We start from the raw sequence: 576716 nt of genomic DNA, 5'->3' as shown, positions 1-576716 counted from the left end.
TCGAAGCCGTGACTGCCCCAGGTTCAACCTCCACGGCTGTGCTCACCGGCCCTCCACTGGTCATGCCCTATCCCCAGGCCACATCATCTCCTACCGGAAGCCTTACTGGATACGCCCTCCCAGGCCCCTCACCCGGAGCTCCAGAGGAGGCTTCCAAAGGAGGCCTGTACAGGCTGCAGCAACTTAAACTACAAACCAGTTATAGGATGAATTAGGATCGATTCAGACCCATTTATTACAGATCAGTAAATTGAGTCCCAGAGAGGTTAAATGACTGACCAAGTCACACAACATCCAAGGTGGCGCCAGGATTCCCCTTGGAGGGGGTGGCTGGGGGAGCCAGGGGCTGCTAGGTATAGACAGGAGCTCTGTCACTCAGTCCCTGTACCCCCTGCAGATGGACACACTGCAGCCCCTCGGGGACAACATCGGAGGCATGGCCAGCTGCCCATACGACCCCAAACACGCCAATGTTGCCCTCTTCTCTGGTGAGTGCCCCCAACTCTGACCATCTTATGGGGCCCCAGTCCACAGCAAGACATGGCATTTTCCACTCTTGGAGTCAGATCATTTAGAAGACGGCTGGGAGACCATCTCTCCAGCTATAAAACAGGCAGAATCTCAAGGGCAGGGCTCAGCCGAAGTTGGGGATGAGCTGAGGAGTTGGGGATCAGCCTGAAGTCAGGGCCTCGGCAGGGTTGGGGCTCAGCCTGGGGCTTAGGGATCACTTAGGCTCAGGGCTCAGTCTTGAAGTCAAGTTTTGACCCACCCAGCCTCCGGCCTCTATGATCTAATCTCTCACCTGCCTCCCCCTGACTCACCCCCATCCAGAAGGGATGCTCTTCACAGCCACCATTACCGACTTCCTAGCCATCGACGCAGTCATCTACCACAGCCTCGGGGACCGGCCCACTCTGTGCACCGTGAAACACGACTCCAAGTGGTTCAAAGGTGGGGTGATAGGGGCAGACTGGTAGGGCTGGCATTCATCAAATTCCCCCACCAGAATAACAGTCCCAGAGGAGACAGGCAGGGAACTCCCATCTCATCTTTGGAACCTACTAGCCTCTTTGAAGATAAAGTTAGAGGAAAGATTTAAGTTGGATCTAAAGCAGAACTTGCTGGAAATGGGTGGCTTAGCAACCTGAAATGGAACAGCATGAGCGGTATGGTAGGAGCTCAGCTCAACACATGAAGGAGGAAGGTGACAAAACAGTAGACATTGCTGTCTGTGGAAAGAAGACACGGTGATTTTAGGATTCTGAGACCTACTCCCTCCAAAAAACCCCAAAACTTTGGTCTCTTTTATTTTGCCTGGGTAATCAGCTTATATTCCCCCCTTCACTGTAAAAGCAGCCACCCAGGCTACTGTGTTCCCAGCCCCAGAAACTCCCTTTCTCCTGTCATGGGCTGAGTTCTGACCCCTTCTCTCCTACAGAGCCCTACTTTGTCCACGTGGTGGAGTGGGGCAGCCACATCTACTTTTTCTTCCGGGAGATCGCAATGGAGTTTAACTACCTGGAAAAGGTAGGGCCCTATTTCCCCTCCCAAGGAGGCCCAGGCAGTGGAGCATGCAGCTGATAGGCTCTGATCTCGGGAAGTGGGGAGCAGAGGTGGTTCCATGAAACTCCACCTTGGGCAAGAGGGTCCCTCTGGTCCTCAGGGCCCTCCACTCCAGCCGGGTCCAGCTCCCTGGGGCTTGAAGACATTTCTGGAGCAGACCTGGGTGAGGGTCCTGGGTCTGAAGTCAGATACACCCCTGATTCCAGTCCCAGTGCCATTGCTGTTCACCTGTCCACCCACCCATCTACCATCATTTATCCATCCTTCCTCAACGGCCCATCTGTCTGCCCACTCACTCTCCCACTCAGCCGCCCTCTCACCTACCCATCTATCTGTTCTTCAGCCCACCCACACTTCCAGTCAAACCACTTACCTATCCATCTGCCACCCCGACTCAGCCATCCTCCATCCATCCGTCCCTGCATCATTTATTAAAAAGACTATTCTCCCCTCCCCCCATTGAATTATCCTGGCACCCTTTGCAAAAATCAATTGACCATAAATGTGGAGTTTGTTTCTCGACTCTCAATTCCATTCTGTCGCTATAAAAAGTTTATTTAATTAATACATTATTTTCCGTGAGGCCTAACCTGGGACCACTTGGAGTAGAATCCATGTAATTTTTACCCACACTTACGAACTAATTTAAGTAGGGTACCACAGGACCACATTTAGGAAAATGAAGCTGATTAATAGGTCTCCAAGAGGTGTGAGGAATGGGAGGTGTGGTGATTTTTTGAATTAGAAAGAGCTTTGGAATGGAACTAGCAAAACCTGGATTTTGTGGCTTTGGGCAAGTTACTTCACCTCTAGGAGTTTTAGCTACTGTGAAATGGAGATGATGGCAATCTCATGGGGCTGTGTTAGCATTCAGAGACAGAGGCTGCGAAAATGATGGCATAGTCTCTGGTACGCAGTAGGCTTTTTTATTATTATTGTTGTTGTTATCATTATTATTTTGTCTGCACCATGCAGCTTGGGGGATCTTAGTTCCCTGACCAGGGATTAGACCTGGCCCTTCGGCAGTGAAAGCACTGAGTCTTCACCACTGGGCCACCAGGGAATTCCCTGCAGTAGGTTTTTGACATAAAGTAGACTCACAGCTGGTACGTGGTCTTGTAGGTGCCCTCCCTCCTCACCCAGGGTGGTTATGTAGGATCAGGAGAGATGGGCTACTCAGGGCATGCCTGTGCCAGTTCCCATGGTTCTGTCCTGTCTCCTACACTGTACAGCAGTTCTGGTTCCACTCCTCCACCTTTTCTGTCAGCTACAGAGTAAAGGGTGGATAAAGAAGAGGAAAATGGCTCTCCACAGACCAGCTTTCTGGCTAGATTTCAGGGAAGCCCAGTAGTGAACCACACTGTAATTAGGAAATAGTCATATCCTGTTTTATATATCTAGAGCTTTATTATTTTTTTTCCCCCGGTACGCGGGCCTCTCGCTGTTGTGTGGCCTCTCCCGTTGCGGAGCACAGGCTCAGGACGCGCAGGCTCAGCGGCCATGGCTCACGGGCCCAGCCGCTCCGCGGCATGTGGGATCCTCCCGGACCGGGGCACAAACCCATGTCCCCTGCATCGGCAGGCGGACTCTCAACCACTGAGCCACTGGGGAAGCCCCTAGAGCTTTATTTTTATAGAAGAAATGGCATAATTATTTTTAATAAAGTTTTTGGCAGTGTAGAACTGTAACACAGCTGAGGGAGTCGTGTCTGCTTTGGATCAGGAAAGCATAGCTCAGGTCCCTGGTTTACCTTGTGGTGGCCCCCAAATTGTAAGGCAAGGGCCAAGGGCCTAGGAGGAAACAAACCATCCTTGTTCTCAACAAGGCTTCTAAGCTTCAACCTAAATAGTGATGGTGTCACTAAGGCTCAGGAGGAAAGGGCATGGTGTTCTTTAACTTCTCATTCCTCTGATCAGAGTTGGCTGGAGTCAGGGAGGCAGAAAATATCTGTGGACTCACAAGACTCTGCTTACTAAACTGGGTTGTTGCCCACTCTTCTCCATCCCTCTGGTTCCTTCCTGTAAGCTGGATTCATTAAGTACTTTCTGGCTTGGTTGGCCTCCTCACTCAACCCTGAGATCTCCCCCTCTCCCCAGATTCTACTTTCCATGTGGCCCTACTTGGATCCCTTAATGCGTTGGGGGTTCAATAATGGGGAAATCCAGCTCCTGTTATATGATTGTCAGCTCCTGGGTCTCAGGGAGGCCATACTGTACTTTGTCAAACAGCTTGCACAGGGTCCTGATGTAGAGTGCGTGGTACTTGTCCACCGTCTTTTTGTTTGGCTTCTTAATCTTGGGAATTGGCAGGGGCTCCCCAACTGTGGGGAAGGAGGAGGGACAAGCATCAGACCTTTCCCCCCACCCAACTCAAATTACCCATTCCTCAGAGGGAGCCACATACTGAAACTCAGTATCTGGGTCCCCTCCCCTTCCTTTGTTCTTTCCCTCTGCTCCAACCCCATACTGTCCCATGTTCTCCAAATACCTAATCTCGTGCATGCTTAAGAGAATGAGAGTAAACTCAGAGAGTGCTGAAGGAATGTATGTGAGTAATGATGCCCTCATGGCAGCTGCTGAACTGTGTCCCTCCCGTGAATGGCCACAACTCTGATCTGTTTAGTTGTCCTCCCCACCCTGCCCTCAACCACGGCCACTGGAATTCCCATTGCCTGTCCCAGCTGTCTGCCGGGTCCCCTGAGACTTGAGGGATGACCGAATGGGGGGGAATCAAGAACCAGAGTGGTCCAAAGATGCTGAAAAACTTAACAACAGTGGTAATGGGCCGATTGAAAGGCAAGAAGCCTCAGGATCCTCGAGTGAGGCCCCGGCCGTGGAAGGTACAGAAACTTAGTCTCAGGGTTTTTTTTGATTCTGTCCTGCCAGGTTTATTTGGAAGAACCTTAGCCACGTGCCCTCAGTGAAGGTCTCTTGATTGTGAACCTCATTCTCTCCAAAGGAATAGGAGGGAACAAGGTATGATCTGCAAAGAGACGTGCAGGAGTGTGAGTTCTCCCAGGAAGCTCCCCGCAGTGAAACCCTCTCCAAGGTAGGAAACCTCTACAATCTCCCCATTATAGGACAAGAGTCCAAGAACCCAAGCATCTCCAGCCTTGTGTCTCATTCTTCCTATGCTCCACACCCACCTCCCACAAGTGAACCCTTTGAGGGGAGTTGCTGCACCTTGTCTTGTGATGGGAGGAAAGTAATCTCAGGAAATCTAATAGCCCTTATTGTACCCAGCATCCAGAGTGATCTTCCTAAACTGTGTATCTGGACATGTCACTCTTCTCTTTAAAACTCTTCCAGAGCTCCTCACTTTGTGCCACGCTGCTTAGCAAGGCCTTTGTGCTCTAGCCTTGCCTACCTGGCTAGCCTCCCCTCTCCTCAGCCCTTTGTTGCAATCTGCTTAGCCATACTAAGTGTGCTACGTTCTTGCTTGCCTATGCGCCTTAGTACATCCTGCTCCCTCTGCCAGAAACGCCTTCCCTCTGCCTTCACGTGACTAATTCTATTTCGCCCTTCACTACTCAGCTCCAATTTCATCCCCTGAACCACCTCCAGTTCTTTGAGCCCCTCCATTTCCTCCCACTCCCACCTCCCTCATCTGGTGCTTACCTCTTTCCTACACTAACACTACCCCAACTCTGTACTACAGTCATCACCTTGCCTGGCTGACTCCCAGTAGACAGCAAGCTAATCAAAAGGGGGAACTATGTCTTATTCATCTTTGAACCCCAGGGCCTGGCATAGTGCCAGACATGTCATCATAGGACCTCACTGAATGCCTGTATTTTTCTCCCTTTTGGTCTAACTGGTAATGGCTACTGATTTCAATTCACAGTTCAGATGTCACCCACCTATGAAACCTCTACTTTGGGTGGAAGGCTTTCCATCAGTTGGTGCTCCCATAGTGCTTTATACATATGTCCATTATGGCACATCTTTCATTCAACAAATATGTATTGAGTTCTTTCTATGTGCCAGCACTTTTTTTTTTTTTGAGGAAGAACACTACCACCTCTTCTTCTTTTTTTTTTTTTTACATCTTTATTGGAGTATAATTGCTTTACAATGGTGTGCTAGTTTCTGCTTTATAACAAAGTGAATAAGTTATATATATACATATGTTCCCATATGTCTTCTCTCTTGCGTCTCCCTCCCTCCTACCCTCCCTATCCCACCTCTCTAGGTGGTCACAAAGCACCGAGCTGATCTCTCTGTGCTATGCAGCTGCTTCCCACTAGCTATCTATTTTACGTTTGGTAGTGTATATATGTCCATGCCACCCTCTCACTTTGTCATAGCTTACCCTTCCCCCTCCCCATATCCTCAAGTCCATTCTCTAGTAGGTCTGTGTCTTTATTTCTGTCTTACCCCAGGATATTTATGACATTTTTCCCCTTAAATTCCATATATATGTGTTAGCATACAGTATTTGTCTTTCTCTTTCTGACTTACTTCACTCTGTATGACAGACTCTACGTCCATCCACCTCATTACAAATAGCTCAATTTCGTTTCTTTTTATGGCTGAGTAATATTCCATTGTATATATGTGCCACATCTTCTTTATCCATTCATGCGACGATGGACACTTAGGTTGTTTCCATCTCCGGGCTATTGTAAATAGAGCTGCAATGAACATTTTGGTACATGACTCTTTTTGAATTATGGTTTTCTCAGGGTATATGCCCAGTAGTGGGATTGCTGGGTCATATGGTAGTTCTATTTGTAGTTTTTTAAGGAACCTCCATACTGTTCTCCATAGTGGCTGTACCAGTTCACATTCCCACCAGCAGTGCAAGAGTGTTCCCTTTTCTCCACACCCTATCCAGCATTTACTGTTTCTAGATTTTTTAATGATGGCCATTCTGACCGGTGTGAAAGGATATCTCATTGTAGTTTTGATTTGCATTTCTCTAATGATTAATGATGTTGAGCATTCTTTCATGTGTTTGTTGGCAGCCTGTATATCTTCTTTGGAGAAATGTCTATTTAGGTCTTCTGCCCATTTTGGAATTGGGTTGTTTGTTTTTTTGTTATTGAGCTGCATGAGCTGCTTGTAAATTTTGGAGATTAATCCTTTGTCAGTTGCTTCATTTACAAATATTTTCTCCCATACTGAGGGTTGTCTTTTGGTCTTGTTTATGGTTTCCTTTGCTGTGCAAAAGCTTTGAAATTTCAATAGGTCCCATTTGTTTACTTTTGTTTTTATTTCCATTTCTCTGGGAGGTGGATCAAAAAGGATCTCGCTGTGATTTATGTCATAGAGTGTTCTGCCTATGTTTTCCTCTAAGAGTTTGATAGTTTCTGGCCTTACATTTAGGTCTTTAATCCATTTTGAGCTTATTTTTGTGTATGGTGTTAGGGAGTCATCTAATCTCATACTTTTACATGTACCTGTCCAGTTTTCCCAGCACCACTTATTGAAGAGGCCATCCTTTCTCCACTGTACATTCCTGCCTCGTTTATCAAAGATAAGGCGACCATATGTGCATGGGTTTATCTCTGGGATTTCTATCCTGTTCCATTGATCTATATTTCTGTTTTTGTGCCAGTACCATACTGTCTTGGTTACTGTAGCTTTGTAGTATAGTCTGAAGTCAGGGAGCCTGATTCCTCCAGCTCCGTTTTTCGTTCTCAAGATTGCTTTAGCTATTCGGGGTCTTTTGTGTTTCCATACAAATTGTGAATTTTTTTGTTCTAGTTCTGTGAAAAATGCCATTGGTAGTTTGATAGGGATTGCATTGAATCTGTAGATTGCTTTGGGTAGTAGAGTCACTTTCACAATGTTGATTAATCCAATCCAAGAACATGGTATATCTCTCCACCTATTTGTATCATCTTTAATTTCTTTCATCAGTGTCTTATTATTTTCTTCATACAGGTGTTTTGTCTCCTTAGGTAGGTTTATTCCTAGGTATTTTATTCTTTTTGTTGCAGTGGTAAATGGGAGTGTTTTCTTGATTTCACTTTCAGATTTTTCATCATTAGTGTATAGGAATGCCAGAAATTTCTGTGCATTAGTTTTGTATCCTGCTACTTTACCAAATTCATTGATTAGCTCTAGTAGTTTTCTGGTAGCATCTTTAGGATTCTCTACGTACAGTATCATGTCATCTGCAAACAGTGACAGCTTTACTTCTTCTTTTCCAATTTGGATTCCTTTTATTTCCTTTTCTTCTCTGATTGCTGTGGCTAAAACTTCCAAAACTATGTTGAATAAGAGTAGTGAGAGTGGGCAACCTTGCCTTGTTCCTGATTTTAGTGGAAATGCTTTCAGTTTTTCACCATTGAGGATGATGTTGGCTGTGGGTTTGTCATATATGGCCTTTATTATGTTGAGGAAAGTTCCCTCTATGCCTACTTTCTGCAGGGTTTTTATTATAAATGGGTGTTGAATTTTGTCGAAAGCTTTCTCTGCATCTATTGAGATGATCATATGGTTTTTCTCCTTCAATTTGTTAATATGGTTTATCACATTGATTGATTTGCGTATTTTGAAGAATCCTTGCATTCCTGGAATAAACCCCACTTGATCACGGTGTACGATCCTTTTAACGTGCTGTTGGATTCTGTTTGCTAGTATTTTGTTGAGGATTTTTGCATCTATGTTCATCAGTGATATTGGCCTGTAGTTTTCTTTCTTTGTGACATCCTTGTCTGGTTTTGGTATCAAGGTGATAGTGGCCTCGTAGAATGAGTTTGGGAGTGTTCCTCCCTCTGCTATATTTTGGAGGAGTTTGAGAAGGATAGGTGTTAGCTCTTCTCTAAATGTTGGACAGAATTCGCCTGTGAAGCCATGTGGTCCTGGGATTTTCTTTGTTGGAAGATTTTTAATCACAGTTTCAATTTCATTACTTGTGATTGGTCTGTTCATATTTTCTATTTCTTCCTGATTCAGTCTTGGCAGGTTGTGCATTTCTAAGAATTTGTCCATTTCTTCCAGGTTGTCCATTTTATTGGCGTATAGTTGCTTGTAGTAATCTCTCATGATCTTTTGTATTTCTGCAGTGTCAGTTGTTACTTCTCCTTTTTCATTTCTAATTCTATTGATTTGAGTCTTCTCCCTTTTTTTCTTGATGAGTCTGGCTAATGGTTTATCAATTTTGTTTATATTCTCAAAGAACCAGCTTTTAGTTTTATTAATCTTTGCTATCGTTTCCTTCATTTCTTTTTCATCTATTTCTGATCTGATCTTTATGATTTCTTTCCTTCTGCTAACTTTTGGGTTGTTTTGTTCTTCTTTCTCTAATTGCTTTAGGTTTAAGTTTAGGTTGTTTATTTGAGATGTTTCTTGTTTTTTAAGGTAGGACTATACTGCTATAAACTTTGCTCTTGGAACTGCTTTTGCTGCATCCCATAGGTTTTGGGTCATCGCGTCTCCAATGTCATTTGTTTCTAGGTATTTTTTGATTTCCTCTTTGATTTCTTCAGTGATCACTTCGTTATTAAGTAGTGTATTGTTTAGCCTCTATGAGTTTGTATTTTTTACAGATCTTTTCCTGTAATTGATATCTAGTCTCATAGCATTGTGGTTGGAAAAGATACTTGATACAATTTCAATTTTCTTAAATTTACCAAGGCTAGATTTGTGACCCAAGATATGATCTATCCTGGAGAATGTTCCATGAGCACTTGAGAAAAATGTGTATTCTGTTGTTTTTGGATGGAATGTCCTATAAAGATCAATTAAGTTCATCTTGTTTAATGTATCATTTAAAGCTTGTGTTTCCTTATTTATTTTCATTTTGGATGATCTTTCCGTTGGTGAAAGTGGGGTGTTAAAGTCCCCTACTATGAATGTGTTACTGTCGATTTCCCCTTTTATGGCTGTTAGTATTTGCCTTATGTATTGAGGTGCTCCTATGTTGGATGCATAAATATTTACAATTGTTATATCTTCTTCTTGGATCGATCCCTTGATCATTATGTAGTGTCCTTCTTTGTCTCTCTAATAGTCTTTATTTTAAAATCTATTTTGTCTGATATGAGAATTGCTACTCCAGCTTTCTTTTGATTTCCATTTGCATGGAATATCTTTTTCCATCCCCTCACTTTCAGTCTGCATGTGCCTCTAGGTCTGAAGTGGGTCTCTTGTAGACAGCATATATATGGGTCTTGCTTTTGTATCCATTCAACCAGTCTGTGTCTTTTGGTGGGAGCATTTAATCCATTTACATTTAAGGTAATTATCGATATGTATGTTCCTATTCCCATTTTCTTAATTGTTTTGGGTTTGTTATTGTAGGTCTTTTCCTTCTCTTGTGTTTGTTGCCTAGAGAAGTTCCTTTAGCATTTGTTGTAAAGCTGGTTTGGTGGTGCTGAACTCTCTCAGCTTTGCTTGTCTGTAAAGGTTTTAATTTCTCCATCAAATCTGAATGAGATCCGTGCTGGGTAGAGTAATCTTGGTTGTAGGTTTTTCTCCTTCATCACTTTAAATATGTCCTGCCAGTCCCTTCTGGCTTGCAGAGTTTCTGCTGAAAGATCAGCTGTTAACCTTATGGGGATTCCCTTGTGTGTTATTTGTTGTTTTTCCCTTGCTGCTTTTAATATGTTTCTTTGTGTTTAATTTTTGACAGTTTGATTAATATGTGTCTTGGCGTATTTCTCCTTGGATTTACCCTGTATGGGACTCTCTGTGCTTCCTGGACCTGATTAACTATTTCCTTTCCCATATTAGGGAAGTTTTCAACTATAATCTCTTCAAATATTTTCTTAGTCCCTTTCTTTTCCTCTTCTTCTTCTGGAACCCCTATAATTCGAATGTTGGTGCGTTTAATGTTGTCCCAGAAGTCTCTGAGACTGTCCTCAGTTCTTTTCATTCTTTTTTCTTTATTCTGCTCTGCAGTAGTTATTTCTACTATTTTATCTTTCAGGTCACTTATCCGTTCTTCTGCCTCAGTTATTCTGCTATTGATCCCATCTAGAGTATTTTTAATTTCATTTATTGTGTTGTTCATCGTTGCTTGTTTCATCTTTAGTTCTTTTAGGTCCTTGTTAAATGTTTCTTGCATTTTCTCTATTCTATTTCCAAGATTTTGGATCATCTTTACTATCATTATTCGAATTCTTTTCCAGGTATACTGCCTATTTCCTCTTCATTTCTTAGGTCTGGTGGGTTTTTATCTTGCTCCTTCAACTGCTGTATGTTTTTCTGTCTTCTCATTTTGCTTATCTTACTGTGTTTGGGGTCTCCTTTTTGCAGGCTGCAGGTTCTTAGTTCCCATTGTTTTTGGTGTCTGTCCCCAGTGGCTAAAGTTGTTTCAGTGGGTTGTGTAGGCTTCCTGGTGGAGGGGACTAGTGCCTGTGTTCTGGTGGATGAGGCTGGATCTTGTCTTTCTGGTGGGCAGGTCCATGTCTGGTGGTGTGTTTTGGGGTGTCTGTGGACTTATTATTATTTTAGGCAGCCTGTATGCTAATGGGTGGGGTTGTGTTCCTGTCTTTCTAGTTTGGCATAGGGTGTCCAGCACTGTAGCTTGCTGGTCGTTGAGTGAAGCTGGGTGCTGGTGTTGAGACGGAGATCTCTGGGAGATTTTTGCCATTTGATATTATGTGGAGCTGGGAGGTCTCTTGTGGACTGGTGTCCTAACGTTGGCTCTCCCACCTCAGAGGCACAGCACTGACTCCTGGCTACAGCACCAAGAGCCTTTCATCCACATGTCTCAGAATAAAAGGGAGAAAAAGTAGAAAGAAAGAAAGAAGGAAAGGAAAGAAGGAAAGAAAGAAAGAAAGGATGGAAGGAGGGAAGGAGGCAAGGAAGGAAGGAAGGAAGGGAGGAGGGAAGCAAGTAAGAAAGAAAAGAAAGAAAGGATAAAATAAAGTTATTAAAATAAAAAATAATTATTAAGAAAAAAATTTTTTTAAAAAGAAAAAAAAAAATGGATGGATAGAACCCTAGTACAAATGGTGACAGCAAAGCTATACAGACAAAATCTCACACCGAAGTATACACATAGACACTCACAAAAATAGGAAAAGGGGAAAAGAATAGTAAATCTTGCTCTCAAAGTCCACCTCCTCAATTTGGGATGATTCGTTGTCTATTCATGTATTCCACAGATGCAGGGTACATCAAGTTGATTGTAGAGCTTTAATCCGCTGCTTCTGAGGCTGCTGGGAGGGATTTCCCTTTCTCTTCTTTGTTCGCACAGCTCCTGGGGCTCAGCTTTGGATTTGGCTGTGCCTCTGCGTGTAGGTCGCTGGAAGGCGTCTGTTCTTCGCTCAGACAGGACGGGGTCAAAGGAGCAGCTGCCTCGGGGACTCTGGCTCACCCAGGCCGGGGGGAGGGAGGGGCGCGGATGCGGGGCAAGCCTGCGATGGCAGAGGCCGTCGGGATGCCGCACCACCACAAGGCACGCCGTGCGCCCTGCCGGGGAAGTTGTTCCTGGATCCCGGGACCCCGGCATTGGCGGGCTGCACAAGCTCCCTGGAAGGGAGGTGCGGACAGCGACCCGCGCTCGCACACAGGCCTCCCGGTGGCGGCAGCAGCAGCCTCAGCATCTCATGCCCGTCTCTGGGGTCCGTGCCGTCAGCTGCGGCTCGCGCCCGTCTCTGGAGCTCCTCCAAGCAGCGTTCCCAATCCCCTCTCCTCGCGCACCAGGAAACAAAGAGGGAAGAAAAAGTCTCTTGCCTCTTCGGCAGGTCCAGACTTTTCCCCGGACTCCCTCCCTGCCAGCCATGGTGCACCAACCCCCTGCCAGCTGTGCTCACACCGCCAACCTCAGTCCTCCCCCTGCGCTCTCCCGTCCTTATTCTTTTGTCTCGGTTTATTCTTTTCTCTTTTGCCCTACCCAGGTACGTAGGGAGTTTCTTGCCTTTTGGGAGGTCTGAGGTCTTCCGCCAGCGTTCAGTAGGTGTTCTGTAGGAGTTATTCCACGTGTAGATGTATTTCTGGTGTATCTGTGGGGAGGAAGGTGATCTCCACGTCTTACTCTTCCGCCATCTTCTCGATCTCCTACCACCTCTTCGTGCCAGCACTTTTTTAAGCCCTGGGGACACATCAGTGAACACAATGGATTAAAAAAAAATCTCTGTCCTCATGGAGCTTACCTTTTATTGAGAGAAGACAGACAATAAACAATAATAATGAACAAATAGAAAACCATATATGTAAAGAAATAAAATTGATGACGTATGAGGAGATGATAAGCGCAATGGGAAAAAGATCCAGCAGGATGGTCAGGATAGACCTTATTGAGAAGAGACATTTGAGCAAGGACCTGGAGGAGGTAAAGGAATAAGCCAAAGAGTTATTTGCAGGAATAATGTCCCAGACAGAGGGGACAAGTAGAACAAAGGCCCTAAGGGAGGAGCGTGTGGCTTGTTTGAGGGGCAGCAAGGAAGCCAGTGTAGCTCTAATGGAGTGAGCAAGGGGGAGGGCAGTGGCTGATGAGATCAGCGATGTGGCAAGATAAGTTAGGGTCTTGCAGGCCCTTGTAAAGACTTTGGTTTTGCTCAGTGTGAAATGGGAGCCACTGGAGCATTTGGAGTAGTGACATGATCTGACTCACGCTGAATAGGATCATCCTGGCCACGGTTGAGAATAGACTCTTGGATGTGAGGGAGGCAAGGGTAGAAGCAGAGAGAGCACTTAGGAGACTGTTGTAATAATCCAGGGGAGAGACGATGGGGTGGTAAACCAGGGGGCGATAGTTGAGCTGGTAAGTGGCTGGCTTCTGGAAATATTTTGTAATTATATGTGAATATGTCTGTCTTCCATTGGACTCTGAGTTCCTTAAAGGCAAGGACCAGGTCTTATCTATTTTTATATCCTTAATGCCTAGTACTATGCCTGACACACAGTAGCTGTTCAGTAACTGTGGAATGAATGCATTCTATTTCTCAAACCAGATTATATGCTCTTTGGGGGCAGTATCCATGTCTTTTGCATGTTTGCAATCCCCACAGCATCAAGCCCAGTGCCTTCCTTGCCCTGGGTAAGTTCTCTGGGCCTCGCAGTTCATGGGTTGATATAGACTGAAGCCCCACTTCCCCAGACCCCCAGCCTACCAGGCTAATGGGCAGAAGGTAAAGGTCTTTTACTGTTTTTTCTCTAACTTCAAGCTTTAAAAGTACCCACCAGAATGTGTCTGGAGGCCCAAACACCCTTAAGGCACAGTGTGAGCGAGTAGAGAGAAGCAGTCAGAATGAAGAGGGAACCCACTCTAACAGGTTTCCAAGGAAGGGCACCATTCTGGATAGGTGCTACAGGGGACCTATGGCACCCTGATGATAGGGCACCAGAACTAGGGACCCACCCTGTCTTCAGTGCCAACCTCACAAAACCTTTATGCTGTTTAAGGAGGACGGTAGAGGCTCCTGCGTGGCACAAGAGGGCTTCAGCAGATCCACCCTCCACAATAACCACAGCATTGCCTGAGCCTTTCTTGGTCAGCAAATACTTCAAGGCCAACTCACTCACTGGGCACACACCTGTGAAACCAAAGAGTCAAGTGGTATAACAAACTTGGTGCTTGAGGACGGGGTAAGGGGTTCCTCCAGGGTCTTCCTGCTGGAGACAGTTCTTCTGTCACCAGACTATGCTTGTTTCCACTCTTCTGTCTTTAACCTCCACATCCTGGGTTAGCCCTGAGGTTGGTCCTTAGGGTCAGCTGCTTGCCTTGCAGCTCTGTGCTACAACAGTTGGGGCTACATTGAGTTCTTCTGCCTACTTTCTCTTAGCTCTATAGTATTTAAGCCCATCCCTTCCTTCTCTACCCAGGAACTACAGCTGTCTTCCACTCTCCCCAGGCTGATGGCAATTGAGGCTCTCCAGAGTTCTCTTCCCTAGGAGTAATGAGGAATAGCCACCACCATCCTGCTTCCTCCTTAGAGCAACCCGGCAAAGGGAAGCCAGTGGCTGCGGGTTCTGGAGAGTAGGCAGACCCAGGATCCTGTCCAAGCCAAATTGAAATGTAGATGAACCATGGAATGACATCTTGCTGCTCTACAACAGTCACAGAGTCTTTCCTCACCTCTGCTTCCCAACTCTGCCCTGTGCTCACCTTCTGTTCCCTCCTGGGATGGAAGACATTGGCTCCAGGCCACAGTCCTTGAGATCCAGGTTCATACCAACCTCAGAGGGGAGCAGAACCATCCTCTGGGACTCTAGTGGTGCCACCTGGCCCCTCCAGATATCAATGTATCTTACCTTTTAATGTTTGGCTTCAGTTGTTTTCTGGTGTCAAGAAGGATGGATATTCATCCAAAGAGAAGGACATTTGGCACAGTACCCCGGCTTGAAGCCTGGCATGGGGAAGTTGTCCTGGATTCTGACGGATGCCTATCCTTTATCCCTTGATGTCTTATGCAAGTTCAAAGGGGTTCTCAGGAGATGAGGGTCATGGGCCAGGAGGGTACCAGCTAGTATGAAAGACTTGAAAGTGTCTTTGAGACGCCCTGAGATGAGAACTGCTACATAAATGACTGGCCAAAAGAAGCCAGTTGACATCCCCAAGAGTCAGGCAAAGTTCATCTGAGCTGTACCATTCATGCCTCATTTTCCTTATATTTCGTTTTGATATTTGGCTTTTGCTTTCTGCTTTCCACTTTGGCTTTGATCCTGAACTCCAGGCTTCCGCTTCCTCTTCTGAAAGGATCCTTGGCAACTCTTATGAATGCCTATAACTTATCCTGCTGCCTAACCAAACCCTGCCTCCCAGATCTTGGACAGAACCTGAGGCTTGGCCACATATTCCTGTTACTGGCTCAGTGTGTTCTGGACTCATTTTCTACTAAGTCCTCTTCCAGCAGGGAGTGAGAACTGGACTGACTGTCAAGGCTTATAGAAGTTGGAGCCCTGAGGTAGGTCAGAGAATGGAATGATTTCTTGTACTCACCCACTGACATCACATAATCTCGCACAATTGGGATCCAGAAGATCTCTTCCAAGGTCCGTACATAAGGAGTGATGGCTGGGAAAATCCGAGCAAAGCCAGTGGCCTCAGTGGGAAAGATGATGAAGACACCATAAGAGAGAATGCCATGGGGGTGGTTGGCAATGATATAGTTGTGTTTGGGACAGAGGTCATGAGTCTTCAGCAGCTGTTAGAGGGAGATTGAATCAGAGTAGTGGATAGAAGGAAGAGAGGACATGTGGACTCAGATCCCGGTAGGTAGCCTGTGTTTCCCTTGGGGAGCTCCAAATCCCTATTCACTGGGATGTCTTCACTGTCACATGATTGCCAGGGGTTATGATGCTCAGAGAGGCTGACCTGGGTCTGCCACTCTGAGGCAAGGTGCTATCCATTTGTCTCCCCACCTGCCCATCCATCTTGGGTCCCTGCTCTGCATTATGCCTCTGGGCCTTGATGTCCACTGCTGGCCACCAAAGCCTTTGAAAACATAGGGCTGAATGGGGAGGGAGAGTCTGGGCAACAGGGACTGAGGGCACCCAGAGGAAGCGTAGTCATCTTTACTGGGAAGAAATTTCGAAATACTTCCAGAGGGTCCAGTTTCGTACCCAAGTTGAACGCCTACCACCTGCAGGTACAGAAGGGAAGGAAAGACTGGGTGAGATCTTGCCAATCCCTCTACTTCTCCTGGAGGTGGAGGGTTCTTCCTAAAACATTCAGGTCACTAGAGGGGCCTCTTTCTCACATTTCCATATCGGGCACAGAGCTATAGGTACTGTCCCTGAATCCAACCCTCAAGGAGACACAGGAAGCCCCTGCTCCTCTGGAGCAGTCAGAAAGGTGGGAGGGAAATAGCAGGAGGCTGGGAGCACCCACCCAGAAACCAGCCTCAATTCTTCCTGGGCAGCCTGGCAGAGACCTCTCTTACTTGCTGAGCTTTGCCCTCCTGTCTCCCACCCCTTCCCTCTACCTTCCTGTGCTCCTCTCCCTCTCTCCTTCGCTTCGCCTCCCTGACCTCCTTTCCTTTCCCTTTCCTCTTCTTTCCTCTCCCCATGTCTTCTCCCTCTGTCTCTCCCACTCTCTCCTTCCACACCCACCCCAGCCCTGTGGATCCATCCTTGGTACAGACAGGGACCACCACTCTTCCCCTGTTTCTTACCTTGACTGTGGGTGTTCGTCATAGGAGAGCCAGGCTAAGGCAAGCACGGACAGCATCCCGAACTTAGTGAACACCAGAAAGTAGAGTATAAGAAGAATAGGAATAGCTCCTGAGGGGACGCAAAGGGTTCATGCCCTTCAGTTCCCTTCAAGTTTAATACACCTCTCATAACCCCGATCTCTGTTCTGTAGTGAAGGAGCAGGTTGAGGCCGGTGTGAGACTCTTCTCTCCTCATCCCCCCCGACCCCCTAACCCCCTCCTAGCTCTTCTGTGGTCCGGGAGGACCTCTGAGTCCCTGGATCTGGGTCCCCTTGGTGGCTGAGATCTTAACTGAGGACAGCAGAACCATGACGTTCTCAGAGTAGGTCCTCAGCTGGGGTCAAAGGAAAGCACTACTTGGCAATTGGAAGGAAACAGCATCTTGGGCCAGTGGCTTACATCCCTGTTCTGGGACCTCAGGAAGTCCTTTCTGAAAGCTCAGCCCTCCTTCCTTTGTGGAACTGCTCTGTCAGCACATTCCAGTGGAGAGGGGCGGCCTGCAGTGTACGGGCTGTTTGATGCTGAGAAGAAAACACATATTAGAAACTGCTTTACTTTGTTCGATTTTGTCCCATTCAAAATGTCTCAAAAGTTCAGAAGGGGAAAAAATCATCTCTGTTAGCAAAGAAAGGGTCACAGCAGGCTGTGAAATGCAGACATGGTACATCTTACAGCAGTGGGAGTTGAATTCCATTTTAAAATATGCACTCATGAGAAAGAGGGGCTCAGTACACATATTGTGAATTTAAAAATACCCAGCTAAAGGAATGACTTCTTTGACCAGATAACATCATAGTAGATAAAAGTTTCAGAGAAGGGGAAGAAACTCAAGAGTTACCTGCCAGCAGGTTTGTCTCTAGCATTTTGGGCTTAGATGAAAATAACAGGAAAAAGATGGAATGGGCATTTAAAAAAAAAGTCGTGTTATGGAGTAGAAGAAACCTTAGTGATAGGCTGAATTCCCCTTACAAGAGCTGGCTGAAGTGGTTGTTGTAAGCATACTAATTAAATAGGAAATAGCAGGGGGAGGAATTTTATGGGAAGATTGCCATGGATACAAATCTTGCTACCTCTGACCCTCATAAAAGATGAGAGTAGGGGGCTTCCCTGGTGGCGCAGTGGTTGAGAATATGCCTGCCAATGCAGGGGACACGGGTTCGAGCCCTGGTCTGGGAAGATCCCACATGCCACGGAGCAACTAGGCCCGTGAGCCACAACTACTGAGCCTGCGCGTCTGGAGCCTGTGCTCCGCAACAAGAGAGGCTGCAACAGTGAGAGGCCTGCACACCGCGATGAAGAGTGGCCCCCACTTGCCGCAACTAGAGAAAGCCCTCGCACAGAAACGAAGACCCAACACAGCCAAAAATAAATAAATTAATTAATAAATTTATTTTTTAAAAAAGATGAGAGTAAATTTGCTGGGTAAGCTTCAGAAGAAAACTCAGATAAAGTTAAATATGAATCATTATTAATTATTTTTCAACTTCTTTATTGGAGTATAATGGCTTTACAATGGTGTGTTAGTTGCTGCTGTATAACAAACTGAATCAGCTATACATTTACATATATCCCCAGATCCCCTCCCCTCCCTCTTGCGTCTCCCTCCCACCCTCCCTATCCCACCCCTCTAGGTGATCACAAAGCACTGAGCTGATCTCCCTGTGCTATGTGTCTGCTTCTCACTAGCTATCCATTTTACATTTGGTAGTGTATATATGTCCATGCCACTCTCTCATTTAGTCCCAGCTTACCTTTCCCCCTCCCCATGTCCTCAAGTCCATTCTCTATGTCTGCATCTTTATTCCTGTCCTGCCCCTAGGTTCTTCAGAACCTTTTTTTTTTTTAGATTCCATATATATGTGTTAGCATACGGTATTTGTTTTTCTCTTTCTGACTTACTTCACTCTGTATGACACACTCTAGATTCATCCACATCTCTACAAATGACCCAATGTCATTCCTTTTTATGGCTGAGTAATATTCCACTGTATATATGTGCCACATCTTCTTTATCCATTCATCTGTCGATGGACATTTAGGTTGCTTCCATGACCTGGCTATTGTAAATAGTGCTGCAATGAACATTGGGGTGCATGTGTCTTTTTGAATTATGGTTTTCTCAGGGTATATGCCCAGGAGTGTGATTGCTGGATCATATGCTAACTCTATTTGTAGTTTTTTAAGGAACCTCCATACTGTTCTCCACAGTGGCTGTATCAATTAACATTCCCATCAACAGTGCAAGAGGGTTCCTTTTTCTCCACACCCTTAGAGGGATTTTTTTTAGTAGATTTTAAAAGTATTTAATTTAATGGGATTTTCTACACAGGTGATCATGTCATCTGTGAATTAGGACAGTTGTATTTCTTACTTTTCAATCTGTATGCTTTTCTTTCTTTTTTTTTCTTCTTGCTTTATTGCACTTGCTAGGACTTTTAGTATGATGTTGAATACAAATGGTGAGAGTGAACATACTTGCTTTGCTCCTCATCTTAGAGAGAAAGCTTTCAGTCTTTCACCATTAAGTATGATGTTACCTGCAGGGTTTTTTTTTTTTTTACAGATGCTCTTTATCAAGTTGAGAAAGTTGCCTTCTATTCCTAGTTTGCTGAGAGATTTTATCATGGATTAAAGTTTGTCAAATGCTTTTTCTACATCAATTGATATAATTGTGTGTGTGTTTTCTCCCTTAGGTGGTTAATATGCTAGGTTACGTTGATTGATTTTCAAATATTTACCCTTGCATTCTGGGATAGAGCCCACTTGGTCATGGTATATTTGTTTGATTTGCTAGTATTTTTTTTTTTGAGGATTTTTGCATTTATATTCATGAGGGATATTGGTCTGTAGTTTTCTTTTTTGTACTGTTTTGTCTGGTTTTCGTATCAGGGTCTGGCCTCATAAATGAGTTGGCAAGTGTTCTTTCGTCTTCTATTTTCTGAAAAAGATTGTGTAGAATTTGTGATATATCATCTTTAAAATGTTTGGAAGAATATGCCGTTGAAACCAACTGGGTCTTCAGATTTCTGTTTTGGAAGGTTTATAACCTTCCAAAATTAAAATTTAATTTAGTTAATAGTTACACGTTATCTGTTTCATTTTGGGTGAGTTTTGGTTGTTTGTGGTTTTCAAGGAAGTCTTCAAATGTAATTGTTAATTTGTCTATTTTTTTTCCAGTTCTGTTAGTTTTCACTTCATATATTTTAAAGCTCTATTGCTAGGTGCATAGACATTTAGGATAGTATGTCTTCTTGGTGAATTGACCCTTTTACCATTATGTAATATCCTTTTTCACCCTTGGTCTTGACTTAAAAAAAATAAATGTAAACCTGTACACCCTCCAATTACTAATGATTACTAGCTTAAGTTAAAGATGGTACCAATATGAATCTAACTGGGTCCTTTCTTCAAATCATTTCTGATTCATCTTTCTTGCTCACTTTCCCCATATAGTAATAGCCAACATTTACTGTACACTCATCATGTAAAACTAAGTATTTTACATGTGTATTTTATTAAATCTTCATAAAGGCCCCATTAGGACAATAAGCATTCTCATTTTGTGAATGAGGAACCCAGGTTCAGAAAAGTTAAATAACCACTTAAGGTCACACAGCCAGCTAGTGGGTGAGCCAGAGTTGAGAACTCACACTCTTCCTCCAGAGACTGTACTCTTCACCACTGAGCTCTAATTATCGCTTTCCTTTAGTCAATTGTTAATTCCCGTCAGTTCTGTCCTCCAAACATCTTTCAAATTATTCTATTCCCCACCTCCATGCTACCATCCTGTCTAAGCCACCATTCTCTCTCTCTAAGCCGACTGCCAATGTCTTCTAAACAGGTTACCTGCTTCGATTTGAGCCATGATGCAGCCAGCATGCTAAATGCAAATCTCTGTCCTTCTATAGCATATAACCAAGAACATGGCTGGTTTGTCAAAGAGACATTTCTGTGGCTCTGTGATTACTTAGTGGATCAAAATTAATGATAAATATGAGAACCTCTGGGGGTTAATGGTAATTCAATAATTCAACAACTCACATGGCTTCCCATGACTCTTAGGATCCAGTCCAGTCTCATAAACTTGGTTCTGAAGGTCCTCCGTGATGGAGTCCCTGGCCACCCCCTAGTTCTCTGCATGCCACCATACGGTTCTTCTGTCAGTTTCTTCAACTCATCCTGTTCCCCAGCCTCCGGGCTTCTGTGCATATTGTCCCTTTTGCCTGGAAGACTCTTTCCTCAGCTCGTTGCCTGGCTAGCTCCTATTCATATTTCAGGCCTCAGGATAAATGTCACAGTTTCAACATTTTGGAGCTATCTTTAACTTCTCTCCCTTTCCAAAAAAAAATCTCTCCCATTCATCCTCCTGCCTCTGTCTCCACTGCCACTGCTGTGGTCCAGATCTTGATCTCCTCTGGTCTGGACTGCAGGCTTTTGTCTATTCTTGCCTGCTGGTCTCTTCCCCTCCAGTCTATTTTCCATGCCGCAGATATATTTTTAAGGCACAGTCATAATGTTGTTTGCCTCCTCTGAAGCCTTCAGTATTTTCCCACTGCTGACAGGATAAAGTCTGAACATGTTAGCCTGGTGTTTTTTTTTTTTTTTTCTGTACGCGGGCCTCTCATTGTTGTGGCTCCGGACGTGCAAACTCAGCGGCCATGGCTCACGGGCCTAGCCGCTCCGTGGCATGTGGGATCTTCCCAGACCGGGGCACGAACCCGTGTCCCCTGCATCGGCAGGCAGACTCTCAACCACTGCGCCACCAGGGAAGCCCTAGCCTGGTGTTTAAGGCCCTCCATGGGCCGGCCACATACACCTTCTTGGCCTCATCTCTCAGCACCGGCACTCATACCCCTTATGATCTAGCATGAGGTGATCATACCCACACCACTGTAAGGACATGGGGTGATCTGAAGTGGCTCATGGATGGAAAGTTATTTTAATGTGTAGTGAATAAAAGTGAATTCATGGTGGTAATATAAAGTTTCCTGTTAGAATATATTAATTTAGGGGCTTCCCTGGTGGTGCAGTGGTTAAGAATCTGCCTGCCGATGCAGGGGACACGGGTTCAAGCCCTGGTCCGGGAAGTTCCCACATGCCGTGGAGCAACTAAGCCCGTGCGCCACAGCTACTGAGCCTGTGCTCTACAGCCCGCGAGCCACAACTACTGAGCCCACGTGCCACAACTACTGAAGCCCGTGTGCCTAGAGCCCGTGCTCTGCAACAAGAGAAGCCACTGCAATGAGAAGCCCGTGCACCACAACAAAGAGTAGCCCCTGCTCGCCGCAACTAGAGAAAGCCCACGCCTATCAACGAAGACCCAATGCAGCCAAAAATTAAATAAATGAATGAATAAATAATTTTTTAAAAAAAGAATATATTAATTTAGCTTACAGGAATGAGTCAATTTGGGGAAAAAATGTTAAGTAATAATAGCACAGGTGGTACTCAGCTGTGGAAAGAACCAGAAAGTGGGAGGCAAACGGCTGAAGAATGGGAAACGGGGGTCCAACCACCTTAGTCTACTCCCCATTCTTTCAACCCACCATGCAATTTCACTTCTCCATGCCTTTGGTGATGCTGTTCCCTTATTCTGACTACCCTCTCTCCAACTTTCTGTCTATATCAAAATTCTCTCAGCCGTCAAGGCTTAGCGCAAATGATACCTCCTTGATGATATCTTTGCTTATTCTCTGGTCAGAATGAAGAGTTCCCTCCTCTACACACCCACAGCACATTACTTCTGCATCTATTTGGCCCTGTTTCATTTTGCTGCTTGTGTAGTTAGCACCTTACATGTCTGGCCCTTTGCCTTTTAGACAGTAAGCTTCTTTTTTTTTAATAAATTTATTTTTGGCTGCGTTGGGTCTTCTTGCGGTGCGCGGACTTCTCACTGTTGTGGCTTCTCTTGTTGCGGAGCACGGGCTCTAGGCACGCGGGCTTCAGTAGTTGTGGCTCGCGGGCTCTAGAGCGCAGGCTCAGTAGTTGTGGTGCACAGGCTTAGTTGCTCCGTGGCATGTGGGATCTTCCTGGACCAGGGCTCAAACCGTGTCCCCTGCATTGGCAGGTGGATTCTTAACCACTGCGCTGCCAGGGAAGCCCTAGACAGTAAGCTTCTTGAAAACAGGCTTCAGCATAATGCCAAGCACAGGAGGATGATTCAGGATAAATATATTTGTTACATTCAGTTGTAGCACAGGGAAGTTTGATTTCAAAATTCTCTAAGTGGCAGGTGAATGGTAACAGGGAAAGAAACCACCAATGCCCTTATTCCAAATAAATAAAGAAAGGCCTTCTGAGGTTCCAGGGTGTGCATGAGTGTGTAAGGCTATGGGCAGCCTGTCATTTCTAGTGTAAAGCGAAAACCTGGCGTCTTAATCAGTTGGCTCAAAGCCTTCAGAAATCCAAGAACGTGGCTGGTTTGTCAAAGACGAATTTCTGTGGCTTTGTGATTACTTATTGGATCTGTATTACTATAAATGTAAGAACCCGCGGGAGTAAAAAAAAGATAATTTAGTAATTCAGCAAACATAGACTGAGCATACCTCGTGTGAAATCCCTGTGCTAGAAGCAATGGGGGCAGGCTTGGGGCCTGGAAGGAGGAGGGTGAAGAGCATAAGTATGAAAACGATGAAAATAATGTAAGTATGGTTACTGATACCTTGTATAGAGCATTTATTGTCAACAGGCACCCTGTTCAGCACTTAATGTACATTATCTCATTTAATCTTCTCACGACCCTGAGAGGTAGATAATTTTATTATCCCCATTTTACATATGAAGAAACTGAGGCTCAGAGAGGTCATGTATCTTCATTTCAAGCTTTGGGAAAAAAAGTAGGTAGCATTTGTTGTGTCTTTATTATGAACCAAGAGCTACTTTAAGCACTTTGTGTATGCTTAATTAATTTAAGTCATATTAAGACATGTAAAAAATAAAGTTCCTGCTTTCCAGAAACTCATAGTCTAGAGGGGAAAACTGATACCATAAATAATGGATATATCCTAGAGGGTGAGAACAATACAGTTAGGGTTCAAATGTCATTATATGGGGACGAAAGGAGAAGGCCATTCTTTACTACCGGGCAACCTAGAAAGGCTTCTTACAGAAGGTAAGATTTAAATTGAATCTTGAAGGAAGAGTAGGATTTTGACAGACGGATTAGTGGTGGAAGGGCCTTCCACGCACAAGGAAGAGCTCGAACGAAGGCCTGGAGATGGAAGAGTCCAAGGTCTGTGAGTAATACCATAACCTGCAAAAGTACAGGGAGCATGGGAAGCCATGGAACAGGAGATGACACTGGGAAGGAAGCAGGGGAGCTCAGGTCCCATACTGAATGGAATGAGAAGCCAGTGATGGTTCTTAGCAGAGGAAGAGCGTGATCATATCTGTGTATCAGTGAGATCATTTGAGATGACTGTGCGAGCAGGAGAAACGGTAGGCAGGGAGGTCAGCTAAGAGTTGCAGTGACTTAGATGAGAGGCAATGGGAACCTGAAATAGGCTACTACTTCTGAAATCAATTTGAAAGATACTATGGAGGCAGAATGTTCAGGGGTTTGCAGTTGACTGGATGTAGGGGGTGAAGGAGAGGGAGTAGTGAAGTGAACGATGCCTTGAAAGGGCCTGTGGGAATGCTTGGAAGGTATCAGAGTGTCTGCCTCATTTTCTAGGATCTAGTTACTCATTATTCTTCCTGAAGGTGCAATGAAATCAGAGTCTAAGGTGCCTGTCTTAGAAGTGGTAGTCACTCTTCTGTTGATCAAACGTCTTCTGAGGTGGGGTGGTTGGGCTCCGATGTCAATTTCTATCACAGAAAGAAAATGAACATCGACTGAGGGTTTTCTTTCCTCTTTGATTATCAGAATGGTCTTGAGAGCTCTGTTCTACAATGGTAGAGGGTGAACGACTTACTTGCACAAGCTCACATAACAAGTAAATGGCAGACCTGGTCTGTCTGACTCCCAAGAGTATGTTCTATTTTTTGTATTATCAGCAACCAGAGATACGAGGCAGACCCACACACACACAAAAAAAGATGTCCATGAGAGAGAAAAAAGAACAAGAGGTGGACTTAAAGGTCTTTACTGAGGAGAAGAAATCTGGAAGAATCAACAGTGTCAAGCCTGGTGTTGCAAGAAATAGAACAATGACAAGACGTGGCTCCTGTTTTCATGGAGCTTATTGGGTAGAGGAGGCAAAGGGTATAAAGGCTGCTATGCAACCGAATTTTCCAAAGTGCTCTGGACTTTCACAGATAATGTAGTCTCAGGTTGTCAGGACAATGTTGCAGAGAAGGTATGACTTGAGCAGTATCTCAAAGGAAGGGTTGTCCAGGGATAGTCCAGGAAGGGTGATCAGGGAATCTTTTTTTTTTTTTTTTTTTTTTGCGGTACGCGGGCCTCTCACTGTTGTGGCCTCTCCTGTTGCGGAGCACAGGCTCCGGACGCGCAGGCCCAGCGGCCACGGCTCATGGGCCCAGCCGCTCCGCAGCATGTGGGATCTTCCCGGACCGGGGCACGAACCCGTGTCCTCTGCATCGGCAGGCGGACTCTCAACCACTGCGCCACCAGGGAAGCCCAGGGAATCTTTTAAGTGTAGGAAATAGAGCAGAAGTGAAGGAGTGAGAGAGTAAGTAACCTTGGCATTTTTTTAAACATCTTTATTGGAGTATAATTGCTTTACAATGGTGTGTTAGTTTCTGATTTATAACAAAGTGAATCAGTTATACATATACATATGTTCCCATATCTCTTCCCTTTTGCATCTCCCTCCCTCCCACCCTCCCTATCCCACCCCTCTAGGTGGTCACAAAGCACCGAGCTGATCTCCCTGTGCTATGCGGCTGCTTCCCACTAGCTATCTATTTTACATTTGGTAGTGTATATATGTCCATGCCACTCTCTCACTTTGTCACAGCTTACCCTTCTCCCTCCCCATATCCTCAAGCCCATGCTCTAGTAGGTCTGTGTCTTTATTACCGCCTTACCCCTAGGTTCTTCATGACCTTTTTTTTTTCTTAGATTCCATATATATGTGTTAGCATATGGTATTTGTTTTTCTCTTTCTGACTTACTTCACTCTGTATGACAGACTCTAGGTCCATCCACCTCACTACAAATAACTCAGTTTCGTTTCTTTTTATGGCTGAGTAATATTCCATCGTATATATGTGCCACATCTTCTTTACCCATTCATCTGTCGATGGACACTTAGGTTACTTCCATGTCCTGGCTATTGTAAATAGAGCTGCAATGAACATTGTGGTACATGACTCTTTTTGAATTATGGTTTTCTCAGGGTATATGCCCAGTAGTGGGATTGCTGTGTCGTATGGTAGCTCTTTTTGTTCTGTGAATAGATTGCCTGGAATACGAGCTTCACCTAGGGGAAGAGTAGGGGGAGGAGCTGGTAAAGAGTTTGAGGCAGGGGGCTTCCCTGGTGGCACAGTGGTTGAGAGTCTGCCTGCCAATGCAGGGGACACGGGTTCGTGCCCCGGTCCAGGAAGATCCCACATGCCGTAGAGCGGCTAGGCCCGTCAGCCATGGCCACTGAGCCTGCGTGTCCGGAGCCTGTGCTCCGCAACGGGAGAGGCCACAACAGTGAGAGGCCCGCGTACCGCAAAAAAAAAAAAAAAAAAAAAGTTTGAGGCAGAGGGTGGAGCAGGGCCTTGAATGCCCACAATAACACATTTGTACTTCATCAAGAAGGCAAGGGAAAACCGCTGACTATTTTTGAGCAGCAGAGGGCTGTAATCAAAGATGCCTTTGAAAGACTCTTCTGGCTGTAGGCAGTGGAATATATGGGAGAGGGTGGAGAATAGAAGTCCAGGAAAGAGGATATTGCAACAGTTTAGATAGATGGCAATACAAGCCCAGAAAAGAAGAGACAGATGGAGAGCCATCCTTTAACTGGAAGCTGGGCCTCAGAGGGGCTCTCAGGAGCATTGCCTAATTCCAAGGGTCATGAATATTTATATTCCACATCTCCCCCAAACCATCTCTTCATTCTTCTCTCATCACTTCTTTCCTCCTTCTTGTCCCTCTCTCTGCCTTTTCTCTCCCCCTCTTCCCTACGTTTTCCCCCATCACTCCCAGTTGTGCTCAGTAATCAGCCATGATTCTGAACATCATTCAGGAAGGAGGAAAAGCGCTGAGGGAGGCTCTGAGCAAGACAGAAAGAATGAAGGAAAGAGGGTGAGAAAAAGAAGGAAGAAAAGAATTAGGAAGGAGGAAGGGAGGGAGGAAGGAAGGAAGGACACTTTTCTGTAAGGAGTATTTACTGGGAACCAGGCCATGGACCCCTTTGGCAGTCTGGTGAAGCCCTTTTCTGAATAGTATTTTTAAATGCACAAAATAAAATACACAGACTTACAAAGGAAACTCATCATAGTAAAACACCGTTATCAAAATATTGCCAAAAATGTCGTACAGTAACATGGGCTTCTTGATTTATGCATTAAATAACCACGCCTAATGGTAGTTCCAATAACTGTTGGAATTTGGAAGTGGTAACGAGCATAAATGAACTTTTTTTTTTTTTTTTTTTTTTTTGCAGTACGCGGGCCTCTCACTGCTGTGGCCTCTCCTGTCGCGGAGCACAGGCTCCGGACGCGCAGGCTCAGTGGCCATGGCTCACGGGCCCAGCCGCTCCACGGCATGTGGGATCTTCCCGGACCGGGGCACGAACCTGTGTCCTCTGCATCAGCAGGCAGACTCTCAACCACTGCGCCACCAGGGAAGCCCATAAATGAACTTTTGAGATGACTGCAACAACTGGCATGTGAAATGTAAATCTCTGTGATGTCTATTACCGACAAATTCACAGGTTATTTCTGTGGTTTGCTGCCTACATTCATCATTTCAATATGAGGTTAGTGAAAACAAACAGGTAATTTTTTCCATCCAAATTCAACGTTGTCCCTCCCTGCCTCATTCTAGGTCTATAGGTCCCTAGTTAAGAACCACTGCTCTACGGGGTCATATAGCCTCCCACAGATTGGACTTGGCAGCCTCCTAACCTGTCCCATCCTTCAGGATGACATTTCTCCACGTCCAGTTTCCAAACTTGCCCCTGTAATTGGCTGCTCACAAAGCCCTGGTTTCTGACTGAGAAAAGCTTCGAGCTCTCAGCCCATTTGCCCGGCACTGATGACTGTCATTCTCTGAGTCCATTGAAGAACTGGCCCTTTCTCAAAATTCTGTCTAATGAGTCACTCACGCAGCCCGCAGATTTTCCATAATTCTCTCATCATAGTCTTATACTGGAAAATCACCTTACATCTACCCAGTAACACCAACTCTGCCCCTGCCCCCGAATAGGACTCTTTTCAGCTAGTTCACAGGGGGCAGTCCTGAGAGAGGGCTGGGGTGATCTTTAAACCAGGAAACCTGCAGCCTCACTCCTGGCCTTCATGCCCCTCAGATGGGAGGAGAGAAATCTAATGGACTCAACAGTAGCCATCTCTCTGGGTGGAGAGGCACAGTCCTTCCCAGAGAGAGGGGACCAACCAAATGATCTCTTTGGAGCCCTCCTCATCTGGAGATTCCTGGTCTCTTTCTTCATCTGTTCCCTTGTGCTTTCCAGCCCCTGGGGTTCACTCACCTAAAAAGACATAGACTGGGATCCACTGCAAAACAGAGAGTGTTTGGAGGCTTTCCTGAAGATCCAGATGGGAGAGGAAGGCCATGGCCATGGTGCTGTTCTGTTGTGATAAGAAGGCTGGTGCCTCCAGAGCTGAGCTGATTGCAGGTGCTTTGCTTTAATCTCATCACTGAGTCCCTTTATCTGCTGGAGGTTTTAGCCTTTTCTCCAGTCTTCCCTGTTCTCTCCCCACAACTTCCTATGCACACACCAGGCTTTAGATCATACTTTCTAATCTCTCTAATATGCATCCTTTCCCCACAGGTGCTCAATTGCCTCGGGCTGGTTCTAGCGCCCTGTGTGTGTGTGTGTGTGTGTGTGTGTGTGTGTGTGTGTGAGGAGGGGTCCCTGATATATTAGTGCAGGAAAAGGGAATGGCTTAGGCCTCAAATAGGATCTCTGAAAAGCAGTCTGCCCTGGTGGATGCTCTCTGACTCCTCCTGTCTTCTGCTGAGAGCCACCTAGTCGACTAGAGCCTTCTTCTGCATGAATATGTAGACTTCTCAGATCCCTCCTTGTGCCTCTGTTCCCAGGGGTTCTGTACCAGTGGCCAGTGGGAGAAGCATTGCACAGAGAGCAGACCTGGCTTCGGTCCTGGCTCCGCCAAGTTCCTCCCCGGACGCTGTGGGGGAATCGCTCTGTCTCTCTAGATCTGTTGTTGGGAGGCAATCTAGCGGCTAAAGGCATGGACTTCAGAGCCAGATAGCTGGGGTTTAGATCTCAGCTCTGCCACTTACAAGTTGGCAAACTGCCGTGCCTCGGTTTCCCCAACTGTAAAATGGGGATAATAATAGTACCTGCTTCATAGGGTTGTTCTGAGGATTGAGTGAGTGAATGTAAAGCACTTAGCACTGGGCCTGGCACACAGGAGGTATTACTGTAAGTGTTTCCTATTATTATTCTTCGTTTAATAAAATGAATGTCTACTGAACATCTATTATGTTTCAGGCTAAAAGGCTTGCTTCTGCACACCAGCCTTTTCAAAATTAAAGATTGTCTCCAGGTCCCAGGCCTGTGGATTCCTTTTTTCGGTAACTATCTGTTGAGTGATTACCGTTTGCCAGGTGCTGTTCTAGGTGTTGAGGATTCTTTGGGGAAGAAGATGGGCATGATTCCTGCCTTCATTGAACTCACAGTCTAGTGGAGGAGACAGACATTATAAACTTACGAAAGGGGCTTCCCTGGTGGTGCAGTGGTTGAGAGTCCGCCTGCCGATGCAGGGGATGCAGGTTCGTGCCCCGGTCTGGGAGGATCCCACGTGCTGCGGAGCGGCTGGGCCCGTGAGCCATGGCCGCTGAGCCTGTGTGTCCGGAGCCTGTGCTCCGCAGTGGGAGAGGCCGCAGCGGTGGGAGGCCCGTGTACCGCAAAAAAAAAAAACAAAAAAAAACTTACGAAACTGTCTATACACTTGAATTTCTGATAAGTGCCCTAAAGGAAAAGGCCAGTAATTCTCAGCATAAGGCCTCTAATGTAGGTGCTCAAACAATCTTCTGAATGTAATCAAAAAGGGTGCTAGGAAAATTAAATACAAAAAGGTATCAAGTGTCCTACAAGTACAAGGAAATATTGATTCCTTAGCCTTTTCCAGGAATATTGGTGGAACTCTCTCTCCCTCCCTACCTCCCACTCTGGCTTGGGCCTCCTCGATTAGACTGACTAATATGAATCTTCAGAGTTGAGCTTAGGGGACGGTTTTGGTGCACCGTGGGATGTACTGTCCTCCCCCAGTGTACCCTCCGTGGCCACGTGACATGCCACCCCTCCTCCTCTTCCTCTTCCTCTTCTTCCCCCTGGCTAGCTGGGGTTACCAAGCTGCTTCCTGGGGGCTAGTTGGCCACATACAGGGTGAGACGTATTAGATCACGTCTGCTCAGAATCTGCAGGGGAGAAGGGAGAGAGGTAAGAGGTGGGCCTGGGCTCTTCCAGGGCAAAGCACAGATGTGGGGAGGGCGAGAGTATCCCGGATAGACGAGTTCCACAGTGCCGCCAGCTCCAAGGCTGCTTACCAGTCAGGTCTCTACCCCGCTTCACTTTCAGATGGGTAAATGGAAGAGGCCTAGAAAGGGCTCACACAGGGTGCTAGATGCAGGGCAAGGACACACCGATTTCCATTTCTGTCTCCCTAATGTCCGGCTCAGAGCCTGATACAGTGTAGGCATTCAAGTAAATGCTTGTGGAACAAATAATGAGGTCTGGTCTCCTGGTTCCTTAAGCAAGATGGACTGGTAGGGCTGGGCCATGACCCTGATTTGCCAGCCCTTTCCCCTCCAAAACAAAGAGCATACTGTCTGAGCTGGAGCCTTCCTGAGCCAACTGGACAAGTATAACATGAACACCAGTGAATGTAGTAAAAGCAGGAAGAAGAGAAGTAGGTGAGCAGACAAATCCTGAATAACCAGCACTCATGATTTCCCAATTACAATCCAACCAACCAACAAGCAAACCCTTAGCTGCCTCGGAGTAAGCAGTACCAAAGGAGAGGTGGCCAAGAAGCACAAAAGGGTCTGGTAATTTCATTCATAGACATTTAGGGCTGATATGATTCTAACCCTCAAGAAACCCACAGTCCAGCATGTGAGGTGGATGGAATCACAGACACCCGTATGGGGTGCCGTGGGGTGTGCAGACGCAGACGAGAGAAGCATCCACCAGCCTGAGGAGGGCAGGGAAGCCTCTATGGAAGCGGGGGTGCTGTGGTGAGGAGAAAGGGTGCAAAAGGCATGGAAGGACAGCAAGGGGAAGACTGCAATTAGCTCGCCAAACCAGAAGCTAAGAAGCTTTGCAGGAACAACAGAAAACCAAAGAAGACTGGAAGGAAAAGGAGAGCGAGGGGACCGGGGAGCTCAGAAGAAGTGGGTGGAAGCGAGGTAAACGCTGAGAAAGAAGCAGCCCTAAGATTCTTCTTCCTGGATTCTGAAGGTTCACCCTCAGCCTTCAGAATGACTCATTTCTAGAAAGCTTTGGATAGCTGAGGTTTTGCCATAATGTGTTTTCTTCTGATCGTTCCCCTTCAATCATACTCTTACTTGGTTCGGTACTGCAATTTCAGCAATACCTGAACAGGAGAACCTATTTAATGCCAGTCAATGGGCTAGGTACTATACAAGGGACATACATAGTCCCTTCTTTTACCAAATTTTTATTGAGGTTCTACTACAAGCCTGGCATTATTCTAGGTTGACAATCGTGTGTGTGGTGGGTCAGGGGGCTGGCAGGGAGTGAAAGAAGTACACACATCATCAATACAAGGATTGGGGCCATCAGAGAAGTACAAAGAAGATGGAGGGGAAGGCTAGTAGCTGTGTGACCTTGGACAAGACACTTCCCTTCTCTGAGTCTTGGTTTCCTCCTCTGGAAAAAGGGACTAATCATATTTATTTGCTGTGAGGAGTAGTGGTAATGTTTGAAAAGTTCTCGGGCAGTGTCTGCCACCCAGGAGCTTTTCCATGGTACTGGTACTCAGCTGTGTGTGTGTGGGGGGTGGCATTTGCAATGGGCTTCAACAGGCAGAGAAGTAGGGAGAGTGATCTGTCTTGTGACGGCTGGGGAGACACAAAAGTCTGCAGGTTTGCTTTGGCACAGGGACTAGTTTCGTTTGACGGGAGCCTCAGGTTTGTGGAGGGGAGCAGAAGGAAAGAAGACTGGACGTTGGTAAGTGGGGATGTCTTCCTCATAAATCCCTTTGTGTCTGCAGATCAGCAGCTCTAGAAGGAACCTACAGAAGTAAATGAACCCAGGAGTAGTGGCTGGAGGTGGGGACCGAGGAGGTGGAGGGTGGGACAGAACAGGGTGAGTATTTCAAAATCTCTTGGAAGTCACTGGATCACTTCTCAGGGCAGGCAGGCTCTGGGGAACAGCAGCATCTAGCGCCTTGGTTCAGGCTAGAATGACTGACTATGTCTATTTGCCAGAGGCTGAGGAGTTGCCCGGGATGCAGGACTTTCAGTGCTAAAACCAGGGTGGTTTGGGGCTCATTGGGACAGCTGGTCCCCTAGTTCAGGCCTTTGTCACTGTCTCCTGGACTCCAGAAGGCTGCTCCCAGCTGCTCTACCTTCCTTTGGTCCTTTGCTGCTAGAGGATTGCTATCAAACACAGCTCTTACCCTCTGCCCTGTTTCTAACCCTCCAAAGGTTCCCATGGCCTCCGGGATCAAGTTCGAAGCCCAGAGCCTGGCCTCCAGAGCCCTTGCTCCACTGGTTTCTGCCCTTCTTGAAAGTCTCACTTCCCATAACTTTCACACCCCACCAGATACAGCCTCCTTTCCCAACCAGGAAGTGCCCTTTGCTATTCTGGGCCTTTGCCCACGGTGGTCTCTCATCAGCCTAAGTCCTACGCATGCTTCAAGTGACTGTGAAAATGTCATTGTCTGAGATTCTCCACCCTGCTCTCTCCTCTGGATTCCCAAGGTACGTTATACATACTTTTGGGAGAGCACATATCAGGAAGTTAGTTTGAGAGTGTAGACCCCACTGCTATATCCAGCTTCTAGTGAGATGCTTCATGTACAGTAAGCTTTTGGTATATATATCTTGAATAGTCAGCATATTCACATGATTCAAAATTCAAAAGGGTCTATAGGGAAATTCAGTGAAAAGTCTCCTTCCCACTCCTGGCCTCTAACAATCCCACACCCCTCCTCCTCCTCCAGGGAAATTTTATGCGTGCCCAAGCAAATAAGGTAATTTGCTTTGTTAAATGAATAAAGGAAATAACAGTAGAAACCGGGAAACGATCCAAATGGTCAAAATCTGGGGGGGCCTAAGTAAGCTATTATATAGCAATCTTATAGACAATCTGCAGTCATTAAAATTATTATAAGGTAGACTCTGTAGTATATGATATGGTAAGCTTTCAAAGCAGAGTATCAAGCAGACCTCTCCACTGAATACACTTTGTGAAAATGTGGTCCCTTCCGTGATAGGATGAAAGGGGGTCTGAGAGAGAAATGATTGCTGCTTTAAGGTGAAGGGAGTCTGGGTTTCCTTTTATGTAAGGTTGTTTGAATATGAAAAGAAAGAGGCTGCATTATTGTGAATCTGCCTGACGAAGAAGCGTGATTCATGATGGGACTCATTCATTCAGTAATTCATTCTGCAGACACTGAATGCCGGCTTTGTCAGGAGAAGGCCAGAAACAGTGCTGAGTTTCCCAGGAAGAGCACTAAGTAGGCAACAGGCCCTAAGAAACTCTAATGGAGCCAGAGGGGTGGGGAGTGTGATGAGTTCATTGCCAGGCTGTTGAATTTGAGTTTTTGTTCATCAAGAGGAGCGGTGTGGTAGATGACAGGATATGGGTCAGGGAGCTCAGCAGAAAGGTCAGGGCTAGCACTGGCCATCAGCATACATGTGGTGAGTCATGGAAGCCGGAGGTGGGGTGAGCTCACCCAGGCAGAAGGTAGACAAGGAAAGGAGAAGACAGGTTCCATAAAGCGGGTGAGGAGTCTTTCTGCCAATCACTCAATGTCCCTGAGCCGGGGACAAGGGCACCAGGGTAGCAGAGGCGGTATCTGTCGCTGAGTGTGGGAGGGCCTCAGAGTTCAGGCAGAAATCCTCCCTCCCAGCCCCTGGCTGCCAAGTCTCATGCGCTCACAACCTGGGTCTGGTCTTAGCTGTCCAGGAGGGCCTGGTAGATCAAGAGCGGGGGCTTTGACGGGCTCAGAACATGTGTAGGAACCCTTAAGTGAGAGGGTGGAATAGAGAGAGGGTTTAAAAGATTCACTTGTACCAAGATCGGATAGGGCTGGAAACAGGTGGGCCTGGCACTGGGAGCAGGAATCTTCTACAGGTTGAGGGATGTAGGGCCCCAGGAAGGGGAGAGTTCTGAGTCCGGGGTATTCCCCCAGTGAGCAGGTCTCAGATGTGCCCTTAAAGGGCCTGGCCGGCAAAGCTGATAGAATCGTTGCTCAAAATTTAGACAGAGAAAGGGGAGGGGTGATCCCCAGAGCAGTGTGCCAGCGGGGTATCTCGCCCACCTTCCTATGTCCCCCGTGCTTTGTGCTTCCTGGGGAGCGTGGCAGACTGGAAGGACGTGGCCTGTGGAATCAGGCCCACCTGGAATCCAGGCCCAGCTCGACACTTAGGGCTGAGTGATCTTTGGGAAATCCCTTCTCTGAGCCTCAAGTTCCTCATTTACAAATTGAGGCAATAATAATATCTACCTTGGGACGTTGTGAGGATTAGAAATAGTCAACTCCTAGTATACAGTAGGTGCTCAATACACGAATTCCTGTTATTTGTGCTACCACATGGGAATAGGATGGCCTAAGTCATTGCTGAGTTGTCCTCTCTTGGAGGGATTTATTGCCAGTTGGGACAAGAAACTGAAATCTTTTGTTTACCATCTTTTCACATACATTTGTCAAAGGCGGCCTGGTGGGCAGATAAGTAAAAACCGGTTCTCAATTTCCACTGCACGTAACAATTCTCTCCTGTGCTGGTCATCTCTAGCACACAAAGAAAAGCATGTTCACAAACCTTTTCGCTGGTGGTGATATAGATAGAAGACTGAGAAAGCAATAGGGGGGCAGGGGTTAAAATAAGTTGTGAAATACTGAATTTAAAAAACAATGCATCCCCTCCTCTGGCCGCCAAACTTACATTTGTGCCATGTTTTCTAATTGTTCAAAGTGCTTTTCCATATTTGATTTCATTTGCTCCTTTCTCTGGCCTGTGAGGTAAGTAGGCCAGATGTTGTCAGCATCTGGGAGGGGCTAAAACTGACAGAGCTGGTATTAGAACCCATAACTCCTTGCTATGGAGCATGAGTGAACTGAGCCAGGTTAAACCTTGGATGAATGGGTGAAAAGCAATCTGTGAGGAAATGATGTGCAGGTGTTGGAGGGAGCTGTTTTGCAAGGAGACAAAGGAAGGTCACAGTGCCTGCCGTCTTGTTGTTGGGTGTCTGAAAGAGCCGGGTGGCAGTGTATCTGTTGTGCTGATGAGCAAACCTGAGGCCCACAGTAAGCAGAGGAGGACTTTGGAATTCAGTTGCCATAAGAGAGGTGGATTTAGGTTCAAAAGTTTTATCCTTTGCACGTTGTTTTAGATGACAGCAGTGACCCCAGTGACCTGGGTGGCCCTGGCTCACCCGGCTAGGGAGGGGCAGAGCCCTGAGGATTGAGACTCAATTCAGAAACCTTAACTCCAACTTCTTGGGCTTGAAATCAGCTCATTCGGTCCCCTGCCCTGTCTTTCTCACAGGGGTGTTGAAAAGAATAAGAGTGGAAAGGACAAATCACCGCATGATGGCATTAAAAGAAGTAGTGCCCAGCGTTCACCTTTTCCAAATAACTAATTTGCCTCCATGTGAGAGCTACAGAGGGCAAATATTTTGGCTACACTGATATGTTTGCATGGTCTATGTATTAGCTGTGTGCTGAAGTAAGTCACTCACTGCATTTCCCCAAGCCAGTTTCCTTCCCTGTAAAACGAAGGCATCATCTCCTGCCTGATGGGTTGTGAGAATGAAATATGCAGCATATGTGAAATAAGCATAGTGCAAACGATGAAGCAGTACTGTTATCTGTGGAATGCTCTGAGTCCTAGCTTCCTGAAGTCCATCAAACCCAGCTCACTCTAGGACCCTGAAACGCCTTGTTCTGGTGGGAGTAGAGAAGGTGGTTCTCTTTTTGTTTTCTCTAGCCGCCAGGCAGGCAGACTGAACTGGGGAGGAAAATGGAGGGAGATGGGTTTGCTCACTGCCTCAGTCTTATCCCCCAGCTGAGGGGGAAATGGCGGGGGGGAAGCGGGCTGTCATAACCTTTTCTTCGGTGAGTCAGCTAAAAAGAAATTTCTAGAGCTCCAATAACGTATAAGTGGTGGTTTGGGTTTGGATTTTTCAAGCTGCTCCCTCTTTTTAAGCTGCTTTAAGATGCAGAACTAAAAGCACACGCAATTGGGAAGCACATGGAAAATGACAGAAGCACAGCTTGTTGCTAATGTGAACTTGAAGAAATCACTCAGCTTCTCCGGGCCTGTTTTCTAATCTGTAAAATGGGGATAATGCTACCTATTTTGCAGGGTCATTGTGAGTATTAATAGCATGTGAAAGTGCCGGGTCTGGTGCCTGGCACAGAACAGAGTTTCCAACACCTACCTGTCCATTTCCTTTCCCTTCCTAGTGGACAGACCATAGTCACTGAGCTCAGACGAAAATACTTATTCTTCAGCCTATTATAATGGCTGCCATTATTCATTTAATTCTCACAACAACCCTATGAAACAGCTCATCTATAAACATAGAGGAAACAGAGGAGCAGTTCAGAGAAGTTATATTGCCCAACGTCACACAGCTTTCAACTTTTAAAGCCAGGATTCAAACCCACTTTGTCTAGTTTGCCTCTTAGATATCAGAATGTGAGGGGGCTTCATCAGGCTGGATCTTCTGGAAGGACCATCTTTAAGTAGACTCAGACCAAGGGGATAACCCCAACCTGGCCCATTTGGGGAGTGAGCTCAGGGTGGAGTTTCAGGGGCACAAAATAGGCCATTGCTAGAGGCAGCCTGGCAATAACTGGAAGAGAACTACAAATGAATGTTTGCTTCTCAAATCTGTGGGGAAGTTAATCTGTGCTCTACCAGTTTCAGGAGCTTATGTTGTGAGGGTACCATGAATCCTTTATTAAGCAGTATATATTTAGCAATAAATATATTATTGGTGGTCTTCTGTCATCTCCACTAAACATAACGTCCTATTCATCGTCTGACAGCCCTCCATTTACCACCCTACAAAGGAGAGGGATCTGAGTCTCCTTTTCAAACCCCTGTCCTAAGCTAGGCTGCAGAAGCTAGAATAGGAAGGCTGAGTCATCTTAAAAGAAAATGAAGTGTACCAAAGCCACATAGAACAAAAGTATGTTTTCTAGATCGTTTGTTTTAACACATGGCTGCTTTTCTAGGGTATCAACCCGGGAGCTGAGGACGTGTCTTCTCTTTACCGCAGAAAGTAGGTACCCTCCCTTGTCATCTGTGCTGTCTCCCCTCCTCCACTCCCAGTTATTGGCATGACTGCAGGTACCTTATTAACTAGCAAAATGACTGCCATGGCACACTGACCGCTTGGGACTGTGCCAGGTATGGCACAGCATGGGCAAAGAGGGCCAAAATGGTCTTCCAGCAGCCCACTTAGGAGCTAGGCTACGGCCTGAGCTGCTCTTACCCTCAGGGTTCTAGGTAGTTCCAGAGTAAAGGCCCTGGCCTCAGATGCTCATACAAGGATGGCTCTCATAGTGCCTTATCGGTTTCCTCATTTCTCATGGCTGAAGCAAGGAAGATTGGGTAGATAGGATTGTTCTGTTCATTTACAGCTATAATTCCTGAAAATAGAGCCGTGTGGCAGGGCAGGTCCTGGCTTTTGTGCTTGTCCCTTGTAAAGCAAGTGTTGGGTTAGTTCACAGCACTGGGGTAGAAAGGAGAAAGCAAGCTCCAGCCAGCCTGGGCAGCTCTGATGCTGGGTAACTCACTGCCCACATCAAAGGGAGATGACGAGGATCTCTCCATAAGCCCAGGGACCCACAGCTGACCCCCTCCCCTCACCCCCTGGAAGAAAGCAGCTGATACTCGTATTTCTGCACAGGCTCACATGATAGAGGGGACTTTCATTTTTCAAAGAGAATTCATACAGCCATTGATTATACAGAACCATTTCTCAGTACTCTTTTATTTCCACTTAAGAAAAGTGGAATATACCATGATAGGATTATAATTCCAAGACAAGATTGTTGGCTCATCATGTAGGGTACAAATACACACTTAATTGACATTTTAATGAACGCAAAGCATGATTAATTAAGCATCTCTGCCTTCGTTGTACACGGCTGAAGCAGGAGCCCAGGGAGGGGAAGACTGCACAGCTTTCCTTGGTGGGGAAGACAGAAGCCCCTGTAGTCCTGTCTTGTTGTGGGGAGACTAACCCATGTTCTGTCGGTTGCCATAGCCCCTAGGATGGGTGTCCTTCCAGTCATCCCACTCCCGAGCTCTGTGGACTGCCTGTTCATCATCCTCTTCCTCCTGTTCCTGATCTTGTTGCTGAGCTGCTGTTTTGAACTCTGCCCAAGTGGAAAAATGAGAAAGCAGGGGTGAGGGAAAGAGTGACTGTCACGGGCCCCAGCTCCACTCTGAATACGACCACGTAACAAGAGAACAAGGAATATATACCTAGCTGCCTACCCTGGGGCCAGCAGAACTGGGGAGAGTACTTACTATTACTTAACAGGTGACATGTTAAATAATAGTAAGACAGGATCCTCTGAGTGGTTTTCACGAGAAGGCAAAAACATAAAAGTTGCCCCTCAAAATGAATTCTATTTTGGGAAAGAATTCTTGCTAAAATGGCCAACCCCTCACAACAGAAAACGAAAACACCAACTGACCAACAGAACCCCAGCAAACCAAAAACACTGAAGTGTTTCCATAGTATAGTGGTTATCACACTCGCCTGACAAAAACACTGAAGTAAAAAATATTTATGATTTTATGATTTGTGATTTGCCAGGGAGGTGGGACTATAGGTGACTTCTCCTCCTTCATCCATTTCCTTTATTACAGTTCTACAATTCTGTGTGTGTATAAAATTGGAAATCACAGGGCAGTTGAACCTACCAGAAAAGAATGTGTGTTATTTTGCACGTTTGGAACAGGGTCTGAGGTCCAAATGGCACTTGTCATGCAGAGTACCAAATACTAGGTCTCTTTTGCACTATTTTTTTTCTTTCCTTTGTGAGGTAAAGGAACATTTCCTAGCTACCTTGAATTTGCCCACAAGAAATACTCTCATTACCATGATAAAGAATGAAATATGTGGGGAATCTGACCTCTCCTTACAGTTTAGGAGTCTTGTGTTCTGTTTTTCTTTTTTTTTAAACCCTTTTACTGTAAAATAAAAGATACTGGAAATCATACAAAAATATATATAACTTAAAAGTTGATAAGGAGGCTATACCTTTATAGCCTTCACTTGGGTCAAGATATAGATTTTCTGTACCCATCCCCAAAGCTTCTCCATGAGCATCTACCAAATGACACCCTGTGCTCACTGGCAGTTAATCCCCATTCCTTCCCTCCCTGGAAAGCACCAATCTACCTTCTATCTCTATAGAGTTGCCTATTCTGAACATTTCACATAAATGCAATCAAGTAACGTGTGGTCTTTTGTGTCTGACTTCTTTCACTTAGCATAATGCTTTTGAGGTTAGTCTTATCCATTTTCAAATATTTTGATATATTTTTAATCTACAGGTTTCTTCTTCCATCCCTTTCTTTCCTTACAAGTTCTCTATTGAAGAGGCTGGGGCATTTGACCTGTAGTTTCCCCAAATCTGGATTTTGCCGACCGCATAGTCATGATGGAGTCCAACATGTTCTTCTGTATTTCTGCAGATTGGCAAGTGGACACAGAGCTTGATATGACTCCGGGTTGATCCCTTCTCATGAATACAGGTGGTGCTGTCCTCCCCCAGCAGGTGGCACATAGTATCTGTGTCTCATATGTTGTGATGTTAGCAGCTGTTGATGCTCAATGCCTAGATTCATTAATTTTCCCAGGATTTCAAAATGGTGATACTCTTTAACATTTCTTTTTTTATTAAGTAGAATGCTTTTATAAAGAGAGGCTTTCCCTCATCTACTACTATTTAGTCACCCAGGAAAAGAAAACAAGATTAATGCTTGATTCTTCTGCTTTAATTTACCGTTTCTCAAGGTAATAAATTGGTTCCTTATCATCCTCTGAAATTGAACAATTTTTGTTTTAACTATAGTTATGAACTCATGGATTTAAACATATTTGATGGGTTTCGATGAATTGCAATGATTTCTAAAAAATATCCAAATAAGCTTTCTAACTATAGTTTTAATTTACAGAAAAATTGAGAAGATAGTACAGAGTTCTTATACATCCGTACCCAATTTCCCTTATTGTTAACATCTTACATTACTATGGTTTGTGTGTCATAACTAATGAACCAATACTGATACATATATAACTAACAACTAAAGTTCATACTTTATTCAGATTTCCTTGGGTTTTACGTAATGTCCGTTTTTTTTGGTTCCAGGATCCCATCAAATATTCCATATTACATTAGTCCTCTGTCTCCTTTGTCTCCTCTTGGCTGTGAGAATTTCTCACTTTCCTTGTTTTTGATGACCTGGACAGTTTTAAGGGGGACTCATCAGGTATTTTGCAGAATGTCCCTCAACCTGGGGTTGCCTCATATTTTTCTCATAATTAGACTAGGGTTATGACTTTTGGAAGAGAATAACAGTGAAGTTTCCTCCTTATCACATCAAACCAAGGCTACACACCACCAACATGACATCACTGCTGATGTTAACTGGGATCACTTCAGGTAGTGTTTGTAGGGTTCCCAACTGCTCCCCCCTCCTTCTATACTATAGTCTTTGGAAGCAAGTAACTAAACATAGCCTACACTTAAGGGGTGAGGAGTTGTGCTGCACCTCCTTGAGACAGGTGTATACACACAAATTATTTTGAATTTTTCTGTAGGGGAGATTGGTCTCTTCGCCCCCATCTATTTATGTAATCATTTATTTCTATCACTATAGACTCACGGACACATTTTATTCCTTGTGTTATAATCCAATACTGTTATTTTCCTGCTCATATTCTTCCAGTTTTGGCCAGTAACAGTTCTTTCAGAAGGCCCTGTGTCACATTAACATACCTCAATAGTTTTTTCTTTGCTGTTGTTGTTTTTTGAGTGCTTCTTTATTTTCTAGTACTACAAAATATTTCAGGTTCATCTTGTATATTCCCTGTCCAGCCTTAGAATTATCCATTTCTCTAAGGAGCCCTTTAATTGGAGAATAGTATTAGAAACCAAGATTTGGGCACTAGACGGGCTCGTTGCTACTGGCGATTATCCTTTTTCAAGCCAAACTGTCTCTGGCCAGTGGAAACGTCTTCAAAGTGGCTTGTGAGTCCTTTTGATATGACCATAGTAGTCTTTGAAAGCTTCTTTCCTATCCTTTATGACAAGATGTTCCAAGCTCATCTTATTTATTTCCTGCTGCAAGCTTGGAATTAGCTATTTCTCTAAGACATCCTGGTTTCTTTTAATGGGAATGGTATTTCAAGAACAGAACCTGGGTTACTAGGTGTGCTCATTGCTTCTGGGCTGGTCATTGTTTCAAGCCTTTTCAGTGGATAAAGCAAAAGTGTGTGTGTGTGTGTGTGTGTACTTTTCAATAAAATTTCTCATGAGTTCATATTCAGGACTACAGGGGTGTTTTGTTTCTAACTCAAATTCTTTTGAATTACATCTGTATTCTTCCACATTAAAAGTCTTAGCTCTCAAAGACAGAGGATGATGGAATTTGAATATCTCATAATTACTCAGTTAACATTATCTCACGTTACACAGTCCTGGAATAACACTAATACTGTTACCAATATAATTGCTGAGAACAGTTCTTTTTTTGCATATTCTTTCCCCATTTCTCCATTAAAAGTTACACTATATCTACATTACCAGAGCACTGGGCATATAAGCATTAATACTTTCTCTCTTTCAAATCTCATTTAGTCTTAGTTCTACAAGTAACTATATATTTAATGCTGACTGATAGTCCTTATATCAATGTCTCTCTCATCACTTTGGTTGTCTTAAGCTCATTCTCTAGCAAATTTCTCAGAAAGGGATCATGGGACGAATATTTCCTGAGTTCCTGCATGTTGATAAATACCTGTACCTTTTATACCTAAAAGCCACTTTTACCAGATATAATGTCCTTGGCTCACATTTTTTCCCCTTGAGTATCTTAAATGTTACTCCATTTTCTTCTGGCATAAAGTGTTGGTGTCAAAAAGTTTGAAGATGATCTGATTTTCCTTCCTTTACAACCCACCTGCTGTTTTTGCTGAAGTATCCAAGGCATTTCTTTTTTTAAAAAAAGTCTAGTAATTTTATTAGAATGTGTCTTGCTGCTGGTTATTCTGGGTCAAAATTCGTAGGTACACGGTGTGCTTTTTAAAAGCCAATCTAAAGTTTCCTCAATATTAGTTTTTTTAAAAAAATATCTTTATTGGAGTATAACTGCTTTACAATGTTGTGTGTTTCTGCTGTACAACAAAGTGAATCAGCTATATGTATACATATATCCCCATATCCCCTCCCTCTTGCATCTCCCTCCCACCCTCCCTATCCCACCCCTCTAGGTGGTCACAAAGCACTGAGCTGATCTCCCTGTACTATGCGGCTGCTTCCCACTAGCCATCCATTTTACATTTGGTAGTGTATATATGTCCATGCCACTCTCTCACTTTGTCACAGCTTACCCTTCCCCCTCCCCATGTCCTCAAGTCCATTCTCTACATCTGCATCTTTATTCCTGCCCTGCCACTAGGTTTATCAGTACCGTTTTTTTAGATTCCACATATGTGTGTTAGCATATGGTATTTGTTTTTCTCTTTCTGACTTACTTCACTCTGTATGACAGTCTCTAGGTCCATCCAATATTAGTTTTAAGCATTTTTTTCTTTTTCCTTGCTTCAGTATTCTTCTTCAGATAATCTTATTATCCATGTCAGGTCTTCTTTGCTATCTTTCATATTTGTCACTTTTTCTAGAAATCTGTTCATCTTTGTTTCTTTTTGATTTAAAACATTTTCCTTTTTACTTTAGAAAGGCATTTTCTGTTATATTCACTCATTCTTGTTTTCTTCTAGTTTAGCTTTCATTTCTTTTCTTTTATTCAAATTGAAGTCTAATAGATTTACAATATTAGTTTCAGGTGTACAACATGTTGATTTAATATTTTATATATTATATTCCATTTAGAGTTATTAATAATATTGGGAAAACGGTTGAAGAGTTAGAAGTGGAGATCACCTTCCTCCCCACAAATACATCAGAAATACATCTACATGTGGAACAGCTCCTACAGAACACCTACTGAATGCTGGCAGAAGACCTCAGACCTCCCAAAAGGCAAGAAACCCCCCACGTACCTGGGTAGGGCAAAAGAAAAAAGAAAAAGCAGAGACAAAAGAATAGGGATGGGACCTGGACCAGTGGGAGGGAGCTGTGAAGGAGGAAAGGTTTCCACACACTAGGAAGACCCTTCACTGGCGGAGATGGGGGTGGAGTGGGGGGAAGCTTTGGAGCCACGGAGGAGAGCGCAGCAACAGGGGTGCAGAGCGCAAAGCGGAGAGATTCCCGCACAGAGGATCGGTGCCGACCAGCACTCACCAGCCTGAGAGGCTTGTCTGCTCACCCGCCGGGGCGGGTGGGGGCTGGAAGCTGAGGCTCGGGCTTCGGAGGTCAGACCCCAGGGAGAGGACTGGGGTTGGCTGCGTGAACACAGCCCGAAGGGGCTAGTACGCCACAGCTAGCCGGAGGGAGTCCTAGCCGGAGGGAGTCCGGGAAAAAGTCTGGAACTGCCGAAGAGGCAAGAGACTTTTTCTTGCCTCTTTGTTTCGCGGTGTGCGAGGACAGGGGATTAAGAATGCTGCTTAAAGGAGCTCCAGAGATGGGCGCGAGCCTGGGCTATCAGCGCGAACTCCAGAGACTGGCATGAGACGCTAAGGCTCCTGCTGCAGCTACCAAGAAGCCTGTGTGCGAGCACAGGTCACTATCCACACCTCGCCCCCCGGAAGCCTGTGCAGCCCGCCTCTGCCAGGGTCCCCTGATCCAGGGACAACTTCCCCAGGAGAACGCACAGCACGCCTCAGGCTGTTGCAATGTCACGCCAGCCTCTGCCAACGCAGGCTCGCCCAGCATCCGTACCCCTCCCTCCCCTGGGCCTGAGTGAGCCACAGCCCCTGAATCAGCTGCTCCTATAACCCTGTCCTGTCTGGGCAGGAACAGATGCCCTCAGGTAACCTACACGCAGAGGCGGGGTCAAATCCAAAGCTGAACCCCAGGAGCTGAGCAAACAAAGAAGAGAAAGGGAAATCTCTCCCAGCAGCCTCAGGAGCAGCGGATTAAATCTCCACAATCAACTTGATGTACGTTGCATCTGTGGACTACCTGAAGAGACAACGAATCATCCCAAAATTGAGGCGGTGGACTTTGGGAGCAATGATATATACATACTTTTCCTTTTTCTCTTTTTGTGAGTGTGTATGTGTATGCTTCCGTGTGTGATTTTGTCTGTATAGCTTTGCTTTTACCATTTGTCCTAGGGTTCTGTCTGTCTGTTTTTCTGGGGTTTTTTTAGTATAGCTTTTAGTGCTTGTTATCATTGGTGGACTTGTTTTTTGGTTTGGCTGCTCTCTTCCTTCTTTCTTTCTTTTTTTTTTTTTACTACTTTTTAAAATTTAAAAATTTTTTAATAATTATTTTTTATTTTAATAACTTTATTTTATTTTTTCTTTCTTCCTTTCTTTCTCCTATTTATTCTAAGCCATGTGGATGACAGGGTCGTGGTGCTCCAGCAGGGCATCAGGCCAGTGCCTCTCTGGTGGGAGAGCCGAGTTCAGGACACTGGTCCACCAGAGACCTCCCAGCTCCACATAATATCAAATGGCGAAAATCTCCCAGAGATCTCCATCTCAATGCCAACACCCAGCTCCACTCAACGACCAGCAAGCTACAGTGCTGGACCCCTATGCCAAACAACTAGCAAGACAGGAACACAGCCCCATCCATTAGCAGAGAGGCTGCCTAAAATCATAATAAGGCCACAGGCACCCCAAAACACACCACCGGACATGGTCCTGCCCACCAGAAAGACAAGATCCAGCCTCATGCACCAGAACACAGGCACTAGTCCCCTCCACCAGGAAGCCTACACAACCGACTGAACCAACCTTACCCAGTGGGAGCAAATACCAAAAACAACGGGAACTAAGAACCTGCAGCCTGCGAAAAGGAGACACCAAACACAGTAAGTTAAGCAAAATGAGAAGACAGAGAAACACACAGCAGATGAAGGAACAAGGTAAAAATCCATCAGACCAAACAAATGAAGAGGAAATAGGCAGTCTACCTGAAAAAGAATTCAGAGTAATGAAAGTAAAGATGATCCAAAATCTTGGAAATAGAAGGGAGAAAATACAAGAAACATTTAACAAGGACCTAGAAGAACTAAAGAGCAAAGAAACAATAATGAACAACACAATAAATGAAATTAAAAACTCTCTAGAAGGAATCAATAGCAGAATAACTGAGGCAGAAGAATGGATAAGCGACCTGGAAGATAAAATAGTGGAAATAACTACTGCAGAGCAGAATAAAGAAAAAAGAACGAAAAGAACTGAGGACAGTCTCAGAGACCTCTGGGAAAACATTAAAACGCACCAACATGCGAATTACAGGGGTTCCAGAAGAAGAAGAGAAAAAGAAAGGGACTGAGAAAATATTTGAAGAGATTAAAGTGGAAAACTACCCTAATATGGGAAAGGAAATAGTTAATCAAGTCCAGGAAGCACAGAGAATCCCATACAGGATAAATCCAAGGAGAAACACGCCAAGACACATAGTTATCAAACTATCAAAAATTAAATACAAAGAAAACATATTAAAAGCAGCAAGGGAAAAACAACAAATAACATACAAGGGAATCCCCATAAGGTTACAGGTGATCTTTCAGCAGAAACTCTGCAAGCAAGAAGGGAGTTGCAGGACATATTTAAAGTGCTGAAAGGGAAAAACCTACAACCAATATTACTCTACCCAGCAAGGATCTCATTCAGATTTGACGGAGAAATTAAAATTTTACAGACAAGTAAAAGCTGAGAGAGTTCAGCACCACCAAACCAGCTTTACAACAAATACTAAAGGAACTTCTCTAGGCAGGAAACACACGAGAAGGAAAAGACCTACAATAACAAACCCAAACCAATTAACAAAATGGTAATAGGAACATACATACCGATAATTACCTTAAATGTAAATAGATTAAATGCTCCAACGAAAAGACATAGACTGGCTGAATGGATACAAAACCAAGACCCATATATATACTGTCTACAAGAGACCCCCTTGAGACCTAGGGACACATACAGACTGAAAGTGAGGGGATGGAAAACGATATTCCATGCAAATGGAAATCAAAAGAAAGCTGGTGTAGCAATTCTCATATCAGACAAAATAGACTTTAAAACAAAGACTATTATAAGAGACAAAGAAGGACACTACATAATAATCAAGGGATCAATCCAAGAAGAAGATATAACAACTGTAAATATTTATGCACCCAACATAGGAGCACCTTAATATATAAGGCAAATGCTAATAGTCATAAAAGGGGAAATAGACAGTAACACAATCATAGTAGGGGACTTTAACACCCCACTTTCACCAATGGACAGATCATCCAAAATGAAAATAAATAAGGAAACACAAGCTTTAAATGATACATTAAACAAGATGGACTAAATTGATATTTATAAGACATTCCTTCCAAAAACAACAGAATACACTTTCTTCTCAAGTGTATTGGAACATTCTCCAGGATAGATCATATCTTGGGTCACAAACCAAACCCTGGTACATTTAAGAAAATGGAAATCGTATCAAGTATGGTTTCCGACCACAACGTTATGAAACGAGATATGAATTACAGGAAAAATATTGTAAAATATACACACATGTGGAGGCTAAAAAATACACTACTTAATAACCAAGAGATCAGGGAAGAAATTAAAGAGGAAATCAAAATATACCTAGAAACAAATGACAATGAAAACACTACGACCCAAAACCTATGGGATGCAGCAAAAGCAGTTCCAAGAGCGAAGTTTATAGCAGTACAGTCCTACCTTAAAAAACAAGAAACATCTCAAATAAACAACCTAAACTTACACCTAAAGCAATTAGACAAAGAAGAACAAAATAACCCCAAAGTTAGCAGAAGGAAAGAAATCATAAAGATCAGATGAGAAATAAATGAAAAAGAAATGAAGGAAAGAATAGGAAAGAGCAATAAAACTAAAAGCTGGTTCTTTGAGAAGACAAACAAAATTGATAAACCATTAGCCAGACTCATCAAGAAAAAAAGGAAGGAGACTCAAATCAATAGAATTAGAAAAGAAAAAGGAGAAAAAACTGACGCTGCAGGAATACAAAGGATCATGAGAAATTACTACAAGCAACTATATGCCAATAAAATGGACAACCTGGAAGAAATGGACAAATTGTTAGAAAAGTACAACCTTCCATGACTGAACCAGGAAGAAACAGAAAATATAAACAGACCGATCACAAGCACTGAAATTGAGACTGTGATTAAAAACCTTCAAACAAACAAAAGCCCAGGACCACATGGCTTCAAAGGCGAATTCCATCACACATTTACAGAAGAGCTAACACCTATCCTTCTCAAACTCTTGCAAACTATAGCAGAGAGAGGAACACCCGCAAACTCATTCTACGAGGCCACCATCACACTGATACCAAAACCAGACAAAGGTGTCACAAAGAAAGGAAACTACAGGCCAATATCACTGATGAACCTAGATACAAAAATCCTCAACAAAATACTAGCAAACAGAATCCAACAGCACGTTAAAAGGATCATACACCATGATCGAGTTGGGTTTGTCCCAGGAATGCAAGGATTCTTCAATATATGCAAATCAATCAATGTGATACACCATATTAAAAAATTGAAGAATAAAAAACATATGATCATCTCACTAGATGCAGAAAAAGCTTTTGACAAAATTCAACACCCATTTATGATAAAAACCCTGCAGAAAGTAGGCATAGAGAGAACTTACCTCAACATAATAAAGGCCATATATGACAAACCCACAGCCAACATCGTCCTCAATGGTGAAAAACTGAAACCATTTCCACTATGATCAGGAAGAAGACAAGGTTGCCCACTCTCACCACTATTATTCAACATTGTTTTGGAAGTATTAGCCCCAGCAATCAGAGAAGAAAAAGAAATAAAAGGAATCCAAATCAGAAAAGAAGACGTAAAGCTGTCACTGCAGATGACATGATACTATACCTAGAGAATCCTAAAGATGCTACCAGAAAACTACTAGAGCTAATCAATGAATTTGGTAAAGTTGCAGGATACAAAATTAATGCAGAGAAATCTCTTGCATTTCTATACACTAATGATGAAAAATCTGAAAGTGAAATTAAGAAAACACTCCCATTTACCATGGCAACAAAAAGGATAAAATACCTAGGAATAAACCTACCTAAGGAGACAAAAGACCTGTATGCAGAAAACTATAAGACACTGATGAAAGGAATTAAAGATGATACAAATAGATGGAGAGATATACCATGTTCTTGGATTGGAAGAATCAACATTGTGAAAATGACTCTACTACCCAAAGCAATCTACAGATTCAACGCAATCCCTATCAAACTACCACTGGCATTTTTCACAGAACTAGAACAAAAAAATTCACAATTTGTATGGAAACACAAAAGACCCCGAATAGCCAAAGCAATCTTGAGAAAGAAAAACAGAGCTGGAGGAATCAGGCTCCCTGACTTCAGATTAGACTACAAAGCTACAGTAATCAAGACAGTATGGTACAGGCACAAACACAGAAATACAGATCAATGGAACAGGATAGAAAGCCCAGAGATAAACCCATGCACATAGGTCACCTTATTTTTGATAAAGGAGGCAAGAATATACAATGGAGAAAAGACAGCCTCTTCAACAAGTGGTGCTGGAAAAACTGGACAGCTACATGTAAAAGAATGAAATTCGAACAATCCCTAACACCATACACAAAAATAAACTCAAAATGGATAAAAGACCTAAATGTAAGGCCAAACACTATAAAACTCTTAGAGGAAAATATAGGAAGAACACTGTATGACATACAGCACAACAAGATCCTTTTTAACCCACCTCCTACAGAAATGGAAATAAAAACAAAAATAAAATAAATGGGACCTAATGAAAGTTAAAATCTTTTGCACAGCAAAGGAAACCATAAACAAGATGAAAAGACAACCGTCAGAATGGGAGAAAATATTTGCAAATGAAGCAAATGACAAAGGATTAATCTCCAAAATTTACAAGCAGCTCAATATCAAAAAAACAAACAACCCAGGCTTCCCTGGTGGTTGAGAATGTGCCTGCCAGTGCAGGGGACACGGGTTCGAACCCTGGTCTGGGAAGATCCCACATGCCGCGGAGCAACTAGGCCCATGAGCCACAGCTACTGAGCCTGTGCGTCTGGAGCTTGTGCTCCGCAACAAGAGAGGCTGCAACTGTGAGAGGCATGCACACCGCGATGAAGAGTGGCCCCCACTCGCTGCAACTAGAGAAAGCCCTTGCACAGAAACGAAGACCCAACACAGCCATAAATTAATTAATTAAAAAAATTTCTATCACAATTATACATATTAAAAACAAAAAAAAAAAACAAACAACCCAATCCAAAAATGGGCAGAAGATGTAAATAGACAGTTCTCCAAAGAAGATATACAGTTTGCCAACAAACACATGAAAGAATGCTCAACATTGTTAATCATTAGAGAAATGCAAATCAAAACTACAATGAGATATCACCTCACAGCGGTCAGAATGGCCATCATCAAAAAATCTACAAACAATAAATGCTGGAGAGGGTGTGGAGAAAAGGGAACCCTCTTGCACTGTTGGTGGGAATGTAAATTGATATAGCCACTATGGAGAACAGTATGGAGGTTCCTTAAAAAACTAAAAATAGAACTACCATACAACCCAGCAATCCCACTACTGGGCATATACCCTGAGAAAACCATAATTCAAAGAGTCATGTACCACAATGTTCACTGCAGCTCTATTTACAATAGCCAGGACATGGAAGTAACCTAAGTGTCCATTGACAGATGAATGGATAAAGAAGATGTGGCACATATATACAATGGAATATTACTCAGCCATAAAAAGAAACGAAACTGAGTTATTTGTAGTGAGGTGGATGGACCTAGAGTCTGTCATACAGAGTGAAGTAAGTCAGAAAGAGAAAAACAAATACCATATGCTAACACATATATATGGAATCTAAAACAAAAAAAGTCATGAAGAACCTAGGGGCAGGATGGGAATAAAGACACAGACCTACTAGAGAATGGACTTGAGGACATGGGGAGGGGGAAGTGTAAGCTGGGACAAAGTGAGAGAGTGGCATGGACATATATACACTACCAAATGTAAAACCGATAGCTAGTGGGAAGCAGCCGCATAGCACAGGGAGATCAGCTCGGTGCTTTGTGACCACCTAGAGGGGTGGGATAGGGAGGGTGGGAGGGAGGGAGATGCAAGAGGGAAGAGATATGGGGACATATGTATAACTGATTCACTTTGTTATAAAGCAGAAACTAACACACCACTGTAAAGCAATTATACTCCAATAAAGATGTTAAAAAAATGGCTATATTCCCTGTGCTGTACAATGTATCTTTGTAGCTTATTCATTTTATACATAGTAGCTAGTACCTCAATTTCCTATCATCTTGCCCTTCCCTCCCTTTTTTCTCCTCACTGGTATCCACTAGTTTGTCCTCTATATCTGTGAGTCTGGTTCTGTTTTGTTATACTTTTATTAGATTATTTTTTAGATTCCACATATCAATGATATCATACAGTATTTTTCTTTCTCTGACTTATTTCACTAAGCATTAATACCCTCTAGGGGCCATCCATGTTGTTGAAAATGGCAGAGTTTCAGTCTTTTTAGGGCTAATACTCCACTGTATATATATACACCACATCTTCTATATCTTTTCATCTACTGATGGACACCTTTGGTTGCTTCCATATACTGGCTAATGTAAACAATGATTCTATGAACACTGGGATGCATGTATCTTTTTGAATTAGCGTTTCCATTTTCTGTGGATAAAAACCCAGGGGTAGGGGCTTCCCTGGTGGCACAATGGTTGGGAGCCCACCTGCCGATGCGGCGGACGCGGGTTTGTGCCCCGGTCCGGGAGAATCCCACATGCTGCAGAGCAGCTGGGCCCGTGAGCCATGGCCGCTGGGCCTGCACGTCCAGAGCCTGTGCTCCACAGTGGGAGGGGCCGCAGCAGTGAGAGGCCCGTGTACCGCAAAAAAACCCCCCCAAAACCCCCCAGGGGTAGAATTGCTGGATCATATGATAGTTCTATTTCAATTTTTTGACAAACTGCCACACTGCCTTCCGTAGTAGCTACGCCAATTTATATTCCCACCAACAGTGTACTAGGGTTCCCATTTCTATACATCCTCGCCAACATTTGTTATTTGTAGACTTCTTGATGATAGCCATTCTGAGAGGTGTGAGGTGTTATCTCATTATAGTTTTGATTTGCATTTCTCTGATGATTAGCAATGTTGAGCCTCTTTTCATGTTCCTGTTGGCCATCTGTATATCTTCTTTGGAAAGACGTCTACTCAGGTTGTCTGCCCATTTTTAAGTTTTCTTTATTTGAGTTATATGAGCTATCTATATATTTTGGATATTAACCCCTTATTGGGCATATCATTTGCAAAATATTTTCTCCCATTCTGTAGGTTGTCTTTTCATTTTGCTGTTGGTTTCCTTTGCTGTGCAAAAGTTTTTAAGTTTAATTAGGTCCCATTTGTTTACTTTTGCTTTTGTTTCCTTTGTCTGAGACAGATCCATAAAAATATTGCTATGATTTATGTCAAAGAGCATTCTGCCTTAGCCTTCATCTCTATTTTTTTTATTTTTATTTTTTGACCACACCACATGGCATGTGGGATCTTAATTCCCCAACCAGGGATCGAACCTGCGCTTGCTGCAGTGGAAGCATGGAGTCTTAACCACTGGACCGCCAGGGAAGTCCCAGCCTTGATTTCTTTTTTAATTTACTTGGCTTCATTGGATCTTAGTTGTGGCACGCAGGCTCTTTGTTGCGGCACGTGGGCTGTCTAGTTGTGGCTCATGGGCTCTAGAGTGCATGGGCTTAGTTGCCCCACGGCATGTGGGATCTTAGTCCCCCGACCAGAGATCGAACTCGCATCCCCTGCACTGGAAGGCGGATTCTTAACCACTGACCACCAGGGAAGTCCCTCAGCCTTCATTTCTAAAGTGATTCTTTCTTCTTACTTCCCCCAAGTTGTCACTACATTTCTGAGTTTTTCTAATCCTGCTTTGTATTGTTCTTCCATGTCTTATTTAATTTTCTTAATGTCTTCCAACTCACTTTTAAACAGTATATTTTAAATTTGTTGTTTTTTGAGTGTGTCTTTCTGGAATGTTTTTCTCCCCCTTTTTTCTCTCTTTTTTGTTAATTGAAGTATAGTTGGTTTACAATACTGTGTTAGTTTCAGGTGTACAGCAAAGTGATTCAGTTATATACATATATTTTTTCAGTTTATATCCTTTATATCACTTACATGTGGAGTCTAAAAAATAATACAAATGAATCTATATACAAAACAGAAACTGACTCACAGACATAAAAAACAAATTTATGGTTACCAAAGCAGAGAGGGAGGGAGGGAGGGAGGGAGGGACAAATTAGGAGTATGGGATTAACGGATACAAACTACTATACATAAAATAGATAAGGAACATGGAATGCTTTTGATTCTCTCCTTTTTCTCCTTATAATAATTTTGTGTGGGATCTGACCTTGATTAATTTTCCATTCATTTTTCTCACAGCTTTATTGAGATATTTTCCACATACCATAAAATTTACCCATTTAAAATGTACAATTCAGTGGTTTTTAGTATATTCAGAACTGTGCAACCATCATCACAATCTGTTGCTCATTCTTATGTGTACTAAGCTTTCCTGAACTTTTAGAAAGAAGTATGGTTCAGGGTGGCTTTTCTAACTTCACAGAGGCTCCCTTTCTGCTGTTTTTATGTATGTTAAAGGAATAGGATGACTTGCTTGATGAGAGTTCTTGGTTCTGGTCCTCTATCCCATTCTTATCTAGACCTTTTCTTTCCTTATTCTTTATTGTCCCTGTTCTGCTCAATTTGAATTCTGTTCTCAGCAATTTCTCCTCAGTGTGGGACCGTGTATGAGTAGGGAGATCTGGTGGCTCATTTTCAGGAGTTCATTAAGGGTTAGCCTGCTCCATCCCTTTCAGACCTTCTGACCACAGGTTCCTTGTATTCAGTTTTTATTGGAGGGAAAAACCCCTCCCCATTTCAACTAATGTTCTTAAACTGAACTGCCACACTTTTATTTTTTTCATTAAAAATGTTTAATTGAAGTAGAGTTGACTTACAATATATTTGTTTCAGATGTACAACATAGTGATTCTATATTTGTATCAATTATGTGCCATACAAAGTTATTATAATATTATTGACTATATTCCCTGTGCTGTGCATTACATCCCTGTGACCCATTTATTTTATAACTGGTAATTTGTATCTCTTAATCTCCTTCACCTATTTCACCCATCCTCCCATTCTCTCAACCACTAGTTTGTTCTCTGTATCTATGAGTCTGTTTCTGGGTTGTTTAGGACTCATTTATTTTGTTTGTTTGTTTGTTTGCTTGTATTTTGCAGTACACGGGCCTCTCACTGTTGTGGCCTCTCCCGTTGAGGAGCACAGGCTCCGGATGCGCAGGCTCAGCGGCCATGGCTCACGGGCCCAGCCGCTCCGCGGCATGTGGGATCTTCCCGGACTGGGGCACGAACCCGTGTCCCCTGCATCGGCAGGCGGACTCTCAACCACTGCGCCACCAGGGAAGCCTAGGACTCATTTGTTTTATCTTTCTCTGTCTGACTTATTCACTTAGCATAATACCCTCCAGGTCCATCCATGTTGTCACAGATTGCAAGATTTCATTCTTTTTTATGGGTTAGTGTTGTTGGGAAAACTGGATAGCTACAAGTAAAAGAATGAAACTAGACCATTTTCTCACATCATTTACAAAAATAAACTCAAAACGAATTAAAGACTTAAATGTAAGACCTGAAACCATAAAACACCTAGAAGAAAACACAGGCAGTATGCTCTTTGAAACTGGTCTTAGCAATATTTTTTTGATCTGTCTCCTCAGGCAACGGCAACAAAACCAAAAATAAACAAACAGAACCATATGAAGCTAAAACACTTGCACAGCAAAGGGAACCACCAGCAAAACAAAAAGGCAACTTAACTGAATAGGAGAAGATATTTGCAAATAATATGTCTGTTAAGGGGTTAATATCCAAAATATATAAAGAACTCATACAACTCAGTACAAACAATCTGAATAAGAAATGGGCAGAAGACCTGAATAGACATTTTTCCAAAGAAGACATAGAGATGGCCAACAGGTACATGAAAAGGTACTCAACATCACTAATCATAAGGGAAATGTAAATCAAAACCACCTCAAATGCAATGAGATACCACCTCACACTTGTCAGAATGCCACGCTTTTTAGTGAATACCTGTTTGCTGTTTTGGAATTCTCCTGTTTGTCAGGTCTTTCACATGGTCTGTCAACTCCTTCTGCTTTCTCCTACACAGATGTCCATTCCTTGTTGATTTTGTGGCTATGAATGATTTGCCCTTAACTGTTTTTATTTTGAGTTTCATGGGGATACACTGTCACTTAGTTTTGCTGTAAATATTACCCATGAATTTTTTCTTTTGTCTTTTTACTGAAATGTAACATACATGCAGAAAAATACACAGACACAGTATAGCTCAGTCAATTTTCACATCTGAACACATCCATGTAATCGGTACCCAGATTAAGATACAAAACATTACTAACTCTTCAGAAGTTCCCCTCAGGTCCAGTTCCATTCATGATCTCCCACTAAGGGTGAGCACCATACTGGCTTTTAACCAGCATATACAAGTTTCAGCCATGTCTGAACTTTATTCTCTTTTGTGTCTGACTTTTTTTACTCAAATTATGTTTGTAAAACTTAGCTATATTTGTTACTTATAAGTAAAGAACTATAGTCTGTTTAACCTTATTGCTAAATAGTATTTCACTGTGTGAATATGCCAAAATTTATTTATCCATTCTACTATGTATGGGCATTTAAGTAGTGCTCAGTTTGGGGTATTACAAATAATGCTGCTATGAGCATTCTTGTACAAGCCTTTTGAGGAAATATGGTCTCATTCCCCTTAGGTATATACGTGGGAGTGAAACTGCCAGGTCATGAGGGTATACATATGTTTGACTTTTGTGCAACATTACGACCACCAACCCCCCCGAGGTTCTCCATCTTTGTTTCCTTTCTTCCATATACTTTAAGCTTATTTTGTTCTTGTTTTCTCCAACTTCTTAAGTTAGTACCTTAGTAACTGATTTTACCTTTCTTTTTTCTAATATAACTACTGAAAGTTATACCTTTCTCTCTCAGCACTGCTTTAGTTGTATCCCACAAGTTTTAATGTATTTCATTATCATTCAGTTAAAAATACTTCTTAATTTTCTTTGTGATTTCTTCTTTGACTGATGGGTTATTTATAAGTATGTTGTTTAATTTGAAAATATTTAGGGACTTCCTATGTCATTGATTGCTAACTGAATTAGGTTGTGGTCAGAGAACATAGGGCAATTTCAATCTTTGAAAGTTTATGGAGGGACTTCCCTGGTGGTCCAGTGGTTAAGAATCTGTCTTCCAATGCAGGTGACAAGAGTTCAATCCCTGGTTGGGGAAATAAGAACCCTCCTGCCACGGGGCAACTAAGCCTGTGCGCCAGAACTGAGCCCACGTGCTCTAGAGCCCATGCGCCACAACTAGAGAGAAGCCCAAGCGCTGCAATGAAGAGCCCACACGCCGCAACGAAAGATCTCGCGTGCCGCGACGAAGATCCCACGTGCCACAACTAAGACCCAATGCAGCCAAATTAATTAACTAATTAATTTTAAAAATAAATTAATTAGGGCTTCCCTGGTGGCACAGTGGTTGAGAGTCTGCCTGCCGATGCAGGGGACACGGGTTTGTGCCCCGGTCCGGGAAGATCCCACATGCCGCGGATCGGCTGGGCCTGTGAGCCATGGCCCCTGAGCCTGCGCTCCGCAACGGGAGAGGCCACAACAGTGAGAGGCCCGCGTACCAGAAAAAAAATAAAAATAAAATAAAAATAAATTAATTAATTAAAAAAAGAAAGTTTATGGACACTTATTTGGTGGCCCAGAATATGGTCTAAGTTAGTGAACGTACCATGTGCATTTGAAAAAAGGTGTATTTTGCAGCTATTGGATATATTTTTCTATAAATGTCAAACAGGTTAAGGTGGCTGCGAGTTTTCTCCAGATCTTTTATGTCCTTACTGATTTTCTGTCCAGAAATTCTTTCAGTTATTGAAAGAGAAGTATGAAAATCTCTAACTATGGCTATAGATTTCTCTATTTCTCCATTTAATTGTCAATTTTTTCTTCATGTAATTTGAAGGTGGTTATTAGTCACAAACATGTTTATGATTGCTATGTCCTCCAGATAAACTGCCCCTTTTATCAGCACTAAATGTCCTTTTGAAAGTCCAGTAACACCTTTTGTCTTGAAGTCTACTTTATCTGACATTATATAGCTACTGCAGCTTTCTTATGTTTACTGTTAGCATGGTATATTTAAAAAATCTTTTTACATTCCACCAATCTGTACCTTTATATTTAAATGCATCTCTTGATAGGAGATCAAGAGGGTGGTGTAAGAAGATGTGGAGTTCACCTCTCCCCATGAACACATCAAAAATATATCAACGTGTGGAACAATTCTCACCAAAAACTAACTGGAAATTGGCAGAAAGACTCCTGTACAACCAAGGTTGTAAGAAAGATACACAGAAGTCCACAGAGAAGTCTGGGCTCCACTCATGAGTACTGTGTGGGTAGACTGCCCCCAGGTAGGGTAGAGAAACCAGTAGCCTGCTGTCCTAGGCTACTGGTTTCATGCAACAGCCATGCTGCGCTCTCAAGCCAGAGCTGAAAGAATGTTCTAGCCCTGCTCACTTCATGCCACAAGCATGACACTGGATCTAAGGTGGCCAGGACCTGGGAAGAGACTTGACCTTGAGATGGAGAGGTGACCCAGCTCTGGGGTGGAGCCCAGGTGGGGCAGCAGTGGTGACCATTGCTGGAATTTACTCAAGAGGTGCCCCAGAAGCAGCCCAGACTTCTGATGGCAGCAGAGCTGCTGGGTTTCCCACAGCCGCTTTGCTGCGTGTGTACCCTAGCCCAAGCTGAATGTTCTGGCCCTGCTCACTCCATGCCACAGTGTGGCACTACAAAAAAAGGAAATTACAGGCCAGTATATTTGATGAATATAAATGCAAAAATCCTCAACAAAATATTAGCAAACCAAATCTAAAAATATATAAAAAGGATCATATACCACGATCAAGCTGAATTTATTCTAGGGTCACAAGGGTAATTCAATATATGCAAATTAATCAGTGTGATACACCACATTATCAAAAGGAAGGATAAAAATCACATGATCGTCTCAATAGATGCAGAAAGACCAATGTGACAAAATTCAACATCCATTAATAATAAAAACTCTGAAAGTGGGTATCGAGGGAACATATCTCAACATAACAAAGGCCATTTAGGACAAACCCACAACCAATGTCATACTTAATGGTGAAAAGCTGAAAGCCTTCCTGCTAAATTCTGGAACAAGACAAGGATGCCCATTCTCGCTACTTCTATTCAACACAGTATTAGAAGTCCTAGTCACAGCAATCACACAAGAAAGAAATAAAAGGCATCCAAATCGGAAGGGAAGAGGTAAAACTGTCATTATTTGCAGATGACGTGGTACTATATCTAGAAAACCCTAAAGTCTCCACCCAAAAACTATTAGAACTAATAAATGAATTCAGCAAGGTTGTAGGATACAAGATCAATATACAGAAATTTGTTGCATTTCTATACACTAACAATAAAATGCCAGAAAGTAAAAAAAAAAATCCTGCTTAAAATTGCATCAAAAAGAATCAAATACCTAGGAATAAACTTAACTAAGAAGGGGAAAGACCTATACTCTGAAAACTATAAAACATTTATGAAGGAAACTAAAGATGATACAAAGAAATGGAAAGATATCCTGTGCTCTTGGATTAGAAGAATTAATGTTATTAAAATGGCCATGCTGTCCAAAGCAATCTACAGATTTAATGCAATCCCTATCAAAATATGCATGATATTTTTCACAGGACTAGAGCAAATAACCCTAAAATTCATATGGAACCACAAAAGATCCTGAATTGCCAAAGCAATCTTGAGGAAAAAGAACAAAGCCAGAGGTATAGTGCCCCCAGACTTCAGACTATACTAAAAAGCTACAGTAATCAAAACAGCATGGTACTGGCACGAAAACAGACATACAGATTAATGGAACAGAATAGAGAGCCTAGAAATAGGCTATGGTCAATTAATCTATGACAAAAGAGGCAAGAATATACAATGAAGCAAAAACAGTCTCTTCAACAAGTGGTTCTGGGAAAATTGGACAGCTACATGTAAAACAATGAGATTAGAACATTCCCTCACACCATATACAAAAATGAACTCAAAATGGATTAGGAGACCTAAATATAAGACCTGAAACCATAAAACTCCTAGAAGAGAATATAGGCAGAACACTCTGACTTAATCGTAGCAATATTTTTTTTGGCTCTGTCTCCTAAGGCAAAAGAAGTAAAAGCAAAACTAAACACATGGGACATAATTAAACTTAAAAGCTTTTACACAGCAAGGGAAAATACTGACAAAATGAAAAGACAACCTAGATGGTGGGAGCAAATATTTACAACTGCTGTGACCCATAAGGGATTACTATCCAAAATATTATGAACAGCTCATACAAGTCATCATCAAAAAAAACAAAGAACCCAATAAATGGGCAGAAGACCTGAAGAGACAGTTTTCCAAAGACATACAGATGGCTAACAGGCACATGAAAAGATGCTCAACATCACTAATTATTAGAAAAACGCAAATCGAAACCAAAATTAGGTATTACCTCACACCTGTCAGAATGGCTATCATCACAAAGTCTACAAATAACAAATGTTGGAGAGGATGTGAAGAAAAGGGAACCCTCTTACACTGTTGGTAAGAATGTAAATTGGTGCAGCCACTATGGAAAACAGTACGGAGGTTCCTCAAAAAACTAAAAATAGAACTACCATATGATCCAGCAATTCCACTCCTAGGTATATATCTAGAAAAAATGAAAACACTGATTCGAAAAGATACATGCACCCCAATGTTTATAGCAGCACTATTTACAACAGCCAAGAGATGGAAGCAACCCAAGTGTCCATCAACAGATGAATGGATAAAGACGATGTGGTATATATATATGTATATATGTATACATACATACACACAGAGAATGAACTACTACTCAGCCATAAAAAAGAATGAAATTCTGAAATTTGCAGCAACATGGATGGACCTAGAGGGTATTATGCTCAGTGAAATAAGTCAGACAGAGAAAGACAAACACTGTATGATATCACTTATATGTGGAATCTAAAAAGTAATACAAATGAACGGATATGAAAAACAGAAACACGCTCACAGATATAGAAAACAAACTTGTGGCTACCAAAGGGGGCAGAGGAAAGTGGGGAGGGACAAATTAGGGGTATGGGATTAACAGATACAAACTACTATGTATAATATAGATAATCAACAAGGATATATTGTATAGCACAGGGAATGATACTCATTATCTTGTAACAACTTATAATGGAGCATAATTTACAAAAATACTAAATCATTTTGCTGTACACCTGAAACTAATATTGTAAATCAACTATACTTCAATTAAAAAACAAATAGAGGGGCTTCCCTGGTGGCGCAGTGGTTGAGAGTCCGCCTGCCGATGCAGGGGACACGGGTTCGTGCCCCGGTCCGGGAGGATCCCACATGCCGCGGAGAGGCTGGGCCCGTGAGCCATGGCCACTGAGCCTGCGCGTCCGGAGCCTGTGCTCCGCAACGGGAGAGGCCACAGCAGTGAGAGGCCCGCGCACCGCAAAAAAAAAAACCCAAAAAGAACCAAATAGAATGCACCTCTTGTAGACAGCATGCAGTTGAGTCTGGTAATCAATCTCTGATTTCTAATTTGAAGGTTTACTCCATTTATATTTAACATAATTACTGACATGGCTGGATTGGGATTTACCATTCTGCTATTGGTTTCCTGTTCATCTCATCTGTTTTTTGTTTCTCCATTCTTTCTTGCCTTCCTCCCTTTTAATTTCTCCATTGACTTTATAGCTTTCTCTCTTTGCATTATTTTTAAAAAATAGACCTTAGTTTTAGAGCAGTTTTAGGTATACAGTAAAACTGAATTAAAAGAACACAGCGTTCCTATATACCCCCTGCCCCACACAGACACAGCCTCCCCCCTACTATCAACATCGAGCCACAGTGGTACATTTGTTATAATCAATGAACCTACACTGATGCATCATTATCATGCAAAGTCCACAGTTTACATTAGGGTTCACTCTTGGTGTTGTACATTCTATGGATTTGGGCAAATGTATAATGACATATATTCACCATTACAGCATCATACTGAATAGTCTACTGGCCCCCAAAATCCTGTGTTTTGCCTATTCATCCCTCCTTTTCCTCTAATCCCTGGCAACCAATGACCCTTTTACTCTCTCCATAGTTTTGCATTTTCCAGAATGTCATGTAGCTGGAATCATACAGTATGTAGCCTTTTCAGATTAGCTTCTTTCACTTAGTAATACGCATTTAAGGTTCCTCCATGTCTTTTTATGTCTTGATAGCTCATTTGTTTTTAGCAATGAATATTATTCCAATGTCTGTATGTACCACAGTTTATCCATTTGCCTACTGAGGGCATCTTGGTTGCTTCCAAATGTTGGCAATTATGAATAAAGCTGCTATAAACATTTGTGTGCAATTTTTGTGTGAACCTAACTTCAACTCATTTGGGTAAATACCAAGGAGCATGACTGCTTGATAGTATGGTAAGAGAATGTTTAGTTCTGACAAACTGTCTTCCAAAGTGTCTGTACCATTTTACATTCCCACCAACAATGAATGACAGTTCCTGTTGCTCCATTATCCATGCCAGCATTTGGTGTTGTCAGTATTTTGGATTTTGGCCATTCTTATAGGGGTGTAGTGGGATCACTGTTGTTTTAATTTGCAATTCCCTAATGACATATGATGTTGGGCATCTTTTCATATGCTTATTTCCCCTCTTTATAATCTTATTTGCTGAGGTGTCTAAGGTCTTTTACTCATTTTTAAATTGGGGTGTTTAGGGACTTCCCTGGTGGCGCAGTAGTTAAGAATCTGCCTGCCAACGCAGGGGACACGGGTTCGAGCCCTGGTCTGGGAAGATCTAACGTGCCGCAGAGCAACTAAGCCCCTGTGCCACAACTACGGAGCCCGCGTGCCACAACTACTGAAGCCCAAGTGCCTAGAGCCTGTGCTCCGCAACAAGAGAAGCCACCGCAATGAGAAGCCCACGCACCACAACAAAGAGCAGCCCTCACTCAACGCAACTAGAGAAAGCCCGTGCACAGCAACGAAGACCCAACACAATGAAAAATAAATAAATAAATAAATAAAATTGGGGTGTTTAATTGAGGCATTACTTCACTATCTCTGGGACCCACTTTCAAATGCGAAGGTGACAACAATTCATATCACTGTTCTTCTGTGTGTAATATGTACTTTATCTCTGGCTGCTTTTAAGATTCTCTTTTTCTTTTGTTTTCGGGAGTTTGACTATGATGTCTCTATGCTTGGTTTTCACTGTATTTAAAACCTGCTTAGTTAGGGCTTACTGCTATTTCTAAATTTCTAAATTTGTGTTTCACAGATTTGGGGAACATTTCAGCCATTATTTCTTCAATTTTTTTTAATGGCCCCTTCTCTCTCTTTATTCTCTCCTACTGGTATTCCAATTGTACATAAGGTAGACCTTTTTACATTGTTCCACAGGTCATTGAGGCTCTTCATTTTTAACCAATCTTTTTTTTTCCTTCAGATTGGCTTATTTCAAGTTAACCAACCCTTTCTCCTGTCATTGCCAATCTGCTATTAATCTCATCCAATTTAAAAAAATTGAAATATAGTTGATGTACAATATTATGTTAGTTTCAGGTGTATTACAGTGGTTTGACATTTGCATACATTATGAAATGATCACCATCATAAATCTGGTAACCATCTGTCCCTACACAAAGTTATCACAATATTATTGACCACGTTTCTTATGCTGTATATTACACCCCCGTGGCTTTATTTATTTTATAACTAGAGGTTTATAGCTCTTAATCCCCTTCACCTATTTCCCCTCTCCAACCTCCCTCTCCTGTGGCAACCACCCGTTTTTTTGTCTGTATCTATGAGGCTGGTTTGATTTTTAAACTTCAGATATTGTATTTTTCAGTTCCAGAATTTTTTGTGCATAGTTTCTACTTCTCTGAGATTTCTTACTTTTTCATTCATTACAAGTATATTTTCCCCTATGCCCTTGAGCATAGAAATAAGCTGCTTTAAAGTCCTTATCTGCTAATTTCAACATCTGAGTCATCTTCGGGTTGGTCTTCATTGATTGCTTTTCCTCTTGAGTATAAGTCACGTTTTCTTTCTTTTTTTTTCCCATACGTATAGTAGTTGAGGACTGAATCCCAGACTTTTTGAATGGTTATGTTGTAGAGATTATGAATTCCGTTTTGTTCCTCTAAAACATACTGATTTTTCATTTTAGTTAGTTTTCATTTGTCTAGAACGAAAATTCAAAATTCTGTTTCCTCTGCATTGGGCAGTAGCTGGATTATCCATTCAGTTATTTTAGCTCTATCTAGGGTGCTTGGAGTCGATCCTGTATAGCTTAGTAGTCTGCCAGAGATTTGGGCAGGCTTTATACAATTAGGGCTCCTCCTCTGTGGTTCTCTCCTGGGATATCTTCTCAGGTTTCAGTTGCTACAGTCACCCTGAACTCAGTTCTCTCCTTCCTCATCCGATAAGACTGGTTTCTATCCAAGTTTTACCCACCTCCATATTACAGCAAGTGCAGCCTGCCCATGGGTGAAAAGCTATAAAAAAAACCAGGAAACCTTTTCAAATGACCACTATTCTCTTTGCTACAGTGGAAACAGCATTGGAAGTGGGAATTTTAGGGCCTGTATTAACATCCTAGCCTGGCCACTTTCTAGCTATGTTTACTTTGGGTTAGTCCTCAGACACCATTTCCTCATTCTAAAATGGGAATAAGAATGTTTGCTTCATGGGGTTGTTAAAGAGTATCAAGTGAGATCATACATGAGATAAGGAAAATAGGCTCAGAGGGGCTAGATGATGTCCTATCTAAGTGGTAGGAGTAACTGGTTACTCCAGATCTGTCCATGCTTTTTCTGCTATGCCATATTGCTTCCATCTTTCTAATGACTACCAGCTCCACCTTTCCCTCCCAAAGACACCTCCAAGTACCTACCATGATCTAATTACCAAACTGAGCACCAAGAACACAGTAAGCCAAAGTCCTTGCCCTCAGGAAGTTCCAAGTACCGTTCCCTTCTTATATAAGTGTTGACTGCCCTACAGTCTATGTCTGATTTTGGTCACTCTCAGGGCCTTCAGATAGCTGTTTTGATATATTCTGTCCAGTCTGTAATTGTTATCTATAGGAGGGGTTGGTCTGATACAACCTACTCTGCTGTTACCAGAAGCAGAACTGCTATTTATGGATGTTTGGCTTTGCTGTCTAGCTGCTCAGTCTGTTTTTATGCCATGATATTTGGAGAAATTAAAAAACTATGCTGTCCCACTGCCCCCATCCTCCCAAAATCATGTGCTATTTAATAATAAATGAAACAAAATACTGACTAGAATCTTTCTATTACTCAGAATCTTTGTCCAGATTTCTTTTGCATCTAAAGGGCAACAATACTTGGTCTGAATTTAATTGCTCGAGAGTTAGGGACCGGTAGTGTAGTAGTATAACGACTCTCCTCCCACCCCTCCATACCTGATGTTTTCTTGGCTATACCCTGATCAGGTAATGCTCCAAATTTCCGATGCTGTTCATACCAGTCATTCACTGTCATAGATGCCAGACTTGGATAACCAGCTCCAAATACTCTGCAAGAATCACACTGCATTTAGAAAAGTAAACATAAAGAGCTCTATTAAAAAGCCTCTTCTCTTTAGTGATAAAGCCTGTGTCTGTTTCATCCTTGCTCCCCTACCCAGCTATCTTCTGAGGATTTGTGAAAACTCCTGTTACGATATGTAAAATGAGGCATCCAGGAAGGAGAATTAAAGGCAAGAGCTTTCATGAGAAGATAAATAGCCCAGAATCATCTCCCAGTAAGCAATCCTGGAGGCTAATGCCCCACAGAGGAGTGATGATACGATGGAAGGAGTATTTATACTTGGAGGGTATAAAAGATACACAGAGGAAGAAGACTCTTCTGCCACCCTACGGAAAAGCATCCCAAAACTCAGAATTAAAACCTAGATAGGCAAACATGTCCTTTTGAGAACTGCAGCTGAAGGAAACAGTGGGAAACAATTTTAAGGTCTACAATTCTCCCTTAGATTCTTTTCTTCTTTCTGTTTTTAATTAGTTAATTAATTAATTTTTGTTGGTTTCCTTTCTAGCCTATTTTTAAGCTCAAGTTTGTGAGGGAAATGTCTGATGAAGACAGACAGAGAAAGTATCAGAGGAGATACCTCTGATGCAAGAACAGCCTCCCCAGGTGAAGCCATTACCTTCTGTTACTCATGCACTGTAAATGAACCATAAAAGCAGGGGGCTTGCAAAGGCAACCCACTTTTTAATACTACCTACTTGGCTTGGGCCATGTTCCGAGTGAGAACAAACGGTTTCATCGGAGGCCTGTCCTGACGAGATGAGTGAGAAGTTGATGCCTAAAAAGGAAATTAATTATCAGAAGTGTACTTGTCATTCTGCCCATCCCACTATGCAGGCTCTTATGTCTTTAGGTGCTTGAAAAGCCCTATTTATCAGTCTCTAAGATATATTTGCAGAGTACTAATGGTGGAGGTTGGTTAGCTCTCCTGAGGTGGCCCAAGTATCTTGCTGGAAAGGGAGCAAGAGAAAGCTCTCCCAGGAATCATTTCACCACAAGTGAAAAATTACCTGACTTTAAAATACTCCCCTCCAAAGAGGAAGATTCCAAAGCCTTCTTCCATGTTCCATCTAAAACCCTTGAGCTCAATTTGAAGCCCCTTTCCTTAGCCTGGCCTTCAGTGCTAAAGTTGAATTATGAAGACCCTTCTGCTAAAACCCTGTCCAACGTAATTTTGCTATTAATTGTCATGAGCTCCCTAGGGTGTTTTAGAAGTGGATGTTCCTAAATGCAAGGGGGGAAGAATGGGTTAGTATCTTTCATATATAGGTGCACAGAAATGTTTCAAGGAAACTTGGCTGTCCGGGGGCACACCAAAACAAACTATGGCCAAGAAAAATGTTCACTTGGTTCTAAACTCCATCACTTCCAGAGCCAATCCCAATACCAAATGAGAGAGCATAAAAACAAAAAACTAAGGAGATGGGAGGATCCAGAGGAGTCCAGCCTCATGATGCTTGAAAACCACTCATCTAGATATGCCCAAGGGGCCTTAAGGCTTTAGAATACTAATTGTTCATTCTTTGATCCCTTCACACAGAGAAACTAGGTTGATGTTACCCTGAGGCAAAAGCTCCTGGGCTAATTAGTGCAAATCGAATTAGCAAGAGGTTTCTCTGAGGACTTAAATGCCTGTGACTAACTGATAAATTCAACTCAATTCATGTTATATTCTGAACCAAAAAATAAGTGGCAGCAGAGCCTAATATTTTGAAGTAGCAGCTCCAAAACACAGTTATGATCTTCAGAGACAGCCAAAGCGGGGTTACATCAAGTTTTCTTTACCAATATGCCCGACATTTTGTGCAGAGATGTCCTTGCTGTGTTTCATACTTGGGTGACCTAAGGTGTGAGGGTGTATCATTGTGTAATGTTAAATCCTGGTTTCTCCCCCAACCTAAACACATTCCATGTCTTTTGCTTTATCTTTTTACTCTTTTCTCTCTCTTCTCCAGTTACACTCTTCTTCTTCATTCCCATCCTATCCCTCTTCCTGTTTATTACAGTCAAGCACAGGTTTTCAAGGCCCACCTCCCTATGCCTTCTTTCAGGAGTCATGAGTGCTCACAGCCCAAACCAATTTTCACTTCAGAGAAGCCTCCTTCCCTCCTGGCATGTCACAAAATTACAAAAGACTGGAAGTGTGTTACAGGTTAGAAAGCACTGGGGAACAATACTATAAACTAGAAAGAAAGCTATCCTAGTGAACCTTCAGCCTTCCTCCACTAATCTTAATAAGAACAATGATTTTATGGAGACTTAAAAGGATTTTAATTCGATTACTCTCTTGTAGAAGATCCAAATCTCTGACAGTAGCTTTTTTAGGGATATAGGCAGTGACCAGGCTTACCTCTTTTGAAGAGTCTTTTCCTCTCAAGATCTTTATCTCCTGGTCAATGCTCTCAATCTCTTCTAAGCTGATACCAATCCACCTTCGAAGGTGAAGGAGGTAATATTCACGAACACACTCATCATCTGCTTGACCACTTTCCACAGCAGATTTCAGTGCAGACAACCTATGCTCCACCGCCTTCTTCTGCTTGTATCTGTTCCACAGAAACGCATTAGCCATGAACTTAAAAATAAAGAGGTGTTCCTTCAAAAGAAGGACACAATACAATTTTACCTTTACAAATGACCAGGTACACCGATTTCCATTTAGGCAAAAATACAGATTCTATACCTCAGAATTTGCCACCAAGTCAGTTCTCTCAAGACTACAAGGCAAGGAAGGGATCAGCAGAAGCTGAGAAATACATCCTGAAACCAGAAAAAAATCGAAATAACCTGATATGAGCAACTCTTCCCATCGTATTTTGAGATGGGAGTGCCTTAGTAATTCTATGACATCAACCTTTACTAGGTTGGGTGCTTAGTATATACAATGTCCACTTGGGAATTACAGCTTCAAATAGTCATAGGATCTTAGGGGTCATTTACCTGCCATTGATGCAGGAATTCCTTGTGAAATAGCCTAAAAAATGGTCATCTCTTCTTTTCTTCTGGGCAAAACATTTCCAGCTCCTCTAACTCATCCTAGTATAATTTGAAGACTCATATCTACCCTGCCTGCCCTTTTCAAGATGCATTCTAGTATGTCATCTATCACTCATTGGACAACTATTTACCGAGTACCTATTGTGTGACAGGTACTGTTCTCAGTGCTTGAGACACAACAGTGCATACAAGAAAGTCCTTGCTCTCCTGAAGCTTTCATTCTAGTGTGAGAAGACAGACAAAAAGAAATAGATGAGTCAGGTGGTGGTGAAGTGCTCTGAAGAAGCAAAAAAGCAAGGTAAAGTGGATAGAGTGATGGTGTGAAAGTACGGGTGATCAGGAGAGACTTCTTTGAAGAGATGACATTTGAGCACAGACTTCAAGGAAATAAGGATGGAAGCCATGCCGGTATCCGAAACAGTGTTCTAAGGGGGAAAAGCAAATATGAAGGTCCTGGGGTGGGAGAGTGCTGGCCTGACATGTTTGAGAAATAGCAAGGAGGTCAGTGTGGCTGGCATGGCATGAAGAATAATAGGAAGTGAGGTCAGAGAGATAGCCAGGGCCATAATTTGTAGAATCCTGTAGGCCAAGAATACACGAAATATCAAATGTCATGATATTTTGAGAAGAGAAAGCCACTGGAAGCTTTAAAAATAGAATACATGAAATGAACTTTTTTTTAATGGACTACTCTGTTGTGTGTAGACTGTGGGGGGTGGTGGGAGGCAAGGGTGGAGCAGGAAAATCAATTAAGAGGATATTGCCACAATCCAGGCGAGAGACAGCGACTTGAAATAGGGAGGTGGTGAGATGTGGACATAATTAAAATATAACAGTATTTGTTGGTTTATTGGATGTAAGGTCTTGAGGCAAAGAGAGGAATCAAGGGAAAACTCCACAACTCCCAAGAAAAGTATCTTGAAATATCTATGTCTGGAACCCCACTCTAGACCTCCAGAATCAGATGCTCCTCTGTGGGTGTTCACCCAAATCTGAAGTTCTTAACCTGAGGTCCATGGACAGAGTTTGGAGGGAGGGGTGTTCTTGAACTCCCCCAAATTTTGTATAGAATTCTACATGTATGTTTCTTCTTCTTTATTTTTACTGGGGAGAGGTTAAGGAGGTCCATGACCCACAAAAAGTCAAGAACCTCCACTCTGGAAACATTCTTTATTATAAAAACTTTTAGGCTCTTCTGCTCCTTTTAATCAACAAGTGGGCACTTTATGTAATGTTACAAAGAACTGTCACAGCACCATCATAGGTGGCCTTCTGAGTAAAACACTACACAGGTCAATTCCTAGTTCATGAATGCTATTACAGATATCACTTGAGAACATTTAACTCTGGTGCCACTTGGTTCCTGTGCTTCCTTTCCCATCCTCTGCATGCATGTGGTCTAGTCACACTCTCTGGTCTTTCCTTCTTCTCTACTTCCTTTGCTTCTATGACTTTGCTCCTAGTCATCTTTGGGACTTCTAAGTTCCTGAACTCCTATTCTTTGAGGCCAGTATTTTTTAAACCTTTCTGTCTTAGCAGAAGAACCCTTTCTTCTTATGAGAGCTTATTTGGAACTCCAGAAAGTAATAAAAGATAAAATCCGCCTTGGTTAAATCAGAGGAGGGCTCCCAACATGCCCCCTACCCAGGCACTGTGGTAAAATCTTAGGGCTCGAAGGAACAGATTGTAAACCACTGTCCTAGACCTTTGTCACTGTTCTAGATTTCCTATGGTGAGCTGTTGCATGCAAACACTCCCTATCACCCTAGAATCCCCCAGTGCTTGTCACCCTTCTGACTCTGGGCCACTTTCATCATTCATTCCCCTTTTCTGTTCCCAAGCTGCTGAAGAGAGGTAACGAACTACAAATTTGTGTCAGATGAGTCAACTACAAATTCATATGATCAAACTTCAGCGGAACGGTCACTCTTGTTCAGCTATCTTTTTGCTCATCTTTTGTGGATCCATGCCAACATCATGCTCACCAGATGGCCAGCCAATGTAGAAATTCAATTTCCCTTTTTACCTTAAAATCTCTATAGCTTCACCTTTCCTCCTCTCCTCTTGCCTTTAAGGAGCTTATGTTGTCTTTACCATTCCACTTTGGCTATCAATCCTGTCTCCACCCACACTCTTCCAAGCCTCACTCAATCAATCATCCTCCCTGTCATTAGCAGTTACAATTTTTCACCCTACTGGTGCCTTTCCCCTATCCTAGAAACACCTTCCCTCAATCCATGTTCTGCCTTTTCAAATGACCACTCTTCTCTCTTTTCTAAACAGCACTAGAACTGGGAATTTGAAGACCTAAGTTTAAAGCCTGGCCACTTACCAGCCATGTAACTTTGGACAAGTCAGTACTCAGAGCCCATTTCCTTATTTCTAAAATGGGATAATATCTGCTTCATGGGGCTGTTAAGAGGACCAAATGAACAATACTCACGAAAGTGCTTTGTAAGCAGCAATATATTGTTATCTGATGGGAAAAATTGAGGTTAAGGGGGGCTAGATGATGCCCCATCTACTAGGTGGCAGAAATTGGACTGGTCACCCCAGGTCTGACTCCAAAGCCCAGGCTTTTTCTGCTATACCATATTGTTTCCATCTTTCTGATGACCACTCTATCTGTCCTTCCCAAAGATACCTCAAGTATCTACTATGATCCAATTACTGGTTGGGTACCAAGGATATGATGATATAATTAGGATATTAAGGATATAATTAGTCAAGGTCTCTGACCTTTAGAAGTTCCAAGTCTAGAACATAACAGATTGTTATGGCCTGATAAGTAACATAAACTAAGTGCTACAATATCTGGGAGGGGAGACAGGTAGAGAGAAGCTTCATAGAGGACATGACATTTGTCCTCTCTCTTCCCCAGGCTTCTTTCTATAAGTACTTTTACCTGTACCTTGTTGAGTCTCTTACCTCTGTTCTTTCTTTCCTCTTCCTTCTCCCTTAATTTGCCCCAAGGTTTTATCCTTGGCTTTTTTTTCTCTCTACATGTTTTTTCTTGGCAAACTATCCACACCCAGCAACACTCCTGAATTTTTACCACTAGCAGCAAAACAGCCTGATAAGTTTTAGTTACACGTTTCCATCTGTCTATGGACATGGCTGTCCAGTTGTCACTTTAGGACCTAAATTCAGTAAATCTAAAACTAGACTCATTACTTACCCAGCTTCTACTTCTCCATTTCTGTCAAAAGAATGTAGGTACAGGGCTTCCCAGGTGGCGCAGTGGTTGAGAGTCTGCCTGCCGATGCAGGGGACACGGGTTCGTGCCCCGGTCCAGGAAGATCCCACATGCCGCGGAGCGGCTGGGCCCGTGAGCCATTGCCACTGAGCCTGCGCGTCCGGAGCCTGTGCTCCGCAACCGGAGAGGCCACAACAGTGAGAGGCCCGCGTATTGCAAAAAAAAAAAGAATGTAGGTACAGTTAATCAAGACTTACACTTACGCCTCAAAGATGGGAATTAGAGTAGAGAAGATATGTGAAGAAACAGGTTTTGAGGGAGAGAGAGGACATACCATTTAGGTGTTTTATGTCGGATGGCCTCACTGTGTAAAGTCATGAGGTGGGGGATGGAGGACTTACAGAAATTAAATAAGGATTTGAACAATTTGTTTTCTAATCATATAAATGCTTCTTGCAAAAGTAATATCTCTGATAGTTGTAACTTCATTTTTATCACTTCTTCCCAGTTGAAGTACTATTATAACACGTTAACTTGTCTTTCTGCCCCTCTCTTCCTTTTCAATGTTCCATACACATCACTTCCTTACAGTCCTCCAACCATACTACTCTTACCTTCTGCCAAATCAGACTATTCTCCATTTCCTGTACATACCTCCAACTACCCTGCCTTGGGCTCTTGCTCATGTTGCTCCCCCCTGCTTGTCAAGAATAAATATTTTTTGAGCACCTTCTATATACCAAGCCCTGTGCTAGACATACCACACAGAGAACAAGAGAGAAATGGCTACTGCTCTCATGGAGTATACATTCTAGTAGGGGAGAAAGACAAAACCCAGAAAGACAGATAAATGAAGAGCATTCCATGCAAAGAGAACAACATGTACAAAGACTCTGTAGAAAGAAAGAACTGGATCTGTTCGGAACTGAAAGAAGGCTATTATGGCAGCAGTCTAGTGAACAAGGGGAGTGTGATATATGACGAGATTGGAGAGAGGCAGATGCCAGATCATCCAGGTCTTTATAGTTAATGGCTTGGATATTTCAGGTGAGAGATGCTGGTGGCCTAGATGAAGGTATGATAGTGGAGAAAGAGAGAAACAGAAGGACATAAGGTACATTTTGTAGCTAGAAATGGCAGGCCTTGTTGATGGACTGGATGTGGCAATTCAGAAGAGAGGAACTGAAGCTAACTCCTAGGTTTCTAGCTTAAAACCTGGGTGAGTGGTGGTCTGTTTATTGAGATGGTAAAGACATGAGTGTGGGGGCACATTGGGGGATTAAAAAGCCAGCAGTTCAATTTAGGGCATGTTAAGTTTGAGATGTCTGTGAAACATCCACGTATGGTGTTCAAAGTCAGGAGAGGTCTGGGTTAGTGATATAAATATGGGAGCCATTAGCGAAAAGATAGTGTTGGTATCCCGTCTGTCAGGCATAAAAAAAAAAAAATTCAAAGATCAAGCTTTCTGGGCTCCCCTGGTGGCGCAGTGGTTGAGAGTCCGCCTGCTGATGCAGGGGACGCGGGTTCGTGCCCCGGTCCGGGAAGATCCCACATGCCGCGGAGCGGCTGGGCCCGTGAGCCATGGCCGCTGAGCCTGTGCGTCTGGAGCCTGTGCTCCGCAACGGGAGAGGCCACAACAGTGAGAGGCCCGCATACAGAAAAAAAAAAAAAAGATCAAGCTTTCTAACCAAAGAAATGCAAATCAAAACAATGAGGTATCCTTCCTGCTTGCCCATCTGGATTTTCTAAGTGTTGCCATTCAGTACTATTGCAGTGGGACATACTTTGAAACTTTGTTATTGTGGAAAGCAATATAATTACCATCAAGAGTCAAAATATTCAAACCTTTTGATTTAGGCACTGGTCCTTCTAGAAATCTGTCCTACAGGAACAGTGACAGATGCAGTTATGTTTCCTCATAACATTACTTAGAATAGCAAATAAAAAATCAACCCATAAACAGGCTAAGCATTTGACAATAAAAGATTAGTTTAAATAATTATGATATGACTGTAAGCTGAAATACTATTTAACCATTAAATACCATGGCTTCAAAAGACATGGGGAAATCAGGATGTTAGGTTTAAAAAAAAGGATAAAAAACTATATTTATGGTATTCTTCCAAATTTATTAACTAAAATAACTATGTATCTGGAAGGAAATACATCAGATAGTTAACAAAGCTCATCTGAGTGCTAGGATGAAGACTTATTTTTAATTTAAAAAATGTTCTGTTTTCCAACTTTCTACAATGAGTATTATTACTTTTACATTCAGGCTAACCTGTAATTTGCATTTTTAATTTGCATCCTTCTAGTCTCACCTCAAATGCTACTACATTCGGAAACCTTTTCCTTAACCCTCCAACCAGATGTGATCACTCCCTGGTCTTTGTCCACAACACCATTTGTATCTCTCTAGTGCATTTACAGTCTTTTTTTTTTTTTTGGATATATTACGATTATTTGGATACCAAATTCACTGTTTAAACTATTTGTTATATGCCAACGGGCTGCCCCTACCTTCTCACAAAGGACATGATACTGAATTCCACTTCATATCAGTCTATCCCATTTCCTCAAAAATCATTCTCTGTCACTCACCAGCTCTTAACCATACTTTATTATTCTTTAAAGCCCTTACCACCTAAAATCACATTTTTATTTACTAGCTTACTGTCTGTCTCCTCCACCAAAACAAGAGCTGCATGAGGGCACGGACTTTGTCTGGGTCTCCATTACTCAGCACACAGTAAAGGCTCAATAAATATGCTAAATGAATCAATCAGTTTACAGCTCTCTAGACCAGGCCTCTCCACTGAGCTTCATGCTACAGATACCTTGACTTGGATGTCTCCCAGGCACCTTAAATGCAACATGTCTCAATATACAATTCATACTCTCCCCTATCTGTTCTTCCTCTTCTATTCCCCCATCTCAATGAGTTCCACAGCCACCCACCTACATCAGAAACATGGACATCTTCCTTGCTGCTTCATTCTACCCTACCTGTCACAACCAACTGATCGTTTTCTGCAGATTCAACCCTATAAATAAATATATCCCCTCCATCCCTTCTGCCATTGCAGTAGTAAAGTTTCATCACCTCTGTGACCTAACTGGATCTAATTTCTCCCTCAGAATGCTTCCTAACTGCTGCTAGAGTATGCTAGTTAAAATGCAAATATGACCTTCCGACTCTTCAAGGAAAAAAAAAAACCTCCAGTGGATCCCTAGTCACCAAACAAATCTCAGGCTCTTTAGCATGGCCTAATAATAGGTAACATTTATAGAATATTTACTATGTAACAGATACTGTGCTAGCTGTTTTATGTGGTTTATTTTATTAATGCCTCTTAACCCTATGAGATAGGTACCACTGTTACTTAGACTTCACATATGAGGAAACCTGAGGCTCAGACAGGTTACACAAGTTACCCAAAATCCAATGGCTTATAAGTAAAGCTGGGTCTCAAACCCAGGTCTCTCATTCCACGACCTGTACTCAGCTACAAAAATACGACAATAGCTGACTTTGAGTGCTTACTGTATCAGACAATGTGGTAAGAGCTTTTTATGCATTTCTCTTCTATTTTATAGGACCTATGATTATCCAATTTGCCATCTGGGGAAATTAAGGCACTGAGGGATTAAGCAACCTACCCAAAATCAGAAAGATTAAATTTTGGAGCTGGGATTCAAACCCCCTTCCCAAGTTCTCAGGAACAAGGTCGTTCTTTCACCTTCCTCACACCCCAAGCTCTCCTTGGTCTGAACCCTACAACATTCTTCAGCATCATTCTTTCCCCTTCTTCACCACCCACTTTGTGTTCTAGCATCACCTAATTGCTTACGGTTGTTCCCCACCCCAGCACTGTGGTCTTCAATGTCCCTGTAGCTTTACTAATGCTATTATCTCTGCTGGCCCTCCTTTCCTCTTCCTCTAGATGATACTCCTATGCATCCTTAAACAACTCATCACAGGAGTCACCTCGTCCAGGGAGCCTTCTGGTCTCTCCTGCTCCCTCTTTGGTTAGGTGCCCCTCCTGTCTGCTCTCCCGATACCTTGTACATTTCCCTATCACATCATTTTATAATTTATACTGTTTCTATGCCTCTTTTCCTCACCACACTGTATGCTCCTCCAAGGCAGACACCACCCATATCCATACAAACGCCCATACTCAGTTTGAATCCCCGGTGCCTAGCATAGCTCCTAAACACTGTGAGCACTCTTTTTAAAAAACTAAACTAAGAGAGTAAGCAAGGTGTTCAAGGTCACATAATGAAGCTATGCCAGTACTAAGATTAGTTCAGGATGTTATACACCTGATCCAATATTGTTAGAACAGAGTTTCTCAATCAATTGACCATAAATGGACTATAGCTACAAGATATTTGTGCCCTTCAGAGATACTTATCTCACTGTACCATGTGAGTATTGCTATGCTGTGATGTGGGAGAGACTGGGAGACACTCTGCTAAACTACATTGCTGTTGCTGGCAACCATAAGGTGCTAGGGGTCTGACAGTTAGGTATAGTCATTTCAACCAAGGCAGAGGCTTCTTGAAAAACTCAGGAGTTTTCTATCACCAGGGCCTATGCTAAATACGAACCCAAAGAGTGACACACACCATTTTTTTCCCACCCCCCCAGAAAAAAAAAACATGCACCCCTCCCCGCCAACAGCACTGCCATTGGGCAGTCTTCAAATGACCCACCTCTCTATTTTAGCCTGTCTCTGAGATGCCATAGCAACGAGGCTAGGATAGGCCATGGAGGAATCAGCAGTGTTATTTTCAGCAGAGTTGGCCTTGGTTTTGGGCAGCTCAAACTCTGCCACATGATAGTATCGGCACTGAGTTAAGTAGTTTAAAAAGTGTTCTCGAGCCCACTGCAAATGATCTAGACGCTTGCTGGGGTTGACTTGTTTCATGGCGAATGCTCCTTGAAATGCTGGCACCATCAGGTACTTCAGATCGGTGGAAGCAATCTCTTCCAAATCTTCATTTCGGCTGGAAAGAGCAAAGAGGAGGCTGTGAAGTCTGGCTGGGCATTCAAACTGTGGCCCTGGCTTCCTGGGGGAGGGAAGGGCTGGGGTGTGGGTGGGACAAAGGGAGGAGGCACCGGGAACAGCTGCCAGTTTTCTTCACTGACAGTGGCTGTGCGCTCACACCCAATGCCTATGCAAATAGCCAACACTAGGGAGCACAATCGTGTGATACTAAGTATCTCGGAAGAGAGGTGGAGAATGTAAACAATGTACACAAGGTCGCAGTGGGAGGTAGGAAAGAAAGGCTCCGGGTTTTAAAGGTCTCCTGCACCCAGGATCAATGGTTCCGCCATTGGTAACTGTTATTACCTACGTTCTCAGTCATACTACCCTCTCGCCATACCTGAACAAGTCGAGCTCCAGTAACATTTCGGCAGCCTTCTTCAGGAGGTCCAGTCCCTTGAACACCTTATCTTGGATAATCCGGGAGCCGGTGGGTTCAGTCGCGACTTCCACTTCGTCCAGAAGCTGCTTGCTGGTTTCGAACAGCTCGGGGAGCCGCGGCAGCAGTAACTCGTCTCCGGCTGTTGCCATCTTGGGGAAGGGACGAACACGGGAAGAGCTCACTTCCGGCCCTGGGACAGATGGGCTGGGCTGCCAGCAACGAAACCGGAAGGGGCGCAGCATCGGTCCAGCGGCTCCACTGTTAACTAAGCGTCGGACAACTGCCAGAAGCGGCTGTTAGCTAAACCGAGCAACTGTTTCCATAGACTCATTTTTCCAGGCTGCCTATTATCGGTAGTAGGCATCTGTTACAGACACACAACGCGCAAACAAGCAAACCCTAGGTGCTGCTTTTCGCGTGGCTACTCGTCGCCGATCCGGGTCTGGGCAGTGCCGTAGGCTCTGAAGCGCGGGTGTGACGAGGCTGAATTCGGAGCTAGGGCGGGCGCGAGAGGGTAGGCGCGGGCGCGCCCACGGAGTCGGCCAGGCGTGCGCCTTACCTCGCAAGGCAGTCCCTTGCCTGAAGGGCTGGGGCGGCCAGGGTCGTGCAAGTAGCGCCCCCCTCCGGCTTCCGTACACCCAGCAGCTGGAGCTCTGGGTTCCTCCCAGCCAATCCTCGCCTGCTCTCTTTCCCGTCGCTTCACCCCTCCTACACACACATTTAAAAGTTACTGTTACCAACCCCTTTTACACACACACACACATTTAAAAGTTACTGTTACCAACCCCTTTTACACACACACACACATTCAAAAGTTACTGTTACCCCTCCTATACACACACACACACACACACTTCCTCTGTGAAAGCTTCCTTGAGCCTCCCCCGCCAAATGAAAATTTTCTGTGCATCTCTATCAGAACACCTACCACATTGTATTACAGCTAGTGACTTACAAATCTGTCTCCCTTACCACTATGAGTCTGATTAATTTTTGCACCTCTCCGGCTAGCCCAGTGCCTGGTACTTATTAAGTGCCCAGTGTCATTATATGAATAGAAAAATAAGTGATCGGTTTGGAAAGCAGCTCAATTACGCAGAACTGCGCTGTTCAACACGGTAGCCACTTGCCACATGGGGCTATTGAGCACTTGAACGTGGCTATTTTGAATTGAGATGTGCTTTCAATGTAAAATATACACCGGATTTTGAGAACTTATTACGAAAAAATAATGTAAAACATCTCAATAATTTTTACACTGACTACATGTTGAAATGCTAATGTTTTGTATATATTGGGTTAAACATATTATTAAAATTAATTTCACTTGTGTCTTTTCACTTTTATAATGTGCCTACTAGAAAACTTAGAATTACATATTAGGTTCACGTTTGTGGCTAACAGCTACTGTACAGCGCTGATGTAAAAATATAATTCCAGGACTTTGAAAGAAGGGACCTCATTGCTTTGAACAAATCAATATAAATATGTACTGATTACCATAGGACACACCCCGAGTTGTCCTAGGAGATTTAATTTAAGTAAAATGCATGTTGCCTGCCCTGGAAAATAAGCTTTTAAACTAAATGTAGTTTACACTATCATTGAGAAGAAAAAATTTTTCATGTAAAAACAACTAGAGGGCAATATAGGACAGTATATAACTAGGGGATATGTTGTACTGCATAGGTTTCTGGAAACCCAAGAAATGACAAGTCATTTTATGTTAGTAGTCAGAAAGCTTCTTAGACATGACATGCAGTCACAGAATTTCAAAGTTGGAAGAGGATCTCAAAAATCAGAGGAAAAAAACCTGAGATCAGATAAGTGACTTGCCCAGCGATTTGTGACAAAGCCAGTGTCTTCTAAGTTCAATTGTTTTTACTCCATCTATCTTAAATTGAGTAGGATTTAAAAAGATGGAGAGGCCTTTCATGTGGGACAGAATGAAGCCCCAAGCTAAACCAGTGCTTGGCAAGAAGGAGAGGAGAGTGGGGCATAAGTGTGGGTTGAAAAAGCTTCCCAGGTGATTCTAATACGCCTTCCCTTGCAACCTGCTTTAGAAGCTGAGGAGGAAAGGAAGCTCTGGTGAATCACCAATTTGATTTGTCTGGTGCTTCTAATGAGTCTTGTAAACTGAACTTTCAGGGTCAGCCTTGGCCAAGAATACAAAGAAGAAAGATAGTACTTGTGAAGGAGACTTAGAAACAGTAATTGTGAGACTAAAGATAATTTGTTCCTGCACATTTGCTTGGATTAAGACATAGCTTTACTGTTGCCTAAGAGAAAAAAAAATATGCAGAATTTGAATCTGGTCTTGAACTTTGTAAGCCATTTTTCTATGGCTTTCAAAATGACAGTCCTCATGAGAATCACCAGTTACTTTCAGAATGCATATCATATATTCACATCATCATTTTAAATATTGAATTGCATCTTATTGAGATAATACCAAGATTAAAAAGTGGTTAGAAAAAAGTAATAATAAAAATGAGTCATTTATTGTGTTTCTGTGTGTAAACACTTTATCACATTAAATCCCAGTTGTGTATGAGAGATTTTTTAAAAAATCCTAGTTTAGGGGAACCAGAAGGGCCCTTAGAAATCTTGTAAGTATAATGTCACTTAAACTTTTTGTAATAGCAGAACTCTTTTTCCAAACCAAATTTTAGACAGGCCCATAGTTTTTAAAAGGGCTGCTGTGTTTGAAGTAGATACACAGAAGCCTGCCAACTCAGCCCATCTTTTCCCCAACCTGTGCAGTGGCACCCAAGGCACCAAAGCACTTCTGAGGGACTCGAGGGCTCTAAGTAACACAGTATAAAAAGCACTAATCTAGCACAGCCCCCTCATTTAGCAGATGAAGGAACTGAGACCCTGAGAAGTTAGGTAACTTGCCCAAAGTCGCAGAGCTAGGATGACTAACTGGTCAACAGTACATAGAGTGAGTCGGAATGGGGAGAAACTGAAGTCCAGGAAAAGAGTAGAAAGCATTTTAAGTAATCTGTGCATAGCTATAGAAATGAGATGACCTTTCAAGTATTTCCTGTTGTGACTCCCCGATCGAAATGATGGATGTTCATTTGTCATGTTTGGATCAACACAGATTTGTTCTCTTAGATAAATTTTGTGAGTCATGAGAGAAATGGTATAGTAGACCTTTTCCTGCCTGTCCGAATTGAGGCGCTTGGCAATTTAGACCTTCTTTGGTCTACTGCTGTTTTGTCTTGAGTGAGTAATGTTCTACTGTTATTTGTACCTGTAATGCCAGCAGTAACACTAGATGAGATCAAATTGTGCACAGTGTAAAGCCAAGAGCAGGCTGTAACTTGCCAAAAATTATATATGGAGTAATGACTTAATCCCCAGTGTTCAAACTATCTTCACTAAGTATTTCTGAGATTTGAATTTGCCTGACTAGTAGCAAGAAGTTCATTAAGCCACGAAAGGAAAAACTCCAGTACAGTGAAGACTGAATTAAATGAAAGATTTAAATTCCTACTTTTATATCCAACTCTGAGGAGTGTGGTAAAACAGTTAAAAACACTCTGGAGACTGATATTTGAGTCCTACCTCTGCTACTGAGTAGCTGTGTGCCCTTGCAGAAGTCCCTTCCTTTCCACATTAGTTATGTGCTACCTAAATTCTAGGCACTGGAAATTCAAAGAACAAGACACTGGGTTTGAGCCCTTAAGGGGCCCACAGTTCAATGGGAAAGACCAGTGAACAAATAATCAAATAGGAATTTGGTAAGAATGGAGGGAATAACTTTAGCCCTGAGGGGGGCATTCTGTTAAAGGTCAAACTCCATACCTGACTTTCTGATCCTTTCTGACCTGCTGCTGACATCCTTTTCATTCTGTTCACCCATGGATCCTAAGCTCCACCTTTAGCGGACTCTCCTAGTTCTCCAAACTATCATGTCCTCTTAGGCCTTCATGCATTTACATGGGTCGTGCCTTCTGCCTGCAATGTCCTTCTCTCCCTTGTCTGCCTGGCAAATTTATATTTAGTACTGACAACTTAGCTGAAGGATCACTTCCTCCAGGAAGCATTTCCTGATCGTTTACCTGCAGGTGAGGTGCCCTCCTCTTAGCTCTTACAGCACTTTATTCATCTCCTTATGACAGTACTGGACTATGGTTTTCTTTATCCACAGCTGTCTCTCAGTAGCCTGAGAGCTCCTTGAGGTCAGGAAGAGTGTCTTGTTCGACTTTGTTTACCTCAGCACAGCACCTTACGCTGTGGGGTCATTAGGTAGGGACTCAATGTTAAATGAATTACAAAACAATAATACCTTACCTTCTCTGAGTGCTCATTTCCTGCCAGATGACTGTGCTAAGTATTTTGGTTTTTTTTTGCGGTACGCGGGCCTACCCACTGCCATGGCCCCCCCTGCCGCGGAGCACAGGCTCCGGACGCGCAGGGCCAGTGGCCATGGCCCACGGGCCCAGCCGCTCCGCGGCATGTGGGATCCTCCTGGACCGGGGCACGAACCCGCGTCCCCTGCATCGGCAGGCGGACTCCCAGCCACTGTGCCACCAGGGAAGCCCATGTGGTAAGTATTTTATATGCATTTTCTCAATGACTCTCTACAACTGCCGTAAGAAATAGGTGTTGTTATATCCTTATTTTACAGATGAGGAAATTGTGGCTCAGAGAGGTTAAAGTAACTGGCCCTTTAGTGTTTCCTTACCACAGGATTTGAACCCAACTCCTTTGAATCCAGATCCTATTCCAGAGCCCATGCTTTTAACCACTATACTATACTACAAAAGAGGGGGGAAGTTACAGACCTAGTGAAGAACGAAAGGGGAAATGAACATGTAACAGATTGTGCTAAAAAGTAGAAGGAAGCAAGGCTGAATCAGTAGGCTGGCCCACATTATGGAGGATGTGGAGTCAGCCAGAAGTGGGTAGACTTGATGTGCTGTAAGCAATAGGGAGGCATTTGGTTTAATTCAATATTTATTAAGGACCTATTATGTGCCAGCCACTGTGCTAGCTGCTGGGATATAAAGATGCATAGTCTTTGCTCCCGAAGCTCTAACTGCCAGGTGAGGGAGACAGACAACAAGTCAATGTAAAGTGGTATATGATTTTCTAGTGATACATTCAAAGGTGATGATGCCAAAACTGAGTCTTGAATGGTGATAGGATATGTAGGGAACTTGAAGCATTTCACTATTATTGGAACTTACAGTTGGAAGCAACAAGAGGTAGGTAATTAATTCATTCAACATGTATTTACTGAATGCCTGCTATGTGCAAGACACCGTTCTAGGCGCTGGAGTGAATGAGACAGACAAAACCCCTGCCCTTGTGGATCGCAAGGCAAGCAGGAGCTACTACTGCATGCCCATTTGTATAGCACTTATTTCCAAAGAACTTAGATAATGTCTTAACTGCGCCCCACAGTAGCTCTGACAGAGACTACAGTAGGTATACTGGTCAGTCTTTCCAAAATGTGGAGGCATACTGGTGATATGAGAGATGAATTTAGGTGGTACATGGAGGACCACTTATAACATTTAAATAGCTCTAAGCAATACCCCTAGCAGCCTTCTAGCATCACAGATAGAAAGCTTCACCTCCCGCTGTTCCCTAGGTGACTCCACCCCTTCCCCATCTGTTGCCATGGAGATGAGTGTCTTCACTTCTCTAATTCCCCTACCTCCACCCCTAGGTGAGACTCAGAGAGCCCCCTCCCCATCTCCATGGAAAGAACTCCATGCTCCCCAACCTTTCTTCCAAATCACATCCTGCTTCTCAGGCTGTCACCATAGAAACAGAAATGTCGTCCCCATCCCCCCAGGCATCTCCATGGTGACCTTCAACCTTACCCCCAGGACATAACCAGGATCAATCCCTACTAGAGGTCTAGAAATCAGGGGGCGCTGGAAGGAAGGTGAGGGTGACTCCCTGCTGTGGCTGCAGTCTTTGTCTCTTTCCCTCTGGCTTTGAATGAAGGCATGGGGGCCCCTCTCTCAAAAAAGGCGGTAGGGAAATTACAGTTTATAAGTACCAATTAGGTGCCAGGCACTGGGCTAGGCACTTTACATACTCAAACCAGACATTTTACAGAGTTTAAGGGAGAAAGGCTCACAGAGGGGGAGGCACTTGACCTTGTTTCCTCTGCTGAGCCTCTTATCATCCTCACTGAAACCGCGAACCAAGAGGATTTTATTTCCACCATTCTTCTTTGCTATATGACCTTGGGCAAGTAGCCTCCTGTCTCTGAGCCTCATTTTCCCCATCTGTAAAATAACAGTATTGGACTAATTGTCACCTTGAATATCCCATTATTAATGTCATAAGATCATAAGTAGTTCTGATCTTCTCTTGAGGAACTGATTTTTTTTAGGTATGAATGCTAGTAAATCTGTTAAGGTGTTTTTGTTTTTTTAAACTGACATAGTGGAGGTCTTCAAAATTTTAGGATTGAATACTCTATAAGTTTATTGTTTAGAATCTCTGATGGTTTCTTCTAAGGTTTTTTGTTTGTTTTGAAATTTCTATTTTGAAGTAATTCACAGGAAGCTGCAGGGAGGTCTTGTGCATCCTTTACCCCACCTCTGCCAATGTTGGCATCCTAACTACCAGTATAATATCGAAACCAGTCAACGGACACTGATACAATCCACAGAGCTTATTCAGATTTCACCAGTTTTACATGAACTCATTTGTGTGTGTGTGTAGTTCTAATGCAATTTTATCGCATGTGGAGATTCATGTATCCACAGCCTCAGGCAAGACACAGCACTGTTCAATCACCACAAGGAATTCCTTGTGTTGTCCCTTTATAACCACACTCACCTACTTCCCTCCCTTCATCCCTAATCCCTGGCAACCATAAATCTGTTCTCCATGTCTACAGTTTTGTTATTTCAAGAATTTTATAAAAGTGGAATCATATAGTATATAACCTTTTGGAATTGGTTTTTTTCACTCAGCAAATTCCCTGGGGATTCATCCGAGTTGTTGCATATATCAAGAGTTCATTCTTTATATTGCTGAATAGTAAGTATCTGATGGTACGGATGTACCAGTTTGTTTAACCATTCACCTGATGAAGGACATCTGGATTGTTTCCAGTTTTAGGCTGCTATGAACATCCATGTCTTTTTGTGTGAGTCAAACATGTCTTTCACAGAGCAAAATGTTTAATTTTGATGAGGTCCAATTTATCAATTTTTACTTTTATGGACTGTGCTTTTCAAGTTAAGCCTAAAAACTCTTTGCCTAGCCCTAGGTCCAAAAGATGTTCTCCCATTTTTTTCTAAGAGTTTTATAATTTTATGTTTTACGTTTAAGTCTGTAATCCATTCTGAGCTCATTTTTGTATAAGGTTGGGGTTTATTTTTTGCCTATGGTTGTCCAATTGCCCTACTACCATTTGTTGGAAAGACTATCCTTCCTCCATTGAATTGCTTTGTACCTTTGTCAAAACTCAGCTGGGCAGATTTGTATGAGTCTATTTCTAGGTTCTTTTTTCCACTGGTCTATGTGTATATCCCTGTCAGTGCAGAGCACAGGCTTTTGAGACAGAATGCCTAGTGCCAGTTTTTAGCTTGGGTGATCCTGGGCAAGTTACCCTTCCATGACTTCCCATCTCACTCAGTATATAAGAAGGCCTACAGAGCCCCGCCTGATCTAACCCCAGCCTACCTCTCTGTGCGTATCTCCTCTTACTCCTCCTCTTACTCACTCTGTTCCAGCCACACTGGCCTCCTAACTGCTCCTTAATCACATCACATATGTTCCCACCTTAGAATCTTTCCTGGGCTATTTCCTTATCCCACAACCTTCTTTCCACAGACATCTCCATTGCTACCTCCCTTACCTCCTTCAAGTCTTTTCTGAAATTTCATCTTCTCAGCGAGGCTTTACTTAAAATGGCAAAGCCTTTGCCTCTCCCCTTTCCCATGTGTTTTTACCTCCACAGCATTCATCACCGTCTAATACACAATGTCATCTACGTATTTATTCTTTGTCTCCCACCACTAGACTACGAGCTCAAGGAGAGCAGGCATTTTTGTTTTGTTCACTGCTGTATTTCCAGTGCCTACACTGTGCCTGGTACAATACACCTTTGTTGAATGAATGAAGGAATGAGTGGACAGATGGATGGATGAATGAGTGAGTGAAAGAATGCTGTGAGCCAGGGCCAGCTCACTTGAACATTCTCTCTGCCCTGTAGCTTGTGCCAAGACAGGGCTCCAGCCAGCTCCCATCCACTTGCCTTTCTAAGGCTGACCACCAGGTGGCAGTTGGAGCCTGAACTCTGGCTTCATTTGCTTGCACGCGCGCGCACACACACACACACACACACACACACACACACACACACACACACACACACACACACACACACACACACACACACACACACACACACACACACCCGCCCCCGCCCCCCACCTCCAGCTTTCTTTCTGCCGCCTGTCAGTCTTGCCCAGGACTGTTTGACCTTCTCTGCCAAGGCTTGGCCAGGGGATTTTGTGTGAGCTGTTGAAGTAGGCAGTGTTAGTACCTGAAGCTTTGCATCTTTTTCTCCTTAGAAAGGTACTAGTTTCTTTCCTATCCCCCTCTGCTTTCTGTCTCAAATGGAAGAAACCATAGATAGCAGCCACTGGGCTGCTCCAAGGTCACTGTCTGCAGCCTCTAGGACATCAGGGAACATGGACCTAAAGAGATTTCATGTCCACTTCTGCCCAGCCCAGCAAGCCTCTCCCTTAAGGGGTGTTACTACACTCCTTAAAGGGGTAAAGGCTAGGTACTTTAGTGCCAGGGTTAAGCCTTTTGAGTCAGCCTGGGTTTCAATCTCTACTGTGCTGCTTATTAACCCTGTATCCTGGGTGATGTTGGGTAACTGACCCAGATTCTTCAAGCTTTAGTGTTTTCAGCTGCAAAATGAGGATAATAATGGTTCCAAACTCACTGGGTGATAGGAAGATTCAATGGAATAATGTATGTATACAACATTAGCAGAGTGCCTGGTATGGAAGACGGCTCAATTGAAGAAAAATCAGGGGCAGGGGTGGGGATAAATAAGACCTGACATGACAAGAACTGACTAGGGAGTATGAGGAGGGTGCCGCTTAGGTGACTAGAAGGCTGAAGCCAAGAAAAGGTGAGAGATCCAGGAAGTCTTTGCATAAGAGACCACGTTTCAGCTGTAGCTCATAGGTCAGGTCAAAATCTGCCAGACAGTCAAGCTGGAAGGAGAATCCCAGGAAGAAAGAATGGTATGTGCAAATAAAGAAAGGCGTGAAACAGTATGTGTATATCCCTGACTAACTTGTAAGTAGTTAATATGGCTGAAATGCATGTTTCCTGTGGGGAAGTGACAAGAAATAAAGACAGGGGCCAGATCACAAAGGGCCTCATGGAGAAGAAGATTGGGACCTGATCTGCATGCAGTGGGGAGCCATCAAAGAACTTAAAGCAAGGAAATGATGGTTACACTTGCTGGCCTGGAGAGTCAGCTGCCTTGAAGGAGGGCAGAGACTGGAGGCAGGTGAGAGATTAGCTGGGCTTAGATTGGAGAAGTAGTGGGGATAGAGAACAATGGATGAAGACCATGGAGTTTTTTCACAGGAAGAAATCAGCAACCAAGTTTTTCTAAAAGCTTGCCTGAAAAAGGAAGGAGTGCTAGGTCCAGAGAAGGAAATTATGATACAGTTGTTTTTTTTTTTAAATACAGGTGAGACTTGAGGCTCTTCTATTCCCTGTAGCACCTGGCACCAATTAATTGAATGACTGGAGGGAGGGGCACCTAGCCCAATACCCGCCAAGTGGTAGGGGCCTATCCCAGATTCAGCGTGGCCCCCATCCTCTGACTTCCCTCTCATCCCTAAGCCGGAGTCCCATGACACAACCGCTGAGAGGCTGGTGAATTTACTCAGAGCCTGGATTTCCCTTCCACTTCAGGGGTTTCCCTATAATGGTCCCCAAGGACTGAGGGAAACTTATAAGCCAGTCAGAGAAGGTATCCCAGTTTGTTCATTTCCTGGCACGCCAATACGGTAGGAAAGCCCAGCAATTCTCCTCTATTTCCTTTTCACTTTCGAAGACCTTCACCCCCTTCTCTGCATTATCTTTCCCCAGGGAGAATTGTTGGTTCTTGCTTCTCCCACCTTTTATCAGTACTTCCTACTCGGCATGGGACTATTTAAAACTACCCAAGGTCCAGCCCAGGCCCACAGTTTGGAAGAAAACTAAAGGAGTCCAACAGTAAGGGCCATTCAGAACTCAGCCTGCTTTTGGCCTTGCTGTCTGTGCACCTCATGGGCAGTGGTAGAAATTCTGCCCCTCTGCCCCAAGGCTGCTATCTTCTCCATGCTGGGGACTTTTGCCTTCCTGGCAAATCTGGGGTGAAAACATAGGAGTTTGTGGTGGGTAAGAAAGGGACAAATGAATACTTATATACGGGTACTTTGTGTTAAGTGCTTTGTAGATGTCATTGTATTGCATCTCCACAACAACCCAATGAGGGAGGTATTAGTGTCATCACTTTACGGATGAAACTGAGGCTAGGGAAATGGTAGAATTTGCCCAAGATTATTAGGTTAGTTAGTGGTAAGTCAGGAATTAGACCCATGTGTTTTTTTTTGTTTGTTTGTTTGTTTTGCGGTACGCGGGCTTCTCACTGCTGTGGCCTCTCCCGTTGCAGAGCACAGGCTCCGGACGCGCAGGCTCAGCGGCCATGGCTCAGGGGCCCAGTCGCTCCGCGGCATGTGGGATCTTCCCGGACCGGGGCACGAACCCGTGTCCCCTGCATCGGCAGGCGGACTCTCAACCACTGCGCCACCAGGGAAGCCCGACCCATGTGTTTTTAACCTCAAAATGCATTTGTACCCAGTAAGTTATTTTGGGGTGGGGAGTGGGGTGGGGTTGGGGGGTGGGAGGAGAACCCCCCTGGTTGACCTTTTTTCCAAGAGAAAAGGCTAGAAATAGGTTTCTCCTGTCCTGGGTGGATGCCCCATCTCCAAAAAAAAAAAAGAGTAACCAGGGGTAGGCGGTGTCTGCCTAAGGAATCTAAACACGGATTCATTGTTGCCTCTCCCTCCTTTCTTCACCCCCACTTGGTGAGCTCCTGGAAAACAGGGTGAGCGGGCAGACTCAGACTCAGGTTTGCTGTCCCCTTGGACAAGCCTCTTCCCCTCTCTGAGCCTTTTGTTGTTCCAGCTATAAAATGAGAGTATTGTCAGAGAGAAATGGTCTCTAAGGTCTCTTCCAGCTCTAACATTCAAGGATTGTATTGATTGTACTGTACTGTAGGATTGCCTGGTTCATTCATGTATAGAAACAAATTTCCTGTTGCCATAGAGAACAAGGGCTTTTTGAACTAGAAAAAGATTCGCTCAAGGAGGCAAGATAAATAGTGGAAAGGGCATAGGCTTTGAGTCAGCCAGACTTGGGTTAAAATCCTGTACACTGGGCAGGTCACTTTGCTTCTCTGCACTTCTTTCATCATCTATAAAGCAGAAAAACTACTCCTGTTTCTTGGAGTGAGGTAATGTATATGACAGTGCCAAGGGAGGTACTCAAGACCTTGTGTGTGTGTGTGTGTGTGTGTGTGTGTGTGTATGTGTGTGTATAAATGGGGTTTGGCTCTTCCTCCCCAACTCCACCCCACTCTGTCTAGCTCACAGGACATTCTTTTCTCTCCTCCACCCTGACAGCCAGGCTGAGTGTTTCCTGCCAGGGCCTTGGCTTCCAAACTTTTCTGGCAGGGTTATCAGTGAATGTGGAACAACTCGACCTCTCTCACAACCTTGTAAAAGCCCTAGAGGGGATGGTGCAACTGAGACCCGACCAAAGCCTGGACTTTAGGTGTAGCCAGCTGGAGGTTCTGGCCTCAGAGGCCCTCGACCAGCTTTGTTGGCTCAGCTCCCTCACCCTGGCATCCAGTCTCCTGGACCATAACTGCCTGGCTAACGACAGAGCACTCCAGTTCTTGTGTCACCCTCAGGTTCTGGACCTCTCAGCCAATTGCCTCATCAGTGACATGACTGCTTACCAGGTGACCAAACTCAGCTCACTGGAGAGCTTAAATCTCTCAGACAACCACATGACTCACCTGGCTTGGGGTGCCTTCTTGGATCCCCTTTTCTGTTGGGCATCAACCTGAGCAACAGCTACATTCTGGAAATTTGCTGGCTTGTCCGTGCTGTAGGAGCTCATCTCGGCCAGGAATTCTCTTCATTGCATCTCCACCTTCAGCCTCCCAACCTGTGGCAGCTCCACTTGAGCCCCAGTGGCCTGCAGTTATCCATACCTGAGGGCACACCAGTCTCAGGTATTAGACTCGAGTCATAACTGACTGAGTACCTTCCCACTTCTACCCACCCAATACCATCTCCTCTATTTTAACCTCCCTGACAACTCCCTGGCCTTCCTAGAATCAAATCCCCTATCCCCAGCTTTGGGGGTTGCAGTTGGTACCATGATATAACATCCAACCTGAACACATTATCTTGGCATATCCCACTTGACCTCAGTAGGCAGCATTCCCAGGAGACTTCCTTGGTAGGCTTCCTGCCCTTCCAGCACCTCATAATGGCCTGGAACTGTTTCCAGAATGTGATAACCCACTGCCCCATGGCATCACCAGTTCTGAGGCTGGTCCCTACTTTTCCAGTGTCCTTCTGCCCTTGACATCTCTGGATCTCTGGGGGAATATTATTTAGTCATTGCCCACCTGGTTCTTTGAGATTATGCCCAGGCTGGGAGCCATGGACTTGGGGAACAAGGGGTTGCACCTGTGTTGGAGGCATGGGGCCATGGGGGAAGAGCCCCTCAAAAGCCCCCCCCCGCCCAAAGTCTTTTCAGGGCAGTCTTCCTAGTGAAGCAGCTGGGCCTTTGTGGATGAAGCCCAGGGTCTTACATTCAGGAATCTGCCCCTGCCACCCTTTGATCCCTGGATCTCTCGGGTAATACGGGGCTGACTTTAACTGCAGGGACATTCCGAGGCCTGCACTTCTCTTCGTGGAAGCTCTCTCTGTACGACAATAGCATGAGGGACTCCCAGGCATAGCCTCCCTGCCTACAGGAGCTCAGTGCCTTGACTTCTCTGGCTACAAGCTGAGCAGCCTTCCCAACCAAGGGCCTTGGCTGCTATCCCTTGGCCAGTCTGGACCTTCATTACCAGAGCCTGCAAGCTGTGAAAGGGGTGACCCTGAGGGTTGTGCCTGACCACCTCACGAGCTTGACCACTTCTAGCAATCTTCTCCACTGCTGGATGCTCTGCTTAGGGCCAGACTTAGAGGAAGGCCATAGTATTTATCCTGGTAGCAGAACAGCTGCTGGGCTTGACTAATGGGTGACCATAGTTTACCGTGTATGAGGCATGGGAGCCTTTGGGCTATGTGGACCTGGCTGGTGGTGACTGGCCTGTTGGTCATCTGGTGTGGTCTGACCACCCTACTGAGAAAGAGTCATTGCTTGGCTCTTGGTCTGCAGTTCCACAGCAACAATATCAGCCCAAGGCCTGAGTAGGAAACTACGGGGAAAGACTGTGGGTGGGATTCTTTTGCAAGGCACGGCCCAAACCTCTTGGAGGGGGCTAAGAGAACTGAGAAACATGTGAAGGAAGATAACCATAAGCAGGCCACAGGGGGCTTCCTGTGTACAGAGGGAGACATGTTTCTCTCTAGCAGCTGAAGTGTGGATTCCCAGAGGACTTTAAAGGTATCACATTTGCGTCTTTTTTTTTTTTTTTTTTTTGGTCTGCATTGGGTCTTCATTGCGGTGCATGGGCTTCTCATTGCGGTGGCTTCTCTTGTTGCAGAGCACGGGCTCTAGGCACACAGGCTACAGTAGTTGTGGCGTGCAGGCTCAGTAGTTGTAGCTCATGGGCTCTAGAGCGCAGGCTCAGTAGTTGTGGTGCACGGGTTTAGCTGCTCTGCGGCATGTGGGATCTTCCCAGACCAGGGATCGAACTCGTGTCCCCTGCATTGGCAGGTGGATTCTTAACCACTGCACCACCATGGAAGTCCCCACATTTGTGCAGCCAGAAAATGGAGATGTGCCAGCCCACTGGCACTACAAGAGAACTTTAGACACATCCTCCCCTCCCCACTTCCTGAATGGCCATGCAGCCTCTGCTTAGACATCCCTCTCCCTCCCCAGGAAGCCTGTTCTAGCCACAGACCACTGTGATTCCTAAGACAGATTTTTTTTCCTTGTATTGAGTCCAAGTCTGCTTCTATTCCTGGGTTCCAGCTCTGCCCTTTGGGTCCACATCCAAATTCTCTTCGACTCTGACAGAAGTCTGAAGACAAGAGACCCATGAATCTTCTCTTCTCCAGGCTAGACAGCCCTAACTCTTTCAATAAATCTTCAGGTACTAAACTGTCACCACATGTAACTTCTCTGTGTCTCAGTTTCCTCACCTGTAAAATGGGGACTAAACCAGATAATACATGCAAAAATCTTATAACAGTGTCTGGCATATTGGAAGCAGTTGGTGAGTGTGGGCTATTATTATTAAACTCATATTGCTAGATTGGGTCACTCTGTGAAGTCAAAAGCCTGCGCCTTATTAATCTCTGTATGGCCAGTGCTTAGTCCAGTGTCTTGCACACAGTAGACACTTAATTCATGTCAGCTGTGAGATGGTGACATGGTCTCGAGTCCCTGTTCCAGTCTACTCACTCTCCTCTGGACATATTCTAGTTTGTTCCTCTTAATGTATGAAGCCCAGAACTGAACACTGTCGGATTATTTCAGGTTCAAGTAAGTTACAGGCATAAAATCCCAGAATCCCAGAATCTCACATCAGGGATGGACTTTAAAAGTCTGTTATCTACTCCATCGAGTCTACCTTCATCTCCCAACTCCTCCATCTGATTCTACCGGCCCCAGGAAGTTGTCATCCAATGCGTGAATACCCCAGTGAGCCAGGTTCTGGGAGGACAGCAGTTTCTGTGGGAGCTCAAGCCCTGTGATCTCAACACACACCAGAAGAAGAGTTGGGGACTTCCTTGGTGGCGCAGTGGTTAGGAATCCGCCTGCCAATGCAGGCGACACGGGTTTGAGCCCTGGTCCAGGAAGATACCACATGCCGCAGAGCGGCTGGGCCCGTGAGCCATGGCCGCTGAGCCTGCGCGTCCGGAGCCTGTGCTCCACAATGGGAGAGGCCACAACAGTGAGAGGCCCGCGTACTAGAAAAGGAAAAAAAAGAAAAAGAAGAGTTAAGGGGCTTGGTTTAGCATCCTGACTGAGGCAGCATCTGTGCTTTGGGCCAGATTCCTTTCCCTTCATTTCTAAGTGAAATTACCTTTTTAAATGTGTGGGTTTGTCAAAGGGAAAAAATAGGTGTTTCTGTATCTGGGCATGTGAAGTAAGCAGTGAACAAAGAGTGAGAGAGAGGAGAGAGAGACACACACTCAGACAGAGACAGAGAGAGAGACAGATGAAAAGAGACAGAGAAGAGACAGAGAGAGGAATGAGTGGTGGTGGAAGGGACAGGGGGAGAGAAGAGAGAGCGAGAGATAGTGATACAGAGAAACTAAAGAGACACATGTACACAAATAGAAATGAAGCAAGAGAGGAGAGACTGAGACACAGAGAAAGACAGAGAGAAAAGAGAGAGAAAGGAGAAGAAGACGGTATATAAGTATACACACACATACACACACACACACACACACATACAGTTGAAGGCAGAAACAGAGTGCAAGTGAGAGACAGAGACAGACAGACAGACACACACACACACACACGCACGCACACACACACACGAGCCAGTAAGAACAAGTGAGCATGAGATTCAAGCTGTCTGTGGAGCCTGGAGTCCTTTCCCACCTGAATGATTGTCCTGAAGCCTTTGGGGCAACCCAGCGATCAGCAACCTAGATTTTTCCACCTGGAAGAACTCCAAAGGTCAGTTGCAGACCCTGTAACTGGCCAATTTCTGGTCTCCCTACTATCAGCCACCCGCGCCCCCACCCCGCCCCGAGTGTGATTCCTTCAGGTCTTGGTCAGTGGGTTGGGAATCGTAGGGAGCACCCAGATGGTCCTTTCTCCAGCCACCCCATGGCAGAAAAATATATACAGGCATCTCTAGTGATGGTGGCCCACAAGGAATGTGCCAGTCTCCAAGACCAGAGTGATGCTAAGGTGCTTGGACCCAATGCCCAGACAGAAATCACCTATGCCTACATTCTGGGGAGCTTGGACTCACTGCCACGTATTGGCCCAGACACCACCTGGTCTGGTCTATGGCTCCTAGAGCTTTCATTCTCAAAGAACCCTTATTAAACACCTGGGCAGGGCTGGGGCTGGGGCAAGCCCTGCATGAAAGGAATCCACAGCCAGGCCTAGGCTCACAGAGGGGAACCACAAACAAACAGCCGAAAGGCTGCTCAGGCATAAAGGCATGTGATTAACCAAGCAAACAGGTAACCAGGGCAGAATGAATAATCGACAAACACATCTACATTATGTACAAGAATAAGGATAGATAAATGCATACCTGACAGCAGAGAGAGAACAAGAGAATAGGCAGGGCAGAGCCAGCAAATTGGCCACTCTTCTAACTAATCAGGAGAGGCTCTCTGGATAAGGTGGAATTTCAGATTTCTGAGCATGTCTGCCCTCTCTGTAATGTGATTAAAATTGGTTTAGAAATTTGTGCTATACTTCAAGTGAGTGCTGTGCTTAAAGTGTAATTGTGTTTGGCCACATATTTGACATTCTTGAAATTAGAGCAGCTTGCATGCAATAAGGAAATTTGTCTAGAATGGAATTTGATTTTTTAAGCCAACGCACAGAAGAGCAGTTGCAATCTGAGCCTCTGATGGATGGCTCCTTCAGGGCTGCCTCTCGGCTGGCTCTCTCTGTGCTGAACTTCCTGTTCATTCTGGAACTCTCCTCCAGCTCTCAGCGGGAGGGAAGCTTCTTGACCTCTGACTCCAGAAACCACATTTCTCCCGGCAGTCAGAGTCTGAGCTATCGTGACTCTCTGATCCAGGCCTCTCCTACACGTCTGCCAGCCTCAGACTGTATGCCAGGTTGGGCAATTAGGGACTTTATCTTTGTCACCCAGGACTTAGGACCTTGATCTGGGATCCGAAACACCCAGAGCTGGTGCTATGTGTATCCTGGCTTGCTCTCCTTTGTCAGAACTCAGAAGACCTGTTAGGATTGCTGGCTAATTCTGCGCCTCCACTGTGGCAGAGGCTGAATGGCTGCTCAAGATTCTGTCACCACCTCAATAGAGATGGTGATGAGAAAGGAGAGAAAAAGAGGGGAAAAAAAGGTCATATTTCAGGGTATCCCAAACCCTTCTCAGACTTGACTCTGGCTAGTTAGCCACGGGCTTGCCATTGCGGGTTGCAGAGGAACAGCCTACCTGTGTGACCCTAGAATCCTAAGACTGAGAGGGACTGCAGGCATCGTCTAATCAGTCAACAAATGTTTTGAGCACATACCATGATGCTGGGGTTATAGAGCTGAACAAAACAGGCCTTGTCCCTCCCTGAGGAGCTTCCAGTCTAGCGGGGAAAACAGTCTTTATACAGAAATGTGCAATTGTTTCATTACTTGTCGGTGTGCAAAGTTCTCAGGGAAAGTACAGCTACTCGGCCTAGTTTAGTAGTCTGGAAGGCTTCCCTGCAGAATTAATGTTTCAGGTCGAGGCCAGCAGGAGGAGGGGTTAGCTAGGAGAAGGGTGTGGGGTGGGGATTTGTGGGGGCTCAATGCAGGAGGGAGCAAAGTTCCAGCTACTTCATGGACTAGTTAACTTCACATAGAAAAGCCGCTCCTCAGGCCAGCTGTCTTGCAAATGACTGCTTTTGGTCACCAGAAGACCAGACTATGACAAGCCTGGCATAGAGGTATTACTCCCTCAAACATGCCCATGGATGGATCCAAGAGGATCAACTATGGATTTGATGGGCAGGACACTGTTATGCTGGCAGGCAGGCAGACAGCAGCTTTACTTAGCCTTCTTCTGGTCTTATCTTTGTTTATTGGGCATGGCATCTAGAGGCCTCCAGTTTGACAACAGTCCAAGGGATAGGGCTGGCCTCTGTGGATCTCACCTGTCCTCAGTAAACATATTCTGCCAAGCCAAGGAAAGGGAAGAAACACTTATTGAGCACATGCTCCGTGTCAGGTGCTTTTACAAATACCTCATTAAATCCTCACGGTACACTTAAGAGGTAGGTACCTCTTTGTTTTCGCAGATGGGGAAACTGAGGCACAGAGCAGTGAAGTAACTTGGTCAAGGTTGCAGAGCTAGAAAGTGGGGGGAGCTGAACTGCAACATAATGGGATTGATTCCCAAAGCAAGCTTTTCCCACAGTTCAACTCAGTCTCTCTGCAACAGCTGGACGTTCCTACCAAGCAACAGTCCACCTGGGAGTAGACCCAACTGGGTCCTTCTGGTTCTCCATCCTGGGGCCTACCTTCATGCCCAGCTGGGGCGGCCATCACTATTCTCATCACACCTGTGAAGGTCCAGCTGGCAGAGACCTCAGCTCCTCTAAGTTCTAATCAGCCTTGATCCAGCACAGAGGTGCAAGTTAAGGGGAAGGGTGTGGAGAGACAGGCTGGTAGAGGTCTCACTTGATGCCCCTGGGGGGATAGACTCCTCCTATGTGTCCAGAACAAAGCGTGAGAGGCATATGCCCTAGAGCCTTGGAAGCAGCCTTCCTTCTCCTCGGGGGAGGCAGCTAATTCTCCGAGTGTTTCTCCCTTCTTGCCATCCTCCATATTTCCCACTCTTGGCTCATTTGGCTTTGTGCCCAGTTCGTGTGCAATGATGGGATGCTCACTCTTGAAAGTCAGCACAATCCCTTTCGGGGAGGTATTGGTGCTTGCATCATGAAAGAGGGTTGGGGGCTGTGTGAGAAAATCAAGCACAACGTCCTGTCTCTTCTGTAGAATAAGCTGGGTTTTACTCTCCAGGGCCACTTCCCAAGGGTACCAAGGGGGTTGAGGTGGGGTTTCCTATCCCTGATTATACACCTGGGCTTAAGTCTTTTGCCCTACTGCCATTTTTCTTACTGGATGGGCCTCTTGTGGAAGAACAATACTTTCACTGAGAACTGTGACTTCTAGCACCTGACCCTGACAGAGACATTAGGCCCTGAAATCTTAAAGAGCTCACACTCCCTGAAGACTAACTTATACCCAAGAACTGAGCCCAAGAACAGTGTTTTCCTGGTAGATAAAATTCTGTTTGGGGAAGAAAGCTCACTCAGGAAAATAAAGGCCAACTCAAAAATATGCTTGGGGAATAGAGAAGACATTAAGGTGTTGCTGGGTGGGAGGTGGCAGTGGTGAGCTGGACTAAATGGCACTCTCTAAGATCTCCTCCATCTGGGAGATTCAGAGCAAAGGCAAATGTTCACAGGGATCCTTTGATCTGGCTTGAGTGACAGCTTGAGAAATCATCATGTCCCTTTCCAGAGGAGTTTCTCTCCCCAAACCTAGGGACAGAGTACTGGTCTGGGACTCTCCTGTGGCCCAGAGCCTGACTCTGGCCTTTGCCCAGTTCACCTCTTAGCCCTCTGACCTAGGCTCTATCCTGTAGTCTACTGGCTAAAAATGACTGCAGCAAACCTTCTGTTTAATGTACGTGTAGGAGGGGGAGGGCTTGAAATAGAGACACCCATTGCTCATTGTGTTGAATGAAGAAAAATGAGCCCTCTGTTTCAAAGGGAGGAATTTGAGCAAAGTACCAAGGACGCCTTCACTTGGGCAAAAAAGGGGGTGGTCTAGGCCCCAGGGAGTCCAGCGGCAGCTGAAGAGCAACTGATTTCACTTTTTGTTTCCCTCTCAGAACCCCTGGGACCTCTACCAAACTGACATCAAGACGAGAAGCTTCTCACAAAGAATTACACACACATGCAGAGTGGATGTAGACTCACAGAGCTCCTGGACTGGTGGCTTACCTCTGTATTTGGTCTCAATCCAAATACTTTAGAATTCATTGTCTTACACCTGTCTTCTCTCACCCATTTATATTAATGCTGATGGGCATTTGAGTTTGCAACTCTTATTATACCTCTGCCACAGAACAATGAACGATAATCACAATGATAACTATAACCACAGCAACGACCCTCCTATTTGTATAATGATTTAGATCCATGGACCGTCAGCATCAGCAGCACCTGGAAGCTTGTTAGAAATGCAGAATCTCAGGCTCCCTGAACCAGAATCTGCATTTTATTTATTTAATTTTGGCTGCGTTGGGTCTCTGTTGCTGCGTGCGGGCTTTCTCTAGTGGCGGCGAGCGGGGGCTACTCTTTGTTGCGGTGTGCAAGCTTCTCATTGCGATGGCTTCCCTTGTTGTGGAGCCTGGGCCCTAGATGCACAGGCTTCAGTAGTTGTGACATGCGGGCTCTAGAATGCAGGCTCAGTAGTTGTGACGCACAGGCTTAGTTGCTCCGCGGCATGTGGGATCTTCCTGGACCAGGGATTGAACCTGCGTCCCCTGCATTGGCAGGAGGATTCTTAACCACTGCGCCACCAGGGAAGTCCCAGAATCTACATTTTAACAAGATCCCAGGTGATTCGATGCACACTAAAGCTTGAGAAGCACTTGTTTAGTAGACCATTAACAACTGCCATGGGAACCTGGTCAAAGTTCTTGGGCCTCTGGATTACCTGCCATGTTTCCTGTTTTGTCACCTTCTATCATTGACTCTATACCCTATATCCTAAAGAGCCTATGAGTCTGTTTCAGGGACAGCAAAAAAGCTGGGAACTCGAGCAGCGTATCTGACTTTGTAGGCAGTCTGGGCGGGGAGAGGTGATGGTAGCTAGAAGGGAGAGACACGCATGGACCCACATGGGGCCTACGAGAAACTCAGAATGCTCCCCAATAACCATTCCCTAGTATATTTAGATATGACCTGGTTACCGGATACTAAAGCAAGGTTAAGAACACCAATGGTTATGGAATGAAATCAGGTTGTTGAACACAAGCACAGAGCAAGTGTTTTAGCTATAAAGATTAACCAGACATTTCAGTGTTCTCTGCTATCAAGTTGTCATCCAATCTCAGCTTGTACTCCAGTGACAGGGAGCTCATTACCTCATAAGGTATCTATTCTGATTCATGGGTGACCAGTTCTGTTAGAAAGTCAATTCCTTGTGTTGAGCTGAAATATGCTTTCCCACGGTTTCTATCCATTTATGGGTCCTGGCTCTGCCCCTTGGGGCCTGTACCCCATCTGCTCTTGCTGTCCTATAACAGCCCTTCAGAGGTATGGAAACCACACTGCCTTCGGTCTTCTCTTCTCCAAGCTAAACAGCTCCAGCTCCTTCAACTGCTCCTCATGGGACCTGGGTTCCAGTTCTCTCCCCAGCCGTCTGGGCTCCCCTTAACTGGAACCCTAGCAAGATTAAGTGCAAATGTGCAAAAAGAGAGATCAAGAGGCTAAGCATCAGCCTAAACCCATGGCTGAAGATAGGGATCCAAGTGCACGTCCAAGAGGCTCGGCTTAGAGTCTAACAGCAGGCCTTTAGTCAGTTGAATAATAAAGGACTTTTGTTCTTTTGAGAACATTTTTAGAGCCTGCTACTTCCCACCAGAGGCAAAACAAGGCAGGTTTTAAGTAGTTAGTCCTTGATGCAGTACTGGTTCCTATCCACCTGGAGAGGGTATACCAGCACTTTTATCTCTCTGCCACTCCCACTATCCCCACTGCGCCTTCCTTCACTACCTCTGTAGGATGTAGCTCCAGTACACCTGGTCAGTGACTGTCTTTGCCAGCCAGGAACCCTAGTAAGACCAGCCAGGAGAGGGTACAGGCCTCATTTTGCCACCGTTCTCCTGTCTCCTCGTGAGCTCTTCTCTGGTCACAAGACTGTCTTTTCTACTCTCTGGGTGATTTTCATGAATCTGCTTGAACATCCCATTGCCTAAGCTACTTTTCATAGATCATACTTTCAGTGGCCTTGGGCCCCCCCAACTACGGTGAATAATAAAAATAGCAACATTAATAGCTAATATTTATTGAGCATTAAGTGTTTATTATGTTTCAAGCATTTTACATACATTAACTTATTTAATCCTCACAACAACCCTACGAAGTGGGTACTATCTATTATTAGCCCCATTTTCCAGATGAGTAAATTGAGGCATGGAAAGGTTAACTAACTTGCCAAAGGTGGCATGGGAGATATATAGTAGTATGTAGAATCTAGCTCCAAAGCCCACATGCTTAGTCACTGTCACTATAGAGGCAAAATTTCCCCAGTGTATCCACAGACCACCTATATCAGAATCACTTGGAGAGCCTATTAAAAAGTTCCAATCCCAGGGAAAACTATGCCTTCATGCTGTCTCACAGGGTGGATGGACGCATCTTTCCTTCATCTTCTGAGGCCTGTGGATCTCATAAGCCAGTATGTCTCAAACTCAGGGGTTATCAGAAACCCCTTCAGAGCTTGTTAAAAACACAGGCACTGGGGCTCCACCTCCAGAGAGTCTGATTCAGCAGGCCTGAGGTGGGATCCAGAAATGAGCAATTGCCATCATTTTAACTGTCATAAACACTGAGTAATCCTCACTGCAGGTTTTCTCCAGCTTTCTTTACCCACTCTGGGCCTCCTTCTGGCTCAGCAAAGGCTCTCACCATCTCCTGATGTGAGGCTCTCTCGGCTCTCCACTGCACAGACCTCTCCTTTCTTCAGATCTTAGAAGGTGTCTTTCCCTGGGCAAAACTGTACAAGTATGGGTTCTTGATCCATCCCCTTCTGGCCTCCAGGGGAGGATCGAGCACTTTTGCTCTCTTTCCCCTACTCTCTCTGGCTTCTCTCCTCGAACAATAAATGCACTCAACCCTGCCTAGAACAACAGAAAAAAAAAAACCTTTCTGCTTTCTACATGAATTACTGTTCTCTCTTCTCATTCACTATACACTTTTAGAAAGAGTACTTTATAACCTCCTTGGACAAGTTACTTAACCACTCTTTACATTAGTTTTCTCATCTGTAAAATGAGGATGATAGTACATACCTCATAGGATAAGGAAGGATTAAATTTATGAATATATGCAAAGTGCTTTGAGTAATTCCTGGCACGTGGTAAGTGTTCAATATAATAATTATCAGCCATGTACATGCTAGCTATTATGATTATTCAGAATAGTGAACAATCTAGTCTCAGTCCTCATCCTGAAATTCTGTGACCTTCAATTTTGATTGACTTCCCTCTTTTTGTTTTTAATATTATTTACTGAAGAATAACACACATACAGAAAAGTGCCCATTTCATAAGGGCACAACTCCATGAGTTTTTTCAAGTGAATATACCTGTATTACTAGTGCTCAGATTAAGAAATACAGTAGTAGTATCATTACCCTCAGAAGCCTCCCCCCACTCTCTTAGACACTTCTCCCATTGTAAAAATTTATTTTTAACATTTTTTGTTTTTATATGACACCTAAAATTTTAGAAGGACAATTAATTTTCTTGTAAATTACCTATTTACTTGTATGGTCTCATTTTACAAATTACTTTGCAGCTTCATTTTTCTAATGAGTACTTAAAATATGAAGCTACTTTTAGGAAGACAATGAATTAAAAAATTTTTAATTTGAATTATTCATTATAATGATTTTCTGTGTTTCAAGAAAGATTTTAACTCTTAATCATGTGTATGGAGGTGGCACTACAATACTGAAATTTTTAAAATTTAACATTTAGAGCAAGCCTGTTAGGGAAATTTATATTCACTGGAAAAAAATCATGGCTAATTGTTTTTTCATTAAAAAAAGAAAAGCATTTGCAATTTTTTGTTTGTTTGTTTTTTGCGGTACGCGGGCCTCTCACCGCTGTGGCCTCTCCCGTCGCGGAGCACAGGCTCCGGACGCGCAGGCCCAGCGGCCACGGCTCACGGGCCCAGCCGCTCCGCGGCATGTGGGATCCTCCCGGACCGGAGCACGAACCCGCATCCCCTGCATCGGCAGGCGGACCCCCAAGCACTGCGCCACCAGGGAAGCCCCATTTGCAATTTTAAATGATTTTTTTCTTAATTGAAAAAACGTCTTTTGTTTGCAGAAAAAAATACTACAAAATGATTTTAATGAGTCTCACAGTATCTAGGAATCTTTACACTGATTTGTTTTTATTGAAATACAATATAAAATAAAACTGTAATATATGCTCACTGTCAATAATCTGGAGAAATTAAATTCCATAATTCCACTGGGAGAAAACCTCTGTTAGCATTTTGTGTTTATTCTTGCCATGCCTATTCTACTCAAATAGAACTGTTAAACAAAGAAACAACAGGCCCAAAATGAAGTCACTTGTGCTATGCCCCACATCAGTAAACCAAGACTTAATACGTAACCAAATTGCAGTTTTAACCCATCCCATGAAAGTGACTTTAACCAGTCAGTCTGGAATTTCCTGGCCAGCACTAGTGAGGTAGTCTGCCACATAGACCCCTGCCTTCCCCAAAAGGAAGGTGACCTTTGTCACCTGAAATAACCCTTTATTTTGTTTATGACTTCTTTGTCCCACCCCTTCTCTGCCTTTCAAAACCTTCCATTTTGTACAATTCCTTGGAGCTCCTCTCTACTTGCTAGATGGGATGCTGCCCGATTTATGAATTGCTGAATAAAGCCAATTGATCTTCAAATTTACTCAGGTGAATTTTGTTTTTTAACAGAACTCTAAGCCGTGCTCCCCGCCATCCTGTCTGCCTATCACCCTCCCCACCTTGGCCTCTGGGAACTTCCCTTCTATCTTCAAAGATCAGTGAGGGAAATACATCAAGGCTAAAAATTTGACCTGGCTCAAAGTAAAAAATCAAAAAAACAAACAACAAAGCAAAACAGAAAGTTCTTAAATTTCCAAGTTTCTGTGGCAATTTCTTTGTTTCACCAAGGTTTAGTGGTTCTGCGTTTACACAAGGCATTGTAGTGGGCCTCAGGTCTCTGCATCAGTAGAAGCAGAAGAAAGAAACAGAAACTGCTTTGCAAATGATGCAAAACTCAAAATCCACTGTGGGTCCGATTTCAGAAAAAATTATACTGCTTTTAAAATGTGGAATTAATGATCCCCTCATCTTATTAATGAAGGAAGGAAGGGCCAGAGAGGGGGAGTGTTGGGCTGATGGTCACCCTGCAGAATTCCACGGCTGACTCGTCTGTGTCACTTTTCCCACTGCCCTGTGCTGCTGCCACACGCAGCCTTGACATGTTGGCTGTAAGTCAGGTAGAACAGTCCCAACATAGCTTCTGGGGCCATCGGGAGGAATCCCTCGTGAAACGGCCGTAAATTCATCTATGAGATTCAAAGAGACCTTGGACATGCCCTCCGACAATGCCCATGTGTGAGCGAGAGACTCTTTATGAGCTCTGCAAGCCTGAAATCACCTTGTAAAGGTGGAGGGCAGGCCTGGAGAGGAGAAATTCCTGGTGTGGAACACACGTGCATCTGCCCCTAGGGCCTGCCTCCTCCTTGGCCAAAGCAAAGAGCCTGTTCAAGCAAACTCAAGTGGATTTAAAGAAACACACTTATTTTTCCCTGAAAAAGTAGTGTGTTTGGGCTTCCCTGGTGGTGCAGTGGTTAAGAATCCACCTACCAATGCAGTGGACACAGGTTCAAGCCCTGGTCCAGGAAGATCTCACATGCCACGGAGCAACTAAGCCCGTATGTCACAAGTACTGAAGCTCGCGCGCCTAGAGCCCGTGCTCCACAACAAAAGAAGGCACCGCAATGAGAAGCCTGCACACTGCAATGCAACAAAGAGTAGCCCCCGCTCAGGGCAATTAGAGAAAGCCGTGTGCAGCAACAAAGACCCAACGCAGCCAAAAAAAAAAAAAAAAAAAGTAATGTGCTCATGATAGAAAAATTTTAAAATGCAGAAAAATGCAAAGAAAGTAAAAATCTCATAATCTCACAATTCAGACTTCACAATTCACTGCTGACATTTGGCTTGTAGCTTTTTAGTGTTTCATTTATATATGCATGTATCTGTATGTATATATACTGTATACATGTATATGTATACATATGTATATATAATATGATTTTTATTACAGTAAAATAAATACAATTTACCATTTTAACCAAAAGATGTGAAATTTAGACTTTACTGTCTCTGAGGATTATTTGCTTTCCTTGAAAGCAGTGAGATGTGTGTATGACAAAGAGAGAGGCTGTGAACTGTGGTCAAATAGTTACCTACTAGAGAACTACAGGAGGAAGGATGTAGAGCCCTCCCTGCCTTGTCTGCTGAAGCTCCTATCTTATTATTATCAACTGAAAAATTCTGAGCTTGGTGACAGTACTGATGGGTGATACACGCTTGTCTTGCTACTGCTTTTATTTATTTATTTATTTGGCTGTGCCATGCGGCTTGTGGAATCTTAGCTCCCTGACCAGGGATTGAACTCGGGCCCTTGGCAGTGAAAGCGTGGAGTCTTAACCACTGGACCACCCGGGAAATCCCGTACTGCTTTTATTCTTAAAATTTGATTATATAGTTAAAATTTTAAACTATATTTATATTTTGAATAATCAGTGCATTCACACCCTATTCTCAGCTGCTGAGTTTGTCTCCTTGGAGTTTCTTGTGTATCCTTGCTAAGGTAGTCTGTGCTCACTCACATGCTCCTTTCAGTTTGGCTCAGAGGTACAAAAAGCTTTAGTGTACAAAGGCTGTATACGTGAAACTGAGGACGCTCTACTTGACTGGTAATTGAAGGGATTTTTAAGGGCCTATCTCAGTGGACCATTTCCTGAGTTACTCCAGCCAGAAACCAGGGAATCACCTCTGATCCTGTCTTTGTCTTTACCCTCCACATAAAACAAATGTTAATTCTACTCCCAGTGTCCATCACTTTGGTCCCCTGTTCTCTCCCTGCTGCCACAGCCCCAGGCCAGGTCAGCGTTGTCTGTCATGGATTAAAAGACAGCCTCTCAAATCATCTTCTTGCCTCCAATCTCTCTCCTTGCAATCCATTCTTTCCCCTAAGATTCCTTATCTCTAAAGCATAGCTCTGATGTCTCATTCCTTCTGAAAAACAAACTTTTAATGGATTCTACTGCCTCTAGGCTAACATTCTAACTCCTCAGTACAGAAGATTTTTTCCACAAAGGATGGAGCAAGTGGCAGAAACATTCTCTCTTCTCGGGTGTGGCTGGTCACTGAATCTGGGCCCTACGGGAAGGCAGCTCATGATCAGAAACTCATTGACCGGGATCAGAAACCGGTTACTCCCAGGACCCCTCAGTGATGCTTGCATTCCTGGGAATGGACAAACACTAATTCACATCAGACTGCCACAGGCCCCCGAGTTCTCACTTACTTCTTAGAGAGCCCACTCCCCAGGGGCTAGACTACCCCGAGTAGCCCGTTCTTGGTTTCAAGGTAGCTGAGAAACCCAGATAAAGCGGCTTCGTGGACATGGGAAAACACTGTTGCCGCTACCCATTTCCTTCCTCTTTTGTTTCAAACAAAATTCTGACGTGATTTTCCAAGAACTCTGAACTCACCTCCAATTCCAGGAAGGCCTTATTAGCCTCTTTCTAGGAGGTGATTCAATTTGGTGATGAGCCTTGGTGGCTTCACCTCGGCCACCCTGGTCACTGCAGTCCCTCCCCCGCCAGCTCCCACAGACGCAAGATGGCAGGGGCTCCGGATTTTGTTTCTCACAGGTTCAAAGGAGCAACAAAGCGCGTGTGCTCATGGGCTTCACTCTGATTGGGCAGGCCCAAGCCATAGATTCACCTTGAGCCAATCACTGTAGCCTGGAAGAATCGGTGCTTTGATTGGCAGACCTGAAAGGGGAGGGTCCTGGAGGTGAACCGCTGTCACCCCAAGAGGGTGACAGGGGTTCGCACCCCCAGAAAGGAGATTGGAGGCTTTTGTGGTAATGGAGGGAAACAGACGCTGGAGATGCGAACAACCCTTCTTTACTCGTGTCTCGCCCACTGCCACCTCTGGTGTTTGCCTACTGGGGTCCTCACAGCCTGGGACGCTCTTCCCTTTAGGGCTTCCCCCCTAAATCTGAGATGAACTTTCCAAGCTTCCCTTTCCCTCTTCCTCCCTACTCCAAGCTGGCCCAGAGCATTCCTACTTCATTTCCTCATCTTCTTACTGGACCACAGCACTTAAGGGTGGGCCTTGGGTTGGCAGTCACTTGGATTTGTGTGGTTCTCATCTCCCAGGCTGTGAGGCTGCCATGGAAAGCACAAACTCAGTCTTAATTATTTTGGGGCCCCTACCCTGGCCTTCCTGGGCCCCCACCCAGCCAGCAGTGCCTGCTATTAGAGATACTCAGTATATTTGGTTGAACTGATTAGGATCAGTTAAACTGTTTTAAAACTTAAACTGTTTTCAAGCCCCCTCAAATATGTCAGAAGCACTGTTTACACACTTGAGAATGTATTCCAGTGTTTCTAGACTATTCATTAGAACAGGTCCCTTGGGCAACTCTCCAAGCCCGCTGAACCAGTAGTTTTGCACTTAGGAACAAGGGCTGGAGTCAACATTGCAGCTGTGGTGTCTCCACCTTAGGCTATTCCTGCAGCTCCACAATACTGTTGTGTTTCCAAACTCAAGACTGATCAGGGCCTGGGGGAGGGATGAACATTTCTGTGGTTCTAGAAAGAGGACTCAACTGAGTAAAAGAGGCCTAGCAAATCTCCTTTACTGCTCCCCCAGCTCCCAGCCCAGGCTTCCCCATGCCCTGGGGCTTCTGTGGTTCTCTTCTGGCTCACTCCCCACCTCTAAGTAAAAGAAACCTCTTTTGTTTTCAGATTTCTTCTAAATCCCCATTAGGTGCTTGAATGGCCTGAAAACCTCTGAGGTGGTGGTTATCCAGCCTGGGCTTACACATCTCCAATAACAGAGAACTCAACACCTTGTGAGATGGTTTTCCATATCTTTGAATAGCTCTGATTATCAAAACATTCTTTCTTACGCCAAACCAAGACTGCTTCCCTATTGTTTCTGCCATGTAGTGTTGTGGGGTCATACACAATGTTCAGAGACAGGTCCTAGATTTGTGTGTGTGTGTGTGTGCGCGCGTGTGTGTGCGTGTGTGTGTGTGTGTGTGTGTGTGTGTGTGTGTGAAGGAGACAGAGACAGAGGCAGAGAGATAGACAGAGAAACCAAAACAGACACAGAGGGAGCTGGAAGGGCCTACAGAGATCATCTCGGTCAGTGGTTAACAAAGTGTTTTGGCAAGATTAATTCAGGAGCAGTAAACATATTTAGGGGGCACATTTTTCCGATTCAAAGTCAAGTGATGGTTGAGTAAATGAGCATATGCCTAATCCCCCTAGGAGATACCCACCGAAATAAAAAAGAATCAAAATGAGATAAGAAGATGTCTTCTTTTTCAAACTAGGAACAGACCACAGATGCAGAGCACAACCTTGGTATCTCCATATGCAAAATAATTTAAACCAAAGTAAAAATGAAGACACCAGGAAAAAAAGGCACAAGCTACCTGGCTCCTCCCACGCCCTCCCCGACCCCATGACAAAAGGCCAGTTCACTATTTCTCTTTCCTTTGTTTTCTATCTGTTGTTCCAAGGGCTAGGTTTTCTCTTTCCTTTATTCTTTTTTTTTTTAATCTTCTAAATGGGAGCATAGGCAATTCGCTTTTAGTTCTACTGGTGGTTATTTTTATGATGGTAAGCACCATGCTTAAGCCTATAATTCTTAGTTTTTCAACTTCAAAACTGAAATGGTATCTTTGATTCACCCTCTGAGAGATAAGAAAAATTTCACATTTACTCTTTACCTCCTGATTTTTTTGTCTAATTTTTGTCCCTATCTATTTTAGATAAATTATGGTTGTTTTACACAGCATAGCTTTTCTTCCAAGGACTGTACCTGACTGTCAAAGAGTCTCACTTCAAAAAAAGGCCCAGGCGCAGTTTCACAAGTGAATGGACTATTTCAAATTTTCAAGGAGCAGATAATTCCTATGCTATTTAAATTATCCCAGAGGAAGAGGAAGAAAGGAAATAGTTTTTTTCTAGTTTTTAGATGATACATAGATACAAATTTCTACTTAAAAATTCAATGATATCGTGGATAAACAAAATGTGGTATATACACACAATGGAATATCATTCAGCTTTATAAAGAAAATTCTGACACCTGCTACAACATGGATGAACCTTGAAGACATTATGCTAAGTGAAATAAGCCAGTCACAAAAGGACAAATATTGTATTATTCCACTTATATGAGGTACACAGAGTAGTCAAATTGAGAGACAGAAAGTAGAGTGTTGGTTGCCAGGGGCTGGCAGGAGAGAGAATGAGGAGATATATAGCCTTGCAACAAAAAAATCCAACTATATCGAAGTACATAGTTTAAAAGTAAAAAGCTCAACACCTTCCTCCTTCCACCCACCCATTTCTTTCCCTCTCCCTAGAGGAAACAATTCATATGGATGATCCAAAATTTACTCAGCTAGTCCTTACTGAGGATATTTAGGTTGTATCTAGAGTTTTACTTGCACAAACAACACTCTAAGGAATAGCCTTGAAATATACTGCTGTATAATACATATATCTGTAGTATAGATCTCTGGATATAGACTGCCAGTTCAAAAGCTATGTGCGTTTTATTTAGTGAGTTAGTTAGGTTTAGATTTATTTATTAACTCATATAGTTCAAAATATCAGCCGTTTAAGAGATTACACAGTGTAAAGCTCCGTCCCATCCTTTTCCCCCAGCAACTTGGTTCCCCTCCTCAAAAGCAACCAATAGTATCATTTAAAATATATTCTTTAGTCATGTACAAGGGAAACAGTATGTTTGAGAATGCCTGTTTCTGCATTCTCCCATCAACACAGCATATTATCAAACTTGACTTCTTTGCTAATCTGACTGATGAAAAATGGTATCTCATTTAATTTGTATTTGTTTAATTTGTAATATTATGAGTAAAACCGATGGTTACTAAAGCTGGGAGACCATGCCAGCCTCCCTCTGCAGCCTCTTTCCCACCTGTCACCTCTATCCTCCAGCTCCACTGAACACGGAGACACCCTGTTCTTTCACTCCTGCCTTTGCTCTGGCTCTGTCCTCTGCGAGCTCCTCCTAAGCCTCCCTGTCACCCCAGGTCTGATGAAGTGTCCTTCCTCTGTGCTTCCTTTCATCACAGCACTGGTCATGCTGCTTTCTGTTTATTTCTGTCTATTTTCCTATCTGCCATCTCTACTAGATGGTGAGCACTGGGACTGGATCTTTATCTCTCTACCTCTATTGTTCATCACCATTCTCTTCAGTAAATATGGAGTGAATGGATGAATGGACAGCTGGCAGTTTCACATGGAGGTCACTGGAATGCAGTCATTCTGTGTGACTGGCTGAAACGAGATTTACCCTCTCATAAGAATGTAATATATGCGGAAGGTGGCACTTCAGATCAGTGGTGAAATGGTGGATTGTTCAGTAAGTGGTGTTGGGCTAACTGGTTAATTACCATAATTGGAGAAAATCAATTTATGTCCTTATCTTACACCCAAGTAATTTCCAGGTGGATATGTTAAATAGTGTCAAATATAAAGAGAAAGCATTAAAAACTTGAAAGTATATACGAATATTGATCCAACCTCGGGATGGGGAAGCCTTTTCTAAGCAAGATACCGAGACAGAAACCATAAAGAAAAAGATCGATAGATAGACTCCATTACAATTTTAAACTTTAGCATATGCAAAAAGTCAGAAATAACACTGAAAGGGTAATAATGTATGGGAAAAACTATTTTTAAAAAATATCTGGGGGCTTCCCTGGTGGCGCAGTGGTTGAGAGTCCGCCTGCCGATGCAGGGGACACGGGCTCGTGCCCCGGTCCGGGAGGATCCCACATGCCGCGGAGCGGCTGGGCCCGTGAGCCATGGCCGCTGAGCCTGCGCGTCCAGAGCCTGTGCTCCGCAACGGGAGAGGCCACAACAGTGAGAGGCCCGCGTACCGCAAAAAAAAAAAAAAAAAAAAAAATCCGAATGAAAAGTGGAAGGACCTATTAAAAATCCATGAGAAGAAGACAAACTTACCCATAGAAAATTAAGCAAATGTCATGAAAAGGCAATAAATTAAGAATTATTTGTTCCAGCATGAATGAAATAGACATGCTAATACATACTTAGAGGAATATTCCACCTTACTAGTGATCAACAAAGGGTCAACTAATACAGCATTTTTCACCTAACAAATTAGCAAAGATGATAATTTTCAGTGTTTGCAACTATATGGGAAAATAACACTCTCACACCCTGAGAGTGCAAATTGGCTCACTCTTTCTGGAGGGCAATTTACCAGTATGCATTAAAAGCCTCTCCTTTTGACCTAGATCACTTCTAGAAATGTTATCAAAGGGAAATAATCAGAAATATAGACAAAGACTCAGCTACAAGGATATTACAGTGGCATATTTGTAGCAGTGAGAAATTGAAAGCAATCTAAATGTCCAGCAATAGAATAGGACAAATAAATTATGGTACATTCACAGGCTAAGAATGCAGGCATTAAAATCATCGTATTGAAGACTAAGGACAGAGGGAAATGCTTATAATGTATTGTTAAGTAAAAAAAAAAAAGTAGTTCAGATAGAATGATACCAGTTTGGTTTTTTAAAATATGCATGTCTATGTGTGTGTGTAGAAAAAGTGTGGAAGGAAGGAAGATACTGACTGGCCTGAGGAGTCCCTGCACACAGGCCACCCTGTCCCCAAGAGGGCACTCTGGTAAGCTCCAGTGGCTTTTGCTTTCACGCTACAGCCCAAGAAGTTCTGGCTTCCACTGTAGGACCTGTGGGAAGAGGCCAAGTGGCTCCAAAAGTTACTGTAGACAGAATGAAGGGGTGGTTGCTGCCACAGCTGATAGTGTTATAGTCTTAGGCTCCTAGGTAATGATACATTTATTGCACATTTTATACATATTTTCATTTAATGTACCTAACATCCCAAGAGATACCTCTAAGACAGGCATTAACTGTCCCATGTTACTGATGAGGAAACTGAAGCCCAGAAAGATTAGATGACTTAATCCAAGTCACAAAGCTAGGAAGCGGGCATATGAGCTGGGCTTCAAATCCAGATAGATGTCCTTGTCTTTGGCTGCTAAGGCAAAAGGGCATGTTAATGAGTAGTAAATGAAGAATAGTAAGTAAATGAATGAAAGTTGCTTCTGGAATTGAATCCCTTTGGGAACAGTACCCCATGGCTTTTGCACACAATTGCCCAGAACAGTCACTGTCCTCAGTGACTGTGGTCACTGTTACAAAATGGAACAGACTGCAAATCCCTCATGCCCTGCCAGATCCCACAGCGAATGCCCCTTCTTGGCTTGTGCTCTGGGCCTGGTTGGAATCTGGCCTGGGTTTACTCTTCCCCATCCTTCCAGCTGAAGGCAAACCCAGTGGAGGAAGCTGGAACAGGCCCAGTGAGATCTTAAGGGCTCCCTAGACAGAAATAGTTATTTCTCTTGTATTTAGGGAGAAAGAAGCCTGTAAAATGGGACTCTGCTGGTTTGTTTGCTGCCTTCTGCCAAAGAATTCAGTGGGCAGCACCAGGCCCTCCCCCCACTCCCAGCAAGGCCCACATTATCCAGGCAGTGCCCTCTCCACCAACCTATGCCCTCCTCCCCATTCTGGGCCTCTGCCCGGCCCATGCCCCCTTCCTTGGCCAGTGCAGCCTGTCCTCACAACAGTGCCCCGTCTGCATCCAGCCCCTCCCAACTTTATGTGCAGATAACTTCCCTAGTGAGTGCCTCCTCCCCTAGCCAGGTGCCACTCCCTAGCCCTTCCACATCCAAAAGCCAGGAATCCCTTTTTCACCTTCTACCAATGCATACCCTTTAACAACCAGGCCCCTGGTCCTTGTCACCAGCCTATTCGCTCTTCCTCACTTCCCTAACCCTGCTTCTCAGTCTATACCCCCATGGAGCCAGGCCCCCTTCCCCAGGTAGTCCCATTTCCCCACATTACACACCCTGCCCCAGCAGATAAGCCCATCCCCCATCAGAAGCCCTTAACCTGCCTGTGCTTTGAAGCCAGCCAGGCCCTCTTCTCAGCCGGGCTCTCTTTGTCCGTTTATACCTGCCTCCCCAGCTACCTATGCCCCCTTCCCCGGCCAAGGCTAGCTCCCCAGCCTGGTTCCCTTCCCCTCCTAGGCAGGCTTCCCCTATACCCACCTAGACCCTCACCCCAGCGGAGTCACATTCCCAGCCAGTATCCTCTTTTGCAGCAACCCTACCCAGGCCCCTGCCCCAGCTTGTTACCCACCCACCCCCGCCAGCCCGTGCCCAGGCTCCCTGACCCAACTTGGTTTTCCTTCCCCAGCCTATGTCCCCTTGCCCGGCCAGGCCCCTTTCCCCAGCCAGAGCCTCTTCCTCAGCCTATGCCTCCTTCTTTGGATTGGCCCCCTTTCTAAACCAGCCATCTTACCAGCCTGTGTCCAACTCTCCAGCCTCTAGCCACTTGTCTGGAAGTTTTCCCACCCTGGGCCACAGCCCAGCCTCTTTACCATCCTATGTTGCCAGCCTCCCCTCCCCAGGCAGGCCTCAACCCCAGCCTGTCTTATTCCCCATGCAGGACCCTTCTGCTCGCAGGCCCCTCACCCAGCCAGGGCCTGTTCCCCGACCTGAGACCCTGTTGACAGCCTCCTTAGCCAGGCTACCCTTCCCCGGGCAAAGCCCCTTTGCAACCCTTTGTTCCCTTGCCCTCACGGGACCCCTTCTCCAGAAAGGGCCTCCTTCTGACAGCCAGGTGCTTGTGCCCAGCCTTTTCCCTTTTCAGCTGGACCACTTTTCCAAGGAGTTCCCCCTTCACTGGCCTTTCATAGCCAGTGCCTCCTTCCCTGGCCACGCATCCTCCTCTCTCAGCTCTCCATCACCGGTAAAGTCTCCTCCCCAACCATGTGATGTTTCCCTGCCGGCACCCCTTCACACACACATGCCCCCAGCTGAGAACTCTTTCCCAGCCAGACTCCTCCCCACAGCCAGGTTCTCTTCACCCAGGGACCTAACAGCCTCTCCCCCAGTCTAAGCTCATTTTCCCAGGCGGGCCTCCTTCCCAGTAAGGTACCTTTCCTCAACCGGTATACCTCTTCCTCAACCAAACCCCTTCCCTAGCTTATTCCCCCTCCTCAGCCAGACCTTCTCCCCATCCCTAGCCTGTGGCCCCAGCTAGGTCCCTTTCCTCAACCACGTGCTCTCCCTCAGCCAGGACACATGCCTTCATTCCCAGGCAGGATCCCTGCCCTAGCAGGCCCTCTCCACCTGCTAATGCCCCTCTTCCAGCCAGGTCCATCAACCCACCTATTATCCCATGCCCAGCCTATGTCGGTCTCAGCATTCGTACGTCTCCCGCCACCAGGTTCCTTTCCTAGCCTGTGCCTCCCTCCCAGGCCCCATTCCCCTGCCAGAGCCCCTCCCCGGGCAGGCCACCTTTCCCTGCCAGGATATTTTCACCCCCCAATCTCCCCCAGCCCAGCCAGTCTCCCATCCTCAGCTTGTGCCACCCTATCAAGTCTGTGCTCCTTTTCCAAGACAGGCCCCTTCCCACATCCAGGCCCCTTCCCCAGCCTCACCCTCTTCCCCAGCTTAAGCCTACTTTCCCAGCCAGATCTCTTTCCCTGCTCAGGTGCCATTCCCCAGGCTTTTCCCCCTTGAACAGTCAAGGATTCCTTTCTCATCCTTTGCCTCCTAACTCAACTAAGCCTCTTTCCCTTGACCAGCCAAGTCCTCCTTCCATAGGCAGCCCTCACTCCATTATCCCCTTCCTAGCCTGGCCTCCTTCTTCACCCTGTGCCCCAGTCCACACAGGTGTCCTTACCTAGCCGTCTCCCCTTCTTCTGCCTGTTCCCCTTTCCCCTGCCACGTCCCATTCATCCCCCTAGACTGACCCCTTCCCCAGTTTTCACCCTTTTCCGCAGCCAGGCCCCCTTCTACAGATTATGCCTCCCTTCCTGGCCTATTCTTCCTTCCCCAGCCAGCATTCTCATCCCTATAAAAGGCTCTCTTCTCACAATGCATCCAAATACCTAGTTTTCTCAGGGACTTCCTCTTCTCAGCCAGCTGGCTATCTGAAAATGTATGTGATGCACACATTTACACAGTGAGCTATCTGGCAGGATTTCTATATTTGTATTTTGAAAACAGATTCCCCCCCCCACCCCCGCCTTCAAGAAAAAAAAAAAACAGTGGCACTTCTTTCCCTCCTGCAACTAGCCCTGGACTGGCAAGTTTTTGAAAGTGAGAATTCTTTTTCATGCATAGCAATGAGAACATCCTTAACTGAAGCCATTTCATGATGTTTGCACTGAGTGAAACATCAAGTCAGGATAGCTTCAACTATCTTGTTACTCCCTAAATCCATCCCTGGGAGATATTCCACTCCAGGCCACCATCAAGACTGCAGGCCCATTCCTCCTTCCAAAAGCCTCATCTGTCACTGTGTCCTCCCCCTTCACTCCTGCTCCCTAACCCTCCAGGATTCCTTTGCTGAAGTCGATCCTGGGATACAAACTCTATATGAACTAAGTCAGCTATACAAAAATGGAAAACCGGGTATTTTTTAAACTGCTTTTATTCTTTAAACAAACTACGGTTCCCCTTTTCCCCTTTGTATATTTCATTTTAGAACATTTGGTGTGTACAAAGAATTTTTAAATGAATTTAAGTAATCTCACTGAAATATAGGATCTAAAGGTTAAATTTTTTAAATTGTTTACTGCAAATCATTTCACTTTTACATTTTTTGGCAAATTCAAGATATCAACAAGTCTCAAATATCAACAAAAGTTTATTGCTCACTTTTTTTTTGCTTCATACCAGTTGCAGATATAACAAAATGAATCAACTACTTTAATACTTTTTAAAATCTCTCTTTAAATACTTTTTATCTCTAAGAATTAAGGAAAACGACTAAGTTCAGATCTTTCACATTCATACCAGTTGTAGATAGAACAAAGTGGACCAACTGCTTGAACAACGTTATACCCTTTTATGTCTGAGAATAAAGGAAACTTAGTAGTTGATGTCACCCCTCACAGCAAGTTAAACTACCTATCAGTTTGCCTCTTCTTAGTTCACATCAGTTGCAGATATAATGAAATGAATCAACTACTTGAATAAAGTCATGTCCTTTCTTATATTTAATAAAGGAAATTAAATTGAGATCGTTCACATCTTAGAGCAAGCCTTATCTAGCCTATCAGTTTAGGTAAATGTACTTTCTACATTTAACGCTTACATTTAACTTCTAAAGTTAACAAACATTATTTAGAATTCAGGAAACATCTAAACAACTGTAATTAATTTGCAACCATACAAGGTTTTATGAAAAAACAAAATAAAATACTAGGGCTTCCCTGGTGGCTCAGTGGTTAAGAATCCCGGGGACACAGGTTTGAGCCCTGGTCAGCGAAGACCCCACCCCACATGCCGCGGAGCAACTAAGCCTGTGAGCCACAGCTACTCAGCCTGCGCTCTGGAGCCTGCAAGCCACAACTACTAAGCCCACACACCATAACTACTGGAACCCGCGCGCCTAGAGCCCCCACACTGCAAGGAAGACCCAGTGCAGCCAAAAAAAAAAAAAAGAAAAAAACTAGAGGAGGTCTTGTTTGTAACTTGAGACGTCTCCTGAGTAGCCCTGTTGAAGTGGAAAGCAAAACCCCCAAACAGCCCACGATACATTTTTTTCCCCAAAGAACTAAGCAAAAGGCATTCCCAAATCATTTCATTCACATCAACTCCAACTTTAAGTAATGAATACATTCACGGGGCAACCGGAAGATTCTGAGCTAAACTGATTTTTTTCCCCAAGTGAAGAACGCATCAAACCAAGTTGCCATTTTTTGAACCCCAAAGTTACTTGCAACGTGACCAGTTCTCTTGGGTGGGGCGCAGAGACCCTTCAGGGCAAGAAAGGTGAGAACTTGGCAAACTCACTCCGCTAGGGTAGGACGGTACAGATCTCTTCCTGGTCACCAGCCTCCGATCCCCCTACCCCGTGAAAGAAGCAACCCAGGGACGATCGAGGAGGATAGAAGAGCGAGGGAGGAAGAAGGGGGGCGGGGGAGGAGAGAGGGGTGAGCTCTAAGTAAAATGAATCAACAAAACCTTGAGAAAACCGAAGGAAAAAAGCGGAGCCTGCTGAGGAGACGCGGCGGCGGCAGATTCGGCTCCAACGGCGGCCGTCACGGCGATGGCGGCAGCGGGCCTAGATGAGACGCCGGGCCACGCTCCCGCCGGAGCCGGTGTCGAGTGGCTTCACCGAGTTGTAGTGCTCTGCGCTGCTGTAAGAGTACTGCTTGCAGACCAGGGTGAGCGGCTTCTTGGTGTACTCCTCTCCGATGACGACGGCGGGCGAGTTGGCCTGGATCACCTCGATGGGGGTCTGCAGGACGTGCGACAGGGCCCTCAGCTCGAGCTGGCTTCCACACGACGCGCTGAACACGATGTCGTCGCAGTAGCTCAAGAAGTCGTCGCGGCTGCAGGCGTCGCCGGTTTCGGGGTTGCTGAAGAAGGGCAGGAAGTCGTCGACATGCTGCCGCATGTACTCGGCGGTGCGCCTCCGCAGGCTCCCCACGGTCACGGAGAACACCAGCTGGTCTTGGATGGCGCGGTACGTGCAGTGGTCGTCGGCCGGGATATCCTTCACCTCCAGATGCTTGGCCCGCAGGATGGCGCCGAGCTTCATTTCCTCGTCATGGCGCAAGCTGGCCAGATGCTCCATCTCAGCCTTGTCCATCCAATCCTGGCTTTCTCTATTGAAGGCCTCCTTTCTTTTGTGCTTTCTCTGTGCCCTCCAGAGGTGAGGAGGCTTGTTCTCGAGATCCAGCTTGGCCAGATCTTCAGTGACAGAATCGAGGCTGCTGTTATCAGGGAAACTCTCCTGGAACTTCTCCAGCTCCTGCTGGTGCTTCTGCTCCATCTCGGCCTCGAGGCGAGCCACATCGAGGAGCAACTGCTTTCTTCTCTGCTTGTCGCTCTTGGGGATCGAGCTCTTCATGCCCTGAATGTGGGCCTGCAGCTCTGTCTTCTCGCGGCTGTGGCGTCGTAACATCCGCTGATGCTCACTCTGTGAATCTCCCATGATGTTTAAGGGCGGGCGAGAATCGAAGTTTGGTGGCTGAAGTACCGCTACAGTTCACGTGAACAGTCTGACCACCGAACTGCCTAGAGCTCCTCAGCCTCCCCTGGCGGCTGTACTCTGTTCCCCTCACCCGCCGTTGCCCTCACTCTATTAACGGACCTCTCTGCCATTGGCCGCTGTCTCTCCGCGGCTACGCCTCCTAAACACTCCTGGCACTAGGATTGGCTGTTGGGAGACCCTACCTATGCTCCCATTAGACCACGTGGCAATACGTGCTTCCGGTTTCAGCGGGGTTCCTGCCCCAGATGTAAAATCCCACCTTTGTGCGTTACGTGCAGCAACTGAGCTTGTGGAGGTTTTCGTGGACTCTGAACTGCGTACTTCACTTCCTAGCCTGAACACAATGCAGACACTGGTCCTGCTTGAGAATCACATGACAAATACTGTTACACCAGCTGAATGTGCTCTGACACTGGACTTGTCCTTGTTCCCAGTGTTCAGGAGGTAATGTGGCTCTCTCCAGTTCTTTAGCTGCCTTGACTGATGAACCCTTAATTTTGTGTGTGTGTGTGTGGTACGCGGGCCCCTCACTGTCGTGGCCTCCCCCGTTGCGGAGCACAGGCTCCGGACGTGCAGGCTCAGTGGCAATGGCCCACGGGCCCAGCCGCTCCGCGGCACGTGGGATCTTCCCGGACCGGGGCACGAACCCGTGTCCCCTGCATCGGCAGGCGGACTCTCAACCGCTGTGCCACCAGGGAAGCCCTGAACCCTTAATTTTGTGTATCAGAACAAAGATATTTCCTTATGTTCCTGGGAACACAGAATCCTTTCAGTTTAGGCCTCAAATCCACCCTGTCCCATCTCAGTGTGAGAAAGCAACAACCTGAAAGTTCACTACAGCTGAGCAGACTTCGTCTTGTGCCAACAGAATGCACCTACCCTAAACTCCCCTTCTCCTGGGTTCCCAGCTTCCAAAATGGGCTCCCATGAAGCACGGCAGTTGACCTTCATCAAGCCACTTCCTTCTGATTATTTTGAATCTCTAAAAGTTCTAAAAAATAAAATAAAATAAAGTAAAATAAAATCCCTAAGCTCTTTCAAACATGCTCTCATCCTGCCCCACTCTGCTCATCTGTATCCTGAATTCCCAAACAGGAAGGCTCTTGAGACAACCTCCTCCTTGTTACAAAGGAGGAAAGTGGACATTTGTCCAAGGTTTTACATATATCAAAACTTCAGTCGTTTTTATTGCTAAGTAGTATTCCATGATATGGATGTACTGTAGTTCATTTAACCATTCACCTGTTGAAGGACCTCTGGGTTATTTCCAGTTTGGGGTTCTTACAATCCCTGCTATAAACACCCATATACAGGTTTTTTGTGTGAGCGCAGGGCTTCATTTCTCTGGGAAAAAATGCCCAGGAGTGCAATTCCTGGGTCATATTATAAGTGTATGTTTAGTTTTTTAAGAAGCTATTTTCCAGAGTGATTGTACCATTGTGCATGCTCACCAGCAGTGTATGCGGAATCCAGTGTCTCTGCATCCTCACCAGCATTTGGTGTTGTCATAATTTTTTATTTTTAGTCATTCTGATAGATGTGTAGTGACATCTCACTGTGGTTTTAATTTGTGTTTCCCTGGTGGCTAATCATGTTCATCTTTTCATGTGCCCATTTGCCATCTGTGCTGTATCCTCTTGGGTAAAATCTTTACGTCATTTGCCCATTTTATAACTGGACTGTTTTTTACCACTGAGTTTTGAGACTTCTTTCTATATTCTAGATACTTGTTCTTTGTTGGATATGTGCTTTGCAAGTATTTTCTCCCACATTGTAACTTGTCTTTTCATCTCTTGGTGTCTCTCAGAGCAAAAGTTTTAAATTTCGATGAAGTCCAATTTATCCATTTTTTCCTCTCTAAGTCATGGTTTTGGTGTCAAGAACTCTTTGTCTAACTCTAGATACCAAAGAATTTGTCCTTTTTTTTTTTTTACTAAAAGTTTTATAGTTTTGCGTTTTAAGTTGAAACCTGTGATCTGTTTTGTGTTTATTTTCATGTAAAGTTTGAGGCTTAAGCCAAGGTTCATTCTTTTGCCTGTGGTGGTCCAATTCCTCCAGCATCATTTGCTGGAAATGCTATGCTTCCTCCATTGAATTGGTTTCGCATCTTTGTCAAAAATCAGTTAGGCATGTTTGTGTATGTCTATTTCTGGATTCTCTATTCTTTCCCATTGATCAATGTGTCTATCCCTCCTCCAACACCATAGTCTTGATTACTATGGAATAAATCTTGAATATAGGTAGACCCTTTCCTTCAATTTTATTCTTTTCTCAAAATTGTTTTAGCTATTCTAATTCTTTGTCTTTCCATATAAATTTTAGAATAATCTTGTCTATATCGACAAACAAATCTTTCTGGGATTTTCATAGGAATTGTGTTAGAGCCATATATTAATTTGAGGAGAATTGACATCTTTACTACGTTGAGTTTTCCAATCCATGAACACCTGGGTATGTATCTCCATTTATTTAAATTTTCATTGATGTTTTTCATGAATGTTTTATAATTTTCAGCATATATGTCCTGCACATATTTTGTTAGATTTACATTTAAGCATTTCATTCTTTGAGTGATTGTAAATGGTATTGTGTTTTTAATTTTGGTGTTCACATGTGCATTGCTAGCATACAGAAATACAGTTGACTTTTGTATGTTCATCTTGTATTCTATGACCTTGTTCAACTGACTTACTATTTCTAGGTGTTTTATATTTTATTTCTTTTTGGTAGATTCGTTGGAATTTTCTATGTAGAGAATCATGTTGCCTGTGAATAGGGACAGTTTTATTTCATATTTCCAGTCTGTATCCTTTCATTTCCCTTTTTTGCCTTATTGCACTGATTATAACTTCTAGCACTATATTGAATAAGAGTGGTGAGGGCGGGCAGGCTCGCTTTGTTCTGGGTCTTGGGGGAAAGCATTTCATCTTTCAACATTAAGTATGAATTAGCTGCAGGGTTTTTTTGGGTTTTCTTGGTAGATGATCTTTATCAAATTGAGGAAATTCCCCTCTCTATTTTTCTGAGACTTTTTTTTTTGTAATATGAATGGGTATTGAATTTTGTCAAATATTTTTTTCTGTATCAATTGAATTGTTTGTGTGATTTATCTTCTTTAGCTTATTAATATGGTGGATTACGTTGATGTACTGTCAAGTATTGAACCAGTCTTGCATCCCTGAAATTAACCCCATTTGGTCATGGTTTACAATTCTTTATATACGTCGCTCAATTCTATTTGCTAAGATTTTATTAGGGATTTAAAAATCTACCTTCATGAGAGATATTTGCCTGTAGGTTTCTCTTTCAGTACTGTTTTGTTTGGTTTTGATATTAGGGTAATACTAGCTTCATAAAATGAATTTGGAAGTCTTCCTTCCTCTTCTGTTTTTCTAGAAGAGATTATGTAACAGAGTTAATGCTTTCAGTGTTTGGTGGGATTCTTCAGTGAAAACATCTGGGCCAAAAGATTGCTGTTGGGGGAGCATTAAAATTACAAAATTGTTTTCCTTAATAGTTGTGGGGCTAATCGATTTCTCCATCGAACCTGAATGAGATCCTTGCTGGGTAGAATAATCTTGGTTGTTGGTTCTTCCCTTTCATCACTTTATATATGTCATGCCACTCCCTTCTTGCTTATAGAGTTTCTGCTGAGAAATCAGCTGTTAACCTTATGGGAGTTCCCTTGTACGTTATTTGTCGTTTTCTATACCCCCTTGGAGCCAAGCCCCCTTCCCCAGGTAGTCCCATTTCCCCACATTATGCACCCTGCCCCAGCAGATAAGCCCCTCCCCCATCAGAAACCCTTAACCTGCCTGTGCTTCGAAGCCAGCCAGGCCCTCTTCTCAGCCGGGCTCTCTTTGTCCGTTTATACCTGCCTCCCCAGCTACCTATGCCCCCTTCCCCGGCCAAGGCTAGCTCCCCAGCCTGGCTCCCTTCCCCTCCTAGGCAGGCTTCCCCTATACCCACCTAGACCCTCACCCCAGCGGAGTCACATTCCCAGCCAGTATCCTCTTTTGCAGCAACCCCACCCAGGCCCCTGCCCCAGCTTGTTACCCACCCACCCCCGCCAGCCCGTGCCCAGGCTCCCTGATCCAACTTGGTTTTCCTTCCCCAGCCTATGTCCCCTTGCCCGGCCAGGCCCCTTTCCCCAGCCAGAGCCTCTTCCTCAGCCTATGCCTCCTTCTTTGGATTGGCCCCCTTTCTAAACCAGCCATCTTACCAGCCTGTGTCCAACTCTCCAGCCTCTAGCCACTTGTCTGGAAGTTTTCCCACCCTGGGCCACAGCCCAGCCTCTTTACCATCCTATGCTGCCAGCCTCCCCTCCCCAGGCAGGCCTCAACCCCAGCCTGTCTTATTCCCCATGCAGGACCCTTCTGCTCGCAGGCCCCTCACCCAGCCAGGGCCTGTTCCCCGACCTGAGACCCTGTTGACAGCCTCCTTAGCCAGGCTACCCTTCCCCGGGCAAAGCCCCTTTGCAACCCTTTGTTCCCTTGCCCTCACGGGACCCCTTCTCCAGAAAGGGCCTCCTTCTGACAGCCAAGTGCTTGTGCCCAGCCTTTTCCCTCTTCAGCTGGACCACTTTTCCAAGGAGTTCCCCCTTCACTGGCCTTTCATAGCCAGTGCCTCCTTCCCTGGCCACGCATCCTCCTCTCTCAGCTCTCCATCACCGGTAAAGTCTCCTCCCCAACCATGTGATGTTTCCCTGCCGGCACCCCTTCACACACACATGCCCCCAGCTGAGAACTCTTTCCCAGCCAGACTCCTCCCCACAGCCAGGTTCTCTTCACCCAGGGACCTAACAGCCTCTTCCCCAGTCTAAGCTCATTTTCCCAGGCGGGCCTCCTTCCCAGTAAGGTACCTTTCCTCAACCGGTATACCTCTTCCTCAACCAAACCCCTTCCCTAGCTTATTCCCCCTCCTCAGCCAGACCTTCTCCCCATCCCTAGCCTGTGGCCCCAGCTAGGTCCCTTTCCTCAACCATGTGCCCTCCCTCAGCCAGGACACACGCCTTCGTTCCCAGGCAGGATCCCTGCCCTAGCAGGCCCTCTCCACCTGCTAATGCCCCTCTTCCAGCCAGGTCCATCAACCCACCTATTATCCCATGCCCAGCCTATGTCGGTCTCAGCATTCGTACGTCTCCCGCCACCAGGTTCCTTTCCTAGCCTGTGCCTCCCTCCCAGGCCCCATTCCCCTGCCAGAGCCCCTCCCCGGGCAGGCCACCTTTCCCTGCCAGGATATTTTCACCCCCCAATCTCCCCCAGCCCAGCCAGTCTCCCATCCTCAGCTTGTGCCACCCTATCAAGTCTGTGCACCTTTTCCAAGACAGGCCCCTTCCCACATCCAGGCCCCTTCCCCAGCCTCACCCTCTTCCCCAGCTTAAGCCTACTTTCCCAGCCAGATCTCTTTCCCTGCTCAGGTGCCATTCCCCAGGCTTTTCCCCCTTGAACAGTCAAGGATTCCTTTCTCATCCTTTGCCTCCTAACTCAACTAAGCCTCTTTCCCTTGACCAGCCAAGTCCTCCTTCCATAGGCAGCCCTCACTCCATTATCCCCTTCCTAGCCTGGCCTCCTTCTTCACCCTGTGCCCCAGTCCACACAGGTGTCCTTACCTAGCCGTCTCCCCTTCTTCTGCCTGTTCCCCTTTCCCCTGCCACGTCCCATTCATCCCCCTAGATTGACCCCTTCCCCAGTTTTCACCCTTTTTCCCAGCCAGGCCCCCTTCTACAGATTATGCCTCCCTTCCTGGCCTATTCTTCCTTCCCCAGCCAGCATTCTCATCCCTATAAAAGGCTCTCTTCTCACAATGCATCCAAATACCTAGTTTTCTCAGGGACTTCCTCTTCTCGGTCAGCTGGCTATCTGAAAATGTATGTGATGCACACATTTACACAGTGAGCTATCTGGCAGGATTTCTATATTTGTATTTTGAAAACAGATTCCCCCCCCACCCCCTGCCTTCAAGAAAAAAAAAAACAGTGGCACTTCTTTCCCTCCTGCAACTAGCCCTGGACTGGCAAGTTTTTGAAAGTGAGAATTCTTTTTCATGCATAGCAATGAGAACATCCTTAACTGAAGCCATTTCATGATGTTTGCACTGAGTGAAACATCAAGTCAGGATAGCTTCAACTATCTTGTTACTCCCTAAATCCATCCCTGGGAGATATTCCACTCCAGGCCACCATCAAGACTACAGGCCCATTCCTCCTTCCAAAAGCCTCATCTGTCACTGTGTCCTCCCCCTTCACTCCTGCTCCCTAACCCTCCAGGATTCCTTTGCTGAAGTCGATCCTGGGATACAAACTCTATATGAACTAAGTCAGCTATACAAAAATGGAAAACCGGGTATTTTTTAAACTGCTTTTATTCTTTAAACAAACTACGGTTCCCCTTTTCCCCTTTGTATATTTCATTTTAGAACATTTGGTGTGTACAAAGAATTTTTAAATGAATTTAAGTAATCTCACTGAAATATAGGATCTAAAGGTTAAATTTTTTAAATTGTTTACTGCAAATCATTTCACTTTTACATTTTTTGGCAAATTCAAGATATCAACAAGTCTCAAATATCAACAAAAGTTTATTGCTCACTTTTTTTTTGCTTCATACCAGTTGCAGATATAACAAAATGAATCAACTACTTTAATACTTTTTAAAATCTCTCTTTAAATACTTTTTATCTCTAAGAATTAAGGAAAACGACTAAGTTCAGATCTTTCACATTCATACCAGTTGTAGATAGAACAAAGTGGACCAACTGCTTGAACAACGTTATACCCTTTTATGTCTGAGAATAAAGGAAACTTAGTAGTTGATGTCACCCCTCACAGCAAGTTAAACTACCTATCAGTTTGCCTCTTCTTAGTTCACATCAGTTGCAGATATAATGAAATGAATCAACTACTTGAATAAAGTCATGTCCTTTCTTATATTTAATAAAGGAAATTAAATTGAGATCGTTCACATCTTAGAGCAAGCCTTATCTAGCCTATCAGTTTAGGTAAATGTACTTTCTACATTTAACGCTTACATTTAACTTCTAAAGTTAACAAACATTATTTAGAATTCAGGAAACATCTAAACAACTGTAATTAATTTGCAACCATACAAGGTTTTATGAAAAAACAAAATAAAATACTAGGGCTTCCCTGGTGGCTCAGTGGTTAAGAATCCCGGGGACACAGGTTTGAGCCCTGGTCAGCGAAGACCCCACCCCACATGCCGCGGAGCAACTAAGCCTGTGAGCCACAGCTACTCAGCCTGCGCTCTGGAGCCTGCAAGCCACAACTACTAAGCCCACACACCATAACTACTGGAACCCGCGCGCCTAGAGCCCCCACACTGCAAGGAAGACCCAGTGCAGCCAAAAAAAAAAAAAAAGAAAAAAACTAGAGGAGGTCTTGTTTGTAACTTGAGACGTCTCCTGAGTAGCCCTGTTGAAGTGGAAAGCAAAACCCCCAAACAGCCCACGATACATTTTTTTCCCCAAAGAACTAAGCAAAAGGCATTCCCAAATCATTTCATTCACATCAACTCCAACTTTAAGTAATGAATACATTCACGGGGCAACCGGAAGATTCTGAGCTAAACTGATTTTTTTCCCCAAGTGAAGAACGCATCAAACCAAGTTGCCATTTTTTGAACCCCAAAGTTACTTGCAACGTGACCAGTTCTCTTGGGTGGGGCGCAGAGACCCTTCAGGGCAAGAAAGGTGAGAACTTGGCAAACTCACTCCGCTAGGGTAGGACGGTACAGATCTCTTCCTGGTCACCAGCCTCCGATCCCCCTACCCCGTGAAAGAAGCAACCCAGGGACGATCGAGGAGGATAGAAGAGCGAGGGAGGAAGAAGGGGGGCGGGGGAGGAGAGAGGGGTGAGCTCTAAGTAAAATGAATCAACAAAACCTTGAGAAAACCAAAGGAAAAAAGCGGAGCCTGCTGAGGAGACGCGGCGGCGGCAGATTCGGCTCCAACGGCGGCCGTCACGGCGATGGCGGCAGCGGGCCTAGATGAGACGCCGGGCCACGCTCCCGCCGGAGCCGGTGTCGAGTGGCTTCACCGAGTTGTAGTGCTCTGCGCTGCTGTAAGAGTACTGCTTGCAGACCAGGGTGAGCGGCTTCTTGGTGTACTCCTCTCCGATGACGACGGCGGGCGAGTTGGCCTGGATCACCTCGATGGGGGTCTGCAGGACGTGCGACAGGGCCCTCAGCTCGAGCTGGCTTCCACACGACGCGCTGAACACGATGTCGTCGCAGTAGCTCAAGAAGTCGTCGCGGCTGCAGGCGTCGCCGGTTTCGGGGTTGCTGAAGAAGGGCAGGAAGTCGTCGACATGCTGCCGCATGTACTCGGCGGTGCGCCTCCGCAGGCTCCCCACGGTCACGGAGAACACCAGCTGGTCTTGGATGGCGCGGTACATGCAGTGGTCGTCGGCCGGGATATCCTTCACCTCCAGATGCTTGGCCCGCAGGATGGCGCCGAGCTTCATTTCCTCGTCATGGCGCAAGCTGGCCAGATGCTCCATCTCAGCCTTGTCCATCCAATCCTGGCTTTCTCTATTGAAGGCCTCCTTTCTTTTGTGCTTTCTCTGTGCCCTCCAGAGGTGAGGAGGCTTGTTCTCGAGATCCAGCTTGGCCAGATCTTCAGTGACAGAATCGAGGCTGCTGTTATCAGGGAAACTCTCCTGGAACTTCTCCAGCTCCTGCTGGTGCTTCTGCTCCATCTCGGCCTCGAGGCGAGCCACATCGAGGAGCAACTGCTTTCTTCTCTGCTTGTCGCTCTTGGGGATCGAGCTCTTCATGCCCTGAATGTGGGCCTGCAGCTCTGTCTTCTCGCGGCTGTGGCGTCGTAACATCCGCTGATGCTCACTCTGTGAATCTCCCATGATGTTTAAGGGCGGGCGAGAATCGAAGTTTGGTGGCTGAAGTACCGCTACAGTTCACGTGAACAGTCTGACCACCGAACTGCCTAGAGCTCCTCAGCCTCCCCTGGCGGCTGTACTCTGTTCCCCTCACCCGCCGTTGCCCTCACTCTATTAACGGACCTCTCTGCCATTGGCCGCTGTCTCTCCGCGGCTACGCCTCCTAAACACTCCTGGCACTAGGATTGGCTGTTGGGAGACCCTACCTATGCTCCCATTAGACCACGTGGCAATACGTGCTTCCGGTTTCAGCGGGGTTCCTGCCCCAGATGTAAAATCCCACCTTTGTGCGTTACGTGCAGCAACTGAGCTTGTGGAGGTTTTCGTGGACTCTGAACTGCGTACTTCACTTCCTAGCCTGAACACAATGCAGACACTGGTCCTGCTTGAGAATCACATGACAAATACTGTTACACCAGCTGAATGTGCTCTGACACTGGACTTGTCCTTGTTCCCAGTGTTCAGGAGGTAATGTGGCTCTCTCCAGTTCTTTAGCTGCCTTGACTGATGAACCCTTAATTTTGTGTGTGTGTGTGTGGTACGCGGGCCCCTCACTGTCGTGGCCTCCCCCGTTGCGGAGCACAGGCTCCGGACGTGCAGGCTCAGTGGCAATGGCCCACGGGCCCAGCCGCTCCGCGGCACGTGGGATCTTCCCGGACCGGGGCACGAACCCGTGTCCCCTGCATCGGCAGGCGGACTCTCAACCACTGTGCCACCAGGGAAGCCCTGAACCCTTAATTTTGTGTATCAGAACAAAGATATTTCCTTATGTTCCTGGGAACACAGAATCCTTTCAGTTTAGGCCTCAAATCCACCCTGTCCCATCTCAGTGTGAGAAAGCAACAACCTGAAAGTTCACTACAGCTGAGCAGACTTCGTCTTGTGCCAACAGAATGCACCTACCCTAAACTCCCCTTCTCCTGGGTTCCCAGCTTCCAAAATGGGCTCCCATGAAGCACGGCAGTTGACCTTCATCAAGCCACTTCCTTCTGATTATTTTGAATCTCTAAAAGTTCTAAAAAATAAAATAAAATAAAGTAAAATAAAATCCCTAAGCTCTTTCAAACATGCTCTCATCCTGCCCCACTCTGCTCATCTGTATCCTGAATTCCCAAACAGGAAGGCTCTTGAGACAACCTCCTCCTTGTTACAAAGGAGGAAAGTGGACATTTGTCCAAGGTTTTACATATATCAAAACTTCAGTCGTTTTTATTGCTAAGTAGTATTCCATGATATGGATGTACTGTAGTTCATTTAACCATTCACCTGTTGAAGGACCTCTGGGTTATTTCCAGTTTGGGGTTCTTACAATCCCTGCTATAAACACCCATATACAGGTTTTTTGTGTGAGCGCAGGGCTTCATTTCTCTGGGAAAAAATGCCCAGGAGTGCAATTCCTGGGTCATATTATAAGTGTATGTTTAGTTTTTTAAGAAGCTATTTTCCAGAGTGATTGTACCATTGTGCATTCTCACCAGCAGTGTATGCGGAATCCAGTGTCTCTGCATCCTCACCAGCATTTGGTGTTGTCATAATTTTTTATTTTTAGTCATTCTGATAGATGTGTAGTGACATCTCACTGTGGTTTTAATTTGTGTTTCCCTGGTGGCTAATCATGTTCATCTTTTCATGTGCCCATTTGCCATCTGTGCTGTATCCTCTTGGGTAAAATCTTTACGTCATTTGCCCATTTTATAACTGGACTGTTTTTTACCACTGAGTTTTGAGACTTCTTTCTATATTCTAGATACTTGTTCTTTGTTGGATATGTGCTTTGCAAGTATTTTCTCCCACATTGTAACTTGTCTTTTCATCTCTTGGTGTCTCTCAGAGCAAAAGTTTTAAATTTCGATGAAGTCCAATTTATCCATTTTTTCCTCTCTAAGTCATGGTTTTGGTGTCAAGAACTCTTTGTCTAACTCTAGATACCAAAGAATTTGTCCTTTTTTTTTTTTTACTAAAAGTTTTATAGTTTTGCGTTTTAAGTTGAAACCTGTGATCTGTTTTGTGTTTATTTTCATGTAAAGTTTGAGGCTTAAGCCAAGGTTCATTCTTTTGCCTGTGGTGGTCCAATTCCTCCAGCATCATTTGCTGGAAATGCTATGCTTCCTCCATTGAATTGGTTTCGCATCTTTGTCAAAAATCAGTTAGGCATGTTTGTGTATGTCTATTTCTGGATTCTCTATTCTTTCCCATTGATCAATGTGTCTATCCCTCCTCCAACACCATAGTCTTGATTACTATGGAATAAATCTTGAATATAGGTAGACCCTTTCCTTCAATTTTATTCTTTTCTCAAAATTGTTTTAGCTATTCTAATTCTTTGTCTTTCCATATAAATTTTAGAATAATCTTGTCTATATCGACAAACAAATCTTTCTGGGATTTTCATAGGAATTGTGTTAGAGCCATATATTAATTTGAGGAGAATTGACATCTTTACTACGTTGAGTTTTCCAATCCATGAACACCTGGGTATGTATCTCCATTTATTTAAATTTTCATTGATGTTTTTCATGAATGTTTTATAATTTTCAGCATATATGTCCTGCACATATTTTGTTAGATTTACATTTAAGCATTTCATTCTTTGAGTGATTGTAAATGGTATTGTGTTTTTAATTTTGGTGTTCACATGTGCATTGCTAGCATACAGAAATACAGTTGACTTTTGTATGTTCATCTTGTATTCTATGACCTTGTTCAACTGACTTACTATTTCTAGGTGTTTTATATTTTATTTCTTTTTGGTAGATTCGTTGGAATTTTCTATGTAGAGAATCATGTTGCCTGTGAATAGGGACAGTTTTATTTCATATTTCCAGTCTGTATCCTTTCATTTCCCTTTTTTGCCTTATTGCACTGATTATAACTTCTAGCACTATATTGAATAAGAGTGGTGAGGGCGGGCAGGCTCGCTTTGTTCTGGGTCTTGGGGGAAAGCATTTCATCTTTCAACATTAAGTATGAATTAGCTGCAGGGTTTTTTTGGGTTTTCTTGGTAGATGATCTTTATCAAATTGAGGAAATTCCCCTCTCTATTTTTCTGAGACTTTTTTTTTTGTAATATGAATGGGTATTGAATTTTGTCAAATATTTTTTTCTGTATCAATTGAATTGTTTGTGTGATTTATCTTCTTTAGCTTATTAATATGGTGGATTACGTTGATGTACTGTCAAGTATTGAACCAGTCTTGCATCCCTGAAATTAACCCCATTTGGTCATGGTTTACAATTCTTTATATACGTTGCTCAATTCTATTTGCTAAGATTTTATTAGGGATTTAAAAATCTACCTTCATGAGAGATATTTGCCTGTAGGTTTCTCTTTCAGTACTGTTTTGTTTGGTTTTGATATTAGGGTAATACTAGCTTCATAAAATGAATTTGGAAGTCTTCCTTCCTCTTCTGTTTTTCTAGAAGAGATTATGTAACAGAGTTAATGCTTTCAGTGTTTGGTGGGATTCTTCAGTGAAAACATCTGGGCCAAAAGATTGCTGTTGGGGGAGCATTAAAATTACAAAATTGTTTTCCTTAATAGTTGTGGGGCTAATCGATTTCTCCATCGAACCTGAATGAGATCCTTGCTGGGTAGAATAATCTTGGTTGTTGGTTCTTCCCTTTCATCACTTTATATATGTCATGCCACTCCCTTCTTGCTTATAGAGTTTCTGCTGAGAAATCAGCTGTTAACCTTATGGGAGTTCCCTTGTACGTTATTTGTCGTTTTCTATACCCCCTTGGAGCCAAGCCCCCTTCCCCAGGTAGTCCCATTTCCCCACATTATGCACCCTGCCCCAGCAGATAAGCCCCTCCCCCATCAGAAACCCTTAACCTGCCTGTGCTTCGAAGCCAGCCAGGCCCTCTTCTCAGCCGGGCTCTCTTTGTCCGTTTATACCTGCCTCCCCAGCTACCTATGCCCCCTTCCCCGGCCAAGGCTAGCTCCCCAGCCTGGCTCCCTTCCCCTCCTAGGCAGGCTTCCCCTATACCCACCTAGACCCTCACCCCAGCGGAGTCACATTCCCAGCCAGTATCCTCTTTTGCAGCAACCCCACCCAGGCCCCTGCCCCAGCTTGTTACCCACCCACCCCCGCCAGCCCGTGCCCAGGCTCCCTGATCCAACTTGGTTTTCCTTCCCCAGCCTATGTCCCCTTGCCCGGCCAGGCCCCTTTCCCCAGCCAGAGCCTCTTCCTCAGCCTATGCCTCCTTCTTTGGATTGGCCCCCTTTCTAAACCAGCCATCTTACCAGCCTGTGTCCAACTCTCCAGCCTCTAGCCACTTGTCTGGAAGTTTTCCCACCCTGGGCCACAGCCCAGCCTCTTTACCATCCTATGCTGCCAGCCTCCCCTCCCCAGGCAGGCCTCAACCCCAGCCTGTCTTATTCCCCATGCAGGACCCTTCTGCTCGCAGGCCCCTCACCCAGCCAGGGCCTGTTCCCCGACCTGAGACCCTGTTGACAGCCTCCTTAGCCAGGCTACCCTTCCCCGGGCAAAGCCCCTTTGCAACCCTTTGTTCCCTTGCCCTCACGGGACCCCTTCTCCAGAAAGGGCCTCCTTCTGACAGCCAAGTGCTTGTGCCCAGCCTTTTCCCTCTTCAGCTGGACCACTTTTCCAAGGAGTTCCCCCTTCACTGGCCTTTCATAGCCAGTGCCTCCTTCCCTGGCCACGCATCCTCCTCTCTCAGCTCTCCATCACCGGTAAAGTCTCCTCCCCAACCATGTGATGTTTCCCTGCCGGCACCCCTTCACACACACATGCCCCCAGCTGAGAACTCTTTCCCAGCCAGACTCCTCCCCACAGCCAGGTTCTCTTCACCCAGGGACCTAACAGCCTCTTCCCCAGTCTAAGCTCATTTTCCCAGGCGGGCCTCCTTCCCAGTAAGGTACCTTTCCTCAACCGGTATACCTCTTCCTCAACCAAACCCCTTCCCTAGCTTATTCCCCCTCCTCAGCCAGACCTTCTCCCCATCCCTAGCCTGTGGCCCCAGCTAGGTCCCTTTCCTCAACCATGTGCCCTCCCTCAGCCAGGACACACGCCTTCGTTCCCAGGCAGGATCCCTGCCCTAGCAGGCCCTCTCCACCTGCTAATGCCCCTCTTCCAGCCAGGTCCATCAACCCACCTATTATCCCATGCCCAGCCTATGTCGGTCTCAGCATTCGTACGTCTCCCGCCACCAGGTTCCTTTCCTAGCCTGTGCCTCCCTCCCAGGCCCCATTCCCCTGCCAGAGCCCCTCCCCAGGCAGGCCACCTTTCCCTGCCAGGATATTTTCACCCCCCAATCTCCCCCAGCCCAGCCAGTCTCCCATCCTCAGCTTGTGCCACCCTATCAAGTCTGTGCACCTTTTCCAAGACAGGCCCCTTCCCACATCCAGGCCCCTTCCCCAGCCTCACCCTCTTCCCCAGCTTAAGCCTACTTTCCCAGCCAGATCTCTTTCCCTGCTCAGGTGCCATTCCCCAGGCTTTTCCCCCTTGAACAGTCAAGGATTCCTTTCTCATCCTTTGCCTCCTAACTCAACTAAGCCTCTTTCCCTTGACCAGCCAAGTCCTCCTTCCATAGGCAGCCCTCACTCCATTATCCCCTTCCTAGCCTGGCCTCCTTCTTCACCCTGTGCCCCAGTCCACACAGGTGTCCTTACCTAGCCGTCTCCCCTTCTTCTGCCTGTTCCCCTTTCCCCTGCCACGTCCCATTCATCCCCCTAGATTGACCCCTTCCCCAGTTTTCACCCTTTTTCCCAGCCAGGCCCCCTTCTACAGATTATGCCTCCCTTCCTGGCCTATTCTTCCTTCCCCAGCCAGCATTCTCATCCCTATAAAAGGCTCTCTTCTCACAATGCATCCAAATACCTAGTTTTCTCAGGGACTTCCTCTTCTCGGCCAGCTGGCTATCTGAAAATGTATGTGATGCACACATTTACACAGTGAGCTATCTGGCAGGATTTCTATATTTGTATTTTGAAAACAGATTCCCCCCCCACCCCCTGCCTTCAAGAAAAAAAAAAACAGTGGCACTTCTTTCCCTCCTGCAACTAGCCCTGGACTGGCAAGTTTTTGAAAGTGAGAATTCTTTTTCATGCATAGCAATGAGAACATCCTTAACTGAAGCCATTTCATGATGTTTGCACTGAGTGAAACATCAAGTCAGGATAGCTTCAACTATCTTGTTACTCCCTAAATCCATCCCTGGGAGATATTCCACTCCAGGCCACCATCAAGACTGCAGGCCCATTCCTCCTTCCAAAAGCCTCATCTGTCACTGTGTCCTCCCCCTTCACTCCTGCTCCCTAACCCTCCAGGATTCCTTTGCTGAAGTCGATCCTGGGATACAAACTCTATATGAACTAAGTCAGCTATACAAAAATGGAAAACCGGGTATTTTTTAAACTGCTTTTATTCTTTAAACAAACTACGGTTCCCCTTTTCCCCTTTGTATATTTCATTTTAGAACATTTGGTGTGTACAAAGAATTTTTAAATGAATTTAAGTAATCTCACTGAAATATAGGATCTAAAGGTTAAATTTTTTAAATTGTTTACTGCAAATCATTTCACTTTTACATTTTTTGGCAAATTCAAGATATCAACAAGTCTCAAATATCAACAAAAGTTTATTGCTCACTTTTTTTTTGCTTCATACCAGTTGCAGATATAACAAAATGAATCAACTACTTTAATACTTTTTAAAATCTCTCTTTAAATACTTTTTATCTCTAAGAATTAAGGAAAACGACTAAGTTCAGATCTTTCACATTCATACCAGTTGTAGATAGAACAAAGTGGACCAACTGCTTGAACAACGTTATACCCTTTTATGTCTGAGAATAAAGGAAACTTAGTAGTTGATGTCACCCCTCACAGCAAGTTAAACTACCTATCAGTTTGCCTCTTCTTAGTTCACATCAGTTGCAGATATAATGAAATGAATCAACTACTTGAATAAAGTCATGTCCTTTCTTATATTTAATAAAGGAAATTAAATTGAGATCGTTCACATCTTAGAGCAAGCCTTATCTAGCCTATCAGTTTAGGTAAATGTACTTTCTACATTTAACGCTTACATTTAACTTCTAAAGTTAACAAACATTATTTAGAATTCAGGAAACATCTAAACAACTGTAATTAATTTGCAACCATACAAGGTTTTATGAAAAAACAAAATAAAATACTAGGGCTTCCCTGGTGGCTCAGTGGTTAAGAATCCCGGGGACACAGGTTTGAGCCCTGGTCAGCGAAGACCCCACCCCACATGCCGCGGAGCAACTAAGCCTGTGAGCCACAGCTACTCAGCCTGCGCTCTGGAGCCTGCAAGCCACAACTACTAAGCCCACACACCATAACTACTGGAACCCGCGCGCCTAGAGCCCCCACACTGCAAGGAAGACCCAGTGCAGCCAAAAAAAAAAAAAAGAAAAAAACTAGAGGAGGTCTTGTTTGTAACTTGAGACGTCTCCTGAGTAGCCCTGTTGAAGTGGAAAGCAAAACCCCCAAACAGCCCACGATACATTTTTTTCCCCAAAGAACTAAGCAAAAGGCATTCCCAAATCATTTCATTCACATCAACTCCAACTTTAAGTAATGAATACATTCACGGGGCAACCGGAAGATTCTGAGCTAAACTGATTTTTTTCCCCAAGTGAAGAACGCATCAAACCAAGTTGCCATTTTTTGAACCCCAAAGTTACTTGCAACGTGACCAGTTCTCTTGGGTGGGGCGCAGAGACCCTTCAGGGCAAGAAAGGTGAGAACTTGGCAAACTCACTCCGCTAGGGTAGGACGGTACAGATCTCTTCCTGGTCACCAGCCTCCGATCCCCCTACCCCGTGAAAGAAGCAACCCAGGGACGATCGAGGAGGATAGAAGAGCGAGGGAGGAAGAAGGGGGGCGGGGGAGGAGAGAGGGGTGAGCTCTAAGTAAAATGAATCAACAAAACCTTGAGAAAACCGAAGGAAAAAAGCGGAGCCTGCTGAGGAGACGCGGCGGCGGCAGATTCGGCTCCAACGGCGGCCGTCACGGCGATGGCGGCAGCGGGCCTAGATGAGACGCCGGGCCACGCTCCCGCCGGAGCCGGTGTCGAGTGGCTTCACCGAGTTGTAGTGCTCTGCGCTGCTGTAAGAGTACTGCTTGCAGACCAGGGTGAGCGGCTTCTTGGTGTACTCCTCTCCGATGACGACGGCGGGCGAGTTGGCCTGGATCACCTCGATGGGGGTCTGCAGGACGTGCGACAGGGCCCTCAGCTCGAGCTGGCTTCCACACGACGCGCTGAACACGATGTCGTCGCAGTAGCTCAAGAAGTCGTCGCGGCTGCAGGCGTCGCCGGTTTCGGGGTTGCTGAAGAAGGGCAGGAAGTCGTCGACATGCTGCCGCATGTACTCGGCGGTGCGCCTCCGCAGGCTCCCCACGGTCACGGAGAACACCAGCTGGTCTTGGATGGCGCGGTACATGCAGTGGTCGTCGGCCGGGATATCCTTCACCTCCAGATGCTTGGCCCGCAGGATGGCGCCGAGCTTCATTTCCTCGTCATGGCGCAAGCTGGCCAGATGCTCCATCTCAGCCTTGTCCATCCAATCCTGGCTTTCTCTATTGAAGGCCTCCTTTCTTTTGTGCTTTCTCTGTGCCCTCCAGAGGTGAGGAGGCTTGTTCTCGAGATCCAGCTTGGCCAGATCTTCAGTGACAGAATCGAGGCTGCTGTTATCAGGGAAACTCTCCTGGAACTTCTCCAGCTCCTGCTGGTGCTTCTGCTCCATCTCGGCCTCGAGGCGAGCCACATCGAGGAGCAACTGCTTTCTTCTCTGCTTGTCGCTCTTGGGGATCGAGCTCTTCATGCCCTGAATGTGGGCCTGCAGCTCTGTCTTCTCGCGGCTGTGGCGTCGTAACATCCGCTGATGCTCACTCTGTGAATCTCCCATGATGTTTAAGGGCGGGCGAGAATCGAAGTTTGGTGGCTGAAGTACCGCTACAGTTCACGTGAACAGTCTGACCACCGAACTGCCTAGAGCTCCTCAGCCTCCCCTGGCGGCTGTACTCTGTTCCCCTCACCCGCCGTTGCCCTCACTCTATTAACGGACCTCTCTGCCATTGGCCGCTGTCTCTCCGCGGCTACGCCTCCTAAACACTCCTGGCACTAGGATTGGCTGTTGGGAGACCCTACCTATGCTCCCATTAGACCACGTGGCAATACGTGCTTCCGGTTTCAGCGGGGTTCCTGCCCCAGATGTAAAATCCCACCTTTGTGCGTTACGTGCAGCAACTGAGCTTGTGGAGGTTTTCGTGGACTCTGAACTGCGTACTTCACTTCCTAGCCTGAACACAATGCAGACACTGGTCCTGCTTGAGAATCACATGACAAATACTGTTACACCAGCTGAATGTGCTCTGACACTGGACTTGTCCTTGTTCCCAGTGTTCAGGAGGTAATGTGGCTCTCTCCAGTTCTTTAGCTGCCTTGACTGATGAACCCTTAATTTTGTGTGTGTGTGTGTGGTACGCGGGCCCCTCACTGTCGTGGCCTCCCCCGTTGCGGAGCACAGGCTCCGGACGTGCAGGCTCAGTGGCAATGGCCCACGGGCCCAGCCGCTCCGCGGCACGTGGGATCTTCCCGGACCGGGGCACGAACCCGTGTCCCCTGCATCGGCAGGCGGACTCTCAACCACTGTGCCACCAGGGAAGCCCTGAACCCTTAATTTTGTGTATCAGAACAAAGATATTTCCTTATGTTCCTGGGAACACAGAATCCTTTCAGTTTAGGCCTCAAATCCACCCTGTCCCATCTCAGTGTGAGAAAGCAACAACCTGAAAGTTCACTACAGCTGAGCAGACTTCGTCTTGTGCCAACAGAATGCACCTACCCTAAACTCCCCTTCTCCTGGGTTCCCAGCTTCCAAAATGGGCTCCCATGAAGCACGGCAGTTGACCTTCATCAAGCCACTTCCTTCTGATTATTTTGAATCTCTAAAAGTTCTAAAAAATAAAATAAAATAAAGTAAAATAAAATCCCTAAGCTCTTTCAAACATGCTCTCATCCTGCCCCACTCTGCTCATCTGTATCCTGAATTCCCAAACAGGAAGGCTCTTGAGACAACCTCCTCCTTGTTACAAAGGAGGAAAGTGGACATTTGTCCAAGGTTTTACATATATCAAAACTTCAGTCGTTTTTATTGCTAAGTAGTATTCCATGATATGGATGTACTGTAGTTCATTTAACCATTCACCTGTTGAAGGACCTCTGGGTTATTTCCAGTTTGGGGTTCTTACAATCCCTGCTATAAACACCCATATACAGGTTTTTTGTGTGAGCGCAGGGCTTCATTTCTCTGGGAAAAAATGCCCAGGAGTGCAATTCCTGGGTCATATTATAAGTGTATGTTTAGTTTTTTAAGAAGCTATTTTCCAGAGTGATTGTACCATTGTGCATTCTCACCAGCAGTGTATGCGGAATCCAGTGTCTCTGCATCCTCACCAGCATTTGGTGTTGTCATAATTTTTTATTTTTAGTCATTCTGATAGATGTGTAGTGACATCTCACTGTGGTTTTAATTTGTGTTTCCCTGGTGGCTAATCATGTTCATCTTTTCATGTGCCCATTTGCCATCTGTGCTGTATCCTCTTGGGTAAAATCTTTACGTCATTTGCCCATTTTATAACTGGACTGTTTTTTACCACTGAGTTTTGAGACTTCTTTCTATATTCTAGATACTTGTTCTTTGTTGGATATGTGCTTTGCAAGTATTTTCTCCCACATTGTAACTTGTCTTTTCATCTCTTGGTGTCTCTCAGAGCAAAAGTTTTAAATTTCGATGAAGTCCAATTTATCCATTTTTTCCTCTCTAAGTCATGGTTTTGGTGTCAAGAACTCTTTGTCTAACTCTAGATACCAAAGAATTTGTCCTTTTTTTTTTTTTACTAAAAGTTTTATAGTTTTGCGTTTTAAGTTGAAACCTGTGATCTGTTTTGTGTTTATTTTCATGTAAAGTTTGAGGCTTAAGCCAAGGTTCATTCTTTTGCCTGTGGTGGTCCAATTCCTCCAGCATCATTTGCTGGAAATGCTATGCTTCCTCCATTGAATTGGTTTCGCATCTTTGTCAAAAATCAGTTAGGCATGTTTGTGTATGTCTATTTCTGGATTCTCTATTCTTTCCCATTGATCAATGTGTCTATCCCTCCTCCAACACCATAGTCTTGATTACTATGGAATAAATCTTGAATATAGGTAGACCCTTTCCTTCAATTTTATTCTTTTCTCAAAATTGTTTTAGCTATTCTAATTCTTTGTCTTTCCATATAAATTTTAGAATAATCTTGTCTATATCGACAAACAAATCTTTCTGGGATTTTCATAGGAATTGTGTTAGAGCCATATATTAATTTGAGGAGAATTGACATCTTTACTACGTTGAGTTTTCCAATCCATGAACACCTGGGTATGTATCTCCATTTATTTAAATTTTCATTGATGTTTTTCATGAATGTTTTATAATTTTCAGCATATATGTCCTGCACATATTTTGTTAGATTTACATTTAAGCATTTCATTCTTTGAGTGATTGTAAATGGTATTGTGTTTTTAATTTTGGTGTTCACATGTGCATTGCTAGCATACAGAAATACAGTTGACTTTTGTATGTTCATCTTGTATTCTATGACCTTGTTCAACTGACTTACTATTTCTAGGTGTTTTATATTTTATTTCTTTTTGGTAGATTCGTTGGAATTTTCTATGTAGAGAATCATGTTGCCTGTGAATAGGGACAGTTTTATTTCATATTTCCAGTCTGTATCCTTTCATTTCCCTTTTTTGCCTTATTGCACTGATTATAACTTCTAGCACTATATTGAATAAGAGTGGTGAGGGCGGGCAGGCTCGCTTTGTTCTGGGTCTTGGGGGAAAGCATTTCATCTTTCAACATTAAGTATGAATTAGCTGCAGGGTTTTTTTGGGTTTTCTTGGTAGATGATCTTTATCAAATTGAGGAAATTCCCCTCTCTATTTTTCTGAGACTTTTTTTTTTGTAATATGAATGGGTATTGAATTTTGTCAAATATTTTTTTCTGTATCAATTGAATTGTTTGTGTGATTTATCTTCTTTAGCTTATTAATATGGTGGATTACGTTGATGTACTGTCAAGTATTGAACCAGTCTTGCATCCCTGAAATTAACCCCATTTGGTCATGGTTTACAATTCTTTATATACGTCGCTCAATTCTATTTGCTAAGATTTTATTAGGGATTTAAAAATCTACCTTCATGAGAGATATTTGCCTGTAGGTTTCTCTTTCAGTACTGTTTTGTTTGGTTTTGATATTAGGGTAATACTAGCTTCATAAAATGAATTTGGAAGTCTTCCTTCCTCTTCTGTTTTTCTAGAAGAGATTATGTAACAGAGTTAATGCTTTCAGTGTTTGGTGGGATTCTTCAGTGAAAACATCTGGGCCAAAAGATTGCTGTTGGGGGAGCATTAAAATTACAAAATTGTTTTCCTTAATAGTTGTGGGGCTAATCGATTTCTCCATCGAACCTGAATGAGATCCTTGCTGGGTAGAATAATCTTGGTTGTTGGTTCTTCCCTTTCATCACTTTATATATGTCATGCCACTCCCTTCTTGCTTATAGAGTTTCTGCTGAGAAATCAGCTGTTAACCTTATGGGAGTTCCCTTGTACGTTATTTGTCGTTTTCTATACCCCCTTGGAGCCAAGCCCCCTTCCCCAGGTAGTCCCATTTCCCCACATTATGCACCCTGCCCCAGCAGATAAGCCCCTCCCCCATCAGAAACCCTTAACCTGCCTGTGCTTCGAAGCCAGCCAGGCCCTCTTCTCAGCCGGGCTCTCTTTGTCCGTTTATACCTGCCTCCCCAGCTACCTATGCCCCCTTCCCCGGCCAAGGCTAGCTCCCCAGCCTGGCTCCCTTCCCCTCCTAGGCAGGCTTCCCCTATACCCACCTAGACCCTCACCCCAGCGGAGTCACATTCCCAGCCAGTATCCTCTTTTGCAGCAACCCCACCCAGGCCCCTGCCCCAGCTTGTTACCCACCCACCCCCGCCAGCCCGTGCCCAGGCTCCCTGATCCAACTTGGTTTTCCTTCCCCAGCCTATGTCCCCTTGCCCGGCCAGGCCCCTTTCCCCAGCCAGAGCCTCTTCCTCAGCCTATGCCTCCTTCTTTGGATTGGCCCCCTTTCTAAACCAGCCATCTTACCAGCCTGTGTCCAACTCTCCAGCCTCTAGCCACTTGTCTGGAAGTTTTCCCACCCTGGGCCACAGCCCAGCCTCTTTACCATCCTATGCTGCCAGCCTCCCCTCCCCAGGCAGGCCTCAACCCCAGCCTGTCTTATTCCCCATGCAGGACCCTTCTGCTCGCAGGCCCCTCACCCAGCCAGGGCCTGTTCCCCGACCTGAGACCCTGTTGACAGCCTCCTTAGCCAGGCTACCCTTCCCCGGGCAAAGCCCCTTTGCAACCCTTTGTTCCCTTGCCCTCACGGGACCCCTTCTCCAGAAAGGGCCTCCTTCTGACAGCCAAGTGCTTGTGCCCAGCCTTTTCCCTCTTCAGCTGGACCACTTTTCCAAGGAGTTCCCCCTTCACTGGCCTTTCATAGCCAGTGCCTCCTTCCCTGGCCACGCATCCTCCTCTCTCAGCTCTCCATCACCGGTAAAGTCTCCTCCCCAACCATGTGATGTTTCCCTGCCGGCACCCCTTCACACACACATGCCCCCAGCTGAGAACTCTTTCCCAGCCAGACTCCTCCCCACAGCCAGGTTCTCTTCACCCAGGGACCTAACAGCCTCTTCCCCAGTCTAAGCTCATTTTCCCAGGCGGGCCTCCTTCCCAGTAAGGTACCTTTCCTCAACCGGTATACCTCTTCCTCAACCAAACCCCTTCCCTAGCTTATTCCCCCTCCTCAGCCAGACCTTCTCCCCATCCCTAGCCTGTGGCCCCAGCTAGGTCCCTTTCCTCAACCATGTGCCCTCCCTCAGCCAGGACACACGCCTTCGTTCCCAGGCAGGATCCCTGCCCTAGCAGGCCCTCTCCACCTGCTAATGCCCCTCTTCCAGCCAGGTCCATCAACCCACCTATTATCCCATGCCCAGCCTATGTCGGTCTCAGCATTCGTACGTCTCCCGCCACCAGGTTCCTTTCCTAGCCTGTGCCTCCCTCCCAGGCCCCATTCCCCTGCCAGAGCCCCTCCCCAGGCAGGCCACCTTTCCCTGCCAGGATATTTTCACCCCCCAATCTCCCCCAGCCCAGCCAGTCTCCCATCCTCAGCTTGTGCCACCCTATCAAGTCTGTGCACCTTTTCCAAGACAGGCCCCTTCCCACATCCAGGCCCCTTCCCCAGCCTCACCCTCTTCCCCAGCTTAAGCCTACTTTCCCAGCCAGATCTCTTTCCCTGCTCAGGTGCCATTCCCCAGGCTTTTCCCCCTTGAACAGTCAAGGATTCCTTTCTCATCCTTTGCCTCCTAACTCAACTAAGCCTCTTTCCCTTGACCAGCCAAGTCCTCCTTCCATAGGCAGCCCTCACTCCATTATCCCCTTCCTAGCCTGGCCTCCTTCTTCACCCTGTGCCCCAGTCCACACAGGTGTCCTTACCTAGCCGTCTCCCCTTCTTCTGCCTGTTCCCCTTTCCCCTGCCACGTCCCATTCATCCCCCTAGATTGACCCCTTCCCCAGTTTTCACCCTTTTTCCCAGCCAGGCCCCCTTCTACAGATTATGCCTCCCTTCCTGGCCTATTCTTCCTTCCCCAGCCAGCATTCTCATCCCTATAAAAGGCTCTCTTCTCACAATGCATCCAAATACCTAGTTTTCTCAGGGACTTCCTCTTCTCGGCCAGCTGGCTATCTGAAAATGTATGTGATGCACACATTTACACAGTGAGCTATCTGGCAGGATTTCTATATTTGTATTTTGAAAACAGATTCCCCCCCCACCCCCTGCCTTCAAGAAAAAAAAAAACAGTGGCACTTCTTTCCCTCCTGCAACTAGCCCTGGACTGGCAAGTTTTTGAAAGTGAGAATTCTTTTTCATGCATAGCAATGAGAACATCCTTAACTGAAGCCATTTCATGATGTTTGCACTGAGTGAAACATCAAGTCAGGATAGCTTCAACTATCTTGTTACTCCCTAAATCCATCCCTGGGAGATATTCCACTCCAGGCCACCATCAAGACTGCAGGCCCATTCCTCCTTCCAAAAGCCTCATCTGTCACTGTGTCCTCCCCCTTCACTCCTGCTCCCTAACCCTCCAGGATTCCTTTGCTGAAGTCGATCCTGGGATACAAACTCTATATGAACTAAGTCAGCTATACAAAAATGGAAAACCGGGTATTTTTTAAACTGCTTTTATTCTTTAAACAAACTACGGTTCCCCTTTTCCCCTTTGTATATTTCATTTTAGAACATTTGGTGTGTACAAAGAATTTTTAAATGAATTTAAGTAATCTCACTGAAATATAGGATCTAAAGGTTAAATTTTTTAAATTGTTTACTGCAAATCATTTCACTTTTACATTTTTTGGCAAATTCAAGATATCAACAAGTCTCAAATATCAACAAAAGTTTATTGCTCACTTTTTTTTTGCTTCATACCAGTTGCAGATATAACAAAATGAATCAACTACTTTAATACTTTTTAAAATCTCTCTTTAAATACTTTTTATCTCTAAGAATTAAGGAAAACGACTAAGTTCAGATCTTTCACATTCATACCAGTTGTAGATAGAACAAAGTGGACCAACTGCTTGAACAACGTTATACCCTTTTATGTCTGAGAATAAAGGAAACTTAGTAGTTGATGTCACCCCTCACAGCAAGTTAAACTACCTATCAGTTTGCCTCTTCTTAGTTCACATCAGTTGCAGATATAATGAAATGAATCAACTACTTGAATAAAGTCATGTCCTTTCTTATATTTAATAAAGGAAATTAAATTGAGATCGTTCACATCTTAGAGCAAGCCTTATCTAGCCTATCAGTTTAGGTAAATGTACTTTCTACATTTAACGCTTACATTTAACTTCTAAAGTTAACAAACATTATTTAGAATTCAGGAAACATCTAAACAACTGTAATTAATTTGCAACCATACAAGGTTTTATGAAAAAACAAAATAAAATACTAGGGCTTCCCTGGTGGCTCAGTGGTTAAGAATCCCGGGGACACAGGTTTGAGCCCTGGTCAGCGAAGACCCCACCCCACATGCCGCGGAGCAACTAAGCCTGTGAGCCACAGCTACTCAGCCTGCGCTCTGGAGCCTGCAAGCCACAACTACTAAGCCCACACACCATAACTACTGGAACCCGCGCGCCTAGAGCCCCCACACTGCAAGGAAGACCCAGTGCAGCCAAAAAAAAAAAAAAGAAAAAAACTAGAGGAGGTCTTGTTTGTAACTTGAGACGTCTCCTGAGTAGCCCTGTTGAAGTGGAAAGCAAAACCCCCAAACAGCCCACGATACATTTTTTTCCCCAAAGAACTAAGCAAAAGGCATTCCCAAATCATTTCATTCACATCAACTCCAACTTTAAGTAATGAATACATTCACGGGGCAACCGGAAGATTCTGAGCTAAACTGATTTTTTTCCCCAAGTGAAGAACGCATCAAACCAAGTTGCCATTTTTTGAACCCCAAAGTTACTTGCAACGTGACCAGTTCTCTTGGGTGGGGCGCAGAGACCCTTCAGGGCAAGAAAGGTGAGAACTTGGCAAACTCACTCCGCTAGGGTAGGACGGTACAGATCTCTTCCTGGTCACCAGCCTCCGATCCCCCTACCCCGTGAAAGAAGCAACCCAGGGACGATCGAGGAGGATAGAAGAGCGAGGGAGGAAGAAGGGGGGCGGGGGAGGAGAGAGGGGTGAGCTCTAAGTAAAATGAATCAACAAAACCTTGAGAAAACCGAAGGAAAAAAGCGGAGCCTGCTGAGGAGACGCGGCGGCGGCAGATTCGGCTCCAACGGCGGCCGTCACGGCGATGGCGGCAGCGGGCCTAGATGAGACGCCGGGCCACGCTCCCGCCGGAGCCGGTGTCGAGTGGCTTCACCGAGTTGTAGTGCTCTGCGCTGCTGTAAGAGTACTGCTTGCAGACCAGGGTGAGCGGCTTCTTGGTGTACTCCTCTCCGATGACGACGGCGGGCGAGTTGGCCTGGATCACCTCGATGGGGGTCTGCAGGACGTGCGACAGGGCCCTCAGCTCGAGCTGGCTTCCACACGACGCGCTGAACACGATGTCGTCGCAGTAGCTCAAGAAGTCGTCGCGGCTGCAGGCGTCGCCGGTTTCGGGGTTGCTGAAGAAGGGCAGGAAGTCGTCGACATGCTGCCGCATGTACTCGGCGGTGCGCCTCCGCAGGCTCCCCACGGTCACGGAGAACACCAGCTGGTCTTGGATGGCGCGGTACATGCAGTGGTCGTCGGCCGGGATATCCTTCACCTCCAGATGCTTGGCCCGCAGGATGGCGCCGAGCTTCATTTCCTCGTCATGGCGCAAGCTGGCCAGATGCTCCATCTCAGCCTTGTCCATCCAATCCTGGCTTTCTCTATTGAAGGCCTCCTTTCTTTTGTGCTTTCTCTGTGCCCTCCAGAGGTGAGGAGGCTTGTTCTCGAGATCCAGCTTGGCCAGATCTTCAGTGACAGAATCGAGGCTGCTGTTATCAGGGAAACTCTCCTGGAACTTCTCCAGCTCCTGCTGGTGCTTCTGCTCCATCTCGGCCTCGAGGCGAGCCACATCGAGGAGCAACTGCTTTCTTCTCTGCTTGTCGCTCTTGGGGATCGAGCTCTTCATGCCCTGAATGTGGGCCTGCAGCTCTGTCTTCTCGCGGCTGTGGCGTCGTAACATCCGCTGATGCTCACTCTGTGAATCTCCCATGATGTTTAAGGGCGGGCGAGAATCGAAGTTTGGTGGCTGAAGTACCGCTACAGTTCACGTGAACAGTCTGACCACCGAACTGCCTAGAGCTCCTCAGCCTCCCCTGGCGGCTGTACTCTGTTCCCCTCACCCGCCGTTGCCCTCACTCTATTAACGGACCTCTCTGCCATTGGCCGCTGTCTCTCCGCGGCTACGCCTCCTAAACACTCCTGGCACTAGGATTGGCTGTTGGGAGACCCTACCTATGCTCCCATTAGACCACGTGGCAATACGTGCTTCCGGTTTCAGCGGGGTTCCTGCCCCAGATGTAAAATCCCACCTTTGTGCGTTACGTGCAGCAACTGAGCTTGTGGAGGTTTTCGTGGACTCTGAACTGCGTACTTCACTTCCTAGCCTGAACACAATGCAGACACTGGTCCTGCTTGAGAATCACATGACAAATACTGTTACACCAGCTGAATGTGCTCTGACACTGGACTTGTCCTTGTTCCCAGTGTTCAGGAGGTAATGTGGCTCTCTCCAGTTCTTTAGCTGCCTTGACTGATGAACCCTTAATTTTGTGTGTGTGTGTGTGGTACGCGGGCCCCTCACTGTCGTGGCCTCCCCCGTTGCGGAGCACAGGCTCCGGACGTGCAGGCTCAGTGGCAATGGCCCACGGGCCCAGCCGCTCCGCGGCACGTGGGATCTTCCCGGACCGGGGCACGAACCCGTGTCCCCTGCATCGGCAGGCGGACTCTCAACCACTGTGCCACCAGGGAAGCCCTGAACCCTTAATTTTGTGTATCAGAACAAAGATATTTCCTTATGTTCCTGGGAACACAGAATCCTTTCAGTTTAGGCCTCAAATCCACCCTGTCCCATCTCAGTGTGAGAAAGCAACAACCTGAAAGTTCACTACAGCTGAGCAGACTTCGTCTTGTGCCAACAGAATGCACCTACCCTAAACTCCCCTTCTCCTGGGTTCCCAGCTTCCAAAATGGGCTCCCATGAAGCACGGCAGTTGACCTTCATCAAGCCACTTCCTTCTGATTATTTTGAATCTCTAAAAGTTCTAAAAAATAAAATAAAATAAAGTAAAATAAAATCCCTAAGCTCTTTCAAACATGCTCTCATCCTGCCCCACTCTGCTCATCTGTATCCTGAATTCCCAAACAGGAAGGCTCTTGAGACAACCTCCTCCTTGTTACAAAGGAGGAAAGTGGACATTTGTCCAAGGTTTTACATATATCAAAACTTCAGTCGTTTTTATTGCTAAGTAGTATTCCATGATATGGATGTACTGTAGTTCATTTAACCATTCACCTGTTGAAGGACCTCTGGGTTATTTCCAGTTTGGGGTTCTTACAATCCCTGCTATAAACACCCATATACAGGTTTTTTGTGTGAGCGCAGGGCTTCATTTCTCTGGGAAAAAATGCCCAGGAGTGCAATTCCTGGGTCATATTATAAGTGTATGTTTAGTTTTTTAAGAAGCTATTTTCCAGAGTGATTGTACCATTGTGCATTCTCACCAGCAGTGTATGCGGAATCCAGTGTCTCTGCATCCTCACCAGCATTTGGTGTTGTCATAATTTTTTATTTTTAGTCATTCTGATAGATGTGTAGTGACATCTCACTGTGGTTTTAATTTGTGTTTCCCTGGTGGCTAATCATGTTCATCTTTTCATGTGCCCATTTGCCATCTGTGCTGTATCCTCTTGGGTAAAATCTTTACGTCATTTGCCCATTTTATAACTGGACTGTTTTTTACCACTGAGTTTTGAGACTTCTTTCTATATTCTAGATACTTGTTCTTTGTTGGATATGTGCTTTGCAAGTATTTTCTCCCACATTGTAACTTGTCTTTTCATCTCTTGGTGTCTCTCAGAGCAAAAGTTTTAAATTTCGATGAAGTCCAATTTATCCATTTTTTCCTCTCTAAGTCATGGTTTTGGTGTCAAGAACTCTTTGTCTAACTCTAGATACCAAAGAATTTGTCCTTTTTTTTTTTTTACTAAAAGTTTTATAGTTTTGCGTTTTAAGTTGAAACCTGTGATCTGTTTTGTGTTTATTTTCATGTAAAGTTTGAGGCTTAAGCCAAGGTTCATTCTTTTGCCTGTGGTGGTCCAATTCCTCCAGCATCATTTGCTGGAAATGCTATGCTTCCTCCATTGAATTGGTTTCGCATCTTTGTCAAAAATCAGTTAGGCATGTTTGTGTATGTCTATTTCTGGATTCTCTATTCTTTCCCATTGATCAATGTGTCTATCCCTCCTCCAACACCATAGTCTTGATTACTATGGAATAAATCTTGAATATAGGTAGACCCTTTCCTTCAATTTTATTCTTTTCTCAAAATTGTTTTAGCTATTCTAATTCTTTGTCTTTCCATATAAATTTTAGAATAATCTTGTCTATATCGACAAACAAATCTTTCTGGGATTTTCATAGGAATTGTGTTAGAGCCATATATTAATTTGAGGAGAATTGACATCTTTACTACGTTGAGTTTTCCAATCCATGAACACCTGGGTATGTATCTCCATTTATTTAAATTTTCATTGATGTTTTTCATGAATGTTTTATAATTTTCAGCATATATGTCCTGCACATATTTTGTTAGATTTACATTTAAGCATTTCATTCTTTGAGTGATTGTAAATGGTATTGTGTTTTTAATTTTGGTGTTCACATGTGCATTGCTAGCATACAGAAATACAGTTGACTTTTGTATGTTCATCTTGTATTCTATGACCTTGTTCAACTGACTTACTATTTCTAGGTGTTTTATATTTTATTTCTTTTTGGTAGATTCGTTGGAATTTTCTATGTAGAGAATCATGTTGCCTGTGAATAGGGACAGTTTTATTTCATATTTCCAGTCTGTATCCTTTCATTTCCCTTTTTTGCCTTATTGCACTGATTATAACTTCTAGCACTATATTGAATAAGAGTGGTGAGGGCGGGCAGGCTCGCTTTGTTCTGGGTCTTGGGGGAAAGCATTTCATCTTTCAACATTAAGTATGAATTAGCTGCAGGGTTTTTTTGGGTTTTCTTGGTAGATGATCTTTATCAAATTGAGGAAATTCCCCTCTCTATTTTTCTGAGACTTTTTTTTTTGTAATATGAATGGGTATTGAATTTTGTCAAATATTTTTTTCTGTATCAATTGAATTGTTTGTGTGATTTATCTTCTTTAGCTTATTAATATGGTGGATTACGTTGATGTACTGTCAAGTATTGAACCAGTCTTGCATCCCTGAAATTAACCCCATTTGGTCATGGTTTACAATTCTTTATATACGTCGCTCAATTCTATTTGCTAAGATTTTATTAGGGATTTAAAAATCTACCTTCATGAGAGATATTTGCCTGTAGGTTTCTCTTTCAGTACTGTTTTGTTTGGTTTTGATATTAGGGTAATACTAGCTTCATAAAATGAATTTGGAAGTCTTCCTTCCTCTTCTGTTTTTCTAGAAGAGATTATGTAACAGAGTTAATGCTTTCAGTGTTTGGTGGGATTCTTCAGTGAAAACATCTGGGCCAAAAGATTGCTGTTGGGGGAGCATTAAAATTACAAAATTGTTTTCCTTAATAGTTGTGGGGCTAATCGATTTCTCCATTGAATCTGAATGAGATCCTTGCCGGGTAGAGTAATCTTGGTTGTAGGTTCTTCCCTTTCATCACTTTAAATATGTCATGCCACTCCCTTCTTGCTTATAGAGTTTCTGCTGAGAAATCAGCTGTTAACCTTATGGGAGTTCCCTTGTATGTTATTTGTCGTTTTTCCCTTGCTGCTTTCAATAATTTTTCTTTGTCTTTAATTTTTGCCAAGTTGATTACTATGTGCCTCGCTTGTTTCTCCTTGGGTTTATCCTGTATGGGACTCTCTGCACTTCCTGGACTTGGGTGGTTATTTCCTTTCCCATGTTAAGGAAGTTTTCAAGTATAATCTCTTCAAATATTTTCTTCGGTCCTTTCTCTCTTTTCCTTCTGGGACCCCTATTCACAACATAATGTGAACATTATTGTGCTTAATGTTGTCCCAGAAGTCTCTTAGACTGTCTTCATTTCTTTTCATTCTTTTTCCTTTATTCTGTTCTGTAGCAGTGAATTCCATCTCTCTGTCTTCCAGGTCACTTATCCGTTCTTCTGCCTCAGTTATTCTGCTATTGATTCCTTCTAGTGTAGTTTTCATTTCAGTTATTGTATTGTTTATCTCTGCTTGTTTGTTCTTTAATTCTTCTAGGTCTCTGTTAAACATTTCTTGCATCTTCTCGATCTTTGCCTCTATTCTTTTTCTGAGGTCCTGGATTATCTTCACTATCATTATTCTGAATTCTTTTTCTGGAAGGTTGCCTATTTCCACTTCATTTAGTTGTTTTTCTGGGGTTTTCTCTTGTTCCTTCATCTGGTGCATAGCTCTCTTCCTTTTCATCTTGTCTATCTTTCTTTGAATGTGGTTTTTGTTCCACAAGTTGCTGGATTGTAGTTCTTCTTGCTTCTGCTGTCTGCCCTCTGGTGGATAGGCTATCTAAGAGGCTTGTGCAAGTTTCCTGATGGGAGAGAATGGTGGTGTGTAGAGCTGGCTGTTGCTCTGGTGGGCAGAGCTCAGTAACGTCCACAGCTGAGTTTTTGATAAGGATTAGTTGGCAGGGAGTTCAAGGCTATCTTTTCCAATAAGAAGCATTGGGAATGGTGATAGGTCATCTTGTTGATCAACAGCATATGCTTTGCCCGTTGGTGAGGTGGGAGGGGAAAAGAATTAATGCCTGTCTTGCAGGGGGCTGTGATGATCAAATGTATGTCAGGCACCCAGTTCAGTGTCCGGCTCCGAGGAAGACAGTAATAAATGGAAGTTCCTTTCCTCTACCTTACCCCAGTCCCTACCTCCCAGCTCCTGCCCCCACTCCATTCTCACACATCCTCCCCATTTCATTTCATCACCGCCAGTCCTCCTCCCCTTCATAGGCCAGCAGAGACAGCAGTTTCCATGGTAATCAGCATACTCATTAGTTCAGAGTTTATTGGTCCTTAAGTGTCTGTCTGGACTGGGTTCCTAGCTCACATCAGAGGGAGATTTCCAGTGAGCTCAAGGGCTGCTGAGAAATTGTCAAACACAAGCCATTATATTCAAGTTTTCCTAATTAGAAACAATAGCATACAATGATATTTTGGTGTAAAGAGAGAAGATGTGAGGAAATCATCTCATCTTGGATGCTACAGTTGCTCACAGCTCCTATGCATCTGGAGAATCACTCCCCAGCACTCGGCGATGCAGGATTATATCGCTGGGGTATAGGTGTTGGAGTGTGAGTAAGGAGGCCGGGAGATTGAGCAACAGGAAGCCAACCTCACTGAAGGTATTTTGGGTATCTTTCTGAGGATTTGTTCTTTCCTCACCCTCCCACCTGTCCCTTCAGGCTCTAAGGTCATAAGAGTTTCCTGCTCTGTTCATGCTGGGTTTCTATACTGACCCCAGCCTTGTCCTTGACTGTACTCCTATGCTTGAACTGCTTTTCTCATTCGGTCAGCCACCATTTATCAGTCCTACGAGATGCCAGGCACTGTGCTAGGCACTGTGGATATAACCATGAACACAGTAGACAAAGATCCCTAACCTCAAGGAGCTTATAGCCAAGTAGGGGAAGACAGTCAAAAAACAAGGAACTGCAGAAACGTATGGTTTCAAGGTAATGGCTTTTTCTGCAATTTGCCTGGGCAGAAGAAAGGGCTAATTTAGAAATAACAGCCATCTCTTCTTTAAGCTCGTATGTTATTAGGGCAGCATCCTCTGGAACTTATAGGAAAATCAAATGTATAGACTATATAACTACCGCCATCACTACATCGATAGGTTCTGTTCACCGAGTACTTTCTCTCTTGTGTGTGTATTCTTTCCTTTTGGAAACATACCTTGCATGGAAGAGTTTGTACGCGGTTTCAGAATTTTACTGTGATGATGTTTGTCTACTTTGCAGATTTTCATGGCACCTAGCACAGCTGAGTGAAGGCAGTGGGGCAAGGTTTTCCCTGATGAAAATGAAGTGCTCTTTTGAGCATTTCTTACATTTCATTGATTTTCTTAGGTGTCCTTGTATTCTTATAACTAAAAGTACATAGGCATGGCTTAAATACTGGTTGACATTCACCCCATGGTTAAAAATTTTGGCCATCATACGGGAGGGATATTTAAATGGAGGGTTCCAGGAACAAACCCTGTTGATGTGGGAAATATGACAATCTCTTTAAATTCACACTCCACATGCCCTCATAGCATCTTGCCATTATTGCAGTCTAAAGATTAACCTGAGCGTCCTGCATCTCTTCGTGGCTAAGTTTGCAGCCCCGGGAGAGAGAGATACAGCTCTCAGTGCCTGTGAGGTCACGGTGTTCCAAGCTTCTCCATTGTTGGAAGCACCAGAGACCCCAAAGCAGAAGACGAGAGGACGGGTATGTAATTTTAGGGTCATTTTAGGGCAGTACTTTAAAGGATGTTAAAGTGAATCATGTATGTTAGGAAAAATATCTCTTACACAAATATATTTCTTTGTCAAAGGTGTGTATGCATGTGTGTGAGAGTTGAGTGTATGTGTGCGTGTGCATTGTGTGTGTGTGTGCATGTGTGGATACTGTGTGCATGCACAGTGTGTGAGAGTGTGTGTCTGTGTCCCATCTCGTCATGTTCCTGTTCTCCAGTCACAGCAAGGAGTGTACTGTCCATTGTGTCTCTTTGGGACCAGAACTGCACGTATCTAGCCTTGAATTCAGCTTCCTTCATGAGTCCCTTCTCCCGTCCCTGGCAAGAACTGGAAAACAGGACCTAGTGAGGGGTCAGAAAATTGCAGAGAAATAAAACTGTGCAGAAGGCGGCAATGAGGATGAAAAACCATAATTCCGACTGGAAGAAGAGTAGAACTACTGTTAGCGTCTTGTTTTACTCTTATGAATCTGGATGTATCCCCTATGTAGAGTTTAAGTCAAAACTCCAGACTTAATACTAAAAAGGAAGCATAGTTTGGAAAGATAGTTTTGAAAAAATCAAGGAAAATTCACATAAGTCTTAAGAAAATGGTTTCATTCTGTGATGCATTACTGAGAAATAAAGTTCTTAAATCTGTATAACTGTTATCAGGCAATTTATAGGTGTTTTATCCAGTACTGGGACATAAGAAGAATAACTGGAATAACAGGAATACATTGGCTGGCTTTAAATTAGAGCTTTTTAAGGAGAAAACTGTGACAAGATTGTATGTCCACTCAGTGAGATTTATTTTCTAAGCAAGAACTGTTTGGAAGATTCAGCATAAATATGAAAATCTGTTCCCAAAAGGGCATGAACCTGCTTGCCCTAAGGCAGTTTTCTTCTCTGAAACAGAAGCATATCCATATAGTCTTTAATGTATATTCTTTATATCTTGTACTTAGAAGGTGATAATTATGCATTGTATATATGATTGTGTGCCTTGCAATAAAATAAGAACTGTACCTAAAATAACAAAACAAAACAAAACAAAACAAAAAACAAGGAACTGCAGAATGGCATGCAAAATTAAAGCTGAGCTTTGGAACAATCTTGCTCTTGACTAGGGTCCCAGCCCTGTTTCTTCCTTTTTTCCTCCTTATCAATGGTCTATATACTCAGTGTAGCTTCTCCTTCCCCATCTGCTAAGGGATCACCTGCGTTCATGTAGGAGAGTGTGAGACTCGTTACTGTCACCAGTGGCATGAGGTTAGATGTAAGGGTGAGTCTTCTGGGAGAAATGGCCATGTGAGCCCCCCAAATCCTGGGGTCCCTTTGGAAATAGGAAAGGTCCCTGTTGCCCACCAGGGCAGAGGAGAGCAGCCATCTCCAGTCCTCTGGCACCTTCCAGCTGAGTCAGTCTTGGCCTTTCCTGCCCCCATCCCTAACATTCTGTTTTGGTTTCTTGGTCAGCCTCCACCTCCTGATCATTCTTAGTTTGCCAGCTGTGAGAAAGGGAGACTGGAACTTGAACCAGAAAGCCCTGCCCAACAAGCAGAAGAGTTGGATGGGATGGATGTGGGTGTGAAGTGTGCAGGAAAAACCCCCTAGCATAGTGAGGACACCTTTGAAAGAATTTGACTAAACCATTAAGTGCAGAAGATGGGAGCTACCATGATCTCTGGGTCAGCTGAGAAATTGGAGGTGACCCACGGGCCTCCCTAGGTCACTGAGTGGGGTCTGCTCTCTGGATGTGACAGAAAAAGTCAACTGCTGACCACATGATCCTGGGACTGAGGGTTGCCAAGTTTAGCAAATAAAGACACAAGACACCATTAAATTTGAATTTCAGGTGAACAGTGAATGTTTTAGTATAAGTATGTCCCATGCAATATTTGGGGCATATTTATACTAAAACATTATTCGTTGTTTATGTGAAATTCAGATTTAACTGGCATCCTGTATTCTATCTGGGAACCCTATGAGGGTGGGGTAAAAACTGCTATGTTAGGGAAGGACTAACTTTGTTTTTTTTGTCTGTTTCCAGGGGAGTAGAGTAGGACCAGTGGAGAGCCGGGCCTCGGTCTGAGAGCAGGAAGAAGGATTTCACTGGCAGGGCACTCGATGACAGCCATGAGGAGCCCTCCATGAGTAACTTGGAATTAGAAACCTTGGAGAGTCCTTCCAGCTCTGACAGTCTCTGAGCCTCAGAATCTCTAGGGATTTTAAAAGGATGGGGTGGGGAGATGATGGAGGAGGATAAGACTAAGAATTAGAAGCCCCCAAAGAGCCTTCACCATTTTTCTCTTTGGTGTTAGGATGGTGGGATGCATGCAGATGCATCAGCTGGGCACATGGCTTTCTCTGTGCAGATGGGAAGTCAGAGTTTCTATAATATTCCAAACACTCTTGCTGTCATTGATTCTGCTCTTACGTTTTTGACACCCATTTTCCAAGGTAACACTGCTTGGAGGGAAACCCATCCCAGGGCAGGCCCAGACTCTGGGCTTTCTTTCTTCAGTGCCCATCCCCTCCTCTTAAGGACAGTGGCAGCAGCAACCTACATGTGGACACCATTTCACAGCTCACAAAGTGACTGACCATCTGTTCCTTATGTGGATTCTCACAAGTCCGAGAGGGAGTATTCATCTCCTATTTACATTTGAGGAAGACAAACCCCAGAGATTTGCCCAGTGCCAGGCAAATGGGTCAGGCCTCCACCCGCTCAGGAATTTTTATAATGAACACCAGTGCGTGCCTGCCATGTAGCCTGTGTTAGGGGCTGAGCACGTGAGAAGAGTAAGACCCAGTACCACCCAGTTTCTGCCCCTGAGAGCTCCCAGACCAGGGTGGGAGGTGGAGGAGTCAAGATCAGTGGATGGACAGATGCATGAAGAGGCAAGAATAACAAAACCCAAGTCCTCAGGGCTGGGCTGAGTATGAGTGAGGATCCCCCTCAGGGCCAGCTCTGTGGAGACAGAGACCACTCAGCGGCCAGGCATTCTTCCTCTGTGGCGGGCAGAGGGTCCTCTCTTTTCGGGCTGGCTGCAGTCTCCACTTGCTGCCTTGGCTCTGTCCCTGGACGTGTCCCTGGGCCCCGTGCATTTGGCCCACAGCCCACCTGGGCCAGACGGAGGCAGCTTCTCCTTGGCAGGGAAGTGCAGATCTTTTCCCTGCTAGGCTCCCCAGGGCCTCGCGGAGGCTTCTCCTTCCCCGCCCCCACCCCCATCCTTTTGTCCAGTAGAATCTTTCCTGGAATTCCAATTGGAAGCAGAGTAAAAGAGAGCTAGTGCTCTCTTTCAAGTGGGAGCTGGCAACTCCAGAGCCCTTTGCTCAGCCCCCGCTGCAGTTGCCCCGGCAGCAGGTCTCTGGAAGCCCAGGGTCAGCAGAACACACTTTAGAAACCGGCAGCCGGCTTCATGTGACATCACAGGGCCTGCTTGCCCCACAGGCACCTCTCACAGATGGTGGCCCGAGCTAAGCTTCTAATTTGCTCTGTCAGCCTTGCAAGAAGTCTCGTCCTCTTGCATTTCCTTCCCTGCTATCCATCCAGAGACCGAGTCAGAACCTTGGCCGTTACCAGTGACTCCTATCCCCCACCCCCTCCACACCAGAGGCCCAGACAGGACTGTTTCTTTTCTTTTTTTCTTAATTTTAATTTAAGACATTTTTATTGAAGTATAGTTGATTTACAATGTTGTGTTAGTTTCAGGTGTACAGCAAAGTGATTTGGTTATATGTGGGTATATATAGATACATATGTATACATATGTTACATGTATATACATATATATATGCATATATATACATATATCCTTTTTCAGATTCTTTTCCATTATAGGTTGTTACAAGATATTGAGTAGAGTTCCCTGTGCTGTCCAGTACGTCCTTGTTGGTTATCTGCTTCATACATAGTAGTGTGTATCTGTTAATCCTAAACTCCTAGGGGGACTGTTTCTTACCTGCCAGAGCTGTTTCTGTCCCTTGCTTCTCGTCTGTGTTCAGTGTTTATGGAGCTTTGTTCCCCAATGGGGGATAGTCTCAGGAAGTTTCCCCAACAGGAGGTGGGCTAAGGAGTGGGCTGCCCTTACCCCAAACAATGAAGTCAGTCTAGCAGGGCGAGAGATGTGGGCCAGCAGGCCTTGCAGTGCTGGGGAAAGTCCCCATGAGCCCATGCACTTACATTATGTGGCTGCAGAACTGGGCCTGCAAGTAGGTATTAGAGAGGAGGAGGGGGATGGGCCTGTGTGTCTATCATGGGGGCAACTAGGTCCCTGGGCCCTGACAGTCACCCTGGGCCTGACAGTCGTCCTGTGGCATTTGGCACAAGTCACCATCCCTGGTCAGAAGCTGATGGCACCTCGCCGGGTCCCCAGGATTAAGCCCAAACTCCTCATCCCTGTGTCCTGACTCAGAGATTGTCTCCGTTGCCCTTTTCAGCCTCCCTTCCCAGCAGCCCCTTCACCACCATTCAACACCCTCCACACATTTCCTGAAGGACTGGATGGGACGAAACTGAAAGCAAGGAAGGTTTGCAGGCCAAGGTGGAGTGCATGGTGGCGGCTCACCAGCGAGGCTCCCCTGTAGAGGCTTCTGAGCCTCAGAGAGGACAGTGCTTACGTGGGGCCTCTGCATCAGACGAGACACCTAGAATCCAAACGTTTCCCACCATCCTGACTCCCGCCAGTCTGCCCTGAGCCACCGTCATATCTGCATGGATTATTGCCATCCTCCCTCAAAAGGCTCCTTCTTCTTCCATGGCCCTTTAAAACCGGAAGGCAATCCTTTCCTCTTTCTGCTCAAAACCCCACACTGACACCCCATTTCAGTCAGAGGAGAAGGCCAAGGCCTTACACCCTCTGGCCCTGTCAAGCTCTCTGACGTCACCTCCTCAGCTCCTTTCACTCACTCAGCTCCAGGCTTCTGCTCCTCCACACCTGCCAGGCACACCCACCTGTGACCTCCTCCTCCCCAATCACATTGTCACCGAAAGACCATAGACAGCTGGGCCTCATAAACCAAAATGTAGACTCGGGGTGCCATGTGTGCCCTGGGCTCCTCCCTGCCCCCTCTCCCCTCATCCACACTGGCTCTGGAGGCCTCTCAGCAGCCCCATCCTCACCTCCACTCACTTCCCACACCAGAGCTCCATCTACACTTCTCTGCACAAGTGTGCAAGAGGATGTCACAATCATAGCCCGGGCCATGCCCAAGTGGGTAAAGTGCAGGTGGGTAGACGGTTGGAAGGAACTGGACAAGCAGCTGCAGCGTGTAGTCCTGTGGTCCTGTGGTGGGGGGAGGGCAGGTTAGGGGGTGGAGACTAGGCAGGGGGTGGAGACTAGGCAGGGGGTGGAGACTAGACAGGGGTGGAGACTAGGCAGGGGCTGAAGAAGAAAGCACAAAGGGAGGAAACCCCACCAGCCCCTGAGCAGGTGGGACTGGCCAGCCCAACTGCACTTACCGGGAGCCACTGGGACCCTGGCCGTAATGCTCTTGCCCTCCAAGAAGGACCTCAAGACCGCCCTGGAGGTCTTTGCTCTTTTCCAGTGGACCCTCAGTGCCTTGGTTATCGGTGAGTCTTTGGCCTTTGGCAGGGTGACCAAAAGTCCTGGTTTGCCTGGGACTGAGGGCTTATAGGGTTTAGCGGGACTCTCGATGCTGAAATCTGCATTATCTCAGGCAAAGCAGGACAGTTGGCCACCCGGGCCTCTAGCCTGACGCGCTTGGGCATGGTCCACGTGGAATCTGTGAGTGCGCACATGGGTATGGGTGCCTGCCTGTGCAGGAATGTGTGTGCACGTGTGTGTGAGCCAGCCCTGTGGCCGGTGTGTGTAGTGAGCCCTCCTGGGTCGTCAGTGGGGCCTGGAAGGCATGTCTGGGGGAGATGGGGAGCAAGTCCACTGAGGCTTGCCAAGGAAATGGGCTTAGCTGCAACCTTGGGGACCTGAGCAGACCATCGGTGTGAGACAGTTGTCCTGGTGGCAGAGGGAGCTCTGAAAACCTCTTGTCCAAAAGAATTCATCCATTTATCCATCCGTTTTCCCCTTCTATCCACACCACAAATATTTTGTGAAAGTTCTTTAGATGCTGGCTATGGTACTGTAGGTGCTGAAGCAAACCATCCCTATGGGAGGGGGGGCCTGGAACAAAATTCTCTCTTTTTTTTTGGTACACGGGCCTCTGACTGTTGTGGCCTCTCCTGTTGTGGAGCACAGGCTCCGGACGCGCAGGCTTAGCGGCCATGGCTCACAGGCCTAGCCGCTCTGCGGCATGTGGGATCTTCCCGGACCGGGGCACGAACCCGTGTCCCCTGCATCAGCAGGCGGACTCTCAACCACTGCGCCACCAGGGAAGCCCAAAATTCTCATTTTTTAAGTGGTTTAGGTGAGTACTTGTCTGGAGGCAGGGTCATGACCTAAATGACCTTGGAAGGTATCTGGGAAGGAAGAATGCAGGTGGGCTCTGGGAGCCTGAGACTTACCAGTCAATAGGGAGAGTGAGCTGGAGAACAGGGATTGGGGGGCTCAGATGCCTGCCTGCGGTGGGTATCAGGATGCCTGAATGCTAAAAAGATCAGTGTTAACCTAGGAATTATGGGCAATCAGAGCTGGAAGAGACCAGGAGAAAGGAATTCATATGTACCAGCTACTTACTTTGTGCCAGGCATTTGCATACCTATGGATTCATTTTAGCCTGCTGCCAACCTTATGAGGTAGAAGCTATTGTTATGCATAATAATACAACTAATAGCTACACACACACATAATGATAGCTTGCACTCATATAGTATTAGCTAACATCTACTGCACTTTTTTTTCATGCCAGATACTCTTCTAAGCATCTGACATGCTTAATCATCTCCATTGTACAGATGAGGAAGTTGAGGTACATGCAGTACAAGTGGGCCATCCAAGACTGCATAGTTAGCAAGTGAAAGAGCTGGCCTGGGAGCTGAATCCACAAGGGGCCTGATTCTGGCCTATGAGCTCCTGTCCCTAGCTCCTGCATCTCCTTACTTACTGCTGACTGGGAGGCTGGGTGTGGACGTGGCCCTAGAGTACATGTTAGGCCAGAGAGGAAGGAGGAAGCCAGGCCTTCTGCGTATGTAAACATTCTCGACTGAAAGGGGAAAAAGGTCAGCTCCGAATGGCCTCTTGCTGAGGACCAGGGCCCCAGCCGGGCCTCTGCTCTCTCCCTCCATGCAGCCCAGGCCTTGGGGCCCTCTTCTCAGTGAGAGCTGAGTTCCCTTTCTTGAGCTCTTGTCCTATCTCCACAGACTTGCCTCATTACCACTGCCTCCCCTCACTGCCACCATGTTCCCATGAGAGAGAAGAGTCCCCAAGGCCTAGGAGCTGACACTGCGTTGAGGGAGAAGTATGACCATTATGGACGGCCAGCCCAGGCCAGGCCCACGTTGGGGCCTGGAGCCTTTAGACTGGTAGTTCCCCTTCCTCAGTCTTGTCCAGAATGTTGCTCCTCAGAGGTAACCACTGTTAATAATTTGTGTGTATGTAGCCAGAGTTTATGGATATAAAAAAATATATATTTCACCACATGCATGCGTGTGCATGCACATACACATATAGCCAAGGGGCAGAAAAATATGGATGTTAAAAACACAGTCTTGGGCTTCCCTGGTGGCGCAGTGGTTGAGAGTCCACCTGCCGATGCAAGGGACACGGGTTCGTGCCCTGATCCGGGAAGATCCCACATGCCGTGGAGGGGCTAGGCCCGTGAGCCATGGCTGCTGAGCCTGCGTGTCCGGAGCCTGTGCTCCGCAATGGGAGAGGCCACAACAGTGAGAGGCCCGTGTACCACAAAAAACAAAAAAAACCAAACAAAAAAAACCCAACACAGTCTTTGAGCCAGACTGCCTGTGTTCAAATTCCAGCTCTACTCCTTACTATCTGTGTTCCTTTAGCAGGTTATTGATTTTCTCTGAATCTTGTTTTCTTCATTTGCAAAATGAAGTGTGAGAGTGTATTAATTGGGCTGGCCCATGTACGCTGTGTAACCAAGTAATGTGGAGATCTCAGCAGCTTAACTCAACAAATGCTTATTTCTTGCTCATGTTAAACATCCAACACAGGTTGGTGGGAATCTCTGCTCTCTGTGGACACAAATGTTCAGGCTGATGGAGGCCCCGCCAAATTGTGAGGCTGCAAAATGCAGCTTCAGAGATGACCACCAAGTTGGCAGGAAAGGGAACAGAGGCCTCATGCACACTCCTTTCTGCCACCAGCAGAACGGCAGGTGTAAACAACAATGAGCCTTATTCTGAACCTCATTAATTATGAGGTTGAGATCTTTTCATGTATTTATCAGCAATTAGTATTTCTTTTTCTGTTAAGGGCCCATTCATGACCTTTGTCCATTTTTCTATTAAATTTCAGTTGACTCTTAGAGGACAAATAAGAAATAAATGAAGAAGGAAGAGTGTTCAGGGCAGAGACCGGGAAACAGCTGACAAGGCTGGGATGAGGGGAGAGCGTAAAGCATTCAAGAAGTAGCCAGTGGTTAAGTGGGATGAGGGGGTAAGAGGCACAGAACTGATGCTCAATACATAGTGAATGAATGAATGGGAGAGAGAAGACAGAGGAGACTGGCAAAAGAGGCAGGGGACAGATTGTGTAGGCCATTGTCAACCATGGAAAAGTGTTTGGACTTTTTCCATGTGGAGCCATAACTGGGCTGGGCACAGGGCAACAGCATCAGATTGGTGTTTTTGAGAGATCACTACAGTTATTTCTGGGTAGCAAACTGATTTTTTTTAATTAATTTTTTTACATCTTTATTGGAGTATAATTGCTCTACAATGGTGTGCTAGCTTCTGCTCCACAACAAAGTGAATCAGCTATACATAAACACACGTTCCCATATCTCCTCCCTCCTGTGTCTCCCTCCTTCCCACCCTCCCCATCCCACCCCTCCAGGCGGTCAGAAAGCACTGAGCTGATCTCCCTGTGCCACGCGGCTGCCTCCCACCAGCCATCAACTTCACGTCCGGTAGTGTATACATGTCCATGCCTCTCTCTCGCCCTGTCACAGCCCACCCCTCCCCCTCCCCATATCCCCAAGTCCATTCCCTAGTAGGTCTGTGTCTTTATTCCTGTCTTACCCCTAGGCTCCTCATGATATTTTTTTTCTTAAATTCCATACATATGTGTTAGCATATGGTATTTGTCCATCTCTTTCCGTCTTACTTCACTCTGTATGACAGACTCTAGGTCCATCCACCTCATTACAAATAGCTCAATTTTGTTTCTGTTTATGGCTGAGTAATATTCCATTGTATATATGTTCCACATCTTCTTTATCCATTCAACCAATGATGGACACTTAGGTTGTTTCCATCTCTGGGCTATTGTAAATAGAGCTGCAATGAACATTTTGGTACATGACTCTTTTTGAATTATGGTTTTCTCAGGGTATATGCCCAGTAGTGGGATTGCTGGGTTATATGGTAGTTCTATTTGCAGTTTTTAAAGGAAACTCCATACTGTTCTCCATAGTGGCTGTACCAATTCACATTCCCACCAGCAGTGCAAGAGTGTTGTCTTTTCTCCATACCCTCTCCAGCATTTATTGTTTCTAGATTTTTTGATGATGGCCATTCTGATAGGTGTGAGATGATATCTCATTGTAGTTTTGATTCACATTTCTCTAATGATTAATGATGTTGAGCATTCTTTCATGTGTTTGTTGGCAGTCTGTATATTTTCCTTGGAGAAATGTCTGTTTAGGTCTTCTGCCCATTTTTGGATTGAGTTGTTTGTTTTTTTGTTATTGAGCTGCATGAGTTGCTTATAAATTTTGGAGATTAATCCTTTGTCAGTTGCTTCATTTGAAAATATTTTCTCCCATTCTGAGGGCTGTCTTTTGGTCTTGTTTATGGTTTCTTTGCTGTGTAAAAGTTTCGAAGTTTCATTAGGTCCCAATTGTTTATTTTTGTTTTTATTTCCATTTCTCTAGGAGGTGGGTCAAAAAGGATCTTGCTGTGATTTATGTCATAGAGTGTTCTGCCTATGTTTTCCTCTAAGAGTTTGAAAGTTTCTGCCCTTACATTTAGGTCGTTAATCCATTTTGAGCTTATTTTTGTGTATGGTGTTAGGGAGTGATCTAATCTCGTACTTTTACATATACCTGTCCAGTTTTCCCAGCAACACTTATTGAAGAGGGCTGTCCTTTCTCAACTGTACGTTCCTGCCTCCTTTATCAAAGATAAGGTGACCATATGTGCGTGGGTTTATCTCTGGGCTTTCTATCCTGTTCCATTGATCTATCTTTTTGTTTTTGTGCCAGTACCATACTGCCTTGATTACTGTAGCTTTGTAGTATAGTCTGAAGTCAGGAAGCCTGATTCCTCCAGCTCCATTTTTCGTTCTCAAGATTGCTTTGGCTATTCGGGGTCTTTTGTGTTTCCATACAAATTGTGAAATTTTTTGTTCTAGTTCTCTGAAAAATGCCAGTGGTAGTTTGATAGGGATTGCATTGAATCTGTAGATTGCTTTGGGTAGTAGAGTCATTTTCACAATGTTGATTCTCCCAATCCAAGAACATGGTATATCTCTCCATCTATTTGTATCATCTTTAATTTCTTTCATCAGTGTCTTATAATTTTCTGCATACAGGTCTTTTGTCTCCTTAGGTAGGTTTATTCCTAGATATTTTATTCTGTTTGTTGCAATGGTAAATGGGAGTGCTTTCTTGATTTCACTTTCAGATTTTTCATCATTAGTGTATAGGAATGCCAGAAATTTCTGTGCATTAGTTTTGTATCCTGCTACTTTACCAAATTCATTGATTAGCTCTAGTAGTTTTCTGGTAGCATCTTTAGGATTCTCTATGTATAGTATCATGTCACCTGCAAAGAGTGACAGCTTTACTTCTTCTTTTCCGATTTGGATTCATTTTATTTCTTTTTCTTCTCTGATTGCTGTAGCTAAAACTTCCAAAACTATGTTGAATAAGAGTGGTGAGAGTGGGCAAACTTGTCTTGTTCCTGATCTTAGTGGAAATGCTTTCAGTTTTTCACCATTGAGGACGATGTTGGCTGTGGGTTTGTCATATATGTCCTTTATTATGTTGAGGAAAGTTCTCTCTATGCCTACTTTCTGCAGGGTTTCTATCATAAATGGGTGTTGAATTTTTTCAAAAGCTTTTTCTGCATCTATTGATATGATCATATGGTTTTTCTCCTTCAATTTGTTAATATGGTGTATCACGTTGATTGATTTGCGTATATTGAAGAATCCTTGCATTCCTGGAATAAACACCACTTGATCATGGTGTATCATCCTTTTAATATGCTGTTGGATTCTGTTTGCTAGTATTTTGTTGAGGATTTTTGCATCTATGTTCATCAGTGTTATTGGCCTGTAGTTTTCTTTCCTTGTGACATCCTTGTCTGGTTTTGTTATCAGGGTGATGGTGGCCTCATAGAATGAGTTTGGGAGTGTTCCTCCCTCTGCTATATTTTGGAAGAGTTTGAGAAGGATAGGTGTTAGCTCTTCTCTAAATGTTTGATAGAATTTGCCTGTGAAGCCATCTGGTCCTGAGCTTTTGTTTGTTGGAAGATTTTAATCACAGTTTCATTTTCAGTGCTTGTGATTGGTCTGTTCATATTTTCTATTTCTTCCTGGTTTAGTCTTGGCAGGTTGTGCATTTCGAAGAATTTGTTCATTTCTTCCAGGTTGTCCATTTTATTGGCATAGAGTTGCTTGTAGTAATCTCTCATGATCTTTTGTATTTCTGCAGTGTCAGTTGTTACTTCTTTTTCATTTCTAATTCTATTGATTTGGGTATTATCCCTTTTTTTCTTGATGAGTCTGGCTAATGGTTTATCAATTTTGTTTATCTTCTCAAAGAACTAGCTTTTAGTTTTATTAATCTTTGTTGTCATTTCCTTCATTTCTTTTTCATTTATTTCTGATCTGATCTTTATGATTTCTTTTCTTCTGCTAACTTTGGGATTTTTTTGTTCTTCTTTCTCTAATTCCTTTAGGTGCAAGGTTAGGTTGTTTATTCGAGATGTTTCCTGTTTCTTAAGGTGGGATTGTATTGCTATAAACTTCCATCTTAGAACTGCTTTTGCTGCATCCCATAGGTTTTGGGTTGTCGTGTCTCCATTGTCATTTGTTTCTAGGTATTTTTTATTTCCCCTTTGATTTCTTCAGTGATCACTTCATTATTAAGTAGTGTATTGTTTAGCCTCCATGTGTTTGTATTTTTTACAGATCTTTCCTGTAATTGATATCTAGTCTCATAGCGTTGTGGTCAGAAAAGGTACTTGATACAATTTCAATTTTCTTCAATTTACCAAGGCTTGATTTGTGACCCAAGATATGATATATCCTGGAGAATGTTCCATGGGCACTTGAAAAAAAAGTGTATTCTGTTGTTTTTGGATGGAATGTCCTATAAATATCAATTAAGTCCATCTTGTTTAACGTATCATTTAAAGCTTGTGATTCCTTATTTATTTTCATTTTGCATGATCTGTCCATTGGTGAAAGTGGGGCTATGAATGTGTTACTGTCGATTTCCCCCTTTTATGGCTGTTAGCATTTGCCTTATGTATTGAGGTGCTCCTATTTTGGGTGCATAAATACTTACAATTGTTATATCTTCTTCTTGGATCGATCCCTTGATCATTATGTAGTGTCCTTCTCTGTCTCTTCTAATAGTCTTTATTTTAAAGTCTCTTTTGTCTGATATGAGAATTGCTACTCCAGCTTTCCTTTGGTTTCCATTTGCATGGAATATCTTTTTCCATCCCCTTACTTTCAGTCTGTATGTGTCTCTAGTTCTGAAGTGGGTTTCTTGTAGACAGCATATATATGGGTCTTGCTTTTGCATCCATTCAGCCAACCTGTGTCTTTTGCCGGAAGCATTTAGTCCGTTTACATTTAAGGTAATTATCGATATGTATGTTCCTATTCTCATTTTCTTAATTGTTTTGGGTTTGTTATTGTAGGTCTTTTCTTTCTCTTGTGTTTCCTGCCTAGAGCAGTTCCTTTAGCATTTGTTTTAAAGCTTGTTTGGTGGTGCTGAACTCTTTCAGCTTTTGCTTGTCTGTAAAGGTTTTAATTTCTCCATCAAACTGAATGATATCCTTGCTGGGTAGAGTAATCTTGGTTGCAGGTTTTTCTCCTTCATCACTTTACATATGTCTTGCCAGTCCCTTCTGGCTTGCAGAGTTTCTGCTGAAAGATCAGCTGTTAACCTTATGGGGATTCCCTTGTGTGTTATTTGTTGTTTTTCCCTTGCTGCTTTTAATCTGTTTTCTTTGTATTTAATTTTTGACAGTTTGATTAATATGTGTCTTGGCGTGTTTCTCCTTGGATTTACCCTGTATGGGACTCTGTGCTTCCTGGACTTGATTAACTATTTCCTTCCCCATATTAGGGAAGTTTTCAACTATAATCTCTTCAAATATTTTCTCAGTCCCTTTCTTTTTCTCTTCTTCTTCTGGGACCCCTATAATTCGAATGCTGGTGCATTTAGTGTTGTCCCAGAGGGTTCTGAGACTGTCCTCAGTTCTTTTCATTCTTTTTTCTTTATTCTGCTCTGCAGTAGTTATTTCCACTATTTTATCTTCCAGGTCACTTATCCGTTCTTCTGCCTCAGTTATTCTGCTATTGATCCCATCTAGAGTATTTTTAATTTCATTTATTGTGTTGTTCATCCTTGCTTGTTTCATCTTTAGTTCTTCTAGGTCCTTGTGAAATGATTCTTGCATTTTGTCTATTCTATTTCCAAGATTTTGGAACATCTTTACTATCATTATTCTGGATTCTTTTTCAGGTAGACTGCGTATTTCCTCTTCATTTGTTACATCTGGTGGATTTTTATCTTGCTCCTTCATCTGCTGTGTGTTTTTCTGTCTTCTCATTTTGCTTATCTTACTGTGTTTGGGGTCTCCTTTTGGTAGGCTGCAGGTTCGTAGTTCCCGTTGTCTTTGGTGTCTGTCCCCAGTGGCTAAAGTTGGTTCAGTGTGTTGTGTAGGCTTCCTGGTGGAGGGGACTAGTGCCTGTGTTCTGGTGGATGAGGCTGGATCTTGTCTTTCCGGTGGGCAGGTCCACATCTGGTGGTGTGTTTTGGGGTGTCTGTGGACTTATGATTTTAGGCAGCCTCTCTGCTAATGGGTTGTGTTGTGTTCCTGTCTTGCTAGTTGTTTGGTATAGGGTGTCCAGCACTGTAGCTTGCTGGTCGTTGAGTGAAGCTGGGTGCTGGTGTTGAGATGGAGGTCTCTGGGAGATTTTCGCCATTTGATATTATGTGGAGCTGGGAGGTCTCTTGTGGACCTGTGTCCAGAAGTTGGCTCTCCCACCTCAGAGGCACAGCACTGACTCCTGGCTACAGCACCAAGAGCCTTTCATCCACACGACTCAGAATAAAAGGGAGAAAAAGCAGAAAGGAACAAAGAAAGGAAGAAAGAAAGAAGAAAGAAAGAAAGAAAGAAAGAAAGACGAAAGGAAGAAAGAAAGAAAGGAAGAAAGAAGGAGGGAGGGAGGAAGGAAGGAAGGGAGGGAGGGAAGGAAAGAAAGAAAGAAAGAAGATAAATTAAAATAAGATAAAATAAAATAAAGTTATTAAAATAAAAAATAATTATTAAAAAACAAAATTTTTTTAAAAAAGAAAGAAAGAAAAAAAGAAAACGGACAGATAGAACCCTAGGACAAATGGTGAGAGCAAAGCTATACAGACAAAATCTCACACAGAAGCATGCACTAACACACTCACAAAAAGAGGAAAAGGGAAAAAATCATAAATCTTGCTCTCAAAGTCCACCTCCTTAATTTGGGATGATTCATTGTCTATTCATATATTCCACAGATGCAGGGTACATCAAGTTGATTGTGGAGCTTTAGTCCGCTGTTCCTGAGGCTGATGGGAGAGATTGCCCTTTCTTTTCTTTGTTGTCACAGCTCCCGGGGCTCAGCTTTGGATTTGGCCCTGCCTCTGCGTGTAGGTCGTCGGAGGGCGTTTGTTTTTCGCTCAGACAGGACGGGGTTAAAGCAGCCGCTGATTCGGGGGCTCTGGCTCACTCAGACCTGGGGGAGGGAGGGGCATGGAGTGCGGGGCGAGCCTGTGGCGGCAGAGGCCAGCGTGACGTTGCACCAGCCTGAGGTGCGCCGTGCGTTCTCCCGGGGAAGTTGTCCCTGGATCCCGGGACCGTGGCAGTGGCGGGCTGCACAGGCTCCCCGGAAGGTGGGTGTGGATAGTGACCTGTGCTCGCACACAGGATTCTTGGTGGTGGCAGCAGCAGCCTTAGCGTCTCATGCCCGTCTCTGGGGTCCACGCTTTTAGCCTTGGCTCGCGCCCGTCTCTGGAACTCCTTTAAGCAGCGTTCTTAATCCCCTCTCCTTGAGCACTAGGAAACAAAGAGGGAAGAAAAAGTCTCTTGCCTCTTCGGCAGGTCCAGACTTTTCCCCGGACTCCCTCCCGGCTAGCTGTGGTGCACTAGCCCCCTTCAGGCTGTGTTCACACAGCCAACCTCAGTCCTTTCCCTGGGATCTGACCTCTGAAGCCCGAGCCTCAGCTCCCAGCCCCTGCCCGTCCCGGCGGGTGAGCAGACAAGCCTCTTGGGCTGGTGAGTGCAGGTTGGCAACGATCCTCTGTGCGGGAATCTCTCCGCTTTGCGCTCTGCACCCCTGTTGCTGCGCTCTCCTCCGTGGCTCCGAAGCTTCCCCCCACTCCACCCCCGTCTCCGTCAGTGAAGGGTCTTCCTAGTGTGTGGAAACCTTTCCTCCTTCACAGCTCCCTCCCACTGGTGCAGGTCCCGTCCCTATTCTTTTGTCTCTGTTTATTCTTTTTTTCTTTTGCCCTACCCAGGTACGTGGGGAGTTTCTTGCCTTTTGGGAGGTCTGAGGTCTTCTGCCAGCGTTCAGTAGGTGTTCTGTAGGAGTTGTTCCACATGTAGATGTATTTCTGATGTATTTGTGGGGAGGAAGGTGATCTCCTTACTCTTCCGCCATCTTCCCCTCGTCCCACAAACTGATTATAGGATGCGGCTGTCGCTCTAGTTCAGGTCAGAGATTGTGGTGATTTCAGCCAGCTCAGAAGTAATTGTGAAGGGGAGAAGAGCAGAGATTCAAGAAATTGGAGTAGAATTAGAAGGACTTGATGATCAGAAGATGTGGGAGAGAGAAAGAGAGGAGGCGAGACTGAGAGTTCAGGTGTATGTGTGAGTTGGACGAGGGGCAGATGGAGCAGAGAAGGAGAGTGGCTGAAAGAGGGGTGAGGACGGAGAAGTGTCCCCGAGGCCTCTTCAATAGAGCTCGACTTTGGGCTGTATGGAGAGGTAACCTGGAGCAGGCAGAAGAGCGCTGGGCCTGGGCTCCCAGGAGGTGACAGTTGCAGGGTTTGTCCCTCAGAGCCTTCCCAGCTCTTCACCCTACGAGTTTGCAATGGAATCGTATCCATTTGGACCCTAATGGCCTTGAGAGAAGACCCTCGCACGTAGTCTGTGAGAAAGATAAGGTGGAAGCTTATCCCCACTTGGCTGGTGAAGCTCAACGGCTTGTCTGTGGTCACACTCATGCTAAGGGGCAGATCCAGGATTTGTGTCACCACAGGGCACCCCTCCTGAGGCCACACTGCCTCCCAAGATGTCCCCAACTCTGTCTGGGTTCAAGCAAAACCTGAAAGATACATGGAACAAATCCATGCGTCCCTTTATTTCTTGAAAAAGTCAAGTCCCAACTTTGTTCCTTTTTATGGCTGAGTAATATTCCATTGTACATATGTACTACACATCTTCTTTATCCATTCCTCTGTCAATGGACATTTAGGTTGCTTCCATGTCTTGGCTATTGTAAATAGAGCTGCAATGAACATTGGGGTGCATGTATCCTTTCAGACCATGTTTTTCTCTGCATATATGCCCAGGAGTAGGATTACTGGATCAAATGGCAGTTCTATTTTTAGTTTTTTAAGTAATCTCCATACTGTTCTCCATACTGTCCTATGTACTGTACTGTACAGTCTCTGTACTGTAAATTGGTACATAGTGGTTGTACGAATTTACTTTCCCACCAGCAGTGTAGGGGGGTTCATTTTCTCCACACCCTGTCCAGCATTTATTGTTTGTATATATTTTGATGATGGCCCTTCTGAGTGGTGGGAGGTGATACCTCATTGTAGCTTTGATTTGCATTTCTCTAATAATTAGCGGACTTGAGCATCTTTTCATGTGCTTTTTGGCCATCTGTATGTCTTCTTTGGAGAAATGTCTAGGTCTTCTGTACATTTTTTGATTGGGATAATTGCTTCATTTTAAATTTCTTTAGTTATCTCTTAGATATCTATCAGTTGTCACTAATTCATACCCAAACTCTCCACAAACACATCAAGAATCTGGAAGTCTCGTCTCCTCCACCCCCACCGTTTTTAAAATTTCCTTGAGGACCTCGCTGCTGGAGCCCAGCATCCTCCTGTTACAGTCCGATCTCATGCACCGCTGTCACCTCCAGGGCCCGTGAGGCACCTTGGGTACACAATCTAAGAAGGTATTCATTCTCAGGGTTGTACAAGTGTTGGATCAGTACTTGCCTGACCCTGAGAGTGAATGTCTCCTTGAATTTTGTGCCCTAGGCGCCTTGCTCTCCTCACCTTAGTCCTGGCCCTGCTCACTTCCATCCTTTGTTGGATTTCTTTACCTGAATCCCATACCATCCTGTTTTGCTTTATACTCCCTCATTATGGTGAGCACATCCTCCAGCTGTTTCCTGAGAAAGGAACGTGGGAGACAAACTCTCTGAGACTATATGTCTGAGATTGTCTTTATTCTCCCTTCATACTTGATTAATAATTTGGCTGCATATAGAAATCTTAGCTGTGTCCAGTGTAAGTATCTGAGTTTAGTGTCTCTTTGGTTCATTTTTTCAGAGAATTATCCTCCCATCACCCAGCTGTGTAGCGGAGGGAAAGGGGTCTGGGGTTTTAACTACTTCTTTGATAGACTTTCAATCAAGCCCTGTGCCCCACATCTGCTTTTTGTGACATCTGGTGGTTCCAAATTCTGCGTCTTTCCTAGATTCTCCAGCGGAAACAGGCTTGCTCTTGTGCGCATACCCCTTGCAGGTAATTACATTTCAACTTTCTGGTTCTCAGTTAATCCCTCTTCCGTCCACTGTCCAGCACGCAAACATTTTGCTGCTAGCTCTCACCCACTGTTAGCGTCTCTCTGATTCTCCTTTTCCTTGCAGAATCTCTATCTTTTAAAACATCCTTGTGGTAATTTTCATGAGGCTCCAGCAAGGAGTCACGATAAAAACGTGTGTTTATTCTGCCACATTCAATTAGGAGTATTTTCTGTCTTTTCTAAACTTTCTTTTGACCCACTTTCTCTCACACAGTCTTATTCACAGCTGTTTTAAAACCTGAGTCCAGTGAGAATCCTGAGCATGGCTCCCTGTGACTCATCTCCATGAAGTCTGTCCTAACTACTCTAACCTACATTGTTCCTGTCTTGTTGGAGCTTAACATGGTCCATACCTTATTCTAGCCCAGCGTGGGTTCTCCTTTGTTTCTTGTTTGCCAACTCGTGTGCTCCAAACCTGGCTGAAGTTGGGTATCCTCTTTCTCTGGTGTTCCCTCCACTGATGCCTTGCAGAGATGTGGAGAGGGAAATGTGAGTTGGAGGAAGACTATTCCTGGCTCTGTCTTTCCAGGACTCCCAACCTTTGGTGGCCAAATCAGCGTGACCCACCGCTGGCTCCCTGTCACTGAATGCAGCCCAGAGTGGTGCTGGAGCAGGTCCTGGGGGGAGAGGGCTAACTGCATCGAGCAAAGTGGGGGAGGAAAACACCTTGCCTTCTAGACCTAAAACAGGTTCCCAAGGCCAGAGCGGGGATGCTGGTGCCACAGGCATGCAGGCCATGTGCTGGGTGAGGAGGTAAGAGTGTCGCGTGAGCCTGGCTGAGGGGGTGTGTGACCTTGGGGTGGACAGAGCCCCAGAGGGCAGGCAAGTGTGAGGGACTGTTCACAGTTCATTGACTCTGGCCTGGGCTTCCTCCAGTAAGCACTGTGATCCTTGTCAATCTCTACCTGGTAGTGTTCACACCATACTGGCCTGTCACTGTGCTGCTCACATGGCTGGCTTTTGACTGGAAGATCCCTGAGCGAGGTGAGGGCCCTGCGAGGGCTATGTTGCCACCCGCCACATGCTCTTTCTTTCTCTTCTTATACTGTGGCCAATTCCGGGCAGCCCTTCAGCCTGACCTTGTCTGGGCTGGAGAAGGTGAGGGAAGGGGTCTCTTCAAGGCACCAGCGAGGCCCAGATAGGAACTGGAGTAGGCTAGGGGAGGGGCGGCTAGTACAGGAGAGAGCTAGGCCTGTCCTAAACTGGCCCAGATGTTCATTCCCAGCCTGGGTGTTACTTAAGAGGGCAGGAAACAGCAGGGGGTGAGGGCACCCTGAGGCAGGCCTTAAAGGGCTCTGAAGGAGACAACGGAGGTGGCCCAAGCTCAGCTACACTGGCTGTGTTCTCAGGTGGCTGCCGGTTTACCTGCGTAAGGCACTGGTGCCTGTGGAAACAGTACTGTGATTACTCCCCACTCAAGGTGAGGAGCTGCAGATCTCCACTTGGGCCCCAGGCCCAGCCCCGACTCCAGTGGCAGTGGCTGGGTCAGGGTGGGGCATCATTCACATCGAGGCCCATGGGGATGACGCTCCCCGGAGCTGTGTATTACCCTACCTGCATGGCCAGCCAGACACGACAGCCCTTTCCTTTCTAGGTCTCTGGCCAGAAGAGGCGTCCTCTACCCTGGCTATACCCCTCTTGACTCCACGTTCCTCCACAGCTTTTGAAGACTCACGATCTCTCCCCTAGCCTCAACTACATCCTCGCCTGCCATCCTCATGGGCTCATGTCCCACTCATGCTTTGGCCACTTTGCCACAGAGAAGTCAGGCTTCTCCAAGATCTTTCCTGGCATCACTCCTTATGTCCTCACACTGGGGGCCTTTTTCTGGGGGCCTTTCCTCAGAGAATATGTCATGTCTACAGGTGAGTTGGCTCCTAGGATGTAAAGCCAAAGAAATAAATGGCTCCCCCAGAAAGAGGTGTTGGGTGAATGGGTGAGAACAAGGCCAATTCTGTGATTCCCTCTGGTCTGAAAAGCTACCATAGGTTCAGCTGCCTTATGTGAGGCTCTCCCCTCCTTTGAAGAGGTAGGGAGGAAAGTTAGCAGGTTTGGGAGATTACCAATGATCTTTTGTTTTTTTCTGCCCACCAGGGGTCTGCTCTGTGAGCCAGTCCTCCATGGACTTCCTGCTTACCCGTAGAGGCACAGGCAACATGCTGATCGTGGTGGTCAGTGGCCTGGCTGAGTGCAGATACAGCCTGCCAGGATCTACCACCTTGGTCTTGAAGAACCTCACCAGCTTCGTACGCACGGCCCTTCGGCATGGGTAAGGACACTTCTGGTCCTGACTGGGGAGAGGGGTTCCAAAAGCCCAGTGGGGAAGGAGGAAGAGGTTTTGAGGAAATGATATATAAAGAGGGAGGGGGAAAGCCGCTTCCGTGGTGGAGTAGAGCCTGGGTCACGTTCTAGAGGCATTTCTGCTTCTGAAGAAAGGCCAGCAGGCCAACTGGAACCTGATCTGCCTCAGACTAGCATCTCATCTGGACCAGTCCCTTTGTGAAAGGTGACTGGCTGCAACCCTATCTCAGAGAAAGCCAAAATTACCGTGTGGGCTGAAGGGAAGAAACCGCAAATAAATGGTCCTTGGGTCTTAGCTTCCAGTGTTTCAGACCTTGTGGGTTTACAGGAGGGTCTGGGACTCGCTTCCCTTAGCTTGCTGCTACTTTGCCCCCAGAGGCAGCTTGGGGTGGACCACGAGGCCCTCCCACCTAGCCTGGACCTGGGCCCCGCTGGGTTAGGGGCTGAGGAGCTTACAGGGAGACCCAGGTGGTCAGCGTGTGGTGGTCAGCGTGTGGTGGTCAGCGTGTCTGGCTTTCAGCAGGGTCCCTACCTTTCTGGTCATCAGAGAACATGCTTTTCCTCTGCAGGGTGGCTCTAATCCCTGTCTATGCCTTTGGGGAGACAGAACTCTACATAAAGCAGATTTTCACTCCCGGGGGCTTCGTTAATCGCTTCCAGAGTGGTTCCAGAGTATGGTACACATCTACCCTTGTGCTTTCTACAGGCATGGCTTCATTGAGAACTCCTGGGGCCTTCTGCCCTACGCTCGGCCTGTAACCACCATTGGTGAGTTGGCCCTTGTGCTGGCGGCGTCATCTGGAACACAGGATCCAGTTCCAAGGCTGGACCTTGGCTCTGGCCATGTCCAGAGGCAGGTCACTGGCCAGGATGAGCGCAGGGGTGGGGGAAGCGTGGGGAGAACCCGGGCTTGAGGGCTGAGGCCTGTTCTGAAGAGTGAGCCATCCTGATGCTTTCCCTTTCCCTTCTCCATCTCCCCTGGCAGTTGGGAAGCCTCTACCACTGCCCAAGATTGAGAACCCGAGCAAGGAGACGGTGGTAAAATACCATGTGGTCTATATCGATGCCCTGCACAAACTGGCCAGCACAAGACCAAGTTTGGCTTCGCAGAGACCCAGGAGCTGGTGCTAACTTGACAGACATCCCCCCGAGGTCTCTCAGCCTGGTTGGAAGGAGTGAAACAGGTGAACAAGAGGACAAAAGTCCTGATTTGGCCAGTCCTCACTGTGACAGGTACGTGCGTGTGGGTGCCTGTTGGGCTGTTTTCTGGATCCCTCTTCCTCTATTTCTCTCCTTCTAGCTCTTCTCTGCCTTTTCCTCGGGGTTACAAGGAGACGGCCCCAAAGCCAGGGAAGGCCCTAGGGGAGAGGGGTCCTGAAAGCTCCCTCACACATGCCCACTCGGCATCAGCACTGAGGAAAACAAGGCACAGAACAAAAAGCCCACCTTCTGATACTGCCTGGCCCCACCCAGCCTGTTCTGAGGGCCTAGTATCCCTGCACTTGTCTCTTCTTCTCCAGCTCTTAAGCAGCCCCATCTTCTGGCATCAAGGCTCCTCCAGGCCTGGCGGCCTTGAGATCCAGTAGGCTTTGAGTTTAGGCCCCTCCACCTTCATGCCCTGTGACTTGGATCAGTCTTCTCTGAGCCTGTTTCCTCATCTGTAAAATGGGACAAATAGTCCCTCCCCTGCTTACCTCAAAGGCTGGTGGGATGATGATATCGAATGTGATTGAACTTTGTAAACTGGAGAGCGACACAAAATTATTCTCCACCAACCATTTTGCCCACTTCCTGTCCCTGAGCAAGCAATGCCCTAAACTTCATGGCATCTCAATGTTTAAAAGAAAGTTTATCCAATTAAAAAAACATTCTAATCTATTCTTATTTTTTAAAGTTTGTCTTTTGATTTTATTTTTTGGCCATGCAGCACATGGGATCTTAGTTCCCCAACCGGGGATTGAACCCGTGCCCCCTGCGTTGGAAGCATGGGGAATTAACCACTGGACTGCCAAGGAAATCCCTAATCTATTTTTTAAAAAAGGAAGTTTACAGTGTAGGATCTTGTCAACAGTTGTTTGAAAGTTTAAGTAACCGTTCTAGTTGGGTGACCTTGGGGGAGCTACTTAAACTCTTTAATGTTGGTCCCCTCATCTGCAAAATGGGACGATACATCATGGGGAGCTGGAGGCTGGATCTACCAAAGCTGTTTTAGGCTGAGGCCTGAAGAATGTTATAGATGCTACGGTCTCAAGCTGAGGGTGACTCCCTGCTGTGTCTTTGCCTCAGGACAATGTTCCTTTTTGCAGGACCTCTAGCCTATCAGACATGCGGTTACAGGAAAAGACCTAGGTGATGGGGATGGGTGTGTGTGAGCTGGGGCGCAGAGAAGATGCGGGATGTTCTGACAGGAAATTCAGACCACCTTCTTCCTGCTGCCCCTTCTGAAATGGGTGCCTCGGTCCTTCCCCAAGCTCATGTGTGGTGTCAAAGAAACACCTAGTGGGAATTCCTTCACGGTCCAGTGGTTAGGATTCTGGGCTTTCCCTGCTGAGGGTACAGGTTCAGTCCTGGTCGGGGAACTAAGATCCCCCAAGCCACAGGGCACGGCCAACCGCCAGCACCACCACCAGAACAACAGCAAAAAAAAAAGAAGCAGCACCTAGCAGGTAGGAAGTGCTTAAGCTATCTTAAGAACAAGGGGAAAAAGCTTTATTTGCAAAGAATAAACCATTAATTTACACAAACTTACATCCCAGTTTATATACATTATGTATAGTTTATATACACAGTATCTCACACTGAATGCTGACCCCCAAAGCAGCACTGGGCCTGCTTCAGGCCATCCTCACCACAAAGCCCACCCCCACACCCCAGCTGGAAGCTTTTTGACTAAAGAAATGACATACCCCAACTCTACTTGGAGAGAGCCCTGAAAAGGATTACCAAAAAAAAAAAAACCTCCAGTTCCATCTTTGTGCTCACATGGCCTAGGGAAGCCTCCAGGTAGGGAAGGCACCTGAGGCAGCGCCAGAGTGGCCTCAGGACTCTGTGGTGTTGGGCCCATCTGGAGCCTTCCATCCAGAGGCAGAAGCTGGGAGAGTGCCCTGGGGATGGAAGCACTCTGGCCAAAGCTGTGGCTATCTTTCCCCGCCTGGCTGGGCTCCTGATGGGGGCCAAGAACTTCCAGCCTCGAGTCTGTGGGTGGTAGAAATAAGGGGGTTGTGTGGGACATGGACTGTTCCCCCCTCACCCTGCTGAGCCTGGAGGTTGGGGCTCCTTCACCTCGGGCTGCTCGCCTTCCGTCTCTGGGCCTCAGTTTCCACATGAGTAACATGGGGTAGAACGTAGGTTGGGCTAGACTCCCTCTAAGGGCCTCTCAAACTCTGTTTCTCTGAATCTATTTGCATCCACCACAAGTTACATAAAACACACATACTCACACGTGGCTCAAAGTCTTTGTTCACCTCCAGGGTCCCTAGCCCTTTACTGCTCATCAAAAGAAATTTGGCTCAGGGTGGATGAAGGGGGAAATAAGGCAAAGACAACAGTTTCCGAGGAACCAGTAGCTGAACAGCCCTCCATAGCTGCCTTTTGTGTCAGCTTTGGCTGTTGAAGCCGAAGCAGCTGGCAAAGCCCCCGCCATGCAATTCTCCTTCAAACCTCTGTCGTCCACTTGCTCACAAATGTCCTCATCCCATTCTCTATGCTAGCTTTGGCCTTCTGGAAAAGCCACATCTGTGTAATTCCAAGGTGTGAATCTAGTTCCACATTCTCTCAAGAGTAACCTGCTTCAATAACTTTGCAGCAACAGGGCTACTTCTTGCTTCCCTCATCACCCCTCTCCCTCCAGGGTTCCTTTTGAGGGGTGGCAATGAATAAAGGAGTCCTGTGCGAATCCTACTTCCCCTCTAATCCCCTCCATATCCGGAGAATAGGGTGGATGTCAGAATGTTCCTTTAGGGGAACAATTAAGAAGCCTTTTCCTTCCTTCATCTCACACCTTTTTGGCTTTAGAACCAGACCTCTCTCAGGTCTTCCCTGCATCCCTGAGAGATCCTGGTAGTACAGAGGTCTTTGTGGTATGGCAGAAAGAGATAAGGAGTCACTTAGTAGCTGCAGGAAGTGGCTAGTTCCTATAACCTGGCTGGAGGGTAACCAGAGGAGGTCCTTGTCCACAGTTGGGGCTCCATACACAGTGGTTGGTTGGTTTATTGGGTGGATGAAAGAACATGAGGGGCATCCATTCTGTGGGTACTGGAGGCCTGCTGCTTGGACATGGTACCAAGGGGATTCTTCTGAACACAAGAGCTCTAAGGTTGATGGGTATTTTCCAAAGAAATTGCCTACTCTTTTGCCCCAGAGCCCCTGGCAGCCAAGAGAAGAGACGTTACCATCAAGGAATGAAAACTAGCCTCTTTGGGTTTCTCCCTAGGTCCCTCAAGGATTTGAGCTCCATATTACCATTTTTATTGGTTCTCTCTAGATTCCAAATTCAACACAATGCTGGGGCAGAACAGAATAGCTTTGTAATCAGACCTGGTTGAAAGCCCCAGGTTTGTGACTTAAGCTGGTCAAAGCACTTAACCTCTCTGAGCCTCGTCTAAACAATGGGATTGGTAATATTATCAAAGGAGATACGAGAGAAAGCACTTTACAGACTTTAAGGAGACGTTCTCATCAGATCCTGCTATAACTGAGGACTGTCTAAGGCACTTTCTAGGAGCTAGGGCCAAACACATGCCTCAAGTTTGCCTCAGCTGGGGTGGCAAGGCTATCACTAGCAACCAGACGATGGTGGCGTAGCTCACCCCCTCTAGCCCTGACCCTTGAAGGGTCAAGCAGTGTATTTGCTTAGAAAGGGAAGGCACAGCAGAGAAATGAGTACCTCTTGTTCTTGGTGGATTTCAGCTGCCTGAAGGAGCTTATTCCCTCTCTCCTCAAAAGGAAACGTTTCAGGAGTAAGAGTAGCAGATTCTACAAGACTGGCCCTCCCAGCTTTGGGTTAGACTCAGCACCTAGACTGGGCCCACGCAGTTAGAAATAAGGCCCTTGAATGATCTTGTCATATGATTTGATGGGAAGCTTGGGGTTGTGGAGGCAGGTGTCTTTGGGCCTGACTAGAGGGCAGAGCCCTGCCCCGTGCCTAGACGCTGCCTCCTGCTGAGCCTGGATTCAGGGGAGCAGCCCTGGAGTCTATGGTGACTCTGCTGTGCTGTGGTTTTCCGGAGCCAGAGAGAAGAAAGGGGAATGTGGTTAGTAGGGCATCAGCTGCTGTCCTTTCGGACAAGGCCTGGGCTAATGACCACTTGGGTTGCAACACACTTGAAGAAAACCCTGTCCTAGCCTCAGCTCTTACCCTTTCCAGGTCAGGTAGAAAAGCTCTGTCTTGCCGAGGCCCAGGGTCAGTCTAGGGTTTGGGAATGTTAGCAGGCTAGCCTGGCAGCTGCCTAAATATTAGAATTTGAAGGAACTTCTGGAGGTCATCCAGTCCAACCCTTTGCCCCCAGACACGACTCGACTAGATGAATATTTGTGTTGCTTAATAAATGGAAAATTTCCTTTGTGCCCAGGTAATCTAAAGAGTATCCCAGACTCACATAAACCCAGGTCCCAGGATAGGCACCTGTCTCAGACAGAGGTAGGCTCTGGGGAGGAAGAAAACGGAGGTTCTCGCCAGGTTGGGAAGGGGACAATTGCGGGGGGACCCAAGGAGTCTTCTGAGCTTGGAGCACAGCTGTAAACAAAGTGAAAGACATGTGGCCCCAAGCACGGCCTCTGTTTCTTATGCAGGCAGGTTTCTGGCCATGCCCTGCAATTGCTCCAAGGAAAAGCAAACCTCCTGTCCTCAAAGCCCTGCCAGCTGCCGGGACGCGGCTCAGTGAGAGTGGGAAAACCATCTGGCAGGTTTCTCTCCTGGGCTCTGCCACAAGCACCTGCCTTTCCCTCCCTGCCCCTCTCTTTAGGTTGCAATGCTCCCCTCCTGCCCCGCCCCCGCCCCGCCCTTCGGGGTCAGAGGCTTGCCCCACAGTCTGGGCTGCACCTTTGCTAATTCTCGCCTGCTGCCTGAGCCCCTCACTTTAGTGCAACAAAATGACACCCGGGACCTCGAGGTTGAAGAGTCATGCCGGAAGCAGTCAACACGGAGCCAAGGAGGAAGGTTCTGCTTCATGTCCTGTTCACTCAAGGTCATTCTGGAAAGTCAAGCAGACCTTGTCATCCTGAAGTCACCGGGGAATAAATAGCACTAGGGCATTTTTCTCTGTGGCTGCTACACCCACACACCTCACTCCACAGCAGCACTTAGGTTCTGGAAGTCCCGGCTCCCTAACCTGGGGTAGGAGCACGGGCAGGGGCAAAACGGGATTGGGGGGGGAAATCTAGGATGCAGGGGCCTCGCCCAGCCTGATGGCCCCGAAGAAGGTGGTGTGCTTGCTCATGTTGATGGAGATGTCGGCGTGCACCATCTTCACGGCGATCTTCTGCCGCGCTTTGAGAAGGCAGACGCCCGCCGTGTAACACGTGTTGTAGTTGGTTTTGCCTGTCTCGATGCTGCGGGTGCACTGCAGGAAGGGCTTCTCGTCCACCACCACCTCATAGCTGGCAAAGTCAGTGAAGTTGATGTAGTATACCTGGGGGAGAGGCAACGAGAAGGGATTGGGGGCGAGCGGAAGGAGAGGGTGGGCCCTCCCCGGTGACCAGCAGACGCGACCTGCTCACGCGAGCTGCCACTGCACCTCTTGAAGGCACGCTAGCCGGCCAGCAGGACGGGCGGGGCGACAGGCTTATTCGCTGTCCTGCCTCCCCTCCACTGGGCTCAGGGGGTTAAGCAAACCTCTTTCAACAGCACACGGGTGGGAGACTCTGCAAGAGCCAGAACCATGCCTCATTCACCCCTTTACCTCCCCCAGCGCCCCCTCCCTGCCCCCTGCCCTCCAGCACAGTTCTCGGCACACATTAGGTGCTGGATCAGTGCTACAGACACAAACGAAGGCGAATCAATTTCCAATTTCCAGCCCCAGGGACCATTTGTAGATAAACTTAGCAGTTACTGATTCCCCAGAGAGGGCACAGGAACAATCTGCGAGTTCTTCAGTTCTCTCCGCTTACACCCTGCTCCCCTGCGGCTGAATTTCTCTCACTGATTCTCCCAGTGCCCCTTGGCGCTCTCGTCTGATGATTGAGGAAACAGATGCAGAGGGATGGAGAACTATCCATCACAAATGAGATAAAGAATGTGGAAGGGCAAAACTAACTTCGTGGCCAGAAGGAAGTGCTAAGCTGTGTTCAGTGGCATGATGTCCAGGGCATTTTCCCAGTTTGCGTGGGGTACAAGGCCTGAGGCCACTCCCAGTTCTATACCAGGCCCAGAAAATTAATTTTTCTCTTCTTCACTACCCTTATCCTTCACACCCCACTCCCAGCTTTGATCCCCACCCCCACCAAATGGCACTTAGGACGTTGGGATCATACCCCTGGGGACTGGGACACTCATCTGTTGCCCTAACTCACTTTGTGGAAGGCTGTTCCCACCACAGCCTGTTCAGGAGGCTGCAGTGTATTCAGACGCCATACAGTTTCTTGGGTCAGGACCCAAGCTGTGCCAAGATGCTCAGTAGGCTCAGCAAATGCTCGTGAACCCACCTTCTCCGGCCACTCTCCTGGGAGACCCTTCTGCCGGCTCCAGCGTCCTTCTGTCCATCCACCTGCTTGCTGCCCGCCCCTCAGAAGCCCCGGCCTCAAGGCTCGCCCACCGCTCGCTCTGAGGAGCCACCCCATTGGAGACAAACAACAGGGGTGGAAGTGGATGGGCATTGGTTGACCTGGGGAGTGGGCCCTGGGCCAGGACGAGGACAAAAACAGAGGGCGAAAAGGGCTTGGAGAACGACAGCAGGGGGAAGGCAAGAATGACAGAGAAGCAGAAAGGTAGAGAAACAAATGGGAGAAAGAAGAAGGAAAGACAGAAATCTTTTTGAGGTGGAGAGAAGGTCCAGAGGGGCACTCTCAGTCTTCATTATAAAGCCAGTAGTGTGGGAGGAAGGGGTCCTCAGCAGCCCTGGAACTGACTTGCAAAGAATATATACTAAGGCAGAGTTCAAGTTTGGCAGTAGAACCAAACAACTCAGTGGGGAAACTAGGGCCTGGGGCTCCGTAGGAGGGAATCAGATGGCAGGGCGTGGGATGGGCCTCTTTTCAGTTTTTCAGTCATATCTGGCTAGGAAAAAACCCCAGACAGCCCCCTCTCTCTTTCCTCCCTCTTTTCAACTCCCTCCCAGTGCGCCCTCCCCGCTCCCCTCCCTCCCCCCCCAAAGCAGGACGTTAGCCATTGGCTGGGCTGGGCTGGCTCCACAGTGCCCCCCTGTGGCCTGCACGAGATCTGCATTCTGGATATAAGAAGAGTTAGGCCTGAGACCGTACTCACTTCTACCTGACTATAGATGAAGTAGGTGCCGTCCACCAGTACCTCCAACTCCCCACTGCGGGGGTGTAGCTTAAACACCTTGGGGTTCATGGTGATCCGAGACCAATCATTGAGCACTCCACCTGAAAGATCTCAGTATGAGAGAAGGGCAGTCACTCAGTACATGTCAGAACTATCTGGGCAATAAACACAAGAAATATCAAGCCATACACAACCCCCAGCCCCATCCCAATACAACCTGGATAGCCCAGGATGCCAAGCTTTAAGAACAGCATCTGGAAGCAGAGAAAGCAGTCTGTTTGTAAAGTGGCAGCTAGGCCTGCCTCAGGCCCGTGGGGTCTGCCTGTCCTTCTTCTTCTCTCCTTTCCTGACCCCTCTGTCTGGAACGATATTTAACCAACATCTTCTAGCTGGAATTGGGGGGGAGGTAAGAAGAGGGCGGGCACGCTGCCCTATTTTCTTTGTTGTTCTGGGGCCTGCACAGGCAAAATCCAGACACTGAGGGGCAGGCTAGGTCTTATTATTCCATTTCATCTCACCAGCTATAGCTCCTGAATCCCTCTCCTGTCTTATAGGTTCATGGGTTTTCTCCTTGTCCTTAAGAGATTCCTTTCTATAGTACCTCCACACCCACTCCTTTCTGGAAAGCCTCGCTGGGCCCCCAGGAAACCACTCAGCCCAAGGAACTGTCTACCCGGAGAACCTTAGGGATCAGGTGTGAGTCAGACTTCATGGCAGCCGGAGCAAGTGACCACCAGTAATAAAGCCCGGTAGGGGAGAGGGATCCTTATGAGAGTGAGGGATAGACCGCAACGCAGCACTAGAACCAACCAAAAGGATGGAGAGGGTGTCTGGGCACTGAGGCACCCCAGCAAAGCATGTCTCTCAGTAATACCCCATATGGGGTGGAGGGTCAGTCACTCCACCTTGGCTGGACGGTGGGGGCTGGCATGTGAGGGAGGAGGAAAAGCTTCCCTTTCCATCTTGCAGCAAGGGGGATGTTCCTTCCCACCTCAAGAGGAGGGAGTCCAGGCCTAAGGAGCCTTCTAGCCTCAAAACCATCCATTCTTCATTCAAGAAAATATGTTTTGAAAGTCCATCCTTGGCTAGTCTCAGGAGGTCTGCCTTTCTGAGGTGTAAGGAAACTGGCCTTCTAGAAAAGGTGCCCGTCTTCCCTTAAGGTGATAAGCAGATGGGATAGGAGTTTGGAGGAGATGCCCTGGCTCTGCCCCTCACGGAGGACCGCTCTGCATGGTATCTTGCTACCCCTGATGCCTTCACTCTTTATTTTAAATTTTAATTTATTTAGTTTTGGCTGTGTTGGGTCTTTGTTGCTGCGCGCGAGCTTTCTCTAGTTGCGGCGAGCGGGGGCTACTCTTTTTTGTGTTGCGGTGCGTGGGCTTCTCATTGCGGTGGCTTCTCTTGTTGCGGAGCACGGGCTCTAGGCGCACAGGCTTCAGCAGTTGTGGCGCACGGGCTTAGTTGCTCCACAGCATGTGGGATCTTCCCGGACCAGGGCTCGAACCCGTGTCCCCTGCATTGGCAGGCGGATTTTTAACCACTGAGCCACCAGGGAAGCCCTGATGCTCTCACTCTTGCTTCTGTTGGAACTAAAGATCAGCACAGACTACTACTGGGGATTGACCCAGGAGGGTTGGAACCAGTCTTGTTATGTGGTGGGAGCAAAATCAGTAGCTTCTGGCATAACATTGAGGCCACCCATCGAGACACCCAAACAAATCTATTTCCTGCCTGTCTCACCCTTCTCTGGACAGATGGTGATCATGGCCCATCCAGGGCCCTGGGGCCCAAGGTACTTGGTCCCAGCAGGACTGCTTAGGTTTTGGTGCCACTCTGTTCCTACTTATATTTCTGAGGTGATTGAGTCAGGCATTCTGGTGGCACTCCAGGATGTAGCCAAGCCCGATCATTAAGGAAGCAGAGCACAGCCAGTTCAGGACTGACTGGGCTCTTAGAGGCTGTCCCCATGCAGCAGGTTTCTGAACCTTCATTCACTGTTTCTGTACTCACAGCCCCTCCCAGTAAGCGTCTGGCATCTTGGCTGGCTTGCTGCTTCCCGAAGCTCCTGGGGGTTCACGCATTTTAGGCTTTGTGCACCCTGGGGACCGGACATTATTTCAAAGTGCCGTTCTTTAATGAACGTTCATGTCTCTTTGAGGAAGAAAATGAAGCTAATCATTCAGTGGAGTATACACACACATCTCTGAAGTGGCATAGTGCGGTGGAGAGAGTCAAACAGATGTGGTTTTGAATCCCAGCTCCTACACTTAACGGAAACCTTGGGCCAGTTAATTAACCTCTCTGAGCTTCAGTTTCTGTCTCTGTAAAAAGGAGCTAATGCCTACCTTTGTCGTGAGGATCAAATCAAATCAAAGACAAAGAAAGTATGTTGAAAACTCTAAAGTACCAGACAGATATAAGGCAGTAGATTTAGTATGGTGTTGTCCAATTTGTCTGGCACTCTGTTTCCCCACCTTTTAAATGCAGGGATTACACTAAATTAGGGTTTCTAACCTCCTGAAATCCACCCCCCTTTTTCATAGACACTAGCATCTCATACTCCCTGGAGAGTCTAACATGCCCCCCACTTCCCTGAGAGAAATGCCTCCTCCACCCATTTTCTGTGTAGACCCATCAGACAAGAAGATTCGATTTTATGTCGTTCTACTTTCTCTAATTTGTATTGTGAAAATGGTGATAAAACTACACATATCCCCAAGGGTGACTCTGATTCAGCCTCCACCTCCCAAGAATCCCTGGTTTAGACAATGTCTCAAGTCCCTTTCAGCTTCCTCATCAGCGATTCTAAATGCAATTTGTAGTAACCTTAGGGCAAGCAATTACTCAGGACAGCCAGCAGAGGGCAAAATGGAGTAGAGAATGGCCCCGAATGTCAAGGGTACCTCAGGGGCCTGGGAGGAACAAGGCTGGGGGTAAGGGGAGGAGAAACTCTCCTTAGGGAGAGAGCCTGCTTTGACTCTTACCATTCTTGACTTGGATTGCTGACCCTTGGCCCTGTAGATGCACCACGGCTGGCTGGGAGGATAAGAAGGACAGAGAGAGTAGTCACTGTGAGAAATGGCTGCTTGCTCAGCCACCAGTTGCCAGGATTCCACCTCTGGTTTCTAGTCTTCATTTGTATCCCAAGTCTGATCCCTCTCCCCTTTCTTGGGAAGCGAGTGGCCACATTTCTACTAGAGGGTAATATGATTTTGTAGCTCTGCCACTTCATAGCTGTGTGACCTCGGCCAAATGTAATGCCTCTGAGCCTCATTTCGCTAACTGTGAAACGGGGATCGTGAGAATCTCTGTCTGACCTCTCTCACAGGGATGTCTGAAGATCAACTGAGGTGATGAATATAAAATGCCCTGCAAGCCGTCAAGCACCGTGCAACTGTGTAGACTGATCGTCGTGACCAAACAGCTGTAGTGAGGGAGGCTGAGATGAGACAAGGCGAGGCGGCGGAACCTGCCAGTAGAGACGGATCAGGAAGCTCAGAGACTAGGGAGGAGTCCTTCAGGCCGTGAAGGCAGAAGTCTAGGCTGGGCTTGACCCAGAGCTGGTTGGCTGATTTTCAAGGACATGCTCTTAAACTTCTAAGCTGCTGATGTCAGGCGGTCTGAGGGCCGACAAGGTGTCTGGGGTGGCCGGGGAGGCAGAGATCCAGGTGAATAGGCCTGACTGGCAGCTGACTATTGGGTTTGGCAATGGTGACCCTCTGTCTCCTGGGGAATGGGGGAAAATGGCCATGACAAGACTCAGTTCCCTTGCTAAAGGCAGGCCCTGGGGCAAAGCTTTTCTATTCATAGAGATGGAGGAGGCTGTGAATGAAGAACCTCAGAACCTCCAGGGTCTCCTCACAAGATAAAGCCTCAGCAAATTTAATAGGGAGCAAACTCAAGGGTGGCTCTAGCCTGTGGTCTTCCCTCCTCTCCAGCAAGAGAGCAATTCCCAGCCAACCTGGTTTTCTCGAGTTCCAGCTTTATCAGCAGCACCTGCAAAATAGGACAGGCCAGTCAGAGGGCGTCTCTTTCTACTTCCTTTACTCCTCACCTAGGCAGCCAGTGGCACTGAGCTTTTGCTCCCTGTAGTGAAGCCCTGTCTGAGTGTTATTTTCCAGGGCTCAGAAATGGAGGGAGAATCACGGTGTGATGCAGGGCACTGGGGTAGGAGAGGACACTCCTTCCTTCTCTTACTTGCTCCCGACCTGCATCTTCAGTGGGCCTAGCAACCAGCAGGGAAACTGGCCTCTCACCAACGCTGGTCTAAGGGAAGTACCACCGAGCACCTATGGAGACAGCGAAGAGTGTTTTCCTGCCACCACGTGACCCCGAGACGATGGTGCTCGCTTCTTTAACCTTTTGCTCCCTTTCTATTAATTTTCTTCATAGAGCGCATTGCCATTCGTAAATACCTTGCTTCTTTACTTGTCTCTCTCCTCCTGTAGGACATAAATTCCACGAGAACAGGGACCACTTATCAATATATCTCTTGCGCATAGAAAGTGCTCAATTAATATTTGTGGAAAGATTGGATGGAAAAAAAAAACCCTAACTGCATCTCCTGGGGCCACGGTGACACGGATTAGCCCTGTTTGAACTATGAGTCAAAGAATCTGAGTCTTGTGGCAGTAAAGACCCAGAGAAATCAGCCATAAAGACTCCATTTCTGTAAAGCCCCAAGATACAAGAGGGGAACAGGAGAAGGAAATAACAACTGACCTAAGCCCAGGTAGTCTGACTCCTGTCAACTTCAATTAGGCAGGTTTGGATCTGGATCTGTATCTTTTGGATGCCCTTCTGGGCCCAAAGGGAAAGATGCAAAGAGATTAAATGCTCTTCAAATGGGCAATGTGGTGGGGGGAAGGATATAGTGCACACCACTGTACACCACCATTTGAAAATGCTCTTGGGATCACCCACTCTTGCTCTATTAGAGAACTTTTAAGGAGCCTAGGAGGGTGGGGAGATGGAAGAACTCACCAGAAGGTCCCTGGAGACCAGGGGGTCCTTGAGGACCAGGAGGACCTGGAGGGCCAGGTGGTCCCATAACAGTTGTTCCTGGAATTCCAGGAATCCCTGGAATCCCTGGGGGTCCTTGGGGTCCTGGAGGTCCTGGAGGTCCTGGGGGGCCATTGGGCCCAGGAGGTCCTGCCTTCTTTCCTGAAAGACAAGATTAGGTATTACATTTGTAGTTACTGTCAGGAGTTCCTCAGCCTTCTAATGACACAAAGTCGGCCCTCTGGGAGTTCCTGCTCTTAAAGAGGTGGATACTTTTATCATACGTGATACACACACACACACACACACACACACACACACACACACACACACTCCCTACCCTGTTTCATGAATAATCATTTACAGGTTGGGTTTGAAGATATAATGGCCCTCAAGGAGCTCAGTCTAGTGGGGAAACAGACACAGTCACACGATAGTAGAAGTGCTGCATTAGTGGTAGGGACAAAATGCTGGAGAGGTCAGGGAAGGCTTCAAAAAGGAGGTTACAGTTCGGCTAAGTCCAAAGGATCAGAATTGCCAAGTGGCTAGACCTATGGGTCACTTTTTAGAATTGAGAACTGGGCTATTGTTGAAGAGTGTGGCTTTCACATTTATTGTCCAGGCCTGACCTTAGGAAGAATATTGGCTCCAGGAAGGTTTCCTATAGGAGTCGGGATGTACAGGGACTTGGGCTTGGGATGGAGGTGGGAATGTGGGATTGGAAGGAGTCTGGGAGATGAGAGGTGGGGGAGGGGAGGGCGAGGGAGGGAAGGGGGGGAGAGAGAGAGAGAGTGAGAGAGAGACAGAGAGGGCTCGAGCACCATAAGGAAAGAAGGGGCAGTGGAGAGCACAGAGCTGAGCTGAGGAGGAAGCAGCAGGCAGGTTTTTGCTTTCTCAGCTGACCCCTCTAAACCCTAGTTTTAAAGATCTCTGGGAAAGGAAATTCTTCAAACTCCCTTGGTAACATGTTCCAATGTTTCTTACCCCCTCACTGTTAGGAAGTTCTTCTGTATATTGAACTGAAATTCCTCCTGTGGCAGTTTAAGCTCTTATTCTATTGTTTGTATAGATAGAGAAGAATAGCTACCATCATGCACACAATAACCCTCATGTGCTCAAAGACATTAAGTCATCTATCAACCTCTATTTTTATAGGCTAAATAATCTGGCTTCCCAAAGTCTTTTCTCAGAGGCCCTATTCTTGAATGTATTATTAATCAAGCCACCAGATCCTCCCCGTTTCCTCCTCGCTATCCTTTCAGAGCAGTCTCAGCCTTCTTATTCCATATTCCAGTCCTTCCCACATCCCCGCCAGAATGTAGCTATGTTAACAGAGTCATAACTGTGGTTTTGAACCAAACCCTCCAGTTCCTCCTGTTTAACCTCCTCTGCTCCATGCAGTCCAATTCAAGCACTGCAGGTGGTCACAGGTGGGTGACTGCTTCCTCCCTTCCCCGCTTTTTCACAATCTTGTGGAAGTCTCAGGAATGGGAGCCTTTCCCCAGACTCCATCATGGTGTCTTCACCTGTGATTCTTTCTTCCTTTTTAAATATAACCCTGTCAAGTCTCATTTAAATACCTCCTTCCTGACTCTGCCTCCTGGCTCCCTGGGCTCTCAGGGAGGAGAATCCTGTTCTGATTTATCAGGTCCTCTTTTAAGAAGAATGCCACGTGCTCAAGAAACCCAGTCCTCATGGCAATGCCACTCAAGAGGTCACTTGTCCATGTCTAACCACATCTGCATTTGCAATGAAACAACAGGGTCATTGCGGGGCCCCTTCCCCAGGGAGGAAAGTAAGGAAGGTCCATAGAGCTTCTCTCTCACGGAGAGACAGGAGTCTTAGCGTTTTCCCTGCACTTAGCAGCAGAAGACTGAATCTGCCCAGTTTCGAGATCTAGCAAATTTTAAGATGCCGAACAGGAAAGCCATCTCCCTTCAGATTTGGGCAGCTTCCAAGTCAGGCTTATTCAGCGCCCAAGTTTCAATTCCGGCTAGTGTAGTGGAGAGAACAAGGAATCTGTAGTCAGGAGATAAGGCTGTAAGCCTCAGCTCTGCCACGGATGTATACTTCGGGTAAATCCCTTCCTCTCCTTGAGCCTTAGTTTCTCCATTGGTAAAACGAGGAGCTTGGCCTCAATGATTTCTCTAAGTTTCCTCCCAAGACTGAGGTTCCATAAGGAGGATTGACGTACCCCTGGCAGTCAGGAAACTTCCCTAGCCTGGTTATAAAGTCTGCTTCTCTCTCACTCTTCTCTGAGTGGCACAGACACAGGGGATGGTGCATAGTAGGCTGTCCTCTGTCCCAGAATGTCCAGGCCTAACAGTGATTTTTGAGCTAGAGGGGCTTCTGTGGGTAGTGTGAACTTTAGTGTCAAGATTGTGAGTCTCCTGTGATTGTTAATGTAATTTTGGAAGAATTAGAGCCAGAAACTCCTGCAGTGAAAGTGAATAATGGTTGCAGTGTAAACAGAGAATGTTCACTTATGAAAATGCTAGAAGGCATCTGAGAACAAGCTCCTGCTGGGATCTAGTTCTGCAGCTGGTCCTCTTTGCTCCTCTGCAACCAGGTTTAAGTAACTGTGCTTGTCATCCTTGCATCCTTACAGAAAGTTGGCCCACAGAGGAGCATGTACAAAATGGCCCCTGGACCAAGAAGATGACTTTAGAGGACTGTATTCCTTCTCTGGATTTCCTTACTCTAACAGAGTACCTCATGATACAAAAGCCCAGAGACTTTTGTACTTATCAAGTTACCCTGTGTAGTCTTAGATGCAAGAATACACACGTTCTTTTAGTGAAGCTCAAATTGTTGAAAGAATGAACTAAAAGCAAGAGATGGGGGGGGAGGGAGAGAGAGAGAGAGAGAGAGAGAGAGGGAGAGAAAGTTATGGGAGGGGGAAAATTCCATTAAAGGATGGAAATTAAATGAACAACTCAATTACCTCTTCAGGCATGTGTCTATTCACTGTGTCCATGGAAATCAGTATTAAATGGCTTCTAAATCGCTTTCAGCCAAGGCAAATGTTTAAAGCCTATGTGCATTCTCTTCCCAATAGTGGCCCACATACAAGGTAGCAGTGCTGGGCAGTGATCCAAGTCACTACCAGAGGCACTGGGATCTCTTGAGTTTGTAATTTCAGAGCTTCTCGCCTAGAAAGCTGCCTTCCATTACCACCAGCAAGTGTGTTCTCTCGGTGCTCACCCCTTGGATGACACTTCAAATGGGTGCTGCTCCCCACCACACACATGCCCTATATTTGGGTAAATCACTAGCCTACTTGCTGTTCCCCCAGACATGACATGTTCTTTCATGCCTCTGAGAGATTTCAGTATGTAGTTTTCTTTGCTGGAATATTCTTCCCCTTCTTTTTGCCTCATCCTTCAAAGTCTAGGTTAGATAATGTTTTCTCTGAGATGTGGGACCAAGCATGGGAAGCTCATGCTTCTATAATTGCACTTTTTAAAATACTGTACTTCAATTATTTGTGTGTGTTTCCATGACTCCAACTATACCGGGAGATTTTGGAGGGCAGTAACCATTTTTCTTCATCTCTGTATCTCTCTTCCTGACAATTACAAGATGCTTATTCACTGTCTAGTGAATGAGTGAGTGGAAAAAAAAACTTAGTAGCTGTCATTAGAAAGTGCTCTCAAGTCTACCTATTAAGAAAGAAAGGAAGGGGACTTCCCTGGTGGTGCAGTGGTTAAGAATCCACCTGCCAGTGCAAGGGACACAGGTTCGATCCCTGGTCCGGGAAGATCCCACATGCCATGGAGCAACTAAGCCAGTGCACCACAACTACTGAGCCCGCATGCCACAACTACTGAAGCCTGCGTGTCACAGCTACTGAAGCCCGCATGCCTAGAGCCCATGCTCTGCAACAAGAGAAGCCACTGCAATAAGAGGTACACGCACTGCAACGAAGAATAGCCCCCGCTCGCTGCAATTAGAGAAAGCCTGCGTGCAGCAACGAAGACCCAATGCAGCCAGAAATAAATAAATAAATAAATAAATAAATTTATTAAAAAAAAGCAAGAAATAAAGGAAGTCATCCCTGGGCTTGTGCTAGGAGCAGAGAGTGTCCTTGTCCAGGCCAGGGGAGCTTTCTAGGTTTGTTAAAATTACTGTCTTAAAGGGATGTGATAAGAACAGAAAACTACACACTTGAAAGTCAAATTTGGGCTTCCCTGGTGGCGCAGTGTTTAAGAATCCGCCTGCCAATGCAGGGGACATGGGTTCGAACCCTGGTCCGGGAAGTTCCCACATGCCGCGGAGCAACTAAGCCCCGTGCGCCACAACTACTGAGCCTGCGCTCTAGATCCTGCAAGCCACAACTACTGAAGCCCGCGTGCCTAGAGCCCATGCTCTGCAACAAGAGAAGCCACCGCAATGAGAAACCCGTGCACCGCAACGAAGAGTAGCCCCCACTCGCTGCAACTAGAGAAAGCCCGTGCGCAGCAACAAAGACCCAACACAGCCAAAAATAAATAAATAAATAAATAAATTTATTTTTTAAAAAAGTCACATTTACTTTCTTAAAAGACAGAATAGCTTGGTGAATGCCCAGGCTCCACAAAGAAAGGTTTCCTCACTGACTCCAGTTCTCTGGCTATTTTCCAATTTTGCTCAGCTCAGGTCCTTAGGGGCCAGGCCATTCTTCAGCTTCTTTACAACAGGGACACAGGTTTCCCATGTGGTCCACGGCATCTCAAGCCACCAGAGTACCCTAGTACTCAGAGAAGTGGCAGGAGGCAGCTGAAGCCAGTCTTTCGGGCCTAGTCTGGGATTGATAATCTACTCTGTAAAGCTCCGGAAATGTTAACAGACAGAATCATTTCGCTTAGAGCATTTTAATGAAAACTCATGAATTTCACTCTATTTTCCTCCCAGGTCAGAACACAGAAAAAAATAGGTACTTAAAAAACTCGTTTCGTGGTTGGTTCTTTTAGTCCTAAGGAGTGGACCACATTCCCTGGTCCTGTCTTTTGGAACCTGTTCTGTCTTTGGTTTCTCCTCTTCAGGCAGGCAAGCACTTGTACAAACTCGTGGGCCATTCCCATTGCAAGTACACTGGAGACTTACAGACCCAACAACGGCACAATGGATCCACTCAACTAGGAGATTCTTGGAAAAGACTAAATGATCAGGGTACTACTACAGCTGAGGTTTTTCCATCACAGAGAAAATGATATTGAAACCCCAGAGCAAGAAATACCTTCCCTGACTCTCTGAGAAATAGGAGAGGGATAGCTTTTAGGCCAAAAAATAGGGTACTGACATCTCTCAAGAGGTAGTATACCTAGTCCCTACAAGCAGTCTCAGGACTTCATTCATACCTGGCCACTGATTTGATAAAGGAGGGGGAAAAAAGGAGAAAGGAGAAGGGCAGGGGAAAGAGTAAGGAAGAATGAAGGAAAGAGATGTAAAATGAATTGTATGGAAGAGGGAACAAGGAAGAAAAGCAAAAACAACTTTCACATGTTGCTAGGAAGCAATTCTATCTTTCATGGATCATCACTGAAAAATGATATATATTTCTTATTCCTTGGAAGCTACAATACTCAAGAAGATCACACATGATTGAGTAAAATAATGGACATCCAGCATTGAACGAATATAAAAATCCTTCTCCCTTGATTTTTTCTTCTAATTTTAGAAAAGACATGACAGCAATTTTACAAAATCAGGAGCTTGACTTACCCTTTTTCTTGTTTTTAACTGGACCTGTTAAAAAGAGAAAATGGAAAACTAAGTCACTGGAAATTAACATAAAGTGTTTATTCTTCAAGACAGTCACAGGAGGAATCCCCAAGACACTGCAAATTTGAGGGAGCCCCATGCTAAGGGTCAGGTTATTGGCAAGGTATCGCCCAACTACCAAACCTCCCCAATCTGTCTCTGACTGTTGTAACAATAAAGTTACAAGGAAGATTCTTCCCTAGGAAGAAAAATATTTCAGGCTTAGTCTTTGGAGTGAGGGAATGGGTACTTCGCCATAAAGATGAAATGCCCAGAAATGCAGAACTCAACAACCTTAGGACGGCATTCCATTAATTATGCAAGTCCTGAGATTGAAGAGTCACGCATTCAGGTCAGGAAGTGATGTGAAGTCTCATGTGTTGAAGCTGGAAGGAGAAAAGGGTCATTTTCATGGAAGGAGCAGGGCAGCGGCAGTTTACTTTTTAGTCACTTCCTTATCGTTATTCAAATCGTTAGTTATTAAAACAGTGCAACCATAATACATTCATCTGGGGGCCACATGCACTCCCACTGTAATTTAACATAAGTTAACAGACACTTTAAAAGAAGTGCCAACAGTTTCATTGACAATGAAATCACAAGCATTTTCTGGGGAATTACTTCTAAAGAAAACATTTCTAATCAATTGAGGGCACTCAGAAAACCCAAGGCTTTTCTCATATAGTTAGGTAACAATCATTCCTCAGACATACACAATTTAGGTGTCTCCCAGACATGCAGGCATGTTTTTCCCTGCTGGGGACTCAATTCACTTCATTCTGTAGGTGGATTTGATTTTCTTTAGGCGCACATATTTAAAAATCTGTTCCAAACTCCCATGAAGACCCTACTGGACAACAATAAACCCCTGTCAGTGCCCTCAGGAGCTCACAAAAAGACCAGCATTTGTATACTGTTTTTTTTGCGGTATGCGGGCCTCTCACTGTTGTGGCCTATCCCGTTGCGGAGCACAGGCTCCGGACGCGCAGGCCCAAGCGGCCATGGCTCACGGGCCCAGCCGCTCCGCGGCATGTGGGATCTTCCCGGATCGGGGCACGAACCCGTGTTCCCTGCATCGGCAGGCAGACTCTCAACCACTGCGCCACCAGGGAAGCCCCTGTATACTCTTTTATAGACTAAAAAATCTATTTCCATTTATCATCTCATTTTATTCTTGCAACAAGCTTGGAATGGTCTTTACCTATAAGAGCAGGCTCTATCAAAGATTCTGTCTGAGCAGACTTCAATCAGAAGTCAGTAAAGTCTCTAACTTGGAGGGCTGCCAGCATGGCCATCAGAGCTTGCAGAGGTCCCTCGAAAACCAATGTCTGTGTAGACTTCCCTGGCAAAGTAATTTCACGTGCAACAGTAGGTATTATTATGCGCAGGGGATGTTTATGGTTGGGTTAAGCAACCTGCTGCACTTAAGGTCATGATCCTCCACTCTTTTATCCTCATTTTTTTCTCTCTTTCTCTCCTCCCAGTTCTTGGTCTTCTTTCTTTACTGCCGATCTTGTATGTTTTTAACAACATTGAGAGCTCCTGAGAATGTACACAGAGGTTCTGGCAAGGAAGCACAGCTACACAGATACTACTGACTAAGAGACAGCCTGAGAAGGGCCACCTCCTTGAACCAGAAAGCTGTCTGGGGAAGGATTTACACAGAAAGGCCTATAACCCCATCAACCAGCTACCAGCCAACCAGTCAGCCACCTCAGCCTGGGAAAGCAGTGAGATGACAGCCATTGCAGCCACTGGCCTCACAGACAGATTGTGTTAGCCCTGGCCAAGTTGCTGACCATTTCATCTGGTTAAAGGGTAAGTACTATTACATCAGACTTCAAAGCAGGCTTTGAGGAAATCAGACGATCACCATGCACCTAGTCCTTATTGAGCACACCTAGGGAAGGCACAGTAAATAATGAAACACAACTCTATCCTCAGAGAACTTACAGTTGAATAGGAAAGTACTAAAGGGGGGAGACTTAAGGAATTATACTGGCTAGTTGAGGAAAAACAAATTCCTGGAGGAAGTCTGACCTATATCTACAAGGGAAGTTTGACCTATATCTACAAGGGAAAAGAGGGAAAGGGAAGTTAAACATTTTTCGTTAACTTTTATGAGATGGATGGACCTAGAGTCTGTCATACAGAGTGAAGTAAGTCAGAAAGAGGAAAACAAATACCATATGCTAACACATATATATGGAGTCTAAACAGAAAATGGTTCTGATGAACCTAGGGGCAGGACAGGAATAAAAACGCAAACGTAGATAATGGACTTGAGGACACGGGGAGGGGAAAGGGTAAGCTGGGATGAAGTGAGAGAGTGGCATGGACATATATACACTACCAAATGTAAAATAGATAGCTAGTGGGAAGCAGCCGCATAGCACAGGGAGATCAGCTTGGTGCTTTGTGACCACCTAGAAGGGTGGGATAGGGAGGGTGGGAGGGAGATGCAGAGGGAAGGGATATGGGGATATATGTATACGTATAGCTGACTTACTTTGTTATACAGCAGAAACTAACACACCATTGTAAAGCAATTATACTGCAATAAAGATGTTAAAAAAATTTTGTTAACTTTTATTATTTTTATACCAGAAATACTACTCATTATACATACTTAAATGCATGCACACCTACATACATAGAAAAGGGGAGCAAAAAGGAAAAAAATAGCTTAAAAAAAGTACTCACAAATAACCACTATTAACATTTTCTGCATATCTAGAAATTTCCTATGCATATAAATATGTATTTTTACAAAATGTGATCAAATAAAAATGTTGTTTGATAACTTTCTTCTATGTCAATAGCTACATTTCTACATTATCATTTTAAATTTGGATACAACAGCATTATATAGGTAGTTCTTTATATTTTTTTCTAGTTCTTTCATGATTTCATTTTTCATATTTAAATCTTTAATTAATCTGGTATAGATTTGGTATACAGCGGGAGGCAAGGAGCTAACTAAAATTTTTATCTTTATTTTCCAAAATGGCCATGCCATGAAGAGTGCTGAGAATAACAGGGGCTCAAAGCCCTATCTTCCACTTCTTCTTGTGTCACAGAAGGGCTCCCAGGGAGCTTCCATCTATTCGGTGGACATTTGGCATATCCCTCAGAAAAAAATGAGGATGAAAAAATATGGACAAGATTATCCTTAAATTGTATCGCACTTCCCATAGGGGCTAGTGAGTACATCATCTCAGCAGTATAGGAATTCTAGCTCCCTGGTATTTTCTCTCTAGAAGATGGAAAACCACCATGGCCAGTAAATAATTCTTATGAGTTTCAACATGGTCCTCTAAGCCCTGGTTCTATATCCGCCATTCTCATTTCTTTTGTTTGAGGCCATTGTGGTTTCCCGTCTTCTAGAGAGAAAATATCAGGGAGCTAGAACTCTCCCATATTAGATATGAGCATCTTGACCAGAGCAAAAGCAGTAACATCTGCTGAGTTCTATAACATTTTAGATATATTGATTTATTTTCTCTATATGCTTCAGAACCTTTTTCATACCTACTCAGGGCACTACCACTGTCACATGTCTGTTTCCGTGGTAACAGGCTACATTTTTCTATCATTCTAATACCCTCTATTTGTAATCATCATGCTTTCTGCAGGCAAACCCCACAAATACATCAGGGTGGGACAGATGTGCAGTCCCTGGGACTGCTTTTATAGTAGTAAATTTGAGATCTGACAGGTTTTGATCTATGTGGCCAGGCTGTTTGCTATCTGATATTAAGAAAAGGGGTCTTGTAATAGCATCAAGGCCATGGAAGCCAGCAGCAGTCCTAGCCTGAGTCTGGTCCTGACTCAGTCACAAACTGACAATAAGGCAAGTGGGCCATTTTCTTCTGATTCTTCATCTTCTAAATTAGGGAATACTTTGTACACTTTGTCTCTATTCAAGCCTAGGGTTCTGATGAAGATAAATGACACCATAACTAAAGCTAACATTTATTGAATATATATGAGCCATGCACTTTGCTAGATGCTTTACATATCTCATTTAGGTCTTAAACAATCCAGCAAAGTAGTTATTATTATGCTTATTTTATAGATGAAGAGATGGATTAAATTGCACAAAGCCACACAGCCTGTAAATATTTTCAGGTAAACTGAAACTTCAGAAAGATTCATGTTTTTCTAGATGTGTTTTGAAAATTAAAAAATAAATGTATATACTTCCAATTTCTGGCTTCACGTGTTAAGCGCTTGAAAGCCATCACTCCCATACTCACAATAAGAAAAAAGCTGAGCAAACTTAAAATCACTTCTTAGATCCATCAGAGAACTGAGGTCACAAGGCAAACTGCTGTTCTGTAATATGGAGAGACAGACCGGTGGATATGGAGACTCATAGCAGACTGGGTGAAGAAGCCTGAAGCTGAAGCCAGTATCAGTAAGAAGACTTTAAAACTGTAATTGACAAATTGCTAGATGCTCAGTGTGGACTAGCTCAAGGGCTAAAAATCCCCAGTGGGCCCAGCCTTAGGGGGTTCTCCACACGTTCATGCATTTTACCTTCAAGAGTGCTACCAGGTTCTCACAGTGAAGATGGGAGAAAAATTCTCTTGTCCTTCTAGTAAGGGGAGAGGAAAAGCAGCCATTTTGAAATATATCCAGACCTCTCTATTCTCTTTAACAAGGCCTGCCCTCAAGGAAAACTTTTATCAGAGCCTAACTGACTGGGGTTTTACCAGAGCTGAACTGACCTGGGGGATAGGAAATACCCAACTCAGGCACACTAAAAGATTGAGAATTAATCATAAGACTCTGAATGCTTCCATTCTACCCACACTTTATCACCACATTAACAGCACTCCTGTATAACGGCATTACAGCTAAAAACACTGCCAGAGCTTTATTTACAATAGCCAGGACATGAAATCAACTTAAGTGTCCATCAACAGATGAATGGATAAAGAAGAGGTGGCACATATATACAATGGAATATTACTCAGCCATAAAAAGAAACTAAATTGAGTTATTTGTAGTGAGGTGGATGGACCTAGAGTCTGTCATACAGAGTGAAGTAAGTCAGAAAGAGAAAAACAAATACCGTATGCTAACACATATATATGGAATCCAAAAAAAGAAAAAAAAAGGTTCTGAAGAACCTAGGGGCAGGACTGGAATAAAGACGCAAATGTAGAGAGAATGGACTTGAGGACACGGGGAGGGGTAAGGGTAAGTTGGGATGAAGTGAGAGAGTGGCATGGACATATATACACTAACAAATGTAAAACAGATAGCTAGTGGGAAGCAGCCACATAGCACAGGGAGATTAGTTCAGTGATTTGTGACCACCTAGAGGGGTGGGATAGGGAGGATGGGAGGGAAACGCAAGAGGGAGGAGATATGGGGACATATGTATATATATAGCTGATTCACTTTGTTATAAAGCAGAAACTAACACACCATTATAAAGCAATTATACTCCATTAAAGATGTTAAACAAACAAAAACAAACAAACAAAAACACTGCAAGTCTCAGACCCTACTTAAGAAGTTTCCAGGGACATCCAAAGACCACATGAAGAGACTAAGACAAGAACTATGGAGACAATTTTAGCCTCTGACACCACATTTACAGCAAACAGTAAACACAGCTTAACTCTTAGATGAGCATAAAACCTTACATTACTGGCCTACCTACCTCAGTTACTTTTACCCAGTATATCATGTCTAGTTTTCAGCCAAAAATTACAAGGCATATTAAAAGGCTAGAAATACAGTCTGGAGAGATAAACCAAGCATCAGAACCAGACTCAGAAATGAAAGAGGAGATATTACAGCTGATACCTCAGAAACACAAAAGGATCTTAAGAGACTACAATTACGTGCCAACAATTTGGACAACCTAGAAGAAATGAATGAATTCCTAGAAACATACAATGTATTAAGACTGAATAATGATAAAATAGAAAATCTGAACAGACCGATTACTAGAAGGAAATTAAATCAGTAATCAAAAACCTCCCAACAAACAAAAGTCCAGGAACAGAAGGCTTAACTGGTGAATTCTACCAAACATTCAAAGATAATTGAATTAATAGCTATCCTTCTCAAACTCTTCCAAAAATTTGAAGAGGAAGGAACTCTCCCAAACTCATTTTACGAGGCAAGCATTACCCTTATATCCAAGTCACATGAGGATGCCATAAGAAAAAAAAAAACAAGACAATATTCCTTATGAACATAGATGCAAAAGTCCTCAACAAAATAATAGGAAACCAGTCAACAATACATTAAAAAGATCATATACACTATGATCAAGTGAGAATTATTCCAGGAATGCAAGGATGATTCAACATTTGCAAGTTAGTCAATGTGATATGCCACATTACCAAAATGAGCAATAAAAACCATATGATCATCTCAATAGATGAAGAAAAAAATTTTGACAAAATTCAACATCCATTCATGATAAAACTCTCAAAAAGTGTGTTACCTCAACTTAATAAAGGCCATATTAGCTGACAAGTTAGCTGACAAGTCCACAGCTAACTTCATACTCAATGGTGAAAAGCTGGAAGCTTTTCCTCTAAAATCAGGAAAAAGACAAGGATGCCCACTCTTGCTACTTTTATTCAACACAGTATTGGAAGTCCTAGCCACAGTAATTAGGCAAAATAAATAAATAAAAGGCATCCAAATTGGAAAGGAAGAAGCAGCACTATCACTATTTGTACATGATATGATATTATATATAGAAAACCCTGAAGACTCCATCAAAAAACTCTTAGAGCTAATAAAGTTGCGGGATACAAAAATCAATACACAAAAATCACTTCTGTTTCTATACACTAATAATGAACTATCAGAAAGAGAAATTTAGAAAACAATTCCATTTAAAATTGCACTAAAAAGAATAAAATACCTAAAAATAAGTTAAAACAAGGAGGTGGTGACTCACTCAGAAGGCTCAGATGGTGGTTAGCATTTTTCAGCAATAAAGTATTTTTTCATTTAAAAAAACCCAAGGAGGGCTTCCCTGGTGGCGCAGTGGTTGAGAGTCCGCCTGCCGATGCAGGGGACGTGGGTTCGTGCCCCGGCCCGGGAGGATCCCACGTGCCGCAGAGCGGCTGGGCCCGTGAGCCATGGCCGCTGGGGCTGTGCATCTGGAGCCTGTGCTCCACAACGGGAGAGGCTGCAACAGTGAGAAGGCCGCATACCACAAAAATAAACAAACAAACCCAAGGAGGTGAAAGACCTGTATATTGAAAACTAAAAGACATTAATGAAAGAAAATGAAGACACAAATAAATGGAAAGAGATTCCATGCTCATGGATTGGAAGAATTAATATTGTTAAAATGTCCATACCGCCCAAAGAAATATAAGATTCAGTGCAATCCTTATCACAATTTCAATGGCATTTTTTCCACAGAAATAGGACAAGCAACCTCAAAATTTGTATGGAACCATAAAAGACTCCAAATAGCCAAAGCAATGTTGAGAAAGAAGAAAAAAGCTGGAGGCATCGTACTCCCTGATTTCAAAGTATATTGCAAAATTATAGTAATTAAAACAGTATGGTATTGCATAACAATGGACACATAGCTCAATGGAACAGAATAGAGAGCCTAGAAATAAACCCACACATATGTGGTCAATTAATTTATGACAATGGAGCCAAGAATATGCAATGGGAAAAGGATAGTCTCTTCAATAAATAGTGTTGGTATAATTGAACAATCACATGCAAAAGAATGAAACCAGAGCACTATCTTACATCATACACAAAAATTGATTCAAAATGGATTAAAGACTTGAAAGCCTGAAACCATAAAACTACTAGAAGAAAACATAGGTAGTAAGCTACTTGACATAAGTCTTGGTGACAATTTTTTGAATCTGACACCAAAAGAAAATGAAACAAAAGCAAAAATAAACAAGTGGGACTACATCAAACTAAAAAGCTGCTACACAGCAAAGGAAACCATCAACAAAATGAAAAGGCAGCCTATTGAATGGGAGAAAATATTTTCAAGTCATATATTTGATAAGGGCTAACATCCAAAATATATGAAGAACTCATCCAACTCAATGGCAAAATACCCAAACAACCCAATTTAAAAATGGGCAGGACATCTGAATAGACATTTTTTTCCAAAGACATCCAGATGGCCAAGCAGTGCATGAAAAGATGCTTTACATCATTTATCATCAGGGAAATGTAAATCAAAACCACAATGAAATACCACCTCACACTTGTTAGAATGGCTATTATCAAAAAGACAAGAAATAACAGGTGTTGGCGAGGATGTGGAGAAAAGGGAACATTTGTGCACTGTTGATGGGAATATAAATTGGTGCAGCCACCATGGAAAAGAGTATGGAGGTCCCTCAAGAGATTAAAAATAGAACTACCAATTAATCCAGCAATTCCACTCCTGGCTATTTATCTGAAGAAAAAGAAAACACTAACATATATACATATATATATATATACACATATATATATATATATATATATATATATATACACACACACACACACCCATGTTCATTGGAGCATTACTGATGATAGCCAAGATGTGGAAACAACCTAAATGTCCATCAATAGATGAATGGATAAAGAAGATGTGGTATAACATACACAATGGAATATTACTCAGCCATAAAAAAGAATGGAATCTTGTCAGTTTCAACAACATAGATGGACCTTGAGGGCATTATTCTAAGTGAAATAAGTCAGACAGAGAAAGTCAAATACCATGTGTATGATCTCTCTTATATGCAGAATTTAAAAAGGTAGATAGATAAACAAACAAACAAACCAAGCTCATAGATACAGAGAACAGACTGGTGGCTGCCAGAGGTGAGGGTTGGGGGGTGGGAGAAATGGGTGAACTTTTTTAAAGTTTAAATACATTGAATTAAAAGATAAAAAGTTGGCTATCAAAAAAAACCCAACGCACTATAAAAGAATGCCTTTGATGGTAAAGAATTAGTGAGCTTGAAGATGTCAACAGAAACTTTATACATGAAATGCAAAGATTAAAAAAAAAGAATGAAAAAGATGGAACAGAATGTCCAAAGATTGTGGTACAATTACAAATGAGGTTATATACACGTAATGGGAATACCAGAAGAAGAAAGAGAGGAAGGAACAAAGGAAATATCTGAAGTAATATCAAATAAGAGTTTTCTAAAAGTAATGACAGACACCAAACTTCAGATACAGGAAGCTCAGAGAATATCAAGTAGGACAAATACCAAAAAGTTGACCCCTAGGCATATCATATTCAAACTGCAGAAAATCAAAGACAAAGAGACAATCTTTAAAGAAGCTAGAGGGGGGTAAAAGGATAAAAATTACATTGGTTTCTCTTCAGAAAACATTCAAGCAAGAAGAGGGTGCAGTGAAATATTTAAAGTGTTAAAAGAAAAAAACACCAAGCTAGGATTCTGTATCCAGCAAAATTATTCTTCAAAAATGAAGTTGAAATAAAGACTTTCTCAGACAAACAAAAATTGATTGAATTTGTTGCCAGGAGACCTGCCTTATAAAAAATGTTAAAAGAAGTTCTTCAGAAAAGGAAAATGATATAGGTCAGAAACTTGGATCTACATAAAGAAAGGACGAGCATTAGAGAAGGAATTCATGAAAGTAAAATCAAATCTTTTATTTTACTTATTCTTAATTGATTTAATAGATAATAGTTTACTTAAAATAATAATAGCAAAGATGTATTCAGTGATTATAGCTTATGGATAAGTAAAACAAATGACAGCAATGCTATAAGGGATGGGGGGAGGAATTGGGAATACTCTGCTATAAGGTACTTGCACTACCTCTGAAGTGGTATAATGTTATTTGAAAGCAAAGTTGAATAAGTCATAAATGTGTATTTCAAACTCTAGGGCAACCACTAAAAATTTTTAAAAGTATAACTGATATAAGAGAGGAAAGAAAATGGAATCATATAAAATGCTTGATTAAAACCAGAGAAGGCAGAAAGAGTGGAAGACAGAAAAAGAAACAAAGAAATGGACAATGAATAGAAAACAGTTACAAATATAGTAGATATTAATCCAACTATATCAATAATCACTTTAAATGTGAATGGTATAAATACACCAATTAAAAGACAGAAACTGCCAGAGTGGATAAAAAAGCAATAACCAACTATATGTTATCTGTAAGAAACACACTTTAAATATAAAGATAAAGGTAGATTAAAAGTAAAGGAATGGTGAAAGATATACCATGCTAACACTAATCAAAAGCAAGCTAATTTCAGACAAAGCTGACTTCAGAGGAAGGAAAATGATCAGGAAGGAAGAGAGGCATTATATAGTGATAGAGGTGTCAATTCTCCAAGACATAAGATCCTTTAATGTGTATGTGGCTAACAACAGAGTGTCACAAAATTGAGGCAAAATCTGATGAACCCACTATTATAGAGACTTCAACATCCCTGAATCAGTAATTGAAATATCCAGCAGGCATAAAATCAGTAAGGATATATTGAGCTGAATAGCACCATCAATCAACTAGATCTAATTGACATTTATAAAATACTTCATCCAACAATAGCAGGATATACAGTCTTCTCAAGTTCACATGGAACATTCACTAAGATAAACATTATGTGTCATAAAACATACCTTAGCAAATTTAAAAGCATAGGTATCATACGAACTATATACTCACATTACAATGGAATTAAAATAGAAATCAATAACAGAAAGTAGCTGGAAAATCATATATATTACAACAGGAAAAAGATCTAAATGATTTTGGAAAATATTTAATCTAAGCTTCCACTTCAGGAAACTAGAAAAAGAAGAGCAAATTAAATTCATAGTAAGCCCAAGAGAAGAAACAATTAGAATCAGAGCAAATATAATTGAAATTGAAAACAGGAAAGCAATAGAAAAAAAATCAATGAAACGAAAAGCTGGTTCTTTGAAAAGATGAATAAAATTGATAAACCCTTACCCAGGCTAACCAAGAAAGGGAGTGAGAAGACACAGATTACTAATATCAGAAATAAAAGAAGGGCCATTACTACTGATCTCATGTACATTAAAAGGATAATAAAATAATATTATGAATAAAACAAATCTGCCCACAAATTTGATAACTTAGATGAAATTGGCTAATTATGTGAAAGATACAATCTATCAAAACTCATATAAGAAGAAATATATAATCTGTATATATAATATGTAAAGGATAACTTGTTTATATATTAAAGAAATTGACTATATAATCTGAATAGGCCTATAAAGAAATTGAATCAACAGTTAATAACCTTCTAAAATAGAAAGTACCAGGCCCAGATGGTTTCACTGGTGAATTTTACCAAACATTTAGGGAATAAATTATACCAATTCTCTACAACCTCTTGCAGAAAACAGAAGCAGATGGAACACTTCCTCACTCATTCCATGAAACTAGCAGTACCCTAATGCCAAAGCCAAAGACATTATAAGAAAGGAAAACTACAGACCAACATCTCATTGAAAATAGTTGCAAAAACCCTCAACAAAATATTAGCAAGTCAAATTCAACAATGTTAAAAGAATTATACACCGCGACCAAGTGGAATTTATTCCTGGTGCACAAGGCTGATTCAATATTCAAAAATAAATTAACTTAATCCATCATAGAGCAACAGGCTTAAGAAGAAAAATCATATGATTGTATCAATAGATGCAGAAAAATCATTTGACAGAATCCAAGATCCATTCATGATAATAGCTCTCATCAAATTAGGAATAGAGGGGAAATTCATCAACTTGATAAAAAAATCAACAAAAATATCTATAGTTAATATCATACTTATGCTGAGAAACTAGATGACTTTGCCCTAAGACTGAGAACAAGGCAAGGATGTCCTCTCTCACCACTCTAATTCAACATCACACTGGAGCTCCTAGCTAAGGCAATAAGGTAAGACAAGAAAAGAAAAGGCATACAGATTGGGAAGAAAGAAATAAAACTGTCTTTGTTTGCAGATGACATGATTTTCTATGTGAAAAATACCAGAGCGTTGACCAAAAAGCTCCTGGAACTAATAAGCAAATATAATAAGGCTGTGAGATACAAGCCCAATATACAAAAGTCAATTATTTTCCTATACTAACAACAAATGACTGGAATTTGAAATTAAAAAAAAACACTTTAGCACCAAAAAAAGGAGAAATATTTATGCATAAATCAAACAGAATATGTACAAGATCTATATGAGGAAAACTCTGATGAAAGAAATAAAAGCCTAAATAAATGGAATGATATTCTGTGTTCATGGATAGGAAGACTCAGTATTGTTAAATGTCATTTCTTTTTAACTTGATCTATAGACTCAATGTAACCCCAAGTAAAACTCCCAGCAAGTTATTTTGTGGATACAAAAACCTCTGATTCTATATTTTATATGGAAAGGAAAAAGACTCACAATATTTAACACAATATTGAAGAATAAGAACAAAGTTGGAGGGCTAAAATTACCTGATTCAAAATTTAGCATAAAGCTATGGTAACCAAGATAGTGTGGTATTGGTGGAATAATAGACATATAGATTAATGGACCAGAATAGGGAGCCCAGAAATAGACCCAAACAAATATAGTCAACTGATTTTTGACAAAGGAGCAAAGGCAATCTAATGGAGAAAGAATAGTTTTTTCGACAAATGGTGTTGGAACAAGTGGACATGCCCATGCAAAAAAGAATCTAGACACTGTCCTTATAACTTCCACAAAAATAAACTCAAAATGGATCACAGAACTCAATGTAAAACAGAAAACTCTAAAATTCCTAGAAGGCCCCCGGGCTCCCAGCATCTGAGCAGGTGGACCCCGGCTCTTCACAATCAGCTCCCGGCCAGGGCTTGCCCTGTGCTCTGGTCCCTTGCCCCGTAGCCCCCCAGCTCCTGGGGCCGCTGCTGTGGCCTGCACGCCTCCGTTGGTGACAGACCCATGGAGGAAAGAGGGGAACTCAGCCTGACCGGCGCCAAACAGAACACCAGAGTGTGGCTGGTGAAGGTTCCTAAATATTTGTCACAGCAATGGGCTAAAGGTCCTGGAAGAGGTGAAGTTGGGAAACTGTGGATTGCCAAAAATCAAGGAAGGATGGAGGTGTCATTTACTTTGAATGAGGCCCTTGCAAATATTCATGATATTGGCGGAAAATCAGCTTCAGGCAGTGCTCCTAGAGTACATATATTTGTCTTGCAAAGTGTTGGGGGACAGGCATTAACAGTGTCTAATAAGAGCTCATCGGATAAGCTTTCACTGGAAGGAATAGTGGTACAAAGGGTTGAATGTTGACCCACTGCCAGTGAAAAGTACATGAGATTAAAGAGATTACAAATAGAAGAATCTTCCAAACCTGTAAGGCTATTACAGCAACTGAACAAAGCTGTGACAACCAATTACAAACCTGTTGTTAATCATCAGTACAATATTGAATATGAAAGGAAAAAGAAAGATGGAAAACGAGCTCGAGCTGATAACACATTTTAGACATGTTGTTTTCAGCTTTTGAGAAACATCAATATTATAATCTTAAGGACTTGGTGGACATCACAAAACAGCCTGTGTCGTACCTGAAGGAAATCTTAAAAGAAATTGGTATTCAAAATGTAAAAGGGCTCCACAAAAACACATGAGAGCTGAAGCCAGAGTACAGACATTATCAAGGAGGAGAAAAGAATGATTAAGCACATTCAAAGCCTGCCTGCTAACAGAACAACTAAAGTGTGATGAGATAAGCAAATGGCCTTGATACGTGAATCCTTGAGCACCATCTGTTACAGGGGGAAAATGAATGGTACTTTAATTTCTCTAGGTAAATTTTTAAAACAATACTTCTTTTTCTTTTTAACAGTTGAAATGGAATTTTATTATTTTTTAAATTAAATTTTATTTTTTTTATACAGCAGGTTCTTATTAGTCATCCATTTTATACACCTCAGTGTATACACGTCAAACCCAATCTCCCAATTCATCAACTGCCACCCTCACCCCATGCTGCTTTCCCCCCTTGGTGTCCATGTGTTTTTTCTCTACTACTGTGTCTCAATTTCTGCTCTGGAAACCGGTTCATCTGTACCATTTTCTAGGTTCCACATATATGCGTTAATATACGATATTTGTTTTTCTCTTTCTGACTTACTTCACTCTGTATGAGAGTCTCTAGATGCATCCATGTCTCTACAAATGACCCAATTTCGTTCCTTTGTATGGCTGAGTAATATTCCATTGTATATATGTACCACATCTTCTTTATCCATTCATCTGTCGATGGGCATTTAGGTTGCTTCCACGACCTGGCTATTGTAAATAGTGCTGCAATGAACATTGGGGTGCATGTGCCTTTTTGAATTATGGTTTTCTCTGGGTATATGCCCAGTAGTGGGATTGCTGGGGCGTATGACAGTTCTATTATTAGTTTTTTAAGGAACCTCCATACTGTTCTCCATAGTGGCTGTATCAGTTTACATTCCGACCAACAGTGCAAGAGGGCTCTCTTTTCTCCACACCCTCTGCAGCATTTGTTCTTTGTAGATTTTCTGATGATGCCCATTCTAACTGGTGTGAGGTGATACCTCATTGTAGTTTTGATTTGCATTTCTCTAATAATTAGTGATGTTGAGCAGCTTTTCATGTGCTTCTTGGCCATCTGTATGTCTTCTTTGGAGAAATGTCTATTCAGGTCTTCTGCCCATTTTTGGATTGGGTTGTTTGTTTTTTTTAATATTGAGCGGCAGGAGCTGATTATATATCCTGGAGATTAAATCCTTTATCCAATGATTCATTTGCAAATATTTTCTCCCATTCTGAGAGTTGTCTTTTCATCTTGTTTATGGTTTCCTTTGCTGTGCAAAAGCTTTTAAGTTTCATTAGGTCCCATTTGTTTATTTTTGTTTTTACTTCCATTACTCTAGGAGGTGGATCAAAAAATATCTTACTGTGATTTATGTCAAAGAGTGTTCTTCCTATGTTTTCCTCTAAGAGTTTTATAGTGCCCGGACTTACATTTAAGTCTCTAATCCATTTTGAGTTTATTTTTGTGTATGATGTTAGGGAGTGTTCTAATTTCATTCTTTTACATGTAGCTGTCCAGTTTTCCCAGCACCACTTATTGAAGAGACTGTCTTTTCTCCATTGTATATCCTTGCCTCCTTTGTCATAGATTAGTTGACCACAGGTGCGTGGGTTTATCTCTGGGCTTTCTATCTTGTTCCATTGATCTATATTTCTGTTTTTGTGCCAGTACCATATTGTCTTGTTTGCTGTAGTTTTGTAGTATGCTCTGAAGCCAGGGAGTCTGATTCCTCCAGCTCCGTTATTTTCCTTCAGGACTGCTTTGGCTATTTGGGGTCTTCTGTTTCTCCATACAAATTTTAAGATTTTTTGTTCTAGTTCTATAAAAACTGCCATTGGTAATTTGATAGGGATTGCATTGAATCTGTATATTGCTCTGGGTAGTATAGTCATTTTCACAATATTTATTCTTCCAGTAGAGGAACATGGTATATCTCTCCATCTGTTTGTATCATCTTTAATTTCTTTCATCAGTGTGTTACAGTTTTCTGCATACAGGTCTTTTGTCTCCCTAGATAGGTTTATTCCTAGGTATTTTATTTTTTTATTGCAATGATAAATGGGAGAGTTTCCTTAATTTCTCTTGCAGATGTTTCATCATTAGTGTATAGGAATGCAAGAGATTTCTGTGCATTAATTTTGTATCCTGCAACTTTATCAAATTCATTGATTAGCTCTAGTAGTTTTCTGGTGGCATCTTTAGGATTCTCTATGTATAGTATCATGTCATCTGCAAACAGCGACAGTTTTACTTCTTCTTTTCCAGTTTGTATTCCTTTCCTTTCTTTCTCTTCTCTGATTGCCGTGGATAGGACTTCCAAAACTATGTTGAATAATAGTGGTGAGAGTTGATGTCCTTGTCTTGTTCCTGATCTTAGAGGAAATGCTTTCAGTTTTTCACCATTGAGAATGATGTTTGCTGTGGGTTTGTCATATATGGCCTTTATTATGTTGAGGTAGGTTCCCTCTATGCCCACTTTCTGGAGAGTTTTTATCATAAATGGGTGTTGAATTTTGTCAAAAGCTTTTTCTGCATCTATTGAGATGATCATATGGTTTTTCTCCTTCAGTTTGTTAATATGGTGTATCACACTGATTGATTTGCATATATTGAAGAATCCTTGCATCTCTGAGATAAATCCCACTTGATCTTGGTGTATGATCCTTTTAATGTGTTGTTGGTTTCTGTTTGCTAGTATTTTGTTGAGGATTTTTGTATCTATATTCATCAGTGATATTGGTCTGTAATTTTCTTTTTTTGTAGTATCTCTGTCTGCTTTTGGTATCAGCGTGATGGTGGTCTCACAGAATGAGTTTGGGAGTTTTCCTTCCTCTGCAAATTTTTGGAAGAGTTTGAGAAGGATGGGTGTTAGCTCTTCTCTAAATGTTTTTTTTCCTTAATAGATTTATTTATTTTTACCTGCGTTGGGTCTTCATTTCTGCTTGCGGGCTTTCTCTAGTTGAGGCAAGCGGGAGCTGCTCTTCACTGTAGTGTGCGGGCTTCTCATTGGGGTGGGTTCTCTTGTTGCGGAGCACAGGCTCTAGGCATGTAGGCTTCAGTAGTTGTGGCACACGGGCTCAGTAGTTGTGGCTTGTGTGCTGTAGAGCACAGGCTCAGTAGTTGTTGTGGTGCACGGGCTAAGTTGCTCCGCGGCATGTGGGATCTTCCTGAACCAGGGCTCGAACCCGTGTCTCCTTCTTTAGCAGGCAGATTCTTAACCACTGCGCCACCAGGGAAGTCCCAAAGATTGCATCTCTTCTCTAAATGTTTGATAGAATTCACCTGTGAAACCTCTGGTCCTGGAGTTTTGTTGGAAGATTTTTTTTTTTTTTTTGCGGTACATGGGCCTCTCACTGTTGTGGCCTCTCCTGATGTGGAGCACAGGCTCTGGATGCGCAGGCTCAGTAGCCATGGCTCATGGGCCCAGCTGCTCCATGGCATGCAGGATCCTCCCAGAGCGGGGCACGAACCTGTGTCCCCTGCATTGGCAGGCGGACACTCAACCACTGCGCCACCAGGGAAGACCTTGTTTGAAGATTTTTAATCACAGTTTCAATTTCATTACTTGTGATTGGTCTGTTCATATTTTCTATTTCTTCCTGATTCAGTCTTGGAAGGTTATGCCTTTCTAAGAATTTGTCCATTTCTTCCAGGTTGTCCATTTTATCAGCATAGAGTTGCTTGTAGTAGTCTCTTAGGGTGCTTTGTATTTCTGTGGTGTCTGTTTTAACTTGTCCTTTTTCATTTCTAATTTTATTAAAACAGTAATTCTTGTATAGTTGTTTAAGTGATTTTTGAGGAAAAAGAACACATTTATTTATAGACTTAACTTGTATTAAACCAGATTACTCATGATGGGCTTAGGGGTTGGGGTTGAAGAAGGTTTTTCTTTTTAAATATTAACTTTTAAAATGTAAAATTAGGAAATGGGGCTTCCCTGGTGCTGCAGTGGTTGAGAGTCCGCCTGCCGATGCAGGGGACACGGGTTTGTGCCCCGGTCCGGGAAGATTCCACATGCCGTGGAGCGGCTAGGCCCGTGAGCCATGACTACTGAGCCTGTGTGTCCGAAGCCTTTGCTCCACAATGGGAGAGGCTACAACAGTGAGAGGCCCGAGTACCGCAAAAAAAAAAAAAAAAAAATTAGGAAATGTTTTCTAAATGAGGACTCCCTGTCCTTTTTCTCTCTGAGGAATTGAGGTAATACAGATTCAAAGTGAATGGCATAGCAGGAAAAAAGTAGTCAACTACAGAAACTCTCAAAAGGAATGAAAAAGCCAAAGTTCCTTATTCTGAAACAAAACACAAAACAAAACAAAAAACCTCCTAGAAAATAACATATGAAAAAAATCTACCTGACCTTGGGTTTGGCAGTAGATTTTCAGGTAAAGCTCCCAAAGCACAATCCATGAAAGAAAAAAATTGTTAATCCTGGACTTCATTAAAATTAAACAATTCTGCTCTGAGAAAGATACTGTTAAGTAAATGAAAACACAAGCCACAGACTGGGAGAGATTATTTGCAAAACACATATCTGGTAAAGGACTGGTATCCAGTATATAAAAAGAAGACTTAAAACTCAACAATCAGAAAACGAATAATCCAATTAAGAAATGGGCAAAAGATTGAAACAGACACCTCACCAAAGAAGATATATAGATTAAAAATAAGCATATGATGCTCAACATCATATGTCATTAGGGAAATGCAAATTAAGCATGAGCTAGCACTACACACCTACTAGAATCGCTAAAATCCAAAATACTGACAACACTAATTGCTGGCAAGAATGCAGGGCAACAGGAACTCTCATTCATTGTGGGTGGGAATGCAAAATAGTATAGGCACATTGAAAGAAACTTTGGCAGTTTCTTACAAAGCTAAAAATAGTCTAACCATACAATCCAGTAATCATACTCCTAGGTTTGCCCAAATTTGTTGAAAACTTATATTCAAACAAAAACCTGCATATGAATGTTTATAGCAGCTTTATTCATGATTGCCAAAAATGGGAAGCAATTAAAATATCATTCAATAGGTGAATGGATAGGGGCTTCCCCGGTGGCGCAGTGGTTGAGAATCTGCCTGCCAATGCAGGGGACACGGGTTCCAGCCCTGGTCTGGGAGGATCCCACATGTCGTGGAGCAACTAGGGCCATGAGCCACAGCTACTGAGCGTGCGCGTCTGGAGCCTGTGCTCCGCAACGGGGGGGCCGCGACAGTGAGAGGCCCGCGCACCGCGATGAAGAGTGGCCCACGCTCGCCACGACTGGAGAAAGCCCTCGCACAGAAACGAAGACCCAACACAGCCAAAAATAAATATATAAATTTAATAAAAAGAAAAAAATAGGTGAATGGATAAACAAACTGGTCCATCGTACAATGGAATATTATTCAGCAGTCAAAAGAAATAAGCTATCAAACCACACAAAGACATGGAGGAACTTTAAATGCATATTGCTAAGTAAAAGAGGCCAGTCTGTGAAGGCTACATACTGCATGATTCCAACTGTGTGACATTCTGGAAAAGGCAAAACTGTGGAGACAGTAAAAAGATAAGTGGTTGCAAAGGGTTGGGGGAGAGAGAGTATATGGGGACTATTTCTGCTCAATTTTCCTATAAACCTAAAACTGCTCTAAAACATAGTCTATTAACTATGAAAATAAATTTATAAAACATCCACTAGTTTAAAAGCAACACCAAACTGCATATAGTTCAACATAGACCTCTAAGCCCTGGCTCTATATCCACTATGCCCCCTCCCTACCCTCTTCCATACACCTCTTGCCTCTGTACCTTCCTTCATGCCATACCCTCTGCCTGAAGTGCCCTTCTTCAGTCCATCTTTTTCTCAGTGCCTACTCATTCTTTAAGACTCAGCTCAGGCCACAATTCCTTTGTGTTCCCCTAATAAACTATTGCACCCATCAAATTATAATTTTCTGATTATGTGATTGTTCAATTTACTAAATTTTTAACTCCTTGAGGGCAAGGGCTATGCCTTATTCATCTCTGTATCTCCAGCACGTAAAGCATATCTTTTATAGTAAGTGCTCAGTACAATGTTTGTTGAATGAATAAATGAACAACTGAAGGAAGTGGACAAAGATTCTCCTGACTCCAAGTTCATTGTACTTTCTACTGAATCATAGTCATGCTAAGAATACCAATAACAGCATCAAAAATTGCCAGTCAATTTACAGAGTTGTTTTGCAGACTAAATAAGTGAAAGTGATGTGCTCATAGTAGGTACTCAATAAACGTTAATTTAATTTGTTCTTTCGTTATATAGGTAGTAGGCTCCCCACTTTCATGCTTCCCTCCCTTTATATAGAGAGCTACACCAGAGAACTGGACATGGCCAAGATTTCTACAGTGATAAGCAATAAGGAGGAAAGTAAGGACAATGGCTGGCAGATGAGGATTGGTAATTTTTATTAAGAAAAAAAAAAAAGAAAAACAACCTTCAACATACTCTGTATCTTCAAATCTTATAACCTTAAGAGCTTACTTCATGTTCTATCTCACGCCATAAGAATTGTAAACAGAGAGAATGCACAAATACATGTGGCAAGTTCAATACATTTGAAGAAGATGGAAGCCATTAGCTTCAAAGAAGAGTGAGAATTTTGAATGAGCACCACATGGAATGCCCATGTTCAGAGCCCAGATTACAGTTCCAACATCTGCTCTAAGCATGACAAAAAGCCAAGAAAAGGTAGGGCTGTGCAAATTGATTCCCACCCCACCCCATCACATCCCAATCTCTAAAGTATTTCCGATGTGAGAAGGCTTGCATTCTTCATCCAAGGATTTCCTCTCTAGCCTTTGCAGCAGAGGCTCATGCTTGAGGCCTCAGGCTCCACAAAGCAATTGACTCCATGAGTTAAGGTATGATCAGCTGTGAAACTTTTCTGGCTCAGTTCTGGTTTGGTTTGGGAAAGACTCAAAAATATTGTCAAGAATATCAAAATATTACTGTGGTTCAGGCAACACTAAAACAGTCACACTAACTGCTGACATTTTAGACGCCTAATGGTCTCTCAAAGTTCCATGAAGTATAGATTCCTTCATGTCACCAGAGATGTTCCCAAAGTGACAAACGTATATTTTTGGTAAAGAAATATTTTGCGACATCAAGTCTTTGTCACTTTCATGGTTAGGATGAAAATGCCAGGTCCAAGAGCAGCAGTCTGTGAGGAGGATTGTAAAGATAAATGGAATGGATTGTGTCGTCTAGTGCAGTGTTTTTACACTACGTTCCAGACAGTACCAGGGTCCGGTGTGATATTAACAGATGTCCTCAGGAAAAGGATGCTTTGATCAAAAAGAGTTTGGGAAAAAATAGGGTTAAGGAACAATAAACAGATTTCTTCACTGAAGACTTCTCAAATCTTTTAATACACGAACGAGAAATGTGACTCTCCAGAATGCAATATGAAATGCAGCATTTCCCAAACCTATTTGGCCAGAGAACGTTTTTCGAAAAAGACCTATCTATCTCTTGTTGAATTAATGTTCTGGATTATACTGTTTGGTAAATACTAAAATTGTGGAAAGAGCTTGAGCTTTGTTATTCTTTCATAACTGGGCTGGAATTCTAGTTCTAACATTCAATGCCTGTGTGATCTTGGGCAAGTTACTTCACTTCTTTGAATTTTTTCATTTATGAAAACTGGGACAATTATATCTACCTCAAAAGAAATGTCAGGAGGATTAAGTGAAATAATGCACAGTACTTAGCACAATGCCTGGAATGTATAGGTACTCAAGAAATAGCAGCTATAATCATCACATTCATTTCTCATCACCATTATTATCAAGCCACATCTGTGCCTGACAGGCGTACCAAACAGCTTCAAAATAGGTCGGGCCTGAGGACACAAATGGCTATATTTCTGACTGCTTTGGGAACTGAGTGTAAGAAGAGAACTGGACTAGTTGCCTGGAGATATAGCTCCATGACTTATTTGCTGTCTGACATTGGGCAAAGCACTTCACCTGTTTGCATTTCTCTCTCCTTCTGCCAAATATAGGAATGGACTAGGTGACCTCTTACTCTAAAATCCTGTGAACCTCAGCTCTAAAATGCTGTATAAGAGATTTATAAATTTATTGTTGAAGAAATCTGTGATACAGGTTAAATCCAATTATAAAGTATGGTCCTGTATAACAAAGCTATTTTTATGATCCAGCAGATGGCTGGCAGAAACAGTGCTTTGCCAATCTGGTTACAATGAACTCTGTATAGTGAATAATTCTAACAATTGCTTTCTCTGATCCTTGACCCCATAATCGTCACGCTCTAACATTGCTCTAATCAACTAAAGAACTTGATTATGTGTTGTTTTCTTTGTAGATACAGAGAGGGGAGCCGAGTTAAGCTAAGCTATAGAATTTCTAGCTGAGACGTTTATGTCCAATTTCATTATTTTAGAGCCGAGGAAACAGGACAGGAGAGGTTAAGTAACTTGTCAGGGGTCACACAGCCAGTAAGTAGCAGAGCTTTGAATGGGTGTTGGGACTAAATGATTCATCATCTAAGAACTTAGACATATCACTGCAAACTCTCATTCAGACCATATATTAAAATGTTAAATGAAACCAGAAATAGCTATTATAGAAACTCTACTGTTTATGCTTCCCAACCAAGTAAGATGTGTGCTTGTCATTACCCTTTATCCCTGCATTCAAGCCCTCTTCATAGGATGGCCCCTCTAATTGCATGGTGCATGGTGACACAACTTAAAGCATGATAACCTTTGCTGCAGAGCTTCAATTAAAGTTTTTTTAATGTCTAAATACATTACACCCTTAGTTACCTTTGGATACATGCACAGTTCCTTCCACAAAGGCCTCTATTAGTCAAGTATGTCTTTTTCATTTTGAAACCACATGGCTGAAAAAAAATTTTTAAACTAGGTTAACAGAGAAATCTTACTATGAATAGCAAAGGTTAGCCTTCAGGCTCTTGCTTTTCTCTACTTATATACTCTCTCATGAGTATATTTATTTCCAGGGCTTCAACACTTATGGAGAATCATACTTCCTAAATCACAGCCCATGTCTCCAACTACCATTGTGACATTGCCTCTTGAACACATTCCTGTTTCTTGGAACTCACATGCTTCAGATTGAACTCATCTTCTAAGTTAGTGGTTCTCAAATCTGGCTGTACATTGAAATCACCTGGGAAACTTCAAAAACTCTCAATGCCTGGACCCCACCCCTAGAGATTCTGATGCAACTGGTTTGGAGCTGGACACGGACATGAGAATTTTGAAAAGCGCCTGGGGTGATTCTAATGTGTGGCCAAGCTTGAGAATCAGTGCTCTAGGTAAAGCCTTGAGTGCCATTTCCTTCATTTCTGTTAACGGTAGCACCATTCTCCTCTTCACTTGGGCTTGAAATCTGGGGCATTCAACCTTCAGCTCTGGGGATAAATGAGATAGAAACAGAATCAAATTTTTGAAAGTGTGAGGTGCTAAGAAAATGCAAGAAATTGTTGTATGCAGTATGCACATGAATCATATGGATTGCTTTAGCAGTTGAGATGTGTTAACTCATTAAACATGTTAAAGGTTATACTGACAATTTATCATCCTAACCTTTTCGTTTGGCAAAGCAGAGGAATGAGAGAGAATCTGATCTGGTGGCATGACATAAATCATCAGAGCTATCCTATCCTCCTGTGGGCAGGTCAACCTCATCAATGGGCCCAGATGGCTGGTGCCATGTGCTATCCCCAGAAGTAATTTTGTCAGTGTTGCTAAGGGTGGGCGGGTGGTCCTCTGGTTCCCTTTCACTGGGGAGGAGTGCAGCCATGACAGCTGACCAGCCAAACCACACATAGCAGTTACATTGAGAACCACACGTATGCAACATGGCTCTTGACTGTGTCCCAGAATAGTCCGAGATGGCTAGATGCTGTCCTGCTGTGCATATACTGTCCCTTTAATCAGAGACAAGGCTCAACCTGAGTCACATTGGATTCTTCTTATAACAGGACAAACTGGGAACTTCCAATGCTCAGTTTGTGTACACTCTCTGGTCATTTACATTAGTACCTGCCCTAGGATGGAAGTGCTGCTCAATACTTTAATTTAGGAAGAGCCAATTCAATTTTATTTTTTTCCCAAAAAGGGTATACCTATCTGGCTTCACCTGAGGTTATCCTTCAACATGGAAAATGTGAGCTTGCTTTTCTATTTTCAGTATTGCCACCCCAATTGTGCATGCCATGTTCTACACATTGTATTCTGCAGAACTTTATTCCAGGAAATACATTTTCCTTTGCAGGGATATTGGATACATTATTGTAAGCCACAGAATTGCATTCAAGCTCCAGCTCCACCACTTACTAAGTGCTGTAATGACACAGAGAAAATTGCTTCATCCCTCTGAGTGCACCCTCATTTGTAAAATGGGGATACTACTACTTACCTTAGAGAGTTTTAAGGATTATAAAAGATAACATAAATAACATGTACAAGACATTCTTTAGGCACACAATAAATATAAGTTCGTTGCAAAATTTCATAAGAATATAAATTTAATTCATCCCCAAACCAAGAAAACAGAAAGCTCAAATAACCAAGACTTTAATCTAAAAAAATTAGTGTTCAGAGTGAAAATCCTAAGGCACAGCAAATTATGAAATGGTGTTGAAGGATTCAGCTTCCTGTAGAAAGTTCTTTTCTTTTCAGTTAATTCTTTCAATTATATTCAACTCATAAATGTTGTTTGAACACAAGATGTTTAACACTATATTTGTACTACATGAAACAGACAATATAAGACCTGGCCACCTTGGTGATCTCTCAAATTTGTCTTATCTTTTCGATCAACTATCTTGGGTTTTCTATCTATAGAATCATATCTGTAAAAATAATGATAGCTTGTATAATTGCTCAATAGTTAACACTTCTTATTTCAGTTTCTTGCCTCATTGCATTGGCTACCACTTCAAGAATAATGTTGAAGGGAATTCCCTGGCGGTCCAGTGGTTAGGATTCCATGCTTCTACTGCAGGGGGCCCGGGTGCAATCCCTAGTTGGGGAACTAAGATTCCAAAGCTGTGTGGTGTGGCCAAATACATAAATAAATTAATTTTAAAAAGAGAATTAAAAAAAAGAATAATTTGAACATCAGAAGTTATAATGAGCATCTTTGATTTGATTTGATTTTGGCAGGAAAGTCTCTAATATATTTGCCAGTAAGTACTATGCTATTTCTTACAAAGCACAAGAAATTCTTTATCATATTAAATAATACCCCTTTATTTTATTTTATTCCTAGTTTACTAAGAATTATCAGAAAACGGTGTTAAATTTTTATCAAATCTATCTGAACTGATCATATAACATATCCTTTGAGCCAATGATGTAATGTGATATTAAGAGATTTCCTATTATTGAACCATCTTTGCTTTCCTAAGACAAACCCTACTTGGTCATGACATGTTATACTTTAAATATTTTGCAGGGTTTGACTTGGTAGTAGTTTATTTAGGATTTTTTTATGTGAGACAACTTTAGTTTTCTTTTTGGTGCTGCTTTTTGGAAGGGTTTGTTATCAAGGTTATACCAATTTCATTAACTGTATTGAGAAGTATTCCTTCTCTTTGTTTACTTTGCAGGTTTATAGAGCAAAGGAAGTATCAGTGCTATAATATCTTGATTTGGGCCTAACTCCTTTTATTCCCTAAGATGTCATTGGGTGGTTTTTCTCCGTGGTGGAAAAAAATGTACAATAGCTTTCATTTAAAACATTTACAGCTACTCCTGGTTTGTAGCACTTGCTGAGGGACAACTGATATATAGTCTCAGTTTTTTTGTAACAGCTTACCCAACACACTAACTTAGAAAAAAGTCTATTGATCTCTTCTTACCTGTTTTCTGTGTATTTTCATTTCAGGTACCAATGTCATTGCCTTTAGAGGGAAAGATGAGAGATATGTGGAAGGAAGAAGGAGATGGATTGGCTCAAGGAGCATGAGAAATGAAGTCTGGGAGGTTTTCTCTGGGAAGGTTTGCTTTATGGTAGAGATGAGCTTAAATTGATCTTTGGAGGAGGGCTAGTTGCCAGCCAAGATGACTAATTGAGGAGTTGGAGAAATAAATATAATTTCAGTATGTATCACCATCAATTCATATTTGCAGAATAATTGGCACGCCTTCACTTTTTAACACACAACTGTAACTGAAACACACTTTTTTTTGGAAAGGATTCTATTCTTATTTTTTGTAAAAAACATCTTTATTGGAGTATAACTGCTTTACAATGGTGTGTTACTTTGTTTTATAACAAAGTGAATCATTTATACATATACATATGTCCCCACATCTCTCACGTCTTGCATCTCCCTCCCTCCCACTTTCCCTATTCCACTCCTCTAGGTGATCACAAACCACCAAGCTGATCTCCCTGTGCTATGCGGCTGCTTCCCACTAGCTATCTATTTTACATTTGGTAGTATATATAAGTCCATGCCACTCTCTCACTTTGTCCCAGCTTTCCCTTCCCCCAGCCGTATCCATAAGTCCATTCTCTAGTAGGTCTGCGTCTTTATTTCCACCTTGCCCCTAGGTTCTTCATAACCATTTTTTCCTTCTTTTTTTTAGATTCCATATATATGTGTCAACATATGGTATTTACTTTTCTCTTTCTGACTTACTTCACTCTGTATGACAGACTCTAGGTCCATCCACCTCACTACAAATAACTCAATTTTGTTTCCTTTTATGGCTGAGTAATATTCCATTGTATATATGTGCCACATCTTCTTTATCCATTCATCTGTTGATGGACACTTAGGTTGCTTCCACGTCCTGGCTATTGTAAATAGAGCTGCCATGAACATTTTGGTACATGACTCTTTTTGAATTATGATTTTCTCTGGGTATATGTCCAGTAGTGGGATTGCTGGGGAGTATGGTAGTTCTATTTTTAGTTTTTTAAGGAAACTCCATACTGTTCTCCGTAGTGGCTGTATCAATTTACATTCCCACCAACAGTGCAAGAGGGTTCCCTTTTCTCCACACCCTCTCCAGCATTTACTGTTTGTAGATTTTGTGATTATGGTCATTCTGACCAGTGTGAGATGATATCTCATTGTAGTTTTGATTTGCATTTCTCTAATGATTAATGATGTTGAGCATTCTTTCATGTGCTTCTTGGCAAGCTGTATATTTTCTTTGGAGAAACGTCTATTTAGGTCTTCTGCCCATTTTTCGATTGGGTTGTTTGTTTTTTTGATATTGAGCTGCATGAGCTGCTTATAAACTTGGGAGATTAATCCTTTGTCAGCTGCTTCATTTGCAAATATTTTCTTCCATTCAGAGGGTTGTCTTTTCGTCTTCTTTATGGTTTCCTTTGCTGTGCAAAAGCTTTGAAGTTTCATTAGGTCCCATTTGTTTATTTTTGTTTCTATTTCCATTTCTCTAGGAGGTGGGTCAAAAAGGATCTTGCTGTGATTTCTGTCAGAGTGTTCTGCCTATGTTTTTCTCTAAGAGTTTGATAGTGTCTGGCCTTATATTTAGGTCTTTAATCCATTCTGAGTTTATTTTTGTGTATGGTGTTAGGGAGTTTTATAATTTCATTCTTTTACATGTAGCTGTCCAGTTTTCCCAGCACCACGTATTGAAGTGGCTGTCTTTTCTCCACTGTATATTCCTGCATCCTTTATCAAAGATAAGGTGACCATATGTGCGTTCGTTTATCTCTGAGCTTTCTATCCTGTTCCATTGATATATATTTTGGTTTTTGTACCATACTGTCTTGATAACTGTAGCTTTGTAGTATAGTCTGAAGTCAGGAAGCCTGATTCCTACAGCTCCGTTTTTCTTTCTGAACATTGCTTTGGCTATTCGGGGTCTTTTGTGTTTCCATACAAGTTGTGAGATTTTCTAGTTGTACTTCTGTGAAACGTGCCAGTGGTAGTTTGATAGGGATTGCATTGAATCTGTAGATTGCTTTGGGTAGTAGAGTCATTTTCACAATGTTGATTCTTCCAATCCAAGAAAATGGTATATCTCTCCATCTATTTGTATCATCTTTAATTTCTTTCATCAGTGTCTTATAATTTTCTGCATACAGGTCTTTTGTCTCCTTAGGTAGGTTTATTCCTAGGTATTTTATTCTTTTTGTTGCAATGGTAAATGGGAGTGTTTTCTTAAATTCACTTTCAGATTTTTCATCATTAGTGTATAGGAATGCAAGAGATTTCTGTGCATTACTTTTGTATCCCGCTACTTAACAAAATTCATTGATTAGCTCTAGTAGTTTTCTGGTGGCATCTTTAGGATTCTCTATGAATAGTATCATGTCATCTGCAAACAGTGACAGCTTTACTTCTTCTTTTCCGATTTGGATTCTTTTATTTCCTTTTCTTCTCTGATTGCTGTGGCTAAAACTTCCAGAAATATGTTGAATAAGAGTGGTGAGAGTGGGCAACCTTGTCTTGTCCTGATCTTAGTGGAAATGGTTTCAGTTTTTCACCATTGCGCATGATGTTGGCTGTGGGTTTGTCATATATGGCCTTTATTATGTTGAGGAAAGTCCCCTCTAACCCTACTCTATGCAGGGTTTTTATCATAAATGGGTGTTGAATTTTGTCGAAAGCTTTCTCTGCATCTATTGAGATGATCATATGGTTTTTCTCCTTCAATTTGTTAATATGGTTTATCACATTAATTGATTTGTGTATATTGAAGAATCGTTGCATTCCTGGGATAAACCCCACTTGATCATGGTGTAGGATCCTTTTAATGTGATGTTGGATTCTGTTTGTTAGTATTTTGTTGAGGATTTTTGCATGTATGTTCATCAGTGATATTGGCCTGTAGTTTTCTTTCTTTGTGACATCCTTGTCTGGTTTTGGTATCAAGGTGATGGTGGCCTCGCAGAATGAGTTTGGGAGTGTCCTACCTCTGCTATATTTTGCAAGAGTTTGAGAAGGATAGGTGTTAGCTCTTCTCTAAACGTTTGATAGAATTCGCCTGTGAAGCCATGTGGTCCTGGGCTTTTGTTTGTTGGAAGATTTTTAATCACAGTTTCAATTTCAGTGCTTGTGATTGGCCTGCTCATATTGCTATTTCTTCCTGGTTCAGTCTCAGAACGTTGTGCATTTCTAAGAATTTGTCCATTTCTTTCAGGTTGTCCATTTTATTGGCATATAGTTGCTTGTAATAATCTCTCATGATCCTTTGTATTTCTGCAGTAACAGTTGTTACTTCTTTTTCATTTCTAATTCTATTGATTTGAGTCTTCTCCCTTTTATTCTTAATGACTCTGGCTAATCATTTATCAATCTTGTTTATCTTCTCGAAGAACTAGCATTTAGTTTTACTGATCTTTGCTTTCGTTTCCTTCATTTCTTTCTCAATTATTTCTGATGTGATCTTTATGATTTCTTTCCTTCTACTAACTTTGGGGTTTCTTTTGTTCTTCTTTCTCTAATTGCTTTAGGTGTAAGGTTAGGTTGTTTATTTGAGATGTTTCTTGTTTCTTAAGGTAGGATTGTATGGTTATAAACTTCCCTCTTAGAACTGCTTTTGCTGCATCCCATAGGTTTTGGGTCGTCGTGTTTGCATTGTCATTTGTTTCTAGGTATTTTGTGATTTCCTCTTTGATTTGTTCAGTGATCTCTTGGTTATTCAGTAGTGTATTGTTGAGCCTCCATGTGTTTGTATTTTTTACAGATTTTCCTGTAATTGATATCTAGTCTTATAGCATTGTGGTCAGAAAAGATACTTGATATGATTTCAGTTTTCCTAAATTAATGAAGGCTCGATTTGTGACCCAAGATATGATCTAACCTGGAGAACATTCCCTGAGCACTTGAGAAGAATGTGTATTCTGTTGTTTTTGGATGGAATGTCCTATAAATATCAAGTAAGTCCATCTTGTTTAATGTATCATTTAAACCTTGTGTTTCCCTATTTATTTTCATTTTGGATGATCTGTCCATTGGTGAAAGTGGGGTGTTAATGTCCCCTACTACGATTGTGTTACTGTCAATTTCCCCTCTTATGGCTGTTAGCATTTGCCTTATGTATTGAGGTGCTCCTATGTTGGGTGCATAAATATTTACAATTTTTATGTCTTCTCCTTGGACTGATCCCTTGATCATTATGTAGTGTCCTTTCTTGTCTCTTGTGATAGCCTTTATTTTAAAGTCTATTTTGTCTGTGATGAGATTCGCTACACTAGCTTTCTTTTGATTTCCATTTGCATGGAATATCTTTTTCTATCCTCTCACTTTCAATCTGTATGTGTCCTTAGGTCTGAGGTGGGTCTCTTATAGACAGCATATATATGTGTCTTGTTTTTGTATCCATTCAGCCAGTCTATGTCTTTTGGTTGGAGCATTTAATCCATTTACATTTAAGGTGATTATCGGTATGTATGTTCCTATTACCATTTTCTTAGATGTTTTGGGTTGGTTATTGTAGGTCTTTTCTTTCTTTTGTTTTTCCTGCCTAGACAAGTTTCTTTAGCATTTGTTGTAAAGCTGGTTTGGTGGTGCTGAACTCTCTCAGCTTTTGCTTTTCTGTAAAGGATTTAATTTCTGCATGAAATCTGAATGAGAACCTTGCTGGGTAGAGTAATCTTGGTTGTAGGTTTTTCTCCTTCATCACTTTAAATATGTCCTGCCAGTCTCTTCCGGCTTGCAGAGTTTCTGCCAAAAGATCAGCTGTTAACCTTATGGGGATTCCCTTGTGTGTTATTTGTTGTTTTGCCCTTGCTGCTTTTAATATGTTTTCTTTGCATTTAATTTTTGACAGTTTGATTAATATGTGTCTTGGTGTGTTTCTCCTTGGATTTATCCTGTATGGGACTTTCTGTGCTTCCTGGAGTTGATTAACTATTTCCTTTCCCATATTAAGGAAGTTTTCAACTATAATCTCTTCAAATATTTTCTCTGTCTCTTTATTTTTCTCTTCTTCCTCTGGGACCCGTATAATTCACATGTTGGTGTGTTTAGTGTTGTCCCAGAGGTCTCTGAGACTGTCCTCAATTCTTTTCAATCTTTTACCTTTATTCTGCTCTGCAGTAGTTATTTCCACTATTTTATCTTCCAGGTCACTTATCCGTTCTTCTGCCTCAGTTATTCAGCTATTGATCCCTTCTAGAGAATTTTTAATTTCATTTATTGTGTTGTTCATCAGTGTTTGTTTGCTCTTTAGTTTTTCTAGGTCCTTGTTAAACGTTTCTTGTATTTTCTCCATTCTGTTTACAAGATTTTGGATCATCTTTACTATCATTATTCTTAATTCTTTTTCAGGTAGACTGCATATTTCATCTTCATTTGTTAGGTCTGGTGGGTTTTTGCCCTGCTCCTTCATCTGCTGTGTGTTTTTCTGTCTTCTCATTTTGCTTAACTTACTGTGTTTTGGGTCTCCTTTTCGCAGGCTGCAGGTTCGTGGTTCCCGTTGTTTTTGGTGTCTGTCCCCAGTGGCTAAGTTTGGTTCAGTGGGTTGCGTAGGCTTCCTGGTGGAGGGGACTAGTGCCTGTGTTCTGGTGGATGAGGCTGGATCTTGTCTTTCTGGTGGGCAGGTCCACGTCTGATGGTGTGTTTTGGGTTGTTTGTGGCCTTATTACGGTTTTAGGCAGCCTCTCTGCTAATGGACGGGGTTGTGTTCCTGTCTTGCCAAATGTTTGGCATAGGGTGTCCAGCACTGTAGGTTGCTAGTTGTTGAGTGGAGCTGGGTCTTGGCGTTGAGATGGAGATCTCTGAGAGATTTTTGCTGTTTGATATTATGTGGAGCTGGGAGGTCTCTTGTGGACCAGTGCCCTGAACTTGGCTCTCCCACCCAAGAGGCAGAGCCTTGACGCCTGGCTGGAGCACCAAGAGCCTGTCATCCACACAGCTCAGAATAAAAGGGAGAAAAAAGAGAAAGAAAGAAGAAGATACAATAAAATAAAATAGAATAAAATAAAGTAAAATAAAATAGTTATTAAAATAAAAAATAATTCTTAAAAATTATTTTTAAAAAGTAATGAAAATATTAAAAAAGAAAGAACAGAGCAACCAAACCAAGAAACAAATCCACCAATAATAACAATTGCTAAAAACTATACTAAGAAAAAAAAAAACAAAACGGACAGACAGAACCCTAGGACAAATGGTAAAAGCAAAGCTATACAGACAATATCACACACAGAAGCATACACATACACACTCACAAAAAGAGAAAAAGGGAAAAAATATATATCGTTGCTCCCAAAGTCCACCTCCTCAATTTGGGATGATTCGTTGTCTATTCAGGTATTCCACAGATGCAGGGTACATCAAGTTGATTGTAGGGATTTAATCCACTGCTCCTGAGGCTTCTGGGAGAAATTTCTCTTTCTATTCTTTGTTCACATAGCTCCTGGGGTTCAGCTTTGTATTTGGACCCACCTCTGTGTGTAGGTCGCCTCAGGTGCCTGTTCTTCGCTCAGACAGGACGGGGTTAATGGAGCAGCTGATTTGGGGCTTCTGACTCACTCAGGCCAGGGGCAGGGAGGGGTACGGAGTGCGGGACGAGCCTGTAGCAGCAGAGGCCAGCGTGACGTTGCACCAGCCTGAGGCACTGTGTGTTCTCCCAGGGAAGTTGTCCCTGGATCATGGGACCCTGGCAGTGGTGGGCTGCACAGACTTCCGAGAGGGGAGGTGTGGATAGTGACCTGTGCTTGCACACAGGCTTCTTGGTGGCGGCAGCAGCAGCCTTAGCGTCTCATGCCCGTCTCTGGGTCCGCATTGATAGCCGCGCCTCGCGCCCGTCTCTGGAGCTCCTTTAAGTGGTGCTCTTAATCCCCCCTCCTCGCGCACCAGGAAACAAAGAGGCAAGAAAAAGTCTCTTGCCTTTTCGGCAGCTCCAGACTTTTTACCGGATTCCCTCCCGGCTAGGTGTGGCGCACTAGCCCCCTTCAGCGTGTGTTCATGCAGCCAACCCCACTCTCCCTGCGATCCGACTGAAGCCCGAGCCGCAGCTCCCAGCCCCCGTCCGCCCCCGCGGGTGAGCGGACAAGCCTCTTGGGCTGGTGAGTGCCGGTCGCACCGATCCTCTGTGCGGAAATCTGTCCGCTTTGCCCTCTGCACCCCTGTTGCTGCGCTCTCCTCTGTGGCTCCGAAGCTTCCCGCCCGTCCACTCCCCCATCTTGGCCCACGAAGGTGCTTCCTAGTGTGTGGAAACTTTTCCTCCTTCACAGCTTCCTCCCACTGGTGCAGGTCCTGCCCCTGTTCTTTTGTCTCTGTTTTTCTTTTTGCCCTACCCAAGTACGTGGGGAGTTTCTTGCCTTTTGGGAGGTCTGAGGTCTTCTGCCAGCGTTCAGTAGGTGTTCTGTAGGAGTTGTTCCACATGTAGATGTATTTCTGATGTATTTGTGGGGAGGAAGGTGATCTCCATGTTTTACTCTTCTGCCATCTTGAAGCTTCCACGAAACAGACTTCTTCTGGGAATGTAGTGATTAAACTTACAAATTACAGATGCTGAGCTCTGATGATAAGTACCTTATATTTCCTTGTTATGCTGTTTGTGGAAAGTTCTTTGCCTTTTGTCTAGGAAAGTAGCTCTTTGTAGCTTCTTACCTTAGGATGCTCACTTTCTGTATAGACACAAACAGAAGCAAAGAGCACACTAGAACATGTGGGCTGTGACTGAAAGGCCTGGTTATAGGATGTCATAAATTTCAATTATTCCTAATTATTTGAGAAGTCAGTGCTCAGGAGCTGCCCTACAACTGGAACAGGAATAACCTGGAAAGCCCATTCTCCTGAGCAAGTTTGGATTGCTTCAAACTGCATCTTTCTAACTGGTCCACTCTTTTCCTCTACCCTTTCCTTCTCTAGCAATGTTCCCACTTGCCTAATTTGCTGAGAGCATCTGGGTCAGTAACTTTCCTTGAGCACTTAAGTTTATTTCTTCTGAGCTCCAGGGCTGTTATAAAACGCTTGTTGAAATCTAGGCTGTGATTCAGTGGGGTCCGATACGGAGCCTAGATTTAGCATCTGGAAAACCCCAAATTTCACCCTTTTATACCCAAATCTGTCACACTATAAAAAACAACTGGATGGAAGTGTTTTTGCTCTGTGAGGACTCTGTTCCTTCTGGCCTAGTTGTTGCCCCTTCTGTATTTGAGGAATGAGTCTAACAAAAAACTGTAACAAATTAGATTTGTCTTTTTATAGAAATTCATAAAAAGTTGAACACATTATTTAAGAAAACTATTTTTAAACAAAGCCCTTCCCTCCATTTTACCCTAGCAGTCTACTGCTCGCTCTTCCCATTCCAATGAATGAGGTCATGCTTTATGGGAGACATCTGCTTCTGAGGATATTACTATCCTGAGCACAGAACATGACTTCATTAGAGGGAACAGTGGACCAGAGAGATTCAACAGGAGACTTACATATGTGACAGCAAAAATAAAAAGAGCCAACTGAGATTCTCCTCAAGTCTCTAGCCTTCAGGATAGACCGAAGATCTGGTGATTTCACTCTCATATGATTTCCTTTTGCTTTAAAATCATGAACTATGTATGAAAACTTCCAGAAAACTGTAACTCATAGCAACACCACCTGTATTTGTAAATAGAAAAGCTGTCTTCTCTCAAGGGATTGGCTGGATTACATTCTGGGAAGAGACCAGGTGTTTGAAACTTTGGGGTTGCTACTGAATGCACACCCACACAGAGTAAACTCTGTTTCAAAGAAGCATTGTTTCAAACAGTGCTGCAGATGTATACGATGTCATCTTTCAGTTCTGAAAAGCAAATTCAGAACATTAGCAGGGATTCTGGCTTTCCAGGAAGATGATTTCCAGAGCAGTTTTATAAGATTTTTGACATATGTTGTTTATAACCTTAATTTAAAAAATGAGCAAGTCCAATAAATCTGTTACCTACTTAACCAAGCTCTGGTCCAGTTGCATCTGTTCCCATTTTATTTGATACTGTGAATAAGTTTCAATAGACAGCTAAATATTTTGGTGTTATTCATAGTCTTATGTTCCTATTGACTAAGACTTTTCAAAGAAAACTCTTAAAATCACTAGCATTTAAAGGCAATAATTGCTAGTTTAATTTACTTTGCTTGTAAGGACTCATGATGTAGCTGGAATCACAGAAGTGGAAGGGAATGTTAAGAGATCATGTGGCTAGGTCCCCTTTGACCTAGGAGGGGTAGGAGTTTGAAACATTATGGATGGCTAGTTTGCAACATGTTGCTGTAATCTGCTTTAACCCTGAATCCCACCCAGGGTCAATAAATTCTTCCTGGTATATAATGGAAGTTGCTCTTGCTATCATTTACACATATTGTCTATTGTTTAGTTCATTCCACAAATGGAGAACAACTTGTCTGAGTCTTCAAAATAACTCACCGTGGAATAGAAAACAGCCATGAAATGTCTCCCTTTCTTTGGTCTCATATACTCTAGCTCCTTTCTCCTCTCTTTCTAAGATCCAACTTCTTTTTAGTCATATGGATTTCTCTTTTCCAGAATTTCTTTAATTTAATAATGATTTTCTGACTGTCTGCCATATGCAAGGTATGGTGCTAAGTGTTTCAGACAAAGTGGGTCTCATAACTGGCTGTGTCTGAAGAATTGTCTGGAGAGAATTTTAGAAATACAGAGTTTAAGAAATCTGGGGCTTCCCTGGTGGCACAGTGGTTGAGAGTCCGCCTGCCAATGCAGGGGACACGGGTTCGTGCCCCGGTCTGGGAGGATCCCACATGCCGTGGAGTGGGCCTGTGAGCCATGGCCACTAAGCCTGCGCGTCCGGAGCCTGTGCTCTGCAATGGCAGAGGCCGCAACAGTGAGAGGCCTGCGTACTGCAAAAAAAAAAAAAAAAAAAAAAAAAAAAAAAAAAAAAAATCTGGGCCTCATCTCAGATCTACTAAATAAAATCTGGGGGTAGAGCGAGGGAATCTGTATTTCAAAAGCAAGCCCTAGATGATTCTTATGTAGTCAGCCTGGCACCAGTCCAAGGATTAGAATTTAAGAACAAGAGCTTTAGGGTTGGCACAATAAGGTCATCTAGTGGGGTGCTCATGGTACAGAGATGACAAGAACAGAAATGATTACAGAGAACAGCAGATGAGTTAGAAAAGTGCCACCCCCTTTCCATATCATTTTACAAAGTGAATTTGCAATTATTTTTTGACTTAATCTTTCCATTAACTGTGGGTGGGTGGCAGTAGGTCCATTTTACAAGGAATACAATAGAAACTCAAGGAAGAGAAGATCACTTGTCTAGTATCCCACAGTCAAAGGCAGAATCAAGACTCAAACTTGGGTTATTTGATGCCAAATCTTTCATTTTTGCCACTTGTTACAACTTTCTTTGTAACAGTCTTGGAAAGCAATAGATATTGGGTTCAAAGCAGGGAAAAAAATGATAGTTCAATAAGAAACAAACATCCAGTGGTGGCAATATGATAAAAATCACACAAAGGCAGATATCACATCAGCATCACATTAGGGAGCTTTAAAATATGAAATCCATTCCTATACGAAGTGTTTCCTGTCCCTTCAATGAATGGCAGAAGATGAATCAGGGTCAGGAATTCCTAAACCTCTACCTGGTGGCAAAGACCCATACAGAATCTGTATTTCCTGCTATTCTACCTGGCAGCATAAGGCAGCCCAGTTAGGTGATTTCTTCCTCTGTAGGCACCAGGAGGGATGAAGTGAAGAGTCCACCAGCACCGGCTGTCCAGAGAACAGGCAAGGGAAAACACTCTCTGCCCTACAGTTCTGGCATTCCTGGCCTTCTACCTAATGACACTGGGTGGGCCATAGAAGCACCTTCTGCTCCCATAGGTGGCACCAGTGGAGACCAAGCAGGAGCTGAAATTGAGCTAGATCATGAAGCAGACCAGAGTAGCACTGTAAGCCCTCAGAAAATGAAATTGTTGTTGAAATTATAGCTCACAGTAGTAGGCCAAAATGAACACATTACACCTAACCAGGCATGATGCCTGCTAAAATAGAAGATTTAAATAGGACCAAGAGTCTTCTCATATAACATCCAAGGATATAATAAAATAACTCATCATACCAAAACCCATAAACATCACAATATGAGTGAGAAAAGAAAATCAACTGATATAATACTGAGATGAATCAGATTGTTGAAACTGTCTGACACAGGTTTTAAATCAGCCACCATAAAGTTGTCTCAACAATTAATTACAAATTCCTTTGAAACAAATGAAAAAAACAAAAAACCTCAGCAAAGAAAAGTTATAAAAAAGAATGAAATGGGAATTATAAAACTAAAAATTAAAATAACTAAAATAAGAACCTTACTCTTTTAAAGAGGCTCAACAGTAGAGTGGAGATGACAGAAGATAGCAACAATGAATTTGAGGACAGATGAGTAGAGTTTATTCAATCTGCACACAGTTTATTCAATCTGACCAATGCACTGATAAGAGTGAAGAGAGCCTCAAGGACCTGTAGAACAACAAAATGGCTAAAGTTAATATCAATGGAGGCCCAGAAGGAGAGGAGAAAGAGTGGAACTGAAAATGTATTCAAACATATAATGGCTGACAACTCCCCATATCTTGGTGAAAGATTTAAACATACTGATTCAACAAACTGAATGAACATCAAGTAAGATATATCCAAAGACAGCCACACCAATAAACATCATAATTAAACTTCTGAAAACTAAAAACAATGAAATTATTTTGAAAGCAACTAGAGAGAATCAAAGCATTACCTTTAAAGGAACACAGATCAGAGGGTAAACAAATTTCCTATCTGAAAGCATGGAGGTTAGAAGGATGTGGCGCAACATTATTTATATACTGAAAGAAAAGAACTGTTAACCATGGGTTCTATATCCAGCAAACCTAACATTTAGGAATAAAAAAAAATTAAAGAGCTTCTCAAGGTAAATTAAGAGAATCTCTTGCTAGCAGATTTATCCTTTAAAATGGCTAAAGGAAGCTCTCCAAACAAAAAGGAAAAAGGATAACAGAAGGCTCAGAGTTCAGAAAGAAAAGAACAATGGAATGGGAAAAAATAAGGGTAAATATAATAAACTATCCTAATTTTCACAAGTTTCTTAAATCATATTTGATGGTTTAAATAAAAATTATGACAATGTCTGTTGCAGTGCTCAATGTATGTAGAGGAAATACTTGAGACAATTATATTTAAAAAGTGGGAAGGATTTAAATGGTCCTAAATATAGTAAGGCTTCAATACTTAACTCAAAATGGTAACTTGTTAATAGGTGTAGATTGTGGTAAGTTTTACACACACACAGAGACATATACTAATATCTAGAGCAACCACTAAGAAAATTATGTTAAGTGATATACTAAAATCTGTATAAATAGAACTATGAGATCCTAAAAAATGTGCAAAAACTCCAGGAAAGAAAAAAATGTGCAAAAAAAGAGGAAAGAGAAAAGAAACAGAGGAAACAAAAATAACAAGTAAATAAATGGCATACTCAAACTCTAACATATCAACAATTACTTAAAAATAGTCTAAATATATTAATTAAAAGACAGATGCAGGCAGAGTGGACTAAAAAATAACATGACCTAATTATATGCTGTCAACAAATACTCACTTCAAACACAATGACATAGGTTAAAAGGATGCAAAGAGACATATCATGCTAATATTAATCAAAAAAGGAGTAATGGCTACATTATTATGAGATAAAGTAGACTTTAGAAAAAAAAATTCCCAGAGACAGAAAGGGACAACATAAAATGATAAAAGAATGAATATATCAAGAAGACATAGCAATCCTTAATGTGTATGCACCAAACAATAGAGTTTCAAAATACATGAAACCAAGATAGAATTGAAAAAACTGAGAGACAAATCCAAATTATAGTTAGGGACTTTAACACCTGACTCATAGCAATTGATAGACCTACTAGACAGAAAATTAGCAAAGATAAAGCAGAACTGAGAACTAGAATAATCCAACAGGGTCTCATTTCCATTTATGTAACACCCTCCCCCCAAAACAGCAGAATACACATTTTTTTTTCAAGTGCCATGGAACATTCACAAAGACATTCATGGAACATTCATATCCTGGGTCAAAAACCAAATTTCAACAAATCTAGATGCATTGAAAGAATACAGTGTGTTCTCCAAGCAAAGGGAATCAGACTAGAAATAAGTAATAAAAGAAAATATGAAAATGTACTAACACTTGCAAACTAAAAAACACACTTCAAACAACCATTGAGCAAGACAAATCTCAAAGGAAACAAACAAAAAAACTCACACGGAATGGAATGAAAATGAAAACACAACACCTAAAAATTTATGGGATGCATCCTTGTCTTGTTCTGATCTTAGAGGAAATGCTTTCAGCTTTTCACCATCAAGTATGATGTTAGCTGTGGGTTTGTCATATATGGCCTTTATTATGTTGAGGTATGTTCCCTCTATAAGCACTTTATTGAGAGTTCTGGCAGTAAATGGATATTGAATTTTGTCAAAAGCTTTTTCTGCATCTATTGAGATGATCATGTGATTTTTATTCTTCAATTTGTTAATGTCCTGTATCACATTGATTGATTTGCAGATATTGAACCATCCTAGCTTCCCTGGGATAAATCCAACTTGATCATGGTGTATGATACTTTTAATGTACTGGTGAATTCGGTTTGCTAGTATTTTTGTTGAGGAGTTTTGTATCTACGTTCATCAGTTATATTGCCCTTAATTTTCTTTCTTTGTGATATCTTTGTCTGGCTTTGGTATCAGGGTGATGCTGGTCTTGTAGAGGGAGTTCAGAAGCATTCCTTCCTTGCAATTTTTTGGAATAGTTTGAGAAGGACAGGTGTTAATTCTTTGCTAAATGTTTGGTAGAATTCACCTGTGCAGCCATGTGGTCCAAAACTTTTGTTTTTGGGGAGTTGTTTTTATTATTGATTCAATTTCATTACTGGTAATTGGCATGTTCCTATTTTCAGTTTCTTCCTGATCCAGTCTTGGGAGATTGTATATTTCCAGGAATTTGTTCATATCTTCTAGGTTGTCCATTTTATTGACATATAACTATTTGTAGTAACCTCTTATGATCCTTTGTATCTCTGTGATGTTTGTTGTAACTTCTCCTGTTTCATTTCTGATTGTATTGATTTTGGCCCTCACTTTTCTTGATGAATCTGAGTAAAGGTTTATCTATTTTATTGTTCCAAAGAATCAATTTTTATTTTCATTGCTCTTTTCTATTTCTTTTTTAGTTTCTATTTCATCTATTTCTGTTCTGATCTTTATGATTTGTTTCCTTCTACTAACTTTGGGTTTTGTTTGTTCTTTTAAAATTTCTTTAGGTGTAAAGTTAGGTCGTTTGAGATTTTCTTGTTTCCTGAGGTAGGCTTGTATCACAATGAACTTCCCTTTTAGAACTGCTTTTACTGTGTCACACAGATTTTGGATTGTTGTGCTTTCATTTTCATTTGTTTCCAGGTATACTATTTTCTTTTTTGATTTATTCAGTGATCTATTGGTTATTTGGTAGCATATTGTTTAGCTTCCACGTGTTTGTGTTTTTAGTATTTTCTTTTATTGTAGCTGATTTCTAGTCTCCTAGTGCTGTGGTTAGAAAAGATGCTTGATATGATTTCAGTTTTCTTAAACTTACTGGGACTTGTTTTGTGGCCTAGCATGTGAGCTATCCTGGAGAATGTTCCATGTGCACTTGAAAAGAATGTGTATTCTGCTGCTTTTGAATGGAATGCTCTCTATATAGCTATACATTCCATTTGGCATAATGTGTTATTTAAGGCCAGTGTTTCCCTATCAATTTTCTGTCTGGATGATCTGTCCACTGATATAAGTGGGGTGTTAAAGTCCCTTACTACTATTGTATTAAAGTTAATTCTCCCTTTATGTCTGTTAATATTTGCTTTACGTATTTAGGTGCTCCTATGTTGGGTGCATATATATTTACAATTGTATCTTCTTGGATTGATCCCTTGATCATCATGTAAGGTCTTCCTTTGTCTCTTGATATAGTATTTGTTTTAAAATCTATTTTTTTCTGATATCAGTATTGCTACCCTGGTTTTCTTTTTGTTGCTACTTGCATGAAGTATTTTTTCCCATCCCCTCACTTTCAGTCTGTGTGTGTCTAAATCTTCAGTGAGTCTCTTGTAAGCATCATATATATGGGTATTATTTGTGTATCCATTCAGCCACTCTTTTGATTGCAGCATTTAGTCCATTTACATTCAAAGTAATTATTGATAGGTATGTACTAATTGCCATTTTGTTAATTGTTTTTGTAGTTCTTTTTTATTCATTTTTTCTTCTTTTGCTGTCTTCTCTTGTGATTTGATGACTATCTTCAGTGTTATATTTGGATTCATTTCTTTTTTTGTGTATCTATCACAGATTTTTGGTTTGTGGTTATCATGAGGTTTATATATATGTATACACAATCTATATGCATATGTGATTTAAAAAAATTATTGGAGTATAGTTGATTTACAATGTGTTAATTTCAGGTGTACAGCAAAGTGAATCAGTTATACAAATACATATATCCACTCTTTTTTAGATTCTTTTCCCATATAGGCCATTACAGAGTATCAAGTAGTTCCCTGTGCTATACAGTAGGTCCTTATTACTTTTATACATAGTAGTGTGCATATGTCAATCCCAATCTCCCAATTTATCCACCCCCTTACCCCCTGGTAACTATAAGTTTGTTTTCTACATCTGTGACTCTATTTTTGCTTTGTAAATAAGTTCATTTGTACCCTTTTTTTGGATTCCATATACAAGCAATATTATATGATATTTGTCTTTCTCTGTCTGACTTACTTCACTCAGTATGACCATCTCTAGGACCAGCCATGTTGCTGCAAAAGGCATTATTTTGTTCTTTTTCATGGCAGAGTAATATTCCATTGTATGTATGTACCACATCTTCTTTATCCATTCCTCTGTTGATGGACATTTAGGTTGCTTCTGTGTCCTAGCTATTGTAAACAGTGCTGCAATGAACATTGGAGTGCATGTATCTTTTCGAATTATGTTTTTTCTCTGATATAAGTGAATATTTTAAGTTGCTGATCTCTTAAATTCAAATGCATTTTTACTCTCCCCACCCCCCTTTATTGTTTTTAGCATCATATTTTACGTCTTTTTGTTCTGTGTTTCCCTTAACTACATATTGGGGATATAGAAGATTTTACTACTTTTGTCTTTTAACCTTTCTACTAGCTTTATATATGGTTGTTTAGTACCTTTACTGTATATTTGCCCTTACTCATGAGACTTTTACTTTTGTAATTTTCATATTTCTAGTTATGGCCTTTTCTTTATTGCTTAGAGAAGTCCCTTTAACATTTCTTGTAAAGATGGTTTGGTTGGTGCTAAAGTCTTTTAGCTTTTGCTTGTCTGTAAAACTTTTGATCTCTCTATCAAATCTGAATGAAAGCCTTGCCAGGTAGAGTATTCTTGGTTGTAGGTTTTTTTTTTTTTTTTTTTGGGGGTACATGGGCCTCTCACTGTCGTGGCCTCTCCCGTTGCAGAGCACAGGCTCCGGACGCGCAGGCTCAGCGGCCACGGCTCACGAGCCTAGCCGCTCCGTGGCATGTGGGATCTTCCCAGACTGGGGCACAAACCCGTGTCCCCTGCATCGGCAGGCGGACTCTCAACCATTGAGCCACCAGGGAAGCCCGGTTGTAGGTTTTTACCTTTCATCACTTTAAATATATTGTGCCATCCCCCTGTGGTCTGCTGAAAAGTTAGCTGTTAGCCTTATGGGAGTTCCCTTGTATGTAACTTGTTGCTTTTCCCTTGCTGCCTTTAATATTCTCTATCATTTTGGCCACTTTAATTACAATGTGTCTTGGTGTGGACCTCTTTCGGTTCTTCCTGTTTGGGACTTTCTGTGCTTCTTGGACTTGGATGTATGTTTCTTTTCCCAGATTAAGGATATTTTCAGTTAATATTTCTTCAGATATGTTCTCTGCCCCTTTCTCTCTTCTCCTTCTGTGACCCTTACAATGAGAATGTTAGTATGCTTGATGCTGTACCAGAGGTCTCTTAATCTGTCCCCATTTCTTTTTATTCTTTTTTGTTTTTCTGCTCAGCTTCAGTGATTTCCACTACTCTGTCTTCCAAGTCTCTGATCTGTTCCTCTGTATCATCTAATCTAATGTTGATTCCTTCCAGTGTATTTTTTATTTCAGTTATTGTATTCTTCATCTCTGTTTGGTCTTTTTTTATATTTCTAAGTCTTCATTAAAAGCTTCTAACTTCTTGCTTTGTTCATCCAACTTTCTCCAGAGTTCTTTAAACATCTTTATGATCATTACCTTGAACACTTTACTGAGTAGATTGCTTATCTCCACCTCATTTAGTACTTCGTTGGGGATTTTATCTTCTTCCTTCTTTTGGAGCATACTCTTCTGTTGCTTCATTTAGTCTAATTTGCTGTTTTTATTTCTATGTATTCAGTATGTTGGTTACATTTCTCAGCCTTGGAGAAATGGCCTTGTGTAGGAGCTGTCCTTTCCGTCCCAGCAGTGCACTCCCCTCTGGTCACCAGAACTATCTGCTCTGTGGGTGTTTCCTATGTGGGCTGCATGAGTACTTCTTTTATGGTGGGATGACTACTGTGGGTGTCTGGTAGGTGTGGCTGGCATCCAGTCTGGTAAATTTTTAGTTTCTGCCTTGTGCAGAGGCGGCTGGCTGCTGGTTGGTTGGGCAAGGTCATGAGGTGGCTGGCTATGGAGCCCTGTGGGTTTCATGGCTAGTGCTGGCCCAGTAGTGGGTGGAGCCTGGATCCAGGGTGGGTGTTTGTGGAGCTGGGGATCTCAGATGTAGTGCCAGCCTGCTGGTGGGTGGGACCAGTTCCTGACATGGCCCATGTGGTCTGGGGTGTCCCAAACTTGGTATTGGCCACTTTTAGTCAACATAGTATTGGAAGTCCTAGACGTAGCAGTCAGAAAAGAAAAAGAAATAAAAGGAATCCAAATTGGACAGGAAGAAGAAAAACTGTCCCTATTTGAAGATGACATAATACTATACATAGAAAATCCTACAGACACCAGCAAAAAACTACTAGAACTCATCAGTGAATTCAGTAAAGTTGCACAATACAAAATTAACATACAGAAATCTGTAGCATTTCTATACACTAACAATGAACCATTAGAAACATAAATTAAGAAAACAATGCAATTTACAATCACATCAAAAAGAATACAATACATACACATAAATTTAACTAAGGAGGTAGAAAACCTATACTCGAAAGCTGTAAGACACTGATGAAAGAAACTGAAGGCAACACAAACAGATGGAAAGATATACCATGTTCATGGACTGGAAGAATTAATAGTGTTAAAATGATCATACTACACAAGGCAATCTACAGATGCAATGCAATCCCTCTCAAAATACCAATGGCATTTTTCACAGAACTAAAACAAATAAGTTTAAAATTTGTATGGAAACACAGAAGACCCCAAATAGCCAAAACAATCTTGAGAAAGAAGAACAGAAGACAAGGAAAAAGCTCTAACAAAATCCTCCACTCTGAGCCCAAGTACCAGGAAAGGAGCAATCTAAGAAAGAAAAATTTTAGATAATAACCTCTTTACTCCAGACAAACACTACAGAAAAATACCTACAGCCCCACCCTCCACCACACCATCGAAGTCCAAGTGGAACCCTAGAATTTTTCCCTCACGAAGTTATAACAAGGTGCCCCAGACCCCTGCTCATGTGGTGTCAGAGAATGTCTAATAGGGAGCTGGAGCTTTCATCCCTGCCAGCAGGTAACTAGACTCCCCACCTGCAGGGTCAGAAGAGACTGAGCATGTGGTAAGTTGGAACTCCCATCCCTGCCCAGAAGTAACGAGAAGCCCCTTCTCTCTCAGGTGTGAAAGGATGGGACCTGCACTTCTACTTCTACCTTGCAGTAATGAGGTGGCAACCCCCTCTTCCCCTGACAGAACAGTGTCACAAAAACACAGTTAAAGAAGACGGTTAAAATAAAATCCACAGCATTAAAACAAAATGCAAAATGTCATGGTTTCAATGAAAAAAAACCAATCGTCATACCAAAAACCAAGAATAAATATCTCAAACTGAATAAAAAATGATATTCAACTGAAGTCAACAGTGAGATGGTAGAGATGATAGGACTTTATGATAAAGATTTTTAAAGTAGCCATCTTAAGAATGCTTCAATGAGTAATTATAAACATGCTTGAAACAAATGAAAAAATTGGAAGCCTCACAAAGAAATAAAGTCTCAGCAAAGAAACGGAAGCTATAAAGGGGAACCAAATGGTAATATATGAAGTGAAAAAGGAAAGGTGAAATAAAAGGCTCAGGTGATGGGCTCAACAGAAGTCACATCAAATCATACTTCTGAAAACTAAAGACAAAGGAAAAACATTTGCAGTCAGTAAAAAATTGAAAATTTTCCTATGGGGGAAAAACAATTCAAATGGCAGTGGATTTCTTATAAGAAACAAGGAGGGCCAGAAGGAAGTGACACAACATTTTTCAAGTGCTGAAAGAAGAGAACTGTCAAACACTGAGTCCTATATCCAGTGAAAATATTGTTCAGGAATTAAAGGGAAATCAATACATCTCAGATGAAGGAAAACTAACAGAGTTTGTCACCAGCATACCTAACCTAAAATAATGGCTAAAGGAAGTTCTGAAAGAGAAAGGAGGTGATAAAAGAAGGAATCTTGGAACATGAGGAAGGAAGAAAGACAAAAGAAAAGAGTAAAAATAAGGTAAAAATACAATAGACTTTGTCCTCTTGAATTTTCTGAATTACCTTTGAAAATTGAATCAAAAGTTATAACAGTGTCTTATAAGGTTCACATTATATGCCAAGGAATATTTAAGACAATTATATTATATATGGCGGGGGGGGAGAGTAAAGGGACTTCAAGAGAGGTAAGGTTTCTACAGTTTACTGGTAGAATGTCAAGACCAGTAGACTGATAAGTTATGTACACATAATGTAATGTCAAGAGCAACCACTAAACAATCTACACAAAGAGATATATTCAAATGCACTATTAAAATGGAATCCTAAAAACTGTCAAGCACCCCAGAGGAAAGCAGAAAAAAAGTAAGACAAAAATCAGAGAAAAAAGAGAAAACAGAAAATAATGGCAGATTTAATCCTCAACATATCAATAAATACCTTAAATGTAAATCACCTAAATGCACCAATTAAAAGACAGATTCGCAGAGTGGATTGAAAAACATGACTCCCTAGAAATTATCATACTAAATGAAGTAAGTCAGATAGAGAAAGACAAATATAATATTATATTACTTATATGTGGAATCTAAAAAAATGCTGCAAATGAACTTATTTACAAAACAGAAACAGACTCACAGACATAGAGAACAGACTTGTGGATTGGGAGTTTGTGATTAAAAGATACACACTATTGGGAGAAGGGGAAGATGGCGGAACAGTAACACGTGGAGATCACCTTCCTCCCTACAGATACACCAGAAATACATCTACACGTGGAACAACTCCTAAAGAACACCTACTGAACGCTGGCAGAAGACCTCAGACCTCCCAAAAGGCAAGAAACTCCCTACGTACCTGGGTAGGATAAAAGAAAAAAGAATAAACAGAGACAAAAGAATAGGGATGGGACCTGCACCAGTGGGAGGGAGCTGTGAAGGAGGAAAGGTTTCCACACACTAGGAAGCCCCTTCACGGGCAGAGACGGCAGGTGGCGGAGGGGGTAAGATTCAGAGCCGCGGAGGAGAGCACAGCAACAGAGGTGCAGAGGGCAAAGCGGAGATATTCCCGCACAGAGGGTCGGTGCCGACCGGCACTCACCAGCCCAAGAGGCTTCTCTGCTCACCCGCCGGGGCAGGCGGGGCTGGGAGCTGAGGCTCGGGCTTCGGTCAGAGCACAGGGAGAAGACTGGGGTTGGCGGTCTGAACACGCCTGCAGCGGGTTAGTGCACCATGGCTAGCCGGGAGGGAGTCCGGGGAAAAGTCTGGACCTGCCGGAGAGGCAAGAGACTTTTTCTTCCCTCTTTGTTTCCTGGCGCGCCAGGAGAGGGGATTAAGAGTGTTGTTTAAAGGAGCTCCAGAGACGGGCGTGAGCTGCGGCTAACAGCGCGGACCACAGAGACGGGCATGAGATACTAAGGCTGCTGCTGACGCCACGAAGCCTGTGTGCGAGCACAGGTCACTATCCACACCTGCATTCCGGGGAGCCTGTGCAGCCTGCCACTGCCAGGGTCCCAGGATTGAGGGACAAATTTCCTGGGGGATTGCATGGCGCGCCTCAGGCTGTGCAACGTCTTGCTGGCCTCTGCCGCCGCAGGCTTGCTCTGCATCTGCACCCCTCCCTCCCCCCGGCCTGAGTGAGCCAGAGCCCCAGAAGCAGCTGCTCCTTTAACCCCGTCCTATCTGAGCGAAGAACAGACGCCCTCCGGCGACCTACATGCAGAGCCAGGGCCAAATCCAAAGTTGAGCCCCGGGAGCCGTGCGAACAAAGAAGAGAAAGGGAAATCTCTCCCAGCAGCCTCAGAAGCAGCGGATTAAGTCTTCACAATCAACTTGATGTACCCTGCATCTGTGGAATACATGAATATACAACGAGTCAACCCAAACCGAGGAGGAGGACTTTGAGAGAAAGATTTCTTTTTTCCCCTTTTCCTCTTTTTGTGAGTGTGTATGCTTCTGTGTGAGATTTTGTCAGTATAGGTTTGTTTTCACCATTTGTCCTAGGGTTCTATCCATCGTTTTTTGTTTTTTTCCTTAAAAAAATTTTTTTTCCTAAAAATTTTTTATTTTGAAAACTTTATTTTATTTTACCTTGCTTTATTTTTTTATCCTCTTTCTTTCTTCCTTCCTTCCTTTCTCCCTCTCTCTCTCTCTCTTTCTCTTTCTTTCTTTCCCTTTCTCTCTCTCTCTCTCGTTCTTTCTACTTTTTCTCCCTTTTATTCTGAGCTGTGTGGGTGAAAGGCTCTTGGTGCTGCAGCCAGGAGTCAGTGCTGTGCCTCTGAGGTAGGAGAGCCAACTTCAGGACAGTGGTCCACAACAGACCTCCCAGCCCCACATAATATCGAATGGCAAAAATCTCCCAGAGATCTCCATCTCAACACCAAGATCCAGCTTCACTCAATGACCAGCAAGCTACAGTGCTGGACACCCTATGCCAAAGAACTAGCAAGACAGGAATACAACACCACCCATTAGCAGAGAGGCTGCCTAAAATCATAAGTCCACAAAAACTCCAAAACACACCACCAGACGTGGACCTGCCCACCAGAAAGACAAGATCCAGCCTCATACACCAGAACACAGGTACTAGTCCCCTCCACCAGGAAGCCAACACAACCCACTGAACCAACTTTAGCCACTGGGGACAGATAACAAAAACAACGAGAACTACGAACCTGCAGCCTGCAAAAAGGAGACCCGAAACACAGTAAGATAAGCAAAATGAGAAGACAGAAAAACACACAGCAGATAAAGGAGCAAGATAAAAACAGACCAGACGTAACAAATGAAGAGGAAATAGGCAGTCTACCTGAAAAAGAATTCAGAATAATAATAGTACAGATGATCCAAAATCTTGGAAATAGAATAGACAAAATGCAAGAAACATTTAACAAGGACCTAAAAGAACTAAAGATGAAACAACCAACGATGAACAATACAATAAATGAAATTAAAAATACTGTAGATGAAAAGAAGATATACAGACTGCCAACAAACACATGAAAGAATGCTCAACATCATTAATCATTATAGAAATGCAAGTCAAAAGTACAATGAGATATCATCTCACACCAGTCAGAATGGCCATCATCAAAAAATCTAGAAACAATAAATGCTGGAGAGGGTGTGGAGAAAAGGGAACACTCTTGCATTGCTGGTGGGAATGTGAATTGGTTCAGCCACTATGGAGAACAGTATGGAGGTTCCTTAAAAAACTACAAATAGAACTACCATACGACCCAGCAATCCCACTACTGGGCATATACCCTGAGAAAACCAAAATTCAAAAAGAGTCATGTACCAAAATGTTCATTGCAGCTCTATTTACAATAGCCCAGAGATGGAAACAACCTAAGTGCTCATCATCGGATGAATGGATAAAGAGGATGTGGCACATATATACAATGGAATATTACTCAGCCATAAAAAGAAACGAAATTGAGCTATTTGTAATGAGGTGGATGGACCTAGAGTCTGTCATACAGAGTGAAGTAAGTCAGAAAGAGAAAGACAAATAGTGTATGCTAACACATATATATGGAATTTAAGAAAAAAAATGTCATGAAGAACCTAGGGGTAAGACAGGAATAAAGACACAGACCTACTGCAGAAAGGACTTGAGGATATGGGGAGCAGGAAGGGTGAGCTGTGACAAAGCGAGAGAGAGGCATGGACATATATACACTAACAAACATAAGGTACATAGCTAGTGGGAAGCAGCCGTATAGCACAGGGATATCAGCTCAGTGCTTTGTGACCGCCTGGAGGGGTGGGATAGGGAGGGTGGGCGGGAGGGAGAGGCAAGAGGGAAGAGATATGGGAACATATGTATATGTATAACTGATTCACTTTGTTATAAAGCAGAAACTAACACACCATTGTAAAGCAATTATACCCCAATAAAGATGTTAAAACAAAAACACTCTAGATGGGATCAACGGCAGAATAACTGAGGCAGAAGAATGCATAAGTGATCTGGACGATAAAATAGTGGAAATAACTACTGCAGAGCAGAATAAAGAAAAAAGAATGAAAAGAACTGAGGACAGTCTTAGAGACCTCTGGGACAACATTAAACACACCAACATTCGAATTATAAGGGTTCTAGAAGAAGAAGAGAAAAATAAAGGGACTGAGAAAATATTTGAAGAGATTACAGTTGAAAACTTCTCTTATATTGGAAAAGAAATAGTTAATCAAGTCCAGGAAGCACAGAGAGTCCCATACAGGATAAATCCAAAGAGAAACACGCCAAGACACATATTAATCAACCTGTCAAAAATTAAATAAAGGACTTCCCTGGTGGCGCAGTGGTTGAGCGTCCGCCTGCCGATGCAGGGGATGTGGGTTCGTTCCCCAGTCCGGGAAGATACCACATGCCGCGGAGCAGCTGGGCCCGTGGCCCATGGCCGCTGAGCCTGCGCCTCTGTAGCCTGTGCTCCACAATGGGAGAAGCCACAACAGTGAGAGGCCTGCATAGCGCAAAAACAAAAACAAAAACAAAAAACAAAAAAAACTTAAATACAAAGAAATCATTAAAAGCAGCAAGGGAAAAACAACAAATAACACACAAGGGAATCCCCATAAGGATAACAGCTGATCTTTCAGCAGAAACGCTGCAAGCCAGAAGGGACTGGCAGGGCATATTTAAAGTGATGAAGGAGAAAAATCTACAACCAAGATAACACTACCCAGCAAGGATGTCATTCAGATTTGATGGAGAAATTAAAACCTTTACAGACAAGCAAAAGCTGAGAGTTCAGCACCACCAAACCAGCTCTACAACAAATGCTAAAGGAACTTCTGTACGCAAGAAATACAAGAGAAGGAAAAGACCTACAATAACAAACCCAAAACAATTTAAAAAAATGGGAATAGGAACATACAAATCGATAATTACCTTAAATGTAAATGGATTAAATGCTCCCATCAAATGACACAGACTGGCTGAATGGATACGAAAACAAGACCCATATATATGCGGTCTACAAGAGACCCACTTAAGACCTAGAGACCCATACAGACTGAAAGTAAGGGGATAAAGATATTCCATGCAAATGGAAAGCAAAAAAAAGCTGGAGTAGCAATTCTCATATCAGACAAAAGAGTCTTTAAAATAAAGACTATTAGAAGAGATAAAGAAGGACACTATATAATGATCAAGGGATCAAACCAAGAAGAAGATAAAACAATTGTAAATATTTACGCACCCAGCATAGGAGCTCCTCAGTACATAAGGCAAATACTAACAGCCATAAAAGGGGAAATTGACAGTAACACATTCATAGTAGGGGACTTTAACACCTCACTTTCACCAATGGAGAGATCATCCAAAATGAAAATATATAAGGAAACACAAGCTTTAAATGATACATTACACAAGATGGACTTAATTGATATTTATAGGACATTCCATCCAAAAACAACAGAATACATATTTTTCTCAAGTGTTCATGGAACACTCTCCAGGATAGATCATATCTTGGGTACAAATCAAACTTGGTAAATTTAAGAAAATTGAAATTCTATCAAGTATCTTTTCCGACCACAACGCTATGAGACTAGATATCAATTACAGGAAAAGATCTGTAAAAAATACAAACACATGGAGGCTAAACAATACACTACTTAATAACGAAGTGATCACTGAAGAAATGAAAAGGAAATCCAAAAATTCTTGGAAACAAATGACAATGGAGACACAACGACCCAAAACCTATGGGAGGCAGCAAAAGCAGTTCTAAGGGGGAAGTTTATAGCAATACAATCCTATCTTAAGAAACAGGAAACATCTCGAATAAGCAACCTAACTTTGCACCTAATGCAATTAGAGAAAGAAGAACAAAAAAACCCCAAAGTTAGCAGAAGGAAAGGAATCATAAACAACCAATCAGAAATAAATGAAAAAGAAATGAAGGAAACGATATCATAGATCAATAAAAGTAAAAGCTGGTTCCTTGAAAAGATAAACAAAATTGATAAACCATTAGCCAGAGTCATCAGAAAAATAAGGGAGGGCACTCATATCAACAGAATTAGAAATGAAAAAGGAGAAGTAACAACTGACACTGCAGAAATACAAAGGATCATGAGAGATTACTACAAGCAAATCTATGCCAATAAAATGGACAACCTGGAAGAAATGGACAAATTCTTCGAAATGCACAATCTGGCAAGACTGAATCAGGAAGAAATAGAAAATATGAACAGACCAATCACAAGCACTGAAATTGAAACTGTGATTATAAATCTTCCAACAAAGAAAAGCCCAGGACCAGACGGCTTCACAGGCAAATTCTATCAAACATTTAGAGGAGAGCTAACACCTATCCTTCTCAAACACTTCCAAAATGTGGCAGAGGGAGGAACACTCCCAAATTCATTCTACGAGGCCACCATAACCCTGATACCAAAACGAGACAAGGATGTAACAAAGAGAGAAAACTACTGACCAATATCACTGATGAACATACATGCAAAAATCCTCAACAAAATACTAGGAGACAGAATCCAACAGATCATTAAAAGGATCATACACCATGATCAAGTGGTGTTTATTCCAGGAATGCAAGGATTTTCAATATACGCAAATCAATCAATGTGATACACCATATTAACAAATTGAAGGAGTAAAACCATATGATCATCTCAATAGTTGCAGAGAAAGCTTTCGGCTTCAACACCCATTTATGATAAAAACTCTGCAGAAAGTAGGCATAGAGGGAACTTTCCTCAACATAATACAGGCCATGTATGACAAACCCACAGCCAACATCGTCCTCAATGGTGAAAAACTGAAAGCATTTCCACTAAGATTAGGAACAAGACAAGTTTGCTCACTCTCACCACTCTTATTCATCATAGTTTTGCAAGTTTTAGCCACAGCAATCAGAGAAGAAAAGGAAATAAAAGGAATCCAAATCGGAAAAGAAGAAGTAAAGCTGTCACTCTTTGCAGATGACATGATACTATACATAGAGAATCCTAAAGATGCTACCAGAAAACTACTAGAGCTAATCAATGAATTTGGTAAAGTAGTAGGATAGAAAATTAATGCACAGAAGTCTCTGGCATTCCTATATACTAATAATGAAAAATCTGAAAGTGAAATTAAGAAAACACTCCCATTTACCATTGCAACAAAAAGAATAAAATATCTAGGAATAAACCTACCTAAGGAAAGAAAAGACCTTTATGGAGAAAATTATAAGACACTGATGAAAGAAATTAAAGATGATACACATATTTGGAGAGATATACCATGTTCTTGGATTGGAAGAATCAACATTGTGAAAATGACTCTACTACCCAAAGCAATATACAGATTCAATGCAATCGCTATCAAACTACCAATGGCATTTTTCAGAGAACTAGAACTAAACATTACACAATTTGTATGGAAAGACAAAAGACCCCGAATAGCCAAAACAATTTTGAGAACAAAAAACGGAACTGGAGCAATCAGGCTCACTGACTTCAGACTATACTGCAAAGCTACAGTAATCAAGACAGTATGGTACTGGCACAAAAACAGAAAGATAGATCAATGGAACAGGACAGAAAGCCCAGAGATAAACCCATGCACATATGGTCACCTTATCTTTGATAAAGGAGGCAGGAATGTACAGTGGAGAAAGGACAGCCTCTTCAATAAGTGGTGCTGGGAAAACTGGACAGGTACATGTATGAGTATGAGATTAGATCACTCCATAACACCATACACAAAAATAATCTCAAAATGGATTAAAGACCTTAATGTAAGGATAGAAACTATCAAACTCTTAGAGGAAAACATAGGCAGAACACTCTATGACATAAATCACAGCAAGATCCTTTTTGACCCACCTCCTAGAGAAATGGAAATAAAAACAAAAATAAGCAAATGGGACCTAATGAAACTTCAATGCTTTTGCAAAGCAAAGGAAACCATAAACAAGACCAAAAGACAACCCTCAGAATGGGAGAAAATATTTGCAAATGAAGCAACTGACAGAGGATTAATCTCCAAAATTTATAAGCAGCTCATGCAGCTCAATAACAAAAAAACAAACAACCCAATCGAAAAATGGGCAGAAGACCTAAACAGACACTCCTCCAAAGAAGATATACAGACTGCCGACAAACACATGAAAGAATGCTCAACATCATTAATCATTAGAGAAATGCAAATCAAAACTACAATGAGATATCATCTCACACCAGTCAGAATGGCCATCATCAAAAAATCTAGAAACAATAAATGCTGGAGAGGGTGTGGAGAAAAGGGAACACTCTTGCACTGCTGTTGGGAATGTGAATTGGTACAGCCACTATGGAGAACAGTATGGAGGTTCCTTAACAAACTACAAATAGAACTACTATATGACCCAGCAATTCCACTACTGGCCATATACCCAGAGAAAACCATAATTCAAAAAGAGTCATGTACCAAAATATTCATTGCAGCTCTATTTACAATAGTCAGGAGATGGAAACAACCTAAGTGTCTATCATCAGATGAATGGATAAAGAAGATGTGGCACATATATGGAATGGAATATTACTCAGCCATAAAAAGAAATGAAATTGAATTATTTGTAGTGAGGTGGATGGACCTAGAGTCTGTCATACAGAGTGAAGTAAGTCAGAAAGAGAAAGACAAATACCGTATGCTAACACATATATATGGAATCTAAGAAAAAAAATGTCATGAAGAACCTAGGGATAAGATGAGAATAAAGACGCAGACCTACTAGAGAATGGACTTGAGGATATGGGGTTGGGGAAGGGTAAGCTGTGACAAAGTGAGAGAGTGGCATGGACATATATACACTACCAAACGTAAAATAGATAGCTAGTGGGAAGCAGCCGCATAGCACAGAGAGAACAGCTCGGTGCTTTGTGACCACCTGGATGTGTGGGATAGGGAGGGTGGGAGGGAGGGAGACGCAAGAGGGAGGAGATACGGGAACATATGTATATGTATAACTGACTCACTTTGTTATAAAGCAGAAACTAACACACCATTGTAAAGCAATTATACTCCAATAAAGATGTAAAAAAAAAGATACACACTATTATATATAAAATAAACAACAAGGACCGACTGTATAGCACAGAGAAATACATTCAGTACCTTTTAATAATCTATAATGAAAAATAATCTGAAAATAATATATATTACTGAATCATTTTGCTGTACATCTGAAATATTGTAAATCAACTATACTTCAATTAAAAAAACACATGATTCAACTACAGCTGTCTACAAGAAACTCACTTTAAATATGACAAGAATACACAGAAATGTAATTGAATTTTGCATTGTGATCTTGTAGTCTGAGAGTTTGCTAAACTCATGTATTAGTTCTAAGATTATTTTTTGGTAGATACCCTGGGAGTTTCTAAATAGATGATTATATCATCTGCAAACAGAAATAGTTTTATTTCTTTTTTCTGATCAGTATGACTTTTTGGCAAGAAAAAAAACTTCCAGTACTATGTTGCATAAAAATGGTGAGAACATATATATATATTCTTGTCTTCTTCCAATTTAGGAGTAAAACATTCATCCTTGTACCATAAAGCATGATGTTAGGTGTAGCTTTTTTGGTAGATGCTTTTGATCAATTTGAGGAAGTGCCCCTCTTTTTTGCAGAGGGTTTGAATCATGAATGCATGTTGGATTTTGTGAAGTATTTTTTTCAGTGTCAATTGATATAATCATATAATTTTTCTTGTTTAGCCTGTCAATATGTGGGGCTAAATGTATTGATTTCTGAATGTTGAACAAGCCTTAAATAATGGCTGGAAGAAATCCCACTTAGTCATGGTGCTTAACTGTTTTATACATCATGGCATTTGATTTGCTAATATTTTGTTGAGGATTTTTGCATTTAATTTGATGAGAGATATTGGTCTTTAGGTTTCCTTTTTAGTGTTGTTTTGTCTGGTTTTTGTATTAAGGTGATAGTGGTCTCATAAAATAAGTTGGGAAATGATTCTATATCTCCTATTTTCTGAAAGAGATTGTGTAAAATTGGTGCTAATTCTTAAAATATGTGGTAGGTATTCAGTGAAACCATCTGGACTTGGAGATTTCTTGATGGGGAGATTTTAATTACATTGAGCTCTATGTATTTTTAAACTTCCTTTGAGACTTCATCTTAGACCTGTGGATTATTTTGAGGCATGCTATTTAATTTCTAAGTATTTGGAGACTTTCCTGTTGTTTTTTTCTGTTATTCATTTCTAGTTTGATTCCATTATGATCAGAGAACATACTCTATTATTACATTTCTCTTAAATTTGATGAGGCTTATTCCATGGCCCCGGATAGATTTTTATCTTGATAAATGTTCCATGGGTGCTTACAAAATGTGTACTCTGGTGTTGTTGGGAGTAGGGCTCTATATACATCAATTATGTTTTGTGGGTTCATCGTGTTGTTCAGTTCTTCTATATAGTTGTTGATTTTCCATCCAGTAGTTCTATCAATTGTTGCAAGTTGTTGAAGTCCCCAATTATATTTGTAGATATTTCTATTTCTTCTTTGTTTCATGTATTTTGACTCTCTGTTGTTTGGTGTGTACACATTTAGGATCGTTAGGTCACCCTGATGGATTTTTCCTTTATCATATCCATGTTCCTTCTGTCTCCAGTAGTTTTCTTTGCTTGGAATTGCATGTTATCTTATATTCACATACCACTCTTGCTTCTTTTTCATTAATTTTTGCATGGTGTATTCTTTTGCATTCTTACTTTCAACCTGCCTATTTTGTTGTATTTGAAATGAGTTTTTTGTAGACACCATATAGTTGGGTGATATTTTATAATCCACTCTGTTAATCCCTGTCTTTTAATTGGTATATTTAGACCATTTACATTTAATGTAATTAGTGATCTATTAGTACTTAAGTCTGCCATTTTACACTTTGTTTTCTGTTTGTTTCCTGTGCTTATAATTCCCTTTTTCTCTTTCCTGCCTTATTGTGGGTAATTTGAAGATTTATAAAGGATTCTGTCTTTATGTTTTTGAGTATTTCATTCAGTATAGTGGTTCTTAGTGGTTGCTCTACGTAACTTACATACGTAAGTTATGACAGTCTACTGGTGTCAGTGATTTAGCACTTCAAGTGAAGTGTAGAAACTTTACTTCTCTTTAGGTCCATTTACGCTCCTCAGTTTTTTAAAAAAAAAAAGTTCTATGGAGATATAATTCATATGTCATACAATATATCCATTTAATATGTACAATTCAATGGTTCTTAGACTTCTGCAAACATCACCACAATCAATTTTAGAACATTTTCATCATCCCGAAAAGAAATCCTGTACCCTTTAGCAGTTCACCTCTAATTTCTGTCCAAGTCTCCCCACCCCCAAGAAACCACTAATTTACTTTCTGTCTTTATGGATTTGCCTATTCTGGGCATTTCATATAAACTGAATAAAAAAATATGTTACTGGCTTCTTTCACTTAGCATATTTTCAGGATTCATCCATGCTGTACAACACAACAGTAGTATTTCCAAATAATGCTCCATTGTATTAATGTGCCACAGTTTATTTATCCACCCAACAGGTGATGGATACTTGGGTTGTTTCCAGTTTTTGGCCATTATAAATAATGCTGTTATGAACATTGATGTACAAGTCTTTGCTTGAATATCTGTTTGAATTTTTTGGTTATCTACTTGGGAGCAGAAGTGTTGGTTCATATGGTAACTGTATGTTTAGCATTTTGAGGAACTGCCAGATTGTATTTTTCCAAAAGGGCTGCATCATTTTACATTCTCACCAGCAGTGTATGATAGTTCCAAATTCTCCATGTCCTTGTCAACTCTTGTTATATCATCTATCTTGTTGAGTAGTCACCCTAGTGGGTGTGAAATTGTATCTCACCCTGGTTTTGAGCTACATATCCCCAATGGCTAATAATTTTGAGTATCCTCTCCACTTTTTCAATATAAATACGTCTTAATAGTCTTAAGTATTTCCTGTACATACAGGAAATTGGACACTATATCAGATGGTGTTATAATTTTTGCTTCAACTATCAGAAATGATTTAAGAAGCTCATGAGAACAAACACAGCCTATGGTATTTACCCCTATTTTCACCATTGTAGTGTAGTTCTTTCCTTTCTGAAGTTCCAAGCCTTCAGCTTTTATCATTTCTGTTTATAGAACTTCTTTTAGCCCATCATTAAGTATAGGTTTGCTAGCAACAACAAATACTCTTCGTCTGAAAATTCCTTTGTTTTCCCCTAACTTCTGAAGGGATTCTCTTGATGTAGATCTGTGGTTGACATTTTTCTTTCAGCATTTGAAAAATGTTGTACCATTTCCTCCTGGCTGCTATGCTTTCAAATATGAAATCTGTTGACAGTTGAATTGGTGTTTCTCTATAAGTAATAACTTTTTTTTTTCTTGGCTCTTCTCAAGATTTTTTCATTATCTTTAGTTTTCATAAGTCTATGTTGTGTCTTGGCATGGATTTATTATATTTGGGCTTCACTCAGCTTCTTGAATCTGTAGCTTTATTTATTTTGCCAAATTTGGGAAGTTTTCAGCCATTATTTCTTTTTTTTAAATTAAAACATTGTGGTAAAATACACATAACATAAAATTTACCATTTTAACCATTTTAAGTGTACAGTTCAGTAGTGTTAAATACCTCCACATTGTTGTGCAATCTCCAAAACTCTTTCCATCTTGCAAAACAAAAACTTTATAACTATGAAACAACAACTCCCCATTCCCTTCTAACCCCAGCTCCTGTCAGTCATCATTATTCTTTTTCTCTCTATGAATTTGACTACTCTCAATACCTCATATAAGTGGAACCATACAGTATTTGTCTTTTTGTGACTGGCCTATTTCACTTAGTATAATGTCCTCAAGATTCATCCCTGTCGGAGCATGTGTAAGAATTTCTTTCCTTTTTAAGTCAGCCATTATTTCTTCAAGTCCTCTTTCAGTACTTCTTTCTCTCTGCTTTCCTTTTGGACACTGATGATATGAATGCTGGATCTTTTGTTACTGTCCCACAGATTGCCTGAGGCTCTGTTCTTTTTTTCCAGTCTATTTTCTCTCTGTTGTTCAGATTGAGTAAATTCTGCTGCTCTGACCTCAAGTTCACTGATTCTATCTTCTGTTATCTCCACTCTCTTATTGAGCCCATCCACTAAGTTTATTTCGTTTATTGTATTTTTCAGTTCTATAATTTCTATTTGCTTATTTTTTATATAACTTTTTCATCTTTGCTGAGATTTTACATGTCTTTATTTGTTTTGAGAGAATCTGTAATTACTTTTTGGATCATTTTTATTATGGATGCTTCATAATTCTTGTCAGATAAAATCTGATTCATCACAGCGTTGGTGTCTATTCTCATTCATGAATGATTTTTGGCTGTAAACTGGAGCTTTTTGTATACTACACTGTGACACTCTGGAACCTATTTATTCTTCTTTTTAAAGCAGGCAGTCCCTGTAATGACGTATACTGTGAGGGCTGGATACTTGTGTATGTTCCTGCTGCATCCCACTGACACGACCCTGGCAAAAGTGGGGCATTGAGTCATACTTCCTTATTGCAAATGGGTAGAGTGGAAGTTCAGCTACCTCCTTGGCTCTGCTGACACTATCCCAGTGAAAGTGGCACACTGACCCACAGGGCTCTCTGGCTTCTGTTATTTTTGAATGGGACTGTAAGCTCAGCTCCCCGGTGGGCCCTGCTGACACCAGGGGAAGGGGGGAGTAGCAAAGAACCAACTAGCTCCACCTTTTACCACCTTGTTAAGCCTCACTCATGCTGACTGGGGGTGGAGGCTCAGTTCCACACTGTGCCACACTGATACCAGGGGAGGGGGGATAAGTGTGCTGACCAACCCTGCCTGACACTGCCTCTTTCAGTCTCATTGCTGCCAGGTGGGTGTGGAGGTTCAGCTTCCCACTGGACCTCCCTGACACAAGGGTGGGGGGAAAAGTGGAGTGCTTACTAGCCCTGACATGTATCCTTCTGCTCAGTCTTTTTGATGTGGAGGGAGTGGAAGCTCAGCCTCCCTGTTGGACCCCACTGACATGGAGATGGAGATGAAGTCCAGTGATGACTAGCCCTGCACTGCACCAAGTTGTTAAGTCTCCTTGCTTCTGGGTGAGTGTGGCAACTTAGGTTGCTACTGTACTGGGCTGACACTACTCTGGAAGGAGCATAAGAGCACTGTCTCTTTCTGCCAAATGATGGATTAGGACTGCCTGCTCAGTTCTGTCAACACTACCCCAGCAGTGGAATAGGAGCATACCACTTTTTTTTTTTTTGTGGCAAGGAACGGAGTGGAAGATTAACTTCTCACTAGGCTCCATTGAAGCTGTGGGGCAGTTGGGAGGGTGCATTTTTTCTTTTCCATTAGTGTTTTGTTGGAGAAGGGCAGGTATTGCCAAAAAGGCTTTCTGTTGTTAGGTGATCCTTTCTCTATTTCCTTTAAGTATGAGGTTCAGGCTTTTCTTAGAGCTCTTTTTGTCTGTGCCTGTTGGCAGTTATGGCTTGGAGGCTTCTGCAGTGCCTTGTCTGGGATATACAGGAGGCAAAAAGGAAACCAAAGGAGCCCACTGCTGTACTGTTTCTTAAGTTCTGAGGCATTCTGCCTTGCTCTTTCCACCTTTCAGTCTTATTTGTTGTGTTATGTTCAGGAGTTTTGGGTTGAAAGAGGGAGGACCTAGAAGAAATGGAGTTTCTTCACCTTGGCAATAATGTAAGTCCTCTTAATTTCTTTTTTAAGAAAAAAATCGGCAGAGCACACAACATCCTCAAAAATGGATTTTTTAATATCTAAGGGGATTTCTGATAGCAGTAATGATTTAAGGAATAAACCACAGTGAAAGAGTATCTGGGAAAACTTAAAGAGGTGGAGATTTACTAGGTTTGGAAAGCCATGCAAAATACCTTTCCTAATTTCACTGGAAATTTGTGGAATATTAAACTGATTACTCTTGGTGTGGCCCAAGTTCTCTTTCTTTTTTTTTTTTTCCTGCGGTACGCGGGGCTCTCACTGTTGTGGCCTCTCCCGTTGCGGAGCACAGGCTCCGGACGCGCAGGCTCAGTGGCCATGGCTCACGGGCCCAGCCGCTCCGCAGCATGTGGAATCTTCCCAGACTGGGGCACGAACCCGTGTCCCCTGCATCGGCAGGTGGACTCTCAACCACTGCGCCATCAGGGAAGCCCCCAAGTTCTCTTTCTATACAATGATCCTCTGTGGGTTTGTAAAGCTCTTTGTGTTTTGCGGGGGAAAAGATGTGAGTGGCAGGGAAACTTTGGCTCCTTGTATATATAAAACAAGATATGACATTCACAGTTACTGTTAAGTAAAATTAAAACGGTGGTAGAAGTAGGGTCCCATAGGAGGTTGCAACAGCAGCTGCTTTAAGTCTCAAAAGTAATGGCAGCAACATTTTTCTATACTCACGTTTCCAACTCTAAGTACTAGTGACTTTTACTTGTTGGGATTCTTGCTATAAAGGATACAATTTAAAATTCATCATTTCAGAAGAGGCCCATATCTTCATTTTACAACTCCTGTCTTAGATGCCATTTTCTGGTCCTTAAACACTCCTCTCCCCCCAAAATCAGTACGCTTCAGATGCTGCTGCATTACTAGTACCACAGTGATTACAGCATTGGATATTACAGGGAAAAAGCAAGTGTCTGAGCCCACTAAGTCACCTGGAGGCAGCACAGTTGAAAGAACTTTGGAGTCAAAAAGACCTTGGAGATCAATTCTTGCATTTGACACTAACTAGCTGTATGGCTTTGGGAAAATTACATAATCTTTTTGAGCTACAGTTTGTTCATCTGTAAAATGGGAATAATGCCCAATTTACAAGATTGTTGTGAAAATTCAATGACATAATGCACATAAAGTGAGGGCCCAAAGTTGGTGCTCAACAACTCTGAAAAAGCTTCTAGAGAACATGACCAATCTGACAGTTATATCTATATTCATCTAATATTTCTCCCGTTTGACCATGCTTCTGTTTCCTGCTTCTCCCATGACTTAAATTCAATCTCTGTGCTTATGTATGCTACAGCTTATGGGACAAAGAGCCATAATTCATTTAGAACAGACAAGATTGATATGCTCATTTTACCCTGATATTTATAATTACTTAATATCTCTAGTCTCCAGAGTAGAAGCCCAAGATGCTTGAAGAAAGGAAAAAAACAATAAAAACTTAAAAAAATTTCAATGCAACCTGAATATTTCATGCTCAATTCTCTTCTATTTTATAGTACAGATTTGTTTCTATAGTACAAGATTGTTTTTCTGGTGTAGAAATGGGAGAATTGAACTTAAATTTTGAGTTTTAATGGTATATTAATGATACTGTACATCACTGGCAATAATGTCCAACATTCTATCCAACCAACCTAAAAGGATTTAGTGGTAAAGAGAGATGGACATCACCAAAACAGCAGTTTGCTGGTGGGTCTACATCGTGTGGCTTTACTAAGATTTTAAACTTTCATTCAAAAAATTCAGTTTTAGGGCTTTCCTGGTGGCACAGTGGTTGAGAGTCCGCCTGCCGATGCAGGGGACACGGGTTCGTGCCCCGATCCAGGAAGATCCCACATGCCACGGAGCGGCTGGGCCCGTGAGCTATGGCCGTTGAGCCTGAGCGTCCGGAGCCTGTGCTCCACAACGGGAGAGGCCACAACACAACAGTGAGAGGCCCATGTACCGCAAAAAAAAAAAAAAAAAAAAATTCAGTTTTAGCTTTTTCCACCCAGAGACAGTAAGGCAAGCTGATGCCCTGTAACCCCAGTGGAATGCTTATGGCTAGAAAAACCTTCCAGCCAAGCAGCTCTAAAGAAAGCCCAGCCTGCTCAAGATTCAGGCAAAAGAAGATCAATATGAATACTTTAAGATTAGGTCTAGAAACATCAAAAAGGCAAAATGAACACCTGCCCAGAGGAGCAAACTAAGACAAGGAAGACTTTATTTTTGTTCTTATTTTTCTCACCACCAGTAACTTCTGCTCAAATTATTTAACAGCCCTGAGGTTGATGTAAAATATGCATGTAAAAGGAAAATAACCTCTATTTCATGTGCAGGGATGATATGAAGATTAGAATGCCTAGCACAGGGCTGGAAACATAGTAGGGATGCAATAATTTTTATGCAATAATTTCAACTCTGCTTAAAATTAATATAATTTCACAGCTGAAAGTCATCCAAGTTTTTTTTCTTTAAATGTGTAAGAGTTTTATTCTGGCAGAAATTTGATCTCATAAAGAAATCAGCTCAGACAAGTTCTTTTGCTGAGCTTTTCTGTAACTAAGCTCATCAGAAAAAGCACATATTGCAAGAGACTAACAGCTAACGTCATAGTTAAGTGTTACAGGATATTTACTATAGTAGGTCTTTGAAGGCAAAATTCAGTCAATTATTGAGACACCTATAGGTTGGTTACATGTTAAGGCACAGATATATCTATACAACTATAATCTCACTCTATTTCTGGCAACAACAAGACAGGAAGGATCAGTCCTTACAGAACGGTGAAGGAGAGTAAATACTGACTCCTTGTCTCGTGGTTTAGACAACCAGTTCTGCAGAAACACTAAGATGGTAAAGGTAGATTACCATTGTCAAAAACGCTACGAAGACCTAAAATCATAGTAAAAACAGAGATACTTGTACTGTGACCGAATATCAAATCACATGGGGAGTCAAAACATATCCTGGATTTTTCTTTTTTAAGTTGTAACAAAAGCAATAAAAAAAATGAGGAACACAAATGACAAAAGAAAAAATAGATAAATCGGACTTCATAAAAATTAAAAACTTCTGTGCTATGAATGATACCAACAAGAAAGTAAAAAGACTACCCACAGAATGGGAGAAAATATTTGCAAATGATATAACTTATGAGAATTGAATCCAGAATATATAAAAAGTCAGTATTAAAAAGTCAACCCACTTGAAAAATGGGCAAAGTATCGGCATAGACATTTCTCCAAAGATGATATACAAATAGCCAATAAGCACATGAAAAGATGCTCAACATCACTAATTATTGGAGAAATGCAAATCAAAACCACCATGAGGCATCGCCTCACACTGGTCAGAATGACTATCATCAAAAAGTCTACAAATAATAAATGCTGGAGAGGGTGTGGAGAGAGGGAACCCTCCTACACTGTTGGTGGGAATGTAAATTGGTGCAGCCACTATGGAAAACAATATGGAGGTTCCTTAAAAAATTAAAAATAGAGCTACCATATGATCCAGCAATCCCACTCCTGGGTATATATCTGGAAAAAATGAAAACTCTGATTCGAAAAGATACAAGTACCCCAATGTTCATAGCAGCACTATTTACAATAGCCAAGATATGGAAACAACCCAAGTGCCCATTGACAGATGATTAGCTTAAGAAGATGTCACACACACACAATCTAATAATACTCAGCCATAAGAAAGAATGAAATATTGCCATTTGCAGCAACATGGATGGACCTAGAGAATATTATACTTAGTGAAGTAAGTCAGACAAAGACAAATATTATATCACTTATATGTGGAATCTGAAAAATAATATAAATGAATCTATACAGAAACAGATTCACAGACATAGAAAACAAACTTATGGTTAACAAAGGGGAAAGGGGGGAGGGATAAATTAGGAGTAGGAGATCAACAAACTACGTAAACTGGATAAGGAACAAGGATTTACTGCTTAGTACAGGGACTTCCTTGGAGGTCCAGTGGTTAAGACTCTGTGCTTCCACTGCAGGGGGCACAGGTTGGATCCCTGGTCGGAGAACTAAGACCCTACATGCCACGCAGCATGGCCAAAAAATAAAAAAGTAAATACTGTTTAGCACAGAAAGCTATATTCAATATCTTGTAATAAACTATAATGGAAAATAACTTGAAAAATATATATAACTGAATCACTTTGCTGTATACCTGAAAGTAAAACAATTTTGTAAATCAACTATAATTTAAAAAAAAAACAGTGAGAGATCACCTCACACCCACTATAGATGGCTATAAACAAAAAGGCAGATAATAACAAGTGTTGATGAGGATATAGAGAAATTGGAACCCTAATATACTCTAGTGGGAGTATAAAATGGTGCAGCTGCTTTGGAAAACAGTCTGAAGGTTCTTAAAAGCTAAAACATTGAGTTACCACTTGACCCAGAAATTCTACTTCTGGGTATGTACTTAAGAAAGCTGAAAACACATTTTCATTAAAAACGTGTGCGTGGATGCTCATAGCAGCATTATTCATAACAACCCAGAGCGTAATCAACTCAAGTGTCCATCAACTGATGAATGGATAAAATATGGTATATCCACGCAATGGAATATTATTCATCCATAAAAGGAATGAAGTACTGATATATGATTCAACATGGATGAACTTTGAAGTCACTATGCTAATTGAAACAAGCCAGATACAAAAGGACAAATATTCCATTTATATGAGGTACCTAGAGTTGTCAAATTCACAGAGACAGAAAAAATAGTGGTTACCAGGTACTGGTGGGAGTGGAGAAGGGGGAGTAGTAGTTTAATGAATACAGAGTTTCTCTCTGAGAGGATGAAAAAGTTTTGGAAATACAGAATGGTGATGGTTGCACAACATTGTTAATGTACTTTATGCCACTGAATTGTATCCTTAAAAATGGTTAGGGGCTTCCCTGGTGGCGCAGTGGTTGAGAGTCCGCCTGCCGATGCAGGGGACACGGGTTCGTGCCCCGGTCCGGGAGGATCCCACATGACGTGGAGCGGCTAGGCCCGTGAGCCATGGCCGCTTAGCCTGCGCGTCTGGAGCCTGTGCTCCGCAACGGGAGAGGCCACAACAGTGAGAGGCCTGCGTACCGCAAAAAAAAAAAGTTAAGATGGTAAATTATATGTTATATATATTTTACCACAATAAAAAAGGAATGAAGTCTTTATACATGCTACAAAATGGATGAACTTTGCAAACATTATGCTAAGAGAAAGTCGAACACAAAGGACCACATACTTTATGAGTCCACTGATATGAAATGTCCATAACAGGTATATCTATTGAGATAGAAAGTGGATTAGTGGTTGCCTAGGGCTGAGAGAGGGCATGGAGGAGTTGGGGAATGACAGCTAAGGGTTTCTTTTGTGGTGTTAAAAATGTTCTAAAATTGATTTTGGCGGTTGTTGTGCAACTTTGTGAACATTTTAAAAACTACCTGGTTGTACACGTTAAATGGATGAATTATATAGTATGTGAATTATATCTCAATTTAAGCTGCTTTTTAAAAAATGAGGATTATAACAGTCAATGATTAGTGAACAATGTATTACTTAGGTGCGTTGGGATTTTGCTATGAACGTTATCATATGTAACATATGTATATTACTATGTTTAGCTATTTTAATAACATGTTCTATTTTAATTTTTTAAAAAGATAAAAGTGAGCTACTATCATTTTCTCAAATAAATTCCATCTGTGTCTAAAGGCTGGCAGTTTTGACTATACTGATAAAGGTCAAAGTACCTTGTCACTATATCTGCAAACTACAAAAGAAGCCAACAGGAAATGAATGTTCTTCTGAACATTGGAATTGCAAATAAAATCATATCTTAAGAACCTCATATTTACATGGTGTTTAATTTACAAAGCACTTTCTGATATATTTCTGATGTACTGATCCTGTTAATATCCTTGTGAGGTGATCAGGATGGGTGTTAGGCCATCACTTTCCCTTGCCCAAGAAATTAAACAGAGGTTTGATCCACCCAAGTCCCATAGCTTGTTAGTGGCTGAACTAGATCTGAATACTAAATCTATTTTCAACCAATGCTCTGCCTAATCTACCATTCTATTCAATAAACTAGATCACACAGTGCTCCATAAACAGGAAGCATTTCTATATAGCAAAAGCAAATTAAAAATGTGAAAAATATATAAATAGGCCATTAACATAAAGAACTCTCACAAGTTGTCCATTTGTGTTTCTAACTCCAATTTATCTTTTTGTGATCTCTGAACAAGTGCACTATTTTATGTGCACTTACGGCTTTTAAACAAGGCATGAATAGCATAAGACAAACTCAGACAGGGTTTCGGGCACATGGGTTCTAGGTAATAATTTTGTTGTTAAGCATTTTCTGAACATGTGCATTGTATTACTTTGGAATTAGACCTAGACATGGTCTCTTACTTCACGGAACTGCCAATGTAATGGGAGGAGGCGGCAAGACAAAACCAAGTAAGTGACCAATGAAGAAACGAATAAATTTGAATTGAGGAGTAAAGAGAGTCAGGTTAGAAGAAAAATGATAATGCGCTGGAGGGTAGATAGGATGGCTCTGAACAATGACAGAGAGAATTTCAGAAAAGTCTTGATTGGAATGCCTAGTTCAAGCCTGCCATTTCACTGTAAAAGGGAGAGGAAAGAGATCCTAATCAGCACAGCAGTAGGAGTGCAGTTTGCATTTATTTTTCTCATGCAGGTCTCAACAAATGCAAGGACTGGAATTATACAGAATATGATTTAAAAATTCATTGGTATGTTTCCTAAGAATATGATGTTGAATGAATTTATTTCATTGAATGGACAACGAGGAAAAATGTCAAATTATTTGATGTTTGTTCCAAGAAATGCATCCAAAATCTTTGAACTTGTCAATCAATAATGTGAAGAAAGAAGATAGCTTCTGTAATCTCCATGGCACTTAGCCTAACCTAGGGGGGAAAAAAACCCCCTTATTCCTTTATCAATGATTTTTATATAGTGCCTTAGGCAATCTGGAAAGAATATTTTCAAGATCACACACATAATCCAACTAAGTCTGACCTTTGGATTCTTTTTTCCCCTTATAACTACCTCCATTAAACTGTTTCCTAAGAATAGAGAGAAATCTATGATTAAAGAAAAATGGATTCATCTTGTTTTCTCCAGATCATTACATGCCTATCAGAATCCTGCTTCATAGCCACTGGGAGAAATGATCAGGTACTTTGTTGGAGATCGATACACTGAAACAGTGATTCTTAGTTCTCGTTTTACAATATCCCACTGGGACTCTGACGTTTTTTCCAGGGGTATTAGGAAATTCTTGAAACATTAATTTCAGTTCACTTTAGCTTTTAGTATAAATATATGCCAAATGGCACTTCTCTGGGGGAGGAGAAGGAGTCTTGGCCAGGAGAAGAAATCCAAAATCCAGCTAACAATAGAGTATTGTAACTCCAGGGGTGGGAATTGCAGCTTTAGCTCTCTGCTTGGCACGGACATCAAGCCATGACCCTCCATTGCTTCTCTGGTGTCAGAGAAAGGGAAAAAGAAGAGGCATAACTTTGACGCTCACATTTTAAAACCTTAAAAACACATATATCTAGAAATTCTATAATACTTAATTGTTAATAGTGGTTACGTCTGGGAACTGAGGTGTGGTGTTACTTTCCCTGTGTTACATCATAAATTCCTCTAATGCTTTAACTTGATTTTAGAAGGAGCACGTATTGCTCTTGTACTCATTAAAACTTTCAACTGAGGTTTCAGAAGCCAAAAATAAAATAAATCAGAATTATTAAGCCAAAAAAGACAAACTAAATAGCTTTAATTCTGAAAACAGCTGGTTATAATATAAAGACTAGTGCTACAGAATTCTTATACCACCAGTGTCCAATAGAAATGTAAGCCACAAATTTGAGCCACATATATAATTTAAAATTTCTATTAGCCATTTTACAAAAGTAAAAAAAAAAACAGGTGAAATTAATGTTACACTTTAACTCAATATATCCAAAATATTGCTTTTTTGAGTACTAAGTCTGAAATCTGCTAGGTATTTTACATTTACAGTATATCTTAATTCACATTGGCTACGTGTATCTTTATTTATTTAGTTTTTAAAAACAATGTAATAAGCACCTGGGAACTAATCACCCAAAACAAAAGCTAGGACTTTGTAAACAACATACATCTGATTACATGTTTCCTTCTTCTCATTTCCCTACCTCTTTCCTCCATCCTTTATCCCAAACCTTGTGTTCATCATTTCCTCAATCTCCTTCTCATATAATTGCATCACGTTGATATGAACTCCTAAAAGAGAATTAGCTGTTTATAACTTCATATAAAAATTATTAGGCTGTGTTTAATATTTTGGGAATTACTTTTTTTTCAGTATTCAATTAGGTTTGTCATTATTATAGGCCCAAGGTGACTTGTTTCTTAATTGCATTTAATACATACACGGGTTTTTCAATTTTTTCCGGTTTTATTGAGGTATAATTGACATATAACATTGTATTCAGTTAAGGTGTACAATACAATGATTTGATATATGTATAAAGTATGAAATAATTACCACAATGTTTAGTAAACATCCATCTCCACAATTACAATTTTTCTTCTTGTGATGAGAACTTTTAAGATCTACTCTTAGCAATTTTCAAATACACAACACAACACAACATTGTTAACTATAGTCACTATGCTGTGCATTAAATCCCCAGGATTTATTTATCTTGTAACTGGAAGTTTGTACCTCTTGACCACCTTCACCCATTTCCCCCACTACCTAGCCATGGCCTCTGGCCAATCTCTTCTCTGTTTCTTTGAATTTGGTTTTCTTAGATTCCAAATATGAGTGAGATTATACAGTACTTGTCTTTCTCTGTCTGACTCATTTCACTTAGCATAATGCCCTCAAGGTCCATCCATGCTGCTGCAAATGGCAAGATTTCTTTCTATTTTATGGCTGAATAATATTCCATTATATATACATATATGTGTGTGTGTGTGTTTGTATACACATACATATATACACCACATTTTCTTTCTTCATTCATCCGTTGCTGGACACTTACGTTGTTTCTATGTCTTGGCTATTGTAAACAGTGCTGCTGTAAATATGGGGGTGCAGATATCTCTTCGAGATAGGGATTTCGTTTCCTTTGGATATATACCTAGAACATATATAGGTTTTTTTGTGACAACTTCAACATAAGGAACTTACTTTTTATAAGCTTAAAATACATTGGTAAGATTCATCCATACCTCTAAGTGTTGCTAGAGTTCATTGGTTTGACTGCTGTCTAATATTTCATTGTATGAGTATATCACAGTTTATCCATACACTATCTTGTTGATGGGCATTAGGTTGTTATATTTTTGTCTGCATATTCTTGTCTAAATCTACTATTGTATACACGTAACAGTTTCTTTTGGGTAGAGATCTAGGAATTCACAATTCTTACCCAAATGAAACAGCTATATAGCGGATGAGGGAGCAGGCAGACAGAGATCAGCCAGAGAGAGTTCCAGTATGGGTTAGAACCAGTAGGAAGAGCAACTGGTAGGGATGGTGTTGCTCGTGGAGGCCCCAGAAACGTTGTGAGTGGCAGTTGGTTCTAGTTTTCCAGTCTTACTTTGCTCTACTGGGCTGCACCATGTGCAGTTAAAGCTTTGAACAGTAGCAGTGAGTAAAGCCAGGCCCTACTGATAAAGGTTCCCATACAAATTTTGGCAATGCCAACACATCTAGAGAACTTGGGTCCTGTGTTCCCAAACTCTCCACCCTTGTCCGGTTCTTGGTGGTCAGTCTCTTTCCTCTGCATCCCTTAAATTGTCTTTCTGCACTGGGCTATGTGCAGGTATATACTGGAGGTACTGGCGAGGTAAGACAAAAACTTGACTTTTGGTGTATATGAAAGCATTCTCTGAGAGTGGGGGAAAGATGGAAAATTCTAAAATAGAGTTATTTTTCTGTCCTAGACTGCATTAAATTCATCCCTATGAGCACAGTAAAAAATAACCTCTAGGAGTTAGGGCTTAGCATAGCTGGTTCTAATGGAAAAACATGAATCTGGGATTGGTAGCTGGATCAGCTACAAGGGACTGATTCTGAAGGAAGAGGGGCTGAGGAATTTATATAAAGTTAGGAATGAGAAACAGCAGTAGGAAGTTTAAGGCCTAAGCCAGGGGCCTGGTAATGAAGAAAGGGGGAATTACACAGGTGCATATGGGGATACAGAACTCAGATTTGCTCAGGACTTTACATTTTGAAAAGCGCTTTTCAAATCACACTATATTTAATCCTCGCAGTAATCCAGTGAAGTAGGTATTACCATTATGCCACTTTATAGGAACTGAGGCTGAAAGATTAATATGCATGTTCACAAAGTTTCATAGCAAGTAAGTAGCAGACCTGCAACTTGAACCCAGGTCCCTAAACACAAAACCAAGGACTGTTTTATTGCTCCAGTGATTTACAGCTCAGGTATTAAAGTGTGTTGCTAATGCTTTGCTGCTAAGTACTGAAGTAATGATTTACTTAAATAAAAACTGGAATAGATTTAATGGTGTTTCTGTAATAGTGCCACTCTCATTTGCATTCTGATAGGTTTTCTTGAGCAGGAAAGAAAGGAACCTAGTTATAGCCAGCATGCTAGAAAAATGCGTAGAACTCCAGGGACCCCAGGAAGGGAGTCTCGCATGTCTATTCAAGCTCTGAATTACGCTGATAAAAGGTCAAGATCCGCCACACTATATACCACAGTAGTCAGAGAAGTAATCTAATTTAGTGAATGAAAGGTGAAATAATAAATATATACAATGTAATTTTTATTTCTTCATTTTTGTTTAACTTTGAGAATGGAACATTGTGTACATTGCCCAGAATTGCCCTTTGAAGAAGCTGTTTGTGCAGGAATAGAACTGGAAAGGACCCACAAGTTGCTCTCTCATGAACAAATTTTTATAACAACTCCTTCCCTCAATCTCTCAATGACTTACCAAGTATTTGTTATTATATACAACTCCTGTGGCTTCACAGATATGTGTATTGTCCACTGCCTGTCTCTTAAGATCTTTCTAATGCAGTTTTCTCGATTCAAAGAGGGGAATGCTTTAGCATGGACCTGTAGTATGTTTTCTTTCAATCTGCAAACATTCATTAACTACTTGACTGTTTGCTTGTCCTAGCTAGTTGCCATGCTGAGGTAGAAGGAATCCCTAACCTCTTGTGACTTATCATCTAGCTGGGAAGATGAGAGAAGTACATGAAAGAGATCTAGAAAATGTAAGTGTTTCAAGCATGTACATGGAAGAATGTAAACTAAGGAGATAAAGCTATCTGGCTGGAGGTTCATTAAAGCCATGAAGCTTTAGAACTGGATCCTGAAAGGATGGATAAGGATTAGAAGGAAGTAAGAAGGTAGTCCAGGAAGGGGATTGATTTAGTAAAATCAAGAGGCCGTAACCAGCAAGATCTGGTGAAAAAGGTAAGACCACTTACATTGCTGCTATGGTTGCCATCATGCCAATGTTATACGATACACTAAGCATAAGTAGACCTTTCATTTTCTTGGAATTCCCTATTTCTTTGAAATCCCCAAACCAATAAACTCTTATAAACTATGTTGCTTTATGTGTTCAACTTTTATGAGAAGTAACAATTCATATCTGTACATCACTGTATAGTTTATATAATATCTGCATATACATCATTTTGTTTGACCCTTACAGCAATCCTGTGTAATGACATGGAGGCTGACTTGCTACAAGTTAGAGGACCAGCAAGTGCAGAGCTCAGGACGTCAGTCCAGATCAGATTCAGTCCAATCATTAACATTTACATGTTGTTTTGACCAATAATTGATATTCATAAATGATATTCTTTTTTTTTTTTTGCGGTACGCGGGCCTCTCACTGTCGTGGCCTCTCCCGTTGCGAAGCAGAGGCTCTGGACGCGCAGGCTCAGCAGCCATGGCTCATGGGCCCAGCCGCTCTGCGGCATGTGGGATCTTCCCGGACCGGGGCACGAACCCATGTCTCCTGCATTGGCAGGTGGACTCTCAACGACTGCGCCACCAGGGAAGCCCATAAATGATATTCTTAAGGTCCTAAGATTCTGATGTATATCTTGCATCAGGAATTATTAAATTATGCCTTGGGTCATTTTTTTATGTTTAGCATATTTGGTTGTTATTCAAGATTTTTTAAACTCGTATGAAATATTTTAGAACATATAATCTTTAAGATGGCTACTAGTAGAGTTGAATACTGTCCTTCAGATTTCTTTTCAATTACAATGCTATACAGTCCTCACTTGGCGGCTTCATGCACAGTGAACACCTCACTTACTTGGCACCACATAAGAGGTTCCACAGAAGTGAGTTTTCTGGGTAACTAAAGCTTACTCCACTGACAGCAAACTTTGAGATCTGGCAGAAAACTTTCTAATATATTTTGAGACTTCCCCGTCTTGTCATGTTAGAGTTGTCTATTACAGGATAAGCATCACTATGAAAATCCCCTATTGGACCATACAGTGAGGTGCTCAGTGTCTTACCAAGGCATACAGGGAAGTTTGAACCCCTACATTAATAGTCCCAAGTGACTTCACTTTTCTGGTTATTCCGTTTTTAGAATTCTTATTTTCTTCATGCTGCTAACTGTGCCTTCTTAGGGTATCAGTTTTCTCACATCTGGTAGACCCCTTTTCCCATTCTCATTGGTCATCAGACAACTAAACTCAGTACATCAGTAAGTAACCTTTATTTTTTGTGGTACGCGGGCCTCTCACTGTTGTGGCCTCTCCCGTTGTGGAGCACAGGCTCCGGACGCGCAGGCTCAGCGGCCATGGCTCACGGGCCCAGCCGCCCCGTGGCATGTGGGATCTTCCCGGACCGGGGCACGAACCCGTGTCCCCTGCATCGGCAGGCGGACTCTCAACCACTGCGTCACCAGGGAGGCCCAGTAACCTTTATTTTATATACAATGCTAAACCAAAAGGCTTAGTGAGGTTGTTGCCACCCTTCTCTCACAGGTGTAGAGTAAGAGGCCTCAGTGGATTGAGATTTTGTTCCCAGATCATTGGGTTTCATTATCTCTCCTTTTGGGGTTTTAGGTTGTGTTCTGGATTTTGGAGGTTGCTAAATAAAAGAGCTCTGACTTATCAGGGTATATTGAGAATAATTATATTTTGTTTACAAAACTCACATTGTGTATATTTCTCCAAGATGGACAAAAGCAGATGTAACTTAAACTATCAGTAGTAATAGCAGCTTGTGATATCCAATTTTTAATTCTTAATTCATTGGTGGGAGAAGAAAAAGAGCACTCTTAAGACAAACCTTATTTAAAACAAATACTCTACCTGAATCTTTAACACAGCTTTATATTTTTCTAAGTGCTTTAGCATGTATTATCTCTTTGATCATCACAATCCTGTGAAATAAACAGGATAGCTTCTTTTCTCAACTATAAAAGTGGCTAAGAGATTGTGATATTTGATAAAAAGCATTCTCATTTTTCTACCCCAAACTTGAGAAATAGATGGATTAGTACTATTCTCATTTTATAGTTGACACTAATAATTACTAACTATTGAGCATCTGTAAGTGCCAGCATTGAGTTAGGCATTTTACTTTATCTTTAGTCCTTTTAGCATTAAAGGAAGGAAGTATTATTACTATATTTAGGTCATGAGAAAACTTAGGTTATATGACTTGACCAAGGCCACAAAGCTAAAAGTAGTAGAGCTAGAATTTGAAATTAGGTCTCTGTGATTTTAAATTTTAAATCAGGTATATGTGGCTTTAAATTCTATGCTCTTTCCTTACCCCAAGCTATCTGAGAGAGAGAAACCAAGGGTCAGAAAGGTTGCATCTTGATATCAATAGAGTTTTTCTTTCTTGTATGTATGATTTCTTCCAGGCACCTGGAGCTTTACTGTACTACATTTGGGTTTTGTTTCTGATAGCTTCTGGATTTTGCATACTATGCTAGGGGGTAGGAAGAACAGATTATATTCAAACCGCTGAACTGAAACTTGAAAACAACCTCTGAGATAAAATATTTGTACCACAAATATACTCCCTTCTCCTTTAAATAGGTGACAATGTAAACATGTGCTTTTAAAGAGCTTTGGAGATGACTTGCAAAGATAATGTACTATTATGGATCAATGACTTTATGACTCCGGTAAGAAATTTGTTGCTTCTTTTGAACAAAATAGAGATTTAAGTGTGTGACCTGAAATATAAAATTTCATCTTTGGAAGCTATGCAATTCATACTTTAAAATTTGATCATTTCAGTGTAGTCTTTTTTTAAAGAGTGATGAAACATATCTGAAATTCGAGGAATCAAATTGCTGTATTTACAATAACTGAACATCCTCTCAGCAGATACCATGAAGCTATCATGAGAAACACATTCTTTTTCCACTTCCTTTTTAAGAAATCATATTTCTAAACAGATTAGGATCAAAACATAGTGAATTACCAAGTCAATCTTCTTCCCGCTCTTCTGGCATAATGTAAGATAATGATGAGCTGAATTTCATTTATAAAGATGACACTACTAACTTTCTGGCAGCAGGCCAGGCCCATGAGTTGTTTTGCTATAGGGAGAATAGATCTGCACAAAGTCACCTTCTTCCTAGTATACCACTTGCCAAATAGCACAGATTGGTTAGACCCCTGAGTTGGGGTATATAGAACTGCAGTGAGGCTACACCCTAAACAACTGACCTAATGCATCACAGTACTAAGTTCATTAAAGGGGGTGTATACTGGAAGCAGTGGTAAAATGCAGCTAAGATTCATAAGCCCACAGCAAAGCATCCTTGGTATGTCACCATTTCAAAAATAGCTTTCACTAAAGTTCTCAACATGTTAATGGCATGGGATCTATGTCTTCTAAGTCAGTTTGAAGTCCTCAACAAGAAAGAGAGTAGGATCGGATCAGTCACTGTTTCTAAATTACACTGAGGGTCTAAATGGTGCTACTTTGCACCAGAGATTAGGAAGTAGAAGATCAGGAAAATTAAAACTGCTACCAAAGTTAAGAACAATCATACATGTCTTACCTTTAGTAAACAAGGAAGAATTATATTTGCCTTGCTAATATTTACTTCTCAAGTGTATGGAGGGTAGGGGAGAGATGCAGTAAGATGGGTAAGATGCCAAAATAATTTGGGATTAAAATACCATTGATCAAATGCTTGAGTGAGCATTGGAAAGCCCTGAGGTGGTTCTGGGCTCTAGTCACACTTTCTCTGCTCAAAGGTTCTGGCTTCCCTCAGTCCTTCCTCCAAGTCTCCTATGTTACATATCAGGTTTCCTAAGCCAAGAGGAGAGCCAAAAAATGCAGGGGATTGGTTAGCTTTGCACCTGCTGTTTCCTTTGTCAGAAATGCACCTTCTACTTTTCTTCATCAAAGTCTCATTCATCCTCCAAAATCCAATTCAAATGTCACTTCATTCATTCATATATGCATGCCTAGTATGTGCCAGCCATTGTGCACTTCTCCTTGGAGATGTATTTAATATATTTGGCCATTCTGTGGCCCCTTTCCCTGTGCTTCCACTGCAATCTTATCAAACCTCCATATAAGTACTTATCGCCTCTGGAAAGTATTTATAAGGTTCTCTCTTATGAAAACAATGTGCCTCCAGAACTAAGGAACCTTATCTTACCCATTTGTGTATCCCTGGGTGCAATATAATACAGTGCCTTGCACATAGTAGATGGTTAATAAATCTCTAGCTATTCTCTCCCTCCCTTTCATTTATATTTGCTATTTTCTACTTACTCTTGTGACTTGATTCTCAATCCTTCGGCCCCTATTACTTTACTCAGACTTCCCTGACCAGTGTTGCCAACAGCAAACTTCTTACTGAATTCAATGGATGGACAAGACATACTTCTTCCATTAGGCTTGCTAAATTGGTAAAATGTAAGCCTAGAGCTGCTAGTAGCTATTTCTGCCACCTTATAGGGAGAACCTGCCTGAAGAATAAGGCCAATATAAAGGGAAGCAGAACTGAGAAAGTCCTGATGACATCATTTGAGCTCCAAGATGCAGCCATGTTTTAAGACAACTTTGTCAGAGACTTTATAGTTAGAAATGAGCCAATAAATCCTATGCCCTCTTTAAAACAAAACAAAACCAAAAAACAAAAAAAAACCCCTTAATCCAGTTTAGGCCAGCTATCTGTCACCTGTAACTGAGAGAGTCTTAACATAGCTCATGATCTCCATATCTATATTTCCAGACCAGATATTTTTCCTGAGCTTCAGATACATATCTCCAACTGTTTATAGGTTTTCTCCTCTTGAATTGCCCATAGGGACCTGACACTTGACCTGTCTAAAAACACTCATTTTCCTACTCGGATCATTATCGCAGTAAATAGTACAGCACCTTGCCAGAAACCTGGGTGGCTTCCTTGGCTCCTCTTTTTCTCCCCTCAGTCAAATTTTTAATTTTTTAATTAAAAATTAAAATTTTTTCACTTAATTTTTTCTACCTACTAACTAAATCTGTCTACGTCAGTCTCCATTGCAGCTATGTTAATCTAGCCACCGCCATCTCTTATGTGTATCATTGCATCAGCCTTCTAACTGCCTTCTTTGTCTCCCTCATGCCCCTTCCAGTCCATTTTTCTCCCCATTTTATACAATTTTTCCTGTTACATTTAAAAAATAAATTACAGTAGCACAAGCTTACTGTAACAAGTCAAACAATTCAGAACTGTACAAAGAATCACTAAACAGTTCTCGCTTTCCTATCCAACCTCCTTCTACCTGAGGTAATCATTAATTCACTTGGTGCCTCTGCTTCCCACCACTGTTTCTACGTAATTATATATCTATAGCTATAACTATATAGTTATAAACATTCTTAGGGTTTAAAAATCTTTGTCTCTTTTTTTACATCTTTATTGGAATATAATTGCTTTGCAACATTGTGTTAGTTTCTGCTGCACAACAAAGTGAATCAGCTATATGTATACATATATCCCCATATCCCCTCCCTTTTGAGCCTCCCTCCCACCCTCCCTATCCCACCCCTCTAGGTCGTCACAAAGCATTGAGCTGATCTCCTTGCTGATGGCCCAGTAGCCATCCATTTTATATTTGGTAGCGTATATACATCAATGCTACTCTCTCACTTTGTCCCAGCTTCCCCTCCCTCCCTGTGTCCTCAAGTCTGTTCTCTACATCTGTGTCTTTATTCCTGCCCTGCTACTAGGTTCATCAGTACCGTTTTTTTTTAGATTCCATATATATGCATTAGCATATGGTATTTGTTTTTCTCTTTCTGACTTACTTCACTCTGTATGACACTCTCTAGGTCCATCCACTTCATTACAAATAACTCAACTTCGTTCCTTTTTATGGCTGAGTAATATTCCATTGTATATATGTGCCACATCTTCTTCATCCATTCATCTGTCGATGTACATTTAGGTTGCTTCCATGTCCTGGCTATTGTAAATAGTGCTGCAATGAACACTGTGGTGCATGTATCTTTTTGACCTATGGTTTTCTCAGGATATATGCCCAGTAGTGGGATTGCTGGGTCATATGGTAAAAATCTTTCCCTTTTCAATGAAAATGTGATAGTATTATACATATTACTCTGAAACTTGCAGCAAAAGAATATGCCTATTCTTTCAGATGCATCTATAAAACTCTAACTCATTCCTTTTAATACCTGTATAATATTCAATATTATGGCTATGTCACAATTTAGTCAATCAACCATTTCCTTATTCATAGAGATTAGGGTTATCCCTCTTTTGCCACTAAAACAGTGCTATAATAAACATCCTTATATATATTTGACCTATGTAGTGTTGTTATACATGTAGGATAAATTCCCAAAACTGTATCAAAGGTATTCTAATGTTTAATTTTACTAGAAAGTTGGATTAATATCCAAAAATGGGTGAAGCAACTTATATTCTCAAATGTGATACATCACATTAACAGAATGAAAGATAAAAATCATATGATCATCTCTAAAGATGCAGAAAGCATTTGACAAAAGTCAACATCTTTTCTGATAAAAAAACTCTTCACAAATTAGGTATAGAAGGAATGCATCTCAACTTAATAAGGGCCATATACAACAAGCCCACAGCTAAAATCATATTTAACAGTGAAAAGTTGAAAGCCTTTCCTCTAAGATCAGGAACAAGATAGGATGGCCATTCTCAACGCAGTACTTGAAGTCCTATAGTCAGAGCAATTAGGCAAGAAAAAGAAATAAAAGACATCCAAATTGTAAAGAAAAAAGAAAAATTGATTCTGTTTGCAGATGGTATGTTCCTATATATAGAAAACCCTAGACTCCACCAAAAACCTGTTAGAAATAATAAACGAGTTCAGTAAAGTTGCAGGATACAAAATAAAAATACAAAAATCAATTGTGTTTCTACACACTAACAAGGAATTATCCAAAAAAAGAAATCAAGACAAAGATCCCATTTACAATAGCATCAAAAAGAATGAAATACTTATGAATAAATTTAGCCAAGGAAGTGAAATAGCTGTACACTAAAAAGTACAAAACACTGATGAAAGAAATTGAAAAAGACACACAAAAAATGGATTAGAAGAATTGGTATTGTTAAAATGTCCATATTACCCAAATCCATTTTTAGATTCAATACAATCCCTATCAAAACTCCAATGACATTTTCCACAGAAATAGAAAAAAACAATCATAAAATTTATATGGAACCACAAAAGACCCCAAATAGCCCAAGCAATCTTAAGCAAAAAGAACAAAGCTGGAGGCACTACATGTACTGATTTCAAAGTACATTACAAATTTATAGTACTCAAAACAGTATGGGCCTGGCAAAAAAGAAGGCATATAGACCAATGGAACAGAATAGAGAGCTCGGAAATAAATCCACGCATTTATGGGCTATTGATTTTCGACAAGGGTGCCAAGAGCACAGAAGGGAGAAAGAATAGTCTCTTCAATAAGTGGTGCTGGGAAAACTGGACATCACATGCAGAAGAATGAAATTGGACCCTTATCTCATAGCATATACAACAAAACCCCTCAAACTGGATTAAAGACTTAAATACAGATGTGGAATTGTAAAACTACTAGAAGAAAATACAGGGGAAAAACTTCTTGACATTGGTCTGGGCAATGAGTTTTTGGATATGACCTCAAAACCACAGGCAGAGCTTCCCTAGTGGCGCAGAGGTTAAGAATCCGCCTGCCAATGCAGGGGACAAAGGTGTGAGCCCTAGTCCGGGAAGATCCCACATGCTGCGGAGCAACTAAGCCCGTGAGCCACAACTACTGAGCCTGTATTCTAGAGCCCACGAGGCACAACTACTGAGCCCGTGTGCTACAACTACTGAGGCCCACGCACCTAGGGCCTGTGCTCTGCAACAAGAGAAGCTACCGCAATGAGAAGGCCAGGCACAGGAATGAAGACCCAATGAAGCCAAAAATAAATAAATAAAAAAAATAAATTTATTAAAAAAAACCCCACAGGCAACAAAAACAAGACAAGTGGGATAGCATCAAACTAAAATCTTCCGCACGAAAAAGGAAACAATCAACAGAGTGAAGACACCACCTATAGAATGGGAGAAAATATTTGCAAACCACATATTTGATAAGGGGTTAGTATCCAAAATATGTAAGGAATTCAAACAACCCAACAGCAAATACATACATACATACACACATACATACATACATACATACATACATACCTGATTAAAATATGGGCACAGGATCTGAATAGATGGTTTTCTAATGAAGACATACAAATAGCTAACTGATATATGAGAAGATGCTCAACATTACTAATTATCAAGGAAATGTAAGTCAAAAATCACAATGAGATGTCACCTCATATCTGTTAGGATGGCTATTATCAAAAGGACAAGAGACAACAAGTGTTGATGAGGGTGGGGAGAAAAGGGACCCCTTGTACATTGTTGACAGGAATGTAAATCAGTATAGCCATTATGCAAAACAGAGTGCATGTTCCTCAAAAATTAAAAATAGAAATGCCATATGATCCAGCAATCCTACTTCTGAGTGTATATACAAAGGAAATGAAATTAGTATCTTGAAGAGATATCTGTACTCTCATATTCATTGCAGCATTACTCTCAATAGCCAAGATATGGAAACAATGTAAGTATCCATCAACAGATGAATGAAGAAAGAAAATGTGATAAACACACACACACACACACAGAAGAGGTGGTTGCCAGGAGCTTGGGGGTAGAGGAAATGGTGGGGGGGGTTGTTGATCAAATGGTACAAAGATTCAGTTACGCAGGTGAGTAAGTTCTGAAGAGCGAATGCATAGCATGGTGACTATAGTTAATAATACTCTATTCTATACCTGAAATTTGCTACGAGACTAGGTGTTCTCACCACAAAAAAAGGGGAATTATGTCAGGTGATGGAAATGTTAATTAGCTTGATTGTGGTAACTATTTCACAATGTATATGTGTATCAAAATATCACATCGTTGAGGGCAGACAGCAGAAACAAGAAGAACTAACTAAATAACCAACAGGGAGGGAAGCCAGCCCCACCCATCAACAGTCAAGCGGATTAAAGTTTTACTGAGCTCTGCCCACCACAGCAACAGTCAGCTCTACCCAGCACCAGTCCCTCACATCAGGAAACTTACACAAGCCTCTTAGATAGCCTCATCCACCAGAGGGCAGACAGCAGAAGCAAGAAGAACTACAATCCGGCAGCCTGTGGAACAAAAACCACATTCACAGAAAGATAGACAAGATGAAAAGGCAGAGGGCTCCAGAGTGTTGTGCTGTAGGTACTTAAGCTGTTGGCTTCCATGACCCGTAGGCAACCTTGGGGAATGTACAGCTGAAATCAACAGTCCTCTTCAAGTCTACACACATGGTAAACCCACAAAACCTTTAATTTTGTCTTGTGAACAAGCCCTTGACACTCCATCTGTTCTCAAAACGATTTTCATCTCTCTCATTTGATAATAGCACAGTGATGGCTCACTAAAAAGCAGTAAATACAAGAGCAGTACTAGAATGAGGGCACTTCTTAACTCTAGTTAATATTTGTATAGGCAGAAGTCTGTTTCTCTGAGATCATAGTCTTTCATTTTCATCTGTATCAACTTAATGCTGGCTAAGTCTTATTCCATTATTATTTTTAAGAAACGAAGGACAAAGGATATATTTCAATCTTATTTGTTTTTTCCCTTTACTCTTTTATTATACCAAAAATGAATACTAAGTTTTTCTTGATCTGTCCAAAGGTAAAGAAAACTACAAAGAAGAGATACTGAAAAAAGAGACACATATACACAGCCAGCCAGCCAGAGTAAGAGAGTGACATGGAAGTGTACAGATGTGATCATTTCTTGTGATGAGGTAGGCCATAACTTGAGGCTTGGAGTCTTCTTTCCATGGGCTTCGATAGTATCTGTGAGTACAAAAAAGGACAGTCTGTCTGAAAGAGAGTACCTCTGTAGACATTAGAGTGGTTATTCATAAATTAATGAATATGAGTGCCTAAAATGCCTCGGAGACCATGCTACTATGTTCATTTTCCAGACAGAATTTACTAATAGCTGCTAACTTCTGAAGCTTTTGCATACATTAACACTTTTGATTATTACAATGACTGCATTAGGTAAGCAAGCCTAATTATTCCCATTTATAGCTAAGGAAACTGAGGCTCAGAGGGATGTCACTCCTCTAAGGTCACATGCCTGATAAGGTGGCAGTAACATCAGGATCAGGATACAGAAATTGTGACTCAATCTAATACCTTTTCTATTACACAATGCTGCACTTTTATTTTTATTCTCTTACTAGGACAGAAATATGGGGGGATGGTAGGTATGGAGAGATATTAATATTGTGCTTGATTTCTGAAAATGCTCCTACAGAAGAGAACAGATGGTTTTACAATAATATTTATAAAATATGGACACTATCTCTGTGGAAATTCTGGATTCACTTATCTGCTTCTAAGACCTCCTGACCCTCTGAATATATTCTACATTTCATTCTAACTAGAAAATTACGTTCTGCAGATTTCTGGAGTACCCAGCAAGAGATGTTTAAGCAAGCCACCTAGAACTATTATTATTTCAGAAACATATCACAAAGATGGATCTCAGCAGGAAATCCTGGCACAGATTTTTGTAACTGTCGTGACTCACAACACCTTCAATGAAGGGATCGTGCTTTCCTTGCAGAACAACAATAAGCGAAAAGCCTCATATAATTAGCAAAAATGAACTTAAAGCTGATATCAATTACTTTTGGCCAACTCAAAACAGGAGCAGTAAATTTAAGATAGAGATGTAGTAAAGAAAAAGATCTCACGCATTTTCTTTAAGTTATAAAGTGCCACGATTTATACTGGAGGAAAACTAACCCTGTGTTTGGGACTCCCGCTTCCTAGTCAATGCCTTCATTTATAGAGTGATCCAAAGGAATAAAACGAGATGAATCCAATCATTTCTTGAATGGTGGGTCAGAAAGATTGGGTATGACCTGGATATAGCCACTGACATTTTTTTAAGGCAAGATCGACTGTGTGTTATGGTTGCCAAAGGGGAAATGTGGGGGGAGGGATAAATTAGGAATTTGGGAGTAACATATACACACTACTATGTATAACATAGATAAAAGACAAGGACTTACTGTATAGCACAGGGAACTATACTGAATTTTTTTTTTTTTTCGGTACGCGGGCCTCTCACTGTTGTGGCCTCTCCCGTTGCAGAGCACAGGCTCCGGACGCGCAGGCTCAGCGGCCATGGCTCACGGGCCCAGCCGCTCCGCGGCATGTGGGATCTTCCCGGACCAGGGCACGAACCCGTGTCCCCTGCATCGGCAGGCGGACTCTCAACCACTGCGCCACCAGGGAAGCCCTATACTGAATATTTTGTAATAACCTATATGGGAAAAGAATCTGCAAAAGAGTATATACATATGTGTGTGTATAAATATTATTTATATATGTGTATAAATATCACATATATATATATAAAACTAGATCACTTTGCTGTACACCTGAAACTAACACAACATTGTAAATCAACTATACCTCAATAAAATATAAATTAAAAAAAGGTAGACTATGTCTATGTTATGCCCCTAAGCAACTAGTTTAGCAGTCTGGTGAAAACAGGAAAACAGTCTGATTTATTCTTGGTGAACCTATGCAGGCTCTTAAGGATCCCGACGTCCCTTGCTTTTCCTAAGTGTGAATGAACCATTTGTTAAGACTTTTTTTCTCCCACAGGGATTAGTGAAGATCATCAAGCTTAATGCCTATAGTTCCTAGACAGAAAAAAATCTAGACTCCTTCCACCCCCTGCCCATTTTCTTGTTTGGTTATTCATTTAACAAATGTTTGAGTGTCTTCTATGTACTGTGTAAGGTAAAACTCTAGGACTCAGCTTCACCCTACCTTTGCTTAATTTTTACCTGTTGCCAATAAATGTATCTGCTCCCTCCTTAAAATGTAAGCTTCTCTGAGGGTCTTATTCATCTTTATACTTCTGGTAGTGCCTAGAAGTCTTGTTAAATGACAATAAAATAAAGTTTTGAGAAGTGAAATTAAAGGATAGTAACATCAAAAATTATACAAGGAATTAGAACTGATTTTCCTGCTCTCTTTTTAAACTTATCTCTATTTTTGACCTTTGAAAAATGTTTTCTTCCTGAAATCCCTGTCAGGCTCTTAAATGTTCAAGGTAAATGACTTTTTTTTTTTTTGATATTTGTGATGCAAACCTGAGCTGCATAGGTAAATTTTTTTTAAAATAAATTTATTTATTTATTTTTGGCTGTGTTGGGTCTTCATTGCTGCACACGGGCTTTCTCTAGTGGTGAGCGGGGGCTACTCTTCGTTGCAGTGTGCGGGCTTCTCATCGCTGTGGCTTCTCTTTTTGCGGAGCATGGGCTCTAGGTGTGCGGGCTTCAGTAGTTGTGGCTCGTGGGCTCTAGAGCACAGGCTCAGTAGTTGTGGCACACGGGCTTAGTTGCTCCACGGCATGTGGGATCTTCCCAGACCCGGGCTCGAACCCATGTACCCTGCATTGGCAGGCGGATTCTTACCACTGCGCCACCAGGGAAGTCCCTGGATAGCTAACTTTTTATTATAATATATCAAGTAACTTGTGGATTTAGAAACAACACCTAATAGGCTTTTTTTTTGTCCTTAACTCACCCCCCTCTGATTTACCTATCCCATCCAACCTCTTACTCTGTTCATATGGTTTACAGACTGACTCACTTCTTCAATGAGAAGTTCTTTATTCTTTTAAGAGTCAGCTCATTGTCTTGAGACACGTTGTCTTGATATACGGTGTAGATTTATATACCCAGCTGCCTCTTTAACATATATACTTAGTGCCTAGTAGACACTTCAAACTTAGCATGCCTAACTGAATTCTTGATTCCTTCTTTACATCCCTTTACATTCCTCTTCTCCTGTTTCTCCGTCTCAGAAATGGCAAATCCACTAGTCTAGTTCCTTAGGTTCAAAACTGTGGGGTCGTCCTTGGTTTTCTCTTTCATACCCCTTATCTAGTGAACCTCCAAATCTTGTCAGCTATTCCTTCAAAGATCTGTCCACAATCTGACCACTCCTCCCCACCCACCCCCATTGTCTCCATCCTGGTCTAAACTACAATCATCTCTCGCCTGGGTTATTGTTACACTCCACTACACATCTTTCTGCTTCTGTTCTTTCTCCCTACAGTAGCCAGAGAGATTCTCTTACAACATAAGTCAGGCCCTGTCATGCCTCTGCTCAAAATTCTCCAATGGTTCCCCATCTCATGCAGGGTGAAGGTCAGAGTCCTTAGCTTGGCCTACAACAAGGCTCTAAGTTTGATTTTCCCCCCTCTGATCTCATCTGCTTCCTTCTCCTTCTTGCTCACTCTGCTCCCAGCCATACTGATCTTTCTGGAACATATCAAGCATTCTTCTACTTCAGAGCATTTGTATTTACTGCTTCTTCTCTCCTTCTTTCCCTGCACCCGGTCCAGATATTCACATGGCTCACACCTTCATTTCATTCAGGTCTTTTCTCAGATGTTCCCTTATTAGAGGGACCTTCCCTGATCACCTTACAGCACACTTCATCACGTTCTCTCCCTCTTGCCCTGGTATATTTTTCTCCACAACACTTACCACCACCAATTTTGTTTATTATCTGTCTCTTTACACTGGAAGTTAAGCTTTTTGAGGGCAACAAGAAATATTTATTGAGGGTCTACTATGCGCCGGGTCCTTTCCTGGGCAATGAGGATGTAAAAGTAAATAAACACGATTATCCTTATGGCATTTTCATTCTAGTATTATAGAAACTGCTGTATTTTCTCAGTAAATATTTGAAGAATGTTTTGAATAAATATACCATACACTCAGCAGAGTAAGAGGAATGGTTCAAAAGTAAAGGAGATTTGGATTGGCTTGTCACCCTCTAAATCACTGGAGCACCCACCACATCTAAAGAAGTGGTGCTATAGCCTCCCAGGTGAAAGGTTGGAAATCTAATCAAATCCCAGAACCCCCAAGCATTCTATTCTCCTAACTCTAAGGGGCTCTTGGATTCCTCCCTGCTATACTGTTTAAAGAAAATATCTGGGATTGTATGAGAAGTTAGGCACTGGCACACAGTGACTAGTGTCTAGTGACTGACAAGAGTATCAGACCAGGAGGAAATTAGATAAGAAGTACTAAAAATTAATGATATGCTTTGGCCTTCAACAGAGGGAAAAACTATTTTGTATCAAAACAGAATAAACACTGTAAGGAAAATCAATAGCAGAGATGCTAGTAGCCAGATCCAGATAAAGTGGTTTGGGAGAGTGAAGGAAGCTGCCTTCTTTACGAGAAAACTTGGAAGGCCAGATGAAGACGTAAACTTTAGAAGCTATTGGACCTCCCCTGTGGAGAGGAAGGGAAGACCATGCCCACTACAGAAGGTGATATTGCTCTTACCACCTCTCTTTTCTCTTCCTTAGCAATCAGGGAATATGAAAGATTTTGTGGTACTGGGAATAGTTCAGGGGAAGAGTCAAAGGTGGAAAGACCCACATGCATCAAAGAGTAAGATGATAAGGAGAGGAAAGGGACCTTGATTCTCAGTTCTCAGTTTCTACATAGCTTTCTGAAGACTTCCAGGAAACTGGCAGCAAGCAGTATATGAATAATGGGTGCCTATTACTTCATGGACCACATTTCCTAGGCTTGAACTTGGTCATGAATTGTATGCAAAGTATCTGCTCTAGAGAATGGCCCCGCTGGTCCATTTCTCAATTGAAGGGCTCAAAGCTGCCACCTCCATTGACTAAAAACAGCCTACTTATTTCTGCCTCTCTTTTATTACAGGTCCTTCTTCTGAGCTCTTTTTCAGACTTCATCCAGTTTTACCTCTTTTTGTTCCAAATGACAAAGTCCTGGCCCCATTGCTTCAATTGCTCATGCGGTCTGGAACTGCTTCCATCACTGGCCCTTACTTACACTGACAAATGTCAGCTTTAAAAAAATCTGATTTTCACCTTCATAAAGTCATATTGCTTTGTAACCCTCCAGAACATTTATCTTTGGCAGATTTAGCCAGCCACGTGCTGTCTTTGAATCCAGATGGCTTTACAACAGCCCATAGCTATGCATTCTACAAACTCCTACCCTAAAGAGGTAGCATTCTGTCAATTGACAGAATGATGTTAAAATAGAGCGATTCAAAGACCCTGCCCAGGAGCTAGCTCAACATTTTGTTATGCCCCACAAAATGCATTGTTAGTTAACTCAAATCTGTTTCACCTTCAATAGGGATGGTTTTCATGGCACATCATAACCCAGCTGAAGGGGCAATCAACATTACCAACTTACATTACAAACACCAACAATTTGCTAGATACTAGGCTAGATTCTGGAGCTTTACAAAGAGAAATGAATCCCTGCCCTCAAGGAACTTACAGATGAGTTCTAGAGGCATGGTAGCTGACACCAACAGTGACATAATTATCACTGGATTTAACATACCATGTAAGTGCCACCATGGCACAGTACTCTGTCATTCCAAGAATAGGACTGAATTCTCTTGGTGGCCTTAGTTGATATAGGATGTCCCCAGGAGAGATGAAGTCCTTATGGAGGGTGATCTTGAGAGGTACAAATGCTACCATGGCTATCAGACATACTGTGAAAGGACTAAAGGTACTGGGGTTGGAGGAGACAGGATCCTTGTACAGTCAATTCTATGTCAAAAGAGTAGGTTAGGTAGGTTAAGCTAGAAAAACCTTCTGTGACCTTGCGTCTGTGGAAAATATAGGAGATGGTGAAGTACACTTGAAAAGGTAGTTCTCAGAATGGTACTCTCATCAACTGATATGTGATAAAGGATCACCCAAATAGACTTACCATCTGCTCCTTCACTGCTTTTACTTCTTTTATTGCGGCGAACACGCCTACTCTCCTCTTCAGAGTATGACTTTTCTTCAGGGATGAAGAAATTCAGAAGGGCCACCTGAAAAATAACAAGTAGATAAGTCAAAGGTTGACCCCAGTCAACTATAGCCAACATAAAAAACTGGCTTTCTGTAGACAGTCTGCCTTCACCTTAAATTCAGAGTGTTTAAGATGAATGGATAAAGATGTACTGTGTATATATATATACATATACTATATATATGGAATGGAATATACAATGGAATATTAATCATAAAAAATGAAACGTTGCCATTTGCAGAAACATGGATGGACCTAGAGATTATCATACTAAGTGAAGTAAGCCAGACAAAGATAAATATCATATAATATTGCTTATATGTGGAATATAAAAAAAAAGATACAAATGAACTTATTTACAAACCAGAAATAGACCCACAGACATAGAAAACAAATTTATGGTTACCAAAGGGGAAAGAGGGGGAGGGATAAATTAGGAGTTTGGGATTAACATATACTCACTACTGTGTATAGAATAGGTAAACAACACGGACCTACTGTATAGCACAGAGAACTACAAATATCTTTTAATAACCTATAAGGGAAAAGAGTTTGAAAACGAATATGTATATATATATTTTTCCATCTGAATCACTGTGCTGTACACCTGAAACTAACACAACATTGTAAATCAACTATACTTCCAATAAAAAAAATTCAGAGTGTCTAAATCCTGAGCCCATCCTCCCCTCCACTGCACAAATTCTTTTATTTTTGATAACATTATTATCCCAAAAATGTAGGCACGAAATTTTGGTTAATCTCTTCTGCCCCCCTCTCATCTGCCCCAAATACCTAATGAGTAATCATTCAGTCCTACTTGTCAGCATAGTTCTGGGGTTCAGAGAGCCCAGTCATAGATTTTTAAGTTCCCTTATATACTACTGATGTCTGCCCAGAATTAGACTTGGGCTTGCTACTCCCTCTTGAACTTCATTATTATACATCCATGATTTTTCCACATTTCTATTTATGCTGAACTTTTGGCTTGTTCCCAGAATGCTGTGTATCCAATTATGATTGGATGGTACCATTTATGCCAACGCTCTTCTGGGAGTTAATAATAATAAAGCACACAATTATTCTCTCCCTTTCCTAGATCCCAACAGAACGCTTACAGCATTTTGGTACTTAGTCCTCTACTGTCAAATGATGGTCTCTCATAATAATACAACATATTTCATATGTGAATGGGCCTGGTATCACTAGTGGTAATCACAGCTTAAATATATACTTGCTGAATTGAATCATAATTTTTCAGCATGAGTGCTTACTTGTGGTTAAAAAAAATGTGCCTGAGGTAAACAGTGGACAGAGTAGTAGGACTGAAAGTGATTCCAAACCCGACTCTGCCACTTATAGCTGTGTAACCTTGGGCAAGGTCCTTAAGCTTTAATTTCCTCAACTGTAAATAGGGACAATAATAGTACTTTGCTCATAAAGTAGCTGGGTTTGCACAGTACCCAGCATGTAATATGCACTCAATAAATGTTAGCTATTATTGTAATTAAAATTAATATTAAAAATAGACTGGTTAGATAGTTTGGAGGTTAAAAAGAAGAAATGAATCTGCATTTTCACCCTATTGTTGGTTCAAAAAATAAACAATTCCAGAATATCCTCATGTCTGTTGCATCTGTGATTAACTGGAAAAAAGATGGGTAGAACTCAAGTAAGCCTTAACATTCTACACAAACTTTCTTAAAAATCCTGTAATTTACTGTTTATGTAAAACAATTATACCCAATAGCCTTAATATACAAAATTAGCATCTTATAGAATATATTCATGTATTAAATACATAATTAACAATCTCCAACTTGCCATAGGGTTGTATTTAAAAATATTTAGGTTGAATCACATGAAACTGCCATTTTAGTATGTCAAAAATGGTTGAATATCAGCAATTTCACATGGTTCAACTGAGCAGTGTTTTTGTCACTTGACTGGAATGTAAAATGCACTTTCCCGTAGAATCAACGTAATAAAGTCTGGCTAGGTTTCCAGATAAAGCCCATAGAAAGTTACTTAACCCACAATATAAATAAGCTATCATACTAGTAATAATATAATACCAAACTGCTATTTACACTAAAATCTCAATCATTTGCAACTATAGAAGAACAAGTAATTCTGGATAGAAGAGTTTTCATGATAAATTTGAGTGCTTAAACTCACTTCAGCTATTTTGGATAGAAATTAAGTCTACAATATATGATTTCACTCAGGGTTTACTGAATATGTAGAAGACTATTTGCCTGTACATTAAATGGCACCAGTCCACTATGGCTTTCAGGGTTTTTTAAAGTTACACTTAACATTACAGAGCAATACATGCTTTGTTAGAGAGAAGCATAAAGTTCTCTGGGAGGAAGAGGGAAAGTACCTAATACAGACTGGGAGTGGAAAAGGCTTTTTGGAGGAGGTGCTACCTCTGTGAGTCCTGAAGGATATTGAGGATTTAGTGATGAATGAGAAAATGAAAAGGAATTCCAGGCAAAGGGAGCATTGTGCTTCAAGGTTCAGAGGAAATAGACAGAGAAGCAGTTTTTGGAAATACAAGTAGCATAAAGTAAGTGGTAGGAGTTGGAGAGGAATGGTAAGGAATGAGCCAAGAGACATTAAACAAAGGCCAGATCATGTTAAGGAGTTAAGATTTTACCCTGTAGCAGGGGGGTCCTCTGAAGGATTTTCTCCCTTTGTAAATTATGTACTTTATGAAAATTTTAGCTAAAATTTACATACAATAAAGTGCACACATTTTAAGCATACAGTTTGAAAAATACACACCTTTGTAACCACCACCCAAATCAAGATATGGAACAATTCCATCACCCCAGAATTTTCCCTTGTGTCCCTTCCAGTCATTCTTCAGTGCTACTCCAACCTCAGGCAGCCACTGTTCTGATTCTATCACCATAGCTTAGTTTTCCCCATTCTAGAACCTCACATAAATGGGATCATACAATATGTTTATATGATTTTTGTGTTGCTTCTTTCCCTCAGCACAATGTCTGTGAGACTCATCCACGTTGTTGTGAGTATCAGTAGTTCATTCCTTTTTCTTCCTGAGTAGTATTTAATTGTACGGATATACTATAACTTTTTAATGCATTTGCCTTTTGAGGGACATTTGGGTTATTTCCAGTTTGGGGCTATTATGAATAAAGCTGATATGAGTATGAGGCTTTGAGGGGATATATGTCTTCATTTTTCTTGGGTAAACACCTAGGAGTGGAACCTCTGGGCTATATGGTAACTATTTACTGTAAGGGAACTGTCAAAGTATTCTCCAGTGACTGTACCTTTTCCTACTCCCACTGGTAATGTGTGAGCAATCCACTGCTCTGCATTTTCACTACGTTTGGTGTTGTCGATTTTTCATTTTAGCCATGCTTGTGGATGTGAAGGAGTTTTTCATTGTGGTTGGCTTTTGAGTTCTTAAACTTCTTTTTAATGCTTTTTCGGTCTCTTACCTTGCTGTCAACTATCATATTTCACTTCATCTACTTATAACATTTTTCCAGTCTCTTCAAATTTGCTGCTTATAACCTCCTATAGGCTTGACATCTCACATCTCATTAAAACTAATTAGAATCATGTACAAACAGAATAAATAGGCAATCAGTGGGTTTTTGAATGGCTTTTCCAATAAGTAAGATGCATATACTCTGGCGGCTGAGAGGCCATTTGTTTACTGCTTATTCTTGGCTGTGGTCTGGATAAGTGAGTCAGAAAACTCAGTTTTACATAGGTATGTTATTATAGTATAATGCTATTTCTAGCGGAAAGGAATTTTGAAGCACAAATGGAGAACCTCCCCACCATCACCAACCAGAATTCCAGAATTTTCTTTATACTCTTTGTGTTCCTTCATGGGCTCAGCTCCTATGGGGATTCTTCGCACGGTCACCAGCACCTTCCTGTGTCCTGGCAGCAGCAGTAGGAGAATGTGCTCACATGTTAATTGTTCCAAAAGGTCTGATGGGAGCTTATGAGAACTCAGGCTCCCAGAAGAGGAGAGCTGAGGGAGAAACCAACTCCTGCAGATGGAAGAAACAACTCCAGCTTCCATGGGTAGTAGGAGTAGCTTAAAGTCCTTTCAGAGAGGCTGTTGATGAGTATGGGACATTCATAAGTCAAGTGTACATTAGAAGGGGACTGCCTGTATATGAAAATGCTTTGAACAGAACATAGTTTCTATTTTCTCATTGAAAAAACACAAAACACTGCTTAAACTGAAAGAGGATCCCTACTCACAATGATCTTATTTGTCTCAATTAGAGATAGGAGGGAAAACTAACCTTTGTGTAGTATAACGGTAAAGACAAAAATCAGTGACTGGGGGAGACCTTCAAGATGGTGGAGGAGTAAGACGTGGAGATCACCTTCCTTCCCACAGATACATCAGAAATACATCCACATGTGGAACAACTCCTACAGAACACCTACTGAATGCTGGCAGAAGACTTCAGACTTCCCACAAGATATACATATTTTTTTCCTTTTTCTCTTTTTGTGAGTTTGTATGTGTTTGCTTCTTTGTGTGATTTTGTCTGAAGAGCTTTGCTTTTACCATTTGTCCTAGGGTTCCGTCTGACCATTTTGTTCTCCTTTTTAAAAAATTACTTAAAATTATTATTTATTTTTAATAATTTATTTTTAATTTTAATAACTTTACCTTATTTTATTTTTTTCTTTCTTTCCTTCTTTTTTTTATCCCTTTTCTTCTGAGCCGTGTGGATGACAGGCTGTTGGTGCTCCGGCCGGTGTCAGGCCTGTGCCTCTGAGGTGGAAGAGCTGAGTTCAGGACATTGGTCCATCAGAGACCTCCCGGCTCCACGTAATATCAAAAAGCGAAAGTTCTCCAAGAGATGGAGATGGTCAATGCTAACACCCAGCTCCACCCAACGACCAGCAAGCTATAGTGCTGGACACCCTATGCCAAACAACTAGCAAGACAGGAAAACGACCCCACCTATCAGCAGAGAGGCTGCCTAAAATCATAATAAGGTCACAGGCACCCCACAACACACCACAAGACGCGGTCCTGCCCATCAGAAAGAAAAGATCTAGCTTTATCCACCAGAACACAGGCACCAGTCCCCTCCACCAGGAAGCCTACACAACCCACTGAACCAACCATACACACTGGGGGCAGACACCAAAAACAACAGGAAACTATGAACCTGAAGCCTGTGAAAAGGAGACCACAAACACAGTAAGTCAAGCAAAGTGAGAAGACAGAGAAACACACAGCAGATGAAAGAGCAAGGTACAAACCCATCAGACCAAACAAATGAAGAGGAAAGAGGCAGTCTACCTGAAAAAGAATTCAGAGTAAGGATAGTAAAGATGATACGAACTCTTGGAAATAGACTGGAGAAAATACAAGGGAAGTTTAACAAGGACGTAGAAGAACTAAAGAGCAAACAAACAATGATGAACAACACAATAAATGAAATTAAAATTTCTCTAGAAGGAATCAATAGCAGAATAACTGAGGCAGAAGACGGATAAGTGACCTGGAAGATAAAATAGTGGAAGTAACTACTGCAGAGCAGAATAAAGAAAAAAGAATGAAAAGAATTGAGGACACTCTTAGAGACCTCTGGGACAACATTAAATGCACCAACACTCGAATTATAGGGGTCCCAGAAGAAGAAGAGAAAAAAAAAGGGACTGAGAAAATATTTGAAGAGATTATAGTTGAAAATTTCCCTAATATGGGAAAGGAAATAGTTAATCAAGTCCAGGAAGCACAGAGAGTCCCATACAGGATAAATCCAAGGAGAAACATGCCAAGACACATACTAAACAAACTATGAAAAATTAAATACAAACAAAAAATATTAAAAGCAGCAACGGAAAAACAACAAATAACATACAGGGAATCCCCATAAGGCTAACAGCTGATCTTTCAGCAAAAATTCTGCAAGCCAGAAGGGAGTGGCAGGAAATATTTAAAGCGATGAAAGGGAAAACCTGCAACCAAGATTACTCTACTCAGCAAGGAACTCATGCAGAATCGACAGAGAAATTAAAAACTTTACAGACAAGTAAAAGCTAAGAGAATTCAGCACCACCAAACCAGCTTTACAACAAATGCTAAAGGAACTTCTCTGGACAGGAAACACAAGAGAAGGAAAAGGAGGACTTCCCTGGTGGTGCAGTGGTTATGAGTCCACCTGCCAGTGCAGGGGACATGGGTCTGAGCCCTGGTCCAGGGAGATCCCACATGGCGTGGAGCAAATAAGCCCATGCACCACAACTATTGAGCCTGCGCTATAGAGCCTGTGAGCCACAACTACAGAAGCTCGAGGGCCTAGGGACCATACTCCGCAGCAAGAGAAGGAACCACAATGAGGAGACTGTGCACTGAATCAAGAGTAGCCCCCACTCACCGTCAATAGAGAAAGCCGGCATGCAGCAACAAAGACCCAATGCAGCCAAAAAAATAAATAAATAAATATTTTTAAGAAGAGAAGGAAAAGACCTACAATAACAAACCCAAAACAATTAAGAAAATAGTAATAAGAACATATATATCCATAATTACCTTAAATGTAAATGGATGGAATACTCCAACCAAAAGACATAGACTGGCTGAATGCATACAAAAACAAGGCCCATATATATGCTGTCTACAAGAGACCCACTTCAGACTTACGGACACATACAGACTCAAACTGAGGGGATGGAAAAAGATATTCCATGCAAATGGAAATCAAAAGAAAGCTGGAGTAGCAATTCTCATATCAGACAAAATAGATTTTAAAATAAAGACAATTACAAGAGACAAAGAAGGACATTACATGATGATCAAGAGATCAATCCAAGAAGAAGACATAAAAATTGTAAATATTTATGCACTCAACATAGGAGCACCTCAATACATAAGGCAAATGCTAACAGCCATAAAAGGGGAAATTGACAGTAACAGAATCATAGTAGGGGACTTTAACACCTCACTTTCACCAATGGACAGATCATCCAAAATGAAAATAAATAAGGAAACACAAGCTTTAAATGATACATTAAACAAGATGGACTTAATTGATATTTATAGGACATTCCATTCAAAACCAACAGAATACACATTCTTCTCAACTGCTCATGGAACATTCTCCAGGATAGATCATATCTTGGGTCACAAATAAAGCCTTGGTAAATTTAAGAAAATTGAAATCGTATCAAGTATCTTTTCCGACCAAAACGCTATGAAACTAGAAATCAATTACAGGAAAAAATCTGTAAAAATCACAAACACAGAGAGGAACCAAGATGGCGGAGTAGAAGGATGTGCTCACACTCCCTCTTGCGATAACACCAGAATCACAACTAGCTGCTGGACAGTCATCGACAGTAAGACACTGGAACTCACCAAATAAGATACCCCACATCCAAAGACAAAGGAGAAGCCACAATAAGACGGTAGGAGGGGTGCAATCACAGTAAAATCAATTCCCGTAACTGCTGGTTGGGTGACTCACAGACTGGAGAACACATACCACAGAAGTCCACCCACTGGAGTGAAGGTTCTGAGCCCCACGTCAGGTTTCCCAACCTGGGGGTCCGGCAACGGGAGGAGGAATTTGTAGAGAATCAGACTTTGAAGCCTAGTGGGAATTGATTGCAGGACTTTGGAAGGACTGAGGGAAACAGAGACTCCATTCTTGGAGGGCACACACAAAGTAATGTGTGTGTCGGGACACAGGGGAAGGAGCAGTGACGCCACAGGAGGCTGAACCAGACCTACCTGCTAGTGTTGAAGAGTCTCCTGCAGAGGTGGGGGCTGGCTGTGGCTCACTGTCGGGAAAATGAAACTGACAGCAGAAGTTCTGCAAAGTACTCCTTGGCGTGAGCCCTCCCAGAGGCTGTCATTAGCCCCAACAAAGAGCCCAGGTAGGCTGCAGTGTCGGGTCGGCTCAGGCCAAACAACCAACAGGGAGGGAACCCAGCCCCACCCATCAACAGTCAAGCTGATTAAAGTTTTACTGAGCTCTACCCACCAGAGCAATAGTCAGTTCTACCCACCACCAGTCCCTCACATCAGGAAACTTACATAAGCCTCTTAGACAGCCTCATCCACCAGAGGGCAGACAGCAGAAGAAAGAAGAACTACAATCCGGCAGCCTGTGTAACAAAAACCACATTCACAGAAAGACAGAGAAGATGAAAAGGCAGAGGGCTATGTACCAGACGAAGGAACATGATAAAACCCCAGAAAAACAACTAAATGAAGTGGAGATAGGCAACCTTCTAGAAAAAGAATTCAGAATAATGATAGTGAAGATGATCCAGGACCTGGGAAAAAGAATGGAGGCAAAGATCGAGAAGATGCAAAAAATGTTTAACAAAGACCTAGAAGAATTAAAGAACAAACAAACAGAGATGAACAATACAATAACTGAAACGAAAACTACAATAGAAGGAATTAATAGCATAATAACTGAGGCAGAAGAACAGATAAATGACCTGGAAGACAGAATGGTGGAATTCACTGCTGTGGAAGAGAATAAAGAAAAACGAATGAAAAGAAATGAAGACAGCCTAAGAGACTTCTGGGACAACATTAAATGCAACAACATATGCCTTATAGGGGTCCCAGAAGGAGAAAAGAGAGAAAGGACTAGAGAAAATATTTGAAGAGATTATAGTCAAAAACTTTCCTAACATGGGAAAGGAAATAGCCACCCAAGTCCAGGAAGCGTAGCGAGTCCCATACAGGAGAAACCTAAGGAGAAACACGCCGAGACACATAAGTAATCAAATAGGCAAAAATTAAAGACAAAGAGAAATTATTGAAAACAGCAAGTGAAAAACGACAAATAACATACAAGGGAACTCCCATAAGGTTAACAGCTGATTTCTCAGCAGAAACTCTACAAGCCAGAAGGGAGTGGCATGATATACTTAAAGCGATGAAAGGGAAGAACCTACAACCAAGATTACTCTACCCGACAAGGATCTCATTCAGATTCGATGGAGAAATCAAAAGCTTTACAGACGAGCAAAAGCTAAGAGCATTCAGCACCACCAAACCAGCTCTACAACAAATGCTAAAGGAACTTCTCTGAGTGGGAAACACAAGAGAAGAAAAGGACCTACAAAAACAAACCCAAAACAATTAAGAAAATGGTCATAGGAACATACATATCGATAATTACCTTAACGTGAATGGATTGACTGCTCCAACCAAAAGACACAGGCTTGCTGAATGGATACAAAAACAAGACCCATATATATGCTGTCTACAGGAGACCCACTTCAGACCTAGGGACACATACAGACTGAAAGTAAGGGGATGGAAAAAGATATTCCATGCAAGTGGAAATCAAAAGAAAGCTGGAGTAGCTATACTCATATCAGATAAAATAGACTTTAAAATAAAGAATGTTACAAGAGACAAGGAAGGACACTACATAATGATCAAGGGACCAATCCAAGAAGAAGATATAACAATTATAAATATATATGCACCCAACATAGGAGCACCTCAATATATAAGGCAACTGCTAACAGCTATAAAAGAGGAAATCGACAGTAACACAATAATAGTGGGGGACTTTAACACCTCACTTACACCAATGGACAGATCATCCAAAATGAAAATAAATAAGGAAAGAGAAGCTTTAAATGACACAATTGACCAGATAGATTTAACTGTTATTTATAGGACATTCCATCTAAAAACAGCAGATTTCCGTGTGCACTTTCTTCTCAAGTGCGCACGGAACATTCTCAAGGATAGATCACATCTTGGGTCACAAATAAAGCCTCAGTAAATTTAAGAAAATTGAAATCACATCAAGCATCTTTTCTGACCACAGCGTTCTGAGATTAGAGATGACTTACAGGGAAAAAACCTTAAAAAACACAAACACATGGAGGGTAAACAATACGCTATTAAATAACCAAGAGATCACTGAAGAAATCAAAGAGGACATCAAAAAATACCTAGAGACAAATGACAATGAAAACACGATGACCCAAAACCTTTGGGATGCAGCAAAAGCACTTCTAAGAGGGAAGTTTATACAATAAACTTACAATACAAGCCTACCTCAAGAAACAGAAAAATTCTGAAATAAACAATCTCACCTTACACCTAAAGGAAGTAGAGAAAGAAGAACAAACAAAACACAAAGTTAGCAGAAAGAAAGAAATCATAAAGATTAGAGCAGAAATAAATCAAAAAGGAACAAAGAAAACAATAGAGCAAAGATCAATAAAACTAAAATCTGGTTCTTTGAGAAGATAAACAAAATTGATAAACTATTAGGCAGACTCATTAAGAAAAAGAGCAAGGGGACTCAAATCAATAAAATTAGAAATGAAAAAGAAGAAGTTACAACAGACAATGCAGAAATACAAACCATCATAAGAGACTACTGCAAGCAACTCTGTGCCAATAAAATGGACAATCTGGAAGAAATGGACAAATTTTTAGAAAGGTATAACCTTCGAAGACTGAACCAGGAAAGAATAGAAAATATGAACAGACCAATCACAAGTAATGAAATTGAAACTGTGATTAAAAATCTTCCAAACAACAAAAGCCCAACACCAGATGGCTTCACAGGTGAATTCTATCAAACATGTAGAGAGGCGCTAACAGCCATGCTTCTCAAATTCTTCCAAAAAATGCAGAGGAAGGAACACTCCCAAACTCTTTCTATGAGGCCACCATCACCCTGATACCAAAACCAGGCAAAGATACTACAAAAAAAGGAAATTACAGTCCAAGATCACTGACGAATATAGATGCAAAAATCCTCAACAAAATACTAGCAAACAGGATCCAACAAGACATTAAAAGGATCATACACCATGATTAACTGGGATTTATCCCAGGGATACAAGGATTCTTCAATATACACAAATCAATCAATGTGATAACCATATTAACGAACTGAACAATAAAAACCATATGATCATCTCAAGAGATGCAGAAAAAGCTTTTGACAAAATTCAACACCCATTTATGATAAAAACTCTCCAGATAGTGGGCATAGAGGGAACCTAGCTCAACATAATAAAAGCCATAAACGACAAACCCAAAGCAAACATCATTCTCAATGGTGAAAAACTGAAAGCATTTCCTCTAAGATCAGGAACGAGACAAGGATGTGCACTCTCACAACTATTATTCAACATAGTATTCAAAGTTCTAGCCACAGCAATCAGAGAAGAAAAAGAAATAAAAGGAATTGAAATCAGAAAAGAAGTAAAGCTGTCACTGTTTGCAGATGACATGATACTATACATAGAGAATCCTAAAGATGCTACCAGAAAACTACTAGAGCTAATCAATGAATTTGGTAAAGTAGCAGGATACAAAATTAATGCACAGAAATCTCTTGCATTCCTATACACTAATGATGAAAAATCTGAAAGTGAAATTAAGGAAACAGTCCCATTTACAATTGCAACAAAAAGAATAAAATACCCAGGAGTAAACGTAGCTAAGGAAACAAAGACCTGTATGCAGAAAACTATAAGACACTGATGAAAGAAATTAAAAATGATACGAACAGATGGAGAGATATACCATGTTCTTGGATTGGAGGAATCAACATAGTGAAAATGACTATACTACCTAAAGAAATCTACAGATTCAATGCAATCCTTATCAAACTAACAATGGCACAAAGTAGAACAAAAAATTTCACAATTTGTATGGAAACACAAAAGACCCCGAATAGCCAAAGCAATCTTGAGAAAGAAAAACGGAGCTGGAGGAATCAGGCTCCCTACCTTCAGACTATACTACAAAGCTACAGTAATCAAGACAGTATGGTACTGGCACAAAAACAGAAATACAGATTAATGGAACAGGATAGAAAGCCCACAGATAAACCCACGCACATACGGTCACCTTATTTTTGATAAAGGAGGCAAGAATATATGATGGAGGAAGCACAGCCTCTTCCCTAAGTGGTGCTGGTGAAACCGGACAGCTACTTGTAAAAGAATGAAATTAGAACACTTCCTAACACCATACACAAAAATAAACTCAAAATGGGTTAAAGATCTAAATGTAAGTCTAGACACTATAAAACTCTTAGAGGAAAACATTGGCAGATCACACTGTATGACATACATCACAGCAAGATCATTTTTGACACACCTCCTAGAGAAATGGAAATAAAAACAAAAATAAACAAATGGGAACTAATGAAACTTAAAAGCTTTTGCACAGCAAAGGAAACCATAAACAAGACTACAAGAGAACCCTCAGAATGGGAAAAAATATTTGCAAATAAAGCAACTGACAAAGGATTAATCTCCCAAATTTACAAGCAGCTCATGCAGCTCAATATCAAAATAACAAACAACCCAATCCAAAAATGGGCAGAAGATAAGACCTAAATAGACATTTCTCCAAAGAAGATATACAGATTGCCAACAAACACATGAAAGAATGCTCAACATCAGTAATCATTAGAGAAATGCAAATCAGAACTACAATGAGATATCACCTCACACCAGTCAGAATGGCCATCATGAAAAAAATCTGCAAACAATAAATGCTGGAGAGGGTGTGGAGAAAAGGGAACCCTCTTGCACTGTTGGTGGGAATGTAAATTTATACAGCTACTATGGAGGTTCCTGAAAAAACTAAAAATAGAACTACCATACGACCCAGCAATCCCACTACTGGGCATATACCCTGGGAAAACCATAATTAAAAAAGAGTCATGTACCACAATGTTCACTGCATCTCTATTTACAATAGCCAGGGCATGGAAGCAACCTAAGTGTCCATCTACAGATGAATGGATAAAGAAGAAACGAAATTGAGTTATTTGTAGTGAGGTGGATGGACCTAGAGTCTGTCATACAGAGTGAAATAAGTCATAAAGAGAAAAACAAACACCATATGCTAACATATATATATGGAATCTAAAAAAAAAAAGGTTCTGAAGAACTAAGCGGCAAGACAGGAGTAAACATGCAGTAAACACGCAGTAAACATGGTAAGCTGGGACGAAGTGAGAGAGTGCCATGGACTTATATATACTACCAAATGTAAAATAGATAGCTAGTGGGAAGCAGCTGCATAGCACAGGGAGGTCACCTCGGTGCTTTGTGACCACCTAGAGGGGTTGGAGTGGGAGGGTGGGAGGGAGATGCAAGAAGGAGGAGATATGGGGATATATGTATACGTATAGCTGATTCACTTTGTTATAAAGCAGAAACTAACACACCATTGGAAAGCAATTATACTCCAATAAGTAGGTTAAATATAAATAAACGAACAATCAAACAAATAAATAATAAAATCATTTAAGGAAAAAAAATCAGTGGCTGCTGGGACTTCCCTGGTGGTCCAGTGGATAAGACTCTTCGCTCCCCATGCAGGGGGCCCAGGTTCGATCCCTGGTTGGAACTAGATTCCACATGCTGCAACTAAGAGTTTGCATGGAGCAACTAAGAAGTCCATATGCCACAACTACGAAGTCACATGCCGCAACTATGAACCCACATGCTGCAAGTAAAAGATCCCACGTGTCACAGCTAAGACCTGGCGCAGCCAATTTTAATAATAATTATTATTATTAGTAGTAGTAGTATAATAATTAAAATAACTATTAAAAAAACAGTGGCTGCTCACAGAAAATCTCTGGAATTCTAGCTTGAGTGTTGCATTCATTAGCATGGCCTCCAGAGGCAAGCTGCAGAATATGAAGGAAACAGCTTTCTCTCTTCAAATATTCCTTACCTATTGCACAAGGGAAAAGGCATCAGGAATGTTGGCTACAGCCAGGCATTTTGCTCAAGGGGAAAAAAATCTAATTCTTTACACTTTATTAACTGATTACACCGTTGTTTCCTATGGTAAAATTACATGGTAAACAGCACCTGCAGATGACAGGGTTGTCAGCTGGAAAAAATTCGTTAATAGTGAGACATGAGGGATACATCCATTATTTCTAAAGAATCTCCAGATATTGCTACAAAAATATTTTTTGTCTAATATCTCAACCAGCAAAATTATTGGGCACTTTTTTTTCATTTTACCATGACATAGAATAAATTTGATTCATTTTATATTTCATGGTAATGCATGTGATTGTATTAGATGATCCATAGGAAATTACTCATAAGATTTTTGAGGGTAGAGGCCACATTTTGTCCCTTTTTGTAACCCTACTGCCTAGCTCTGTACCTAGCCATAGTAGGCCCCTAATAAGTATCTATCTGTCAAAAGAACTATAGATAGATAGAACTATCAGTAATCCATTGTGTAAAGCCAGGATTTTATTTGACTTGAATTAGACCACATTTCCTAGGATCAACCATGGCTAGGTAGACTAAGGACATGTAACAATACTGGCAGTAATCAAATCAAATAGATCTTAAGAGTGTGAGATTCTGAAGGTCAGTGGCTCTCAAACTTTGGTGTGCATCAGAGTCAGTAGGCATGAGTGTTAAAATATAGAATTCCCGGCCTTCGCTTCCTCAAAGTTAGATTGAGTAAGCTGAAGTGAGACATGAGAATCTGGCTTTTCAACTAGCTCACTATGGGATTCTGATGCAGGTAGCTCTGGAAACACATTTTGAGAAACTGCTATATTATTCATTCCTCAACTGATTCATTATCTGGAGACTAAAAAGACGAAGTCCTCTTTTGCCACTGGTAAAATAGGGCTCTCACATAGATAGTGGTTTTTTTGCCTTTTATTCTGTCACTCCTGGAGTTAATCTGTTTATAGAAATTGGAACTTCATCTCCCTCAAGAGGAAGCATACCAGGCTTTCTAATATTGGCAATTCACCTGCTTTTTTTAAAAAAAGATTTCTCTTTCAATGTTCTTGAATAAATCTATTTTTTCTTATTGCAATCACTACCACCACATATCAGCAATCAGCTGGGACCTTCAAATAAAATAAAATAAAAACATTTACACCCTGGGATATTTAACAAAATCTCCAAGTGATTCCACCACAGCAATATGTGAGCATCCCAGTACCAATGAGTGAAGTAGGGTTGCCCAAATTAGTTTGAAGGGTATGTCATGGATATAAAATGAATATAGGAGCTGGCATTGAATATACGTTCAATCTTAAAGGAACTCTTAATTTCATATGCTTTGATTTTCAACAAAAGATCTGGAGAGGGTCACTCAGGTGTGTATGCTGAACAAACACTGAGTATTTACCACATAGAGGGCAGTGAACACTATTTTAACATACACGAACAATATCCAAATAATCCTGAGTTGCTTTGCCGTGCCTGATACCACTACATAGCAGGAGGTAGTAAGGTTTTAAAAGCAGTGTGACAAGAAGGGAAGCACAGTATGTGCTGTTGCCAAATGGAGTGTGCCAGCTCCTGAAAGAGAGCAAACAAGAACACTCAACACTGATCACAGCATCCCATTGGAGCTGCCACCACTGGGGTCAGGGTAGAGGTGGCAGCAATCAGCCCAAATGCCAAAGGAAATTGGCAACCTGGACATCTCTGGTGTGAATGCTGGGGATTACTATCCCCTACTGTAAATATATCTGATGATGACTGAAATTATATAGTAAATTAAACATGGAAACTAAAGAGAAGAAACATTTTTCACATAGAGCTAAAAGCAGTCACTGGATTCTGCTCTCTAGGACATTTGACTTAAAAATTACTGCCCAACAATGCAAGTGACTGCAAAGTAGAAAGCAAAATAAAAAAGAATAGTATCTTAGAATGGAGCCCATATTTCTGCAGAGCTGGAACACCCGGCTTGGGGTATCTTCTCTCCGCCGTCACGGAACTGCCCCGGAGCCCAAGGGGAGGGTGGCCTCACTGAGGCTGCCGGCTCTGGAGGGTCCCCAGCGGCCAAAGCCGCGACAGTCGTGGGGACGGCGGGCCGGTACAATTATAGATACATCAGAAATACAACTACATGTGGAACAACTCCTACAGAACACCCACTAAACGCTGGCAGAAGACCTCACACCTCCCAAAAGGCAAGAAACTCCCCACGTACCTGGGTAGGGCAAAAGAAAAAAGAATAAACAGAGACAAAAGAATAGGGACGGGACCTGCACCAGTGGGAGGGAGCTGTGAAGGAGGAAAGGTTGCCACACACTAGGAAGTCCCTACGTGGGCGGAGACTGCGGGTGGCGGAGGGGGAAAGGTTCGGGGCTGCGGAGGAGAGCACAACAACAGGGGTGCAGAGGCCAAAGCATAGAGATTCCCGCACAGAGGATCGGTGCCGAACGGCACTCAACAGCCCAAGAGGCTTGTCTGCTCACCCGCCGGGGCGGGCAGGGCTGGGAGCTGAGGCTCGGGCTTCAGTGGCAGTCCAGGGAGAGGACTGGGGTTGGTGGCGTGAACACAGCCTGCAGGGGGTTAGTGCACCACAGCTAGCCGGGAGGGAGTCCAGGGAAAAGTCTGGACCTGCCGAAGAGGCAAGAGACTTTTTCTTCTCTCTTTGTTTCCTGGTGCACGAGGAGAGGGGATTAAGAGTGCTGCTTAAATGAGCTCCAGAGACGGGCGCGAGCTGTGGCTATCAGTGCGGACCCCAGAGACGGGCATGAGACGCTAAGGCTGCTGCTGCCGCCAACAAGAAGCATGTGTGCGAGCACAGGTCACTATCCACAACTCCTCTCCAAGGAGCCTGTGCAGCCCGCCAATGCCAGAGTCCCGTGATCCAGGGACAACCTCGCCGGGAGAATGCACGGCGCGCCTCAGGCTGGTGCAATGTCACGCCCGCCTCTGCTGCCGCAGGCTCGCCCCGCACTCCGTGCCCCTCACTCCCCCCAAGCCTGAGTGAGCCAGAGCCCCCGAAGCAGCTGGTCCTTTAACCCCGTCCTGTCTAAGCGAAGAACAGATGCTCTCAGGCGACCTACATGCAGAGGCGGGGCCAAATCCAAAGCTGAACCACGCGAGCTTTGCAAACAAAGAATGGGAAATTTCTCCCAGCAGCCTCAGGAGCAGCCGATTAAATCTCCACAATCAACTTGATGTACCCTGCATCTGTGGAATACCTAAATAGACAACGAATCATCCCAAATTGAGGAGGTGGACTTTAAGAGCAAGATATATTATTTTCTCCCCTTTTCCTCTTTTTGTGAGTGTGTATGTGTATGCTTCTGTATGAGATTTTGTCTGTATAGATTTGCTTTCACCATTTGTCCTAGTGTCCTGTCCGTCCGTTTGTTTTTGTTTGTTTCTCCGTTTGTTTTTAGTATATTTTACTTAAAAAAATAAACTTTTTTTCTTAATAATTCTTTTATATTTTTAATTTTAATAACTTTATTTTATTTTATCTTACTTTATTTTATTTTATTTTATCCTTTCTTTTTCTCTCCCTCTCTCTCGCTTCCCTTCCTTCCTTCCTTCCTTCCTTCCTTCTTTCCTTCTTTTCTTCTTTCCTTCTTTCTTTCTTTCTTTCTTTCTACTTTTTCTCCCTTTTATTCTGAGCCATGTACATGAAAGCCTCTTGGTGCTGCAGCCAGGAGTCAGTGCTGTGCCTCTGAGGTGGGAGAGCCTACTTCAGGACACTGGTCCACAAGAGACCTCCCAGCTCCACGTAATAACAAATGGCGAAAATCTCCAAGAGATCTCCATCTCAATACCAACACCCAGCTTCACTCAACGACCAGCAAGCTACAGTACTGGACACGCTATGCCAAACAACTAGCAAGACAGGAACACAACCCCACCCATTAGCAGAGAGGCTGCCTAAAACCATAATAAGGCCACAGACACCCCAAAACACACCACCAGACGTGGACCTGCCCACCAGAAAGACAAGATCCAGCCTCATCTGCCAGAACACAAGCACTAGTCCCCTGCACCAAGAAGCCTACACAACCCACTGCACCAACCTTAGCCACTGGGGGCAGACACCGAAAACAACGGGAACTAAGACACTGCAGCCTGCGAAAAAGAGACCCCAAACACAGTAAGATGAGCAAAATGAGAAGACAGAGAAACACACAGGAGATGAAGGAGCAAGATATAAACTCACCAGACCTAACAAATGAAGAGGAAATAGGCAGTCTACCTGAAAAAGAATTCAGAATAATGATAGTAAGGATGATCCGAAATCTTGGAAATAGAATGGACAAAATGCAAGAAACATTTCACAAGGACCTAGAAGAACTAAAGATGAAACAAGCAACCATGAACAACACAATAAATGAAATTAAAAACACTCTAGAAGGGATCAATAGCAGAATAACTGAGGCAGAAGAACGGATAAGTGACCTGGAAGATAAAATGGTGGAAATAATTACTGCAGAGCAGAATAATGAAAAAGGAATGAAAAGAACTGAGGACAGTCTCAGAGACCTCTGCGACGACATTAAACACACCAACATTCGAATTATAGGGGTCCCAGGAGAAGAAGAGAAAAAGAAAGGGACTGAGAAAATATTTGAAGAGATTATAGTTGAAAACTTCCCTAATATGGGAAAGGAAACAGTTAATCAAGTCCAAGAAGCACAGAGAGTCCCATACAGGATAAATCTGAGGAGAAACATGCCAAGACACATATTAATCAAACAATCAAAAATTAAATACACAGAAGACAAATTAAAAGCAACAAGGGGACTTCCCTGGTGGCGCAGTGGTTGAGAGTCCGCCTGCCGAGGCAGGGGACATGGGTTCGTGCCCCGGTCCGGGAGGATCCCACATGCCGTGGAGTGGCTGGGCCCGTGAGCCATGGCCGCTGAGCCCCTGCATCTGGAGCCTGTGCTCCACGACGGGAGAGGCCACAACAGTGAGAGGCCCGCGTACCGCAAAAAAAAAAAAAAAAAGCAGCAAGGGAAAAACAACAAATAACGCACAAGGGAATCCCCATAAGGTTAACAGCTGATCTTTCAGCAGAAACTCTGCAAGCCAGTAGGGAGTGGCAGGACATATTTAAAGTGATGAAGGAGAAAAACCTACAACCAAGATTGCTCTACCCAGCAAGGATCTCATTCAGATTTGAAGGAGAAATTAAAACCTTTACAGACAAGCAAAAGCTGAGAGAGTTCAGCACCACCAAACCAGCTTTACAACAAATGCTAAAGGAACTTCTCTAGGCAAGAAACACAAGAGAAGGAAAAGACCTAGAATAACAAACAATTAAGAAAATGGCAATAGGAACATACATATCGATAATTACCTTAAATGTAAATGCATTAAATGCTCCCACAGAAAGACAGAGACTGGCTGAACGGATACAAAAACAAGACCCATATATATGCTGTCTACAAGAGACCCACTTCAGACCTAGGGACACATACAGACTGAAAGTGAGGGGATGGAAAAATATATTCCATGCAAATGGAAATCAAAAGAAAGCTGGAGTACCAATTCTCATATCAGACAAAACAGACTTTAAAATAAAGACTATTAGAAGAGATAAAGAAGGACACTACATAATGATCAAGGGATCGAACCAAGAAGAAGATATAACAATTGTAAATATTTATGCACCCACATAGAAGCACCTCAGTACATAAGGCAGATACTAACAGCCATAAAAGGGGAAATCGAGAGTAATACATTCATAGTAGGAGACGTTAACAGCCCACTTTCACCAATGGACAGATCATCAAAAATGAAAATAAATAAGGAAACAGAAGTTTTAAATGATACATTAAACAAGATGAACTTAATTGATCTTTATAGGACATTCCATCCAACAACAGCAGAATACACATTTTTCTCAAGTGCTCATGGAACATTCTCCAGGTTAGATCATATCTTGGGTCACAAATCTAGCCTTGGTAAATTTAAGAAAATTGAAATTGCATCATGTATCTTTTCCTACCACAATGCTATGAGACTAGATATCAATTACAGGAAAAGATCTGTAAAAAATACAAACACATGGAGGCTAAACAATACACTGCTTAATAAAGAAGTGATCACTTAAGAAGTCAAAGACGAAATCAAAAAATACCTAGAAACAAATGAAATGGAGACATGATGACCCAAAACCTATGGGATGCAGCAAAAGCAGTTCTAAGAGGGAAGTTTATAGCAATACAATCCTACCTTAAGAAACAAGAAATATCTCGAATAAACAACCTAACCTTGCACCTAAAGCAATTAGAGAAGGAAGAACAAAAAACCCCCAAAGTTAGCAGAAGGAAAGAAATCATAAATATCAGATCAGAAATAAATGAAAAAGAAATGAAGGAAATGATAGTAAAGATCAATAAAACTAAAAGTTGGTTCTTTGAGAAGATAAACAAAATTGATAAACCATTACCCAGACTCATCAAGAATAAAAGGGAGAAGAGTCAAATGAATAGAATTAGAAATGAAAAAAGAGAAGTAACAATTGACACTGCAGAAATACAGAAGATCATGAGAGATTACTACAAGCAACTCTATGCCAATAAAATGAACAACCTGGAAGAAATGGACAAATTCTTAGAAATGCACAACCTGCCAAGACAGAATCAGGAAGAAATAGAAAATATGAACAGACCAATCACAAGCACTGAAATTGAAACTGTGATTAAAAATCTACCAACAAACAAAAGCCCAGGACCAGATGGCTTCACAGGCGAATTCTATCAAACATTTAGAGAAGAGCTAACACCTATCCTTCTCAAGCTCTTCCAAAGTATAGCAGAGGGAGGAACACTCCCAAACTCATTCTACGAGGCCACCATTATCCTGATACTAAAACCAGAGAAAGATGTCACAAAGAAAGAAAACTACAGGCCAATATCACTGATGAACATAGATGCAAAAATCCTCAAAAAAATACTAGCAAACAGAATCCAGCACATTGAAAGGATCATACACGATGATCAAGTGGTGTTTATTCCAGGAATGCAAGGATTCTTCAATATATGCAAATCAATCAACGTGATACACCATATTAACAAATAGAAGGAGAAAAACCATATGATCATCTCAAGAGTTGCAGAGAAAGCTTTTGACAGAATTCAACACCCATTTATGATAAAAACCCTGGACAAAGTATGCATAGAGGGAACTTTCCTCAACATAATGAAGGCCATATATCACAAACCCACAGCCAACATTGTCCTCAATGGTGAAAAACTGAAAGCATTTCCACTAAGATCAGGAACAAGACAAGGTTGCCCACTCTCACCACTCCTATTCAACATAGTTTTGGAAGTTTTAGCCACAGCAATCAGAGAAGAACAGGAAATAAAAGGAATCCAAATTGGAAAAGAAGAAGTAAAGCTGTCATTGTTTGCAGATGACATGATACTATACATAGAGAATCCTAAAGATGCTACCAGAAAACTACTAGAGCTAATCAATGAATTTGGTAAAGTAGCAGGATACCAAATTAATGCACAGAAATCGTTGGCCGTCTTATACACTAATGATGAAAAATTTGAAAGTAAAATTAAGAAAACACTTCCATTTACCATTGCAACAAGAAGAATAAAATGTCTCGGAATAAACCTACCTAAGGAGGCAAAAAATTAATGCACAGGGCTTCCCTGGTGGCGCAGTGGTTGAGAGTCCGCCTGCCAATGCAGGGGACACGGGTTCGTACCCCGGTCTGGGAAGATCCCACATGCCATGGAGCGGCTGGGCCCGTGAGCCATGGCCGCTGACCCTGCGCGTCCGGAGCCTGTGCTCCGCAATGGGAGAGGCCACAACAGTGAGAGGCCCGCGTACCGCAAAAACAAAAGAAAACAAAACAAATCAAAACAAAACAAAATTAATGCACAGAAATCTCTGGCATTCCTATATACTATTGATGAAAAATCTGATAGTGAAATCAAGAAAACACTCCCATTTACCATTGCAAGAAAAAGAATAAAATATCTAGGAATAAACCTACCTAAGGAGACAAAAGACCTGTATGCAGAAAATTATAAGACACTGATGAAAGAAATTAAAGATGATACAAATAGATGGAGAGATATACCATGTTCTTGGATTGGAAGAATCAACATTGTGAAAATGACTCTACTACTCAAAGCAATCTACAGATTCAATGCAATCGCTACCAAACTACCAGTGGCATTTTTCACAGAGCTAGAACAAAAACATTCACAATTTGTATGGAAACACAAAAGAGCCCGAATAGCAAAAGCAATCTTGAGAAAGAAAAATGGAGCTGGAGGAATCAGGCTCCCTGACTTCACATTATACTACAAAGCTACAGTAACCAAGACAGTATGGTACAGGCACAAAAACAGAAAGATAGATCAATGGAACAAGATAGAAAGCCCAGAGATAAACCCATGCACATATGGTCACCTTATCTTTGATAAAGGAGGCAGGAATGTACAGTGGAGAAAGGACAGCCTCTTAAATGAGTGGTGCTGGGAAAACTGGACAGGTACATATAAAAGTATGAGATTAGATCACTCCCTAACAGCATACACAAAAATAAGTTCAAAATGGATTAAAGACCTAAATGTAAGGTGAGAAACTATCAAACTCTTAGAGGAAAACATAGGCAGAACACTATGACATAAATCACAGCAAGGTCCTTTTTGACCCACTTCCTAGAGAAATGGAAATAAAAACAAAAAAAAACAAATGGGAACTAATGAAACTTCGAATCTTTTGCACAGCAAAGGAAACCATAAACAAGACCAAAAGACAACCCTTAGAATGGGAGAAAATATTTGCAAAGAAAGCAATTGACAAAGGATTAATCTCCAAAATTTACATGCAGCTCAACAACAAAAAACTAAACAACCCAATCCGAAAATGGGCAGAAGACCTAAATAGACATTTCTCCAAAGAAGACATACAGATTGCCAAGAAACACATGAAAGAATGCTCAACATCATTAATCATTAGAGAAATTCAAATCAAAACTACAATGAGATATCACCTCACACCAGTCAGAATGGCCATCATCAAAAAATCTAGAAATAATAAATGCTGGAGAGGGTGTGGAGAAAAGGGAACCCTCTTGCACTGCTGGTGGGAATGTGAATTGGTACAGCCACTATGGAGAACAGTATGGAGGTTCCTTAAAAAACTACAAATAGAACTACCATATGACCCAGCAATCCCACTACTGGGCATATACCCTGAGAAAACCATAATTCAAAGAGTCATGTACCAAAATGTTCATCGCAGCTCTATTTACAATAGCCAGGAGATGGAAACAACCTAAATGTCCATCATTGGATGAATGGATAAAGAAGATGTGGCACATATATACAATGGAATATTACTCACCCATAAAAAGAAACGAAATTGATGTACTTGGAATGATGTGGATGGACCTAGAAACTGTCATACAGAGTGAAGTAAGGCAGAAAGAGAAAGATAAATACCGTATGCTAACACATATATATGGAATTCAAGAAAAAAAGTCATGAAGAACCTAGGGGTAAGACAGGAATAAAGACACAGACCTATTAGAGAATGGACTTGAGGATATGGGGAGGGGGAAGGGTAAGCTGTGACAAAGTGAGAGAGTGGCATGGACATATATACACTACCAAACGTAAAGTGGATAGCTAGTGGGAAGCAGCTGCATAGCGCAGGGAGATCAGCTTGGTGCTTTGTGACTGCCTGGAGGGGTGGGATGGGGAGGGTGGGAGGGAGGGAGATGCAAGAGGGAAGAGATATGGGAACATATGTGTATGTAGAGCTGATTCACTTTGTTATAAAGCAGAAACTAACACACCATTGTAAAGCAATTATACTCCAATAAAGATGTAAAAAATAAAAAAAAGAAAAGGGAACACTCTTGCACTGCTGGTGGGAATGTGAATTCGTACAGCCACTATGGAGAACAGTATGGAGGTTCCTTAAAAATCTACAAATAGAACTACCATATGACCCAGCAATCCCACTACTGGGCATATACGCTGAGAAAACCATAATTCACAAATAGTCATGTACCAAAATGTTCACTGCAGCTCTATTTACAATAGCCAGGACATGGAAGCAACCTAAGTGTCCATCATCAGATGAATCGATAAAGAAGATGTGGCACATATATACAATGGAATATTACTCAGCCATAAAATAAACGAAATTTAGTTATTTGTAGTGAGGTGGATGGACCTAGTGTCTGTCATACAGAGTGAAGTAAGTCAGAAAGAGAAAGACAAATACCGTATGCTAACACATATATATGGAATCTAAGGAAAAAAATGTGTTGAAGAACCTAGGGGTAAGACGGGAATAAAGACACAGTCCTACTATAGCATGAACTTGGGGATATGGGGAGGGGGAAGTGTAAGCTGTGACAAAGTGAGAGAGTGGCATGGACATATATACACTAACAAACGTAAAATAGATAGCTAGTGGGAAGTAGCTGCATAGCATAGGGAGATCAACTCGGTGCTTTGTGACCACCTAGAGGGGTGGGATAGGGAGTGTGGGAGGGAGGGAGAGGCAAGAGGGAAGAGATATGGGAACATATGTATATGTATAACTGATTCACTTTGTTATAAAATAGAAACTAACACACCATTGTAAAGCAATTATACTCCAATAAAGATGTAAAAAACATAAAGTACAATTATAATTAAAAAAAAAGAGTAGTATCTTTTTTTGAAGAGATTGCCATAGTGTGGCAATGGAAAATTATACTAAAGACCTGTTCAGTCTCTGGCTTTTCTCACCTCCCATTTTTAGGCTCTAAAGATTATTTAACACATCAAATAATGCCTTATATATTTTTAATACAAAATTTTCTTTCCCCCATTGGTAGTAAACTCCTCAAAGTAGCTATACTTGTAGGTTCAGAGCCTGTGTGGACTTGTCCTCTGGATAAGATGAAATCAAAGATGAGTTATTTTAAACATAATACTACTAATGCAAAGGGGGAAAATGGACTCCTGCTCTGATCATGTGTTTCCTAGGTTTGGCCCTATTCCTAACATTCAGAACAGAGCTGAAGAACAGACTATTATGGAATTGATTCTCATCAATGGACAATGCAAGTTGTGTCTAGCTTTTGTATGACTTTGAAATTCACACCTGCCAAAGATGGCACATCTACTTCGTTGAACTCTTTTATTGTCAGAGTTGGAGTCATGCTTAATGTGAAATAGCAAGAGAGGACCACCACTACTGAGATTCTGTAAGTCAGCTAGTCTATGAGCATTAAAACAATGTTCACTGCTGACATGTGCAGAGATGCAAAGACAGAATATGCAAAGCATATTCGGTATGGTGAGCTTTATGGCATACCCATAAGCAGGACTGGCATAAGAAATACTCTAAAGGATGCACTGAACCATAGCTTCGAATAACATGACATAGTTGTGGGCTGCTTGGGAAAACAGCAGCCGAGACCAGCTTGGAATGCAATAGTACGGAATTTGGAAACTTTCTGAGCAAAGTCTTTTTTTAGCTGAACACAAGTTGAACACAGAAATACAGACAGTGACAGGCTCTACAAATAGCAGCTGCAGCCACAAATCAAAAAGCAGTGTGTATGTATGTCATATAGAAAGGACTTTTGGTTGAGGATTTAGTCTTTGCTCCCTACAAGTGTGGGTGAAATCAGAAGTGACATGTTTGAATAACAAGGAAAGCAAAATATATTGGATGTGACTGCCTTCCCTTGGGAGAATCTGCTTATTTAATATGTATAATGATTCCCCATACTTCTAAAGTGAAAGGCACTTAGACACATAAGGAGAAAAACATACACTTCCACTTGTAATATCTGGAAATCACTTAAGGCTATCATTTGTGAATAGGATCAGTTTATACATTAGAATGTACCTATAGAACTTATTATATAAGCGCCAGGATAGAACCATCTCAGCCAATACTGAGCTTGGGATTCAGAAAATATTAGCTTTAATACATTCTCTTAATTATGAATTCTTAAATGGCTCTTGAAAATTTTATAACAATGTTGCAATTTATCTTTACAAAACTGGACTAACGTAGGATAGAGGCACATTATGACTAAAAGGAGACTGCCTGTGCAAGTGTGAACTAGGATTTTTTCCCTTGTCCAAAATTTCACTATGAAATCGCTTCTCATTCCCAGTGGAGACCTAAACGTCATAAACTACCTCTAAATCATGTTGTCCACAACATTCAAGATCAAGTATGGAGGAAGGGTAAGAGTGAGGTAGCTAGTGAAAAGAGAGTTGTAACGGTCCGAACTTGAGGGGGAGGGGAATAGGACACAGGTAAGGAGCAAATTAAGAAACAGATGGCTATCATTTCTAAGAGGGCAAAAATGTTCTAACCATTGTGGAAAAACTAAGCTGTGAGAAGGATTTTAGGGAAAGATGAATCATATTCTGTTTAAGCTGATGCTGAAATACGTTTTATACAAAAGTTCAACTATTATAGGTAGGACTCATAATGAAAGAAAGGCTAGAAACAATGATCCAAACATACCCATGGGGTTGGGCAGATACCAAGGATATGAACATAGGTATGTGGCCAGTGGACCATTAATCTAGGACTGGCTCACAAGAATTTGAGTACAGTAAGCGAATCTCAAAGGGAAAAGTTCAGGCAGGATAGGGTGTAAGTACTGTAAAACTGAATTCAATACAAGTATATTAGGGGCAAGGAGGTAATCAGTGGTGACACAATCAGCAGAGATTCAGCCTGCAATAAATATACGTGAAGCACAAACCTGAGGATTGGGGAAAAAAGGAAAGGACTGGGACACAAGTCCAGAACTTTAAACAATGTAAAACTCAATCACCAAGGGCAGAAAAGGACTGGTAATAAAACTGCAAGGCCAGGAAGACCATTGCACTGTGAGATTAGATAAATCTAAAGTTGTAATGCTGTCCTTAGATAACTTGTCATTTTAGTACCTCCTATATCCAAGTGTGGACAGGGCCTCGCTAGAAGTAAATACAAAACTGGTCATGTGACATAATGGTAGACCAATACTGCTTCAGTAGCTGTAAAACTGAGGGAAAAAAACAAAAAAATTTAAAATATGGATGTTGATTAGAATTCAGCATTAGGGTGTTTCTATGAAAATCTTCTTTTCTCAGAGGAAAATTCCTGACTCTTGCTTACGATCATGACAGTGAGTGAAGGAAACCTCATGCTGAGTATTGTCTCATAAATCACTTCTACAGCATCTCAACAGAGCTACCCACTCAAAAAGAAATTAGGATAAAATATAAACAAATGAAATGAAGTATAGCAAAATACTCTATTCATTAAAGTAAATTTTATGCATATCCATTAACTGTTAGTTTAGGGACTAAAGTCTTTTTTCCATGGAGCAATGGAGAATTAGATTTCATTGCTATCTACTGGTCTCTCTCACAGAGCTTTAACCCCAGTGAGTCCTCTAATTTCTATTAATGGGTAAACAATACAGGCCTGTACAATTTAGAGCTAATTGCTCCTAATTACAAGTATCTCCTCAATCATTAAAAGCTTATAAACTTTAAAATTTGACAAGCACATAGACATCTGGATCAAGGTGGCTGACTGAACAAACAATTTTAGCTCCTCTCTTTCCCAAGATCCTATTAAGCAAGTAAAAAAATGATATAATGAAAAGACTAAAAGGGGGAATCAGCAGTAAAGAGATTTCAATATGTTTCAGAAGGACAGAAAGTGGATAGTATGTTGACTGATAAAGAAGGGCCGAGAAAGTGACAGAGGGGGCTTACAGCCTGGAGGATGCTGATCTGCCCTGTAGGACCACAGAGAAATCTGAAACTTGGAAATGGCAAGTAAGGGAAAGGGTGAGAATGAAATGTGAGAAATTCACTGAAAGCGTGTGTACTGAATAATCATCTCCTGTCCCAGAGTATAGATACCCTAGTATTCAGGCATTTATCCTCAAGACAAAAAAAAAAAATTTAAATCAGAACATTCTTCTCTAAAGATATTGTCATCTAAGAACAATTGAACAATTGAAGTACCTAGTATGGGCATTTGCTCTGGGAAGCAAAGACATCCACATTCTGGGATTTAGAGGTCCCCCCCTAACATAATGGCTCTGTGTACATGGGTGGGGCTTACAGGCTTCATATTTGGAGCATCCAGCCATTTTGCTCAACCCCTAGACACATTATGATATTTCAGAACATCAAAGATTAAAAAATAAGAAACCGAAAGCTCCCAGAGATAAAAAACATTAACAGTTAAAGGAAGAAGAATTGGAATAGATTGGTAACCTCAACAGCAATTTGAGGGTGCAATTTTCGAACACCCATTTCCTGAGTGTTCGAAAAAACAATGGAGAAATGCCTTCAAGGCTCTTAGGGAAACTTATTTCGAACCTACAGTTTTATTTGTAGCCAACTATAAATTGAACATGATAGTTAAAAAAAAAAAAAGACATTTCCAGATTGCAAAGGTTCAAATTTCACCTCTCACCCCTTTCTTAGGAAGTTCCTTAGGCATATACTTCAGCAAAATGAGAAAGACAAATAAGTAAAGAAAGACAGAGATACACACTGGATTCTGGAAACAGTGAACTTAAAACTAGAGACTAACAGGGGAGACCTTCAAGATGGCGGAGGAGTAAGACGTAGAGATCACCGTCCTCCCCACAAATACATCAGAAATACATCTACATGTGGAACAACTCTTACAGAACACCTACTGAATGCTGGCAGAAGACTTTAGACTTCCCAAAAGGCAAGAAACTCCCCATGTACCTGGGTAGAGCAAAAGAAAAAATAGAGACAAAAGAATAGGGATGGGCCCTGCACCAGTGGGAGGGAGCTGAGAAGGAGGAAAAGTTTCCACAAACTAGGAAACTCCTTCACTGGTGGAGACCGGGGTGGGTGGGGGGGGGAATTTCGGAGACACGGAGGAGAGCTCAGCAACAAGGGTATAGAGGGCAAAGCAGAGAGGTTCCCTCACAGATGATCGGTGTCAACCAGCACTCACCAACCTGAGGGGCTTGTCTGCTCACCTGCTGGGATGGGTGGGGGCTGGGAGCTGAGGCTGGGAAGTCAGAGGTCAGATCCCAGGGAGAGGACTGGGGTTGGCTGCGTGAACACAGCCTGAAGGGATCTAGTGCACGACAGCTAGCCAGGAGGGAGTACGGGAAAAAGTCTGGACCTGCCTAAGAGGCAAGAGACCATTGTTTCGGGGTGCATGAGGAGAGGGGATTCAGAGCACTGTCTAAACGAACTGCAGACAGGCATGGGCTGCAGCTATCAGTGTGGACACCAGAGACAGGCATGGAATGCTAAGGCTGCTGCTGCAGCCACCAAGAAGCCTGTGTGCAAGCACAGGTCACTATCCACACCTCCCCTCCCGGGAGCCTGTGCAGCCCACCACTGCCAGGGTTCCGATATCCAGGGACAACTTCCCTGGGAGAACACATGGCATGCCTCAGGCTGGTGCAATGTCATGTTGGCCTCTGCCGCCAAAGGACTTGCCCCGAATTCCACACCCCTCCCTGCCCCCGGCCTGAGTGTGCCAGAGCCCCCTAATCAGCTGCTCCTTTAACCCTGTCCTGTCTGAGCGAAGAACAGATGCCCTCAGGCGACCTACACCCAGAGGTGGGGCCAAATCCAAAGCTGAACCCCAGGAGTTGTGCGAACAAAGAAGAGAAAGGAAAATTTCTCCCAACAGCCTCAGGAACAGCAGATTAAATCTCCACAATCAACTTGATGTACCCTGTATCTGTGGAATACCTGAATAAAAAATGAAACATCCCAAAATCGAGGCAGTGGACTTTGGGAGCAATTGTAGACATGGGGTTTGCTTTCAGCATCCAATTTGTTTCCTGTTTTACGTTTATCTTAGTTTAGTATTTAGAGTTCATTATCATTGGTAGATTTGTTTATTGATTTGGTTGCTCTCTTCCTCCAATTTTTTTGTATATATATATTTTTTCGTTTTTATCTTTAGGTGAATGTGTATGTGTTTGCTTCTTTGTGTGATTTTGTCTGCACAGCTTTGCTTTTACCATTTGTCCTAGGGTTCTGTTTTTTTCTTTTTTTTTAGTGTAGTTTTTAGCACTTGTTATCATGGGTGGATTTGTTTTTTAGTTTGCTTGCTCTCGTTTTTCTTTGTATCCTTTTTTTTAAACTTTTTTGTTTTTGATAATTATATTTTATTATAATTATTTTATTTATTTATTTATTTATTTATTTATGTCTCCCTTTTCTTCTGAGCCGTGTGGCTGACAGGGTCTTTGTGCTCCGGCCGGGTGTCAGGCCTGTGCCTCTGAGGTGGGAGAGCTGATTTCAGGACATTGGTCCACCAGAGACCTCCCGGTTCCATGTAATATCAAACAGCAAAGCTCTCCCAGAAATCTCCATCTCAATGCTAAGACCGAGCTCCACTCAATGACCAGCAATCCACAGTGCTGGAAACCCTACGCCAAACAACTAGCAAGACAGGAACACAACCCCATGCATTAGCAGACAGGCTGTCTAAAATCATAATAAGGTCACAGACACTGCAAAACACACCACCAGATGCAATCCTGTCCAACAGAAAGACAAAATCCAGCCTCATCCACCAGAACACAAGCACTAGTCCCATCCACCAAGAAGCCCACACAACCCACTGAACCAACCTTACCCACTGGGGGCAGACATCAAAAACAATGGGAACTACAAAGCTGTAGCCTGTGAAAAGGAGACCCAAACACAGTAAATTAAGCAAAATGAGAAGACAGAGAAACATACAGCAGATGAAGGAGCAAGGTAAAAACCAACCAGACCAAACAAATGAAGAGGAAATAGGCAGTCTACCTGAAAAAGAATTCAGAGTAAGGATAGTAAAGATGATACAAACTCTTGGAAATAGAATGGAAAAAATACAAGGGAAGTTTAACAAGGATGTAGAAGAACTAAAGAGCAAACAAACAATGATGAACAACACAATAAATGAAATTAAAAATTCTCCAGAAGGGATCAATAGCAGAATAACTGAGGCAGAAGAACGGATAAGTGACCTGGAAGATAAAGTAGTGGAAATAACTACTGCAGAGCAGAATAATGAAAAAAGAATGAAAAGAATTGAGGACACTCTTAGAGACCTCTGGGACAAGATTAAATGTAACAACATTTGAATTATAGGGGTCCCAGGAGAAGAAGAGAAAAACAAAGGGACTGAGAAATTATCAGAAGGGATTATACTTGAAAATTTCCCTAATATGGGAAAGGAAACAGTAAATCAAGTCCAGGAAGCACAGAGAGTCCCATACAGGATAAATCAAAGGAGAAACATGCCAAGACACATATTAATCAAACTAACAAAAATTAAAAACAGAGACAAAATATTAAAAGCAGCAAGGGACATTTAGAGAAGAGCTATCACCTATCCTTCTCAAACTCTTCCAAAATATAGCAGAGGGAGGAACACTCCCCAACTCATTCTACGAGGCCACCATCACCCTGATACCAAAACCAGACAAGGATGTCACAAAGAAAGAAAACTACAGGCCAATATCACTGATGAACGTAGATGCAAAAATCCTCAACAAAATACTAGCAAACAGATTCCAACAGCACATTAAACGGATCATACACCATGATCAAGTGGGGTTTAGTCCACGAATGCAAGGATTCTTCAGTATACGCAAATCAATCAACGTGATACACCATATTAACAAATTGAAGGAGAAAAACCATATGATCATCTCAATAGATGCAGAGAAAGCTTTTGACAAAATTCAACACCCATTTATGATAAAAACCCTGCAGAAAGTAGGCATAGAGGGAACTTTCCTCAACATAATAAAGGCCGTATATATATATGAAAAAAACCAGAATACACTTTCTTCTCAAGTGCTCATGGAACATATTCCAGGATAGATCATATCTTGGGTCACAAATCAAGCCTTGGTAAATTTAAGAAAATTGAAATTGTATCAAGTATCTTTTCTGACCACAATGCTAAGACACTATATATCAATTACAGGGAAAATCTGTAAAAAAAATACAAACAAATAGAGGCTAAACAATACACTACTTAATAACCAAGAGATCACTGGAGAAATGAAAGAGGAAATCAAAAAATACCTAGAATCAAATAACAATGAAAACACGACGACCCAAAACCTCTGGGATGCAGCAAAAGCATTCTAAGAGGGAAGTTTATAGCAATACAATCCTACCTCAAGAAACGAAAAACATCTCAAAGAAACAACCTAACCTCACAACTAAAGCAATTAGAGAAAGAAGATTAAAAAAACCCCATGTAAGCAGAAGGAAAGAAATCATAAAGATCAGATCAGAAATAAATGAAAAAGAAATGAAGGAAACAATAGCAAAGATCAATTAAATTAAAAGCTGGTTCTTTCAGAAGATAAACAAAACTGATAAACCATTAGCCAGACTCATCAAGAAAAAAAGGGAGAAGACTCAAATCAATAGAACTAGAAATGAAAAAGGAGAAGTACCAACTCACACTGCAGAAATACAAAGGATCATGAGAGGTTACTACAAGCAACTATATGCCAATAAAATGGACAATCTGGAAGAAATGGGCAAATTCTTAGAAAAGCACAACCTTCCGAGACTGAACCAGGAAGAAATACAAAACATAAACAGACCAATTGCAAGAACTGAAATTGAAACTGTGATTAAAAATCTTCCAACAAACAAAAGCCCAGGACCAGATGGCTTCACAGGCAAATTCTATCAAACGTTTAGAGAAGACCTAACATTTATCTTTCTCAAACTCTTCCAAAATATAGCAGAGTGAGGAACACTTCCAAACTCATTCTACGAGGCCATCATCACCCTGATACCAAAACCAGACAATGATGTCACCAAGAAATAAAACTACAGGCCAATACCGTTGAAGAACATAGATGCAAAAATCCTCAACAAAATACTAGCAAACAGAAACCAACATCACATTAAAAGGATCATACACCATGATTAAGTGCAGTTTATCCCAGGAATGCAAGAATTCTTCAATATATGCAAATCAATCAATGTGATAAAACATATTAACAAACTGAAGGAGAGAAAACATATGATTATCTCAACAGAGGTAGAAAAAGCTTTCAACAAAATTCAACACCCATTTATGATAAAAACCCCGCAGAAAGTAGGCATAGAGGGAACTTACCTCAACATAATAAAGGCCATATATGACAAACCCACAGCCAACATCATTCTCATGGTGAAAAAATGAAACCATATCCTCTAAGACCAGGAACAGGACAAGGTTTTCCACTCTCACCACTATTATTCAACATAGTATTGAAAGTTTTAGCCACAGCAACCAGAGAAGAAAAAGAAATAAAAGGAAACCAAATCGCAAAAGAAGAAGTAAAGCTGTCACTCTTTGCAGATGACATGAAACTATACATAGAGAATCCTAAGATGCTACCGGAAAACTACTAGAGATAATGAATTTGGTAAAGTAGCAGGATACAAAAGTAATGCACAGAAATACCTTGCATTCCTATATACTAATGATGAAAAATCTGAAAGTGAAATTAAGGAAACACTCCCATTGCAACAAAAAGAATAAAATACCTAGGAATAAACCTACCTAAGGAGAAAAAAGATCTGTATGCAGAAAACTATAAGACACTGATGAAAGAAATTAAAGATGATACAAACAGATGGAGAGATATACCACATTCTTGGATTAGAAGAATCAACATTGTGAAAATGACTATACTACCCAAAGCAATCTACAGATTCAATGCAATCACTATCAAACTACCAATGGCATTTTTCACAGAACTAGAACAAAAAATTCCACAATTTGTATGGAAACACAAAAGACCCCGAATAGCCAAAGCAATCTTGAGAAAGAAAAACGGAGCTTGAGGAATCAGGCTCCCGGACTTCAGACTATAGTACAAGGTACAGTAATCTAGACAGTATGGTACTGGCACAGAAACAGAAAATAAAGATCCATGGAACAGGATTGAAAGCCCAGAGATAAACCGACGTACATACGGTCATCTTATTTTTGATAAAGGAGGCAAGAATATACAATGGAGAAAAGACAGCTTCTTCAATAACTGGTGCTGGGAAAACTGGACAGCTACATGGAAAAGAACGAAATTAGAACATTTCTTAACACCATACACAAAAGTAAACTCAAAATGGAAAAAAAAACCTAAATGTAAGGCCAGACACTATAAAACTGTTAGAGGAAAATATAGGAAGAACACTGTATGACATACGTCACAGCAAGATCGTTTTTGACCCACCTCCTACAGAAATGGAAATAAAAACAAAAATAAAGAAATGGGACCTAATGAAACTTAAAAGCTTTTGCACAGCAAAGGAAACCATAAACAAGACGAAAGACAACCCTCAGAATGGGAGGAAATATTTGCAAATGAAGCAACTGACAAAGGATTAATCTCTAAACTTTACAAGCAGCTCATGCAGCTCAATATTAAAAAAATACCCCAATCCAAAAATGGGTAGAAGACCTAAGTAGACATTTCTCCAAAGAAGATATATAGATTGCCAACAAACACATGAAAGGATGCTCTACATCACTAATCATTAGAGAAATTCAAATCAAAACTACAGTGAGCTATCACCTCATACCAGTCAGATTGGACATCATCAAAAAATCCACAAACAATAAATGCTGGAGACAGTGTGGAGAAAAGGGAACCCTCTTTCACTGTTGGTGGGAATGTAGATTAATAGAGCCACTATGGAGAACAGTATGGAGGTTCCTTAAAAAACTAAAAATAGAACTACCATATGACCCAGCAATCCCACTACTGGGCATATACCCTGAGAAAACCATAATTCAAAGAGTCATGTATCAAAATGTTCATTGCAGCTCTATTTACAATAGCCCGGAGATGGAAACAACCTAAGTGTCCATCATCGGATGAATGGATAAAGAAGATGTGGCACATATATACAATGGAATATTATTCAGCCATAAAAATAAACGAAATTGAGCTATTTGTAATGAGGTGGATGGACCTAGAGTCTGTCATACAGAGTGAAGTAAGTCAGAAAGAGAAAGACAAATACCGTATGCTAACACATATATTTGGAATTTAAGAAAAAAAAATGTCATGAAGAACCTAGGGGTAAGACAGGAATAAAGACACAGACCTACTAGAGAATGGACTTGAGGATATGGGGAGGGGGAAGGGTAAGCTGTGACAAAGCAAGAGAGTGGCATGGATATATGTACACTACCAAATGTAAAATAGATAGCTAGTGGGAAGCAGCCACATAGCACAGGGAGATCAGCTCGGTGGTTTGTGACAAACTAGAGGGGTGGGATAGGGCGGGTGAGAGAGAGGGATTCACAAGAGGGGAGAGATATGGGAACATATGTATATGTATAACTGATTCACTCTGTTATAAAGCAGAAACTAACACACCGTTGTAAAGCAGTTATACTCCAATAAAGACGTAAAAAAAAAAACAACTAAAAACTAAAAATAGAACTACCATACTACCCAGCAATCCCACTACTGGGTTATACCCTGAGAAAACCATAATTCAAAAAGAGTCATGTACCACAATGTTCATTGCAGCACTATTTACAATAGCCAGGACATGGAAGCAACCTAAGTGCCCATTGACCAATGTTGGATAAAGAAGATGTGGCACACATATACAATGGAATATTACCTAGTCATAAGAAGAAACGAAATTGAGTTATTTGTAGTGAGGTGGATGGACCTAGAGTCTGTCATACAGAGTTAAGTAAGTCTGAGAGAAAAACAAATACCATTTGCTAACACATATATATGGTATAAAAAAAATGATTTTGAAGAACCTAGGGGCAGGACAGGAATAAAGAGGCAGACGCAGAGAATGGACTTGAGGACACGGGGAGCAGGACGGGTAGGCTTGGAGAAAGTGAGAGTGGCATGGACTTATATGTACTACCAAATGTAAAATAGGTAGCTAGTGGGAAGCAGCCACATAGCACAGGGAGATCACCTCGGTGCTTTGTGACCACCTAGATGGGTGGGATAGGAAGTGTAGGAGGGAGACGCAAGAGGGAAGAGATACGGTGATATAGGTATATGTATAGCTGATTCACTTTGTTATAAAGCAAAAACTAACATACCATTGTAAAGCAAGTATACTCCAATAAAGATGTTAACAAAATAAATTTAAAAATACCCCACAAAACAAAAAAAAACTAGAGACTAATAGAAGTAAGACCAAGGATGACAGCTACACAACAGGCCTAAGGAGCATTCATTCAGAATGGAAGTAAGGAGGCCTCCAGGAGGGAAGAATCCAGAAAATAAGAGGAGGGAGGTGCTCAAGATACTACTCACCTTTTAGAAATTAGAGAAGCTGTGGATGCTGCAGATAATGTGGTAAAAAATAAAGGCAATTTAAAAATCCAGAAAAAATAAAACATCATATGGATTAAGAAATGTTAAATCTCTCATAACCCTTGACAGAAAAGAGGAAAATTTTAAATAGCCACAATAGTATAAACACTGCATACTGATTTTCAACTTTCACAAGTAACCAATTACAAAAGCACAGGATAACTTAATTATAGAGATACTTAATTATAGATAAAGAACAAAACATATATGTTACCCCTCTTGGCAATGTGAAAAGTAAAAGTACAAATGGCAAGAATTAGTAGATAGAAAAGATGAGAGATAAAGGGAAGAACTAATGGCTTCATCTTACAAATAAGAGCTAAATACTGTCCACAGTTTATGGAACAAGAAATAAAGGTCTAAGTATATTTCTCTAACAAACAAACAGAGGGACTAAAAGGCACGGTAACTACATTAGGACGAGAGGTAGAATAATTGAGGTAAAGACTCATTTATCACTGTAGAAAATTAATAAAGTCTAAAAGAGGTAAATCAAGTAGTACAGCTGTATATATGGAGGCAATCACAGAAGAACTAAACAAACAGTTAATAGAGTTAAAAGTAATAATCTCAGAGGACTGGAACTGGGAGTACAGAGGGTTAGAACAGTGAAATGTTGCTTACATTATAAGCCTTTATGTACAAAGTTCATATTTTTAAAAACCACATGCATGTACTACGTGGCTACTCCAAAACCAACCAGGAAGTTTGAAACAGGAAACTTTTGCCACTACTAAACTCAAACCAGCCTCTGAGACTCCTCACCTGAAAAAGAGTGCTGGCAAGGGGCCATCTAAGCATAGCTCCTGTCTCTCATTCCATCTGTCTCTTTCCCCCAACCCCTGCCCCAAAGCCTATGTTCCTTCTCTCAACACGAACTATAGATTAAGTTACAACCAGCTTCATTCTTGGCCACGAAGATTACTTTTGTTTTATAGGGATACAATAAACTGTACATATTTAAGGGTACAACTTAAGTTTTGACATATGTATGTACATATGTATACCTGTGAAACCATCATCACAATCAAAAGAATGAAGATATCCACCCGCCCCCTCCCCCAGATTTTCCCCATACCCCTTGGTATTCCCTTCCCACTAAGCCACATCTCTGATGCCCCTGTTCATTCCCAGGCAACCACTGATAAGCTTTCTGGCACTATTGACTAGTTTTCATCTTCTAGAATTTTATATAAATAGAATCATACAATGTGTACTTTTTTGGAGGTCTGATTTCTTTCACTCAGCTTAATTATTTTAAGATACATCCATGTAATAACATATATCAAATATATATCAGCAGTTCATTCCTTTTTATTGATAAGTAGTATTCCACGGTATGGATGTAACAGAATTTGTTTATGCATTCACCTGCTCATGGACATCATGGGTTGTTTCCAGTTTTTAGTTACTACAAATAAAACTGTTACATACATTGGTGTGCAAGTCTTCGTATGGACATATGCTTTCCTTTCTCATAGGACATCAGAGTGGAACTCTTTGTTTTCTTATAAGCATATGTTATAAGAAACTATCAAACTGTTTTCTAAAGTGGATGTGCCATTTTATATTCCCACCAACAATGTATGAAGAGTTGCAGTTTCTCACATCCTCATCAAAATTTGGTATGGTCAGTCTTTTTAAGTTTAGTTATTCTAATATGTGTGTAGTACCCTTTCACTGTGGTTTTAATCTGCTTATCCCGAATGACTAATGATGTTGGGCATCTTTTCATATATCTTCTTTGAAATATGTGTTCATATCTTTCACCCATTAAAAAGATTGAGTCGTCATTAGTTTTAGAATTGAGTCTGATAGTTTTAGAATTTACATTTAAGTCTATGACACATTTTGACTTATTTTTTTGTAGAGTGTGAGATATTAATCAAGGTTTTTAAAAATAATGATGTCCAAATGTTCCAGCATGATTATAATTAGAAAGACTATCTATGCTTTCTCCACTGAATTGCTTTACACCTTTGTTAAAGATTAATTGACCATATATGTGCGGGTCTATTTCTGGGCTCAGTATTCTGCTCCTTGATCTACCATCTATCGTCATATGAAAAACACTGTGTCTTGATAACTGCTGGTTTCTAATGAGCTTTGAGATCAGGTAGTCCTCCAAGTTTGTTTTTTTCCAAAGTTGTTTTGTTTCAAAGTCCTTTGCCTTTCCAAAAAAGTTTAGAATCGAAGTGTCAATTTCTACAAATAAAAATAGGATAGATGAAGTTGGGGAAAACTGACATCTTAACATTATTTCATATATTTGATGCCATTATGAAATACATATTTTTAAAGTGTCAATTTCTGATTGTTTATTGCTGGTATACATGAATATAATTGATTTTTCAAATAGTAAGTCTGTGTCCTGTGAACTTGTTATATTCACTTACTAGTTTCTAGTGGTTGTTTTGTAGATTTTGTATGATTTTCTACAAAGATGATCACATTGCATATAAAGACAGTTGAATTTTCTTTCAAAACTGGTTGCTTGTTATTTTTTTCTTTCCTTATTGCACTGGTTAGAACCTCCAGCACAGTGCTGACTAGAAATGATGTGAGTAAACATCCTTACCTTGTTCTTAATCTTAGAAGGAAAGCATTCATTCTTTCACCATAAAGTATGATGTTAGCTCTAGGGTTTTTGAGGAAGGTCCCCTCTACTCCTAGTTTCTTGAGAATTTTTATCATGGATTTGTATTGGATTTTGGTAACCATTTTATCTGCATTGATTGATATGATGATACGATTTTCCTTCCTGAGTCTTTTAATAGGGTTAATCACATTGATTTTCCCCCCATTTAAAAAAAATTAAAGTGTAACTGACATACAAGTTGAAAACTACCCAGTGGAAATCTGGTTCTATATTCAGAGGCCTCAACTAAAACATTAGGAGAGGAGCTCAAGATCTTGTTCAGGTGGGCAGACATTCGTGAATGGACATTTTCCTGTCTGTCTGGCGTATCATCCATCCATCCATTCACCCATCCATCTATCCATCCACTGTTTGCTAGGCACTTGTTCTAGTCAAAGAGTGTGCAAGGCACTGGAGATATAATGAACCTTGTAGACCTTGTTCTTCTGAGGCTTACAATCTACCTAGTGAGGAAATAAACAGCTAATCACATTCATGGGATGAATGCCATAGTAAGGTCATGGAGGAAAGTCAATGAAATCATAGAGGAGGGAGTTATTCTGCTTGGGGTAAGGAAGCTGGGGCGGATGCCTTTTGAGCTGGCATTTGAAAAGTAAGCAGGAGATTTCTAGACTGAGATGAGTGAGAAGGGCATTCCAGAGAAGTGGCTATAATTAGGGCAGTGCTTTAGAAATTTTTCCATACTTCCAATGCCTTCCCTACTCATTTTAGAGAAGTTTTGCATTCTTTTACTATATATACATATATATATATATATATATATATCCAATATATATTTGTTTAAATATAATGAAGTGCTTTTCTATAAACGAGAGTAGAATCTATGCTCCAGGAAGACACATGTTGGACCCTGGCAGATCACTGCCAGTTTGTGAGGCCTAGCTCTGTGTGAAGGAGCTGAGGGTCACTGGTAAACAATCAGAAACTAGGAGCAGCTTCTTGGAGTAGTCGTCTAACCTCAATCATGCCAATCAAACATTAGGCATGCAATTAGGCAAACATACAAGCTTTGAAGCTAGAGTATTTCTAAGGACCTAAATTACCATTTGCTCACTCTCTGATTACCCCAGCTCCATGATGAGCCAAGCTCTACCTAGCACTGACAAAAAATAGCAAGAATGCTTTTAGTTGCTTTAAACAAGTCTTCAAATTTCTTTGGCAAATCAAGTCAGCAGTACAGTGTCTTGCTGGGGTCTTCAGTTGACATTGAACTGGGGTTGTGCAGAGCCCAGTTCTAAGAAATAAATAATGTGATGAATTATGTTAGTACTGAGATCTCTGAGCACCCGACAGTCACAATTTTTGACTTGTACTAATAGTATCTGTTGAAATAGTAATCAGAGACCTCATCTCTCATCAGCTGATACCTAGATGTATGGAAAGTGTTGCCATATCCTGCTTGAGAGTTGATCAGAAATGTTTTGCATTACTTCTTGCCAATAAAGGTCAAATTCTGTTAAAACACATACCTTTAACATATAATGGAAGGTTTTGTAGAATGAAGAAACTTCAAAGTGTAAGTTGGTGGCACATTTATTTCCAGCAGCATTCAGTACAATAGAGCTCAAGATAACCAAAGATTTGAATCACCAAGGAGTTTCCTTTTTGTAAAGAATATTAGGCTACCAAAACTTTTCTGAGTTCCTACTGTAGCATTTTTCAACTATTTAAAAATTTAATCTATGCCCACTTTAATAAGTGTTTAATACTTTATGTAGTTCCTGTTTCTGATGGCAACCAGTTTCCCAAGGAAGTATCCCTGATTTACAATTATCTGCTGTGTATCTGCACCAGCTAAATAGAATTAATCAGACTACTAGACAGTTATTTTGATTAATTTTTGGAAACAAAAATGATAAGCATCCTCTTCATTCCAAAAATCATTGCCACAGTGTTTACATGGTTTACACCATGTGTTTACACAGTTATCACCACCTTGTACTTCAGCTACTCCCCAAAGATTAAGCAGTTATCTGAATAAATTTGCTCAAACGGTTCTAAATCTACCCACCCAGTGCAACACAAAAAACCCCTGCATTTCCATAAAACCCCAACTCATTCATTTAATAAACACTTATTGATAAAATACTGTGGAATGCAAGATACTATGCAATGTAATAGGGATACAAATAAAGTAAGATATGGCCTTTGCTTTCTACATAGTCACTGGTTAGCATGATGGATCTTTTTTTTTTTTTTTGATTTGGGCAATAAGAATTTATTTTAAAAATCCTTTGTACAACTTTACCACATTATGGTTCTGTGAAGGTATTTCGAGATTTTGTAGTTATAGTATGAATAAGCTAAAATGGGAGAGGAAATATTCTCATATAGCATGATGGACCTTAACCAGGGCCAAGTATCAGAATTACTTGGAGAGTCTTTCCAAAACTGACCTGGGCAGTGCTGAGACCACCACCTAGGGAAGAAAGATCTGAAGTGCCTTCTGAAGGTTTGGTAGTTTGATAAATAGAAATAGAACTAAAGGGGCATCCTAGGTAGAGGGAATAGCATGTATAAACCTATTAAAGCATGCTACTTAGCTCTAAATTTTCTTATCTACAAAATGGGATAATAATCACCTCATGGGATTGTTACGGGAATGAAATGAGAACACGTATGAAAGTGCCTGGTGTATTGTAGATGTTCAATCAACATTGTGTTCTTTGCCCTAACATTTAAAATAAAATTGATTTAAGAAATTAATTTTTCCTCCTCCCTGTGTCCTCAAGTCCTTTCTCTATGTCTGCATCTTTATTCCTGTCCTGCCCCTAGGTTCATCAGAACCATTTTTTTTTATATTCCATATATATGTGTTAGCATATGGTATTTGTTTTCCTCTTTCTGACTTACTTCACTCTGTATAACAGTCTCTAGGTCCATCCACCTCATTACAAATAACTCAATTTCGTTTCTTTTTATGGCTGAGTAATATTCCATTGTATATATGTGCCACATCTTCTTTATCCATTCATCTGTTGATGGAAACTTAGTTTGCTTCCATGTCCTGGCTATTGTAAATAGTGCTGCAATGAACACTGTGGTACATGACTCTTTTTTTTTTTTTTTTTTTTTTTGCGGTACGCGGGCCTCTCACTGTTGTGGCCTCTCCCATTGCAGAGCACAGTCTCCGGACGCGCAGGCCCAGTGGCCATGGCTCACGGGCCCAGCCACTCCGCGGCATGTGGGATCTTCCTGGACCAGGGCACGAACCCATGTCCCCTGCATCGGCAGGTGGACTCTCAACCACTGTGCCACCAGGGAAGCCCCGTGACTCTTTTTGAATTATGGTTTTCTCAGGGTATATACCCAGTAGTGGGATTGCTGGGTCATATGGTAGTTCTATTTTTGGTTTTTTAAGGAGCCTCCATACTGTTCTCCATCGTAGCTGTATCAATTTACATATTATTCAGCCATAAAAAGAAACGAAATTGAGTTATTTTTAGTGAGGTGGATGGACCTAGAGTCTGTTATACAGAGTGAAGTAAGTCAGAAAGAGAAAGACAAATACTGTATGCTGACACATATATATGGAATCTAAAAAAAAAAAAAGGTTCTGACGAACCTAGGGGCAGGACAGGAATAAAGACGCAGACGTAGAGAATGGACTTGAGGACACGGGGAGCGGGAAGGGTAAGCTGGGACGGAGTGAGAGAGTAGCATTGACGTATATACACTACCAAATATAAAATAGATAGCTAGTGGGAAGCAGCTGCACCGCATAGGGAGATCAGGTCGGTGCTTTGTGACCACCTAGAGGGGTGGGATAGGGAAGGTGGGAGGGAGACGCAAGAGGGAGGGCATATGGGGATATATGTATACATATAGTTGATTCACTTTGTTATACAGCAGAAATTAACACAACACTGTAAAGCAATTATACTCCAATAAAGATGTTTAAAAAATAAATAAATAAAATCAGAAAAAAAAGAAATTAATTTTTTCCACCAAGTGTGACCCTGAAGAAATGACACATAGAATGGATAAGATGTAATCACGATTAAAAGGGGAAAGACAAGTTTGCAGCTTGGAAGAGATAGGAGCAACACGGCAGTACTGGCTGGGCATAACCAGAGAGGGAGGCTAAGTTAGGGTTACAGGGTAATCAAAATCAGATGCATCTAAGAGTTTTAGAAGAAATTATATATCTGTGAGTCATACTGTGATGGGAAAATGAACTAAAGTCACTCTGGTTAGCTGGTCCTAAAGCGAGAAATTATGCTTCATATGTATTCTGAGTACATTTTAGTCTTTCCTGCTACTATTTCCATGTTCAGGAGGCGAGGATAAAAAGTAGAGTGTGTGTGTGTGTGTGTGTGTGTGGGCGCACGCACGCGTGTGCGTGGGCGCGTGTGTGGTAATGGTAGTGAGGGAAGGGAGAATAAAGGGAAGCTCTGGATATATCCAGAAATACAATTATCTTATAGGCATCTTGCTTACCAATAAAACTCCTCTACTTTCGGCACAATTATCACATTGGATTGATTCTCTGCCACGAGTAACTTAACATTCACTTTAGCAGATGCTTCCTTTGCCTATGTTGTAGCTAATTAATACAGAAGCACAAAATCTACACATTTATAAAATGGTAGTAGCTTGAATTTTAAACACTTTTTTCCAATATTAATAAAGCCTAACATTTTATAAGCATTTGTTCCCTCAATTCCAATAAAGGGAGAATTGGTCAGTAAAACAGAAACTATTGTTTAAAACATTCATAGATTGTAACCAATCAAAAGTGGGTAAGTTTGTCACTAGTGAAATGCAAATTAAAGCAACAATTAGGTACAACTACACACCAATTTGAAAAGATAAAAATTTTAAAAAGGGGGCTTCCCTGGTGGCGCAGTGGTTGAGAGTCCGCCTGCCGATGCAGGGGACATGGGTTCGTGCTCCGGTCCGGGAAGATACCACATGCCGTAGAGTGGCTGGGCCCGTGAGCCATGGCCGCTGAGCCTGCGCGTCCGGAGCCTGTGCTCCACAACGGGAGAGGCCACAGCAGTGAGAGGCCCGCATACCGCAAAAACACACAAAACACACACACACACAAATAAATAAATAAAAAGAACTGACAATACCAGTTGCGGGCAAGGATGCAAAGCAATAGGGACTCTCGTTCATTGCCAGTGAGAAGGCAAAATGGTACAGCTGCTTTAGAAGACAGTTTAGAAGTTTCTTACAAAGCTCTTAACATACAACACAGCAACTGCACTGCTAAAGATTTACCCAACTGATTTCAAACTTATTTTCACACAAAAAGTAGCATTCGGATATTTATAGCAGCTTTGTTCACAATCACAAAACACTAGAAAAAAATCAAGATTTCCTTCAATACATAAATGGATAAACAAACTTTATACATACATATAGTGGAATACTATTCCGTGATAAAAAAAGGAATAAGCTATTAAGCCACACAAAGATGTGGATGAATCTAAAATATATATTGCTAAGTGAAAGAAACCAGTTGGAAAGGCTACATACTGCATGATTCCGTTTATATAACACTTTGGAAAAGACGAAACTATAGAGATCTTAGGTAAGTAAATGACTGGTGGTTGGTTGCCAGAGGTTTGAGGAGGAGGCAAGGCTGAATACGTGAAGCACAGGTTTTTTGTTTGTTTGTTTTTGTTTTTAAGGGTGTGAAACTATTTTGTATGACACTGTAATGGTAGATGCATGACACTATGCATTTTTCAAAACCCCTAGGACCTTACAGCACAAAGAGTGAATCTTATGTATGCAAAAGTAAAAAAGTCATTTAAGAAGTCATCAGGAGATTGATCTCAGGATGGAATGGAGAATGTGACAAAAAACTAATTATATTACATAGGTATGAAACAATCTCACTGAAGGGCGTGGGGAGAAAAAGAGCTGACCTAAGTAACTTTGGAAATCAGTAGCTTTGTCAGACTAAGGACAAAAGGAAATATAGATAAGCATGTACTCCATTTGATAAAGTTGTCCCCATGGAGGTGTGGGTTAACAATTCTGAAACCACTGTTGGGTACTGGAATTGGATGATGAAGTGGATGGTGGATGGGAGTGGGAGGTTATAGGCAAGCAGGAGAGAAGGCTAGAATAACCCATATGGTAATGGATTAGAGTTGGAGACATCAGTATGAACTCACGTTTAGCTTAATATAGGTAAAAATGGTTACGTATAGAAATGTTTATAGATATGTGCGTAAATACTGGCTAGTATATACACGTTTCTTTCTTCTGTCAGCTGAGAAGTCCTAGAAATAATGACACCTCAGTAGGAACAAGCACTCAGATCTTGTTTTTTAACACCATTTTTCAGTAAGAAGAACCAGAGATCCTTGGAGAATTGGTTAATGACAGGACTGCCAGAAGTAGGAAATATACATATGAGCCTTTAGCATCTTGTAGTTCCATAAAGAAATATTTAGTAAAAGTCCACATGGATGGTGGCACGTCAGATGGACATAGGAGCCAACTGAAAGAGCTCTCGGTAGCCAAAGCTTGAACAGTTTGAGCAACAAAATAAAGTAGTATTAGGGCTTCCCTGGTGGCACAGTGGTTAAGAATCCGCCTGCCAATGCAGGGGACACGGGTTCGAGCCCTGGTCCCAGAAGATGCCACATGCCGCGGAACAACTAAGCCCGTGAGCCACAACTACTGAGCCCGCGTGCTGCAACTACTAAAGCCCACCCGCCTAGAGCCCGTGCTCTGCAACGAGAGAAGCCACCGCAGTGAGAAGCCTGTGCACTGCAACAAAAAGTAGCCCCTGCTCAGCAAAACTAGAGAAAGCCCATGTGCAGCAATGAAGACCCAACACAGCCAAAAATAAATGAATAAAATAATTTAAAAAATAATTAAGTAGTATTAGAATATTACCCAAAGTATAAAATAAATATCCTTATGTCTATATTTATATAAACTAATGATGAAGCAAACAAATAGCTGGGTGACAAATCGACCATATACAAGATTCCCAAATAATTTATGTAGATCTTTCACCCTCAAGAAGGTGGAGCATAACTCTCCACTCCTTAAGCTGGGCTGCACACCATGACTTTCAAAGGGTACCGCATGAAAAGGGGGAAAGTAATAATTTTACAGTGGAGAAACCCAGTGAACACAAGCTCAGCCAGGTGACCAAGATTAACATCAACGGTGATGTCATGTTAATAGTATCTACCTTTAATATAAGTTGAGAAGGGTATTTTATCTCTGTGGTCTTCCTCCAAACCTTATAACCCCAATCTAATCATGAGAAAAACATCAGACAAACTCCAGTTGAGGGAGATTCTACAAAATAGCTGACCAGTGCCCCTCAAAACTGTTAAGGTCATTGAAAACAAGGGAAGTCTGAGAAATTGCCATTGGCAAGAGAAGACTCATGGTGTACATTATGACATCCTGTATGGGACCTTGTAAGAGAAAAAGGACATTAGATAGAAACTAAGGAAATGTGTATAAACTATGAATTTTAGTTAATAGTAACATATTGGTATTAGTTCATTTGTTGTGACAAATGTACCATACTAATGTAATAGGGGATACTGGGATACAGTATACAGGAAATCTGTACTATCTTTGCAATGTTTCTGTAAATCTAAAGCTACTTTAAAATAGAAAGTTTATTTTAAAAACTTTATTTAAAATACTGCATTAAGGGACTTCCCTAGTGGTCCAGAGGTTAGGACTCTGCTCTTCCAGTGCAGGGGGCACGGGTTGGATCCCTGGTCAGGGAACTAAGATCCTACATGCCGCAGCGTGACCAAAAAGTAAAAAATAAAATAAAATAAATAAAATAAAATATTGCATTAAGATATTATTTATCTAGGAAAAAACTGGACAAATATATAACCTAAAATAAACAGAAGACCTTGTCAAAGCAACGGGTGAAGAAGAAGGAAAAGATATTTCCAGAGTGGGATCACCCTACGAAGATTCCCAGCACAAAGGAAAAGAAGGAGAAAAGTATGCATACAAAAAAAGCTGCTTTCACTGCAGTGACATGCAAAATCTCACCTGGCAAGGTTAAATAGCAGTGCTCTGGAATGTCATGATAGCACAATAGGAATTAGCCAAAGAACTTAGCCTGCAGTTACCCACAGACTAATTTGTTTTCTGAAGAACCACATTCCAAAGTTTACACAAATCATGAAGCCTACAAAGATTTATTTTGTGTCTGTTTTTTTCTTTCAGATAATGATAAAATTGAACTTTTTTAAGACATGGAATACAATTTGAAAGTTCGTTATTCGAGATTCCAAACAAAAACACTATGACTTCTGATTTGTTTACAATTCCAAGCAGAATCCAAGATTTTCTCACCTCCAGATTTGATCTTTACCAGTGAATTCACGGTACGTCCAAAAAGAAGGGCTCTTCTATGGCTACTATTAGAATTGAACTTTGAAAGAACCACCAGCACCAATACAGACAAAATTGTGTAGACCTGTGTACTACACTGGACTTGAAGTAACCATAATATAATGGAAAAAGCAAGGCCGTTGGAGAGGGTGAGGAGAGGCAGGAGCTCAATGGCATCAGATGATTATTTCACATCACATATACTTGTTAATCTGGATGAGACTAGGGTTGTAAGTGTCTGCGACTGTCTCCTTGAGAAACAAGTTGGCAGTCTTATGGTTCTGAGTTTCCCTGAAATATTTATTCTATTATTCCTTTGGGTAATTATAGCTTATTAGCCCTAGTTACATTCTCATGTTGCATAGTAAATTATTCTCGTCTCTCCTTGGTGTTTTCACCCTTCAGACAGTTGTGTTCCCACCCCTTTTCCCCTTAGTCATCACTCAGCTAAATTGTAGAGATAAAATTCTTTTAATCTTTTCTCATAAATCAATCCCTCTGGCCCCTTAATCATTTCTGTTACTCTTCTCTGAACTCTCTCCAATTAATCTATATCTTTTCAGTTAATGAGTTTTGAGAAGCTGAAGAGCCCAGGTGTGATCCTAGTTATGTTTGGTGTCTATGTATTTGTAAATGCACCCAAGGGTCTTTTGTAATAGGGACAAAAAATGTAATAAATTAACAGTGGCCTTTTTGCTTTTTATAGTACTCAGAAATGGTTAATTATCTTTCAGCTATGGGTTTTTATCATCAATGGCCATTTTTCAAGTTCAACTTCTGTTAGACTATTATAGTCCTGCTGTTAACCAGTCACAAATACTTCAAGTATCTGTCAAAAATAAATCTATTTAGATTGACTCCAACCAGTTATTTTCAAAAGAACCTTATGTTTAATTCTTCCAGAGATTATTTTGCAAGCCAGTCTGTGTATACAGACACCACCAGAGTTGAGTGCCTTCATTGAAGAAAACTAAGATGAAGTTTAGAGATGGTTTTGAAAAAATGGAAAGGAAATTAACCTACTGGACTGCTAAAGGAATGAAGGTTATTTTTGTAGGAAAAAGGTAATACTTTTAGAGAACTGTCACTTCATGGTAAAAGCAGACTATTTCAGAATAATGATTTCTTTCCAGAGAGTTCAACTTACCTTCCACTTTCAATAGGTATTCAGCTCCCTTTAGCAGAAGTGATGGGTTAGTCTACTCTTAATTTCAGGAAATAATTCAGTTTGGGGGTAATTCATCCCCATGAGTACTTACCATCGTTAATTCCCTTCCATTTCCTTCCTGCTGACATTTCTTCGCCTTTTTTAGTGTAGTTACACCCACAAGAAGGTATATAGTTAGTTAACAGATGGTTACTAAGCCTCTACATTGTGCAAAAATTTTAAATTACCAGAGGTTACAGAAGAGGATATATATGAAAAGAGAACCTCAAAATACATTTCATATTTGCATAGGGGTTGGTGCTCTTTTGGGGGTAGTATAACACAAGGCATATAAAAACCTGACACTGACTTAAAACATTGCATCAAAAATGCTATTATTAAAAAATAGAAAACTAAAGTGGCAGGGGAATTAGGAGTAAAGGAGTGATTAGCATAAAATAGAGTTAATCTGGGATGACTTGATGGAGAAAATGAAAGTGAAATTAGATAATTTTCCTCCTCTGGCATGTAGTTTCTTTTTTTTTCTTTTTTTTTTTTGGCGGTACGCGGGCTTCTCACTGTTGTGGCCTCTCCCGTTGCGGAGCGCAGGCTCAGCGGCCATGGCTCATGGGCCCAGCCACTCCGCGGCATGTGGGATCCTCCCAGACCGGGGCACGAACCCGTGTCCCCTGCATTGGCAGGTGGACTCTCAACCACTGCACCACCAGGAAAGCCCTGGCATGTAGTTTCTGATGAGAAAATGTGTACAAACAATAGCTAAAGGAAGGTTTGAGGATTATCTGTGGATCATATTTATCCATGATATGATATTCCTTTGCCTATTAGCACAAACACTAGAAATTGGGCTTTATAAGCTTACTGTGGTTCTGAAATATTCTTTTAGTTTGGAGTTCAAACACCTTAATCTATATGAGATCAAATATACAAATGGAAATATAGCCCAGTGGGGAAAAGGCAACACATTTTCTGTAAGTAGAAATCATATCTTGATTCATTTACAAGAGTTCTTTGAGGAGGCAAATAAGGATGTGGCCATTGGGAAACCAATGGATGCCATTTACTTGGGTTTTCAATACTTTTTTTTCAAGATCATACACCAAAGATTGCATAAAAATATAAATGAGTTCACACAGAAGTTGTGGGAGGACAACTTTAAGGATATTAAACAAAGGGGACTGCTTTAGAAAAAATGTAAATGATGAGCACTCTCCAGATCTGTACTGACTCTGATGACCATCATTTATTGAGTTCTCATTATGCACCAGGCACCATTCTAGGTATTTTCACAAAGTGCTTCTCAAAATTTTTCTATGAAAGTAGGCTTAAGAGCAGAAGAGATTAATGCTACTAATGTCTGGGAGTATGTACTAAAATAGAAAATTCCTTTGGTTTATCTTATAAATTCACATAAACTTTGTACTCTACTTCATAATGAATATGTTTTACTAGAAAAATAATGCTTTAAACTATTTACCATTAATTAAAACAGTCACAGAAGGAAAATGGTGCATGTTTATCCTATAACCTTTCTGTAATCCCAGAATTGTATGTCTGATCTCATTTAATTCTCACATTAGCTTCCTGAAGTAGTTGTTATTCCCATTTTGTAGATGTGGAACTTGGGTCTCAGAAAGATTATTAAACTCAGGTGTATCTGCCTTCAAAGTCTACTTATGGGATCGTACATCACTTGAGATTGAAGAATTAACTAATTAGAAAAGATGATGAAGACTCTCTTGCCCAACAACTTTATTTTACTCACAGGAAAACTGAGGCCAAAAGAGGAGATATGACAAGGAAGCCACACAAGTTAGAACTGAGATCAGAATCTAAGTCGTCACTTTATCTGCCCTCCCCCAACCCAGCCAGGTAAGGTGCTACTATTATGAGCTCCCATAGCACCCATCACGACTACACTTCTCCAGCACTCAGCAAAGTGACAAGTGCAGAGTAGGCACTCAGAAAATAGTTGTTACATGTACATACACTTGCTGTAATGCTCTTTTTACTCATTACACCACACAGTCTATTTTAACATTTTTGCTAGTGATCTGGAAGAGTGTGGGTTTAAGACTGTAGATGACTCAAAGTTCCCTCCATATAAGATGCTTTAACAACAGGGAAATATTACAAAAAGAAAGACCTAACAAGACTCATGAGAGGGTATAAAAGGTAAAATTTCCCATTAGGGTGAGTAGAGTAACATATTTAGGAGGAAGAAGAATAATTTGAATCATGTAAGATGACAGTCACTGAGCTTCTACTTTTAACACAGAAGTGATATTTAAGAGCCCCGTAAACTATTCCATGAAGACGTTGCTAAGACATCATTCAGAAAAGTCACTAGAAAGGCAAAAGTAACTTTCTTCCTCTTATGCAATGAAACTTACTGATGGAGTATGGTAGGAACGTAAAAGAGATTAGCAGGAAGCTGGAATATGTTTAATGGATATCTACAGGAAAAATTAATTAAGGTGATGGGAACATTAGGTATTATGTGAAGAGGCAAGAGACAGGATTCACCCATCTGGGAGTAACAGTAGTGCTGATATTTAAAAGTAACATATAGAGATGCTCTGGATTTGGATCCAGAAAACCTATATTTAAGCTGTAGTTTTATTACTTTCTAGCCAGGTAATGTTGGGAAGGTCACTTATCTTTTCTGAGTCTCAGAGTCTCAGTCTCCTCTTCTAAAATGTCTGAGTAGATACACTGCAGGATGGTTCCACTGCTGGTAATAACCAAGTAAGCTCCTGTCAGACCAACCCTCCTGCAGATAGGTTGGTTTACAAGTGTAAACTCTGGATAAAATAGAAAACGGAAACCACCTGAAAGCACTGGGGAATAAAATAAAAAGCAGGTAGATGGCAGATATGGGGAGTATTGATATTTAAAAAGAGAGAAATGGAGTGAGCTTCCCATTTTGAAAAATGGTTTTTAGCACCTTATGGGGTGGTTACAACTCATATGGCTTGAAGAACTAGAGGACCAAGTTCAAGGGCAACCACAGCCACTGGGAAATGAGACGAAATCCTGCAAAGGAGAGAGACAGAGGGGTACCCTGAATTCTGCTTAATAATTCTCTCTGAATCTCTTGCAGACCCCTGAATTGTATATGTGCAGATTAGACTACAAACAGCCCAGCAAAACCTAAAAGTATGGGACTTAGGCTTGAGCTATATCTCATTGCAGAGGAGATAGGGTTTACAGTTTGAATTCAGCCAAGTTAAATGCTTACTTAAAAAAAAATACTCTTGTAGAGGAACATAACAGAATCCAAAGCCTCTATAATGTAATCTTCCCTAATATCCAGCATACAATCCAAAATTATTTAACATATTATAAAAACTAGAAAATGTGATCCATTCTCAAGAGAAAAGACAATCAAAAGAGACCAACTCTGAAATGATACACACATTTGAAATCAGGAAACAAGATTTTTAAAGCAGCTATTTTAACTATGCTTTGGGATATAAAGGAAAATATACTTGTCATGAATGAAGATAGAAAATCTCAACAAAGAAATAGTAACATATAAAAAATAACCAAATGACAATTGCAAAACAGAAAAATTCAACAGCTGAAATAAAAATTCACTCTATGCACTTAACAGCAGTCAATGAAAATGACAAAATAGTCAGTGATCTTGATGATAGACTCAGAAAAATTGTCCAATCTGAACAATATAGAGAAAAAAGATTGGAAAAAATAAGCAGAGCCTCACTGACCTGTGAGATACCAAATAGCCTAACATATATGTAATTGGAATCCTAGGAGAGGAGAGAAAATTGAGGGAGAAAAAATTTGAAGAAATGGTCACAATTTTCACAAATTTGGGCAGATATAAATTTATAGATTTAAAGATTCAAGAGTACAGTAAACCCCTAGCAAGATTCTCTCTCTCTCGCGCTCTCTCACACACACACATGCATACACACAAACTACCTAGGCACATCATAGACAACCTGCTGAAAAAACAAAGTTAAAACTAATGCCATCTGGGCCCTGAACCAAGATGGCGCAGTAGAAGGAGGTGCTCTCACTCCTTGTGAGAAAACCAGAATCACAACTAACTGCTGAACAATCATCGACAGGAAGACACTGGAACTCACCAAGAAAGGTACCCCACATCGAAAGACAAAGGAGAAGCCACAGTGAGACAGTAGGAGGGGCGCAATCACAATAAAATCTAATACCATAACTGTGCGGTGGGTGACTCACAAACTGGAGAACACGTATACCACAGAAGTCCACCCACTGGAGTGAAGATTCTGAGACCCACGTCAGGCTTCCAAACCTGGGGGTCTGGCAGTGGGAGGAGGAATTCCTAGAGAATCAGACTTTGAAGGCTGGCCGGATTTGATTGCAGGACTCTGACAGGACTGGGGGAAACAGAGACTCCACTCTTGCAGGGCACACACAAAGTAGTGTGTGCATCGGGACCCAGGGGAAGGAGCCGTGACCCCATAGGAGACTGAATCAGACCTACCTGCTAGTGTTGGAGGGTCTCCGGAAGAGGCGGGAGGCAGCTGTGGATCACCAAGGGACAAGGACACTGGCAGTAGAAGTTCACTGTGGCGTGAGCCCTCCCAGAGTCCGCTATTAGCCCCACCAAAGAGCACTGGTAGGCTCCAGTGTTGGGTTGCCTCATGCCAAACAACCAACAAGGAGGGAAACTAGCCCCACCCATTAGCAGACAAGTGGATTAAAGTTTTACTGACATCTGCCAACCAGAGCAACAGCCAGCTCTACCCTCCACCAGTCCCTCATATCAGGAAACTTACACAAGCCTATTAGATAGCCTCATCCACAAGAGGGCAGATAGCAGAAGCAAGAAGAACTGCAGCCTGTGGAACAAAAACCACATTCACAGAAAGACAGACAAGATGAAAAGGCAGAGGGCTATGTACCAGATGAAGGAACAAGATAAAACCCCAGAAAAACAACTAAATGAAATGGAGATAGGCAACCTTCTAGAAAAAGAATTCAGAATAATGATAGTGAAGATGATCCAGGACCTCGGAAAAGAATGGAGGCAAAAATCAAGAAGATGCAAAAAATATTTTAAAAAGATGTAGAAGAATTAAAGAACAAACAAACAGAGATGAACAATACAATAAGTGAAATGAAAATGACACTACAAGGAATCAGTAGCAAAATAACTGAGGCAGAAGAAAGGATAAGTGACCTGGAAGACAGAATGGTGGAACTGACTGCTGCAGAACAGAATTAAAAAAAAGAATGAAAACAAATGAAGACAGCCTAAGAGACCTATGGGACAACATTAAACACAACAACATTCGCATCATAGGGGTCCCAGAAGGAGAATAGAGAGAGAAAGGACTCAAGAAAATATTTGAAGAGATTATAGTTGAAAAGTTCCCTAACATGGGACAGGAAATAGCCACCCAAGTCCAGGAAGCACAGCGAGTCCCAGACAGGATAAACACAAAGAAAAACACGCCAAGACAAATAGTAATCAAATTGGTAAATTAAAGACAAAGAAAAATTATTGAAAGCAGCAAGTGAAAAACGACAAATAACATACAAGGGAACTCCCATAAGGTTAACAGCTGATTTCTCAGCAGAAACTCTACAAGCCAGAAGGGAGTGGCATGATATACTTAAAGTGATGAAAGGGAAGAACCTACAACCAAGATTACTCTACCCGACAAGGATCTCATTCAGATTCGATGGAGAAATCAAAAGCTTTACAGACAAGCAAAAGCTAAGACCATGCAGCACCACCAAACCAGCTCTACAACAAATGCTAAAGGAACTTCTCTAAGTGGGAATCACAAGAGAAGAAAAGGACCTACAAAAACAAATGCAAAACAATTAAGAAAATGGTCATAGGAATACACATATCAATAATTACCTTAAACATAAATGGATTAAATGCTCCAACCAAAAGACACAGGGTTGCTGAATGGATACAAAAACAAGACTCATATATATGCTGTCTACAAGAGACACACCTCAGACCTAGGGACACATAGAGACTGCAAGTGAGGGGATGGAGAACGATATTCCATGAAAATGGAAATCAAAAGGAACACAGAGTAGCAATACTCATATCAAATAAAATAGACTTTAAAATAAAGAATGTTACAAGAGACAAGGAAGGACACTACATAACGATCAAGGGACCAATCCAAGAAGATGTAACAATTATAAATATATATGCACACCACATAGGAGCACCACAATATGTAAGGCAACTGCTAACAGCTATAAAAGAGGAAATTGACAGTAACACAAAAACAGTGGGGGACCTTAACACCTCACTTACACCAATGGACAGATCATCCAAAATGAAAATAAAAAAGGAAACAGAAGCCTTAAATGACAAAATTGACCAGATAGATTTAATTGATATTTATAGGACCGTTCACCCAAAAACAGCAGATTACACTTTCTTCTCACGTGCGCACGGAACATTCTCCAGGATAGATCACATCTTGAGTCACAAATCTAGCCTCAGTAAATTTAAGAAAACTGAAATTATACCAAGCATCTTTTCTGACCACAACGTTATGAGGTTAGAAATGAATTACAGGGGAAAAAAACGTAAAAAACACAAACACATGGAAGCAAAACAATATGCTACTAAATAACCAAGAGATCACTGAATAAATCAAAAAGGAAATTTAAAAATACCTAGATACAAATGGCAATGAAAACACAATGATCCAAAACCTATGGGCTGCAGCAAAAGCAGTTCTAAGAGGGAAGTTTATAGCTATATAAGCCTACCTCACGAAACAAGAAAAATCTCAAATAAACAATCTAACCTTACACCTAAAGGAACTAGAGAAAGAACAACAAACAAAACCCAAAGTTAGCAGAAGGAAAGGAAACATAAAGATCAGGGCAGAAATAAATGAAATAGAAAGAAAGCAATAGCAAAGATCAATAAAATTAAAAGCTGGTTCTTTGAGAAGATAAACAAAATTGATAAACCATTAGCCAGAGTTATCAAGAAAAAGAGGGAGAGGACTCAAATTAATAAAATTAGAAATGGAAAGGGAGATGTTACAACAGGCACTACAGAAATACAAAGCATCTTAAGAGACTACTTGTCCAATAAAATGGACAACCTGGAAGAAATGGACACATTCTTAGAAAGGTATAACCTTCCAAGACTGAACCAGGAAGAAATAGAAAATATGAACAGACCAATCAGAAGTAACGAAATTGAAACTGTGATTAAGAATCTTCCAACAAACAAAAGTTCAGGAGCAGATGGCTTCACAGGTGAATTCTATCAAACATTTAGAGAAGAGCTAACACCCATCCTTCTCAAACTCTTACAAAAAATTGCAGAGGAAGGAACAGTCCCAAACTCATTCTATGAGGCCACCATCACCCTGATACCAAAACCAGACAAAGATACTACAAAAAACAGAAAATTACAGACCAATAGCGCTCATGAATATAGATGCAAAAATCCTCGACAAAATACTAGCAAAGAGAATCCAACAACACATTAAAAAGATCATACACCATGATCTACTGGGATTTGTCCCAGGGATGCAAGCATTCTTCAATATATGTAAATCAATCAATGTGATACACCATATTAAGAAATTGAAGAATAAAACCCATATGATCATCTCAACAGATGCAGAAAAAGCTTTTGACAAAATTCAACACCCATTTATGATAAAAACTCTCCAGAAAGTGGGCATAGAGGGAACCTACCTCAACATAATAAAGGCCATATACAAAAAACCCACAGCAAACATCATTCTCAACGGTGAAAAACTGAAAGCATTTCCTCTAAGATCAGGAACAAGACAAGGTTGCCCACTCTCACCACTATTATTCAACATAGTTTTGGAAGTCCTAGCCATGGCAATCAGAGAAGAAAAAGAAATAAAATAAAACAAATTGGAAAAGAAGAAGTAAAACTGTCACTGTTTGCAGATGACATAATACTATACTTAGAGAATCCTAAAGATGCCACCAGAAGACTACTAGAGTTAATCAATGAATTTGGTGAAGTTGCAGGGTACAAAATTAATGAACAGAAATCTCTTGCATTCCTATACACTAATGATGAAATATCTGAAAGAGAAATTAAGGAAACACTCCCATTTACCACTGCAACAAAAAGAATAAAATACCTAGGAATAAACCTACCTAGAGAGACAGGAGACCTGCATACAGAAAACTATAGAACACTGATGAAAGAAATTAAAGATGGTACCAAGAGATGGAGAGATATACCATGTTCTTGGATTGGAAGAATCAATCTTGTGAAAATGACTATACTACCCAAAGCAATCTACAGATTCAATGGAATCCCTAACAAATTACCCGTGGCATTTTTTACGGAATTAGAAGAAAAAATCGTAAAATTTGTATAGACACACAAAAGACCCCGAATAGCCAAAGCAGTCTTGAGGGAAAAAAATGGATTTGGAGGAATCAGACACCCTGACTTCAGACTATACCACAAAGCTACAGTAATCAAGGCAATGTGGTATTGGCACAAAAACAGAAACATAGATCAATGGAACAGGATAGAAAGCCCAGAGATAAACCCACACACCTATGGTCAACTAATCTATGACAAAGAAGGCAAGGATATACAATGGAGAAAAGACAGCCTCTTCATAAGTGGTGCTGGGAAAACTGGGCAGCTACATGTAAAAGAATGAAATTAAAACACTCCCTAACACCATACACAAAAATAAACTCAAAATGGATTAGAGACCTATATGTAAGACCAGACACTATAAAACTCTTAGAGGAAAACATAGGAAGAACACTCTGACATAAATCACAGCAAGATCAGTTTTGATCTACCTCCTAGAGTAATGGAAATATAAACAAAAATAAACAAATGGGACCTAATGAAACTTAAAAGCTTTTGCACAGCAAAGGAAACCATAAACAAGATGAAAAGACAACCCTCAGGATGGGAGAATATATTTGCAAATGAATCAACGGACAAAGGATTAATCTCCAAAATATATAAACAGCTCATGTAGCTCGATATTAAAAAAACAAACAACCCAATCCAAAAATTGGCAGAAGACCTAAATAGACATGTCTCCAAAGAAGACATACAGAGGCCAAGAAGCACATGAAAAGCTGCTCAACATCACTAATTATTAGAGAAATGCAAGTCAAAACTACAATGAGGTATCAACTGACACCAGTTAGAATTGGCATCATCAGAAAATCTACAAACAACAAATGCTACAGAGGGTGTGGAGAAAAGGGAACCCTCTTGCACTGTTGGTGGGAATGTAAATTGATACAGCCACTGTGGAGAACAGTATGGAGGTTCCTTAAAAAACTAAACATAGAATTACCATATGATCCAGCATTCCCACTAGTGGGCGTATACCAAGAGAAAACCATAATTCAAAAAGACACATGCACCCCAATGTTCATTGCAGCACTATTTACAATAGCCAGGTCATGGAAGCAACCTAAATGCCCAGTGACAGATGAATGGATAAAGAAGGTGCGGTACATATATACAATGGAATATTACTCAGCCATAGAAAGGAATGAAACTGGGTCATTTGTTTAGACGTGGATGGACCTAGAGACCGTCATACAGAGTGAAGTAAGTCAGAAAGAGAAAAACGAATATATGTGGAACCTAGAAAAATGGTAAAGATGAACCAGTTTGCAGGGCAGAATTTGAGACACAGATATAGAGGACAAATGTATGGACACTAAGGGGAGAAAGTGACGGGGTGGGCGTGGTGGTGTGATGAATTGGGCGATTAGGGTTGAAATGTATACACTGATGTGTATAAAATTGATGACTAATAAGAATATGCTGTATAAAAAATAAATAAAATAAAATTCAAAACTTCAAAATTTTTTTTCTAAAAAAAAAAAAACTAATGCCATCTACATCACAAGCACTTTCTAAAAGGAACTAAGATAATGGGTATGAAACTGCCTAGCACATGGGCAATAACTGGCACATAGCTCAATACTGTTGAACTACTCACCTGAGAGAGATATGCAACAATACTAAACATTTGTGCCAAATAAGATACATCCTACTTAACCCAAGGCTTGTGAATTTATTATCATTATTATACTAAAAATGATTTATACTGACAATAGAAGTGTGCTTAGAAAAGGTTCAAGAGAAGTTATATACATTTGTAGACAAGAGGTAATCCATAGTGGTTTAATAGGGGATTCTAGAATGCTTGCACTGTATCCTTAATCTTCTCAGGTAATATTCTAAATTACAGAACAGTGCTTGATACATCTCTAAGATAGAATACTTTACTGTATTGATGGTGGAGACACTTCTACAAAATAATTATCGACTTATTCCTTTAAAAGTGTAGTTGTGACTGTTTTTTTCCTCAAACACATACATACAAAAGACAAGAGCAAGCACATTTATAGTTTGTTTTGATGACACAAACAATCTTTTGTACAAATCAGCAGGGTTCTGATTATCACTATGAGTTTGTTACTAATTTAGTGTATCTTTAAGTTGGTATATGGGAAGGAAAGAAAGGAGGAAAGATATGAGAAGAGGGAAAATATTCAGGGAAAAAATTTTTATAGAGATCTGTAACATGGCTTTCGGAATGACTGAGTTTCCCCTTAAAAATTACGATAGAAGCAGTTGTTCACAAAGAAAACTGCTAATACAGACAGTATCATAGGACCTCAGAGTTGGGACTTTAGAACTCATCTTGTGTAAATTTTCTTCCAATGAAAGAATTATCTTACCAGTCCAAAAGGTAGTCATCTAGTTTCTGCTTGAGTTCCTATATTGACAGAGAGGGAGCTCACTACCTTACTAGACAGACCATTGCAATGTTAAATAGGTAAAACTGTTAGAAAATTTGTCTTAAGCTAAGCTAAAATCTTCCTTCCTATACTTCCTCCAATTGGTCTCAATTGTTTCCTCATTCTTCTAATTTCTCCTACGTACAACAGTTTTTTCAAATATTTAAAGACCACTACCATGTCCAACTAAAGTCTCATTCTCCAGACTGAAAAAAAAAGACCAAAATTATTCTTCATTGGACATGTTTTCCAGACTCTAAGTAAATCATCCTCCAGATGCAATATTTTCCAATGATTCTTGAAGAATGGTACCCAGACTTGGTTAACACCAGACTAGCCAATGAAGAGTAGAGTTGACCCTTTGCATGGGTCCACTCGTACATGGCATTTTTTCAATAAATGCATACTACGGTACTACACCATCCATGGTTGGTTGAATCCACAGATGTGGAACCGCGGATACAAAGGGCCAACTGTAAAGTTATATGTGGATCTTTGGCTCCATGGAGGGTCGGCACCTCTAACCCCTGTGTTGATCAAGAGTCAACTGTACATGGCAACTGTGACTTTAATCTTGTTGGCTAAAATTGAAGCCTTTCTTAATCCTCTGAGTCCTGATTTTGTCATGCACATATTAGCTATTGATTCTAGCTTTATGTGATCCAAAAATTTAATATGTATACCTTCTATATCTTTGTCCAAGTTATTGATAAAATGTCAAAAAGGATAGAGCTCTACAGTAAGCCATCGCATAATAATCTCAAGGTTGAAATCATTAACATGGAGCTCAACTAACTATAAATTCCCCTAACTGCTATTAAACTTCTCTTATGCCCTCTTTTTCACAAAGATAACACAAGATATAGGGTTAATTGTCTTACTGGATCCCTATTTTATGATGTCTTTCCTTTAAAGTCTAATTTTGCAATACTATCAAGAAATGACACATAAATATTCTTTTCTTAGCAAAACAACTTGGAGATCTTGATGACCATTATTTTCTTTAATGAATGTCTGATAAACTTCAGACTTTAATAAACTATTTGATTGAAAATCAACTTTAGAATTATGCTGGGAATAATTGTTAGATTTCCAGATGCATAGTTTCAGCAAATCACTCCCACCACCACCACTCCCACCACCCCCCTTTTGAGAAAATCAGAGCGTTTATTTGTCCATCTCTAGTCTTATGAAACTTGCCCTCTATGATGCCTCAAAAACTGGTAATAGTAGTTTTGTGATTACTTCTGCAGATGTTTTCAGTGCCCATAGATCCAGTTTTTCTGGGACTGGAGACTTAAACACTCAAAGGGAATAGATGCATATTTTCCAATTTTTCATCTACCTTGAGATTCAAATTCCTTCTTAACCATGTTCCATCCACGTTTTTTTTTTTTTTGTTTGAACATCATTCCCATTGACAGAGAAGTCTGAGTGAATAGTTCTGTCAGCTGTTACTTTTCATAGCATGCCAAGCAGGCCTAGCTCTTGGCCTTGTACTTGCTCTAAATAAAACTAAATATATGCACACATTTAGGGGTCCTTAGCATATTTTACAAGGCTCTGGCCTTCCTGACACTGTTCTTAAAATTGCCTTTCTCTGCAATGTGTACTTGGATCTATGCTCTTCCAGTTATCATGTCACATCTGATCTTATCCAAGAACTTCCTCCATACTGTTTTCCACAGTAGCTGCACCAATTTACATTCCCACCAACAGTGTACAAGTGCTCCCTTTCTTTTACATCCTTGCCAACATTTGTTCCAAGGATGTATTGTACAACGTGGGGAATATAGGCAATATTTTGTAACAACCATAAATGGAAAGTAACCTTTAAAAATTGTATAGGGCTTCCCTGGTGGCGCAGTGGTTGAGAATCTGCCTGCCAATGCAGGGGATATGGGTTCGAGCCCTGGTCTGGGAAGATCCCACATGCCGCGGAGCAACTGGGCCCGTGAGCCACAACTACTGAGCCTGTGCATCTGGAGCCTGTGCTCCGCAACAAGAGAGGCCGTGATAGTGAGAAGCCCGCGCACCACGATGAAGAGTGGCCCCTGCTTGCCACAACTAGAGAAAGCCCTCGCACAGAAACGAAGACCCAACACAGCCATAAATAAAGAAATTAATTAATTAATTTTTAAAAATTGAATAAAAAAAGAAAAAAAAGAACCTTCTGTGTGGTCACACAGATCAATGGTGCTGTGTAGGAACTAGGGAAGGGAGAATGCCCTTTTGGGTGGGGTTTCAAACTACAGGCTGGCCTCTGTATCCACGGGTTCCACATCCATAGATTTAACCAACCACGGATCAAAAAATATATAAAAAAACAAATTCCAGAGAGTTCTAAAAAGCGAGAGTTGAATTTGCCATCTGCTGGCAACTACATACCATTTACATTGTATTAGGTATTATAAGTAAGCTAGAGATGATTTGAAGTATATAGGAGGGTGTGCCTAGGTTATATAAAAATACTAAGCTATTTTATATAAGGGACTTGAGCATTGTGGATTTCACTACTAGAGGGGGTCCTAAAACCAATCCCCTGTGGATACCGAAGGATGACTGTATACATTCTTCTCTACAAATTGTGATGTATGTTCTTGTAGCTTCTGGAGTGAGCACTATTACTAGCTATATGTCATGTCCCTTCCGGTGTGTGTCCCTTTTGTTGCATTGAGGCATAATGAAGGTTGAGCATGACTGTTTTAGGTATTTCTTTCCCTTCTTTATTGCCCAGAAATTGGGAGTTTCTGATTTTGAGAATCTCTCATCATTTAAAAAATGTAGTATGTCACGACAATGGGGACATATGTATCTTTTATTCCCCTAATTTTTGAAATATGATTTTCTAAAGCCTATAATAGATGTGGGACCATAAACAACATTTCCTTCCTTCATTACTACAAATTCTAAGATGAGAAATTCACTTTATCCCAAGATTCCTATCACCACTATGTTACCAGCCAGCTCTTCCTTCCCGTTCAGAATTATGACCACAGTAGCAATTCCTTGCTTGAATTATTCTACAACCTGAGAAATGGAAGTGTTATCAAGGCAACAATTTTAACTTTGCCATATACTTACTGAATACCTTCTATGTTCTCAGCTATGTGTTGTAATACAGAAATGACAAGTACTTCTTTTTTCTTCTACATAAATGCTGTAGAACTCATACTCTAGCAATCTGTGGGATTTGTTTTTTTCCCCCAGTAAGCCTGACTTCACGGTACTGCTGTCAATTTGCATCGATGATTGGGAATACAGACAGAACCTCTGTAATATCATCCCATCATCCTGGCTCTCAGGAGGGAACAACAGAAAGACATTCTGAATGCCACAGCATTCCATGTCACCATTCCCAATTTGACAGCTTCACAAAATCCCATTTGAATGGCAGACGTGTCAGTATGATATCCAGAGAAGAGAAGAGGAAGGCAGACACTTGAAAATTTAACTTTGGGAAAGTACTTTAACACCATCACTTCAATGTGATATTTTAAAAATTGCCTTAAAAGAATGGAATTACCCTGCTTCTATGTGTCTTTGTGCTCAAAAGATACCCCCCCCCACTGTTTGTGAGTTGGGGTAGCCCTTCTTCAGGGTAGAAAGGAGTAGGCCCTTTTTATGCGAATAAAAGTATAAATGTACATTTGTGCTCTGTAGGACATCAAGCAGGAGACTGTGAGGATGGCACACTGCATGAAATGTTTTGAGTCCAGGCAATCTTCAAAAAACAGTGCACAATAAAAAAAAAAGGAAAGAATGAGTCGAAAGGAAAGTGGATAGTTAGTTAGGAGAGAAATTTGTTGTGAGAAAGGGGCACTTTAAGAGTTTCAAGAGTGGGTGATCAGAGAAATATTGAAATTAGAACTAAGAAGGTAGTTGAGGGTTGCTGGGGTGTAGTCTATACTCAAAGATAAACAGAGAGCCATAAAGGACCTTGTTTCAATAACTAGGCAGAGTTCAGCCAGAAGACTCTATCTAGGCTGGTGGTAGAAGCAAATACAAGAACTAAGATAACACTATTGGCCTCAGTTCAGTCAATAAATATTTATTGAGTGTTCTATGTGCCATGTATTATGTTAGTCATACGACATATACAGACTTATACCCGTGAATCAGACAGACTGGGTAGTCTCCTCCTTCATGTAGTTTACAGTCTGGTGAAGTCAAGAGAAAAGAAAAAACACTTGGGCTGGGAATGGTGAAGATGGGTGAACACTAGCAGAAAGGGGCAGACTCAGTAAAACTGATCCAGGCAAGAACAGGTTCTAACATTATACTGTGTACATCTGATTTTCCAACTACCATAATTCATATTTTGAAATTCCTCACATGGTAGCAGTCTCTGAAATTTTCAGTGACTGAGTGTTAGCTATTGAAAATGGATGCCAAGAATAAAATAGTCCAGAAAGCCCAAAGAAGAGACTGACCTTAAGCCCAGTGAAGTGGCACAAAAAATGACCAGTAGACAAACTTGTGAGCTTCATTTGGAAATTTCTGGATTTTAAGCACTTTTTTTAAATTTCAGAAGAGGAACCAGACAGTTGAATTAGTAGTTGGTTCCGTTTCTCAAAAAATGTTTTTGATAGTAATATACAAGTATAAAGTATATATGTATAAAGGCTTAAGCATAAGGTCTTATATTCCTAGTGTTTGGAAGAGAGGGTAAAGGCAAGAAAAGATAATGGGTAGCTGAATAATACACCTAGTTGCTTAAGTCCACTTCTCCCCAACCATCTTAGCCAGTGCCCCCTTTGTCAAGCAGTTGGCTGGTCCTTTCATTTAACCTTTGATTATCCCTGTCAAGGGTAAAGCATGTCCTGCAAAAGGAAGCCTCTTCTTGCAGTGCTGCTTCAAAGCAGGAAAATAAATGTTTAGGAGATTTGTTTTCATCTCCTCAAAATGTATGCTATGGGGTGGGTGGTGGTGGTGAGGGAGTGTAAAGAAAGTTTAGAAGAGAAAATGTAAAAGTCAGTGCCATTGGTTTTAGCGTGTAGGATACAAAACTCCAAGAACCATGCCTCCTGAAGCAAATTACTTTGGACTGCGTTCACCATGTAAGCATTTAATAAACATTTCTTAATGGGAAAAATTCAAAGGATATATAACAAAAGAGCAAAGACGTGGGCTCAACCAGCCCCCCTTTTATTAATGAATACAAGTTAAAACATTTAGAAGGGGCTAGATTAGATGATCTCAGAAGACACTTTCATCTTTGAATATAAGTAGTTTGGTTCAGAGAATTCAAATGGCTAGATGCATACATATAAGTAGCATGCCAACAAAGTATTCTATTTGATCCTGGAAGAATATGAATAGACAAAAATGAAGTAATACCCTAGGAGATTGTGAGTTGACTGAGTTTTTCTTGTTAACACATCTTATAATTGCACATTTATCTGAGTTAAGAGGGACTTAAAAATAATACCCAGGGGCTTCCCTGGTGGCGCAGTGGTTGAGAGTCCGCCTGCCAATGCAGGGGACACGGGTTCGTGCCCCGGTCTGGGAAGATCCCACGTGCTGCAGAGTGGCTGGGCCCGTAAGCCATGGCCGCTGAGCCTGCGAGTCCGGAGCCTGTGCTCCGCAACGGGAGAGGCCACAACAGTGAGAGGCCTGCGTACTGCAAAAACAAACAAACAAACAAAAAAAACACCCAGAATAGAATGACCTCAATCTCTTCCAAAGGAACATAGAAAGCTGATCTTGAAGGTACAACAATTATTTAAAACTGATTCAGAGGGGCTTCCCTGGTGGTCCAGTGGTTAAGACTTCGCCTTCCAATGCAGGGGGTGTGGGTTTGATCCCTGGTCCAGGAGCTGGAATCCCACATGCCCCACGGCCAAAAAACCAAAACATAAAACAGAAGCAATATTGTAACAATTTCAATAAAAGACTTTAAAATTGGTTCACATCAAAAAAACCCATAAAAGATAAAACAAAATAAAATAGATTCAGAACAAAACAATAAAACTACTTATGAATTAAATTTAACTAAGGAGGTGAAAGATCTCTATTCTTAAAACTATAGGACATTGATGAAAGAAATTGAAGAAGACACAAATAAATGGAAAAGTATCCTGTGTATATGGATTGGAAGAACTAATATTGTTGAAATATCAACACCATCAAAAGTCATCTATAGATTCAATGCAAACCCCATCAAGACTCCAATGGCATTTTTTTATGGAAATAGAGGAAAAAACACTCCTAAAGTTTATATGGAGCCACAAAAGACCCCAAATAGCCAAAGAGATCATGAGAAAGAAGAACAAAGTAGTGGCATCACACTTCCTGATTTCAAGCTATACTCTACAGCTATAGTCATCAAAACAGTATGGTACTGGCATAAAAACAGACAAATAGACCAATGGAACAGGATTGAGAGTCTAGAAATAAACCCAAGCATATATGGTCAACTATTATTTAACCAGGGAGCCAGGAAGACTCAATGGGGAAAAGATAGTCTTCAATAAATGGTGGTAGGATAATTGGATATTTATATGTAAAATAATGAAACTGGAGCCATATCTTAACACCAGTCACAAAAATAAACTCAAAATGGGTTTCAGACTTAAATGTAAGACCTAAAACCATGAAACTCCTAGAAGAAAACAGGAACAAAGCTCCTTGATATGGGTCTTGGTAATGATTACTTGGATACAACACATAAAGCACAAGCAACAAAATAAAAAAATAAACAAGTAGGACTACATCAAACTAGATAGCTTCTGCACAGCAAAAAAAAGCCATCAACAAAGTGAAAAGAAAACCTACAGAATGGGGAAAACATTTGCAAACCACATATCTGATAAGGGGTTAAATATCCAAAATATATGAAGAAACCATACAACTCAATACCACTCCCACAAAAAATAGCCCAATTAAAAAAATGGGCAAAGGACCTGAATACACGTTTCTCCAAAGAAGATATATGAAAGGCCAAGAGGTATATAAAAAGATGCTCAACATCACTGGTCATTAGGGAAATGTAAAATAAAACCACAATGAGATATCACCTCACATCTGTTAGAATGACCATCATCAAAAAAACAAGAAGACTCACAGACATAGAGAACAGACTTGTAGTTGCCAAGGGGGAGGGGTGTGGGGGAGGTATGGAATGAGAGTTTGGGATTAGCAGATGCAAACTATTATGTATAGAATGGATAAACAACAAGGTCCTACTGTATAGCACAGGGGAAAAGAATATGAAACAGAATGTATATATATTATGTATAACTGAATCACTTTGCTGTACAGCTGAAATTAACACAACATTGTAAATCAACTATACTTCAATAAAATAAATTTTCAAAAAAGACAGATAACAAATGCTGGCATGGATGCGAAGAAAAGGGAACCCTTGTGCACTGTTGATGTGATTGTTAATTAGTACAACCACTATGGAAAACAGTACGGAGGATCCTCAAAAAATTAAAAATACAATTGCGATATGATCCAGCAATTCCACATCTGAGAATATATATAAAGGAAACAAAAACACTAACTTGAAAAGATATCTGCACCCTCATGTTCATAGCAGCATTATTTACAATAGCCAAGACATGGAAACAACTTAAATGTCGATCAATAAATGAATGTATAAAGAAGTTGTGGTGTATATATACAATGGAATATTAGCCATAAAAACAAGGAAATACTACCATTTGCGACAACATGGACGGAAATTAAAGGCATTATGCTAAGTGAAATAAGTCAGAGAAAGACAAATACTGTGTGATCTCGTATATGTGGGTATGTGGGATCTAAAACAAAAACAAAAACAAAAACAAAAAACAAACAAACAAAAAAACTCCTAGATAAAAAGACCAGACTTGTGGTTACCAAATGCTGAGGGGAAATTGGAGGAAGGTTGTCAAAAGGTACATATATATCTTAGTTATAAGATAGATAGTTATATATCTTGGTTGTAAGATAAATAAGTACTAGGCATGTAATATACAACACGATGACTATAGGTAACACTGCTGTATAATATATTTGAAAGTTGCTGACAGTAAATCTTATGAGTTCTCCCCAGAAGGAGAAAAATATTTTTGTTTTCTTTTTTCTTTCTTTTCTATATGAGAAGATGGATGTTAGCTGAACCTATTGATAATCATTTCACAATACATGTAAATCAAACCATCATGCTATATGCCTTAATCTTATACAGTGGTGTATGTCAATTATTTCTCAATAAACTGGGGGAAAAATTGATTCAGAACCATAAATGATTGCTAGCCCCATGGGAAAAGATGCCTCCTCAGCAAAAGGGAAATTGCCAAGTTTCTCAGCAGGGTCTTAAATTACCAGCTCCAGTAATTACTGGATTTTACTCCAAGATCCTGCAATGGTAACTTACTGGGCAAAGTGATGGCTAATATTGACATTCCTTCAGAGTAAAATAAAAATAAACCTAGAAATGTAGATGAAATCCTTTAAAGAAGCAATTAAAACATCAAGAGTTGTTAAACTGCCAGATCAAATAACTCTGAATATCAAACAGAATTTTTTTTAATGTTATAGCTTTAGAGGAAAAGGAAATCTGCCTTTGCCCCAACATGCAATATTTAAAATTGGGAGCAGCTTATTTTTTCATTACAGACTGTTCTCCATGGTTCAGCATGTGGTTTGTCTCCAGCAGGAATGAATCAGGGAAGGGGTCAGATGAACAAAAGCAAAGAGGAAGACAAAGAATCAATAGTCAAACCTCTTCGGAACGAGCATGATGCTTTGTGTTCCTGAGGGAAGCTATGAAGTAAAATGTGTGTCTCCAAAGAGCTTTGTCAATCAGGGAGCCTCCAAAGTTCCATGTACAGAGTGTTTGCAAATTCCGTTTGGCCAGATTCTGCTCCAAGGGAGGGAGATTAGAGAAATAAAGGCTGAATAAAGGTGTCACCCATGAAATGGAGAGAAGAGGATATGTCTATAACCAAACAGAGATGATTTATGTGTGAATTCTCAGTTCTCTATTTGGAATATTGCAAGTCAGAATTCAGCTCTGGCAAATACTAGTATTATGTACCACCTGCAAGTTGAGGGTAGAGTTTTACAGCCTTTTAAGGCCCTGGTCAAATAAAAACGAAACAGTTTCAGCTTTGAGATCACATCTAATTTCATTTCAACATACAATGTGTTATACACCTACTACGTGCTAGGTATTATTGGCAGCAGAGTGATGGATAAGAAATCATTTCTCCCTCCAAGAGGTGGTCTAGCAGAGGAGAGAGGACATATATGAAGAACTACAGTATAGGAAGAATGTTTGAGTAGAAATTTAAAAGGTGCTGGGGTATCATGGAAAGCATCTCACTTCTTTCTTTCCATTGGGATCCTGTGTACGAGCTGAGCTCCCACTTCTCTTCTTCCATCATTCATAGTGGTTCATCAACTCCACCTTACAATCACGTTCTCTCATGGACCAAAAATGCCCCTTTAAATCTTTCTTCCTTCCCCTCTCTTTTGGCCAGTTACCTCAAGATAACCTCTCTCTCAGTAAATTTGTTCTATTTGTGAACCCCAAATGACCATAATCATGGCTGGATAGTTGTAAGAGCACTGTTAGTAAGATACCTGTATCAAGGAAAAGGAAAGCCATCTTTTCTGAAGTGAAATTACACATAAAACCTATGCCATCAACTTCCAATGTCCATTGAAAGTACCCAGAAGTGCTCTTCAGAAACAATCTCCCAAAGCCTCCATCTATCTCCTCAACCTGTAGTTAACTCTGCTATTCTCATGCTTTAGCATTCAAGGTGCTAATTCTTACTCAATTATATTTTTGCTTTAATTACTAGTACTGAGACAGCACTCTTGCACATGATTTATGAACTGCATGTACAATATTTCAACCGTATCACAGGTTAAATCCAATTTTGTGGGCTAATCTGGGATCTTCCCCACCATAATATCATTATTTTTTTACAAGAAAACATGCAATTGCCCAACAACCTATCTAAAAATGATCTTTTAGAATAAAATCATCCCATAAACTGAGGGTTTACTTGTGAAGCTGTGCATAGGAACCCTCTGAGTGCTTAACAAATGGGGTCTAGCAAAGTTACTTCTCAAGAAACTGCTAAGTATATCTCATTTTCCAATTGACTTGTAGTATAGTACTGGAAAAAAATTCAACCTAGAAACATTTTTTGTCCCTAAATATAATAATACCACACTGCCTTCCCAGTATAGGCTCATTCAACTATAAGCTGGAAACTATAGATCACAGCTAAGCAGCAGACAGAAAAGAGGGTGATGGGGAAGTTATTTCTTACTCTTGCTAAAATAATTTCTCTAGGCTCTAGAATTTCACTTGGAAGGCCACTCAGTAATAGAACCAGATCTCCAGTGAATGCTCATTTCACCACACCACACTGATTGACCAAAAATAACTTTTATATGACAAATACATTCCTACTGAAGAACTGCCATGACAACCAAACCACTGGCTTGTGTGATTAGACTATAGAGAACTGATGAATTACATATGCCACATACAATACACAACTGCCATACAGACACTTTGTGGGGTTGAGTTTGCAGCCAAGATATTAAGAATAAGGCAAGTGGGGGTTCTATGCATCGAGCATTGGGCTAAGCATGTTACATGGATTAACTCATTTAATAGTCATAGCAGCCTTCCTTGTGTGACTAGCATTTTATGTATGAAGAAACTGAAAATTATTTGAGGACACAGGGCGGAAAGGGGAAGCTGGGACGAAGTGAGAGTAGCATTTACACATATACACTACCAAATGTAAAATGGATGGCTAGTGGGAAGCTGCTGCATAGCACAGGGAGATCAGCTTGATGCTTTGTGACCACTAGAGGGGTGGGATAGGGAGGGTGGGAGGGAGATACCAGAGGGAGGGCATATGGGGATATATGTATACATATAGCTGATTCACTTTGTTATACAGCAGAAACTAACACAACATTGTAATGCAATTATACTCCAATAAAGATATAAAAAAAAGAAACTGAGGCACAGAGCACTGAAGTAACTTGTCCAAAGTCACACAGTTGGTCAGTGGTGGAGTCTGGATTTGAATCCAGGAAGTCTGTGTTAAACGAATGAGATCTTAACCACCATGCTATGCAATAATGCTGTTGCTGCTCATAACAAGGATGATAATAATAAAAGTAATGATGGCAAAAAATGCTAATATAACATTGACTATTCAAATCACTGTTCTAAGTACTTTCCACATCTCAACTCATTTAATCCTCACAACAGTCCTATGAGGTAGGTACCATTATCACTCCCATTTATCAAATGAGAAAAGTTTAGCACAGAGAGGTTTAATGACTTATCTAAGGTCACATCACTAGGAAGTAAATGACATGCAATTCAAATGCAGGCAGTCTGGCTCTATTATAACACACTACCTCTGTAACAAAGATAGGTGGGGTGTAATAGACAAAAGTAGTAGGCTAGGAATTTAGAAAAAGAATTCAGGACCAATTATTTCCTAGCTCTGAAATCTTACAACATATGTTACCTCTCTTAACCTCACTTCTTTTATCTATAAAATAGAGAGTAATTTTAAACTCACAGATATAGTGTAAAGATTAAACAAGAATGTATGGGAAACTATTTTGGAGAATGTAAAGTGCTATATAATTGTATGGAATTAATGAATAGAGTACATAGGAACAGTTAAGAAATTTTATGTGTATATATGTAAACTGTAATAATTGGAACATCAAATACTCAGAAATTATGACTTCCCTCCTATTAGCAACATGGTTTCTTAGAATTTTAGGCCACACTACTCGAAATAATGTATTTCTGACAATCTCTCAGGTCTGCTAAACAGATCTGAGGTCTGCACTTAGGCAAAGGACAGTTCACTACCAAACAAAGACGGCTGCAAACGGCAAACTGGAGCAATGGTAAAGCCACGGATGGTTGCTACGATTAATATGAACCAGTTGATGAGGCCACTGCAGCAAATCTAGCCCACCAGATGTCCCCACATTGTGTGTCTTTCACAGAACTAGTTCTATCCCTGTGAATGAGCAGTAGTGCTGGAGAAGAATAGAAGTGGTTCTCAAATATTTCCCTCCAATACATTCCTCTGTGGCTTGCTCAAAGGTATGCTCTCACAAAAGAACCATCCACTAGAGCTCAACACTTCTATTCCCACTACACAATATCTCTTCTTCAGGACCATACTTAATAACAGAGGAAAAGGTTTTTTGGCCTGAGGCAACCCAGTACTGGAAGCTACAGGCTCTCTGGTGGGGCTACTGGTGGATTCTGGGAGGGCTCGTGCCAAGGAGTGCTTCCCAGACTTCTGCTGCCAGTGTCCTTCTCCCCATGACGAGCCACAGATGCCCCCTGCCTCTGCAGGAGACCCTGCAACACTAGCAGCCGTGTGGATGACAGAGTCCTGGTGCTCTGGCCGGGTGTCAGGCTTGTGCCTCTGAGGTGGGAGAGCAGAGTTCAGGACATTGGTCCACAAGAGACCTCACAGCTCCACATAATATCAACTGGCGAAAATCTCCCAGAGATCTCCATCTCAATGCCAAGACCCAGCTCCAATCAATGATGAGCAACCTACAGTGCTGGACACCCCAAGCCAAACAACTAGCAAGACAGAAAGACAACACCACCGACTAGCAGAAAGGCTGCCTAAAATCAAAATAAGGTCACAGACACACGAAAACACACCACTGGATGCAGAATTGCCCACCAAAAAGACAAGATCCAGCCTCATCCACCAGAACACAGGCACTAGTCCCCTCCACCAAGAAGCCTACACAACCCACTGAACCAACCTTACCCACTGGGGGCAGACACCAAAAACAACGGGAACTACGAACATGCAGCCTGCAGAAAGGAGACCCTCGAAACACAGAAAGTTAAGCAAAATGCAAAGACAGAGAAACAAACAGCAGATGAAGGAGCAAGGTAAAAACCCACAAGACCAAACAAATGAAGAGGAAATAGGCAGTCTACCTGAAAAACAAATCAGGTAATGATAGTAAAAATGATCAAAAATCTTGGAAATAAAATGGAGAAAATACAAGAAACGTTTAACAAGGACCTACAAGAACTAAAGAGCAAACAAACAATGATGAACAACACAATAAATGAAATTAAAAACTTTCTTGAAGGAATCAATAGCAGAATAACTGAGGCAGAAGAGCAGATAAGTGACCTGGAAGATAAAATAGTGGAAATAACTACTGCAGAGCAGAATAAAGAAAAAAGAAGGAAAAGTATTGATGACAGTCTCACAGACCTCTAGGACAACATTAAACGCACCAACATTCGAATTATAGGGGTCCCAGAAGAAGAAGAGAAAAAGAAAGGGACTGAGAAAATATTTGAAGAGATTATAGTTGAAAAATTCCCTAATATGGGAAAGGAAATAGTTAATCAAGTCCAGGAAGCACAGAGAGTCCCATATAGGATAAATCCAAGGAGAAACATGCCAAGACATATATTAATCAAACTATCAAAAATTAAATACAAAGAAAAAATATTAAAAGCAGCAAGAGAAAGCCCACAAATAACATACAAGGGAATCCCCACATAAGGTTAACAGCTGATCTTTCAGCAGAAACTGCAAGCCAGAAGAGAGTGGCAGGACATATTTAAAGTGATGAAAGGGAAAAACCTACAACGAACATTACTCTACCCAGCAAGGATCTCATTCAGATTCGATGGAGAAATTAAAACCTTTACAGACAAGCAACAGCTAAGAGAACTCAGCACCACCAAACCAGCTTTGCAACAAATGCTAAAGGAACTTCTCTGGGCAGGAAACACAAGAGAAGGAAAAGACCTACAATAACAAACCCAAAACAATTAATAAAATGGCAATAGGAGCATACATATCGATAATTACCTTAAATGTAAATGGATGAAATGCTCCAACCAAAAGACACAGACTGGCAGGATGGATACAAAAACAAGACCTATATATATGCTGTCTACAAGAGACCCACTTCAGACCAAGGGACACATACAGACTGCAAGTGAGGGGATGGAAAAAGACATTCCATGCAAATGGAGATTGAAAGAAAGCTGGAATAGCAGTTCTCCTATCAGACAAAATTGACTTTAAAACAAAGACTATTACAAGAGACAAAGAAGAACACTACATAATGATCATGAGATTAATCCAAGAAGAAGATATAACAACTGGAAATATTTATGCACCCAACATAGGAGAACCCCAATACATAAGGCAAATGCTAACAGACATAAAAGGGCAAATCCACAGTAACACAATCATAGTAGGGGACTTTAACACCCCACATTCACCAATGGACAGATCATCCAAAATGAAAATAAAAAAGGAAACACAAGTTTTAAGTGATACATTAAAAAGATGGATTTCGGGACTTCCCTGGTGGCGCAGTGGTTAAGACTCTGGGCTCCCAACGCAGGAGGCCCAGGTTCGCTCCCTGGTCAGGGAACTAGATCCCACATGCATGCCGCAAATAAGAGTTTGCATGCCATAACTAAGGACCTGGTGCAACCAAATAAATAAGTAAATATTTTTTTTAAAAAAGATGGACTTAATTGATATTTATAGGACTTTCCATCAAAAAACAACAGAATACACTTTCTTCTCAAGTGCTCATGGAACATCAAGGATAGATCATATCTTGGGTCACAAATCAAGCCTCAATAAATTTAAGAAAATTGAAATCATATCAAGTATCTTTTCCGAACACAATGCTATAAGATTAGATATCAATTACAGGGAAAATCTGTAAAAAAATACAAACACATAGAGGCTAAACAATACACTAATTAATAATGAAGGGATCACAGAACAACTCAAAGAGGAAATCAAAAAATACCTAGAAACAAATGACAATGAAAACACGACAACACAAAGCCTATGGGATACATCAAAAGCAGTTCTAAGATGGAAGTTTATAGCAATACAATCCTACCATAAGAAACAAGAAACATCTCAAATAAACAACCTAACCTTATATCTAAAGCAATTAGAGAAATAAGAACACAAAACCCCCAGTGTAAGCAGAAGGAAAGAAATGATAAAGATCAGATCAGAAATAAATGAAAAAGAAATGAAGGAAACAATAGCAAAGGTCAATAAAACTAAAAGCTGGTTCTTTGAGAAGATAAACAAAATTGATAAACCATTAGTCACACTCATCAAGAAAAAAGGGAGAGGACTCAAATCAATATAATTAGAAAAGAAAAAGGAGAAGTACCAACTGACACTGCAGAAATACAAAGGATCATGACCGGTTACTACAAGCAACTATATGCAAATAAAATGGATAACCTGGAAGAAATCGACAAATTCTTAGAAAAGCACAACCTTCTGAGACTGAACCAGGAAGAAATGGAAAATATAAAGAGACCAATTACAAGTACTGAAAATGAAACTGTGATTAAAAATCTTCCAACAAACAAAAGTCCAGGACCAGATGGCTTCACAGGCAAATTCTATCAAACATTTAGAGAAGAGTTAACACCCATCCTTCTCAAACCCTTCCAAAATATACCAGAGGAAGGAACACTTCCAAACTCATTCTACAAGGCCACCATCACCCTGATACCAAAACCAGACAAAGATGTCACAAAGAAAGAAAACTAAGGACAATATCACTGATGAACGTAGATGCAAAACTCCTCAACAAAATACTAGCAAAGAGAATCCAACAGCACGGTAAAAGGATCATATAACAGAATCAAGTGGGGTTTATCCCAAGAATGCAGGGATTCTTCAATATATGCAAATAAATCAATATGATACACCATATTAACAAATTGAAAAAGAAAAACCATATGATCATCTCAATAGATGCAGAATAAGCTTTTGATAAAATTCAACACCCATTTATGATTTAAAAAACCCTCCAGAAAGTAGACTTACAGGGAACTTACCACAACATAATAAAGGCCATATATGACAAACCCACAGCCAACATCGTCCTCAATGGTGAAAAACTGAAACCATTCCCTCTAAGATCAGGAACAAGACAAGGTTGTCCACTCTCACCACTAATGTTCAACACAGTTTTGGAAGTTTTAGCCACAGCAATCAGAGAAGAAAAAGAAATAAAAGGAATCCAAATCATAAAAGAAGAAGTAAAACTGTCACTGTTTGCAGCTGACATGATACCATACATGGAGAATTCTAAAGATGCTACCAGAAAACTACTAGAGCTAATCAATGAATTTGGTAAAGTAGCGGGATACAAAAGTAATGCATAGAAATCTCTTACATTCCTATACACTAATAATGAAAAATCTGAAAGAGAAATTAAGGAAACACTCCCATTTACCACTGCAACAAAAAGAATAAAATCCCGAGGAATAAACCTACCTAAGGAGACAAAAGACCTGTATGCAGAGAACTATAAGACACTGATGAAAGAAATTAAAAATGATACGAACAGATGGAGAGATATACCATGTTTTTGGATTGGATGAATCAACATTGTGAAAATGACTATACTACCTAAAGCAATCTACAGATTTAATGCAATCCCTTTCAAACTACCACTGGCATTTTTCAGAGAACTAGAACAAAAAATTTCACAATTTGTATGGAAACACAAAAGACCCTGAATAGCCAAAGCAGTCTTGAGAAAGGAGAACGGAGCTGGAGGAATCAGGCTCCCAGACTTCAGACTATACTACAAAGCTACAGTAATCAAGACAGTATGGTACTGGCACAAAAACAGAAACATAGATCAATGGAACAGGATAGAAAGCCCAGAGATAAACCCACACACATACGGTCACCTTATTTTTGATAAAGGAGGCAAGAATATACAATGGAGAAAAGACAGCCTCTTCAATGAGTGGTGCTGGAAAAACTGGACAGCTACATGGAAAAGAATGAAATTAGAACACTCCCTAACACCATACACAAAAACAAACTCAAAATGGATTAAAGACCTAAATGCAAGGCCAGACAGTATAAAACTCTTAGAGGAAAACATAGGCAGAACACTCTATGACATAAATCACAGCAAGATCCTTTTTGACCCACGTCCTACAGAAATGGAAATTAAAACCAAAATAAAGAAATGGGACCTAATGAAACTTAAAAGCTTTTTCACAGCAAAGGAAACCATAAACAAGACGAAACGACAACCTTCAAAGTGGGAGAAAATATTTGCAAATGAAGCAACTGACAAAGGACTAATCTCCAAAATTTACAAGCAGCTCATGCAGCTCAATATCAAAAAAATAAACAACCCAATCCAAAAATGGACAGAAGACCTAAATAGACATTCCTCCAAAGAAGATATAGAGATTGCCAACAAACACATGAAATGATGCTCAACATCACAAATCATTAGACAAATGCAAATCAAAACTACACAGAGGTATCACCTCAAACCAGTCAGAATGGCCATCATCAAAAAATCTACAAGCAGTAAATGCTGGAGTGGGTGTGGGGAAAAGGGAACCCTCTTGCACTGTTGGTGGGAATGTAAATTGATACAGCCACTATGGAGAACAGTATGGAGGTTCCTTAGAAAACTAACAATAGAACTACCATGCGACCCAGCAATCCCACTACTGGGCATATACCAGAGAAAACCATAATTCAAAAAGAGTTATGTACCACAATGTTCACTGCAGCACTATTTACAATAGCCAGGTCATGGAAGCAACCTAAGTGTCCTTCGACAGATGAATGGATAAAGAAGATGTGGCACATATATACGAAGGAATATTATTCAGCCATAAAAAGAAACCAATTGAGTTATTTGTAGTGAGGTGGATGGACCTAGAGACTGTCATACAGAGTGAAGTAAGTCAGAATGAGAAAAACAAATACCATATGCTAACATGTATATATGGAATCTAAAAAAAAAAATGTTCATGAAGAACCTAGGGGCAGGATGGGAAAAATGACGCAGACCTACTAGAGAATGGACTTGAGGACAGAGGGAGGGAGAAGGGTAAGCTGGGACAAAGTGAGAGTGCCATGGACATATATACACTACCAAATGTAAAATAGATAGCTAGTGCAAAGCAGCCGCATAGCACAGGGAGTTCAGCTCGGTGCTTTGTGACCACCTGGAAGGGTGGGATAGGGAGGGGGGGAGGGAGGGAGATGCAACAGGGAAGAGATATGGGATATATGTATATGTATAGCTGATTCACTTTGTTATAAAGCAGAAACTAACACACCATTGTAAAGCAATTATACTCCAATAAGATGTTAGAAAAATGATAATAATAGAGGAAAACACTTAAAAATCACAGTAAGAGTGGCAGCCACTAAAGTACACGGGTGCAAATGTCTGCTGAAAGCCTTAATAATTGCAAAGAGAAGAAAGCAAGAGAACTCTGTTTCTGTCAGAGCCTGGCTCCAGATACATCAGACATCATAATGGCACTTGTTATTCCGACTGCTGAAAACAAGAATGGGGAAAGGCTGATGATGAATGTGAATTGTCACTCTGGGAAGGAAACTTGTTCAATAGGTACAGCAAAAGCAGGGCAGTTCCAATTTTATTGTTTTCAATAAAAAAATATTTAAGGATATAACACTACTCAGTTTTGTTTTATATACCTAAGATTTTTAATATAAATATATTAAAAAATCGGGAAGAAATTGTCTTCCATAGTACTTTAGAACATTTTTTAGAGGGTGAGAAATTTTTGTTCAAATGAACTATTAAACAGGAACTAAAATTTTAAAACATAAAATGTGGAACTTTATATTAAATATTTTTTGAACCACACCCACTTTATACACACACACACACACACACACACGCACATAAAATGGAAAAGTCCAGTTGAAATGACTTCAATAGGGGAAGGACTAGAGCCATGTAGCCAAACCCCACCCCCCAAATCAGGAATTTCTAGAATACTGTTTGAAAAAGAAATTGCTGCTCTATTATCTCATGTTGTCCACATTGTTTATTAAATAATATGATCCTGTGCTTATTTTCACCCCGACATTCATGTCCAGTCTGAGAACATGCCAGTCCAATTTAATCTATGTTCCTACCTCCTGGAGAGTCAAAATCATTAAGGCTGTGGTACCACACATATCTGCTTGGAAGACGCGGATTTAATTTTTTTTGTACCTCAATGGCACAGGCATCTATACTGTCTTAGTGCCTTCCAGTGTTTCCGTCTATACGAAGTGGGCAATAGGATCAAGCTCTGACACATCGCAGTAGAGGCAATAAGGGATGAATCCCTGCCCTCTAATGTCTTCACAGGGGATGACTTAACCAGATGAGTCCCTTAGTAATCTGCAGGGCAAGAGAGGGGCAGCATGGGGGCTATGTTACCCCAAGGGACTCATGTGAAGAAAGGCTTTTTGTCATTAAACACCTATCTCTCAAGAAGCAAATAACTGGGGATTTAGAGACAGTAAAGTGTTCTCTGGTCCACTGAGGTAACTAACTGACCATTGAGAACAAATAGTTTCTGCCAGTAATTTAAGTAAAATTAAACCCCTCAAGGATTAAATGGACGAGTACACCTAACTTTAATAAATCTTTGAAAGCTCAGATCCTGCACTTTATAACTCAAATTTTCTCTTATTTCTCTCTTGATATTTCATTCTCAAAAGGCAGAGTGGAGAAGATTTACAAGTGAAGAAAAGGTACATTTGCATTCAGAATTTTCTTTCCTATCAGGTTCTGAGGTTTGAACTTAATTACCTCGGGCTAAAGGAAGAACAACTGGGCAGTTTTTACAACACCAGTTCAATGTTGATATTTATTGTCTTGGAAGGGGTAGGGGTATGAATGCGAGTGGAGAAGAGGGATGTATATATATATCAAGGTTTCTAGAATCCTTGACTTCCTGCTGTAAGGAATAAGGACAGGTAAACAGAAACGGGAGAAGCAGAGGTTTATGCTAATCTTCTTTCTCTACCTCAGATCTCAAGAAGGTAGAAAAAAGCTGAGGCCGCTTTGATTTTAGTCCTTTGTCTAACCAGGCTAGGACAAGTTCATTTACCTTGAAAAAAATCCAGTTATTTCAAAGCAAGGATGAAAAATGTACATATAAAATGAAAAAGTGATAAGAAATTAAGCAGAAAATTCCTTAATTTTTTTCTTTTCCAAAGGTGAGTTGTAGAGGGTAGTAAGTATAGGAAAATAAAAGTAACATTGTAAAAACAACTATACCCCAATTTAAAAAAAGTAAACATAGTTTTGAAAACAACTAATTATATATTTTTGTCAAGTCTATCACAAATAGTCAGGGGAGAGAGAGAGAGAGAGAGAGAGAGAGAGAGAGAGGTTAAAGGCAACATGGTATGGTGGGAAGGGCATGGAACTTGGAGCCAGGAAACCTGATTTCTAGTCCTGCCTCTGCCATTAACTCCATGTGGCTTGCCATAGGCAAGTGTTGTAACCTCCCTGTGCCCCAGTCTCCACCCACTGCAAAATAAGGGGACCATACTAAAGTTTCTAAATTCCCTTCTAACTATAATATTTCAAAATGTGTGAAATAATATCGTATATGTTATGGGTTGAATTGTGCCTCCCTTCCCTCCCCTGCAAATTCATGTGTTGAAGCCCTAAACCCCTCTAGTACCTCAGAATGTGACTTTACTTGGAGATAGGGTCTTTAAAGAGGTAATTAAATTAAAATAAGGCTGTCAGCATAGGCCAAAATCCAATATGACTGGTGTCCTTATAAAAAGAGGAGATTATGACACATAGAGAGACACTAGGGATGAGTGCACAGAGAAAAGACCATGTGAAACGGCAGCAAGAAGGTGGCCATCCACATTAATACAATGGAATATTACTCAGCCATAAAAAGAAATGAAATTGAGTTGTTTTTAGTGAGATGGATGGACCTAGAGTCAGTCATACAGAGTGAAGGAAGTCAGAAGGAGAAAAACAAATACCATATGCTAACACATATATATGAAATCTAAAAAAAAAATAAGGTTCTGATGAACCTAGGGGCAGGACAGGAATAAAGACGCAAATGTAGAGAATGGACTTGAGCACACGGGGAAGGGGAAGGGGAAGCTGGGACAAAGTGAGAGAGTGGCATGGACATATATACACTACCAAATGTAAAAGAGATAGCTAGTGGGAAGCAGCCGCATAGCACAGGGAGATCAGCTCTGTGTTTGTGACCACCTAGAGGGGTGGAATAGGGAGGGTGGGCGGGAGATGCAAGATGGAGGTCATATGGGGATATATGTATACATATAGCTGATTCTCTTTGTTATACAGCAGAAACTAACACACCATTGTAAAGCAATTATACTCCAATAAAGATGTTAAAAAAAAAAAAGAAGGTGGCCGTCTCCAAGCCAAGGAGAGAGACCTCAAAAAAACCCATGTGGCTGACACCTTGATCTCAGACTTCCAGTCTCTAAAACTGTAAGAATATTAACCTGTTTTTAAGCAACCCAGTTTGTAGTAGCTTGTATAGCAGCCCTAGCAAACTAACACACTGTATCATTTGAGTAAAAACTCAAGTAATTTATTCCAAAAGGAATAAACTTCTACATCTCAGGTAATGAATTGTAAAGGGTGATTTTGCTGGAGGTTCAAATTTCTTAGCTCCTCATCCCAGAACTTGTAGGTTTCCCAAACTAGACACAGAACAAATGATAATTGCCATTGTGGAAGGTTGTAGCCTATAAAGTCAAGTGTCAAGGGACAGAAACCTTAGAGTACAATGAAGAGAAACCAGGGTGAGAACAGTTTATCATAACAACATTTTATTTTTACTCTTTTACCAAACTTACAATGAAAATGGCATTTATTTTTGGCTTCAAGATAGTGTTAATGTGTCTAAAATCAGGGTTTGATACCTTGGTCTGCCAGTCGGCTTGTTCTTCGATGGCTATACTGGGGTAGGAAGACGATGATAGGGCTTGTGCATCAGTGTGTCTCTGTGTGTGTAGGTCAGAGAGGGCTACAAAGAGAGGGTGGGCGGAGGATATGGAAGGCTCAGTCCAAATCCACTCTCACCACTGAAAACTAAACTTAAGGTACCCCCAACAAAATAGGGGTGGCAGTAGAATAGATTTTATCTACTGGAAACTACTCTTACCACTAGCTTAGCCAGATAATTGAACCTCAAAGTGGCTGACTAACCACATTCAGAATAATTCCACAAAAACAGAATTCCACAGGAATATAGTCAATAACTCCATAATATCTTTGTATGGTGACATATCATAACTAGACTTATCGTGGTGATCATTCTGAAATGTATATGTGACTTCTAAAGGTCTCCATCAGGCAAAATAACAAACAAAATGGCAAAGCAATAGAGATAGAGGCAACTTATTATTTCTGTTTATTCTCTATTTATTTGGAACATAAACTGATGAGAAGTAAAACAGCAGCATAGGATGGAAGAAAGGACTTTTTAGAGTCAGTAGACTAGGGTTCTTGAATCAACTCTGTATCATAAACTAGCTGTATGATTTTGAATGAGTTACTTAACCTATCTTGGATTCAGTTTTCTTATCTGTACAATGGGGGTGTGGTGGGTTGAACAGTAGCCCCCAAAAGAGTCCTAACCCCTGGAACAAGAGAATATGGCCTTATTTGGAGAAAGGGTCTTTACAGATGTAATTAAGAATCTTGAGATTAGATCATCTTGGATTTAGGGTGGGTTCCCCCAATCTAATGACAGGTATTTTTATAGAAAAAAGGCAGAGGGAGATTTGAGACAATCAAACACAGATAAGAAAGTGATGTGAAGACAGATGTAGAGATTGGAATGACGGGTCTACAAGCCAAGGAATGCCAAGAATTGCCTGTAGCCACCAGAGGCTAAGAGAGAGGCATGGAACAGATACTCTCTCAGAGCCTCCAGAAAGAGCCAAACCTGCTAACATCTTGATTTTGGACTTCTAGTCTCCTGAAGTATGAGAAAATAAGTTTTTGTTATTTTAAGCCACCAAGTTTATGGTAATTTGTTATGACAAGCTTAGGAAAATACACTTGGGTGAGTATGGATCAGGTGTAAAGGTCCAGGCAGGTAACATAAATGACTGAAATGGGCTGCTACATGAAACACAAGTGTAAGTGTAATAATTAATAGAAATGAAACAAGCATCTTAGTGTCAGAGAGACCTATCATTATTACTGGGGAATGCAGACCCAGTATTGCCAGAGGGTTTAGATTTCAAGGAAAATTTAAAGTTCAATCTTTATACGAAATCTCTCTATTTAAAAAAAAAAGAAGGGGGCTTCCCTGGTGGCGCAGTGGTTGAGAGTCCGCCTGCCAATGCAGGGGACATGGGTTCGTGCCCCGGTCCGGGAAGATCCCACATGCCACGGAGCAGCTGGGCCCGTGAGCCATGGCCGCTGAGCCTGCGCCCCGCAATGGGAGAGGCCACAACAGTGAGAGGCCCGCGTACCGCCAAAAAAAAAAAAAAAAAAAAAAGAAGTAAACTAATTTTAATTTTTAAAACACTATGTGTCAAACAAACTAAATTTGAGGGCTAAATATTAGATGGTCTTTAATGATCTTATGGCTTTGGTCTTCTATGTTTCAATTGGTTCATCCTAGCATTGTAATATGTTATGAGAGCTGGAAAATTTTTTGTTCACTAGCATTGTTGGGACAATAGTAGCTGTGATCAGAGCATAAGTATGACATTTTTGTCAGTTCATGTGTAAAAGAGAAGTCGTGGTAAACACTTCTTTTCTGGGATTATTTAAAATTGATGGGTCAGAAACTTTTCCCATTAAAACACACCACAGGAAGTGTGATATATAGCTGCATCATTTCCATTTACTAAAAGCCTTATTGGGTATGAACAAAAATTGAAAGAGAATGTAATATTAATTTATATTTGGCAAAAGACATTTATACCTGAATCTATCCTGTTCAGCAGAAAATGCATTTAAAAACTCAGTTAACTTTCTGTATACTCATATTTGCAAGTACTTATCCAAGAAGCATACATGTGGCTTATACTTGCAAATGAAAAAGTTGAACCCATTCTGAAAATGTGAAATGCACCCTCCAAGACTTTGTTGTGAAACAGTATCTTATTAAGTTCATTATCAGACTGTACTCAAAAGAAACGTGAATATTTAACTTGCTTAAAGTTTAGCTTCTGAAGACCACCACATACAAATTTTTCCTCCCTCACCTTTTCTAACAACCCATACACCTTGTGCACTCACTTTGAATTAAATAAAAGGGAAGAGAATGCCTAGACAGGTCAATGAGGAAAGAACAGTCTTTTGAAAAAATGGTACTGGGGGACTTCCCTGGCAGTCCTTGAACAGTTTCAAAAGAACAGTCTTTTGAAAAAATGGTACTGGGGGGCTTCCCCTGCAGTGGAAGCTCAATTTGGAGCTTGCACTGCAGGGGCCATGGGTTCGATTGCTGATTGGGGAACTAAGATCCTGGCATGCCATGTAGCGCGGCCGAAAAAAAAAAAAAGAAGAGATATTGGGACAACTGAATATTCACATGCAAAAGAATGAAGTTGGACCCCTATGTCATACAATAAACAAAAATTAACTCGAAGTAGATCAGAGACCTAAATGAAAGAGCTATATATAAAACTGCTAAAACAAAACAGAAATAACTCTTCATGACTTTGGGCTAGGGATGGATTTTTAGATACAATACTAAAAGCACAAACAACAGCAAAAAGAGAGATAAATTAGACTTCGTCAGAAGTAAAATCTTCTGTGCATCAAGAACACAATAAGAAAGTAAACTGAAAACCCACAGAATGGGAGAAAATATTTACAGTCACATACTTGATAGGGGGCTTGTATCCAAAATATACAAAGTACTTTTACAAATCAATAATAAAAAACATGAAATTAAAGATTGGACAAAGGATCTGAGAAGATGTTTCTCCAAAGAATATATACAAACAGCCAATAAAAGCACATGAAAAGATGCTGAATATCACTAATCATTAGGGAGATGCAAATCAAAACTACAATGAGATACCACTTCAGATCCATTAGGTTAACTATTATTAAAACAAAACGAAACAAAAGAAGAAAATAACAACTGTTGGCAAAGATGTGGAGAAATTGGATATTAATACACGCATGTTTATATCACTATTATTCATAATAGCCAAAAGGTGAAAGCAATCATCAGTGGATGAATGGATAAACAAATGTGGTATATATATATAAGGGAATATTATTCAGCTTTAAAAAGGAAGGATATTTTGATATATGCTACATTAATGAACTTTGAAGACAGTATGCAAAGTGAAATAAACCAGTCGCAAAAGGACAAATATTTTAAGGTTCCATTAATATGAGGTACATAGAGTAGTCAAATATAGAGAGACAGAAAGTAGAACTGTAATTGTCAAGGGCTGAGGTGAAGGAGGACAGAGAGTTAGTGTTTAATGGGTATAGAGTTTCAGTTTGGGAAGGTGAAAAAGTTCTGGAGATGGGTAGTGGTGATGGGTGTACAACAATGTGAACGTACTTACTGTACTTTAAAGTCTCAGAACTATTTAAAAAGGTTACAATAGTAACTTTTATGTTGTATATATTTTGCCATAATAAAAAAGACAAGTAAACCAATTAAAAATTGGGCAAAGGATTTGAACAGATGTTTCTTCAAAGATATACAAGGAGCAAATGTGCACCTGAAATGATGCTTAACATCATTAGTCATTAGGAAAATGCAAGTCAAAACCACAAGAAGGTATCACTTTACACCCATTAGGATAGCTTTAATAGAAAAGAGAGAAAAAAATAAATCTTGATGATGATGTGGAGAAATTAGAATCTTCAGACATTGCTGGTGGGAAAGGAAGATGTTGCAACCACTTTGGAAAACAGCTTGACAGTTCCTCAAAAAGTTAAACATAGAGCAATCACAAAAACCAGAAATTCTACTCCTAGATATATACCCAAGAAAATTGAAAACAGATATTCAAACAAAAACTTGTACACAAATGTTCATAGCATCACTATTCACAATAGCCAAAAGGTGAAAACAACCCAGATGTCTATCAACTAATGAATGGACAAACAAAAGGTGGAATGCCCATACACTGGATTATTTTTAGGCAATACAATTGAATGAAGTACTGATACATGCTATGACCTGGATAAACCTTGAAGATACTATGCTAAATGAAAGAAGCCAATCACAAAAGACAACATTTTATATGATTCCATTTATAGGAAATATCCAGAACAGGCAAATCTACTGAATAGATTAATGGTTGCCTAGGGTTGGAGGGAGGGAGGTGTGGGAATGTGGAATGACAACTAATAGGCACAGAGTTTCCTGTTGGGGAGATAAAAATGTTTTAAAATTAGATTTTAGTGATGGCTGCACAACTCAGTGAACATACAAAAAAACAATGAACAGTATACTTTTAATGGATGAATTATTTCTCAATTCTGAAAGAGCAAAGAGAAAATTCATGTATGTGTCTCTCAACTTAGTATTTTTTGAATTTATTCTGTTTCAAATATTAAGTATAACAGCTAAGGCCAAGAAATTATCTCAGCAAAGATGTCACTTTGCAATTAGTTATTCCTCACCACAGCTACCATTATCTTTACTACCATATATAAACAATTTACTTTGACACTGTAAGTTCTGTGGTCAAGTTATATTGAAGTAAAATAAATGTGAAACAGTCATGATTCTTTAAGATTAGCCAAGCAAAGTACAGAAACGCAAGCCTTCAACAGAAGTAGTTCTATATAATTTCACAATGCCTGTGGCAAAAATTTAAATCTTTAATTATACTAAGTGAAATAGTGAACATAAAGATGACTGTCATTTTTTAAGATGATGATTGTTTATGTCAATATCTATTGCCCTACAGACAAGTCTGCCATTAATCAAAGATTGTGAGATGTGCACACACACACACACACACACACACACACAGAGAAGAAAACAACCCATTGTTAAGAGACAAAACAATTAATAGAACCAGGCTCTGACAGGGAATTTAAAACAATTACAATAAATATGTTAAAGACTTTACTGAAAAAGGTGGACAGCATGCAAAGACACATGGGTAATTTCAGCAAAGATGGAAACTATAAGAACGAATGAAATTGATATGTAATTTAAAACACAGTAACATATCTGTCCTACAATATGTTGAGATAAATTCCTTCTATAAATAGTTTGAGAGTTTTTATCACAAAAGGGTGGTAAATTTTGTGAAATGCTTTCTTTCCATCTATTGAGAGGATCATGTTGATTTTTATCCTTCATTTTGTTAGTGTGGTGGATCACATTAATTGATTTGGGTATGTTAAATCATCTTTTCATTCCAGGGATAAATCTTACTTGGTCATGATGTATGATCCTTTTAATGTGCTATTGAATTTGGTTTGTTAGTATTTTGTTGAGGATTTTTGCATCTATGATTAAGTCCTAGAGATCTGTGAAACCTGTGTCTATAGTTAATAATACTGTATTGCGCACTTAAACATTTAAGAGGGTAGATCTCTTGGTAAGTGTCTTACCACAATCGAAAAAGGAAATATTTTTTCACCTTTGTAAATTAACCTATCTTACCATAGTATTAAAATTGTATGTAAAATTTTAAATGATATCTCAGGCATTAAGAAAAAAACCCCACAGTAACAGAAATGAAGAATGCCTTTAGCTGACTCATCAGTGAACTTGAAGATAAATCAGTAGTAATTGCACATAGAGAAAAAAAGACAAACCAGAACGGAGCATCCAAGAGCTGAGGGACAATATCAAATGGTCTTTTATATGTGTAACTGGTATCAAGACTAAAAAGAGAGAGAATTGGGCAAAAGAAATAATTTTTTAAAATAATGGGGACTCCCCTGGTGGTCCAGTGGGTAAGACTCCGCACTCCAATGCAGGGTGGTGGGTTCAATCCCTATTCGGGGAACTAGATCTTGTATGCATGCCACAGCTAAGAGTTTTTGCATGCTGCAACTAAGACCCAGCACAGCCTAAATAAAAAAATATTTTTTAAAAGCTGTTAAATAAAAATAATGGCTGACATTTTTGGAAAAATAATAAAAGAAAATTTATCACACATCCAAGAAGTTTGGAAAGTGCCAAGCAGGATAAATACCATTTAAAAACACATAAACATATCATATTAAAACTTTAAAATCACAAATAAAGAGAAAATCTTGAAGGCAGCCAGAGGAAAAAGACACAGTCCTAGAGAAATCAAAGATAATAATTACAGCTTAGTTCTCCTTTGAAACTGTGTTAAGCCAGAAGTGACATCTTTAAAGTGCTGAAAGAAACAAACAAAAAGAAAAAACCGTCATCTAGAAGATTATGCCCAACAAAGCATATCTTTCAAAATTAAGGTGAAATAATAAATTTTTAGACAATAAAAACTTAAAGAAGTAATTACAAGAAGACCTGCACTACACTCGATGTTAAAAAAATTCTTCAGGCAGAGGTATATGCTCAGACAGTAACCCGGATACACGAAGAAATGAAGATCTCTGAAAATGGTTAAAATGAAGGTCAACATAAAGGATATAATTTTTCCTATTTTAAAATATTGTAAAAGATCAACTGTCTAAAGCAGAAATAGATGGGTTCTGGTTTCAGATCAAATGCTGTAACTATACTGCTGGAGGAATCATTTCAAATAACTTGAAATTGACATTCGTGTTTAAGAGTACTTTGTTACATTTTCACAGCTGAGCTTTGCAACCAGTGTCAGGCTTTATGAAACAACATTATGTATCTAACTAAAACAATTTTTTTTTAAAGTATTTAACAGTAATCAGACACATCCATGCATCAATTAAAACTGATTTCCATATGGTATTTGTTTTTCTCTTTCTGACTTGTTTCACTCTGTATGACAGACTCTAGGTCCCTCCACCTCACTACAAATAACTCAATTTCGTTTCTTTTTATGGCTGAGTAATATTCCATTGTATACATGTGCCACATCTTCTTGGGACAGAGTGAGAGAGTGGCATGGACATATATACACTACCAAATATAAAATAGCTAGTGGGAAGCAGCCGCATAGCACAGGGAGATCAGCTTGGTGCTTTGTGACCACCTAGAGGGGTGGAATAGGGAGGGTGGGAGGGAGGGAGACACAAGAGGGAAGAGATATGGGGATATATGTATCTGTATACCTGACTCACTTTGTTATAAAGCAGAAACTAACACACCACTGTAAAACAATTATACTCCAATAAAGATGTTAAAAAAAACCCAAAAAAACTGATTTCCATAGCTGATTTATATATTATCTAGTTTTTTTAAAAATTGCAATCAGCATCCCAACATCTTTTTAAAAGAACAATGATCAAAGATTAAAGAAACAGACAAAATAATAATATAATAAATTACAGCATGTAATATATCCAATGGGAATTGCCAAATCAACATTATTTTCCATTGGGGGGGTTATAATATTTCTGGTTTCATCTATCTTTTTTTTTTTTTTTTTTTTTTTTGCAGTACGCAGGCCTCTCACTGTTGTGGCCTATCCCGTTGTGGAGCACAGGCTCTGGACGCGCAGGCTCAGCGGCCATGGCTCACGGGCCCAGCTGCTCCGCGGCATGTGGGATCTTCCCAGACTGGGGCACAAACCCGTGTCCCCTGCATCAGCAGGCGGACTCTCAACCACTGCGCCACCAGGGAATCCCCTGTTTTTAATCTTTTCTTTGCTTGATAAATGGGGCTCATTCTCAGAGCCAGCTTGCTGGAACCCTCATATGAAAAGCTCTCTTGTTCCTTTTTTACTTCCAAGAACACTCGGGAACACATGGTCCCCAATAGCCTGGGCTATGAGTTTTTATGTAAGTGAAATGCACATAGATGAGTACACACAGACACACACACACACACAGAAAATCACACTCTGTAAATATATTTCCCCCCAAAGAAATGGCTCCCATTTCCTGAGACATTCCTTACAGAGTGATAAGCTTCTTTGAAAGAGGATTTTGGGGCAAGGGCTGGCCTGGGGTGCGCTCTGGATTTCATGAACAGGAACACTGAAAATGTCTCACTACCCTGAAAAATGGAGTTGGAGAGTCAGTCAGGACAGCTATCCTCTTGTGCCTGTCACTGGGATGACTGCACTGCACCATAATTTATCACCATGGACAATCCTCTGTTCTGAGAACTGAAGGTGGTGATGGCACCAGAAAAATGATTGTGAGGAGTAAAAGAAAAATAAAAGAAATTCTGTGCACAGAACCGAGATTTCCTTAAAACATCAAGTTGGTAATTAAACTAGAAATATGTGGAGTACACAGTCACGTTTCTCTACATAAGCTGACCAACAAACAAATGCTAGAGTGGGTTTCCTGATTGCTATTTGAGGAAATATGTCAACTATTATTATCTAGATCCAGGGAAACTACTTACTATTTTGAATAAAATAGAGAAACCTATTCTTTTGCACAGAGTAACCTGCAAAAGTAATTAGGAAAAACACATTTTGAAGACTGCTTAGTTGATCAAATACTTCCAAAATTACTTATTTCTGGCTAAACACTACTTGGTACTGTACAAAGCCTTAGAAGGGCCATGGTTCCCTCTTCTTCTTATTATCAGAAACAAAATCACCTCCCCTCACTCCCAATAAAAAAATTAAATCAAAGGAATCCCAATTTGATTCCTACTAACTCATCATGAAGAAGACTGGGAGTCACTGGCCACCAACCTCTAGATGGGGCTTTCATGGAGCCCTGAAGTCTGCAAAATCGAGAACCTGAGACGAGTGCCTGTTGCCCACATGGCCAATACAGATGTGATTCCCGATTATCCAGTCTCCCTAAGGGTTTCTGGAATGCATCTGCTCCCCATGGGGCAATGGTGTGGGGATGGTGGCAGTAGCCAGCCAAAGGCAGTGTTGGTTGTAGGGCACTGCAATCTCCCAATCTGAGAACTTCTAGTCCTAATGCGGCTCTGACATTGGAGACAACATTCACTGGGAATGGATGACTGGTTTAAATATGAAAATGGAAGAGTTGGCTGGGACATTGGAGACATGTGGGCTTGGAAGAGATGTATCATAATTAATATCAAGTTCCTCTGAGGAGATGCTTTCTAGGTAGCCATGGAATTACTTATTTTTGAGAAATGCAGGCCATGCTTGCTAAGTGGAAGAGGGGAAAAGGTTATATCTTTTACATTAAAAAAGTGCTGAGGCATTTTAGTAACCACTTTGACATGACGATACCATTATTGCATATTCCTAGCATTAAAGGTGGTTACTGACTATCAACACTGATTTTGCACAGTCAGTGTACATTTCCACTGAAGTAACCTGTAAGTTACTTTAAGGCAATGGACACCTCTACTAGGTAATGGGCAGGGGATGTTTCTAAGTACTTGGAGTTCACTGAAATAAATAGGTGATCAACACTTCTACTGGAAACACTGGGATGCTTCTGTCTCCTGTGGCCCCTTCATTTCAAAGTAAATTGGAACTTTAACTAGAGTTCAACCTACTCACCTGACTCATACCTTCTTAGACCTGTTTATTCCTAGACAGACCCTGGAGAACGTTAATTAAGGCAGTCCTGAATGCATACTGGCTGCTGGGATGCTCTGCACAGCATTGCAGAGCCGGCTGGAGTAAGATCTCTGAGAAGTATCAGAATGTGTAGAGCAAGTGATCAACCTTTACATTCTTAGACTGTGCAGCCACATGTCATGCTCTGGTCATGAGGGAAGGACCCTTTATGCCTTGGTAATTACTGCCCTTCTTGCCTCAATCTGCTCAGGATGCAATGCCTATATGGCTTGGGAGAACTCCAAATGGTATATTAAGGGTTTTAAAAAATGAATAGATGCTGAGTTAGTTTTAAGGAGAAACAACTGCATCAATGCCAAAGAAAAAGACCCTCAGGCATCATGGCTGTGAAATGGAGAAAGCTGAAAAACTATATTTGGGGGGTGCCCAAATGCAAGAATCTGGTAGAGGCGTACAGCTAAGCAACTGTAGCAAAAGGGCTAAAAGGGAGCCCAGGTGTGCTGGTGGGGATAACTCATCCTTCCTTGCCTCGGTTTCCAGATGTATAAAAGGGAAAAAGAGAAGTTTCCAGAATTAGCCAAACAAGTGGAAAGACGTTAGTGAAGATTTAATATTGTAAAAATATCCATGCTATTCAAAGCAATCTACAGACTCAATGAAATTCCTATCAAAATTCCAATGGCATTATTTTTACAGAAATTAAAAAAAAGAATCCTAAAATACATAAAAAACAGCAAAGGACCCCAAACAGCCATAGCAATATTGAGACAGACGAACAAGCATGAATGCATCACATTTCCTGATTTCACAAACAATATATTACAAGGCTACAGTAATTAAAACAGTATGATACTTGTATAAAAACAGACATATAGACCAATGGAACAGAATAGAGAGCCCAGAAATAAACCCATACATATATGGTCAACTCGTCTTCAACAAAGGTGCCAAGAATACACAATGGGGAAAGGATAGTCTCTTCAAAAAATGGTGCTGCCACTCAGAATGGCCATCATCAAAAAATCTACAAAGAGTAAATGCTGGAGAGGGTGTGGAGAAAAGGGAACCCTCTTGCCCTGTTGGTGGGAATGTAAATTGATACAGCCACTATGGAGAACTGTATGGAGGTTCCTTAGAAAACTGAAAATAGAACCACCATACGACCCAGCAATCCCACTACTGGGCATATACCCTGAGAAAACCATAATTCAAAAAGAGTCATGTACCACAATGTTCATTGCAGCTCTATTTACAATAGCCAGGACATGGGAGCAACCTAAGTGTCCATCGACAGATGAATGGAAAAAGAAGATGTGGCACATATATACAATGGAATATTACTCAGCCATAAAAAGAAACAAAATTGAGTTATTTGTAGTGAGGTGGATGGACCTAGAGTCTGTCATACAGAGTCAAGTAAGTCAGAAAGAGAAAAACAAATACCGTATACTAACACATATATATGGAATCTAAAAATTAAAAAATGTATCTGACGAACCTAGGGGCAGGACAGGAATAAAGACGCAGATGTAGAGAATGGACTTGAGGACACGGGGAGGGGGAAGGGTATGCTGGGATGAAGTGAGAGAGTGGCATGGACATATATACACTACCCAATGTAAAATCCATAGCTAGTGGGAAGCAACCGCATAACACAGGGAGATCACCTAGAGGGGTGGAATAGGGAGGGTGGGAGGGAGATGCAAGAGGAAGGAGATATGAGGATATATGTATATGTATAGCTGATTCAGTTTGTTATAAAGCAGAAACTAACACACCATTGTAAAGCAATTATACTCCAATAAAGGTGTTAAAAAAAACGGTTCTGGCAAAACTGGATGAAATTGGATCCTTATCTTACAACTGTACACAAAAATAAACTAAAAATGGATTAAGGACTTAAATGTAAGATGAGAAACTGTAAAAGTTTTCTAGAAGAAAATATAGGGGGAAATCTTAAAGACACTGGCCTAAAGCAATGCTTTCACAGATACACCATCAAAACCACAAGCAACAAAGGCAAAATAGACAAGTGGGACTATATCAAGCTAAATGGCTTCTGCACAGCAATGGAAACAATAGAGTGAAAAGCAACCTATGGAATGGGAGAAAGTATTTGCAATGGCTTCTGCACAGCAATGGAAACAATAGAGTGAAAAGCAACCTATGGAATGGGAGAAAGTATTTGCAATCATATATTTTGTAAGGAATTAGTATTCATAATATACAAGGAATTCCTACAATGCAATAGCAAAAACACAAAAGACCCAAATTTTAAATGGGCAATGGACTTGAATAGACATTTCTGAAAGAAGACATACAAATGATCAACAGGTATATGAAAAGATGCTTGACATCACTTATCATCAGGGAAATGTAAATCAAAACCAAAGTAAGATGTCACCTCACACTTGTTAGGATGGCTATTATTAAACAAAACAAAAGAAGAAATAAGTGTTGACGAGGTTGTGGAGAAATTGGAACCCTGTACGCTGTTGGTGGGCATGTAAAATGGTGCAACTGCTATGGAAAACAGTATGGAGGTGCCCCCCAAAATTAAAAATGAAACTACCATCTGATCCAGTAATCCTAGTTCTGGGTAGATATCTGAAAGAGTTAAAATCAGGATCTTGAAGAGATATCTGCACACCCATGTTTATTGCAGCATTATTATAGCCAAGATGTGGAAACAACCTAAATGTCCATCAACAAAAGAATAGGTAAAGAAAATATGGTATATACACACAATGGAATAGTATCCTGCCATAAAAAAGAAATTCTGCCATATGTGACAACATGGATAAACCTGGAGGACTTTATGCTAAGTGAATAAGCCAATTACAGAAGGACAAATACTGCACAATTCCACTTATATGAGATATCTAAAATAGTAAACACATACAAGCAGGGAATAAAATGGTGGTTGTTGGGTTCTGGGGGAAGGGGGAAGTTAGGGTTGCTTTTAAACAGGTATAAAGTTTCCATTAGGCAAGATGACTAATTTCTAGAAATCTGCTGTATATCATTGTGCCTACAGTTAACAGACTTAAAATTTTGTTAAGAGGGTAGATCACACATTAAGTGGTCTTACCACAATTAAAAAAAATAGGTAGTCAAAAATACATAGTGAAAGCATTATAGAAGTGTGTTGATCTGTTAATGATATATATAATATATATACATAACCTTATGTGTGTATATACAAAACAGCTCCAGTTTTTGTGATGTTTTGGTGTCAGCTTCTGAAAATTTGTAAATTTTTGTGATTTCTTTTCTCATTCTAAATAAATGTTTACTTTTATACCCCCCAAAAGTTTATAAACTAATTGGGTAACTCAGACATGTAAACAATTAATAACGATTTTACAGATGCAAAGATGGAAGTGTGGGGATTTCCCTGGCAGTCCAGTGGTTAAGACACTGAGCTTCCACTACAAGGAGCATGGGTTCAATCCCTGATTGGAGAATTAAGATCCCACCTGCTGTGAGGTATGGCCAAAAGAAAAAAAAAAGATGGAAGTGTGTATGGGATGAAGTGGGTGCACAGACGACAGAGTAGTGGTTAGGAAAAGCTTCAGCTTGGAAATAGTACTTGCTCAGAGCCTTTACGGGGTGAAATGGCAGGGTAGGGAAGGGCATTCCAATTATAAAGAGCAGTGTGTGCAAAGGCATGTAGGAATGAAACCACATTATTCATCCAGGGAACTCTAATTCAATGTGGCTAGAGAATACAAATGGAATCTTCCATAGACGGGGACCAGATAACCAAAGGCTTTATGTGCCATCCTAGAGACCAGATTTTTTTTTTAGTCAAAATATAGTTGATGTACAATATTATATTAGTTTCAGGTGTACTACATAATGATTTTCCATTTACATACATTATAAAATGAACACCATGATAAGTCTAGTAACCATGTCCCCATACTAAGTTATTAGAGTATTACTGACCATACTCCTTATGCTGTATATCACATACCCATGACTTATTTATTATACACCTGGAGGATTTTACCTCTTAATAACTTTCACCTATTTTTCCCACCCCCCTCCCTTCTGGCAACCACTTGTTTGTTCTTTATGTTTGACCCCATTTTCATTTTGTTTTGCTTGTTTGTTTTGCTTTTTAGAGTCCACATATAAGTGACATCAGGCAGTATTTGTCTGTTATACTTAGCATAATATCCCCTAGATCCATCCATGTTGTTGCAAAGGACAAGATCTCATTTTTTAATGCTGAGTAATATTCCATTGTATATATATACCATATCTTCTTTATCCATTTGACTATTGATGAACACATAGGTTGCTTCCGTATCTGGGCTATGGTAAATAATGTTGCAATGAACATTGGAGTAAATACATCTTTCCGAATTAATTTTTTTTGTTTTCTTTGTATATATACCTGAAAGTGGACTCACTGGATCATGTGGCAGTTCTATTTATAATTTTGTGAGGAACTGCCATACTGTTTTCCATAATGACCACATCAATTTACATTCCCACCAACAGTGAACGAGGGTTCTCTTTTCTGTTATTTGTTGTCTTTTTGATGATAGCCATTCTGACATGCGTGAGGTGGTACCTCTTTGTGGTTTTGATTTGCATTCCTCTAATAATTAGCAACGTGGAGCATCTTTTCATGTGACTGTTAGCCATCTGTATGTCTTGTTTGGAAAAATGTCTATTCAGGTCTTTTGCCCTTTCTTTTTTTTTGCAGTACGTGGGCGTCTCACTGTTGTGGCCTCTCCCGTTGCAGAGCACAGGCTCCGGACACGCAGGCCCAGCGGCCACAGCTCACGGGCCCAGCCGCTCCGTGGCATGTGGGATCCCCCCGGACTGGGGCGCGAACCCGTGTCCCCTGCATCAGCAGGCGGACTCTCAACCACTGCGCCACCAGGGAAGCCCTACCTTAAACTCTTAACTGGGTAGATTGCTTATATCCAATCTGTTTATTTCTTTTTCAGAGGTTTAGTTTTGTTCCTTCATTTGGAATATATTCTTCTGTCTCATTTTACCTAATTCTCTGTGTTTATTTCTATATATTAGGTAGGCAGGTTACATTTTATGATCCTGGAGAATTGGCCTTATGTAGGAGATATCCTATGGGGCCCAGCAACACACTCCTCTCTGGTCACCAGAGGTATATGCTCTAGGGGTGCCCCCATGTGGACTATGAGGGCCTTTCTGTTGTGGTGGGGTCAACTATTGTGGGTAGGCTTTTTAGGTGGGGCTGGTCTCTGGCCCAGTTTGCTGCTAGGTCCTGCTTCAGTGCAGTGGCTGCTGGCATGCTGATGGGGAGAACTGGGTCTCATGGTGGCTGGCTGACGGACCAGTGGGGGCCAGCTAAAGATTTTATCATTTAAGCAATGAGAGTCATGGAAGTATTTTAGGCAGGAATAACATGATACCCCCACAATGACAATATGAAAGATGTATTAGAAAGGCAGATGAGACTGTAGGCAGGGAAAAAGTTAATCTTGATGAAATAGGAAGCTGAAATAAGCTAAGCCAGTAGCAGTAAGAATGGGCATAGAGCATTGACTCCAGAGATGTCATAGGGCTAGACTGCATAGGACCTGCTTTCTGATTGGAATAAATTAGTCAGAAAAAGGGAAGAGCTATGGGTGACTCTTAGGTTTCTGGGTTGGATAAGCAGCCTCTGAAGCAAAGAGAATTTCAGAAGATGACACGGATTCAAGCCTTTCCTACTCCTTTGGAGGTACCCTTTGAAGCAGATCAACTCTACTAACAAGCCACAGCAGTGTTGTGCACTATTGTCTTGTCCTTCAGAACATAAGGCCACATCCATGTGTGTGGAACCAACAGACCAATGCACCAGCCATCTGTTTTCTAGAATTGTCTTAACAACCAATGGGACTCATCACATGATGGGTTCAGCCACAGCAATTAATATTGATTAGAAAGATGGCAAACATGAGCAGTTTGGCCATGCCTGTCATGGATCAGTATGCAGATCAAATATAGATATGGCCTCAATCACACCCTCACATCATTAATCATCATCCACTGCAAACTGTGAACATATTTACAAGCAAGGAGTGAAAAATACACATGTTTTAAAGTTGTGTGTCATGTCCCAGTAGATCTGCCTATATAAATTTGTCTTTGCACAGGTTGTCTCTTTAAGAAACTGGCATTGCAGCATTCTCTACCAGTTCTTACCAACAGGTATCTTTACAAAGGTCAGTGTATTGCTACAACTACCTAACAACTACCTGTACAATTACAACTACCTAATTCTTCATTCATTCACTTCTTTAGCGCTAGAAAAGTATTTTTTTAAAAAAGATCCCTAACATCAAGGACCTTTGGCTAGCTTTCAAATTAAGACACTCACCTATGGCAAACTAAACAGTGAAAGAGTTAAACAATACTACCAGAAAATTTATATGTTAGGTGTCAAATGAGAGCAAAAGACAGGAAGTACTAGGAGTTCACAGGAGGGAGAAATCCTCATGGGCTTGAGAGGTAATAGTACGTTTCATGGAGGAGGTGGAAATTGCTGTGGGACTTGAATAATGGGAAAGATTTGGGTAGGAAGTGAGGATAGCATACAAAATTTTGGTGGTATGAGTAAAACACTGGGGAAGCAAGTGGAACGAACATGGTATGTTTCAGGACAATCACGCTTGGCTAGTAAATGCACTACAAAAGCAGTGAGATACAGCTACCCTTTCATATCACAAATACTTAAGATATTTTAAAGTGTCAATAGGATATTCAAAGGCTTAAATCAATTTAGCAGTGCGAGAAGAAAATGTCTCAAATCAAAGGCAAGATTCCCAAAGCTTTACATCATCATTGTTCACAAAGTAACTATGCCTTTGAAAAAATGACAGAAACAATTGCTGTTCTCCTTGAATTTCAGAACTTCAGTATAAGAAAGGATAAAAATATGTCCATATTTAGGTGTCTATAAGTGAAGGTTAGTGTATTTTCATATTTCACCAAGTTCCTGACACATTTAAAGTACCTAGATGGCAAAAGAAAGTGTGTGGGCCCCTCTCCCAGAAGGATGTACTAGTTTCATTTACTTTACATAAAATGATCTTTTCTATCTACTCTGTATGTGCATGCGACTTTTATTTTCCTAAAGGGTCAGGAGGGTAGAAAAAAAGACAAATTCAAAGAATGAGTGCTGGAAGAGGAAAAAGCATACATAGGAATTCAGTATACAAACAGGAAATATGTGTGTGTGTGCACGCATGAACATGTGTACACATGCTTACACTTTTTCTCTTGCACTGTCTTTTCTCCTCTATCACTCTCACTTTCTCTTTTTGACTTACTTTCTTTAGCTCAATTCAATCAACATATATATTAAGACTCTGTGTGCATTATATCATGCTATATTATGTTATGTGTTAAAGAGAGTATGAAAAGAATCCCTATCCTTCAGTGGATTATAAACTAAATCATACTTAATATTTAAATCACAATATAACAGAGGAAATGCCAAAACGAGTGCCACTGACAAATTGAAATAGGAAGTGAGTTCAACAGTCTTTTGGAAGAAAGTGAAATCACTGTGGACTTGGAGTCACATACGATAGCTTCACCAAGGTAACATTTGAGCATCTAGATTCTAAATCATACTCAGTTGTACCTAAAGATCATATATGGAACATTTGTTTAAAATGCAGATTTCCCATCCCCAGAAAGTCTAATTTAGTAAGTCCAGAGCAGGGCCCAGAGGTCTGCATATTTAATAATTTCAGATGATTCCAATGAAGGTGTTCCTCAGAATACACTGTGAAACATTAACAGCTTGAAGAATAAATAGAATTTGAATAGGCTTGATAGACATTCTAGATGAGGGATGAAACTGGGATTCCGTGGGGGTCAGTAAAGTAAGTGAGGTTGCTGGAAGCAAAGTAGTGGGGGAAATGGTAGAATATAAAGCTAAAAAAGGCAGTGGGAGGACTTTCCTGGTGGTCCAGGGGTTAAGAATCCGCCTTCCAACGCAGGGGACGCGTGTTCGATCCCTGGTCAGGGAACTAAGATCCCACATGCCAGGGATGGCGGTGCGGGGCAACTAAGCCTTCGCACCACAACTACTGAGCCCACATGCTCTGGAGCCCACGCACCACGACTAGAGAGCCTGTGCGCCGCAACTACTGAGCCCGTGTGCTCTGGAGCCTGCATACCACAACCAGAGAGAAGCCTTCATGTCACAACTAGAGAAGCCTATGTGCCACACTGAAGAGCCCGTGCACCACAACGAAAGATTCCCATATGCTGCAACGAAGATCCTGCATGCTGCAACTAAGACGTGATGCGGCCTAAATAAATAAATAAATAAAAGGGAGCGGGAAGAAAAATTATGAAGTAGCTCAACTGTCGTGCGAGAAAGTTTACATGTGACCCTTTAAATGGTGTAGAGCTAATGAAGGTTTATCTAGTAGGACCTTTTAGTAAGGGGAATTGACTGCACTGATCCATGCATGCTTACAATAATGCCAATGCCAAAAGAACAACCCTGGACTGTAGGGCTCCCAAAGGCTTGTCAGTAGACCAATGTGCGATCACAATCAAATTTCAAGTGGCCTGAGTTAAAATGAAAATAATCAAGACAATGTGGTGAGCTACAATTATTTACTTTTTTTTGGTGTTAACATATCCTCTTATGCTTAATTTATTAAATGTCCTTTGCAAAATATAAAGTAGGCAGTTGAGCATATGAAAAGATATTCAACATCATTAGCCATTAGGAAAATGTAAAATTAAAATTACTATGAATATTCAACCATACACCTATTAAAATGGCTAAAATTAGAAAAAGTAGTGACAGTACCAAGTGATGGCAAAGATGTGGACAAAGTGGTACTCTCATACATTGCTGGTGGAAAACAGTTTGGCAGTTTGCTACAAAGCAAAACATACACTTACCATATAAACCAGCAATCATACTCTTAGGTATTTATCCCAGAGACATGAAAACTTATGTTCACACAAAAACTTGTACATGCATGTTTATAGTAGCTCTATTCATAATCACCAAAACCCAGAAACAAACAAACATCCTTTGGTGTGTGTAGATAAACAAACTGTGGTATATCCATACCAAAGAATACTATTCAGCAAAAATGGAATGAGCTATTGACATAAGCAAAAAATAGATGAATCCCAAAGACATTATACTGAATGAAAGAAGCCAGTCTCGGAAGGCTACATGCTGTATTTATGCATTTACATATATTTATATAATATTCTCGAAAAGACAAAACTAGAGTGACAGAACAGATCAGTGATTGCTAGGGATAAGTGGAGAGAGATGAGTTATGACTACAAATAAGTAGTACAAAAGAGTTTTTTGGGGGCTTCCCTGGTGGCACAGTGGTTGAGAGTCCGCCTGCCGATGCAGGGGACATGGGTTCATGCCCCGGTCCGGGAAGATCCCACATGCCACGGAGCGGCTGGGCCCGTGAGCCATGGCCGCTGAGCCTGCGCGTCCGGAGCCTGTGCTCTGCAACGGGAGAGGCCACAACAGTGAGAGGCCCGCGTACCGCAAAAAAAAAAAAATAATAAAATAAAAGGTAAAAAAAAAAAAGAGTTTTTTTGAGGGAATGGAACTGTTCTGTATCTTGATTATGGTGATAGGTAAATTAATCTATACATGTACTAAAACTCATTGAATGGTCCAACCCCTCCCTACAAGAAAATTTTACTGTATGTTAATTTAAAAAATTAAATAGTATGCATTCATTCATCAGTTCCCCCAATATTTTGTAAATCATGCTTGTCCAACTGTCTGGTATGTCTGGCATAAGTCACTGAGGGGCAGATGTCTTTAAGAACCTTGCTCATTGGTGCTAGAAATGTACTTGTGTACTAAAAAGAGAAAGAACTCACATATGCAGCTGAGGACTTTTGTGCTCAAAGAAGAACCTAGAACAGCTCACTCTATAAGGATGGAGATGGAGCTCTACTTACAAATGTTCATGGTGAGCAAACACATGCAAGCACCTCACGGACTTAAAACCGTTCAGAAGAAAACAAGCTTCCTATCTAGATTTTAGTGGCTAGAAAGCAAAAGAATGAGCTGAGGAAACTTGTTTGGCCTTATCTAACAAGGGTAATACTGTAGTTGCCAAATGAGCAGACTGCATTGTTAGATGTGGATGGCATTATATTTGTTTTTTTCCATAAGTGTCATAAGATACTAAGAACAGATGATACTGATAAAGACTATGATGTTTTAAAGGCAAAAAAAAAAAAAGAAATGTTACTCCTGTCTTGGATGTTGCAATAAGCACCAATAACTCTTATCACAATGCTGAGTTCCACTTCATTCTTCCAAATTCCATACACATGACTTAGGAATGGAAGGCTGATTCTCATATCAATCAAAACTCAGAGGTACCCAGTCCTCTTACTCTCATCAGCACCTGAACAAGCTACTTTAGTCTCTGCCACTCTCACATACTCAAAACTTTCTGCATTCTTCCTTCAATTTTGCAGTGAAGATTATAGGTCAAAATGAGGGAGCAATAACATTTGGGGCTGGTATCAATGGGTTCCAAAGCACTCTTTTTGCCTGGAATCTGAAGAGATCAAGATTTCCTTTCAGTACATTCAAGCAATTAATTAGACAAATGTTTCTGAGAACCTCCCGGATGCCCAGAATCTCCCAAATATTCTTGAGAGTCATATATTTAGTAAAATGGGGACAAACCTATATTCCTGTTCTCAACATTAACAAGTCAAGTGGGGGCAGGGGAATCACATTTTTGTTGTTTTCTAACATGGCAGTCCCTTCTCAACTTTTTAATTTTTCTTTCTGGTGACTGATGGAATTAACACAAACAATAACATTAAGAAAAAGTGGAACTTTCATGAACTATTTTTCCCTTTAGCCCTCTGTTTTCAAGGAAAGCTGCTCATTTAAATACTGTTTATTTGAAAACCTCTTCATTGAGCCTAGCTATTAATAAAGCAGACCATGTTTGAATTTCACAGACCTTGTCTCCTATATTAGTTATCTACTGCTGCTCAACCAATGACTTTAAAACTTGTGTCCTAAAACAACAAACATTTATTATCACATACAGTTTCTGGGTTCCAAAATTCAGGAGCAGCTTAGCTAAGTAGTTCTGGACTTGGGGTCCCTTTAAGGTTACAATCAAGAAGTCAGCTGGGGCTGCAGTCATCTGAAGACTTAACTGGGGCTGAAGGATTCTTCTAAGATGGTGTACTCACATGGCTATTGGCAGAAAGCCTCAGCTGTTTGCTGGCTATTCATAGGAAACCTCAATTCTAGGCTCTCCATGGAATGCTTGAATACCCTCATGCCATGGCACTGGTTTCCTCCAGTCCAAAAGGGAGCAAGGTGGAAGTCTCAATGTTTTTTATGACCTCACCTTGAAAGTCACACTCCATCATTTCTACAATGTCCTCACAGATCAGCCCTAGTCCTTGTGTGAAGGAACAAAAACACATGCATTAATATACCAGGAAATAGGGCTAAATAGGGGCCATCTTGGAAGCTGGCTAATACTACTCCAGACCAAGAAAAGAGTTTTATAACTTCTCAAACTAAATAATATAATATCAAGGCCAAAGGCTATCCAATTAACCCTGGCAAAAGAAGACTAATATGGATACGACACCTAAGGTTGCTAATTGTTCTTTCTCATTAGTGTGTCAAGTATTTGACAGATAAAGCCTTGTACAGGTAAGGTTGATGCTATAATTAGGCACCAGGAGACAAAAGCATGTCAAAGAGAAAAGTGAAGAATACGTATCCTGAAAATCCACAAATGAGCAGAGACCAATTTCACTGGTTTTCCAATTAGCCAAATGTATGAAAAATGTATACAAAAATGACAGATCTCTGTGTTAAAAAGACCATCACTAAAACCAACAGTAACAAAACTAGATGTGAAAGGTTATCCACAATTAAATGGTCGTATAAGCAAAGTCTCTGTTTCAAATTAAAGGGGTAAACTGAAAATGTATTTTCCTATTCAACTGTGTTTGAACTAGAGCTACTCTAATATATGAACATGCTTGAGTATGTCTGGAGTTTCTGGAAAAATAACTATAGGTGAATATGCTCTGCATGCTATTTTATGAGACCCATGAAAAGCCAAGTTTATGAGGTTACCAACTGGTGATAATTAGTTATTTTCCTTTCCCTCATTTCCTTCTTCTCAACTCATCAAGACTTTAATTACACATTCCATGAGAATCAAATTTAGGCCTGAAGAGGAGAAATGTACTTATGCTGAGGTCACTCCTGGGAAACAATGAGTGGAACTAGGCTGTAGCTGATGCCAATTATGTCAGGTGGCAGTGGGAAAGAACTCACTGGTCATCATTACAGCAGGTTTCATCATCCTCATTTCATGCCATTTTTATATAGGATTGTATGAATTGTGCTTGTGGGACTTGGGAGACAAAAGCAGATGTGGAGTGTTCTAAGCAAATGTCTGCAAAGGGAAAATATATGCAAGTGGTGGCCAAAGTTTGCAGAGATCCAGCCTAAAACCTTTGAGAGATGGAGCCCCACACTACAGAATTTGTTCTGCTGCGTCTAGGAGGTCTGGGCTTGTGACAGTTAGGTAGGCTGATACATTTTTTCCAATGTACCTTAAAGCTGAGGTATAAGGGATAGGCACACAACACTTAAAGGGTACTGGGTGGTTCTGCCAAAGCAGAGAAAACTCACCAGGATTGGGAGCATAACTCTGCACCAGAAACTCAAACACCTTGATTTCTATTAGAAGATCAACACAACAGCAGACTTAGGAAAGCTCCTTTATTTCCTGGCACTTATATAAAAGAGGCTAATCAAAAGTCCATTTGAATTTTTCAGAAGTCAGAAAATAGTGATACTAATCAATAAGTTTTTTCAGAGTCTATCTTTCAAAGACATGAGAATATTTGAGGTTTTCTCATCCTCTCTTCAAATTTTCCATCTTGACTGGGCCAAAACCGGACCAGAGATCTGTTCTTGGTGCCTAAGAACCATAAAAGGCTAGGTTAAAAATTCACTATAAATTACATTTCTTTCTCATTTTATTTTATTCTCCCCCCTCATTTTTAAGGGTATTATCTCATTTATACTCTGCTTCATTTTAATGAAGTCTTCATAATCCCATTCCATATATATGATACTTTTTGGCTTACAAAGTATTTATCTGAGGTAAGGAAGGCAAGTCTCATCATCCCCATTTTACAGATAAGGCAACTGACTTCCCAGCTAATAGAGAGCAAAGTCAGGATGGAAAAATAATGATCCATTAACTCCAAATCTAGTGTTCTTTCCACTCTACTGCACTGACTGAGAAATATTTTATATAATAAAATAAAAGGTATAGTGAATATCTCTCAAGAGGGAAATGGTCAAATAGAAGAGAATGAAGACAACCTATTTAAAATTCAAGTGTCTGTGAAAGTGTTAAATTAGCGAAGTTGGACTGTTGAAGGATTGCCAGGATGGTGTGAAGAGATTTTATCTTAATTTTTTAGAGGAAATTATATTATTTTTGTTCATTTAGTTTTATCAAATGTATTTTACTACTCCATAAGCTCCTTTAAGGCACTTTTCTCATTATATGTATCTTTGTATCCCTCACCTTACAATCTCCACCCTTGAACAAGATAGATGCTTAGTAAACAAGCTGTTCAAAGAAATTAATTCATCTACATAGGGATGGTAAAAAATTTTTTCTTCTTCTCATAGTCAGAGAAGCAGAATAACAAGACTGAAAGAATCTTGTGGAAAACCTGTTCTTTTCATTGCCTTTAGGTGGGATTACACTCAGCACAGTCCAGACTAAAAAGCAATCATCTAGGTCTCTTGTTACTATGAGCTCTCATGGGTAAGAGATGCTACAGCTCTTTTTGTCACAAATTCATTGCTTTTAAAACTGTCATTTCCAAAAGTTGATTTCTATAATTCTATAATTTACTATAATTTAGATTCCTTAATTCTTATTCAGCTTCCAATGGAGACAATAAAGTAGAATTATTCTACCTGAGAAAGAAAATGAGTTTCCTTAGTGTTTCTCCACTAATACTGTATCCCAGCTCTCCTAAACCTCTCCAAATACTCCATGTTCAAGACAAAATTTGGAGCACAAATCTTGGCATGCTAACAAGGATTTTTGAAATTCCTATTGCTGTTTTTTAGCGCTATTATCCACAGTAATAAGGCTAATCCATTGACATTTCTTGTAGTCAACTAGACTCCTAACATACATTATTTGTTTTTATTTGGAAAATAATACAAACATGTTAAAATTCAGGAAAAACTAGCTGAGCCCACCATGTCTGTAGAAAATTCCTTTTATTGTGCATATATATATATATATATATATATATATATATATATATATATATACATACACACACACATTTCACCATAGCATACACACCTTTCTCACTTATCCTAACAAAAATATCTATGTTTTGGCATAATATTCCTGCTATCTACAATAACTGTAAAATACTATATTGAATTTAATAAAACAATCCATGTTATTGTTTTTCCTATTTTTGGACATCTTAGGTTATTTTCTACATTTTTTTTGACAATGTTTCACTCGTTTTGTTCATTCATTCATTTATTTAACAAATATTTATTGGGTTCCACCATATGCCAGGCACTGTTCTATGTTCTGGACACACTAAGGTAAACAAGATAAGCAGGAACCCTGTTTTCATTCTAGTACAGGAAGACTGACAGAAAATAAACAAGGAAATTAATTAAACATGATAATTTCTATGAGGGAAATAAGCAGAAATGAATAGGTTTGTTCTGAGGAGGTATTCTGTGAGCCAAGACCTATAAGAGGAGTGATCTCTCCCACCAGTCATGAATAAGCTTGGTAAAGAGTTTTCCAGGCAGGAAGATCATGTGCAAAGCCTGAATTAGGAACAAGCTTGGCGAGTTTAAGGAAAAGAGAGAAAAGGCCAGTGTGACTGGAGCATAGTTAAATTCAGAGGAGCATAGCACCCCATGAGATTCTAGAGGCAGATGGGAACCTAGAGTTGACGCTAGGGAGGTTGAAAATTATTCCAACTGCAGAGAGTAGCTACTGAAAAATTTTAGGCAAGGGATAGATAAGTAAACACAGCAGATTAAATGTTATCATATCTCCCTTGTTTTTTTTTTATAATACTTGTTAACATACTGCAGCAGAGTTTGGGAAACATTGATATAGAGGGTTGGCACATTCTAACACTGAAATACTAGTTTTAGGCTCATAACCAGTTAGATCACATGTTGCGCCCCAACCCTAGCTAATAATGCCATTCTTCAACTAATTCATCATCTGACTGATGAACTCTTCTTGATGCCAGAGTTGACTTCCCCTCATAGAGTTCTTTGTCAGTAGCAAATATTCGTGGGATACTCTCTAAAAAGTAAAGGGAAAACTTACATAGATGGTCATGAAGAGCATATAGACAACTGAGTATTGAACAGAATATCTTCAAAAGGAAATACATACTATTCTTCTGACTAGGCAAAGGAATAAATTCATATTGTGATGTGACAAGTTAAAGCCAAGTAGCCTAGTACTTTTAGGCAAAGGGTGCATGATCTTTGTCTCAATTAGTTAGGTGATGCCATGTGATAAAATGAGCATATAGGATTTCAGGAGCTTCCTGGATGAATGAATGGAAGAGGCTGGGGTATTTACGGTAGTAAGTTCCAAGCCCAAGTTATAGTTTTTGGAAAGGTTCAACAGTGGATGTAGATTTAAAAGATGAAGGGGATAAATAGATCCATTCACTAAGAGGGGTGGACAGATGATGAATAGAAGCAAAAGGAAATGAACATGTCTGAAGTGGCCTGGTGAGTAGCTTTGAGGCCATTTGGACCTAATCTCTATAAACGAAAAGTAACTTTCTGCCTGTTTGTACCCATACTATTGAAAACAGCTGGATAGAAATTCAACAATTTAACAAAATTGATATAGTCTGACTTAAAATATAGGCCAGGATGCATCTCATTTAAAATGTTGATGTACAACACATGGAATATAGCCAATATTTTATAATAACTATAAATGGAGTATAACCTGTAAAAATTGTGAGTCACTATATTGCACACCTGTAACTTTTATAATATTATACATCAACTATACTTTAATAAAAAAATAAAATGCTGACTAGTTGGATTCATAAATTTACATTTTGTGTATCTGTCATAATATGGATAGGAGGGGGTTTCTAAATATTTACAATATAGGACAATTTTTTTATTGTGGAGACTCAAGAAATTAGACGAAGAAAATGCCATTTTTAAATGAACAAATCTGGATTGGCAAACACTAAAAGCAAATGAGAATTTTGAGAATCTGAAAGTTAGTCTAAAAAGAATAATCATTTAATGGCCAAACATGAGAGACAGGCAGTTTTGAGGGAAAATGAAAGAGATGTACGATGTGAAGATCATTTGGTAGTTGACTGGAAAAGTAGTATGCTCTTTCAAGGGCAACTGATGTGTAAGGAATGTTTGATCACCCAAAGTGCAAGAGAGCATCCTCTACTAGAGTAGATAAAACAGAGTTCCACTAAGAGGTTTACTGAAAGGGAAACCCTATCTTTTACCATAAAGTAGACTCTGAAGTTCAACATGAGGAGATACGTGGCTATCAAAGGCTATCCTCGGGCTTCCCTGGTGGCGCAGTGGTTGAGGGTCTGCCTGCTGATGCAGGGGACGCGGGTTCGTGCCCTGGTCCGGGAGGATTCCACATGCCGCAGAGCGGCTGGGCCCGTGAGCCATGGCCGCTGAGCCTGCGCGTCCGGAGCCTGTGCTCTGCAACGGGAGAGGCCACAACAGTGAGAGGCCCGCATACCGCAAAAAAGAAAAAAAAAAAAAAAAAGAAAAAGGCTATCCTCCTTACAGTGTTGAGATACTACAGCAGAGAAAGCAAACAGTGATTTCAAAGAGGAGCCCCAAAGGAATCCAACATCTGTTTAATGTCTGAATGTGTCACCATTGTTAAGCTCTAAAATAAAAAGGTCAGCTTAAACATGAAATAGTAAGATCAGATTGGGATCTGTTCCTGAGTTCTCAGGTCCCCTTGAAAGCTTAATTCGAAGAACAACATATGGAATTCACACAGCACTGGGTTCTACCAAAGCACATTTCAACAGGGTAAGGTGCCATAGACACAATTCCCTTTGATGACCCCTTTGTTTTCAAAAATCGGCATTTCCTGGTGAGTGGGTATCTCCATGACTATTCATAAATCACAAGGGCAGGCACTTTGAATTGTAGCAATTGACTTTCAATTGAGTTACTTGTCACACAGACAACTCTCTGTAGCATGTCATAGAGTGAGTAGAAACAGGGATTTATTCGTATGTGCCTTGTGGAATAGAAAGAGAAACATGGTCTTTTAAAAAGCTGTGTTACAATTATAAAAAATTATTACAACTCCATTTTTTAAATTGTTTTCTATGAGGCTTCATTTGATTCTGGTTTGTGAGTCTCTTAAGCAGTGCCAGATAGTTCAGCTAGTCTTTAACACAATGAAAAGTCATCATCCCATGGAACAATGAAAACAAAAGGATCTGGGACAAAAACAAGAAGATAGGTTTTGTGTCAGTGACACAGGGTTGTGTTGCAGCACCATGGACTGACTAGAAATAAGGAATGGAGAATTGGAGTGGGCCATAAATCTGATTGTAGTCTTTGATTCAACTGTGCACACTTACCTTTAGACTGTTATCCAGACTTTATTTTTCCAGTTTGCTGATGAGGTATATCAGACACATTATCAAACTTGCTAAAGAAAAGATGGCAGGTATCCAATTAGAGCACTAAGAAAATAGCTTATCTAGCCAGTTAATTTTGGAGGGTATTCTAAAACAGAATTTTCCAAACTGTGCTCTGAGAAAAACTAGTGTCTCATAAGATACTAATAGTTGACATATAATAAAAGAACTCCTCATCAAGGAAGTTTGAAAATAATGGGTAAAATAAAGGTAAACAACAGGTATTTTTACTGTTTTTAATATGTTAATGTGGTGTTCTCCAAACTTCTTTGGCTATGAGATCATCTATTCCTTTCAAGCAAATTATTCATATCTTATGTTACACTGGGGTTTAGGACCCCAGTTTGAGTAAAGCTACTCTACATATGTATGCATTCAAGGCCTCAGAATATTTCACCAAAGGCTGGCATTTAGGAAACAAATACCCAGTTAGCCACCTGATCATTTCTGCAAGCTTATTTCATATCAATACTGTCCTACTCAGTATTTAAAGCAAAATTTCCATGGGATACACAAAAGATACACTATCAGTTGTCATACTTTTAATATTTTTAGTGGTTAAAATTCACTTATGATGTTACACAAGTATTACTTTTCCCTAAATTCATTTCTTCCTTCCTTTCTTTTTGATTTTCAAAGGCAATCTTACATGGCAGTTATGCAAATAATTTTTATGAAACTTTAATATTTTGAGGTTTTTGCATAATTGGGTTATTTTTGTCAGCTTCTAGGATTTCTCATACTTGGAGCTAACAGCCACAATTACAACATATACAACATGTGGCTAAGTTGCCTAATAAATCATTACCTCATCAGCAGCCAGTATTCTGGAATTTAGAAGAAAACCACAAATTTTGCTGAATACTGCTTTGTGGCTTTCAAAGGATTAGAATTCAAGGCTCATATTAGCAGGTGTGTACATGAACAGCTTTTTGTCTTTGGGAGGAAACAAGGAGCCATTCTGGCTTTGAATAATTCACTTAAAATTGAAGTAAATTCAAGAAGTCATTTATTGATAGAAACCATTTTGTCCAAGGCAATTTATGCCATATCACTCAAGAAAAATATTTTTAAGATAAATAGGAAAAAAATGTATTGGGAAGAAGCAAAATGAAAAGATAGGAATAAAGAACACAGAGGTAATAGGAGCAGGAAGTCTAGGACTAATAGAAAAATATGCATCTTACTGTCAGTAAAAAACTGATCAAAACGTCTGCCCAAAATACATTAGGTCATACTGTCGAATATAGAAAATAAAGTAGTGGCAAACTATAACACACGGTCATTGCAAACTGAAATGTTTTGATAAAAAGATGTACTTTTGGAGAATTTATGAAAAGAGAAATGTGGCTTGATGCTAGTAGCACCCACATATAACATATTTAAACATATTTAAAGATATAATGACATTATCTTCAAGGATCATTAAAATTAAGAGGAGAAACTGAAAGAAACAGGACTAGTGAGCACTGTAGTAAGGACAGGCCAAGGCAAGGAGGTGTAGCTTCACTAGACCCTGGGGAAGAAGGTGCCATAAAGATCATTTCCATAATGGTTTGACAAGCAGGTGCTACTATAATGTATCAGGTGTTTCTATTTCTGATTCCATCAGTTAAGTAATTAAGTTATGGCAAATCACTGGATAAAGCCCAAGTAAGCAAGCACTCACATATACCTTTGCAAACAACCATCTGTTATGGTCATGATTTATTCTTAAATATAGCACACAAAATTTTAATTGCAATAACATTTGTTCCCATGAATGTTTGAATTCTTGCATTTACATTTTAGAAAACCTATCATCGAAAGCAGTGTCAGAAAATAGATCACTTTTTGACACATAATAAAAATTGAAAAATGATCAATCCTGGACATCCAAATACCTGATTTTGGGTGGTGGAGAAGGGCAGAATATCTCAGAGCAAGGACCTTCGAGCCCCAGAACAGTGTTAACATAACACAAAACCCAACCTGTGAGAGAGGGTCTTCTTCTATCCACATAACAAAGATTGACCAAGTTCTTACTTTATGTTATGCAAGGTGCGGTGCTGGGAACTAGGGATTTACCTATGAATAAGAAGACAAGGTTCGTGCCTTCATGGGGCTTATATTTGAGCAGAGAAAGACAGAAAAAAGCAAGCAAGGAAATTACAGAGTATAATCATTTCTCTGAAGGAAATAAACATGGTGATATGATAGAGAGTAATGGGGGATGGTGATGTAGGGGTAGGGATGGAATTTTAAATAGAATGGTCTGGGAAGGCGTTTCTAAAGTGATGGCATTTGAGCTGAGATATGAGTGATAAAAATGGCACTGTTATTTGAAGCTCTATCTAGGGGAAGAATACTCTAGGCAGAGCAAACAGAAAGAGCTAAAGAGAACACTGGCTGTCACTGAATAACATGGTATAACAATCTAAAAAGGTAAGGAAGACTTTCATTGATGGGTTAATGAAAATTTTGATATAACAGGTAACATGGCTACCATTCAATGCCTTTCCATCTTTAACTGAATCACAGAAGGATGTTATGTGGTGCTCCAAGGACAATGGTGCTTCAAGGACAAAAGATGACCCTGTCTGAAAAAGTTTCAGCGTTACAACCCCTACCAGATGCTTAATCTCCCTCCTCACCATGTTGAGATGGCTATGAAATTCCTGAGCCCACCTGGGCGATGCCCACCTGGGCAACGGGACGTGTCCCAAATAAGGAAAGGCATATGCCCTGCCCCACTCCCACCCTATACAAGGAAGGTATATGTGCCTCGACCAATCCGTAAACAAAATTTTCACCTCGGACCATTCTTTTGTTTTCTGGCTATAAAAACTGATCATTGCACATGTTCGGGCTCTACTCTCCCAGACTACTAGGAAGTCGGCCCGCTGTTCTGGCAGCAACCCTTTCCTCTAATAAATTCTATCTTCTTTACATTCTGCCTTGTGTCTGGAAATTCTTTTCCAACCCGTGCTCGGACCACAACATGTTAGAACTCATTTACCCTAATTTCCCACACAGTGTATTGCACACAGATAGTCATTGCTCTACTGCTTAAACACCTTCAGTGTTCAGGGCATCCCACTCAATTGTGAGGCATCTCAGATACTAGGAAGTTTTTTCTTAATCTGAACTGAAATTGGCTTTTTGTCAATCTCTCACTGACTCTATCTAATTCTGCCCTTTCAAATATTCAAAGGCAAGTAGTATATTTCCCCACAGTGCTCTGCTCTAGGACAGTGGTCCTTCAACCACTGTTTAGAGATTGCAGATCATCTAGATATTATGATTCCTCTGGACACACTATAGTTTTTTTGTAAATAAGTATAGTTGATTTATAATACTATATTAGTTTCAGGTATGCATAATGATTCAATATTTCCATTTAAAATTATTACAAAATAATGGTTATACTTCCCTTTGTTACTTACCTATTTTATACATAGTAGTTTGTATCTCTTAATCCCATACCTCTATCTTGCCCCTCCCCCATCCCTCTCCCTAATGGTAACCACTAGTTTGTTCTCTATATCTGTGAATCTGTTTCTGTTTTGTTATATACATTAGTTTAATTTTTAGATTCCACACATAAGTGATAATATAGAGTATCTGAATTTGTCTGATTGATCTCCACTGAGCATAATAATCTCTAGGGCCATCCACATTGTTGCAAGTGGCAGAATTTCATTCTTTTTTATTACTGAGTAATATACCACATCTTTTTGATCCATTCATCTGTTGATGAACACTACTGTAAATAATGCTGCTATAACAGTGGGGTCCATGTAGCTTTTCAAATTAGTATTTTCATTTTCTTTGGATATATAAGAGCCAGTAGAATTTCTGGATCATATGGTAGTTCTATTTTTAATTTTTTGAGGAACCTCCATACTGTTTTCCATAGTGGCTACACCAATTTACAATCCCACCAACAGTGTACTAGGGTTCCCTTTTCTCCACATCCTTGCCAACATTTGTTATTTGTGTTCTTTTTGATGATAGCTATTTTGACAGATGTGAAGCGATATCTCATTGTGGGTTTGTTTTTTTGTTTTTTGTTTTGCTGTACGCGGGCCTCTCACTGCTGTGGCCTCTCCCGTTGTGGAGCACAGGCTCCGGACGCGCAGGCTCAGCGGCCATGGCTCACGGGCCCAGCCGCTCTGCGGCATGTGGGATCTTCCCGGACCGGGGCACGAACCCGTGTCCCCTGCATTGGCAGGCAGAATCTCAACCACTGCGCCACCAGGGAAGCCCCCTCATTGTGGTTTTGATTTGTATTTCTCTGATGATTAGTGATGTTGAGCATTTTTTCATGTGCCCGTTGGCCACCTGTATATCTTCTTTGGAAAAATATCTATTCAGGTCGTTGGCCCATTTTTTAATTGGGTTGTTTGTTTTTTGATATTGAATTGTTTATATATTTCGGATATTAACCCCTTATTGGTCATATCATTTGCAAATACTTTTTCCCATTCAGTAGGTTATCTTTTCAATTTGTCTATGGTTTCCTTTGCTGTGCAAAGGCTTTAAGTTTAATTAGGTCCCATTTGTTTACTTTTGCTTTTATTTCTTTTGCCTTAAGAGACCGATCCAAAAAATATTGCTATGGTTTATGTCAAAGAGGGTTCTGCCCATGTTCTCTTCTAGGAACTTTATGGTTTCAGGTCTTACATTTAGGTCTCTAATCCATTTTGAGTTTATTTTTGTATATGGTGTGAGGGAATGTTCTAATGTCATTCTTTTATATGTAGCTGTTCAGTTTTCCCAGCACCTTTTATTGAAGAGACTGGCTTTTCTCCATTGTAATTCTTGCCTCCTTTATTGTAGATTAATTGACCCTAACTGCATGGGTTTATTTCTGGGCTCTTTATTCTGTTCAACTGACCTATGTGTCTGTTTTTGTGCCAGTACCATGCTGTTTTGATACCAAAACAAGTCAAAGACACTACAAAAAAAGAAAATCACAGGCCAATAACTCTAACAAATATAGATGCAAAAATCCTCAACAAAATATTTTCAAATCAAATTCAACAATATATAAAGAGAATCAAACACCATGATCAAGTGGGATTTATTCCAGGGATGCAAGGATTATTCAATATTTGCAAATCAATCAATGTGATACACCACATTAACAAAAAGGAAGGATAAAAAGCAAATGATCATCTCAATAGACACACACAAAAAAGCATTTGACAAAATTCGACATCCATTCATGATAAAAACGCTCATCAAAGATGGTATAGAGGGAACATATCTGAAAGTAATAAAGGCCATTTATGACAAACCCACACCTAACATCATACTCAATGGTGAAAAGCTGAAAGCCTTTCCTCTAAAATCAGGAACAAGACAAGGATGCCCACTTTTGTCACTTCTATTTAACATAGTATTAGAAGTCCTAGCCACAGCAATCAGAGAAGAAAAAGAAATAAAAGGCATCTAAATTGGAAGGAAAGAAGTAAAACTGTTACTATTTGCAGATGACATGATATTGTATATAGAAAACCCTGAAGTCTCCAACAAAAAACTATTAGAACTAATAAATGAATGAATTCAGTAAAGCTGTAGGATATAAGATTAATATACAGATATCTGTTGCTTTTCTATACAGTAAAAGTGAACTATCAGAAAGAGAAAGCAAGGAAACAATCTTGTTTAAAATTGCATCAAAAAGAATAATATACTTAGGAATAAACTTAATCAAGGAGGTGTAAGACCTATATGCTGAAAACTATAAACATTGATGAAGGAATTTGAAAATGAAACAAAGAAATGGAAAGATATTCTATGCTTTAAGATTGGAAGAGTTAATATTGTTAAAATGTCCATACTACCCAAAGCAATCTACAGATATAATGCAATCCCCATCAAAATGCTCATGACATTTTTCATAGAGCTAGAACAAAGAAATTTATATGGAACCACAAAAGACCCCAAACTGCCAAAGCAATTTTGAGGGAAAAAATGGACATGCTATAGTTTCTTGGTAAATTATTTTAAAGCCATACTGCCTCTAGACACACCTACAAATTTTGTAAGGTAAGGACTTGGGCCCCAACTCTCAAAAACAGAATTGTAGCACTTTCACTAAGTATGTTCAACAATCATCTGTTGATCACTTGATATATGCAGAGCATGATGTTAGGTGCTAGGAAGATTTAAGATTGAATTAAAAATGGTCCTTCTCTCAAGAAACTTGCACTCTAGTGGGAGCAAGAGTCATGGACTTAGTGCCCTAAAATAAGTATAGATACATTTGTCTTGCAAATGGTCTAGGCACCACTGCCATGCTACCTAATTTTATTAACCACTTGCTGGAATATCAGACTTTCATCTGTATGCTTACTCCTATCTTTACATACACACACACACACACGTCAGAATTGTGTCACTAAAATTTGAAGTGTTGTCAATTCTGTACTAATTTTAAAGTTAAGCTAATGAAGAGTAATTACCAAATTAATAAATTCAGTTTCCTTTTAAATTATTAGTGAGACTAATCACTTAAGATGTATTTTACTCCTTCATTACAGAATGTAACAAATTATATTGGATGAATCTGGATCACTGTTGTGAAATCTGAGAGACATGGTATTTGAACACAATTTTGGAAATTGAAACACTACCATTACTGATAGCTACTCATGGCTTTATTAAAAGCAGAACATTTGAAATAGACTCTTTCTTTCTCTCTGTGTATGTGTGTGTGTGTGATGCTAACGGTGATTAATAAGGTACTTTTCAGAACCGGTCTGTACAAGCAAGTTAGAGGAGGCTGATGAAGGAGGGTTAAGTATAGCTAGAAAGCATTGCAAATATTTTGACATAAGGAACCAGATCTTTTAGATTTCATTTATTCCCAGTCTTTTTGAATGGAAATAGACTCTGAGGTAGTTCTAAATCAGGGAAATAAAGAAAGGGGTGTTTGAAATTTAGTTTGATTATTTTGTTTGAAAAGAAATTTCTATACAGCATAAGTTGTTGCCTAACAGCATAAGTATGTGGGTATACATGTACACACTTCTCTGGATTAATCACGTACTGTATTGTGATGTCTTTTACTATAAAAGCAATTTTTATGAGCAAAATGTAGCAACATGCTAATATCTTTTTTTCTTTTTTTACTTTCATGGACCTGCACAAGCAAAAAGAAACTTTGTAATTTAGAGGGACAAGTTGTATACATTATCATGTCAAAGGGAGAGAATGCAAGGGATATTTGTAGAATACTAATCACCACCAGCCTGGGAAACTCCTTTAGTACAGAGCTTCTATTCTCAAGTAGCCAGATGTTTTTATCCAGGCCTGAAAGCACAGATGGTGTACAGCTGTCAAACAGCTGTCTTTGTTGAAGCTCTTTAAAAGAAAATTTCAGCAGCTATTAAATGGAAAGAAATTTTCCTAAAGGTTGAGAGAAAAGGGAAACAGGAATATACCATTGAAAATTAACTTGAAAGTTGAGAGTAATAAAAAAGTGGTTTGTGCTCTCAAAGAAGCTGTATATTTCTAATATTTATGTTGCTTCCTTCCCTTTTCTCCCTCAATAAATATTTATGTTTGTGCCAGGCACTATACTAGGAGCTGGGGATTCAAAGATAAATGAGGTAGTACCTGATCTCTAGGACTTCAGAGTTTATTAGAGGAGATAGTTATAAAATTAAACAAGTGCAATACCATATAATATATTCTATAGTAGCAAAAAATATTATATCTAGTGATAGTGCAAAGGAAGGAGTGGCCAGTATGCTTGGGCTGTCAAAGAAGGCCTCACAGAGTGGAGATTCATGAGCTTAGTCTTGAAAACAGTAGATGTTAGTTAAGTTTAGTGTCAGGGTGTTTATTCCAGGCAGAGGACTAGCATGTGCAAAGGTACTTAAAGCAACATTGCCCACTCAATAGTTAGACAGGGATGGAGAATAACTGTGTCTTAGAGAATGATGGGAGAAAAGACTGATGAGGCTGGCAAGGGTTATATCAAGGTGAATGCATGAAGCAGTGGTCATGAGAAAAGTGGTAAAGGTTTGCAATGGCAGCCACTGCCAACAGGAGAGGGGAATAATTAAGGATCCATACAGGATCGCTAAATGGTGTGCAAAGGGCCCAGTTGTCTTTGCAAACCATAATTTTATAGCATTAGCAATCTCCACAGTTGTGTCATTTGCTCCAGTAGCATTCAACCATTATGATAAGAGGAACACACAGTTCCATAATCTGGAGAATAAGACCATTAGAAATGAAAATTGAATCTTAATTAGAAATATATCAAATACTCTCCCTAAAGTAATTCAAATTTTAAAAATAATTTTAAGAGTACTGAAAGTTCTAAGTACTTAAGCTCAAAATGAATAAATTAGACTAAAGGAGGCAGGGTATCTATTTGTGCTTTTGTTTTGCTTTGTACATCTCAAAGTACTTTAATACGGTTGTTCTCAATTTATTCCCTTCTTCGTAAGGAAGATAGTAAAGGTATTATCCATATAATTATTATTCCCAGCACCATATGCATACTTCTAATATGGCAATTACCATACCAGATTGCAATTGCAGACATATATGTAACCCACCATTATTGTGAGCTCTTTACAGGGACTATGCCCCACTCAGCTTTGTACCCTCAGCAACTTGTTCAATATCTATCTTATAGAAGACACTTAAAAACCTTTTGTTGGATGGATCAATTTATAGAACAAATGGTTTCCCCAAGACAGCACAACTAGTTTGTGTTATAGAATGCAGTCCACTGACGCAGACCAGAGGCCTCAGTTTCTGTGAGGCAATATTTGGCTTTACTTTAAGATAGATAAAGACATGGAAGCAACCTAAATGTCCATCGACAGAGAAATGGATAAAGAAGATGTGATATATAGATATATAGAGATACACACACACAAACACACACAGAAACACACAATGGACTATTACTCAGCCATAAAAAAGAATGAAATAATGCCATTTGCAGCAACATGGATGGACCTAGAGATTATCATACTAAGTGAAGTAAGTCAGATAAAGACAAATATCATATGATATCACTCATGTGTGGAAGCTAACTTTTTAAAAATAATATAAGTGAACTTATTTACAAAACAGAAACATACTCACAGATTTCAAAAACAAACTTGTGGTTACCAAAGGGGAAACGTGGGGCAGGGGATAAATTAGGAGCTTGGGATTGACATACACACGCTATTATATATAAAATAAATAACCAACAAGAACCTACTGTATAGCACAGGGAATTCTGCTCAATATTCTGTAATAACCTATATGGGAAAAGAATCTGAAAAAGAATAAATATGTGTATATGTATAACTGAATCACTATGCTGTACACCCAAAACTAACACAATACTGTAAATCAACTATAAAATAAAATTTTAAAAATAATCCTTTAGAAATAAAACCATATATTTTCAAAATAAAGTACAACATTAATGCTATATATGACTCCTAAAAATAGAAATTACATAGTGGAAGGGAAATAAATATCACTATTACATTCTAATTTTCAGTATAATGGCAAAAAGGAGGCAGATGAATTGACAAGAAGAAATCTGAGTTTATTAATATCAATACCTTAAAAACACTAGTAGTAAAAAAAATTAAACATGTTTTCCTTTTCATTCTAGTGTTGTTTAGCTGGCAGGCTTCTTCTTTGCCTTCTACTGATGGCAATGGAATTTGTTTTTAGAGAGGAAAATTATAATAGAGTCTGATTCCATTTTTGATGTATAACCAATGATAGCTTTCAAGCCCCACCCCTCTTTTCTTTCCCTTTTTTGCCCTGCATCAGGGCAAGCTGATAAGAAAGGCCTGGGCACTCCTTCTCATAGTGCTGACAAGTAAGTTCAAACCATGCAAGTCACAGCCAGCATAGTAAACCCTACCACCTAACCACCATAAAAACCAAAGCCACTTGCCTTTCCCTTCACTCAAGCCATTTCAGACCAGCTGGGAAGCCAGCTCTACTGTCTCCCAGAAAACCTCATTATGTCATTAATAAACCTTTTCATAGCCTCTTAGTACATGTATGGCATCATCAGACATCAACATTTTTGGCGGGGGGGATTGATTCCACCACTTGCAGGGCAACTACAACACAATCGGCACTGTGAGTAGGATGTTGAAGCAACAGCCATCACCACCTGGGGGTCTTCATTCTCTTGCTTTTGGTTTGCTGTTTGCTGGCTAGGGTACACTTTGAGCTGTGCTGCTGCCTGCTGGCCAGCTTGTGCTATGAGCTGTGCTGCGCTATACTGTATTTGCCAAGTCTTACTGAGCCTCTGCTATGGATTTAACCAACTTAATTCAGAAGTTTCAATAAATGACATTTAAGGATCAGAGTATGGGATTGGGGCCCTCATTAAAGAATCCCTGGGTTGTGTGTATTAGCAGGGGCCTATTTGTGTGTTTCATATTGAATCACATGTTTTGATTCTAGCATAAGGCATGGCTGATGCTAGGCTCAGGAAAATGACTGTTATCCTATGACTGTTGGTTTTATCTGTTAACGAGGCCTTGGTCCTCATTTTATAGAGTGTTCAGGGGAAAGACTATATCCTGTACAATATATGGGTCCATTGGGTGGTTGGTTATATGACAAATAGTAGTTACCATGTGGCATGCTGAAGTCCACACTCTTAAAAATCAGATGGCTCACGAGAACCCTATGAAATGCCTTTGCTACTACTGCTGCTTACATTACAAAAAATGATCCTGAGCCTCAGGGTTATAGAAAGACACCCATGGCACCCAGTGGCTGCTTATGAAAAGCAGCCTTGAATGCTTTACTCTCATCCATTTTAAAGGTCCAGAATATACCATCACCTTATTGGATAACTGTAAAAAGGACCAACAAAGACTCTGGGTTCATTTGAGTGCCATGGCTTGTCAACAGGCCAAGAGGATAAGTCAAACTTGACTTAAGCCCATGGTTCTTAAACTCAATCAAGCAACAATCACCATGGGAGATTAACCTTAATCCTGAGGGTACTGAATTGGGACTCTCTGCAGGGAGAAACTTATAAATATGAGCAGGGTAGAGAGAACATCCTCCCATCAAAGTATGTCCAGTAACCACAAAAACAAAAAGAAAAACCTTGATGGAGAGAAAGGATATGAAAACTAAAGCAGAGGTCCATTATTTTGCCCCAATTAGAAATCCAAAAATTACTAAACAATTTTATGTATTAGAAAGATAAACAGGGTGCCAATTGGCTTTTACTCTACAATATAGATTCTAAATTAATTTTAACATTTACCACGATGCACCAGCTGGCCAATCTTCATGGTCTCCAGTTATAATTATACTTGAAGATTCCACTAAATTTAAACAAGGTACCCCTTATACTTTTAGGGAAATTACCAAACACAAAATAGAGGACAAACAGGTATGCCTCACCTTAACAAGTGGAACTATTGCCTTGCCTAAATTCCCCAAAGTCATAGTGCTCATTGACCTAAAATATCCCATAATGGGCATTGATGCTCTGACTCAAAGAGCAATAGGTTGAAATAAAATTAAGCATTTGGCACTCACTATAAGCTTGACAAATGGTACCCCAAGGACCTCCCCTCCACATACACAGTTAAAATAGTTAATATGGCCCAATATGATTAAAACAAAGCCTACTGAAGAAAGAGAACATTATTCCCACAATCTTCCCCTTGAACAGCCAAATTTGGCCAATGCCTAAATCTGATAAAAATGAGTGACATCTAACAGTGGATTACCGCCCTTAATGTCATGGTACTCCTGATTAAGGCCCCCATACCCAATAATATTTAAATTACTGACTCCAGTCAACAATTGGAAAATATTTTGCTTTCATAGATTTGGTTAATATTCAGTTAATATTCAATAACCTCTCAGCTGCATTTTGCCTTCACCTTCAAATTGATACAATACATATTCACCTGGCTACTCATGGGACATACCTCAACAGCCCAGTTATCAAACACAGTATTTGCCAGCAAGATCTAACTGCATCCAACTTTTTCCAGAAGTGCAGGTATGATACTACACACCTGAGAATCTTAGGGTAGGGGCTGGTCATGCCAGAAAGACCAACCATATCACGTAGGATGGGGACTTTGGGTCATGCAGTACCAGTTGACCTAAAGACTGAGTTCAGCTACATGGGCAATCAATCAATCAATCAATCATGTCTACATAATGAAGCCTCAATAAGTAGTCTGGACATCAAGCCTTGTTTTAGCTTCCTGGATTGGCAATACTCTGCATGTAACTGGGAGCGTTACTCATCCTAAGGACAATGGAAGCTTCATGTTTGGAATCCTCCCTGACTCTGCTCTATGGGTCTCTTCCTTTGGTTGGTTATAATTTGTAACCTTTCCCTGTAATAAATCACATGCAATAAACATACAAATAATAAAATTAACAAAATACGGATGAGAAAAAAGAGGAAGCCAAAATATAACTCTAAGGTCAGTACAGTTGCTGTCACTGGTTAAACAATTTGGTTTGGTGCATCGTGTCAAGACAGTGATTTATATTTGCATAAAGTCTCATAATTTACAAAGTATTTTTTATCATAAAAATTTTACTTATAATCGTATTTACCCCTTATATCTACTTGTAGAGGAAGTATTTTTCCTAGCCCCATTCTATACTTGAGGAAATTTAAGTTCAGAGATAGTGAGTGATTTATTTAAGGTTCCTGGTAGTACCAGGGCTGGGAAGCCAAGTCTTCTGATTAAAGTTCACATTAATTATACTAACACACTCGGGTTTTCTCCTGCCCCTGCTTCTATCTTTAAATGATCTCTGAGTATTCCTTTTTTTTTCTTTTAAACATCTTTATTGGAGTATAATTGCTTTACAATGGTGTGTTAGTTTCTGCTTTATTACAAAGTGAATCAGCTATATATATACATATATCCCCATATCTCCTCCCTCTTGCATCTCCCTCCCACCCTCCCTATCTCACCCCTCTAGAGTCTGTCATACAGAGTGAAGTAAGTCAGAAAGAGAAAAACAAATACCGTATGCTAACACATATATATGGAATCTTTAAAAAAAATAGTTCTGAAGAACCTAGGGGCAGGATGGGAATAAACTTTGAGTATTCCTTTTTAATAATCAGATGGGTGGAAACTGATAGCTCTGATTCAATGCATGACAGGAACCTATTTCCCGATCTACTCAATAAAGGAAGTAGACCAGATGGTCTCTAAGGTACTGTTATACATTGAAAGTGAATGGCATTAGAAGTGGTTGCTACATGGTCACACACAGGATCTGGTCTAGGAAATAACTCCCCAATTTGTCTTTAGATGATCTACTCTAAATGGGAGAATTGTGGTAGCAGAAGCAAAGACTAAGAAATCAATTTCCTCTCATCTGTGCTCCAAAATCTGAAATTATTATTTGTGTTTTTGACACACGGTAACAGGTATCTAGTGTGCCCTCCTCCAGTATTCTATATCCTGCCCAGTAACCAGAGATGAATTCAATTCTAATTATCTTCATAATGCTTTCCCAGACCATGCTAGTCCACAGCAATTTCTCCTTTCTCTCACTTCCATCAGTACTTACCCATTCCACTCATTTTAGCTCTTACTCATATACAGCATTGTTTTTCTTATTTAGCAGTATCTCATACAATAGCCGGTCAAAAAATACATGTTGTACTTTGCCTACTTAGTGGATCGAATCCTCTTAAGATACTATGTGTCGGAGTTTTAATTCTCCTTATCTATAGAATTTTCTTCCTAGTTCCCATTCATAACTGCATGCCATTCATTACTCAGTCACATTTCCAACTATTGTTTACTCTTCTTAATTGGTTGAGGTGTGGAGGGCATATAACCATACAACTTCTCCGTAAAAACGCTGGTTAAACATAAGCAATACAATATAAATTACATCGTTCTGTTTTCATAAAGTCCAAAGCAAGCTGCATTTAACCAGCACTTAACCAAGTTCTCAACATGACCTATGAGCCCTGGTATGGTTTAGTCTCTACCTACTCTTTAAGCCTCTTCTTGCTTCATTCTCTCCCTCTTCCTCTCTCTGCTCCAGCTATACCTGAATCCTTGAATCCTTTCATCTGTTCAGATTTGCCATGCTCCCTCCAGCACAGCACCTTGTACATCTCATTCCTTCTGCTTGGAATTCTCTTACCAGTTCCCTCCTCTATCTAACTAACTCCTACTCTTCCTGCAGATCTCTGCCTTATCATCGCTCCCTCAGGAAAGCTTCCCTCATTGTCACGACTGAGTTAAGGCATCCTATCATATGCATTCATGCCATCATATTTCTTTCTTTTGTAGCATGTAACACAGCTGTAAAATTTACATTTATTGGTGATTTCTGATATCTCTCTCTCCCACTAAATCACTGTAAGCTCCACAAGTGTGGGATTCCTTGTCTTTTTGGCTCCCCCACACCACCGTATCTCCAAATCATAGCACAGTGCCCTGCATTTTCTAAGTCCTCAACAAATACTTGTTGGATGAATAAACATGTACTTCCAACGAAATACAAATGGGTCTTAGCTTTGTTGATAATCCCAATATTAAATACTCTCTCCTGCTCACAGAACCAGTCAATACTATTCATTTAGGAAATACTGTCACCACAGGCATGCCCTAACATTGATAATAAATGATCCTTCTCCATTATACAAAGAGAAAAACTGAAGTCTAGAGTGATTAGGTGACTTCCTCAAGGCAGAACAAGGTTTAAAATTCAGATATCTTGATTACTTATCCAGTGTTCCTTCTACTACATCACAAAAAGTAGATGGTACAAGAAGAAAATCATGGATTATCAATTCAGGTAACCTGGCCTTGAATTGTTTTATTTACTATGGGACAATGGGTAAAATACTTAACTTATCGAAGCCTGTTTCGGTCAATATATTGAGGATAATATCTATCACATGGGTTTTTTTGTGAGAATGAGAAAAAATACAAAGAGCCACCAGCATCATGCCTGGAACATGGTAGGTAGTCAATACACGGTAGATATGCTGTAACCTAAATCTCAGTTTGTCCATCTTAAAATTCAAGCTTTTGTGCATTGTGTTTTCCTATATCAGAGCATATTATACACCAAGGCAAACACATGCATATAAATAATTTAGAACACCTATTTGTCATTTATATAGTTTTTAGTCCTTTTACACATACAGCATGTCCTGATCAGTCCGGAGTTAGAGTACAAGCAGGGACCACAGTTGCTTACTTTCAACCAGCATCTAGGGCACATGGTTGCTTAATTAAACCATTTTGTGTTGGTGCTGAGTTTAATAGCACAATGTGTTGTTAATTGCTGCAGTGAGTTTGACTTTACCCCAAGAGGCAAACCAACATGGAAGCTCCTACCTGGGAAATAGTAAAAAGTTTTTTTAGTTTAGTGTAGCTTTGTCTCACCTTTCTAAGAAGAGAGGGCAGAAAGTTAAAGAAATTTATCCTGGAAAGAAATTTTGAAAAATAGAAGATAAGATGCACCCAGTTTTAAAAATAGCCAGTGGCTCAATGCAACAATATATGTCTAGTTGATAATAAAGAAGGTTAACTTCATTCATACCTAGTCACACATTTAACAGATATTTGAGTACCTTCTCTGTGTCAAGCACTGTAGATTCAGTAGTAAGCAAAATCAGACATGATTCCTTTGAATGCAGTGGGGGAGACTGACTACACCTAACTACCCAAGGCCCCTCCAGAGGCAGAAAAGGCCAGAGAGTTTCTTAATTTCAAGGTTGCCGAAGCTCCTACACTTCCTGTGGCTCTGATATAGAACAGAATTTGACATAAAGTAAGTTGGTCCAGGACATATCTCAGGAGAATTAGTTAGGATGTTTCAGAAAGCCCTTGTTAAAGAAATCCTCACCTCCAAGCAGTTCCAGAACAGACAGCCAAAGGTCACTAGGGTGATGAGATAGAAAGCTCTGAAAAACCAGGAGCAGAAATAAGGAGCTAGGTTCTAGTCTTGGGCCACTTTATGACTCTAGGCAAGTTAGTTACCACTGATCCTCAGTTTCCTCATCTATTAGATAATATTCCAGCTCAAACAATAACAACAATATCAATAACAAAGATTCCATAACAACATTATAATGAGCAGCAGGGTATTCTAGATTTCTATACCAATTTGGTAGATACTTACTGTAAACTTTTAAACCATTCTACATAGTATTAAAAACTACACATTTATTTTGGTAATAAATATTAATTAAATTATTTTTATAAAATCCAAAGTTTAGAAGTGATACTTAGAGACCATTTAGTTACATGAAGGTCATTCCCACTAGCCAATCATGTTAGATGATTGCCTATCCTAATTCATAAGGCTTTTCTCAGGAGTGAGATTCAGCCATCTCCTTTGGTTGACCAATAAAGTAATTAATAAACCTCATTACTGAGCATTTCTTCCTCACATGTAACCTAAAACTCCCAAAATAGTTTAAGCCTGTTTCTTTTAGCTTTGTCCTTGGGAGAGAAGGAGAATTGGTGGTTGACATTCTCTTGTAATAATACCTCGTAGATATGGAGACAATGATTAAATAACAACCTCAGCCTTCTCAGCAAACTAAATAACTCTTTGCTTCCAACTCTGATTTCTATGATGCTTTGAGTTGTACATCTCAAAAATATAATCAGAAATCTTGTCTATTTTACATAAATTAAATATTAAAAAGTAAAGCACATCCTCTCTCAAATATAAGTTAGAATAGTGATGATTAAGAGCAACATAATTCAATGATGTTAGGTATCATGCATGGTAGGTGAACCATTTTTCTAAAACAAGTTTTGAAAAAAGTCATCCTTTGAATAATCTTTTTCAAACGTTAAAAAGCCAAAGTGCATTTTAATACTGAGAGTTCACAGAAAGGTTGGTATGGATTCATCTCAGAAATCTCAGTGTCTATATCAGCTATATATAACTATTTCAGTCACCCACAAAAATGTTAACATACCTAAGGGAAAAAACAGCAACTACTGAATCTTCTCTTTGATCACTTAGGTTTCCTTGCTTTGGGTCTTTAAATATAGGTGGTTTGTTCTCAATCATGTAGAAACGTCTATTTGTAGGCCTAGCACCTGTCTACAAGATATCATGGTAGTCAGCGATAGAATAAAGAACTCAAAACAATTTAAACACAGTGTGGCCAGGTAGGTGTTAGACCAAAGGCAAGGTTTTTGACATTGCAAAGGTTTTTTTATTTAGTATTCTATGCCCTTTATGAATGATATTCTTTTTTATTTCAATGAATTTAGGTGAAATTGAGAAAACCAGCACAGATATTGCCAGACAGTCATTGGCAAGTGCTTGTTATAGACTGACAGTGAGTTTAAATAGGCCCAACATTTGCAGTCATAAAAGTTGTTCCAAATATCTCTGGGAAGTGACTTGCCTAAGGTCATACAGTTGGTTAGTTGCAAGCTAGGGCACCCTCCTGACTCTAAATTCAATCTAATACTCTTAAAAAAACTTTTTAATGTTTAAAATTTATAAAACATCACAAAGGATGTTTTATACCACACCAAAACATCACCCATATCCCTATCAACTTAAGAAATAAAACAGCTGAATTCCTATTGTGTGCGTCATCCATGACCACCTTGCCCTTCTTTGCCCCAAAGTTAAATGCCATCTTGAGGTTCCTGTTTACCATTTTCATGCCTTCCTTTGTACACTTCTAAGTAAATATATATATATATATACACAAATATATGTGTACATATATATATATTTCTAAGTAATATATAGAATTATTTGGGATATTTTTAAACTTTATATAAACTGTTGCATTATATACATATATTATTCTGCAACTTGCTTTTTCTGTTCAGCACCTTTTGTGATGTTCATCTATATTGATTCATGTAGCTCTAGTTCATTCATTTTCTTCTACTGTGTAGGATTCCACTGTGTAAATATACTCTATTTATCCATTCTCCTGCTCACTGAGATTTAAGTTGTCTCTAATTTCTTGCTATTATAAATAATGTTCCTTTAAAAATACAGTTGATGGGGGCTTCCCTGGTGGCGCAGTGGCTGAGTCCGCCTGCCGATGCAGGGGACATGGGTTCATGCCCCAGTTCGGGAGGATCCCACATGCCGCGGAGCGGCTAGGCCCGTGAGCCATGGCCGCTGAGCCTGCGCGTCTGGAGCCTGTGCTCCGCAACGGGAGAAGCCACAACAGTGAGAGGCCCGCGTACCGCAAAATAAATAAATAAATAAATAAATAAAAATAAAAATACAGTTGACCCTTGAACAATGCAGGGGTTAGGGGCACCTCCTCGGATACAAGCAACCACAGATTGTATTGTACTTTAGTATGTATTGATATTTAATGAAAAAAATCCGTGTATAAGTGGACCCATGCAGTTCAAACCCATGTGTTCAAGGGTCAGGTGTATATTCATGTGTATGTCTTTGCACTTATCATGAAAGAATCTTTCCAGGAATTCACCTAGAAGTAGAAGTGCTGGGTCATAGGTTATACACATATTTAACTTTAATAAATATTTCCATACTGTTCTCCAAAAGGGTTGACCGATTTACTCTCCCTCCAGCAGCGTAGAAAATGTCTCAGTATTCTATATCCTGGCCAAAACATGGTAACTTTTGCAAATTTGATGGCGTGAAATGTTAACTTGGTGTTAACTTGTATTTTCCTGATTACTAGTAAGAATGATCATACACGCTTTCTCTTAATAATACAGGTTTTCTCTTCTGTGAACTGCCTATTCAAACCATTTTCTTCTATTTTTGTTTTTATTTTTTTAATTATCATACATTAAAATTAATCTTTTTTGATGTACAGTTTCATAAATTCTAATACATGTATAGATTTGTGTAACCATCACCATAATCTGATACAGAACAGTTCCATCACTCCCAAAACACCTTCTCAGGCTACCCATTTGTACTCACATCCTCCCCCACTCCAACCCCTGGCAACCACTGATCTGTTCTCCATCACTATGGTCAAACCAGTTTTCCTTTTCTTTTCTTCTTAAATTTGTTTATTTTTTATTTATTTATTTTTGGCTGCGTTGGGTCTTTGTTGCTGCGTGCGGGCTTTCTCTACTTGGAGCGAGCGGGGGCTACTCTTCGTTGCGGTGCACGGGCTTCTCATTGCAGTGGCTTCTCTTGCTGTGGAGCACAGGCTCTAGGTGCATGGGCTTCAGTAGTTGTGACATGTGGGCTCTAGAGCACAGGCTCAGTAGTTGTGGCACACAGGCTCAGTTGCTCCACGGCATGTGGCATCTTCCCGAACCAGGAATCGAACTGGTGTCCCCTGCACTGGCAGGTGGATTCTTAACCATTGCACCACCAGGGAAGTCCCGGTCAAACCATTTTTCTAATGGGTGTCTTTTATTTTTAACTGATTTGAGAAATTCTTTATGTATTCTGGGTAACAATCCTTTGTTGCATGTGTTACAAGTATCTTTTCTCAGTTTGTAGGCTATCTTTTCACATTATAGTGGTGTCTTTTGATGAACAGAAATTTAAAATTTTAATGTGTCACATTTATCGACTTTTTATGTTATAGTTGATCACTGGTTTATCTCAAGAATTTCCCTACTCCAAGGTCATAAATACATTTTCCTATATTTTTATCTAATTTTCTTAAAGTATTGTTTTAATGCACTGCAGTTTTAATTGCACTGAAGTTATTTGTTTCAAAGAATGTTCTGAACACAGGAAACACTCTTCATTCTACTGAGGTGTCAGGCTCTGCTCTGCCAACAAGGGACAGATCATAAATGCGGCTAAACAAGGCACTCCCTGGATCTAATTTGGAACTATGCATGACCTTTTAAGTGATAAAAAAGAGTCTCCACAATACTCTCAGGTGCAACATGGTTCTGGCATTGATAAATGTGCAGAGGTCATGGAAAGTATGAGACTTTATGAATCTCTTTAAGAGTAACTTCTCAGGGCTTCCCTGGTGGTGCAGTGGTTGGGAATCCGCCTGCCGATGCAGGGGACGCGGGTTCGTGCCCCGGTCCTGGAAGATCCCACATGCCGCGGAGCGGCTGGGCCCGTGAGCCATGGCCACTGAGCCTGCGCGTCCAGAGCCTGTGCTCCGCAACAGGAGAGGCCACAACAGTGAGAGGCCCACGTACCGCAAAAAAAAAAAAAAGGGAGAGTAACTTCTCAAATATGCTTTGCTTCAAGGAACAGCAAAATTTGATACCAAATGAATTCTATCAACAAAATTTACTTTCCTAAAAAGTACAGAAATTCCCTAATATTTTAAATTAAAAATATGTAGTGAGGAATGGATTAAGGTGGTTAATATCATAACATACTGTATCGGTAGAACTTCAGACACTGCTTTTCCTTTGTGTAATTTTCTCAGTTCCTTTCCATTATTGACCAGCCTCTAGCCTCTCTTAGAACACTGAACTTTTCTCCATGCCTGGGAACCCACTGATTCCACAGACAGCACCACGAACTTTTTTGATTTGTTATGATGTCTTTTGGTGCTTAACAACAATATTACAGTCTACCAGAGATCTTTCCATATCAAGTAGTGTAGCTTAATAACTGCTAGTGAGATATCAGGTTGTTTTTAATGATTCAGAGAATAGTAATAAAAATAAAATATACACGTTCTTTGGCCCAGAACTTGCACTTCTGGGAATTTATCCTGAGGAAATAATTAAGGATGTACACCAAGATATAGCTACAATTATGTTTACTGCACCATTGTTTGTAAGATGAGAAACTTGGGAACAATTCTGATATCTAACAGGAATGAGTTATTAAATATGTCAGGGCACATCCATTTGATAGAATACTAAGTAGCCCCCTTTTGAGCTTCAGAGTTTCACATCCAACTGTCTACTCAACAGTTCCACCTGTCTATCCAAGGGTGAGCTTCTGATCATCCCCTCACAAACCTAGTCCTTATTTCAGAGTTGGGTTTTCTGTTACTTGTAGCCAAAAAGATCTTAACTGATGATATGGTGTGATAAGCTGCAGACTACAGAATAAAACTTTTATCAGAGGGTTTCTGCCATCGTAATTGGATTATCTTTCAAAATACAGGTATGTCTTTACTTTATGGACCAGATGTAGCCCTGAAAAGTTGAGTTAATCAAATTTTTATAAAATTAGAATTTGCCTATTGGCATACATTATAATTTCATACAACGCAGTTTTCATTGATGACTGACCTTCAGATGGATACCACCTTTATTGTCTGCATCTTATCCCTCTTGTGGTGGTTAAGAAGATAGATTTTTAGAGTCTGGTTTCCTGAGATCAAGTCCCAATTCTGTCACTTACAAGCTGGGTACCTTAGACACATTACCTTTGTGTACCTTAGATTATTTTTTTACTTAAAAACTGTAACAATATAGCTCCCATAAAATGGGGTTTTGTGAAAATTAAGGCTTTAATACAAATAAAGCACTTAAAAAGGGCTTGGCACCAATAAGCATTTAATTTTGTTACTATTCTATTATTTTTACCACCAGAACGTCCCAAATTATTTCTAAATTCTATCCAGTTCTTAGATGTAAATACAGAATCCATAATTAAATTTCCAATTTTGTAAATTGAAGCTTTGTTTTTATTTTTTTATTTTTTATTTATTTTTATTTATTTTATTTTTTTTGCGGTACGCGGGCCTCTCGCTGTTGTGGCCTCTCCCGTTGCGGAGCACAGGCTCCGGACGCGCAGGCTCAGCAGCCATGGCTCATGGGCCTAGCCGCTCCATGGCATGTGGGATCTTCCCGGACCGGGGCACGAACCCGTGTCCCCTGCATCGGCAGGCGGACTCTCAACCACTGCGCCACCAGGGAAGCCCAAAGCTTTGCTTTTAAAAAATGATTGTTTTATAGCTTTTGAAGCTGGGTGATATATACATACAGGGGGAGTCCATTTTACTAGTCTATCTGTGTATATGTTTGAATTTTCCATAATACAAAGTAAAAAGGCTTAAAGGAAGCACTCTTCCCTGTCATAAATTAAGTACAAGCATATGTACCCTTCAAAGGGCAATATTTTATTCAAATGAAAATCAAAGGGGCTTCCCTGGTGGTGCAGTGGTTAAGAATCCGCCTGCCAATGCAGAGGACAGGGGTTCGAGCCCTGGTCTGGGAAGATCCCACATGCTGCAGAGCAACTAAGCCCGTGCGCCACAACTACTGAGCCTGCACTCTAGAGCCCGCAAGCCACAACTACTGAGCCCACGTGCCACAAATACTGAAGGCCGCGTGTTTAAAGCCCGTGTTCCGCAACAAGAGAAGCCACCGCAGTAAGAAGCCTGCACACCACAACAAAGAGTAGCCCCCGCTTGCATCAACTAGAAAAAGCCCACGCGCAGCAAGGAAAACCCAACACAGCCAAAAATAAATAAATAAATAAATTTATTTTAAAAAGAAATGAAAATCAAAGCGCTGTATTTCACTTACTATACTACTTCAATTGCCTGTTTGGGGGGGGGGTGGTGGTATGTGTGCACAAATTTAGAGCATTTGCTAAGTAAATAAGCAACGAGAAAATTCCTGGCTGCCAAAATTTATAATTCATCCAAGAAATTCTTTGAGGCACCCTGGACTACAGGTGGACAGTTGGCACCAATGGTATATTTAAATATTATACTGTAGAGCAGACCATCTAGAAGCTTTGCTCCACTTACTCCAAGAAGACAGTCAGACACTGGTTCATGTTTAACATATTATTCAATAACATCACACAAATTTGAGAACAACAACAACAAAAGTTGGTTGCCAAGTGATTCATCCTTTGTTCTGCTGTACTTTCAGGCCCAAACAGTTTTGCTAAATATACAAGGCATGCTACACATATTAAGGGACTCCTGGCAGCAAGCTATTTCAGTCATTAAGTTGATCATGCACTGGATATGCTGTCTTGATTAATGTGCTATCAACAGAACTAGGATTAAATAAACTATGTAGCTAAGCAACTTACTGGGCAAAAGTACGATCTGAGCACCCCCCACCCACCACCCCGACTCTCTCTGTGTCTCTCTTGCTCGCGCTCTCTCTCTCTCTCTCTCTCTCTCTCTCTCTCTCTCTCTCTCTCTCTCTCTCACACACACACACACACACACACACCCCTTAACAAAGAGGACATAAAAATGCCTTCTCATGGCACCCCTTCTCAAAGAGGGCTTAAAATTCCTTCTCCTATTGACTTCCTAGGTTTCCTTTATATATTTTCACCAAACTTGTGTGAATACTCCTGAATCAGAGCTATTAGGGTTTGTTAAGGATTGGATAGTTTAGTAAAGCAGCCATGAGACTGATAATCAAAAAGTGCTCAAGATGCTCAAGATGGGCTAATTGAATAAGCCTAGAGAAACATCTTCTAAAGGGCTCTAAAATAAGCCTGGGAATCAGTAACCTTATGTTCAAGCTAGTAACATTAATACGTTATTTTAACACTTACCAAATTACAAAGCATCTTTCTGCTTCGATTTCCCCTCTTCATTTAGGAAAGCTTTGCCATCAGCCACTTGATATGTTAAACTATTTTAACAGATCACCTGTCTATTTTCTGAGTCTATAACAAGAGACTATATAACTGCAACCTGAAAAGTAGATAGTCTTATAAGAGAATGAATACAGAAAAGGAGGGAAAAAAGGATACGGAGGGATGCAAATGGAACACTTTTTAAAAAGCAGAGGAAAGCTAGGTTGAAACAGTATTACCAAGATCAATGAATAGTTTTGAGAAGGTATATCAAATATGGCAAAAAGATCAAGAATGAGGACTGAGTAAAGGCCAATGGGTTTGGGAATTTAGCCTGGAATCACACTGACACTGGTTTTAATATAATGGTGAGAGTGGATGAGAGCTATACCGTAAGGTATTAAGGAAGGAGGGTAGAGAGGAAACGGGATAGCCAGTCCAGAGCATTCATTTGGAATGAATTTGCCCCAAGAAATCTGAGATGACTTCTTCACCCAATATCTCTGTTAATTTTCATAAATCCTTTCATTTGGTCATGCTGCTGCTACCTCTGGTTCTGCTCAGAAGTAAGATCAGATTGTGTTCCCCACCATGGCCCACGAAACATCTCTTTCATTCAGACTGTTCTAAGATTTTCATCTCCTCCAGGAAACCATCCTTATTTTGTCCAATGAAAACTATTTCATTGCTTTGCTTAAACTTTTAACTCCAATGACATTACTGTACTCTTCCCAGGCCCCACTATGTTAAATTTTAACTGAACTTATTTCTGACATATAATGATGTTAATTCCTTATTCTATAATTCTTCATTGATCTACAGATACATTTATACTTCATACCTAGCAAAGTAAGACTCAGATTCTGAAGAATATGACTACTTCTATGACCTGGTGAATGACCCACAGAAAATAATTTGTTGATGGGGCCTCAATTCATTATATACAAGAAGTAATTCTGCAGTACAAGTGAAGGAAGGAGAAAATATCCCATTCAGTTACTCAAAACTCTTTTCATTTCAAGTGTATGTACATGTTGTTTTGGTCCAGTAATAGTCTGAGAGTTCAGCCAGGTTATATTTTAGATGGTATGTCAAGTCTTCCACTCCTGGGTTGGTTTCAAAGATCTTTTCTTTTTGACAACAGAGAAACCAGGCATTGTATGCTTTATTGGCTTGCTCCCTAGCCTAGGCCTGTAATTTCTTACAATATATTTAAAACTATATTACTGGGACAATTCAATTAACAAATCTTCCAGGAATAAAGCTCCTCTACAATAAAATTGGCTCTCTTTAAAATAAGCACCACTTCATAATCACACAAAGCAGCACTAGTATGCCTCATAGTCAAACACAGTTGCTAACCTACACATTTGTGTGGCCATAGAAGAGCAAAATAACTTCTGGGCAAAGCTCCTTAAACCCTCCCCTTCCCTTCAGTCCAAGGCTCCTTAATGGCTGTTTAATGTTTTCTATCACATTTAATGTTATTTGTCTACACACAATTGAAAGTAGACAAAACTGTTCAAGGGCCAAGAAATCAAATTTTTTGTGTGACTGACTCACCTTTCTACTCCTCCCCACCCCGCCCCTCCCCCATTCCCATCTTGGTGGTGCTTCTAATTTGTCATCTTTTTTCCCTTATCAAAAAAAAGGGTAAGATCTTGATAGAAGCTTTCCACATCTCTAGCCAACACAGCCTGTATTCAGTTCCCTTAGTGGAAAACAAACCAGGGAGTGACTTGGCTGTAGCTGCTTCTGGGAACAAAATGAGCACTGAAGATTTTTCTAAGATTTAGCACCTGCCTTATCCTCCAAAGTCTTTTCCCTGAAAATTCCCTCCCCAATCCAATCCTGTCTTAAGAGCTCCCCATTCTCTGATATTCCAAGATATATATTTTACATGTCTGGGACATCATGTTTATTGTTATTTAATGTTTTGATACTATACTTATCTTTTCTGGTATTTTTACCATTTATCACAAGGCTTTTGAAAATCAACTATGACAATAAATTGTCTTCTCTTTTTTAATCATCGAGCTTCTGTCTAACAGATGTAATTGGGCATCTTGGATACTGGTCATACAGGTATGCTTCGTTTTAAGCAACTATAGGTTTATTAGACCACTTCAGAAAGTCATACAAAGCAATGTACTAGAAATTCCTCTAATTAGCAAACTCCACTAAGATATTCAAAACATGATTAACTTCAACTTCATGAGAATACCTCTATAGCAGCAGCTGGCAAATTTCTTCTGTAAAGGGCCAGATGGTAAATATTTGGGGCTTTGCGAGTCATATAGTGTCTTTCACAACTACTCAACTCTGCCATTGCACTGTGAAAGTAGTCATAAACAATATGTAAATGAATGAGCATGGTGGTGTTCCAATAAAACCTTATTTACAGACAGATAATAATAAGTGTTGGCTTGAGTGTGGAGAAATTGGAGCCCTTGTAAACTACTGGTGGTAATGTAAAGCAGTGCAGCCACCTTGGAAAACTATCTGGCAGTTTCTCAAAAGGTTAAGCACAGAGTTGACATATAATCCAGTAATTCTACTCCTAGGTAAATATACAAGAGAAGCAAATATTTAAGTCTACACAAGAACTTGTACACAAATTTTCTTAGAAGCATTATTGCTAATAGCCCAAAGACGGAAACAACCCAAATGTTCATGAACTGATGAGTAAATAAAATGTGTTGCTTTCATACAATGGACTGTTCTTCAGCCATAGAAAGAAATTATGTACTGATACATACTACAACATGGGTGAACCTTGTAAACACATGCTAAGTGACAGAAGTCAGCCGCAAAGGACCATGAATTGTATGATTTCGTTTATATGAAATCTCCATCATCGGCAAATTCATAGAAATAGAAGGTAGAATAGTGGTTGTCAGGGGCTGGGGGCATTAGGGGGAATGGGGAGTGACTACTAGTGGGTATGGGGTTTCTTCTTGGGGTGATGAAAATGTTCTAAAATTGATTGTGATAATGGGTTGCACAACACTGTGAGTATACTAAAAATCATTGAACCATAAATTTAAATGAGTGAACTATAACTCAATAAAGCTGCTATTTAAAAAACATTGATTTACAAAAATAAGCAGTGGTTTGGATATGGCATGAGAACCACAGTTTGCCAACCCCTACTCTATAAGGATACAGATGTAAAAAACCTCTTGGAGATACTCTTTACATTACATACATAAAACTTTTATGTACATATACAGGATTTCACCTGCATATGCTCTATTAATGTTTGTGTCTTCCATCATAAATGCATTTATATACACAAATACACATATACATAAACATATATAGGTAGCTTAATATATATTTTTTGTTAAGACCAGTAGCCACAAGTTTTGTTTCTGTCTTTAAATCACAAACACTAAAGTGACTGATAAAGTCCTCAGAGAAAATTTTGGTGTTCCATGCTTTGTCAGTTCTTGGTAGTCAAGTTGCACCATGGCCATGAAACCTTCTCTGCTGCTTCACAACATATTCATGAGTAACGAAAATGACATCAGAGAAGGAGAGAATTCACAGAGATAGAAAATAGAAGGTATTCATGTATTAGGTAGAGCAGAGGTCAGAAAACTATGGTCAATCAGTCACTGCCTGTTTTAAACTCGTTACTGATGGGAAATTCATATAACATAAAATTTACCATTTTAAAGTGCACAATTCAGTGGCATTTAGTACATTCACAGTGTCATGCAACCATCACTTTTATCCACTTCTGAAATATTTTTATCACCCCCAAAGGAGACCCCACACCTTATTAAGCAGCCATGCCCCATTCCTGTCTCCCCACAGTTCCTAGCAACCACTAATTTGCTTTCTGCCTTTATGAATTTATCTCTTCTGGGTATTGCATATAAATCAAATAATATAATACATGGCCTTTTGTGTCTGGCTTCTTTCACTTGGCATAATGCTTTGGAGGTTCATTCTATTTTACGGCTGAATAATATTCCTTTGTATGGACACACCATTATTTAATTATCCATTCATCCACTGATAGACATTTGGGTTGTTTCCACCTTTCGGCTATTGCAAATAGCAATTCTATGAACATTTGTGTAACAGTATTTGACTATCTGTTTTCAACTCTTTTGGGTATATACCTAGGAGTAGAATTGTTGGGTCATATGGTAACCCTATGGTTAACTTTCTGAGGAGCTGCTAAACTGTTTTCCACAGTGGCTGTACCATTTTACACTCTAACCAGCAACATACGAGGGTTCCAATGCCTCCAGATCGTCATCAACACTTATTATTTTCCATTTTTCTTAAATTATAGCCATGCTAGTGAGGTACAAAGTGATTTTGACTTGCATTTCCCTAATGACTAATAATGTTCAACATCTTTTCACGTGTTGTTGGCCATTTGTATATACTCTTCGGGGAAATGTTGCTGCTTGTTTTTGTAAATGCAGTTTTATAGGAACACAGCTATGTTTATTTACTTACGTATTGTCTATGGCTACTTATGCACTGAACAGACTTGAGTAGTTGTTACAGAGACCAGATGGCTCAACAAAGCCCAAAATATTTACTATCTGGTCCTTTACAGAAGCGTTTACCTACTCCGAGGTAGAAGCTTGGACTAAAAAATTGTAGGAAGTGTTTTTACTGCACCATTGTAAAGGTTCATGGGTCATTCACTGGTTTGCTCAATTTCATCACTAAGAAAACTTGGAGTGGCAAGATTCAAGCTCACACTGGAGGTTGCCTTAACAGCCAATTCAAAAGTAAAGGGAGCTAGAGAGCCAGACCTCTTATACTTTGTTAAACTAATGATTATTGTACTTAACTGCCAGCATAAAAATCCAATGAACGCTTCAACTGTCAAAACCATAGCATGTAATCATGGTTTACCACAGATATTTTAGAAGGTTTACTTAGCAAGCTCTTCAAGAAAGGAAAATGAAGGGGCACTCAAAAGCCAGAACTGTCTAAATAGATTATGGGGGAGGCATTTAACAAGTTTCCCTGGCATTCCGACTCTTAAACCTTTAGTGGTATGGGTTTCAGATCACTATTTATCACTGTTTAGGAGTCTGGCTCACCTCCTGCTTCTGGTTATTCTTTCCTCAATCAATAATAATATTGATAGCAAAACCATACATCCTTTCATTTATCTGTAGCTATAAAGATTCTCACTTTGGCTTACCAGCTTGAGTTCAAATGTTTTATGAAAGTCCCAACTGTATTTAGGGGAGCCTCTACTTGTCAGCATTTCTAAAATCCCAGCATATTAACTTTGACTTTTGTATTACACTACTATAATCAAATGTAAATAAAACTCGGAAAAACTTATACATTTGAGATTATACAAAAGGTTTGAATTAAAAGATAAACCTCAGAAACTCAACTACCTATGATCATTATATAGGTTTGACAAGAATAGGAATTTAGACTGTTACAAAAAACCAGCAGTGTCTCTTATGACAGGAATCGTAAATCACACAAAGAGGAATCAATCTACAAGAATGCTTATTTACTGGAGGCCCATGTAAACTTCATTCCCTAAACAAGAAAAGGTGTAAGCTTGTTTTTATATGCTGCATATTCAATATTTACATGTATTTTTAGCAATTTTTTCCTCAAATGCTAATTTATCTTCAATGTCATAAAACTATGTCGTATGGAAATGGCTTTCCCTTAACTTGGGGACAATTTCACAAAACGTCTTTATCCATAAAACTCATTTAGCATCACAAGTAAAATAATGTAGTCTAGCTCGGTTCATGGCTCTGGTCATACCACATGACATACAGGAAAGTGACAGGGGCCACTTGAAGATCATAGTGAAAAGGATACAGTCAGAGATGAAAAAGGACTATCAGAGAGATTAAAGAAATAAATTCTGTGAGTCACTACTAACCTAGAAGATATTAGTCTTTTATTCACAAATTGGCTTATGAAACACACGGGTTAGATGTACTAAATTCACTGATGGTAACTCCTGGCCCCAAAATGACAAACTATATATAATTACATCAATTAGGGTCTCATTCACCCAATATTTTAAAAGAAACATAGGTGAGAAATCAAAATTACCATTTATAAAAGTACAACTTACCATGATTTATGGCTATTATACCAAAGGGCTGAGAAGCTTTCAACAAAATACCTACCCACACATCCCCAACATTCATTAGAGATCTGTACAGAACCACACACTAGCAAGTTTATAAAAACTTGTCTAAAACAGAATAAAAAGAAAGCATTGCTGGGACTTCCCTGGTGGCCCAGTGGGTGGGACTCTGTGCTCCCAATGCAGGGGGCCCGGGTTCGATCTGGGGAACTCCATCCCGAACCTATGCCACAACTAGGAGCCCACAAGCCGCAACTAAAGAGCCCGCATATCGCAACGAGGATCCTGCGTGCCACAACTAAGACCCGTTGCAGCCTAAATAAATAAATAAATATTTTTAAAAAGAAACCATTGTCATAAGACATTGGAGAAAAGACTTATAGGTTTTGTAAAGGAAAATAACCCCTGACTAAAAGCATTTGAATTTTTTGAGGAAAATAATAAGTTAGCCAAAGGATAATAATAAATATTTAGACCTTGAATGGTTTTAAGAATATATTCCACAGAATTCTAGGATACAGAGGTACTTCAGGGGTTCTGCCAATATTTAATATGAAAATCATTGAAATATTTTTGGTTATTTTAAAAGCTATAGAAAAAAATGTTACATACCATATCTATATACCTATGTTGAAGGCCACCTATTCTTTAACTTGTTTTAGCAAGTCAACTAACATTTGTTCAAACCTCAGAATAAATCTTGTCTTGCCATTTTTGTGCATTTATTTAAATTTATTTGGATGGGTTTACGATTAGGAAGGTCACTCCCTTCCTCTTAGGGATCTACATTTCTGCTCATATAAAATTTTATTTTATTTTTATTTATTTAATTTTTTAAAAATTTTTTTGGCTGCACTGCGTGGCATGTGGGATCTGAGTGCCCCGAGCAGAGACTGAACCCATGCCCCCTGCATTGGAAGTGCGGAGTCTGAACCACTGGTTGCCAGGGAAGTCCCTGCTCATATAAAATAAAAAATTAACATCTTTATTGGAGTATAATTGCTTTACAGTGTTGTGTTAGCTTCTGCTGTATAACAAAGTGAATCAGCTACATGCATACGTATATCCCCTCCCTCTTGCATCTCCCTCCCATCCTCCTTATCCCACCCCTCTAGGTGGTCACAAAGCACCGAGCTGATCTCCCTGTGCCATGCAGCTGCTTCCCACTAGCTATCTATTTTACATTTGGTAGTGTATATATATGTCAATGCTACTCTCTTACTTCGTCCCAGCTTACTCTTGCCCCTCCCCGTGTCCATATGTGTCTAAGATTGCCTGGCATCAAATTGAGCTTGTGCACATCTGTTCAATGTACATCTTTGCCATGTTATAAGAGTCTGTTGTAAAATAACAAGTGAAGATGTAATATACTGCATTACCATTTATGCACTTATTTGAGTTTAGGCGTGTTTCTCTTATACTTTTGTTAAAGAATATGAGCACTTGTCAGAAGATGATTCAACTTCAAAATAAAAGTTTCCTACTACTCTTCTTTTAAGCTTCAAGATCAGTTAATTAAATAATAATCTATGGTTACAAGATGAGCTATTAAAATTTGATGGCAGTAAGAGTTATTTATCTGTATGAATTAGGATTTTATCCATTATATGCATCAAAACCAACATAAAGAATACAACAAATGTTGAGACAGATATAGGATGTAACTAACCATCTATAATGTCCTTATTTCAAATTTTGGTGTTCATTAAAGCAGTGCTATTCTAATTTATTGACTTTATAACAAATGATAAAAATTGAGCTTATAAAATAAATTATACCAATTAGGTGATTTTTTAATACAAATAATGGGATAAATTTGGTGAGTGGTGACATAAATAACTTACAATGTGATGTGTTCTATGTTAACTATATAAGCCAAAAAAGAAACGTGGGAATATTTCTAGAAGACATCAAATCTGTGTGATGTCAACTCTCTGTGATGTCTTTAAAACTTTAAAGAGTTTTTTTGAAAATACTGGGAATTTTCAAGAAAAGCAAAAAGAAGGATATTATTCTTCTCTGTCATACTATGATATAAATATTTTAGACACAATGTGGAATATTATAATGTATCTCTGAGTTTACATCTTAAGATGTAATAGAAATAGAGAAATGATTGAAGGGATTAGTTTGGGTACACAAGGGAAAGTTGCTATATGATGATAATAATAGATTAAAAGGATGAGTGAGGTCTCTTTAGTTCTGAAAGATGATGACTAAAATGGGATATTATCATGGTGAGACCATAACATGAATAGCATGGGAGAGGTGAACCCAAACATGTCTGTCAAAAATACTGGAACAAATGAATTCTGTTTGAAATTTCCAGGATTTGAGTTTAGAAAATGTTAACAAAAACAGAAGGAACACTTTCCATGGTGGGCAGTAAACTTAAGAGAATCTTCAAAGATGGTTTAGAATATAAATATAAATGATGTTTGTAAAACGTCAGATTCATGGATAATGGAGTCATTTTACTGGGAGAACTAGGATGCATGGAGCTTATCCAAAACACAGGAGGTTGGGGACAGCAGAAGCAATCATGCCATTCTACAACACATTCCTTAACGCATCTTTCTGTTCAACATAGAATAATAATTTGAGGAGTGTCTTGCAGAGGGAAAAAGGTTTCCAGTTACTTGAGTAGGCAGGATTGGAACCACGATGATTAGGTTGATCTCCCTATTACATTTTTATATTTAACCTTTCAAATATGATATGTCTAAAGAACTTGAGGTTGTGCAAGTTCAGGGAACTCTCTGGAGTCAGACATTTCTCTAAGCTACCAGTAGAAATTATAAATTTAAACCATTATGACAGCTTCACTTCTGGTCAAGATAGAGTAACAGCCTGAAACAGCCACAGCAAAGCAATAAAGCTTTTTTAAAGACAAAATATATAGAACAAGGGTTTACAAGACCCTGGACATCAGAAACAAAAGAGAATGATCCATGAGAGACTGGAAATAAATGAAGTAAGTGCATTGATTGTCCCAGCTTAGTGCTACGAGAGAAGAAGCACCCAGGTGTAGGTTGGCAGACTCTCTGAGTTGAGGAGACAGAGCTGAATGTCTGAGAAGACCAAGGTATCTTATTCTTAATCACAGGATAGTGTACCAGAGAGAAGAGAGCAGCACAGAAAGAAAATCCTAGAGGTCTGTTAAAGATTCCCACTTGAGTATTCATCAGAATACTGACCAGTGCCAGTGCATGAATGTGAGAAAACTACCCAAGACAGGGGGGAAACATCCAAATAGATTAGAAGGAATAGCACCCAGTGATCATGCAGGGCCCAGGAATAATGTCTGCTGGTGGAAAACCCCATACTTATGAGTCACTGAGTAGAGTAACCACTAAGGATTGGGGAATAATTAGTACTAGAGAGACTGAGCTCTTCTCTGTAGTCCACTAACTAATCTTAAAAGCAATACCAGAAAGGATTAAACTGTTTTTTAAAAACTTAACTGCCTCCCAGAACAGAGCTAAAGAATATTAATGGAATACAAAAATATCCAGCACCCACAAGACTAAAAACTTTTGTACATCCAAGGACAAAATTCTCATATCAAGAGAATGAAAGGACAGCCCACAGAATGGGGGAAAACATTTGCAAACCATATCTATGATAAAGGATTAATATCTAAAATATATTAAAAATTTCTACAACTTGACATACAAAAAAAATTCAATGAAAAATGGGCAAAGGACTAGAATAGATATTTCTCCAAAGATGATATACAAATGGCCAATAAACACATGAAGATGCTCAACATCACTAATCATTAGGGAAATGCAAATCAAAATACAAGACTTCACAATACACTTCACACCATTAGGGTGGCTATTATTATTTTTTTTAAAAAAAAGGGAAAATAACAAGTGTTGGTGAAGATATGGAGAAATTGGAATCCTTGTGCATTAATGGTGGGAATATAACATGGTGCAGTGACTGTGGAAGACAGTGTGGCAGTTCCTCAAAAAATTAAACACAGAATTACCATAAGATTCAGCAGTTTCACTCCCAGATATACAAAGCAGGGACTCAAATAGACACTTGTACGCCAATGTTCATAGCAACGTTAATCACAAAAGTCAAAAGGTGGAAACAACCCAAATGTCCATCAACACATGAATGGACAAACAAAATGTGTTATTTTGACACAGTGGAATATTATTCAGTTGTAAAAAGAAATGAAATTCTGATACATACTACAACATGGATAAACCTTGAAAACATTATGCTAAGTGAAAGAAGCCAGTCACAAGGGACCATGTATTGTATAATTCCATTTACATGAAATGTCCAAATCTATAGGGATAGAAAATAGATTAGTGGTTGCCAGGGGCTGGGGAAAGTGGAAAATGGGGAGTGACTGTTTAATGGCTAAAGAGTTTATTTTGGGGATGCTGAAAATGTTCTGAAGTTAGATAGTGGTGATTGTTGTACAACACTGTGAATATACTAAATGCCACTGAGTTGTACACTTTAAAATGGTTAACATGGTGAATTTTATGTTACGTGAATTTTACCTCAATAAAAAAAAATTAACAAATTGAAGCTACCATTCTATAAAATGAATTATACACCATGACCAAGTAGGTCTTATTCCAGGTATGCAAGGCTGGTACAACATTTGAAAATCAATTAATATGTTTGATTATATGATTAATACACTAATGCATCATAACAGGATAAATAAGAACATCATTATGATCATATCAACTGATACATAAAAAATATCTGACAAAATCCAACATCCGTTCATGAAAAAACTCTCAGAAATTAGGAATAGAGAGGAAGTTCCTCAACTTGATAAAGAGCATCTACAAAATGACTACAGCTAACGTCATACTATGTGGCATTGACAGTGTGGTATGTACACAGACCAACAGAACAGAGAACCCATAAATTGGCCTACAAAAAATATGCCCGGGCTTCCCTGGTGGTGCAGTGGTTAAGAATCCACCTGCCAATGCAGGGGACATGGGTTCAAGCCTTGGTCTAGGAAGATCCCACATGTCACGGAGCAACTAAGCCTGTGCACCACAACTACTGAGCCTGCGCTCCAGAGCCCGCGAGCCACAACGACTGAAGCCCACACACCTAGAGCCTGTGCTCTGCAACCAGAGAAGCCCCTGCTTGCCGCAACTAGAGAAAGCCCCCACACGGCAACAAAGACCTAATGCAGCCAAAAATAAATAAAATAAAATAAAATAAAATATTTTAAAAAGCTTTAAAAAATATGCCGAATTTATTTTTTAACAGCTTTATTGAGGTGTAATTCACATACCATAAAATTCACCCTTTTGAGAATTCCCTGGTGGTTCAGTGGTTAGGACTCCACACTTTCACTGCCCAGGGCCCAGATTCAATCTCTGGTCAGGGAACTAATAAGACCCCACAAGCCACATGGCACAGCCAAAAAAAAAATTCAACCTTTTATGTGCATAATTCAGTGGTAGTTGGTATATTCAGTTGTGCATCCATCACCAGTATCTAATTTTGGAATATTTTTGTCACTCCAAAAAGAGATCTCATGCCCTAATACAGTCATTTCCCACTCTCTTCTCATATTAGCCACGGCAACCACTAATGTACTTTCTGTTTTTATGGATGTTCCTATTCTGAACATTTCATATAAATTGAATAATACAATATGTGGCCTTTTACACCTAGCTTCTTTCAGTTATCACGTTTTCAAGGTTCATGCAAGTTGTAGCATGTACAAATACTTACTTTTTATGGTGCAACTGATTTTTGACAAAGAAGGAAAAACAGTTCAATGGAGCAAGTATAGTTTTTTCAACAAATAATGCTGGCGCAATTGAACATCCATAGACTTTTTAAAAATCCATCTTGAACTAAACTTCATCCTTATACAAAATTAAGTCAACATGGATTGCTATCTTAAGTGTAATATGTAAAACTACAAAACTTATAGGAAAAATAAAACATAGAGGCAAATCTTCAGAACCTAGGACTAGGTAAAAAAGTCTTAGGGTTGGCACCAAAAGCATGATCCATTTTTTAAAGAAGTGGTAAAATTGGACTCCATCCAAATTAAACCTTTTGCTCATCAAATACCCCCTTTAAAGGATGAAAAGATAAGCTACAGACTGGGAGAAAATATTTGCAAACCACAGAACCAACAAAAGAGTAGTATGTTGAACATATAAAGAGCTCTCAAGATGTAATGGTTTACAAAAAATCCAATTAGAAAATGGAAAAAATGACATGAAGAGAGAGACATTTCACCCAAGAGGATACACAGATGGCAATAAGCACATCAAAAGATGTTCCACCTCATTAGCCATTAGGAAAATGCAACTTCAAATCACAAATGAAATGTCACTATACACCTATCTAAGTGGCTAAAATAAAAATCAGTGACATCACCAAATGCTGGCAAGGATGTGGAAAAACTGGATCACTCATATGTTGCTGGTGGGAATGGAAAATAATACAACTAGCTTAGATAACAACTTGGCTGTTTTTTATAAAACAAAACATACAACTACCAGACAACCCAGCAATTGCACTCTTGATCAATTATCCCAGAGATATGAAAACTTATGCTCACATAAAAACCTATATAAAAATGTTCATATCAGGTTAATTCATTATAACACCAAACTGAAGACAGACCAGATGTTCTTCAACATGTGAATGGTTAAACTGTAGCAATAAAAAGAACAAATTACTGATACACACAACACCTTGGAACTGTGATGAATGAAAAAGCCAATCTCAAGGATATATACTTTATGATTCCTTTTTTTTTTTTTTGTGGTACGCGGGCCTCCCACCGCTGCGGCCTTTCCCGTTGCGGAGCACAGGCTCCAGACGCACAGGCTCAGCAGCCATGGCTCACGGGCCCAGCTGCTCCACGGCATGTGGGATCCTCCCAGACCAGGGCACGAACCCGCGTCCCCTGCATCGGCAGGCAGACCCCCAACCACTGCGCCACCAGGGAAGCCCTATGATTCCTTTTATGTAACATTTTAGAAATGAGAAAATTATAGAGATGGAGAATAGATTAGTGGTTGCCATGAGTTAGGTATAGGGCAGGGGGGTGGGTGTGGCTAATAAAATAGCAACAGGAGGGATCCTCATGGTAATGAATTTTTTTCTGTAATTTTACCTTATCAATGCTAATATCTGGTTGTTATATTGTATTATAGCTTTACAAGATGTTACCATTGGGGGAAACTGGGTAAATGGTATACAGGATCTCTCTGTATTATTTCTTACACATGCATTACAATCTACTATTACCTCAAAATAAAAAGTTTACAGTAAGTACAGTTCCAAGAGTGCATTCGTAAGTCCAATTTGTTTGTAAGTCCAACAAAGTTAGCCTAAGTACCCAACTAACACAATTGGCTATATAGTACTGTACTTTCATAGGTTTGCAATAGTTTTCACACAAATAATACATTAAAAACAAACAAACACAAAAAATAAAGATAACATTTTTAATCTTACAGTACAGTACCTGGAGTACTGTACAACAGTACAGTTCCACAGCTGGCATACAGGGGTTGGCATCGAGTGAACAGTCAAGAAGAGTTACTGGCTGGAGGAGGGAGAGGAGGTGGGAGATGGTAGAGCTGAAGGATCGTCAGCAATCGGAGGTGGAGGGCAAACTGCAATTTCACTCATGGCTGACATTGATGGAATGCACGCTCGCGTCTTTGAAAGTTCACAACTTGAAGGTTTGTACGTAGGGAAATTACTGTATTTTGATTTTTAAAAAGAAGAGGAAGTGAAGACTTTCTCAGAGATACAAAAGCTGAGAGAATTCATCACCAGCATACCTAAAGCACAAGAAATGTTACAGCATATCCTTCAGGAAAAAGTAAAATGACAACAGAGAGAAACATGGATCTATTCAAAGGAATAAAGAGCAACAGGTATGGTAACTACCTGTGTAAAAACATAAGGTTTTTTTCTTATTGTGTATAAACCCTAAAGAAATCCTATAGTAATAAAACACAATTATAGCTGTTAACCTAACAAATGCAATAGAATCATAACAATATTCATTTAATCCAAAAGAAAACAGAAAAATAAGGAAAAGAGGACAAAGAATAGATGGGAGAAACAGAAAACAAATGACAAGATGACAGACTTAAACCTAACCATATCAATGATCATATTAAATGTAAATGGTCTAAACACCTCAATTAAAAGGCAGAGACTATCACACTGGATTAAAAAAGCAATACTCAACTATATGCTGCCTACAAGAAGTATACTTTAAATATAAACACACAAGAAGGTTAAAAGTAAAAGGCTGAAAAAAGATATACCATGCTTTCATCAATCAAAAGAAAGTCAGAGCATTTATATTAATCATACAAAGTAGATTTCAGACCAATGAATATAGTCAGGGACAAAGAAGGTCATTTTACAGCAATAAAGGGATCAATTCGTAAAGAGGACAACAATTCAAAATATTTATGTACCTAATGACAGAGCTTCACAATACGTAAACAAAAAAGTGAACTGCAAGGAGAAACAGACAAATCACAATTACACTCAGAGATGTCATTACTCCCTCTTCAATAACTGACAGGATAAGTAGACAGAAAATCAGTAAGGGAACAGAATACTTTGCAAATTATTATCAACCAAGGTGAATTAATTGATATTTATAGAACACTTCGCTAAGCATTTGAAGAGCACTCATTCTTTTCATCTGCACATGGAACCAAGATGGACTATATTCTGGGCCATAAAATAAGTCTCAATAAATTTAAAAGTATTCAAGTCACAAGAAATATTATCTCACCACAGTGAAATTAAAATAGAAATCAAGAACAGAAATATGTCTGAAAAATCAAAAAGTATTTGGAAATTAAATAATGTACTTCTAACTATTCCATTGGTCAAGGAAGAAATCAAAAGGAAAATTAGCAAAAAATTTTGATCTGAATGATGATGAATATACAATACATCAGAATCAATAATTTGGGGAAAATTTATAGCACTAATGGCTATATTTGAAAATAACAAGAAAGTTCTCAAGTCAATGACCTCAGCATCCTACATTAAATAAGTAGTAAAAGAAAAACAAATTAAATCCACATAAGAAGAAATGTTTGTAAAAAATAACAATTTGATTCTAAAATTTATAAGGAAATGTAAAGCACCTAGAATAGTCAGAACAATTTTGAAAAAGAACAATGCTGGAAGACTTACACTACTTTGGGACTTACTATAAAGCTGCAGTAATCAAGACAGTTTGTAACTGTGTAAAGATAGACAAAATGATCAATTAAACATCATAGAGTCCAGAAATAGACCTGCTCTTATATTGTCAATTGATTTTCAACAAAGGTGCCAAAGCAATACATTGGGGGGAAAAACTGTTTATTTAACAAATAGTGCAGAAACAAATAGATATCCATATGCAAAAAATAAATAAATATACCTTGACTGTTACCACACACTATATACAAAATTAAGTCAATATGAATCATAGAACTAAATGTAAGAGCTAAAACTATAAAACTTCCAGACAAAAACATAGGAGAAAATCTCTGTGTCCTTGAGTTTACCCAAGATTTCTAACTATGATGTAAACCCAAAAATTATAAAAGGGAAAAATAATTAAATTAGATTTAACCAACATTAAAAATGTTTGCACACACAAAAACGTTTGCCCTTCAGAAGACCCCATTGTGAAAGTGTAAAAGCAAGCCACAGACTGGGAGAAATATTTGCAAAATATGTATCTGACAGAGGACTTGTATCTAGAATATATAAGGAACTCTTACAATTAGATAATAAGACGACAAAGAACTTAATAAAAAATAGGCAAAATACTTAAACAGACACTTCACTAAGCACATGAAAAGGTGTTTAATATCATTAGTCATCAAAGAAATGCATAATAAAACCACCATGAGAACATTATACACTCACCAGAAATTGCTATGATTAAAAAACCTCACTATACCAAGTCTTGGAAAGGATGTAGAACAATTGAAACTCATACTTTGCTAGTGGTAGTGAAAACTTTGGACTTTTGGCAGTTTCTAAAAAGGTAACATATACCACTATATGTCCCAGAAATTCCACTATCTATTTATCCAAAAGAAATAAAAGCATAGGTATACACTTGTACACAAATGTTCATAGGCAGCTTTATTTGTAATAGCTAAAAAGTGAAAACAAGTCAAATATCTATCAGTTAAAGGGAAAAACAAATTGTTATATATGATGTAATACTACTCCACAGTAAAAGAGGGATGAACTATTTATACACACAACATGGATGAATACAAAAATAATTATGCTGAGTGGAAGAAGCCAGATAAAGAATTCATATTGTCTGAATCCATTTATAGAAAATTTTAGAATCTGAAAACTAATCTGTAGTGACAGGGAGTAAATTAGTAGTTGCCTGGGAGAGGAGAAGGTGAATGGGGAGAGAATGGAGGGAACACAGAAGGGCACCAGGAAATTATTGGAGGTAATAGATATGTTCATTATCTTGATTGTGGTGATGGGTATATGCATCAAATTGTAGCCTTTAAATGTGCTTTCTTGCATGTCAATTATACCTCAGTAAAAGTGTGGAAATTATATGGCATAGTTAACACAATTACAATTTTATTCACAATTATGTTACTACTTTTAAGGATTTCTAAGTGTTTAAGGTCAAGTCCCAAGAAAAGCCAGCTCTTTCTAGACAAAGTCCAGGAAAATGGCAGACTAGCAAGATAGAAAACCTTTAGACCATCATCTCCCTACTCCACCCAAACAACAGATAAAACTGTGGCTGTACTCACATCACCTTCAACAAAGGCCAAGTAGGAAACCTAGATTTCCACTCTAACCCAGCTGTAAAGAGTTGCCCCTACTACCCTTCACTGGGCAGGTGTCAAAAGACTGAGTGGGGAGTTGGACCATTCATCCTTTTATGGCAGTAATGAGGTTTCCCCAACCCCCTTTGGTGTCAGTAGGTAAACCTGGACTTCCAGCCCTACCTAATGGTTAGAAGGCACTCCTCACCCTCCCTGCCAGGGTGGTGTCACTGAAGGCCTAGTGGGAAGCCTGAACCCCCACCTCCACCTAGCAGTAATGAAGCATCTTCTGCCTGTCAAGGAAGGTTGAGTGGGGAACCTAGACATCCACGTCTGCATGATGGGAACCAGGCAGTGCCCCACTTCTCCCACAGGTGCAATGTCAGAGGAGGCCTGCTAAAACAGATTTAAATAAGAGGCAGAACTTACAGCATAATATCCCAAATGTCATGGATTCAGTTAAGAGCCACTAGTCATACTAAGAATCAGGAAAACCTCAACTGGAAAAAGAAAACACAATCAACAGACACCGATACTGAGATGACAAGAGATTAGAATGATCTGACCAGAATTTTAAATCAGCTATCATAACATTCTTCAAGGACCAATTACGGACACAACTGAAACAAATTAAAAAAAATAGAAAGTCTTAGCAAAGAAAACGAATATATAAAGAACTGAATGTAAATTTTAGAACTGAAAAAAACAATAACCAAATTAAAAACTCAATGGATGGGCTCAACAGCAGAAGGGAGAAAACAGAGGAAAGAATCACTGCCTTGGAAATAGAACAATAAAATGGGCACAAGTTTAAGCAAAGTATGGTACATCCATACAGGGAATACTACTCAACAATAAAAAGGAACAAACTATTGATACAGGCAACAACTTGGATGTATATCAAGAGTATTATGCTCCATGAAAAAAAGTCAATCTCAAAAGGTTACATTCTGTATGTTTTCTTTTATATAATATTATTAAAATGACAAAGTTTTAGAGATGGAAAACAGATTAGCGGTTGCCAGGGGTTAAGGATGGTGATGGATGGGAGGGGGTGACTTTGACTTCAAAGGGGTAGGTAGCAAGAGGGAGATCTTTGTGGTGATGGAATAGTGCTATATCTTGATTGGTTATACAAGTCTTCACATGTGGTAAAATGACATAGAGCTATATACACACACTGTACTCATCTCAGTCTCCTGGTTTTGATACTCCACTCTAGTTATGTAAAATGTAACCATTGGGGAAAACTGGATGAAGGGGAAAATCAGACTTCTTTATTATTTTTGCAACTTCGTGTGAACTTTTAAAAATATTTTAATAATTTATATTGAAATTTATATTATATTAATTTTAAATATATTACATTGAAATTTATATTAAATTATGTCATTAACAATAAATTATTATTTTAACACAAAATGTTTAAAAAAGAAAAAATAAAATCTACATTGGAAGCAACTAGAAGCATAATTCAACAAACCTGAATGATGCTTATGAATGATGGGTAAGATTCTGCAGGCTACAGAGACATCCTAAAGTGGGAAAACAGAAGTATTATACTTTAGTCATCCACACTACACAGTACTGAGTTTTTGGCTACCAAAGAGAAGTATAACTGAGGTTTACACTAATTCAACTATAGGTTACTCACCACTAGAGAATGGTCACTTTCAAATCAGGAAACATTGTCTTTTGGATAACAAGGTAGATAGAACAATCCTGGTACAAGGTAGGCTATCAAATATATTTGTGGAATGGATGAATGGGTAATCCAGTTTCCTTCTTATCTATGTCACTGTTGTTACAACTCTCACAACCTTTAAAAACTTCTTTTGAGGAGGGGTCTGAAGGGAGAGCAGAATTTTGGCTGTTTGGAGATAAATGATTGCTCCTCTCCTTAGGGTAGAGTGCTAGAATTTTGTTTCCTCCAGAACTGAAATGGTTAAAAACCATTGTTCCAAAGCACCGATTTCTAACTGTTACGTGGTACCATGACTATGACAATTTGATTTGGGGATCTTATCCAAATCATTTTATGCTAAAGTGACTTCAAATTAATTTTGGTTTGGGAATTTCATGCTAACCATTGATACGATTATAAATACCTTGGGATGCTACTCTAGATGACAAGATGTCAGAGTGATTGAGATGCCATCCAGAGAATGTTATTCCTTGGAAAAACACAATGACCTCAGCTCCAGCCATTTACAAGAGTCCCTTCATTAAAATACAGGAGAAGAGATTATCTGATAAAGGTTTTATTTGGGTAGCATCCATAAAGAAAGTAAGGGGAAAAAAACAGGAAGTATTTTTCAAAAATACAACAAAAACAAAGAAAAACTAACAGCTTTTTTTGGTGTCCTCTTATTATGTAATTAATACCTTAATAGGGAAGGTTCTCAAGAGTAAGGAATGAATAGGGGTGGTAGTGGTGGAAGAAAGTTAAAATAAAGAAGGATAAGCAGAGACCTATTAATAGGGCTCAATTCTAGACCAAGGTAGTGGCAGAGAGGAATGACAAGGAGGGATATAAACTTTCTTTTGCTCTAATCTCATTATCCCCTTCTCAGTTCAAAAAATGTCCCTTATGCCCACCTCTCCCTTTCTGACTAGCTAGTTGCTTGTCCCTATTATATTTATGAATACTTAATCAAGATTTATTATAGCAGATAAATATTAGTCTGGTTTTCTAAAGGAAAGTTCGAGGCAGTTGAGAGATAAAAATGCAATTTAAGTCTAAAGCCTCGAATCTCATTGGTTTATTTTAAATCTTACATCTGATACTTACTCATCGTCATATTTTTTTTTTTAGTCAGAGGGCACTGACGCTAACTAATGCATCAGACAGAGAACTCCTAACCATGCTGCTCTGGGGAAACTGGCGTAACGTCCCTCAAATATCAGGGGCTGGACTCAGTGCTGACAAGCGCTATACTGAGTGAAAGCCTCTCTGGAGCTAGGTTCAAAGATAACACATCAAGCCACTAATTGTTTTTATTCAGTAAGTAAGGCTATTAATAATTTACTTTCATTATACTGCCAAAGTTGAGGTCACGTAAGGGAGCAGTTGCAACATTCTGTAGGCATAATTCATAGCTTTCCATTCAATCTAGACACTTCATTGGATTGTCATATTTTCAAACTGATAAACTGATGATCTTCAGAGAGCATACCACTTGCTCCTTTCAGAAAACATTTTTCATTCACCAGTAAACATTTCAATAAAAAAATCCGAATGCCCACCAAATGTATATTCCTATGATAGATACTTAGACAAAAAGCAAAAAAAAAAAAAAAAAAGGGTGGTTGGGGGGAACAAATGTCTCTCCTTCTGAAAGGTGTCTAAAATGGATATACTGACATGGTCACATGCAAAGCAGGGAAACTATTAAAGCCTAAGGGCTTCTAGGAAATCTCCCTCACTCTCGTTGATGCCTGGATGCCCTGCCCATTTCTAGAAAATACGTTCATGCCTTAAATGCACTCTTGTAAGGGCATCAGGAATTGTATTCTACCAATCATCTTTGTGACTCATACCTTTGGTCATGAGTTCCAAAGAGCATCAAAACAAACACTTTCGGGCTTCCCTGGTGGCGCAGTGGTTGAGAGTCCGCCTGCCGATGCAGGGGACACGGGCTCATGCCCCGGTCCGGTTAGATCCCACATGCCACGGAGCGGCTAGGCCCGTGGGCCATGGCCGCTGAGCCTGCGCGTCCGGAGCCTATGCTCCGCAACGGGAGAGGCCACAGCAGTGAGAGGCCCGCGTACCGCAAAAAACAAAACAAAACAAAACAAAAACAAAACAAACAAACAAAAAAAACCACTTTCTACCAAAGCCCAATTCAGAGCCATAAGATGCTAGTGTCACAGCTTTATTTTCCATAGACCACAGCTAACCCAAAATCATTTCTATTTTTCTGGGCACAAGGTGATATGCAGGTACCTATAGCTAATGATAAAAGTAGCTTCTTTGTCCCAAACTACCTATGCAAAGAAATAAACACTTTCCCTTCCCAACAGTATGAAGAATACAATCTTACCTACCAACATTTGAGTTTTAGCTATTGACCTTACTGAGTTCTAATGATATCAATTTTTATTAATTTCACCCTTCAGCAAAGTGTAAAGGGAAATCACCTTTCCTCTTCCTTCTCCATCGTTTCCACCCAGTCAGGTTGCTTAATAAATGTGCTGATTAGTCACTGATTATCCATCATCTTAAAAACTAATTTGAAAAGTAGATTTGGAAAAACATCATTTCTGTTTGGAGGTAGACTGGGGTGCTCATGAACCCTGGGCTATCCACAGTCCACACATCTGAATTATGCATACAGTGTACCAAGTGTCACAAAAATGCTTTATTCAGCCAGCTGGAGACACAGATTTCACGCTGAGGAGTGCAGTGCTTCCTACAGGAACAATGTCCCTGTGGATAGTCAATAAATCTTTATTAAAAGCCTTCCTCACAGAGGGGAAAAGGGAGAGACAAGTGAACAAAGGGAAGGCTGGTTGGAAGTTTCTGTGACTGTTTTAGGAAGGAACACTTATTGCAGACAAAAGGGAATGTCTGCAACCTTTCCAGCAGAGGGGAGTGGGGACTGAGAGAAGGAGTGATAAGTCATTTTGGAATAAAGCAGATTGGGCAGTCATTCCAAACCTTTGGCAACTAGATTGCTATTCACCAAAAATTCACAACCTCTTGTTTGTAAAGCATTATTACATTTCCCTGTTGCCACCAAGAGCATCTGTTTTTTTTAGAAAAATTAAGGGTCATGGGTTACATACTAAATATACATACTGATAACCTCACCTTTCTAGGTAACTTACCCAGCACCTTCAACTACCCAGAATTAGCCAATAACATAGAAGACAGCCAAAAATATACATTCTAAGAATAATCAAGCATTAAGACTTATGTTCTTCACTCATAAAAACATAGCATAGTGTAACATTAGGATTAGGTTTTCATAAGAGGATTCCCTATTCCTCATTCAATGTATAGTCACTCTTAAAGTTGTATCTAAAAGCAACAAACATATTTATCTGGTTTCCAGAGGTAAAAATGACTAGGAGTAGGGGAGCTGCCAAATACATGAAGTAGTAACAGCTGACAGCAGTTTAAGAAAAAAAGCAGATATGAAAATTTTAAAACATTGCAGTCTGGGGACATTTAGTGTATGGGGCAAACAGTTCTATTCATATCAAATGTCCCCACTGGAACAATTATAGTAAAGCAAAGCCAAAATCTGAGATTCATAATGATGGAAAAACTCTAACCTTGTCCTGATTTTGTCATCTGGTAATATTACACCAACAGCTCCAAGCAGAAAGCCTTCTTGAGGCAGTGTGATACAGTGGGGGGAAAACAAATCACTTTCTAGTTACATAGCTTTAGAGGTATCAGTTAATCACTAAGTCTCAGATATCTTATCTGTAAAATGTGGATACGTACTACTTCCCTCACAAGACTGTCATTAAGACAAAATAAGATACTGTATGTAAAGTACTTTATAAAATATAAAGTGCTAAATAAATGATAGCTTTCCATTTTCTTTGTTCTGCTTGCTCTGAAATATGACTATAAAATTCCATAGTGGTAATCTTTCCTTTTTCATAACTTTCTGTGCTTTCTAGTTTAACACATCTCTCTTCCCCTCATATTTGCAATGGATTATGGTACCATCATTCTAGGTGGACCTGAACCCTGCACGCATCTTTGATTCCTCCCTTGCCATTCATAGCTAAGCAGTGACCCTCTCCACCTTCCTAATCCCTCTCATAGCTTTCCCTTCCTTTCCATTCCCTCCAATACATCTTTGTCCAGACCCTTAGAGCTCATCTCTAACTGGTTCTCCTATATGTAGTTTCCCCCCACTCATTTGAGCTTTTCTATACCTGCTCTAAATACAGCTTTCTGTATGTCATTCCCTGGATCAAAAGCTTTCACTGGCTTCCCAGTGCCCTCAGGATAAAATCCAAACTCACCAAACAGGCATCTATAAAAACCCATGGGAGGAATTTCTCACAGGTCTCAAGAAAATTGTGCCTCGGGACTTCCCTAGTGGTACAGTGGTTAAGAATCCGCCTGCCAATGCAGGGAACACGGGTTCGAGCCCTGGTCCAGGAAGATCCCTCATACCACGGAGCAACTAAGCCCATGCGCCACAACTACTGAGCCTGCGCTCTAGAGGCCACGAGCCACAACTACTGAAGCCCACACACCTAGAGCCCGTGCTCTGCAACAAGAGAAGCCACTGCAATAAGAAGCCCGTGCACCGCAACAAAGAGTAGCCCCTACTCAACGCAATTAGAGAAAGCCCGCACACGCAACGAAGACCCAACGCAGCCATAAAGAAATAAATTTATTTTAAAAAAGAAAATTGTGCCTCTTCTCAGAAATTGGTTCGTTTTTACCTCATGGACACCTAAAAATCTTTTTTTTTTTTTTTTTGGCTGTGTTGGGTCTTCGTTGCTGTGCACAGGCTTTCTCGCTAGTTGTGGGGAGTGGGACTACTCTTCGGTGGGGTGCGCCGGCTTCTCTTTGTGACACCTGCAAATCTTACTTCCCTCCTTGAGCTATCTCCTTAGATACTCAGAGCCAAACTTAACAGCAAGGCTATAAAGTTCCCAGTGCTGGATACTTTGTATAAACCTTACCCTGGCCTCATTTTAGTTTCTTATATTTATTTTCCCTTTGTACTCATTTCTCTGCCAATTTGCTCATCCTGTTATTGATTAATTTCTCAGTAAACCAACTCAAATCCTTGTTAGAATCAGGCAGTATATAAAATGATACTGTGAGACCAAAGAAAATACATGCATATGAACAGAGGTGGAAAAGAGGCTGGATAGCAAGAGAGGGAACAGGATGAGGATGAGAATGAGGCTCTTCACTGACGTGAAGACCGGTATTAGTTCAATTGTAAAGAAAATAGAGAGAGCCCTTTGGGGAACATTTACTATGAGAATTTGTCATGACCTAACATGGAAACAAATGAAGCATTTATAATAACAAATCTGTTCCTGACAACATTTCTGAAAATAGAAAGTTCTATTGCTAACCTTTGTCTTAAGATATTTTACCAAACAAAAAAAATTAAATGAAGTCAAAGCTAAGCAGAATATTATGATGACTTACATTTGTACTGCTTTGCTGCTTACAAAGCCCTTTCACATACAGTATCTCATTGGAACCATTCTGGACTATTCTTTTCTCTGTTGTAGAAGCCATTCACACGGGTAAGAAGCTGTTGCAAGCAGCATTCTCCATATCTGGGTCTTTAAAGATGTGGTATTTGCTGTAATAGAGATTCATATGGTATGTTGTTTGCCCCTCTCTTAATCCTCCTCTGCTGGCATTTTACCTTCTTCTCTAAATCACCACACTCTACTATGCCAATGTCAGTCTGATCTCTTTACCCATTCTTATGTTGAGCCTCCTTTCAGAAACCTGATCCAACCCCCCTTCTTTCTCCTTATGCCCAGCCCCAAAAGAACACTCTCCCACTTCTTTGCATGCCTGGGCCACTCCCTCTCTAACCTCCACCTTTCCAAGAAGGCACTTGTTTTTGAAGCATTTCAGCTATGAAGACCACCCACCATGGGGCTTGCTTATTGTTCTCATTCCATACTGTACCGCACCAACTTGTATCTTTAGATTGTAAGCTCCTCAGAGAAAGGATTTTCCTCTTTGTTTAGTGCAATCAACCTATTGTAAAGAACTGTGTATACTTATAGACTACCACTAATGCGGTTCTTCCTGGGTTTCACTGGAATTATCCACTGAGTCATGTGACTTCACCTGGGCATCATTTTCCGTCTCCTGAATTATTCGAGGCCCTCTTCCAAATTTTTTAAAGAAAAAAATCAGCACTTTCTGCTTCCAAGAGTGCTGTCAGCTACACATTCGAAGGTACATGCTTCTTCCTGCTTTATTCTATTTCTTACAGATAACAGTATCAAATTTAAAACCTTCCAAGAGGCTGCTACAAAGGTAAAACACAAAGCCATTTTCCTTCTGACTAACCTACAGATAATCTTATTCATTCCTGCTGTACAGAAAAAAATTACACTGGTTCACTTGGAATCGAGTATATTCTAGCTATCATTAGTTACAATGCTGTATCAATGGAATGATGCTGGCTAAAAAAGTAAAGTCATTGATTTCCCTAGAACAAGCAGAGGGTAAAGAAACCTTAAGATACACAGAGTTACTGAATAATAAATCCCAGTCTTCAATTAATGCAAATATTTAATTACTTGAAGTAAACTTTAAAAATCATAATGCATTCGAGGATAAACAGATCAGATGGTACATAAATTCTTGTGTGAAACCAAGAATCAGATATAATCCAAAATCCTAACCTCAGAAATTGGATTCATAAGTATCAATATGGAAAGGAAAATACGAGATTTCTTATTTATTTATTGAACAAACCTGTCTCAAAATTTGTACTAAAGAATTTTCTCAAAAAATATTCCCTGATTATAAATGCTGTTCCCAGGTCTAAGCAACAGTAAAAAGACCCAAATGTAGGCAACAGAAGAGGGAGAAGCAAGCACACTAAGATAATCCATAAACTATGATTGTCAAACCAGTTCTTTCTTCTTTCTCTAGGAAAATCTAGTCCATGTCATTGAAGCATTTCATCCAAGACCCCTATTTCATCCAATTCATGGGCAATAGTCTTCCCTTCTATCCCACTAGAACTTCTGTCTTATGCTCAATTATCTGGATGAATCAGAACATCTAACCCTTGCTCTTTGTGTATACAGACAAAGATGGACACCTTCTAAACTCTGTACCTGACATTTGCAAGTAGTCTTAAAGGAAAGTTCCAAAGAAGAGCGTATGGTAGTAGTAGAATTGGAGGGATACAAACATGAATTATTCTAGCATCCAAAGTACATTTCTGTATTAACCGTACCTCTGAGTGATAACAAAAATGAAGACAAATTGCTTGAAAATGATGACTCCATAGCCAAAAGATAAGTTCATATCTGTAGCTACATAAAGAGTATATTCCATAGAGAAACAGAGCCCATATTGAGATCTTTGCACAAAGAATGTTAAACTTCTTTTATCAATACCTGGCATTGTAAACATATCAGGACAGGTCTCGGAGATTCCACCACCACTGCCCCTTAGTAAGGATTTCAGAAATGTGTGTCTAAAAAAATAAAATACGATATGACAGGTAAAGTCAAGATGATTAAAATTTGGATTATTAAAATGATATCTTGACTATCTACAATGGGTTTAGTATGAAAGTGCAGCTTCTGTTCACAATGCTTTGCAGTGTCCCTCCAGGCAGAATTAAATGTGTAATATTTTCTTCGTTATGAAAACATTGCTGTTAAGCAGTTAACATAGTATCTGCTGGGATGAAGTTAGAATATCTTTTCAGTTATAAAGAAAGAGGTATGGACTATAGTAAGTCTTTAATGTATACCAGATGATAATCTTTTACTTCCTAAAAGAAATACATTGGGTTAAGATGATTTAACACTGAATACTCAGGATCATACAAGCAACACTATTTTGAAAAGAGAGATTTCAGTGAATGCTCAACCTTGGAGTTCAGCTGGCTAAACAAATGTTAACTGTGGGCTATCATACGTGACCAACCAAGGTTGGTTTCCATCCCCTTTAATTACTAAATTATTTGCCGCACACCCTTTAAATAGTAAAGAGACATAGCTTAACTAGTTTCTTCTAAGTCCAGCAGGATCTTCCAGGACTTCCTCACAGGCTACATTCAGAAAAATGAGAAAATCAAAAGGACCAGGAGACTAACAAACACTGGGAAAGAGAAAAGGGACTAATGCTAAATACAGGTAAGAGTTCATCACTAATTGATCTTCCCTCAACCAATCCTCCCATTTCTTTGGTTTGAGTAGAAATTTTTCTTCTAATTGGCATGTTGCTAGAAATCACATTCCCAACCCATAGAAACAGAAAATAAGAGAGCTCACCTCATGCTATGGTAAATTAGCAACTGATCACTACCTAGCAGTAAAGAGGAAAGGTTATAAAAGCAAACCTCTCACATCTCTTCCCCAGTTGAATTCTCTTCTTCCCTCCACAAAGCAGACACAAAACCAGATATTTGTATTATAAACTAGCTGTTACTGAATCAAGGCCAGAAAAAATAAACATTCGCTTGTATAGGTTTACATGGTAATGTAGTCCACTGTAGTCAACGCAACAAAGCACCATAACTATAAAGCGTCCAGGAGGGGATGGAAAGATCTTTGTCTTTGTAATAGGATTTTGCTTGAATAAAAGGAAAAATGACCTGTGAAAGTCCTAAACACAGAAATGACTAAGAAGGAGGTTACAGAATTTCATTCCCAGGGGCTCTTTATTTATTTTTAAAATTTATTTACTTGTTTTATTTATTTTTGGCTGTGTTGGGTCTTTGTTGCTGTGCGCGGGCTTTCTCTAGTTGCAGTGAGCAGGGGGCTACTCTTTGTTGTGGTGCACGGGCTTCTCATTGCGGTGGCTTCTCTTGTTGCAGAGTACGGGCTCTAGGCGCACGGGCTTCAGGAGTTGTGGCTCAGCGGGCTCTAAAGTGCAGGCTCAGTAGTTGTGGCGCATGGGCTTAGTTGCTCCGTGGCATGTGGGATCTTCCCAGACCAGGGCTCGAACCCGTGTCTCCCCTGCATTGGCAGGCAGATCCTTAACCACTGCACCAAGGGCCCTTTAAAAATAAGATATTCATCTTTCAAGAAAGGTTTAGGTAGAGTTGAGCCTAGAAGAAGGAAGAGGGAAGAGACCTCTCCAAACCCATGCAGTGCTATAACACTAAAAGGGGCCTAAAATAACATAAAAGAGAATAACATAAAATAAAATAACATAACATAACATAAATAAAATAAATAAAATAAAATAAAATTTCTCCAGGCTAAAAAAATAAAATAAAAAGGGTCTCAATTTCAGTGCATTCCACAAATGGAATAAGATAAATGTGCCACTTATAATTACTAACGTGATCCATCCACAGATCCTGACTTTTGCTATTTGATGCCCACCAAGCACCACTTGGTAGTTCTTCTAATATATAAAGAATGCAATTATCAGTCTTTTGGCTGGGAATACTTGGAACAAAATGGGAGGGAGGAGGAAAAGTCCTGGTTAATAGGAACAAATTACACATTACATATGTTATAAAGTCTTTAGAGTCACTTCTTTAAGAAAAAGATAAATTATATAAGAGAAAGGGTTTTTTACTTCATCCATTCTTCTGACAGAAGTGATAGCCCCTTCCCCTCCAAAAAAAAAGACAAAGGGAGAAAGAAAGAGAGAAAGAAGGAAAAGAAAGGAAGGGAAGGGAAGGAAAAGAAAGGAAAGGGAGAAAGAAAGAAAGGAAGGAAGCAAGCAAGCAAGGAAGGAAGGAAGGAAGCAAGGAAGCAAGGAAAAGGGAGGGAGGGAGGGAGGAAGGAAGGAAGCAAGGAAGCAAGGAAAAGGGAGGGAGGGAGGGAGGAAGGAAGGAAAAGGGAGGGAGGGAGGGAGGGAGGGAAGGAGAAAGGAAGAAAACAGAAACCCCAGTGAGAGGAATAGTTTCTAATAGGACACACTATTTAGCTTTTGAAAAACAGTGGTTTTCAGGGACTAATATCCTATTAGACCTTATGTCAACAGGGATTTATCTACATTGCTTGTATATAGTTCAGTGTTCTTAGAGAATCTAGGGATTCTTCACCTGTCTCTGTGCTTCAAGAGGTCTGTATCAGCTCCTGTCCTGCAGCCAGGAAAAGACTAATCAAGGCACAGCAGGCACCTCTGGTCCTACTTCAGAGCCACTCTAAACCTGTGTCTTTCTCTGTCCTGCCTACTCTACCCAATGACCTAGTATCCTAGGCCAGTCTTACATTCACTGATTAGCCTCCCATCCAAGTGCTTACTTATTTTAGCTTATACAACAAACTAATATGGGTACTGTTTCAAGCACTTTACAAATATCAACACATTTAATCATCAACACAACCTTATGAGGGAAGTTCTATTATCCTCACTATACAGATTATAAAAACTTAGATTTGGAGAAGGTTAATTAACTGACCCAAAGACCATGCTGCGAGTAAGTGGTGGAGCAGTGATTTAGAACCCAGGCAGCTCAAGAGACCATGCTTATAACCACTATACTGTGCTATCTTCACAAAGGAGACAAATGATGGTTGTTGGCTTACCAATTATTCTCGATTCCCTGCTTTTCCCTTTTTTAAATGTGCAATAATGTTAAAGCTATAATTCTTTAAAGGCAGCCATCATTACCATTCCTAACTTTGTTTACACGATGCATACTTACAACATAACACATAACAGGGCTTTTTAGCACAGCCCTTAGTAATAAAGCTTTGCACACTCTTGGGGATGGGCAGGAATAGAACTTTGCAAATCATCTTATTTCTTGTCCCTTTATCTAATCAACTCTCTTTTATAAACAGAAGGGTGTGGTTTTCATTCCCAACTATTTTTCTATTATAGGTTTAACAGGTGTTTCTCTAGATCCTATTAGCCTGAGGGCTAAAATCGAGGTATCTGGATCACATTGAAGGCAACAAGAAACATCAAGTCCCTCCCCTCAAATCCTAGAAGTCTAGGTTTTCTCATTTTCTCCTGGACCAAGCAGGATCTCATCTGTATCTGCTAACTGCTCCCCCCAACCACAGGGTGAGCTAAGCAACTTCCCACCTTCAGTCTCCTCCAAGGGGCTACTTCTTACACTTGCCCTCCTTACCAGCATGGCAGCTGTTGCATTGACTGCTGTTAGCCTGTCAGTTCCAGGGCTCTGCCAGTCTCATTTGGGCTTCTACTTTTCCAAATCAGTGTCTGCCCCAATAATCCTAACCACCACCCTCCTACATTTTGAGCTACCCAGTTACTAAAACTAGAAAGAGAAGACAGTCTTTTTTTTTTTAATTTAATTTTATTTATTTATGTTTTACTGCACTGGGTCTTCATTGCTGCGCGCAAGCGTTTTCTAGTTGCGGTGAACGGGGGCTACTCTTTGTTGCGATGCACGGGCTTCTCATTGCGGTGGCTTCTCTTGTTGTGGAGCATGGGCTCCAGGCACGCGGGCTTCTGTAGTTGTGGTACGCGGGCTCAGTAGGTGTGGCTCACGGGATCTAGAGCACAGGCTCAATAGTTGTGGCGCACTGGCTTAGCTGATCTGTGGCATGTGGGATCTTCCCAAACCAGGGATCAAACCCGTGTCCCCTGCATTTGGCAGGCGGATTCTTAACCACTGCACCACCAGGGAATCCCTGAGAAGACAGTCTTAATTCTTTCCGTTCCTCTACCTCCATATCCAATCCAGCAGCAAGCCCTGTTAGCTCTATCTTCATTCATAACCCAAATCCTTCCATTTCTCTCATTCTCCATTGTTACCACCCTAACTAGTCTCCCTGCTTCCACTTGACCTCCTACAATCCATTGTCCACTCTGCAGACAGTAACTCTGCTAAAGCACAATCTGCTCAGTTGCACTCCTCCTTAAAATCCTCCAATGGCCTCCCACTGTGCTCAGAATAAAATCCACTTTCCTTACCATGGCCTATAAATGCCACTCTGAATGATCTGGCCTCTGCTGACATCTCACTCCACTCATGTTTTTCCTTTGGTTCCTAAGAAAGGCCACATTCTGCCTAATCTCAGGACTTATGAACTCGTCTTTTCCTTCACCTGGAACACTCTCTCTCCTAGCTCTTTTTCTAACTAAATCCACCTCATCTATAAGTCTCAGTTTAAATGCTATCTCCTCAGAGGTCTTCTAACCATCCTATCATAAATATCCTTACCATCGTTATTATCTTTATCTTACTACCCTGTTTATTTCTTTCCTCATATTTGTTACCATCTGACAATTTTTAAGCTATTTTTGAAATTTACTGCCCCTCCCTCCCCAGTACAGCTGCAAGCTCGAAGAGAGTAGGGACTATTTCTTTTTTTTTAAATTTATTTATTTATTTTTGGCTGTGTTGGGTCTTTGTTTCTGTGCGAGGGCTTTCTCTAGTTGCAGCAAGCGGGGGCCACTCTTCATCGTGGTGCGCGGGCCTCTCACTATCACAGCCTCTCTTGTTGTGGAGCACAGGCTCCAGACGCGCAGGCTCAGTAGTTGTGGCTCACGGGCCTAGTTGCTCTGCGGCATGTGGGATCTTCCCAGACCAGGGCTCGAACCCGTGTCCCCTGCATTGGCAGGCAGATTCTCAACCACTGCGCCACCAGGGAAGCCCTGGGACTATTTCTATTCATCACTGTAGCTCCAGTGCCTAGACCCTCAGAGCATGTTTTTGGGAGTGAGGAAACAGCTGCCCATTGCAGTGCATGGAGGAGCCTCTGCTAGTGTTAGACCTCTTACTGAATCTTGGGCCTTCCTGAGGTCGCACTCCAGAGTGCAGTAATGGACATCAATTTCCTTCCACTTGTGGCCTCAGCAGTACCAAGTATTTCCCCTCACTCCATTTCTAGAAGCTAGGAAAATATGGTGGCTACATTTCTTCCCACCATCCAGAAGCTAGTGCCTCTATTCAACTTCTTTCTTCTGGTACCAAGAGAGGGGAGAAGAATTCCCTTTTGCCTGAGAAAACCTTCATCTTTTCCTATCTGCATACCCTTGCAGGAGTTAAGACTTCTCTCCTCTCACTCCAAAACACCTTTGCTTCCACTGCAAGCCAGGTTTTATATGCCCAAGACTCCAATTTGTACCCACTTTTCTGCTCTGGAAAAGAGTCCACTGGAAGTCACAGAAGATGTTTTTGTGGGCTTGAAAAAAATCAAATCATAATAGAAGTCTGTAGAACTCCACCATTTCCCTTAATGAAATTACATCCAAGAAGAAAACTATATGTAGGAAAACAGAAGTTCGGGTTGGTAGGGGTGGTTAAACTTCAGACAGTCGTAATCTCTATGTAGAAAATCTCCCTAAATTACCAACCTTAAGACTATCTGGGTATGATTTCACTAATGGAGCCGGCCAGTTTCCTTAAAAGGCCTACTTACAACATTTCCATGGCAACCTGGAGCAAACATGACTTCTTGCTTAGTGTTTGCATAAAGGAGAGGCAGCTACAATGCAAACAATGGGAGAGAGAGAACAAGAAAAAGAGAGAGACTAGAGACAGAATGAGAGGGGAGGCAGAGAACGGAAGAGACAGAAAATGAGAGAGAACAAGAGACAGAATGAAAGCAAGAGAATGAGAGAAAAGATAGAATGAGGTGGGGGAAGAAAGGAAGGAGGGAGGGAGGAGTGGAGGATCTTGGTTTTCAGAATTTAGCTTTTACGGCTGAACGTTTTGGGGGCAGTCGATATTTTGGAACACTGATGAGATAAGTCAACTCCATTAGTGAGGCTTTTAGTATTTTATTTGTGGGGTCTCTTCCTTCTTAATGAGCAAAGAATAGACTGCTTTGACGCTCCAGAGCGCAAGAGAGCCAAAGTAAAAAGATTTTGGAGCTCAAAGCCATGTATTTGTTTTTTTTTTCCTTTGTGATAGTTCTGATTAAAGGTTAGTTAATGGAAGACAGGAGGCAGAATCATTAGCTGGCAAGATCACCAATCTCAAATAGTATTAACTATAAGAACTGCTGTTCTGATCTATTAGTGCAGTGGCTTCCAAACCTTTCTATCAAAGGTAATTTCGTTCTATTTTCCCCCAAAGGACACCATTTTTGAAAGGTTTAATCTCCTAGAAAAATGGCATTTATTAATTAATCATTCTTTAGATTTTATCAATTGAAAACATATAGCTACCCATCAGAACTGTGATCAGTGTGAGATAATGAGTGTTATCACAAGTTGACAGAATTCCAAGGCAAAGCATAGAAACTGGACATGCTAATTAGCATGTGAAAACTGCTCTGCAATCCCCATTCCTGCCCTTCACAGACTCCAGATGAATTCAGTGTGATCTAAACAATCCCATATAGGTCTTCAGTGAAAAAAAAATAAGTGATAGGGAAATACATCTTTCTATTTATTGAAAAATTATCCAAAAGTCCAAATCAGAGAGCAAGAGGAGCTAGCTGCAGGGTTCGCGCTATCTGGACACCACTTTAGGCAGACAGACAGGAAAAAAATATGTGCTCTAGAGTAGGCAGACCTGGGGTGGGGGGAAGGGGAGTGACTGCCAAATTCTATGACAAGAATATACCAGCTTGTACCCTTAGGCAAGTTATTAAGTTTCAAGTTTTTTTATCAGAAAATGGGGATGATATCACCTACTTTAAAACACCATTATGAGAATCAGATGAGATGTATATAAAGCTCCCAGCGACACTACTCCCCCCAACCCCCGATCCTTATTACTCTAAACCACAATATCTTTTTCCTTAGCCTCTAACATACCCTTTTCTCAAAGATAACCTGCAGGCTGGTAAAACCAATGGGTGGATACCATTCAGGAGTCCAGGTGAACTGGACCATAGTCCATAGTACTTCTCTAGCTTCTTGTGTTCTTTCACCAAAGTCTTACCTAACATGTAATCTTTAAGTACCTGTTTCCCCTGTTGATCTTCTATGTACAAAGATATGCTGGAGTATCTTTATAACATTGCCTTTAAGAGTTCATGCAGTACAGACATGCGTTAGATAGCAGTGCTCTGACCAAAGATTACAGTAATAATTCTAATGATAAGCCTTACGGGAGGCACAGGGTTTCAGAGTCAGACACCCTGGGTAGAATTCCATATCTACCCTGTTTTGCTATATAATCTTGGAAAAGATGATTCATCTTTTTTAGCCTCAGTTTCCTCTTCTGTAAAACTGGAATACAGTATCTACTTCCTAATGTTTCTGTAAGGATTAAATGAGATAATACATGTAAATGGTGTAGCACAATGCCTGGCACACAGATATTCAATAACAGGTTGTCAGTTTTATTATAATATCATCTTGGTATGATAAAGAATATTACAGTATATCACCAATGCACTGTTCTCCTGACAGAGCATATCATTCATACAAGGAAGGCTTGAGGGCTCAAAGCAGGGTACGAAGTTAACAGGAAGTATCTACTTGCTTTCTTCATCAAATATTACTGATACCACATCACTTGTGCCCAGGTAAGTAATTAAAATTCTCTTATAACACCAGAATAAGATTCTGGGAACATTATATAACAGTCTCTAAATCTGGTGTCCCATTAAATGTCTCCATCTCACGTAGCATGAAGTTTAAGTTCATTGATTCAGACTAGATGGAAATGCAATACATTTCCAAAATTAGCCACCTTAACTATTGCCAGGTCTTTATAATATATAAACAGCCATGGATATTCTGCTAATGCCTGAGAACTGAACACATCCACCTAGCTAGGGTGAATTACTTTAAGACTTAATGTGAGCAGTTAACTCTATCTTTGGTTATACCTCAATTTTTTAAAATCACACAATTTGGGCTTCCCTGGTGGCACAGTGGTTAAGAATCTGCCTCCCAATGCAGGAGACACGGGTTAGAGCCCTGGTCTGGAAAGATCTCACATGCCATGGAGCAACTAAGTCCATGTGCCACAATTACTGATCCTGTGCTCTAGAGCCCGCACACCACAACTACTTAAGCCCACGTGCTCTAAGGCCCACATGCCACAACTACTGAGCCTGCGTGCTGCAACTACTGAAGCCCATGTGCCTAGAGCCTGTGCTCTGTAACAAGAGAAGCCAACACAATGAGAAGCCCATGCACCGCAACAAAGAGTAGTCCCCGCTCACCACAACTAGAGAAAGCCCATGCACAGCAACAAAAATCCAGCACAGCCAAAAGAAAAAAAAAGTAAAGGAAGTTATCATAACAAGCCATCAAATATGGAATCTAACTAAATAGATATAAATTATTTTTTAAGAAAAGGAGAACAGCCAAACAAAAACTCTAGAGTTGAAAAGTACAATAATGTGAAGTGAAAAATTCACTAGAGGGGCTCAATAATAGATTTGACTGGCAGAAGAAAGAATCAGTGAACTTGAGGAAAGAGGAGCAGATTATGCAATCCAAAGAACAGAGAGAATGAAGAAAAATGAACAAAGCCTCAGAGCAATGCAGGGCTCCATTAAAAACACCAACATATACGTTTCTCTCAGAAGAAGAGAGAAAAAAGGGGCAGAAAAAGTATTTGAAGAAATAATGACTGAATACTTCCCAAATTTGGTGAAAAACATTAACCTCCACACACATGAATTCAAGTTCAACTCTAAGATAAACATAAGAGATCCAAACCCAAGCAAATCATAGCAAAAATGCTGAAAGACAAAGTTAAAACGTTAAAAGTGGCAAGAGAAAAACAACTCATCACATCCAAGGGAACCCAATAAATTTAACAGCTGAAGTCCCATCAAAGAAATGGAGGCCAAAAGACATTAGGATATTTTCAAAGTGATGAAAGAAAAGAAAAACTGTCAACAAAGAACCTTCTATCCAGAAAAACTATCTTTCAAAACTGAAGGTGAAATAAAGACATTCCCAGAAAACACACTGAAAGAATTCATTGCTAGCAGACCTGCCTTATAAAAAACACTAAAAGAAGTTATTCAAGATGAAAGAAAGTGCCCCCTGATGGTGATTTGATCCCACAACAAAAAAACACAGAGCACTGGTAAAGGTAATTATATGATTATAAATGATAATAAAGTATACATTTTTCTCCTTTAACTAATTTAATTGTATGAAACAACATGTATATTATTCAATTGTTGGGAATATAACATATAGAAATATAATAAATTTGACAATAACGTCACCAGAAAGGTAGTCAAGAACAAGCTGTATTGAAGTAAGGAAACGACACCAGATGGTAATTTAATCTATAGGAAAAAATGAAGTGAACCAGAATGGTAGTAGGAAGCTTAATATAACAAATTCTATAAACATATACTTGCTCTCTTTTATTTTTTCTGTTTTTTAAGCAATATAAATTATATAAGGTATAAATATAATAATGGGTTGTTGGGTTTGTAACATATATAGATGTAGTATGTAAAATAACAATAGCACAGAAGGGGATATGGGTGAAGTGTCTATATCTCACAGGAATTAAATTAGTAAAAATGGATTATGGTAAATTAAGATGTATATGGTAAGCTCTAGAGTAACAAATGGGAAAGTTAACTCAAAAATAGTGAAAAATTCATAAAAGTAATTAAAATGTTATACTAGAAAATATCCATTTAATGTAAAAGAAAGCATCAAAGGACAAACAGAGGGGAAAGAAACAAGACATACAGAAAACAAAAAGTAAAGTGATAGGTGTAAATCCAACTACACCAATAAGATTAAATATGAATGGTTTAAACAATCCACTCAAAAGTCAGAGATTGTCAGATTGTATTAAAAATAAGATTCAAGTAAATGCTGCCTAGAGAGCGTACATATGCTTTAGATTCAAAGTTATAAATTAATTAAAAATAGAAGAATGGGGACTTCCCTGGTAGTGCAGTGGCTAAGAATCTGCCTGCCAGTGCAGGGGACATGGGTTCGATCACTGGTCCAGGAAGATCCCACATGCCACGGAGCAACTAAGCCCGTGCACCACAACTACTGAGCCTGCACTCTAGAGCCTGTGTGCCACAACAACTGAGCCCATGCACCACAACTACTGAAGCCCATGTGCTCTAGGGCCCGTGTGCCACAACTACTGAGCCTGCGTGCTGCAACTACTGAAGCCCATGCGCATAGAGCCTGTGCTCCACAACAAGAGAAGCCATCACAATGAGAAGCCCACGCACCACAACAAAGAGTAGCCCCCACTCGCCACAACTAGGGAAAGCCCACGTGCAGCAATGAAGACGCAATGCAGCCAAAAATTTTTTTAATAAATAATTAAATAATTAAAAAGCAATGACAAAATTAAAAAAAATAAAAGAATGGAAAACAATATATCATGCAAATAGCAACCAAAGAAAGTTTAAGTGGCTATATTAATATCAAACAAAATAAACTTTAGAACAAAAAATTTACATTGCTAGAGATAAACATGGATATTATATAACAATAAAAGGGCCAATCCATCAGGAAGACATAATTATAAACCATCTGTGTACCTAAAAACAGGGCCCCTAAATACATGAAGCAAAATCTGACAGAATTAAAGGGAGAAATAGACAATTCATCAATAATAGCCAACCTCAATACCCCATTTTCAATAATTATTAAAACAACTAGGCAGAAGATCAACAAGGATATAGAAGGATAGAGAATAATTGAACAAAACTATAAACCAAATAAACCTTAACAGGCAGAATATACATTCTTCTCAAGAGTACACGGGACATCTCTAGGTTAGACTATATATTAGGCCATAAAATAAGCCTCAATAAATTTAAAAGGCCATGTATCATACAAAGTATGTTCTCTGACTACAATGGAATGAAATTAGAAATCAATAGAGAAGTAAATTTGGGAAAGGCACAAATATGTGGACATTAAAAATACACTTCTTTTAACCCATGGGGCAATAAAGAAATGACAACGGAAATTACAGAATTTTGAAATGTATAAAAATGAAAACACAGCATATCAAAACTTATGGGATGCAGCTAAAACAATGCTTAGAGGGAAATTTATAGCTGTAAGTGCCTACATTAAAAAAGATCTCAAATCAATAACCTTCTACCTTAAGACACTAGAAACAGAAGAGTAAACTAAACCCAAAGCAAGCAGAAGAAAGGAAATAGTAAAAATTAGAATGGAGATTAATGAGGTAGTGAATAGAGAAAATCAAAGGAGAATAAACAATAGAGAAAATCAATAAAACCAAAAGTTGGTTATTTGAAAAGATCTAAAAAATTGAGAACCTTTAGCTAGACTAACAATGCAAAACAAAGACAATAATCAAATTAGTAGAATCTGGAAAGAAATGAGGGACACCACTACTGACCTTATAGAAATGAAAAATAGAATTTCTAGAGATTAAAAATATATCTAAAATGAAAATACTGGATGGGACTAACAAGAGATTAGACACTGCAGGAAAAGATATATAAACTAAAAGACTAAGCAATAAAAACCATCCAAATAAAGCACAGAAAGAAAAATGACTAAAAATAAAAGAAATGAACAGATCATGGGGCTCCCAGAAGGAGATAAAGGCAGAAAAAACAATGGCCAAAAATTTACCAATTTATTAAAAATGATAAGCTTTAAAATTCAAGAAGGTCAATAAATCTCAAGCAGGCTGAAACACAAAGAGAACCACACTAACGCATCCATAATCTAAGTCCTTTAAACTAGTGATAAAGAAAAAAATGCTAAAAAGCATCCAAATTAAAGGCATATTATATAGAGGAAGAAATGTAAGAATGATCATAGACATCTCATCAGAAACTACACTATTTAGAAGAAAGTAGAGTGACATCTCTAAAGAGATGAAAGAAAAATCTGTCAACCTGGAATTTTTTACCCAGTGAAACTGTCTTTCAAAATTGAGTGCTAAATAAAGACTTTTTCAGGCAAACAAAAGCTGAGAGAATCCATCACCAGCAGATCTACACTATAAGAAATTTTAAATGAAGATTTTCAGGCAAAGAAAAATGATACCAGAAGCAAACTTCGATTTATATAAAGGAATAGAGTGCCATAGGCTTTCCCTGGTGGCGCAGTGGTTGAGAGTCCGCCTGCTCATGCAGGGGACACGGGTTCATGCCCCAGTCTGGGAAGATCCCACATGCTGTGGAGTGGCTAGGCCTGTGAGCCATGGCCGCTGAGCCTGCGCGTCTGGAGCCTGTGCTCCACAACGGGAGAGGCCACAACAGTGAGAGGCCCACGTACTGCCAAAAAAAAAAAGAAAAAAAAAAAAGAATGCCATAAATGGTAAATATAAAAGACATTTTATCATTCAAAAAAGAAAACTCCTTAAAAGATAAATGACTGTTTAAAGCAAAAATAATAACAATGCATTGCAAGGTTTATAGCACACATAGACGTAAAATGTATGTATAACAACAATAGCACAAAGGATGGGAGGGGCAAAATAAGAGTATATATTTGTATGGTTCTTACACTATATGTGAAGTAACAATATTATTTTGAGGAAGACCGTAATAAGTGCAACCATCAAAAACAAAGACATATAGCTAATAGGCCAAGAGTAGAGATAAGTGAACTCATAAAAATTCAACTCCTCCAAAAGAAGGCAGGAAGAGAAGGAAAAAGGAATTAGAGAACAGATGGAACAAAATGGAATCCAAATAGCAAAATCGTAGATTCAAACCCAAATATAGCCACAATTACAAATATAGCTAAAAATTATCTAAACATTCAAATTAAAAGCCTTATATTGTCAGGTTGGATTTAAAAAGCACAAGCAAACTATTTGCTGCTTGAAATATAAATAGTTTACAAATGAAAGGACAAGTTCCAGTTGGAGCTCAAATGAAGTAAGCTCACTATAGCCTATCTCTCCTGTTAATACTACTAAAAATGATGGACAAAACACAAAAATTAAGTGCCTGAAGACTGAAAAGTAACCAAAAGCAGGTAGATTGTGAAAGGGAGTTAAAACTTAGAGAAGTAGCCTGCATCAAAGTGATGTCCCATATTTTTTTTCTCCTGCAGATTTTCTGAGGGTGGATCCCAGGTGTGGAACTGCACAGCAGAGCAGTGGCATGATTGGTGAAAGTTCCAGTAGGAATCCTGTATTACAGGGCAGAGTAACCGAAAAAAGGACTACTAGGAGCCAAAGAGTGTGGGGGTAATTCTGTTGGGTTTTTGTTTGGTTTTTTTCTAGCAGTTTGCTCAGTCGTGGAGTTGTTTGACAGTGGTGACTTGTGTGAACAGCTAAAAAGCCAAGAGACACCATGTCTTTCTGGCCAGAGGAACCAGGAAAGAGGGTATCTGTTGCCTCAGGAATGGGCTAATGAAGGATATTCTATACAGGAGAGAGCTGGAGAAAAGGATCCTCTAATTCTGCGAATGAACCCACACGAGTCCTGTACTCATCTTTAAGCTGTGCATGTGCAGGAAAGACCCAAAGGATCACAACGAAAGCTTTCAAGAATGAACTAAGATATAAACTACCACCCAACACTCAGACAAACACCTGAGGGGCACAAGCATGGAACAGAAATAAAACAGTAAACTAATGACTTGGAAAACTAAACTGAAATTAGAACTCCAATCCACAGAAGGCAGGACAGAACTCGTGGTCTGAACCTATCCTGGTTAAGTATCTTCCAAAAATTCATCTAGAGGATTATAGTGTGACCCACCGTTTATACAATATAACATTCACAATGTCTAGGATACAATCCAAAATTACTCAACATACAAAGAACCAGGAAATGTGACCAATTCCCAAGGGAAAAGCCAATCAAAAGATACCATACCCTATATGATCCAGATGTTGGAATTATCAAACACTTGAAAGCAGCTTATGGGAAACAGATCCTAAGATGACCTCCCAATCATTTCTTGCCTCATGGTAGCCATGGCTTTACGTAATCCTCTCCCCTTGAGTCCAGGCAGGATCTGTGACTTGATTCTAAGCAATAGAATATGGCAAAGGTGATGGGACACTACTCCCTCAATTCTATGGCAAAAGTAATGAGATATCACTTCGGTGACTATGTTGTGTTATCTAAGACTCTATCTTAGCAGACTACAGAGAGAGATTCTTTGCTAGCCTTGAAGATGCAAGTTGTTATGATGTGAACTACCTATGGAGAGGGCCATGTGGGAGAGAACTGAAGACTGCAAGGAGCTGAATTCTGCCAACAACCATGTAACTTGGAAGAGGACCCCAAACTCCAAATGAGAATGTAGCTCAGGTGACACCTTGATTACAGCCTTGTGAGACCATGAACAGCTAGGCCATGCCCAGACTGCTGATCCACAAAAACTGGGAGTGCATGTTGTTTTAAGCTGCTAAGTGTGTGGCAATTTGTTATGAAGCAATAGAAAACTAATATACAGCTATTAAAATTATGCTCCAAGCAGTAAAGGTAAATACACTTTAAATGAATAGAAAGATAGTAGTTTCAGCAGAAAAAATTTGAAACTATAAGAAAAAGATGCAAATTCTAGAACTGAATAATATAAGATCTCAAATTTTTAAAAATTGACTGGATGGACTCAATAGTACAATTCAAATGACAGAGAAGTCAGTGAACTTTTAGATCAACAGAAATTATCCAGTAAGAGAGACAGAGAGGAAAAAATGTAGAGAAAAAATTAACAAATGCTCAGAGACCTGTGGAACAACATCTAAAGTTCTAACATTCATGTCATTGGAATCTCAGAAGACGAAGAGAAAGAAATGGGTATAGAAAATATATTTGAAGAAATAATGATTGAAAACTCAGATTTGGTGAAGGCATGTTTATAAGATTCAAGAAGTTCAGCTAACACAAACAAAATAAACTCAAAGAAAACTACGCCTAGGCACATCATAACCAAAATGCTGAATAAAAAGACTTTAAAAAAATCTTGAAATCAGTTTTCTTAAATTACATATTACATACAGGAGAAGAAAGATTCAAAAAACCACGGATTTCTCACAAAAAAACCCATGGGGGTCAGAAGACCATAGAAAATCATATTTAACATACTAAACAAATAGAACTGTGAACCAAGACTTCTATGTACAGTGAAATAATCTTCAAAAATAAAGGTGAAATAAAGACATTTTCGTATGAGTGAAAACTAAGAGAATTCATCATCACCAGCTGATCTGCTCTAAAGGAAATTCTTCTAGGTGACAGAAAATGGTATTAGAGGGAATTTTAGCTCTTCAAGAGTGATAGAATAGCAACAGAAATAGTAAATACCTGATAACTATTAAAACTTACACTCAAGTTCTTTCATCTGTAAGACTATTAGAAGCAAACTCATAATATGGCGTGTGGAATTTTCAGAGTATGGAAATGTAATATATATAACAATGATAAAGGTAAAGTGGAACAGGGTAAACAAATACATATGGTTGTAAGGCATCTATATTATACCTGAAGGGGTACAATATTAACTCAAAGTAGACAATGCAATATTAGCTATGTGAATTGTCAATCATATAACAAGCACCAAAATACAAATATAAGATAAAACAAAAACACCAACAGATAAATTAAAATGGACTATTAAAAACACTCTAATATTCCAAAAGAAAGCAGAAAATGGGAAACAAAGGAACAAAGAATAGGGGGAAAATCAGAAAACAAATAATAAATGTAGAAATCCAGCCATACCAGTAATTACATTGAATATAAATTGTCTAAATATACCTAACAAAAGACAGAGATTGCCAAACTGGTTTAAGAAAAATACATGTTGTCTCAAGAAACCCACTTTAAATGTAAAGATATATTTAAGTTAAAAACGAAAAGAAGGAAAATTATATACCATGTAAACTCTAATTCAAATAAAGCTGAAGTAGCTATATTAAAATAAGACAAAGTAGACTTCAGAAGAAGGAATATTACCAGGGATAAATAAAGACATTATGTAGTGATAAAATGATCAATTCATCAAGAAGTCATAACAATCCTGAATACGTATGCAGTTAACAACAGAGCTTCAGAGTACATGGAGCAAAAAGTGATAAAACTGAAAAGGATAAATAGGGGAAATGAGAATTATACTGGGAGATTTTAACACTCTTTTCTCAGCAATCAATAAAACACGTAGACAGAAAATCAGTAAGGATGTAGAACTGCTCAACTCTATTAACCAATTTTACCTAACTGACATTTATAGAACACTCTACCCAGCAAGACCAGGTTACACAATCTTTTTACAAGTGCACAAGAAGTATGCACCAAGTTAGACCACATTCTGGTCCCTAAAACAAACCTCAAAAAGTTTATTTTTTAAAATCGTGGTAAAAAAAAAACACACACAACATAAATGTTAAATCTTAACCATCTTTAAGTGTATAGCTGTGTACTATTAAGTATGTTCACAAGGATGTGCAACAGATCTACAGAACTTTTTCATCTTACAAATCTGAAACTCTCCATTTATACCCATTAAACAACAACTCCCCTTTTTTTCCTCCCCCCCAGCCCCTGGTAATCACTATTGTATTTTCTGTTTTTAGAAATTTGACTACTTTAGATACACTTTATAAGTGGAATCATACAGTATTTGCCCTTTTATGACTGGCTTATTCCACTTAGTATAATGTCCTTAAGGTCCATCAATCCTGTAGCAGGTGACAGTAAGATTTCCTTGCTTTTTTTTTAAAGATGCTGGCTCAGCTAAATGGATTTGTAGTTATATTACATGATCCAGATTCCAAACACATTTGAGCAATGAGTCCAAATCAATGAGATTATTAATGAATGTAATAATACATTAATCAATGTAAATTCCCATGTTTACATTTCAACAATAACACCACCAACACCACTACCAACAATAACTATAACAAGAGCTGCCTTTATTGGACACTTACTCTGTACTAGGTCCTCTGCTAATAATTTTATATGCTCAATTCCCTCAACACTTCTATAAAATAGGTACTTGATTATTAGGAACTCTATTTTATAAACATGAAAACCAAAGCTTACAGAGTAATATCTTCAGTGTCATACAGATGATAAATACCTGCATTGAGATTCAAATCTAGCTGGTCTGCTTCCAATGCTAATGCTAATGCTAATGCTTCTCAGAAAATCAGTTGAACAAATGAATACAGCATGATGAAATCCTCAGGTAACTGTAGCTCTAAGACGTTCAGCTTATCACCATTTTACCATAAGCATAGGGGCTATAAAGCCAACACAATCTTATGTGCCATGGGGTTTTCCTTAGTTTTTAGGCTGAATGATAGTCCACTGTACGTATATACCAAATTTTGTTTATCCATTTATCCATCAATGGAAATCTGGGTAGCTTCCACCTGTTAGCTATTGTGAATAGTGCTGCTATGAACATGGGTGTTTAAATATCTCTTCAAGACCCTGCTTTCGATTCTTTTCACTATATATGGAAAAGGGACAATACTGGATCTTATGGTAGTTCTATTTTCAATTTTCTGAGGAAACTCCATGCTGTTTTCCATAGTGGTTGCACTGTTTTCCATAGTGGTTGCACTATTTTACAATACCACCAACAGTGCACAAGCATTCCAATTTCTCCACAGCTTCACCAATACTTACTATTTTTTTTATAGTAGCCATTCTAACAGGTGTGACAAAATGTTTTTCAGGAAATGAAATCATATACAGGATGTTCACTAACCACAATGGAATTAAACAGAAATTAATAACATAACGATATGCAGGAAACATCCTCAAAATGTCTACCTGGAAATCAAACAAACATCTAAATAATCCATGAGACAAAGGAGAATTCTCAAAGAACTTTTAAAATATTTTGAACTTAATAAAAATTCAACATATCAAAATTTATGGGATGTAGTTAAAAATAGTGTGGACAGGGAAAATTACATCATTAAATGCTTATGTTAGAAGAGAACAAAAGACTAAACTTAGTAATCTAAGCTCGCAACATAAATCACTAGAGAAAGCAAATTAAACCCAAGGCAAGAAGAAGAAACAATATAAATAGGAGAAGAAATCAATGAAATGGTCTGTTTATTTTCTGTTTTTAATCAAACCAAAAGGTGGTCCTTTCAAAAGATCAATAAAATTGATAAACTCATAGCCAGACACACCAAGGGAACAAGAGAGAAGACACAAATTACCAATATTAGAAATAAAAGGGGGGCATCACTATTGACCCCACAAACATTAAAAAGATAATAAAGGAATACTACAAATAACTCTATGCATATAAATTTGACAACTTAGACAAAGTGGACCAATTCCTTGAAAAACATAAATTATTAAAGCTCACTGAAGAAAAATAGATAACCCAAAGAGTTGAACATGTACTTTAAAAATTGATTTATTCTTAAAAATCTTTCAACAAGAAATATCTCCAAACCCAGATGTTTTTCACTCGTGAATCCTACCAAACATTTAAGGAAGAAATAATACCAATTTCACACAAACTTCCAGGAAATACAAGAGAAGGGACAACTTCTCAACTCATTTTATATGAGGCTAGTATTATCCTAATACCAAAGCCAAAAAAAAACATTACAAGAAAGTAAATACAGAAAAATAATCTCTTATGAACATAGATATAAAAATATTCAATAAAATATTTTAAAATTCATCAACATAATTCATCATAGCAACAGAATAAAGGAAAAGCAGATGATCTTGCCAATAGATACAAAAGATTTTTGACAAAACTCAACATCTATTCTTGATAAAAATCTTTAAGCAAACTAGGAGTAGAAGAAAACTTCTTCAGTTTGATAGAGCATTTATATAAGAATCTAGAGATACCAAGATACTTAAGTGATTTAATGTTTTCTTCATAACACCAAGACCAGCATAGGATTTTAAAAGCAAGAAGATAATGCTACCACTTCTACTCACACCTTAGCAGACATTTCATAGTAGTAATACGCTTGCTGTCTCAAACCTCAGAAGCTCATTCTTACAGCCTTGTCTTGGTAAATGACACTGCCTCTGTCTGAAAGGCCCTTTCTTCTCTTTTCAACTAAGTCATACCCCCTCATGCTTGAACACCTTCCTCAAGACTTCTCTCCTGGGCTTCCCTGGTGGTGCAGTGGTTAAGAATCCACCTGCCAATGCAGGGGACACAGGTTCAAACCCCAGTCCAAGAAGATCCCACATTCTGCGGAGGAACGAAGCCAATGTGCCACAACTACTGAGCCTGCGCACCACAACTACTGAAGCCCGCATGCCTAAAGCCCATGTTCCGCAACAAGAGAAGGCACCACAATGAGAAGCCCGTGTACCACAACAAAGAGTAGCCCAAGCTTGCCGCAACTAGAGAAAGCCTGCGTGCAGCAATGAAGACCTAATGCAGCCAAAAATAAATAAAATAAATAAATTTAAGAAAAAAGAACACAACTACAAACCTTTTTTTTTTTGTGGTACACGGGCCTCTCACTGTTGTGGCCTCTCCCGTTTTGGAACACAGGCTCCGGACGTGCAAGATCAGTGGCCATGGCTCACGGGCCCAGCCGCTCCGCGGCATGTGGGATCTTCCCGGACCGGGGTACGAACCCGTGTCCCCTGCATCAGCAGGCGGACTCTCAACCATTGCACCACCAGGGAAGCCCTACAAATCTTTATTTAAAAAAAAAAAACTCATCTCCGCCAGGATGGATTCACTGATTGATTAATTAACTTGCTCATTCAGAACTGTTTATCGGAGATTGGTTCAAGATGGCAGAGTAGAAGGACGTGCACTCACACCCTCTTGCAAGAGCACTGGAATCACAACTAACTGCTGAACAATCATCGACAGGAAGACATTGGAACTCACCAAAAAAGATACCCCCATCCAAAGACAGGAGAAGCAGCAATGAGATGGTAGGAGGGGCGCAAAAACAATAAAATCAAATCACATCACTGCTGGGTGGGTGACTCACAAACTGGAGAACACTTATACCACAGAAGTCCACCCACTGGAGTGAACGTTCTGAGCCCCATGTCAGGCTTCCCAACCTGGGGGTCCAGCAATGGGAGGAGGAATTCCTAAAGAATCTGACTTTGAAGGCTAGTGGGATTTGATTACAGGACCTCAACAGGACTGGGGGAAACAGAGACTCCACTCTTGGAGGTCACACACAAAGCAGTGTGCACACTGGGACCCAGGGGAAGGAGCAGTGACCCCATACGAGACTGAACCAGACCTACCTGCTAATATTGGTGGGTCTCCTGCAGAGGTGGAGGGTGGCTGTGGCTCATCCTGGGAATAAGGACACTGGCAGCAGAAGTTCTGGGAAGTACTCCTTGGTGTGAACCCTCCCAGAGTTGATATTAGCCCCGCCAAAGAGCCAGGTAGGCTCCAGTGCTGGGTTACCTCAGGCCAAACAACCAACAGTGAAGGAACCCAGACCCACCCCTCAGCAGACAAGCAGATTAAAGTTTTACTGAGCTCTGCCCACCAGAGCAACACCCAGCTCTATCCACCACCAGTCCCTCCCATCAGAAAGCTTGCACAAGCCTCTTAGATAGCACCATCCACCAGACGGCAGACAGCACAATTAAGAACAACAATTCTGCAGCCATGGAAGGAAAACCACATTCACAGAAAGATAGACAAGATGAAAAGGCAGAGGACTTTGTACCAGATGAAGGAACAAGATAAAGCCCCAGAAAAACAACTACATGAAGTGGAGATAGGCAACCTTCCAGAAAAAGAATTCAGAATAATGATAGTGAAGATGATCCATGACCTCAGAAAAAGAATGGAGGCAAAGATCGAGAAGATACAAGAAATGTTTAACACAGACCTAGAAGAATTAAAGAACAAACACCTAGAAGAATTAAAGAACAAACAGAGATGAATAAAACAATAACTGAACTGAAAAATACACTAGAAGGAATCAATAGCAGAATAACTGAGGCAGAAGAACGGATAAGCGACCTGGAAGACAGAATGGTGGAATACACTGCCGAGGAACAGAATAAAGAAACAAGAATGAAAAGAAATGAAGACAGTCTAAGAGACCTATGGGACAACATTAAACGCAACAACATTAGCATTATAGGGTTCCCAGAAAGAGAAGAGAGAGAGAAAGGACCCAAGAAAGTATTTGAGGAGATTATAGTCGAAAACTTCCCTTACATGGGAAAGGAAATAGCCACTCAAGTCCAGGAAGACCATAGAGTCCCAGGCAGGATAAACCCAAGGAGAAACACGCTGAAACACATAGTAATCAAATTGAAAAAAAATTAAAGACAAACTATTCAAAGCAACGAGGGAAAAACGACAAATAACATACAAGGGAACACCCATAAGGTTAACAGCTGATTTCTTAGCAGAAGCTCTACAAGCCAGAAGGGAGTGGCACAATATATTTAAAGTGATGAAAGGGAAGAACCTATAGCCAAGATTACTCTACCTGGCAAAGAACTCATTAAGATTCCAGACAAGCAAAAGCTAAGAGAATTCAGCACCAACAAACCAGCTCTACAACAAATGCTAAAGGAACTTCTCTAAGTGGGAAACACAAGAGAAGAAAAGGACCTACAAAAACAAACCTATAACAATTAAGAAATGGTAATAGGAACATACATATCAATAATTACCTTAAACGTGAATGGATTAAATGCTCTAACCAAAAGACACAGGCTCGCTGAATGGATACAGAACCAAGACCCATATATGTGCTGTGTACAAGAGACCCACTTCAGACCTAGGGACACATACAAACTGAAAGTGAGGGGTTGGAAAAAGATATTCCATGCAAATGGAAATCAAAAGAAAGCTGGAGTAACAATACTTGTATCAGATAAAATAGACTTTAAAATAAAGAATGTTACAAGAGACAAAGAAGGACACTACATAATGATCAAGGGATCTATCCAAAAAGAAGATATAACAATTATAAATATATATGCACCCAATATAGGAGCACCTCAACACATAAGGCAACTGCTTACAGCTCTAAAAGAGGAAATCGACAGTAACACAATAATAGTGGGGGACTTTAACATCTCACTTACACCAATGGACAGATCATTCAGACAGAAATTAATAAGCTACAGTAATCGAGACAATATGGTACTGGCACAAAAACAGAAACATAAATCAATGGAACAAGTTAGAAAGCCCAGAGATAAACCCACGCACCTATGGTCAACTAATCTATGACAAAGGAGGCAAGGCTATACAATGGAGAAAAGACAGTCTCTTCAATAAGTGTTGCTGGGAAAACTGGACAGCTACATGTAAAAGAATGAAATTAGAACACTCGCTAACACCATACAGAAAAATAAACTGAAAATGTATTAGAGACCTAAATGTAAGACCGGACACTATAAAACTCTTACAGGAAAACATAGGAAGAACACTCTTTGCCATTAATCACAGCAAGATCTTTTATGATCCACCTCCTAGAGTAATGGAAATAAAAACAAAAATAAACAAATGGAATCTAATGAAACTTAAAAGTTTTTGCAAAGCAAACTACAAACAAGATGAAAAGACAACCCTCAGAATAGGAGAAAATATTTGCAAACGAACCAACGGACAAAGGATTAATCTCCAAAATATATAAACAACTCATGCAGCTCAATATTAAAAAAAACAAACAACCCAAACCAAAAATGGGCAGAAGACCTAAATAGACATTTCTCCAAAGAAGATAGAAAGTTGACCAAGAAGTACATGAAAAGCTGCTCAACACCACTAATTATTAGAGAAATGCAAATCAAAACTATGATGAGGTATCACCTCACACCAGTTAGAATGGGCATCATCAGAAAATCTACAAACAACAAACGCTGCAGAGGGTGTGGCAAAAAGGGAACCCTCTTGCACCGTTGGTGGGAATGTAAATTGATACAGTCACTACAGAGAACAGTATGGAGGTTCCTTAAAAAAACTAAAAATACAATTACCATATGATCCAGCAACCCCACTACTGGGCCTCTACCCAGAGAAAACCATAATTCAAAAAGACACATGCACCCCAATGTTCAGTGCAGCACTATTTACAATAGCCAGGTCATGGAAGCAACCTAAATGCCCATCAACAGATGAATGGATAAAGAAGATGTGGTACATATATACAATGGAATATTACTCAGCCCTAGAAAGGAACAAAATTGGGTCATTTGTTGAGACGTGGATGGATCTAGAGACTCTCATACAGAGTGAAGTAAGTCAGAAAGAGAAAAACAAATATCGTATATTTACGCATATATGTGGAACCTAGAAAAATGGTACAGATGAACCAGTTTGCATGGCAGAAATAGAGACACAGATGTAGATAACAAACACAGGGACACCGGGGGGGAAGTGGAGGGGGGGATGAATTGGGAGATTTTGATTGACATATATACACTAATATGTATAAAATAGATAACTAATAAGAACCTGCTATGTAAAAGATAAATAAAATTCAAAAAAAATATTTATCAAGCACCTAATACATCTAAGTACTGTGGATATGACAGGAAACAAAACAAAATCTTCACCCTCAAAGAACTCTGTCATTGTAAGGGGAGAACATACAATAAATAAATAAATAAATGAAAACTATGTAAAGTGGTAGATAAATGATATGAAGAAGAGCAAAGCAAGAGAAGATGTCAAACAAAGATGGTAGGCAGAAGAGTTTTGTGTGCTATAAAGGGTAGTCTGGGAAGGATATCTGTGATTTGAGGAAAGACCTAAAAGAAGTTAGGAAGCAAAGTGTACAGTGCATATCTGTGAAGGGGGAGACATTCCAAACAGAGGGATCAGAACGTGCAACAGCCCCAAGGCATGCTTGGCATGTTTGGTACTAAGAGTAAGGGGTGGAAGTGATAGAAAATGTGGTCAAAGAGGTAACTCTGTATGAAATGTTAAGGACTGTTGAGATAAAAAGCCAATGGGAGTAGGAGGGTGACATGATTTGACTTATGTTTTTAAAGGATCATTATGGCTGCTGTGTGGAGATTAAAATTAAGTAGAGGAGCAAGGATGGAAGCAAAAGACCAGTTAGGAAACTACAGAAATAATCTATTTCAGAGCTGATGTTGGTTTATATCAGGGGGGTAGCACTGGAGAAGAATTAGTTTAGATATATTTAGAATGTTGAGATGATAGAATTGCAAAGGGATTTGCTGTGGGATGTGAGAGAAAGAGGAGAACTAGGGTATAACTGTTGGAGCAATGTCATTTTGTAGGCAAGAGGAGATGAAATCTGGAACACAGGTGAACGGGTTGGCTTTAGATAAAAGCATGGACAGTTCATCTATAGTAACAAGAGAGAAGATAGAGAAAACAGGTACAGATGCACGTAGGTGAGTAGGTGTGGGAGTAATAACTTTTGGAGTTTGGCAACTGATTGCTTTTTCTTTTCTCAGTGAAAGGAGAAATTTGGAATTGAGGGTGAAGAGGAGAGATATGATGGAGAATTAAGGAGAGAAAAGAGGCCAGGGAATAGTCATCCAAGGATATCCACTCTGACCAAACTCACCCCGATCCAGTTACTCACTTCACCAAATCCTAAACACCTACACATCAACTTCTACACAGCTGTATTCATTTTACTTAGTTGATATATGTCCTTCTGTGCTCTATATTTGCTCTGGCTCCTTCATTAAAACCTTACCAATGGGGTACTCTATATGTGCAGTTTACTAGGAAGACAATAAGAGATACAAACTACCCATTTATTTATGGGGAGAAATCTCCAAATAGTATAGATGTGTCCTATCTGCTACCTCTGTCACACCTCTTGGATCTGGACTCTACTCTCCATCCCTACTGCCCTAGCTCAGGCCTTCATCATTTCTCACTTGGACTACTGTACCAGCCTCCTAACTACCTTTCCTCACACCTCTCTCCAGTCCATTCTCCACACCACTGCCAATACACAGAATTTATGCAACTCCCCTGCTTAATCTCCATTATTATCCCTGTTCATTTACTTTTCAAGGACCTGTCAAATTTCCAGTTGAATCTGTCACTCCATCCCCTTTTCGTGCTTCACATCCTACACCCTAGCAATGCCAAATTACATTTAATGCCTGAATACATCAAATCTTTCAATTATCCTGTGCCCTTGCACATCCTGTTTCCTCTACCTGAAATGCACATCTGCTCTTTCTCTACCAGATATTTTCACTAATCATTAGAGACTTAGCTCAAATGTCACCTTCTCAGTGGCAACACAAGCAGAGGTAACTTCACGTCTGTGCTCACATGCATCCCCTATAGCATTCATCTTAGTATCAAAAATATTTAGGTATTGAACTTCCCCACTAGCTCTATTACTCATCTTTTATCGCAAGCATTTAGCACAGTGCCCAACACATAGTACATAAACAAATATTTTACAAATAAGTTTATTATAGAAGTGAATAGATTACAAACAGCAAAAGACAAAAATATAAATAGACTAAAACACAAATAAAAATTCTTTAACGTACCCAAACAAGATATATTTCTATGAAGTGTTTTAGAAATAGGAAAAAAGAAAACAGAAAAATCTCACCAATCTTAAAGAAGCAAATTTAATTTTTGACAAAGATGGTAAAGTGAGACCTGACAGGGTAATGCACAACACAGCAAACACCCTCTCTTTTCACCAAGTAGTCACAGCAACAGATGGAATAGGCTTTTACTCTGAAGTGTTTTTAAGGCAAATCTGTAGATTTCTGCTCAGAATAGTAGAAATGTCCAAGTTACTGTGTACACACAACGAAGAATAAATGCTGTCATTGTGTGACTTTGTAGTTTATAAAGCACTTGCACTTGTATTATCTCATTTAATTCCCACAACAACCCTGTCAGGTAAGTATTACTGTCTTCCTTTTACAGATGAGGAAACTGTGGCTCAGAGAATCCATAATCCAAGACAACAGTCAGTAAGAGAATAAGAGGCACAGCTTGGGTTCTAGTTCAGGTGTGCTTGACTATAAGTCTATTGTTCACTATGCAGGCTAAGTGATATTTTCATGGCTTCCCAACAAGTACACTAAAATGAAACCAATAAATTGTTGACATGGTTTTTGTGTTTTCCACCTTTTTTTTCTCTTGGTTCTTCAGTCTGACTATTTTCTACTGACCTATCTTCCAGTTGACCAATCTTCTCTTGAGCTGTATCTAATCCACTGTTAAGCTCATCTATTAAAATCTTAATTTTAGTCATTATAATGTTCAGTTCCAGAATTTCCTTTCTTTCATATGGAATCTAGTTCTCTGCTGAAATTCTCCATCTTGTCAAGTATTATGAACATATTAAGCACAGTTAAGTCTGAGCCTCCTAACTCCAAATCTCAGCCACATGTCAAGGCCTTTCTATTCTCTGTTTTTCCTCACAGTCCTATGACCTGATGTTACAGGTTGAATTGTGTCCCCCAAAATAATGTTGAATTCCTAACCCCTATTACCTCAGAATATTACCTTATTTGGAGATAGTCTTTACAGAAATAATCAAGTTAAAATTAGGTCATTAGGGTGAGCCCTAATCCAATATGACTGGTATCCTTATAAAAGGGGGAGAATTTGGACAAACAGATACACATAGAGTGAAGGCAATATGAAGAGACATTGGGGAAAGATAGCCATCTACAAGCCAAAGAGAGAGACCTGGAACAGATCCTTTTCTCACAGCCTTTAAAAGGAAACACCCTGCCAATATCCTGATATTTTACTTCTAGCATCCAAAACTATGAAACAATGAATTTCTGTTGATTAGGCACCCAATCTGTGGTACTCTGTTATGGCAGCCCTAGCAAACTCATACTGGTAAGCCTAGTAATTTTTGATTAAATGCCAGACATTGCATGTTAAAAGTTAGAGGAGGGGCTTCTCTGGTGGCGCAGTGGTTGAGAGTCCACCTGCCGATGCATGGGACACGGGTTCGTGCCCCGGTCCGGGAAGATCCCACATGCCGCAGAGTGGCTGGGCCCGTAAGCCATGGCCGCTGAGCCTGCGCATCTGGAGCCTGTGCTCCACAACAGGAGAGGCCACAACAGTGAGAGGCCCGCGTACCACAAAAAAAAAAAAAAAAAGGTTAGAGGAGCTCTGGATGATATTACCTTCCTCCAGAGAACATTTACTTTTATTTCTGCCGGGTGATGAAGGACAAATCACCTTAATACTGCCTGAGGTTTAGCTGATTCAAAGCCCTGCTTTAGTCTTTGTGAGGAATGGTATTTTTTCTAGTTCATCCTTACTCCTGGAGTTTAGCCCTTTGGGGATCCCAACTGAAAACCTTGGGTAATTACCAGGGTCCCTCCTCTTTGGCAGTCTCTAAACTCCAATTTCTTTGTCTCCAGCATTGTGAAATTGCTGAAAGCTCTGCTTAACTACTCAGATTTGTATCTGGCACTTTCTGCTTAACTTCTCAACTTCTTTGCCCTGTACCACTTACAAATCAGCAAATGACACAAGAGAAAAAGTAGCATAAAATATTGGACTAAATTCATTGTACTTTCTTTTTCTCTGGTATCTTGGACCTTCAAGTCCTGATTACTATGGTAGCCCTGAACTCTAATTTTTGTCTCTATAGCCCTGTGAGACTGCTGAAACCTCTGCTCAGCTTCTCTGTCTCTTAGTTACTATTTTCAGTTTGGCTTCTCAGTGTCTCTACCCATACCACTTACATTGGCAAATGCCTTAAAGGGAATTGTAGCACAGAATGTTGGGCACACCTCAATACATCTCTCCTCTCCGGGATTTTGATCCCTACTTCCTTTGATAGCTCTCTGATGCTTTCAAATAAGTATATTGTAATTTTATGCAGTTTTTCTAGCCCTTCCTAGTTAGTCTGATACAAGTTAGTCTGTCAAAGCCATAAACAGAAGTCCTCACAGCCATGGTTTCTAATTCCACTGGCATGCCTGCCTTGGTTCATTCATTCGTTCTTTCCAGGATGTATTGAGCACATGTGATGTGCCAATAACTCTGCAAGACTCTGGGAAAACAAAATGTTCTTGTCTTTCAGAAACTCACAATGGAATCACTGGGGGTAAGATCACAAAGAAGACCACAAATACAAGTGGTAAAAATATAATGCTCAAGTGTTTAGAGGTGTGTAGAAGATGTTACATGGGAGAAATGGAAGTAACTACCTTTGTCTGATGCAGAGGTCAGAAAATGATCACAGAATAAAGACATTTAAGGTAAATCAAGAATATGCCAGGTGAATAAGGAGTCAGAGAGAGAGAAGAAATGCACTTCAAGAGGAGATAACATTATATGAGTAAAGGTATGACAGTAAGCATGGGAAATTATGAATAGTTTGCTACTGTTGGAACTAGATGAGGGAAAGAATGAGTTCTGATTGTGGAGGGCTCTGTCTCTGTCCAAAAACGTATTGTTCACATAGTTAATGGGTAACGAATGTCATTCCCAGAGATTCATGTTCAGTCAGATTTGTGGAGAATTTAACAACAGAAATTTAAGACTTCTCCAGCCAATGGCTTGTAAATTCAAAGGCAGCATTATCATGCTTACTAAGTAATGTAGTAGAATTGCTAAGCAATAAAGTCAAGTCTTTGAGTCAGCTGCCTAGTTTATGGGGAAAGGAAATAAAACTTTTAAAACACTGAAATAGATACTGTGTGGTCAAGAACTGAAATGATTCAAGTCTCATTTCCTGAGCTTATAAGGTCAGTTATCGATTACAAAGTTCAACAAGCAACAACAAGAGTTCTAATTTTTCAGAGGCTTTTTGTCCACTTTTGCCCTCAATGATATTGCCTTCAAAAAGCAATCTATCAGGGCTTCCCTGGTGGCGCAGTGGTTGAGAGTCCGCCTGCCGATGCAGGGGACGTGGGTTCGTGCCCCAGTCTGGGAAGATCCCACATGCCACGGAGCGGCTGGGCCCGTGAGCCATGGCCGCTAAGCCTGTGCATCTGGAGCCTGTGCTCTGCAACGGGAGAGGCCACAACAGTGAGAGGCCTGCGTACCGCAAAAAAAAAAAAAAAAAAAAAGCAATCTATCAAATGCCTACTTACTTGTGAGACGAATATCCATAAGTCTAATAGGATTTCTCCCTTTTGTGGATTTAAAAATCTAAGATGCCAGACAACACAGATAACTATCCCACAAAGATACCAAGACAGCACTATAAAAACACTGAACATCTACATAAACTGACAAGAAGAAGTGTTTACATGATCTATGCCTCAGGGAGCTGTCACTTCTGTGACGCTCAGGTCAGCAGAGTTTAATGAAGGAGATGAGAATTCTAGCTCTCTCAGGCTGACAGCAGAGAAAGGGTTTGGCAGACAAAGGAGAGGGCATTATTCCAGACACATGGTACAATGTGGAAGCAGTCTAAGCAAGAGAAGCCTGCACAAAGAAGAAGCCAGAATATGTCTCTCTAAGAAAAGCAAAGTTATGTATTGCACTAAAGGAAGAGATGATGAAAAAGCAGTGGGCCATAAAGCCCAGAGAGGGGTCATCTGCAGTTCAGGCACAAGGGCTCTTTCCCTTTTATCTATATTTCTGCTGGCAAGTTACAATTCTATAATTGAACATTAAGCATCCCCAGCCACCGTGAATCAATCCTTTATTCCTCCAAAGAACTCAAGAACACTCTACAAGCATATAAACAAACCACATCTAGGAATCAACTCACCAATGAAACATCACTGAGAAAGCATAGTACCTAGCCATGGCACACCACCATTTCATGATAGCAAGAAGGAAAAAACTAAACCTTGTGCCATTTCATTTAGATTTCTGATGCCAGAATCTAAATTACCCATTAGAATTTGTCCATAATGCCAATGTTAGCCCTCAAAAACAATCTAGAACATTCAAAGGTTAGAGTTATCAAGACCCTAGTTCCAATCATCTCCAAAAGACTAAAAACAATCTGGATACCTATTCTCCCTAGGGGAGGAGGTGAAGAGATTAAAAAAAAAAAAAACTCGACGGAGGGAAGCAGCAAAGGTTGAATCCCTGAAGAAAACTCACATCCTTAAGATTACTGCCCAGAAGTAATGAACTACAGCAGAAAAATTTCAAACACATTCCAACATGCCTTTAATTAAGATAGTTTTGGGAGGTTCCAGAATTATAGCTATCAAACATGAAACCTAAAGAATTTACTAAGATTAAAAAGATTACCAACTTTAACTCAGAGGAAAAACACACTGGAAGAAACAGGTTAGTTAGAACACACTGGTAATGATGTCACTTTGCTGACCTTCAGACAACTGCTACATCACTTTAGGTACAATCAGTGATAAAACACCTGAATGACAATGGGTTGGGCATTGTACAAAATATAAAATTCAATATGATTCTTGCCCAGAGAGTTGAAATCAAGCATCTGATAAATTTCATTTTTCACTAGAAAAGTATGCTGATGTACTATAACCATTAACTTATTTTAAAATATAACAATAAATACAGGTAGGATATATGATAATATGAAATGTCTAACAAGCCAGAATTTTTGTAGCATGTAGAAGCAAGCTGGGTACCCACATGAGTATGTATTTTGAAATATTTATGGATGGTTAACAAGAAAGGCTAATTTAACACCTACACAGCAATTGCATGGAGACAGAGCTGTGAAATATTTGCATTTACTACTCAGTAGGAGGACCATCACCAGCACTGGCATAAGAATGCCAGTCGAAATTAAATTAGATGAAATTTCACAATTTCAAAGATATGCAATCTCCTTCCCTGAGAACTTTAATTTACATAAGCTGACTGGAAGTCACTCAAAAATGAAATTCCAACTATAAAATTACAAAAGAGAAAAGGATAGGTATCAAAAGAGGTAGCTATAAAAAGTTATGTATACTCTCAGATTTTTTTTAATGTACAATAACAACAGTAATAGCATTTATTCTGTACTTTGTGTCAAGAGCTATGCTACCTGCCTAATATGTATTATATCTTATTATTAATAGTAGTATTGTTTCCATTCTATAGATAAAAAAATGGAAGCTCAGAGGTTAAGAAAGCAATCCCAAATCACACATCTAGGAAAAGGTAGACGAGAGGTTCAAACACAAGTCTGTCTGACTCTCAAGTTGGTATACATCAGTCTACTGATGTAACAAAGGAGACATAACCAATGATAATTACAAAAGAGTGCCATGTACCTGTAAAACACTAAAAAATCCAAGGTTCAGAATGACATGAGCCTTAGAAGGAGGTATAGTCGAAGGATAACAAACAGGGATTTCAAACTGCCATCAACAATAATAAGAAATGTAATGTTAGGTTACAAAGAGAAAACAAACAAAAAACAATTCCTACTTTATTTCCATGTATCCTCAGTTAAGAAAAGTTAGGACACGAAAGGGTACAACAAACATTAGAAAGAAACTAAAAACAGAGACACAAGAACAGGTCAAGAAGTACTTGTCCTAGAATAATCACATTCCAGGATAATCACATTCCAGGATACTGGAAAGACTTTGGGCTAAGATTTCCAAACTGCTGTCTAGACAAAATTGTGAATAAAGAGAGAGGGACAGAAGTCTGGAGGGAGGCAAACGTACTTTTGATTTTCAAAAAGAAGAAAGTAATGTTTGCAAGCTGGTGAATTTAATCTAAATTCTAAGCAAGTTGTATAAAACACATTATTAAACTTCTGTTTAATAGGAAAACTTCTGGTCTGGGCAGTATGGTGCTTTTCCCTGCTGGGAATGGCACAAGAAACAACTGAAGGAGAAATCTAAAGGGTGGTAAGAAGCTGAGCTGTTTTGGGACCCTATAAATGGAGGAACAGCACAACAACAGGATATTTTGCATCCCCACATCCAACAAAGAAAGGCCACCCAGACCTGGTATTTCTAGATCCTCCATCCTAACAAAAAAAAGTCAGCCCAGGTAGGCTCATTGCTCTCCAGTGTCAAACAGAAGTCTCTGACAACATTAGGCAAGCCCAACATTATTAGTACAGAGGATCAACTGGGAGCTAGAGGGGTGCTGGTCCCAACTCCAACATGTAGGGAGAGGGGGGTTGTTTCCACACCAAAAATTCTCCAACACCAGCAAGGTGTCCAAGAATTAAACTCAATTCGGCCATTATCTACCTGGAGATAGCATCAGATTCCACAGGTTAAGAGTTCAGTCTCACAAACTGCCCCTTCTCCCCAACTTCAGACACCAGTCACACATCCAGGTTGTCACCTGTGTTTCTGAATGACCACCTAGGTTCCAACAGCCCTCTCCTTGGGCTTGACTAATTTGCTACCGTAGCTCACAGAACTCAAGAGAAATATTTTACTTACTAGATTACCAGTTTGTTATAAAAGGATTTAACTCAGAAAATCCAGATGAAAGAGATGCATAAGGCAAGGTATGGGGAAAGGGTACAGAGCTTCCATACCCTCTCCGAGCATGCAACTCTCTCCAAATCTCCATGTGTTCACCAATTCAGAGGCTCTCTGACCCACTACTTTTGGGGTTTTATTGTGGCTTTGTTACAATAGGCATGATTGATTAAATCATTGGCCATTGGTGATTGATTCAACCTCCAGCCCTTCTCCTATCCCTGGAAATCATAGGATGGGACTGAAAGTTCCAACACTCTAAGCTCTAATCAAGGTTGATTCCCCTGGCAACCAGCCCCCATCCTTAGGTGCTTTCCAAAAGTTACCTCATTAACAGAAACACAGCAGTGGTGGAAAAGAGGTTGTTATGAACAATTAGACACCCATTTCACCTTATTGCTCTGAAGTGATTTCAGGATCTGAGGACAAAGACCAAATTTTATAACAAAAGATGCTCCCATTGCTCTTATCACTCAGGAAATTCCAAGGGTTTTGGGAGTGTGAGCCAGGAACAATGGATGAAGACCAAATATATATGAGAAATATATTTTAGTCATCTGAATGACCAAATATATATTTCTTTTAAATCACAATATCACAGAAGCCTAGCCGGAAATAAGTAGCCAGGGGAAGTACTCTCCTTCCCCCCAGGCCTGAGATGCCTTGCCCACCCAGAGATACCAAGGCTGTCAGGCAGAGCATATAAGAGAGACCCAGCTACAGCAGAAAGCCGGTCTGGGAAGCCTCTTTATCCCTATGGGTCCCAAACTCTCCACCCCTACCCAAAGACAATGGGAGGGACGATGGAATGAGAAATGGGACTCAAGTCACAAAAAACATCCCAGTTCCAGGAAGCTTCTTTGTCTCACAGACCCAACATTCTCCTCCCCTGTGCAGTGACTTTGGACCAGTGTGGGGGTAGGGGGGACACTGATGAAGAATCCCACTGTGCCCCTCCTTCACTCAGAGATATCCAGTGACAGGCCTGGGGAAATCCTTTCTGCCCCTTAAGGCATCATCAGCAAGGACCAGTAGAAGTCCCAGCAGCACCAGATAAACCAAGCAAACTAAAATGATACCACAAAGTCTACAAAAAGCAAACTGTCATTGGAACCACAGCCGACATGCTAAACCTAAACAATGTGCTATCTGCTAAAATAAAAGATTTAAATAGAACCCAGAGTCTCCTAATATAGTAGATACACATCCATGATACAGTCAAAAATCACCCATCATACCAAGAAAATAACAACTTGAAGGGGAAAAGACAATCAATTGAGGCCAGCACAAGGATGAATCAGATGTTGGCATTATTTCACAAGATTTTAAAGCAGACATCAAAAAAAATGCTTCAAAAATCAATTACAAATTCTCTTAAAACAAAGGAAAACAGAAAAGCCTCAGCATGGAAATAGAAATAGGAAGCTGAGTGAACTCCAAACAGGATAAACTTAAAAGAAATCCATTCCATGACACATCATAATTAAAATTTTGAAAGTTAAACACCAGAAAAAATCTTGAAAAGAGAAAGAAAGAAATGACATGTTACCTATATGGAAACACCAATTCAAAACGCCAAGGATTTCTATTCTGAAACCATGGAGGCTAGTAGAAAGTGTCACAATACTTTTCAAGTTCTGAAAGAAAACAACTGTCAACCATAGATTCTATATCAGGTGGAATTATCCTTTGAAAGTGAAAAGGAAATAAACACATTCTCAAATAAGGAAAAACTAAAACAATTTATTGCTAGCAGACCTACCCTGAAAGACTGGCCAAAAGAAGTTCTTCAAACACAAAGGAAATGATAAAGGAAGTAAACTTGGAACATCAGGAAGGAGAAAGGAACAACAGAAAGAGCAGAAATATAGGTAACACAATAGATTATTCTTTTTCTCATGAATTGCATAAATCTTATTTGATGATTGAAACAAAAATTATAACACCATCTGATACTCAGGACAATGGTATTTAAATGTGGGGAAGGTAAGGAGACCTAAATGTAAGTGAAGTTTTCACTCGAAGTGGTAAAATGTTACTGGTAGACTTACAAGTCACATGTGTATATGATAATACCCAAGGGCAACTACTAAAAAAGAGATGCACTCAAAGACACTATAAATAAATCAAGCTGAAATGCTCAAGTAACCCATGAGAAGTCAAGAAAACAGAAACAGAAGAATGAGAACCACAGAAAACAACAGATAAAATGAATAATGAAATGGCGGACTTTTATTAAAATGGTGGTACCATATATATGCATATATATATAATCTTAAATGTAAATGGTCTAAATATACCAATCAAATCAAAAAACAAACAACCCAATCAAAAAATGGGCAGAAGACCTGAATAGGCATTTTTCCAAAGAAGATATACAGATGGCTAACAGGCACATGAAAAGATCCTCAACATTGCTAATTATTAGAGAAATGCAAATCAAAACAACAATGAAATATCACCTCACACCTGTCAGAATGGCTATCATCAAAAAGACCACAAATAACAAATATTGGTGAGGATGTGGAGAAAAGGGAACACTTGTGCACTGTTGGTGTGACTATAAATTGATGCAGCCACTACAGAAAACAGTATGGAGGCTCCTTAAAAAAACTAAAAATAACCACATGATCCAGCACTAGGTATATATCCAGAAAAAAGAAAAACACTAATTCAAAAAGATACATGCATAGCAGCACTATTTACAATAGCCAAGATATGGAAGCAACCCAAGTGTCCATAAACAGACAAATGGATAAAAAAGATGTGAGATATATATATATTACTCAGCCATGAAAAGAATGAAGTTCTGCCACTTGCAGCAATGTGAATAGACCTAGAGAATATTAGGCTTGGTGAAATAAGTCAGACTTAGAAAGACAAATACTGTATACTATTGCTCATATATGAAACCTAAAAAAATAATACAAACAAATGTATATAGCAAAACAAAAATAGATTCACAAATATAGACAACAAACTAGTGGTTCCCAGAGGGGAGAGGAAAGGGGGGAGGGGAAAGTTAGGGGTATGGGATTAAGAGATACAAACTACTATGTATAAAATAAACAACAAGGATATATTGTATAGCACAGGGAAGTATAGCCATTATCTTGTAATAACATTTAATGGAGTATAATCTGTAAAAATACTGATCACTATGCTGTACAGCTGAAACCAATATAATATTGTAAATCAACTAGGCTTCAATTTAAAAAATTATACCAAAAGATAGAGATTTACTGAGTGAATAAAAGACATGACCCAACTATATATTCGTTACAAAAAAACCTCACTTTGGACTCAATAATACAGGTAAGTTAAAGTAGAATTACTGAAAAAGATATACCATACAAACATTACTTTACAAAAAAGCAAGAATGACTATATTAATATCAGATAAAGTAGACTGCAGAGCAAAGAAAATTACTACAAACAAACAGGTATATTACATAATGATAAAGGATCAGTCCACCAGGAATATATAGCAATTCTAAATGTGTGTACAACAAACAACAGAACCTTACAACGCATGAAACAAAAACTGATAGAACTAAGTGTAGTAATAGAAAATCAAGGATTACAGTTAGGGCCTTAAGCATCCTGCCTCCAGCAACGGATAGAACCACAAGAGAGAAAATTAACAATGATAGAAAAGATCAGAAAAACACAACCAACTGGATCTAATTTCTATATATAAAACTCTCTACTTAACTAAACAGCAGAACACACATTTTTTTTCAAGTATTCATGCAACAGTCTATAAAACAAACCTCAACAAACTTAAAAGAATTAAAATCATACAGTGTGTTATCTGATCATAATGGAATAAAACTAGAAATCAAAAAAAATACAAAAGGAAATCTCTAAATACATAGAAGTTAGAAAACACAGTTCTACATAATCCATGAGTGAAAGAGGAAGCATCAAAGGAAATAAAAAATACATAGAACTGAGTGAAAATGAAGATACAACATAGCAAAATATCTGGGATGCAGCTAAAGTAGTACTGAGAGGCAAACTTGTAGCACTAAAAGCCATCATTAGAAATAAGGTCTCAAATCAATAACCTATGTTCCTACCTCAAGAAACTAGGAAAAGGAGAGCAAAATACACCCAGGGGAAGCAGAAGAAAGGAAATAAAGATAAGAGCAGAAATCAATAAAATTGAAAATAGAAAAACAAAATAGAAAATTGATGAAGCAAAAATCTGGTTGGGAAAAAAAACCAGTAAAATTGGCAAAACTCTAGCAAGAATGACAAAAATAAAACTAGAGAAGACACAAATTACCAATATCAATAATGAAACTAAATCCTACAGCCATTAAAAACACAATGAAGAAATATTACAAATAACTCTATGGTCATAAATTTGACAACTGAGAAGAAGTGGGCCAATTCCTCAAAAACCACAAACAGCTGAGCCTCAACCAAAATGAAATAGACAATCTGAATACCCTTATAACCAACAGAAAAATTCAATTTGTAATTTAAAATTTCCTGAAAAAGAAATCTCTAGCCTCAGCTGGATTCACTGGAGAATTCTACCAAGCATTTAAGTAAGAATTAATGCTAATTTTACAAAATCTCTTTCAAATAGAAGGAGGAGGTGATACTACCCAATTCACTTCATGAAGCCAATATTGCTTTCATACCAAAACCAGACAAAATACAAAAAAAGAAAGAAAACTAAGACCAAATACTGCTTATGAACTTAGATGCAAAACTCATCAAAATATTAACAAATTGAATTCAACAATATATAAAAAGAATTGTTCACCATGACCAAGTAGGGTTTATTCCAACGACACAAGGCATTTTCAACATTCAAAAAGCAATCAATGTAATCCATCATAATGAAAAAGCTGAAGAAGAAAAATCATATGATTATATCAATTGATGCAGAAAGAGTATTTGACAAAATCCAACACTCATTCAGGGGGAAAAAAGCTCTCAGTAATTTGGAATAAAGGTACCTCAACTTGAAAGAAAGCATCTACAAAAACTCTACAGCTAACATAATACTTAACGGTGAAAGACTGAATTTTGTCCCTAAGATAGAAACATGGCAAGAATATCTGCTCTCAATACCCTAATTGGCATGTAGATTAGAAGAGAGAAATAAAATTAGCTCTATTTCAGATGCTATGTATGTGTAGAAAATCCCAATGAAACCACAGAAATACTCTTAGAAGATATAAGTGAGTTCACAAAGGTTCACAGCATAGAAGATCAACACACAAATATTCAATTGCTTGTCTAAATACTAACAATGAACATGCAGAAACCAAAATTAAAAACAATACCACTTATAATTGCTCTGAAGAATATGGAATACTTAGGTATATACTTAATAAAACATGTACAGGATGCATAACTTTGAAAATTACAAAATGATGATAAAAGAAATCAAAGACATAAATAGATGGAGAGATACTGTGTTCATGGAATAGAAGATATACATTAAACATGTCAATTCTCTCCATATTGATCCACAGGTTTATTGTAATTCCTATCAAAATCTCAGCAAGAATTTTTGTAGACATAGGCAAACTTACTCTAAAAGTTATATGGAAAAGCACAGGCATTAGAATAGCTAGAACAATCTTGGAAAAGAACAAAAAAGTGGGAGGAATCACTCTACCACATATTAAGCGTTAGTATATAGCTATCATAATCAAAACAGTGTGCTGTTGGTGGAGGAATAAACATATAGATCTATGTAAAAGAACAGAGAACCCATAAATAGGAACACATAAATATGTTCAACTGATTTTTGACAAAGATTCAACAACAATTCAATGGAGGAAGCATAGTGTTTTTAACAAGTGGTGCTGGAACAATGAATATTCATAGGCAAGAAAAGTAACCTTGACCTAATCCTTACATCTTATATACAAGTTAACTCAAAATAGATCACGGACTTAAATATAAAAGCAAAATTATAAAAATTTTAGAAAAGAACATAGGAAAGGTCTTTGGGACCTAGAGCTAGGCAAAGAGTTCTCAGACATGACACCAAAAGCATGATCCTTTCCATAATAAGAAAGATTGGTAAATTGAACCTCACCAAAATTAGAAACTTTTGCTCTATGAAAGCCTATGTAATCAAATAAAAAGACAAGCTTACAGAATAGGAGAAAATATTTGCAAGCCACATATTTGAAAAGGGACTTATATTTAGAATATATAAGGAATTCTCTAAACTCAACAGTAATTTGTTTAAAAAGCAAATAATTCTATTAGATAATGGAAAAAGACATGAAAAGGCATTTAACAAAGAGGATATAAAGATGGCAAATAAGTACATTAACAGATATCCAATACCATTAGCTATTAGGAAAAAGAAAATCAAAACCACATTAAGATATCACTATACTATCCAAATAGCTAAAATTAAAAATAGTGCAACACCAAAAGCTGGCAAGGATGTGAATAAACAGGATCACATATTCCTTGCTGGTGGGACTGTAAAATAATGCAGCCACTCTGGAAAACAGTTTGGCACTTTCTTTTAAAAAACCTAAACATACAATTACCATATCACCTAGCAACTGCACTCCTGGACATTTATCCCAGAAAAAATGAAAACTTATGTTCATATAAAAACCTGTTCATGGATGCTCATAGCAGCTTTATTTGTGGCTGCCAAAAATTGGAATCAGCCTTGATGCTCTTCAATAGGTGAATGGTTATACAAACTATGGTACATCCATGCCATGGAATGCTAGTCAGAGGCAGATACAGGCTTTGTTGGACTTGAAGTATGTATAAATTGCAAGATTCTCTTTAAGAAAAATAATACAAAATTATAAATACAAAATTAGCTACAGGGCCTTGGAAGGGGTCCCTGCAAGTGAGGGGCCTTGGAACTTAATCTTCATTACCTTTATAGTAAATCTACCTCTTAGTCACTGTTGTAGCCCCAGTTCCTAGCACTGCTCCTTAAGCATGTAGGTGTTCAATACAAATTTATTGAATGAATGAATGAACAATAATGTAGTAGCATAAAAAAGGCTAGTATCACCTGAAGCTACAATAACAGACATATATCCAGATGAAGAATGCGATCATCAGGCCTGGTCAGACCACATCTAGAATATTTCTCCTGCTTCAACAATAGGAAACAAAAGCCTTCTTTGACCCCAAAAGCCTGGATTGAAAACCATGTGCTATGTCTTTCCTGTATTGCAGCCTTATCACCTTGTTTTGTACTACCCGTTCCCATGTCTGTAACTCACACTAGATTTTAAGTTCCATGAAGTCAGGGACTATGTCTGTCTATTTCACTGTTACATTCCTAAATGCTGGCACAGTATCTAACACACAGAAGGCATTCAGTAAATATCTGTGTAATGAAGGATAATTCAGAGAATGTCCAAACAAGAGTAGCCTAGGTAGTGAAGAAATTTAATACCATGTTTCTCATTCAAACACTTGTTATATGAGATACATTCAAATATAAGATATAGTCCATGCCCTCAAGGAGCTCACAACTCAGAGATGTGTGAAAATACAGCTTCAAAATTATGACCATAACACACAGTGTGGAAAGTGCAACAAAGTAACATAGGAACAGTTGAAAGAAGACATTTAGCCGGGAGGGGGGTTGGAGGGGTGGGGGACAATTCAGGAGGACATGGTGATTTCTGTCTTCCACCTGAATGGCTATCAAGTGGAAGACAGTTTATGACTCCATAGAGGGGAGGGACAGAAGTAGCTGACTGCTGACTGCACTATTAAATGAAAAAGGTTTTTATAACAACTAGGTCGGCTTGCAAATGGCATGGGTTGGCTCCAGTGAGGGCAAGTTCCCCATTACTGACACATTTCAAGCCTAGGATGATGACCACTTGGTAAAGGTATTGTTGAAGTGATGAACAGAGGAGATGAGGACTTGAGCTGGATAACCTTTGTGTCCATTCTAATTCAGAAATTCTCTGATACTTTTGGCCTATGCTTTAGAGAGAGGGAAAATAATTGATCTTTTCATACAAGAATCCTATACTAAATATACCTGTCCAGCTATGTCTTAAGTAAAAGATCAATACTTAACAGAAATTATGTCTCCATGTAGTACATGTTAATCTTTAATCTCATCCTCCAAATCCTTTGTTTTGTGGTAGTTTGAAATATTTCTGTCTACCACAACATATACAAGATGAAGTGAAAAGGTTCTTTGAAGTCACATCTGCATCACAATAGAGCTAATGACAAGCTTCCCAATTTTTCTGGACATGACTAGGAAGAGGTTCCTCCATTCCCTATTGGAATCAGCCATATTAGAGGCAGCACTTGCATTCTCAGATGTCTTCAGAAAACCTATACATTCTTTCCTCCCTCATTCTCACCCTGATTATGGAACAGTGAACCTGAGGCTGGTTTATTAAATACTTTAAAACCGGTTGTTGTTTTCTCAAAACAGATTTAACACATTTGTTCCACCTGCTCAATTATGCTCCCGATTACTTTCTTGTGCTTTCACTGAAATTTTTAATTCATCCCTCAAAGACTATGCTCCGCAAATAAACTCTGAAACACTGCTCCATTTAAGTGTTGCTCAAAAGAGTAAAGGTTGTGTGGGGGTGACAACAATGGGAGCAAGAGAAAGGTGAATGTGTTTGTCATGTCCTCTGGTAAGCAAATTGACTAACGTCAACCCCTTTCCAATCAAAGGGATTAGGGAAATAGCGATGGGGGAAATATGGGGGAGTGGGAGAGGGGGAGAAGGTAACAAGTTTGACAATCACCCCTCTGTTTTCTCTGGCTGCTTAAGTATCCTGACTAAACAACAGCTCTTCCACACACATGCCAAAATCAATCAGATCTCCAGAGGATGGTTTAAGTGGGCTGAAGTGAAGTATGGACCAAATGACACACTACTAGAAAACACTTTGTAAATTAAGTGCTAAACATACATCATCAATAATAATTCCACCTAACTCCTCCCAGTCAAACTTTATTCTCTTCCATGTCATCCAGCTCTCTGACATAATACCTCTAGTTATACCCTTCTACTTAATCACACCTTTTTGCTTTCTCACTGTTAAGTAAACTTCATGAAGACAAAACCAGCAACAGCTAATGTTTTTTGAATGCTTATACCATTACACTGACACATACTCCTCCATCTGGTCTTTACAACAATCCCCTAAAATAGATACTATAAAATTCGTTTTACAGAAGAGAAAACTGAAGCTAAACAAAATTTAAGTAATTTGGCAAACTTCATACAGCTAGTAAGCAGCAGAGCCAGGCTGTTTGATTCCAAAGCACTTGCTTTCCTTAGATTCCTCATACTCAGAGCACTTGAGAACTAGTACTAATTAACTAGTAGAGATTAAAAACAACTATGACTTGAATGCTTTCTCACATTGATGACGGATTTCTCTAAATAGTCTGTGACACATTTCTGCTTAAATTTTAAACAATCCACATAATTTTTCATTCCTTGTGTGCTTCCTAACTTGGCTCTTCTCTTATGTCAAGTAAACTTTATTTTGTTCTCCTTACCTTTTTTCTACTTATTTCTTGTTCATGCTTCTCCAAATGCCTAAATAAATTCTCACTGTTCTATCAGAAAAAGTTGAGACAAAATCATGATTTAAAGAAGGCCTCTAAAATTATTACAATAAATATTTAACTGTATTAAATATATAAGCACTAGATCAGGAACTATGAAGGTTAAAAAGGATGAAAACTCAACTAGCCCCTGACCTCAAGAAGATTATAATTTAGTAGGAGACATAAAACACTTATACATGTAACCACAATTTATACAATTTATATGTTAGGTCTGAAGAGTAGTTTAAAGCACTAGAAACGTTAAGTGGAGAGAGAGAGGACTTTCTGTATGGGGTGATTGGGAAACTAGGGAACACTGTAAGTACTCTTATCCTCACTTTATAGATAAGGAAATCGAGGTACAGAGTATAGTCTAGGGAGTTGAGGTTTTCAAAGGCAAAAAACCTCAAATATTTGCAAATGACAGTCCTTCTATATACTACAATGAGTAAGCATTTACATCCTAAAATCATTAATGTAACAAAATAATTCTGGTATCATCTAAAGTGTGGTAAAAAGAGGTTCAATCCCTAGTGCTTCCCTCCTATTCTCCAAGATTTCTCCTTTAAAAGTCTGACCTGAATCATCCAAGGACTAGTAAAGATGTCTAAATTCCAATCAAAACTGATCCTCTCTTCATTCTGCAATTTCTTTTTCCTTTAACAATATTGTTCAGGTCAGCTATAGGTCGGCTGCTCTGACTCCTGCAGTCTTTTCCCACAGGCTATGCTGCCCTCTCCTTTCCACCTAGAGGGCAGAGAAAGAGTACAGAACTGAGAAGGCAACAGGAGTATCATTCCTTTTGCTTGGGAAAGAAAGCCTTTCGTCACCTAGGCTTCAGATAAGGACTAGCTTCACAATTCCATTCGAAGTCAATGGTCTATAAACTAGTCCATCTAAGATTTGAACAGCAAATGTGGAAAATGTTGGTGCTTATAAGTTAACCAAATGTAGGTATATACGTATAAAAATAAACGGTTTAATACGCAGTTACAAATGCCATTTCATTTGTCCAGTGAATCAGTCTCTAAGCAAACAGATTACCAATGAAACCAGTATAAAGAGATTCAGAGCTGAAAAAAATAATTCTTGAATCAGTGGTTCAGAACTATGATTTCAGAAATGCCTCTTGTCTCAAAAACGGTTTCTTTGATCCGGCCACAAGTTCATGACATGGCTGCTGAAAAGAAAAGCCCAGAGCAATCTTAGTCTATACTAGGAGAAGTCTAATGACTGGATTAAAGAAAGGCACAATTCCACTATACTCTGAGCCAGACAAATAATCTCTAAAGTATGAGGTCCAGTTCTTTGTGCTCCATTTTAAAGGAGAAGTAAACACCTAAGAGTAGGTTCCAAATAGTGTTTCCAGTATAATGAAAATCCTGCAAATCATTCATACAAGGAAGGAATGAAAAAACTGGGAATGTTTAGCATAAGTTAAAATTAAGAGAAATCATAAAACCTATCTTAAGTATTAAAAGTAAATGTAAAATGAAGGGAATGAATGAGACAATCTTCCAATCCCTCCTACTCTGTCTATGATTTTGTTGTTAGAAAGAATCAGATTTTAACATGTTTCCCACTAAGCCACTAAAATTGTCAAATAATGGAAGGAGCTGCTTCAAAAGAAGAGTAAAGTGACCATCCTTGAAGATATTCAAGCAAAATACAGAATAATCTTTCAGGAATCCTCTAGAAGGGTTACTTGCAGTGTAGGAGGGTCACTATATAATGTACTGAAGAATGCAATTCCGGAATCAGACTTGAGTTTGACACCTGGATCTGTTGATTCTTAGCTATATAAACCTAGGCGAGTTAACCTCTCTGAATCTGATTCCTCATTTATAAAAATGCAGACAAAAATAGGATACTTCTAGGAGTTGTCGAAAAGATTAAGTAAAAAACTGCAGGTAAGCATTTATCACTGTGCCTGACATACAATGAAAACTCAATAGATGTCTGATATCATTATTATTGAATGGGACTAGATAATCTTTAAAGTATCTTCCAATTATAAGAGCCTGGGTCCATAAACAAACTTTGGTCATATCACCAAAGCAGATGTAAATCTTCTGCCTGTTATAATGCAAGAGTCTCTTCATCTATTGAGATTCATTTCCTGCCATCACAACAACATGGCAGCCAACAGGGTCTACTTTTCCTGGTAAGATACCATTTGGCCTGGCTGAGTTGGGGCCTGATCCATACCAGACAAGTAGGGAACACTGTCTGGGACACAGCAGGATTATAAGAGCTGGTGGCAATATATAAGTTAGTATAGGCATGGGCTGGACAGAAACCAAAATAAAAGACCAGCAATGGCAGAGCTAGTTGCAATAATAGGATAGGGTAAACAAACATGGTTTGTTACCAGTAGTAACTTAAACTGTATGAATCTAAAAAAATTAAACAATATTTAAGATCAAATAGTCCAAAATCCAAAATTTTAAATGCAGTCAGAGAAAGCTTTAATGAGCCTGTTGCAACACCCAGGTGGGTCACAAGAAAGAAGTTATTTTGATAAAGATTCCTTACAATAAGCTGGGCACTGTGTTAAGTACTTACACACGTTACTTATTAAAACTTCACAACAACTCTTTATCACCACCAGCATTTTATGCACATAGAAACTGAAGCTCAGAGAAATTGAATAATTTGCCTAAGATCACATTGCTAGTAAAGAACATGAGCTAAGGCAGGTCTCTTAAGAATGAATTCTTCATATCCATTCAGTCTTCACTGTCCATATCCCATAGGAAAAAAAAATGTCTTCTGATTGGAGTTGGGGACTTATTGAGATAAGAGGTTGCTCCTGAGAACTCTACTAACATGCACCTTGCGGGGAAGGAGTGCTTTCCTATCATCAATGTTAGAATCATGATGTGTGATCTACTTGTATCAGGCTGGGCCACAGAGATCCTATCATAACCACACCATAACCCCAACTCTGCAATTTAATTTTTCCTCCATGTGAAGTGAGGCACTATCAATTCTGCCTCACTTCAGAAGAATGGAAAATATATGGGCTAAACACTGAGTTCATATATGCGATGATAACATTCAATTCCTATTTCCAAAGGAGTCACTCTTCACTGACCCAAAGTTTACAAGAAAAATGTTCTTACTTCCCCAAATTATTAGCAAGCCATGAGGGTGCACACCTACGGAGGAGATTAGGCCAAAGGATACTCAGGAAAGAGTGAATGCAAATCATAAGAACAGGATGTAGAAACTTTTAATAGAAAGTAAAATTGGGGGGTTTCCCTGGTGGTGCAGTGGTTGAGAGTCCGCCTGCCGATGCGGGGACACGGGTTCGTGCCCCGGCCCGGGAGGATCCCACATGCCGCTGAGCCATGGCTGCTGAGCCTGCGCGTCCGGAGCCTGTGCTCCGCAACGGGAGAGGCCACAGCAGTGAGAGGCCCGCGCACCGCAAAAAAAAAAAAAAATGTAAAATTGGATCAGAGATACAGTTCTTTACCTGAATACTGTATACCATGATTTGAAAGGAATTTTGATAATTTTTATAACTGTATGAAATTATCATAAAGTTCATTAGAAGATCATAATTGTTGCTTAAAAATGTTAGTTATCTTAGAGATAGCACTCCCCTTCAAGAAGAGAGAAATTATCTCTATGGAGATTTGATGGGAAAATGAAATAACAACTGAGATGAGAAAAAGATGAAAATAATACAGAGCATGATAATTTATTATATAGGATCTCAGTTGTGCTTAAAGACTAAGCTATGGTTATTAATATTAAACTATCATTGTTTCACACGATTACATTCAGAAGTTGATGTGTTATCATTTTGGTTCTATGGCAGGCAGACAGCACAGAAAAATATATTTTCAGACTTTAAAAGAGAAGTCACCTCTAGTGTTTTCTTTATTAAGTTAGACCTGGTAACCAAAGAATAATGCAGTAAAATTGGGGTCAGCATAATGTTGTGGAAGAAAAGGATATGAGCCTTTCATGAAAGTCTACCATGAATAGGTATTGTGCTAGAGATTTTACATGTTATTTCATCTAATCTTAAAGTCAAATCTGTGAGGCAAGCCTCATCACCCAATTTTGTAATGAGGCAACTGAGTCCCCAAGATGTTAAGAAACAAGTACCCAAGAACACACTGCCAGCGAGACCATTATATAGAGGTTACTTAGCCACCTTCTAATTATTAATTTGATGTTTCCCTTCTCAAAAGGCTATTTATATTGTTTGAAAAGATGAGCAAAATTGACAAACCTTTAGCTAGACTGATGAAGCAAAAAATAAAAAAGACTGCTAAAATCAGGAATGAAATAGGGGACAATACTACTGACTGTAAAGATATATAAAGGATTATAAAGGAATACTATGAACAGCTGTATGTATACAAATTAGATAACTTAGCTGAAATGGTCAAATACCTAATAAGAAAAAAACTACCAAAATTGACTGAAGAAGAAATTGAAAACCCGAATATAACTATAACAAGTAAAGAAATTAAGTTAGTACTGAAAAAACAACTCACAAAAGAAGCCTAGGCTCAGATAGCTTTACCAGAGAATTCTAATAAACATTTAGAGGACAATTAACACCCACCCTTCACAAACTCTTCCATGAAATAGAAGAGCAAGGAACACTTCCCCACTTATTCTATGAGGTCAGTATTACCCTGATGCCAAAACCAGACAAAGACATCACAAGACAAGAAAACTATAGACCAATATCTCATGAATGTAGGCATGAAATTCCCAACCAGATACTAGCAAACTGAATCCAGCAACATAGAGAAAGGATTATACACCATGGCCAACTGGGATTTATCCCAGGAATTCAGGTTTAACATCAGAAAATCAATGAAATACACCATATGAATAAAGGGAAAAATAAATATTTCAAAAGACATAAAAACATGTTGACAAAATTCAACACCCTTTCATAATGAAAACATTCAACAAATTAGGAATAGAAGGGAACTTCCTCAACTGGATAAAAGGTATCAAGGAAAGACCCAGAGTTAATATTGTACTAAATGGTGAGACGAGACAAGCCAAGGTTGTCTGCCCTCAAGACTTCTTCTCAGTATTGTACTGGAGGTTCTAGCTATGAAATTAGGCAATATAAAGAAATAAAAAGGATCCATATTGGAAATGAAGAAGTAAAACTATCTCAACCTGCAAATGACATGATATTTTATAAGGAAATCGTAAGGAATCCACAAAAAAACTATTAGAGCTAATAAATGAGTTCAGCAAGTTTGTAGGATGCAAAGTCAATATAAAAAAATTAGTTGTATGTCTATACTTGTAACAAACAATTGGAAATGAAATTTTAAAATAATTTCACTTCCAATAGCATCAAAAACAAAATAAAAACAAATAAATAATCCTATTTAAACATGGGCAAAGGAACTGAAATAGACATTTTTTCAAAGAAGATATACAAATGGCCAACAGATACAGGAAAAGGTGTACGACATCATTAATCATCAGGGAAATGCAAATCAAAACCACAAAGAAATATCCCCTTACACTTATTAGAATGGCTATTATTGTTACCAAGGCTGTTGCCCAGAATCATATCCCTGCCCCTCACTCGAATAGTAACCAATTACTCTTATCTGTTTCAGGAGGAAGCTGCAAAGAGAAAAAAACAAGAACTGGTTAGAACCAACTAGGCCCAAGATGGTGGAAGATCTGACTTCCAGTAGCTCTTGAGCCTCATTATAGGCTCATTGTAATATTTCAGCTAAATGGGATACCCAGCTGTGCCACGACAGTTGACTGACTGCCATGACAACAATCAGAAAAGCCCATACAAGGACTGAAAAGGACAGTTGCATCAGTTCCGGGTCCAAATCACCCCCCTGTTCTCAGATAAGTCATGAATATATATATTCCTCCTACTTTTTTCAATTCCCTCCCTTTTACCTTGACCCTCCTATATATTTCGTGTCTCCACCCAAATTGGGTTGAGAAGTTGATTTATGAACTAGGTTCCCGCTTCTCCATTCTTTGGCCATTGAATAAAGCTTGTGCTGTTCCAGTCTCAGCATCAATTTTGTTATTGGCTGCATGAATTCAATTGGAAAAACAACCTCCCTGGCTGAGACAGGGGCTCTTGGCCCAGGCTAGGACCCTGCATGGGGTCAACCAATTCAGTAACATTATCAAAAAGACAAGAGATAAACAAGTGCTGGTGAGGATGTGGAGAAAAGGGAACACTTCTGCACTATTGGTGGGAACATAAATTAGTATAGCCACTATGAAAAACAATATGGAGGTTCCTCAAAAAATTAAAAACAGAACTACCATATGATCCAGCAATCCCACAATATCCAAAGGAAATGAAATCACTCTCTCAAAGAGATATCTGAACCCCCATGTTCATAGAAGCATTATTCACAATAGCCAAGACATGGAAACAACGAAGTATCCTTCAATGGATGAATGGATAAAGAAAATGTGATAATTATATATATGTGTGTGTATATATATATATATATATATATATATATATATATATAATATAATATTATTCAGCCATAAAAAAGAAGGAAATCCTGCCATTTGTGACAATATAGATAAACTTGAAGGTAATTATCCTAAGTGAAATAAATCAGACAGAGAAAGATAAATACCCTATGATCTCACTTATATGTAGAATCTGAAAAAAATCCTGAACTCGTAGAAACAGAGAGTAGATTGGTGGTTGCAAGGGGAGCTGGGGGTGGGGGGAACAGGTGGTGGGGAATAGGTGGAGGTAGTCATAGTCAAAGGGTACAAACTTCCAGTTATAAGATGAATAAGTTCTGGGTATCTAATGAATAGCATAGTGGCTCTAGTCAACAATACTACATTGTATACTTGAAACTTGCCAAGAGAATAAATCTTAAAAGTTCTTAACAGACACACCCAAAAAAGGGAAACTATGTGAAGTAATGGATGTGTTTTACTAACCTTTCTGTGGTAGTCATTTTGTGATATATACATATATCAAGTCATAAGTTGTATACCTTAAAATCACACGATGTTATATGTCAATTATATTGCAATAAAGGTGGAAAAACATAATCCCTATGAAAATCCCAACCAGAATCTTTGCAGAAATTGGATAGGCTAATCTTAAAATTCATATGGAGATTCAAGGGACATATAATAGCCAAAATAATCTTGAAAAAGAACAAAGTTAGAGGACTCACACTTCCTGATTTCAAAACTTACTACAAAGCTACAAAGTTATTAAGACAGTGTGGTACTGGCATAAGGATAGACATATTTATCAGCAGGACTGGCCTAAGGATAGACATATACATCAATGGAGGATAACTGAGAATCCAGAAATAAACCCTTACATTTACAATCAACTGATTTTTCACAAGGGTGCCAAGACAACTTTATTCAATGGGGGAAAATAATAGTCTATAAACAAATGGTGCTTGGACAACTGCATGCCCATGTGCAAAAGAATGAAGCTGGACCCCTTCTTCATACCATACAGGAATATTAACTCAAAATGGATCACAGTTTTCAGTGTAAGAGCTAAAACTATAAAATCCTTAGAAGAAAATATTGGAGTACATACTCGTGAACTTGGGTTAGGCAATAATTTCCTAGTAACAACACCAATAGAACAAACAACAAATGAAAAAATAAATTGGACATTATCAAAATGAAAACATTTTATGCTGCAAAGGACACCATTAAGAAAGTGAAAAAAGGGCTTCCCCAGTGGCGCAGTGATTGAGAGTCCACCTGCTGATGCAGGGGACATGGGTTCGGGCCCCGGTCCAGGAAGATCCCACATGCTGCGGAGCGGCTAGACCGGTGAGCCATGGCCGCTGAGCCTGCACGTCTGGAGCCTGTGCTCCACAACAGGAGAGGCCACAACAGTGAGAGGCCAGCGTACCACAAAAAAAAAAAAAAAAAAAGTGGAAAAAAAAACAACCCACAAAACTGGAGGCAATATTTGCAAGTCATACATATATCTGATAAGGAACACATATCCAGACTATATAAAGAACTCCTACAACTCAATAGGCAAAGGATGTGCACAAAGATTTCTACAAAGGACATATACAATTAGCCAGTAAACACATAAAGGAGATGCTCAATATTGCTAATCTTTTTTTTTTAATTTTTGAATTTTATTTTATTTATTTTTTTATACAGCAGGTTCTTATTAGTCATCAATTTTATACACATCAGTGTATACACATCAATCCCAATCGCTCAATTCATCACACCACAATCCCGAGCCCCCTGCAGCTTTCCCCCCTTGGTGTCCATACGTTTGGTTCTCTACAACTGTGTCTCAACTTCTGCCCTGCAAACCGGTTATCTGTACCATTTGTCTAGGTTCCACATACATGCATAAATATACGATACATGTTTTTCTCTTTCTGGTTTACTTCACTCTGTATGACAGTCTCTAGATCCATCCACGTCTCAACAAATGACCCAATTTCGTTGCTTTTTAGGGCTGAGTAATATTCCATTGTATATATGTACCATATCTTCCTTATCCATTCGTCTGTCGATGGGCATTTAGGTTGCTTCCATAACCTGGCTATTGTAAATAGTGCTGCAGTGAACATTGGGGTGCATGTGTCTTTTTGATTTATGGTTTTCTCTGGGTATATGCCCAGTAGTGGGATTGCTGGATCATATGGTAATTCTATTTTTAGTTTTTTAAGGAACCTCCATACTGTTCTCCATAGTGGCTGTATCAATTTACATCCCCAGCAACAGTGCAAGAGGGTTCCCTTTTCTCCACACCCTCTGCAGCACTTGTTCTTTGTAGATTTTCTGATGATGCCCATTCTAATTGGTGTGAGGTGATACCTCATTGTAGTTTGGATTTTCATTTTTCTAATGATTAGTGATGTTGAGCAGCTTTTCATGTGCTTCTTGGCCATCTGTATGTCTCCTTTGGAGAAATGTCTATTTAGGTCTTCTGCCCATTTTTGGATTAGGTTGTTTGTTTCTTTAATATTGAGCTTCATGAGCTGTTTATATATTTTGGAGATTAATCCTTTGTCAATTGATTCATTTGCAAATATTTTCTCCCATTCTGAGGGTTGTCTTTTCATTTTGTTTATGGTTTCCTTTACTATGCAAAAGTTTTGAAGTTTCATTAGGTCCCAATTGTTTATTTTTGTTTTTATTTCCATTACTCTAGGAGGTGGATCAAAAAAGATCTTGCTGTGATTAATGGCAAAGAGTGTTCTTCCTATGTTTTCCTGTAAGAGTTTTATAGTGTCCGGTCTTACATTTAGGTCTCTAATACATTTTCAGTTTATTTTTCTGTATGGTGTTAGCAAGTGTTCTAATTTCATTCTTTTATGTGTAGCTCTCCAGTTTTCCCAGCAACACTTATTGAAGAGACTGTCTTTTCTCCATTGTATAGCCTTGCCTCCTTTGTCATAGATTAGTTGACCATAGGTGCGTGGGTTTATCTCTGGGCTTTCTAACTTGTTCCATTGATCTATGTTTCTGTTTTTGTGCCAGTACCATATTGTCTCGATTACTGTAGCTTTGTAGTATAGTCTGAAGTCAGGGTGTCTGATTCCTCCAGCTCCGTTTTTTTCCCTCAAAACTGCTTTGGCTATTCGGGGTCTTTTGTGTCTCCATACAAGTTTTAAGATTTTTTATTCTAGTTCCGTAAAAAATGCCACGGGTAATTTGATAGGGATTGCATTGAATCTGTAGATTGCTTTGGGTAGTATAGTCATTTTCCCAAGATTGATTTTTCCAACCCAGGAACATGGTATATCTCTCCACCTCTTGGCACCATCTTTAATTTCTTTCATCAGTGCCTTATACTTTTCTGCAGACAGGTCTTCTGTCTCCCTAGGTAGGTTTATTCCTAGGTATTTTATTCTTTTTGCTGCAGTGATAAATGGGAGTGTTTCCTTAATTTCTCTTTCAGATTTTTCATCATTAGTGTATAGGAATGCAAGAGATTTCTGTGTATTAATTTTGTGTCCTGCAACTTTACCAAATTCATTGACTAGCTCAAGTAGTTTCATGGTGGCATCTTGAGGATCTCTAAGTATAATACCATGTCATCTGCAAACAGTGACAGTTTTACTTCTGCTTTTCCAACTTCTATTTCTTTTATTTCTTTTTCTTCTCTGATTGCCATGGCTAGAACTTCCAAAACTATGTTGAGTAATAGTGGTGACAGTGGACATCCTTGGCTTGTTCCTGACCTTAGAGGAAATGCTTTCAGTTTTTCACCATTGAGAATGATGTTTGCTGTGGATTTGTTGTATATGGCCTGTATTATTTTGAGGTAGGTTACCTCTATGCCCACTTTCTGGAGAGTTTTTATCATAAATGGGTGTTGAATTTTGTCAAAAGCTTTTTCTGCATCTATTGAGATGATCATATGGTTTTTCTTCTTCAATTTGTTAATATGGTGTATCACATTGATTGATTTGTGTATATTGAGGAATCCTTACATCCCTGGGATAAATCCCACTTGATAATGGTGTAAGATCCTTTTAATGTGTTGTTGGATTCTCTTTGCTAGTATTTTCTTGAGGATTTTTGCATCTACATTCATCAATGTTATTGGTCTATAATTTTCTTTTTTTGCAGTATCTTTGTCTGGTTTTGGTATCAGGGTGATGGTGGCCTCATAGAATGAGTTTGGGAGTGTTCCTTCCTCTGCAATTTTTTGGAAGAGTTTGAGGATGGGTGTTAGCTCTTCTCTAAATGTTTGATAGAATTCACCTGTGACGCCATCTGGTATTGGGCTTTTGTTGGTTGGAAGATTTTTAATCACAGTTTCAATTTCATTACTTGTGATTGGTCTGTTCATATTTTCTACTTCTTCCTGGTTCAGTCTTGGAAAGTTATACCTTTCTAAAAATTTGTCCATTTCTTCCAGGTTGTCCATTTTATTAGCATAGAGTTGCTTGCAGTAGTCTCTTAGGATGCTTTGTATTTCTGGGTTGTCTGTTGTAACTTCTCATTTTTCATTTCTAATTTTATTGATTTGAGTTCTCTCCCTCTTTTTCTTGAAGAGTTTGGCTAATGGTTAATCAATTTTGTTTATCTTCTCAAAGAACCAGCTCTTACTTTTATTGATCTTTGCTATTGTTTTCTTTGTTTCTATTTCATTTACTTCTGCTCTAATCTTTATGATTTCTTTCCTTCTGCTAACTTTGGGTTTTGTTTGTTCTTCTTTCTCTAGTTCCTTTAGGTGTAAGGGTAGATTGTTTATTTGAGATTTTTCTTGTTTCTTGAGGTAGGCTTGTATTGCTAAAAACTTCCCTCTTAGAACTACTTTTGATGCATCCCATAGGTTTTGGGTCATCATACTTTCATTGTCATTAGTCTCTAGGTATTTTTTGATGTCCTCTTTGATTTCTTCAGTGATCTCTTAGTTATTTAACAACGTATTCTTTAGCCTCCATGTGTTTGTGTTTTTTAGGTTTTTTCCGTGTAATTCATTTCTAATCGCATAGCGTTGTGGTCAGAGGAGATTCTTGATATGATTTCAATTATCTTAAATTTACTGAGGCTTGATTTGTAACCCATAATGTGATCTATCCTGGAGAATGTTCCATGTGCACGTGAGAAGAAAGTGTAATCTGCTGTTTTGGGATGGAATATCCTATAAATATCAATTAAATCTATCTGGTCTATTGTGTCATTTAAAGCTTCTGTTTCCTTATTTATTTTCATTTTGGATGATCTGTCCATTGGTGTAAGTGAGGTGTTAAGGTCCCCCACTATTATTGTGTTACTGTCGATTTCCTCTTTTAGAGCTGTAAGCAGTTGCCTTAGGTATTGAGATGCTCCTATGTTGAGTGCATATATATTTATAATTGTTATATCTTCTTCTTGGATTGATCCCTTGAACATTATGTAGTGTCCTTCCTTGTCTCTTGTAACATTCTTTATTTTAAAGTCTATTTTATTTGATATGAGTATTGCTACTCCAGCTCTGTTTTGATTTCCATTTGCATGGAATATCTTTTTCCATCCCCTCACTTGCAGTCTCTATGTGTCCCTAGGTCTGAAGTGTGTCTCTTGTAGACAGCATATATATGGGTCTTGTTTTTGTATCCATTCAGCAATCCTGTGTCTTTTGGTTGGAGCATTTAGTCCATTCATGTTTAGTGTAATTATCGATATGTATGTTCCTATGATCATTTTCTTAGTTGTTTTGGGTTTGTTTTTGTAGGTCCTTTTCTTCTCTTGTGTTTACCACTTAGAGAAGTTCCTTTAGCATTTGTTTTAGAGCTGGTTTGGTGGTGCTGAATTCTCTTACCTTTTGCTTGTCTGTAATGCTTTTATTTCTCCATCGAATCTGAATGAGATCCTTGCCAGGTACAGTAATCTTGGTTATAGGTTCTTCCTTTTCAGCACTTAAAGTATATCATGCCACTCCCGTCAGGCTTGTAGAGTTTCTGCTGGGAAATCAGCTGTTAACCTTTTGGGATTTCCCTTGTATGTTATTTGTTGGTTTTCCCTTGCTGCTTTCAACAATTTTTCTTTGTCTTTAATTTACCAATTTGATTACTATTTGTCTCGGCGTGTTTCTCCTTGGGTTTATCCTATATGGGACTCACTGCGCTTCCTGGACCTGGGTGGCTATTTCCTTTCCCATGTTAGGGAACTTTTCAATTATAATCTCTTCAAATATTTTCTTGAGCCCTTTCTCTCTCTCTTCTCCTTCTGGGATCCCTATAATGCGAATGTTGTTGCATTTAATGTTGTCCCAGAGGTCTCTTAGGCTGTCTTCATTTCTTTTCATTCTTTTTTTTTCATTCTGTTCCGCAGCAGTGAATTCCAGCATTCTGTCTTCCGTTCTTCTGCCTCAGTTATTCTGCTATTAATTCCTTCCAGTGTAGTTTTCATTTCACGTATTGTATTGTTCATCTCTGTTTGTTCTCTAATTCTTCTAGGTTTTTGTTAAACATTTCTTGCATCTTCTCGATCTTTGCCTCCATTTTTTTCCAAGGTTCCGGATTATCTTCACTATCATTATTCTGAATTCTTTTTCTGGAAGGTTGCCTATCTCCACTTCATTTAGTTGTTTTTCTGGGGTTTTATCTTGTTCCTTCATCTGGTACATAGCTCTCTGCCTTTTCATCTTGTCTATCTTTCTGTAAATGTGGTTTTCCTTCCACAGGCTGCAGGACTGTAGTTCCTTTTGCTTCTGCTGTCTGCCCTCTGGTGGATTAGGCTATCTAAGAGGCTTGTATAAGTTTCCTGATGTGAGGGACTGGTGGATGGTAGAGCTGACTGTTGCTCTGGTGGGCAGAGCTCAGTAAAACTTTAATCCGCTTGACTGCTAATGGGTGGGGCTGGGTTCCCTCCCTGTTGGTTGTTTGGCCTGAAGCAATCCAACACTGGAGCCTACCTGGGCTCTTTGGTGGGGTTAATGACAGACTCTGGGAAGGCTCACGCTAAGGAGTACTTCCCAGAACTTCTACTGCCAGTGTCCTTGTCCCCACAGTGAGCCACAGCCACCCCCGGCCTCTGCAGGAGACCCTCTAACACTAGCAGGTAGGTCTGGTTCAGTCTCCCCTGGGGTCACTGCTCCTTCCCCTGGGTCCCAATGTGCACACTACTTTGTGTGTTCCCTCCAAGAGTGGCATCTCTGTTTCCCCCAGTCCTGTCAAAGTACTGCAGTCAAATCCCACTAGGCTTCAAAGTCTGATTTTCTAGGAATTACTCCTCCCGTTGCCGGACCCCCAGTTTGGGAAGCCTGACGTGGGGCTCAGAACCTTCACTCCAGTGGGTGGACTTATGTGGTATAAGTGTTCTCCAGTCTGTGAGTCACCCACCCAGCAGTTATGGGATTCGATTTTACTGTGATTGCGTCCCTCCTACCATCTCATTGAGGCTTCTCCTTTGTCTTTGGATGTGGGTATCTTTTTTGGTGAGTTCCAGTGTCTTCCTGGCGATGATGGTCCAGCAGCTAGTTGTGATTCTGGTGTTCTCACAAGAGCGAATGAGAGCACGTCCTTCTACTCTGCCATACATTTATGATGAGGACAGGGCTGAACAAGGCTCCTCATCTCTGATCCAGCTGGTGTCCTCACATAGATTTTTCATAGTTGGTTGAATATTGCTAATCTTTAGGGAAATGTAAATAAAACCACAATTGAAATACCACTTCAGATTTATTAGGACGGATATAATAATAAAGACAGATAATAACAAGTGTTAGCAAGGATGTTGAAAAACTGGAACCCTCATATGTTCCTTGTTGCAATATAAAATGGTGCAGTCACTTTAAAAAAGTCTGGCAGCCCCTCAAATAGTTAAACATAGAGTTACCATATGACCCAGAGATTCCACTCCTAGGTATATACTCAAGAGAACTGAAAACAAATGTCCACACAAAAACATGTACATAAATGTTCATAGCGGCATTATTCATAATAGCCAAAAAGTGGAAACAACCCAAATGTCCATCTACTGATGAATGGATAAACAAAATGTAAAAACCATACAATGGAATATTCTTTAACCATAAACAGAATGAAATACTGATTCATGCTACAACATGAATGACCTTGAAAATATTATGCTAAGTGAAAAAGACAATACTTAAAAAACACACATTATATGATTCCATTTATATGAAATGTCCAGAATAGTCCAATCTATAGAGACAGGAAGTAGATTAATGATTCTAGGGATTGGAGGAGAGGAAAGATTAGGGAGACATGGGGGAGTCACTAGTTATGGATACAGGGCTTCTTATTGTGACTCTAAAGTTGATTTTGATAATAGTTGCACTATTCTGTGAATATACGAAAAATCATTGAATTGTACACTTTGACTGAGTGAAGTATATGGTATGTGAATTTTATCTTAATAAGTCTGTTGTTTAACATAAAAGCAGGGGTGAGTAAAACTGCTGGGACTTTGGCTTGGATTAAGGCAGGGCACCAAACTATACTAGTGGCCGCTATATTCTTTACCGCCATGCACTTGTGAGAAAAGAAATACCATTTCACTTAAGAATGTTCTTGATGAAGCAGTAGAAATTATATGTTATTTATGTTAATATGCATTGGGTTTGGTATTGTGATTTTTAAATAAATTAATAAAATTTTCAAGACTATAGAAATTATAAGAAACTTGTAATGCCACATAACATACTACATTTATATAACACACCACATCCTTCTGAACTGACTTTAGTTTGGTTAGGTAGCTTGTAGAGGTTAAAAACTCTTCATCTGTGTTAGCAATAATTAAAAATCCTCTTCTGCCTTTCTCAAGAGGTACAATATACCCAAATGTATTTGGGTGAGGGTGCTAGAAACCCATTTATTTTATTCTTAAAAATGAAGAAAGTTCTTTCTAAAACATGTTGCTTAAGGTCTTAATTTTTGAAATCTGTTGCACTATATCTTGAATTGTACAATATGTTGCAATATGGTCTAGTATGCTAGTTCTAGATGTCATAGTTAATACAAATTTTTAAATGATTCTTCCAAATTACCAGGTCCTAAATCTATTCATTCAAATATTTATTGTACTTGTTTCTATATCCTAAAGGCCCAGATATTATCAGCTAATAAAATACAATATTTGAATAAATGTTCCCATGAAATCATTTGCTGTAATCTTGTTACAACACAAAAGATATTTGCTAACTGGCTCCAAGGGACAATAAAAAATTAGTTGAATAATTTAGTTCAAATATAAAAGCTGTTAGGTATTGCAGTACTTTTAAAATTAAATATTAGTTTCCTCCATTATTCAGAAACACATCAGTCACTGAATAAATGAGCAAAGCTAAACAAGTGGCATTCCTTATCAAATAAACACTAACATGATTGAGCATACAGCATTTCAATCAGTCAACATCTGTTCTATAATCGTATTTCCTATGTTATAAATGTAGTGTGAATGAACAATTCATTTTTATGGATTTACTGCCTCTTGCTGCTTCACCATTGTATTTCAATTCTAGTTAGAGGGACTTGAACAGGAAAGAATACACTGAATGCAGAAAAACTTGATTATCCATAACCTCTCAGGAATGAGTTAGCCAAGCTGTCCAGCTAGTTAAGAGTTTAAACATACTTCAGAAACAAACTATTTTTAATTTAATCTGTTGACTAGAAACTAAACACAATACTCACTGCTTATCTTCATAAGCATAATAAGGTGGATGATCACAATTTAATCATTTTTTGATGAATTTGGGCCATTAATATGAACAACAATTACTGCACTGTATTATAATGCACTGATGCCCTCAAGGCTTATTTAAGCAATATAGGGCTATTAGTCCCACATTGCTGTGAGTCCTTGGCCTGTTTTTGTTTTTTCTGTCCCTACCCTTATAATCAGCTGTCCTTCCCTCCTACTATCGTCTATGAGCCTTTCTAACATTTCTAAATTGCTTCTCCACAGCTGTTGGCTGGGAAATCCAATAATCATGATTTAAGCATAATGACAAGTAAATGAATTATGAGCACGGATTTGAGGAGCTTACCCTATAAAGTGTATGAGCTTAAGTGTATGGATTTTGTGACACATACTTTATCTATACAAAGCCTTTTTTCTCCATCCTAGTTCTTAGGTGAGGTTACTAGACCACTGAATTCCAGCTGTGTGATACACAGCTGTATCACACAGCTGGGGAGGTTTGATAAAACCTCCTTTACCATCAGAACAATTTATGATCTAGTACAAAGTCTTTAGGCAATTAAAACAAGTTTGATTAAGACAAATCTACTTCTTCGGCAACTGCAGATAAAAAAGTATAGTCTTTCCAAGCTGGAACACTCAGAATAACCTAAGAAACAAATTGCATAGAGATTAAATACTTTGGAAGCATGACTTAGAAATCTGAAAATTCATATAAAACTAAGTATATAAATAGTAGAACAAATTCAATTCAGTTTTAATCAGTAAACGTTTAGTGAACATCTAATGTTCAAGGCATTATACTAGACACCACAGAGGATATAATAATGAGTAATACACAGTCTGTGCTTTCAGAACTTAATATCTAATAAGGAAGACTGAATACAAATGAGTAAGACGAAAGGCAAAGAAAGGTAAGGGATGTAAGAAAAACATAAACACGATATCATGGGAGTTCAAAGCAATGAGAGATTAAATTTAGTATGCAGAGAAGAATCAGAAAATCACAAAGCGTTCCATGGAATAAATGACATTCATGATGAGCCTTACAGGCTGTGTGGGTTCTTAAGAGAGTAGAAGAGGCAGCAATAGTAGGCGTCTGGGGCTGAGGAAACTGCAATCATCCATTCCACAAATATTTACTGAGAGTTTATCATGTGTCAGGTACTGTTGTAGTTACTGTGCATAGAGCAGTAAACAAAACAGACAAAAATCCCTGCCCTCAAGGAGCTGATATTACAGTGGTGGGAGGATGGAATAAACAAAAATAGTAACAGTAATAACAACAATAACAGCTAACACATTAGCTCACTTAACATGTCAGGCACTAAGTGCCTAACATATAAATTCCTTTCAGCTTCAAAACATCTCTGTGAAGTGGATTACTATTGTCTCTATTTTACAGATAGAAAACTGAAAGCAGAGCTTAAATAAACTACCCAAAAGCACATAGGAGAAATGGAAGCATGATTCAAACCTGGGGTGTCCAAGCTATGACTCTGTTTTCTTAATCATTATGCTACAGCAAATAAGCATGGTCTGTAACATGTTATTGATGTAAACACTACATTCAAGGAACAGTAGGCCAATTTATCTGGAACGCATAAGGGAATAGTGGAGGATAGAGCTAAAGAAATAGGTTGGGCTCATACTATGGAGGACCTTGAGTACAAGACAGGAGTCTGCCTGCTGAATTAAGTGCAATTAGAAGCCATTGAAGATAGTCATATAAATAGTGCCTCACTCTATAAAGGATGAACTGGAGTGAGGAGAGAGGCCAGGAGAGGAGTCCAGATTTACCACTGAACATTTATTAAGACTATTGACACAGCACAAGTGAAAAGTAATTAAGGAATAGAATACAATATGATATGATATAATATAATACAAAATAATATAAATTATAGGATTTCTAAGAAACAAGAGATAAAACATACAAACAGTAATTTTAAAACTCATTCTTTCCAGTTCAGGGCAAAACCTTGCAGTCATTCTTGACTCCTCTGTTTCCTCTCACATCTCATAACCAATCAATAGCAAATCCAGAATCCAACAATCTTTCACCACTTTCACTACCACTACCCTAGTCCAGGCCATCATTAACTCTCTCCTGGCTTACTGCAATAGCTTCCTTCCTTACTCCCTGCGTCTACCCTTGCCCCACTACAGTCTAGCCTCAACCCAGCTGCCAGAGTTATCCTGCTAAAAAAAAAAAAAAAAAGGCAAGTCAGCTTGCTCCTTTGCACAAAACCCTCTGATGGCTTCCCATTTCACTCCCAATAAAAAGCGAAAATCTTTACAATGGCCTACACAGCCTGCATGATTTGGTCCTCTTCCCTCATGTCTCTAACCTCTCCTCCTACTACTCTTCCTTTTACTCACTCTACTTCAGTCAGACTGCCACTTTGCTATTTCTGGAACATTTATGTTCTCCCCCATCTCAGGGTCTTTACACTTGCTAGTCCTGCCTGGAATGTTCCACTTGTCTCTTCTCATATCTGCCTGGCTCTATCCTGAACTCCTTCAAATCGCTATTCAAATGTCACCTTCTAAAGTTAGCGTTCCTGGAGTATACCATTTAAAATTGTGGGCACATACAACTCTGTCACCATATTCCCTATCCAACTTCCCTAATTTTTATCCATATAACTTTTTGTTATCTGACATTCTATATATTTTACTTATCTACTTGTGTGTCTTCTTCCACTGCAGTATCAGCTCTAAGACGGCCAGGATTTTTGTCTGTTGTGTTCGCTGTTATATCCTCAGTGCCTTAAATAGGGCCTGGCACATGGTAGTTCTCAATAAACATTTATTGAATGAATGAATTCAGGAATAACAAGGGGAAAGACACAAGGGACACTGAAGAATTAGAATTTATATAAGAAGGCAACTGATGGAATGGATGAAGCAAGGAAGGAAAAGGAATCAAAATGCCTTCATGGTGTCCAGACTCCAGGAATGGAAGTAGCATTAGCAGAAATAGAATAGTTAGGGGAAACTGACTGGAGAGGTAAAATTAATTCACTTTTAGACATGATGAGTATATGGTATGAACACTAATGAGAGACCAAGCGATGCAAGCCTGGAGCTTAAGAAAGAGGTCGGGGTAAAGACATAGGTTTGGGGATTATTAATATAGAGATAATATTGTTAGAGCAAATAGGACAGAACCTTGGGAAAAGCTACGTGGCGGGGGAGTGGGGGTCGTTCCAAGGAAGAAAATCAGTCAGGGAGGTAGAAAGAGAACCAAAATAATGCCATGTCATCAAGCCAAGAGAGGAAAGAATTACAAAAAGGTGATGGTAAATTAGTATTAAATATTGGAAGAGGAGTCAAGAGGCTTCTTAGAACAAGCAGGTTGATTTGGCAATTAGGAAGCCATTGGTGACCTTTGAGGGAGGTGTTCCATTGAAGTGGCAGGGGCAGAAACCAAATTCCAAGGCAATTTAGAAAGGTACAGTTCTTTCAATAGGCTTAACAGAATAAAAGCACTCATACCCTTTTGCTTAATAATCCGATTCCTTGGAATTTTTCTTAAAAAATGGTTCAACAAAAGAATAAAAGTAAACAAATACATGAATGCAGGAAGATGTACATTTCATTGTTGTAATTATAAAAATTTGTAAACTATTTGAAATGTCCAACCAAAGGAAAAGTTTAGTAATGTATGATATAGTAAAACAATAAAATACTTGTTAAATATTATAAAGAATATGAAAAAAGGGTATGATATGTTACATAGAAAAAATTTTAATTTAAATTTAATTTTAAATTTAATTTAAAATGTATGCCATCCATTCATCTGACATTTAATTATGGAGCCCCTCCTAATGTGATATACACATACTAGATATACAGTGGCAGACAAAACCGACAGGACTTTTACTCGCATAAGACTTACAGTCTGTGATTAAAACTGTGAGAAAAAGTATACATGTATGCAAACAGAGAAAAGTATACCCTCAAATGACAAAAGCTGTATGTTATGATGACAGGATTATGGCTTTTCTCCTCAATATATTTGAAGAAAAATAACTCTTTCCAATAAATAAAAAGAAAAGTAAATCTTTATAGCAATGAAAGACGAGAGGTGACTTGACAGGTTAGCAGGGTTTGAAGAAATGTTTTCCAGAATTGGGAACCTGAGCATGTGCCAAGACAAAGGAGACAGCAGAGTCAGAGCTTGAAAATTCACGCATCTTTCTTACTGCAACAGCTAATTTAACATATCCATTCTGAGAGCTCTTCAAATTCCTTGGAGGATGGACTTTGAATAGCCTAGAATAGCTGTCCTAGGGCTGACATTTAAACATGTCTCTTGTGAACACTAATAAAGATCCCACCCTCCATTTTAAAAAAGCTTGATTCGGACAATAAATTTCATAGTAAAAGTACTGAACATGGAGGAAACAGTTACTGAACATTATTAGCTCTCAGGAATTGCCTCAGACTACAGAATGTATACACCTCATTCCAATAACTTTGCTTCTAAATGATTTTTTTTAATAGAGCAAAAATTGGCTGGGAGTGGGATATATTTTTATTACCACTTAAAAGGAAAATAATTTAATGGAAGTGTGGGATAGCACATCTAATACGCTGACCTCTCAGTTCCTTAACCTCCTAATCTTCAACGACTCTCCTCCATTCCAGGTCAGCCACCCACTCCCCACACCTTGTTATCATCACTCATTAACACTCCTCCAAAATCACTAATTCAAATATGACATTATCTGACCACAACCTTCCAGGTTTCTGGTTCAATTACTTCCACTATCCCTATTCTTTCAGTTCATCAAGATTTCGAGTTCACTGATCCCTCCTCCTCTATTTTCTCCCTATTCATCAGAATTTTCTTCACTTCTTTCCTTATCCAGCTTAAGTTCTGAAACTGATCAGGACTCTGTTGGGCCCTCCTGGGCACAAAGGCCTTATCGGGTGCCCCATTTCTTATTTGCAGGATAAAGGCCTTAGCCTCCTAGACTTTCCCTGAGTACCAAAGGGCAGGTTCAAACAGTTACTAATCAGGGAAGTAAGGGAATGCAAAAACAAAGGAGGAGCAATCAAGAAACAATAGTGCAGCAGCCATTAAAGCAGGATCCTGGTTCCTGCTCAAGGGATATACATCTTTGAGTTCTTCTGCAAGAACAACTTTTTCAAATTTTCTCCATCCTCCACCCAGGTGGTAACTTCAGGCTAAGCACAAGATTCCTGGAACACCACCTTGTTACCTCACCACCAACCAATCAGAAGAAAGTCGCACGCCCTGCAGCCCTCACCCCAAATCTTCTCCCCCAAAACCATTGGGGGGTTCGGGTTTTTTCGAGCACAAGCCACCCGTCCTCTGGGTTGGCCCTGCAGTATACCTTTCTCTGCTCCAAACTCCGAAATTTCCGTTTGTTTGGCCTCACTGTGCATCGGGCGCACAAACTTGCATTCAGTAACAGTTCCATGGTGCGTCGCTGCAGTAACACTATTGCTAAAACCACAAATCTCCTGACTCTGATGTTGTTGTTGACAAGGATAATGATGTTTTTGTACTCATCTAGCCAAAGTCCAACCATTGATCACTCCTACCATCTACTTTCTCTGTGCCAGTATCCAGTGGCCAAGTATGGGGCAAATCACACAACAGGCAGATGGGTTTCAATACATAAAATCAAAATCACTACCTACAGCAGGGCCCTGAACACTGCTTACCAATCTTGTTGTGTTTCTCTGGTCAATATGCTCTTTTTCACTCTCCATCACAACTTTTTCAAATTTTCTCCACTCTCCTCAAAGCTCCAGTGCACTATCCCCCAGCATTACCCCTTTTCAGAAAATAAGAAACAGACTTTCTTCTTTCCTAGAAGAAACAGACTGTTATCTCCTTAAGGCTGGCACATAGCAGGTACTCAAATATATGATAAATGGAGGGGAAAAAAGGATAAAACATGAAAAGAAGAAAAACTTGGCATGGTAACCTTAAACATAGCACTTCCTTTTCTGTAAGCCTCAGTTTTCTCATTATAAAAAAGAGGTAGATATATAACATTATTTAAGTGGCCCCCAGGTCTAAATGCTATGGTAATAAAATTTAGGCTCACATGTCAGGACCTATGAGTACAACCTGTCCAGAGAAAGATTTTCTCAAAAGTGCACAAGCGCAGGACTTCCTTGGCGGTCTACTGGTTAAGACTCCGCCCTTCCACTGCAGGGGGCGTGGGTTTGATCCCTGGTCGGGGAACTAAGATCCCACTTGCCACGTGGCACAGCCAAAAAAAAAGTGCACAAGCAGTAGCCAGGAAATACCATCTTATCCCAGTTGGGGTAGGTGCTATAATTCACTATTCCATAAATATTTACAATTGGCCCTTGAACGATATGGGTTTGGACGGAGTAGGTCCACTTATATTGGGATCTTTTTTCAAAAGTAAATACTACAGTACTACACCATCCTTGGACATAGAGGGCCAACTATAAATTCTACTCAGATTTTCGAATGAGCAGAGGGTCAGCCCCCCTAATGCCCGTGTTGTTCAAGGGTCTACTGTACTGAATAACTTCTATGTGTAAAGATTTACAGGGGAAAATAAAGGCTATGTAAGACCTAGTCTATGCCTTCATGGAGCTTTCAATCTACAAGGGGAAGAAAGACTGTATATAAATATCTCTATTAGGTGACATGTGCAGCTCCTTTTAAAAAGACTAGTGATTAATGACCTAGCAATTCTTATTACTTCCCAATCAACTGTGAAAAACTCTGATGGCTTCCAAAAAACTGTCACTTCCTAAGATATGATTTAACAACATGCATTTCTTGAAAGTCCTGAAAGCCACATTTAGGAGTGGGTGAGTAGAGAAATGTGGAGTTAGTCCTGACTTATTAAAATGTTTTTCAAATTTCAAGACATTCTATACTTGTTAAAATGTTTTTCAATGGAAGAAACACCTTGGAAACATTTATTAAACCTATCTCTGCACAAATTTTATGGTCAGTGGAATGATTTTGAATGTATCAGCTTGCCGAAAAAAGAGAAGGAAGGAGAAAGAAAAATAGGTACTGACGTATCCATGCCTAGGGTTCTAAACTTGACCATGCATTAGAAACACCTAGGGAATTTTTTTTTCCTTTTTTTTTTTTTTGGCCACGCCACGCAGCATGCGGGATCTTAGTTCCCTGACCAGGGCTCGAACCCGAGCCCCCTGCATTGGGAACAGAGAGTCTTAACTACTGGACCGCCAGGGAAGTCCCTCCCTAGGGAATTTTTTTAAATACATAGTCCTGTCCCCCATCCCCACCCCAGCCCTACTCAGAGGGTTTGAGCCCAGAAATTTGCATCTTCAAAGCTCCTCAGGAGACTCTGATGCACTGCCAGGTTTGAGAACCAAGGTCAGATCATTTAGATCATTCACTACCCCCAACCCCACAAGAATTTCTGTATCACAGAATAGCAAAATAACTCACTGATTTATTGCTAAAAATAGATTTCCTGAGGTTAGCAGGTTACTTTTAAATAAAATTTACTATACAATTGGGTTGTACTTTAAGTGACTTATGCACAGTTTATAATGCATTGGTGTCCCTTGCATATACAATACTTATGTCCATTTTCTAAGACTTGGAGCATAATTTTTAATTACTTTAAATGATTAGAGATTTATAGTTCCTATCACTTTGCTTTTATGCCACATTGTTGGTTATTGCTATGATTTATTTGACGCGGAGACTCTGGTCAGGTACACAGCCCCCAATTATAATATTGTTCCTGTAGGATAATATGATCCATTTATGACACAGTTTCCAGGAACATCATGGTGGTAAAAAATCAGGGCCTGCCTGTACAAGTGTAGCTCAGTTTTCACAAAAGGTATGTTCCTGAAAAGTGGTATAAACTGAATTTCTATCAGTCAAGTCATTTAGAAGCTACCAAGGATTTGCTTAACATAAAAGGAACTCTTTGGTAAAGAAAGGAATAATTTTAGAAATTTAAAGCATATTTTATTTGCTCTGAAATTTTCAATTTAATACATGGAAAGATATTAAAACAGGGCACACTAATGTTTAAGTAAAAGCTAGTCCAGGCTACAGTACAAATGGTATTTCTCTTGAATATCAAACTGCAGATCATATACTTTGGAGCCAAAAGCTCATTGAATCTCCAGTCCAAGGAGGTTATCTTTTGTAGTGTTGGTGCATTAATCTAGCAAAGAATGTGGATGGCAAGTCTGTTTCTTTGTACTCTAAGATTTAAAGGGATCAGAGCACAGACAAATGCTCACACAATGTTCCTGTGAGTAAGTGAAAATGGCAGGTGTGAGGGTCCTCCTTTTTCAGAATCAGAAATATAAGCACAGGTTGATCTGTGTAGCTTAAATGGTGAGGACTTCTGAACTGCAGACGGTAAACTAAATATATGAACCAACTGAATAACAAAAATTATTTGCTCTAAAGAATGCTGCTCAAACAAGCCATTTCCTAGGACAGAGACGGAAAGATTGTCAGAAAAGCCATGCCAAAGTACTTTGTAAACTCTTAAATACTATGCAAATATAGGAAGCAAAGTTCTCAGTAGAGAGTGAGGATGGGGGTAGTGGTGTTGGGGGTTTAGGGAGAGACAATATATGAAAAAGTATCTAGAAAAGGGAGGGAGGAAATGGACTGGGAGGGTAACGTTAACGGTCTAACTTGAGCTCTGTCGTCACGAATTTAAGGTGAGACCAGGTCATGTGTTTTTCTGTAGCTTCTTTAACTGCATGGGTACAAGCACCAAGTAGGGAGTTACTAGGAGTGAGATTTTACCAAGTGCATAAAAAGAAGTGAGAGGAGGAAAGGGAGTTAAGGGTATATGCATGTCAGAGGCCTGAATTAGAGTGGTGGCACTAGAAATAGAAAAGGATAAGACTGAGATATCCCCTGAAGATCAGATTAATACGATTTAGCTAAGGAGCATAAGAGGCTCAAAAATGCCTCAACATAGGTTTAAGTCAGGCAATGGCATCTGAACACTTGCTGGGCACAGAGTACTGCACAGGTGAGATTTTAGAGCTCAGCTGTAGTCTAAATTTCCTCAGGTAGGTCAGAGCTACCTGAGATGCACAGACAAGGCATATACCTGGCAAACAGTGGGCTAGGGAAATTAGGAGAGGAAGGCAAAAGTAATTTTGCCTAAATTGGCAATAGGTTTGATGGTGGTGTAGGGAGCAGAATTTGCCACCCCAAAGTCTCTTCGGAATATTAATTATTTTCAGTGGGTTATTTTCTAAGAAACAGCAGAAGTGAAAAACTGAAAACAAAGTAGGAGTTAGCCTTTTGTAAGAAACATTTACATTTGTAAGGGAAATCTCCACTTACAAGGTTATCTCCCTGGCAGTTCCAGGAAGAGGAGGACCACCAAATCTCTAGAAACTCTTATCAATGGAGAAAGCAGGACTTAAGTTTGCATCACAATCACCCTTGTTTGCTGTGCTTTTCCTGGTAACCTCCCATAACTTACTCTCCCCACCTTCAACATTTTCTTTAGCTGAGGATGGTATTTAAGGTGAGGGCTTTGGCCATTTTGGTGAGTTATCTGTTTGCCTAGGTCTCTCCCATGTGTCCACTGAAGGAAAATGCACGACATAAAAGTTGTGAGTTACATTTTATTTGGGGACTTTACTGAGGACTATAAACAGCCTCTCAGATAGCTCTGAGGAACTGTTCCGAAGAAGTAAGGGAGGAGCCAGGATGTATAGGAGTTTTTGCTGAAAACAAAAACATGTAATCGAACATCAAAAGATGACTGCTAATCACAAAAACAAGACACTCAAGTTAATGATTTTAGTGCTTTTCTAGGTATGGGAAGATGCAAGAGCCTGGGCTCATTGAAATTATTCCTTTGATATGCATCTTAACTATCTAGGGCCAGTATCCTGTTTTTCTCCATCTGAATTCCCCTCAAGGCACACCGTGGGGGTAGCTGGGGGCGTGCAGACTGCAGTGGCTGCTGGCTTGATGCGGACAACATTCATTGTTTGCTGGAATGGCAGGCAACATTCTCTGTTTACAGAAATGGCAGGCAACATTTTTTTTTGTCCGCACATGTATACATGTTATTAAACTTTGATTTTCTCCTGTGAATATGTCTCATGTCAATTTTAATTCTTAGACCAGCCAGAAGAACCTAGAAGGGTAGAGGAAAATTCCTTCTTCCCCGACAGTGGGCAAAGAGGTCAGTGGACAGTGGAGGAGATTATCACCTAGCAATGAGATGGAGAGGCAGAATGGACTCCTAGGACAGGATCAGTAATGAAGACTGGAATCATGGGTCAGGGAACAAGTATTTTATTGTGTGTGATTATGCTTGTTTCCTCTCACCCCCCTAAACTATGCAGCATAATTTAAATCACAAAGAGCAATATATACTCTAGTGATGTAAATAATGGTGAACCTTCTTAAGATATCCCACAGGCATACACACACAACTGGAATGAATTCAGACACATGAGGAAAGTATGTGGTCAAAAAATTTTCAAATTTATCCAAAAGTGGTCACTAAAGGTAGGTATTATCATGCTAACAAGGAAACAGTGCAGAACAGAAGACAAAACTGGGGTGTCTGAACACCTGGCTGCTAGTCCAAGTTGAGCAATCTGAGTTTCACTTTCATCATCTGTAAAAGAAGGTAAATGACACCCTCCCTACACAATCATAAGGTCTGTGCATAGGAATGTAAGATTCTTGAGGGCAGGGGCCTTTACTGTTTTGTTTGATGCTGTATATCTAGCACTTAACCTGGCACATAGCAGGTGCTTATGAATATTTGTTAAGTGAATGAGTATAGGAGAGTGATTTTATATCTGAGAATTCTACACAAATCTCAAGTATGGATTTTTCTTCTTAACAATAATTCATATGAAATGAAAGCTGTTTCTATGATTATAGCAATATAAAATTCTCTAACATTTTGATATAACATCTTTAAGCACTATATCTTATTTCTTTCTTATGAGATAGCTACGGACTGGCAATAGCTCAGCAAGGACAGTTGGAAAGTTTAAGCAGTTAATTCTAAAATTATTTCCTGGACCAGCTCCGTGGAGCCCAGAGGCAAAAGGTCAAAGACAAGAATGATGAACTTTTTCAACAGTGAACCTACTTTCCATTGAGAATATTTAAGCTGGAAGCCTGCTAAAAAAAAGGCAAGAGGAAGGACTGTGGAGTCACATATAAAATATATTGAGAAGCTTAAAAGCTCTTTTCGTTACCTGCACCAAAAACATCTCCCTGCTGTCCCTAATGAGCCCTTTACCTTTTGTACTTTCCCTTTACCTCCAGTCAATATCATGTACTATAATTTCTGTCTTCTCTGGTCCATCAGTCTTTTACGTGTATAGTTATATATTAATTTTAATAAATTTTTACATTTAACTTAATTTTAGTATTTAAAAATTGTACCTTTAGGGCTTCCCTGGTGGCGCAGTGGTTGAGAGTCCGCCTGCCGATGCAGGGGACACGGGTTCGTGCCCCAGTCCGGGAAGATCCCACATGCCGCGGAGCGGCTGGGCCCATGAGCCATGGCCGCTGAGCCTGCACGTCCGGAGCCTGTGCTCCGCAACGGGAGATGCCACAACAGTGAGAGGCCCGCGTACCGCAAAGGAAAAAAAAAAAAAAGACACCAGTATATTGAGCCTGTTCTCACCTCTTCCTGTCTTCTTTTCCCTCCCTATCCAGTATATTCAATGGCCTACCATTATAATCACTTCCTCAGTGTCCTTGCCTTTCTCACCTGGCCAGTAAACTAGTCTGGCAAATCCTTGATCCTGGATAAATTCAACTATTGGTAAATAGTTCTGGATTTGCACCTGAGCAGCTGCATGTTTACAGAAGAAATCACACAGTCCTACTGACAGGTTGCACTTTAATTCATGATCACAGACCTCAAACAATACTAAATGCTGCCTGTTTGAAATCTACTACCTTTCTCAATTAAGCTTATTTTCCAGGACAATTATTTTACATCTTTTTTTCTCTCCTCAAACCTCTCCTACCATTCTCCTCTGCCTTCTACCCAATGATCTTGCCCCATACTTCATTGAAAAAAGTACCTTCAGAGGTGGGCATGTCCCCTCTTCCCACCACTAAATTTATCAGCAGATCTCCATCTGAGCACATTTTCTCCTTTTTCCTGTTATAGTAGATAAAGTTCTCTCTCTCTCAAAGGCTAAACCTTCCACTTGTACTACGTATCCCATTCTTCTCCCCATGCCACCTTCACCTCCTTGGTTACCCCACATCATCAATCTCTCCTTCTCTGTAAATTAATCTCAGACACTAACGTAAAAATCCAAACTCCTTGTCCCCACCAACCTCCCATTTACTCACAGTATGCTCTAGTCCCACTGGTATCCTCTTGTACCTGAACATGCCAAACTCTTTCCTGTCTTAGGAGTTTACAGAATCCAAACTCTGCTGCTAACTTTGGTCAGGAAGACATGGACCTTCCTGCCTTTACAACCTCATCTTGCATGACTTTCCACCTTACTCACTATGTCCAGGTCACACTGCTCCTTTTTCAGTTCTGTCAACATTCCAAGATCTTCCTTGCTTTACAACCTCCACCCAAGCTTTCTTACTACCCTATTGGAGGTATGGGACCCTCCAATCCTCTTCTCATTCTATATCTCAGTGTCAATGCTACCTCTTCAGCGAGGCCTTTTCCGTTCATTCTAATCAAAGCAGGTCCTCCCCTGTTATTCTCTCACGGTACACTTCATGGCTCTTTGTAAACATACACTTACTTATATACTGATTGTCTCTGCCATTAGACTATAATTTACATCAGGGCCGGGACACTATCTATTTTGTTTACTGTCATATACCCAGCATCTAATACACAATACCTTATATAAACTAGTAACTCAATCACATCTTTGAAAGGAATGAATGAATAAACATTCATCATTTCCTTTTGAACTTGCCAATAACCTATGCAATAAGGAGAGTCACACAGCAGGTAGTAAAACCAAAGTCTTCTTACTCCAAATCCAATGCTCTTGTATTACACTACCTCATCAAATAGGGAGTGTTCTTTGTTTTATGAACACAAATACCATAATAAACTCATTAAGTCACATTTCCTATAAAGATGTGGCAACCTCAACTCCACATCTTTGACTTTAAGAATTTCTCTGAAGTAAGCACTACTCTTTCCTCACCCTCGGGGGTGGGGGGGGGGGTGAAGACTGTATTTCATGTAGTACAAGGAGACAAAGGAAACAGGTTTGGGTATTCACTTGCTTATTTCATAGCATGTAACGTGATTCTACTGGGAAGCTTGCTATATAAAGAAATAATAGCCCTACCTTATAAATCTGTCAGTAAGTAGGTTCCCAGTATCTAGTCCCCAGATAGATATTAGAATTGCATTGCTTAGACAAGTTAATAGAGTTACCAGTTTCCTATTGACCCTGACAACTGGACTAAATAGACAAGACAGGATATAATTTACAAAGCCTCACATTTATATGCACTAAAAATTTACTGAAACCATTTCAGGAACTATCGTATGCAGTATCTAATATTCTATTGCATAAGAATTCAAAATATGACTCTGTGTTGTCATATGTGTTTTGATGCATTTTATACAAAAAAGTAATAGCTATTATTTGTTGAGAGCGTACTATGTACTAGGCATTATTACAGGCACAGGGGATACAGTGGAAAAGAAATAGTTCTTGCTCACGTTGAAACTTACATATTTTAGCTTCCTCAGGTTCTTCACTAGGTTTTAGATTTTCCCCAATAACATTTTTACTAAGGTTGAAAACAGAAGGAGAAAGACATTTATTAAGGGTATCCACAATTCTGACACCAGAGTGTATGGGTTCTTTCTCCAAACCAAGCAATTTTCTGACACCACCTGGGTGCCCTATAATTTAACTCAATTCTAACACTATACTTGGAGAAAACATCAGATGCCAGAGGTGAAGGGCTCAGTCCTCTAAGACTGTGCCCCACACCCCTTTCAGAGGCCAATTATAAGTTCAGGTTCCCACCTGTACTTCTAACCCTAACAGCTATACCTTGGCGATTCCAAGGACCTCCTCCTTGGGTTAGATTAATATCCTACATTGGCTCACAAAACTCAGAGAAACATTTCACTTACTAGATTATCATTTTTGTTTGTTTGTTTGTTTGTGAGTTTTTTCTTTTCTTTTGTTTTATTTTATTTATTTATTTATTTCTGGCCACATTGGATCTTTGTTGTTGCGTGTGGGCTTTCTCTAGTTGCAGCCAGCGGGGGCTGCTCTTCGTTGTGGTGCGCGGGCTTCTCATTGCGGTGGCTTCTCTTGTTGCACAGCACGGGCTCTAGGCACATGGACTTCAGTAGTTGCAGCACGCAGGCTCAGTAGTTGTGGCACATGGGCCGTAGGGCACACGGGCTTCAGTAGTTGTGGCACACGGGCTCAGTAGTTGTGGCACACAGGCTTAGTTGCTCCGTGGCATGTGGGATCTTCCCAGACCAGGGCTTGAACCCGTGTCCCCTGCACTGGCATGCGGATTCTTAACCGCTGCACCACCAGGGAAGCCCTGTTTTCTTTTTTAAAAATATTAAAGTATATAGCTCAGGAACAGCCAGATGGAAGAGATTTATAGGGCAAAAAGAGCTTCCTTGCCCTCTTTGAGACACTCTCAGAATCTCCAATCTGGAAGCTCTCTGAACCCTGTCCTTTTTGGGGTTTTATGGAGACTTCATTACATGGTCATGGCTGATTAAATCATTGGCCATTGGTGATTGAACTTAATCTCCAGCCCCTCTCCCTTCCTAGGAGGCATGGAGGTGGGCCTGAAAGTGCCAACCTTCTAATCACTTGGTTGGCCCCACTGATAACCAGCCCGCATCCTTAGGTTACCTAGGGGCTTTCCAAAAGTCACCTCATTGACATAACAAAAGATACCTGATTGGCTCAACATTTAGGAAATTCCAACGGTTTTAGGAGCTGTGTGCCAGAAAGGAGGTGAAGATCAAATACATATTTCTTTTGATAAATCCCAATATCACAATATCTTCAATAATTCTGTATATGTCTAGCTTTCACCTCCCACTGCCATCTTCCAATTTCACGTAAGAGAACAGGCTTTGGAATCAGGGCTAGATTTCAGTCCCGGCTATGTCACTTATTAGCTTTGTGGCCACAGGTAAGTTAACCTCTCAGAACTTCAGTTTCTTCTTCTGTGTGGTCTTCATACTGCAGCCACAGTACTATTTACTATTTCAAAACTCAAATTTGATCAAGTCCCTGCCTTACCTAAAAACCCTTCAATAGTTTTTCCCATTACCCTCAAAATGGCGACCAAAGTTCTCCCTCCTCAAGGCTTCCAAAGGCCCTGCACAGTCTCCTGTCTGCCTACCTCTCTGACCTCTTCTCATACCATGTTACCTCTTACCTTCTCTCATCCAGCTACTCTGACCTTCTTTCAGTCTCTTACATTAGGGTTACCAGACTTAGCAAATAAAAATACACAATGCTCAGTTAAATATGAATTTTGGATAAACATCAACTTTTTTTAGTAGAAGTATGTCCTCAGTATTATATGATATATTGTAATTTCTACTAAAAAATTATTCAGTTTACCTGAAATTCAAAGTTAACTGAGCACTCAGTGTCTTATCTGCAATTCTACTTAAATGTGCCATCTCCCTCCTATCCCAGGGCCTTTGCACATGTTCTTTTGGCTCCCTGAGATGCTCTTTCCTCACCCTCCTACTGACAGAGCTGGTACAAGGAATACATGAAGCAAGATTTATAAAATGTCTATCACAGTACTTAGCACAAAGAAAATACTCAACAAATAGTATAAGTAATAATCCAAAGCTTTCTACTCATGGCTTATCTTTTATACTATATGAATTTTGGCAGCATCTACATTTTGTCATTTTAAATAAGTCATTCTCAATGCTCTTGGGTTTTTTACAAGACAGCTGGTAAATAGCAATACAGATACATAACATATAGTATTTCCCTTACCAAGTACTTTAACATATGTGATTTCAATTTGGTCTTCACAATAATTCTGTAACATAAGTAAACATTCGTAGAATGATGAAGGAATAACCAAGTAACTTCTAACTCACAAAACTGATAAATAGTAAAATCAGTAATCAAACCTAGGCCATCTAGTCTCAAAAACTAAAATTTTGCAGTTACATGGTATTGCCTCCCCACCCATTATCAGTCTGTGGCAGATCTATACTACTACTACTACTAACAGCAATAATAACAGTAGTCAACAGTAATAACCACAACAGCTAACACTTATTGAACACTTTCTGTGAACTTTTCTAAGGGCTTTGCATGTGTTATTTTATTCTCATAACTACCTTATGAGGTAGATAGCCTGTTATATTCCCACTTCTCATATAAACTTTAAGCCTAGGTTTCCTTAAGTAACTTGTTCAAGGTCACAAAGCTAGTGTCAGAACAAGGATTCAAAGCCATGCAGTTCAGCTCTGAAGTCTGAGCTCTTGTCCTCTCACAGTCCACATGGAAAGCACCCACGGAAGTCCTGCCATAACTCTTTCTGCACCATTATCAATGCACGTGCACACATCTGAGCAACAGCCTATCTTTCGATGAAGATGGCACCAATCCCAGGTCTGCTATTTACTGTCTGTTATTTAATCTCTCGGAGCTTGTTTCCTCATCTGTAAAATGGGGATATCTACTTTGCAGGGAAATTGTGAAGACTAAATTAGAATATATGTAAATCTCTTAGTCCAATGGTTGGCACTTAGCACATGGTAGACCCTCAATGATCCAAATCCCTCTAATCCCCCTGACAGGCCTGGTATTAGTGCAGAGTAGTTACAGAATCATGGTGATACTGATTTTGTTCCTTTCAGACCTAAGAAGCTGCCTGCCAGATGCCTGCCTTCCCCCTCCGCTTTACCATAAACTCCTCATTTTCTCCTTTGACATCCTAGGAACAGTGTTCATCTAGCCTTTATCTCTGGGTGCCAGATATAAGGGAGCCAGTCTCCACAATTTAGGAGTAGGGAAGATGGCTGTGCTTTCTTGTGTGTCCCCCAGTTGAGAGCCATTCAATTCATGGTAACTCCATACCGACACCAACCTGTGGCTTGTATCTGAAGAGAGACCCACCCAATTAGAGTACCTGTTTAATATTCACCATTTAATTTATTCATAGGAGTTATGCAATTAATATGAATATTTTAAATAACTATCATTTCTCCCACACTTTTTTTTTTGTGTGTGGTACGCAGGCCTCTCACTGCTGTGGCCCCTCTCGCTGCGGAGCACAGGCTCTGGACGTGCAGGCCCAGCGTCCATGGCTCACGGGCCCAGCCGCTCCACGGCATGTGGGATCCTCCCGGACCGGGGCATGACCCCACGTCCCCTGCATCGGCAGGCAGACTCCCAACCACTGCGCCACCACGGAAGCCCTCTCACACACTTTTTGCCAGGCAGTATGCTGAATGTTTTACATATATTATTTCATTGAATTCTTCAAAAGTCTTCTGAAAGAAGTTATTGCTTATTTATTCAACAGTGAATATTATGGATTATAAATTAATTATTGATTGATTGTTCTAAATACAAAGAATATAATAATAAACAAAAAGGACTAAAATTTCTGCCCTCATGGAGTTTACTTTCTACTGTGGGGAGATATCAGAATGCTTGAGTAACCCACTGATTATCACCTAGTAAGTAACAAAGCCAAGATTCAAAAGCAGATCTATAAATGAAATAGAACGCCTAGAAATAAATCCTCGCATATAGAGTCAACTGATTTTTGACAAGGGTGCCAAAACCATCCCGGGGAAAGGACAGTCTTTTTAACAAATGGAAAACTGGGGGCTTCCCTGATGGCACAGTGGTTAAGAATCCACCTGCCAATGCTGGGGACATGGGCTTGAGCCCTGGTCCGGGAAGATCCCACATGCCATGGAACAACTAAGCCTGCGCACCACAACTACTGAGCCTGTGCTCTAGAGCCCGTCGGCCACAACTACTGAGCCTGTGCGCCTCAACTACTGAAGCCTGCGCACCTAGAGCCCACGCTCCACAACAAGAGAAACCACTGCAATGAGGAGCCCACACACCGCAACAAAGAGCAGCTCCCACTCGCCACAACTAGAGAAAGCCCGTGTGCAGCAACGAAGACCCAACGCAGCCAAAAATAAATTTAAAAATAAAATAAATTTATAAGAAAAAAATGGAAAACTGGATATCCATATACAAAATAATGAAGTTAGACACTTACTTTATAGCGTATAGAAAAAATTAACTCAAAATGGAGCAAAGGCCTAAGTGTAAGAGCTAAAACTATAAAACTTTTAGATGAAAACACAGGAGAAAAGTTTCATGACATTGGATTTGGCAATGATTTCTTGGCTATGACACCAGAAGCATTGTCAACAAAAGAAAAAGATAAATAAATTAGACTACATCAAAATTAAAAACTGCTCATAAAAGGACACTAAAAACAGAATAAGGCAATCCACAGAATGGGAAAAAATATTTGCAAATCATATATCTGATTATAGGAGTTAACATCCAAAATATATAAAGAATTCTTACAACTAACAAGCAAAAACACCAAAAAACCAATTAAAAAATGACCAAAGAACTTGAATAGACATTTCTCCAAAGAAGATATTACAAGTGACCAAGAAGCACAAGAGACGATGGCTCAATGTGCCACTAATAATTAAGGAAATGCAAATCGAAACCATGAGGAGATACCACTTCACACACATTAGAATGACTACTGTCAAAAAAAAAGAAAGAAAAAGAAAGTAACAAGTGTTGGCAAAGATATAGAGAAATTGGAGCCCTTGTGCACTGGGGGTAAGAATATAAAATAGTGCAGCTGCTAGGGAAAAAATTAAAAATAGAATTACCATATGATCCAGGATTTCCACTTCTGGGTATATACCCAAAAGGATTAAAAGCAGGGACTCAAATAAATATTTGTACACCTATATTCATAGCAGCATTATTCACAATAGCCTAAAGATGGAAGCAATCTAAGTGTCTATCAGTGGATGAACAAACAAATGTAGTATATACATACAACAGAATATTATTCAGCCTTAAAAAGGAATAAAATTTTGATGCATACTACAACAAGGATGAACCTTGAGGACAATATGCTAAGTGAAATAAGCCAGTCACAAAGGGACAAATACTGTATGATTCCACTGATATGAGGTATCTAAAGTAGTCAAACTCACAGAAACAAAGTAGAACGATGGTTGTCTGGGAGGAGGGGAGAATGGGGAGCTATTGTTTAATGGGTCCAAAGTTTCAATTTGCGGGGATGAAGACATTCTGGAAGTGAATAGTGATGATGGTTGCACATTGTGAATGCACTTAATGCCACTGGATTGTATACCTAAAATTGGTTAGAATGGTAAATTTTATGTTATGTGTATTTTACTACAATAAAAAAATAAACAAAAAAGCAGATCTATGACTCTTCTACCTATATCTTATCTACTATAGTACCATGCCCAGTAGTTGCTGCTTAGACTTAGTCCAGAGAACTTTCGGTTCAGTACATTCAGGTTCAAATGTAAAATTGTGGTGAAGCCATAAAAAGCACACAGAGCACTTGGCATCACCACAATACTATTTGTGAAAATCATTTACTTCGTTATCAAGCCCCAATGCATTACTGAAAACCAATTTTAAATGAGCCAGGCTGAATAAAAACCCTTATTGCAAATAGAAAAATAGCTAACTCAACTGTAAATGATTATCAGAAGTTGTTTTTAAAACAATTCCCTCAAACTGGGGTTAAAACCTGTTACATGAGTTTCCTAATCTAGCAAACAGTCATATTACAAATACTGAACTATTCATGAACTTCTCTTGCTTGTAAGCCACAGACCCATCAGATGGAAACACTGGCTGTTTCTGGTAAATCATGATTATTTTTTGTCTTCTCTCCTTTTTTGTTTAATTCATTGGCAAACTGTCAACATTTTTTGGTGGTGGGGAGGGAGAACTACAGTATTTCTTAAATTAAGAATCAAAAGTGAAATAGTTTTCAGAAAAAAAAGTGCTTTTTGGTTTGTATTGATTTTTGGAAGGGGAGGCAGAACCTAAAGTACTAAGACAATAGAAATATTTTTTAAGCTAAATCCCATGTGATAGCTGTAACCATCATATTACAGGCAAATGTTGTCTAACGTTGGAAATGTGCCACTTTACACTATTGGTAGCCTTTTTTCATTACCACCATCACCACCACCACCACAACCACTACTAAATTTCATCTAATCAAGACTGACCAAGATTTTCCCCCTTTGCTTTTTCACCGTCTCTTTAGTACAGCACAATGATAATTAAAATAACACTACTACTACTACTGCTAGCTAACATTTAGTGAGCACTTACTATATGCCAGGCACTGTGCTATAAGGTTGAAATGCATTTCCTCTTTGATTCCCATAAAAGCTTTATAGAGTAGGTATCTTATTATTTTTTATTTTATACATGAGGAAATGGAGAAGAGTAGTAGGAGATTAGTAGTAAATGGCAGAGCTGGGATTCAAATCCTGCCAAGCCCATGTACCTAAGTACCATGTAGACTACCTCCCCACAATACTCCACTTAGAATGAAAAAATCTTTTTACAACACTATGTTCCAACCTCAGTCTTCAGATTTTATATCCACAAATCCATTACAGAATTCAAGCTCATTAATTAAGCAGCCAGAAACAGTGTAACTCATCTATCTATCTGATATGGGTCTTTCCCAAAGCAGCTGGCTCACCACTCCTTTAGCCCAGATCCTAGGAGCAACTCAAGAGTCTGTTCTCTAATTCCTTCTTTTCTTTGACTCCACGCCAGAAAAAGTGCTCAGTTCTCTGAAGACTGAAACCTCCCATGTGTTAATGGAAGGCAATGAGAAAACAAAGTTCTACATATAGAATTGCCCCTTAGTCAATCATTTCCTAGTTTATTTCTTCTCTATGTTGAAGTACACCTGTAGACTACTTGGCATGCATAATTTCTGCACTTTTGTATACTGTATGTTCTTTATACTTTTTCATCCCATCCACATTGAATATCCTTGAGCGACCATTTGTCACTAATGCTTTAGAATTGACCTGCTTTAAGGCAGAGGGCCTGGACAAGACAGTCTCTTCAAATTCTCCTCGGTTCTACTATTGCGTGATCTCCCAGGGCAATGCTAAAAAATTGCTGATTGAAAAGTTTGTTTGTCCCATCCTTCCAGTCCCTTGTCCCACATGTAACAATGCCACAACCTTGTAACAGCCTACTAAAGCAAAATGGAAAAAGTGAGATGGTATGTCTGACAGAGCACAGTTCATCTTCTTTCGTTCACCTCACACAAGCCCAGGTCCCACCAAGAACAGAATCCTCTTAATAAATGAATAGCTATGGTAACAAAAAGCTACAGTCTCAAAGAGAACAATTTCCCTGAGCATTATTCTGCCCGGGGATGAACATTATTTTGCCTAGGAATTCATAATAAAGTATCACACTCTCATTCTTTCCTTCAAAAGTTTGACCAACAACAACAAAACAAGTCTGTGCAACTGTGTGTACAACATCATTCTAGGCGCTAAAGATCTTAAGTCATATAAGACAGGGTTTAGTAGAAAAGGCAGATTGATTAAATAACATTCATAGTGTACGGTATATTATAGTTAAGTGCAGTGACAGGACTAAGCCTAGAATTCTATGAGAACACAAAAGAGCATCTATTTTAGACTTGGCAAAAAGTAATCAGGGAAAACTTTTTGGAGTAGGTGACATTTAAACTGAGGTTCGGGGGAAAAAGGTAGAAGTTAAACTAAACTGGAGTGAGGGTGGCATTTGAGGCAGTAAGAAATGAGAGGAGAGATTGAAGAACCATTAAAGGGAGACTCTATGGGACTTGGCGTTATAATTTGGGTGGGGAAAGAGTGAGAGGAGGAATTTAGAACACACATTTCTGGCTTGGATAAATAAATGGACAATAGTGCTACTCACTGAGATAGTAAACAGGGGAGGAGGAGCAAGTTTGGGATGGAAAGAAGATACATGCAGTTTGGGATAAGCTGATTTTATTTTTTTTAAGATTTATTTATTATTTCATTTATTTATTTTTTTGGTTGCGTCAGGTCTTAGTTACGACACGTGGGATCTTTGTTGAGGCATGCGAGCTCTTCATTGCAGCACGCAGGTTTCTCTCTAGTTGTGGCACACAGGTTTTCTCTCTCTAGTTGTGGTGTGCGGGCTCCAGGGCGCGTGGGCTCTGTGGTTGTGGCGTGTGGGTTCCAGAGCGCATGGGCTCTGTAGTTTGCAGCACACAGACTCTCTAGTTGAGGCACAGGAGCTCAGTAGTTGTGGCGCACGGGTCTAGTTGCCAAGCGGCATGTGGGATGTTAGTTCCCCGACCAGAGACCGAACCCGCATCCCCTGCATTGTAAGGCGGATCCTTTACCACTGGACCGCCAGGAAGTCCTGGATAAGCTGATTTTAAACTGCCTTTGGGAACCAAAAGGAATTACAGAAGAAATTATACTGGAGCTCAGTGGGTATGGAGTAAAAACAAAACGGTATGGACTGCAATCTTGATTTCAAAGTCATTCCCACTTAGATGGTGGTAATTAGAGCCATGATTTTTAAAGAGGTCATGCTGGGAGAATGTATAGAATAACAAGAGAAAAGGGCCAAGAATGGAGACCTAGGGCTTCCCTGGTGGCGCAGTGGTTGAGAATCTGCCTGCCAATGCAGGGTACACGGGTTCAAGCCCTGGTCTGGGAAGATCCCACATGCCGCGGAGCAACTAGGCCCGTGAGCCACAACTACTGAGCCTGCGCATCTGGAGCCTGTGCTCCGCAACAAGAGAGGCCGTGATAATGAGAGGCCCGCACACCGCGATGAAGAGTGGCCCCCACTTGCTGCAACTAGAGAAAGTCCTCGCACAGAAACGAAGACCCAACACAGCCAAAAAAAAATTAATTAATTAATTAATTTAAAATTTTAAAAAAAACAAGAATGGAGACCTAGGGAATGTCAACATTTTTTAAAGAGATTAGCAGAAAAGAGGATCTTCTAAAAGAACCTGAGAAAGAACAGCTAGAGAGGTAGGAAAACAAACAAGAAAGCCCACTGCCATAGAAACAGAAGAGAGAGTTTAAAGAATAAAAGACTACATGACTTCGCTGGTGGTGCAGTGGCTAAGACTCCGTGCTCCCAATGCAGAGGGCCACAGTTTGATCCCTGGTCAGGAAACTAGATCCCACATGCTGCAACTAAGAGTCTGCATGCCACAACTAAAGATCCTGCATGCCACAACTAAAGATCCTGCATGCCGCAGCTAAAGATACTGCATTCCACAATGAAGACCCAGCACAGCCAATTAAATAAATAAATAAATATTTAAAAAGAAATAAAAGACACAGAGAATGGGAAGGGATATTTGCAAATCACATCTCTGATAAGGGTTCAGTATCTAGAAAACATCAGAAACTCCTACAATTCAACAATAAAAAGACATATAATGCAATTTAGAATGGGCAAAGGATTTGAATAGATATTTCTCCAAAGAAGATATACAAATGACCAATAAGCATATGAAAAGATGCTCAATGTCCTTAGTCTTTAGGGAAATGCAAATCAAAATAACAATTAGATACCACTTCACACCCATTAGGATGGATATAATCAAAAAGACAAGTTTTGGTAAGGATGTGAAGAAATTGGAATTCTCTCTCACACACTGATAATGAGAATGTAAAATGGTTCAGTAACTGTGGAAAACAGTTTGGCAGTTCTGCAAAAAGTTAAACATAAAATTATCATATGACCCAGCAATTTCACTGTTAGGTATAGACTCAAAAGAAGTGAAAACAGGTATTCAAACAAAAACTTGTACACTATTGTTCACAGCAGCATTATTCATTATTATAATGAATAATTATAATAATTATTCATTATTATTCCATTTGGTGGAAACGATCCAAATGTCCCTCAGTGGATGAATGGATAAACAAAAGTGGTATGTTGTTACAGTGGACTATTATTCAGCCATAAAAAGGAATGAAGTATCAATACAAGCTACAATAAGGATGAACATTGAAAATATTATGTTAGGGGCTTCCCTGGTGGCGCAGTGGTTGAGAGTCCGCCTGCCAATGCAGGGGACACGGGTTCGTGCCCCGGTCCGGGAAGATCCCACATGCTGTGGAGCGGCTGGGCCCGTGAGCCATGGTCGCTGAGCCTGCGCGTCCGGAGCCTGTGCTCCGCAACGGGAGAGGCCACAACAGTGAGAGGCCTCATACCACAAAAAAAAAAAAAAAAAGAAAATATTATGTTAAGTGAAAGAGGCCAGATACATATGAGTCCATTTATATGAACTATCTACAACAGGCAAATCCATAGAGACAGAAACTAGATTAGTGTTTGATAGGGCCCAGGGGGAGGGGGAACGGATAATGAACAGGGCTTCTTTTTGAGGATATGAAAAGATTCTGGAATTAGATAGTGGTAACAGTTACACAATTCTGTGACTATACTTTAAAACCAATAAATTATACACTTTAAAAGGGTGAATTTTATGGTATGTGAATTATAACTCAATTACAAAATTTTAAAACAAAACTTTACATTCAATAAATATTCACTGAGGAACATTAATAAATGAAATATCTCTATCTTATCACCAGTAAATTCAAAATGTCAAATGACTTTCTCTACTTATAATTAAAAAATTTTTTAAATAACAAATAAAAAAGAGAATAAAGGTTTGGACAATATCAGACATGACAGAAAGTGAAACATGATTACAAGAACCCCATTAAATTTTGCAATGTAGGGTGGGATAGGGAGGGTGGAAGGGAGGGAGACGCAAGAGGGAAGAGATATGGGAACATATGTATATGTATAACTGATTCACTTTGTTATAAAGCAGAAACTAACACACCATTGTAAAGAAATTATACTCCAATAAAGATGTAAAAAAAAAAAGAGAATTTTGCAATGTGGAGGTCATTAGTGACCTTAGGAAAAATAGATTCAGTGATGAGGAGGGCACAAAAACCTAAATATAGGAAAATGAAGAATCAATGACTTTTACAATAGCCAGGACATGGAAGCAACCTAAATGTCCATCGACAGATGAATGGATAAAGAAGATGTGGTACATATATACAGTGGAATATTACTCAGCCATAAAACGGAACGAAATTGGGTCATTTGTAGAGACAAATGGACATAGAGACTGTCATACAGAGTGAAGTAAGCCAGAAAGAGAAAAACAAATATCGTATATTAATGCATATGTATGGAATCTAGAAAAATGGTAGAGATGAACCTATTTGCAAAGCAGAAATAGAGACACAGATGTAGAGAACAAACGTCTGGACACCAGGGCAGGAAAGGGGGTGGTGGGATGAATTGGGAGATTGGGATTGACATATATACACCATTAGGTATAAAAGAGATAACTAATGAGGACCTGCTCTATAGCACAAGAAACTCTACTTGGTGCTCTAAATGGGAAGGAAATCCAAAAAGGAGGGGATATGTGTATACACATGGCTGGTTTACTTCACTGTGCAGCAGGAGCTAGCACAACATTGTAAAGCAACTATACCCCAATTTAAAAAAAAAAGAATCAATGACTTGTTAACATGTAGACAGAAAGTTTATTCCATTCCATTCAGAAGCTTGACTATTAAGAGAAATGAGAAACAGAGTAGTTTTGGTGAGATGTTGGATCAAAGAAAGTTCTTCCCTACCAAGGCGAGATGTGAACATGATTATATACTAAGAAGAAAAAGGCATTTGAGAGCGTTCAAAGATACAGGAGGGAAAGAATATGACTGATATAGAAAGGATCATTGAAAAAGTGGGAGGGAGAGGATCCAAAGCCTAGGTGAAAGGACTGGTCTTGGACCAAAGGAACATACTTTCTCTATGGAGACAGGAAAATAAGAGTGGGTGCAAATGGAGTTCAGCCTGTACGTATTCCAGTGAGTGAGGGGAATAGAACACCTACAGTTTTGGGGGCTTTGTCAAGGCAGGGAGAACTAGAGACAAGGAGTCAAGAGACTTGAGGGTGATTCCAAGAGGGTGATTGGAGTGATAGGTAAAAGGATCTAGAGAGGTAAGATAAAAAGTCAAGCCAGGTCCAAGAGAGAATGTAAGCTGGTTGACCTTACATCATGTGGCCACTGCTCTTCAGTTTTATTGGGGTAATAAAAAAGAAAGACCAGATCCTTTTGGCTTCTTTTGTGGAATACAGGCACCGGATCTCCCATACCACCAAAACTATCCAATAATGGAGACGGACTACTCCAAAAGGAAACTGCAGTACTATTAAGAAAAGGAAATGGAACCTGGGTAGCCAATAAATAACAAATGAATCATAATTTCATATCATATGGTGGCATACTATCACAAGAACTGTTGTTAGACAATATATAGACCAAATAAGTAAGGTCAACGGGCTCTAAGCTTCTACCCAAACACACCCTCCACTCTACTATCTCTAAGTCTTTGTTCATGCTGTTCCCTCTGCTCACAATGCTCATTTGCAATTTCAGCTTCTCTCTAATGTCAGGGACTTATTTTATCTTTCTATCTCCTACGATGCCATGTAGAGTGTCTGGCATGTCATAAATGCTGATTTGAGGTCAGATGAAATAGAAGAAAAATCACTAAGGGCTAAGTGATCAGGAAAGGCTTCACAGGAAAGAAATTTAAGCCTGTCCTTAAAGATGAGGAGTATTCTACCATCAAAAAGAGAATTTTAACAGGAGCGATGATACAAGTGACAATGAAAGTAGGAATATGCAGTAAGAAAACCAATCTATATATAACTGGTGGTTTCTATTATGAATAGTAGACAATGCTGGCAAACCAACATTGATGTGGGTCTTGAATGGCTAGCTAAAGCATTTGGACTATATTTATTATCCCAGTGATTCTCAAGGGGAGGAACAGGGTAAGAAAAAGGGGGAGGGGGAGCAATGGGGATTCAATTTAGCTGCAGTGATAAAATTGCTAGTGTTAGAAGAGATCTTATAGGTCACAAACTTCAATTTCCAACATTCTACAGGTAAGGAAATTGATAGCCAGAAAGGTGAATTGACCTACCTAAGGTGACCCAACTTAACTAGGGAAGAACAACTAGACTCATACCTGGGACCAGAACCCCTGCCTCCCAATTTCCAGTCTAGTTCTCCTTCTACCACATACAGAAAGAAACTATCACATGGCCAGGCTGAAAGAAAGCATTTGCAAATATAAAAAAGAAGTACAAATAAAAGCATGTAACTTGAAGAATCGCAATGCCATCAACAATTCTTGTGAATTTCTGTCAACAGATGGGGCAAATACATGGACTATATAAGGTAACAATCAGAATAAAAGTTTTACACAATTAAGGAGACAAAAAGACATTTATCAATAAGCCCTCTAAATAATAACTGGACAGTTTTATATTTTTTACATATATTTGTATTTGATCCTCAGAAAAACATTGTGAAGGAGATAGGGAAAGTATTACCTTTCCCATTTTACAAATAAGGACATTGAAATGTGCTAATTGGCTAAATGAAGAGCCAGAATTCATTCCAGTACTCTTTCCACAAGTTCCCGGACAATACAAATCTCTAAAACAGACCAAAACATGCATGAGGCAACTCTGGTTTCGAAGGTGGAAGCAAGACTTTGTGAATGAGTAGATAAAGGCAGGGGCTGAGTAGAAAATGAGTTAATTGAAAGTGTGAAAGAGTACTTTATGAAATAGTAGTACTACTTGGTCTTATGTTTTTATCCATACGAACCGAGTAATTATTTGTTTAATTAAATAATTTAATGGCACAAATTTCAATCTATATACACATTGTCTGTGGTTGGTTATAATGTCATTATCCTCAGGTCACAAACCATATGCTTTGCGAGTCCTGCTAAAAGATGGAAAGAACTCTGAAATTTCTTTTACTGGCATGATGTCAAAAGGCAAAATTATATTAACTACACAGCTGTGATATATAACACAACGTTTCCCAATGAATAGAATTCTAGTGTTTAATAGTTAAATGCATACACACACAAACACAATCAATTTCTCTTGCTCTCTCTCTCTCTCTCTCACGTACACAAATACACACACATACGTACACTCACAACAGGTGCACACGCACCTAACCACAACTCTGGCTTTTCCCTAGGCCTTTATTATTGGAAACACTGGTATATTTCGTGTTACACAAGATATGGAGAGCCCTTGCCTTAAGTGCTTACCCATATTTACACATTAAATGAGATATCGTTAAAAATACAAACAAGGTCAAGGTTAGGGAACTCTGATATATGATGGAGAAGGGCCTTTGACTTGAAAGAAAAATACGGTATGGAGCCTCCCATGACCTGGCAAATCAGTTAGAATCTGAAGGCCAAGAAATTGAGGTACCTTTACTAGTATGTGGGGGAAATTAATTCCAAAGCCACTGTAAAGGCAAAAACTTGCTGGGTTGAGGAAATCAAGAAGTACATAGCAGGTCAAAGTGGAATATGAATGCCTGCTATATGGAAGGCTTTTAAAGATGTGAAGGAAGCAAAGGAACTACAGGTGGAGGCTCTAGGGTCCAATATGCCTTCTGTGAGGGTGTTTAACCTTAAGCAGGGCTCTAAAAGAAAAGAAGCCTTAGTGACAGACCCCATTAAAAATCACCCAATCCTTAAGGTAGCATGATATTCCCCTCAATAAATGAGTACAACTGTGTTTTAGAGTCCAATATTAGGGAGAATGTTTTAATATGTTAAGATTTACTTTCATATTTAACTAAAGGAGTACAGATCAGTATTGTAGAAGATACAAAGAAGTATAACACTCAGTCTCTGCCTTCGAAAACCTTCCCATCTATTTGAGGGAACAAGATAACCTACAACATAACGTAGTGTCAAATGAGGGGTTTAGAGAAGTGCTGAGATGGGTAGGCAAGGAAGAATTCACTTTAGTGGTAAGGTTTAAGTTGAGCTGTGAAGACCTGAAGGGATCGGAGAGGCAGGTTGGAAGAAAGGACATTCTACTTTGGGGAATGGGTAAACAAAGGCCAGAATGTGAGAGACCTATGAATGGACCAGTCTGGATGGAACAGGATTCAGATGCAGAGTAGCAATAAGAGTGGCAGAGCAGCTCAAGCCCGAATACAGAGGGGCTTAGAATGCCAGGTTAAGAAGTTTGAAGAGTGGCAGTATGGAGACACAAAAGATTTCTGAGGAGGGGGTGACATGACAAAGTGGCACTTGAAGAAAAGTAATCTAGCTGAGGTGTGCATATGGAGTAGAGAATAAAACAACTCTCAACTGGACAACCACTGCAGGAGTGAGGTAATAAGGAACTGAGGCAGAATCACAAATTTTCTTGGTTGGGAGGGACCTTGAAGATCATCTATGCCAAACACAACCAGAGTAGTTGCAGAGTAACTGGAAAGAAAGGGAGTAATCAAGAGATATCATGAACAGTATAAATCAACTCCACAGAGTATGAATCAACTTAGCAATTGATTGCCAAATACGAGTAGCAAGGGAAAAAGGGAAGTGAATAAAAAAGCCTCCAAAGTTTCATGCCTGAATGATTGAGAGAATGAAACTGGGGTTTAATTTTGTAAAATTCAGTGTGCTGGGGTGGGGGGTGCAGAGAGGGGAAGAATGGAGATGAGTCCAGTTTAACTTATTGAATTTGAGATGTCAGCTGGAAATCCAAGCAGAAACAAACTGCACCAAAAGGAATTGTTTAACATCATTAAGAACAACGTAGGTTTGTACTCCTTGGTTGACTCTGTTAGCTAAATCATCTTTAAGGAATAGAATCCCCACTAGCAATGTGTCTTGTACATAATACGAACTCAGTGTAGGCGTGGTTGAGTCAAGGGAACTCATGAACTATGCCCCTCTTCTTTCTTCCTCTCAGTCTAACCATGACAAGTGTTAAGAACCTTCTTCCACAAAAAAAACCCAAACAAAAACACCTTCAGTTTCCCCAGACTAAGAATTTAGACTATACAGCAGAAGTTCTTTAGAAGCATGTAATGCTTCTAGGCACAGAGCCATGTGGATTGATCCAAAACCTTACAAATGTTCAAGCTATTGCTGCCCCTGTAGACCACTGGCATGGCAGGATGAAACGAATAACAACCCACAAACCACAAAATAAAATTCAGAAGTAGTCTTTTGAAAATCAATTTCATTATGGCTGTTTAGTTTCAACACCTGCTGTATGCCATCACTCCAATAAAAATTACTCTTCATCACTGAAGCAGGCCCATTGACAGGTGGATGTGCATGGGGAAGTTTACTCAGCAGCCTATAATTTTAAAGTAATTTCAGCAGCTAGCAGCAGGGGAGTCCCCATGAAGCCATAGGAGACAAGGAACCACCCTCCTCCCTTGGCTATTCCAAGCACACAGGACTATTATCTGGCTGAGGAATTGGCAACTGAGATCCCTCTCTTCCCCCAAAGACACAGAGTTTATGAATTGATTTCCCAAATGGTATTCTACAGAGAGATGTTCATTAAGCATTCACTACCACCCAAGCTCATGGTCCAGTAGTCTTCAAAGGTAGTATCACAGATAAAGACCCAATGATCCATAACAGGGGAGCTGAAGTTAGTCACAGGGAACCAAATGTTATCTCCTTTATACTCTTTCCTTCATTTCTTCCTTTACAGCCTTAGTTCTCAAGTGAAATGAGCATCAGCATCACCCGAGAAGCCTTTTATCCAAACAGTAAATGCTCATGGTCCCACTCTAAAAATTCTGATGACATATGTCTGAGTGTGGTCAGGGACATGTGCATTTTGAAAAGGTTCCCTAGGTAAGACTAAGATGCACTCTTGGTTAAGAACCACTGCAATAGATGATCTGTATAATATATTTTAACCCTACAATTCTGGAAAAGATTCTTAGTAGAACTTGGGAATAGCTAGCTATTTCAGACAGAGTGAGTAAGAGAAAGAGAAACAGAGACAGAGGTCATTCTGTGCCAAGATTCCTGATTACTGTATGCCCACCTTAATGCAAGTAGCCATTGGGCCCACATGCACTCTGGCTTCTAACCATACCAAGCCATGCACAATTCCATGAGTCAAAGATTCTCACCCTAGAGTGCACACCAGAATCACCTATAGAGCTTTAGCTTTTTAAAATTACACATGACCAAATCCCCACCCCTGGAGCTCCTTACCGAGTTGATTCTGGGTTGGTGTCCTGGACACATCGATTAGGGGGAGATAGATCTCAGGGTAATTGGGGTGAACAGTCTTGAACATTCTCTTCCTCTAAAGATAGGTAACAGAAACAACCAATACCTCTTACACACTTATTGACCATATTCTATGTGCCTTACACTTTTTAAAATAACAGCTTTATTGAGATGTAATTCATATGCCATAGAATTTACCCATTTGAAGTGATTTTTAGTAACTTTACCAAATTATATAAGCATGCTATCTCTTCCATCGTTTCCTTTCCTTTCAGTTCCACTGCAACCACCCTGACTGTGGTAAATCAGTTTTAGAATATTTTCATCCCTCCAACAAGCTCCCTCAATAAGCTCTCTCATGCTTATATTCACTTAATCCCCATTTCCTCCACCAGGTATCCACAAACTTAATTTCTGTCTCTACATATTTGCCTATTCTGGACATGTCACATAAATGGAATCATACATTATGTTTTTTTGTGACTGGCTTCTTTCACTTAGTGTAATATTTTTGAGGTTCATCCATGTTGTAGCATGTATCTGTACTACATTCCTTTTTACAGTTGAATAATATTCCATTGTAGAGAATATTATGCCTCATTTTGTTTACCCATTAGACATTTGAGTTGATCCACTTTTTGGCTATCATGAATAATGCTGCTAGGAACACTTGTGTAGAGGTTTTTGTGTGAACATATGTTTTCAATTATCTTTGTTATATACCTAGGAGTAGAATTGCTGGGTCATGAGGTAACTTATTATCTATGTTCACTTATTGAGGAACTTCCAAACTGTTTTCCAAAACAGTTGCATCATTTTACATTTCCACCAGCAGTGTATAAAGGTTTCCACTTCTCAACACCTCTACTTCTTATTGTCTTTTTCATTATAGCCATTCTAGTGAATGTGAAATGGTAACTCCATTGTGGTATTTTTTTTTTTAAATTTTAATTGAGTTATAATTGACATACAAATTGTATTAGTTTCAGCTGTACAACATAATGATTTAATATTTGTATATACGGTGAATTGATCACCACAGTAAGTCGAGCTAACATCTGTCACCATACATAGTTACAGAAATTTTTTTCTTGTGATGAGAACTTTTAAGATCTACTCTCTTAGCAACTTTCAAATATGTAACACAGTATTATGAACTGTAATTGCCATGCTGTACATTACATCCCCCATGACCTATTTAGTTTATAACTGGAAGATTGTACCTTTTGACTGTCTTCATCCATTTCACCCACACCCACCCTCTGCCTCTGGCACCCGCCAATCTGTTCTCAGTATCTTTGAGCTTGTTTTTGTTTGGATTCCACATATCAGTGAGATCACAACGTATTTATCTTCATTCTGGTTTTTTTGTTTTTTTTTTTCATTCTGGTTTTAATTTGCACTTTCCTGATGGACAATGATGTTGAGCATGTATTTTTTATTTAGCCATTTGAATATCTTTTGTGCTGAAATATTTGTTTCTTTTGCCCATTTTTTAAATTTGGATTACCTTCTTATTATTGTAGTCTAAGAGTCCTTTGTAAATTCTGGATACAAATTCTTTATTGAATATTTGTTTTGCAAACATTTTCTCCTAGTCTGTCACATTTATGTACTAATGTTTCTTTTGAAAAACAGAAGTTTTTATATTTTGATGAGGTCCAGTATATCAATTTCTGTCTTTTTTGGACTGTGTTTTCAGTGTTGTACCTAAGAAATCCTTGTCGAGTCCAAAGTCTAAAAGATTTTCTCTTATATTTTCCTCTAAAAGTTTTATTGTTTTGGCACTTACCTTTGAGCCTATCATACATTTTGAATTAATTTGGGGGTACAGTGCATAGTGAGGGTCTAAGATGAGCTTTTTGCATGTGGATGTCCAAATGTCCCAGGACCATTTGTTGAACAGAGTATCTTTTCTCCCAGTGAAATCTTTGTACACTTGTCAAAAATCAATTGACCATAAATGTAAGGGTTGTTTGTAAACAAATAATTCTATTCCATTGATCTATATGCCTATTCTTATGCCAGTACCACACTGTCTTGATAACTGTAGCTTTACAGAAGCTGAGTTTTCTGTTCCCTGAATATGCCATGTTCTCTCTCACCTCCAAGTCTTTGCACATGTTAATCCTGCCTAAAACAGTCTTATCATAGATAAATCTTACTTAATTTTTCAGGTCTAAGCTCAGAAATGCTTTGTTCAGAAATCATTGCTTGATTTCAAAAGTCTGGGTCAAGTACTCCTCCTTCATGCTCCAGATCTTATGATTAACGTTACCATTGCATTATTGTATTGTATTATAATTGCCTGTTCACTTGACTGTAAACTCTATGATAGCAAAAATCCTCTCTAACAAGTTCAACAGTTGCCTCTTCACTGCTTTGTACAGTACCTGATACATAGGAGATGATCAATACCTATTGAAGGAATGATTAACCGATTCTGCTTCTAGTAACGGAAGACTAAGTAATTCAGACCAAATTTCCTGCTGAAAACAATAAGAAAACAGGGATAAAATATAAATAATACATATATTTAAAGGCATCCAAGTTTTAACAAAGCAATGAAGTATTATGGAGCCAAGATTCAGGATAAAAGGGAAACTCAGAGAGGCTGTTTTTCTCCCCAGATCATTGGCTCATCACAGACGAGTCAGCTTAGAGACAGCAGAGCTTTTGATAGGCTCATGGAGCTAAAATAGTAAAAATAGGAATTCAGGGCCCATCATGAGGGGGAACCATAGAAAAATCCTCAGATGTTCGGTTCCAACTGAGAAAGGAAAGATACTTAAAGGAAGTCTAAAATAAAGCACAGCTTCAAATTATCTCAGTCTCAAATTGGATTAAGGTAATATGGGATTGTTACTACCCATAACCACCTGCCAGAAGTGAACATAAATCCTTTCTGGATAAAAATGAAAACAACTGAGGCCTTGAACCATCTCTACTATAGTTTTTCATATAAAGTGTCTGCCACTCAACTAAAACTAACCAGGCATTTGAGGAAACAAGGAAAAGTTATAGACCATCAAGAGAAACAACAGACAACAGAAATATACCTTAGCTTCCCTGGTGGCACAGTGGTTGAGAGTCCGCCTGCCAATGTAGGGGACACGGGTTCGTGCCCCGGTCCGGGAAGATCCCACATGCCATGGAGCGGCTTGGCCCGTGAGCCATGGCTGCTGAGCCTGCGCATCTGGAGCCTGTGCTCCACAATGGGAGAGGCCACAACAGTGAGAGGTCCGCGTACCGCAAAAAAAAAAAAAAGAAAAGAAAAAAAAAGAAATATACCTTAAAGGATTGAGATAATAGAGTTGCCAATGATGAATTTCAAATTCTTATGCTTAGTAAGTTCAAAAAGAGAAACGACTAAATTGTAAATTATGGCAAAGAAATGAACAGTATTTTTTAAAAGAACCAAATGGAAATTCTAGAAATAAAAAATATATGTGAGAAGTGAAATTAAGAGTTCAGTGGGTGAGTTTAACAGATTAGACAAAGCTAATGAATCAATGAATTGGAAGGTAAGTCAGAAGAAAATATGCAGAATGAAATACAGAGAAAAGAAAGGATGGCATTTAGAAAAAAATTGTTTAAGAGACATCAGAGACACAGAGAAAATTTCTTAAAGAGATTGTAACTGAATCTTAAAAAGAGTAAAAAGAGAATAAAGCAGGAACAACATTTGAAGAGATAATAACTGAGAATGTTTCAAACTGACAAAAAGCAATAAAGCCACAAATCCAAGTTCTTTGAACCCCAATGAAGATAAATATAAAGAAAATCAATCACACTTAAGCATGTCATGGTAAAATGACTAAAACCCAAAGATAAATAGAAACATCAAAAGCGGCATGAGAAAAAGGGCACATTACCTTCAAAGAGGCAAATATAAAATTTTCAGCTGATTTCCCAAAAGAAATAATAGCAGCCAGTAAGAAATGACAGGGTATCTTCAAAATTTTGAAAGAAAAATAACTGCTAACCTAGAATTCTATACCCAGTAAAAATGTCATTCAAAAATGAAGGTGAAATAAAGACATACTTTCAGACAAACAAACAAACAAACAAAATCAACAGCAGAAACACATAAAAAAGAATGTTAAAGGGTGTTATTAGGCAGAAGGAAATTATCCCAGACAGAAGCTTGGGAAGAAAAGAAGGAATGAAGAGTAAGGAAAAGGGTAGACATAGGGGGAATCTAAATGAATATTGACTATAAAACAATAACAACAATGTTATGTGCAGTTTAAATTATATAGATAATTAAATTACAAAAGAACAATAGCATATAGCTAGCAGGGAGTAAATAAGGCCTTTTCACTGTATAGGAAGAGGTCAAAGAACTAATTTATCAGAGTATAAGTCAAGAATGCATGTTGTGCGGCTCCCCTGGTGGCGCAGTGGTTGAGAGTCCGCCTGCTGATGCAGGGCACACAGGTTCGTGCCCTGGTCCGGGAGGATCCCACATGCTGCGGAGTGGCTGGGCCCGTGAGCCATGGCCGCTGAGCCTGCGTGTCCAGGGCCTGTGCTCCACAACGGGAGAGGCCACAGCAGTGAGAGGCTCGCATACCACAAAAAAAAAAAAAAAAAAAAAGAATGCATGCTATAATCTTTACTAAGCCAATAGTAAAAGAATGTATATCTACAAAGTTAACAAAAGATTTTAAAAAGTGAGTAAAAAAATCCAAAAGAATGCAATAAGGAGAGAAAAGGTTCATAGAACAGGCAGGATAAATAGAATGCAAACAGTGTGTGGCATATTTAAAGACAACATATAATTAATTCCACTAAATGAAAATTGATTAAATGTGCCAATTAAAAGAGACAGACTGAATTAAAAAAGGAAATTATGTCTGTTTACAAGAGATGCATTTAAAATATACATAAAGGTTAAATATTTTAAAGATGGAAGATATATCATGTAAATGGTACCCAAAAGAAAGAAGCAATATTAATATCAAACAACGTAGACTTTAAGGTAATATGCATTACTAGAGATAAACAGGGACATTTCATAATAATAAAAGGTTCAATTCAACAGGAAGATATAACAGTACTAAATTTGTACGCACCTAATAACATGATCTCTAAATATATGAATCAAAAATTATCAGAACTAAAAGAAGACATGGATAAATACATAATTATCATGAGAAATTTTTATTTCATGTATTTGGTTTAATGGATTAAAATAGAAAAGCATCAGGAAAACATATCAGCTGAACCTGATTAAATTTTTTTAAAATCTCAGAAAATTCTCTTCCATCTACTCTTATGAGTTTTCTCAACTTTTATATCATGAGAGATTTTTAACACAAATATCTCAGCAACTGATAGAACAGGTAGACAAATGCTTGATACATTTTGATACATGTTTGACACTACAGGACATATATTCTTTCAACTACACACAGAGCATTTATAAAAACTGACGATATACTGGGCCATGAAGTTCCCATGAATAGCAAATACTTTAAATCATACAGAGGTGTCCTCTAACCACAGTGGAATTAAACTGAAAATCAATAACAAAAAGATTTCCATGTTTGGAAATCAATAAATAAACTTAAAAAGACTAAAGAAGAAACCACAATGGAAATCAGAAAATATTTTTGGTACTGAATAATGAAAATACAGTATATCAAAACTTATATGACATGCTAAAACTGTGCTTAGAGAAAAATTTATATTATAAAATGCATATATTAGAAAAGAAGAATGATGAAGGTATCTTCTCAAGAAATTAGAGTTTTTTAAACCAGCAAATTAAAGCCAAAGAAAGTAGAAATAAGAAAATTTAAAAGATAATAGCAGAAATTAATGAAATAGAAATCAAACAATCCATAGTGTGAATCAACTAATAAAACAATAAATTCCTGGAAGACTAACCAAGAAAAAAGAGAGCATACACTAATAATCAATATCAGGAATGAAAAGGGGAAAACACTACAGATCATACAGATTAGAGGTTAATGGATTAAACACACTATAGTACGGAAACTACCAATACACATATCAACTTGCATGGATCTCAAGGGCATTATACTGAGTGAAAAAAAGCCAACCTCAAAATGTTAACATACTGTATGATTCCATTTATATAATATTCTCAAAATGACAAAATTATAGAGATGGAGAAGAGATTAGTTGTCAGGGGTTAGAAATAATAGGGAGTGGGAGATGTGAATAGAAGGGACAGCACAAGGGATATCTCTGCAGTGCTGAAACAGTTCTGTATTTGGCAATGATGGCTACAAAAATCTATATGTGATAAAATGATAGAACTATACACATACTTTATATCTACATAAATTTCCTGGTTTTTATATTGTACTATAGTTACATTAGATTTAACCAAAGGGGGAAACTGGCTAAAGGATCCACATGATCTCTTTGTAACACCACTGTAAGAGTCCTCTGAATCTATAATTAGTTTAAAACACAGTTTTCAAAACAGGTAATGATAACCACAATGAGAAAAGACTTCACACCTATTAGGATAGTTATTTTCAGAAATATATAAAACAACAAGCGTTGGTGAGGATGTGGAGAAATTGGAACACATGTTGGTAGGGTATGGAATAAACTGTGCATTGCTTGTGGGAATATAAAATAGTGCAGCCACTGTGGAAAACAATTTGACAGCTCTTCAAAAAAATTAAACAGAATTACCATATGATCCACCAATTTCACACAAAAGAACTAAAAGCAGGGACACATATACTTGAACACCAATATTCATAGCAATATTATTCACAAATGCCAAAAGACACAACCAACCAAAATGTCCATCAACAAATGAACAGATAAACAAAATATGGTGTACACACACACACACACACACACACACACACACACACACACACACACACAAACACACAGTGGAATATTATTCAGCCATTTAAAAGGAATAAAATTCTGATACATACTACAACATTGATGAAATAACACAGACACAAAAGAAGAAATATTGTATGATTCCACTTATATGAGGTATCTAAGATGGGCAAAGTCAAAGAGACAAAGTAGAATAGAGGCTACCAGTGGCCACAGGTAGGGGGAAATAGGGATTTACTGTTTAATGGGTATGGATTTTCTGCTTGGGAGGATTGAAAGAGTTCTGAAAATAGAGAGTGATGATGGGTACACAACATTATGAATGTACTCTATACCATTGAACTGTATAGTTAAAAATGATTATAATGGTAAGTTTCATGTTATGTATATTTTACCATAATTAAACAAAAGATAAGCAAGGATAGCATGAAACTCTTTATGTGAATAAATTTAAAATTTTTGCTAAATAAATTTCTAGAACACAAAACTTACCAAAACTGAATAAAATCTGAAAATCTTATGTCCATTAAGATAGCAAATCTAGAGTTTAAAATCTCCCCTTCCTCCACCCAAAAAATTCCAGGCCCAGATGCTTCAGTACATTTGAGGAAGAAATATTACTAATATTACATAAACTCGTACAGACAAAACATAAAAAACACTTTCAACTAATTTTACAAGAACATATTGACCTTGTCCAAACCTGATGAGGAAGGACAATTACATGTTAATCTCAATCATGTATATAGATGCAAAGATCCTAAATGAAGTTTTAGCAAACCAACTCAGCAATATATAAAATAAATAATACATTACATTTAGGACAACTGAAGAAAAGCTGGGAAAAAGAAAAACAAGCAAATTTGAATACTGAGGCAATCTCAAGCATCTCTTTATGTTGATGATATAGTTTTATAAGGAAAATAAATATTCAGATGATCAGAAATATATACAACTAAATGAAATCAAGAAAAAGAAATAACTATGCATTTCAAACAGAATTATGATATTATATATCAATGCTTAGAATGGACCTAAGGTAAGTGCTGAATGTAGCGAAAAATAGGACATAATGTAGACTGTCACCCACTGTAAATGTTTGCAAATGGATATTCTTTAAACAAACAGGATTATTACAGGTGATTCTATATGAATGTCAAAGCCTTAATTTCTAGGCTTTGCGTTTTGTATATGAGAAGAAATATGACAACCTGAGTTAATTATAAAATAAACTGAAAGTCCTAAATAAATAAAACATCAAGACTAAGTATGGTTTATCCCACAAGTGCAAAGTTGGTTTAACACCACATTAAAAGAATAAAGGGAAAAAATCATATAATTATCTCAATAGATGCAGGAAAACCATCTGATATAATGCTATATCCATTCATGATTAAAACAAAACTCTCAGTAAACCAGGACTAAAAAAGAACTTTTAAATTGATAAAGAACTAGAAAAAACTTAAACAAAAAACTACAGCAAACATTATACCTAAAGGTGAAATGTTAAACACTTTTACCTCTTAGATTGGGAATGGGACAAAGATGCCTGCTATTACTATTTCTATTCAACACAGTTCTGAAGGTTCAAGACAGTGCAATAAGGTAAGAAAAACATGTTTAAGTATACATATTGGAAAGGAAAAGATAAAAAAACTTGTCATTTTTCACAAACAGTGTGATAGTGTATGTAGAAAATCCACAAGACCTACAGATAATTTATTGGGATTAATAAATGAGTTCAGGGCTTCCCTGGTGGCGCAGTGGTTGAGAGTCCGCCTGCCGATGCAGGGGACACGGGCTTGTGCCCCGGTCCGGGAAGATCCCACATGCCACAGAGCGGCTGAGCCCATGAGCCATGGCCACTGAGCCTGCGCGTCCGGAGCCTGTGCTCCGCAACGGGAGAGACCACAACAGTGAGAGGCCCGCGTACCGCAAAAAAAAAAAAAAAAAAAGAGTTCAGCACAATGCTGCATACAAAGTCAATATATAAACTATATTTCTAAGCATCAGCCAGAAGCAATTTAAAAATGAGATTTCAAAATGATATGGTCCCAGGTTGGTTTTCCTGTGGAGCAGACTGGGAGACATAGATTATCAAGCATGACTTTTATTAGGAAGTGCTTTTGGGATCAACATATGTGTAAGAGGAAAACAGCAATCCCAAAAAGACCCTAGCCAAATTCATAGGTAGCTCTGGAGCTGGTATGGCCCTTCAAAAGTTTCTGGATTTGGGGAGGAAGGGGCAAGCCTTTATACCTCCTCATTAATCAGGCACTGACTGGATGCGGGATGCCCTGGAAGGAAGCATCTCCTTGGGTGAGACAATTTTCTTCCACCAAGACATGGATTGAGGAAATGGACCACAGCATCAACTGCAGATAACATTTTAAATGGCTTCAAAAATATCAAATACCTTGGAATAAATCTAATGAAAGGTGTACAAGAGTTCTACATACAAAACTATAAAATATTACCAAGAAAAATTAAAGACCTAAATGAATGGAGATATATACCATATTCACAGACTGGAAGATTCAATATTATAAAGATATAAGTTCTCCCTAAACTGATTTTTAGATTCAATCCAATCAAAACAAAATCCCAGGAGGGTTTTTTCCCTTAATTTTATTTTACTCTGGTTAGAACACTTAACAGGCGACCTACCCTCTTAACAAAATTTTAAGTGTACAATACATTATTGTTGACTATATATATGTTCTACAGCAGATCTCTAGAACTTAAATTGCTTAAGTGAAATTTAATGCCTGTTGATTAGTAACTCCACATTTTCTCTCCCCACCCCCAGCCCTAGGAAACCACCATTCCACTCTTTGATTCTATAAACTTGACTACTTTAGATACCTCATATAAGTGGAATCATGCAGTATTTGCCTTTCTGTTTCTGGCTTATTTCACTTAGCATAACATCCTCAAGGTTCATCCATGTTGTCACATGTGGCAGAATTTCCTTCATTTTTAATGCTGAATAGTATTCTATTGTATGTATATACCACATTTTCTATATCCATTTATGTAGCAGTGGACATTTCTATTGTTTCCACATCTTAGCTATTGTGAATAATGCTGTAATGTACATGGAAGTGCAAATATCATTTTGAGATCCTGATTTCAAAGCTTTTGAATAAGCATCCAGAATTAATATTTCTGAATTGCATGGTAGTTCTGTTTTTAATTTTTTGAGGAACCTCCATACTGTTTTACACAGTGGCTGCACCACTTTACATGCCCCCCAATAGTATACAAGGGTTACAATTTTTCCATATGCTTACCAACAATGTCTTTTGTTTTTGTTTTTGTTTTTTGATCATTGTTATCCTGACAGGTGTAAGGTAATATCTCAGTGTGGTTCTGATATGCATTTTCCTGATGATAAGTGATGCTGAGCATTTTTTCATATATGTGTTGAACATTTATATGTCTTCTTTGGAGAAATAATCTATTCAAGTCTTTATCCCATCTTTCAATCAAGTTATTGAGACTTGTTTTTTGCTATTGAGTTGTAGGAGTTCCTTATATATTTCGGAGATTAACCCCTTCTCAGATATATGGTTTGCAAATATTTTCTCCCATTCTATAGGTTGCCTTTTCCCTCTGTGGATTGTTTCCTTTGCTGTACATAAGCTTTGTAGCTTGATGTAGTCCCACTTGTTTATGTATGGTTTTGTCACCTGTGCTTTCAGTGTTATACCCATGAAATCATTGCCAAGATCAATCTTATGAAGCTTTCCCTGATGTTTTCTTCTAGAAGTCTTACAGCTTCAGGTCTTATGTTTAAGTTTTTAATTCAGTTTGAGTTGATTTTTGTGAATAAGGTTCCAATTTCATTCTTTTGCATGTGAATATCTAGTTTTTCCAACACTATTTGTTGAAGAGACTATTCCCCACTGTATTCTTGGCACTCTTTTCAAAGATCAGTTGACTGTATATGTATGGATTTATTTCTAGGCTCCCTGTTCTGTTCAATTGGTCTATATGCCTGTCTTTATGCCAGCATCATACTGTTTTGATTATCATAGCTTTGTAATATAGTTTGATATCAGGAGTGGGATGCCTCCTGCTTTGTTCCTCTTTCTCAAGATTGCTTCAGATATTTGGGGTCTTTTGTGGTTCCATACAAATTTTAGAATTGTTTGTTCTATTTCTTTGAAAAATGCCATTGGAACTTTGATAGGGATTTCACTGAATATGTACATTGCTTTGGGTAGTATGGACATTTGAACTATATTAATTCTTCCAATTCATGAACATGGAATGTTTTTCCATTTGTTTGTATCTTCTTTAATTTCTTTCATCAATGTTTTGTAGTTTTCAATATATGTCTTTTGCCTCCTTAGTTAAGTTTATTCCTACATATGATATTCTTCTTCATGCTATTATAAATGGGATTGTTTTCCTAATTCCTTTTCAGAGAGTTTATTGTTAGTATATAGAAATGCAAGTGACTTTTGTACATTGATTTTGTATCCTGCAACCTTACTGAATTTGTTTATCAGTCCGTGTCATCTGCAAACAGGGACAATTTAACTTCTTCCTTTCTGATTTGGATGCCTTTTACTTTTTCTTGCTTAATTGCTCAAGCAACAACGTCTACTATATCTGTTCTATATCGGTGAATAGAACAGATGAGAGTGGCAACCTTGCCTTGTTCCTCATCTTAGAAAAAGAGCTTTCAGTTTTTCACCATTGAGTATGATGTTACCTGTGGGCTTTTCCTATATAGCCTTTATTATGTTGAGGTACTTTCTTATTATTTCTGGTTTGTTGAGAGTTTTTATCATGAAAGAGTGTTGAATTTTGTCAAATGCTTTTTCTGCATCTATTCAGTTAATGTAGTTTATCACATCAATTGACTTTCATATGTCGAACCATCCTTACATCCAGGAATAAATCCCATTTGGTCATAGAATATGATCCTTTTAATACGCTGTTGTATTCAGTTTGTTAGTATTTTGTTGAGGATTTCTACAGCTATATTCATCAGGGATATTGGCCTGGATATTGGTAGCTTTCTTTTCTTTTGGTGTGTTTGTCTTACTTTGGTATCAGGATAATGCAGATCTCATAAAGGGAGTTTGGAAGTGCTCCTCCTCTTCAATTTTTTTGGAGGAGTTTGAGAAATGTTGGTGCTATTTCTTCTTTATATGTTTGGTAGAATTCACCAGTGGAGCCATCTGGTCCTGTGATTTTCTTTGTTGGGAGGTTTTTGATTACTAATTCAATCTCCATACTAGTTATAGGTGTGTTCAGACTTTCTAATTCTTCCTGATTTAGTCTTGGTATGTTGTATGTTTCTAGAAATTTGTTGACATACAATTAATTGTTCACAGTAGTCTCTTATGATCCTTATATCTTTGCCATCAGTCTTAATGTCTTTTCTTTCATTACTGATTTTGAGTCCTCTTTTTTGTATTTAATCTAGCTAAGGGTTTATCAGTTTTGTTTATCTTCTCAAAAATCCAATTCTTAGTTTTGTTGATTTTTCTATCTTCTATTTTGTTTATTTCTGCTCTAATCTTTGTCATTTCCTTCCTTCTTCTAACTTTGGACATTGTTCTTCTTTTCCTAGCTCCTTGAAGTATAAAGCTAGGTTGTTTATATGAGACTGTTCTTCTTTTTAAACGTAGACATTTATTGCTATTAACTTCCCTCTTGGTACTGCTTTTGCTACATCCCATAAGTTTTGGTATATTGTATTTTTGTTTTTGTTTGTCTCAAGGTATTTTCTAATTTCCTTTTTGATTTCTTCTTTGACCCAATGGTTGTTAAAGAGTGTAGTGTTTAATTTCCACATATTTGTGAATTTTCCAGTTTTCCTTTGGCTGTTGATTTCTAGTTTCATTCCACTGTGTTCAGAAAAGATACCTGGTGTGATTTTAATCTTTCTAAATTTGTGAAGAGCTGTTTTGTGATCTAACATGTTATCTTTCCTGGAGAAAGATATGTATGCTTGCAAAGGATGTGCATTGTGCTGCTGTTGGATGGAATGTTCTGTATACTTTTGTTAGGTCCATTCACTCTATACTGTTGTTGAAGTACTCTGTTTCCTTATTGTTCCTCTGTGTAGATGGTCTATCCATTACTGAAAGTGGGGTATTGAAGTCTCCCATATAATTGTATTACTGTCTATTTCTCCCTTTGATTCTGTCAACGTTTGTTTTATATATTTAGGTTCTTTGATATTGGTGCATATATATTTATAATTGTTATATCTTCCTGTTGGATTGACCCTTTTATGATTATATAATGTCCTTTGTCTCATCTGAGTTTTTGACTTAAAGTCTATTTTGTCTGATATAAGTATAGCCACCCCTGCTCTCTTTTGGTTACCATTTGCATAGACTATCTTTTTCCATTCTTTCACTTTCAGCCTATCTGTGTCCTTAAATCTAAAGTGAGTTTCTTGTAGAAAGTATATAGTTGGGTCTTGCTTTTATCTTTTTAGCCACTCTATGTCTTTGACTGAGGGAGATTTATCTATTTACATTTAAAGTAATTATTGATAGGGAAGGATTTACTATTGCCATTTTGTTGTTTCCTGTTAGTCTTGAGAGTCTTTTGATTGTATTTCCTCTCTTGCTGTCTTTCTTTGTGTTTTGTTGATTTTTTTGTATTGATAAGCTTCGATTCTTTTCTTTTTCTTTTTTGTAACTTCTATAGGTATTTTTTGTGGTTACCTTGGGATTTAAAATATCTTGTAACAGTCTATTTTAATCTGATAAGAACTCAAGTTAAACTGTATACAAAAACTCTACATTCTAGCTTCTTCCCCATACACACTGTTATTTTTCCCACATTTTACATCTATTTATATTGTGTCTTTTAACATATTTTTATAGTTACTTTTAATACTTTTGTCATTTAACTTTTATGCTAGAAATAAAAGTGACTTATCCACTACCATTACAGTAATATAGTATTCTGTATGTGTCTATATATTTATCTTTACCAACAAGTTTCATACTTTCTTATACTATCATGTAGCTGTTTAATATCCTTTCATCTCAAGTTGATATACTCCCTTTAGCATTTCATGTAAGGCAGGTCTAGTGGTGATGAACTTCCTCAACTTTTATTTGTCTGGGAATATCTTTATCTGTCCCTACTTTTGACAGGTATAGTATTCTTGGTTGGCAGGGTTTTTTTTTTTTCCCATCAGCACTTTGATATATCACCCCACTCCCTTCTGGCCTGCAAGGTTTCTACTGAAAAATTTGCTGATAGTCTTTTGGGGGTTCCCTTGTATATGAAAAGTTCCTTTTCTCTGGCTAGTTTCAGATTTTCTCTTTGTCTTTAACTTTTGACAATTTAATTATAATATGTCTTAGTGTGGACTTGTCTGGGTTTATTTATTTAGCAGTGTCCTTTAGGCTTCTTGAATCTGGTTGTCAATTTCCCTCTCAAGATTTGGATTGTTTCCAGCCATTAATTTTTTTGAATAAGCTTTCTAGTTTTCCCTCTCTTCTCCTTTTGAGATTCCCCTACTGCCCCTATTGGTCCACTTGATGGTGTCCCTTAAGCTTTTTCACTCTTTTTCATTCTTTTTTCTTTTTGTTCCTCTGACTGAATTATTTCCAGTGACATTAGTTCACTGATACTTTGTCTTGCTTTATCTAGTCTGCTGTTGTATCCCTCTCATGAGTTTTTCAGTTCAATTAGTGCTCTTTAGCTCCATGATTTCTGTTTGGCAGTTTTCAAATATTTTCTATATCTTTGTTGAAATTCTCACTTTGTTCATGCATTGTTCTATTGATCTTGGTGAGCATCTTTATAACACTTACTTTGAATTCTCTGTCAGATAAATCTCATAACTGTTTCATTAGGGTCAGTTTCTGGAGACTTAATGTGTTCCTTTATTTGGAACTTCTTTGCTGATTTTTCATCTTCCTTTACTCTCTATGTTGGTGTCTGCATATTACACAAAGCAAGTACCTCTCCCAGTCTTCATGGACTGACTAGCCTTGCACTGGAGAAGATCTCCACCAGTTAGCCTAGTCAGAGATTCTGAGGGCCTCTAACAACTCTTTCCCTCCCCAGGGAGAAGCAAGAAGCTTTGGTTTCTTTCTACTCAATCTGTGCTGAAGGGGGGGAGCTATGGCATTTACCAGTCCAAAATGCCATTTCCATTCTCTTCCACATGGCTGGACTGTGCTGGATGCATCAGAGCTCCAAGCCTGGCAAGACAGACGCCAGTTCTTTGGGTAGTCCCAGAGAAATTTTAGCACTGAATGCACAGATCTACTCTTCCATCTCCAGGAATAAGTTGAAAGCTGGAATGTTTCATCCACTCACTCTATACTGAGCAGGGGGGAGGATATATGGTATCTACCAGCCCCAACCATTGTCTTGTTCTCCCCCAGGAGGCTAGAATGTGCTGGATCACTTAAAGCTCCTAGACTGGCAAGTCAGATGCCAGTTCTCTGGGCAGCCCTGGAGAAGTTGGAGCACTAGATGCACAGATAAACTCTTTCCTTCCCCAGCGGAATGTTGAGAGCTAGGATTTTTTGTCTTCTTGCTCTGTGCTCAGCAGGAGGAAAGATCTATGGTGTCTACAAGCCCAAGCCACCATCTCTGTTCTCCCCTAGGGAGATCCATCAGATTTCTAAGACTGGCAGGACAGAAACCATTCCTCAGAAAACTTGGGGTGCTAGATGTGTGAATCAATCCCTTCCCTCCCTAGGAGAAGCTGGAAGCTAGGGGCTCTCTTCCTTATCATATAGTGCTGTGGTGGTGGCAGGGACTCTGGTGAGAGGCTGTCTCAAATCTCCCTACTGGCTTCAGTGTGTCTGGTTTCATTTTTTCCCTGTACAGGAGCCTTTCAGTTAGTTCCTGGATTTCTCACAAAGGGAATTTGTCCATGAATTGTTGCTGAATTGGTGTGTTTATGGGGGAAAGGATGGTCCAGGACTTCTTAATCCACCATCTTGCTGATGATATTCTCTTAAGAATTACATTTTGTTTTTTTGGTCAGATGTGACTAGCTGATTCTGAAACAGATACAGAAAGGCAAAGGGCCAAGAACATCCAAGATACTTTTAAAGAAGAGGAACAAGGTAGAAGGATATCAAGAGCTTATTATAAAGTCCAATAATTAAGACTATGGTATTTGTGCAATGACAAATAAACTCACAGGGGTCTTCCCTGGTGGCACAGTGGTTAAGAATCCACCTGCCAATGCAGGGGACATGGGTTTGATCCCTGGTCTGAGAAGATCCCACATACTGCGGAGCAACTAAGCCCATGTGCCACAACTACTAAGCCTTCACTCTAGAGCTCACGAGCCACAACTACTGAGCCCGCATTCCACAACTACTAAAGCCTGTGTGCCTAGAGCCTGTGCTCCGCAACAAGAGAAGCCACCACAATGAGAAGCACACTCGCCGCAACTACAGAAAGCCCACGTGCAGCAACAAAGCCCCAAACACAGCCAAAAATAAATAAATAAATTTATTTTTAAAATAGACTAATAGAACAGAACAAACAATTCAGAAACAATCTGACACATATGTAGACACTTGGTTTATGACAAAGGTGACACAATAGAGAAATGGGGAGGAAAAGACATTCCCTATAATAAATGGCACTGGGTTGAATATCTATATGGAAAAGACAAAACTTGGTTCCTGTATCTCATCATACACAAAAATCAATTTCAGGTGGACTGCAGATCTAAATGTGAATGGCAAAAGCATAAAGCTTCTAGATGATAATATGGGAGAATATCTAAATGCTCTCAAGGTAGGAAAATACTTCTTAAATGGAACACAAAAAACCCTAGCCATAAAGGAAAATACTGAAAAACTAGACACATTAAAATTTAAAACTTCTGTTCATCAATGGATACTATAAAGAGATTTGGGAAGGGTTTGCAATCAAAAATTCAAAAGTGGTTCATAGCCAGAGTACATAAAAAATTCCTACAAATCTATAAGAAAAGAATAAACCACCCAATAAAAATGTGCAAAAGACTTGTATAGGCACTTCACAAAAGATAACCAAATAGATAATAAACATATGAAAAGAAGTACAATTGCATTAGTCTTCTGAGAAATGCCAGTTAAAATCACAATGTGATATTACTACAAACCCACCCACCAGAATGGCTATAATTTAACGAGTGATAATAACAAGTATTATCAAGGATGTAGAACAGCTAGAATTCTCATACATTGCCAGTGGGAATATCAATTGGTTCAATCACTGAGAAAAGTTGTCATTATCCATAAATTTGAAAATATGCATTCCCTACGACCCAGAAATTCCAATCCTAGGTATATACCCAACAGAAATTCAAGTACACATAACCAAAAGACATGTATAATAATATTCATAGTACTGTTATTTATAATAACCCCAAACAATCCAAATATTCATTATCAGTAGAATGAATAAACTGTGGTATATTCAAACAAGGGAATAATATACAAAAATACAAATAAAAAACTACAGCTGCATGCAACATCATGGATATCAAAAAACATAACATTGAGCAAAAAAAGAAAGCTCCCCCCCAAAATACATACTATTTGATTTCATTTATATCAAGTTCAAAATGGGCAAAACTAATCATGTTAGACATCAGGACAGTCATTCACTTTGGAGGAGGATGGTATAGTGATATGGTGGGGGTTTTGAGATGCTATTTCTATTTCTTGACCTGAGTTCTGGTAACATTACTGTATTCACTTTACAGTAATTCATCCAGTTGTACAATTATGATTTGTGACCTCTTCTGTATGTATGTTACACTTCAATAGAAAAGTGGGGGGAAAAGAAATGAAGAGCTAAGTGATGGGTATTTATAGACTAGTCAGATAAAACTGGTCCTCTATGAGGGTCACCCTGCAGGCAATGCAAGTGGTTTCTCTTGGTCATGTTCTTGGGGATTAAAGGGCTTCAGAAGTTCTCTAGTATAAAGAGATCTTCTCTATAACGTAATCACAGATAAACTACAAGTTATTTTTCACAAGATCTAAGAGAGAAAGAAAGATGAGACCTACATGCAAATAAAACAAAACATCAAATAATACATTACAAAAAACTCTTTGCACCATCATAGAGGTAATGTGGTTAGGGCTTTTCTCCATTTTACTATCTAATGATTCTAGAAACCAGTGAGACATTGCCAGTGGAACTATCTACTCACCTAAGCACAGTTAACAATTCACAGGCTTAGCAAGGCCTGAGGAAAACAGGCCTGTTACAAATGTCTTTGTTTTACATGAACATCTCTAAAGGCCCCAAATAATAATTCAAGCCAACAAGTGTTTAAGTACCCTAACTATAATCAGCACTGTGTACCATGTATTGTGGAAAAAGACAAAAAGGAAGGCAGATTTCCAAGGAGCTCTAATATAAAGACACAAGTTTTATTAAACACAATAACAGCAATAACTGGAGAATGATTCCAAGACAGGATATGGTGGGTGGGTTGCAGGAGTAGAATCGGTAAGAGAGAAAATGGGATAGGTATAATGCAGCCAGTTGATCAAAAGCCTTGAATGTCACACTGAAAAAATCTAGATTTAAACCGATAGAAAATGATCTTATCTGGATCCCACTCCCCTAAAAAATTCTTGGATTTAGCGATTCCCAGTCATTTTCTTGATCAACAGGCCTTAATAATTAACACCAAATCTAGATATACTAATGTCCTATCTAGTTAAACCAGAGATGTTTTGTGCAAAGTTAACGTTGACTTCTATGACATCACCTCAAATAATTAGAGACATATTCCAAATATTGCTAACAGTCCCCAATAAACCCTTATAAGTCTACACAAACATATTTTTCTAAACACTTAAACCTTAGAGTTTCAGTTACAGTATCTCTTGGGGAAATCATCTGAATGAGACACTACCTTTATTTGCCTCCCCCACAAAATAATCTTTCAAGCATTAAAAGATATCTAATACTTAATATAGTGGCTGACTCATAGCAGGCTTTCTATTTATTGAACTAGATTGTTAAATTACACCAGTCTATTAACCTTACTCATCTCTCTCATGGTTTAGTAGACTTTGATCATCACCCTCTCTCAACCTATCTCTCCAGAGTGAAAAAACAATTAGAAAGTCCCTCCAACCTTTTGATCAATTTAATTTGTTTTCTGGGGATTTGTATCAGCTGTTAAGTTTTTCTTGATGAGCAGCCACCAGAATTACCTATATGATTGTGAATGCAAATCCACTTTTGGTCTTTTATATGGAAAAGATAAGAGTTTTGTTTCATCATTGTTTTCAACACCCTTCCTGATAATGCCCACCATATTCTCGGCTTTGAGGACCAAAATCACAACTGGGCCAACTTCTTCACAGACAGATAAACAGTGATTTTTATTTTAATCTTTTTTACTCTAACAATAATATTGTGTATTGTCTAACTCAGAGACTGATGAGATGTATTTAGCTCCTGAGATCATCTCCAATGAGTATCCAGATAAACCTACAGATACTCAGCTACTCCAGCTGAAGGAGACAGGTATGATTCCAGAAGGTCCAAAGTGACCCTTTCATTTTTTATCATGAGCAACTGTGCCCCCACTGGGAAGGCTTTTCTAATAAGTCCCTAGGAGAACTTTGCTGATCTCTCTGCTATGCATCCTGACTGCCCTAATTTCCTTCTGTATTCTGTTTTTAAAGTTTTTAAATTGAGGGATGACATACATACATATTCAGTGACTTCTAGATCCCTTTCTTGAATCATAACTGAGCCCATCATCTCATAAGCATGAATAGGTTTGCATGACCTTATACAATGAAGTGCCTCTGACTATTCTGCCCACTTGGTCTCATGAGATCTTCCTGCAATTTATTCTCATCAGCTTGCCTTCACTCCTTGCAGATAAACTGGTGAGAAACCTGAATGTTCTGCTCATTGAAGGGTGTATATTTTTATCTTTTTTCCTCTCCATCTAAGAGCTGCTGTAACAGCAGCTGTTTGTGTTGAAAACTAAAATATAAAAATATGACCTACGTGGCCAAATCCCACAGGCTGTTTACTTCCTTATTTATGAATCAGATTCTGTCAGCACAACTTAGAATCTTGACTGTCAGCAATACTGCAATTAAATGTCCTTGCAAAGCCAGCAGAGGGTGCACCAGGGCACTGGAAATTTTACCCAAGATGTAGCCATACTAATTTAATAGCCAATCAATGTTTCCTTTCTTTTTTCTTTTATTGGTATACTAAAACTAACACCCTCAAGAAAACTTACGTTGAATCTGGGCTAAAATTCCTTCAAAGCATACTCTAATTCTCCTGAAAGTGAAGTTCAGGAAGAATAAGGAATACATGGTTAAATATAGTCTGGCCAAAATGTAGGTAGAGAAGAAGAAAATGATGCAGATCGGAGCCCTCTCCTTTGCAAAAATTCCATAGCTCTACCCAGCTACCAGACAAAAGGCTCCAGGAAGTAGTATATTATAGGGGAATGGGCACTGAACTCGGAGTAAAGAGACCAACTTCCATTCTAATTTTGATCAGAGTTGTATGACCTTGGACAAGTCATTTCCCCCATAGGAACTATGTGTTCTCCAAGGGGAATGATCAAATGGATTCATGGCCCCTCATAACTCTAAAAAACTCTGACTCCAATTGATGTCAGCAAATGCAAAAAGCCAGTGTGCTTGTTATTACTTCTCCAAAAGATTAAAACGGAAAAAATAAAGGACAGAAGATAAGGCGCTGTATTTAAACCTAGACAGAACTATTTGAAGCACCACGCAAAGGCAACTAAATGCCATTACAGACCCTATGAGAATCCCACACCATCACAGGAGCCCCAGAATACAGCTGTTCTACTAATCCTCAGCCTACAAACAGGGGTCTGTCCATTCTGAATGCCAAAAGGCCTTGCCACCATTTGACTAAGGAAGTTCAATTCCTTCATCTTTTCACAGAAAACCAATGTTCAGCTGCTAAGTATTTCTACTGGGCATAGTCGCGGGGCAGGGGCGAGGGTTTGTTGTTGGGAGGTGGATAGATAAAGGGAACCAGAATCCTAGTTAATTATCATTTAGCTACTGTGTTTAAAGTTTCAAGTATGAGAAGCATGTCTACTGATTCTCTTCTTTGATAAGCTGTTATATAAGTTGAAGTGTGCTAGCAAAACATTTTAAGGCTCAGGACAACCTTTCAACGCAAAATGTAGAAACTGTGTCCGCCCTAATATTAAAGCATTATCATGAATGTGACACCAACTTTGGATGGGTGGTCAAAGTAGCACGAATAATGTTTACAGAGTATGACAATGACTCTGGATGTGGTAATAAATATAGAAGGCCTGGGTCACTCACCTCAAGGAACTTATTTGTACAACTTGCCCTCTTCCCCAAGAGGAACAAATTGACTGTTATTCTTTAACCACCTCAAAAGGATCCTTGGCTGCTTCTCTTAAGTTTTACGTGAGACAAAATAATGGCAAACAAGAGAATACTTAGTTTTAGGGCACTAAATTTCCTTAAATAAAGAACTAGAAAAAGTAGAAAACAAACACTAAAGCTAACAGTTTGCTAACCAGGGCACAAACACCATAAAGATTGTATTAAAAAACAAAAGAAACAAAAAACAAACCAAAACTAACAAACAAAAAAACTGGGAGACTATTCTTGAGTCATTATTCCATCAGTAGATTCCTGCTCACAAGCAAGCAGGAGTGAAGACACTTCACACCAACCCTCCCCACCCCACTCCCCAAAAAAGAGTCAGAACCGGCATGCAAAGGGTGAGTTTTATTCCAAAGATTTTTTAAATTACTGTTTCAGAAGTTGTCTAGCAAGACGGCATATTTCTACCAGAATTCCTCAGGGGCGCTGATCCTCACTAGAACACCGAGGACAATCCGTCTCAAATTGCAGGTAAGTGTGAACAAGCCCACGATCTGGTCAGTGCACCAGCACCCCGGCGCAGAAAACACGGTTCAAAGTTGTTTCAACGGGCGTGGAGCAGTTATTACAGCTGTTTACAGCTCCAACTCCAAAAGAGAGCCTGCTAGTGCTGGCATGAGCTCTGGACACGAAAAAACAAGCACCGCGGGCGCAGAATCTCACCGGGAGCAAAAGGGCCAGGCTGCTGCTGTTAGTCAGCCTGGGGGGCAGCGCCCGCACCTTCGCGCCGCGGCCCGGCCGGGAGCGCCGCCAACTTTTCCCGAGGCAGCCGGAGCTGGGGGCGGCGGGCGCCGGCCAGAGTTCCCAAGTCCGGAGGTCCTGAGAGAGTCAGGGTGAGCTGGGCCAGGGACCGAGGACAACCTGCCCCGGGGCGACCTCTCCCCAGCTTGTCCGCCCCCTCCCCGATCCCGCCGTCGAACTCGGCTCGAGGTGGCAAAGTCCTCCCCAGGCCCCCGCCCTGCGCACATGGGGAGGGGGCCCTGCCCCTCCAGAGTGACTCACCTGGTGCCCGTCCTGGGCGTCTGGGGGGAGCGTAGCTTCTCCCCGTTCCAGCAGCTGCTGCTGCGGGGATGGCTGCCCGAAGTGGCGGGTGATGGAACCGTCGGGGTCGAGTCCACCGGGGCTGCTCAGGGTGCCCGAGGTGCCGAGGTTACCGGGACCGCCAAGGCTGGACTCGGCTCCCCGCTCCCGCCGCAACTCGGAGCGCAACTCTAGGTAGCAGCACAACGTCAGCAGGTGGAGGGCCAGCGAGAGGCCAAAAAAACCCAGGAAGAGCCGGCAGCTGTTCCCTTCGCCAGCCCGGGCAGGGGCCCCGCGACAACCGCAGCCCTGGCTCCCGCGCTCCCTCGGCGCTGCCGCGGGCTGGAGTTCCCTGCGCTCCACCTCGGGGTAGCCCATGGCCTCCGGAGACACCCACTCTCTGAGGCCCGGGAGCCGCCGCGTCTGCCTCAGCCCTTCGCGACCCCTGACAGGCGGCTACTGTCCTGCCATCGGCTGGGGACTGCAGGGACCCGTTCCTGCGCGACGGAGGCTGGGCGGGACCGAGCAGGGAGCAGCCGCAAGTGCAGCTCCACTCCGAGGGGTGGAAAAGGGAGGAGGAGGGGCGGGAGAGACGGGCGGCTCGGCCCCGCGGAGGGAATGAGGGAGGAGGCCCCGGCCGACCCCGCCCCGTGCCTCAAGCGGCTGCCGGGACGCCCAACCACCGAGCCCGCCAAGCCTTGGCGCCCCGCCCCATGCCGTTCCACCCGGGGCCTCCAGCTGCGGGGCGGGGTCTGGGGGCGTGGTCTGGGGGCGTGTGGGTTCGCCTCTGCCCCGTGGCCCCACCCAGCTCTTCTCTCTCACCCCGTTCCAGTTGGTGACTGTGGCTGTCGTTCATCCCTGGACTCCGCCCCAATTTAACCCTTGAGCGCCAGTATGGGGTCGGGGGCGGGGAAGGGGAGAAGAGGAGGGAAGGAGGGGGAGGCTGAGAAGAATTGGGGAACCTGGGAAGGAAAGTAGAGCAAAGAAAAGGAGGCGGAAACTAGTATTAATAGAAATGTTTGCAATTAACTGCAGTTGTTAATAACATCATCCAGTACTTATCTGTTGCTTTCAATCTTCAAAGCGTTTAACAGACGTTAAACTAATTAAAACAGTTTTGGGTTTGAAATGAAACCATGCCTGCTGGGTTTGCAATCCAATGGCTCGCCAAAAGAAAAGGAGACCCAGTAGCCTGAGAGCCAAAGGGAGTGAGAATGAGGTGGGACTGAGACAGTCCCACTCCTGGAGTGAGTCTGGGGCCTCAATCTAAGTGACGAAGAAGTCCATCTGTGCCAGGTGGAACTGAAGTGATGCTGCCTCACGCAGGATAAAACAGTCCCCTAGGATTTCTTGGTATATTAATTAATTCAAAGTATTGATCCCTTTACATGTAGAAATTGCTGTACGAGAGAATCTACAGCCAGTGTAGTTTTCTTCTTCCACCGCAGCAGGAGTTTTGAGGGGAGAACAAGTGCCTTCAATGAGCAAATGGGGAAACTGAGGGCCAGAATAAGGTGGATTTTTACATGGGTGGTCCACAGAATGGCCAGACAGTATTGGCATCTCTATTTGCAGGCAACTGTTCTAGTCTCTCCACCCCTCTCCTCCTCTCCCTGGAGTAGTCCCTGGGGGAAGTTCAACAACTCAGCCAAATGTTCCAGATGGACACTGCTGCAACTGCAGCATCTTCAACCCTCTGAAAAGGGTTCAGAGCAAAACAACAAACAAAAAATGTGGCAAATGTCAGAACAATAGACCCTGAAATGAACGATGGAAAGGATTAGTTGAGTCGAAATTAACAAGAGTTACTAGTCCGAGATTATAGAGAGCTAAATGACCATAGCAGGGGAAATATGTATGCTTCTTGGTCACTATGCACTCCCATTCCCATGTTATGAATAATTAGCAGTTTTATTGACTTGAAAAGGGTAGGCCTAAGACCTAGGCTGGTGAAAAAGGAGAAAAATAGGGGGAAATAGAAAAGAAGAGAAACAACAAAACAAAAACAAAGCATATGGTGGGGAGGTCAGTCCAAAGATTACAGAGGTCATAAACCTTAAATATATTAGCCACAGGCAATTTTTCTTTCAGACACTTTGGGAATGGCCTCAGTGCTTCAGAAACATCTTTGTGTCTCCTCATTAGCCCTTACGTATGAACTATAAAGTTTGCAAAGAATATCATCATCATGCAAATAAGAAAATAAAAAGGGGCACTTAGCTAATCTCAAATTCTGCTTATTCAGTCAAGGAATTCTAGATTTTGGCTGGAGGAACTGCCAGGCTGATTTAACTTAATTATCACAGCCCAGGATTATTAGAAAGAATGCTAGACTAGGAGTCAGTAGACCTGACCCTGCCACTGGTTTGCTGGGTCATTCTGAGAAAGTCACTGCTTTTGAGGACCTTAGTTTCTCCAACTGTAAAATGAGGAGTTTGAACTTAAACAGCTATAATATTGTGTTTTATCTGTGTTATCACTGACTATTTTGACTTGGTTGCATAAAGGGTTCAAAGAGGCTGCCTCTTCTTCCCCTAAAGTGAAAAGGGAATAAATAACAGCCACTCCTGGGAGTGGTGGTGGTGCTCAGGGGACTTACTAGTCTCAGCTTACCATGTTCTACCAGGCTTTTCACAGCTTGACTGAAGACCCTGGGTTGCACCATTGCCTTCAGAAGTCCTGCAAATTGCATTTGATCTGGGACCTCACTTTGGTTCCCAAGAGGAAGAACATATGGCTTAATATGAAGTAGAAACATTGGAATGGGGTAATCCAGTGAGGAATGTACATGGTTAGATGTTTTTTTTGTTGTTGTTGTTTTTTATAAATTTATTTATTTATTTTTGACTGCGTTTGGGTCTTCGTTGCTGCGCACGGGCTTTCCTCCAGTTGCAGTGAGCAGGGGGCTACTCTTCGTTGCGGCGCGCAGTCCTATCGTGGTGGCTTCTAGGCACGCGGGCTCAGTAGTTGTGGCGCGGGCTCTAGAGCACAGGTTTCAGCAGTTGTGGCACTCAGGCTTAGCTGTTCTGCAGCATGTGGGATCTTCCCGGACCAGGGCTTGAACCCGTGACCCCTGCATTGGCAGGCGGATTCCCAACCACTGCGCCACCGGGGAAGCCCTACATGGTTAGTTTTAAAAAGTATTTTGAAGTGTTAATTCAGTTCGCTTCTATGCTTCCATAAGTATCCCATCCTCTACAACACAGGTCTCAAAATGACAGCCTGCAGGTTACATCCAGCCAACAGATGTGTTGTGTTTGGTGCAGTGTTGGCTAAAATTTTGGATAAAAATAATAATTGCCAGGATCCAGAAATCAGGAGATTTCACCAAAAAAATCCCTATTTCTTTAAAGCATGCTAACACTGGATCCACATTCCCATATGGCTACAGTCAGCTAGAATTGCCCCCTTGAGACAAGCATGAGCAATCAAGTTCCACAGTCATCCCCACCTTCTTCCTTTAGTCTCCATTACTGTCCTTGTTACCCATTTCCCTTATCTGTCTGGCCCCATGTACTCTAAGAGACAAGATATCAGCTCCTTAGCATGACCTATAAACTGCCCTTCCAACCTCACCTTCTGCCACCCTACAAGGAACCCATACTCCCACAATCCTAAAGTCACTGACACTTCTCACACTTATGTGTCTTTGCACAAGCTGGTTTCTTTGCCAGGAATGCCCCGACCTTGGAAAACTGATAAATTCTTCAAGAATCAAATCATGTGTTCCCGCAACTCCTTCCAAACAGATTTCCCTTTTTGCTTTCACTGCACCCTGAACATATCTCAATGATATCTCTGACCACATCGTATTTGTATTTATTTGCAGGCTTTCTTACCATTAACCTGTGAACAACGTGATAGTAAAAATCATGTCCTTTCCATTTTGGTAGTCCCAGTACAAAGCATAGCATCTACCACATAGTAGATAACAGTATTTTTTGTCAAATGAATGGGGCATGACATCTGCTATGGTAACCTGGACTGCCTAGAATTCCAAAAATGGTACTGAGCAAAAGGATGCCTGTCAGTACCACTTATGAAGCATGTACTGTGTGCAGAGCTGTATAACACACTATTGAAAGAAATAAAGGAAATAGAACCAGTTGTGCAATTATCCCCTTATTTGTGCCACTGTTGGAGTTGTGGATAATCCAGAAATTCAAATATAATTGGTTTGTAATACCTCACTGGCTTTCTGTCCCATCAAATTTCCCCTCCTAATTTTATTTGCCTGGTCCTAATATTAAAAAAAGTATTAGTTGACAATATATGAAGAATAAATGTTCAAAATAAGTTGACAGCCTCTGAACACCCACCAACTGGGCAGAAGATGCTAAGGAGTTGGGCAGGGACTGGTTTTTAAATACCTTTTAGCTCTGTTTAATCCACAGAACAAATCACTGACATAGAGATCACAGAGTTGACTCTCTGACCCACTTAGTGACAAGCAGATAGTTGGGAGGAACATGGGCTTAGGACTTAAGATCCTCACTTACCAGCTGTGTGACTTAGGACAAGTGATTTTTGCCTGTCTTAAAGAGCCTCAGTTTTCTCATCTGTAAAATGGAGATGACAACATATGTTTTGTGAGATAACTGTGCTGAAATGGGATGCTAGATGTCAAAATGTCTGGCACATAATAAATGCACAGTAAACGTTAGTCTCTGCTAAGAGACTTCCATCAAAAAGAGATGAGAGGAAAAACATGTAACAGTTCTCAAGAATACGGCAGAAATGCAGAAGAGCATCTACATACTTTGCCCTTGCCAAATGCCTGCCCCCATTTTGTATTCTTAAAGTTTGACATAGACCCCTATGGAAGTTCCCACCACCCTCTTACCAACTCTTGACTCCAACTTGTATCCAACTTCCTCCTCTCCGTTTCCACTTGATGTCTAGTAGACATCTTAAACTCAATATGACCAAAACCAAAGTTCTTCTCCAAACGTGTTTATCCCTTGGTCTTCTGTGTCTCAGCAAATGGCAACTTCATCTTCTCATTGCTCAAGACAAAATCTTTGAAGTCATCCTTGGATCCTCTCTTTTTCGAATACCCCACCTCCAATCTGTCAGTGAATCCTGTCAGTTCTGCCTTTAAAATATACCCAGAACCTGACCACTTCTTACCACCACCTAGTGACCAGCCTAGTCCAAGCACCCATGCTCTCTCACTGGATTACTACTGTAGCCTCCTCCATGCTTTTTACTTTTGTCCTTGCCACTCTGCAGTCTATTCCCTACTCTACCCTAGTCAGAGGCTTTCTGTTAAAATATCAAGTCAGATCCTATCACTCTGCCCCAAATCCTCCAATGGCTCCCTTTTTCTTTCAGAGTCTTTACCTTGGCCTACAAGGCCCTACATGATCTGATTGTTGGCCACCTCCTGGGCTCCTCTCCTACTACTATTCTCTTTGCCCTCTACTCCAGACACGTTGACCCCTTTGCTGTTCCTTGAACTTGAAAAGCATGCCCCCACTTAAGAGTCTTTTAACCTACACTTCCTTTTGCCTGGAATGCTCTTCTCCCAGCTAACTGCATGGCTTCTCCCTCACTTCTTCCGGGTCTCTTCTTAGATGTCACCTTATCAGAGAACCTTTCCCTGGCCCATTTCCCATCACTCTCTATCCCCTCCCTTGGTTGTGTTTTTCTTCTTAGCACTTATCATCGTCTGACGTATTATCTATGTGTTTGTTTATTGTGTGTCTCCCCTGCAACCACAATTAGAATATCAGTTCCAGGAGGGCAGATATTTTTGTCTGTTTTTGTTCACTGTTTTATCTACCAGAGGAAGAGCAGTACCTGGCACACAACAGACTCTCAATAAATATTTGTTGATGGAATGGTTGAATTCCTCCCCTGGTAGAGTAAGAGGAGGAGAAAGGAGGACTGGTGAGATGGGTTAGTGGATAGGCAAGGACTTTTCTTCCAGCATAGTAAAGCAGGAAGGAACAGCTCTTTCATTTTACATGAGGCATCTCCCCCAGAGAAAGAGACACAAAGGGCCACACAGCTAATTAAAGGAGGGGATCAGGAAGGAAAGGAAAATTGGTTGAACATCTATCTCCTATGCGCCAGCCTTTCTCATTAACTTCTGTGTGATGTTAGTATTATGAACATTTCACAGATGAAGAAACTGAGGCATTTAACAGACAGGTCAAATGACTAGCTCAAATTCGCATAGCAACTAAATGGCAGAGTCTGAATTTGAATCCAGGTCTGAATGGCTCAAAAATTCCATACTCCATTCTAAGCCTTATCTCCCACCAACTACTGGCAGATAGATTCAAAATTCAGCTTTATAGAGCTAGACACGCAGAGACCGTGAGATTCTTGGGGTGGCAGAGTTATAAACCAGATGGAAGTCAGAGTTTCTTCTCCCACCAGGCTGGCTGCGCAGCCACCACCCTTTTGCTCCAACTCAAAGGCCACTGTGTGTACTGATTAGATGAATGTGCTTAAATCTGGTTCCCAATCAGGTAAACTTTCTGTACAGTAAGCCTTAATAACTTCCCATGGACTATAGAATAATAACATAACTCCTTAGCCTGACATCCAAAGCCCTTCAGTTTGGACCTAAACTACCATTCCAGCTGTGCTGTTGCTAGGCCTTGACAAAATTCTGTCTGCATTGTCTCTCATTGTCCAGGAACAAACCCTACACCCCTGCCTCTTTGCCTTTTGCTGACATTACTCCCCTTCCTCCTTCCAATATCCTGTCCCTTCCCCTTTACCTATTTAAAATCAGCACACTCTTCAAGGCCCAGCTCAAGTTCCCCTCCCCCACCCACCCCTGCCTGCCCACAGTGCTCTCCACCGGCACGTTCTGTCTATACAACTCCTCTGGCATTTAGAATATGCCACTCACAATTGCTAATTCTTCCCCCATTCTGTGTGAGGGTCTCATTTCCCCCAGATTACAGCCGATGCTCTTCAAAGGGTAAGACCTCGTCTCAAACCCCTGCAGGGCTTACCTTGAGCAAGTGCTTACCCAATCTTTGTTAATGGATTAAAGATTCTGCAGAGATGAATTTTAAGCAGAGTTTTGAAGGCAGAAGGGGTCTGGGTTTGATGGAGACAACTGTTCTAGATGGAAGGCAAGGTAAAATAAAATGCTGAGCACATTTAATATTTAGAAAAAAAATGTAAAACACACACTGAAGAAGGGAAAGAGCAGCAGACCTCTAACGTGATGGAGGAGATGACTGTAGCCATGACTGGCATAGAAATGTTTGCAGAAATCCACGAAGCAATGATAAGGTGATAAACATTCCTCTTGCTGTAAGGGAGCAAGATGGCACAACATTAACATGGAGTATTCATTTTTGCAATAAAGTCTTTGGCTACTCATAGGGTAGCTGAGCATGTGGGGAGGCTCTCACTTCACGAGAGGAATTTTTCATTCAAAAATAGAAGATCTTGTTGCTGGCAAAATGTCATTTGCATCTATGTCCCCTGCAATTTGTGTCAGTCCCACCATTCAGACCACCAAGAAGCCTAGAAATAAACTGCATATTCCACAGAGCCATTGATACATGGCACATCAGGACCACTGTGAGATCACGGATTCATTTTTGGCAGAGTAGGGCTTTAAGAGAATCTTTGGCAGTGTCTTTACAGGTTCTCACATCCTCCAAACACCTATTTGTAGTAGATAGAGTGGCCATTTGCCTTCATTTAAGAGGGGAGGAAACTGAAGCCCATAGAGATAGGGTGACTTTTCCAAGGTAATACCGTCAGGGTACCTGACTTTTAGCCTAGGGTTCCTTTTCTTACTAAACTTTCATATTTGTTCATCACACTTATGTTTGCCTGGTTGATCTGGCCAAAGAGTTTATTGACTCTGCCCATAATATACATTTCCTGAGAATGAGAGTTAGGGAATTCAGATCCTTAAATCTGATCTGGGCTCAGACCCAGAGGGTCAGGCATTTTGGTAATTGGATCTTGGCTCTGTGATAAGCAATCTGTGACAGGACTTGGAAGACTCTGGAGCTATAATAACTTTCCCAAACTTGCCCCAGCTCCCCCCACCCCACCCTCCCACCCACTAGATTATATTGAGGGAATACTGTTGGCTTTCAGTGGTTGAACTATCATATTCATTCAACAAATACAAATACTTAGTGTCTGCTATGTGCCAGGCACCATTCTAAGTGCTGCGGATACACCAGTGGAAAAAACAACTAATACAATCTACAGTTAATACAATCTACTATCGACTGAAAAAAAAGCCACAACCTAAAAGTTGTGAGTTATGTTTTATTTTGGGTCCTTACTGAGCACTATAGAAAGCCTCTCAGAGAGCTCTGAGGAATTTTCCAAAGAGGTAAAGGAGGAGCCAGGATATATAGGTGCTTTTGACTAGAAAAAAAAAAAAACATGTAGTGGAACATCAAAAGATGACTGCTAATCACACAAAACAGACATCTCAAGTTAATGATTTTAGTGCTTTTCTAGGTATGGGAAGATGTAGAGCCTGGGCTCATTGAAATTATTCCTTTGATATGCATCTTAACTATCTAGGGCCAGTTTCCTGTTTTCTTCCATCTTGAATTCTCCTCAGGGTACACCCTCCGGGGCAACTGCAGCGGCTGATGGCTTGATGGCAGGTGACTGTTTACTGAAATGGCAGAGGCATCATTTTTTGTCTGCCCTACAATTACTGTTTTGAAAAATAAGAACTTTGTCTTTCACAAATACAATTTAACAGCAAAGTGCCTTTAAATGGCCTTATCCCTCCTCCCACTACACTTCTGAGCTAGGCCAGACTCACAGGAACACTCCTAGGTTTTGGGAAGGGCCGTATCCTAAGAGTTTCAGGGTCTGCAAAAGTTAAACAAATGTACAGATTTCCCCAATTCAAAGGCTTTCCTCTAAATAACTCAGGAAAACTAGCAAATGCAGCCCTGAGCTAAGAAATGCTAAGGAAATGGCCTATTGTTAGAATTTAAGCATCCCTCTTACCTGCTTAGCACTTACTGAATAAAAGTCCAGGAATCTATGGGTAATAGTCTGGCTCCTGGAAGGACAGGAAGCATGGAAGCCTATGTCCAAGGTGAACAGTCAGGGCCTGAAGATAAGCTCTGGTTCAACTTGAGTCTTAGGGCATCAATGTCTGATAGATATTTGTGTGTGTGTGTGTGTGTGTGTGTGTGTGTGCGCGCGCGCGCGCGCGCGTGTGTGTGTGTGTGTGTGTATTATATATATGAAAAGAGTAAGAGAAGGTATGGCAGAAAGCTTTGTAAAATGGAATGTGCTACGCAAATATAAGATATTAAGATAATAGCTACCTTGTATTGAGTACCTACCATGTGCCAGGCACTAAGCTAGGCAAATTTAGATGTATTTATCTCACTTAATCTTCAGGAACTGTTACCAAACCATATTCAGGTCTCCTCGCCCGTGCACAGTAAAGCCTATCTATTGACACCACATTGTGGTGAAGGAAAGTGCAGTGTTTATTGCAGGGCACAAAACAAGGAGTCTAGGGCAGCTCATGCTCAAAACACCCAAACTCCCCATGGGTTTCAGCAAAGCATTTTTAAAGGCAAGGTGAGAGAGGGGCATCCCAGGGTGTGTGATCAGCTCATGCACAGTTCTCTAATTGGTTGATAGTGAGGTAACCGGGCTATGTCACAGGGGTTGACATTATCAATCCTTAGGCTCCAGAAGGCCTGGGGGCCCTGTGCTCATGGTCATCAAGTAGTTAACATCTTCCATTTGGTGGAGATTTTAACATTTGTAAAACAACTCAGAAAATGAGCATCAGATACTATTGTCTAGGTTCTTCAGAGAGGAGCTAAAGCAGAGGATACAGGGGAGGGGTCTGTCCCAGGAAGGCCCCATAGGGTCCTGCTTAATTAGAGAACAACTTTTTGAGGTAAATTGCTCATTTTCCTACAGGTTAAAAAAAAAACAAAAAACAGTCCCAAAGAAAAGTGAAGTAACGTGCCTAACACCCCCCAGCTAGTAAATTGGTAGTGCTAAGATTCAAATACGGTCTGTCCTAATTGAAAAGCCCACACTGTATCCATTATGCCATGATGAACAACTTATTTTGCACACACAGGAACCCAAGAAATAAGAAGTCTTCTGTAATTTTCAAGCTGAAATCTATTAGATGTTAGATGGTGGTACCCTTTCTTCACCCCAATATGATCTTACAGTCTAATGGGAAGGTATAATACCAAAGCCAAATCAAATTAGGTCTTGAAAATAACAAAACCAAATAAGAAAATTCTAGCAGTAGGAAATATAGACCCAGGAGATTATATGAGATACAGCCAAGGAGAAATGGTGGTGTGTCTGGTGGCAGAGGGGATCTTCAAAGTTATTGCAAAAGAATATTCTCAGCAAAAACTTCCCAGAAGGCAATGTATTGATTCTTTCATTTGTCCAGTAACTTCATTCATTTATCCCTCCACTTTTCAAAGAGTTATTGAGCACTGGCTGTAGGCACACATAGATCACAGAACTTCCATGAACTGTGGGAACTAAGGAATGAATACTCAGGAGGCTGAATCCAGCAGGCTACAGGCCTGTGGCAGTTGTGACCACCAACTTAACACTTCTTTTCATACAGGTTCAATTCAATTAATGTAGGAATTTCATTTTTCTTGTAGGAACCTATCTCCAATTAACTCTAGGAGTACAGGTTTTGCTTCCATCAACTTACTCCTTTGTGAGGAGTCTGGAAGCTAAGCTTTACCTGGCAATAGAAAGTGGGATCCACAGAAAATGGAGTTGAGACCAAACCCGTGCTTAAAGGAAAGGAGCTGCCCTTAGGAATGTGTCAAATTTCTTGGGAAAGAAGACTGATCTCTGAGGGGGAAGGAGGTGGCAGCCCAGAGAAGTTGCCTAAGTGTCACTACTGCCCACCAGAACTTACACACTTGGGCCTGTTACTGAACTGAACTTGGGTCTGCTCACCCACCACACAGCAAAGCCAATTTTCTGACACTGGGTTGTGGTGAAGCAAAGTACCACATTTATTACGTTTATTTGCAGAGCACCAAGCAAGGAGTATGGGTGGCTCATGTTCAAAAGACCTGAACTCCCCAATGGACTTCAGCAAAGAGTTTTTAAAGGCAACATCTGGGGTAAGGACTGCACGGTTCATGATTGGTTAGTAGTGAGATAACAAGATGATGTTTCAGGAATCTTAATCATCTGGGCTGCCTGTGGTCAGCATGTAGCGGAAACTGTGCAACTCAGATTGGGACTTGAACCCATGGTCTTTTAATTGAGATCACACACCTGGTCTCAGGACTTAATAAAGCTCAAGTTCTTGATGTATCATCACAGAAAGAATTCAGTGAGAGACAAAGTGGTAGGTAAGAAGTGGATTTACTTAGACAGAAACACACTCCACAGACAGAGTGTGGGCCATCTCAGAAGGCGAGAGGCCCTGAAATATGGCGTGGTTAGTTTTTATGGGCTGGGTGATTTCATAGGCTAATGAGTGGGGGGATTATTCCAACTATTTCAGGAAAGGGGTGGGGATTTCCAGGAATTGGGCCACTGCCCACGTTTTGTCCTTTTATGGTTAGCCTCAGAACTGTCATGGTGATGGTGGGTGTGTCATTTAGATGTTAATGTATTACAATCAGTGTATAATGAGGCTCAAGTTCCACTGGAAATCAAGAATCTTCCACCATCTTGGACCTAGTTGATTCTAACCAGTTTTTGTCATGTCCTATGGCTATGTCATTCCTTTAAAGGTTTTGCCCTTCCCCCTTCTATCCTGTTTCATAGTCACCCTCCTTCATCTGGGTTGGGGGAGTCTTAGTTTCTGCATAACAACTCAAAGATATGCGTAAAATTTTTATGTATATCCCTTGACCAGGAACTACGATTCTGTTTTATCACTGAACTATTATTATTAATTTTCTTGCTTAACTGCTTTTCCTTTGTTTCTGCATTCCCTCACTTCCCTAATTAATAACTGCATGTTCCTGCTCTTTGGAACTCAGGGAAGGCCTAGGAAACTAAAGCCTTTCTCTACAAACAAGAAACGGGGGACATGGAGGGCCTTTTGTACTCGAGAAGGCCCTGCAGGGTCCTTTTTGGTTTCAATCTCCTCTTTTCTTTGATACTTCTCAATCTTGAGGGGAACAGGGGAGGGGCAAGAAAGGGAATAAAGTTTTGGATAGAGAGGTTAATCATAAACTCAGCAGGGGAACTTGGTTTTAGGGGGGACTTGGTTTCAGGCCCAAAGGCCTTAGCCTTGCAAGAACAGGTGGGACACCGTTAGTTTAGCAGAGTTCCACTTTGTTTAACCCCCAGAGTTTCTAAAGTCACAGTCATTTTCTTTCTTAGCCTCTACAGCTGACTTAAAGAGGTCAGAACTAGAAGGCCCTTTGGAGACCACCTAGTCCAACCCATCCATTTTCCAGAAGAAACTGAAGCCCAGAAAGGCCAACAAGCATGCCCATCAGGTTAATGAATTAACTAGACTAGAGCCAATTGCCCGTCCTTCCTTTCTCCCCCAAGCCACTAGCTTATGTATCCATACCTGACCATCTTAAGGCATTTTCAAAGCACATGAATTACTTCCATTTTACTTCTTCTGAGCCAAAAGCATGAGACAGGAAATTGACTAGAAATCACTGGCCTTGCTTCTGACTCTTAGGCTTATTCCCTACGAACACCCAATAATTTTCCTGGTTTGTACTTTGCCTTGAGGTATTCCTCCATTTTCTCTTTCCTGTATTCAACCGAGTGCAAATACTAATCTTACCTTGACTGTTTCAGAATTCCACCACCAAAAAAGGCTCTGTGCAACTATCTTTATTATTTAATTAGTAACATTTTTTTTTGAAGAAGCAGCTGCCAAGATGTGCTTAAATACACTCTTAAAATTTTGAAATTTGAGGGAGAAATGAGAAGTTTCTAGTATAAATGGTTTCTACACAAAACTGCCCTTTTGGAAAGGTCGAAACCCACTGACAAAGTACCACTTAACTTATGAGAAGCCCCAACATCTGAGGGGGTGATCAGACCTATTCTGGACAAGCCAGGGAGCTTCTTTCTGCAGATTCTGATGGGTCCAAAAACTTACTGCCAAAGTAAATTGCTTCTTCCAAAAATGTCTTTCGGGGAAGCTGGAGAACAGAATTCTGAGACAAGCTGGCTGGAGTTAACATTGGTTACATTTATAACTAATATAGTTGCTGTTTTGATTTTCTTTTTAAAGTTAATTTTATTTATTTATTTATTTATTTATTTATTTATTTATTATTTTTTGCAGTACGGGGGCCTCTCACTGTTGTAGCCTCTCCCGTTGCGGAGCACAGGCTCCGGACGTGCAGGCTCAGCGGCCATGGCTCACGGGCCCAGCAGCTCCGCAGCATGTGGGATCTTCCCGGACCGGGGCACGAACCCGTGTCCCCTGCATCGGCAGGCGGACTCTCAACCACTGTGCCACCAGGGAAGCCCTATTTATTTTTTTATACAGCAGGTTCTTATTAGTTATATATTTTATACATATTAGTGTATATATGTCAATTCTTCTCCTTAAAAAGAAAAAGTTAAATCAAAAATATTACGGTGAACAGAGCTGAATCAATTCAGTTCAGAGAAAATGACCCATTTGGTCCTGTAAGCCCCTGTGGAAAGGCAAGCTACGATCATTTTTTAAAGGTAAAATCATGACTCTCATGCAAATATAAAAGGAACACATGTCAAAATTGTAGTTAATTCATTAATTAATGAGGGAAGCAGTAAGATGTTACAACCAGTTCAAAGGAGAATTCAAAGGACATAGATTCCCATAGGCAATTAGGAATGCTGCAGTGAATTTTCAAATAGATGCAAAACTGGTCAGTATCCATGGGACAGTAACCAAGTGCATTACACCAGGCAAAATTCATTTGCATTTCTATGAATAAGAATATTTTAGTTTTCCACAATTTATAGAGGTGTTAAATAGCTCAAAGCCAATGAAAGGCACGTAACACAGAAGAGTACACAAGTCAGGGCATCCAATAATCTTTTTTGCCCGTTCAAAGTCTCACAAATTTCCTTGACACTAGAAAGAACTGTTGCAATCAGACTGCTTTAAGGTCAGCAAGCTCCATAACCCGTGGGGGCCCAGGTCAGGAGGCAGCCAGGGGGATGGCCTAAGAAAACCCTTGGACGTGTAACTTGACACTTAAAAGAAAATTAGCAATGCCGAATGTGGATTAGAGAAACCCACAGTGGCTTTTCCAAAGCCTTAGGAGTTAGAAAATCTGACAAGTAGAGAGATCCACCCATGAGACTGAAAGCAGCTGGTGATGGCCTGAGAAGGCCTGTGTAAAGGAAAACACATGTCTCCCTTTGCTACTCTATCTTGCAGAGCCCAGCTCAGGACATCTGGTTGAAATACAACACCTTGATTCTTGCCTGGCAACAAAGTACAAGTAAATACAATCCCCATGAGCAGGCCCACTGGGAAACTTCAGGAACACATTAGCGAGGATTGTGAAGAATTCTGCCAACTTTTCTAGCACTTCACATATTGTGTAACCGATTTTCTATCAAGTGCCTGTACACCTTTGGGTTTTATGTATGCCTGAAAATGAGTAGAGGTCCAGAAATCAAAAGCGAGCCAGAGTCTTTTCATTGGTGCTTTTCTCCATTCTTCAGCAGTACTCATCAACTTGCCTTTTTCCTCATCCCTTCAATGACCAGCTTGGAGATAACTGGCATCTTGGCATCCCTTATGTTGTGTGGAAGAGCAATGGCATGGGATAACCTGAATGCTTTTATAGTTGCCCCTTTCCCCTTCATCCCTCTCCAGCAACAACCCACACCATTAGGAAGCTGGAAAAGGCATGAAACAGACAATTCATACACACACAAAAATAGAGGGGAAATAAAAGCACTGGACTAGGATTCAAGAGCCACCCACAACTAATCCCCGATCTAAGATTCCTTCTGGATCTTAGATGGTGTGATTTAACACATTCAACCATGCTGGTACTAAAGAACAATAACCATTTTATACATATTAAAGTTGCAAATATTATCAAATGCAATGTCGGTTTGGCTTGGAAGGAGAGGATGGAAAGATATCCTCAACACTGCTTCAGCAGAAGGATAAATTAGGACAATTTTTTTGAAAGGCAATTTGGCAATACATATCAGAAGTCGTAAAAAATATTCATGTTCTTTCACATAGTAATTCCACTCGTGGCAATTTGTCGTTAAGGTAATCATTCAAAAGCAGGAAATAACTATATATGCAAATACATTTTACATGTCATTATGGATAATCTCAAAAAAACTGGTAATAGCTAAATGTCCAACAAAATCAGAGTAGTTAAGTGATTTAAGATGCATTAAAAAAAAAGACACATAGGGCTTCCCTGGTGGCACAGTGGTTGAGAGTCCGCCTGCCGATGCAGGGGACACGGGTTCGTGCCCCGGTCCGGGAAGATCCCACATGCCGCGGAGCGGCTGGGCCCGTGAGCCGTGGCCGCTGAGCCTGCGCGTCCGGAGCCTGTGCTCCGCAACGGGAGAGGTCACAACAGTGAGAGGCCCACGCACCGCAAAAAACAAAAACAAAAACAAAAACAAAAAAAGACACATAGATTGAATGGAATATTATGTGGGCAATAAACATCATAATTCTGAGGACTGCGATAAACATAGAAAAGCCTAAATACAATAACATTAAGAGGTTGAGGCAAAAATGGAACACATAATTGTATAGACATTTTCAATGTAACTCTATAAAAATGTATCTCCAGAAACAATTGTTTAATGATGGGATTACAGATGAATCTAATTTCTTTTTTCCTTTTATAAAGTACAGTTTCTAAAATAATTTAAAAATAATGTTAAAGCAAATAAATAAATGAAACAAGTGCTGGCCTAACACCTAGGAGCCTAATATTAGAATCTCTTCTCTCACTGAGCTGCCCTTTGAGATCTACCAGCCATCTGCTTCTAATGCTGGAGGAGGAAAAGGGAGAAAAAAGGGGTGTCGCTAAAGGAGAGGTACCCAAGAAAATGTGCCTGAGACAGCCAGAAGATTTATTGCTGCTGAATGCCTCTGCTTACTGTGCTGAAGAAGTTGAACATTTCAATGGATTAGGTTTCTCAGTGTCTCCATTTAAACTTGTTTAACAATAGAAAATATTTATTTTCAGCAACTATGAAAATAAATATTTCTTTACCAGAGGACTTAATACTTACTTTTTATTTATTCAGTGTTTATCTGAATAGATGTTATAACAAAAATAAAGGACATTTAAAAGTCATAACATTTCCATCATGTGAACAGTTTCCCTTTCTGAATATTACCTTCAGTGAGCATTAATGACTTTTACGTATTGCAATTACGGAATACATGCCATTTTGAATTCTATGTTTTCTCTTACCATTGAACTGCAAGCATGTTTTCATTTCTATAGTCTTCACACTTATTTTAATGACTGCATAGTATTCCTTATTGATCATTTGTTAAACCTTGTCCCTAGTGTTGATCATTCTAGGTTGTTTTCAAATTTTTGCTAGTCTCCATTCCATTCTGATGAAAAGGAAAGAAGCTCTTTTGAGGAGGATTGTCTAATTGATTAAGCTAAAAGCCTTCCAACCCTTTTTTTGAAAGCCTGTACTTGGCTTTCCAACATTCTAGACCAGGGATTGTCCATGAAGATGACTCTCAGAGAGTGGGTAGCCAACATGCAGATTTGGGAGAGTGCTGGCAGCTGGAACAAAGTTGCTGCTGGTTTTGCCCTGTTCTGTCTCTGGCTAAATAGGGGAAAGTCCCTCCCACGGGATAGATCAGAAGGAAAGCATTAAGCTTGTTTTCCTGGGCTGGACAGGCATTTAGGTAGACCTAAGTTCACATGCTAGATCTAGCTCTTACCAGCTGTGTAATTGGCACACCTCTTTTTTTTTTTCTGCCGCACCGCGTGGCTTGTGGGATCTTAGTTCTCCCACCAGGGACTGAACCCGGACCCTTGGCAGTGAGAGCATGGAATCCTAACCACTGGACCATCAGGGAGTCCCTGGCACACCTCTCTTAAACTGGGCCTCAACCCCTCATGTGTAAATGAGAAACTGGACTCAATGATATTGGAGGTCCTGCCTAATTCTGATATGCTATGACTAGTTATCCATTGGTCTGCTCTGCAATCTCGTTGACTTCCTGTTTAACCAATTCAAACATTATTCATTTCCCAAAGCCCCTGATCCAGTTTTGTCTCCCTCACTCTCAGGCAATACCCTTGACCTCACCTTCTACTTGACTGAGACTCTCTAGTCATCTTCCAGCATGAGCTATTTCAACTTCTTCCCTTACCCAGTCTCTTCTCTCCAATGTTAGAGAAAGAAATTTTTCTCATTCTCTGCTTTTAATCCCAACCCCTCCTACTTCTATAGAGACTGTGCTCCATTAATTATATCCTGTCAACAACATTTAAAATTTCTCCCTCTCTTCTGCTTCCTTCCTCTGTCTATAACCATTCTCAGATATTTCTCTAAATATCCTCCCTGGAGCCAGTCACCACTTCAAAATTTTGTCCTTCCCTATCCCTTTGCCACCAAAGTAAAAACTGGTCATTCATACACATGTTTGTATTTCCTCTTCAAGGTCACCAATAACAGTCTAATGGCACTTATTCCCTTAAATTATTCTCCTCTGCTAACTACTACTTCTCTTGGTTTTGCTGGAAACTCTTCTCCCACTTCTGATAGTAGGTTATTTTGAAACATACTGTTAAGTGAGGAAGTAGGATATAAGATTAAATGCATACTAGTTAAAAGATGTACATGAAAGCTTAGGAGGAAGAAATACTTACAAATGATAAAATGGTTGATTTAGGTGGTTAGATTTCTTCTTTTCTACTTTCAAAATGTCCTGTAGTATGGTTATATTACTTCTATAACTAAAAGTAGTTTTTAACAGAAAAACAAAATAAATATGTGCGCTATCCTCAATTCTACCCTTGGTCTTCTCTGTCCTTTCTTGCCTCTCTTTCTCCCTTGGTGATGTCATCTACTCCTATGCATTCAATCATACCCTCAATGACAATAACTCCCATATCTATATCTTTAGTCCCTGCTGATCACTTGGATTTCTAGCCACCTGCTGGAAAGTACCATCTGGAGGGACTTGTTACAATTTTAAATTCAAAACCATCTCTTCTATCTGAGATGTTAGTAAAAAAAACCCTTAACATATCCATAACATTGGCCATCTCTTCACTCTCCAAAGATAACAGGTAGGTCCTTTTCACCCTAAGGTAAGCCACCATTCTTTAACTGTATAACTGCAACTTCTAGTTGGTCTTTCCACTTTCTTCCTCATTCTGTTCATATACCTGGGTGTATGATCTGCTTAAAATATGAAGCAGATTATGGTACTCCCTTCCATAAAACTCTCTAATGATTTCCATCTCAATCAGAATAAAATCCAAAGTCTTTACCATTGTTTATAGGGCACTACATAATCTTGACCTTAGCTGCATCTCTGAGCTCATCTCCTCCTGGTGATGTCCTCTGCTTGAACTGTCTTCTTTCTGTACCCCTTCCCCCAAACCCCCTACAACTTCTCGCTTGCTTAGAGGCTGACACATGCTGTTCCCTCTGCCTTGACTGCCATTTAGTCTCCCTCAACCCTCCACTCCCATCTTTCTACATGAGAGAATATAGCTACTTCCTTCTCATCCTTCAGCTCTCAGCCTCACATTATCTCCTATAGAGTCCTCCCCAGATCACTCTGTCAAAAGGAGGCCCATCCATGTTATTCTGTATTACAACACCCTGTTTCCTTCAGAGCACTTCTCAAAATTTGTAGTTTCAGTGATTTATTTGTGTTTTGGTTTACTGTCTGTCTCCTTCTCTGGACTATAAGTTCTGTGAGGGTGGAGACCATTTTTATTTTGTCCATTGCTATATAACCCAGAGCCTGGAACTGTGCTTGTCATGTAGTAGACCCTCAATAAATACATGTTAAATAATTGATTGAATGAATGACATTATGATTATGATCTTTTTCCTGAATGTTTGTTAAGTACATAAAATGTGCCAGACACTTTTACATAAATTATATCTTTGAATTCTTCTGGAGGTGTTTTAAGCAGAGGTGTTTAATTTTTTTATTTATTTTTATAAATTTAATTAATTAATTAAATTAATTAATTAAGTTATTTATTTATTGGCTGCACTGGGTCTTCATTGCTGTGCACGGGCTTTCTCTAGTTGTGATGAGTGGGGACTACTCTTCATTGCAGTGTGTGGGCTTCTCATTGTGGTGGCTTCTCTTGTTGCAGAGCACAGGCTCTAGGCACGTGGGGTTCAGTAGCTGCAGCACGTGGGCTCAGTAGCTGTGGCTCACAGGCTTAGTTGCTCCATGGCATGTGGGCTCTTCATGGACCAGGGATTGAACTCATGTCTTCTGCATTGGCAGGTGGATTCTTAACCACTGGACCACCAGGGAAGTCCAAACAGAGGTGTTTTAAAATTAAACATTTAAAAATTTAATTTTGAGACAATCATAGATTCACATGCACTTGTAAAAACAATACAGAGATCCCATTTACCCTTCACCCAGTTTCCTCCAATGGCAACGTCCTGCAAAAGTATAGTACACTACTGCAACCTTGATATTGACATTGATACGATCCCCCAAATTTATACAGATATCCCAGTTTTACGTGGACTCAGTTGTGTGTGTGCATGCCTATTTACTTCTATGCAATTTCATCACATGTTTAGGATCTTGTATCCACCACCAAAGTCAAGGTACAGAACAGTTCCATCATTACATCCATCTTTCATGTCAGCCCTTTAAAACCATACATACTATCCTCCCACGCCTGCCCTCCCGCAACCCATCTCAAACCCCTGGCAACCACAAATCTGTTCTCCACCTCTATAGTTTTGTCATTTCAAGAATATTATAGAAAAGGAATAAGACAGTGTATACCTTTGTGGGGTTAGCTTTTCATTCAGGATAATTACACGGAGATTTATCCAAGTTGTTGTGTGTATCAATAGTTCATTCTTTTTTTATTGCTGAGTAGTATTCCATGATATAGATTACCAGTTTGTTTAATCATTCACATGAATGCTCTCTGGGTTGTTGAAGGTTATCTGGGTTGTTTCCAGATTTTTTCTGTTAGGAATTAAGCTGCTATGAGCCCTGTATGAACATGTATACAGGGTTTTTTTAAATAGAGATATAACTGACATGTAACATGTATAGTTTTAGGTATATAACATAATGATTTGATATATGTATGTATTTCAAAATTATACCACAGTGAATAAGCAAATTTCAGAAGCCTGGGAAATCCAAGATCAAGGTGTCAGCAGATTTGGTGTCCAGACTGACTTTGAAACTGTATGAGGAGCCGCCAGATTCTGTCATCACTTACACAGTGCCTTATAAACAGTTCTCAACTGACCAAGAAAGAACTGCTTGCTTTATGGATGGCAGCTGTAAGCAGGACTTCTCAAACTTTCATGTTTATATGGATAACTCCAATCACCAGGGGATCTTGTTAAAATGCAAATTGAGATTCAATGGCAGAGTAGAAGGACGTGTTCTCACTCCCTCTTGCGAAAACACCGGAATCACAACTAACTGCTGAACAATCATCAAAAGGAAGACACTGGAACTCACCAAAAAAGATACCCCACATCCAAATACAAAGGAGAAGCCACAATGAGATACTAGGCGGGGCGCAATCACAATAAAATCAAATCCCATAACTGTTGGGTGGTGACTCACAAACTGGAGAACACTTATACCACAGAAGTCCACCCACTGGAGTGAAGGTTCTGAGCCACACATCAGGCTTCCGAACCTGGGGGTCTGGCAACAAGAGGAGGAATTTGTAGACAATCAGACTTTGAAGGCTAGCAGAATTTGATTGCAGGACTTTGACAGGACTGGGGTAAACAGAGACTCCACTCCTGGAGGACACACACAAAGCAGTGTGTGCATCAGAGGAAGGAACAGGGACCCCACAGGAGATTGAACCAGACTTACCTGGTAGTGTTGGAGGGTCTCCTGCAGAGGTGGTGGGTGGCTCTGTCTCACCATGAGGACAAGGACACTGGCAGCAGAAGTTCCGGGAAGTACTCCTTGGCATGAGCCCTCCCAGAGTCCACCATTAGCCCCACCAAATAGCCCAGGTAGGCTCCAGGGTTGGGTCACCTCAGGCCAAACAACCAAAAGGGAGGGAACCCAGCCCCACCCATCAGCAGACAAGCAGACTAAAGTTTTACTGAGCTCTGCCCACAAGAGAAACAGTTAGCTCTACCATCACCCCCATCAGGAAACATCCACAAGCCTCTTAGATAGCCTCATCCACGAGAGGGCAGACAGCAGAAGCAAGAAGAACTACAATCCTGCAGCCTGTGGAATAAAAACCACATTCACAGAAAGATAGACAAGATGAAAAGGCAGAGGGCTATGTACCAGATGAAGGAACAAGATAAAACCCCAGAAAAACAACTAAATGGAGAGGAGATAGGCAACCTTCCAGAAAAACAATTCAGAATAATGATAGTGAAAATGATCCAGGACCTCAGAAAAAGAATGGAGGCAAAGATCAAGAAGATGCAAGAAATGTTTAACAAAGACCTAGAAGAATTAAAGAACAAACAAACAGAGATGAACAATACAATAACTGAAATGAAAACTACACTAGAAGGAATCAATAGCAGAATAACTGAGGCAGAAGAACAGATAAAGGACCTGGAAGACAGAATGATGGAATTCACTGCTGCAAAAACGAATTAAAAAGAAAAAAGAAAGAAAAGAAATGAAGACAGCCTAAGAGACCTCTGGGACAACATTAAACACAACATTCGCATTATAGGGGTCCCAGAAGAGGAAGAGAGAGAAAAAGGACCTGAGAAAATATTTGAAGAGATTATAGTCGAAAACTTCTCTCACATGGGAAAGGAAATAGTCACCCAAGTCCTGGAAGTGCAGAGAGTCCCAGGCAGGATAAACCCAAGGAGAAACATGCTGAGACACATAGTAATCAAATTGGCAAAAAATAAAGACAAAGGAAAATTATTGAAAGCAGCAAGGGAAAACCAACAAATAACATACAAGTGAACTCCCATAAGGTTAACAGCTGATTTCTCAGCAGAAACTCTACAAGCCAGATGGGAGTGGCATGATATACTTAAAGTGATGAAAGGGAAGAACCTACAACCAAGATTACTCTACCCGACAAGGATCTCATTCAGATTCGATGGAGAAATCAAAAGCTTTACAGACAAGCAAAAGCTAAGAGCATTCAGCACCACCAAACCAGCTCTACAACAAGTGCTAAAGGAAACTCTCTAAGTGGGAAACACAAGAGAAGAAAAGGACCTACAAAAACAAACCCATAACAATTAAGAAAATGGTCATAGGAACATACATATCGATAACTACCTTAAATGTGAATGGATTGAAAGCTCCAACCAAAAGACACAGGCTTGCTGAATGGTTACAAACACAAGACCCATATATATGCTGTCTACAAGAGACACACTTCAGACCTAGGACACATACAGACTAAAAGTGAGGAGATGGAAAAAGATATTCCATGCAAATGGAAATCAAAACAAAGCTGGAGTAGCAATACTCATAACAGATAAAATAGACTTTAAAATAAAGAATGTTACAAGAGACAAGGTAAGGTACTACATAATGATCAAGGGATCAATCCAAGAAGATATAACAATTATAAATATATATGCACCCAACATAGGAGCACCTCAACACATAAGGCAACTACTAACAGCTATAAAAGAAGAAATTGACAGTAGCACAATAATAGTGGAGGACTTTAACACCCCACTTACACCAATGGACAGATCATCAAAACAGAAAATTAATAAGGAAACACAAGCTTTAAATGACACAATAGACAAGATAGATTTAATTGATATTTATAGGACATTCCATCCAAAAAGAGCAGATTACACTTTCTTCTCAAGTGTGCATGGAACATTCTCTAGAATAGATCACATCTTGGGTCACAAATCAAGCCTCAGTAAATTTAAGAAAATTGAAATCATATCAAGCATCTTTTCTGACCACAACGTTATGAGATCAGAAATGAATTACAGGGAAAAAAACGTAAAAGACACAAACACATGGAAGCTAAACAATACACTACTAAATAACCAAGAGATCACTGAAGAAATCAAAGAGGAAATTAAAAAATACCTAGAGACAAATGACAATGAAAACACGACGATCCAAAACGTATGGGCTGCAGCAAAAGCAGTTCTAAGTGGGAAGTTTATAGCTATACAAGCCTACCTCAAGAAACAAGAAAAATCCCAAATAAACAATGTAACGTTACACCTAAAGGAACTAGAGAAAGAAGAACAAACAAAACCCAAAGTTAGCAGAAGGAAAGGAATCATAAAGATCAGAGCAGAAATAAATGAAATAGAAACAAAGAAAACAATAGCAAAGATCAATAAAACTAAAAGTTGGTTCTTTGAGAAGATGAACAAAATTGATAAACCATTAGTCAGACTCATCAAGAAACAGAGGGAGAGGACTCAAATCAATAAAATTAGAAAAGAAAAAGGAGAAGTTACAACAGACACCACAGAAATACAAAGCATCCTAAGAGACTACTACAAGCAACTCTATGCCAATAAAATGGACAACCTGGAAGAAATGGACAAATTCTTAGAAAGGTATAACTGTCCAAGATTGAACCAGGAAGAAATAGAAAATATGAACAGACCAATCACAAGTAGTGAAATTGGAACTGTGATTAAAAATCTTCCAACAAACAAAAGTTCAGGACCAGATGGCTTCACAGGTGAATTCTATCAAACATTTAGAGAAGAGCGGACACCCACACTTCTCAAACTCTTCCAAAAAATTTCAGAGGAAGGAACACTCCCAAACTCATTCTATGTGGCCACCATCACCCTGATACCAAAACCAGACAAACGTACTACAAGAAAAGAAAATTACAGACGAATATCACTGATGAATATAGATGCAAAAATCCTAAACGAAACACTAGCAAACAGAATCCAACAACACATTAAAAGGATCATACACCAAGATCAAGTGGGATTTATCCTAGAGATGCAAGGATTCTTCAATATATGCAAATCATTCAATGTGATACACCATATTAACAGATTGAAGAATAAAAACCATATGATCATATCAATAGATGCAGAAAAAGCTTTTGACAAAATTCAACACCCATGTATGATAAAAGCTCTCCATAAAGTGGGCAGAGGGAACCTACCTCAAAGTAATAAAGGCCATATATGACAAACCCACAGGAAACATCATTCTCAATGGTGAAAAACTGAAAGCATTTCCTCTAAGATCAGGAACAAGACAAAGTTGCCCACTCTCACCACTATTATTCAACATAGTTTGGGAAGTCCTAGCCACACCAACCAGAGAAGAAAAAGAAATAAAAGGAATACAAATTGGAAAAGGAGAAGTAAAACTGTCATTGTTTGCAGATGATATGATACTCTACATAGAGAATCCTAAAGATGCCTCCAGAAAACTACTAGAGGTAGTCAATGAATTTGGTAAAGTTGAGGATACAAAATTAATGCACAGACATCTCTTTCATTCCCATACACTGATGATGAAAAATCTGAAAGAGAAATTAAGGAAACACTCCAAAATACCATTGCAACAAAAAGAATTAAATACCTAGGAATAAACCTACCTAAGGAGACAAAAGACCTGTATGCAGAAAACTATAAGACACTGATGAAAGAAATTAAAGATGGTACCAACAGATGGAGAGATATACCATGTTCCTGGATTGGAAGAACCAGTATTGTGAAAATGACTATATTATCCAAAGCAATCTACAGATTCAATGCAATTCCTATCAAATTACTAATGGCATTTTTTACAGAACTAGAACAAAAGATCTTAAAATTTGTATGGAGACAAAAAAGACCCCGAATAGCCAAAGCAGTCTTGAGGGAAAAAAACGGAGCTGGAGGAATCAGACTCACTGACTTCAGGCTATACTACAAAGCTACAGTAATCAAGACAATATGGTACTGACACAAAAACAGAGATATAGATCAATGGAACAAGGTAGAAAGCCCAGAGATAAACCCAGTCAACTATAGTCAACTAATCCATGACAAAGGAGGCAAGGATATACAAAAGAGAAAAGACAGTCTCTTCAATAAGTGGTGTTGGGAAAACTGGACAGCTACATGTAAAAGAATGAAATTAGAACATTCCCTAACACCATACACAAAAATAAACTCAAAATGGGTTAGAGACCTAAATATAAGACCAGACACTATAAATCTCTTAGAGGAAAACATGGGAAGAACACTCTATGACATAAATCACAGCAAGATCCTTTTTGACCCACCTCCTAGCGAAATGGAAATAAAAACAAAAAGAAACAAATGGGACCTAATGAAACTTAAAAGCTTTTGCACTGCAAAGGAAAACATAAACAAGACGAAAAGACAACCCTCAGAATGGGAGAAAATATTTGCAAATGAGTCAACAGACAAAGGATTAATCTCCAAAATATATAAACAACTCATGCAGCTCAATATTAAAAAACAAACAACCCAATCCCAAAATGGGCAGATGACCTAAATAGACATTTCTCCAAAGAAGACATAGAGATTGCCAACAAACACATGAAAGGATGCTCAGCATCACTAATTATTAGAGAAATGCAAATCAAAAGTACAATGAGGTATCACCTGACACCAGTTAGAATGGGCATCATCAGAAAATCTACAAACAAGAAATGCTGGAGAAGGTGTGGAGAAAAGGGAACACTCTTGCACTGTTGGTGGGAATGTAAATTGATACAGCCACTATGGAGAACAGTATGGAGGTTCCTTCAAAACTAAAAATAGAACTGCCATATGACCCAGCAATCCCACTACTGGGCATATACCCTGAGAAAACCATAATTCAAAAAGACACAAGCACCCCAATGTTCAATGCAGCTCTATTTACAATAGCCAGGTCATGGAAGTAACCTAAATGCCCACTGACAGATGAATGGATAAAGAAGGTATGGTACATATACACAATGGAATATTACTCAGCCATAAAAAAGGAACGAAATTGGGTCATTTGTAGAGACGTGGATAGATGCAGAGACTCTCGTACAGAATGAAGTAAGTCAGAAAGAGAAAAACAAATATCATATATATATATATATTTTTTAATTTATTTATTTATTTATTTATTTTTGGCTGTGTTGGGTCTTTGTTCCTGTGTGAGGGCTTCCTCTAGTTGTGGCAAGCAGGGGTCACTCTTCACCGCGGTGCGCGGGCCTCTCACTGTCACGGCCTCTCTTGTTGCAGAGCACAGGCTCCAGACGCGCAGGCTCAGTAGTTGTGGCTCACGGGCCTAGTTGCTCCACGGCATGTGGGATCTTCCCAGACCAGGGCTCGAACCCGTGTTCCCTGCATTAGCAGGCAGATTCTCAACCACTGCACCACCAGGGAAGCCCAACAAATATCATATATTAACGCATGTATGTGGAACCTAGAAAAGTGGTACAGATGAACCTGTTTGCAGGGCAGAAATTGAGACACAGATGTAGAGAACAAACGTATGGACACCAAGAGGGGAAAGTGGCTGACCTGGTTGTGGTGGTGTGATGAATTGGGTGATTGGGATTGACATGTATACACTGATGTGTGTAAAATGGATGACTAATAAGAACCTGCTGTATAAAGATATAAATAAAATTCAAAAAACAAATAAACAAAAAATTATAACACAGTAAGTTTAGCTACCACCCATCACCTCACATAGTTACATTTTTCTTCTTGTGATAAGAACTTTTAAGATGTACTCTCTTAGCAACTTTTAAATATACAGTATAATATTGTTAAGTATAGTCATCATATCATTTACAGGTTTTGGTGTGAATATAAATTTTCATTTCTCTTGGAGAGAAATTGCCCAGCAGTCCAATTGCTGGGGCATATGGTGGTTACATGTTTAGTTTTATAAGAAAGTGTCAAACTGTTTTCCAGAGTGGCTGTACTGTTTTACATTCCCACTAGCAATGTATGAGTGATCCAGTTTCTCTGTATCCTCACTAGTTTTTGGTTTTGTCACTATTTTTTTTTTTAATTTTAGCCATTCTGATAGGTATGTAGTGATGTCTTGTGCCCACAACCTAGAGCAAAATTGCTCTAATAGCTAGTGATATTGACATCTTTTCATGAGATTTTTGCCATCTGTATATCTTCTTGGTATCTTTTACCCATTTTCTAATTAGATTTTTTTTCACTAAGTTTTGAGAGTTCTTTATATATTCTAGACACAAGTCCTTTTTTCAAGTATGCGGTTTGCAAATATTTTCTCCCAGTTTGTAGCTTGTCTTTTTATTCTCTTAACATAATCTTTCACAGAGCAAAAGTTTCTTTAACCTTGATAGATTCCAATTTATCAAAAAAATTTTTATGGATGATGCATCCAGTGTAAAGGTTAAGAACTCTGACTAGTTCTATATCCTGGAGGTTTTCTGTATTCTTTTCTTCTAAACTTTTTATAGGTTTACATTTTACACTTAAGTCTGTGATCCAGCTTCAGTTAATTTTGTATAAGGTGTGAGGTTTAGATAGAGGTTCATTTTTCTGTCTATGGATGTTCATTTACTCCAGCAATATTTGTTGAAAAGTCTGTGCTTTCTAAATTGAATTGGTTTTCCACCTTTGTCAAAAATCAATGTGGTTCTATTTCTAGGTTCTCTATTCTGTTCTATCAATCTATGTGTCTATCCTTCTTCCAATATGACACTGTTTTGATTGCCACAGCTATATGGTATACCTTAATAATGGGTAGAGTGATTCCTCCCACTTTATTCTTCTTTTTCAAGGTTGCTTTAGTTAATATAGGTCCGGTGTCTTTCCATTTAAATTTTAGATTAAGCTTGTCTAAATCTGCAAAAAAGCTTTCTGGGATAATCTAATTTAACAGCTATATTGAGATATAATTGACATATACTAAAATTGCACATATTAAAAGTATACAGTTTAATAAGATTTGACATATATACACACCACCACAATTAAGATATTGAACATATGTATCACCCTCCAAAGCTTCCTCATGCTCCTTTGTAAATCCCTTCACCTTTGGCCTTGTCTCAAGGCAACTGATCTGATTTCTGTCATTATACATTAGTCTGCATGTCTTAGAGTTTTATATAAAAGTAATCACATGGAATAATTTGTTCCTTTTTAATGCTGAATGGTGTCCTATTGTATGGACATATCACAGTGTGTTTAACCATACCCTAATTGAGGGATATTTGAGTTGTTTCCAGTTTTTCACCAATACAAATAAAGCTGCTATGAACATTCATGTTCAAGTATTTATTTTGACACATGCTTTAATTTCTCATGGGTAAAACCTAAGAGTAGTATGGCTAGATCATATAGCAAATGTATTTTTAACTATTTAAGAATCTGCTAAACTGTTTTCCAAAATGGTTGTACCATGTACATTCCCATCAGCAATGTATGAGAGTTCCAGTTCCTCCACAACCTTGTCAACTTTTGGTATGGTCAAAATTTAAATTTTAGGGCTTCCCTGGTGGCATAGTGGTTGAGAGTCCACCTGCCGATGCAGGGGACACGGGTTCGTGCCCTGGTCTGGGAAGATCCCACATGCCGTGGAGTGGCTGGGCCCGTGAGCCATGGCCGCTGGGCCTGCGCGTCCGGAGCCTGTGCTCCACAACGGGAGAGGCCACAACAGTGAGAGGCCCGCGTACAGAAAAAAAAAAAAAAAATTTAAATTTTAGCCAATCTGATAGTGTATATCTCATTGCAGTTTTATTTATATTTCCCCCAATATAATGATGTTGAGCATCTTTTCATGTTCTTATTTGCCATCTATGTATCTTTTTTGGTGAAATGTCTCTTCATACCTTTTGCCCATTTTTAAATTGGGTTGTTTGTGCTCTTGGTGATAAGTTTCAACAGTTCTTTATATATTCTGGTACAAGTCTTTTATCAGATATATGCTTTGCATGTATATTCTTGCATTCTATGGGTTGTCTACCCATTTTCTTTACTGTGTCTTTGAAGAACACAAATTTTTCATTTTTATGAAGTCCAATTTATCTATTTTTTATGGATTGTGATTGTGGTGTCATGTCTAAGAAATTTGTTACCTAACCCAAGTTCACAAACTTTTTCCTGTTTTCTCCTAGAAGTTTTATATTTAGGTCTATGATATTCTATCTAAAAGTATTACATTTAGGTCTATGATCCATTTTAAGTTAATTTTTTTACAGGTGAAAGGTATGGATGGAAGTTCTTTTTTCACATACAGATATCCAGCCAATTTTTCTAACATCATTTATTGAGAAGATTATTATATCTCCACTGAACTGCCTATTTGCCTTTGTTAAAAAGCAATTGTCCATATACTTGTAAGTCTGAACTTTATATTTCGTTCATTGATCTATTTATCTGTTTTGCATCAATATCATGATATCTATATTACTGTAACTTTAAATCTTGAAATCAGGTGATACTAGCCCTCTAATGTTGTTCTTCTTCAAAGTTGTTTTTAGCTATTCTTTGTCCTTTGCATTTCCATATGAAGTTTAGAATCAACTTGTCAATTTCTATAAAAGATCCTGCAGCGGTTTTGGTTGGGATTGCATTTGAATCTATAGATCAATTTAGGGAGAGTTGACACAATAATAATGTTAAGACTTCTGTTGCATAAACATGATATAACTACCCAGTTTTTCTGGGTCTTCCTCAGTTTCTCACAGCAATATTCTGTAGTTTTCAATGTTCAAATCTTTCACAACTTTTGTCAGACTCATACCTAAATATTTTGGATTAGTTATCACTAAGTATTTTATTGCTATTTTAAATGATATTGCTTTCTTAATTTTGATGATCAATTTTTTTTCATTGCTGGTATGTAGAAACACAATTTTTATATATCGATCTTGTATCCTGCAATCTTGATATACATACATAATGGTTCAAGGAGATTTTCTGAAAATCCCATCAGATTTTCTACTTAGGTGATTATGTCTGTGAATAAGGACGATTTTACTCCTTTTCCAATTTGATGTCTTTTATTTCTTTGTCTTGTCTGATTGCACTGACTAGAATGTCCAATATAATGTTGAATAGAAGGGTAAAAGTAGACATTCCTTTTCCTAATCCTCATCTTTCACCAATAAGTATGATACTAACTGTAGGCTTTTTGTGGTAGCTTTTCATCAAGTTGAGGGAGGTTCCCTTACCTTCCTACTTTGCTGAAAATTTGTTATCAGAAATGGACATTGAATTTTGTCAAGTGTTTTCTGCATTTGTTAAGATGATTGTACGGTTTTCCCTTTTTAGTTTGTTAATGTAGTGAATTACATTGACTGATTTTCCAATGTTAAACCATCTCTGCATTCCTGGGATAATCTCCACTCATCTTGGTGTTTTATTATCCTTTTATATATTGCTGGATTCAATTTGCTGAAATTTTGTTAAGAAAATTTTGTATCAAGGTAATGCTGACCTCATAGAAAATATTTTGTTATCAGTTGTTATGAGTTGGGAAATAGTCCCTCCTCTTCATTCTTTAGGAAGAGTTAGTATAGAATTGGTATTGCTTCTTCCTGAAATTTTTGGTGGAATTAATTCATCAGTGAACTCATTTGGGGCCTGACATTTTTTGTGGGAAGGGTTTTTTTTTTTTTCTGAAGAATCTTTTCTCCTTTTTAAATAAGTTTGCTTTGTAAGATATTTTTCTTCTTTCCTGAGAAGACTTTTTGGTTTTGTTTTATTTCAAAATAGTTTATTTTTCATGTGTTTTACTAATATCATTAAAATACTATATAGTCCATTTATTTATTTTTAATTGAAATATACTTGAGACAATATTATGTTAGTTTCTAAATAATGATGCATACTACATAGTGATGTGACATTTGCATACATTATGAAATGTCACCACTATAAGTCAAATAACCATATGTTCCCATACAAAGTTATTACAATATTATTGACCATACTCCTTATGCTGTATAGTATGACCCCATGGCTTATTTTTTTAGTGACTGGATGTTTATACCTCTGAATCCTCATCACCTATTTTGCCACCCGAACAAACTTTCTGTCCAGCCCAATATATATTGCAGTGTCTTTATCCATTCATCTGTTTTTGTTTTTTAAATATTTATTTATTTATTTATTTATTTTTGGCTGCATCTGGTCTTAGTTGCGGCACACAGGATCTTTCGTTGCAGTGTGTGGGCTTCTCTCTAGTTGTGGCAGATGGGCTCCAGAGCATGTGGGCTCTGTAATTGTGGCATGCGGGCTCAGTAGTTGCGGTGCACAGGCTTAGCTGTTCTGCTGCATGTGAGATCTTAGTTCCCTGACCAGGGATCAAACCCATGCCCCCTGCATTGGAAGGCAGATTCTCAACCACTGGACCACCAGGGAAGTCCCTCCATTCATCCGTTGATGGACACTAAAGTTCCTTCCAAATCTTGGCTATTGTAAATAATGCTGCAATGAACATTGGAGTGCATATATCTTTTCAGCTTAGTGTCTTTTTTTCCTTCAGTCCAATACCCAGAAGTCAAATTCCTGGATCATACGGTAATTCTATTTTTAATTTTTTTAAGAACTTCATATTGTTTTCCTTAGTGGCTACACCAATTTACATCCCCACGAATGGTGCCTGAGGGTTCTCTTTTCTCCAGTTCCTCACCAACACTTGTTATTTTTTGTCGTTTTATGATAGTATTCTGAAAGATGTGAGGTGGTACCTC

General features: G+C 40.5%; 8 protein-coding genes, 2 long non-coding RNA genes and 1 pseudogene across 19 annotated transcripts; 3 read left to right on the top strand and 8 right to left on the bottom strand.

The window, feature by feature from the left end:
• Nucleotides 1–3734: 3734 nt before the first annotated feature.
• DGAT2L6 (diacylglycerol O-acyltransferase 2 like 6) lies at nt 3735–37755 on the bottom strand. The gene is given in 11 exon segments (XM_004275782.3): nt 3735–3883; nt 4199; nt 4333–4452; nt 4455–4545; nt 13825–13999; nt 15406–15612; nt 15981–15998; nt 16001–16048; nt 16580–16596; nt 16598–16688; nt 28222–37755. Coding segments are annotated over 11 exon segments (1008 nt in total). The 5' UTR covers nt 28313–37755.
• A 133-nt stretch (nt 37756–37888) lies between these two features.
• IGBP1 (immunoglobulin binding protein 1) lies at nt 37889–76454 on the bottom strand. Of its 2 annotated transcripts, none has more exons than XM_004275783.3 (6): nt 75817–76454; nt 75142–75435; nt 66577–66772; nt 64925–65004; nt 64100–64212; nt 37889–38305 (listed from the first exon to the last, which is right to left on the bottom strand). In XM_004275783.3, the coding sequence occupies exons 1-6, from the start codon at nt 76098–76100 to the stop codon at nt 38166–38168; spliced, it is 1107 nt and encodes a 368-aa protein (XP_004275831.1). In that variant the 5' UTR covers nt 76101–76454; the 3' UTR covers nt 37889–38165. The 2 variants fall into 2 exon arrangements, with proteins under 2 accessions (XP_004275831.1, XP_049560583.1); XM_049704626.1 differs by lacking the exon at nt 37889–38305 and adding an exon at nt 41715–44248 and having other exon boundaries at nt 75817–76282.
• LOC125963010 (uncharacterized) lies at nt 44358–64093 on the bottom strand. Its single transcript, XR_007474769.1, has 2 exons — nt 53849–64093; nt 44358–53613 (listed from the first exon to the last, which is right to left on the bottom strand). It is a non-coding gene; the product is annotated as an uncharacterized LOC125963010 (long non-coding RNA).
• Nucleotides 76455–84751: 8297 nt separating the features above from the next.
• LOC125963007 (uncharacterized) lies at nt 84752–100479 on the top strand. 2 transcript variants are annotated; one of them, XR_007474766.1, is made up of 3 exons: nt 84752–85161; nt 86534–86721; nt 95657–100479. It is a non-coding gene; the product is annotated as an uncharacterized LOC125963007 (long non-coding RNA). The 2 variants fall into 2 exon arrangements; XR_007474765.1 differs by having other exon boundaries at nt 84754–85106.
• Nucleotides 100480–111770: 11291 nt separating this feature from the next.
• Nucleotides 111771–115611, bottom strand: LOC125962989 (OTU domain-containing protein 6A-like). The gene has a single exon (XM_049704639.1). It carries the CDS (start codon nt 114910–114912, stop codon nt 114037–114039), a length of 876 nt encoding a protein of 291 aa, XP_049560596.1. The 5' UTR covers nt 114913–115611; the 3' UTR covers nt 111771–114036.
• A 7363-nt stretch (nt 115612–122974) lies between these two features.
• On the bottom strand, nt 122975–125859 carry LOC101270301 (OTU domain-containing protein 6A). Its single transcript, XM_049704640.1, has one exon. It carries the CDS (start codon nt 123848–123850, stop codon nt 122975–122977), a length of 876 nt encoding a protein of 291 aa, XP_049560597.1. The 5' UTR covers nt 123851–125859.
• Nucleotides 125860–129850: 3991 nt separating this feature from the next.
• On the bottom strand, nt 129851–134796 carry LOC125962987 (OTU domain-containing protein 6A-like). The gene has a single exon (XM_049704637.1). The coding sequence runs from the start codon at nt 132785–132787 to the stop codon at nt 131912–131914; it is 876 nt and encodes a 291-aa protein (XP_049560594.1). The 5' UTR covers nt 132788–134796; the 3' UTR covers nt 129851–131911.
• A 3991-nt stretch (nt 134797–138787) lies between these two features.
• OTUD6A (OTU deubiquitinase 6A) lies at nt 138788–143733 on the bottom strand. The gene has a single exon (XM_049704638.1). It carries the CDS (start codon nt 141722–141724, stop codon nt 140849–140851), a length of 876 nt encoding a protein of 291 aa, XP_049560595.1. The 5' UTR covers nt 141725–143733; the 3' UTR covers nt 138788–140848.
• Nucleotides 143734–153653: 9920 nt separating this feature from the next.
• AWAT2 (acyl-CoA wax alcohol acyltransferase 2) lies at nt 153654–170423 on the top strand. Its single transcript, XM_004275829.3, is given in 9 exon segments — nt 153654–153738; nt 167191–167298; nt 167664–167734; nt 167975–168179; nt 168409–168583; nt 169185–169273; nt 169276–169383; nt 169601–169693; nt 169696–170423. Coding segments are annotated over 9 exon segments (990 nt in total). The 3' UTR covers nt 169752–170423.
• An 851-nt stretch (nt 170424–171274) lies between these two features.
• On the bottom strand, nt 171275–545579 carry EDA (ectodysplasin A). 8 transcript variants are annotated; one of them, XM_049704620.1, is made up of 8 exons: nt 544942–545579; nt 275328–275433; nt 187760–187783; nt 182039–182218; nt 181017–181051; nt 180040–180091; nt 177035–177165; nt 171275–175244 (listed from the first exon to the last, which is right to left on the bottom strand). In XM_049704620.1, the coding sequence occupies exons 1-8, from the start codon at nt 545335–545337 to the stop codon at nt 174993–174995; spliced, it is 1176 nt and encodes a 391-aa protein (XP_049560577.1). In that variant the 5' UTR covers nt 545338–545579; the 3' UTR covers nt 171275–174992. The 8 variants fall into 8 exon arrangements, 7 of the variants coding, with proteins under 7 accessions (XP_049560577.1, XP_049560578.1, XP_033295013.2 ...); XM_049704621.1 differs by having other exon boundaries at nt 177041–177165; nt 544942–545573; XM_033439122.2 differs by having other exon boundaries at nt 177035–177156; nt 544942–545573.
• LOC101271123 (general transcription factor IIF subunit 2-like) lies at nt 200754–201733 on the top strand (annotated as a pseudogene).
• Nucleotides 545580–576716: the final 31137 nt, after the last annotated feature.

The sequence above is a fragment of the Orcinus orca genome, chromosome X (assembly GCF_937001465.1).
Source record: "Orcinus orca chromosome X, mOrcOrc1.1, whole genome shotgun sequence".
Lineage (NCBI taxonomy): Eukaryota > Metazoa > Chordata > Mammalia > Artiodactyla > Delphinidae > Orcinus > Orcinus orca.
This window is presented reverse-complemented; position numbering and strand designations above follow the sequence as displayed.

Excerpts from the sequence above, each read along its gene's own strand:
- OTUD6A (XM_049704638.1), bottom strand. The coding sequence starts at position 141,724 with ATGGGAGATTCACAGAGTGAGCATCAGCGGATGTTACGACGCCACAGC.
- LOC125962987 (XM_049704637.1), bottom strand. The coding sequence starts at position 132,787 with ATGGGAGATTCACAGAGTGAGCATCAGCGGATGTTACGACGCCACAGC.
- LOC125962989 (XM_049704639.1), bottom strand. The coding sequence starts at position 114,912 with ATGGGAGATTCACAGAGTGAGCATCAGCGGATGTTACGACGCCACAGC.
- LOC101270301 (XM_049704640.1), bottom strand. The coding sequence starts at position 123,850 with ATGGGAGATTCACAGAGTGAGCATCAGCGGATGTTACGACGCCACAGC.
- EDA (XM_049704620.1), bottom strand. The coding sequence starts at position 545,337 with ATGGGCTACCCCGAGGTGGAGCGCAGGGAACTCCAGCCCGCGGCAGCG. Across the intron at positions 181,052-182,038 it reads TGGTCTCCAGGGACCTTCTG|GTGCTGCTGATAAAGCTGGA; the intron begins GTGAGTTCTTCC and ends CCTATTTTGCAG. Across the intron at positions 177,166-180,039 it reads AGCAATCCAAGTCAAGAATG|ATCTTTCAGGTGGAGTGCTC; the intron begins GTAAGAGTCAAA and ends TCTCATACTGAG.
- IGBP1 (XM_004275783.3), bottom strand. The coding sequence starts at position 76,100 with ATGCTGCGCCCCTTCCGGTTTCGTTGCTGGCAGCCCAGCCCATCTGTC. Across the intron at positions 65,005-66,576 it reads GAAAAGACTCTTCAAAAGAG|GCATCAACTTCTCACTCATC; the intron begins GTAAGCCTGGTC and ends TTTCCTTTTTAG. Across the intron at positions 38,306-64,099 it reads TATAGCCAAGAAAACATCAG|AGTTCAAAACAGCAGCTCAG; the intron begins GTATGGAGGGGT and ends CCACTTGGGCAG.